General features: G+C 39.6%; 1 protein-coding gene, 1 long non-coding RNA gene and 2 pseudogenes across 7 annotated transcripts; 1 reads left to right on the forward strand and 3 right to left on the reverse strand.

Annotated features, from left to right (window-relative positions):
• Positions 1-7,753: 7,753 nt before the first annotated feature.
• Positions 7,754-11,887, reverse strand: LOC139438706 (non-selective voltage-gated ion channel VDAC1 pseudogene; annotated as a pseudogene).
• Positions 11,888-13,848: 1,961 nt separating this feature from the next.
• PALLD (palladin, cytoskeletal associated protein) lies at positions 13,849-480,949 on the reverse strand. Of its 6 annotated transcripts, XM_058309553.2 has the most exons (23): positions 480,833-480,949; positions 458,521-459,503; positions 271,103-271,281; positions 250,446-250,512; positions 249,075-249,180; positions 246,589-246,654; positions 241,559-241,700; positions 240,782-240,805; positions 226,581-226,700; positions 224,425-224,764; positions 57,039-57,659; positions 47,267-47,402; positions 43,022-43,120; positions 42,218-42,268; positions 40,849-41,070; positions 35,864-36,013; positions 27,019-27,113; positions 25,234-25,366; positions 20,648-20,855; positions 17,888-18,053; positions 17,218-17,351; positions 17,012-17,057; positions 13,849-16,048 (listed from the first exon to the last, which is right to left on the reverse strand). In XM_058309553.2, the coding sequence occupies exons 2-22, from the start codon at positions 459,420-459,422 to the stop codon at positions 17,044-17,046; spliced, it is 3,975 nt and encodes a 1,324-aa protein (XP_058165536.1). In that variant the 5' UTR covers positions 459,423-459,503; positions 480,833-480,949; the 3' UTR covers positions 13,849-16,048; positions 17,012-17,043. The 6 variants fall into 6 exon arrangements, with proteins under 6 accessions (XP_058165536.1, XP_058165450.1, XP_023439531.2 ...); XM_058309467.2 differs by lacking the exon at positions 17,012-17,057 and having other exon boundaries at positions 480,833-480,943; XM_023583763.3 differs by lacking the exons at positions 17,012-17,057; positions 42,218-42,268 and having other exon boundaries at positions 480,833-480,942.
• LOC139438710 (uncharacterized) lies at positions 363,977-370,160 on the reverse strand. The gene is made up of 2 exons (XR_011648431.1): positions 368,512-370,160; positions 363,977-364,241 (listed from the first exon to the last, which is right to left on the reverse strand). It is a non-coding gene; the product is annotated as an uncharacterized lncRNA (long non-coding RNA).
• Positions 480,950-489,283: 8,334 nt separating the features above from the next.
• On the forward strand, positions 489,284-490,313 carry LOC101439695 (actin, cytoplasmic 1-like; annotated as a pseudogene).
• Positions 490,314-545,790: the final 55,477 nt, after the last annotated feature.

Consider the following 545,790-nt stretch of genomic DNA (forward strand, 5'->3'; position numbering starts at 1 on the left):
CAGAACAATCCCAATAGGAATTCACAAGATTTTAAAAAAGATACTGATAAGCCAATTTAAAAATTTACATGGAAATGCAAAAGACCTAGATTAGCCAAAGCAATTTTGTAAAAGGTGAACAAAGTTGGAGAAATTATACACCTAATTTTAAAACTAAATATAATGCTACAGTTGTCAAGACAATGTGATGCTGGCAATGGATAGACATATAAATCAATGGACTTGAACAGAGAGTCCAGGAATGAACTCAAAACAAGTATGGCCAATTGATTTTTGACAAAGTTTCCAAGACAATTCAATTAAAAAAAGAAAGGCTTTCAACAAGTTGTGCTGGAACAACTAGATAACCATATGTAAAAAATTAGCCTTGATTCCTACTTCATACCATACCCCAAAATTAATTGGAAATGGATTAGACATAAATGTAAAAACTAAAATAAAACTTCCAGAAGAAAACACAGGAAACAAATCTCTGTAACCTTGACATAGGCAAAGATTTCTTAAGACACACACAAAAAAACTGTACAAAAAAAAATTGATAAGTGGATTTTATCAAAATAATTTTATTCTTTAAAAGGTACTGTTAAGAAAATAAAAAGGTAAATTACAGACTAGGAGAAGCTATTTGCAGTGCATTTAAATGAAAAAGGACCTGTACCGAGATTATAAAACAAACTTTTACAGCTAAATAATAAGACAGTCCAATAAAAATGAGCAAAAGATTTGAACAGACACTTCACAAAAGAAGATATGAATGACATAAATACATGAAAAGAAGCTACATAACTTTAATCATCAGGGAAATGCAAATTGAAACCACAATGAAATATCACTGTACTCCCGTTAGAATGACTAAAATGGAAAAGACTGACAATACCAATTGTTATTGAGGATGCTGAGCAACCAGAACTTTCATATTCTGCTGGTAGGAATGTAAAATGTTACATACCTTTTGGAAAACCATTTGGCAGTATATTAAAAGTTAAACATATACCATATGACTCAAATATTCTACTCTTAGATATTTTCCAAACAAGTAAAAATATACACCCATACAAAGATTTGTACATTTAATGTTTCTAGCAGCTTTATTCATATTAGCTAAATTGTAAATAACCCATTAGTAAGAGAATGGATAAACAGAATGTGGGGTATCCATACAGTGGGATGCAACTTGGCAATAAAAAGAACAAATAACTGATACACATGGACGAATTGCAAAATAATTATGCTAAATGAAACAAGCCAGACTCAAAAGATTACATACTATTTGATTCCAGTTATATAAAATTCTAGAAAATGCAAGCTAATCTATAATGACAGAGAACAGATCAGTAATTGCCTGGGCATGGCAGTAGAAGGAAGGACAGACTACAAAGAGGCCTGAGAAGACTTTTGGGGATGATGGAACATTTCCGAATCTTGATTTTGGTAGTGGCTTTATGAGTGTTTATGTCTTCAGAATTTAGCAAATTATTCATTTTAAAGGAAGGAATTATACCTCAATAAAGGTGATGAAAGTACAAGAAAGGGAAAATGGTGATGGGGGTAGATTTGTGAACTTTGGCCAAGAATATTGCATATTGCATAGGGCACAGTATTTGGAGAACAAAATTTCCTTCTACCTGCAGGAGAGGACACAATATCTGTTTAATTGTATCCTGTCATATATGTCATCTAGTATGGAATTTGCCAAAGCCATCAAAGTAATTTTTTAGTTTTTTTAATTGGAAGCCTCTAGATTGTCTTCAGCAGTAAATAAAATAAAATTACTTCTACCTTAGTTTAAATAGAAACCATTTTATATTAGTTTCTTCCTCTGAAAACTTTTGAGTGATAAAGCCTTCAAAAAGTGCTGCTAATGGTTCAGAATATATCTTGAAGAGAGTGATTTCTTCCTTCTTGACAGTGATAGACATCTATGCCTCATCTTCTTATTTTTTAGCTGATTAACATATTTATCTAAGTATCTGTGGGTATATTTGAAAGAAATATATACTGCACTTACTTGGAGTGTGATAAGAATCTTCATGTATATGCTTATTGGAGTTTTAGGTGATCTCTTACAATAACTTCTCGTCTACTGAAAAGCAGTTATGTAACTAATTTTTAGTGCCCTTTCATAAATTTTCAAGCCCTGGTCCCAATAGAGGGTTTCAATCTTTTGCAGTGAGGTTAGTGAAAAGATAATGGCCATCGGAGCCAGAAAGTCATGGTGTCAAGTTGTAGTTCTGTGACTGATTGTATGAGTTTGGCAAATCCGTCCTCTAAGCTTGTTTCCTTACCTATAAAAAGGAATATCAATTCATGGAGTTGTTGTAAAGGATTGAGTAAAATAGCATTAAAGTGCTAGTCTAAGGCCAGGCACATAGTAGGTGCTTAGTGTATGTTATTTCTCTGAATGCTTCTGGTGTGTTATATACAGAGCCCTCTCAGTGCTGGAAGCATTATGTTTTGTACTTGTCTTTTCCATTTTTGTGGATGTACTTTCTGAGCCTTATTTTTCAAGTCCTGTTTTCAAATTTATATATTCATCTTGATCAGAAACATATGGGTTAGAAGCTATATTATTTCTGATTTATTCACAAAATGTTAACCCCAATATATATCTCTGAGCATATCTCAGAGAGTAGATACTTGTTCTAAAATCAGTACTGCTGTGCAGATTGTGTTATTTACAGCAGACCCTTTAATCCTAATAGTTAAGGGGTCAATTAGAAGTAAATATCTGTGTTCTTGGGCTATTAGGGGCCTTTCAAGCTACTGTGTAACTTTCCCAGAGTCCGATTCATTTTAATCATACCTTTTCCTGTTATGTTGTACTAAACCCAGATTAATCCCTTATGGCATGCTACTCCCTAGCTAGCATCCTTTGCATTCTAGAGACCAGTCTCCATTGTCTCTCTTGACCTATCTTTTGACATACACACTAATATCTGTTCTAAGGCTGGTTGTCCCAACCCTTACCTTTTAAAAAAAATTCGTGTGTATATGTGTGTGTGTATATATATAAAATTTGCCATTTTAACTGTTCTTAAGTATACAGTCAGTGGCATTAATTACATTCACCATGTTGTGCAACCATCACCACTATCTATTTTCAAAATTTTTCATCACTCCAAACAGAACTGTTATATCCGCTTAGCAATAACATCCCATTCCCCCCTTCCTTCCCATGATAAACTCTAACCTACATCTCTATGTCCATGATTTCCCTATTCTAGATATGTCATATAAGTGGAATCATACAATATTTGCCCTATTTTTGTCTGGCTTATTTCACTCACTCAACATGTTTTCAAGGCTCATCCATGCTGTAGCATGTATCAGAATGCCATTCCTTTTTCTGGATGAATAATATTTCATTGTGTGGATATGCTACATTCTGTTAATCAGTTCCTCTGTTTGTAGATACTTGGGCTGTTTCCACCTTTTGGCTATTGTGAGTAATGCTGCTGTGAACATTTGTGAGTAAGAATCTGTTTGAGTCCCTGTTTTCAATTCTCCAAAGTATTCTGTGGGACTTTATCATCAGCCCTAACCCTATCCCCAACTCCAGCCCAGCCCTACTATGGATCAAAATTGAGAGAGGGACTGCAAGTAGAAGAGTGTAAAGAAACCCACAAACAGACACATTATAGTCAAAATGTTGAAAGCCAAGGAGATAATCTTGAAAGCAGCAAGAGAAAAACAACTTGTCACTTGCAAGGGAACCTAAATGAGATTAGCAACTGATTCATTAGCAGAAACACTGGAGGCCAGAAGGCAGTTGAATAACCAAGAGAGCTACAAGACAGACTATTTCAGAAGGAATTTCTGGGAAATCAGAAGACCATAGGGGATACACAAAACAAGAACACTAGAAGAAATTGAAGCCTCTGACACCTCAGCTACGGCAAACATTAAACAGCCTAACTCCTAGCCAGATAAACATCTCATGCTAAAGGCCTACTTACCTCAGTTTTCTTACCTGTTAACTCATGCCTAGCTTTAAAAAATTGCAACGCATGATAAAAGGCAAGAAAAAAAACTGAATCAGGAGAGTCAAAGCAGGCAATAGAAACAGGCTCAGATATGGCAGAGATTAACTATGATTGATAAGTTACAGGCTTGTATTAGTCAGGGTTCTATAGCGAAACAGAACTGATAGGATATATATGTAAATATTAAGGGAGTTATTATAGGAGTTGCCTTGTGACCATGGGGATTGGCAAGTCCAAATTCTATAGGGCAAGCTACAAGTTGGAAACTGAAGGTTTTGCTGAATTTCCCAAGAGAAGCTGGCTGACTGAAGAAGACATAGAAATTCTTCCTGACTGCTGACATCATCAGTTTTCCCATTAAGGCTTTCAGCTGATTGGTTGCGACTTCTCTCATTGCTGAAGGCAATCTCTGTTGTCGGTTTTAGATCCAATTAACCATAGATGCAGTCAATTGGCAAATGATTTAAATTCACAAAATATCTTCACAGTAACAATCAGGCCAGTGCTTGCTTGACCAAACAAATGGATACCATAACCCATGACACATGAAATTAACCTTCACAGGGTTCTAATGGAAAAAGTGGATAACATGCAGGAACAGACAGGTAATCTATGCAGAGAGAGGAAAACTCTTAAGAACGAATCAAAAGGAAATGCCAGAAATCAAAATCACTGTAGTAGAAATGAAGAATGCCTTTGGTGGGCTCATCAGTAGATTGAACACAGCCAGGGAAGTGAGCCGGAAGATATGTGAGTATAAACTTTCCAAACTGAGAATCAAAGTGAAAAAGAGACTGAAAAAAGAAGAGGAGGAGAAAGAGAAGAAGAAGAATAGTGAAGAACTGTGGGACAATTACAAACGGTGTAATGTATTTGTAATGGGAATACCAGAAGGAGAAGAGAGGTAGGAGAAGAAATATTTGAAGTAATAATGGCTTTGATTTTCTAAAATTAATGACAGACACCAAACCACAGATCCAGGAAGTTCAGAGAGCACCAATGGGTATGTGCTTATCAACAGAGGCCAAAATACGTGACACAAAAACTATTAGAACTGAAAGGAGAAATAGAGAAATCCACTATTATATTTATAAATGTCAGCACCACATTATCAGTAACAGACAGATCCAGCAGGCAGAAAATCACTAAGGATAGAGTTGAACTGAACAGTGCCATCAATCAACTGAATCTGACTGACATTTATAGAATGTTTCATCTAACAACTGCAGAGTGTACATTCTTCTGAAGCTAACATGGAACGTTCACTAAGTCCATATTCTGGGCTATAAAACACTCCATTAACAAATTTCAAAGGGTAGAAGCCATATAGAAAAAAAGTGTCAACAGGCAGGCGCAGCCAGCTGACTCAACAAAGAGACACAAAGAGGAAAGATAATGGGAAACACAACAAAGCAGGGGGCTAAGGTGGCTCAAGCAATTGAGCACCTCGCTCCCACATAGGAAGTCCTGGGTTTGGATCCCGGTGTCTCCTAAAGAGAAGACGAGCAGACACAGAGAAGACCCAACAAATGGATACAGTGAACACAAACAACGAGGCCAGGGGTGGGGGCAGAATAAATAAAATAAAACTTTTTTTTTTTTTTAAGAAGTCTCAATGGAAATTAAAAATATTTTGAACTAAATGAAAATACCACTTATTAAAATTTGCGGGATGGAGCAAAAGCAGTGCTTAGAGGGAAATTTATAGCATTGGTTACATATATTAAATAAGAAGAAAGGTGTAAAATCAATCTAAGCTTCCACCTCGAAAAAGAAGGCTAATTTAAATCAAGCAGAAGAAAAGAAATAAAAATTAGAGAAGGAATCAATGAAATTGAAAACAAGAAATCAGTAGAGAAAAATCAAACCAGGAGATGGTTATTTGAAAAGATAATAAAATTTATAAACCTCTAGCTGGGTTAACCAAGGAAAAAAACAGAAGACACAAATTCCTTATGAAATACAGAGGAGGCCATCACTACTGATCCTGTGGCCATTCAAAGGATAATAAAGGGATATAATGAAAACTGCACACAATTTTGGTAATTTAGATTAAAGGGACCAATTCCTTGAAAGATACAATCTCTCAGAACTCACAGAAGGAAAAGCAGACAATCTGAATGGGCCTTTATCTATTAAAGAAATTGAATCAATAGTTAATACTCTTCTTAAAGAGAAAGCACCAGATCTAGATGGTTTCACTGGTGAATTCCATGAACAATTTAAGGAAGAAATGGTACCAATTCCCTGTAATCTATTCTAGATAATAAAAACAGAACACTTCCTAATTCATTCTGAGGTCAGTGTTACTCTAATGTTGAAACTAGATAAAGATGTTGCAAGAATGGAAAACTACAGACCAATATTTCTTATGAACACAGGTGGAAAAATTCTTAACTGAGTATTAGCAAAAAATTAGCAAAGAGTTTATCTTATGGCTTGAATTGTCACCGTTAGTATATGAGTCTGAAATATATACAGCATTTACACCCTTTAGAAACTGTTGAAGACACCTAGAAGGCTCATGGTGTGGTGATTTACAATTTTGCCAAAGCAACTAATTTTTTTCCCAATATTTCACTCGTTTTATTTTGTGATGTTAACTACAGCATTTAAAGGGATGATCTAATTTCATACAAAATGGAAGACTCTAAAAGGTATCCATTCAACTGCTAAAAAAACAAATTGAGTCATGAGAACACAACAAAAATCCAGTTTAGATTCTGAGTGTTGTCACCATGTGATTACAGTCAGAGAGACTCTTCCCAGCTTGTAGCTGGAGCTCTTTTTTTTTTTCAAAGATTTATTTTATTTATTTCTCTCCCCTTCCCCCCTCACCTGCCCCAGTTGTCTGTTCTCTGTGTCCATTTGCTGCATATTCTTCTTCTTTTTTTGTCCGCTTCTGTTGTTGTCAGCTGCACAGGAATCTGTGTTTCTTTTGTTGTTGTTGCGTCATCTTGCTGCGTCAGGTCTCCGTGTGTGCGGCGCCATTCCTGGGCAGGCTGCACTTTCTTTTGTGCTGGGCGGCTCTCCTTACCGGGAGTACTCCTTGCACGTGGGGCTCCCCTATGCAGGGGACACCCCTGCGTGGCAGGGCACTCCTTGCACGCATCAGCACTGCGCATGGGCCAGCTCCACACGGGTCAAGGAGGCCGGGGGTTTGAACCGCAGACCTCCCATGTGGTAGACGGACACCCTAACCACTGAGCCAAGTCCGCTTCCCTAGCTGGAGCTCTTGGAAGCTATTTCATACTCTGGTGCAAGGGCACAAACAACCCAAGAGAGAATTAAGTCCTAAATTACTGGCTTTAGCACATTCACCCCAAAATGGCACAAAAGAAACAGCTGCCAAGCTGTGCAGACTACTTTTGGTGTGGAAGAGGTGATGGATTGGGGTGGAAACGTCATGAAGATTTGTCTAAAAAAGGCCTTTTAACATTAGTTTGTTGTACACTCCTCAAGCAGTGAGACTCTGCAACGGGTTAGAAAACCTAGATTCCATTCTCAGAAAATCACTGTTTCATTCATTTACTCAATAAAAATTTACAAAATGCCTATACATTATAAGCTTCCTCTTGCAGCCGTTTCTAGATAAAAATGTCTAGAGGGACCATCAAGTTTTCCCCAAAGTCTACAACTTAAAGGACCTTTTTGGAATTGGGTTTCTTCTGTACCTCTGAAAGGGTAACACTTTAAATCTGAATCACCTGGAGGGCTAACATTGTGTTACTATTTAACAATACTTGCATCCCAGGCATACAACATTAAAAGGTATAGTAAATTCTGATGGTAGCTAAGCTGCAAAATCTTTAAAATTACATGATTTACAGTATTCATTTATACTTGTAATTGCAGTCCTAGACCAGTCTTGTGGCCACCAACTTTGACATTCTTGTCATTCAGCAGAACTTACAGTGTAAGTCTGATACCTGGCTTTAGGGGCTAAGTGTATCCTAAACCTGCCATGTTGGAGTTGTTCACTTAAGCCGAGAAGCCTGTGTCAGAGTCCACCTGATTCTTGACTGCTATTCTGAAGTGAGTGTTACTGTCTTCTTCTGTCAAGGTGAGTTTGATGGCAGTGTCCAACTTCTTGTTCACATTCTGGTAAATGGAGCTGCCAAACTCTGTCCTGTCACCTTCACATTAGTGTGAAGGTGGAATTCATCAGTTTTGTAACCAACAGCAAAATTGCTGTGTCACTCGGGACTTTGTGCTCTCAAAATTCATCTGGTATCCAAAATTCACCTGGTAGCCAGCCAGCCCTCTTAACCCAGGACCAGAGTCCCCCTAATTGAAGTCCTGGCAAGGTCAAAATCCAAGTCACAGTCTAGGTTGATGTGCTTCTGCTTGATTTTAGCATTTTTTTCTCCCAGTGTTAGGTGAGAAGGATGATTCAAAGGTCAGCTTCAGTCCATGAGTAGCTCATCTTCCATGGTAGTCTGGGTGCCTACAGTTGTCAGTGTTCCATTTCCCTGTATATGTCAGACCATGTACTTGATTTCCCGACTGCCCATGACTTTGGTGTCTCAGTGTTGGCTGAGCCTGAGTTTATAAATTCCAGTCCATTCTCAGATTGTGTTTTCAAGTCAAGTTTTGTTGAGTTATATCTATAGCCCTTGGTGAGGGTATCCCTGGCAGATTTCCCAAGATGTATGGGTGCCACAGCCATCTTCTCAGAGGCAGTGGTGGCGGGCTTAGCTCTGCAGTGTGGAGGAAACGGGTGCAAAGCACTAATTTTAATCATTAATTACTCAAGGCTGATGCCGCTTAGGTAGCAGTGATATCAACAATCCCTGAATGCGAACATAACACCGCAGTAACTTTTCTGCTGTGATAGAAACATTCTTTCTCATCAGTTGTTGTCACTTATGATGGGAATGAAGAAACCTAAAATGTGACCATTCTTAGCCTGAGAATCACAAGTTTGTTTTTTAAAGATTTATTTTTTATTTATTTCTCTCCCCTTCTCCCCCACCCTGCCCCAGTTGTCTGTTCTCTGTGTCCACTCACTGTGTGTTTGTCTGTGTCCGCTTGTATTCTTGTCAGTGGCACTGGGAATTTTTGTATCTTTTTTGTTGTTGTTGTGTCATCTTGCGCGATGTGTGTGGTCCCATTCCTGGGCAGGCTGGACTTTTTTTTGCACTGGGTGGCTCTCCTTACGGGGCACACTCCTTGCGCGTGGGGCTCCCCTATGCGGGAACACCCCTGCGTGGCAGGGCACTCCTTGCACACATCAGCACTGCACGTGGGCCAGATCCACACGGGTCAAGGAGGTCCTGGGTTTGAACCATGGACCTCCCATGTGGTAGGCAGACGCTCTAACCGTTGAGCCAAGTCCACTTCCCAGAATCACAAGTTTTATATGCAAAATTGTTCTCTAGGACAGCATTTCCTCAAGTTTGTTGCTCAAGATGCTGCTGTTCTTTGGGGGACAGAATAAAAATGAGATGCTTCTTGAAAAACACATCATGTGGTTGATTATTTTGGGGACACACTGGTTAGACTATTTCTTTATTGCAGTATTTCTAACAACTTTTAATGTATTGAGGTCTCTCTTTTCTAAGACAGGGGAAACTGGATGTGCTCACAGAATCCTTTTTCCTAGGGGCATCACAAGAACCAGTGTTCCCTGGAACACACTTTGGGAAATATTGTTACAATGCAATTTATAAATTTGAGTATTTGTGGTGGTCTCTGGTAGTTTATCCAATACCTGTCTCCTACAGTAGCACATACCACCTAATGCGTATTTCCACTTGGGATTCAATGTATTTAAAACCGAGACCATTTCCTTTCCAAAACTGGCTTCTCCTGCCTTTGCTAGTCTTGCTGTCATCATCCTGCCCACTCAGACTGGTCTATTTTAACTTGTTCCTTCCATAACCAGTCACCCTCAAATCCCAATGATTTTTCTTCCGTATTGTATCTTCTGTTGTCCTCTTTCCCTTACCCTATTCTGGTCCTGGACTATGGCCTTCTCATTCATCTCTCCATGTCTAGTCTTTCTGCCTCTCACTTATCTATCACATACCTGATAGTATAATCTTCATAAGTTTTTCCATATCAGGCTTCAATACAAAAATTTTCAGTTGCTTCTTATAGCCTAAAACATAAAATATAGACTTGTCAGTTTGCCTATAGTATGGCTCCACTCTATTTTAAAATTATTTCCAACTGCTTCTCAACATGAGCCTTAAGCTGATTATATATTTAAACATTTAAAAATTTCTCATTTTGAAATATTTCGATTATAGAAAATATATAGAAACTAATTCTATCTAACATCTATGAATTATAAAATTTTCCACTTTTCAGATAATCCCTTTAAGAACTAAAAACATTATGGACATTTCTTAAATCCCTGTTACTCTTCATCCCTTCTAGATAAACTACTTCCTGAAATCAGTAGTTTTCATACATGTTTTAAAAAAAAGTTTGTTTTAAAAATTTCATAATCGATTTCTACATAAACTCATACTATAACACATTCTTTTGTAACATCCTTCCAACATTGTTTTAGGCATTTATCGATGTTGATAGATGTAAATCCAGTTCATTCCTTTTAACTCTGGGTAGCAATATTCCAGAATATGAATAAAACAATTTATACCTTCTCCTATTAATGGGCTATCAGGTTTTCCTCAAATTTTTATTACACACAATGCTGCAGTGAATATACTTATCATGTCTCATTTTGCATGTATTTTGAGTTTTTCTAGTGACTCCTATGGATCCCATATCAAAATAATATTTGTAAATGCATTGTAAAATGCATGAAAAACAAAAAAGCAAATAATTCTGAAATAAATTGTTAAAGCATTAAAATTTTGATGTAATAATGTATATGCTTCTAAATCACATCTATTAGATCTAATAATGACCAGTAGTGATGAGTGTAAATGGTTTTTCAAGATATTTGTAATATGTGTAATATTTCTATTGGGGACTGTCACAGGTACTTTTCTATTGGTTTGTTTGTTGCCTACATTCTAATTGAGGGAATTTCTAAATTTCCTTTAGAACTTAGTATTTTTTCCCTTCCAAGTCTACAATTTGTACCATCTGTCCTATGGTATACATCTTGTAATAGAGATAATGTTAACAAATTATTTACTTTCCAACTTTTCCAGCATAAATATGATAGCTGGCATTTATTGAACTCTTAATATGTGCCAGGTGCTGTGCTAAAAGTTTTACATGAATTTTTATCTCCTGTAATCATCACAACAACCTAAATAGGTACTATTTTTTTGTCTCCATTTTACAGATGAGGAAATTGAGACTTGGGGAGACACAGTAACTTGCTTATGGGTCATACAGGTGACACATGATAAGCAGAACTAGGATTCAAATCCTAGATGGCAGATTCCAAAACCCAGTTTTCCACTGCTATGCTATATTGTATAGAGTTCATATTCCAGAATTTAAAACAATCAAACAAAATGTCACATTATGGTTTAGCTTCTAGCTACAAAGCAAGGTGACTGCATGCTTAGTCTCATAAGAGCATTGAAATAGATAATGAATGCTGTAAACTACATAGAAAGGAAGAAATCACACACATGGGGGTGTGTGGACGACAGTGCGAAATACGTAGTTCTGGTCTAATTCAAATGTATGCTCAAAGCTCTGTAATACAGCTTATGTAAAAGATCAAATGTTTTCAACTTATGGAGGCTGTGAATTACATAAATGACCAGCTTTATCTTTCTCTCCTTTTTTTCCCCTGTAGCAGAAAAGCCTGGGCCAAATATGTTGTCTATCTGTTTTAACTATCTAAATATTAATAGTATATGTATACGTGTTTATGAGTATATACAATCTGTGTGGTTTGGTTGGTGCTGTATGCACCCCAGAAAAACATGTTCATATACCTATACATTCCTGTGGGTGTGTATTTTTTTTTTTAGATTTTTCAAATTTATTCCCCCCTTTGATGCTTGCTCTCAAAGTCTGCTGTGTCCATTTGCTTGTGTTCTGTGCCTGCTTGTCTTCTCTTCTCATCTTCTCTTTAGGAGGCACTGGGAACTGATCCTGGCACATCTGATGTGGGAGAAAGGCGCTTAATTGCTTGAGCCACCTCAGCTCCCTGGTTTGTTGTGTCCTAATTGTTTTTCCTTTTTGTCTCCTTTTGTCACATCAGCTCTCTGCACGGGCCCGCTTTCCTTTACCAGGAGCCTCCGGGAATTGAACCCATGATCTTGCATATGGTAGATGGGAGCCCAATTGCTTGAGCCACATTGGCTTCCCAGTAGTACCTTTTTTAAAATTATTATTACTTTCCCCCCTTCCCCTTCTCCCGCCCTGCTGTTTCTGCTGTGTTATCTTCTCATTTTCTCTTCTCTAGGATTCACCAGGATTCTATCCTAGAGACCTCTGATGAAGTTCCCGGTCAATTGTGCCACCTTAGTTCCTGGTTTCTGCTGCACTTTACCTTGACTCTCCCCTTGTCTCTCTTTTGAAGCATGTTTGAAGCATTATCATCTTGCTGTGTGACTCACTTGCGCGGGATAGTGGCTCACACTACTCAGGCACTCGCTCACCATGCAGGCACTTGTGCGGGCACTGGCTTGCCACGTGGGCACTGACTCACCATGCCAGAACTCACACGGGCATTGGCATGCCATGTCGGCATGCTTTCTCTTCTTTTTCACCAGGAGGCCCCAGTGATTGAACCCAGGTCCTCCCATATGGTAGGCAGCTCTATCGCTTGAGCCATCTCCGCTTCCCCCAATAGTACCTTTTGATGAGTTAACTTCAGTTACGGTTCAGTCAATCAGGATGGGCTTAACCCTATTACTGGAGTCCTTTCTAAGTGGAATGAATTCAGACAGAGGAAGAGAAAGCCACAGGGAGCAGCCAGAAATTGAAATTCAGTGGAACCTAGAAGGGAACAGAGAGGCCAGGAGAAGCTGCCATGTACATTGCCACGTGTCAGAGAAGCCAAGGACCAAGGATTGCTGGTCCCAAGGATTGCCAGCCCAGAACCCAGTTGCATTGCCTTGATAACATGTTGATTTGAACTTTCTTTAGGCTCAAAGCTGTGAGCTAATACATTCCCATTGTTTAAGCCAACCCATTGCATGGTATTTGTTTGAAGAGCCAAGGAAACAAACAGTCTCTGTATGTATAGCCTCATTCCTTGTTCCATTTAGTCCCTAATCATTGCTTCTCTTTATTTTTTCCCTTACTCTCAATTGATATTATCTTGCTATATTTTATGGCCCCTTGTAAGCCAAGGCATTGTTAAGTGTTTACAGACATACATATAATAAACTGAAGTGGTAGGCAGAATTCAAAGATGGCCCCCAGGAACCCTACTCCCTGGTGTGTATATACTTGCTCTCAGTTACTCCATCAAATTTGAATCTAGGTGCTGCTTTGAAGGGATTTTGTGGAAATAAATGACTTTAAGAAAGGCAGAGTATCTTGGGTAGACCTGACCTAATCAGGAACTGGGCCCTTCTTGATGAAAAAGAGTCGAAGCATGAGAGGGATTCGATGTGAGGTAGAGTCTTGGTTGCTGGCTTTGACTGAGCGGGCTACACAGTAAGGAATGCAGGTGGCTGACAGACTAAATGAGACTTCAGTCCTCCAACTCCAAGGAACTACATTCTATGACAACCAGTTTACCTTGGATGGAAAAGGAACCCAAGCTTCCGAGAACACAGCCCACGTGACAACTTGATTTTAGCCTTGTAAGAACCTAAGCAGAGATCCCAGTCACATCATGCCCAAACTTCTGACCTACAGAACTATGAGCTAATAAATGGGTGTTGTTAAAACTCATCATTTGTGCTAATTTGTTACAGCAGTGAGAGAAAACTAAAACAGCCAAATACGTTGCTTCAGAAAATTGCAACTATTATTTGTTAAATATTTATTGATGTTAAATCCACATTATACCAGCACAACAATCCAAAGTAGTATGATAGTACTTTTTTTCTTATAAATACAACGTAAAAGGTGGCAAGATAAAGCTAGTTAATCCCTAACCCAGCAAATTAGCAAAACGTCACATTCAGAAAAATTTGGCATTAAGATATGACATAAGTCATAATTATACAATATAGATAGGTCCATAAGAGACTTTGTATATTAAATTCCATATTAGCAATGCCATATAGTGTGGCCAAAGAAATTTGTACCACTCTGCACAGAACATCTGCTAGGCGGTGCTCAAGACTATTAATTGTGTAAAACTTGGTTGGTTGGTGTTCTTACAAAGAAGTAGAAAGCTGTACATGTGAAGCAGTAATATGAAATATATGGGGTGGTACACAAATACAAAATTATTTTAAAAAAATACTACATACTGAGTTGAGTAACTGAGCTAAAAGAGTTCAACACTTTTATTATAAATAATGAAAGATATATATGTGTTTTGCATAAGGAATACAGTGTTTTCGTTTCATAGCAAAGTACCATTAAAAACTCATGTTTTATAATAGCAGGCCAAATTCTTTTTTCTCCTTTTTAAGATTTATTGGTTCCGACTTAAAACTATCAAGTCTGGTCAGAATCAACTTCGTCTATCTGATGCAGAATCACCTGCATTCAAAAGCAGTCTTTGCTGAGATGCCTTTACAAACTGCTTAGAACCCAGCACTCTCGTAAAGCAAGGTCTCATGGCAGCAGGGAAGTGAACTAATATTTTCTTTCCACCATTATCTTGGTGCCACTGAAACAAATACATTATGGCACAGACCTATGTTTGTTTCTCCTTAAGTCTCCAGTTCCCTCAAGTACACTAGATCCTACAAGCAATTTCTCATTTTTGCCAATCTTCAGTCTCAGTCCTTTTTCAACTTGCTCTATACATCTAAACTCTTCAACTACTATTCAAACTTCAGACACACTGAAATTTCCATAACATATGTGCTTCAAACTTCCAGCTGACTCTAGATTCCTTGACTTGTGAATGGCAGTGTTTTTTCACCATCATTTTGGATTGATTTTGAAGAAAACCAAAGAAAAGCCTGGTCTTTGCCACCTCTCCTGCCCTTTCTATTTTTACCTAAATGAATACAATATAATTGTGCTGGTCACATTTTTCTTCATTCTGCTTCCTAATCCTACCTGTTTCCTCCAAATACTATATGCCTTGGTCTTGGATGGTTTGTATGTCTTTTGTGGAATGGACTGTGATAGCTTTCTGCTTTATTCAAAATATTTTATATTATTTATGCTTAAATTAGCCTTTTAATATGGCGTGTAAATAAGCTTCCTACCAAGGTAGTATGAAAAGAGACACATAAAGAAAAAAAGTTAAGAATTGAAGTAGTTAATCTTGTTAGAATATTCTTGATATTAATAAAATTTAAGGCAAGTAGTTCCTTGTGATTTCATATAAAACAATTTGCAAAGACAAGGCATTTACTTGGATTTCTTTGTCCTTTCCTCTTCCGTTTTCATCCTTACATATTGCACTTGGTTCACTAGAGCTATCTGAATACACTGCCACTTTAGAATCAGTTTGGTATTATTTGTAGTACAATTGTCTCATGTTAAGCATTTCACACTATCATGCTATATAGCACCTAGAGCTTGTGTTTAAAGGCACTTGATTATACAAATTGTGGTTACCTTTGAACAGTTTATTTCCTTCAGCATTTGGCATTTCAGACTACTTTTATCACCAGCAATTCCAAAAGTTTTAGATTGGATGATGAATGTGAATTTTCTGTGTAATGCATACATTTCTATTAGCATCACCTACTTATAAGGTTGGTATATCAAGTAAGAAATATTATTTTTTGGTGTTTTTTTTTTTTTTTCCTTTATTTCTTCTAGTCAAAGGTATGTTTCTGCCTTTTTCATAATGCAACAGAGAAATATGTTGGTCAAGGCAATGCCTGTTTTCAGTCTTTCAGCTTTAACAAGAATGCTGGATTACAGGTCCTCACTTTCTACCAAGCCGGCATTCAGTGCCAGATGAGATGGGTTGGCTTCAGGTTGGAACGCTGCTTTGATGTCTAGTCCCTGGTCCGAAAGCGCTGCATAGCGACTGGCTGATGGCCGTACTTTTTTTGGCTTGGTGCTCTGTGGCTGGTGATGCCACTGGGCTATGAAGAAAAACAGTAAATTATGATTTTATACCAAGATACAATTGGAAAACCCTTAGATATTTCAAGTACATACAGAATGTTTTGATATATAACAGGCATATGTTCTCTGTGAAAGACCATACACATCCATGGTAGAAACACTAAAAGTTAGGGATATTTTTGCATTTTACTCATCTGTTGCAGATTTACTGTCTGTCCAGGGTAGTAGGACAGTACCAGCTAAATAATACAGACAGAAGGTAATTTATCTTTATTTCAAAGTAAATACTTACTGCAGTACAGGGGGAATCCTTTGAAATAGTTGGTAAGTTTCCTGATTCTCAGCCCATCCCTATTTCCAAATTGTTTTTCCTTTAAAGGCTCAAAATCTATTAAGTGCTATAATGTTATGGTAATTATGTATTCTGGATGGGTATTTCAACATTGACCGATTGAAAGGAATTGGCTAGTAGGGAAGGTTGAGGTCACTAATTTCTTGAAGAATCTCACAAGGTGATTTGTTACTCAAGAAGAAGTAAAATTTGAAATCAGATCCTAGTTTTTCTAGTGATTTTTCTAGTAGTTCACATAATGCTATCGTACTTGTTTGTAAATTCAATTGGAACAGTTTTCCTTAAACTTAGGATTCATGTACACAGATATATATACACAGACATAAATCTATTATTGAGTTGCTTAAGATATACTGATTATAAAAAGCACTAAGCCAAAAAAGTACGCATTCCAGGATCAGTGGTACACAAATTTAGAGTAATGTTAGGACACTGTGATAGGATTATAAGAAATGTTAAAAGACAGTCATTTGCAGAACACAGTAAGAAAAAATGTGAAAAACATGGTTATGCCTTTATCTACTGTTAACTCCTAAGGATGCTTGAGTAGGGAAGCCACGCCTAACTAGCCAACAGAAAAGAAATCAACATGCGTAATTTGCTAAAATTCAAAATTCCTGATTGATACTTGGGTATTTGTGCTCCTGGTGTGGTTCACTATTAGTGTTGAGAAACTATAAATAAAAAGAAAGAGAGCAATATGAATCTTTTGGCAAATAAAACACTATACTTGTTTATAAGATTATAGTAGAGTAATGTCATTTGCTGTTGAGATGTCTAATTTTCCATAATTTAATGAGTAAATGCAGTGGGATGAGATGACGGGGTACTCACTGTAAACATCCAGCCTTGCAGTACAGGACACGATCCCGGCTTCATTCTTGGCTGACACAGTATACCACCCAGCATCTTCTTTTGTGGCTCCCTGAATAAGCAGGCAGATGTAGCCATGATTATCCTGGTGCATGCTAGAGAAAAGGATAAAGTCATTAGGGTTCTAAATTTTAAAAAAGTGGCTCTGAACACGAAGCATCACTTTTAATTAGATCATTAGAAACAGAATTGTGCAAGTAGTAGATAATAGGGTCATACTTATTCTACAGAGGCTGCCAGTCCCATTAAAGTTAGTGGGAGAGAAGAGTGGGTATCAAAAGGTTGAATAAATCTATGCACTTAATTTCTAGTTGAGGATCTGCCTTTACAAAAACCACTGAATAGTTTTCTCTATCACCGTTGAAACAAACAAATTCATCTTTTTTCTGTTAGATACAAAGTTAAACACTTAAAAAAAGACATCATTAGATTAAGCCAGAATGTGCTGCATTCATATACCATTATAGCTTCCTTCCAAAAGCTTAATTATACATTAATTTTCATCTTTGATATCATCAATATCATCGCTTTTACATGCATATATATATATATGTGTGTTATGTAAAATGTACTTATATGTCATTAATAGTGAGCCGCTATTGATTAGGTTAAAAGCATTGTATAGTCTCACCTCACTCGGTCAGTGCTATGAGTGAGTGATTCATTTTCTTTCTTCCAAAATATCTGAGGTGGTGGAACTCCAGAGACACGGCATTCCAGTCGCACCGGGTACCCATCAGCAACTCCTGTATTTTGTAGCTTCTCGATAAACACAGGGGGTTTGTGTGCTTCTTTAGCTAAGAAAACGTGATAAATGATCTATCAGTGACACATGAAAGAAGCACTTAAAAAAATTCAGACGTTTTTAGAAATATTGTTTTGACTATCTTCCACTTCATATTATCATTTTTTACTTCAAGTGGTAAGATGCTAGTCCTCTCTTCAAATTATTCTTTTTCCAGGCAAAGGTTCATATCCTTTATTCCACTCATATATTTCATCAATTAATTCAGGTCTAATAGGCCCACAAGGCTACTGGCCATCTGCTCCGCAGAATGCCTGTCTGACAGGCGGCGTGAGACTCCTAAGTCATTGCTAGCATCTGTGATGGCTTCACTGCTCATTACATTACAGTGTACTCACAGCTTTTACCAACCACTGCCACCTAGTGATGCTGAAGAGGGTGTTTCTAGGATTTGACCCTCATAGATTCTCTCACTGCTATCTAAAATGTTTTCTACAAAGATTCTGAAGAGTTATAACTCCTGGATTAAATGAGCTATGCCATAGGAATATAAAGGAGAGGCATCTTTATCTGAACATGGCAACTTTAAATAGTTATATATAAAGCTAGGAATGTACAGCCTATAAATTAAAAATTCCAATTTGTATTCTATGAAGGAAGCTGTAAAATAACAACTTTATTATTTACCCTGAAGAAAGGAAGCCATGTGAAAAAGAAAAGACACCTTTACAAGTTACTCTGAAGAAATCAGAACTGAGAATTAACATTCTGAATATTACCATTCAATGGGTAAAACTGCATTTTTTTTGGTTTGTTTAATTGTGGAGACAATTTTATAGAAAGAGTAAGGTTTAATTATTTTCTTCTGAGCCACCAACAATGAATTTGAGGATGCAGGTCTTTCTCTACCACCTCCCACCTCATCCATAGTGACAAATATATCAAAGCAAAGCAGCTAGGGGAGAACCAGGTGAAGAGGATAAAAATTCTACATGAGTATTTCAAAAGCCTAAAACTTGCTAAGAACATATGTTATCTAAAGAATTATATTTTTACTGGAATTTACTTTACTTGACTTAGGCTATTTGAGAGAAGTGAGGACATAAGCTCACTTTGTATTCTTTCTGTGTCCCAGGTTTGCAAAGAGTATAAAATACATAGAACAAGCCTTGATGTCCTAGCACCTCACCAGTAAGAATAACACGTACCATTTTGGAGCATTGCTATTCGAGGCACTGGTTCTGTAGGTTTATATACAAAGATTGTGGGGTACTATAATCCCCATTTTATACATGGGGAAATTGAGATGCAGAGATGTTATGTATTTGCCAAAGGTCTCACAGCTAGTAAAGTAATTAAGAGGGACTGGAACTGACAACTGAAGCCAAAGACCCTGCTTCTGATGACTGTGTGCTGCCATCCTCTAACAGAAGTGCTCCCCGAGGCCTATTAAGACTTCTTCATCTCCTTGGAACATCAAGTCTCAGTTTAAAAGGACAGATATCATCAAAAGGCACATTTCACAGGAGAAAAACGAACAGTTTCATTTCCAGGAAGAATAGTTAGAGGAATGAATGAAGTCTATCGAAGTGTGAAGGAATATAGAATGTGCAAATTTTAAATGCACCACAGCCCACCTCTTAACCATATTTTTGTCTGAAAAACATCTAGATGCTATTTTTTAGAGTCATTATCTAGGATTTCCACCAGGACCTCTTGGGCTTTATTGTTTTATCCCATTGCTACTCTGTTTTTTGAAAGAGCTCAGTGACTTGTGGTGTGGAAGCACACTAGGAGTCAACACACCATTTTAAGTCCAGTCCTCGGCTTACTAAATTGTACCCTGGGAATGTCACTTATTCTAAGTCTAATTTCTACATCTGTAAGAGGCAGAAGAAAATTTGCTCTGATTACCCCTGGGACAATGTATATGAAGTGCTTTGCAAATAGACGTATGACAAATAAATGCTATGTTTTGTTATTTGTTTATTGTTTTTTAAAGGGAACAAATATCAGAATCTTTACTTATGCCCAACTCTTAAGGATGGTATAAATTTTTCCATAAATGCCCTTTCCTTTTGGGCTTATCAGAAGGTAAAATTTCATATAAAGAACACTTTTACAAAATATTACTAAAGTATAATCAATTAAAACAGCAAATTTGAGTTTAATTTGACTTAAATTGGGGGGGACTATATCAATATTTTTAAAAGTTTCTAAATTTTTAAATCTCTGCACATTATCACTTTAAAAACTAAGTGTATATGTGAACTTTTATGTATAAGCAATCTCTTATTCAGTTCATAGAGCCCATACTGCTGCTGCTCTTTCCCTATGTAACATTAGGGGCCATCACGTGCAGGAGAAGTCAAATGACCAAGGAAAGCTGCAGAGGTGCTTTTCTCTCTTGGTCAGACTAGTAGAAGAAAAGGAAAAATGAATCATAACGGGCTACACTGAAGTAAGAAAAACTAATGTTTCTTATTTGCCAAGGCTTATAACATGTCCGAACTGGCCTTTTTCATGACATAATCTATTTTTTCAGCAGCGTGATTTTCCCATATTTTTAAATAATGCAGTGTCAATCTGCATTTCTGAATGTGATGTTCAGTTTGGGATAGGGCAAGGATTCACAGACAAGCATACCAGCAACCACAAGCTCCAGGCTGAAGGAGTTCTGTCCTGCTCGGTTGGTGGCTATGCACGTGTAGATGCCGGCATCTCGTGACGTGACTGGCTCTATGATCAGAGAGTGTACCCCGTTCTCACGCACGAGCATCTTGTGGGCGCTGTCGGGGCGTACTGGCTTTCCATCTAGTTGCCAGCTTAGATCTGGGGTTGGTAACCCACTGACCTAAATCAGAAAGGAAGTGCATGTAAATTTTTCTAATATTAAAACAGACTGAAATCATTAATTAACTAAGAAACCAGCAGAAATTCCTTTCGGTAGTTACAGGGGATGGCCTGTAGTATCAGCTCATGAAACTCTCCTCCTTAAAACCTTTAATGGTTTCCTAAGCACTTACAGGCTCACTATGGAACATTTCTTACAAAGCAACCTAGAGACAAGTGAAATGGGAATTAAAAAAAAATTTCTGTAATTTACCTCACCCAGGGTTGTAAAGATTGCTAGGATGATGTCAGTACAGGGCTCTCAGCGCTTTAGAAAAAAGATGTCCACAATCACAATAACTAACACCCAGCTGGCATTTATATACTACAAAGCCTCTCATCAAGGAGTTACCAGAGTTATGGAGACATTAGTTAATGCATCCACCAGCACAGAGGACTATTATTATTTTATAATACTTGAAACTGAGTAACAAGAGTGACAGGAAATTACCCAGAAAGCCATCTCAACAAATTAGCATCACAATGGGAACATCATAAAATCTTGAGACTTGACAGTTGTGTTGACCAGAGATCAGATTAAAAGCACATTTAATTGCTAATAACACATTGCACTCTGAAGGGTAAAGGAGGGTTGCCATCTGTCAGCTCTTTACAGTTCTGCCCTTGATTGTGAATGGGAGAAAAGCACCATTAAGGAAGGACTTTACTCATGGGAAATTACATTCAAAAGATATCAGGTGGATTGTAAAGTCATTTTTCTTTTGAAGAATGAGCTCTGCCAAAATTAGCCAGGGAACTCACAAGCTCCGTTCCTGCTGTGTGATACTCATTTATACTACCTACAAAATGTCTCCCTACACACGTAGCAAGGCCTAGAGAACTGGAAGGAAAAACAATCTGGGAAATTGAAAGTACCGTAACTGGGTAAAAGTATGAAGAAACTTTGAAAACAAAACAGCAGCAGTTAGCCAGGCTGGCTTCTGAGAGGGTCAGCCTCTATGCTTTCCCATCCGTCTGCCTGCTAGCTTCCAGCTCTCCTTTAGGGAGGTGCTGTGAGGAGGAAGCCATGAATACCGTTTTGGTCAGGCTCCAGGCTTTTACCAAGTTTAGAAATGAAGTGGCACTGCTTGTTCCCACCTTACTAGGTTAGATACTAGACAAGCAGGGCCATCCACTGCCTGAGGCCATGATATGTTTAGTAGACATGCCCAAAGCACTCCGTACACAGAACACTTACTTCACAGTGGGCCTATTCCAGTGGACAGTTATTCATGTTAAAGGAAAGGGAAAATGCCCTGTCCTTCTACCCTTGTTCTAACTCCAGGCCTCCTGGTTGAGTAAGAAAAGGAAGCAAGCTCTCAGGAGTGGAAAGTCATTAAAAGCAGGCCGTGAGTTTATATTACTAAGAGACTTCAGATGTTAGCCAGGAGGTCATCCCAGAGGTAACGTTTAAGCACATCTCAGCAGGATCCCAGAGACTTCCAAAGTAGATACTATCCCAAATAGTGGGGCTTCTGAGGTCTCCGGAGACAACCAGGTCCTATGGTCATGGCAGATAGCTCTGGAGTTTGGTGCCTTGTCAGTGGGCCTTACTTTGGAGTTTGTGCTCCTGAGTGTGACAGAGTTGGACTCAGATGTGACTTTGCTACACATGCCTCTTCTGTCTCTTCTATCTGAACCTATAATTGGGGCTGGAGTTGGTAGGTGTTATGTCCAAGAGACTTGAATCTTTGGGCTGTTCATGTGCCAGCTGGGCCCTGAGCCTCAGCAGAGTTGCAACTCCTACTCTCCAGGTCACTGGACTCACCCAAGACAACTAACATGAAGGTGAGGATGGACAGCCCTCATACCAAGGAACCAAGAAAGCCTACAACTGCAAGCAAGAGCCTTATGGGATTGAGGCCCCCTCTCAATTAGAGAGGTAGTAAGCATCACCATCCCAGAATCCTCAGGATTGGGGAATAAAATATGAACTAGAGTGGACTTACTAGTATTCTACTATAGACTTATTGGGATTCTAGCAATGGAAAAAATATCTTTGAGGAAGGAGACAGTGGCCACTGGAGGTGCTGAGGGGAAAAAGAGGTGTAATATGGGGGCATTTTTAGGACTTGGAATTGTCCTTAATGACACTACAACAACAGATACAGGCCATTACATATCCTGCCATAATCTACAGAATTGCATGGGAGAGAGTGTAAACTACAATGTCAACCATAGTCCATGCTTATGAGCAATGTTCCAAATGTGCTCATCAATTGCAATAAATGTAACAGACTAATGAAAGAAGTTGTTAATGTGGGGAAGGGTGAGAGGTGTGGGGAGTGGGGCATATGAGAATCCCTTATATTTTTTTGTGTAATCTAAGTATCTTTTAAAAAAAGAAAAAATTAAAAAAAAAGCAGGCCATAATTTGAACAGATCTGTTCTCAGCTGACAGGGAAGGTGGGGGGAGAACAGCATACTTGTGACTGGAGGAGTGGGAAGAATAGCTATTTTCTCTTAGTAAACTGAGGAGTCAAATTCTAGGAATTGTACCTAAAAGGTTAAAAAAAGAGGGAGAGGATACTTTTTGAGGGAAAAGCAAGCTGTTGCTTTAGTGTTTGGCTTATTTTTTTAGGGTTTTTTAAATCTTTCTCTCAAAAGAAAAAAATTGTTTAAATACAATTCTTTTTCTGGGAAGCAGACTTGGCTCAATGGATAGAGCGTCCGCCTACCACATGGGAGGTCCAGGGTTCAAACCCAAGGCCTCCTGACCCGTGTGGAGCTGGCCCACGTGCAGTGCTGATTATGTGCAAGGAGTGCCGTGCCACGCAGGGGTGTCCCCCATGTTGGGGAGCCCCACGCACAGTGCGCCCGGTAAGGAGAGCCACCCAGCGCGAAAGAAAGCGCGGCCTGCCTAGGAATGGTGCCGCACACATGGAGAGCTGACTCAGTAAGGTGACTCAACAAAAAGACACAGATTCCTGGTGCCGCTGACAAGAATAGAAGCAGACACAGAGAACAGACAACTGGAGTGGAGGGGGAGGGGAGAAAAATAAATAAAAATGAAAAATAAAAAAAAAATCTTTTTCTGAAGCAGGTAACACCCCATCTATTCATGCTGCAAGATTTTCCACATTTTATTTATCCAGGCCAGAACTTAACAGTGAAGTCAAGCAGAGATTATTTTTGTTTTAATTCTTTGAAAGGCAGGTATTTCAAGTATAGGTATATCACTATGCAGTGCAATAAAACATTATGATTTATTAAAAAATGTGATCTATGATGAATCTACATAGATATATTATCTAGATTCACTCTTTTGTCATTGTATTTATTTTAGAATAAATACCCTTTATGTATATTACCCCTACATAATAGGCTTGATAAGCATTTCTAAAAATAGATTTTTCTTATATAATCACAAAATGATTTATAATCCCTCTGTGTCACCTTATGACCTATATAAAATAAAATTTCCTCAATTGTCTCAAAATGTCATTTTACAGGTGGTCTATATGAATTCTTATAGACTGAAAATGAAGTAAATACATACACTGAAATTCAGTTTGTGTATTTATACTCTCAAAAGAATCATGCTGGAAATAAACATGTTTGCTAAGAATACTGGTGTTTATATGTTTCTACTTAATTCACAAGTCCAGATTTGTTTGTCTTGAAAAACAAGTAATACCCAAATCCTCTTTATTTTGTTTATGGTTTTGTTCTGTAATACCTTGGGAGAACCAGCAGAGGGAGCCCAAATAATTTTAAAAAACCATATCCATAGTTATGCGTTAAATGAAAATTAAGATCAATAAATAGTGGGGCAAAAAAACCCAAGATAAAACAAAACAAAAAAACTTAAGAACAGTGATTTTTAAATTTTTTAGTCTCAGACCTCTTTGAGAAATTGAGAACCATAGCACACATAATTTTGTATGGAATTTCAGAGTTCGCATACCTAATGAGACCTGCCTACCCAAGGAGCTGCTGTAAAATGGGTGCAAGAAAGATGTCATTATAACTTCTTTTAGAAACAAAAAATGGGAGGAATAAAAGTCAGAGTAGATATCTTGAAAAAAAAAAAGATTAAATAAATTAATTACTTCAACAAGATGGGAAACTTAAAAGGGATGAAACCTCCTGGTCACTTTCTGAAGTATGGTATATACGATTCTAAGTAAAGAACATATTTAATAAAAATGGAAAAGAAAATGGAAAAGAATGATGTAAAACATAAATATCCTCTATGAGCTCACTCATTTTTTTTCTCTTAAGCTGTAAATTATTTTAAAGATACATATTTTACATGATTTCCTCAAAAGGAACGATACAGAAGTGGCAATGAGCAGAGAAGTGAGACAACAAATTAGCAGGTCATAATAAATTCTTACTTTGCAATCCATTCTACAGAGCTTTCCTTCTTGAACAGTCAGATCACCAGGAGCCTGCAAGAAGTGAGGTCTGAAGAATCGCTCCTGAATTGGTTCATTTTCATCTCCACTGTCCCTTGATCTAGAACGAGGCCTTATTAAAACAAGAAAAATAAACAGGAAGTTATTTCCAAGCTTTTAGTTATCTAATTTCATAGACTATACTGCGTAATGATATAATTTTTTATCTGATCCCTACCTTCAGGGTTTACTGGAAAACATAAAAAACTTAGAAAAGCAAACTCTTATTTCATTTGCAGGTTTATTACAAATTTAATACTACCCTAATTGCAGATCTTAGAACAATTCTCCTATCCTAATTTTTAAAGCTACTATAAATCTTAGAAAAAATAGAAAAAAATGGGATTATATTAAGATATTTTTTTCCTAAATACATATTTTTAAAGTTGTATGAGAAGTAGCAGCAACTGTTCCTCTTATTTATTACCAAATACTTTTCAACAGAAATTATTAATATATGGGGAATTAAAAGCTATTATTTTTTAAAAATGTACTACTCTAATCAATATTCCTTTTCATATTAACCAGGAAAACAAATGACAGTTTTAGGTAAGTTTTCTTTTGCATCAGTGATCCATGTGCCTAAAGACATTATTTTTTGCTTCAAAATAAAACTGCAGATTTTCCAGATTTTTGTGCATGTTGGTATATTTTGATAGAGGCACCTTTAAGAGCAGGGCAATTTAAAGTAATTGCAACTTGTTTATATAGTTTACCCTTCTCCAAGTACAGATCTAATTTATGCAAAAAAAAAAAGCTTTTTAGGACACAAGACTCATGGAGACTAATGTAAGAGAATGGACTTGACACTAAATATACTGTATTTATAGCCATAGATGCAGGCTTTCCTATGAAGAGACATTGCCACAATAAAGTTAAAATTAAATTTAGATGTGTTCAGGTACCAGAAGTGTCCAGTTGCATAAGGAGGTATAGACACATCACTTGTCTGATGCCTACTCAGTTTTTCTTCCTCACCTCCTGTGAGCCTAAGTTAGAATATGGTCTGTTCACGGAAGATGTTTATATCTACGGCCTGTCGTTTACAATAAAGACTATTTGAGGGTGTGCTATCTGTAAAAGTTGTAAAAAGGGACCTAAAGTGACAGGCTGGCTGACTTAGCATATTTTTTTAAAGTGCAAATACGTTACTAAGAAGTAACACCATTTCCCTATCCCTGCTACCATTATTAGTCTGTAAGCATCCTGAATAAACTTAGGGCTAGTAGGAATGGAAAGCACACTCTACTGGTAGCAGACATTTGTTGAGTATTTCAGATGTGACAGCTCTTACCCATAATACTCATAGTCTAAAATAAAATGTTCTGAACTATGTGGCTGAAAAATGAACACTAAGAAACAGGCTGATTTTAAGAAATCTAGTGGCAACAGCTTTTATCAACCCATTAGAGAAATTCGTTTTTGATCATTTGTGTACCAATTAATAGCATTTTCTTGTTAATGTACTACTTAAAGGTATTAAGTCTTAATTTCTTCATCTCTAAAATGAGTCCCATTGAACAAACTAATGTCTACCTGATTGGACTAGAAACAAATGTGTTTGTTCTAGGATTCTCTCTGAATCCCAAAGAAGCATAATAATCAAGGAGCCACACACTTCAAGTCTGTGTTCATATTCTGTCTTTCAACTATATTCACTTTTGTGGTCATGCTATAATTCTAACAGTGTTGAATTTCAGAGTGGGAAAGAAACATATGAAATACCTTCTGACATGAGGATGGCCTGAGGGAGAACGGGGGCTGCGGCCTCTCTGGTTGACAGCCTGTACCATTAGCCGTCCAGTACAACTGATGCGGCCCTGTCAGTGACATCAGGAAAGTGAATTATTTGCTATGCAAACGTGATTAACCATTAAATATGATCATGCCTATTGTTGTCCTTTTCTCCAAAAGACATTATTTAACAATAGAGCAGTGTGCCATATTAATAAAGACACCAGTATTCCTTTCAGAAATGCATGCCCCCCTATTTAAAATCCTCAGTAAAAATCTGAATGTATTTAAATAAATGGGTTACAAGGCCTTTTCTCTGAACTGTTAAATGGTTACTGTCTGATCTAGAGTGGTGTTTTAAATTACAACCATTGTTGAATTAATTGTAATTCAGGCTCCTTAACACCTGAAAATGAGTTGGTAAATTACAGCAGGACATTATTTTCTTGTAATGATTCAATTTTCATGGTCAAATATCTAATGGTTATGGCAAACCAGGATTCCCTGAGCCAACTTGAAATTTACAAATCAGTTTTATCTAACCTCTCCAAATCTGTACCTGCCTTGGAAAATCCTAGACTTGCTTTCAAAATACCCAATTGATGCATTCTAGTAGATGCTTTAACAAATGAACATATATGAACCATGATAATTTTTGGAGCTTGAGGACAAGGAAGTGGTTTTGGTTTATACAAATAGCTTCATTTGTACTGATATGAAAAATGGCTTCCTTATTATCTGTCTTGCTGCTTCAGTGATTGAATGCATATAATTTGGATAAATTTTTCCTTGTGGTATGAAACCTAGAGGACCCACAAGAGAAATTAATATTAGCTAACCATTTATGAAGCTAAAAAAAGATACAGTGAAAGTTAATTCAAACTTGTAATCTTGATTTTAGGGAAACAGAATTTAGGTTGCTTAAAAAAATAAATAAAATAATTCTTCTAACCTGGATTTTTTTTTTAAAAGATTTATTTATTTATTTATTTAATTCTCCCCTTCCCCCGGTTGTCTGTTCTCTGTGTCTTATTTGCTGTGTCTTGTTTCTTTGTCCACTTCTGTCGTCGTCAGCGGCTCAGGAAGTGTGGGCGGCGCCATTCCTGGGCAGGCTGCACTTTCTGTCGCGCTGGGCAGCTCTCCTTACGGGGCGCACTCCTTGCGCGTGGGGCTCCCCTACGCGGGGGACACCCTTGTGTGGCACGGCACTCCTTGCCCGCATCAGCACTGTGCATGGCCAGCTCCACACGGGTCAAGGAGGCCCGGGGTTTGAACCGCGGACCTCCCATGTGGTAGACGGACGCCCTAACCACTGGGCCAAGTCCGTTTCCCCTAACCTGGATTTGAGTTTTGGCTTTTCTAAAACTTTGGGCAAACCACTGAATTTGTTCAATCATCAATTTCTTCGTATGTAAAAAACAGTAATACTAAATTCTCTCATAAAACTGTTTGGTCACATGATACCAAAATTCTGTATAAAGTACTTGGTATTGCATTTCATACATAGGAAATGCTCAAAGTATTAAATCAGAGCACTGCATTTGAACATAATTATAATAACCAGATAAAGCATCCTTTTCTTAATATTTTGTTAAGCACTGATTTTTTTTCATATGTAGTAGATTTTTTCTTTTCTTCTCTCTCCCTCTTCTTTGTCTCTTTTCTTTTTATCTTTTTTTTTTTTTTTAAATACTCTGTGCGAAGAAAAAAGTAAATATTCTTAGCGTGGGAGGCAGAATACGTAGGAAGAATATCTTTTAACTTTTTGGTGCCAAGCACACAGTGATATCCAATGTGTATGTGTTTGTGGTGTCTACATTTGAGGTATAAGATGGAAGATGCTCTACTCAACTCTATTTGACTATGTTTAGGATAAATCCTGCCTTCTTCTCTACACACACACACGTAAACAGGTTAGCATGCTCTTCTGGAAAGATTACATATATCCATACTGCTTTCCAGATTTTCACTACTGCTGCTTAGAACCTTACACATGAATATTGCCATAATCTTTCCTAATTTCTCAAATTGAAGAAGGATGTCACCATTTGTTACCTTTTTACTCCTACACCAACCCTTCCTTCACTTTTGAACATGAAGGAAGAGGGCATGGTCTTCAGGAGGCACAATTATTAATTTGATTAATAGTTTTATTGGCTAAATATTTTATTAACCCATAAATCATCCGGAGCATTTAGAAAGCATCTTAAGATGTATAATTTTGGCATTTTTATTTGGAAAAAAATACAGAATTCAACGAAGCATTTTTGAGACGATGCCTCCAATGTGCAGTATTTAAAGTTCAGATTTGAAAATCTGAACATCTTATTTCAGAGAAGGCTCTTCCAGAGATTAGCAAAATAATCTTAAATTATACTAATGTGTCAATTAACCCTAGTAATCATTGTAATTAGTAGGTTCTAATGCACATTAATGCTTTTGTATTTGCTTTTATTAAATTTTTCATTGCTATCTGTTTTATTGTTAACAGATGAGGTAATAATGGAATTACACATTTAAAGTGAAGATTGAAATGAGCCAGGAAACCTTATATTACTAAAACAAAACACAATCAAGAAACCAAATTCTTATATTTAACTCAGCTGTGTGTTGCTTTTCTATTCCAAACAAGCTACAGAGTCAGCTATAGTACAACTAATAAATTTGACTTCTTAAAGTGATTTTGTATTAAACATCTGGTTTGCAAAGATTTTTGATGCCTTGTTCAAGATCAATTATTTATATAATAGGGAAATAACATTTTTGTTTCATAGTTTATAAAATTTAACTTGTGGCACACAGGTTTTTATAAAAGCTTGCCACTTGTATACACAATGCAATTTGAGGAAGCATCAAACTGCAAAACAGTCTTCCAAAATCCAAATGCAATACAAAGTAACTTAGCAACACAACAAAACAAAGTTAAACATTCGTGTTTAGATTTAGTTGTGTCTTAAAGATAGGATTAGAGTCTAAAAAAAACTGTATTTGTGATCCTCATTTTGGCATATGTTTGATGTAACACTGCACAATCACTCATTATTTCACTAAACTATGTGATTGCTTTGGTCTCTTATGAATTGTTTGAACTGTACAGAGTATGATCCACAGTCCAGTGTATGTTTAGAGCTGTGTGTTCTATCCCAAGTAGAATTTGGATGCAGTCAATAATATCTAGTGTTTGTTATTCCCAAAAGATTAACCCAGGTGGAAAAATAACATATTCTATAAAATATTCTGCTGAACTCTAGTATTTCCCTCTTTCCATGGTTCGCACCCTTTCTCTTGGCTGCTTTCTATGATTATGTTCCACTACTCAGGAAAGCTCAACCGTCTGTGTTTCATTACTGAACTAATTTTTCCACTCCAGCCTTTTCCTCTTTCCCTTGGTCATTTCACATCATTACAGGCAAACGTATAGCAGAAAAATAGATGGAGCTGCCTTCATTTCAAACCCAAATACTTAAAAAATGTGAAAAAAATTGAAGGTAATCAAAGGGCATTAAGGAAGTGGGAAGTTTACTTCAGTTTTATAAAGTTGAGATTAGAGTTCACCATTTCTATAATGGTATTCCTATAGCAACAAATGGTATCTTATGACAAAAGTGAGGTAGAAAAATGGTCTGCCATTTGTCATTTTTTACATATCACTTTCTCTTTCTGTTGGGTAGTAAAGTTCATTCCAATTTCTTGGTGATTACTGACAAAACAAACATCTGGCATGCTTGGATGTACCTGCTATGAAGACCCCAGTATTGAAAAGGAACTTTACTCTTATTTAAAATGAACCAGGCAATGTGCTGAGAAACTCTGAACAATAACTTTTGGCAAGTGGAATAAATATCAAAATTCCCTCACAACAGTGTCTATACACATCTAGACACTCTGTTTCTAAGACCTAAATGTCCACTTTCAGGATTTCCTAAGGCTTTCTTCATGAGTTATTCTCCTGTCCCAGCCCTTGTCTGCCTTTGGTTATTTAGGTATTTTCTTAGCCCTGCCCTCTAAGTTAGAATACTGGGTGGATCAACCAACCTTCAGAGACAGTTGGATTCCAGGTTTTAGGAATTGCTCTGAATTACTGTGCCTACTGGGGCTCTTTGAATGCCTTTACCCCCTCTGATGGACCCAGAGTATCCACATTACCCTTTGCTTCAATTACAGGTGAGACGGTATATTCTGTTAGAGTAGCATTTGGCTACACTTTTAAACTGGTCTACTTCTCATTTCTTTATATTTTTTAAGAACTAGAGAGTAAGGAAGTGGACTTGGCCCAATGGATAGGGCATCCACCTACCACATGGGAGGTCCGCCATTCAAACCCCGGGCCTCCCTGACCTGTGTGGAGACTGGCCCATGTGCAGTGCTGATGCACGCAAGGAGTGCCCTGCCACGCAGGGGTGTCCACGCATAGGGGAGCCCCATGCACAAGGAGTGCGCCCCGTAAGGAGAGCGCCCAGCGTGAAAGGAAATGCAGCCTGCCCAGGAATGGCGCCACACACACGGAGAGCTGACACAGCAAGATGACACAACAAAAAGAAACACAGATTTCCAGTGCCACTGATAAGGATAGCAGCAGTCACAGAAGAACACACAGCGAATGGACAGAGAGCAGACAACTGGGGGGGTGGGGCGGGAGGGGAGAGAAATAAATCTAAAAAATATAAATCTTAAAAAAATTTTAAAAAAAAGAATTAGAGTGTTACCCATTGGGGTTAGCTTGGGATTTGGTTAAAGAGCATGAATCACTGAAACCTGAAACAGGGGCAGTGACCACTCTCCTGGGCCTCCTTTTGGCCCTGAGTGTGCTGGGAGCAGAGAACAGCTTCCCAGCTTCATGTGTGGCTCACATCAGCTGCGCCGTGGGTGTGGCCCATCCTCTAGCTCACATATCCTCCACCCAAGCCCACAGCTGTGACAGATGTGGCACAGCCACATCTGCTGCCTAACTCCTTTCCCATGGGGGTGGTATAAAGGAAAAGCAAGGAGATCAGAAGACCACACACCAGCAACATGTTGGGTAGAAATTCCATCCCAAACTGACATGCTTATGCCCTGAGAGTGCTGAGGGAGCAGAACACCTAGCAACAGAACTGGGCCTTTAGACCCTAGCTCCACAGGCTTCTGCCAGCAATTAGGGCTGCTGCTCTAAGAAGGGATAACTCTGTCTCTGAACTAAAATGATGATGATAACTAGCACTTATTGAAAGCACACTGAGAGGTTAAATGATTGCTAAAGGCCACATATTGGTAGTGAGTGGCAGAGCTAGAACCACAGCTCAGATCTGCTTGATGTGAAAGCTCATCTCTCTTTTTTTTTATTTATTTTTATTGACTTTGTAATAATATTACATTAAAAATATATATGTGAGGTCCCATTCAACCCCACCCCCCCACCCCACCTCTCCCCCCCCCCCAGCAACACTCATTCCCATCATCATGACACATCCATTGGATTTGGTAAGTACATCTTTGGGCACCTCTGCACCTCATAGTCAATGGTCCACATCATGGCCCATACTCTCCTCCATTCCATCCAGTGGGCCCTGTGAGGATTTACAATGTCCGGTGATTGCCTCTGAAGCACCATCCAGGGCAGCTCCATGTCCCAAAGACGCCTCCACCTCTCATCTCTTCCTGCCTTTCCCCATACCCATCAGCCACCATGTCCACTTTTCCCAATCCAATGCCACCTCTTCTATGTGGACATTGGATTGGTTGTGTCCATTGCACCTCTATGTCAAGAGGAGGCTCAGATTCCACATGGATGCTGGATGCAATCCTCCCACTTTCAGTTGTAATCACTCTAGGCTCCATGGTGTGGTGGTTGTCCTTCTTCAACTCCATCTTAGCTGAGTGTGGTAAGTCCAATGAATCAGATTGTAGGTGCTGGAGTCTGTTGAGGCTCAGGACCTGGCTATCACATTGTCAGTCCAGAGATTCAAATCCCCTAAATATATCTTAAACCCCAACATTAACTGCACCTCCAGCACATTAGCATGAAAGTCTTATGAAGGAAGATCCCATCTGAGTCCAGATTCATCACACATAAACACCATTTCCAAAGAGGGGCCATCTGACCTGGTAGTTAACCCCATCGGCCATGACCATAACTCCCATGGGTCTCTTTAGCCCTCAAAGGAACCAATATCTGGGGGTTGTATCTGCTTTATCTGTCTCTCTGACTCTGCTCAGTTGTGCATGAGGGCAATCCTTCTGCCAGCCTCCAGACTCTTTTTTAGAAACTCGTAGCCATATAAACTCATTTCTCCTTTCCATTTCCCCCTTACTTTAGGTCAAACAGCCTTTTAAAGTCATGTTATTTTATGTAGACAGGGATATTCTGCTGATCCGCATTGAACCTTCCGTATAAGGTCATTTTCCAGTTGCATCATCAGTTGGTAGTTGATAGTGGTTCCTCGGTGCCAGGGAGGCTCATCCCCGGGTGTCATGTCCCACGCTGGGGGGAAGGCATTGCATTTACATGCTGAGTTTGGAAAGCTCATCTCTTAACCTGAGTACAATGCCTGTACCTGTCTGGTTCTAGGCTTTTCAGTAAGATTGTCTCTCCTAATCCTGGTGAGTCTTTTCTTTCTTTTGATTTCCTTCCCTTCCTGCTTTTTCTGTTTACAAAGGCATCTTGAGGAGCCCTCCTTTTTTAAGTAACTTCATCAAAGTTTATCAAGGGTTTAGATGAACAGAGTCTAATCACCCTAGAGCCTGTCCTGTCTCTTCAGCTCTGTACACACCTTGATGGTGCCTTTGACCATGAGCACTGATACTTTCCCCAACTAGAACTTTTCTCCATGAAAAAATACATTAGCATAATTTGAAAAGGACTGAAGCAGACTCATGATTAGTTTTATATTTTTGTTCTTCTGTCCTCTAAAATGGCCTATTCCAATAAAATTTAAAACATATATTAGGAGAAATACCTTGACATCAGCGTTAAGGAACACTGACAAATTCTGCCCCCAAGATATATCCCTACTTTTCTAGGGGAAAAGAAGAAAAAAGAACCCAACACGGGGAAAAAATTTTTATTTTGTTGAGTTCTCCACCTGTTTTTAGTAGACAGAAAACTGAGGGAAACAGACTTGGCCCAGTGGTTAGGGTGTCTGTCTACTACATGGGAGGTCCGCGGTTCAAACCCTGGGCCTCCTTGACCCGTGTGGAGCTGGCCCATGCGCAGTGCTGATGCGCGCAAGGAGTGCTGTGCCACGCAGGGGTGTCCCCCACGTAGGGGAGCCCCACGCGCAAGGAGTGCACCCGTAAGGAGTGCGCCTGTAAGGAGAGCTGCCCAGCGCGAAAGAGAGTGCAGCCTGCCCAGGAATGGCGCTGCCCACACTTCCTGTGCTGCTGACAACAGAAGCGGACAAAGAAACAAGACTCAGCAAACAGACACAGAGAACAGACAACTGGGGGAGGGGGGATTATATAAATAAATAAATCTTAAAAAAAAAAAAAAAAAGAAAACTGAAAGTTGAAATTTGCTAATAGTCAAGGAAACATTTTGAAAATGACTTAGAAAAAAAAGCAAGTTCAACTTTTGTTATCCCAAATACACCAAACATGAATAGGAATAAACCTTAAAATGTAAAATATAACTTTTAGATGAAAGTTATAACTGTGCTGATTTTTCAGGGTAGTGGTCATGTATCATTGATTAAAAATTAAAAGCTTAAGAAGGTGCAATAGGGAAAGCATTCACTGACAGTAAAGAATTTGTGCTCTATACAACTGGATTAGCTGGAAATTTTGAGTTCATTCTAATCTTAATATTATTGCAGAAGAATAGCTTTATATGACATTGAAATATTAGAGTAGAATAAACATTGTACAAACTTTTAAAAATTTGTTAGCTTTGTTAAATTTGTATCATTTTCTAACACTCGATCTTTCCTTCAAAAGAAATAATGAAATATGGAATGATATAAATAGATCAGAGACTTTAAAAAGATGATTTTTGGATAATCTTCTTTAGCTATACAAATAGTTATTTTGACCTTCCTTTTTTAAAAAAGTGTATTATGTGCACGACTTCCGCAGATTTAATAAAATTACCTGTCTCACACTGAGTTCTTAATGAAGGAAATCACTTCTTACTCATTTGTGTATTCCCTGTACCCAACATCTTGTATATTTAATAGAATATATTCTTGTATAGAATTTGCATGCTAGAATTGGAATCATGATGCTCAGCAGCTTACTATTTACACTTCAAGTGTCAATTGATTGCTTTGACCCTCAATATAAGGGCAAATACAACAGGAAACAATTTGATGGAAACAAAAAGATCCTGAATGCTGAAAGTAAGCACAATCAAAATCATAATTTGTCTACACATATTACTTAAACTCTATTGGTATGTGCATATTTCTTGTTAAGTATTTTACTCTTTTGAGTTTTTCTACTAGATTCTATTTATGCCATTTGCTCTCTCTGTCCTCTTTTCCTTATTTTCTTCCTAGAATTTAACCCCTTCATAGAATTTAAATTTATGTGTTTACTGGTTTATTTTCTACCTCAATAATTGTCTTGTCCACCACTGCAAACCCATCACCTACAGAGGAGGTGTGCATAGTAGGCCCTCAATAGTACTTATCGGAAGAATGTACATCTACACTGGAATCATTCTTATACCTGAAACAATAAATAAATAAGAAACAAAGAATTTCTCCATCCTCTGAAACTAAGATGGATAAAGAATTTGGAAAAAAAGTTTCATAAGCCAAAGAAGTATGACCACACCTTTTAGTTAAACAGTTCCACCGCCCAATTTAATGCCAGTAAGCACTGTACACAGAATTGAGCCCAGACCTGTACCCTTCTTCACCTGAGAGTTTGCAGCCATGATTGTATAGTTGCCATCATCATCTAGGGTGGATGCTGTAGTATGGAGAGAGCAGGTCCCATCGAGATCTCTTTGAATGGTATAGTGGTCATTTTTTGGAGAGATCTGTTTCCCATCTTTAAACCAATAGATCTGTGAAAGGAAATAAGGATTCAAGAGTAAGGATGGGTATAGATTTACTCTATTTGGGGGAATGATCAATCATAACAGTATAGTCTACAGAGCTGATCTGAGTTTTCAAGTTAAAATGTTAAACCAAATGCCAAATAGGATATTGCTGACTGAGAAAAGCAGGTAACAAGTGAGTTCAATTTTATTTTATTTTCAAAATATTATATTCTTTCTTGTTTTTAAAACTATGTGTATGAGTATTTACACTGATATCTTGTTTATATAGAGGGATATATATCAAAATGTTGGCAGTGATTCTTCCCTTGTGGTGGCATAACAGTCATTTTTGTTTTTGCTTCTATTTGCAGATATACTGGCAGTTAATATTTACTTGCAATGTGAAGGTAAAAGTCTTGTTTTAAAGAACAAAAACTAATCGTTGCACAGAACTGTTAGACAATAAAATGGGGGAGCAGGGTAGGAGGCAACAACAGTAAAGGGTATATGGAACTCTGTGACTTTAATTCTGGGATAAGGAATATATGTCAAAGGTTGAAGACTTACGTCAGCTCTCCCCCTTATGTTACAGTATTTAAACCAGCCATGATTTTTAAGCAATATTGTCACAATAAATCTTGACTAAATAAAAAAAGATTAAACATGGTCATACTTCCTCTTCTATAGCTGTTCCTTCCTTCCCTTCTCTTTAAACAAATCCAGTGCTTCATGGATCTCTAATGATTTGATTAATATTTTGGACTTAAATAAAAGTACACAGATGCATCATAATGAAAGAGGATACTGAAGTGGAAGAGTTTCTCTTGGAAGTTTTAATACTCCATATTTTAAAATTACTGATATTCCTGTTCATAGGACATAATTATCAGTTAGTTACTCAGGCACACAAGTAGATTAAGAACCTCTTTACTGTCGGAGTTATCTATAAATTGAACTATTCAAACTAACCGCAGATGACCTGCTGCCTAGGCCTGAGCTCTTTTTCGTAAACTCTTGGGTTAGCTTCTCTCATGAAAGAATGTTAATAGCATCTATTAAAGCTTCAAATCTACCCTTTTCTTTCCATTTCTTCCCCTTTACCTTTCTGTCTCTCTGAATTACATCCTCTCCTACCCACCCTCCCACCCCTAACTTTTTTCTTGAAATCTCCTCCCACTCTCCTGAAAATCAGTACTGAAAGCTTTGATCTTTGACCCAAGGTCGTCTTAAATTTCTGTCAGCATGTTTCTGAAGTTCAAACTGCCAAGGCCTTTGTGCTGATCCATGTTCTTTATGTTCAAAAAGCAATTTCTGCCCTTACCTCAATGGTATGTTTCTTATTCCATCATCCAATTGCACAGATTTACACTTACATAGAATATTTTATATAAGAATATTAACACCACTTTTTCTCTTACAACATCCCTATATGCTGGATAAAAAGCTTAATGACTGGTCCAAAGAAATCTGCAAAATCACCAGTGGTATGTGGCAAAGAATATCAGATTTTGGCCTAAACCTCACATTTTAATCATGAGAATTACATTGCACCTATGAAAAACAAAAGCAGTTCATGTGTATCTTTCATAAATATGTCTTCAGTATAGGATACTGCTTGTGAATTCCTCAAAGTTAATAAAGCTCAGAAATATAGCTACACAACAAGGGAGAAACTGGCCATATACAAATAAGAACATACAAAAAATTATGAAGCATTCCCATTCCTGAATATGATGTGGAAAGAGGCTCTCTCTGTATTTGTCTAGGTTTTCTGCAGGCAAGGCTACAAAGTACAGAGATCCTCAAGTACATCTCTGGGGATACCTTCAAAGAATGGCTTTGGTGATATGACCCAAGCCCTTTTCCAACAGCAAATTGGAGGGAGGGGGTTCAAGGACATAGAAACAACCCCAAGGACATAAAACTCACTGATATTCCAGAAAGCTTTCAGCCCTGTGTGGCAGGCCGTGTTGGTGTTTAACCTGTGTCTGATAATGAGCTGGCCGTGCATGCTGTTTATGCCCATAATCTACAAATCACATCCCCTGTGCAGGGGGACCCAGCTTCATCTGAAACAGAGTGCAGCAACATAGGTATAATCCTTATTTCTCAGTACCCATACAGTACTTGTACTGAGAAATAGTATTTTCTCATTCTGTCCTTAATGTGATAGCTTTCCAAAAAACTTCATTTATTACAGTGTATCTCAGTAACATGTACAAACTGAGAACTTGTGAAAACTAAAGCTGTTAAGAATTTAAATTTGAACCGGAGAAAGTGCAATTATGATGTTAAAAACAAAAGCCCATCTTTCAAAAGAATATGGAGTATTATAACTTCCAAGAGAAATTCTTTCTACTTCAGTGTCCTCTTTCATTATGACACCCCCATCATTTAACTGTGTAGTTCTATAAGAATAGGAAACAATGATCAATGATCTCAGAACTTAATTAATGATCTTAAATCTCAAGTTAGGTTTAAAAATAATGTGGAAGGGGGAACAGATGTAGTTCAGTGACTGAGGGCCTGCTTCTCATGTACAAGGTCCTGGGTTCAATCCCCGGTACCTTCTAATAACAAAAACAAACAACAAAAAAGTGGGAAATTTTTGTGAATATTTTGCAAGTTTGAGATATAATTGTTTGTATTTCATTTATAAGTTGCAAGTTTATTTTTTTAATATTTCTATCCCTCCAATCTTCACCAGCACTTGTAGTTCTCCGTCATTGTTTTAAAAGATTTTATTTATTTATTTTATTTCTCTCCCATTCCCCCACCCCCTCAGTTGTCCCTTCTCTGTGTCTATTTGCTGCGTGTTCTTCTTTGTCCGCTTCTGTTGTCAGCGGCATGGGAATCTGTGTCTCTTTTTGTTGCATCATCTTGCTGCGTCAGCTTTCCGTGCGTGCGGCGCCATTCCTGGGCAGGCTGCACTTTCTTTCCCGCTGGGCGGCTCTCCTTATGAGGCACACTCCTTGCGCGTGGGGCTCCCCTACAGGGACACCCCTGCGTGGCAGGCACTCATTGCACGCTTAGCACTGCGCATGCACCAGCTCCACACGGGTCAAGGAGGCCCGGGGTTTGAACCGCAGACCTCCCATGTGGGAGGCGGACGCCCTAACCACTGGGCCAAGTCCACTTCCCAGCAAATTTATTTTTAATACATTTGATATGTTTGTAAATACATGAATGATACACTGAATATAGTTATTAAAATTATGCCAAGAATATGGCGAACCAGTTCTAACAAGAGAGTTTACTTTAACAAATGCCCATTTTATTAGGAGATGGATATGGCTTTGGAAATTTAAGCCTATTTTCACTGATTTAGCTTTCTCTGACTATGGGGTTGAACGAATTAGGTTTTAGGAAAAGATTATAATGATAAAATCTACTGTGAAAACAAAACAATGCATGGAGCTATAGGGAACTAGTACCTTAAAGTGTCAGGTATTACAACCTTCCCTTCTTATTCTTATTTCAGCTCTTTTATACCACTGTTTAGCTTTTAATTTCTATGACTGTATTTTTCATTTCTATGTTTTATTTTTATTTTTTTACAAATTTGCCTTTTTTTGTTATTATCCCTTTTTTCATTATAGTTTCTATTCCTTTAAAAATTGTTTCAGGGGAGCAGATGTGGTTAAGTGATTGAGTGCCTGCTTCGCACTTACAAAGTCCCAGGTTCAATCCCTGGTACCGCCTAAAAAACAAACAAATGAAAAAACCAACTCTCATTGGGGAGTGGCTGTAGCTCAGTAAATGAGTGCCTACTTCCCAGGTATAAGGTCCTGGGTTCAATAGCCGGTACCTCCTAAAAAAAAAGTTTCAATCATTTAAAATATACTTATTTTATAGTCTTCTTCAGATTGTTCAATACTGTACAATACTTGGAGTTCTAGTCTCCTGTTTCTTGTGCTATTGACTCTTCTCATGGTGGTTCATTTCTTCATATGGTTTGTAATTTTTTAAAATTGTGACCTAAAGTTCATTAGCATTTCCTCTCTCCTACCCTGTGGAGCACTGATGTGTCCTGAGCTGTGTAAGTGTCCTGTGGGGCAATTTTTTTTATTGCTTCTACCAGAAACCTAAGAATTTTAATCATCCAGGACTAAATTTCATGTTAATTTCTTAGTTTTCAGTTCCATATCATGTGATAAGTGTCCTTTTTATTTTTTTCACTCAAGTTCTAGGGAAAAATGTCATCTTGTTTATTGCTTTGCTTTGCAGTTGTTCTAGTCACCCCTTTAAAGACAGGGAGGCACTTTATGCAGCACTTCTGTCTGTCTATAGGGAGAGGGCACAGGTCAGCCTAGTCCTCCACAGTATCGGAAGTTCCTTAGATCACCCATGTTAAACAGCATTCCCCACCCCACTCCCCTTTGTCAAAATATGTAAGAAACCCTGGTTTTGCAGATTAAAGATTTGACATTTTTATAGTCAGTGGGTGAGCATTACTACTCTGTAAGGTGTCAAACACTGGGTTTATGCCCAAGCATGGCCACTCCCCAGCTCCCTGATCTTGGGAAAATTCATTAACCTCACTGAGCAGGTGTAGGCACTTGCAACTTGGGAGAAACAATAACCTCATTATGATGTGGTAATGATGTCAGTGTGTGAAAATCCTATCAGTTACTCAAGTACTGTTTTCTGTCATCTCCTAGTCTATCACTCAAATCCAAACTCTACCAACCCTCTCTTTTGGTTGAAGATGGTCCTGAACTTAGGGTACTTAAAACATGTTACATCATGGTACTGAGAAAGGCAGTCTGTATCTCCTCCTCGTAGTGTGCATGCTGCATTTTGGGAGGAAAACTTCCTCAGAAAATACGATGCCTAAAGAAGCCATCTTTTCAGCTCACCTTTGGCTTTGGATTCCCAGCCACTCTGCAACTGAAAGTTACAGGCATTCCCTCAAAGATCTTATAATGTTTCAGCTTCATCTCAAAGAACGGTGCCACTCCATTTTCCACAGGCACGTCCCCATAATGAACTTCGTCACCTGATTCATCCACAGGAGACCTTTCTAGCCTGTACTCTATTTCACTGATGAGTCTCTGTTCACAGCTGGAGACTTTGTATTCCTGTATCAAATAAAGAAAGGTCACGTTAGCGGTCTCAACACCTTGTGGTATAATGTGTGTCTCATAAGTCTTATTCCCCTCTCCAATAGGGCTTTCAAATGACAATGATACTTCTACCATAGAGCTTAGAAACAATCTGGGCCCAATTCAATCCTACATAAAGCAGAAAAACATCTGGATTTAAGTATATACATTTCATTTTCTTCAAGCCCTATTGGCAAAACAAAACAAAAACAAAAAAGTTATGAAGATGAGTTTCTTTCTCTTTTCTCTCTTAGGGGTAAAAAAGAAAGAAGGAAAGGAAAAGACAAACACTATATTCCTGAATTATTCATAAAAGTAAAACACAATGGAACACTGATTTCTTTCCATAGAGTAATAGCTGATTCAGGGTGGTACATCTCTCCACAAGGCCGACAGTTGTACATGTGGCAAGCAGCTGCTATATCATAGCATTTGTCAAAGGAATAAGAGAAAAATGGTACCACATTTTTTTTGTTTTTAATCATGTAAATCCCCTGCCACACAGCCTCTGGACCCCTCTTTAGATCAGCAGCTACTAGAGAATTTTCTCCACCCCCTCCTTAAAAGAAAACCAAGAATAAGAGTTCAGTCAAAGTTTTGGTTAAAAAACTAAAAGAAGGGAAGTCATTAACAGACTATGGTGATCCGACAGTTCTCTTGCTTACAAGGAAGAGAACACAGCCCATTAAAATCTTTTTCCATTTAATAATGAACTAAAGATTGTTTTAACTAGGTTTTCTCTTATACAAGTTATCCAATCTTTAGAAGAGCAGTTTGTTGATTTGAGGGAAGAAATAAAAATAGTATGAATAAAATTGCAAAAAATACAAATTGTTTGTCTAATTCCTATATCATATTCATCAGTTTAAGAATACTTTTTCCCCTACAGAGGTATAACAAAATTAAAAAGTTTTTACAATTTAAAGTCATAGTATCTACTGATGACAGAAATATATCCAATTTTGTAATTAAATGACAGGAAAAAGCATATTGTATAATTTTGTTCATCTGATCTTAGTATATACAATCAACATATGGCAGTAAGGATAGATAGGTAAAAAAGGAAGAACGGAAGAAAACAGACACAGTGAAAGACTGGAAGAAGAAAGGTGAAAAGCTTAACCTTTTGACCATCCAGAGGACTCCCTACAGAAGCATGAGGAGACCCAATTTCCTGTAATGGTAGAAAAAAAGAAGTGAAGACTAATAGAAGTAATAAGAATATAGTAAGATTTCTAAATTTCTTGAAGTGAAACTTTTGTGGTAGCAACATTTAACACAAAGAAAACTTCCAAATTTTGGAGGCTGACCCATATCTCAATAGACATGAGAAAAAGTTAACTTAGTCCTTTAGGTTAAGCCTACATCTGGAAACTCCATATAGAAGCAGCAGAGATTATAAAACAATTCACAGTAAATAAATTACTTCATTGATGGATAGCAGGGGGACAAAAACAGCATTTTAGATCTTCCATGATTAGTAATTTATAACTATATATGAGAATGAAGGTAAGAGTTTTTCTCTACGTAAATATTTTACTTTGGATATTAAAAATATAATGGGAAATATCTACTACTACTTCAAAATATTTCAGTGAAAATGTGTTTTTTCACACAAAACTATTTTGCATTAAACCCCAGGACAGGAAAACACAGAATGATACCTGAAAGGAGAATAAATTAATCAATAAGAAAATTTTTAAAAAGAACAGGTACAGCTGAGATAGTGCCATGAATCATTCAATACAGTGCCTGACACACAGCGTGTACTCAATATATGTTAGCTATGAGGTTGACTGATGAGATTAATACTGCTTTTCTGTGACCTGCCCTCCACTTTCCACAGAAATAATCTCAAGAATAGCATCCAAAAAGAATATGGGGACAGATTAATAGCTATTTTTCTAAGTCCAGAGCAACACAATACCTGATTAGCTGTTTCCTCCTCTGGCTCCTGAATATTAAAAACAGTTGCACTGTCAGCACCTAGTAGTCGACGAGCCATTCTTTCTTCATATGTTAACCTCTAAACAAAGTATGTCACACATACACAAAAACAAAATTAGAAAAATTGCAATTACATAGTGCTTCATGAAAAGGAATGAACAGATAAGTGATGCTTTCTGAAATGATTCTTTCTCCAACTTCAGATACCTGCATTAAGAGGAGTCTTTCTTTCCCTTACTTCACTATCCTGCCTTTCACCTCCTAGGTCCTACTGACCTAATCCAGTTTTGGGTGATAGGATAATTAATCTTGAGAGTCAACAACTGATATACTATAAAGTTGTGTAAAAAGCAACGAGGTAGAAACAAAGTGGAAAATATGTCTCAAAACTGTTAAAAATGGAAAAAAAAAAAGGTATTTAAAAAGCAAAATATAATTTAAAGCAGGGGTGCTTAACCTTTTTTGTTCCACAGACCCCTCTGCCAGTAAGGTGAAAACCACGGACCCCTTCTCAGAATGTAGCAGTTGATAGTTTTATGACACTCAGCTAGCATCTGATATAACAAATACTGTAATTTCAAAGTATGGATAAGCGTAAGCAATTTCTCGAGATATGCAACAGCTGTAATGTGCTATGAAATGAATACTACTGCAATTTATTACATATATTCCTAAGTGAAGGAAATGCTAGATTTCAGTTAGAGGTCAGAGAAAATAAAGATGATAATAAGTTGATTTTTTGCAATTCAAGCTCACGGACTCCCTGAAATCTTTCCATGGATCCCTTGGGAGTCCACTGACCCCTGGTTAAGAACCCCTGATTTAAAGGAAATGCACACACAGCCATTCTTAGCCTTCGGAACAGCTAAGTAGGTTGACCTAACAAGGGAAGTTTAGACACCCTGGCAGGATGATCCTCTCTGCTCTGGGGTCTCACCTCTCAGATAATTTCCTGGGCTGCCCAGAATGTAGGCGAACATAGATAAATATAAGAGTTCACAAAGAATGACCACACATGGCTAAACTAACAGGACTCTGAAAGACAGTTACCCAAGGTAATATCTACAATTCATAATTCTACTCAGAGACAGAGGGCCTGGTCATCAGGCAAAAAAAGTGGTAGTGTCTTGGCATCTAGCACCAGCACCCTGGTTCAGGTCAAAACCGTGTTTGCTAGGCCATTCTTATGTAAGGGAAATGCCAACATGCTTTGTTCTGTCTTTTGGCGTGATTCCTGCTCCTCTTCTCGTAAAAGTAGGTTCTATGAAGAACTTTACAAAAAAAGTGTTTGATCCAAAATAGTAAGAAATCCAAGAATAGAGAATAATAATAATGAGGCAGATAACTTCCAAACTTCTGAATACAGATGCAAAATCTATGGAAAACTTTCTAATCAGGAAAATATGCTGGGTAAACCTACAATTTCCAGTAATTGCTGGTTCCAGTCCCAGCTGAAACCAGGAAGTGAAACAAGTTAATTGCCAAAGTTCCAAATTATTTCATTTAATTCAGAAGGGGTAAGGGATAATGAGGGGTAAGTGTTTTAGTGGTACATGACATGCTTCAGTCCAGTATTCATGTTATAAATTCATTTTCTCATGTCTATTACAAAACAAAACAAAAACACACACAATAAATTCAATTTAAAAAGAAAGCTTTAAATTCCTACTCTCTTAAAGAGCCTTCTTAACGTTTTTATGGGTAACTGTTTAAACATTAAAGAGAAGCCTGGAGTAATTTCACATCATTCCTTATAAGCAGATGTATCAATTTGACATCTATTCCTTCACCAGAATACACCTACTATGTAGAAGCCGAAATAACTTCACAGTTTTGTTTCTGAATCAGTATTCCATGTAAGTCTTTTTCTATAGAAGCCAAAAATAAGTGACAGGATATTATGTAATATTAGGAAAAAGTTCTTTGAGAACTCTGTTTTCTAATAAGGGAAACCTTACTTTTCTTGTACTTTTAATGCTTTCACAAATGTGGAAATCTATGCAACTTACTGTGAACGTCATTCACTGCTAAGCAGATAAATAGAAGTATTTACATAAGTAACAGATAAATATAAATAATATATGAATGACACCTTACAGAAATCTTACCTTAATAGAAAACCTTAGTCCATAAAAAATATTTAAATAACAACAACAACAACAAAAAGCTGGAGAGATGCCTTCACCTGGCTTGAAAAGTTCACATAGTATCTTTCAAAGGCTTTAGTTGACAAAGCCAGGGAAAACTTCCAGGTTACATACATGTACACATGCAATCACTTATTTCAGAGAGAAAGTATTTTCCCTTTGTGAAAATTTTCTATATTCACTGGAATGAGTAGCTAACACAAGTTCTCCTTAAAATTGTAATTCCTGAACGCAGATAAGGATGCCCTAATAATTAAAATCAACATTCAACACCCCTCCTCTATTACCAACTTCCCAACCAAGGTGATCTCACATTTTTTTCATTAATGTTTGATAATTAAAATTCCCAGAAAATATCATTAACATACAGAGCTTTCTACTCTGAAAAAGTTGTGTGAATGGGAGGTTTAATACAAAGCCCCTTTTCCTCTTCCATTTAAGAGCGAAGCAACTTTTCCTGATGTTGAACCCATATTAAAGCTACAAAATGCTCCTTCCCTTTCCCTAAGAAATCTTGTTTGTTACATTGTTCTAATTCCCTTAAAATACCCTGATGTGGTAAGAAAAGAGCCAACAAGTAAATAATTAATTAATTAATAATGAGGAAACATTTAAATCCAATGAAGAGAACATCTCTTATTTTTTTTTACCAGATCCATTTAAACTACTCTACCAATCAGCAGCCTTAAAACATACTTGTTTTATTCTTGAGTTTAGTTGTCTTGTCCTGACAAACCAAATAAAAACTGTGGACCTGGATCAAGCAGCCGTTTGCACACTGGTGTTCATAGTGCCATTATTCAGTTGCCAAAAGGTGGAGGCAACCCCAGTGTCCATCGAGAGAAATGGATAAACAAAATGTGGTATATACATACAATGGAATATCATTCAGTTGTGAGAAGGAAGTTCTGATACATGCTATAACATGGAAAAACCTTGAGACATCATGCCGAGTGAAATATGCCAGACACAAAGACATATACTTATCTGTATGATCTCACTTATATGAAGTAAGCATAACCTGCAAATTCATTAAGCCAGAGACTAGAATACAGGTTACCAGGGGCTGAGGGCAGGGATGGAGAATGAGGGTTCATGTTTAATTTGCATTGAGTTTCAATTTGGGATGATGAAAAAGCTTTGGCAATGGGTAATGGTGATGAAGGTACAATTTTGTGAATACCACTGAATTGTATATTTAGAAGTGGATAAAATGGAAATTTTAGATTGTTGTAGGTTACTAGAAATAAACAAACCAGATAACTGTACAACACAAAGTATGAACCCTATTGCAAACTATGGACTATGGTTAATGGCATAATTATAATAATGTTTCATCAATTGTAACAAAGATACCACACTAATGCAAAATGTTAATAGTAGGGAAAACTGGGGGTGTGAAAGGGGGGTATATGGGAACTCTACTTTCTGCGTAATTTTTTTGTAAACCTACAACTAATTTCTTTTTCTAATGGAGAACAGGCATGACTCTTATTTAGGAGTACTGAGTCACTGTCTTGTAACAGTCTGATAGAATTCGACTAGACTTAAGCAATGGTTTCCCTAGTGAAGATATTTTCAGAATATGGCAGAATATGCCACAGAAGAAGAAAACCCCAATTCTCCCTTTGGTACTTCTCATTTCCTGCTTCTGGGTAGGTGCAAACTGTTTCAGAGTTTACCTTTTCCCTCTCTCCCAACTCACATGCAGCAGGAATGGAACCCCCATATTCCTTTTTCTTTTTACCATCACCATTTGTTTATTCCATTCCCACGCTAATTCATTCTAGTTTAAGCCAGCCCTTCCTCTTGCTTTCTTTCCCATTTACTGTATTCACTCCAAGAATGGCTCATGAATATAAGTGAGCAGTGAAGGCTGAGCAGAAGGAAGCCATTTCACTTTTGCCCTTTTCTGAGATTCATGCCATAATACTAAGAGGAATGTTGAGGCTCAGTGGTAATAAAATTAATTTTATGGACAAATCTTTAAAACATAAGTCTTAGTGAAGCACAAAGTGAGCTCTTTGATGTGGGTAGCTAATACGCCAAATCCAGGCCCCAAACCTCTCTCTCAGTACCGGCTGGCCATTGTTCAGGAGGTCCTCCTTGAAGCGAAGTTTCCTTTCCAAGTCTTGAATGACAGCATCCTTTGTGCCTTGGATCTCTTCATCCGAGGCTATTCTAGCAGTTCTACTGACCTTCTTTGGAAACCCCCTGCAGAATAAAAATATAAGGTGGTATAGTCAGTTGTCAGATATATAAATCAAAGCCAAATGTTCAAGTCCAACAAAGAGTATGTAAGTGTGAATGTGTTACTACTCCCCTCCCCTGCTTTTTACGTGCTGTCCACTGCAACTAATTATGGAAAGCACCATGAAAGCTAGTTTCAGCGGCTCAGGTAACACTGATTGGAACCAGTTTTTAGAGAAAGTTCAAATACCTTGTAAGGGGCAGCATGCTTCAGCGGTCAGGTAAAGACCAAGGATGAGGGAGGCATATATTTTAATCTTTGGGAGGCAGCAATGGAAAGTGGAAAAAACGAAGTGATTTGTAATCAGCCCTAGGTTTAAAATCTGGCTCTGCCTTGTATTACAATTGTGACTTTGGGCAGTTTCTTACCCTCTTCTATAAAAACAGATTTAAAAATATATACCATATATGACTGTGAAAGGATTTGAAAGGGAATGCATTTATTCATTTCTTCTGACCCTTTGCATTTCATTTATTCAACATCAGTGCCTAGTTCAGTGTAAATGCTTATTACGTTTGTTACTTCCTCTTCTATCTTAATTTGATTAGGGTAGTCAATTTTCCATAATGTAAGGTCTATTTAACACTAAAGGCCCTGGGAGGTGTACAGGTGCTGCTGTGCCTGCTACACCCCAAACCTCCTAAACCTCCAGAGAACCTAGGGCTTTTAGCATAGATGACATCTCAGAACCTTCCTTCCGAAGGGCAGTAACAGTGTCCTACTCTGAATGAGCCAGAGGTCATTTGTTCAGGATGCTAGATGGGTGTGGGATCGCTTTTATTGCTTTCATAAGCAAATTGCTTCCTCTTTTTCTCCCTTTTCTCTCACAGGGATGTGGGTAAAGACGAATGAGAAATAGAATTGTATACAGCAGTCAGAATGAATAAAACATAGCTACCCATATCAACAACGATATATTTAAAAAAAACCATTATCAAGTAAAAAAAAAGCAAGTTGCAAAATACAGTAGGATGTCATTTATAAACAGGCAAAAGCTAAACATTCCACTACTAGGACAGTGATTCTCAAAGAATGTTTGTTGGACCACCAGCAGCTGTTGGAAATGCAGATTCTTGGCCTCATCCCAGAACTACTGAATCAGAAACTGTAGCCTGGGACCCAGCAATCTGTTTTTACAGACCCTCAAGGTAATTCTGACGCATGCAAAAGTTTGGGAAACACAGCTCAGCAGAACATATATACATGGAAAACTCATTACAAAAAGAGATTGATTAACTCAGAAATTCAGGGCAGTGGTTACCTCTGGATGACAGGATGCAACAGGGAGGGCTGCACAGGGTGCTTCAAAGGTACTAGAAATGGGTAAGGTTTTCATCTTATTCTTTAAATTGTACATGCATATTGTATGTTCTTGCTTATTACATATTTTATGAGAAGAAATACCTAATTTAAAAATTCTGTCAAAGTATACTGTGTCTGACATCCCTGACAAGGCTACCCCATTTGTTATTGTGCCATGCTTTCTTTCCTCAAACTGCACTTTCTCTTCTATTCACACTTATTATGTTATTTTTAAATTGTATATCCTTCACCATGACTCTTTTGTTCATCACAATGTTTGTCAAATAGTAGACACTTAAATAATATTTGTGGAATGACTGAAAGCTCGTACTGTCTATCTCCACTTCTGGCCTTGCTCTACCTCCCCTCCTCAGTCAAGAAAATTTGTGCCAGCCATCTGAGTGTGAAGAAACACCACTAAAATGTCAGGCTCAGGACGAATAAAAATTATGAAATTTTAAAAATAAAGTTCTGTGTTGCATTTCATTACAGCCTTACATCTGAGAACAAAAAGAGCTAGGTTTTTAATTCACCAGAAAGGTAAAACTGAAGGCTAGAAAATATCTAGCTCTCTGCTTCACAGATATTATTTGGAACACATGGGTTCCCATTATTACCCTAAGTTCATACAACCTAGCCAATTGTACAACTATGCGATGAAGAACAGCCTTTGATGACAGAAGACTTCAGTGTTTCTGCAGGCAGACTACACTGAGAGCTGTGTTCTCTGCACAAATATGAAAGGGGCAAAAGGGCTAATATCAAAGTAGAATGGATCACCTAAGCACGAGAAGCAGAGAACTGGTTTCTTAAAAGATAGAAACGAAACCCCTGAACAAGTAAACACCTGTCCGTTCACTATAGAATAAGTCCTGTTGACTGGGAAGTATTTCTCAGTACACTTGACAATTTTAGGGAGACTTAGAACAACTGCTCTGGGGCATTTCACAGGGAAGCAATTCACCTTAAAATGGGTTCCTGCCACCCAGGTATTTCATCATTTCAAAGACTATAATTAAATTACTCTGACCCACATAAAAACCCTAACCATTATATCTTTCTTTTAACAAGCTAATTCACTAAACATATCAAGATACCAGCATTAGACAGGTATTTTCTTAATCCTTATTCCCTATGTCCCCCTAATTCTAAGGCTTTATTTTTTTTTCGCTTACATAGTTTGAGCACGTATTTTTGTGGTTCTAAATCCAGTTATCAATCAGTTGAAAGATTTTTAAAAGTCCAATACTTACTCTGCAAATATTTATTAAGTATCTACGAAGGCACAGTGCTAGGCCAATACATCAATACAAATTCCATTATGCCTAGAACAAAATGGTTCGACAGTAAGTGACTGTACTGCCTGATAACATCATGGGCTTTGACTATGTGTTGTAAATTTTTATGCATAAAGATGAAATAAAACAAAATGCCTCATCACTACAGTCTCACCATTATTCTATGTGATATGGAAGATGGCCAAATTTGAAAGAATGTTCCTTGATCACAAGAGGACAAAAATCTAGGGGGAATACGTTAAGGAACAAACTATGTGGTCCTCTAAGTGCAATGAAATTAAAAAAGGGACAGAAAGCAATATTGGCTAGAACGACTTGGAGAAGAGCCCACAGAAGATGCAGTATCAAAGACCGACTCTGAAAGAGGATGGAGGGAAGCGGACTTGGCCCAGTGGTTAGGGTGTCCGTCTACCACATGGGAGGTCCAGGGTTCAAACCCCAGGCCTCCTTGACCCGTGTGGAGCTGGCCTATGCGCAGTGCTGATGCATGCAAGGAGTGCCCTGCCACGCAGGGGTGTCCCCATGTAGGGGAGCCCCACGCGCAAGGAGTGCGCCCCGTAAGGAGAGCCGCCCAGCGCGAAAGGAAGTGAAGCCTGCCCAGGAATGGCACCACACACATGGAGAGCTGACACAGCAAGATGACAGCCACAAAAAGAAACACAGATTCCCGGTGCCACTGATAAGGATAGAAGCGGTCACAGAAGAACACACAGCGAATGGACAAAGAGAGCAGACAACTGGGGGGGAGGGGGGAGAAGGGGAGAGAAATAAAAAATCTTTAAAAAAAAAAAAAGAGAGGATGATGTAGACAAGTGGAGAGGGGAGAGGGAAGAATTTAGAGGCAGTATGAATCAAAGCACAGAAGTGAGAATCTCTTTTTCCACAAAAGCTGTGTGACTTTGAGCTAATTACTTATTGGTCATGTGCCACAGTTTCCCCCTCTGTAGAATGAGGATATTAAAAGCATGTATCTATGGGGCTGTTGGGAAAACTACATGCGTTAATGCAAATTAAGCGTAGAACAGTACCTGACAGCAGTTAAGAGTGTATTTGGAGAGGTAAACAGAAAATATCATCACAGAGAAAGAAGGGCCAGAGGGGAAAAGAATGAGTAGGAGATTAAAAGATGCCAAGAATTCTTGACCAGATTTCCAAGAATGCACACGTAAGCCCTTCCTGATTGCCTTTTTTCTGCTCATGTTTATTCTAGGTGCTGGGAATACAATGTGGAACAACAGCAAGTCACTGCACTTAGACAGATTACATTCTATGGTGGGGGTAGCAGAGAGGATAAGAGGGGGAAAAAAAGAACGGGAGAAAGGACATATCAAGAGGCGGTAAGTGCTATGACAGGACAGGAGTACGAATCGATGGGTATGATCATTGTGGTCAATCACAGCTCTGAGGAACTGATGGTACAGCTGAAATTGAAATGACAGGTGGGTGCCAACTGTGTGCAGAACACAGGGAGCGGTGGGTGTGCAAAGGCCCTGCAGCCAGGAGGAGCCTGGCAGGATCAAGAGAGAGACAGCGAGAACTGCAAAGAAAGACGGAGATGATATAGTATTTCTCACACTTATTTTAATATGGAACCTCTTCTTTTTTTCAGAATCACATTGAGTAATATAACTCAGAAAACACTTTAGAAAATTGTGTGAACAAGTGAGGATAGTGTTTACTGTGAGTAAGGTTAGGAATCAAAATGGAGTTCTGGAAAGAAGAGGCAGCAGGTAAGAAAAGTAAACGTTTTTGAGGCAGTTTTGGCACCTGAGTTAAGTTTTTCCTACAAAGCTACTTCTGTGTTCAAGTTTAATGTAAGATGGCTGTGAGTGTGCTCCAGCAAATGTCAACTACTTTTGATAAATGAAGAGCGGCAACTTGTTAGGAAAATAAAAGAGTATCTGGTGACAAAGAGGTAATCTCCTTCATGATGGTTTATACAATTTGAACAAAAGCTTATTCAAAGTAAACAGTTACCAAAACCAGAACTCTTCATAAAAATCCATACTCAGAGGCAAATGTTAACTGGTAAACAATTCTTAACAGGCTTCCCACAGTAAATACTTCAGTGTATACACACTCAGCCCCACTCTGTAAAAGACATGACTGATCTGCTTACTCTAGCTGCAATAGTAAGTCATCTGCCATTTTTAAATAATATTCATGTGGTTAGGAGTAAAACCTCTCAAACATATACACAAGCATCTGGAAGGTAAAATCTTCCAGATTTAACCACCTCCCAGGGTTTTTTTTTTTTTTTGCTACTGAATAATAGAGAGCATCTATCTTTTGATAAACTATTCCAGGTCAATTCTGTCAGTATATTTCAGAAACTGAAATCTCTACAGTATAATACTGATGTAAGAAGTCACATGCCTGTCTAGAAACCAGAGAAAACGTTCAATTATGAAAAGCCCTCTTTTTCTCCTATCAGTGAAATCTGATGGTAACTAAATTCAAAAAACCTTAAGAGGGAAAAAACTCATTAAGATGTTGCCTTTTAGGTATCCCTCATATTCACGAATGGGATATATGAATTAATATATTAAAGAGCTCAATATATACAAACTCAGTTTTTAAACTGTATTATAATGCTAATCCTAAGGCATTCAAGTACAAAAAGTGGGTGCCTTAAGCTCATATTTAAAGGAAAATAGATAACTTGATTCTAATATTAACCTCCCCTCACATTACCTTTTGGATTCTCTAAAGAACAAACTCGTTGCATGTGCAGAGGCTACACCTATTGTTCACTCTGTAGAACTAGGTAAGCAGCACCCAGGTCTGAGCAAGTCTGATTCCCAGGTACCTCTGGGGCAAAGAGGTTTCAACAGAAGCATGATCCAATCACTACGAACTCGTAGTAACTTGCTGGGAAATACTCGCCCAGGATGGGATACAGCTTTTTGTGGAATCTTCAGAGAGACTAGACCCTACTGAGACCCATTCCAAGACCCTGGAAAATCTCCCAACTCCTGGAGGCCTCTGTTCTTGCATGGAGAATTACAAGGCCCCCACCTACCTGTTGTCTGCAAGACAGAAACAATGAGATAATGTCTGTGAGATCCAATGCAGCCTTTGTCTTCTTCCTTTTTCTTCCTTTTTGTAATGATTTCTATCTAGCTATTATCTTAACTTGAAAACTATATAAAATGTCCAATATTATGAATTTACAAGTACAACTAAATCTATTACCAACATTTCCTTAAGACTCAGGGGGTTTTGTTTTGCTTTGTTGCTTCTGCAGAAGTTTTCTTTGATCAAAAAGAAATAACAGATTTATTAGGGATTAGCTGAGGCTAAATCATACTATTCCTTCGTTGCTCAAGTTTATTCCAGACTGCTGGGAAATCCTTTCACCTCTTTGGTGCCTCTCACTTTGGGTAAAGAATTATGACAGTGCACCCACCAACCTTTTTCCTATACATCAGGGAGAAAAGAGGGACGAGATAATGTCTGCGGAGAGCTAAGTGCCTACAGAATAAAAACTCTCACTAATCCATCTGCATAAATGCTCTTATTGACACAAGTGCTTACTTGTGACAAACAAGGAATAATGTTTCAAGCCAAAGACCTATTTATATAAAAGAGGCAATTAAGAATATAAAGCAGCCTAGCAGTGTGGCTACCTGGTACTCCCTTAGAAAAGACTGCAAGAATGTGAAGGTGGGCAGCCAGGTTCCCGGGGCTGGGTCTGATCAGGTTCACCCTTCAGACTTAGCACAGACGCTCAGAGACCCGCAGAGACAGAAACACTGCACTATCCCATGCGGCACTCCTGAACCCTCTGCATTCCCACCATCTCTGAGGGCTTGATTTACGGTATAGAGGAAAAGGGTTACAGTGATGCAAACTGCAAAAGTAACTGTCAGCAAGTGAGGGGAGTAGAATACATTAATTCTGTAGAAGTGCAAACAGATTTCGTTCTAAGGCATGCTCTCCTCATGGCCTCCATCTGAAAGATTTAGTCAACCTATCTGTGTCTGTCAACAGCTTAAAGCAGGGGGATATTTTCTCTGCCAGTGACCTCAGCAACCTTGCGGAAGAATGTAGCTGCCTGAAAAAAGAAAGACCCAGGAGGAACTGCACATGCAGAGGTTCCCTGAACCTCAGTCAGCCAGTGGCCGCGCACGGTGGCTGCTCCTCTGAGGGAGGCCTACTGTCTCTGCCGCCTTCATTCTGTGGTTTATCACTGCCATCCCTGGCCTGTGTTCCCTGCCTTGGTCTCTGCAACCCAGACATACGAGAAACAGAACTTTACTTCCAGAGACTGTTTAGAAACCTACTCTTTTCCGGATTAAAATAAGAACAATGCTAGACACACAATCAAAAATACCAAGTATATAACTGATTATTAAGAAAACTGAGATATCTGAAATTTGTCTTTTAAGATTTTTGTAAAACAAACCAGGTAAAAAAAAATTAATGAATTTCTACTTCACAGAGTCATGTGTAAAATCCATTTACTGGCACCCATATATGGTAACCATCCAGCCAAAGAAATAACGCATATAAAAAATAACACATCATAAACCCATAAACACAAGTTCCCAAAGAAATATAAATGAAAGGAGTTCATATATAAAACAACTCTTTGGACAATAGTTTGGCAGTTTTTACAAGTTCAAGGATGTCAATTCACCATGACACCCCTGAAAGGGACACCCAATCTTTGGCAAACTGAGTTATAATGATGGATAATTGTTTTTAATTTAGAATGCAAATGAATCCCACAAAATGTCAGAGCAAAAATATTTCAAAAGGCATTTGTATCAAACCAAATTGAATTCTTCAACTTTGTGTGACTTAGCAACAGGAAAATTCATTGAAGACAAAAAGGTAACCATGTAATTATGGTTCACTGGGCTGGCATAGAGCTAAACACCTGAAGCCTGGTATTGCCACTTATCTTTGGTGTCACAGCGCATAACTGTCTTTGGGTACAGTTTTCCATAGCCACAAAATCAGAATGACTTCTCCAAAAATTTTTAAGAAATGGCAGGAGCTACTGTACTCTGTGATAACAATTATAAAATATTTTGACTCCATAAAATAAGTAATTGTGATAGATGCTAATAAGGAACAAGTGCTTCTGTTACTTTAGGTAAGCCCTTAAAACTGCATATTTTCTTAAGAGAGTTTCAAGATCAAAGATCAGAATAAACTACCGTTTGTTTCTTCTTAAGATGATAAAAGGCATGGCCACCCAATACCTTTTTTTTGGAGGTACAGGGGCCAGGGATTGAATCCGGGACCTTGTATGTGGGAAGCCATCACTCAAACACTGAGCCACATCAGCTCCTGAGCTGGTTTTTTGTTTGTTTCCTTGTTTGTTTTTGTTTTTAGGAGGCACCAGGGGCCACACCTGGGACTTCCCATGTGGGAAGGAGGCACTCAACTGCTTGAGCCACATTCGCTCCCCACCCAGTGCCTTTTGAAAGACTCATCTATTATCAATTCTATATGAGAAATTGTCTATATAATATTTATCTTCCAGAGAAGGAAGGCTTGGTAAGCAATTTATGATGGGAAAAGGACAAAAGTGTCATGAAATCAACTCCTACTTTTTGAATCCCTAAGAGCTTCTTTAGCAAGAAAATACTTCATTACCTAGCAGCCAAATGAAAGCTCACACAGAAAAGTAGGGGAGAAAGACAAAAGTTTTCCTCAGACAAGCTGACTGACTCAACTTTCGATAGAAGCCCAGCATATTCATTTGACTCTGCTTCTTCTAATAAAGATTTAAGACGTCAGATTTCAAATATAGAATGCAAGTAATGGAAATTTAGAAAGTTCCTACCAAACCAAGGCACTAATTGAAGTTCTGTTGATGCACCCATCAGTCAGACACAGCAACGCGTGTCTTTAAGGTGGCACTAAACACATCCCAGCAATAGAAAATAACCTGAATTCTAAGGTCCTCTGATTTTCACCCTTTAATACAGTTCCCTTGTCTCTCTGCAGTGCGGGGCTTCTGGTAAACTCTAAAGCAGGACTTCAGCAGGAAGAGTTGAGATATAGTCACTAGCTTGATCTTTGTTAGAACTTACTCATTTTTTAACTCATCAGTAAAATAAGAGCTAGCTTTTACTCATTTTACTCTCGAATATGACAAACACCTTATGATATGTTTCTTTTGAAGGCTGTACTGTACTTTAGTAGATGTCATCTTATTTAGCCTCGTACAGTGTTTTAAGGATTTCAGAGGGTTGCCGGGTCATCATTGTGATGTAGATAGTCAACAAATAGAGCAAGGCAGGGAAGCCACAGAAATCTACCCTACTGGTCAAGCACAGAACTGGTATCATCATTTCGTCACTAGATGGCAGTGTCCCCGACTGACTTGCATCAACAACATAAAGACGTGGACAGGTTTTCCCACCTATCCTTTCAATCACTAGATGTATGCAAAGGCTTGCTTCTTTTGTTCTTTGTTTGCTTACTAGCTCTATTTAAATTTAGGCATTTCAAAAACACTAAGTTTATGCTTACTAACCCTCCAAATCTATTACTGGTGGTAAAAGCATGGATTTTGGAGTCAAGACATGGATTCAAATCCCAATTTCCTGCCTATGTGTTCTTGGGCAAAATACTTAACTCCTGGACTCCTCAGTTTCAAGTGGGGCAATAACACTTCTAAGGAATGTTGCATCGAATGAGATGCATGGATTACTTAGCCCAGTGTTCAAAAACGGTAGCCAGTGCACACCACCACCAGGCCGTAATTATCAAGACTATTGCATAGATTTTTGGAAAGCTCCTGATGAGACTCTTGGACTGTTTAATTCAGGGGAAAAAGTATTGCTCGTATTAACGGTAAGGCAGCTATGCAAGGATAGCCGGGTAAAGCCGGTGTAACTTTTAAAAACGGCCAGGAGCGAAATACGTGGAGATGGTGCAGCAGCACCGGGGTTGCACCGCGGCCTCGCGGGCCCTGACACAGATGCGCGGCGCTGCCCTGCGGCCACCGGTGCCCGGGGAGGGCGGCGCGGGACTCACGCGGGGGTGACGCCCTTGGGCAGCCCCAGGGCGTTGACGGCCACGGGCGCCGGCTGGGAGGGCAGCAGGGTGCTGAGGAAGGCCGCGGGGGTCTGGCCGTGGCCGAAGCGGGCCGGGGGCGAGGGGCTGCGGGCGGCCGGGCCCAGGCCCGGGAGCGGCGGCGGCGGCGGCGGCGGCGGCGGCGGGAACACGTCGGGCCCGGGGCAGGCGGCGCCGGGGCTCAGCGCGGGCGGCGGCGGCGGCGGCGGCGACGGCGAGGCCCGGCCCCACGCGGCCTCCAGCTCGGCGCCCGGCGGCGGCGCGAAGGGCGGCGCGCGGCCGAAGGGCCTGGGCGGCGGCGACAGCGGCGACGGCAGGCTGGAGGAGCCGGGGCTGGAGGGCGGCGTGGCGGCGCCCGAGGCGGGCCCCAGGTTCTGCGCCGCGATGAACTGCTTGGGGCGCGCGTAGTTGAAGGCGCCGGCGGGCTGCATGGCGGCGCGGGCGGCGAGCGCGCGCATGGGCGCCGCGGGGGCGAGCGCCGCGGGCGCGGGCGCGGGCGCGGGCGGCGGGGGCGGCGGCCGGGCGCCCGCCTCCTGCTCCAGGCGGATCTGCTGCTGCAGCTGCTGGATTGCCAGAGGGTCCCTGCGGGAGAGAGAGAAAAGAGATCTTAGGGCCAAAGAGAAGGGCACGCTCGTTTTAGACAGGGGGGCGAGCCTGCTGCCTGAACCTGCCGTCTGGGCCAGCCCAAGAGTCCCAGGTGACCCAGGTATTAGCAGCCCGCGCCGTGGCGTGTGCTCCCCGTGGGGAGGTCTGAACAAAGAACCAAGTATGAGCGGGTGTTTCAGGGTCTATTTAAGCTCTACCTAAGGGGATCCAAACCAGTTTACAAGTCGTGATGGAAATTCTGTCCCACTTCCAGAAGCCATATTTCATTTTAACAGAACCAGAATTCTCAGTCCTCTCATTTGTTGCCAGTTTTTAAAAAAGAATTCTATCAGAATGAGAAACCTAAAAGAAAAAACACACTTGATTTAAGTTCTTTTTGGCAGATTTAGGCTGGCCCAAACTGTCTGCTTCAATGCCGTCAACTCCGCAGTCAATAAATATCATAAATTGATTTAACCTCTGCATTTCTTCCCTAAAAAAGCCTTTACTGTATGCAAATTGTTAGCACTGCACGCTGAACTGCCAACCACATATAAACCCCAATGCACAGCAGTATTCTTTGCTATATGTAAAACAGACAATTGCCCCAAATATCTTCCAATGAGAAGAGGTAGTCTGGATTTTAATTCTTGTAATAATAAAGGCTAGTAAGCAGCTAGTAGTTTCCTAAAATTAGCTAAAATCTCACTCTGTTTCACTCAAGAGCTTTCCTGTTTATTAGTTCAATTATTTAAATCCAAGATGCTTTCCTTCTTTCACGTCAGGTTAAGTAGTGACCAATGACTGTCAAAAGAAACTTCAACAGAAGGTGGCACTACAGCAAGCAGAGAAAATGGTATGGACAGCAACAATTCCCTGAATAGGTAAAGCCATGCTTTTTTTTTTTTAAGATTTATTTTTATTTATTTCTCTCCCTTCCCCCCCCCACCCCCAGTTGTCTGCTGTATCCATTTGCTGTGTATTCTTCTGTGTCCGCTTGTATTCTTGTCAGCAGCACCTGGAATCTGTGTTTCTTTGTTGCGTCATCTTGCTGCATCAGCTCTCCTTGTGTGCAGCACCACCCTGGGCAGGCTGCACTTTTTTCGCGCGGGACAGCTCTCCATACAGGGCGCACTCCTTGTGCGTGGGGCTCCCGTACACAGGGGACACCCCTGTGTGGCAGGGCACTCCTTGCACACATCAGCACTGCGCATGGGCCAGCTCACCACACGGGTCAGGAGGCCCTGGGTTCAAACCCTGAATCTCCTATATAGTAGGCAGTTGCTCTATCAGTTGAGCCACAACCGCTTCCCAAGCTATGCTTGTTAATGTTAAACCTTTTAAAACTCAAAAATGAAACTCAAAACTTTGTTATCCAGTCATTTGATCTTCAAAAATTAAGCTTTCCAAAACTCAAAGGAATTGAAGCTACTGATAGAAAGTAAAAAACAACAACAACAAAGAAAAAACCTCAAAGCAGTTATCAAGTTATCATTAGATGTGGGAACATCAGCAAAGAAATTAAAAACTCCTTCCTGCGTCCGCTGTTCCCTACTTTAATTACGCAGTCAAATGTTTACACTTCAATCCTTGGAAAGACCAGTGAACACTGGACGTCCTTCCATTTTCCTGGGAGCTGAAAAGACTAGAGAGAAGATGGTTCTATACTGCCTAGTCTAGGCAGAACATCCAAGATTCCAGCAGCAAAGTGCTCCGTGTGTGTCCAGGGGGCGGGGAACTTGAGTGTCTTCAAAGCGGCCACGCCTGGGCCGGGATGCACAGTCTGCGGATGTGCCAAGCGTCTGTGTGGGTTGGGTGGGCTGTTCAGTACATGTTTGTGTAGTTGGGACTGGCTCGGGAAAAGAACTCAAAAACCACCCACTAGCCCCCAAATCGGTCACAGCACTCTCATTCTGACCTCCCTGCCTTTCCTGTCTCTCTTGTATTTCCTAGCAATGACAAAACGTACCCTATTCTTGGAATGCTTAACCATCAACACTCTTTAAGTGCCCTCTGCACCTGGACTGGGAGTGATCTGTGTGGCCTGCCTATTTCCCTACTCTGTGATAGCCTGGGCTCAGAACGGCTGGGCCACAGCTGTGTTTTAAGGTATTTTTAAGCTGGGCTTGGCATCAGCAAACAGCTGGGCGTGGTGGCTCTGCCACGGCTGCCACGGCATCGTCTCATTCCTTGTAACTGGGTGCCCCAGGATCAGAGAGCAGCTCCTGGAAGCCAGTCTTCCACGAAGCTAGGGCAGGAACGCTTAGACCACCACTTGATAGGTTCTGACTTTCTCCCAGAGTTTGGGCCCACTCATTGGGGTATTTACAAGTCACCATGTCTGATAACCCAAGCTGACTTCCAGCTGCCGAGGTGCTACGTTTAGTAATAAGTGATCGCCCAGGACACAGGACCCCACGAGCTCTCTGCTTTCACAAGCAACAAACGGGCATTCCAGGGCTTTAGATGCTATTTATACTGCAATGAAGGACGTGGTTAGGTTTTCCACTCCTCCACTTTTCCAGTCGTTCAGCAATGGATGAGGAATATAATATGCAGAGAACTGGATGCACTGGGAAAGGAAGAGAGATCAAAAAATTTGGATCTTCAAGTGTCCAACTTGATTTCTGTGCAAATGACACTTATTTTTTCAAATGCTGGAGTTAAGCAGATCTGACACCTGGATTCAGAGGTGATGCAATGCACAATTCTAAATCACTTCCTCAATCAATCATCACTAAGCTATTTTTATAAAGATCGACTTTCACAGAGATAAAAAGGCAGAGACTCGAAAGGTGCCAGAAAGGCAAGATTGGCCATATCATTTGCATATTACTTAAAAATTATTTGTTATAAAAATTCCTTCTTTTCCCCTGGTTTTCCCTTATCTTTCTCATGTCCTTTCTCTGAAAATGAAATGGGGAAATGAAGCTGAATGGAACCTCTTAGAAATGTTGTGTAAAGGTTGAAAAGCCAAGAGTTCTAAACAACCCTAGTTGAAAGTACAATACTTCAAGGACCTTATATTTTATTTTATGTTGTTTTTTTTTTTCAGGAGGTAACAGGGATTGAACCTGGGACCTCATACTTGCAAAGTAGGCACTCAACCACTGAGCTCCACCACCTCCACTTTATTTGTTTATTTTTAAAAGATTTATTATTTATTTATTTCTCTCCCCCCACCTCCCAATGTCTGCTGTGTCTATTCGCTGTGTGTTCTTTTGTGTCTGCTTGCATTCTTGTCAGTGGCACGGGAATCTGTGTCTCCTTTTGTTGCGTCATCTTGCTGCGTCAGCTCTCCGTGTGGGGGGCACCACTCCTGGGCAGGCTGCACTTCTTTTGTGTAGGGCTGCTCTCCTTGTGGGAGCACTCCATGAGCATGGGGCTCCCCTGCACGGGGGACACCCCTGTGTGGCATGGCACTCCTTGTGTGCATCAGCACTGAGCATGCATGGGCCAGCTCACCACATGGGTCAGGAGGCCCTGGGTTTGAACCCTGGACCTCCCGTATGGTAAGTGGACGCTCTATCAGTTGAGCCAAATCCACTTTATTTTTTAATTCTTCTTTTGCACAACTCCATTAAGCCCCTCCCAGACTCCATTCTCTTCCTCTTCCACGACACCTCCAATTCAACAGGTCTAAGACAGTGCCTACTCTTACCCTTCTTTCAATTCCAAAGGTTTTAGTACTTAAGGAAATGAGACCAGCCAGACTTGCTGTGTGCACCTGTTACAGTTCATTCACAAATGTGGAAACTAGGTTTTAAGTCATTTACTTGAGGTCACAGAGCAAGTTACCTGAAAGGCTGGGTTAGGACCTTGTGCCTATCCTTGACTCCTTCTACTACACCAGGAACATCAACATAAAAGAGGCTTGGAATTCAATGTGACTTAAAAAATAAATCTGCAGTCTTGTTTCCCACCTTTAGCCTCTTCTCACCCTTAAGTCTCCTTGCAGCAATGGCATCCAGGGACCTTACAAAGTAAATCATCAGGTAAGGTTTGTCTTTACAGAGTTAAGAATAACTGACCTTAAATTTGATTCTTCTTAGGGTCAGATGGTACAAAGAAGAGGTCTTGACAGCTCAGGAAGGAAGTATGTAAATATAACTGAATGGATTTCCCTTCTACATTATAGAAACTCAGGAGCCTCTCTCCCTGCCATCACAATGGCTTTGCACCAAGTTTTCAGCCTCAACAGCTTTACAGATAGTTTGATGGGGTAAAGATTAAGATTTGACAGGGATAAAGTAAGAGTGATCTACGACCCAAATTACTTATCTAATTCAATAACCGTCCTCCCTCTAGAATAAAGCAACCTTGGACAAAAAAATAACCTTGTTAACCACAGTGATCAGGGATTCCAGGTGGCAGCGTATAGAAAAAAAGGCTGGTTAGGAGTCAGACCATCCTGGCTGGGCCACTGTGAAGATTAAAAGAGTACAGTGCAGGAAGCAGACTTGGCTCAGTGCGGGAAGCGGACTTGGCCCAGTGGTTAGGGCATCCGTCTACCACATGGGAGGTCCACGGTTCAAACCCCGGGCCTCCTTGACCCGTGTGGAAGTGGCCCATGCGCAGTGCTGATGCACGCAAGGAGTGCCCTGCCATGCAGAGGTGTCCCGGCATAGGGGAGGCCCCACGCGCAAGGAGTGCGCCCCGTAAGGAGTAGCCGTCCAGCGCTTGCGCAGCCTGTGTAGGAATGGTGCCGCACACACCGAGAGCTGACACAACAATATGACGCAACAAAAGAAACACAGATTCTCAGTGCCGCTGACAATAACAGAAGTGGACAAAGAAGAACACGCAGCAAATAGACACAGAGAACAGACAACTGGAGTGATAGGAAGGGGAGAGAAATAAATAAAATAATCTTTAAAAAAAAAAAAGCACAATGCCTGGCTCATAATATGAGCTCAATGAACATTCCAAGATGGAAAGAACTAACGACCACATTTATCCTGACTGCTTTACCAAAGAACCTTTTAAAAATGGGACATGTCACTTAGGGCAGAGGCACCCCCTCACCTCTTCCCAGTGCTGGTAGATGACAAGGGAACAGCAGTGGTGGGGAGGATACAGGGGTACACGGCAAGCTGAGCCAAGACCTCTTCAGCAGCTGCTCCTCGCCCTTGCCTTAGTCACAAAGTCATAGGGGTGGGAGATGAGGCACTCATCATGCACCTGGATTGACTCATTTACAACAGCCCTGGGAGGGAGGGGTTATTATCCCTATTTTTTTCTATTATTCTCCAGAAGTTAGTGAGGTCAAGTAATTTTTCTAAGGGCACTGAGCTAGGAAGTGGTAGAACTGGTTGGCTCCAAAGCCTTGTGGTACATGGTCCTCTCCAAAGTGCTCAGTTAAGGCTTATTAAGACGTTAGCTATATTACCACTGCATATCTCCTTTTCTCTGGGGAACTGCAGTCCCAGCTCAAAATACATAACCTGAAAGTAAACTGGCAAACAACTGGTATGGAAGCTGGAAATCCCCAGTTTGTCCTTCTAGAGCAGTGTCTGGATTGCAGAAGTGACTTCCCCCGCTCCTACTCGTCAAGACTGTGGTGTTTATAATTATCTGGAGAAACTCTTGGGACGATGAAGCTGGAACACACTTGAGCTTTTAAAAATGCACATGTTGCTGGTTTCGATGTCTTCTTTCTCCTTGATGTGATACAGAAGCCATCGGGGACTGTGAGTTGCTGCATCCGCACCATTCCCACCCGAGCACCCGACACGGCAGAACACATCACTGTCAAGGACGACGACATTAGTTTCTGGCCACAGTTTCGATTCGCCCCCGGCTCATCAGACTCATTCTAGACAGTTTTTCATTAGGAGGACCCACACTTGACTGGGCAATTTTGAGAATTTTGAAAAGTGCAGTAGGGTATAAGATGTCTATTCTAACGACTATTCCTCCACGGCTGGGACTAGCCCGGTATAGCATGCACGAGAGAGGGCAGTATACTAAACCAGGCTGGGAACTTATAAGATAGGCTTAATATGAAACTCCTACAAGGCTTCAGTTCAGGTAATACTAATTAAGTTCCATATATGCCTATATTATAGCAATTCTGAATTTAACTACATCTCCCTAGTTTGGGGGAGAGGACAGGGATAAAGATTTGGACTGCCTACAAGGTACCATACACAAGGGAATGTTAAACTCAAATCAAAATTAATGACTCCTTGGGAATATGTGTACATGTGTTTAACATGTGTATAAAAATGGCCCAGGTTTTCTCTATGAAAGCCCTATTCTTTGAACTTTCATTCACCCTGAGCTATCTGCAAATTCACATGGACTCTCCAGAAACAGCGAGGACTGAACAAAATTAATTACATAGGAGGGTTCAAGGAGAAGTGGCCTGAGTGAAATCAGCACACGACTTGAGTCTCCTTCAGAAAGTCTTATTATCCTCTGCACTTAGAATAAGACCCGCATTTGGCTCAGCTACAGAAAAACAGTAGCTCTTTATGACTTGATACATAAAGTTGATCTCTATTTGAAGTCATCCCATGTGCCATGATACAGAGTGAGGGAGCGAGAGCAATTACTGACCAATTCATAATCCTCCCAGGAACCTCTCTGGGGTATGAAAGGATGGCTGTGTCTCTCATGTAGCATAAGGAATAAGGACTGAGGCTGGAAAATGGTGTTCTGACAAGGGTCAGTACCGACACGAACTCTTCTCAGAAGCTGAATCCTGCAGCTGGCTCCCCAGATGCAGAGAATTATCCAATGGGAGGTCTGTGGACATCCAGCACTCCGTGGGGGTAAATGGCCATTTGGGTTCTATGAAGGATGTGGGACGTGGTCCAAAGCATTTACAGCCCCACAAAAAGAAAAAGACTTGTATCTTGATATAAATTGTATGTGATAAGGGCTTTCGCGGTGCGCCCAATGAATCTGAATCACGTGGAACTCTGGCGTTTCAGCCTCAGCCTCTTTTTTCGGAGGAATGCGAGGTCAGGTTCTAAAAGCATAAATTCTGCATCGTAGTTAAATGCCTTAAATAATTTTCATTTTGACTGCTGCAAAGGCCAGTGAAAACAGCAGGAAGATATTAGCTGCTGATTCTTATAAAGACGGTGCTAATTAATATGGATGGTTGCCAGTTGAAAATGTTTGGTATTGATTCTCAACATAGACTAAGTACATTTTTTAAGAAAAATCTGTTTTTTAACCTTTTTTGTCAATACTTGAGGCAAAATCAATGACCTCATTTCTAATTGAAACGCCAAAGGAAAGCTCTCTGTCAGACAGATGTTGAGGAAATTTGAGGCCATAAATATAAAATTTCACTGAGATTTTGAAGAACTGGAAAAAGAAAGATGGACAGATACATAACATTCCATCTGACAATGAAATAAGGAATTTGGCACATTTTAAGTTTTCATATGGTTAACGTTTTCTCAAATTTTCATTATATCATTGTACAGAGACATGTGCCATTCCTTCTGTGTCATTTCCATTTTAGCTTATGCTTGCTGAATTTAATATATCTACAACAGTGGTATGCAGTCCATATTTGTAAAAATGAATTATTAGTAAAGAATCAGGTCTTTCAGAATAAATAACTGCTATCTACTCAAAAATGTCTTCACTCTACAGAAGGAACATATCAGCAATTTTATGCCCCCAAAACATTTTCTTTATTTTCAATATTTTCCTCTACACTCACATGTAAGCTATTCAAATATTTGTTGAACTGAATTAAAATCCCCAGATTTCCCTAAAGTAAGAAGCTCTCTGCTTCATCAAGCTATCTGTCACTCAGGAATACACTGCTGCATTTTTCTAAGGGAGGAATCTTTGAGACAAAGCTATTAGTAAACAGGTTAATTACATGTAAGAACACAGAGTCAACCAAATAGAGAAATTTCAAATACCGGAGAACTCTAGCTCCACCACTAGGTACTTACGCCTTTGGGTAAGTCCCATTCCTTTCCTCTGTCCTCACTCTTGATACCTCTGCAACATCTGACCATGTGCTCGCCTGCCCATCCCCCCTGAAGCACTCTTCTCCCCTGTCATCACTAGCACAGCTATCCTTGTTCTCCTTCCTCTGGAACAGGGCCTTCTTTCCCTCCCTAGTTCTTTCCAGCCTTCTAAATCAAGAACCCTAGTTCTTTTCCCACCAAAAACTTCCTCTAAACCTCCATTTGCCAAAGAAGCCCGTTCCCTAATCTCTACTTCTAACCAGGCCCTCAGGCTTGAATTCCAATTCAATTATCCATTTCCATAAACTTATGTGTGCTACGTCACTTCAACTTAATGTGTCTTAAACTGAGTCCCTTTTACCCCCAACCTGATTTCGTCTAATAATTTCTGATACAGAAAGATTCCCATAATTTGGTCCCAAACATTCCTAACAACTGCTCTCTCTCCACCTTTTCATTCCTCCAAAATAAAGTCTCATGGGTCCTCCAACTCGCCTGCCTCTTGGGCTTCGCTCCTGTCCCGCCCCCACCTATTTCTCTCCATCCCCTGAGGATGACTTTATCCTTTTGTGCCCATTTCAGTTACTCTTCTTGCAGCTCTCCCTAATAATACCGGGCATTACTTCTCCCTCACCCAAACTGCTCCCATCCACAAAGCTGGTAACGCACAGTCAGGGTTTGGCAGTGACAGCATTTCCCACCCGCAGGTCAGATCTTGCAGAGCCAGACTTGTGCTTTCTGTACTCTCCCGGTGATTACCACATGCTGTACCTGCAGATGTCACTAAATACCTATTAGAGAGATTACCAAGCATCATTTTAGTGGGAAAGGGAAATGTGTCTTTTAGTAAAATTTACATATATATATTTGGATACAGGTATTTAACCATCAGAGCGCTTATAATGACAATACTTAAATACTTGCAGTTCTAGCTTGTAGTCTTCAAAATAGGAAACTCCCACCACCCAAAGAAGAGCGTTTGTGAATCTGGCAACGCAGCTTCTAATTTGGCATCTGTGAGACACTCATCATGTTCCAGGCAGTGACAGCCTGCACCAGTGCCCATTTTCCATTTTATTTGGTTATCGGTCAAAAAACACATTAAGTTTATGTTTACCTTAGGAAAAGTGCCTCAGGGATATTTTCAGTACTTGGTGAGAACTTCACTCATCTCTAAGGCAATTCTTACTTTAGACAGGGTTTTACTCCTCACCCCCCCCCCATCACTGCAATGCTCTACAGACACTTCTCAGGCTGACGTTGTATCCTGAGATTACAGTATCCATTCCTGGACAGAAAAAGAAAATGGTCCCCTTGGATGTGTCCACTGTGTCATAAAGACCAAGAGCGTGTTACCACAGACCATAGCAATGCCTGTGTTGGAACTGAAACCTAAAGTACTGATGTGTGTCTGAACCTGCACCTTGATGTTTCAAGGGTTGTGGAGGAAACGCCAGGAGTTCTAGCAGCTGATACTGAGTTAAAGAATGCATAGGTGGGGTTTTGCTTTATTTCAGGTAGGGGAATGAGGCCATTGGTTGATGGCATGGCGGGAAGCATTCATAAAAGCAAGGAATGACTCCATAGGAGGTAGAGTTGAACAAGTCCTTAAAACTGCTGTTTCCTGAAACTGCAAGTAGCATGGACATCAGACATCTGTTTTGATTATCTGCTATTCTTCCTTCATCCGGCAACAGCCTTCCTCCTTTCCTTTATGGATCTGCTTTTACCTTACTCCTTGTGAGGCTTCATGATCCCCAACCTTGGCCATATGACCCAGGATAAGTCATCACTGTATGGCTTCAGCAAACCATCCAGTTACAAATATATGACCCAGGTCAGGCCAGGCCAATCAGGGTTTTCCACCCAGAATTTGGAGGAAAGTGTGTCGCTGTCCTCTCAACAGCTAACTAAAGTGATGGGACCTCCCAGAGTTGCTGGCAGCCATGGAAAAGCCTATGAGAAAGAAGCCAACACAGAAAAAGCAGCCAGGTAAGAGAGAGAAAGACCAAGGGACAGAGAGTTAAAGCACTGATGCTACTGGAGCTCCTGGATCCAGTTATCCCTCAAATCAGTTCTATTTCTGAATTCCATGTACAAATTCTATTTCCCCCTCCTCCCACCACCCCCCACAACGGTTTTCTTCTGCTTAAGTTAGCGCCAAATGATCTAGAACAATTTTAAGTAAGTTGCCTTCGAGAACAACCAGTCCACTTTCCTTATTTTCCTTAGATATGGAAATGGAAGCCTAGAGAGAGAAAGTAACTGCACAAAGTTATCAGATGGTTGTTATGAAAGGCCTGAGAGGAACATCTTGCTGGTAAGAATAATATTAAAAATTAATCTAATAGCAGTGTCTGAAGTTGATAAATCATTAAATGGACTAAGTACATATGTTGTTCATAAAGTTGTGGAAGAAACCACCAAGTCTAAAAACAAATGGTCAAAAGTGATTTTCTTTGGAAAGTGAGACTGGAATGGGATGGAGGAAGTCTTTCAGGTTTGTATTATGTATTCTACACTGCTCGAACATATATACACACACACAGACATACACATATATAAGACTAAGTATGGGGAAACAGATGTGGCTCAAGCAGTAGGCTCCCATCTACCATATAGGAGGTCCAGGGTTCGATGCCCAGGGCCTCCTGGTGAAGGCAAGCTGGCCCGCGCGGTGAGCTGGCCCACGCGGAGTGCCGGCTCATGCAGGAGTGCTGCCCTACACGGGGATGCCACCCCGCGCAGGAGTGCTGGCCAACACAAAGAGCTGACACAGCAAGATGACGCAACAAAAAGAGACACAGAGGAGAGACAATAAGAGACAGAGCAGAACAGGGAGCTAAGGTGGCACAAGAGAATGATCGCCTCTCTCCCACTCTGGAAGGTCCAGCATTGGTTCCCCAAGCCACCTAATGAGAATACAAGCAGACATAGTAGTACACACAGCTAACAGACACAGAGAGCAGATGACAGCGGGGGATGGGGGGTGATAAAATAAAATCTTGAAAAAGAAAAAAAGTACGAAGGTATCACCTTTATAATTTAAAATTTTAATATTATTATTAAAATGATTCTTAGGACATACGAAATTCCAGAAGCTTATATCTTAAAGAAGGTTCTGTGATTTTAAAAAGCCATGGTGCTATTGGCTTAGCACCTAAATATCCTGGAAGCCTGAGAAGCACATCCACTCACTCATCCCCGATGGTTGACGCTACCAGGGAAGATGACTTCCAAATACTTTGCTCAATCATGATTAATATGTCTAGGACAACAACCAGCTGCTATTACTGGTGGTAACAGCTACTTATTACTGAGCACTTATTGTGTACCAAATAGCTTTATATGTGCTTTAACTATATAACTCATTTAATCCTTCCAACAACCCTATGGCATAGGCCACTTGTATTACCTACATTTTATAGATGAGGAAACTGAGGCAAAAAGATATAGTAAGTAAATTGGCCAAGGCTACACAACAGGAAAATAGTGGAGAGGGATCCAAGCGTGGAGGTCTGAGCACTCAGCTGTGGTGCCTCCGATCAGGGAAGCATGGTTTGTCTAGTACTTACTGTGTGCCCTGGGATTTCCTCAGTCAGAAGATCTTTCTAACTTGGGTTCTGCTCAAAATTGTGGCTCTAACTCCATCACTCCTATTCCTTTGCTTCTCTATTATTGGAATACAGCCATTGCAATGGAGCTCAAAACAGCTCTGCAGAGAAACAACTTAGCTATGTCCTGAGAGCATTCCAGATCTATCATTTTAGATAGTTAATGCTTACATCTCACATTCCTGGCTTTACAAACTTTTCATTGGAGAAACTATAAGAAATATATAAAACAACATGAAGGCGTTGGTTTACAAACGAAGCAATTAAATTTGCTTGCAGATTTTCTTATTCCAGTATTTGTATCATCAACCAACATTCATTATATTGAGAGAGTACTGAACGCACAGCTCTGCTGACATATCATCTATTTACAGTTATACTCTGCAAGTCCAAAACATGCAGGATAAGGGCAGGGAGATGAGACTAGTTAGCAAAGTATTTTCAGTTATATATTTTGCATGTAAAAAGTAAAATCTAAATTTCTGGGAAGAATCGAGACATGTCACATAAAAGTGATAAATACTCCCTGGAGTTTGATGGCACAATTCCTACATACTTATAATTCTGTCCTTCACTTCCTCTTTGAGCAAGATGTTTATAGTAGAAGAAATAAAAAAGTAAAAGAAAAATAATGTCAAACAATTGGAATTGAACTCTTAAAAATGGCTTTATATTTTAAATCACAGAGCGTATTTTTGGCATCTCGTGCATTGAGCTCCCGTTCTTATCTTTCCTTAGCAGAAGTGAGTGTTCCACCAGTTATTTGTGGAGTTTTGACTAAGTCACCCCGGTCTGAGTTTCTTCATATCTTTGGAGGAGGAAGTTGGACTCAAGGGTCTTTAGAGTTCCTCCCAGCTATGAAATCCACTATCTGGTCTTTGAAGATTGTGAATCTTAATATTACTAATATTACTAATCTCTTATGCTACTCTATCTCTTAAGAAATAGGATCACTAAATACCCCAGAATTTTAAAAAGTTTTATCTTTCATATGCTAATGAAGAAAGCTAAGGTATAAATCCAAAGATGACTTTTCAGGTTCCTGTTAACATAGGCCTTTCATTGAAGAACTAAACATTTCTGAATAAAATATTATGCAGCCAGTAATAGAACATCTCTTTTTATATCTTTAAACTGCGGAAGAAATTACTTCTCAGGATGAACATGGTCTGTAAGGAACCTTTTCTACTTATTTCTCTCTCAGAAGGGTAAATAAATGAAAGGGATACAAAGCTTGACCAGATACTGCCGTGATTTCTTTTCCCTTAAAGGTCAACCACTCCTAGTTTAAATGCTAATGGCTAAGATATACAAGCCAAGGGTTCTATAGTGTGAACGCAGGCCTTCCCTGATTACCAGGCTCCAGTTCTAACCTCTCATTTGAAAAGGTTAAAAGTCCTTGAGAAAAAAAAAAATGCAGTTTGGCAAGCTCAAGAAATGTAGCTTAGCAGCATGAAAGAGACTTGTGACCATGGAAAAGAAATTGTAAATTTTAAATGGCTTCGACCCTTTTTAGCATTTGACCAACTGACCCTGACATTCCTTAGTGGCCAAAGGATGGGATGTAATAATGACTGCTCTGACTAACCTTTCCCCTCAGGAGGCAGATCTAATCATTCCAGCAGTAAACGAAGTCTATCCAAATGTGTCTTGGGAAGAACCCTAATAAATGAGGCCCCTTCCCTGAGAAATGACTAAAACCACTAAAATAATTCTCAGATAAAACAACCCAATTATTTAGTGTAATTACTCTTAAGAGAAAAATGAAGAACATTTACCATAGCTACACGAACTTTCCAACATGGTTATATATGACTGTGTATAGTCAAGAGTGATTTATCTGGCATTCTATCAAATGGAGTTTTCTATAATGTGGCTTTTATGACCATTTCCAATACAATAAAAGCACTGCAAAATCTCGCAGTGCCTTTTGAATGAAGAAAACTTCACAGTATATAGAGTTTCAGTTTTGAGTTCATTTTGGTGTACTTTAGTATTTTTTCCCAAAACATGCAGAATGAAGTTTCTTGCATAACTCATGTGGGATTCATGATTATGCTACAAGGTTATATACCCTAGGTGCCCCTTCAGTTAGTTAGGGAAGTAGTATAAATAAAGCTGGATCTAATTACTCTTCTTAGAATTTTAAACAATAAAATCTTGGTAAAAGCCTCTCCTGGAGTATAATATCTGTATGATGATGTACACAGGAAAGTCTCGGAATATCTGGCTGGAACCACCTGGACCATCACTTTCGACCTAAGTAACAAGCAGCCTGGGAAAGCCCTGCTCAGCAGGCACAGGCACAGCTTCTGTCAGTAACCAGTTCCTTCTAAGTCTCACAAGTGAAGATGCCAAGAAACAGATCTCTTTCACTAAAAGAAAGCCTTAATCTTTTAGATAACTTTTTTCGAACCAAAAAGTCAATTCTAACAAGAATACAGGTAAACATTCTAAAGAACAGAGGGAGATTTGTTGCAAATCATTCAGGTTGCAACAGTTATCCTTAGTGAGCCCTCCTCCCTTACAAATGATATACAGCTGATTGCACATTCCAGTAATAAAGCTACATCATCCCTGTGTGTGCATGTGTATGTGTACATATATATGACTAGATATAGATGTATCAGTGTAATGCATAGTTTCAAGTTTAAATATGATACAATTATTGTCTAAGGACAATAATGCTAAGCAAAAATGATCCAGAGTATATTTAATTATGCTTTTACTCCCAAGTATGATCATACTTTCAAGTATGATCTTCTATCTTGATTGTGGCCACCAGTAAAGAAAAACATTATCTGTAATCTCTAGAAGCACAAGCAATTCACACCAGGGAATCAATATCAACAAGTATTTTTGTGGTTGATAACTTCTGAATAAGACAAGATCAGTGTAACATGTGTAAGGATAGAAACATAAAAGTCATGAATTTACTCGCTTTTAAAAAATTTCCTGTGGACATCTGTTGATCTTTAAAATATATCCTAAGAGTGAATTAAAGATCCATAGGTTTAAAAAATGTCAAAATGAGCCAGAAGACGTTAAAGTCATTTCTGGTGTATGTTATGATGACACAATAGACTAAACACTTTTCTTTTTGAAAACATCACTCTAGCCTCTTTTAAAAATTATAACTGGTGGACTATCTGTAGGACATTAGGGCATCCCATGCTTCACTGTTTTTGTTTTTTTTTAAATAACATTTTTTTTAAGATTTATTTTTTATTTATTTCTCTCCCCTTCCCTGCCTCTCCCCGCCCCACCACCACTGTCTGCTCTCTCTGTCCATTCACTGTGTGTTCTTCTATGTCTGCTTGAATTCTTGTCAGCGGCATGGGAATCTGTGTCTCTTTTTGTTGCGCCATCTTGCTGTGTCAGCTCTCTGTGTGTGCGGCACCACTCCTGGGCAGGCTGCGCTTTTTTTCGTGTGGTGCAGCTTGCAGGGTGCACTCCTTGAGCGTGGGGACACCCCTGCATGGCATGGCACACCTTGCATACATCAGCACTGCGCATGGGCCAGCTCCACACAGGTCAGGAGGCGCTGGGTTTGAACCCTGGACCTCCTGTATGGTAGGTGCATGCTCTATCAGTTGAGCTAAATCCGCTTCTCTCACTGTGTTTTTACGTGGGGGAACTTAAAGGAGGAGAAATCCTTGCCTGTGCCCTTCCTTCTACGTCAGTATGGGAGGTGGATCTAGCTCTGCTCAGATCAGCTCCTCCCTCCCTCTTATAGCTGTGGACCTGCTGCCTGCGAGAAGAGGGCTTTCTCACCCCTCCCTCCTTCTGCTCATGCGTGCAGTGTCCGTGGACTTGTTCAGTCTGCCTGTAACTGGGTAGGTAAGTCTGCTTAATTCAGAATGAGGCATTAGCAAGCTCAGAGCCCAGAAACACACCCACTTTCTCCTGGAGCTCTCCTCAATACAAAGCTCATGCTTAGATCCTTCTGATTCTGTAGTTTATCTTTAAAGTGGTCTAGAACAGGCAGAAAGGGTTGCCCCCTTCAATATCCATCATGCAGGTACTTTAGTGAAAGAACCTAGGCATGTGTGCACCTCCGCCAATAAACTGGTGCATTTTCCAACCAATATTCATGATTTGTTCAGCATTGAATTTGGAGAGGCTAGGCCCAGTTCCAGCAAGGGAAAAAGGAAGAGGACTGCGAGTGGCCTAAATTGACACAGTGCAACAAAATAAAAGCATGAACTAGACTCACTACCCTTGGGAGGCAATCTGAGAACCGTCCATTGATAACATGCCCCTTTGGTGGGAGGGTCCTACTCCTGACTTGAGGGGCTTATGGAAAGTTCTTCCACGGGGTCTATATGCACTTCCCAAGGAGTGCTGATAAATGCCAATTTATCCATATTCTTTCTTTTCCAATGAAGTTTTAGTATTTCTACCCCCTCCTGAAGACAGACAACTTGTTTTTATAATCTCTTGTAATTAGCTGATCTAAAGCAAGTATAGCCATTAAACACACAGTTCAGATTTTCCTGATGGATGACTTGTGACTTTTTTACTTTATTACCCTTCAAGAGAACACTACCCATTAAGTTTTGAACATGAAACAGGCTGAAGGCAAGGGACCACCTAGAAGATTAGTATGTGACCAACAACATAATCTTTTTGGTTTAGAGAATTAAAATACAATGATAGTTCCTGAAAATCAATATTTTCCTTTTAAAATTATACTCATAACTATAACTGAACAGCTGCAGTTATTTCTGTATAACATTTCTTATCACGTTTAAAATTAAATTCTGGGAAGTGGATTTGGCTCAACTGATAGAGCATCTGCCTACCATGTGGGAGGTCCAGGGCTCAAACCCAGGGCCTCCAGATCCATGTGGTGAGCTGGCCCACGGGCACTGCTGATGCGCACAAGGAGTGCCCTGCCACGCAGGGGTGTCCCCCATGTAGGGGAGCCCCACGCGCAAGGAGTGTGCCCCGTAAGGAGAGCCGCCCAGCACAAAAGAAAGTGCAGCCTGCCCAGGAATGGCGCCGCACACATGGAGAGCTGACACAACAAGATGACACAACAAAAAGAATCACAGATTCCCAGTGCCACTGACAAGAATGCAAGCAGATACAGAAGAACTCACAGTGAATGGACACAGAACAGACAATGGGGGGGGGGGGGGGGGGTGGCGAAGGGAGAGAAATAAATCTTCAAAAAAAATTAAATTAAATTGTTTCTAAGTTAATACATGCACACGGTTAAAAAAAACAACAGAAAAAAATAAGCCACAATTGGACATCCGTATTAAAAAAATCTCAACCCATACTACACACATTGCACAAAAATTAAATCATATCAATCTTTGACCTAAATATAAAACCTATAACTGCAAAATTTCTAGAAGAAACATTGGAGAAAATCCACTTAGGCAAAGATTTCTTAGTCATGACACCAAAAACTCAACCCATAAATCAAGATACTTGATAAGTTGGACTTTATCAAAATTAAATATATCTGCTCTTCCAAATGCAAAAGATATAAAGAGGCACAGTGAAAAGTTGTCCTCATCTCACCCTTTTCCCTTCCCAAGACAACTCCTTTCCCAGGGTCAGGGGAACACTGTTACTGGTACCTTGTAGATCTCTGCCAAGTTACTCCATACGGAACAAGCATACAGATACATGCTCTATGGTAGCACTATCAGTCTCTATACCAAGATTTTTTTTAAACACAAAACTTACATATTCAATACATATATGAGATTAATCAATATAGTACCACACTCTTGACAGCATTCACTGTTCACACACATATTTTTGAGACCAAATTCTTTGGAAGTAGTTTTGAAGTTTACTTAGACAAATATGGAAATGGAACAGATGAAAAATTCAATTTGTTTGCCTCAGTTAAAACAAACATGAAAAACTCTGTGCTAAATTATCAGTCTCGCTGTGTATTACTCAGGCCCATACTTCATATTTTAGCTATGTCGGCTGCTATATCCTGGGGGAGAGATGTTGTCATCTGGGGCCTCATACCAAAATATTAACGTACATAGAAACCGATTTCTTCCATTTCTTCCACTTCTTTGGCTATTAGTGTTTTTAAATAATAAAATTCTCTTTTAAAGAAAAATGAGGATCTTCTTAGTCACTTTGATAATTAGAGGAAGTATCTGCCCCTGGCTGAACTAAATTATTTTTACACTGCACAGTACAATTTACTTCCCAAGTTAATTCCTGAATGAATAAGAGTATCCCATCTCTCTCTCTCTCTCCCTGTTTTATTTTACTTTGCAGCATACATCTCTTTTCTACTTTCTGCCTGAATACTCAACCCTGTACTCTCCTAAGATAAGCCTTATCTTATCGTCCTCCAGGCAAGGGAAGCCAGTGTCAGTGCCTGAAAACTCTTTCTGTCCAGCTGTGCATGGCTGTGGTTAAAGGTATAGAGTAGGGCCTGACACACAGTAGGCACTCAAAATGACACTTCTCTAGAGAAGGAATCTGGAATCCATTTCTATCACGCGGACTGGCTCTAATCACTCGTACCTGCTTGTAACTTCTGCAGCAGTTTTCTGATGTGAAAAGACAGAGAGAACCATTTAGAATATTTAACACTGTTTCGGCTACATTGGTTTGCAGTTAAAGGTTTGTATATGCTGATTTTACAGCTTCTAAACCTGTGCTGTCCATTATGACAGCCACTAGCCCCATGTACCTACTGAGCACCTGAAATGTAGCTGGTCCAAATTGAGATGTGCTGTCAGGATAAAATAAGAGCCAGATTTTCTACCCACCCCCCCAAAGTAAAATAATCTCGCATTTTTTTTTGTTAATTACGTGTTGAAATAATATTTTAAATATATTGGGTTAAGTAGAATACATCATTGAAATTAATTTCATTTATTTGTTTCCTACTTAATGTGGCTACTAGAAAATTAAAACTGCTTATGTGGCCTGCATTTGTAGCTCTCATTGTACTTCTACTAAACAGTGCTGCTTGAGGCTTGGTTCTACAATTTCTCTTATTTCTCACAAGGTTAGGACTGCTCTCTAGTCCAGGGGTTCTTATCCTTTTTTGTTCCACGGACCCCTTTGCCAGACAGGTGAAAACCACAGACCCCTTCCTAAGTCCACAGTAAACTGTGTGTTTTTTAATAAATACATCACACCCGCACCAACACGTCTCCACAAGAATAAGGTTTCCTGGAATTTCAATTCCAGCCCACTGAGCCCTGCTCTAAGGAGCTGCTCTCTCCGGGGACAATATCCTAGGAGAGTGAGGATGGATTTGTGTATGGTAGTGGCAAAAGGCTGTTCCCTGGTTTCCTCCTCATTTTCTCACTTTATTTGCTGACCTCCCAGCAAACAATGTCAAACATTATTCCACGACTGGGTTCCTGAAGCTGTTTCCGTTTTTAACATTCTCACGGGGCAGCCTGTTTTGGGTGCCCCGGGTGCTGGCACTGTGAGGGACGAAAGCACTCTAGCGTGGGGTGGGATATTCTCTCAGGCAGTGAGAGAGGAGACTCTTTTCTAGAGAAAGCCCTACCGTGTTACGGCCACAAGGCAGGGCAGGCCAGTCCTGCCCCTGCAGTGAATGTGGCCACAATCGACCCGAGGGAAGAGCCCCGGCCCCGAAGGCTCAGGGGAAGAGGCAGGAGAGCACAGGCTCCAGAGGTGGAGAGGAAGCTCCGTTTTCTCTCTCACCTGAAATACACTGTAAGCCTTGGACCATGAAAGGGCAGCAAAAGCAAACGTGATGCAACGCGTCACCAAAAGAAGGGATAGAAAGCCGAGGGTGTACGTTTGACTTTTCCTCCAATGTATAAAAATGTTTAAAGCAAAGTCTCAATGCCAACGCACCGAAACAAAAGCCTGCTGTCCTCAGAAGCACAGTTAGTGCACTCAGCCTGGGTGGGGGGTGGGAGCCACTGACTGACTGCAGGGAGCGGGGCAGAACAAGCCTCTCAAACATACATCGCCAGACTCCCGAGAGAACACAGTCGCTTGCTGTTGCTTCCCTGCTAACGTCTATTCTGAAGACTTACTACAATTTGCTCAAACCAAATAATGATATGTATCATTACTTATCTTTTGACCCAGAAATCAGTATTTCAGAGACAGCCTGCCAAGTTAAAGAGAGATCGCAACAGATCGTTTCTTCATCCTCAAAGTACAAAGCAAAGCTTTAAGACTAGTATTATTTATGCTTGATCAAATTTGCTGCATAAAAAGAAGATGCCTGGGATAACAGAGTACACTGATGAGCGTATAACTTAAAAAAGAAAACGTCTTCTGGTATTACTAACTCAGCTGGGCTAAAAATAGTTAGTAGCCCTAATGTTCCGTAGCACATTTTCCCCTGGAATTCAGCTAATATAAATAAAACAAACAGAGGGAACCTGGCCCCCCTCCACGGACATTACATCATTCTTCCTTATTAGGAAAACTTCTTCAACCCTGACATTTTACTCTTAACAATCAGGGTTTAATTCTCAATGAGCAACTCTAGAAGGGCAGTTGCTCTAATCAGGGGGGTTACAGGACAGTCAGGAGAAATGTGTGTGACATACACAGCCTTTTTAACAATGGTATTTTAATTCTCTAACCAGTAGTACAATGGACAGCATGAAGAAGTACATTTAATGTTCCCCAAAGAAAGTCCATTTAAGAAAGTATATTTATGTTCCTCAAGTTTTGCCTCCTATATATTTTTTGAGATTTGCCATATTAGGGCAAACAGAGAAGAAACTAAAAATTCTTGGATTCTTGATTTTGATTTATCACAATTGCAATACTTGTTTTGACCAAAGATTTTTGTGTGTTATTGATCTTAAGACAGTGACGTGGCACTTGAGAATTTAAGAACCCCCTTCCTTCAAGAGCAGTTGAGTTTCTAGCAATGTGATTTCCAATTTGTCAGATAAGTTTGAATTATTTTTCTTGATCTCGGCTATCAGCATACTGGTATGTTAACTGATCTCGGCTGGCTGGTGTAAAAAATATGATTTATAAAGTTAAAATGTATGTTTGAAATTTTTAAAAATCGGTCAAAGCAAACCTGTTCCAAAAACAATTTCCTTTCCATAGTGACTATAAATAGGGCTATTTATCAGTTTGCTGATTCTACCTGGTATTTCACCTTTTTTAACTTTGACATAGGACCATTCTCATGAGAAATAAGAAAGAAAGAGAAGTCCACAGTGGTACAATGGTGTTGATGAACCTAATACAACATTCTAAAATGATTAATTTATAAGTAAACACCCCTGAGAAGCAATGAGTTTTTAGGGTAATGTGCTGATGCAAACAATCAAGCCTTCTTATGCAATATGCTCGTTTTGGCAGGCAGGAAATAAGAAATCTCTTCACTGACTTCTCTTTCCACTTTGGCTCACTAACAAACTAAGATTAATCTTATTCATGGAAATGTGAAAGGTGAGGAATGGCATCAGAGAAGGGTAGTGGAAGAAGGAAAACTGGTCTGGGAAATAAGAGGGGATGGTTCTAACAGTTACAAATTTATACTTTTAAATCTCCCCATAACTGAACTTTTCTCTTCTAATATTTATTTTTTTCAAACAAGAGAAAAACAAATATACCTCAGTCTCTTGTCCTGGAGGGTCCACCTCATTTCCCATCTAAAGCTCAGCACTGGCGCATTGCAAGAGCAATTCCATTCAAGGACTTAAAAGAAGAGCTTTCCAGTTCCAATGGGTCCTTCTGACCGCCACGATTTTATCCATGTACTTCTTACTTAAAGGTAACGGAGTACTTCACAAGAGTGCAGGCTATGGAGTTAGACTGCGGGTGCTTAAATTTCAGGTTCTATTACTTACTGGCTGAATGTCCTTTCTGAGCCTGTTTCCTCATGCTTAAAATGGGGATCCTAATAGCACTTAAATCCCAGGGCAATGAAGATGAAATCAATGACTTTGTGTCAAATGCTCACAGCAGAGCCTGAGCCAGCCCTCAATAAGCATCAGTTGTTAATATTCAGAATGGCCAGATAACTTAGCATTCAAATGTGGACCCTTTGGTCTAGGATGCTGTTGAAGTAACAGGACTCTAGGATGAGTGAGCCAACTATCCTGGGGAAAACAGAACACACCATCAGCCCATTAATATGCTCTAACGTCAAGATGGGTAACATAAGGTATTTACACAGTTAACAAAACTTGTGCATCACTCTGCACTAGGGAGTACAAGAGCCTTGATGGAATAGAGAAGTGTTAATTTTAAAAAACCCATTAATTGTAATTTAAAGCATTTATCTTAAAACGGACTTAACAGCTATATAATGACCCATTTGCTGAACATCCCTGTTCAATGTTATTCCAAAGACATAGTAAGGTTTAGTTTAAATCATTTGAGCAATGTTTTCCTTGCTCTTCATGGTGGCTTTTCCACAGAAATCAGGGAAGATGGGAGCAGGGGAGTCACAGTAAATAAAAAGGTAAGCAACAGTCCAATTTTATTTACCAGGGATCAAGCCTGAGTCATAATACACTTGGCTAAAATAGCTGCTCAGCACAGCCAGGCAGAAGTGCAGTTCCACAAGTAACTGGGCTGCTCCCCTCTTGACCTGGGGAAATGTCCCTTGGTCCGTAGTCATTGTAGAAACAGAGAAAACACATCTGCTAAAAATGAGCTTTAGTGGAAAAAATTCAGCTGGCATTCTCTTTTCCTCTCTCTCATCTTTTTTAATAGTACTCTTATGTAAGTTCATTACTATATATAGTAGAGAAAGGGAACCGTGGTTTGACCTATACAGAGGCAGTCGGATTTGGGGCCATTCCCTGCCATCTCGTGCCCAAAGGCAGCTGTACCTGACAGACGGCAGGAGCGGCCAGGGCCCAGGAGCTCCGCGCTCTTTCGCTCCCGAGACTGCTCTGCTGTTGTTTCTTTTGGATCTTCAGCCTCCCCACCTATAAAGTTGGCACAATGCCTATTTCTGACCTAACTCATTGGGGGTGCCTGCGGAATCTCAAAGAACATCTGGGAAACATTTTTTTGGGCTTATTCAATAATGTGTACTCTTTTCTCCTGTAATGCCCATCCAAGATTTATGCAAGAACAAGCATTCTAATGTTTGAATGTAAGGCTCCTAGAACGCCATACCATTCCTGATCAGCCTGTGCAGACACAGTATGTTTGTCTTTTTCCCACTCCACTGTAATCTCTACAAAGGAAGGTCACCTCTGTTTATTCACCAATGTATTACCTAAAGTCTAGCACACAGTCCATGAATGAATGAATCGATGAGTAGGAAAAGGCAGAAGTAGCCAACATATGCTGACCACTAAGATGCCAGGCCCTGTCCTGCTTTACAGCCATGCTTTATGTGCGTGTATATTCAGTCTCATATAAATACCCTATTGGGGGGAGGGGGGGGTATGTGGGAATCTTTCATGCAACATTTTTTGTGATCTATGTATCTTAAAAAAAAATACAAAAAAAATGCTAAAAAAAATAAAGATAAAAGATAAAACAAATGAAAAAGAAAAAAAGACACTATAGTACCTACTAGCTGCATGACCTTGGATAACTTACATAGTCTTTCAGTACCTCAGTTTTCTTACCTGTGCAATGAGATGATAACAGAAACAACATAACAGAGCTATTATGAAGATGAAGTGATAACATGGAATGTTTGCTCTGTTAGTTGTTCTTGTTTGTCATCACCCTCCTTAGTAAATGGAACCATCAACAAGCCTGGGCCAAAAGTCATGAACCCAAGAGTCACCCTCTCCCATCCCTCACCCACCTCCTCCAAACCACCGCCAAGCCCTGCCCTCCCCCTCCCTGGCACCTTGCACACAATACTCTTTTTCCTGGATTCCAGAGATCTTCTCAAAATGCACGTCCGGGGTCACTCCCTGGCTCCCCTGCCCCAGTATCTTCCGACTGCTCCTGGGATCAACTCCCACCTTCTTACCCTGCTGTGCCAGGCTGCCGCTCCTCGCACGGGTGGCCAGGGCACCCTCCGCGCTCCAGCCCCGCCCTCCAGATGCAAGGACTAGCCCCTCCAGCTTCAGGCAAACCCCTGGAAGAGGTCACTCGGGTTCCTGCCCTAATCCCCCCACCCCTGGCACATTTTTTCACAGCATTTGCCTGGTGAGCACTCCCTACCCCTGTAGTCTGGTAGTTCCACATACCCAGCCCTTTGAAAGCCTCTCCCGGGGTCAGTAAAATGAGAACTAGGAGGCAGCATAACAACAAAAAGGGGGCTCGGCACACGCGAGTCTAGCAAACATGTGAGGTCTGCTGCGGACCTCTACCAGTGTGATCCTTCCTGACTTCATTTTTGTCATCTGTAAAATAATGTGTTTTTTAAGACCAAAATTTTTATTGAGGGAAAAAAAATCTCTGTACACACACGGAAAAAGCTAGCAATTATGCTGGGCAAAGAAGAAGCTGCTGTGTGAGGCGCTCATCGCCTGTTACTCTCTCTCAGCTGCGGGGGCTCCCCTCTCCTTTTCCTAGCTGCTTGTGACCGTCCCCCTTCACAAGGCCACGCGGCATGTTCTGTTTTTCCCATGGAGGCTAAAATAATGAAAAGGGATTCTTTCATCCTAAGAATTAAACTCGCCATTGAATGAACAATAAATATTACTACAAACAAGAGAAGCAGAAGAAAAAAACAATTTTTTCTGAAAGTTACCGTGACATCAGTCAGTCAAACATAAAGTATCCCAAAAACCGTCTGTACGTTTCCTCAGCTATACCCAGAAAGGATTAGAAGGCATGAGGAGAAATGATGGTCACTAGACATTCACATCTCAAAGTCTAGACAAGAGAAGAAATCTAATTATAAGGGCTCAAGGCAAAAGAACTAAAAATTCAAGCTTAAAGAGCAACTACCACTCGTTCATTACTCCTGAGTTTGGGGATGAGCCCTCTTTTTTTTTTTCATTCTGCCTTTTTGCTTGCCTCTTTCAACGAAATTTGACACGATTGGGTTTTTGCTTCATGCTAGGCAGTATGGGAACCAAGTAGTGTCCAAAACAGACACAGCACTTGCCTCCCTGAAGCCACAGGAAGTAAGTACCATTGGGCCTGAAACAGAATAAGGCAACTTAAGTGCATTAAAGTAATGGAATTTGTATGGCCGGGCACAGTCTCCATTTCTTTACCTATACTCGGGAATCCATTTAGCTTCAAATTTGTGCAGTGTGTGTGCCTCTGACGTAACGTGCCTTCAGCATGTCTATTAGATGGCATGGGGGAGGGGCTACGTCTTTGCCCCCCTCCCCCATTTCTCTAGCCTTACTGGGCAGCCTCTATATCTCTAACCTACTCAGGAGGGCAGATGATCTCCAAATCAACGCCACTGTCAGCAAGAGCCACCTCTGGGGAGAAAGCTGGCGTAAGATCCACAGGACTCAGGAGATGCCTTTCTTTCTCTTCCCGTTAACAGCAAGTTGTTGCCTCCACTTTCCAGGCGAGAGCAACTAATGTGAAATGTGGTAGATCGGCTGAACTTTAGACTATCTTGCTAAAAGCAAGGCTACTCATTTAGGGTTTTCATTTACATCACGTATGTGCTCATGCAATGGGGTAAAAGGGTCATGGTTTTGGTGCTTTTTCGAAAAAAAACCTCTAGCCTTAACGGTTTTTAATAAATTATTTATTAATGTGCTGAGGCCAAAAGTCAATAGAGAAAGACTTAGGATGAAATCAAAAATCTACAATGGACTGGACAATTGCCTTATTAATTTACCAAAGTTTTATCCTACCTCTTTCTTCCATTTTACTTATTTAGGTTACTTGTACTTAACTGAGGGGCAGGTAGTGAGGAGGCATATTCTGGAAACCGTGAAAATAAAAGCAAGCTAGGTATGCAGTCTCTAAAGTAGAGAAATGTTGGTGCATCGGCAGGCTGGAGGTGCAGGGATGGCGATGGCAGAAGGGAGGAGAGGATGTAACTGAGGCAAAGACAGGGGGAGACGCAGGATATAGCGCAGCCCCCACAGCTGCTCTTCTACACTGCTCAGCGACACTTGGTCCAAATTCATTCGTTTGGCAAATTTTTCTTGCCTGCCCACACTGTGCCAGGTACTGAGCTAGGATCCGGGCACACGCAGGTGAAGCAGGGACCAGACGTGCATATTTTGTACAACACTTGGCTACTCCTGAGCCAGATCCAGGAGAGCACAGCAAAAAACCCAGTATTAGAAATTACATCATTAGGAATTAGGTAAGTGACCAAAGGAAACCAGCTTTCCCAATAGTGGAATGGGTTTTTCTAGGCTTTTCAAACAGGTTTGCAATGTGAAGAACTGCCATCTTTTAGGGGACTGTTATAAGAGATTTAAATAGGGTAGGCCCAGACACACTGCATTAAAAAACAAACTATTTTATACTCAGGGAAATGTTCTCTTATTTTTTAAGTTCTTGGTAGGTGGTGGGAGCTGAAGGGAGAGAGCATTGCTTTCCTCCAGGAGCTAGAGTGCAAAGGAGGGCAACTTGTTTGCAGGCAGAACAGAATATCCCCATGTCGCAAACTACCCCCATACCAGGGTTCTGACAGGTCACTTAAAATTCTAGAACAAGGCAAATTAAATTTCCTGGCTCTATGGTAAGATAAGAGTTGGCATGCCAGTCATCAGCTTCCTCATTTTTTAGATTTCTCATATATGAGTGTAACCATATAAAAATATATAGGTACATATATAAATACACATATATAAATATATGTATGTATCTTTTAAATGAAAACTATCCCTTTAAAAATAACAACTTAAGGTTTTTTTTGTCATAAAATTAATATATTTTCATTGCAGGGAATCTGGAAAAGATAAGGGAATATAAAGATGTCCACTAATAAAGTTACTATACGTTTTGTATATCTTCCCTCTCCTTCTATATCTAAGATTAGTAAAGCTTTAAAAACTCCGCTTTGCACATTCCTACCCGTCAAATTGTGTGTGTGTAGAGTATAAATGCATGGACAGCAGTATTTATTTTTAAATGATACGTTGTCCCACTGTTAATGTTAAATAGGTTTCTTAGTTTTTTTTAGATAGAAATCTAAAGATAAATCCTAATGTTTTCTTTCCACATTCCCAATATCCCTTCCCCAGGATACATACATCCCCATTTTGGGGACCAGTGACTTAGATCACTGGTTCTCAAACTTCAGTGTTACTAAGAATCACCTCGGGAGCCTGTAAAAATGTGTCTTCTTACGTTCTATCCTCAGAGATTCTGATGGTTCAGTACCCCTCCAAAATGTCACGACTTGTGGCTTGTGTGGCAGCCTCTGCCACGGTCACTCAGGCCAAGGCTCTGACGGGCTCTGGGGTATAGCCCAGGAACCACTATTTTAAAAAAAAAGTGATTCTAATGCCGGTGGTTCCACGACCACACTCTGAAAAGCACTGCCACAGGCTGGTCAGTGAGGGCCCTGACTGGTCAGCGAGGGTCTGGAAGGGCGGTGGGCTTACAATTAATGCCCAGGAGGCCCTGTCCCGACTTCAGCAATGCATCTGATCTGCAAAGTTCTCTTGCCCGTGAAGATGTGGCTGGAAAGACCTGTGTGTCCACTGGGCAACTGAGAATTACCAAGGGTAGAGATACCTCTACTGCAAATCTAAACGATTACACACAACTGGAAACGATCTTTTTAGCAGCACTGGTTGCAGTGGCACCCTGACCCGGCCTTCCGGCTGATTTCCTGGGCTTGCTGCCTCCACTCTTGACTTCTCGAGCATGCTTGGTTCCTGTTCCTTCCCAACCTACCCTCTCCCACAGCCAGGCTGCGTGGTGTGCGCCGTGCTCACTGGCAGCACATCCAGGGGCGGGCCAGGCACGCGGGGGACAGCACACATTTGTATGTTACAACAACTTTCTGGAAGGTGGCAGTGATGTATCTATCTTGTTCTAACAAAATCAGAAGTAAAATGATTACCAGTCAGAAGTAAAATGATTTGAGAAAGAGGAGTGGATCATGAAAGGAAAAGAGAAGATAAAGAGCTCCTTTTAGGAAGAGTTACAGGACATTAAGGGGAAAACTATGTGAGAACATTTTTTTAGCTCACTTTTAAAATCTCAGCTATTTATAAATTACACATAACTGCTAAACAGATCCCCCAACTTCCTCTTCTGGTTTCAAGCATACATTTCACCTGTGATCTAGTTTGTTTGGCTCACTGGATAGACTGAATGAAGTAAGATTATAAAATTGTATTTATTTATATAGCATATAACAAAATGAAAAATTGAATTATAAATTTTACCATATATTTTTCATATGGTAAAATATTTTTCATAGTTTTCAATGGTCATGAAAGTATATATATACACACACACACACTCTTAACATAGATAAACACACACTTAAAGCAGACTCTATGCCTCCCTTACTTTTATAATAATGCCATTATTACATTTAGAAGGCAGGAGAGAACGTTGCTTTTTCGCCTCAAGTGGCACTGAAACTCTTGCATGCAGTGAGAAAGGAGGCTCTTTGTCCTGTACTACAAGCACCAAAGGACAGAGAATCCCCCACCCTCTTGCCTGATCTCTTCAAGGAAAAACATCTGGGCTTGTTGGAGTTACCAGTGGCCTCAGAACACAGAATATTTTCCTGGGCTGGGGAGAGAGGAAAGTCTGGATCTCGACTTTACAGCACCATGCTCTCAAACTGGCCAAGAGACTGGGTTAATTGGTCATAAAGTCATTCTCTATGGAAGTTATAATAATGGTACTCTGCATTAGTCTGCAGTTTTCTCAGTGACCTGAATACACTACAGGGGTGGCTGAGCAAAATCCACCCAGGAGTAACAAATAGCCAAAGAGCCTCATTCCACAAATGGAACCTTTTAAAAAAAATAGTCAACAAATTAACATCTGTGCGAGTGTCTGGTAGAAGCACAACACTGTACAATGTGCCTACAACAAAGGAAAATTAATTCACAATTTATAAATGACTTGTTATTTTTAAAGTTTGTCTGACTTTCTGTCCTTTAACTGCGTTCAAGAGGTTGAAGCGAGGACGTGGTGGTCCTCGGATTTCCCTGGGTCTTCCTGTAGGAGCTGTAACAACTGTGCTTGACAACAAAGGGCCTCAAAAAAAATCGATTTTGGTTTGCCTTTTTTTGTAGGCGCCCAAAGCCTGTATCTCATCTCTGTAAAGGGGATCAAGGGACGGCTGAGTAGGCTTCCTGCTGCTGGTGTGGGGGACATGGTGGTGGCCAGTCAAGAAGGGCAAACCAGCCCTGAGGAAGAAGGTCCACCCAGCAGTGGTCACTGCACATTCAAGTCAACCAGGAGAAAAGACAGTGTGCTCCTTTATGTTGAAGATAATGCAGGGGTCACAGTGAACGATAAAGGAGAGATGAAGGTTCTGCTATCACAGGACTAGTTGCAAAGGAGGTGCAGACTTGTGGCCCAGGATTGCAGCCAGTGCTGGTAGCACTGCAGTATTCTCCAGTGTATTTGTGTAAGAAAATAAAAAATAAAAATTATTTGCTCCCACCCTGCAAAAAAAGTGTATGTGGAAGCCTTGTCTTATTAAAACAAGGCTATGGGAAGCAGATGAGGCTCAACTGATGGAGCGTCTGCCTACCATATGGGAGGGTCCAGGATTCAGTACCCAGGGCCTCCTGACCCGTGTGGAGCTGGCGCTCACACAGTGCTGCCGCACCCAAGCAGTGTCCTGCCATGCAGGGGTGTCCCCTGCGTAAGGGAGCCCCACGCGCAAGGAGTGCATCCTGCAAGGAGAGCCGCTCCATGTGAAAAAAAAGCACAGCCCACCCAGGAGTGGCGCCGCACAGGGAAAGCTGACGCAGCAAGACGATGCAACAAAAAAGAGACGCAGTTTCCCAGTGCCGCCGAGGGTGCAAGAGGGCACAGAAGAACATACAGCGAGTGGACACACAGAGCAGACAACCGGGGTGGGGGGGGGGGGGGAGGAAGGGGAGAGAAATAAATAAAAAAATAAAATCTTTAATAAAATAAAATAAGACGACAAATGGTGATAGGTCCCAGATGTACCCCCTAAAAAGCCTGCTGACCTCATCATGGATGTAAATTCTGCTTAAACACCTTCGGTGATGGAAAATCATTTTTTTGAGTATTCCAGTCAAAGCATTTGGTACGTTAGGAAATCTTTTTTTTCTTTCAAAATTGTGGTTCAAAATTTTTTTTTAAGCAATTACTTTTAGAGAAGTTTTAGATTTTGTGCACAAGTGTTTCCCTGTAATTTCCATCCTCAGTATTCCTCACTACCCAAACTAAGACTTTATTCATGTAATAGCTCCTCAAATATTTAAAATTTTGGAAACAGCTAACAAGTTTCCTCTTAGTCTTCTTTGGATTAATTTGTAGCTTCTTCTATGTCTACTGACATGACCTAGAATCCGTAAGAACCCTCTCCATCTTGCAGTCTCCCTACTGAATGTTATGTGATTAAAGCTATCTTTAATAGTAAATCCTCTTGATAATTAAATGAAGAATTAAAGCTTAATCAAGATATATGAAGAAGTGGTTGATGCCCAAGGCAGAGTACAGGGGGAAACCCCAAATCATTCAAAACTGATGACATGAATCACATTTTTTACTCCCTCTATGCACACCTTCTATTTGTGCCAACAAGTCGAAGTTATGTCAGGGCTAGCTTAAAGCAAAACTGAAATGTCTAAAATTTATCACCATTCTTTATACTCTTTAACCCTAGTCCCTATCTTTTTCCAACTGGGCCTTTACAGACCTTGTCCTTTTCTTCTAATTCTATTTTTACAAGTAAGTCCCTGTCTGGCACAGAGATGGTGATAAATATATATTTATTTACAAAATAAAGTTGATATTTCTGAATATTAATAACTTTTTATCAGACATAGTTCTTGTTTGCAAGGAATAAAAACCAACTGTGGCAAAATGAACAAAATAACATCTATTCCAAGTTGGCAAAGCCAAAGTTTGGAGAATTTATTGCTTTTTAAAATTAAATCTATTGAACAACTGGTTAGGAGTTTATTCATTGTATTTTTATGACACCAAGTATTAGCAAATTAATTTTTAAACATACAGTTGCAAATAAAGCAGAATCCACATACCCCTGACTCCTTTTTAATCTGGTGGGGGTGGGGGGTTGGGACTGAGAAGGGGAAAGGGAGCTGGGGATTGGTTCTGCATTCTTTAACTTACTGATAATGCTCAGTGTGATGGAGTAAACCATACCTGGTCTGAATTGCAAACCTGCAAGTTCTTTAAGCTCTCCAAGCATCAGTGCTCTCTTCTTTAAAAATGATGATAATACCTGCTAATGAGATTTCTCGTAAAATGAGGTCACGTATGTAAAAGCATAAGGTAGGAATGTGGATGTGGCTCAAGCAGTTGCACATCCCAGATTCAGTTTCTGGTGCCTCGTAAAGAATCAAGACAGGAAGGTGATGCAACGAGATGATGCAATGAAGAAACACAAGGAGTAAACACACTGAGAGACACAACAGTGGGGAGCAGAGTTGGCTCAAGCCTTTGGATGCCTCCCTCCCACATGGGAGGTCCTGGGTTTAGTCCCTAGTGCCTCCTAAAAAAAGATGAGCACACCATGAACAGACACAGAGAGCAGACAGCGAGCACAAAAGAACGGGGAGTGGGGGAGGGAATAAATTAATAAAATAAATCTTAAAAAAAAAAAAAAAAAAGCAAGAGGCAGAACCTGGCTCTCAACAAGTCTTAATTTCCATTTGCTCCTTCGATAATCGATAAAATATGAATATTAGTTTTGGTATGTACTAAAATCCTTCTTAAGGTTTCAGAATCCATGAGAGAATTTAGTTCAGTCTTTTAAACACAGACCTTCAGTTCTGTGCAGGGTTGTCAATGATTCATTGTTACTACAGAAATTGCCACATGCCAAAGAATACATTCTCTCTTCCTCTCTCCTTTTCCTTCCATAACTAAGTCTGCCGGAACATTCCAGAAATCACAGTATACCTCTTCTCCTACTGGAGTTCATAATATGAACTGGCTTCTTCGAAAAGCAAAGAACAGCAAAACATCCCAAGCATTTAACATAACCCATCTTCATCTTCGGAAGAAAGCTGGCCCTTGTACAATGGGCATGTAGAGGTCTGGACCTATTCCAGCCCAGTTCTCCAGGGGCAATTTATCTCTTCCTCTGATGCTATCAGTTGTCAAGGGAAGGGAAGGACAAAAGTCAACTGTTGTACCCAGTTGGGTTGTGAAAGTTTCAAGAATGCTGCACTAGGACTAATTTATGTTCAGAAGTAAGTGGCTCCCAAAGTAAGGATTAAATCAGTATATTCTGCTTCAAGGAACAAAATTCTCACACCCTGCAGGAAGAGTTGCAAAATAATCTCCCATCCTTACTGACTGTAATTAGCACTGTTACATTGTATGTTAGGGGAAAGTTCCTTATATCTGCAGTGAATTTAGAAGTTAATCCCTACAAAACAGCATGGAAAATGAATGTTGAAATTATTTGTTTCTTTCTTGAAATAAGAGCTCCAAGTAGCTTTGAAGATAAAGTTTAAAAGTGAAATACATACATAAAGCCAAATCTTCTAATTACTTTGCAAAAACTATGATTTCATAAAGCATATAAGGCTTGAATTCTACCAGTATTTAGTGCTCAGAACTAGCAGAGTTCTGTTTGACAACGATCTTCTCTTTGCTTTCAGCGTTGTCTTCTTTCATCTTCTGAGTGTGCTTACATTTTCTTTGAGTTACAGTATTGTCAGTGATGGCGTGAGGCCTTCTTTTAAGAGAAAAAAACTTCCAAGTAGATTTTTGTCCAGAGTGAAAGGTCGTGAATAACGGTTCTTGCTCAGTAACCCTAAAGATTAGTACATTCACATTTACAGCTTTCATTATTGGTCTTAGAACCCACCAGAGATAGGCCCTATGGAAAAAACAAAGTGGTCTGCACGCGTGAGCACTAGCAGCCCTGGATTTAAAGCATGAAAAATCACTTCATTTTTTTTTTTTTTGGCATACTTTTTATTATTAATATCATTATTTTTTAAGATACACAAGAAGCCAAGAGTGCCTACAACTGAAAGAAGGAGAATTGCATCCAGCATCCATGTGGAATCTAAGCCCCTTCTTGATATAGACGTGGAGTGGACACAACCATCCAAGGTCCACAGGATGGAGGAACAGAGTATGGATTAGAGTGGACTTACTGATATTCTATTCATGAACTATTGTGATTAGTAATCGAAGAAAATGTGGCATTGGTGTGGAGAAAGTCGCCATGACGACTGCTAGGGGTAGGGAGTGGGAGGAAGAGATGTGATGTGGGGGCGTTTTCGGGACTTGGAGTTGTCGTGGGTGGTGCTGCAGGGACAGTTACCGGACATTGTATGTCCTCCCATGGCCCACTGCGTGGACTGGGGGAGAGTGTGGGCTGTGGTGTGGACCACTGACCATGAGGTGCAGCGGTGCTCAGAGATGTGTTCACCAAGTGCAATGAATGTCTCATGATGATGGAGGAGGTTGTGCTATGGGGGGAGGAGTGGGGTGAGAGGAGTGGGGGGTATATGGGGACCTCATATTTTTTTAATGTAATATTAAAAAAAAAAAGACAAAAAAAAAGAACAAAAAATAAATAAATTTAAAAAATGAGGTTCCCATATACCCCACTCCCCACACCCCCCACTCCTTCCACACCAACAACTTCTTTCATTAGTGTGGTACATTCATTGCATTTAATGAGTACATTTTGGAGCACTGCTACACAGCATGGATTATAGTTTATATTGCAGCTGATACTCTCTCCCAGTCTATTCAGTGGGTTATGGCAGGATATATAATGTCCTGCATCTGTCCCTGCAATATCATTCAGGACAACTCTAAGTCCCGAAAATGCCCCCTTATCACACCTCTTCTTTCCTCTCCCTGCCTTCAGCTCCATGGCCACTGTCTCCACATCAATGATACAATTGCTTCCTGCATTTTAGCTCATGTTTTCTGGGGCGGGGGGAGGAGGAGAGAAGGCCCACCACCTGAGCCACCCCTCTTCAGTCACTCAGCCTCTTTCTGTCAGTTTCCTCACATGGAAATTCAGGAGATTAGGTTAAATTCTAGCTCTAAACTCTAAGGAACTCTGTTATAGGAAACTGAAAAATAGGGAGATTAGGGTCCCAGAGCTAGTTCTATGGCTAACTAGCTGTATCTGGGACTTCCCTCCCACCACCCCCAGAGGAATAAATATTTATTGTGGGAAATTCAAGTATAAGAATGTAAAAGTACTAGGATAACAAAGTAAAAATGTAGAGTCTTCCCTGTAATCACGCTGCCCCATACAACCTCACTCCTTAGGTAAACCAACGATAACATTTGGAGGGATGTTTCTAGAATCTTTACTAAGCAAATACAAATAGAGGGAACACACATGGGATTTTGTTCATTTGTTCACAAAAACTGGATCAAATTGTCCTGCGGTGACCATGTTCTTTTTCAACAACGTTTCATGGATAGCCTCCCGTGTGAATGCATGCAGATTTGCGTCATGCTTTAATGGCCTCTCAGTATCCCATAGCACAGATGTACCATTTTTTAAATTAATGACAGGCATTTATGTTCTCTTCTGAGTACCCACTGGTAGAAACAGTACAGCAATGAAGATCCTTCTATAACTTGTATAACTTACTCTGAGTTTTGAGTTTTTGTGGGAAAACTTCCTAGAAGTATAATTGCTGGGTCAAAGTATATGTGAATTTTAAATTTTAATGGGTACAGCCCAACTGCCCTCCAAAAGATCTTAGGAATTTATCTTTTTCTGAAAAAGGAGGAGAGTACAGATGATCCTTTTCCCAAAGAAATTTTCAATTCAATTCAATTCAGGACCTTCCTTTAAAACCAGAGTGGAGGATGGGGGAGAGCTCTGAGTTCTGATCCCCTTCGGCCCCATCCACTGAATTCAAGCCTTCTCTTTGTCAAGAAGTATGAAAATTTTCTCTCTTTTGCTTTGGTCTTAGTTGTCAAATTAACTTTTTTTTTTGGGGGGGGGGGCAGTAAATAAAAGCACTATTTCTGTCTAGCAGTGGGTAAGAAATGGTTGTCCCGGGACTTGGCATATCATCACTTAAAACTTGCACTTAAGGGACAGCATATTCCTTCAAAGCTGTCCACAAACTTGAGTGGGCATCAGAATTACCTGGAAGGCTGGAGGAAACACAGATAGCTGCGCCCCTTCCCCAGAGTTTCTGAATCAGTAGTTCTGGGGTAGGACCCAAGAATTTAAAATTCTAACAAGTTCCCAAGTGATGGTGATACTGCTGGGACGGACCACACTTTGAAAACCACAGCTTTATACAATGCCCTTGAATTATCGGGCAAAAACTTGCAATTAGAGGACTTCTATCTTACTCTGGGTAGATGGTGATTTAAATGAGTCTGAATGATAATAAATCACCTTAGTTACTGTAATAAATCGTCCTCCAGGAGACACTGCACTCCCATGACATGCAGATGCTCTGACGTGTATACCGGAGAAAGCATACTGCAAAATTCCACATGGATTGCTCACTAGTTTTCCTCTGATGTACCTCATGTCTTCTCTCACGTAACTGCTGTTCAAATTCTTATTAGACAATTACAAAAATAAACCCACCTCTTTCCCATCTGCTAAAGGAAGCTCTTTGTTGATCCGATGTTACTGGTGTGACACAGCTACCTTCTATGGCAGTCAAAGCCTTCAGTTTGTGACAGTCACTATCTATAACCCTTAAGTTACACATATCAAGCAGACAGTTCAGCTCTCAGTTGTCCAAGTTCTAAAAACTACATGAGGGAAGCAGATTTGGCCCACGGCATAGGGCATCCGCCTACCACATGGGAGGTCGGAGGTTCATCAAACCCAGGGCCTCCTGACCCATGTGGTGGGATGGCCCCCGTGCAATGCTGATGCCCTGCCACGCAGGGGTGTCTCCTGCAGAGGGAAGCCCCATGTGTAAGGAGTGCCCCCCATAAGGAGAGCCGCCCAGCATGAAAAAAGTGCAGCCTGCCCAGAAGTGGCGCCGCACACACGGAGGGCTGACACAGCAAGGTGACACAACAAAAAGAGACACGGATTCCGGCTGCCGTTGACAAGAAGACAGGCGGACGCAGAGCATACACGGCAAATGGACACAGAGAACAGACAACTGGGGCGGGGGAGGAGAGAGAAATAAACAAATAACACAAAAACAACACAAGACAATGAAAGACACAAACTTAAACCTTCACTTTGTATGTAGTGGATTTAAAGAGCATTTCCATTTTCTTTTCTGTTCTAGATCTTATATATAAGAATTAAAATAGAAACGTGCAGTGGATACAGAAATGAACAAATGTGTAAGTACTTAATAGTTACATATTCATGATAGGACAAGTGACTTCATGATAGGACAAGAGAAAAAGTAGGTTATAGGAACTACTGTTTAAAGAGACAGCCTAATATGTCAGGAGGTGTTATAAAATCGGAGGCCCTTTTATCAGCCAGTTTGTGATTACACTTGGTTCATGGTGTGTTTCAAGTGTTGAAGCCACAGTGTTGGTAGTTGAATTTATGTTCGAAAAGATACTCAATAATGAAATGGCCAAAAGGGAGTCAGGAAGGGAAAAAAGAGGAGGAGCAAAATGTTACCCTGGGACAACTCTCAGCTAATTTCAAATTATAGGGAGAGGAAGACTCATTCATTTAGAACAAATTAATTTGCAATCTGGGAGATTTTCATGAACAACAAAAAAGGGGGCTTGTAAAATAAGCAGTCTGAAGATGAGCAGAAGGACTGTTTTAGACAGATTACTTTCAACTCCTTTGGAAGCTATTATTACATTAATATTTAAAACCATGCCCTGACTTCCCCCCAATACTTTTAGTTTTGACTAGCCAAGTTGAGTTCTTTGGATGAATAAATCTTTCTTAAAAAAAAAGTTTTCTAATTTTGTAGTCATCTTAAACTCATAACCACCTGTCTTCTGGGTAATCTAAATCAGGTGATGTTATTGAAAAAGAACAAGTTGCTAGGAAGAAGTGATAAGTAGTTCCTAAAATTCCTTTTTAAAGTCTCTAGAAAGATTTCTCAAAGTACATAGACAGGTAAGATATATTTTGGTCAATCTGTGAATGTATCTTCTCATAGGAAAAGTTACTTGCATCTTTGCCATGATGCTCTGGGTTTGGCAAGCAAGACCTTTCACTGTCTGGTAGGGCCTTCCTCAGTTCCCTCCATGCACGCTCCTCTCCAACCACACCAGCCGACTACCCCGACCACATCCACCATCTCCTCTCCACCCCAGGGCCTTCACACAGGTGGCCGAGATGCCTGCTCCACCCAGATGCAAGCTCTTTCCTTCCTTAGCCTAAACTACGAGGACCTGATTGTGCCTTATTTATTCAGGGGAATGCTAAGCATAGTAGGCACTGAATAAGTGTTTAAGTAAATGAATATTGGTTGCTAGCTTTTTAGGGCATCTGGAAAGATTTTCAAGTATGTTGTACTCACACAGTCTCTTTTTAATATTTTGGAATCCATCCTTTATTTATTAGGAAGTTGGCAGGGAAGATATGCTATGAGATGTTACAGGCCAATTTCCTGTTGCATAACTTTTTCTCACTTCATATATTCTAATAAATCTTAGGTAAAATTAGAATGCTATGAGTTAAAGCATACCACAGAAATCACGTCTTGTACATTGAAGGCGTGTGTTTTGAGGAGAACCTGGGATTTAGAGCAAGTAACCTTCGAGGTGAGCTCTGTGCTGCCCTGCCACTCTGAATTAAACACATTCTTGAACTTCTCAAGGCTCACATTTTTTTTTCCTTCTGTTAAAAGGATACATATATTTACAAAAAGGATATACAATGATCTCACAGTATTGTATAAGATTTAATATCCAATGTATATAAAAACACTACAAGAATAAACAGCATCAGTAAATATTTATTGCAAATGAGTAAAGCAATTTATTTTGACTTGAGTATAGAGAAGGATCAATCAGGTTTAACTTTTGTGTCTAGGAACAGTCAATCATGACATTTACTTTTTTGAAGGGGATTTACTTATTACTGGGGAGGAATTGTGGCCCAAACAAAACACAACAGAAAACAAAGCTCTTTGCCAGTGCTCTTTGATTTGCACAGCCAGATACGTTACTTTCCTCACGGATAACAATTCACAATAGACGTACAATCTAAATGCTTTATTTTCAATTGGCAGGGGAAGAATCTACATTCCACTTCTCTAGTCTGCTGTTACTACAAGCATTGCCAATCCCTTCCTCACTTCCTGGAAGTTCTTGGTAAATGTGCTGTAAAGCCACAATTATTCCTGAGGCAATAGGAGAGGTACCCAGGCTTTGGCAAGGTGTGGTAAATCTGGCAGGGAAGTTCAATTTCCGAAACATTGTTTCTAGCCCAGGAAGTGTCTCAGGTGCCTTGGAATGGGTAAGCCAGTGCCAGTTTTTCAGGCATGGGCTTGTTACCCTTGAATGACATCATTTAACTGAATTCTCTAGAAACCTCTGCATACAATAAGTCTTCATTTTTCTCAAGTACCTTGTATGATCCATTATCAAGACTTTGCCTCCAAAAAGGCTTCTAAGTCACATGATGAACTTCTGTGACTATTAAAATAGCAAAAGCATTTACTAAAGTACACTTCCAAAACACTCTGTAAATGGGAAGACTTTCTGACTGGCATCACTATTTCCTGCAACAGTGAGTTATAGCTATGACTGCAGCATTATGCCAACAAAACATGAGCACTGTATTAAATGTTTATCCTGAGGTTCAAAAACCAAGACTTTTCAAAGTCAAATGTAAATTTAAAAAACTCTTTTGCACTATGTAAACTTTCCTCAAGTTGAGCCAAGCAGAGAAGCTAACTCCTGACTAGGTGGAACCTGGGGTTTTGCCAAAAGGCAAGCTTTCCCCATTCCCTAGTGACGAGGTTACCCCACTTCAATAATTATCCCACATTTCCTAAATTACACTGTAGCTAAAGGATACTTTTTTTTTTTTTTTTAATGGTACCAGGGCTGGGAATTGAACCAGGAGCCTGTTAAGGAGGCACTGGGGACTGAACCTGGGACCTCCCATGTGGGAAGCAGGTGTTCAGCCACTTGAGCCACATCGTCTCCCCAGATTTTGCTTGTTTGTTTTCTTTCTTTCTTTCTTTTTTTAGGAGGTAAGGGGATTTAATCCAGTACCTTGTACATGGGAAATAGGCATTCAACTACTAAGCTACATCCCCTTCCCTATTTTCTAAAATGTAAATTAGCATAAAATATTCTCAATGGATTACAGGGAAGTCTTTCCCGATTGATGTTACATGACCCATTAATGGCAAACCTTACCCCATTTGTTTTGTTTTGTTTTTTTAAAGATTTATTTTTATTTATTTGATTCCCCTCCCCTCCCCCGGTTGTCTGTTTTCTGTGTCTTTTTGCTGCGTCTTGTTTCTTTGTCCGCTTCTGTTGTCGTCAGCGGCAGGGGAAGTGTGGGCGGCGCCATTCCTAGGCAGGCTGCTCCCTCCTTCGCGCTGGGCGGCTCTCCTTACAGGTGCACTCCTTGCGCGTGGGGCTCCCCTACGCGGGGGACACCCCTGTGTGGCACGGCACTCCTCGTGCGCATCAGCACTGCGCATGGGCCAGCTCCACGCGACCTTACCCCATTTGTAATTCCTCTCTGACAAAGCTGCAATCATCGTGCTTAAACACTAGTTAGGCTAGGTGACACTGAAGGTTTCCCCAGTGTCTGTATACTATGATATCTACACAACAACACATTTGTCAAACCACTGTATCACCATATTTTGGGTAATGGACGCTTGGGACTTTTGTGAAGCTTTTGTTTCTAATACAGTTTTACTGATTATGCACAGGGTAGTTAATTTGGTCTAGAATGTGGCACTTAAAAATGTCTGAAATGCACCTTTCTACTTCGCTAAGACTAGGAAGCCATATCCGATAAAGTCATCAACTTCCTAAGTGTTTTCACAACACAGAAGGAAAAGAAGATGAAGAGGAAAGCGGTAGAATTGGATGGGAATTCCTTTCCATTCCTTCCTAACATGGCCCTGGGATATTAAAGCTGAAAAGGACCTAGTGCTCATCTTGTCTAGAGAAACTAACAGCAACTCAGAGGCAGTATGGGTCGTGAGGCAGCAGATAGCTGCCTGAGGCCAGCCTGAGGCTGGGAGGATCCATCAGACCTGAGATGACAGCCACTCACTCAGCTAGTTCAGAAAGTAAGCGAAGGCAACGGAAAGCAATTGGCCTGCAAGTCACTGACACATTTCTAAACTTCACCACATTATTACCTCAAGATATCTACGCTAGGATGCCAAGGAAAGCAGCAGGTGTAGGGTAACCTTGCTAGAGGATGACCTAGAGAATTGGTCAGATCCTGTGGTTTCCTGATACTTTAACCTTCACTCTGACTGCTGAGAGCTAGAAGGCCATCGATATTTTCCTGATTCATAATTTTATTTGAATGCTTGTCACCAATAAAACTGAAATTGTTTTTCTTTTTTATTGTTTTAATAAAGTTTATAATAGTTTTTTAAAAATGGAAGGGATATTGTAGCTGAAGGTGGACCTGAGACATGGTGATGAAAGCATGAAGGGATTACTTTAAAGTCCAAAGAGAATCTATAAAAGAGAAATCATACCCAAGATTCACAGCAGAGTCAACTGTATTTCAAATATTGTCTTCATCATGACCATTCTTTGCTAATTCTTCCAATGACTGAACTTTAATAATGTAGCTGTATTGCTCTGTGAATGCTACATAATTATTTTATGTAATATTTCAAACACAGCAAACCAATAATTATTATACTGCATAGGATATCAAAAATCATTTGCCATTGGTATAATTTTAAAATATACCCTAATTATAGAACACTGAAACTGGAACCCCAATAACACAGAGCACACATTTTAAGAAAAATGTGAGTCAAATCTGATGATTATTCTCTTTCATTTTCTGATGTGTCTTTGGATTAATAAGTAGACAACATCAAAATAAGAGGGGTAGGAAGAGAATAGAAACATGGGAAATAATTTTCCCTGCAGAATTATAGAAACCACACTGAGCTTACCTGGGGGCCACAGAAAACAGACACACAGAGGAATAGACTCAGAGTGGTCAGAGTGCTTGGAACACAGTGAGTGCCATTCCACGGCTGAGGTGTCAATCAACGCTACCTTGCCTTTTCTCCTTGGCTGCTAGCCCAAGGCTGGCAGCCACGCTGTAGAGTGCCACTGTGCAGCTCCCTCTGTAACCCAACCAGATTCTTCCTTTGGAATCATTTTTCCAAGTAAGTTGGTCTTTAGGGTTTTAAGCATTCAGCACTGACCCTTCAAGTCTTTCCTCCTGAACTTACAGTCACTAAGTTCTCAGTTCACCTCTGCCAGATTTGCCATCTGTGCTTAAGCTTTTGGAAAATTCTGCAGTTGCCTTTGGTACACATTTTCAAGTGGTGACAATACCCTGCATCTCAGGATGCTTGGTGTGCTGAAAAGAAGAACACAGCTGGAGTCAGGAGACCTGAATTCTATGATAACTGTACCTTGGGAAGGTCACAACTTCTCTATGCCCTAGTTTTTGTATCTGTGTAGTGGAGGCAAGAACACCAGCCCTACCCATCTCCCCTACAGGGAAGCAAAATATGTCCTGGTATTTTTAAATGAATAAGAACTTGACTCTTTCATTGGATTTCACACATCTCAACCTTAATTTGCGATGGGTCTAGGTTTAGGCTTTCCTACATCTCCAGATAAAAAATAATTCCAAATAACCTTTTCAAGTGAGTTATCAGACTGTCATCCATTTGTACCCTGAAGCAAGAAAGCTGACCAGGCATCAGCCATCTGGTGATTTCCTTGTCTACCACATTGTTGGAAAAGCAGAAGTCAAACTGATATTAAATAGTAGAGTCTTATCTGTTCATAAACTGATGACTCCTGCTGGTAGTGTATGAAGAAGGGCCAGGGGATGCATGGACTTGGGCCACTGAAGTCCTACCCCTAGATGGTTTTTCTGCCCTTCAGAGATCTGCAAATTCTTTTGTACCACTTGCTCTTGCTAATAAATGTTTGCCCTTGGAGATTAGAGGTTCAACTCCTTAACTATCATCACTAATTATCGTGCAGTCACTTGCCTGGACAGATTCATAATTGCTGGTGTGGATAACATGTGCTCAAGCGCTCCACATTACATAACTAAATGACGTGATGAGTGAGAAAAATAAGGAGTACATTTGGATTCACTGTGTCTCTAAATAGGAGCCTAAAATAGATTCTTTGAAAAACCTGCATGCCACCTTCCATACTTACATTCATTTATAGTTAGGAAGACAAGTAGAAAATGAGGCTTCACCAAGAAAATCCACAAATTTTTCCAACTCCAGTTTTGAATGGCTTCAATTTGTGGTTTCAGCAGGCTATGTTTACCTGAAAAGTCTGCTGTGGGCAGATTTTGTAGACTACAGCTTAGTCAAATGAGATCTTTACTCAACCTTCAAACACTGTGAGCCAGCTTTTTTTCTCCCTTTCTGCTCACTCCTGCGTCAAACTCATCTACTCCTCAGCCTTAACTACTACTATCTGTTGTGATGACTCCCAAATCCCTGTCTCCCAGTCAGATCTCTTCCCAGAATGCCAGACATAGATACGTATACACACACACCATTTGGGTTGTTCAAAACCAAACTTATCTTTTCCTTGGAGCTATTCCACCACCTGTCCTCATCTCACCAAATGGCCACCCTACCACCCACTGCCTGGCAGAACCCTGGGCGTCGCCTCTGATGCATGCTTCTCCCTCACCCCTCACACACCATCCATCACCCAACACAGCTAATTCTATCCTCCTTATATTCCTAGATCCACCTACTTCAATCAGTTCCCTTGCCAATTAGTTGAGGCCACCAATGAGGAGTGATTAAAAAAGAAGTAGAAGGTATCTTCCTTGCCCTTGACATAGGCATCTGGTGGGAATGAGGTTTCATTTAGGTAACCATTGGAAAATAACATTGCAGAAGAACAAACAAGTGAGTTATTTCAAAGCGTAAACTTCGTCTACTAAGGAGATGGGATTATCACAATGAAATAATTAGCAATAGAACAAGTTAGTTTATGAGTGCTGCTTTAGAGACTAAGTGTTTCAGGGCATTTTAGAGGAGTGCAAGATCAATATAATGACCAGGACAAAAAGTTAAATGATGAAATTTCTGGACAAGTGTGTAGGAAGTTCATTATTGGCTGTCACTCAACAAGGAATGACCACACATGCACAAACTCTGGGCAGGACTTTGCCTCCAGGTAAGTGGCAGAAATAGAAAAACTGTCCCTCTCCTCAAGGAGTGAACTTGACTTTAGAATTCTGAGCTCTAATATACCATGGATGGTAAGAGTCAGGATTTGACCCTGGGTAGACCCTGAGTGTACATTTTATCAGTCAAATTAAAGGCTCTCTAACTCCCACATGACTGATTTCATACCTTCCCTCTTCTCAAACTTCGAACACTGCTTCCCCTACACTCTTCTCAACTGATAACCACACTGTTTCACTAAAAACATGGAATTATTCAAGAGTAGTACTTCCATAAACTCCCATGACTTCTACCCATCCCCTTGCATCTCTGCCCACAGACTGTCTTCGCTCCAGAACTGTACAAAACAACCACCCCAATCTCCTTGCTAAGGCCACGCCCTCTGCTGTACATCAGGTCTTGGCCTTCTGGCCTTCTCAAGGACGTCCTTCCAGCAATTCTCCCCATCTTTCCCCACCTTTGTACAGAGACGGTCAAGACTTCTGTCTCTTGTTCACCTCCCAAGTTACTTGTTGGAATATTTATAGTGATTGATAAGGATGGTACATACTCATACATGTGCAGTTACAGAATAAAATGGTATACTGTAAGAAACAATAGTATAAGTACCCCTGCACTCATTTTATTCACTCACAGCTACTGTTGCCTGTGTTTTCTATCTCACCAGATTGTGACCCCATCCTGGCCTTGTTTATTCCACTCCCTCGCTTTCTTTCCCCCTTAACACGAAACCCCCACCTGAAGCACTGGAGGTCTGGCTTGTTCATTTTGTTTATGGTTTGTCTCGTACAACTGAAACGTAAGTTACAGGAGGGCAGTGATGTCTGCATATTTGTCTTATTTAGTTTGCTGCTTTATTCCCAGAGGCAGCACGATGTCTGGTGCAGAAGACTTGCTCAACAAATACTTATTGCATTAATGAGGTCCCAGCTCTGCCATGTGTCACCTGTGTGGCTCTGGGCACATTACTTGGCCTCTCTAAACCTCACATTCATCATTCATGGTGGAGGTGCAGTGAGCACTTAGTTTATGGGGTTGTGATGAGGATTAAATGATGTAAAGCATGTTAAACACTTTTGCATATTTTCTGGTATGAATTAAGTACTCAATAAATGGTATCTACTATATAATTAATGAGGATGTTATAACATATTCATTAGCATCCAAATTTACCTTTCATCTATCCAGCCCCAAAAAGGTACTGGTTTGGTCCTGGCATCAACAGGAAAAATAAAAATACCTGCAGATCTGCTTTCCTTGTATTGTTACATATTCCATTTAAAACCTAACCCACTTTAAGAAGTACTGAACATACAACCAAGTAGTATTAATGATCAGGCCCTATAGTCGCACTGCATCTAGTAAAGAAATAAATCTAGTCAACCTAAAAGGCAGTGCACACGGATTAGTTCTGCAGAAATCAGCCCCGAGCTGAGTGACACCCGCGCCTCACTTCTGCCCGATGACTCACGCCCTCTCCCCGCTCTTCTTTTCCGCTCTACTGATGCAAACTCAGCCACTTCTGGGGTCCCCAGAGCTACAGTCCCAGGGCAGGGCCTTTGTTGGCATAAGGGAAGTATGAAAGGAAATGGATCTCTATGTACCTTTATTTTCCCTCCAGGGTTTAAATGGAAAAAGAGAAGGCCAGGTCCCTTTTGTCTTTGTTGCTGGGATTTAAAACGTTAAAAAAAATCAAGTTGAAGCTCTTGAGTGCACTTTCCCACAGAAACCATGTTATACACAGTGGTTTGGTCCTATGGTACTATTAATAAAGCGCATACTTCAGCTGCGGTACGGGTTAATTATGATTTCTGGGCTGGCCTGGGAGCCTAACCGCAAAGTACAACCTAGTTTCAATGAAAAAGTGTGTTCAAAGTTTCCAGCAACCAATCCACAAATCAGGGTTTAGGATACAACCCATCTGAAGGCTGGGGGCTGGCTCCTTCTCAGTAAGTTTAACAGTTTCACAAAGGCATCACGAATGAAATGCAGAGTTCTGCAGTCCAGTGGTCCTTCATTTCTGTTAGGAGGGGACACCTGACCCCAAATACCAAGTAATGTGCGAGGCCTACCTCAGAGAATTTTGTGAGATCCAAATGTGGTAAGGAATGGGAAGCACTAAGCAGAGTCAGGCTAGCAAGAGCTATTGAACAAAAAAGTTAGTTCTCTCCTCTCTCCCCCCACTGGTGAAACTTCAGTTCTTTTTACTTGGTTTTGTATGTCTTCTTATGAAATCTATTTTTAACAGTTCTATATGGAAAAAAGAAATGAAGAGTTTCTGCCAATAGAAACCAGAAAATGGTTACTGTTCATTTCTTCTGGCTGACACACCTTGTCTGAAAATGGCAGCTTGTCCCTCTGGAGGAAATCTTTTCCATCAAATAAGCCTTTGCGCCTTCCAGCAGTCCACGCCAAGCTGTGAAAATCACCATCTTAGCTTACCATAGTGGTGAAGCCTTGGCAGTAGGGCTAAGGCGCCTTCAGTGGGGAGATTCGAAACTGACATTAGCAAACCATCTCACATTTTCAGTTTGTTTCCTTATAGTCATTATCCAAAATATACAAGTCAGAGGGGCTCACCTAACTGGAATGGCCCATGTTACCAATTATAATTAACTCTAAAGCATATAAATTATAAGGGACCTAAGGTTTACTGCTCAGGAAGAAATCAGTGCCTTTAGTACTTGATGAAGTTGGGTAGAAAACTGTTTATGGCACTAGTCTTAAAAATGAGTTTCCCTTTTCCTGACTCCTCATATTTTCCTTACTTCCATACTATCCTCATGCCTTTTCTAGAAATGAATAGTCTTCTGGGCCACTGCTTTCTATTCATAAACTCTCCTTGAATGAAATCTTTCTCATCTATCATCTCAAATTCTCTTTCCTCCTACAAAGTCTTCTGACAGAGATTACTTGTAAAAATGCCTTGAATTAATGCAATTTGCAGGGATCTGTACAGCCCAAAATCTGGGAGACAAAACTAGCAGTAAATGAACGCCGCAATTTTACCTCAGTAAGATCCTGAACAAAATCCTCCTCTACATGTTTCTTTAAAATCTGGTAGAGTTCCATTTCTTGTTCTGCAACTCTAAAGAATATTATTAGAATGAGCTAATATATATAATATACCAGGTACACTTTCAAAGAAGCGTTTAGTGCCCTTTTAGCATACCATTAATTTTGTAAAGTGTACATTATGTGTCCCCCATTACTGGAAGAGAGTCATTTTTCAAGACATTAAACAGTAGCCAATTTAGAAGTATAGTGAACATTGATTACTCAGTGTTTACCTGTATCTTCTGAAATAAATACTGAGAAAGACAATGCATGTTTATGTGGAAATATATGCAAAAGAGAAGACAATGTCTAATACTGATTTTGACAGTTCCCAATAATTGTGAAAGAACTCTAAAAAGAGGGGAGAAAAGCAACAGGCAAGATTGCCCAAGCAATTTTTTATACACTTTGGACAAATTAATAATTTTCCTTTAAATAATGACTTAGTACCTTGAGGAAGGGAATGTTTTGATATTTCCAGGAAGAGCTTTATATTTCAGTAATAATCAGTTGTTTCAAATACAGTAGAGTATAAGATTTACTCCACTATAAGGAATCTAAGGAAAATTATATTTTGGGAAAAAAGAAACAATTTCCTCCCAAAGTAGTGCAAAAATAAAGCTCCTTAAGCAAAGTGTTTAAAACATCAGTCATAGGCTCAAGAAGACACAAGGTTTTTTTTTAATACTGTAAAATTTTGATGATCAGTCATGATGTAACGTGGTAAGTGGCATTTGATTTTTACTGTCATCTTAAAAAGTTATAAAAGTCAACTAAAAATTATGCCTAGAGTCCATAAAGACTTACTAAAGCATTCTAAGATGTCACTATTATTGGAAAGCTAGAGAAGCAGATTTGGCTCCCCTGATAGAGCATCCACCTACCACATGGGAGGTCCAGGGTTCAAACCCAGGGCCTCTTGACCCGTGTGGAGCTGGCCAATGTGCAGTGCTGATGCGCGCAAGGAGTGCCGTGCCATGCAGGGAAGTCCCCCATGTAGGGGAGCCCCACGCGCAAGGAGTGCGCCCCCTAAGGAGAGGCGCCCCACGTCAAAAAAAGTGCAGCCTGCCCAGGAGTGGCGCCACACACATGGAGAGCTTACACAGCAAGATGATGCAACCAAAAAGAGACGAGTTTCCCAGCGCCGCTGACAAGAATACAAGTGGACAAAGAAGAACACACAGCAAATGGACAGAGAGAGCAGACAACTGGCAGGGGTCGGGGGAAGGAGAGAGACATACATAAAATAAATCTTTAAAAAATAAATAAATAAATAGGACACCTATCTATTGTTTACTAAATCAATGTCCTCACCTGGGAAAAATTGGGCATGTAGCCATTACACCATTTAAAGCATGTGAGCTATTGTATCATCCCAATATGTCAGAAATTTATGATGAATGGATTTCAGTCACAAAAAATAAAGCTACATTATTTTTCAATAACCTACCCATGCTCTATGCTCACTTCATCAGGTTTTCACACAACAGAGAGACCGGCTGATGGCATGTTCTGCTAGTCACTGTACCTGCCCAGTTACTTATGAATGGATGTGCATGGGCACTGGGCAACACACCCTATTCCTCGTTTCAAAGGCAAAACAGTAAAAGAATGAGTAAAAAAAATAAATACAGACTAGCGATGAGTTAAATTTTGTTGATTATCCACCTCTTATTTATCATACAAATTTACTGTTCAAGTATGCACTTGCTTACCTGTCTCAAGTTATAAATCTTACAATCACTTTAAGGCACAGGTGAACATACATCCCACACTAGTTCCCATATCCATCAGTGTAAAGAGACTAGGAAAGAATTTTCACCCAAACCTCTCATCACTAAATCAAAATCTGTGAAGCTTGAGGAGAGAAAAAAAAAAACCACCCCAAAAGCGTTTTGCCTTGGAGATGTAAAAAAGACAATGAGAAAGTTGCTGTCTTTGTACTGTAAGGCCCCTAAGCAACCCAAACCAATATCCCGGAACAACTTAGCTGGCCATTTTTTCCTGATGTAGTGGCAGTTTTGGAGACGGTTCTGAGAGAAGACTTGACAACACAAACCAAGGATATGTCCTCAACGCCAGAACTTGGCAGTTTTCAAAGTTGGCAAGACGGCTCCTTGGCCGGGGGCGAAGATGGGCAGAAGGGGAGTGGAGAGGTGGCTTTCCAAATGCTAGTTCCCAGCAGCCTATTTTCCAAGCCGTCTCTGCCTTTTCCTGCTAGTTTCCACCGTGGTCGCCTATCAAAATGAAAACCCAGCCAGCTCCGGACTCCTAGAGACTAGGGATGCGATGAATGCAAACCCGTCCAGGGATCTCGCCTGCAGCCCAGGAGCCAGGCTCGGCTCTTTGTGGCCAGCTACTGCGGCCACCCCGGGCTCAGCAGGGCGCAAAGATGCCTGCGCGCAGGGAGGCTGACCTAGAAATCCGCCCCTCCGCCTCGCCAGAGCGCCTCCTCCCGTCCCCAGCAGAAGAGCCAAAGTCCCAAGCCTCAGTCTGGGCTCAAGGCACAACACTCCTCTTTCTGGGGTCTGGATAACGCACCCTTCGGGACAAAGCCTCCCCCAAAGGGGGAGCAAAAGGGCGGGAAGACCCCAAGGGTGGGACTCGCTTCCACCCAGAGCTTGGCGCTTCAGGTTTCTGTACACACAGCAGCCCAGAAAGGGCCCGCCTGACCGATCGCAGGGTCCCCCGGCGTGGGCTCGGCAGCCCGGGCCCGCCACCCCGCGACCCCGCGGACAAAGCGAGTCCTGCAGCCGTGCGCCGCCGAGGAAGGCGAGCCTACCGTCGGGGGGAGCCCCCCGGGCACCCGCAAGCTTTCCCGGGAAGGCGCCAAGCGGGGAACGAACCAGCCAAAGAAAGGCGGCCGGGGCTGGCGAGGGGCGAGGGCGGGGGGCCCGGCGGGGTGCGGGTCGGAGCGCCCCTTCCTCCCGCCCCGCGCGCCCGCCGCCCGGGAATGCGGTCATCCTCCCCCGCGTCTGCCAGACCCCCGGGCCCCCCCACGCCAGGTCTGACCCCACCAGGAGGGGCACCACCATTCATCCGAGGAAGGGGTCAGGGGGAGGGCGGGCTCGTCTGCGGCAGAAAAGCGGCTTCTCCGGGCCGGTGAGGGCGATGCCAAAGCGCCCCCTCGGGAGCGCAGCTGTCGGGGCGACCCCGCAGCCACCCCAGGCGAACGCGAGGCGGGGGGCACCACGCAGGAACGGCCGGCCGCGGGGAACTGCCTCGGCAAGCTGTAATCTACCACCCCCACCCCTTTTTCTGGAGCCCGCCCCCTCCCGCGCCGGCCCGCCCGCAGACCCCCACTCTGCAGCGCACCCCTTCCCATCGGGGGCCGGCGGCGCACGCCCCGCCGCCTCCCGCACCCACCTCGGGTCCCGGGGCCGCGCTCCCGCTGCTCCCCGCTGCTCCCCGCTGCCCAGGCGTCGGCAGAGGCGCGGCGGCTCCGCGGGCTGCGCGCGGGGCAGGTACCCGCGCTAAATAGCCGGCGCCGGCCCGGGCGCGGGGAGGCCCCGCGCGCTCCTGCCCGCCCCTTCAAAATAAGAGTCCCGCGGCCCCCTGCGCGCGGGCGGGGGGCGGGGCTCGGGCCTGGGAACCCGGGCCGGGGGGGCCCCCGCGCCCTCCCCGCAGCCGCGTCCCGCCCAGGGCTGCTTTCTGGTCGCAGACCCGTTCCAGGTGCAGCCAAACGGAGAGCCGGGACTTCCCGGAACTTTGGAGACCTGATACCGGGGTGAATTTCACTTTTTTCTTCCCTAGGCGATAGAGAGAGGGCTGCAGGTTGCTCCCCAGCTTTTCATTCTTTCCCCCTTACGGGCTACGACTGAGTTTCTAGTAAATCCGACTACAGCGGAGCATTCGAGGGCAAGAAGGACAGGTAGGGGCGGAAAGGAAGCCACCCTGGAGCCCTGCGGCTGCGGGAGGGGAGGGGCGGGCAGGGCGCGCGCGGCTCCCGGGAGCTGCAGCCCCTGCAGGGCCGGTGCAGAGCGACCGTGCAGCGGTGAAGTCCAAAGGCACAATAACCACGTGGCTGTGTTCGTCGTGGGTTTGCTTTTTTAAGGAAGAGCAAGACAGTTTCTCGATTTCCATTTATCAGTTTACCCCCTTGTGGATCAATGAGTAACTAAATTCAGGCGTCCTAGGCGACGAGGAGTACCGCGCTCTGATTTAGCGGGGACCCTATTCCGTGTTCTTCTGTCATCAACTGGAGGCCCTGAGTCACTTTGAACTTTCTTTAGAAATGTTTTAAAGGAAGAAGCGGGCTCCTGAATTCCAGAACCATAACCCTATGTAAAAGTTGTGACTTACAAAAAATTGTGACCTTAACCTTGAACCCAAATTACCCATTTTTCCTTTCACGAACTCAGTTAAAGACACTTTTTACTCCGTGTATAATCTTCTAGTAGTTATCCCGTATTAAGTTATTTCTGTCCTTTTTCTTCTGTCAGAGTGCGTAATCCTTGGTGAATGGGACCAAATTGCATTAAAATTTTTTTACACACAAAAGGCGATTAATATTTTATTTTTTACTTAATATTATTTATTGAATTAATAAAATTACGGAATGATCATACCTAACATTTATCGTTGTTGTGCCAGGCTCTTCACTAAAAAATGGCCACAAAGCAAATGCTAATGATGCCAACTAGATTTGAATACCCAGGAGACCACTTCTTTAGATGGTCTAGTAATTTTATCCCTGCCTTCATTATTAATATCTAGCTATAGGATTTCTAGGTTCACTGCCCTGAGCAAGATACTCTGCTCCTCAGTCTCACTTTCTCTCTCTCTCCTTCTCTCTCTCCTAGATAAATCTTTATTCATTTATTAGATGAAAAATGGTATCCATAAAATATTCAAACAAGAAACCAAAAGTGAATATCTTCTGATATTTCTGCTCCCAGAGATAACCATTAACAGCTAGAGAATACGCTTCCAGACTTCTGTATGTGAATTTAAACACAATCTTTTAAGACACAAATTAGATCATTGTTTACATAAAATCCTGTAACCTACTTTTTTTTTAACCTAACAGTTTACTATAGTCATCTTTCTATCTTTTTTTCCCCAAAGATTTCATTTATTTATTTCTTCCCCCTTCCCTCCATTTTCTGCTCTCTGGGTCCATTTGCTGTGTGTTCTGTGTCTGCCTATATTCTCATTAGGTGGCTCTAGGAATTGATCCTGGGACCTTCTGGAGTGGGAGAGAGGCGATCATTCTCTTGCACCATCTCAGCTCCCTGGTCTCCTGTGTCTCTTATTGTCTCTCCTCTGCGTCTCTTTTTGTTGCATCATCCTGCTGCGCCAGGTCTCGGCATGGGCCAGCACCCCTGCATGGGGCAGCACTCTGCCCCTGCGCAGGGCAGTACTCCGCAAAGGCCAGCACTCTGCGTGGGCCAGCTTGCCTTCACCAGGAGGCCCTGGGCATCAAACCCTGGACCTCCTATATGGTAGATGGGAACCCAACTGCTTGAGCCACATCTGATTCCCATCTTTCCATCTTAATACACATTTTTTAATGGCTGTCGGGCATTTCGTTATATGGGTATACTATCATTTCTACGAGAACTCCTTTACTGATGGACATAAAATTTTTTTCCAAAATTTTTGTTCTGACCATCACTGCAGCAGACACTTTTGATGCATACTTACTCTCTTAATTATTTAGCACAGACTTTAAAAAATGGAATCACTGTATCAAAAATGGTGTGTGCTTACTATTTTGAAAAACATTTAGATTTCTTTTCAGAATGGTCAAATCATTTTAAACTCCCATTTCTCAAAACCTTGCCCATACAAGGCCTTATCTTTTTTATTTTTGAGAGTGGAAGAAGTGTAGGGGGGTATCAACTGGAGGGTTGGTTAACTGCTAGGTAACATATTCTAGCCCTGAACTTTCGAGGATGACCCCTTTGGCTTGCTAGCTCTATATTTGCCTTATACCTACTTTAGTTGCCAAAAAAAAAAGAATTCATGTGGGCCAGTTTTTTACTTTTCAGAGCTCAAATCCAGAGGGATTTAAGGCATTCGGGCAAAGCACTGAATAATTTAATGTTTTACCTTTTAAAGTTTTTATGCATGAATTGTGGGAGGGGCAGTTTCATCATAGCCATCACCTTGGACAAGTCCCAGAGTTGCTACAACTAGTGCTAGTAGAATCACTGATAAGAATTTCTGCCAAGTGTGAAAAACAACACTACATCCATTCTGTCCACTGAAGATTCTGATCGACAACCTCCTCTTCAGATTGTTTCTGCTTCAATCTCCCTTAACTAAACATAGATGTCGATGGTTTTAAGGTAAGAAGAGAGGGGCAGAGAACAAATACATTAACTCAATTCATGAGCTGCACTTATGAGATTTCCTCTGGTCTCACTGAACACGTTTGGTAGTGTTCGATCTTCAGCATACTTAGAACTTAGAACTATGCCTTCAAACATGCAAATCTAATTTGAGATGAAGTAATGTGCTCAATTTTCCACTTGTTTGGGGGAGAAGGGGTAAATGAGTGATGGTAATTCTTAAAATCATCCCTTTATTCTCTCTCACAAATGAAAAGGACGTTAACATAGACGGTTAAGACCAACACACTCAAACAACAACAACAAAAACTAAAAGAAAATGGAATTTGTTGAACCAAGAAGAGCTTGGCTGTGAAGTCAAGTACAGATTAAATATAATTGTTGGTAGGTATTATATACTAGCTTTCCTAAGAACGCTCAGCATAGAGAGCAGATGTGGCAAAAGTGGTTGAGTGCCTGCCTTCCACATGGGAGGTCCTGGGTTCAGCTCCCGGTACCTCCTGGAAAAACAAAAACAAACAAGAAGCAAAACAAATGAAAAAACCAACTCAGGGAAGCCAATGTGGCTTAGTGGTTGAGCACCGGTTTCCCTCATATGAGGTCCTGGGTTCAATCCCTGGCCCCTGGTACCACCAAAAAAAAAGAAGAAAGACAAAAGAATCCTCAGCATAGGTAATATTCTATTATAAAGCGGATAGTATTAGAAAAACAAGTAAATATCTTCTTTCCAAGTGTCTGTTAGAAAAACTACCACATTTCTACCATGCCCAGCCATGCTTTTCTAACGTAAAATGTGAAAGCCAAAAATCTGTATTTTCATTTCTTTTACTTACATGCAACAATAAAAGGATGTTAATATAGCTTTAGGCATTTTGCTGAAATAATATTTTAATGAAAATTACCAAACCTTACATGGCTTAGAAATCTGTGGGAATTTCTCAGAAATTTCTTATAAATTTCTGGATTGGCACATTTTCTACAAGATGGCATTTGCTGTGTAATCCTCAGGGTGATCAATGTTATATATAGCAGATGTTCTGCTGTCAATTCAGTATCAGACTCTATTTCCATTCACTCTGGTGCTTTCATATTTTTAAAAACTTGTTGACTTAGCTCTTGCAGCATTTTAATAAGATACACAATCCTGACTGAATGGACTCTCTCTCCTATTGTAGGCCTCTGCAAGGACTCCTGAGTATACGCAACAAAGAGGAATAAGACTAAGAAAATAGTAGAACAGTTACAGATTTTGACTGATATTGGTTCCAACTAATATTATGCTTTGGAAAAATGTTCCTAAGAGTAGAATGCTTAAATCAGCTTTTACACTATCCACTTTTTAAAAAATAAGCACATTTTAAAAATTTTGACCCACTCTGAGTTTAGACTCTTTGTAATTAATTGCAGCATTTGATATGAAACACAGTTGTTTCCACATCAGCAACAACCAACTTACATTGGCAAACGTGAGAAGCCTTTGAAAATCAAAATGTGGACCTTTGAAGAGATTGAACCCCATACATTATTTAATCATGAACACAGGCTATTAGGGGAGGAGAGAAAGGGCAAACCTCCAAGGACACATCATACTTTCAATGTAAAAACAAACTAATGCATCCCATTGGCCAAGATAACTTTCTGGCTCTATGGCTTTCACAAAACTTATTAAGAGCAGGGAGAGAGGATAACAGAAAAAGAAATGGGACTGATTATACTTGTATAAATGTGACTGGAACCCAGTGGACATAAAATACTATGTGAGAGGGAACATGACAAGCAGAAGGTCTGAAGTTGGGGAATGTAAAGAAAGATATGAAATGATAAGCAAAAGAACAGATTGAGTTTGCTCGAGCAAAGGGAGCCTTGAACCTGCACAACAAACCCACGGGAATCACAAAGTCAGAACTGGAAAGGACCTGAGACGGTCCTCTAGTGAAGGGGGGCTCTGAAAAGGCTAAGGGCTTTGGAGCCAACAGAGCCTGGCCAAAGGCTACTTCCTTGGCCTGATCTGACACTCGTGGCAGCTCTTGTCTTCTCATCTGTAGACTGGAGGTAAAGATCCTGACCGTGGGCTGCTGTTGAGCAGATCAGGTGAGTGGATGCCTGTGCAGTGCTTAGCACTGTGTTTGGCATATGGCAGGTGGGGCTTGGATTTCTTCCCCTTTTAATGTGGACGTTTATAGTATCTAGGGGTTTTCTATAAAATACAGTATTTGATGAGGAAACAGTAAAAGATAATAATTTGGACTTCTGTGCTGGCCATAGGCCCATCGCTTCACTTGCATTCTCGCATTTTATCCAACCTCCGCCCATGAGGAAGTGTAATGCTCCCATCGTAGAGACGCCCCCTTCATATGCGAGGCCCCTTCATACCTCTGTGATGATACATTACCATGGTCTCGTTGGCTCTTGACGGAGAACAGTGAGCACAGCAAGGTTAGGTAATATGCCTGAGGCCACAGCGAGGGTAAGAGGAGGACAGTGATGGCTAAGCCCAAGCTCTCTTTTTAATGATGGGAAAGATGAAAAATACATCTTTGTGGAAAGTTCATTAACAATCCCAGGACACGAGGGCATTCCTTCTGTACATCAGCCATTTATTATTGCAGAGTTTTGCTGTGCACGATAATGACTGTGTGACCTGAAATAGTTAAGGCAGCTTCTCAACGTGTTCTGCTTGATCCACCGAAAAAATCTGACTCACGATTGAGTATCCTTTTCCAAATCAAATGAGTTATGCTGGCTCTGATGGAATCATCCACAGATTCCACAGGGGTTACTGAAAAGCCTAGTTAAGGGAAGGAATTAGCCTTTTTAAGGGACTCTCCTGAGTGAACGATGAGATACTGTAATCAGCTGACCGAATAGTTTAACTTTATCCTGCATAAAGAAAACCTAAAGCTGCGTTTTAGGTTTGTGTGCATAAAGAAAACCTAAAGCTGTGTTTTACAAATATAGTGCTTGATAACAGACAAATATGCCATCATCAGTTGAGGATTACATATTTTTACATTTTACATTAATCCCAATGGCGATTCAAGAAGTTAGGGGGAGATGACACATAACTTCCTTGGTTGATTCTCTTAACACTGTTATCTCCGGCGATTCCATAACAAGGAATTGTGTGCTTGCAGTTCACGTAGGTTCCTTCTGATACCTCAGAAACACCCACATCTGCCACCATTCCACTGTTGCCCTGAGAAATACAGGAAGCAAAACTACCTCAGTTATGGAGCTACCATGGGTGTTGCCGTACCTCTCTCAGAACGGTGATTTAAATGCAAAGGAAACTGTGGACTCAAACAGGATGCAGAGAGTGGACCGCATTTACAGGAAGGAGGGTATCGGCGCTATTTTCCCTTACTTGGATAAACCTGTTATCCCTAAAACCTTCCCTCTAGCAAGCCCTTCACTTGGTAAAATTGAACATGCATCCCCCTGGATCAATAAATGAATCCTCTAGGTAAAATTTACAGGATTATGTTATCTGAAGCACTTTATTTTTCTTATTAGGGAAGTACATAGTGATTTTCTTGGGTGCTGAAATCGAAGGTTTTCCAGCAAACATATCCAACTACTAGGAGAATTGTTGAGATTATTTTGCGGTATATATCTTTGACAAAATAAAATGAAAATATCCAGACGCCAGTATGGAAGGAGAATGAGAAAAGAGAGAAAATAAGGGGAAAGCAAATATTCCAAGTGAATTTTCTTTAAAAATGGGAATTTAACAGATGCATTTTAAATTCGAAAATTTCCCAAGTGTAGACCCTAAGACCCATAAGAGGAAATATTTGATAATATTAACATGTTAAAGGATATGCGAATCTGATATATAATTTATATGGTTGACAGTTAAAACAATTGACTTAATACTGAGGCTATCTGTTACAGGCCCATTAAGTGAGTTGTAATAGGTCACCACTGATAACAATGAAGTACTAGAGTTTTAAAAAAAGTCAAGATTTTAACCTCAGGTTTCCATTAGATGTAAAGAATGTTCCCATAGTTCCAAAGAACATTATTCTTATGTCAGTATAATATATTTGTCTTCTTGTTTTTAGTAACTTTAGAAAAAGTTACCCAATTTTGAGAAAATATAATCAATTTATATGATTATATCAAGAGGCACTTTAAATTCCACTTTGGTTTTCTCTGCTAAATTCAAAGAAACTGGCGTCTTATAAATGATTTCAAATGGCCATGTCTTTTAGGACATTTAATGAATTCTAATGAAACGTGGCATGCAAATAGGGTTTAAAGAGAGAAGATTGCACTGACGGAAGTCCACAGTTCAGAGCACCAGTTTTAAAAGTGTAATTTATGAACAAAACTGACAAAGTAAAATTTGGAAGAAAAGTTGTCAGTACAAGAAGAAGAAAAAAAAGGATGACATCCATACATCATGGCTACAATCAATACTGCCATCCTAAAACCAAGCCGTCTGCAAGTCATTATTTCAATTTTTACAAAAAGCCTCAGTAGAGATTAATTCATTGGCAACGAGTTTATACCTGTCCCAGCACACGGTTGCATTTGGTTCATTAGGTTACAAGTGGTGACATTATAATTCCATCTTTGTTTGTGGGTGGTACAAGTAGAAACAGGACATAACTTTGGTGACATTGTTCCATTGTTTGTTTGCCTAATGTATGGCACTTAATAAAGCCTTGTGTCCCATAAACGGATAAACTGGTTGGGCAAATGAAAATTATTCGCCCGAGATGACTCCATTTTAGAGAACAAAAGGTACAGTCTTCCAGCACCACAGAGAAATTAATTTTGGATCTGGTCACTGGCCATGTGGTTGCCTTACCCTGGTCAGAAGGCCCCAGAAGAGAGTGCTGGTAGGGGGCAGCCAATGGCTTTTCTAGGCCATATGGTGCCACTTAGAAGAGAAAGGTGTTGCTGATCCTTAGCTGCTCAGAGAGAAGCATCAGGAAAAACAGAAGAAATATACTTTGCTACAATGAGGGTTGAGGTTTTCTCTACAATCTTAGGCAGGGCTGATTTATCCATTAGGCGTGGGAGGTACAAGGTGTAAGGCCCACAGCACTTACAGTGGCCTGCAAAAATATTTTAATTTTAATTGTTTTTGAAGACAAGGAAAAGTGAATAGCAATGAGTATAATAATGATGGGTACATAATAAAGAATGCACACTGGTACATTCCTCTTGGTACCAATACAGTCAGAAAATATAATTTTTAACTTTTAATTTTTTGGAGGAAAGAGCCCACTGAGGCAAAAGTGCCTAGCACCCATGAAAGTCATAATGTAGCTCTAATCTTAGGCATCTGATGTTTATCCGAACCCAACCCTTGACACTTTCATCAGATATAAGCAGGGCTCTGCCAGCTGTACTCTATTCACTATTGTATTCTGCATTAACCAAAGCAGGAGGTGTTACAAATTTTTAACAGAAGAAGAAAGCACAGCGCAGTTAGGCTAAGGCCTTTTATAATCTAGGTGAGGAGGAAAAAAATCAGCTGTTCACAACAGGTGCTTTGCAGTTGTTGTTCATTTAGACATTTCTTTTATGAGTTAATTACTCATAACTCCCTTGTGAACAGGCTGCACATCTGGGAAAATAAAACTGCCCACTGAAAGTGAATTACTAGAGTGTAGGTGAAGCACAATAGTTAATTCATTCCGATACCCTTAAAAGGCCTTACAAAAATCCCTGAAGTACTTAGAAGCTGGACTTCATGTCTGAAGAATGAGTTAGGCTCAGTTAAATGCTGCACCATGGGAATACGTGTGATTCCTATTTAGCATTCAGTTCTAGATACTTTGCTACCAAAAAAGTTCTCTTTGCAATTTGTCAGCTTGATTCTTTATCACCATGCAATATTCAGATTTAAAATATAACAAAAGATCTCATCAGGTCAGGTGTTGAATCCTATAAGAAATGGGATCATTAGATGTAAATCCCTTAATCCCAGTCTCCTTATCTGTTCAGTGGATGGGCTGGATGGTGCGATCTCCAAGGATCTGTCCTCTGGATGGTTCTGTGTTCTGGTCTAAAGCCAACCCAGTCCTGGAAAGTGTAGGATCTTTGTAGCAACTCTTCAAATGGGTGTTGGGGTATTATACAGAGCAATGGTCTTCAAAGACAATCTACTGAGATGTGGGAAGAAAAACCTAGAACTTCCTGTCATATTCATCCAATCATTTAAATGTTTTTAATATTTCATAATATATGCAATAATGCACAATATATAATTTATATTCATATACACATACACACACATGCACATGCATACATATACAAAATATATAAAGGGGATGAATGACCAAAACCTCCAGTAACCAATGAGGCAGAGGATTGAGATGGGGGAGGAAGGATAAAAGTAGAGGCAGAGAATACCTGGGAAACCTGAAAATTAATGGTCAGTTATTTTTAATAAAACCAAATCTCTGCTAAGTCACTTTTCTACTTCATGGTTTGAAAAAAGGTGTATTCGAGCAATTAGGTTAATAAAAAAGCTTTATGAAAATGACTGATGGACCATTATTAAAAGGAGCTATTGTTTGATCTCCTTCTCTGTCTATACCCAATGTTATTAAGAATGAAGGCAGAAGCAAATGTGGCTCAAGCAACTGGGTTCCCATCTACCATATAGGAGGTCCAGGGTTTGATACTGGGCCTCCTGGTGAAGGCAAGCTGGCCCACACAGGCTCGCTGCCCCACATAGGAATGCTGCCCTGTGCAGGAGTGCTGGCCCATGCGGAGAGCTGACGCAGCAGGAATACGCAACAAAAAGAGACACAGAGGAGACACAATAGGAGATGCAAAAGACCAGGGAGCTGAGGTGGTACAAGAGAATGATTGCCTCCCTCCCACTCTGGAAGGTCCCAGGATCTGTTCCCAGAGCCACCTAATGAGAATACAAGCAGACACAGAACACACAGGGAATGGACACAGAGAGTAGACAATGGGAAGAGGGAGAATGAATGAATGAATAAATAAATAAATCTTTTTTTAAAAAGCATGAAGGGCATGAGAATTGCTATTTTTAAAAATTACTTTCTCTGAAAAGGAGCGTGATGCATTAAATGTTTACAAACTCTAATGCTCAAATGTTGACATTCCACAATTTTCCAATATAACAACAACAACAACAATAATGATAATAATGGAGTCTTTTCATCATGTTTTTCTTAGAGTATTGTGGTCAAGTATGTTCATAGCTCTGCCAATGTGAAAAATATCCTTGGATATGGGGATTCAATTAAATGCCCCAGAGCAACTAAAAATCTGAGAAAGCAACATCAAAGGTGAGAACCTGCTTCCCCCCAGTTATTATGTCCACAGGTTTATGTCTGCTGTGTTTGAAGCTTGGATGTTGCGGACGAGCCGGAGCATATCATTTGCCAAATCTTTATTCCTCTTAGTGTGTTGGGGAACCATAACCAAAAAAGTAAATATAGAGAGAGCCTTTCGTTACTCAGTAACTATTATAGATAGCCTCACTTAACAGGAATAGTAGCATTAATTCCTTCACTGATATATAATATTTCAAAATTCATAGGTCAGTTCCCCCAGGTTTTATTTATGCAAGTTATTTTTGGAGCTTCCTCTGTAATTGTTGCTTTCATATTCAAACTGACAAATTACAACATGGATGCCTGACTTCTTGAGGTCCATAATTTCATTTTTCTCAATGAAACTGAACATTCTTCCTTATATCTTTCATCATTTTCAAGATAATTTATTGTCCTCTACCTGGGCTACAAGTCTATCCCCAAAAGTTTTCATTGAACATCTACTGAAATAATGCAATTTCATTTTTATGAAATATTTGGGGTCTAAAAACCAACCTTGCCACTTGCTAGGTGTAGGGCGTTGGGCAAGTTATTTAACCTCTCTGTGCCTCAGTTTCCTCCTTTGTGAAATGGGAACAAACCTTATAGGATTGCTATGAGGACTGAATGCAATGTTGTAAAGTACTTAGCACAATGTGCAGGACATTGCTGTCAATAAAGTTGATTTCTATTGTTATTACTGACAAACCCAGCCCTTGCCATCCAGGAGGGGTCTTCTAAATAAGTAACCAGATGAGGTAAATGATTACAGGATTGCCTAGCCGAAGTCAAGAACTTCCTAAAGCTTCTTCTCTTAGTCTGTGAAAACAAGACCCACGGAAGTGCTGTTGAAGTTCCTCGCAGGAGGCAAGTAAGAAGGGGAGACCAAGACGTAAAGCCTTGAAAGAAAAACATCCATTAGAGATTAAATAGCATATTTCACAAAGGAATTGGCTCTGCCATTAACTCATCGTGTGAGATCTTGCTCAGTTCACTTTGAACCCTGTGTATCAGTTTTCGCTACTGCACAATAGGGCATTGGATGACATTACGTCTAACATTCTAAAATTATTAGTTCCTATAAATCGTAAGAAATTCTATAAAGACATATTTATTTCTTTGCTTCTCCCCTGCTTTTTGACACCTGGATATGTAAATAATTTGTGCATTTTTCTAAATCTCAATTAATTTTTCCCTGCAAGTAGAAATTTCAAATGAACGGATATATACTAATCCCTCAGCAGTCTTTATAATTACTCTCAGCAGCAAAGGGATCATTGAAATCGAGGCATCAGAAGATTAAATGAACTGCTCCAGGTCACTGAAGAGCCAGTGAGGGCAGAGATTCCAAGTCGGAGCTCTCGACATCAAGGACTGTTACCAGGTGCCCTTTAGTGCTTTGTGGAGATCCTTGTGCTCTATAGTTTGTCTTTACATTGGAACATTCCCAGGGGGTGTTTAATCCAAGGTGACTCTGACAGCTTCTGCTTACCTCAAATTAAGGAGATACACTGGATAGATCATAGATAAACAGTCTGGAGGCCTCTTTGGTCACTTTTTTTTTTTTCCTTTCAGTTAACTACACCTAGCTCAGCTCTGGTATCTAAATCTCTATTATCATTAACCACAGACACAGAACTTTGGGATTTACATATTTGTTGTAGAGATGAACAGTGAAGCCTCAGCTCTTTCTTTCCTAGAAAACTGCCTCTTGCCTGTTAGCTTTCTCATTGCCTTTAAAAATAAAGATATTTAGCATGCAAACATACAAATTATAATGGCCACAAAAAATGTGTCTCTGTATTCTTTCCTAGGCTTTAAAGGATATACAAATAGTGTATAATTTTATATTCTACCTTTTGTCATCATTCTATCATTTATCATAAATGCTTTTGCCTACAGAGTCTAAGTCATTACTGGTTTCAGTGGTGGTGTAATAATCCATTAGTTGGGACAAGAGAATTGACATTCTGTGTTCTTTGGCTCCTAGGTTTTTTGTTTTGCTCTTTTATATTTTGAAATTGTAAAAACTGTTGCAGTGAACATCTTCGGGCTTACACATTTTTTTCCCTCTTGAATTATTCCTTTGGGCAAATATTGAAAAGTATGATTTTGGGGTCAAATTTAATTTTTAAAAAATAACTCTTGACATCTCTTGCTACATTGCATTTGAAAAAGAATTGGACTGTGGCTGATGCTTCTGGTTGACTTAAACACTCACATGTCACGTATATGTATGTGTTTATGGGGACACTGTTATGAACACATGTCTCCCAAAGAATAGAGGAGAGCAAATGCCTGCGGGTGGGGTCTTGAACAAAACACAAACAAGCACCCTCTCCCCAGTAACAAAATATACCGTTGTAAAAATCATACAGATTTGTGTTGAATACCAAAATAAATGTCATATATATATATATATATATATATATGAATTGGCTCAACTTATAAAGCCTTACTAGGATGGATCTTGGTCATAAAAATTGCTTTTCTTCCAAAAAAACATTATGATTATAACCTGGTATCTTATTGTTTTAATTTTCAATTCTTCGAGTGTTCATAATGATGACTATTTTCTCATAAGTCCGACATCTTCCTGAAAAACGACGACAAATGTGGCTTCTTAGAGAGAGTTTATATTTAGATTTAAGGGGGAGGTTATTTTGTGAACTTTATGTACGACATTCTGAGGTCACCTAAATGTAGTGGTCAGTCTTTGTGCTCTATGATATTCCCTTTTTTTGTCTCTGGGTCAGCTCTCCACCTGAACCCTCCTCTGCACCGTGAGTCTAGGTTTTAGGGGTCTCTGATTCTAGCGTGCGCTGTCCCACTGGAATGGGCGCAGAAGGGTAGCTTCATTCTCTTACCTGCCTTAGAGCTGCCAACAATTTAGTTACTGTGAAAGATGTTAAAAGTTCTGACCCAGGGTGAATGTGCTGTATTCATTCCTAGCTGTGGACATAAATATGTCGATTGCTTGGTTAATCACCGTAATTTCTCTATGCTGGTTTCGTGGCACAAAAAGTTATTTCTAACTACAATTAGAGGAGTCCTTATAATTCATCTTTCAAATCTCTGTCAATCTACTATATACACTACAAAACGTGTTCAAGTAAAGTAAATGTTAATACATATTATTAGTAACCAATACTTATGGCTGTGGAGCGTTTGGGAGGTGGGGTTGAGAAGATTAAAATAGGCCCCTGGAGTTTCTCCACTCTGTGATCTTTAGTAACTACCAACAATTTTAAATTGGATACTATGTCTAAAGGGTATTTAGCTATTTTTTAAAGAGTTTGTTGTGGGTTTTTTTCTCAAGGATGCAATAGTATTCAGGGCATGAAACAGGTTTCAAGATATTTTTATTGATTCCTGGAAAAGTACATCTTCTTTGACTAAAAGTTTCAAAAATTACACATAAAAGGAATGCTCCTTGTCTTCTAATATACAACTTACATTCTTCCATGTTTAACAAGAGAATGCACATTATTTCAGTTGCCACTAAAAGTTTCTAAACTTCCCTCCAGACACATGTCTACAAAAGGCCAAAAAAGAGGGAGAGAGATGATTTGTATTTCCCTACCCGTGGCTTAAAGACCTGAGGTGCTGTTTTTCCCTATATATTCTGCATAAGCCAGTAAAACAAAAATCCTTGGCTATTCTTCTTTGCTTATTTTTACTCCCCCAGATTGCCTCAAATCCCTGACACACTTCTATTCTGAAATACTTCAGCACTGATTTCCTTATTTGGTTGCTGGAACTGCTCTTTGTCTTGTTCAAACATTCTGCTAAGCTTGCAGCCTCCTTTCACCCCGCCCCTTACCCACAGCTCCCCCCTTACACACACACACACACACACACACACACACACACACTCGACTGGCTTCAACAGGTCACTCTGACTCAGCCTTCTTTGTAGTTCACTAGCCAATCGCCCATCAGTTATGCCCATTTAAGGAGTACCTTTTGGAACTTATAAGTACACCAGCGAGTTTTCAGCTGTTTGGAAAGACTGCTATGTTGCATACTCTAAGTCACTGCAAACCATGTATTTCACACAATTGCCCTCCTCATATGGCCGGGTCTGTATATATATTTTTAAAAAGCAAAAAACCCACAAACTCCATGCTGCCTAATTAGTGGTTGCATTATTTCTCAGTGTTCTGGCACTTAGATTTGGCTGATAGTGTTTGTGTTGTTGTTTTTAAATTTGCCCCCATCTGTAGTCCATGCCAAATTCTCCAAACCATATTTAAAAAAAAAAAAAAATGTAGCAGGCCTAAATGGAAATGCCAAGAAGGCAAGAATCTGCAGTACTAAGTGAAGAACACACAGCTTTCCATCACTGTTGTTCACTGTGCTCTCAAGAGCTGAAAACAGCCAGGCATGTGGTGTGCTGAAGGGTATTTTCTTGTTTCTCTGCTCAGATGTGTCTGGGGAAAGAACAGCTCTCCGCTTTCCCTATTTGAGAAAGAAGCTGCAGAGGCCGCATCTAATAAAAGTGACCAGCGTTTCCTCACATATAAACAAATGAGGAATTCCTGGGGCAAGCACATTGCCTTTTGGTTCCTGGAACAAAGCGGATGGTGGTATTTATTATGTCAAATAAACACATCACCCACACTCCAAAGGAAAACCTGAAACAATAAGCTGAACAAAGCAGTTTTCAAGGTGTTAATGCTATTGCAATTAGCGCCTGTCTAACTCAACTGAGAAATTAAGAAGGAGTTATTTTCCCAGAAGAAAGTACCCTTGGTGATTAAATAGCTACAGTTTGTTCCCAACGCTTGCTCTAAAAAAAGGATCAGAGCGCTTTCCAAAGATAGGTAATATAAGCATTCAGGATATCCTATCACATAATATTATGTCTCATTTAGCCACTGAAAATGGTCTGTACCTTCCATTACTTTTTGTGCTAATATCACTGAAGTAAGACATTTTGCTAGATGCTGCAACCAATCTTTGCACCCAACACTTTGATCACTATAATGCACAGGTCAGATTCTATAGAAAGCACAGTCTCTCCCTGTCTTGTTACCATTTGGTCAATTTTGCTTGTGGTCACCATGATGACCAATGTGGAAATAATGTTCAGCTTATGAAATTCCCAAAGTGCTCTTTTACTTTGGACAGACTACCTTGGATGAACTACTGTTGACAGAAGTGTCAAATCCTCGGAGGTAGGGAGAGGACAAATTCCAAGTATACTTTCAACCATTCCTTTTGGTTGAAACCCCAATGAGTCTTATAATACAGCTTGACTAAAGGGACTCAAACTTGGTTAGGTTTTTGAACACATGGAAGTAATGATTTATGGCATATTATTTGAGTTTGTTTTGTTTATCCTGTTTTTAAAATTGTAATAAAATTTTATTAAAATATATCATCCATACACGAACATACATAATGAGTATGTGTATAGTAAAATTTGTGAACTCACAAAACAAACATGCTTATCATCATACAGGGCCCCATTACCAACAACTTGCATTGTTGTGAAACATTTGTTACAAACTGTGAAAGAGCACTATCAAAATACTATTACTAACTCTAGCCCACAGCTTACATTTGATACACTTTCCCCCCAACCCACCCAGTTAGTAACACATTGCAAAAATTCCATACCCCCTTATTCCTCCCTATTGTTGTCTCTTAAAATTGATATGTCTTTGCCATTGTGTAACTGCCTATTATTATACCTAATTCTATCACATTGCTATCACATAGCAATTCTGCTCTAGGAAAAAGATGACACTGTCTGCAGTATTGAAGCACAAGCACGCTTTCATGAAAAAAAGTCTGTGTCTGAGTTTTTAAAATTAACGTTCACATTTGCTCGTTCATCTTGTTCCTATTGAGAAAAGAAGTGAAAGAAATCACAAAAGATGAAAAGTTCATTGATATATAGGAGAAAATTTTAAAGTGAGAAAATCTGATCACAATTTGGGAAAGAGCATCATTGTTCACTTTCAGCCCAGGGTCCTGGGAAGCAGCATTGGAGAAACACTGGCATCAAGAAAGTAGCCCAAGACTGGGAATATAGACGCATGGATTCTCCTACCAGTTTTGCTATAAAACAGCTGTGTAACTTTTGAGCCCTTTAGGCCTATGAATCTCAGCTTCCACTTCTATCAAGTGTAGACACCATTTAAAATCAGAATTCCCAACGTGGTTAGGGTTCAGTATCTCCCAAAAGCCCCACCAAAATTGTCTATTTACCCAAGACAGACCATGTAAGATCTTACTTGACGAATTTCTACCCTCACTGCTCTCATTGTTGGTAGACAAATGTGATACTTTGGTACATAAATCGAGGGATTTGAAATATGAGTTCTTAGTGAAATATCTCAGGAACTAGATTAAAATAATCTCAAGTTCCCCAACTCTCAAATTCTAAACTCCTAGAAGGAGACTGATGACTGGTTCTCAGATTTTTGATGTGTGGTCTTCACACTGTCCCACATTCAGCCAGAATTTTAGGCTGACCTAGACCTAACCTTCACTCTTGGTATTCTTGGGATCATGTACTTTCTGAGACTGGTTTGGAATTTCTCAAAAGTGCTGGCAAAACCTATTACCGATACTGTCTAAATACACTTTTTGGGGGGCGTTGTTTCATCCCACACTTTCCATACTGAATTCAGAAGTCACTCTAACGTGGTTGTTTCTGTGCCCCATCCCTAAGCTTCTTCCATCCCACACCTTAGTCCAGGCTCAGGGACACCGTGGGAGATGGCAGTAGGCTCCACAATGAGGTGGAGCTCGGAAAGGGGGAAAGTTCTTGAAGCCTCAAGTATTTGGTCATGATATCTTTTTTTTTTTTAATTTTTAGAAAAGATTTATTTAATTATTTCCTGCCCCCCTCGTTGTTTGTGCTTCACTGTCTGCTCTCTGTGTCTGTTCATTGTGTGTTGTGTCTGCTCGACTTCTTTTTTGAAGAGGCACTGGGAACTGAACCTGGGACCTCCCATGTGGGAGGGAGGCACACAATCACTTGAGCCACCTCTGCTCCCTGCTTGTTGTGCCTCTCATTGTGTTTCCTCATTGTGGCTCCTCATTGGATCATCTTGTTGCATCATCTTGTTGTGTCAGCTTGCCAGGCCAGCCCGTTGCATCAGCTCGCTGTCTTGCTTGTCTTCTTTAGGAGGCACTGGGAACTGAATCTGGGATTTCCCATGTGGTCGGCAGATGTCCAACTGCTTGAGCCATATCTGCTTCCCATAGTATCTTTTAAAATGCTGAAAGAATGGTTTGTTTTTTGGGTGGGGGAGTCAAAATAGTATATATACTATTTGAACCACTTAAATTATATCTGATTATTCTACGTCCTTAATTTTTTGCCCTAAGTAAATTGTACCTGCCTTATTGTGAGGACGATCATAACAAGCCCTTCTTTTATATCACCTGCTTCGCAAGTAAAGTGTTGGGTATGATGTCATGAGAGAGTGTTAACCCAGAAAGAAGACTAATTCTATGATTCCAATAAAATCAATATTTTCATCATATCATCCTCTTCTTTATTTCCACAAGCTTGAATTTTTATTTGGAGTTGTCATTATTTTGAGGGGAAAAATGGGTCTACAAGATTAGGTAGGAAATGAATTCCAATTAAGCTTTTCAAAAAGATTATCTTTTCCAAAGAAAAGAAATCCAGACTTAAAGAACTATACTGACAATGAGCCTTTCTGTAGTCTGCATTCCAGCCATGTATTTCCCTTTGTGGAGGTCCCTCACTGCTAGCCCAGCATTCCTTCTGGGAGCCTGGCATACATGCCAGCAAGTCTATGTAGGGGTTGGCTTCGGTATAATTCTTAGGCCTCACGCTAATTTGCATGTCCATATTTACACACCACATTTTGCTTAGGAGAGAAGGAAAATGGTTGCCATATGCTCCCCCACATTTGTTTTCATATGCAAAAAGAAACGCACACACACACTCTTCTTTATAAAATTTCGAGTAAATAAATATAGTTGGAAACAGATTCTTTGGATTTGACTCTGAATCTAAATACTCAACAAGGAGGCCTAACTGTGACTGTAACTTGCTCGTAACATAATGTCTTCACATCAAACGACTATTAACAACTGCTGCAGACTTCCCCTGAGATGGGAAATCTTTGCATCTCCTAACAGGTAGGAGATAGAGTGTAACTTCAGCCATTATCCGCAAGGTGTTGGAAATGTGTTCTCCCCTGACATCTGGCCATGGCTTGGATTGCCATTCTGGATGCTTGCTTGCTGAAATTTTGCCAATCTCTCTGTTCTACAGGCCTTGTCCTTGTCTATCCACGCTTATCAGCTCGTGCTTGACAGATTTTGTGATTAACCATAAGGAGTCAGAGAAGGTATTTTTATGTACACACTGACCTGACAAATGAACTTACATTTATCACTTTCATAAAATGGCAAACAACAGGGATTCTGAGAAAATCCTGGATACCTCTCACTAAGGGTCTGTACTGACATATTTCCAAGGAGGTGAGGATTCAACAGAGGAACCCTTGCTCAGATTTAATGGGCTCCAGGCCACAGTTTGAGGTCAGCTGTCTCTGAATCAATGTCCGGTCTTTGTCTCATCAAATTAACATAATGAGAACGGTTTTAAAAAGTTTTATAAAGTCATGTATTGATAGGGATCTCCTCAGTCAACGTGATCACTCTTACCTCATGCCCTCCTCTTTCTTTTATGGAAACACATATTTCAAAATCTTTGATGTTCTACGTCAGACATTTAGCCTTTTCTTTGTTGCCAAACAAACTTCTCAAAGCAGTTCTATAGCAACCACCTTTCTTATCTCATTCAACAGATTTTCACCACGCAGAGTAAGGTAGGATTCATCCAATATTTCTATCTGGTTTTCTTCATTTTGCACCCCTGACACCGACACTCAGAGCTGAAGATACTCTTTTCCCCCTTGAAGCATTCATAATATTCTAAATTTCCTGTTTCTTCTCAATTCAAGAAACATTTTTCAATACCATTGGCTAAAAAAACACTTTCCTATATTGATGAGAAAAGAAGATAAAGATATTAACCTTCCCTTCCAAGTAACACACACAATTCCACTCCAAAACAGGTAAGTGCTACTGTGTAAGAAAAGGAAAGGGAACGTTCTGAACCCAGCGTTGGCCTATGAGAGAACTAGAAAAAGGACCAAGAAGATCCGTGAGGGCACATTACTTTTCACTTTAGCTGAACCACAAACCGAGACATTTCTGTCCTACTAGTTGCTCACAATTCTTTTGTGTGTGTGTGTGTGTGTGTACAAAGTTGAATCCTTATGAGTCACTGTAATAAATGCTTCTATCCTCTTCCATTCTCCGCAGGTCCCCAAAGCTCTCCCTGTCTCTCAATACCTGTTCTACTTAGGGGACCGCCATCTGATTGAGATCCCTCAAATTTCCTGACCTCCACTTCTGATTTTAGAGGGAAGCTCTTTCATTCCTTTGAAATTCTCTCCAAGCGCCAACTTGTATTCATGGTTCCATTCCTGCCAGTCTCCAGAGCCCACAGCCAACTACCATGATTTTGCTTTTTTTTTCACCTTGTATTTTACATCCCCAAATCACTTCTTCTTGTCAGTGGGCTCCTTATGAATTTCTCTTATCCTAAAATCATCTTCCAATGACTCTTCTTGATCATTAAGCTACCAATTTTTCTCTTTCATTACCAAATGTTTTTGAAAGCATCGTCTACACAGTTACTGTCTTCACATACTCCCTTAAGTTGCTCTTTTTGACCTCCTACAATCTTCTGTCTTCCCCTGCCATTATTCGACGACTGGTCTGAAAACATCGGTGGCCACAGAACCACCAAGTTCAATATCCTCTTTCTAGAGCTCCTCCTGCTTAGGCTCCAGCCACCTGAAGGATGAAGCTTGCCTTCCTCAGAGGCCGACTTCCCCTGCTTGCCAACACCCTCTGCTCTCCAGGCACTCTTTCCATTTTCTGAATGATCGAGCCTTCTTAGTTTTGTTCACCGGGTTCACTGTACTGGTGCCTCATCCTTAAATACCTACAATCAATCCTCACGTGCCTGCCTTCAGCTCTTCTCATTCTACAGACTCTCCCTGGGGTATTTCCACTGCTCTGGGGCTTTAATCACGCTCCCTAGGTGGATGGGTAAAATATGTCATTACTCTTAACCTTTATTTTGAGTTCCAGGAACATCTTTCCAACTACTTATTAGACATGTCCACTAGGATGCTGTTTTAGTTTGCCAAAGGGCTGCTAATGAAAAGCACAGGAATGTGTTGACTTATATAAAGGGTATTTATATGAGGTAAAAGTTTACAGTTCCAAGGCCGTACAGTGCCCAAATCAAGGCATCGGCAGAGATTCTTTCTCACCTAAGTCAGTTACTGTTGATCCCGGCACGTCGTCACGTGGCGCAGCAAGATGGCCGCTGATCCCTGTGAGGTTTCAATCTTCCCCTCTGGGCTCACTGTCTCCTCTTGAGTTGCTCCATAGGCCTAGCCTTTTGGGACTTCCTGCCTAAGTGAGCCTGTAGCCCTCTCTCCTGGTGAGGGCTTGTCTCTTAGGGCTTCTGTCCTTGCAGCTCAGCTGTGGACAAAACTGGATTCTTTTCTCTGACATGGCAGAATCAAACATGGCAGGTGCCTTTTTCCTGTCTCTCCCTTTATATCAGACTCGCAAAAGGGTGGAGAGTCCATGTGAATCATGCCCCATGGGAATAATCCAGTCAAATGGATCTCACACACACAGGAATGGATTAATTTAAAACATACTATTTTGTTTTTAGGGATTCACAAAATTCAAACAGTCACAGATGCCCACAAATCTCAAATACAAGTCCAAAATTGAATATATTATTGCCTTTATTCTACTCAAGGTGCCCTGTCATTTGTACTATTATAATCTTCTAGCTTTTCTCTATTTTTAGAAATGTCTACTTCTGTCTTGATGTTTAATTGAAAACAATTAAAAATGCATGATAAACTATAAAAATCATTTTCTTAAAATATTGAAATACTGGCAAGAAGGATTTATAATGGAAATTTAAATAAAAGTGGGAACACAAAGTGGTAAGCGAAGCACTTAAAGCTGTTTCACCTGAGAGAATTTTCTATAAGCCTTAGCTCATAAAAACAAGAGACAAAAGACAAACCCCAAGGCTGGTCTAAGGCAAGGAGTCTAATTACAGACCCTTACCCAAAAAGAGCCCTCAGAGTAAGGGCAAACCTGAGGTTAAAATTGCTCCACAGTTCTATAATTGCAAACAATTTTCCAAGGAACATGAGTGGCTTATAGTAAAAAATAAGTAAAATCACTAAGCACACATAGAAATAAGGCACCATGAGCAAGAACCAGCAGAAAAAAACAACTGAAGAAACAGACCCTAAAACACTTCCAATATTGCACTCATTAGACCCAGAGCATATAATAATACAATGCTTAAAGAAATAAAAAACACGTCTCTTTTTTTTCAGTTCCTTGTTCAAAAGCTTTTGGTTGTTTCTCATTACAAATGACTAAAATCTTTGGCCTGCTTTATAAGCTTTATGTTAAACCTATAGGAAATGTGGTTCATCCCATGCATCTATTCAGTCTTCAATACCTAGCTCAAAATCCCACCTCTTCCATGAGTCTTCCCAGATCTTCTCAAAATGATTTAGTATGTGTCCCCTTTTATGTCCATGCGCTTACCTCAGTAGATAACAATTTTACGTTCTGTTTTCCCCACTGGACGGTGAGCTCTTGAAAAGCTAAATCTTTTCTAAAAATAAAAATCTCTGAATGTATCATAATACCTCGCACACAGTACCTTATACACACTGGAAATCAACAAGTTTTTGTTGATTTAGGTTAAGTTGAATATTACTCCCTTGTCAAAGAGTCTCTCATGACTCTCAAACCCTTGCAACACAAAAAGTAAAATTAGTATTCACAACTTTTTAGTGGCTCCAAAATAACTATAAAAGCTATATTTTTATCAGTCTCCTCACTGCCCCTTGTAAATCCTATACTAATTTTCACCTCCTAACTATTACTTACGCTACTATCCTCTCCTCTATATTCCTCCCCCTTCCCTCTGCTTATTGAAATTCACCTTATTTATTTTGTTTCTGAATCACACTGTGTACTGTATTGGTATTTTAAAAATTGTTTTACTAATTTCCTTTTCATATTGTTTGTTGCTATGGTATAGAAATATAACATACAGTATAGAAATACAACTTTGTTGACGTTGTTTTATTAGCTCTAACAGTTTTTTGTTTGTTTTTGTTTTTTTTAGGATTGAACCCAGGACCTCGTACATGGGAAGCAGGCGCTCAACCGCTGAGCCCCATCTGCTCCCCTGTATTGGTATTTAAGTGTTAAATGTAGACACCATGGAATATATATCTTGATCTCCAGCCATATGTTTTCCACACAATATGCATTTATTGAAATAAGAAATGTAAGCGAAATATATGTGTATGTATTCAACCCAATTGGGTATGAAAACAAGAACAAACATTTTACTTTCTTTGTTTAGTATTTCTCAAATCTAACTGCTCTTTGATGAAAATTATCCATGTTAAATGAATAATTCTCTCAGAGTAAGGCCATCTACATTCGATTTTTACTCAATTAGGAGCAGACCACAAGAACTGAATAGCAGCATGGCTCTGCATGTTAAAAATGATAGGTGATTGGATCTCAACAGACTACACAATTAACATTTATTGATTATTTGCTGTTGTGCTGGACACTGGGCCAGGCAGAGAGGATACGAATCTAATAAATGAAATACAATCTCTGCTGTCAAGGAGCTCTTATTCTAATAGGGAAGTAGAGATAAACCACGCACTGTAACTATAAGGTGCTAACTGTTTTTAACTTACTAGAATGTAAAACAGATAAGGACAAAGCAATTACCTCTGTAATAGGGGAAACAGAAGGCTGCTTCACAGTTCACAGGAGACCTCTTTTGACCTACCCCCAAAGAGGATGAATAAGTGAGAGGTAAAGGGATGTAGTAGGGGCAAGAGCATTTCTAACTAGTAGAAACACTATGTCCAGAGGCATGAAGTTGTACAATAACCTCGCATGCTTAGGAGACTGAAAATCAGTTTGAACATAACCTCAAAGGAAATTCAGGCAAGTTAAAGCATTGGGTTGGACTGAGAAAAGCACAGAGTGCTTCAGGCCTAAAATGGGAGAAAAAAATTCCTGGCCTGTTTTGATTTTTCCTATTCTCACCTTTGTGTTTCCTTCCAAACAGTAACAGTGCTTAAGTCCTCCTCCCACCCCTGCCAACCTTTCCTCAAAGCTCACAGTGCAGTACTATTAGAGACTCAGGAAAACTTGTTGACCTATTGAACATCAGCCCTCTAAAGCCTCAGCAGGCTGCATTTAACCTCCAGCTTTCGGCTACTGTCACTTTGGAAACTCTTAAAATAAACTGAGCAGCGGCTGATCTTTTTCCTTCACAGAGAACATATACAACTACCCATAATTATTCTGAATACGAAACTTTTCTTTGCAGGACATTGACAATGATTTAGAGTCATGGACCACAAAATATAATATTGACCAACTACAACCAATAGAAATAGAAATGCTCATTTACAGGCTTGGATGATGAGAGTGCACATGTGGGTAGTTATCCCCAAAAAGAGAGATTTGTGACTGTTTAACCTTTGCTGCCCAGGATTGCTGCCCAAAGTAGGGGTATTTTTAAAGTGGCTCTGCATCCACATTTGTCATCACTATTAACCAGAAACCTCACACATAGCCAATGTCATAGACTCTTATGAGAGGGGAATTTAATTACTTCTGTAGAATTTTTTAAGTTATCATCTTCTGAAAGGTAAAATTAATGGTCTTGAAAATCTGAAGATTATCCTGAAAAATATTTATTTGTGGTCCCCTCAATTGGGCTCTGAATATCACCAAATAGGTGATAAATAAATTAGTTTCTGATTTATACCAACTTTGTACAAATACGTGGAAAAGTATCTTAGGGGCTTCAATACTGAGCTGTAAAATTCTCCATGAATACTTGTATTTTAACATACTTTCAGCTTTCTTTACATACAGGTAATATACTTCCTTCTTCACTTTCACACAGAAAAAAAATCTGTGTGGATAGATTTTCTACCTGGTGCTGTGTTGGGTTGGTGCTGTTTTGGGATATACTCTTAAGAGCCATATGTACGTTGTTAACATACATTGTTTCCACATACAATGAGTAATAATTTTAAAAGTCAAGCCTGTTTACAATGGTGTATGCTACATACTGTAAAGGGAGAAGTAAAAGATGACAGCATCTTACCAGCAGGGACATGCCTGAACAACCTTCCCAGAAATCCTTTAGTCAAAGAAAAAACAACTCCAAACATGCAGCCCTGAGTTCCCTGCACAGGGTGTAAATTACTTTCCATTGACAGCACACCTTTCTGCTCTCAAGTCCTCTTGCCATGCCAAAGTCAACAGAGTGCTCTCTAACAACACAGGGTCCTGACACTGCCCTTTAAACCTTCACCGTCACAGTCCACGAGTGATCCAGAAAGAAAATTTTTTAAATTCCTGGGACAATTTTCAATTGCTGTGAGGAAGTTCTTATTTCTGAGTGGGCCAGATGGCAGTTTGATAAGTCAGGTAGATGCTTTTAGAGGTCTTTACTGTTAAGTACTTTTATTGGTTGGCGTTACTTGAAAACTTAACTTCTATGTGGGAACCTAGAATTTAGACCATGTAGTATTTTACTGTTCAGATAAACGAGGCAATCGTTATTTCCATTATTAGAGAATTCTTAACAGGGAACTTCCCAATTTTGTAAGCTAGCAAACACAGAAATGGGGATTGGACAAAGGAACTAGAAGTTATTGTGGCTGAGGTTGCTGGTGCTAACCAAAGTCCACGGTCTTCTCTGCCCAGGCACACAGCCGAGGCAGGTTATAGAGTGAAAGGGGGAAGGTGGCTGGGCTGGCAGCCAAGATGGCCCACAGACAACATGGCTGACAGACAACATGGCCGTGGCATCTGCCCAGAATCCTCACGAGGGATCTCGTGAGACCCCGGCAATGAGAATCTCCTTTGGAACAAGAGGGAAAGCTCTGGATGCCCTCACAAGGCCTCACCATTGCCCCCTGAGAACTGACAGGTGAGGCAACCAATCAAAACAGCAAACACCTGGGGCTCTCGTTTTCTCGCTTCTCATTTTCTTGCTTTTTAATAAACACTTAACTCCCTTGTCTACCCTATGGCTGTCCTTAAGTTCAAAAGAATTTAAGAATTTAAGCCCAGAACCCAGGACATCCAGTAACATTATTTGGCGAGCCAGCCAGGAGACAGAGAGGCAAGCGGTGCTCCCTGATCCCCACCAGAGACTGGTGAGTTTTTAATTTAAGTCTTCCCGTGATTAGCAAGGCCGCAAGCCCCAAGACTCTTACCCTAGGCTGTGCCAGGAAGTTTGTTCCTTATTTGTTCCATGGGATGCCCTAAAGTTCCTTTTAATCAATTACCTCTGGGGCCCCCAAGGCTGTTTGTCTCTAAGCCAAAGAACAGTCTCTGCTTTTTAATGCGATTTTTTTCTTAAAGATTTATTTATTTATTTCTCTCCCCTCCCCACCCCAACCCTGGTTGTCTGTTCTCTGTGTCTATTTGCTGTGTCTTCTTTGTCCACTTCTGTTGTTGTCAGTGGCACGGGAATCTGTGTTTCTTTTTGTTGTGTCATCTTGCTGTGTCAGCTCTCCATGTGGGCGGCGCCATTCCTGGGCAGGCTGCACTTTCTTCCGTGCTGGGCAGCTCTCCTTACGGGGCACACTCCGTGTGTGTGGGGCTCCCTTACGTGGGGGACACCCCTGCATGGCACGGCACTCCTTGTGCGCATCAGCACTGCACATGGGCCAGTTGCACACGGGTCAAGGAGGCCCGGGGTTTGAACCGCGGACCTCCCATGTGGTAGACGGACGCCCTAACCACTGGGCCAAGTCCGCCGCCCTAACGTGATTCTTAATGTCGGGTTTACTGTGGAACTCAGTCCCTGGGAATGGCCATGAGATGAGCTCACTCATGGCTCTTAAGACCTCTGCAAAGTAGGCTAAAGAAAGGTCCCTAGCCAGCCCCTTTCCTAGCAGGAAAGCCTGGTTTGGGAGCTACGGTCTGGGAACCAGACCCAGATTTCTCCCAAGACCTCTAAGGCACTGAGGGCACCGAGAAACGCAAGGCTCAATTCCTGCAACATGGGAACAGCAAGCAGGACTCCTGACCTCCAGGCTGCTGGCTTGGTGAGCAAACCACTCAAGCAGGTCTACCGGCGGTACGCCACCCAGACTGACCAACACGTTCATCCTCCCCGAGGACAATGGACAGCTTCTACTTGGGACAACCAGCCTACTGATAGTCTGAAAAGAAAGACGCTAATCTTTTCCTGCCACACCACATGGCCACAGTATGGCTGAGAGGGGGCTCTGCATGGGACCCTGAATTCCAGTTAAACCTGTGTAAGAGAAGGCCAGAGACCATGCCCCCTTCAAGGGATGAGGAAATGCACTACCAAACTCGTCAATTTTAAACAAGCTCAAGGAAATTACTCAGAGGCAGAATCTAGAAACCCAGCCTTAAAGGTGACAGGAGCAATGAAAACACCCTTCGGGTACATCTTAACTCTAGAAAAGGACAGATCCTCTTAGAAACTCCAGTCTGCCTTGGATATCTGTGGAAAGCTGCAGAAACTTTCCCTTGGCCCCCCAACTTCCATTATCCCTTTTAGAAACAGCTTTTGCAGTTTTCAGCAATGCAGACACTGCCGCGGCGATGGAGAAGGTGGGTGGGGCGGGCACAGGGCCCCAGGCAGGCTCACCTTTTAACGCCGCCACTAAAGGACCGGCCACCTCCGGGTACCTGAATCCAGGCTCCCCGTTGGCAGGAACCAGGCCCCAAGCCGCCTCACCATGCAGACTCCGGGGCCTTGCCCCAGGGGAGGCCAGAAGGGGCCTGACGCCACACGAGAACCATCAACCAGCAGGCCTCGGGTGACCCTTGACTTGGCAGGTAAAATTGTTAATTTCTTAATTAACATGGGACCAATTACTTGGTCCTAACCTGCACTTCAGACCTCTCCTAACCTCGTCGTGCCTAATGAGGGGAGCAAATGGGGAATCACGATCTAGGCCACTTACCAAACCTCTCTAATGTGGAATAAGGAAACTCCTAATGTGCCATCAAATAAGACTGAAAAGTTCCTGGCTATTCCTAGCTCCCGGCTTATTCCTTTCCAACACTCCACTCCTTCCAGTGAAAATGCCTCACAGGGCATTACCCCTTGCAGGAGGTAACCAATGGGATGCAGCCTCCAGAGCAGCTCTGATTTGTGTCTCACTGGGAGCAGGGCTTCTCTGGACTCCTGAGCTCCATACTTAGCAGCTGCCTGGGGATTTTCCTGGAAGAACGAAGCTGGAGGGTCCCACATGAGGTTTCTGTCATGGACAGACACTGGGAGCTTTGTGTCTAGGTGTTTCTAAAGTCAAGCCTTTCCCTAATCTAAGCTAAGCGTGTAAAAGTCTCTCCTGTTCTAATCTGTACTTGCTTTAACTTTGTCAGTCTGCTTGTGCCTGAAAACTCGTAAATCAGATTTGGGGTTCGCCTGGTAGGTGAAAGGTAACTTACAACTGAGTCTTTCAATGTCAATACTACCTTGCAACTGAATATGATGTATAAAAGCAATCACAAGTGAAATTGATTCAACTGCTGGAAAAGCAGGAAAGCTTAGCAATGTCATTATTAATCAAATTGCTTTAGTCGCTTAGTTAATAAACAAAAGTGCTTGACTTGTTTTTAAAGTGTAAACTTACTAGAAACTGTAACTAAGAGTTAAGATCATTATATAGATTATAGTATAAAACAGCAGAAGGATAATATCTGAAATTGCTATAATTGGGTGGATTTAGCCTAACACTTACTACTGTGATGGTAATTTTAGACCTTTGCTTCTGGTTATTTCAGGTCTAAGGCACACACTTGTTTATGCTTGCTATAGTAATAGTAATTATAAACGAAACTTACCTTTGATTATGGTTATTTTGTGACTAGCTTACTAGCTTCACCTCTCTCTTAGACTTCAGCTATTGTGATGACAATTTTAAACTAAGTTTGCCATTGCTTGTGGTTATTTCATGACAACTTCTGCTCCCCATGGTTCAGGGGAAGGCAAATTTAAGACATCCCTGTCTCCCATCCTTCCACTGGTATTAATGACTCTGCTTTCTCTTGTGACTCCAGGTGTGGATGAGATTGCTACCTGGTGAAATACTAGACCTTCAAGGCTGGACATCCACTCTTCCAGTTCAGGAGCCAAGGACTGGGGACGGGGCCTCCCACCTCCAGTTCTGATGTTCCAAAAAGCAGAAAGCCACAAGAAAAACCAGGTTTCCCCAAGACTTCAACCATCTCAGTGAGTATATGCTGAAATTAGTGTTTTACATCCAAGGTCTGTCAAAGTCAAAGTGCGAAATATGGAACGCTCTGAAGTAAAGGAAAATGTTGTAAATTGTATTTTAAAGCATTGGGAACAATGTGGTAATAAACCAGTAAGTAAAGAACAAAATTCTCGTGCAAACACTCAGCTAAGATGGAGTTGAAGAAGGACAATCACCACACCATGGAGCCTAGAGTGATTACAATTGAAAATGGGAGGATTGCATCCAGCATTCATGTGGAATTTGAGCCTCCTCTTGACATAGAGGTGCAATGGACACAACCAATCCAATGTCCACATAGAAAAGGTGGCATTGGATTGAGAAAAGTGGACATGGTGGACGATGGGTATGGGGAAAGGCAGGAAGAGATGAGAGGTGGAGGCGTCTTTGGGACATGGAGCTGCCCTGGATGGTGCCTCAGAGGTAATCACCGGACATTGTAAATCCTCACAGGGCCCACTGGATGGAATGGAGGAGAGTATGGGCCATGATGTGGACCATTGACTATGAGGTGCAGAGGTGCCCAAAGATGTACTTACCAAATCCAATGGATGTGTCATGATGATGGGAACGAGTGTTTTGGGGGGGAGAGGGGGGGGTGGGGGAGTGGGGTTGAATGGGACCTCACATATATATTTTTGATGTAATATTATTACAAAGTCAATAAAAAAAAAAATATTCATTCAAAAACAAAACAAAAAAAAAAAAATTCTCGTGCAAAACTGCCTGGTCACAAGTGCAGATTAACTAGAGATAGCATTCACAAGATCTTTTGACTATAATATTACTTTACAGTTAAACTTATTTTGTAAAAGAATGAAATTATAAGTAACTGTCTAACTCTCTATGTCTGTCTATTTACTCAGTGTATATCTTCATACATGGGGGTGGTAATATCAAATTAACAAATGAAAATCCTTAAAAGAGCTCTATTCAAATTGTTAAAAATTAAATATGCAGTTATATATGTGAATGAACATTCCTGGAGTCCAAATTAGGCTAAGCAAGATGGAAAAGTCATATAGAAATCTGAATATTGAAACTATTGGGAAAGGGAAAAGATTTTCCTGAGCTCTTTGACCTACCCAGCCCCCAAGGCCTTCTCTTTACAAGAGCTATGAAGGAGCAACTAGGTGTGGCCAATTAAAATTCTGTCTTCTAAACCCGGGAATTAAGAATCAGTTTGTCCTGTAATTCCCCAAATTAAACCTTTTAACAGCCTTAAAATAAGGGTAGTTAATAATCCTATTACCAAATTCCAATAAGTAGAGGAAAAGTCCTTGAAAGCTATGGAAAGATCTTGTAAAGCAAATTAAACAGTTATAACATATTCCAGAACCTAGCAGTCAGTATACTTCTGAGATTATTCAGAATTTTGTTAAAGAGGTTTTAGTCTCCTATAAAGCAAGGAAAAAGAACATTCCTTGCATAAACTATAATTGTTTCAATTTTATTTAGTTTGGGCATAATTTCCCTAGGTTTATAGGATACCAATAAAATAAATTAGCATTATAGGATTCCATTGGGAAGCTTAGGTTTTCTTAAATTAAAGGAGAAAGTAATGTTTCCTGTACTGCTAAAGTAAAATACTCATTAATTAATGCCATCATGGCAAAGATGTAGAAATAAAAAAGCAAAGTACTAAAGCACCCCCTTAAGACTAAGGGTATAAACTCTCTGGGGCGGGTGGAGTAGAGGCAGGTTAGTTCAGTCAAAAGAGGATATGGTTGAGGCCAACAGACAACATGGCCGTGAGACTCAGCCTGGAAACCACCTGAGTTATCTCATGAGACCGCAGCCATGAGAATCTCATTTAGAATGAGAGGGAAAGCCTGGATACCCCAAAAAACCCTCACCATTGGCCCCTGAGAATTGACAGGTGGGGCAAGCAATCAGAACAGCAAACAGCTGGGATTCTGTTCCCAACGTTATAAAGGGAGAGAAAGAAAGACTTTAAAAAGATCTGACCTGGGGCTCTGCCTATGCCACTCATCTTGCTCTACGCCTACAGTCCATGGCTTGGACCATGTACTTTTCTTATTTTCTTGTTGTTGTTTTTTTCTGAGGCTCAGAGGCTGGGGATTGAACCCAGGACCTCATAAATGGGAAGCCAGTGCTCAATCACTAAACCACATTGGTTCTCCTGGGTTGGTTTTTTCATTTGTTTGCTTGTTTTTTGTTTTCAGGAGGCACCAGGAACAGAACCTGGGACCTCCCATCTGGGAAGCAGGCACTCAACTGCTTGAAACACATTCACTCCCCCCCCCCTTTTTTTTTAAGATTTATTTATTTATTTACACACACATACCCCTTGTTGTTTGCACTCACTGTCTGCTCTTGTGTCCATTCACTGTGCATTCTCCCATGTCTGCTTGTCTTCTCTTTAGGCAACACCAGGAATTGATCCTGGGACCTTCTGGAGTGGCAGAGGTGCTCAATCTGTTGCACCACCTCAGCTCCTGGGTCTGCTGCATCTCTTATTGTCTATCCTCTGTGTCTCTTGTTGTTGCATCATCTTACTGTGCCAGCTCTCCACGCATGCCAGCCATCTATGCAGGCCAGCACTCCCACACAGGTCAGCACTCCTGCATGGGCCAGCACTCCACAAGGGCCAGCTCATCATGTGGGCCAGCTTGCCTTCACTAGGAGGCCCCAGGAATTGAACCCTGGACTTCCTATATGGCAGACAGGAACCCAATCGCTTGAGCCACATCCACTTCCCTCTTGTTACTCAATAAACTCTTTACTCCCTTGCCTACCCTATAGCGTGTCCTTAAATTCTTTCATAAGACATAAGCCAAGAACGGAGAAGCCCAGAATGCAGAGCCATCTTGTAACACAGTCAGACTACTTTTCCCAGCCTGTCTTGCCATCAGAACTCCTGCAAATCAATGAGGAAAAGCAGTGCTTAGTATTATCCAGATAAACCCAAAGGCGATTCTTGCCTTCTGAGTGAAGGGGAGATTTCTACTCTGTGCAAATGGACCAGGCCCCAGAGCTGGCATTACTGGGGTGAAGGAAGTAAACCCTCGTCTGACACCCACTGGTCCTTCTGCAAGCACATCTGGAGCTGATTAACAAAGGAGAGGCATTCTCACCCCTTTAATCTCTTTCCTTCAAATGCAAAATCTTAGTGATAGTCTACTTTATCTGGGCCATTTGCGGATAGTTTTCTCATTCTTTTTCTCCTCCCCTCCTTCCCACCCTCTTTCCCCTTTTCTTTGTGTCTTTCAAGTAAATCATTTTAAAAAGTTCTGTCTTCTAAAAAATATTTTTATTATGAAATATACCATAGATACAGAAGATTACACACGTGCGCGCGTGCACACACACACATACAGACTTAAAAAAGTTACAGTGCAACCACTCATGTAACCACTACCCAGATAAAACACACACACACACACACACAAAACATGCAGGGTAGAAGCTCCCTGAGTGGACTTTCCCCACCATGCCCTGACCCCTATAACCACAATCTCGTTTGTTTGGTAACCATTTACCTGCTTTTCTTTATAGCTGAACCATGCATGTATGCATCCCTACACAGTATAGTTTAATTTTTCCCCTTTTTAGCATCATATAAATGGATTATGTATATGTCTTCCTTTATTTTGCTGGTTCTGCTCTATAATATGCCCAGAAGATCCACCCATGTTTTCCTGTGTAGCGAGAGCTCATATATTTTACTTGATGACTATTAATCTAATGACTCTATCACAATTTCTTTCTTTCTTCCACTGCTGATGGAACTCTGGGCTGCTTCCAGGTTTCGGCTACTTCCTAGTAGTCAGTCTACTACTATGCACGCCGGCTGCACATTCTGGTATGTATCTCTGCGTGCACAAGTGTAAGCATCTACCTGAGGAATCTGGTCAAGAGTGAAACTGGAAGTCATACATAGGGTTTGTGTAACGTCAGGCTTATCAGAGGATGCCACACTCCTTTCCAACGTGCTTTTTACAAACTCATACTCCCACTGGCAGTTTAAGAAATATCCTGTTACTTCACATCCTTACCAGAACTTGATAATGCCAGGTTTTAAAATTTTTGCCAATCTGGAGGTGTATAATGGGATCTCTTTGTTGTATGAATTCATATTTTCTCCATTACTAATGTGGTTGAATACCTTTTCATGTTTATTGGCAATTTGCATTTCTTCTCTGGTGACGTGGCTGTTCAAGTCTTTCACTTGCTTATCTATTGGACTCAGGTCTGCCTTTTTCATATTGATTTTGTAGGCCTTCTTTATTCTAGTTCTAATCTATATATTCTCATTAGAGGTGTATTGTCATCTCTATGGGTTACAAATATCTTTTTCTATGGTTGTCTTGTTATTCTTGTTATGGTGTTGAATTTTTTAATTTAATGTATTTGAATTTATCAAACTTTTCCTTCATAATAGACACTTTTTGTGTCTGGTTTAATCCACCTAGAAATGATTTTTTAAAAATAATGGTTCAAGGAAGAAACTCCTTTTGTTAAAAAAAAAACAAAACAGAAGCATAAAAGCAAGTATTATTAATAAAAGAGGAACTTTTAAGTAGAGAATCTGTGGATGTTTTATAATTTCCTACTTTATTGTAGATACGCAGTCTGCCTCTGAAAGGCAAACAGATCTTTGTGCACCTGGTTTAGGGACAAGAAATGTCAATCTATTAATTCCCTTAAGAACTATGTGTACGTGTGTGTGTGTCGTCTATATGGTGCCATTGGCCCATGTACAGAATGTCCCCAAATGTCCCTGTACATGTACGTGCATGAAAATACACACATACATACATACAGCATAAATGTTTATAAATTCATGAACCACTTTTGGAGAGATACTCAGGAAAGTGTTAGAGTAGCTACCTGTGGGAATACACTGTTTAACTTTTCTGCCTTGGGGAAAAATAATATTTAATTGAAATGACCATAGTAGTTTAATTAGGAAACTAGCCTTAGATTTGCCAAAAATTTATTTACATACACTATTTTAGAAGTCCATCTATGAAGCAGACATGCCGATTTTCAATTAGTTCATGAGATTTTTCCATAAAAACAATGCTGATTAGAAAGCACAGGAATTATTTCAATCCATACCCACACTGAATTACAAGGAACTCAATCTTTCTGTAATACACAGGACTGGAATTCTATACACTATTTCAATTTATTATCTCAATAAAAGATAGGCTAGCAAAAATGATAAATGTTTTTGCCATAAGTTCAAGATGAGTAGGAATATTAGGATTTAAATAATTTTTGTTTGAAATTATTCAAATTTAGGAGACTTTGGTTATCTTTCAACTAATTGACTACCCTGGATGAAGCAAAGAACCAAGGATTCTTTCTCCTTCTTCCTTCTACCTTTAATCCTGAACAATTTAGCCATATAAGAAACTAAACATGATTTCTCTCACCCTTTAAGAAATGAGTCAGTTTATTTCAGTTTGATGAACCACAGACAGCACCAAGTTACTTCAGCAGATATTTACTGTGTGTTTTAGCCCTTTACAAATCACTATATATAGCATGGTCCAATTTTTTTTTTTTAAATGTATTTACAGTTAAAAAGTTAATGGTGACTATTTAGAGAGTTAGGTTACAGGAATTTGTAATTTCTTTTTTGTGCTTTTCAGTGTATTCCAATTTTTAGGCAAATCTATACCTTTTGTTTTGAAGCAAAAGATTTTAACAAATGCCTTAGTTCTAGTCATAAGTTTTTATTTCTAATATTAATGATTTAAAGAAATGAATGGATTTTACTGTACTGTGGCAATTTAGAAAATTCAGAAAATGACACTTGCAAATTTGCATGTCTGAAACCAACTTTTCGAAAAGAAGACCTTCATTTTTCAACTTTTATTCCTTTAAATAATAGGAATTTCTTCTAAAGGTATTACCATGAAAAATAATGGAATTTCTTCTAAGAGCCTTACCTTTTACAGATTGGAAGGACCATTAGGATGGTCAGAGGTGCCTTGGCTGGGCTGGGGAGGCACAATAGAAGCAGATTATCATAATCTATTAAGAACATTCTGGAATCTTCCACACACTTCCTCAAATTACAAATCCTTATGCCTTGACTCTGTTAGGGTAGCAATGCAGCCAAAGTTGGTAAATCGGGAGTCTTTCAGTAAAAATAAGGTGTACTTGTTTATGTGCAACTCAAAATTTGACACCCTTAACAAAAGTATCTTTTCTCCGATTTGATGACTGTGAACTAAAAAAACAACAAAGTTTGAAAGGAAAGTCCCTCATCTAGCATAATATGTGGCAAAATCTCCCAAGAGATTTAATTAATGTGTGATTAAGATACAGGGAAATGAGCTCTGGAAGTAGCAAGGGTGTGGCTGAGAGAGTGTAGAGCGGGAGATAGTGTGCTAAGTATAGCTCTCTGTAAAACAAAAACAAAACAAAACCTGCAGCTGAATCTATAATTTGGCTGTGTGTTCAATTGTTCATTTGGTTTCTGTTTATTAACTTTTTTTTAAAGTTATTAGTAAGTATTAATTTCAGCTGGCCACGCAAACTAGCAGTCTAGCAATTATATCTGTATTTTTGCCACTTCTTTCAAGTCACCTCTTCAGAGTAAAGCTGAGAACATAAATTTGAAACACTAATCCAGTTCTCACAAATCCGGTTTCTTTTCTGTAAGGCACCTGCTCTCTCCCAAGCTGACAGTGCCTACATTTTCCTTAGTTATTAAATTATCCCAAGGTAATGTAATTTGGAGTAATCTGATAAACTCCTTTACTGTTAATTAAATAGTTTCCTGGCAAGGATGATAATGAGCAGACAGATGGCCAGTTCTGTTCATGCTGTTAGATTGTCAGGGTGGTCTAAATATGCTAAATTTTGGAATGAATCACAAAAATATTGCTACATAGCATCTGGTGAAGATGTTGGAGGAAGTCTAAGGCAGGCAGGAGGTGGTATAGACATAGAGATTTCTAAACAAGAATATGGTCATTTAAAAATATCTCAATGTATTTGATTATTTTTTGTTTTCATCAAGATAAGTAAGTTTCAGAGAGACAAAAATGTTCACATATTTAAAGATTTTTACAGTTCAAAGTCACAGCTAAACTAACACTACGACTATACTTAGTTACGTTTTTGTAAGGAAAGGGAAGACAACCCAAACAGATTTTAGTGAGTTTCTTAGGAAATTAAGCAGGTAAAAAATTTCTTCCTTGAAGCCATATCCAATGCTTTTGCAGACCAGGCCAGGTACTCTTAATTAAGTCCAGGTTAACTGTATTTGCTGGAGGCATCTCATGTAGAACAAAGTGAGCTTTGCTCCTTGTAGCTCAGCTTCACATGACCTTGATTTATAAGAAAGGGAAAGTAAAATGTGTTTTCTATAATAAATTTACTATTACCATCAAAAAATGAGTGGGTGTCCTCTCAAATTGGTCAAACTGCCTTTTTAGAGAAATTCTATGATCTCAGTCCCTGCACATGAATATTTTAGAACTTCTCTTCAAGCACTGAATTGTAATACATAAAACATATTTAAAATTTACAAGAGATACGCCATTTGAAAATTTATCAGCCACCATTTTTTCATCTGGCAGATGGAACCACTCTCTCACTGCACAAATATTTACTGAGCAGTAGCCATGGTGCAGGCTCTGGGCTGAGAGCTCCAGGGCCAGTGGAGAGCCAGTTTCCGTTCTTGTCTCCAGCTAACGGTATATTCATAGTGCAAATCATGTAGGCTAAAGCTGCAAAAATCAGTTGACTCTTCCAACTCACAGAACAGGGAAAACGACAGACTGAATGTCACAAGTTGACTCTACAGTCACTTAGGCTCTCCTTTGGGCTGCCGGTTCGAAATGTAGAACTGCCCTCTGCTCTTAAGGTTTTAGGGGATGCAATACTTATTACCAACCAGAAACTAGAGGAAAACAAAACAGTTCACAGTTAGCTGCAGATTAACTATCACTGCAGGGAACCGTGGGTGACAAAATGTTCAGTGTTCCTTATCGCTCATCAGGACATAAAGTTGTCTCAGAAAGACCACCTTGATCCTCACATGTTCATTGCTGTGGTGGAAAATGTCAGATACTATCAGCGGGTGATTTTCAAAAATTCCTACTGCAACCAATAATGAACACATTTTCCATTGCAACCCATACATACAGGTAAGTACGCTAAAACAAAAATTCCACAAAATATTTATTATGAGAAATAGCTTCTCAAAATTTCAATTCTCTTTTCTATACTTTGATTTCCTTTAAAGAGTGCCACTCGAGAATGTTGAAATTGGTTACAATGGGTTACAATCCTCGGTTTGTAAAAGTTTGCCATGGACATACTTTTTAAACTCTACAGTAAAGCTTAGTATAACAGAAACTTTACAAAACCACAGGAAAAATGTCCTACTCCTACCGCCACTACTAACAGCTAACACTTACTGAGCAGTTACTATAGGCCAAGCGAGGATTAAGTGCCTTTCTGTTTTTTACAGGAGGTTATCTGGCCCCACCAGCTATGACTTCAGGTTTCGGTGGGAAGGGTGGCTCTCCCACTGACCACTGGACGAGAATGTAGAGGACTGACCCTAAGGAAGAGGGCTGAATCGCCTTGCCAAGAGACCAAGACGAAAAAGCCAGTTCTGCTCGCCTCAGCAGCTGATCACCCGCTCCAGCTGGTGAAAGAGCGGAGTGGGCTGGCCAGGGAGGTGTGTGTGTGCTGGGAATCCAGGTTTTCTCCCTGGAGGAGAGGAAAGTCACCCCCTACACATCTTAAGTTAGGTGAGAGGGGACGCAGAGGCCTTGACTTTCAGACAGTGGCGGGAGAGGGTGGCTCTCCCACTGACCACTGGACAGCAATGCAGGAGATCACCTGAGGCCAAGAGGGCCTGGGTTGGTGTCTGCCCTGGTCATTAAAGAAGGGATCCCACGTAAAGAAGGAAATCTAACCGAGAGTTGGGTGGGCTCCAGAAGGCAGGCCGAGGGCTGCTGGCAAGGGGCCACCTGCCTCCAGGGAAGCAGAGAGCTCGACAATAGGGAGGGGGCGAGAGGAGAGCAAGAGGGGGGCAGCCAACCTCGCACCACCCCCTGCAGGCGGCCGGGGCAGGACCCGTCCTTATTTGGAGTGTGTATGGGTGGGGTACGCAGAGGTCTTTACACAGGACTGGACAGGAGTTTAGATGACTGTGCCAGACAGACTGTAAATTATTCCAGTGGACGTGTTCTTGTGTCTGATCGGAAAACTTCTATTGAAAAGTTACTATAAAGCTAAGCGATCGACTGGGATATCATCTAGCACAGGGGAAGAACAGCCATAAGGCAGGAGTTGACCGCTACGGGAGAGAAAGGTGAGTTGTGTTCGTCTTGCATGGACCCTTACTGTGATCCCTGTGTCCAATGTTTATTGAACATAGCACATGTGTACTCAATCCTGTCAACAGCTCCACGAGCTAAGTGTTTTACCATCCGCTTTTTATGGATGGGGAAACTAATGTTCCGAGAAAGGTTAAGGAATTTCTAGCCATGGTTTCATGCTAGTGAGTGGCAGAGCCAGATTCAAACTCGGCAGTTTCTCTTATATTCTCCCCACCCTGCCTTCAGAGGCCCGTGCTCTCAGAGAGCAGGAAGGTTCAGCTAAAGGATTTGTCTAGTAAGAAGTTAAAGCAGTGGCATCCATTTCATATACTTATGAGGTATGTACACCTATGCCTGTACTAATAGATACATGTTAAACTATGCCTCCTGAATAAACTGTAGAATGTTAAATTAAATATATTTTATCTGCTGGGTACGTACACTCAACACACTCAACCTGCTCGATTTATTCAAACCCAAATACATTTTGCAGTAGAATTCCTGGACTGTGGGAGACCACTTAAACTATGTCCCTAGTGTTTGTTCCTGGGGTATACGGGCTCAGTCCTCTTTTCTGGTCTGGTTACTTCTTTGGGAAAGAGATTTAGGTTGAAGGATGTGGGAGAGTTCCTTGGAATAGAGAGGACTCATTAAGGAAAGGTAGGAAAGGGGAATTTGGGAAGCAGAAGTACCATGAAGAAAGACTTAGACATAGGGATGAGGGTTCTTGACTGTAGACAAATTTCTTTGACTTAGCCACGTTCCTAGGGTTAGTTCTGACAGTTTTCATCAACTCATTAGGTACATAAAACTACTGTTATGATTTTAACAACCCTGTTCTGAAGAAATTTATATCCTAAAAAGGAGTAGTGTAACTTCACAGTTGGGTCCTAAACTGGTGATGCAATAAGGTGGGACGAGGAAACAAAGAGCACCTAAAAGCTCCAGAGATATCTTAGTCAGTGATATGGACCTTACTGAACATTAGGTAGTCAGAGATCATAAGCTCTGCTGGACTGAAGCAAACTTGCGTTCTTGGAAACCATACACAAAAATTGTCTGGATCTACTTGCATATGTACTTTTATCAGGGGGGAAGTGTCTATAATTGCCATCAAATTTTCAAAGAGTTTTTGATCCCCAAAGATACCAAATTAGATATTAATTCAAATTTAAAATAGAACTCGGGGAGTATGATGGCTTTTTGTTTTTAGTTGAAACTTATGTTATGAAAACAATGTACAGTTAGAGAATAAAATGAAACAAAATAGGGAAATGTATAAAGTAAAGCACCCCTCCCCCTAATTTCCCAGTCCCACACTCCAGAAGGCACCATTCATTGCTCACAGTTTGCTTTATAGGAGTTTAAAACAAGAGGAATTATTTCAACCAGGCAATCAAAACCTAGCTTAAATTCTGACCCAAAGGGGTCACTGGGGTTTGATTTAGGATGGTGGTTGGAGAATATAGAAATATAGAATATAGAGAGGGACACCTGGTTAGGGCATTTGATGGGGCTTTGGACACATATGGGCAGGAGGTCACTGCATGAAGGAGAGTGTGGGCATTTGGAACTGTATGTACCCCAGAAAAACATGTTCCTAAATCGAATCCATTCCTGTGGGTGTAAACCCATTGTAAGTAGGGCCTTTTGATGAGGCTACTTTTGATGAGTTAAGATGTGACCCACCTCATTCAGGATAGGACTTAATCCAGTTAGTGGATTTCTTTATAGACAGAATGGAGAGAGAGAAAGAGAGAGCGCAAGTGAGCCCTGGAAGCAAGAAGCTAAAAGCAACCAGAACAGAAGGAAGAGCCCAGCAGATGCTGCCATGTGCCTTGCCATGTGGCAGAGGAGCCAAGGATTGCTGGTAGCTGGTCTTTGGGAAGAAAGTATCAACGTGATGGTACCTAGTTTGGACATTTTCCCAGACTATAACCTTAAGTAAATAAATTCCCATTGTTTAAAACGAAACATTGCTTTAAGCAGTCTAAGAAGCTAAAATAGAGAGGAAATAGGAGAAGGATGATAAAGGTAAATATAGGCCAAGGCCGTAAATAACTTCTTCTGGAGTCCCAATGGCAGTGGATGCAGAGAGTTTTAGGGATCATTCCTGTGGCCTTGGATACAGGTGTTGATGGCAAGTGACGGGCCTGATAGCCATGGCAATCTAAGAAATAACCAAGGTCTATTTGAAGACCATGATGAAACTGCCTTGAGGGAGTTAAAAGAAGACGTGAATGAACGGACAGACAGCCGTTTTCATGGATGGTAAGATTCAGTGCTCTAAAAAAAATGTCAATTCTTTGCAAAATCAATTTTTAATTCTAAATCAATACCTCAAAATCACCATAGAATTCTTCTTAGAAATTGACAAATGTATGTGAAAGTTTACCTGTCTGTGCAAGTGTGTGTATCTCTAATAACCCTACCACTAAACTAGATTTTTAAGGTACAATCATTAAAACAGTGTGATACTGGCTCAAGTGTAGAAGACAGAGGTCAATGGCATAGAATAGAAAATCAGAAACAATCACAAGCAAGCATAATTTAGAGAATGATAAAGGTGCCTTTTCAAGTCAGTGGAAAATTATGGATTATTCAATAAATTGTAGAAAAAAAATAAAATTCAATCTGTACCTTACAGTGTATTTTAGTTTGCCAAAGGGGTGCCGACACAAAGTATATATAAAGGGTATTTATGTGGGATCTAAGCTCACAGTTCCAAGGCCATGAAAAGTCCAACTCAGGGTACCATAAGAGGTGCTTTCTCACCCAAGTCAGCTACTGGAGTTGTTGCCACATGGTGAAGCAAGATGGCTGCCAAGGTCTTTGCCTTCCCCTCCAGAATCTAACATCTCTTGCAGCTCAGGTATGATGAACCAGGTATAGGGCCTGTCTCTTTCTGGGCCTCCTAGATCAGTCTCAGCTGTTCCACTCTCTTCCTCAGTTCAGCTATTCTGTTCTCTTCAGCTGCAAACAACCAGGCAAATGGCTCATGTCTCTTCCGAGGGCTGCAGGATTAAAGTTCTCTCTACTGCTATGTCTGTAGAGCTCTCTTTCTTCCTGTGCCTTCTTCTGTGTGTCTTCTTGAGTGAGTCCATTTATATCAGCCAACCAAGGAGACAGGGACTCAACTCTGAATTGCATCCTACTGATGTGGTTGAATCAAAGCCCTAATCTTAACATAATTTAATCAAAGACATCTCAGCTAAATCTAACACAATCAAAGGAGATCTCACCCAGATGAACATACCAGTTTACAAACATAATCTCTCTTTTTGGAATTCATAAATAATCTCAAACTGCCATCTTACTTCAACACATGGCAACTGATTTTGAGTGAGAAAGTATCTCTTATGGTACCTTGGGCTGGACTCTTTAGGGTCTTGTAGGTTTTTACCCCAAATAAATACCCTTTATATATACCAACAGATTTCTGGTACCTCTTTGGCTAATACACCTTCCCCTCTTTAAAAAAAATACTAAATTTTGAGAAAAGTTCTATAGTACCTCTAAGGAAAGCACAATTATTATAAATCAAGAGCAGAAGTGGTCTCTCTTGACCTCTTATACTCAAGATCCAAAATAGAAAATTTGAACAATGAAAAATATTCTAAACAGTTTAATTTTAGGATTCCTACCATGTACTATAACTGGCTCAAAGTAGGTTCCTAATTAATATTTGTGAGAAAATGAATAAATACGTTCATGAATGAATTGGCAGGCAACTTTGTTTCACTCCCTGACTGGGGAAAAGAAAATGTTACTGGCAAATTGTCAACATTTCTTTCAACTATAGAGCCATTGATAACCTTTTTTTTTTTTTTTTTTATAATGAGCTTAATGGAATTAAACATCAAATATAGTCAGATGGATGAATGGACAGAAAGAAAGTGAGCTAGCTAGCTAGACTAGTAGATAACAAATTTTATGCATGAACTTTAATAAAAGATTTGCAAATGTTAACTTCCCAGTGGGATGGCTGAATCTTGTCTTGGGATCCTAGTAAAAATTGCAAATCCAACCCTTCCATGTTCTCTTAATCCATAAGTTGTTTTTCCTGGAAAAGGAAGTGGACTTTATATAACAATTCCAGGAAAAGGTAGTGGACTTTATATAACAATTTTTAAATTATACAGACTAATTTTTTAAACCCTTCAAAATGAAAATAAAAACCATCTGTAATATGACTAACTAGAGATAACAGTGCTTATCAAATTTGTTGTCTATCCATCTAGATTTTTTCTTTTTTTTCTGACTATATATGTATGTGTGCATATATTTTAAAATATTCTAAACTTAAAATCAGATTGTACTTCATAGTATAATCAGTCTGCTTTTTAAATGTTCTAATATTCATGAACATATTTCTTTGCCAATAAGTATGTTTCTACCATGCTATTTTAATATTTTTATTGGCTACACAGTATTCCATTGTCCAAAATAGGAAGTGAATTATAATCTCTCTACTTCTCCTCCTCTATGCATTTTTCTTTATGGTTTTCTGATGCTACTTCAACAAGTTATTAATTTTCTCTCTTTAAATTGATTTTGAAACTCCACAATTTATTAGAAATGACTCCCTGCCCAGCCCAACCTTTTCTCTTTTAATTTAGAACCAATTGTGTGAATGCTGGACCTTTCCAGTTAGGCTACTACTTTCCTTTACGATGACATGGCTATAGAATTAAGACTAAAGTTTTAGTCTCCTTCTTACCATCAGGGGATGGCATGCAAGACCTAGAAAGGTAGTAGGCAGATCTCCCAATCCAGAGGTGAGATTTGGGAATGAGAAAGGTGGGAAAGAGATTCATCTCTGAAGCAAATATGGGAACTTATAGAAGATTACTACAAAGTTGAATACAGACTTGCTGTGGGTCCGGGCAATACCACTGCTAGGTATATATGCAGAAGAACTGAGAGCAGGGACACGAACAGACATCTGCAGATCGATGTTCACAGCAGCATTACTCACGATAGCCAAAAGCTGGAAACAACCCAGGTGTCCATCAACTGATGAATGGATAAATAAATTATGAAGTATACACACAAAAGAATATTATGCAGTGGTAAGAAGAAATGAAGTTGTGAAACATATGACAACATGGATGAACTTGGAGGACTTTATGTTGGTGAAGCCAGCCAGACACAAAAGGACAAATACTGTATGATTTCTCTATTATCAACTAAATATATTATGTGAAATATAAATATATTATGTGAAATATGAATATGGGCAGAATTGCATATATAAAACCACTTTGTCTTTGAAGCTGAACAAGTGATAGTTAATACTACAAAATGTTAATATCAGACCAAAAAAACCATTATGCTAAGATTTATCTAAGTTGGTAAAATATATTGGATTTACCCAAACATATAGTTATCACAAAATTAGCAAACAGTGTGGCAGTTTATCTGAAAGAAAACAAAAAGAAACCAAATAGGATTAACAATGTTGCTTTCTATATACCTATAACATGGTTTCTACTGCATGTGTCTCAGACCATTTCAGGCTCCAATTTATATTCTGAAACATTATTGAACTAGGCATTATCTGTAGACAAAAATAATGTCTCCCACAATGTACTACTATTTTTCCGAATATTTGAAGATGTTTTACTTAATAAAATCCTGCTATAGTTTACTGAATCTAAGATACCATCAGTTGTTAAGACACACCATTACTTTATGTACCACTGTGAAAGAAAAACATTACCAATTAAATCTGTAAGATGCATCCCAATTTCAGAGAATGTGCATCTTAGGATCTATGAAATATAGTAATTTGTTTTGTCACAAAGTAGTTTTTTAAGCAATGGACTCCAAAAGTTCAGCCACCATGATCTGGCTTCCATGAAATTTTACGACATTGAAATGGTAACTTGTTATGAAAAAAAGACTGAATATAAACATCCTAAACTAAACGTCTTTTGGATAAATGAAAGAAGAAAAAAAAAAGACTCCTACAGAATTTCCAAGGAAGTGCTGAAGCAGGCTAGTAGGACAGGGTATTAGTAGATCTGGAACCTGGCGGAGAGTCCACGTGGACATCAGTAACCCCCAAGATGGCTGCTGGAGGACCCCCACCCTCAAGAGTCTGCTATCCAGAACAAAGACTTCTTCTGAGAGCAAGGAAAAGCCCTGGGTGCTCCCCAGGGACTTTATCATTGGGTCCTCACTAGGGGATTGATGGGTGGAGTAACCAATCAAAACAGCAAACAGCTGGAACCCTTCCACCGCCATTAGCAAAGGGGTGGAATAATTAATAGTGTATAAAGCAGACTATGAGGTCTGAGCTCACTCTCACTCTGCTCTCTTGCCTCTGGACCCGTTCCTGTCCTCTGTGCACCACTCTCGCCATTTTCCCTCTGCCATATGGCCAGGCAAGTAAAACCTGAGGATTTATAACCTATAACGGGGAATTGTAGCTTGCAAATCAGTCCTCTTTAACCCTTTTCACCCCCTTCCTCTCTACCTGAGACCCCTGCTCTGTTATTTTCTCCCATTTCTCTTCCCTCCCTACCTGAATAAATTACTGACCTAACTGACCCAGCGTGCTCTTAAAATTCATTTCTGCAGCATAACTAAGAACCTAGATAAAATCCGGTAACAGTACTGCCTCCCAGAAAATGAGGGAATCTCAGGATGAAAGGGTAAATGTCCACCTTCATTACAGCTCAGGGTTCACCGTTTTGGGTCTCTCCACCAACCTGGAACCAGCAGGGAACGCAGGAGCGAGGACTGTGATTCACTTCCGTGTTTTGGACAGAGAACAACATTCCTTACACCAAGCATCCACGTACACAGCTAGGGTTTGAAAGCACACAGCGCTTCCCTTGTTAAAGTGGAGTCCCACTGGCTGGCTAATTGATTCACAAGTCTGCTGATTCAGTACTAACAGCTTAAATTAAAAGTTAATGAAACACAGCCAGGGCCCCACTATGTTTCACTTGTAACAGCCTTCTTAAAAAAAAAATTTTTTTTTTAATTAAAAAAAAGTGAGGGAGCGGGAAGAGTTGGGGCTTCATTTAAATGGAAAATGTCTGGGTTGTCATGCTGGCTGGAATGTACCCATAGCCAGGAGCATTCCTCAAACCCGCCTTCCTGCCAAGTCCCAGGGAAGCAGCTTCTCTGAGGCAGGAAAGAAATCCCCACAGGTATCCCATCCCCAGACTGACCAGAGCTCATAAAGCTGCATTGTTTGCTGCTCCGCAGGGGCAGCACAAGATGGGAAAAAGCTGTTCCCATAGATTACACCACACTTCACAGCTTCACACGCTGCCCTGACAGGACACAACCCACTTGCATCTTCAAGTAAGGGGAGGGAGAGACTCCTTGTCTCTCCCCCACCCCAATTCCCCTACTCAAAAAAAAAAAAAAAAAAAATTGGGGTTGACAGCACCAGTTTCTCTCTTCCAAATAAACACAGGTTGTGTAAAGTTCAAGACTCAATGCCCTGCTCTTTCTCTTGACCTGGTTCTCTTGTCTCAAAACTTTGGTGGTCACCTCTGTGCGGACGATTCCCAAGCCTCCATTTTCACTGAAAAGTCAAGCAACCCCCTGCCCTGGGGCTAGAGCCACTGGGGGTTTTCAGTAGTACTTCAAAGTGCAATGTCACTCCTCACTTGTTCTCCCCATGTAAACCTCCTGCTTGGCTTTCTCACACCTTACACCTACCATGGTATGCTGAAATCCCTGAGTTACCTTTTACATTCCTCACTTATCCTCATTGCTCACTTAGAACCAGGGAACAATCATGAAGGATATTGGCCATTGTCCTGAAGGTAATGGACCTTACAGGTTCTTAACTAGGTAGCTATGCGAACAAAGGGGATTTGGAAGATTATTTTGTCTTTAATCTTACTCCGTCTTATCATATCTTTTAAACTAATCATTACCCCCTGCTCCAGCATTTATTTATTTGATAAAGTCTTATATAACATTTAATATGTACCAGGAACTGTTGTGTTTCACAAATACTTTTTTAAACCCTATACCAGTTCCATAAGAAACCTACCAATATTACCTCAGCCTTACAGATGGATGGGATTGAATCATGGCCCCCTGGTCCTGTGGGTGTGGACTCATTTGTAAATTGGATCTTTGAGGATCCTATTTAGATGAGGTCAAATTGGAACAGAGTGGACCTTAATCCAATTTTTTTAGTTTGCTTTCTCACCAAATCAGCTGCCATGTGGTGAAGCAAGATGGCTGCCGATCTCTGCCAAGGTCTCTGCCTTTCCCTCTGGAACCTACCAGAGCTCAGCTGAGGGCAACCAGGCATAGGGCTTGTCTATTTCCAGGCCTCATCTCTTGGTCCAGGCCACTTCGCTTTCTTTCCGAGTTCAGCTGTGCGCTCTCAGGAGTATGTCTCATCTCTTCCTGAGCCTCATCTCTTTGAGCCTCCCAGGGGCTTCTCTCCTCGCAGCTCAGCTCTAGGCAAAATGGATGTCCTTTCTCTCAGATGGCTGAATCAAACATGGCAGAGTTCCCCTTTCCTGCGTGTCTCCGTTTATATCAGACCCAGCAAGAGGGCAGAGATCTAACCTGAGTCACACCTCCTGACAGAGGCCAATTGAAAGGGCCTCACACTCACAGGAACATTAGTTCAGAGACATACTCTTTCTATTTTTGGGGATTCATAAAAATAATTTTAAACTGCCAGACCAACAATACTGGAGTCCTTTGAAGTAGAGGAACTTTGGACACAGAAGTAGAAGCCACAGGAAAAGACCAAAGGAGACAGGCGGCCATGTGACAGAGGCAGAAGGCTTGCCAGCAAACCAGCCCTAGAATGCTACAGACTGCAGAGGAAGCATGGGCTGCCCACACCTTGATGTTGGACTGCTAGGCTCCCTGTGAGACAAAAAAGTCAACCAGTCTGTGGTATTAGTCGTAGCAGCCCTGGCAAACCTTTACTTCAAGTCTTTTTTTTTTTTTCCTGAATGGATAGCTATTGTTCATATACCTCCTGGTGTCATCACTTCTCTCTCCAAAATGTTCTTCTTCTCTCTCTACCCTCTTTACAAATATGTGCAGGATTCATCTAAAGCCACATCTCCTCAAGAAGACAAAACTGCTGCGGTTCAAATTATTTCTTTCCTTCTTTGAAAGTCTCCTACATTTACACTGCATTGTGTTTTTGCTACTGCTTTACAATATCACTTAACTGTCTTTTTCTTCAATTATATTATAAGCTCCTGGAGGTCAGAGGCCACATCAAAGAATGTTCTTTTCTCTTCCTCTCATACTGAATGAGGACTTGATTCTGCTCAGTTATCATTATTATTATTATTATTTTAAAGGTAATGTTTTTTTAAAAAAAGATTTATTTATTTTTTTCTCGCCTCTTCCCTCCCCACCCCGTTGTCTGTTTGCTGCGTCTTCTTTTGTCCGCTTCTGTTGTTGTCGGCAGCGCGGGAACCTGTGTTTCTTTTTGTTGCGTCATCTTGTTGTGTGAGTTCTGTGTGGGCGGTGCCATTCTTAGGCAGGCTGCACTTTGGCACCGGGCGGCTCTCCTTACGGGGTGCACTGCTTGCGCGTGGGGCTCCCCTACAAGGCAGGCACTCCTTGCGCACATCAGCACTGCGCATGGGCCAGCTCTGCATGGGTCAAGGAGGCCCGGGGTTTGAACCGCGGACCTCCCATGTGGTAGACGGATGCCCTAACCACTGGGCCAAGTCCGTGGCCCAGTAATTATTATTTAATGTCTCCTTCCCCCGCCCCCTCCCCCAGTTGTCTGCTCTCTGTGTTCATTCGCTGTGTGTTCTTCTGTGTCCGCTTGCATTCTTGTCAGCAGCACTGGGAATCTGTGTCTCTTTTTTGTTGCATCATCTTACTGCATCAGCTCTCCATGTGTGTGGCGCCACTCCTGGGCGGGCTGCGCTTTGGTCTTGCAGGGTGGCTCTCCTTGCAGGGTGTACTCCTTGCACGTGGAGCTCCCCTACACAGGGGACACCCCTGCATGGCACGGCACTCCTTGTGCGTAGAAGCACTGCGCATAGGCCAGCTCACCACAGAGGTCAGGAGGCCCTGGGTTTGAACCCTGAACCTCCTATATGGTAGGCGGATGCTCTATCAGTTGAGCCACATCTGCTTCCCTGAATTCAAATTATAATATTGCCATTTTCCAAGAAAAAGAAAGAAAGAAAAATTATCTAGAGTTATCTTTTGGGCTTTTTTTTGCAACTATCATACATGTACATTTTTCTCTGTTCAATGGGAAGAATATATCATAAACACATATTATATGATATATAATATGTATAAATACATATGAATGTTGTTTTCTTGTTTTCTTTAGACCAGGAGTTGCACACTATGGCCCATGGACCCAAGCTGGCCTGCTACCTATTCTTGTAAATAAAAACAAAACTTTAAATGCCCATTCACCTGCCTGTTATCTATGATTACTTTCACACTATAGCTACAGAGCTGAGAGGTTGCAATAGTCACTGTATGGCCTGTAAAGCATAACATATTTACTTTACAGAACACATTTTCTGACTCCTGCTTTAGACAAAGAGTGGACATACTATATTAATGGAAACAATTCGGCTCAATGTTTTTATTTTTAGTTTTAACTAACTTTTCCTTACTAATTTTGGTGACACCACCTCATTTTCTTTTTTTGGAAGTACCGGGGATCAAACCCAGGACCCTGTATATGGGAAGCAGGCATTCAGCCACTTGAGCTACATCTGCTCCCTTTTTATTTTCTTAATTAACCACGTACCTATGGTTTGGGGATCAAAACTAGAGCACATATAATTTGCTCTGCTTCACAGCGCAGTTGCAAATTCACTTTTTACAAAGAGTTGGCTAAGTAAATGTGAATCAAAAAGTGTCTTTCCTTTTTGCAAAGGTACCTTAGTGTCCCACAGTAGTCAACATCTTTGAATTGGTTCCACAGTTGTACAATAACATTAAGTCTCGGTCATTGGCGGACGCCTGATCAAGTTCACTTGTTGTTACCTAGATTTTCCATGCCAATGGAGGCAAGAAGAGGCATGGGTAATAAAATCAGATAATCCCCAAGCATTTATGCCTGGCTTGGGAAGGCGGGTAGAGACAGCACTGAGCTCTGGTGGATGCCAGGGTAGTCATTTTCTCAAAGCAATGACAGGAAGAGAGAGGCTCCTCACGCCTCATAAACAATAAAGCCAAGTAATCAGTTGATGAATTACCTTTCAAAGCACATTTCCGACCAAGTGATGGAATGACTTGGCGCTTTCACTTGAACACTTCTGCTCCAGCCTAGTTCCCAAGCTCCTGGGAACCCAGTGCTGGGACTGAATTTTCTGTCTTCCCCCTTATTTCTGAATCCATCTCCTGTTAACCTGTCTAGTAGCCAGCCCTAAGATGGTACGATTGCAAGAGCCTTCGGGAATGCCGACTCTACCAGCCGGTGCATAGGACCCTACTGCCTGCTGACAGGTGTCCCTGATGATAACAGCTTGCTCGACTCCCTCCAATCTCTAAATAGCATTTGTTTCTGCACTTCCTGTCATCATATCACCATGATGTGCTGTGATGGGCCTCCCAGCTTCTGTCTTTGGCTACACCACGTTAGTTATCCTGCCTCTCGCACCAGCCACACTTGGTACCTTTCACTGTATTTGTCCAGTGTGTGGCATGGTCTTCTGTCCTGGCCATCCCTGGTCTGTTCTGTTCACTGCACGTTACTAAGCTACATCCAGCTTAGACTTGACTGGACAAAACCAGGGGAAAGAAGATGGCCCTAAACCCTCTCTCAGTCTTCTCAAACATCATATTGCTCAACATCACACACCTGGTGCAAACCCAGAGTCCAGTAATTTTCCCAATGTGTACACTACACTGGTGCTTAAACCATAAGGAAATGAAACTTTGGATTATTTTCTTAGATAGTAGGATTTTTTTTTTGAGATGACTGGGTGACCCATGTCTCCCAAAAAGCTCTCTAGCACATCACGGAGCCAGTGGTTCGCAGTTGAAGATTCTATGAGTCACAAACAAAAAGGTCCGACTAATTATTCTTTTAAAAAGCAGTGGTTAGATCATTTGAAGACTCTTTAGAGAAGAGGAAGGAAGAGATCTTCCGACTTTGGTTCTGCTCGTCCACCTCTCATGTGACCTCTCACAAACACACGAAGGTCATCCACGAGGGGAAGGCATGGATACAAAACGACAGTCTGGGGCCGAGGCCTGTCTGGGACCTGTTTCGGTATTGTTTGTTTTTATCCTGCTCTGGTTTTGATATAATGATGGGTGCTTGGGCTGATGACAAAATAACTTGAGATACTGTATGTCAGCAGAGGCATTTTCTTCTCTCCAAGCCAGCTGGCTCTCTTGATTTCTCGAGCAGTACTGGTGATTCAAATCCTAGGTGAGGCCCCTAAGTGAGCTAATTAGTTGGTGCTGAGTGAGCAGGGAGGTGAGAGTCCCAGGAAGGGTAAAGTACCATTGTTTTCACTAACCGAAGGCTGGGACACATGCCATCAGGCCTTGTTCTCCAAGGAAATAAATTACTGCTAAGCTACGGTAGGAGGGAGTATTTTCTGAATATATCCCAATCAATTTCAGCCTGGGTTTTCTCATCTGTAAACTGGGTGGCTGGCCTTGAGGGTCTCCATGGTTCCAGCTACCACTGATATTCTGGGTTTATAATTAACACCCATGTGAACTTACCGGGTCTGTCTCTCCCTTGTCATTCAGTTTCTTTTGTCACACAGGTGTCTTATAATCACTTAAATCAATGAGCCTTGAGCCCATGTGTCTTAGAGTCAGAGAGTCTGAGTAATGTTGACATACACTAATCTTTGCTGATATGCCAACGGAAGAATACCAGAAGGTGTCCTCAGTCCAAGGTAACATTTGTGCATTTATTCCCCAACCCTGTCTTCCCTGTGACATTTCTCTTGAGGAACTGGCACTTTCTCAGCCCATGGTGGCAGGGAGGACCGTGTCAAGATTACCTGGCAGAGTGACAGAGCAGCACCTACAGAGCTTCTCCAAACCACACTGCAGGGAAGCGGACTTGGCCCAGTTAGGGCGTCCGCCTACCACGAGGTCCGCGGTTCAAATCCCGGGCCTCCTTGACCCGTGTGGAGCTGGCCCACGCGCAGTGCTGATGCGCGCAAGGAGTGCCCTGCCACGCAGGGGTGTCCCCCGCGTAGGGGAGCCCCACGTGCAAGGAGTGCGCCCAGTAAGGAGAGCCACCCAGTGCGAAAGAAAGTGCAGCCTGCCGAGGAATGGCACCACACACACAGAGAGCTGACACAACAAGATGGCTCAACAAAAAGAAACACAGATTCCCAGTGCCACTGATAAGGATAGAAGCGGTCACAGAAGAACACACAGTGAATGGACACAGAGAGCAGACAACACGGGAGGGGACTGAGGAGAGAAATAAATAAAAAATAAAATCTTAAAAAAAAAACAAGAAACCATACCGCAGCACTGCTTACACCTTACCCTCTGCATCCATCTTTACCAGGTCACACTGAAATTTACTGAATAGTCTGTTAGTTCTATTTACAGAAATTAAAATTCCCCTTCAGCTGTCACTTATTTCTCCCACAATTTTCCTGATAAATCTGACAGGCTTCTATGTGAGATTGTGGAGATTGTGTGTTTGTGTGTATGTGTATTTATGTTTGTCTGTGCTTCTCTCCTTGATTTTCAGTGACTCTTGGTCAAAGTCATATAAATATTTAAAATAGAGAAAAAAATGTTAAACTTGTTAACCTATCATGTAAGCTGTGGCTAGATTAGCTGGAGTTTAGTGCACAGAAACTAACTCTAACTAGTAAACTTGGAGGCCCAAATTATCAAGTGTACTGGGAATATACAAAACAAAAAAGAAACTAAACAAAATTTTAGCAAATTAAACCCACCAACATATATACAGAATAATACATCATGATGAAGTTCGGCTTATTCCAGGAGTGTAAGGTTGGTTTACCATTTGAAAATCAATGTCATTCACCATTTTTTTTTTAGAGGAAAACTATATGATCATCTCAATATATGTAGAAAAAAAATGTTTCACAAAATCCAACATCTTGATAAAAATTCTCAGCATACTATGAAGAGAAAAGAACTTCTTCAACCTGATAAATGGCCTCTATGAAAACCCCATAACTAACATCACACTTAATGATGACAGACTGAATGCTTTTCCGTAAGGCCAGGAACAAGGCAAGGATGTCTGCTCTTACCACTTCTATTCAACATTTTACTACTGGCTCTGGACACTGGACTATGGCAAGAAAAAGCAAAAAATGGGCATCTAGTTGGAAAGGAGGAAATAAAACTGTGTTTAATTGCAGATAACATGCTCATCTATGTAGAAAATCTGATGCAATCTACAAAGAAGCTATTAGAATTAATACATTGGTTTATCAAGGTGGCAGTTTACAGAATCAATATACAAAAGTCAATTTTATGTCTATTTACTATCAAAGAACATATGAAACTGAAATAAAAACATTTGTAATAGCATAAAATAAGACATACTTAAGAATAAATCTAAACAAAGATGTGCAAGATCTGTATACTGAAAGCTACAAATATAGCTAAGAGAAATTAAAGACCGTAATAAATGGAGAGACAGACTTTGTTCATGAGCCAGAAGACTCAATGTTTTAAGGCATTGATTCTCCCTAAGGACTGATCTATAGATTCAACACCATCTCAATTCAAATCCCAGAAGGATTTTTTTAAAGATTTATTTTATTTTTTATTTATTTCTCTCCCCTTCCCCACCTCACCTTCCCCCACCCTTATGTCAGTTCAATGTGTGTTCTTCCATGTCTGCTTGTATCTCGGTGCCTCCAGGAATCTTTGTCTCTTTTTGTTGCATTATCTTGCTGCATCAGCTCTCCCTGTGGGCAGCGCCACTCCTGGGTAGGCTGTGCTTTTCTTCAACGGGGCAGCTCTCCTTGCAGGGTGCACTCCTTGCAGGGTGCACTCCTTGCACCTGGGGCTCCCCTACACCAGGGACACCCCTGGGTAGCATGGCACTCCTTGTGTGTGGTAGCACTGTGCGTGGGCCAGCTCACCACATGGGCCAGGAGGCCCTGGGGTTGAACCCTGGACCTCCTATATGGTAGGCGGATGCTCTATCAGTTGAGCCACATCCACTTCCCCAGAAGGATTTTTAGTAGAAGTTGACAAGCTTATTCTAAAATCAATATGGAAATGCAAAGGACCTAAAATAGCTAAGTTAACTATGAAATAGTAGGAAAGAGATGGAGCGATAATATTAGCTGATTCCCAGACTTATTACAAAGTTACAGTAATCTAAACAGGGTAGTATTGGCATAAGGATAGACTAATAGACCAATGGAACTGACTTAGTCCACAAATAGACTCAGTCTCGTATGGACAACTGATTTTTGACAAAGGTACAAAGGAAATTTAGTGGAGAGAGGATAGTCTTTTCAATAAATGATGTTGGAACAGTTGGATATATATATGCCAAAAACAAAATAAACTGAAACTTCAATCTATACCTCATATCATATGCAAAAATTAACTCAAAATGGATCAGACTTAAATGCATAAAATAAAATTATAATATATCTAGAAGAAAATATCGGAGAAAATCTTAGTGAGCTTAGATTAGGCAAAGATTTCTTAAATATGACACCAAAAGCACAATGATGAAAGAACAAGTTTATAAAGTAGACTTCATAAAAAAAGAAAAGAAAAAAGAAAAACCCTCTACTCTCTTATTGTTGAAGGAATTAAGAGACTTCTACAGACTAGAAGAAAGCACACATTAGATAAAGGACTTTTATCCAGAATATATAAAGATAAAGAACTCTCTCAGAATATGTAAAAAACTCTAGATACAAAGGGGGTGAAAGTGAAAGGATGGAAAAATATTTCATGCAAATTGTAATCAAAAGAGTAGGGGTGGCTATATGAACATCAGACAAAATAGACTTTAAGTAAAAAACTGTAACAAGAGACAAAGAAGGACATTTTATATTAATAAAAGGGTCAATTCAATAAGAAGATTAAAGAATTATAAACATAAATGCACCTTACAGCAGAATGCCAAGATCTATGAAGAACACACCAACAGACTTTGTGAGAAGTATACTGTTCTTCAATAATAGTTGTATATCTCAATATCCCACTTTCAATATGGGATAGGACATCTAGGCAGAAGGTCAATAAAGAAAGAGAGGACTTGAAAAACACTATAAACCAACTAGATCTAACTGGCATATAGAACACTTCACCCAACAGCAGCAGAATATGCATTCTTTTCAAGGACACAAGAATCATTCTGTAAGACAAGGTATATGTTGGGGCACCACAAAAGTCTTAATACATTTAAAAATATTGAAGTAATAAAAGTAACCTCTCTGACCATAATGGAATGAAGTTAGAAATCAATAAACACAACGAAAACTGGAAAATTTATAAATAAGTGGAAATTAAACAACACACTCTTAACCAATGGATAAAAAATTATTAATACAAGGGAAATTAAAAAATACTTAAAAATAAATGAAAACAAAGATACAGTGTGCCAAAATTTGGGGGATTACCAGTGAAGAGGGTGCGAAGAAGGAAATTTATAAGCTATGAGCGCCTATATTAAAAAAGAAGAGCTCAAATTAATAACCTAACTTTATATCTTGAGGAACTAGAAAAACAAAAACAAAGTGAGCCCAAAATTAGCAGAAGAAAGGAACCAATTAAAACTAATGTACCTTATAGGTGATAGTAATATTGTAATATTTTGCAGCAATGGCAAAGAAGATCCTATATCAATTCTAAGGGACAACAAGAGGGGGATATAAGGGGTTCTGGAATTTTTCCCTTTGGAGTAATGAAAACGTTCTAAAATTGACCAAGATAATGACAGCACAACTCTGTGGTGAATATGAGAGCTACTGAGTGTACACTTTGAATGGATTGTACAAAGCGGGACTGTAGAACACAATCCGGTGGTGGAAGATGGACTGTGGCTAACAGAACAAGTATGAGAATGTTCTCTTACGAACTATTACGCATATATAATACTACTAATACAGGGTGTTAATAATTGGGTGGGTTGGAAATGGACTTGGCCCAGTGCTTAGGGCATCCGTCTACCACATGGATGGGAGGTCCGTGGTTCAAACCCCAGGCTCCTTGACCCATGTGGAGCTGGCCCATGCGCAGTGCTGATGCGCGCAAGGAGTGCCCTGCCACGCAGGGGTGTCCCCCGCATAGGGGAGCCCCACGCGCAAGGAGTGCGCCCCGTAAGGAGAGCCGCCCAGCGCAACAGAAAGTGCAGCCTGCCCAAGAATGGCGCCGCCCACACTTCCCCTGCCGCTGACGACAACAGAAGCGGACAAAGAAACAAGACGCAGCAAATAGACACAGGGAACAGACAACCGGGGGAGGGGGGGAATTAAATAAAAAATAAAAATAAAAAATCTTAAAAAAAAAAATAATTGGGTGGGTTGAGGGAAAATATATCAAATGTAAAATATTGGCTATAGTTAGTAGTAATCTTTTGATGATGGTCTTTCATGGTTTGTAACAATTGTTTCACAACAGTGCAAGGTGTTGGTGGTGGGGTGATACATGGGTGCCCTGTATTATGATATGCATGTTTATTTTCCAAGTTCACAACTTTTACTATACACTTATTGTTTACATATATTCATGAATGAATGATAAACTTCAATAAAAAAAGTTTTAAAAAAGAAAGACTAGATTTTAGAACATATTTTAAGAACCGGGGAGAAAGGTGTGTCTTTGGTGTAAGAATAAAGAGACCAAGGGAATAGAACAGACAGCCAGGAAAGGTCCACTAGTATGTAAAATAACTCAGTGCAGTATGTGATGATGAAGGCATTATGTGTCAATAGGGATTATTTAATAAATGATACTGGAAAAGCTGGCCAGCTCTTTGGAAACAAAAATATTTAAATGATCGCCCCATGCTACATACCAAAATAAATTCCAGATATCTTACAGGGCTAAATAGTCTTAAAATTCAAACCATAACAACAAACAAAATAGAAGTGAATATTAATCTGGTGTCTAAACGAGGAAAACCTTGTTAGTGTTAAAAAGTCTATGGAACTGACAAACACAGTGAACCCTAAGTTAAACCATGGACTATGGTTAATAATGCAGTATAAAAATGTGTTTTCATCAATTGTAACAAATGTTTTACACCAATACAAGATGTCAATAGTAGGATGGTATTATGGGAATCCTGTATTTTATGCATGATTGTCCTGTAAACCCACAACTTCTCCAATTAAAAAAAAATGCAATGGAAAAATTGTGGAGGAAAAGATCACAGATTTGAATACATAATTTAAAATTTCTATGCAGGAAAAAAATCATCATAATATGAAATAATTAGAACAAGCAGGTTCATTGAATCAGAAACTAGAATATAGGTTACCAAGGGCTAGAATGGGGTTAGGGAATCAGAAGTTAATGCTTACTGAAGACAGAGTTTTTGTTTGGGGTAATAGAAACATTTTGATAATAGATGGTGTGATGATATCCCAACATCGTGAATATAATTAACACCAAAACACTATATATTTGAAAAAGGTTAAGGGTAAATTTTAGATTGTATATATAGTACTAAAAGTAAAACAAACAAACTTCTATGATGTGGAACACAAACAATGAATCCTAATGTAAGTTACGAATTATAGTTTATAGTATAATTTTAATAATATTGTTTCATCAACTGTAACAAAGGTACCATACTAAATGCAAAGCATTAATAATAGGAAAACTGTGTGTATGAGGGGGTGTAAGGGAACTCTGTACTTTTCTGCATGGTTTTTCTGTAAACATACAACTTCTCTAATAAAAAATGTTAAAGAAAATTTTTTAAAAAGATTAGAGCAGAGATAAATGCTCTAACAACTACAGAGATTGAGTCAATAATCAAAAAACCCCCACCGAAAAAAGTCCAGGCTTAACTGGCGAATTCCACCAAACTTCAAAGAAGAATTAATACCAATCATTCTCAAATTCTTCCAATGAATTCAAGAGAAGGGAACACTTCCTAATTCATCCCACAAGGCCAGCATTACTCTGATACCAAAGCATGGTAAAGATATCACAAGAAAAGAAAATTACAGACCAATTTCCCTTATGAATATAGATACAAAAATCCTTATCAAAATCCTAGGAAACTGAATTCAATGAATGCCGGGTGGTTCAACATAATAAAAGCAATCAATGCATTATACTACATAAATGGAATGAAGGGAAATATCTCACATGATTAATTTCAAATGATGCTGAAAGGCATTTAACAAAATCTGGCACCCTTTCCTGAAGAAAACACTAAAAAAAGCAGAGTTAGAAGGGAATTTTCTCAACATGATAAAGGCCACTTATGAAAAATCCACAGCTAGCATTATACTCAACAGTGAAAGCCTCAAAATGTTCCCCCATAAGATCAGAAATGAAACAAATGTGCCTGCTTTCACCAGTGCCATTCAATATGTACTAGTTCTTGCCAAAGCAATAAGGCAAACAAAAGAAGTAAAAGGTATCTAAACTGGAAAGGAAGAGGGAAAACTATCTCCATTTGCAGATGACATGGTCTCATATAAAGAAAACCCAAAGGAATCCACAAGAAAACAAAGTGCTAATAAATGAATTCAGCAAAGTGGCAAAGTACGAGATCGCCATGTAACAAACATTTGTGTTCCTATACATAAGCAATGAACAATCTGAAGAGGACATTAAGAAAACAATTCCATTTACAATAACATTTAAAAGAATAAAATAGGGAAGCGGACTTGGCATCTGTCTACCACATGGGAGGTCCGTGGTTCAAACCCCGGGCCTCCTTGACCCATGTGGAGCTGGCCCATGCTCAGTGCTGATGCACACAAGAAGTGCTGTGCCACACAGGGGTGTCCCCCATGTAGGGGAGCCCCACGCGCAAAGAGTGCGCCCTAAGGAGAGTCACCCAGCGCAAAAGAAAGTGCAGCCCACCCAGGAATGGCGCGGCACACACGGAGAGCTGACACAACAAGATGATGCAACAAAAAGAAACACAGATTCCCGTGCCGCTGACAACAACAGAAGCGGACAAAGAAGAACACGCAGCAAAAAGACACAGAGAACAGACAACTGGGGTTGGGGGGGGGGGGTGGAAGGGGAGAGAAATAAAATAAAATAAAATAAAGAATAAAATATCTAAGGATACAAAAGACTTGTATACTGAAAAACTACAAAACATTGCTGAAAGAAATTAAAGATAGCCTAAATAAATGGCAAGAGTTAATTAATAGTTAATATATTGAAAAAGTTAACATTGTTAACATGCCAATATTACCCAAAGCAATATACAAATATAGTGCAATCTCTATTAAAATTCCAGCAGACTTTATTGCAGAAAGGGAAAAATCAATCCTCAAATTTATATGGAACTGAAAGGGTTCCAAACAGCCAAAGCAATCTTGAAAAAAAGAACAGGGTTGGAGGACTCACAGTTGCTGATTTCAAATTGCATTACAAAGTGACAGGAATTGAAACAGTGTGTTACTGGCACAAAGATAGACAAATAGATCAGGGGAAGAGAATTGGAAGTCCAGAAATAGACCCACACATCTATAGCCAATCGATTTTGACAAGGGTTCTAAGTACGTGCAGTGTGGAAATATTCTCTTCAACAAATGGTGTTGGGAAAACTGGATATCCACATGCAAAAGAATGAAGTGGACGCTTACTTCATACCATACACAAAAATCTACTCAAAGTGGATCAAAGACCTAAATATAAGAGCAAAAACTAAACAAACAAAAAACAACCTTTGAGAAGATAACCGAGGGCCAAATTACTACATTACTACATTCTGGGTTATGAAAATTTGGCTCTCGGTTATCTTCTCAAAGGTTTTTTTAATTTACAATGGTAAACTACTTGAAAAAATGTAAATGCCTATCAACATCTGAATGGATAAACACATAGTGGGATATAATAGATATAGATTTATATTTATATGTTTGAATATTATTTGGCAAAAGAAAGGAATGAACTATTGATAGACACAATGCAATATGGATGAATTTTAAAATAATTATGCTGAGTGAAAGAAGTTAGGCAAAAGAAGCACATGCTGTATATTTCCTTTTGCATAAATCTCTAGAAAATACAAATGAATGTATAGTTCAGAAAGCAAATCAATATTTCCCTGGTGAGGGCAAGGGGCTGGGCAAGAGGGAAGATTTCAGATGGGCAGAGAGCAACTTTTGAGGATGATGGGTCCTAAACATATGGTAAAACCCGTACACAGTAAATGTGTGCAGTTTAGTGTATGTCAATTACACCTCAAAAAAGCTGTTAAAAGTTATCTGCCATGAAGAAAATCTACAAGGAAGTGATCAGGGATGTGACTAAAATAAGTTAGAATAATAGTAACTCTGGGGTAACTCTGAGATTGCGTTGGGTCATATGGAAAGGGTTTCTGTTGCTAGTGGCAAAATTGTATTTCTTGACTTTAGAGGGGATTACAGGAAGGTTTGCTTTAAAATAATTCATATTTAAGTCATATATTTGTTTTGCATGGTTTTCTGTATCTGTGTCTTATTATACAATATATATATATTTAAGTCCTAAAAAATTTTAAGGAAATAGTGGCTCGAGAGGAGGAGACACATAAACTGTGACTCAGCTTATGATAGGCACATTTCCAACTCTTATTCCCAGGGCTACACAATACTGAGGAAAAGGAAATTGGAATGATACGTGGTTAAATTGAAAATGAAGTTAAATAGGCTTGTTAAATGGCTGGAGCATTTAATGAACACTTCCTAAATGTTAGAGGGGAAGCTAACTAAATGCTATCTGAATTTGGGTGTGTACCTGTGACCTTTCAGATGTGTGTGGGAGAACAGGCATTGACATGGGTGGGGTGGCAGGGTGGGACACAGCAGATGCCATTGAGCTAAGGAACAGGCATTAATAAGCAAAGCAAGGGGCAAAAACCAGCAGGCCTTGGCATCTGCTAGATGAAATTCATCATGTGGCAGTGCATGACAACGATTTACATCACAGATTCTGGAGTCAGATTGCATGGTTTCATATCCTACCACTTAGACAAGTTGCTTGCCTGCTCTCTGCCTCAGTTTCCTCATCTGTAATGTGATGACAATGATATAAAATGCTATGAGAATTAAGTGAGCTAATACTTGTACAGCACTTTTTTTTTTTCTGGTTTTCATAAAGGGTATTTATTTGGGGAAGGAGCTTACAGATACCAGGCCATAAAGCATGAGTTACTTCCCTCACCAAAGTCTATTTTCACGTGTTGGAGCAAGATGGCTGCCGACGTCTGTAAGGGTTCAGGCTTCCTGGGTTCCTCTGGGCTACGCTCCTCTGTTTTCCTGACAAGGTCAGCTGTAGACTATCAAGTGAACGGCTCTGTCTCTCTCCCTGGGGTTTCTACTGTGTCTAAGGAGCCGTCTCTATTCCTCCATGTTCTTCTCCTGGCTCAGGTCCTCTCTTCCTGGGGCTGGCTCCTCTTTCTTCTGCATGCTTACTTCCTGGGCCTCCAGCTTAAGACTTCAGCATCAAACACCCCTCCAACTCTGTCCTTTGCCATGACTTTTATCTGTGAGTCCCCACCCATCAAGGGGTCCTCAATGACCTACTGCCATGGCCCAATCACAGCCCTAATTATAACTTAATCATGCCCAGGTACAGACCAGATTACAAATACAACCCAATATCTATTTTTTGAATTCATAACCATATCAAACTGCTACACTACACCTTCTGAATTCCAAAAAGACATTACAATATTTGAAAAAATCTTAAATCAATAGCAAGGACAAATATTGTATGGTCTTACTAACATGAACTAAATACAAGACATAAATTCACAGAGGTAAAATCTAGAATACAGTTACTAAGAGATAGAATGTGCGTTGAGAATAGGAGCTCATTCTCAATGCATGTGGAATTTTTAATAAGGCTTATTGTATGAGTGTGGAAATGAATAGAATTGGTGGTAACACATTATAGTGAGTATAACTAACTGCTAATTTATTAATGTGAGTAGCTGAAAGCGGGACTCTGTGGATAGGAATGTCAATTGAAAGGAAGCTAAAGGATAATCTAGGGCTATAACAGTTGAGTTCACTGGTGGATGAAGATTGTGGTTAATAGTATAAATGTAAGAATACATTTTTTGGGGGGGAAGCGGACTTGGCCCAATGGATAAGGTGTCCGTCTACCACATGGGAGGTCCGTGGTTCAAACCCTGGGCCTCCTTGACCCTTGTGCAACTGGCCCATGTGCAGTGCTGATGTGCACAAGGAGTGCCGTGCTACACAGAGGTGTCCCCCGCATAGGGGAGCCCCACACGCAAGGAGTGCACCCCGTACAGAGAGCCGCCCAGCGTGAAAGAAAGTGCAGCCTGTCTAAGAATGGTGCCACACACACGGAGGGCTGATACAGCAAGATGATGCAACAAAAAGAAACACAGATTCCTGGTGCTGCTGATAAGGATAGAAGCGGTCACAGAAGAACACACAGCGAATGGACACAGAGAGCAGACAACTGGAGGAGGGGGGGAGAGAAATAAATAAATCTTTAAAAAGTACATATTAGCATTTATTTTTTAAAAAAGGAATACTTTTTTTCTTAACAAAGTGTTAAGAATATGGTGGCACATGAAAAAATTACAACGAATGTAACTTATGGGCAACAGTAATATTGTAATATGTTTTCAGCAATGGCCAAGAAGATATATCAATTTTAAGGGACAAAAATAAGAGAATTCTTCTGGAGTAATAAAAATGTTCTAAAATTGACTGAGGTGATGTTAGCACAACTCTGTGATGAAAATGAGACCCACTGCATGTACACTTGGAATGGATTGTATAAGCCATGGGACTGTGTAACACAGGAAATCCTGTGGTGGACGATGGCCCATGGTTAACAGAACAAATAGGAGTATGCTCTCTCATAAACTATAACAAATATAAAATATTAATACAGGGTGTTAATTACCGGGTGGGTTGAGGAAAATACACCAAATATAAGATATGTTAGTAGCAATATTTTGACGATGCTCTTTCACAGTTTGTAACAAATGCAAGGTTTGGTGTAGGGGTGGTATAAAGGACCCCTGTGTGATACTATGCATGCTTGTTCTGTAAGTTCACAAATTTTACTATACGCTTAAAGTTGATATATGTTCATGTATGAATGATAAACTTCAATAAAACGTTATTTAATGAGAACAACACCAACTACTGCTCCTACTTCAGGGATTTTCTCCTGGTCAGTTAGGGGAGGAGCTCTGGCACGTCTCTGCTGCTTGCCTTCCCCACCTTCCAGGCCACGGAGGGATAGTGGGGACAGGCGATCCCTGCCAGAGGAGGCCTGGAAGCAAGCCGGGATGCCTGCCTCTGTGGGCAGAGGCCACCGAAGCCAGAACCGGGGCAAGCTGGCAGAGCAAGGGGAGATGGCTTTCGTGGCGCGAGGTGGCAAGTACTCCTGGTTGGCAGGTTTGGGGGTGATGGCTGCGACTGACGTCCTCCTGTGGGTGCCTGCCCAGAGTTAGGAACAACCCCATGGGAGGACCGAGGACATGCTGGCCACCTTCCACCTTCCCCCTGTCCTGGCAAGAGCCGTTCTAGAGCGACAACTAGAGTAACCGGATGACAGCTTGTTAGGCTCCAGATCGCCAACTCTCTTTTCCAGGTTCTGAACAATCACGACTTTTTAAAAAGAGAACTTGTAGGTTTACAGAAAAATCATGCAGAAAGCACAGAGTTCCCATATTATGCCTCCCATACAAAGTTTTCCTTATTATTAACCCTTTGCATTAGTTGGTACCTTTGTTACAACTGATGAAGCAAAGTTATGATAATTTGATTGTTAAGTATTGTCCATAGTTTACATCGGGGTTCACTGTTTGTGTTGTATACATCTATGTTCCTTTCTTTTTTTAAAATTTCTACTCTGGTAACATGTATTCAACCTAAAATTTCCCCTTTTAATCATATTCAAACATACAATTCATTGGTAATTAATTCACAATGTCGTGCTACCATTATCACCATCCATTACGAAACCTTTTCCTTACACTAAACAGAAACTCAATGCCAGTGAAGTATCAACTCCTCAGTCCCTACCCCCATGCCAGCCTCTGCCAACCTGTATTGTGACGAGAGTATATGTGTGCAAATTCTCTAAAACTCTGCCTTTAAAATGTGTCATGCTTTGAATATTAGGTTTGGCTATCTCTGCAGTAGAGGGCACTGACCAATTTTTATTTTTAATGCATTTTACATACTCACATCTGGGGATTCCTGTATGCCAAAGGAGTATGCTAGTCATGTATTTCAAATGCAGTAAAAACGTATTTTCAAGGTAGAGCTCTGAGACCTTTGGAGGAATATCTATTTGTGTTATTGGTTTTAGAAACTAGGTTTCGATTCTTAGAAACTTGTTAGTTGGTGCTAGAAGCTCTGGCTATATCTGGAGCTTTTAGAGAATGGGGCTTAGGGAGAACCTTGTTGATGTTCATGGAAATTGAGGGAGAACCATTTGGTTCAGGGCCGACTTTGGGAAGAGTAGAAAAATCTATTTCAATGGAAAGAGAAAGCAGGACAACACATAAAAGACTTAAGTGCTTCATAAAAACCAAAGACACTTCCTTTTCCCCAGCAGGTGAACAGCCACGCCTTGGCTCTGCTTTTATGAATCAGCTCTGAGGATGGACGCTGCACTTCTGTCTCAGGCCCATCCTTGCAAGGACCCATCAGATCAGCAGCCAGTGTTTAAGAGCAGCCAGTGCATACAGCTCCATGATTATTTATTGAGAAGTTCCTATAGCCCAGCACTGCTCAGAACTGAGAAGTATACAAAAGAAGTTGAAGGCATGGCCCCCGCCCTGAGGGAAAACAGACATCTCCTTTCTAAGGGTCAATCAAAAAACTGAAATTGTATCAAATTTTTTTCACTAAGCCTGTTGCCGACCCGAGCCTGGATGTCCCCAGAAAGGGCCATCATCCCTTTAAACAACCAGTTCAGGGGTATGTGTTGAAGCCATGGTAATGCGTTTGCTTTTTTCTTGCCCTCTCCATCAACTCATCCTTGATCACTGCCCCCCCCCTTTCCTGACCCCCACCCTCTGGCTCCCACAGCGATAGTGCCATTTAACTTCCAATAAAGCAAGAGTAGATTTTGGATGTCTGCCTGTGTTTTGTATGGATGTTGCTGAAAGCTCTGCACATAGAAGGAAATTTGTGCAGGGCCTCATCTGGGAGAGATGAAATATTTTAATAGCAGTGTTTATGTTCTCAGTCTGTAGATAGCGAAAAACCAGCAAGATTTTTACATCGGGCTTTGAAATGAAAAATATCACCCACTCAATGGAAATACAAATTTCATCCCTTCTGCCCCCCCCCAGCCCACTCGACGTCGTTAGCGTTCCTCTCGATTTCCCTGCTCTGCCTGAGCTTTCTGAGTCACCACTGAGGGAGACTCAGGGCGGTGTCTGGCCAAGTTTTGCAGGTTTAGCTTTCTCAAGAAAGCAGACTTGAAAGGTTTCCTTTCAGAGCTCCCTGGGCCCCTCACAGACAGTCTGGAGCAAAAACTGTCCTGGGACCCATGATAGAGTGGAAACCAGAATTGCAGCCGTCAGGGGGAGTTCAAAAGGGCAACGACGGCCCACGGTGGAATTCTAGGCGGCAGCTCTAGACCAGCCCCGGCCTGTCTCTCACAGACCGGGGCGGCCGAGCTCCCCCATCCCGAGCTCATTTGAACCTTCCATGTCTCGCCCTTTGAGAGATTCAGGCCTGGAATCCTCAGTCCCATTTCCTACCCCCAAAGAAGGACGCGTCCACCCAGACAAAGCAAATTTTTCAGTGTCGCTGACTTTTAACGGATGTCTCTGAGTTTGTGCTTGTGGGCAGATGTGAACATGCATGCCGCTCCAAGACTAAATGTACTTGACAATCTGATTTATGTAAACAAGGAGAACAGCTCATTTTTAATCATCGACTGGGTTCAAATAGATGTTCTTCCCTGAAAAATTCACCCAATACACACTCAACCCAAACACATACCATTCAAATTAGCCAGCCTCAGTTGGATATAGTTTTATATTAATTTCATATATGCTCTCCAAAAATAAATCAAACCTATGTTACCCAATCGTAATGAAAAGTAATTTTAATAAGTGGATTGTATGCATTTGAAGACACAAGAGTATAAATGTTGGTAAGAAATATTTTTGAGACTCATGGCCCTAAGCCTACTAAAAAGAACCTATCTCTGTTTCTTACTTCTATTCTTAATCTTTGCCTTTATTCCAACAGGCGATCTGCCATGTCTGAGCAAAGTCTCCCAGATACAGGATAATTCATTTGAACATCAAAAGAGAAGCCATCACAGATAGAGAAGCTGTGTTAGCTCTTCTTTTTTGGACATAGTTTCCAGACCACGTGATTCCAGACCATTAGATGCCAATCTTGGTTGAGCACATCCAACTAATTATAACCGAATGTTTTATACAAGCGCAGTGTCAAAGAACAAAAGAGACACAGGTGAGGAGAAGGAGAGCTCTGGTGGTGGAACGGGGATGGGAGAGGAAATCAGGTAAACTTCACAGGGGAGGTAATGTTTGAATTGTGCCTTGAAGGAGGAATAGTTTTCCAAAGGACAAATGGGGGAAATAGGGAAGATTCTAGAAACTTACAAAGAATATGGTGAATGGTGTGAACTGGCAATAATGGGTGTGGGAAACAGCTGGGCAATGGCTGGAGACTAGGCTGGAAATGGACTGTCATCCGTTAGCAACGGGACTTGGACTGAGGCCTTCATGCTGTGGGTATGTGGACATTAAGCACATAAGAATATGATCAAATTAGAGCTATGGATAGGAATAAACCTTAAGAAAAATGCAAATGCTGATTTTTTTGTAAAAAATAACTTACGTGCATTAGCTTATGAACGGCAGATGTTAACTCTGGGTACCGCAATTCTACGGGCTATTATTCAAGTTTTTAAATTACTGTGACTAAGGGTTACTTATATAATGAAAGGGGGAGAAAACATTAAATGTCCATGTACAGAATAGGGGAGAATTGACTGAGGAGGAGCTGGTGTGGGAAGGACCCATCGAGCTTAGCAGGTTACAAACACTACCAGTGCCAAAGATTGGCTATGGTGGCTGATACAGCTAAAGTCAAATCACACTCAACTACAAGAAACACAGGACCTAGAATAAGAGCAGAATAGACTGATGGGTATAGCCCAACACTCCCTTTGCCCGTCTTACCTGCTCCAAAGTGTTATATCTAGTTCTGGGGACCACAATGTAAATGTTAAATTTGAGATGCATATCCTGAAGAAGGGATAACTTATGATGGCCACGGGCACCATCTTCAAATACTTGAGCTGTCATATCAATGAGAGATAAGACCCAGCCTCCGTAGTTCCCAAAGGCAGAACTATCCCCAGTAGTAGCAAGTTACAGGGGACCTGTTTGGGCTGGACATAAAAAAGACAATTTTAAATCATAATGCTAAGCTGGCAATGACTGAGATCATATTCAACAACTTCACAGTTGACAAAAGTGACTCATATAGAGGCACAGTGACTTATCCCCAAGAACATTCAGCCGGTCACTGAAAGAGCCAGGACCAAACCAATTTCCCAGACTACATGCCCAGTGCTCTTCCTGCAACATAGTGCTGCCTCCTAACCGATGGAGATGCCCAAGAAAAGCTCAGGCTGTCTTCTGAAGAGGTGGGTTCCTGGTCCCCAGGCAAGTCCAAGCACAGGCTGGATGACTGCCTGTTGTGAGTGCTCCCAGGGCACACCGGTGACAGGAAGCATGTTGGAATGGACAATTTCTCAGACCTCTTTCACATCCATGCTGCTACAATTTGAATTTTGGAAGATCATATGAAAATTAGGGTTGTGCTAACTAGAGCTGTACTATTCATTAGGGGAAATCTACGAACTTAGAAATAGTGGTTGGCATATAAAGATGAAGAGGAAATTTAGAGTAGCAGTTTCTTTTTTTTTTTTTTTTTAAAGATTCATTTATTTTATTTATTTTTCTCCCCTTTCCTTCCCTCCCCCACCCTGGTTGTCTGTTCTCTGTGTCTATTTGCTGTGTCTTCTTTGTCCGCTTCTGTTGTTGTCAGTGGCATGGGAATCTGTGTTTCTTTTGGTTGCATCATCTTGTGTCAGTTCTCCATGTGTGCGGCACCATTCCTGGGCAGGCTGCACTTTCTTTCATGCTGGGCGGCTCTCCTTACGGGGCGCACTCCTTGCATGTGGGGCTCCCCCCCTATGCGGGGGACACCCTGCGTGGCTTGGCACTCCTTGCGCGCATCAGCACTGTGCATGGGCCAGCTCCACACGGGTCAAGGAGGCCTGGGGTTTGAACCACAGACCTCCCATGTGGTAGACGGATGCCCTAACCACTGGGCCAAGTCCGCCACCTAGCAGTTTCTTAACAGGACCCATTTTGGTTGTTATTAGCATTATTACTTTGGTACATCACTCCCATTCCTCACTAACAGAAGTCAGAGGTGTGCTGGGTGGGGAGGAAGCTATCTTCCTGCTTTGGTCCCTAACCTGCCAAGTGGAAACTGTAATCCCCCTACAGAAAGGGATTGAGTCTGTATGGGTATGCCGTGAGTGATGGCAGAATGCCACCTGGAAATAGTCACAGAACAGATTATACTAACTCTTGAAGCGTTTTCATTCATTTCAGCCTATGCCAAGAAAGGACTCACCCTCTTCTCCTCCTCCCTACCCCCACCCATCACACTTAAAAAAAAAATTCACACACCCATTTGTAATTCTGCCATTTATTTGGCTCACAATCATAGGAAAAGGGCTGAATTGCTTACCTCACCAGTTGCATATCCAGATCCTGAATCTACACTTAAAAGAATGTACTGTACAGGATTTCCCTCATTACCAGTGAATTCTAGACGGCAAATTCATTAATTAAAAGCAGTTTTCTGGCTTCTGGTATGTCTGTTCTTTGGGAAAGAGAGATTAAGATCTGCAGTGTGCAGTAAATTAGCTTACAAGGTCGGGACTCAGTTCTGCAGTATAATTTGACTCCAAACCTAATTCCATGAACATGTGACCAAATCAATCTAATATAAAATTGTTAAGTGGATGATACTGTGATACGTTATCATCTTCACTTTGAGGTCACTCCTGTGCCCATAATAACCATTGTTACTTGCATTACCTTGAGCTCGACCTCTTTGGCACAGCAATTCCATCCAGGATGTTCCTCTCCTTGCATTCCTTTCCCCTACTAAAATGCACTCTCTTCCTAATCTCTTGTCCTCTGGTTCATGTGGTGTTCTTTTGGAGATGGCTGCCAGTTAAATCAATTTTCTCCCTTATCTTTTTCATCATATCATCATCATCATCGCTATACTTAGTGAACTGCTCTATTTGTGCTTTTACATTTCAATACTTTTACACTGATCTCATTTATTTTTTTAAAGATTTATTTTATTTATTTATCCCCCCCTCCCTGTCTGCTCTCTGTGTCCATTTGCTGTGTGCTGTGTTTGCTTGTCTTCTCTTAAAGAGGCACCAGGAACCGAACCTGGGACCTCCTATGTGGGAGAGAGGTACTCAATGGCTTGATCCACCTCAGCTCCCTATCTCATTTATTCATCACTCTTTTTATCCTCATTTTTCAAATGATTAGAATAACCTCCTCAAGTTCACACGGCTATCAAGTGCTAGAAACGGAATCAAACAAGTTCTTTCTTACTCCTGAACATAGTAACCACTCTACTATAGCAGAGGACACACAGGGGAACCTACCTACTGTGAAGAAATATCCTTTTTCAAACTGGTATTAGAAATCGTATCTTGGAAGGTGTTTATCAGGTGCCAAAGAACAGCTTGATCTGAAGTTAACTCTGAGCCTGCTTTCACCAGGAGGAGGGCAATGGAAAGAGATAATAGGAGGCAGTGTTTATTGATGTTGGAGGCCAGGGGAGATGTAGAAACCCAAGGAGCAAGTTAAAGAGAAAAGGCAATTTGCTAGAAATGGTGTGGCTGGTGTCAGGTCTCATGGGAAGGTCTCATGGGAAGGTCTTGGAAGGAGTCTTTTGCCTGAAATGTGGAGATCGGGTGTAAGGGGTTTGTTGTAAACGTGCTCAGGCGGAGTTTTTGATCCAGCAAAAAAATGCAAAATATTCCTGAGGGCCAAGGTATATAAAGAGTTTTACAGCCTAGGGATGATATATTTATAAAATACATTTTATATGAAAATATCATAAAATATAACGATGTAATAACTTTAGGAAAATGATAGAAAAAATAGGTTCTGTGTTAAATCATGTTGTTCTAGGCCAAGTAACAAGAATCAGTCACTCATTCCTCTAGTCATTCATTTATTCATTTACAAATATTTATTGAGCATTTACTATTTACAAAATATTGTATCTAAAATAAGATACATAATAAGATTCCCTACAGAGAAATTCTGTGGTGGTGCCTCCTTCCTTCCCAACCCCCCTCCAATAAAACTGCCATCACCAATCCAAGAATGCCATGGATGGGGATTTTGGAAAGAGCTCTGAGGCTCTGTAGCCAATCTTCAGACAGAGTTGAAGGCCTGTCACTCTGACCTGAAGGAATTTGAGCTGAGTTTATGTCTTTTTGGCCCTGAGTTTCTGTATCTGCTGCTGACTCAAAACAAAAACCTAATCTGAGCTGCAGTGGGTTCACCCTAATGTCTATTTGCAGGGTCGCTCTGAGGTGTTTGATTTAGCATAGGACACGGACTGTCCAGCTCCTACTTGTGGGCACCAGTAGAACAGCCCCCGGGGAAATAAGTGCATCAGCTCATTTCCTAAAATCATTTCAGTAAGGTTATGACTGGTTAAAAAATATAGTCTGTTCCCCACTTCACGTGTATTCAAACATTTGACACAGTGTTAACCGAAAATAACCAGACAGAAGTGGCCTCAGATCTTCCCCACCCCTCCATGTGTAACCTGCTATCACGTAATGTCTCTGAAGCTCAGCTTCTTCATACAAGAAAAGAAGATAATATCACCTGCTCTGCAGGGCTCTTGTGAGAATTAAACAACAACAAAAAGGACGGTAAAAATCAGAGGACCTGGCACAGAATGGGTGCCCCATGGTGTCTGAAGGTTGGGTCTAAATTTCATTGAAAGAGATAGAAATCATTAATTTTACATATTAAAATAATGTCATACTCGATCTCAAACCCATGAGATTAGAAAAATATCAAAATCTTTGGAAAAAGAATGACTTTCTTTCTTTTAAGGAGGTACCAGGGACTGAACCCAGGTCCTTGTTCATGGGAGGCAGATGCTCAAGCACTGAACTACAGCTGCTCCCCAAGAATGGCATTTTTGAGTCTCCAGTTCAATAATGTGCAAGTGCTCAATAAATGTTAGCAATTATTACTGTCATATCATGAAGCAATTTAAAACAATCAGAATTTGCAAGTATATATATATACTTGAGTCTTAAATTATCTCAGTTTTTGATTGTTATGAAATCAATTTTTAAATGAGTACCTTAAAATAGTCTTCTTTCTTTTTTTCCTGTATAGATAAAAATCTTAGGGAACCAAGACCTCTTATTTGGAGAACGGAATAAGAGAGCACTAGAGAGTAATATGTATGTAACCAGGAAAGAATGACTAGAATTCTGATCCTTTGCATATCCAGGATGACGGGAAGAGCAAAGAGGATACTATATTTCCGTGAGTTCACTTTCTAGGTACTAGATCTACAGGTACTAGATATGGCACTGTAATTCATGTAACACCTGTGAAGATGATTTTAACTGGAAGGAAAGAATTTCAAAATTTTACATGAGAATAATGCAGAGGCTCAAGGGACCCAAGCGCATGGGAGACCCACTGGTTAACTTCCAGTTGGAGAAATGCTGTGGCTTCAGAGCCAAAGGCAAAGTCTTTGGTAAATGCTGTGGGAAAAACATATTCCATGGAAATATGTGTCCTAAAACTTTTCCATACAAAAAAGACAAAGTATTTTTTCCTACCCAGCAGTGTTCTAATGTACAAGTAGCTGAAGAATGAGAGGAAAGAACAACTGAGAGATTTTAAGTTTAGGTTCAAACTTAACGTTTGTGAACCCATGGACCTCCAATTCAGTTCTTTGACTGAAAGAATGGACTGAGATACTATCTCTAAACTTTATGCAGCACATTTTTCTTCCTTGGCAATTCTTATTGTCCTGCAATTCTCCACCTATTTGAGGCTGAGCTATCCACACGGCTCAGAAAGGCAGAGCTCAATGGATAACGAGGAAGCCATTGCACAGCTTTGACTGTCAAAACAGATTTTAAAAGTCATAAGAAAAACAATAATTATGAGTGCTCTGGATTCAATTTTGAAAACCAGGTACCCAAGGGCGAAAATAGAAAAAAGGATTTTCTTGGTCTCCCGTAGCTGGGCACTGAATATCCAGAGTCAATCTTGGGCACTCAGACCAGAGCATTTCACAACATGCCCATGCGTGAGGCAGACGTTAGACGTGGTGGAGGGGACAGCGTCTCTTCTCAGAGGGAGGTACTCCTGGGTTGGGGGAATTTTTTGTGGAAAAACTGTGAAGGGATGCGAGTACGGATAATCTGCCACCCTCGGTATTTTTACCCCCCATCACTCACGGACATGCAAGAGATACTAGAAACCTCAGATAGGTTGAGATGTTACTTGAACTTGGGAACCCTCACGTTCTGATTTGGCAATCTGACACAGGTCACTGAGATGCGTGCCTCAGGTGGAAAGGAGGTGGGTGACTAGAGTGTGGGGGATGTGTGGGTTTAGGTGCTCCCTGAGTGCCCCATTGCTCAAGCAGCGAACGAGGGACAGCCAGAAGTTTCCAAATGCCCCCGTGGATGGAAGAGGAGGTCATAAACACTGAAGGGCTCAGAATCAAAGTGAGGAGTGCAGAGGTGAAGGCTGGAAGTCAGAGGAGGCTTGCAACAGGGACGGAGGCAAATGTAGTGGGATGAGACGTCTTGGTGGAAGGCAGGGAAGACTGAGGTCTCTTCCCCTGCAGCCGTGACATTATAGCGTTCCCCTTCTCGTGGTGCTCTTCAGGAAGCAAAAAAGGATGGGTGGGCGCAGAGACATCCTATGAGACAGTATTTACACCAGAGATGAAGTTAATTTGGCTAATTAAGTTTGTAACGGAAATGACTTGGTTATCTTGAATAAGTGGGAGCTGAAGTCTGCATCCTCTCCCACTGAACAGAGCTAGACGAATCCAGGTATTTTACAGGCATCTATATATCTATACCTAAACCTATATCTATGTATGAGGTACTTTCAAATACATGAGTGGTAGTGTGTACACAAATACTTAGTGGATTATTGAACCTTTGGGTGGGGTCAGTATAATGTAGTATATATTGTTTTTATACTTTTAATCTAAGAAATACATTTGCACCGGCCTTGCCCATTCATCTGTAGCCCGGCATTTATTTTTTGATGAAAGAAACTGGGGATTTAAACTATGCACAAGTAGGGGATGTGGGAGGGGAAAAAAAAACATTTTAAAACCTTTTAAATTTACTGTTCGTGGTTACAAGTTTCCTTAGGAGACATAATATTTTTTTTCTTTCGTCTGAAAAAAATAATTTGGACTAACCTCAAAAAAGCTGGGTTTAATGTTTCTCAGGCTGTTTCCAAGCAGACTGAAATACCAACAAGTTCATATCCACAGGGAGAGGTTTCTGGTTCACCAAGTTTGTATGATTCATGCTGAAGAGCTTACATGCCTGAGATGCATGATGTGCCTGCCGAATGCAATATATGGAACACACATGCCAAAGCTGTGGATTCCTGACCCAGAGGGTCACTGTTGAGAAAGTGGAGTCTCTGAAATGATCACAAGAACCAGAGAACAGGCAGTATTTCACATTCAGTTTTGATCTGCATGAGAAAAGCACTCTGGTAGCAGTTTCAGAAATTTAGGTTAGAGCAATAGCTGAGCCAACAATTTCAGAGGCTGATTCAAATCATCCTCAAAGGAACAGCTCTTAAGCCTGAAAATAGGAGTCTCAAACATTTTTTTTTAAACAAGATAAAGGCAGGGTGGAGTCAGCAGAAGAGCTGAGCCATGCTCAAAGAGTCAGAGTTGGAGAACTTAGCTAATGTATGTGAAAGAAGGGTTTTAAATGGTCTATATGATGAAATGGATTTTTGTGCAGAGGCTCTGTAAACTCTAAAATTCTATGCTAACTGCAGTCTCTATTGCTGTTGTTATTATTTTCACTTTCAGTCTTCACTGCTGTCAGCAGCTACAACATGCCCAAGGTCACACACCTAACTGGTGGTCCACCTGTCACTGGCAAGGCAGAGCTTCTGAGCTCTAGTTACAAAGGCATGTGAATCTGTTCTGACACTTGCTTTTTCCCGTTAGAAAATGAGCACAAGAATTAAGTGAGTCATAGAAATGGCTACAAGCAAGCTAATGAATGGATGTTGTTCTCATAATACAAAATTCAAGCCACTTCATAAGGTTCCACTTATTATTCCAAATCATTTCATGGGCATCTGATGTAAGTGACGCTAACAGAACCCCTAATCAATTAGGATGATACCATCATATCTGGGTCATAAGCGATTAGGCTTTCTCCCAAGATACTTCTTCAACGTGGAAACTTAGTCCATAGGCGTTTAGAAGTCATCTAAAACCTCTCATCCTGCAGATAGGAAATCTGAGGATATCAATATTTCCCTCTAGGTATTTACATTATTTTCTGTTTGCCTTCATAGCAAATTCCTTAAAAGATTTCTATTTACTGTGTCTTCTTTCTTACCTGCCATTTGTTCTCAACACACTTCATTTAGGCTTTTGTCTTCGCCACTCCATGGAAATTTCCCTTGCCAACGTCAACTATGACCTCCTTGCCAAATTCAAAAGTTAATTCTCATTCTTCATTTTTTAGCCCTCGCAGCAGCATTTGACAGAACCGATCACTCCTGTCTTCTTGAAGCACTTTCCTCACTTGACACCACGCTCTCTTGGATTTTCTCTATCAGCTTCTGAAGAACTTTACCTGCTAGAAGGTTCCAAAGCTCAGCTTTCAGACCTCCTCTCCATTTCAATCACATAGGAGACCGCAAATAGCCTCATGGCCTTAGATACTGCTTCTTTGCTGGTGGCCCTCACATTTACAGCCCTAGTTCAACCTCCTTACGATTTGTCCTTCCAACTTTCTACTTGTTATTGACCAAAATTGAACTCTTTAGTCCCTCTCTCCTAAACACTTCCTCCCTCACTGTCCATCATGTCCACAAAAGGTACTGGTTCTTAGGCCAAAACCAAGAATTCATCCTCGATTCCTTTTTTCCGTACATAAAGTTATCCATCAACTTATCTGAACCTACATAAAGATAAATTTGTGTGCATATATATATATATATAGATCATGAATTCCCATCATTTTTTATCCCCACAACTGACTGCCTTAATACTTAAACATCACCATAATTTTTCACCTGAACAACAATAACCAATTAATCTTCATTATTGCCACCTCCAGTCTATTCTCCATTCAGCTGCCAGAGAGATATTTTTAAAATTAAATGTGATCCTGACTTCCTTGCCTCAGTGGCTTTCCATCATACTTTTAATAAACAACAAACTCCTCACCATGGCCTGCAAGTTTTTCTGCTGCCTTCTCTAACCTCATCCACTACCTCTACCCTCTCCTACCACACTCTGTCCCCTCTGTTCTCCTTTCTCAAATCTATTACTCTAAGTGCCTATACTTCAAGCTTCTTTTTATACCAGGGCTTTTTAACGTCTTCCTCTGCTTGGAATATTCTTGCCCCTTGATCTTTGCACAGTTTGCTCTTTCATAGCGCTCAAGTCTGCTAAAATTTCACTTTCCTGACCCTCTATCTAAAATAGATCCCTCTTTCTCACTGCCATTCTCTCTTTACTCTGCCTTTCTCTTCTTAGTATTTATCAGTACCCCAATTATATTGTTTAGTATTTGTCAACAGACTGTCTCTCAGACTATAATGTAAAATTCCCTGAGGACAGAGCCTTTGCACATCTTGTTACTGTTCTAGAGCTTTGCCTGGAACAGTGCCTAGCTAGCACATTTGAGCAATGAGCTGTGCATGATGAGCACTCCGTGGACATTTGTATAGTGTTTATTGAGAGAATATCGAATGACTTGGAGCCAAAAATTAAACAGAATGATGGGAATGAGTCAGTCAGGTGGGAATACACATTTTACTCTTAGGCTCTCTGTATTTTAGTTGAATCCTCATTTTTAATTTTATGTAAATTCCTTATAAAAACCATCACCACTTAATGAGCTTAAGTAGCACCAGAATGGAAAATAATAGCATAATTGCACATTATTTGGAAAGTCACAATTAGGATCTCAGATATGTTTTGGAAGATGTTAATAGTACTTTTACTAAATAGTATTGAGGAATTTGCATTCAGATCAGCTAGCTTGGTAAGTCCAATCATTACCGTGGCTAAACAACATGAGGAAAGAAAGTAAACTAAAAGGTGCACTCATATGTAATTAATTGAATTAATATAAGTGAGGAGGACTAAAACTTTAAAAGGCAAAATGGAACAGCATTGAATTTGCCAAAGGAGGTTAGCACTGGAAAAAGCATATATCTCAGTTTTCTGTCAACAACAAAGAAGAATAACATTAAAGCATCCTTTAAAAAAATTTTTTTTAAAGATTTATTTATTTCTCTCCCCTTCTCCCCCCACCCCGGTTGCCTGTTCTCTGTGTCCACCTGCTGCGCAGTCTTTGTCCGCTTCTGTTGTTGTCAGCGGCACAGGAATCTGTGTTTCCTTTTGTTGCGTCATCTTGCTGTGTCAGCTCTCCGTGTGTGTGTGGCACCATTCCTGGGCAGGCTGCACTTTCTTTCGTGCTGGGTGGCTCTCCTTAGAGGGAGCACTCCTTGCGTGTGGGGCTCCCCTATGAGGGGGACACCCCCGCGTGGCACAGCACTCCTTTCGTGCATCAGCACTGCGCGTGGGCCAGCTGCACACGGGTCAAGGAGGCCCAGGGTTTGAACCGTGGACCTCCCATGTGGTAGACGGACACCCCAACCACTGGGCCAAGTCCGCCACCCCATTCTTAAATTTATACAAGTGTAATTACTAAAGGCACCAAACATTCAAGGGACATAGAATTCTTATTAAACAAAAAAGCCTTGGACTTTTTATCCTTAAGTTTCTGACTTTATTTTTTCAAACTTTTGCATTAGTTAACTCTTCTTGAGTAACATATTGCCGCCTCCCCACACCTTAGTGGCTCAAAGCATACTACACACAGATGATCTCTTAGAGTTTCTGTGGAGCAGGAATTTGAGAGTGGTCCTGCTGGTCGGTTCTGGCTCAGTCTCTCAGGAGGGGGCAGTCAAGATGGCAGCCAGGGCTGCAGTCATCGGAACGCTTGACTGGGCCCAGTGGATCCACTTTTAAGGCAGCTCAAAAACATGGCTGCCATGTTGGTACCACTTGCCAGTGGGGGCCCCAAGTTCCTATGCCTAGCCTTGGAAGTGACACACTGTCACCTCCATCATAGTCTACTGATCACATAGACCAACTCTGAGTCAATGTGGGGGGAAGCTACAGAAAAGCATGAATATCAGGAGATAAGAATCATGGGAGCCATCCTGAATGCTGGCTACCACAGCATTCATATCAGCTCATTCCTCACTTATCCCTCTCAGCCAGGATGGAGGGAAGGAGGGAGGGAGGGAGGGAGGGAAGGAAAGAGGAGAGGTAGGTAGATTAGTGGTAGAAATGCTGAAATATCTGAATGTGGAGTCAAAATGGATTTTCAAGTGGTGAAAGATTTAACTATATACATACACATATATTTTCTCCTTCCATAATAAAAGAATATTCTTACTGTTAACTGAAATTTGTTAGAATTCTCACTTGCTCACTTTTCCCATTTTATAAATACACTACTAATATATTTCTGGGGATTTTGTTTCCCTGATGAAAGCTTTGTTCCCATGTCCAGGATGCATCCTCTTTCTCGTCTTTCCTCCTCTTCTCACTTTCTCTTCTCTCCTAGTTCCTCTGTTAAATTATTTTGTAATTATTTACACCATAAGATTTTAAAGATTTAATACACTGGAAGCAATAATAATCATTCTATATTGAGAATATCGTAAATTTTGTGGTCACTTAAAATTACCTCTGAGTTACAGAGGTCAGCAGTGGTATAAATGACAGAAAAATTACGACCGTATTTTCAAAGCATAAAATGCGGATGCTATCACTTCCAATTGACAGCACCCACGAGTGATTCAGAAGCATCTAAATAGACCTATCCTGTGAAATAGCAAGAATAAGAAGGAAGTGCAATCCTACCTAATCTCAGAATGCAGGAGGCTGTAGCAGACTTTTAGAAAGTTACAAATCCAGAATCATCTCAGTCCCTGCACCTTCACATACACAGCTTGTCCCATTCTAAGGAAAAGCACAGTAACAGTTGCTTTTTTTTTTTTCATTTTTCTTTTCACCAAAAAGGGAACAGGAATTGATTAGGTTTCTGCAAGCAATGAAAAGAACTCTTAACATGGCACTCAAGAAATCAGCTTTTGCTTTCCCCATTCTTTTAGCTGAGCTACCGTATCGTTGGAAGCTGGAGCCGTACTTCACGCACGGCCCCTGCGGCCAGCGGGCGCCTCAGCTGAGAGCTGCCCCAGGCCAGCACCAGCAGCCCCTCCACCTGCACTTGGCTCACCTGCTGCCACGCCTCGGCAGCCGGGTCTGCTGGCCCAGATGGCAACCCCTGCAGCTGGCGTGGCTGTGGGCTCTGCTGCTGCGCCCCACTGGGCCACGCCGCCCCTGGAGGCTTCCGCGGAGGGAGCCAGCATACCAGCAGCGGCAGCAGTTCGGCCCTTGCAACTGTGAGATGAAACAGTTTTTGGAGTGTGCCCAGAGCCAGGGTGGCCTTAAGCTTTTTAAGGGTTTCAGCGAGGTGCTGAAGCAGTGCAGATGTGCAAATGGTTTAGCCTGATCAAGAACTTGAAAATGAAGAACTGGAAAATAGGCTCTTACGACCAAGCTAATTTAGTGTAAAACTATAATGGACAAAGTATGAAGTGTAAAACCACTCGTTAAACCTCTCCTCTATCAGGAATAGCTTCCTTGCTTCAGAATCACAATGGAAGAGGTGGTTCTTATTGTATAGAAGTCCACGGAGATGGTGTAGATTTGGGGACTGGACAGATGTATGTGTGGCCTCCTTAAACCAGATGCTGTGATGTTATCTGTGAAGTAATTAGAAAAAAAGTGATTTTCTTCCAAGGTAAAAAAAGAAATCTATGTTTAAACGGGAGACTGACCTCGGGAATTTCTACATCTGGCAAGGCTGCAGGTAACACGGTGGGACTAAATGCTCCCGGGGCGCCCACACACCCTGGCTTTCCAGGCCGGGCTCCCTGGAAGTGACTCCGAATGTTCTGTGTAATCCTCAGGGCACTGCTTAGGAAAACGTGCTTATTTCATATCCCTCAGTTCTGTGACAATGACCAGGCTTCTCAGGCTACTGGTGAAAATACAGCTTCAGGAACGACAGCACTCCTTATACTCTGTCCCTCCTCCCACTCTTTCTCTAGGAGCCCAACCACTAAAATCGCCACCAAATATGGACAGTATTTATAAATAACTGTAGGAATGATACAGGGTCTATTTAGTCTATGTTTGCTAGCAGGTTACTAGCCCATCAAATAAGGAGGGTACGTATGCACGCTAACCTTCCAAAGCCGAGGGACTGTGGAGTCAGTGGCCTCACGTGAACTGCTGGCATTGTTAAGAGTTTGAAAATACTTCCAGTGGGATATGAATAATGGCTTGATTAATTTATTAAGGAATGACTACATTAAGCAGAGTGAGGGCTGCAGACATTAAATATCTTGCCATTACCTGGAGAAGCCAGGGGTGGAACCCAGTGGTAGCTCATGCCAAAGCCTGGGCTCTTAGTATTACATGGTATTGTTTATGCAGTCCAAAAATAGATATTGGATTATGTTTGTGAACTGGTCTGTTCCTCTGAGCATATTAGATTGGATTAGATTCAGAGGTTTCACTTTTGCTTGGTTAAATAATGATTAAGGCTTTGATTGGCCCACGTCAGTAGGACGTTGAGTCCCGCCCCCTTGGTGGAGATGGCTCTATAGACATGGCAGAGGACCTGGGAAGACAGTGAGCCTGAGAGTCTACAGCTGACCCTGTGGAGAGACCAGAGCAGCTGAGCCTGGAGGGAAACAAGCCCTGGGAGAGAGACGAGACTTATCCCAGCCTCCAACTGATATTGGAAGAAGTTGGGACCATGGAGCCTTAGGAGGAAGAGGAAGGATGGAACCTTGTAGATGTCGGCAGCCATCTTGCTCCAACATGGGGCAGCAGACTTTGGTGAGGGAAGTAATTTACACTTTATGGCCTGGTGACTGTACGCTTCTACCCCAAATAAATACCCTTTTTAAATACCAAGATTTCTGGTATTTTGCATCAGCACCCCTTGGCTGACTAACACACATGGTAGTTTGTTAGGCTGCTCTAGAACATGAATACACTGCAGAAATCAGGGTTTTGTGTGTGTGTGTGTGTTTGTGTTTTTGAAGGATTTGATGCATTCTCTTCTATACTATTCAGCCTGCCCCCTTATCCAACCATGCTTGTCTGAAGGATTTGACTATACCAGCCATTAGATTCATCTGGTAGAATTGTTAAAAGAGATTGCTGGGTTCCACCTCCAGAGTTTCTAAGCCGCTAGGTTTGGGATGGGCCTGAGAATTTGTATTTCCAAGTTCCTAGGTGATACAGATGCTGTTGGTTTGGAAACCACCTTTTGAGAACCCCTGATCAATACCAATTTATTTTTTAAAAAATATTTTTGCATCAATTTACATCTCTAAAGCAAGCGGAAGAATCAAAAGATGTACTTTTCAAACTACTCAAGCCTTTGTGTCAACATAACAAATGTTATGCTAACATTTCCTCTTCTCCCTCAATCTATCACCCATATTTCTCTTTTCTGAAGAAACAATTAAAAATAAATTCATAAAGCTGAGCATGATGGAGAATTAGGAGTGAGAAAATATGAGAAAAGGGACCGAATTTTTCTCAAATTTGAGTTGGAAATTGGTAGTAAAGACTCTGGAATACTACTAAAATAGGGACAAAATACCTGTAGGAAAAATAATTTCTCTCATTGTAGCGGTGACAGATCTTTCAAAATGCTGGAATTCCTACGATGATATTTATCAATCACAAGATCTTAATTTTATATCTCTACAAAGCCCCTAAAGCAAAGCTAAAACCTAGTTTGGGAGAGTTGCTTCGCATACCTGAGACTAGAGTTCTTCAGTGTAAGATGAGGGGACCGAACAAAACGGCTTGCAGGGCTTTGCAACTCTATGTCCTTTATGCCTCTGCGGTAGTAAGTTATCTGCCCACTTACCCAGCTGGTTAGAGTGTGACGTCAATGCTACTATATAGCAAAGTATGAGAAAACCAGGGACATGAAAGATAAATAATAATAATAATAGCTAGTTAATATTAAGTATATATTGTGTGACTTTCTCTACCTACACATTGAGGCAATTTGCAGTAAGCAGAGTCAACTTGAGCTAAGATACATTTTGTTTCAGAGTTTAGCTCTACTGCCTCTATTTACCAGATGAATTCTATTTTAACTTTGGAACTTGATGGCTGGTTTCTAGGTATAAAATGCCTTCTTTAGAGACATCTCTCACCTGAGCATACTTGTTTTATCACCCAGATTCTGCATCCAGAGAAACATCAAGTATGTTTTCTCAGATCCTACACCTAGATCATTTTCATGAATGGGTTCTCTGCTGGTCAATCTTTTGGTCATCTCCTTTCCCTAGGCAGGATCTTTGCAACTGTAATTTTCATGTTGTTATCATTCATATTTCTGGGCCTCTTCATGGCCCAATTTGTTTCTTCCCTTATTTTTCTAATTCTGGAAGTCAATGTTTGGCGATTAAAAAACAATTTTCACAAGTTTCATAGGTTCGTCATTTTTTTCTTCTGCCTTGGGAAGGGAATTGCTACACCACTCACTTATTGACTGGAAATGGAAAAAGGTTGTTATTCATTCAAATATATATTGATACGTACTGTGTGCGAAACACTGGACTAGTGCTGGAGTGAATAGGACATTATCTTTGCCTTCAGGGCCTCATATTTTGTGTCATAGGGTTTTTCAGCTCAGGTTTTACTGCCAGTGCTAGAGTTCAAGTCCCTCCTCTTAATGGAAGAAGTAGTTTGATGAGGGTAATGTGAGAATCTAAGCAGGCTTTTTAGAACTCATATACTCACATTTTGTGCTTTAAGAAAGAAAAGAAAAATAATAAAGGACATGATGTTAGGCTAGGTGATTCCAATCTAAACTGGTGAAAGAGGAGAGAAAAGCTATAAGGAAAGGGACATTTTATAGGTCAGAAAGAGGTGGGGCTGAAATCTGATTTTATTCTAGACCCATAATTTCCTGACCTTAGCATAGTTATGATAAGGCAAAGCTTAATGAACAAATCTGTGGGATCAGATTCAACATTCCTGAGCACATACTTGGCAGTAAAAAATTTAAAAGTTTCATTCTGCCCTTCACTTCTCTATCCCTCACAATTCTTAGCATTTCCCCAAAATAACCAGTTTCTGTAGATTGTTTAAATTACATGGAAAACAGTATGGGTAGTTCTTACATCAATAAAACTTTTACTACACTAAACAATCACTTGGAATTCTGCAGGTAGAAAGTATGCAATTTTGGAAGTTAACCATGACAATATGGGATGAGCAAAATAGGGCAAAAAAGGGGTAGAAGAAAATTCTTTTTAATACCCACGCCTTCAATACCCTAGGGAATGAGATTCAAAAAGGAAATCCTTTTAGACTACAATAAGAACACAACCACATGACAACACAATCCAAAATAAATGTTAGGTTACTGTTATATTATCTTGATATGCACTATTCCCTTTTAAAGGATTACATTTTTGAAAAAAATGATGCATCACTATTTGTTCAGCACCTCCTGGTCTCTAAACTAATCGCTTCTGCCTGTACTTTAACTAACATAGATGTGGGGTATGCAACGTAGTATTAACAGTATGTGAAGGTGATTCAAAGGGACAGAGTGAAAGGAATGATGACCCAGGAGACTTGGGTCTTGGGCCCTGGCTTTAGTGCTGGTGATGATGATGATGATGATAAAGAGTTGCTATCACTTTTTCAGGCACATATTGCACTGTGCCTCAGTGCAATCATCTCAACAATCCTAATAAGTGCTATTATTATTCTCATTTTATAGGCGATAAAACTGCAGTTTAAAAAGGGCAAGTGGGGAAGCGGATTTGGCCCAATGGATAGGGTGTCCATCTACCACATGGGAGGTCCATGGTTCAAACCCCGGGCCTCCTTGACCCGTGTGGAGCTGGCCCATGTGCAGTGTTGATGCGCGCAAGGAGTGCCCTTCCACGCAGGGGTGTCCCCCGTGTAGGGGAGTCCCACGCACAAGGAGCGTGCCCCATAAGGAGAGCTGCCCAGCGCGAAAGAAAGTGCAGGCTGCCCAGGAATGGCACCGGTATACACGGAGAGCTGACGCAGCAAGATGACGCAACAAAAAGAAACACAGATTCCCATGCCGCTGACAACAACAGAAGCGGACAAAGAAGAACACGCAGAAAATGGACACAGAGAGCAGACAACTGGGGGGGGGGGAGGAGAGAAATAAATAAAAAATAAATCTTAAAAAAAAAATAAAAATAAAAAAGGGCAAGTGACTTATGCAAGGCCATACCTAGACTAAAGATGTAAAATTGGGACTTAAGCCGATGCCCGACATGAACGCCTCTTCTGTGCTCTTTGCTGTTACCTACCACGTCTGTCTAGCCCCGTAAGTGCTGTGGTCTCTCTTCCCTTCTAGAAAAATGGAGGGGTTGGGTCAGGTGACCTCTGAGGTTCTTTTGGCTTTAAAATTTGGGAATCCTTTAATCCATTGCTGGGAGACCCTAAGACCGGAGTTTTGTTTTTTGCAGGGCCATGTCCTGGCTGTGTTTGATTTGTTCCATTCCCTGGAAGCAGCAGGGGTGTGTCTGTAACTGTAAGGGCATGGAGGCTGAGCAGGCACCCTGTACACAGACAGTGCCATGGGAAGGAGAAGAGAGAGCCAGGTCCTATGTTCCTGCGCAAGCTGACCCAATACAACAAATGGAAGCAGCCGCAAAAGAAGGATGCTGGGAGCCACTCGTTAGCAGTACTCCCTTTCTGGGTGTGCAGGGTTCTAACACTCACCTCAAAGGGTGGATTAGAGACCACTTTCTTCTCAGTCATTTGGAGGGAAATATTGACCGTGGGGAATGTCCTACGAGTGAGGTGACTGCCCTAGAGGGTCGTCCTCTGAGTTGAGAGCTTTCACCAGGGACAGGTCCCGTAGCTGGCTTCTAACATCTGTTGGCTCTTCCTGGGATAGCAAAGGAGAGGACCTCATAGAGCTTTCAGACGTATGTTTTCCTTAGGGATTGCCCTCTATCTGAAGCAAAGACTTCTCAGACAATAGAAGCAAATTCCCATCTCTAACGATTTGGAAATTTCCAAATTCCCCCTATTTACGTTGCACTTTGTTTTGGAAAATCCAAGAGATGTGCAGAGATAGACGGAAATCTCCCGAAGAGTGTTTTTAAAAGATTGCAAAACTGAAGCACAGTGAAAGTCAAATGGCAAGCAAGCTTTCAGTGTTAGGCTCCATGCCAGCCCTGAGCAAACGAAAGGAGCAGAAAATAAGCAAGGACAGCAATGGAAAAGGTCCAGTGAGCAGCCTCATTCAAACTCTTTCTCTCCATCCGAGAGTGGTGGTGGCCATCTCCATTCAAAGTTCTCAATTTAACTTTAAGTTACTTACAGCCCTAAGACCATGGGACTTCTCATTTACTAGGAACTGAATAAAATCATAGAATCTTTAATTGTCATTTGAGAGGAATTTTGAGAAAAGGAGTGCCTTTTCATGGGTATGCTTAAGGGTAAGGCAAGAAACACCATCATCAAAAGTCTTTTATCAAAATCTAGAGAGTCCTTGTTTTTAAAAATCTCCAATGTAATCAAATGCAATTAAACTGTCTTAGCTGTTGTACTAGTTGCTGGGGACTAAGAAATCATTAATCCCCATAATATAAAGCCTAGTGGTATAAGCAAGCATCCAAATGGATAGATAAATGACATTCAGTGTGTCAATGAATATAACCTGCCCATTAAACCCACAGATTTTTTCTTTTTTAATGGCACTAGGGCTGGGGATTTAACCCAAGTCCTTGTATGTGGGAAGCTGGTGCTCAACCCCTGAGTCGTCATATCGGCTCCCCTGAGTTGGTTTTTTTTTCCGGTTGTTTGGTTTTTTGTTTTTAGGAGGCACCAGAAACCGAACCCAGGACTTCCCATGTGGGAAGCAGGTGCTCAACTGCTTGAGCCACATTCGCTCCCCTAAACCCACAGATATTTACTGAGTGTTTATTATGTGCCAGGCCTTGTGATAGGGGCCGTGGCACAGCAAAAAGCAAGACAGACACAAGTCTGCTGTCACGGCACCTATAATCTTGCGGGAGAAAACCCTTAGAGAGTAATCAGGTGAGGGCTACCATGGGGGAGGATCCAGGCCACAGGAGGACACAAGGCTTGCTGCAAAACATGGCGTTGAAACGGAAAGATACACAAGAGTTGGTCGAAGGGGGAATGAGGGCAGAGTAGCATGTGTTAAGGCCAGGAGTTAGAGAAAATCTGAAGCATTGCATGGAAAGGAGTGGGACTGTCAAGGCAGTCTTTATAGCTAGAAAGAAGTCCAGCCACATTCAATAAAGTACTTAATTTCTTTTCTCATTTAGGTTTAACAGGGACTATATGACTAAGGGTCAAGAGTAATGATGAGCATGAGATGAGTAGGGTTACTGTAATGAATTATAATTGCAACTGAACACAAATAAACTAGTCATTGCAGTTAGCCTGTGCAACCTACCAGATCTTTTGAAATACTGAAAACGGCTCAAAAACTTTACTGATTTTCTTAGACCTCAGTTTGGGATTGCTGGCCTAGCAAGTTAGTGTCTGGGGCATCAGAGTGACTAAAAATAGAGAACTCCTGGGTCAGGAATGTTCAGTGAGCAGAAACAATTCTTTTCCTCAAAACATCTGCATTTGGCTGATGAATTATTTTTAAGGTATTAAGAGAACATCCTATACTACCATACTACTTTCAACAAACCTGGTTTTAAAACACAGTCCTGTCTTCCAAGTGACTTGATTCAAATAAACTTTTCCCTTCCCCAGGACAAATTTAGACTCGATCTTGAGCCAAAGGTCAGAGAGCTTAACCCATTTGAGGGGTAAGGCAAAGCAGCGCTGGGAGAGTGAAACCAGCCTAAGCCAGATAAGTAAAAGACAGATTTGCTCAAAAAAGACTGGCCAAGGAACTTCAGGAGGAGGAGGAATCAGCTTGGAGGGCTGAGTGATAGATGGGGATGTCTTGTAAACGACAGGAGCAACCACTGGCTTGGAGATAACACCCACTGAACCCAGAAGAGAAACTACATTTTTGTGTTAAGGTAAACAACGTTGGAAGGTCATCTTCCTTTTTGTCTCAACCTCCTATCCTTTTATAGCAATACTTCTCTGAATGAAGTTACTCAGTGCAAGAAACCGACCTCATTTTCAGAATTTTTGTTAACAAAGGAAGAATTTGCAAAACAGAGGGAAGCATTCCAGAAAGGAGAGTCTTCCTCCTTCCCACGTCAGTGGGGGAATTCTCTGTCTCTCTTTTTTCTAGGTAAAGTGGTCAATGGACCATTGGCCTTCCTGGCCTCACCTCTCTAGGAGTAGTCCTGGAAAATATGGACGTAAGAAATTAGGTTATAGAAACACTGAGTTTATATAACCTAAAGTTTATAGCTGTATACATGACCAAAAAAACCCTGTCCCTTATCACTCACATCTAATCTGTCAGTAAGGTCCATGAATTTTACCTCTTAAATGTCTCTCAAATACACCTCCTTTTCTACATCACACTCAGCATAGCTCCTCTCCACCCACTACCTCCCCCACTAATTCCCCCCCACCGCCCAGCTCAGGCTGCCATTATTTTATGCTTCAATTACTGATTGCTCCACACTCACCTCCCTTCAATCTCAACAGCTCATGGGATCAACCAATAATCTGATTATGTTCCATTCCCACCTCCACCCCTCAAAACCTCTGATGGATTTCCATTTCATTTAGTATAAAGAGATCCACAAAGTGTTAGACTCTCTGGCCCCTGGTTTCCACACTGCCCCTCCATCCCTTTCTCCATTCCTGCTGTACAAAGCTCCTTGAATTCATTACACTTCCTTCCATAGTGAACATGCTACTCCCTCAGCACAGAATACTATTCTTTCTTCTATGTATTAGACAGAATAATAGAATTGTGCTGTGATGACAAACAATCCCCAAATCTCAATGATGGAAAACGATGTTTCTTTCTTTCTCATGCTATATGCCCGCTGTGGGTTGAGAGGGGGGCTCTGCTCATTATTTACTTAGGATCAGCTAATGGAGTAACGTGCTAGGTGGCAAGGTTGCCATGTCAAAAGTGAACTGGAGGGTCTCAATCCAGCAGTTAAATACTCATTTCTGCCCACAACTTATTGGCTGGCACTGGTCCTATGAACTCACTGAATCTAAAGGCCCAGGGAGAACAATTGTACCATGTGCCCAGTGAGCAGAAAGCCAGAACTATTTAGTGAACAGAATTAACGTCCACACACATTTCTCACTTACTTTCCTCAGTGTAAGTGTTGCTGCCCACCTTGACAAGTGCCTTGCTTGTCCTCCTGGACAAGTCCAAATCCCCCGGTAACACAGCACATGTGCAGTTCTCCTTTGTAACGTACCCGGCTCAGGTGCACTTAAATATTTGTTTGGGCTGCCATTTGATATATTTCTCCCTCCACTACACCATAAGCCACACACGTAACTGAGAACCAGGCATATTTTTCTAACCATTGTTTCCCAAGGGTTTAGTTCAGTGGTTGTTAACGATAGATATCCAACAAATAGTTGCAAAGGAGTAAAACTTAACACGACCAGTAATTTTTCTAAAATCAAAAGGAATAGCACACACTCTCGTGATAGTGAGATACGATGAAATGCAAAGCAAACCGATGGTGAAGGTGAAGGCTGCTACAGGGTGTTCCTAGAACCAGAGGAACTTGAAGGTCTGGGGAAAAAAAACAATGATTTGAATGGAAAAGACTGGGAGGGCCTAATTCCAGAATCATAACAGGCTTTGGTGTTTAAATTCTTCTCCCCGTATGCCTCTATACACTTATTAATCTGCAATTGTCAGGTTAGGTCCCAGCCCCTCAGTCCAACACTGATGGTCCTTCATTAAGTTGTTCAAACTTGGCTACCAAGATCAGCTAACATGGAGTGATGGTTCCTTATTACTAGGTATTGGTCTAACTACCTGACCACGTGTTAGTGTTTTAATCCTCACAATAACCATGCGTAGTTGCTCTATTATTTTTCCAATTTTTGCCTTAAGGAATTGAGGCTCAGAGAGGTGAAGTGGTCTGCCTTTATACCTATGCCCTTAACCCGTACATGATGAGGTCACCATTTCACATGGAAAATGTGCTCCTATCGAGAGAGACCACACTCCCCTTGTCCACATTTAAGAACATTTCTTGAGGCTTATATCCTGGTCACCCTGCATGAACTGTGGCAAGAGCATTTAAGATGATACCTCTATCTTCAATGGGCTGATGTTTTAAAAGACATTTAGCAATTCAAGTCCACCAATGCAACTGAATTAGAAATTGAAGTGCCAAAGCAGAGGAATGAACACAAGAGGGGATTAGAGAAGGGAGAGGGCTAAAGTGGCTGGAGAAATACTTTCTCTGAAAAAGAGGCCCCCCACCCCGGCACTTAAGCTTGAGTATCATATCTGAGGTGTGTAGTCTTTCCGATATTGGTTTACGTAGGAAGGAAATCGGTAATTCTTAAAAGTGAAGTACTGTCGGTCAAATAGTTTCTCTAAAAGAGTGTTGTCCTCTTTCTAGGGAATAGTAAATTACAAGGAGATCTGGCCTGCAAGAAGCAGATGTCATCTAGAGAAAGAAAGATTTTAGCCAGTTCAGCTGAATCCAGAGACCAGATGTCACACTTGGCAATGACAGATCCCCAGGATTTGAGGGGGGTCTTAGCTAAGTTTTGGGACCCTCTAAAGAAAAGAAATATCATATTAGACCATGCAAACGCTGCTAGGGCATTCCTAGGGTCTTGAAGGGGACTGTACAAGTAGGGTCTCTGAAGTTGGGTTTCACAGCCAACCTGCCATCAGAGCTCTTAGGGAATGGGCTGGGACAGGTCCCCTGGCTGGACGGACTAGGCTGTCAACAAGAGCTGGTGTCCTGAACAGCTAATTGTTGGGGAGAAGGGAGCGTGGCCTTAACAAGAGTGGAAAAATAGTCCTCTGTGGGTTAAGTATGTTCCCTTCATTGCTCTTTCTGCTTGTCCTCCAAGGTCTGTCCTACAGGAGCTTTCTAGGACCTCTGAGCCTCACCAGAAGAGGTATTGGGTTCCAGGTGTTTTCAGGATGTGCTGCTCTTGTTTTTTCCTCTTAAATTATTCTTGCAATGAGGATGAAAAAACATTTCAGAGGTGAGGGGAGACTTACCATGTGTCAGGAATAGACTGTACTCAAATGGGTGAAGAAAACCCATTGCTCTTGAAAACGACAGCTACTCTCTGCATGGGTAGTTGCCCACCAGTGTTCTGTATCTTCATGAGGGTCTCATTACCAACATAAAGTATTTCTTGTTGGATTCAAGATGGCTGGCCTGATAAGAAATACTCAGGAGATTAAAGACTATTTCCCTGAAGCCAGAGCCTTGGGGGGGGGAAAACAAACCTGCACAACTTCCCCTCTTTCTCTCTCTCGGGTTGAATTGTTTTATGCCAGTCAACTTTTCCATAGAGCCACACCAGATGAACCCCAGCTAGTCCCTATTAGCTCCACTGTTTTCTACATTTATACAACGTTTTAGGCACTTCAAATTTCTCTCCAACTGTCTTATCTTTGTACCTATTTCCCTTTCTGTTGTACCTCACAATGCTGAACAAGGTGCTGGCCCCCTAATGAATGCTGGTTGAATTACGAATGTGAAATAGGACATCACATACCATTACTAGGCGACAATTGTGGAGCTGACTCAGAGGACCCATGGTGTCCTTGCAGAGTGGTTAATTAACGCGCATGAATTCCTCTGAAGAGAACACTCAAGTTCAGCGCAATTTACATGGCTTCCTCGGAAACCACTTAGAAGAGCTGAGCACTTGAAGTGTGGGCTATAAAAGCAGAGGCAGTGGACTTGCAAGCCTAGGTACACTTAGGAAAGCCAGAAACCCCAGAAGCTGCCCAAGGCAGGTCGAAATACACTCATTTCCATTTGTGTCCTGGTCTTTGGGCAGCTATTGACTATGCACTGTTCCCTCCTCTTTTCCTGCCTTCCCCTCTACTATGTTTCCGTTCACTTTCCAAGATTTGCCCAATCGAGCTTTCCTCAGCCCTAGAGGCTCTCTTTGTGTTCCAGGTGTTTGCAGGATATCTCTCAAGACAACTATTTCTATTTTAAAAATCACACACACACACCACACATATAGAGAAGGAATCTTTTTCAGAACTTGGACTTCCTCACTAGCTCAGAAGCCAGCGATCTCGTAACATAGAGATGAACTCAAATAAGAATAGTTTTCTCAACTGTCACTATTCTCTTTATAATTTCTTCCATTTTTGGTATCTTCAAAATACGACAGCAGCAGTCATTGGATAAGAGCATTTCACCATTCACAGTCTGACTTGGTTGTATGGACACAAGCCTTACAGATCTTGAAGCCAGTGGGAAAAACTGAAAACTTGGGATGAAGTCAATCAAGACTGCATTACACTTAACATTCTTTTCTATTAAATAAAGGTCACTTCCTTCAAGATACTATTTTGGACAAATAGGAGTTCTGCAATTCTGCAAGACTGAAGTTAATTAAACAGCATAGCAAAATGGAAAACAGATGTCACAGAACATTTTAAAAAGATTTTAATGACAATCAGCCTGTTTTCTTAAACTCATTTTCAGTTGCTATCATTCCTTGTACTTAAGTTCATGAGTTGTTAGAACGGGAGGATTTATATCAGTTCCATATAACTGGCAGTAGAAAAGCTTTTCAAAGAGGTGGGGGACTCTGCAGAGTATTTTATGCTCTACAACCTTAACAGCTCTTTTGGCTTAAACTCTTGAACTCTTTCAAATTAGCATTTCCCTCTGTCAAAAGAACTTTCTATTTCTTTTGAAAGAAACCGCCAACTCTAACTAGTGTTTTTATGGGTCTTTTTGGTAATCTCATACTCAATTATCCTGAAAGCACCTGCTGGGTTGACTAAGAAACTTAAAACTGTCAGTTCCAGCTTAGAAAAATTCTAGTATCATGAAAATTTTGGAGATGAAAGTCATAGTTAACTCAAGTATAGTAAACCATGATTAGATTTTTAATGTTGTTGTTGTTGTTTTTTAAACATTTTGGGGATATTATATCCAAAACTCAAAATCACGAACACAAAGTTGTCACTAGAGAATCAACATTTCAAATTAGACACAGGATATTAAACAGATTTATCTCCTTAAAAATTGCATTCAAGAGGGAAATATCAAACTAGTATATGGAATAGGGACTGTAGATAGTGTTGTTGCTATTTTTGTTTTATTTGAGAAGTTACCTGTTTACAAAACAATCATGCATACACACCACACAGGATTCCCATACATGGACCCACCACCAACACCTTACAATGTTGTGACATATTTGTTACAACTGGTGAAAGAACATTGTCATAATGTTAGTGCTATCCATGGTCCACAGCTTATATTTGGTGTATTATGCTCACAAACAACCCTATTATTAATGCCACATATTAATATTATGTATTTGTTATATTCATGAGAGAATGTTCTCATATTTGTCCTGTTAACCACAGCCATCCCCTGCTTTGTTCAAACCATCCACACTGTGACCTCAGTGGCTATGTCTCATCAGAGATGTGTTGTCACCAGCTCAGTCCATTTCTGAATGTTTTCATTACTCCAAGAGAAAAAACCCCAGTCCCTCTTATACACCTCCATTATTGACACTTAGTACTGTCACTATTCTTCTTTTATGATGTTTCTCAGTTTCTGAGGCCATCTGATGATTATTAATGCATGTCTCAAGCACATTATGAAACTTCTAAGAACTCCTGTTACTTACACAGTAAGCTCACCTATCCATTGGAAATGGTATGCACTGGTAATTAAGAGGAAACAATGCTCTTCATAGAAGCTTCTCCGTAGGACCTACAAATCAGGAAGTGTTTTAAAAGGAAACAATGATCTCTTCTAAATCAGGAAGAGATGGCTTATAAATAAATGGTATAAGTCTGAAGCAAAAGAACAAGGGAAGAATTCTAATGGGAGCTGTAATAAAATAGATGGGAGACAAAAATTCACATAGTAGGTGGGTATACTTTTCTTGGGCATTGGCTGCCTTCCAACAGTGCCTTTTACATGTGTGTGGTAAGGAGGACTGAGGTTTCTGTGTGAAATATCACCAAAGTAGATCATTTCTCCCACCTAGACTGTATGCCTGAATCATTTCTTCCACTTTTTTTTTTCTAAAAAAGCTTTGTAATTTAGTCTATTAGTTCGATAAAGAGTATACTTATAACTGATGCTGCCCTTTGCAACTTGCAATATGCTAAGTATTGCATAGAAAAAATATAAAAGCAAAATACTGAAAATTTTAATCTTGATTAGGTAGAAGTTGGGGTGGATGTGGACATGTGGGTTTATGAAGGACTAACATGGGATGAGGCTGGACACAGAAAGATCATTTTGGATGGTGTGGGAATACTCAGAAATAAGATTGACATGTACTGACTAAGGATGATAACAGTAGAAAAGTAAAAGTAGGAAGAACACATATTAAACAAAGACTGTGGGATGTTGTAATATTTGCCACATTCAAGTCTTATATATATGCACCATGTCTTCCACAGAGACTCCCTCAGGCACCTTGCAGTCTTAAGGTACATCTCCACCATCTTGCTGTAGTTCTAAGTGTGTGTCTTTCACGAATTGGATAGTAGTTACAGAAAATGGCTCTTGGAGCTTAATTGATTCCAAACCCTGACTAATACAAAGCTTTAAGCTCTTCTTTTCCAAATCTGTTTCTGGCCACAAATCAATGAAAAATGCAAAGTGAAATGGCCTTGAAAGTTGAGGAATGGGACAAAGGTAATGCGGTTTGAAAAAATGAAAGAGAGCGGTCAGATTCCTTCCATGCTTGGAATTCGTGGATGATCCTCCTCCAAGCAGGCATCCTAGTGTAGGAAATGCGTTGGGAAACAGATGAGTCACACAGCTACTGGTGTCTCTGGTCAGACACGCTTTGCTCTGCCTGAAACCACTACCACAGCATCTCAGAAAGTCAGCCTGTCCTTGCCCTTTAAAGGGAGACGGCTAAACTACAAATAGGATATTCTCTTTTGAAGGGTGGGGTGTATGTGCTAAATTATTCCTTCTTTCTCTTATTTGGACTTGGTCTGTTTTATGACTAACACATAGGGACGAAGGGTTCTATCAGATAGGTTCTCTGTGAAGTTAAGCATGGATGTAGCAATTGAAAAAATTCCACCTTGGTGGAAATAACCAAACTGTCATGAGAAGTATAGAAAAGAAGATCAAGGAAAGTAAAGTATGTGTTTTTGTTTTACTGCAAAGCAGTTTGTTAGTAAAGAAAACAGCCCTAAAAATCGGCATCTACTATTTGTGTGATCCTTCATCAAGTGAACATGCTGTACACAAAGAAAATCTTTTCGAAACTCCTCATTACTAACACAGTGCAACCAAAATGCACTTCCCAGATTGAACCATGTGCTTTAATCTGGGAAGTGCATTTTCTTTAATTTCTCACTTTACAGATGTCGTCTTCATCTGGCATTCAAAAGTATTGTTACTTGCATACGGTTTTATTTTTTTAAAAGCAACTCCCAAATGTGTTTTATATCAACAATCTTTCAGTTACCTTTGAGATTTGAGCATCTTGTTGATTCACCCCATTCCATTATTTTGAGAACTATTCATCAGTCCTATGCATTCAGTAGGTCAAGGTGAGTCCGGGCTCTTAAAAGAGAATACAAAACTTGGCCTTCATTTTACATGCATGGAATCTCATACGGCAAATATAGTCGTCATTTTGTGTATTCTAGTTGTGCTCCAAAAGCCACCTACAGCTGCCTTTTGAAAGAAGCAGATTTTAGAGGAAAATATCATACAAATCCTCTTTACTTTGTTGTAAACCATCAGATTAAACTCCTTGTTTTTTTATCTTTAAACCTTACACATGGGAAGCGGACTTGGCTCAGTGGTTAGGGCGTCTGTCTACCACATGGGGGGTCCGCGGTTCAAACCCCGGGCCTCCTTGACCCATGTGCAGCGCTAATGCACGCAAGGAGTGCCGTGCCACACAGGGGTGCCCCTGTGTAGGGGAGCCCCACATGCAAGGAATGCGCCCCATAAGGAGAGCCACCCAGCTCGAAAGAAAGTGCAGCCTGCCCAGGAATGGTGCCGCACACACGGAGAGCTGACACAGCAAGATGATGCAACAAAAAGAAACACAGATTCCCGTGCCGCTGACAACAACAGAAACAGACAAAGAGGAACATACAGCAAATAGACAGAGAACAGGCAACTGGGGCAGGGGGAGGGAGAGAAATAAATAAATCTTTAAAAAAAAAAACCTTACACACTTCATGCCAATAATCATTGCTCTCCCTGCCCCCAGCATTTCTCCTAACCGTCTGCTCTTCTCTCCCTGTCTCTTTATCACAACTGTCAGCACATTTTTGATACCAAAGTCACCAGTAATTGGAAACACAGACTTTAGGGCCAATCTTTGTGAAGGTTTTTAAATATATTGAGGCAGCTTTTGCCCCATTGTTTCTTTCCTAATAGCCCTCCTGTTCCATCCAAATTGAGCTCCACTTTTTTTCAGGTAATGGATGGAGATGCCTTGAATATAGGACCCTCTGCAAGCCCCAGGGAATGAATTATGGCAAGTCTTGGCCAGTCACAGTGATTCCATTCTCCTTTGCCAGATAATCACTTTACCTGGCACCAGGAGCGAACCTAAGACACAGGTGTGGTCAATGGCACTAATGTGGAGGTTGGTTGGAAAGGATTTCCTTCAGAATAAAATAGACAATGCCTCACAAAACCTATTGCTTCTCCCCTTCTCAGTTAGAGGTGGTGTGGACATCACTATCCCAGAATCCTCAGGATTGGGGAATGAACTATGGACTAGAGTAGACTTACTGGTATTCTACTACAGACTTACAGTGATTCCAGCAATGAAAGAAATCACAACATTGATGTGGAGGCACCGGAGGTTCTAAGGGTGGAAAGAGGGAAAAACAGGTGTAATATGGGGGCATTTTCAGGACTTGGGAATCATCCTGAATGACATGCAACGACAGATACAGGCCATTATATATCTTGTCATAACCTATAGAATTGAGTGGGCGAGAGTGTGAACTACAATGTAAACTATAATCCATGCTTAGTGGCAATGCCCCCAAATACATTACTAACTGCAAGGAATGTACCACACTAATGAAGGACATTGTTTACATGGGAAAATGTGGGAGGTGTGGGGAGCAGGGCATTTGGGAACCCCTATATTTTTAATGTAACATTTATGTAATCTAAGTATCTTTAAAAATGTATTTTAAAAAACAACAACAACAACAACAAAAAGCCCTACTGTTTCTGCCCTACCCTTCCTGCTCTGGGGGATAGTATGAGCACTTGGGAGTTTGAGCAGCTGCAGTCATCTGAGAACATGAAGGAAAAGCCAGGAGAACTGCAGAGCCTCCAGCCCCACCGTGGCATCTCTGAGCAGCTGAACCTAGCCTGGGCTGCCAACACATACAGACCCTGTGTATGTTTGGGGTATTGTGTGTGTGTGTGAGAATAATGTTTGCTTGAGTATGTATATGTAGCAAACAGAAGGTGTATTAATCATTTATTAAGGCAATCCGTTTGTGCTTACAAAATGGTCGGTTTTTGAGAAAGGAAAACAAAGCAAAATTAAGGCAATAAATGGAGTCAAATTATAGATGTGGTTAAAGGCAGACTTTCCTTGATGGAGCAAATCCCACTGGCACCACATCATTGAGAGCTTCCTTGCTATCTCCCTTCAGTAAAATTTGGTTTCAACTGTGGACCATCAGTCAATTGTCTAGCTATTAGGAAGAGTCATTCTACTTTTCACATGGTGGTAATAACATAATTTGCAAATGTGGGAGGTAGAGGAATAGAAAGAAAGTCAGAGTAAAAAATGGTGCAGTTCCCTGCTGCTCTTCCAGAAGAGACTTCCAGCAATCATCAGGACACAGCTGAAACTAAAGCTGGAACTTACTGCTCTCGGTCAAAAACAAAAAAAGCAAAGTTTTTTTGCCAGCATGTCTGTTGATTGGGTGTAAAATGAGGCAGCCATCTAGAAGCACCCCAAAATGACAGTACCCAATGGAAGGGACTCTCAGAAAAAGTTTAAATTAGAGAAGAAGGGGTGAATAGGTTTTTCCATCTCCTCCCACCTCTTTCTGACCCTCTGCCTGTACTCACAACGGAAGAGAAATGAAGAAAAGAGACAGACTAGGTGAGCATAATCATGTATCTTAATTACATCTTAATCATACTGTAATAGGCAGTTAATGGGAATGAGAATGAGGTCTTTTGTCTAATAACTGTTCTCACAGCAAAGCAAATGCCTGTTCTAAACACGCGCCTTCATTCTCACTGGCAGCCTAAAGGGAAGTAATGGTGGGGAGATACTCAATGGAACTGATGGACTTAGGGCCAGGGGCCAAGAGGAGGCAGGGGACTGAGGAGGGAGGGTGAGAGGAGAGCGCCCCATGTGCACCTGAGGCAGAGGTGGAATGGATGGTTGGTGGTCAATGAGAAAAGTACATAAGTGGACCCATCTTTGAACCCAGTATGCTGATGGTGTAGGAGTAAAATTTTGTTGATGGATGTGATGGTTAGGTTAATGTGTCAACTTGGCCAGGTAATTGTGCCAGTTGTTTGGTCAAGCAAGCCCTGGGCTAACTGCAATACAAGGGCATTTATGGACTTTAGTCACCAGAGAGTCTACAGTATACAGAGCTGATTACATCAATCAGGGAGATTGCCATCAGCAATGAGTGACACTTTATCCAATCAGTGCCTTAAAAGGGGAAATGATTGCAGCATTCAGAGAGAATTTCCCAGGTCTTCTTTGGACAGTCAAGGTCTCTGGGAAACTCATCAAGGACCTTCGTTGGACTTTCATTGGAGCCCCTGGTTCGCAGCCTGCCTGCGCAACCTGGACTTGTGCATCTCCACGGTCACGCTGAGAGACTCTTACAAAGTCGCATACTATTGAGCAATATCTCCTGTTGATTCAGTTGCCCTAGAGAAGCCTAATACAATAAGTAAACATTCCTAAATATTATACTGCAAGAGCTCTTCAATGTATCACTGGCCCAATATTTGATGCTCATGAAAATGACCCTGTGCCTGCAAGAAATGGTTCATTATTTTGTAGAAAGGTAGATATCTCAGAATAGCTCCATCACTACTATCTACTGCTACACTTACTGCTACTGCTACTACTGTTTTTTCTGTTACAGTCACTGTTCTATTTTACTACTACCATTACAGGGTTATTACTACTGTCAGTACTACTGTTGTTGCTACTGGTACTACTACCACTACTTTTAACTACTTCTACATCTCCTCCTTTCTTCTTCCTCTTCTACTTCTTTTTTATTTTGGCACTCAAAGCTATCTTGTTAATTTTCTGGAAAGTTCATTTTCATACAATACTGCACTCCTTGAAACTGATTTTAAAAAACCTTCACCTTGGCTTGTATATATAAAAGCTAATGAAAATTGAAGACAGGGAAGAAATAATATAAGAAAATGCCTCACTTGAGCTCAAAGAAGCTCAAACCAGAAATGATATGTTCAAACTAGAAAAAAGAAAGTTGGCAACTATGAACAATCTCAAGCTGCACCATCCCTACCCCTAGTTCCCCCCAAGCCTTTTCAGACTACAACAATGCAGAAGACACATAGATTATGGCCAAGATGTGTAGATGTTTGACTTAAGCTGTCAAGTTACTGATTAGCTTTATGTAAGCAGGATGTACAGCTGATTTTCTCCAACTATTTAATACAGATAACTTTTCAGCTAAAAAAGAAAACAAACCCCGGGACTTATACCACTGTTTAATATTTAACCTTAAAATAATATAGGCATACCTCATTTGATTATGCTTCACTTTATTGCCCTTCACAGATAATGCTTTTTTTTTTTTTACAGATTGAAAATCTGTGGCAACCCTGCACAGAGCAAGTCTATCAGCATCATTTTCCCAACAGCACCTACTCTCTTCATGCCTCTTAATCACATTTTGTTAATTCTCACAATATTTCAAACTTTTTCATTATTATAATATCTGTTATGGTCAACTGTGAACAGTGACCTTTGATGTTATTATTCTGATTATTTGGGGGCACCATGAACCACACCCATATAAAATGGCAAACTTAATCTATAAACGTTGTGTGTGTTCTGACTGCTCCGCTGGCGGGCCGTCCCCCCATCTCTCTCCCTCTCCTTGCGGCTCCCTATTCCCCGAGATGCAACAATATTGAAATTAGGTCAGTGAATAACCTTACAACGGCCTCTAGGTCAAGTGAAAGGAAGACTCGCACATCTCTCACTTTAAATCAAAGGCTAGAATTGATTAAGCTCAGTGAGGAAGGCACGTCAAAAGCTGAGAAAGGCTGAATGGTAGGCCTCTTGCACTCAACAGGCAGCCAAGTTGTTTCTGCAAAGGAAAAGTTATTGAAGGAGATTCAGAGTGCTACTCAGTGAACACGTGAATGACATAAAAGCAGAACAGCCTTACTGCCAACACAGAAAACGTTTTGGTAGCCTGGATAGAAGATCAAAGCAGCCATAATATTCCCTTAAGCAAAAGTCTAACCCGGAGCCAGGCCCTAACTCTTCAAGTCTATGAAGGTTAAGAGAGGTGAGGAAAGCTGCAGAAGAAGAATCTGAAACTAGCAGAGATTTGTTCATGAAGTTTGAGGAAAGAAGTCATCTCCTAACATCAAAGCATGAGGTGAAGCAGCCGGTGTTGATGTAGAAGCTGCAGCAAGTAATCCAGAAGATCTAGCTCAGATTATTGAGGAGGCGGCTACACTAAATCACAGATTTTCAATGGAGACAGAACAGCCTTCTATTGAAAGAAGATGCCATAGAGGACTTTCCAAGCTAGAGAGGAGAAGCTTCAATGCTTCCAAGGACAGGCTGACTGTCTTGCTAGGGGCTAACGCAGCTGGTGACTTAAGTTGAAGCCAATGCTCATTGACCATTTTGAAAATCCTAGGACCCTTGAAAATTACACTAATCTACAGGGCCTGTGTACAATAAATGGAACAACAAAGTCCTGAATAATAGCACATCTGTTGACAACATACTTTCTTGAGAATTTTACGCCCACTGTTGAGACCTACTGCTCAGAACCAGAGATTCTCGTCAAAAATATTACTGCTTGCTGACAATGCATCTGGTCACCCAAAAGCCCTGATGGAGATATAATGAAATTAATGTTGTTCTCATGCCTTCTCACACACTATCCATTCTACAGTCCATGGAACAAGAAGTAATTTTGAACGTAAAGTCTTATTTTTGAAGAAATACATTTCATATGCTATAGCTGCTGTGAATAGTGATTCCTCTGATAGATCTGGGCAAAGTCAACTGAAACCTTTTCGAAAGGATACACCATTCTAGATGACAAAAAGAACATTCAGGATTCCTGGGAGAAGGCCAAAATGTCAACCTTAACAGGGGTTTAGGGAAGGTGATTCTAACCCTCATGGAGGACTTTGAGGAGTTCAAGACTTCAGTGGAGGAAGTAATTGCAGTGGAAATAGCAAGAGGTCTAGAATTAAAAGTGGAGCCTGGGAAGCGGCTGTGGCTCAATCATTTGGGCTCCCATCCCTGGGTTCATGTCCCAGGACCTCCTTGTGAAGGTAGACTCAGCCGCACGCTGTGGAGAGCTGCCGGCCTGGGTGCCACGGAGGGCTGACTCAGCACGGTGATGCAAAAAAAAAAAAAAAGGAAGACAAGGAACAACGCAGAAGAGCGCACAGCGAACAGACACAGAGAGCAGACAGCAAAAAACAAGTTGCAAGGAGACGGAGAATAAATAAAAAAATAAATACAGACACAGAAGAACGCATAGTGAATGGACACAGAGAGCAGACAGCACACAAAAAGCTGTAGGGGGCAGTGATAAAAAAAAAAAAGTGGAGCCTGAAGATGTGACTGAATTGCTGCAATCTCATGTTAAAACTTTAAAGGATGAAGAGTTGCCTGTTATGGATGAGCAAAGAAAGTAGTATGGAATCCACTCCTGGTGAAGACACAGTGAACACTGGTGAAATGACAGAAAAGGATTTGGAATATTACATACTTCTCTGTTAAACCAGCATCAGGATTCGAGAGGACGGACTCCAATTTTGAAAGATGTTCTACTGTGCGTTAAATGCTGTCAAACAGTATCTAATGCTACATAGAAATCTTCTGTGAAAGGAAGAGTCAAATGACGCAGCAAACTTTAATGTCTTATTCTAAGAAAACACCACAGCCACCGCAAACTTCAGCAACCATCACTGATCAATCAGCAGCTAGCAACATCAACAAAAAGATTATGACTTATTGAAGGCTCAGATGATGGTTAGCATTTTCTTTTAACAATAAAAATGCTTTAATTAAGATATGTACATTGTTTTTAAACATAACGCTATTGCACACTTAATGGATAAGATAGTGTAAACATAACTTTTGTATGCACTGGGAAACCAAAAAAATTGAGTGACTCATTTAATTGTGAAATTTACTTTATTGCTGTGGTCTTGAACCAAACGCACAGTATCTCTGAGATATATCTGTAAATATTATTTTTAGAAATAGATGAGCTAATGCAATTAACAATGATCTTACTAATTAACATTTGAATTCAAATCCTAGGTATGATTTTGAAGCATGTTTCCATAGCTTATGATTTTCTAAGTCTAAAATTGATAGCTCAGGTAATTAGGATTTGAGATTTTGCTAACAATAAAAAATTTTGTTATTGTTTTATTGTTAAATAAATATTTAACAATAGTTATTGTTAAATGTTACTATTTAAATCATTCCCCTTTGCCTTTTTTTTGCCAACAACTAAAGTTATGGCCACACTAATATTTTATAATTATAATTATAAAATTGTACTCTTCACATTGCTTGTATTTTTTTAACATACCTCAAAAATTTTAAAAGCATGGCTTAGGAGAACAGCTAATAAGAACCAGCTAGTATTCAGTACTTTCATACTAAAAAGGAAGAGAAAACATACAGGAATCATCCATAAATACTAAGTTTATAGGATGTCAAGATTAGGAATGAAAATATTTTGTACTTAAGAGTTAAATGAAGAAAAACAAGAATCTATATCTATGTAGTGAGGTCTTAAAAATTCTCTTAACCAGAAGTTACTATTTTATGTATTCTATATCCACAATATCAAATTCCTCTTTGTAAAATGAGGAATATCTACACAGGTTTTTCAACCTACTTTATCAGTGAAAATGTACCATAAATAAATGGTAATATTTTAGTTAGAATTTTTTCATGAAATAGTTTAAATGGAACACTGATTTTGGGGGATTACATTATCAGATTGTATAAAACCAATTTAAATCATATATATTTTAAATTCTGATGAATCACATCCTGAATGCTTAACACTTTGATTTGCCTTTGAATAGTCTCAGCCTGAATAAGAGCTGAATTACTCTAAGCCAAGGAAAGGAAGGAAGTGTTTGCACTTTGGGTGCATTTCTACTTTTGGAAGCATTTCCTATACACTTTATGTTTTTCTGAATTTCATGGTTATTTATGTTGCCAAGCTTTAAAATACTTAGTGTTCATTTTTACTTTCTTACACATCCAATAAGCACTATATGTTGCTATGAACTTCCAGTGATGTTCCCCGCCCTTGGAGAAAACAAAATGAAGAACTGATTGGAGGAAATGGATGTGGCTCAACCAACTGGGCTCCCATCTACCATATAGGAGGTCCAGGGTTCAATGCCCAGGGCCTCCTGGTGAGGGCAAGTTGGCCCACACAGAGTGCTGGCCCATGCAGAAATGCTGTCCCGCGTAGGAGTTCCACCCCACATGGGAAAGCCACCCTGCACAGGATTGCCAGCTGACGTGGAGAGATGGCACAGCAAGATGATGCACAAGACACACTGAGGAGAGAAAATAAGACATAGCAGAACAGGGGAGCTGAGGTGGCACAAGAGAGTAATTGCCTCTTTCCTACATTGGAAGGTCCCAGGATTGGTTCCTGGAGCCAACTACTGAGAATACAAGCAGACACAGAAGAACACATAGCGAATGGACACAGAGAGCAGACAATGGGGGGAATGGGGGAATTAGGGGGGGAGGGGGGAAGAAAAAAGAAGTGATTGGCTTTTCCAAGGAAAGGTTACCAGACTCTGTCATTGTCAATTCAGGCTGTTCTAGGTTTAACCCAAACAATATGTATTAAATTTCATCTATATATAATGATTCAAGCTTTCTCTAAATCATCTACCTTTTGAGTTGTTCAGGACTTAGACCAAATAAATCAATCAACAATAGGAGGAAAAGAAGGAAAAGTAAAGAGTTTCAAGAGAACTAAAGAAAATGACAGAAGTTCTTTGGCAATTCTGTGTACACATGATACTGTGGAACAGGAATTTCTCTAGTGCCAGGTGCTTGGATGGGCGTCTTAGTCTTACTTGGTCAAAGTCTTAACTTTGCACAGTTCTTTGTCACAGGATGAGGTGTAAAGAGGCACTGGTGAATTTAGAAACATCTCTTTAATGACTTCTCATTTGGTTGTTAAAACAAAATGCTTGGAAGGTTTCAGCATTACAGAGCAGAAAGCATGACAAGTAAGTGTTAATTTTCAGCCACTAGCCATTAGTGTGTGACATCTCACAAAATGCTCTTTCTAGTGAACAGTGCTTTCTCCATGACCTACTATCTAAGCTTGCACAAAGGAACAAGTTGTTTATCACATTTTGTAGCCCACATCTGTAGCCTGCTATTAGCACTGACCCCATTTCCGATATTCAGTTCACTAGAATCCATATGTTTAACTTCCAGGAACTCTAGGATGTTTTGAAGGACAACAAACAGTTTTCCTAATTGGTCAGTGATTTTCTATTAACATCTTTTCCCTAACGACTTTTTTAAAGTAGAGGAAGAAAACGGAGTATAACATAGGAAGAATTCACTGGTAGCTTTTTGCAAGTTTTACAAGCTGCTTATTTTAGAAACTCTCTATATGTGTAGCCAAGTAACAAAGATTCATTGTTAACATACTCTTAATAATAACAAAAACAATGAAAAGTAATATCAATTGAATATTTGACCTCTGGCAGGCCCTGTGATAGCACATTACTTCATTTAACCACAATCATGTAAAGTAAATACTATCATAATTACCATTTTGCTGATGAAGAAACTGAAAATCAAGGACATTCAGTAGCTCATCAAAGGTCACCTAGCTTGTGAGTGGTGGAAAACTTATCTCTACCCTATCCTGCTTTCTTAGGCTTTTAAAAACAGGTTCCAAAGTCAGAAATTGATGTCTACTTAAACATCGTGGTTTGAATGCATGTGTTTATTTTTGTTCTTTCTTTAAATCCTAAAACAAAGGCGACAGTAAAGGAATGAGAAACTTAAAGGCCATGAGAAGAAAAAGCAGACTGATGAGTTGTCACTGACTCAGCAGGTGAGGAAAGCAGAAATCCACAGATGGTGAAGCAAACAAGAAGGAAGCTAATTGAGCAACAGAACCCTTAACCTATATTAACCAGTGGGGTTGGCTGAAAGTTTGCAGGACAGCCAGCCCCATTCCCCTATTCCTTGCAGCTAGTAAGCCTTTCCTCCTCCGCTCCTTGAGGACCTGGAGGCTTACTTTATGGAGATGTGGGGCCAGAGTGGTTTCCCACCCGCAAAGCCCAGGCAGGGCAGAATGAAAGCGTAAGAGAAGAGACTGGAAAATGAGGGTAGGGAAGTAAATGAAAGTCTATACTAAATGGTGAAAGTCTGCCCCTTTACCCCACCTCACCTCTAAGTGCTGCCTGCCAAGCATGTACTACGCAGGGAATTAATCCAAGAGGAGGTCTTATAGACACTGGCATTTGGGGTCCTTGCCCACTTCTAGCATCTAGTCTACCAGTTGACAAATCCCACCCTAGGACACAGTTTCCAAAGTTCACAGTCATTTAAAGAAAGCCTTAGGTTTAAAATTTAGAGTCCAAATATACACACAGAAAAAAAGAAACATGAAGGAAATACAGAAACCAAAGGAACAGGAAAAAAAAAAAAAAACCTAAATGACAACCACAACAGGAACCCCAAAACTCCCAAAAGACCTATCATTAACATTCATAAAGAGAAAAAGTCATTCCTGCATCCATTAAACAGACTGGGATGCTATAGAAAGGTTCAGAGAATAAGAAATAAGTCTTGGGACTTAAAAAGTGCAATAGCAGAAATAACTAATTCAACAGAAGGTTTAGAAGACAAATTGAAAAGATCTCCAGAAAGTAGAATGAAAGTAGGCAAGAAAAGAAAATCAGAATATCAGTTTAGGAGTTCCAACATAATAGTAATAAAAATTTCAAAAAGAACAGAGAAAACTGAGAGGAAACATAAAAATTATAATAAAAGAAAATTTCCAGAATGTATACATATGTTTCAAGAAAGTGCCTAGTAAATATCCTCTACATGTCTGAAAAACATTACATAGTTCATCATCATGAAATTTCTGGGGATGAAAAAAAGGTTCTATGTATTTTGAGAATGAAAAAACAGAACAGGTCATTATCAAAGGATCAGAAATCAGACTGGCCTTGATCCTCTCTATAATACCATCATTATCTAGAAGACTTTGAAGCAATTCCTTCAAAATTCTGAGGAAAAACATGCCATTCCAAACCCAGTCACACCGTCAATTCACTGTGAGGGTAGAATAAAGATGTTTTCCAGACAAGCAGGGTCTAGAAACTTCATCTGTTCTGTACTATTTCTTTGGTAGCTACTGCAGGACACGGCTATGGCAAATAGAATAAAACAAAGACTTGAAATAAAGTCCATTTAGGAATCAGGGGAACCAGGATAGGAAAATGGGAAAAAGTGCTGCCAGGAACATGTGTTTAAGGGAAGTTGTCAGGGGCAGCTGTGTGTTAGGCTGATTGAGCGGCGAGTCAAGAATGGAGCTGATGATGGGGGAATTCCAGGAGGAAAGTTTCCTGAATTTATGGGGCACTACTTTCAGGGCAGGAAAATGACATGATAAAAACAATGTTTAAGAAGATTCTGGCGATGCCGATTAGTTACATGATGTTCCCCATGGGACCTTAAGAGGATATAGATAACTTAGTGTAAAATAAAATCCGGTGACCAAGACTGGAAACATCAAAGTGAAATTTACTGAAAATAAGTCAGCAGCATCATTTTCTTAATATTTCAATAATTACTACCAGTTTAATAATATGTGTAAGGCATTTCTGAAAAATGTTTTTTTGTATGATTTTAGTGATTCCTTGTTAAAAATGTGTCATATCGGTGTGAAACATATCCAGTTTATATAACCAGTATCACTAGAGAGTTTTTGGAGGGAAAACAGTGTCAAAAAATGTCTACTTCCTCTGCCCAAGAGTAGAATGGCAATAGTTGCTTCTATCCAGCCTACCACATGGCTTTGCCAGGCCTGGGGGTCTTGTGTAAGGCGGCAGCAGCTGGCTTATGACAGCACCTAGTGAGTTTTTCATTTCCATGATAATTCTCTGCTTCACCCTTGAATGGTGAAATATATGCTACAGTCAATATGAATGCAGGGCTGAGCACATTCTGCTCTCCTAGAATAAGAAATGTTGATGTTTATAAGTCTCAGGTGAAAACGAATCATGGGGGAATTGAAACAAAAATGACCGAATTGGCCTGGGATTTACGTATGACAGATTGCTTTTCACCAAGCGGAGTTTAGTCAGTAACGGGGTATGTTGTTTTACCCTGTCCTCTCATCTGAAATGAGATTTATTCTAGGTCACTTAGAGTGTACACTTCAGACTGATATGGACCTGGGGGGAAAGGGCTCTATTCAAGCTTTAATTTACCCATCTCTAGACATCAACATTACTGGGTGACTTTTGGGTCACTTTATAGACATTGAAGCTCTCAAGTCACTCCCTGGCAGTCTAACTCAGGCCAACCTCCCTTCCAGCCCAAGACGCAGGCGCAGTTTTATGGGCAGATGTCTTCGATCCCTCCTGGCTGGCATGGACCCTCACCACCCTGCTCAACCCATCCAAATCCAGATTTATGTATTTGGGGCTGAACTGGATCCCGGCTGAGGCCTGCATATTTGCGTGCCAGCGTGTCTTCTACTCCCAGACACGCTGGAGTATGAGAACTCAGAGGAGTAGACGCAGCATCAGACCCAAAGCAAAAACAGAACATGATGTAGCAACAGCCCCAGCGCTAGAGCCCTTTTCCGCCAATGTCCTCCTTTGTCCTGATTAAAAGGATGGAGAGCTTAGAAAAAATTTGAAATATGTACCCTTTTTCATCCCATTCTACTTCCAATTTTGACATGTATTTAAATCACTATTATCACAACGCTGTGAAATGGAACATTTTATAAATGGACCTTTGTTACAATGCAAAATAACATAATGCAAATCTCTCTTCAGCTGACACAGTAAAAACGAAGCAATGGTCCTTGGCAAAAATCAACTCTCTCTACCAATTTTTGGTTAAAAAATCTTTATTATACTTCCCTCCAGTATGTTTAGTATCAGAAAGTTTTTGTCATGACAAAAATGAAACGTATAACTCTGCTTCCTACAGGTAGAATAACAAGAACAAACATGAAGTGAAACTCTGGCGATTATTCTAGGATGGGTCACCACCGATAATCCTCTCACCATCAATAATCCTCTCCTGTATGTGTAAATCTGCCTTGTGATAGAAGGAAAAATGAATGTGAATATTTCACTTTGGATTGAGAGGATGCCATCTGAAGAAGGCAAGAGCTTTGCAGGAAAAGAGAGCACCCACATGAAAACACAGCCATCCACAACAAGAATTCACCCCTGCGGCCAAAACTAGCTCAAAGTCCAAACTACGAACTCTTTTAGAAACTCTAGAGAACAAAAGGCATTTTTATTTTTCACTGCATTGTACTCAGGCCACCTTTTATGGCTTTTTTTTTTTTTTTTGGCTACAAAATAATGATACATCCCTGAAACCAGATGGCATATGAAATATTTCAACAAACAGAGAAACAAGGACAAGAAAATATTTGTGGTCTTTCCAAAAATCTTTCACAACCTTCACATTTAATGGCAATTACTAGGAGAGCAGTAAGTTGGAAACTGTAGCTGAGGCATATAATTACCCACTTTTGGCCTATTTATGCACTCCCCTGAGCAAAAAGAATACCAGATTTCTGCGCCTACTCTTTGCGGTTCCTGACATATATAGTGAAGTAAAAATATTTGCATAGTATGTTAATCATTCAATGGCTTTACTAGCTTTGTCTCAGGAGGTACAGAGCTGCAATGCCCCAGATGCTACTTACTGTGGATACACACATCATTATGTTTAAATAAAGAAATAGACCTAAAGAACATTGTGAAATGAAGGAGGGCACGGAGCAAATACATTATCAGGGTTTTGGAGTTTAGAGTGGGTAGAGAAATGAGCTTGAGCGAAACACAGTGGGAATGTACATACAAAAAAATTAAATAAATGCCCATCATAGAAACCTTTCTATCTTGACAAAGGAGCCAGTATTTCCTAGCAGGTAACCTCTAGGTTCAGGGATCAGAAGGCATGGACCTGGTAAACTCCAACAGCAAAGGGTCAGATCCTGGATGCAACAAATTTACAGTTTCCCTTTGAATATGAAGCAATTTCCAGTGTGTGCTCAACTTTACATGTGATTCATCCTGCCAAGTTGTTTCATGAAAATCTATACCTTCTTCCAATTCATTTAATATGTGCGTTATTCTTAAAATCAAGTGAAAGAATACCTTATTCTTTGATACATAGGGAAAACGTTTTCAAAAAGCTACACTGATTTCAGTGTTATCCACAAGGTTTGTGTAATCATTACTTTAGTAAAGTAAGGAAATAGTCATTCTAAAAGTTTGTTGAGGAAATGAACATGTAATAGAAACCAACTAAAATAAACCTCCCAATGACTAATGTTTGCCTCATCAGGTGATGTATTCATTTGAATGAGAAATTTACACACGCAGAGAAAAAAAAATAAAGCAATGGTAAAACATTTGCAACCTAGTGTATTTCAGCCTGCAGTAGACAGAAATAAATTCTCTAGTAGTAAAAGTTATATGAAGGGTAATCCAATAAATTTGAATTGGGAGACTCATTAGTTGAGAGCAATAGTTTCAAAATATCCAGATAGAGATGGGCTTGTTCAATAAAAACCCTGTCCAGGTTTCACTTGGATAGAAGAGGGAAGTAACCGCGAATTGGATCATGGTGCTGAAATGTCAGTCGAAATAATTAGGGAACTCAGGTTTCATAAAACGTATGAATTACACTGAAAATGGCTCTTTGCGCTTCCAACTTCAAACAGTCATTGTTCACGAATAGAAAGGCACAGCCCGGGTGACGTGGTGTTCCACCATCTTACTTCCTCAGGTGCAAACCTCTTCCCTATAGCTCTCTCCTTCTTTCTACCTTCATTTCTTCTATTTGTCTAGAATCTTTCCTGTATCGGGGGATTCCTTGATTGTTTCTCACCCATAGGTCTGCTCGTCAAAGTTGCCTTGGAAATGCTTTTGGCTTAACTGAAATCTGGCTTTGCCTGTTGATGTTAGTGCACTTGCCATGCTCTTCCCTGAGCAAGGAGAAGCCTGCAGGCAACTTGTTCCTGAAAGTACTCTTAGAAGACTTTGGCCACCTTCACTCATTATCTCATTCTTTTTTGAAGTCCATGTGCCCCACCTTTAATCACTTCCCCTCTCTTGCTCCGGCTTGTTACCAACAACCTAGGTCATTTCCTCATTGAACTCGATGCCTTTGCTATTTAGCATTTAGTTTCCTGCCATCAACTCTGGCCACCCTTCACGTTATGTTTCTTCTACCTCTTGACTCCATGGTTCCTTGACTGCTTCCTCCACTCCTGCAACCTTAACTTCCACTAAATGATCCACTCAAACAGATAGAATACATCTTAAATTCCTTCAAAACTTGGAAGGATTTCTTTCTTAAAATTTTGAACTTTCAGAATCCTCTCTTTGATCACAGCTCATGTACCCTTTCTCTATTTTCCTGTCTTAGATTCCCTTTGAGTCATTTTTCATTCTTGGTGTAATTTCTGTTTTCTTGATCCTTTCCATTGTCTTGAGCCCTTTCTCTTTCCCCCTTAAGCCTCCATATGGCTTAATCTGCTCCCTTTTCAGACTCTACTCTGCTTGGATAATGATGTCCAAGATACTTTCTCAGGGACCATCAAATTAGATATTATAGCATCCCCATTGTGCCAGTACCATTAGCTATGTGCGTCCTCCATTTCTGCCTTCAGAGTGTTAACCATGGCTGAAATAAAGTCACAAGAGATGTTTACTCTCTAATTCCAAATGGGTTCTCACTGTTGCCAAGAAACACAAACGTTCCTTTTTTTGCTATTCCTTATCATTTCTCATAGTTCTCCTTACCCTTTTTCACATTTCTGAATCCCACATTTACCACTCTTCCGGCAGATACATTTACATATACTTCACTGATGATATCGATGCTTATAGGAATTGGGATCTCAATTTTTCTTCACATCTTTTCTCTTCCACCACTGTTTCTGAGGGAAATATTTTAACCCTCCTTTCTACAGAAAGTCTTGCATGGATTATACATTAAATGTTGGCTTTTATAGTATTTTGGTAAAGTAGCTTAATCATATCACTTTTAACCTAAAATCTAACTGAGAGGTGCAATTCAAGGAATGGGAGTCTTGTTTCAGGAATGAAGGGGTTGTTAGAAGAGGATATTGAGGAGGAACAAAGTCATTTTGGAGTATTGAGTAGTTTCTGGGAACGACTTTCTAGGAGGGAGTCTAAAAATCAAGACAGAACCCTGAAGTTATTGGCACCTAGGAGAAGAGAGGAGCTTCAAGGGGAAGGGAGAACATTCAGTTCCAGAATATTCTTATTCCAGCTATGCCCAAAGTTAAGACTGGCCACTCCCATTTAGCAGGGAGCATCCATGGATGAGGTTGAGTGTAGGAGGGTGCATGGAAGAGAATAATATTTTGTAATCACAAAAATAATAAACTTTGTTGAAAAGTTGGAAAAACATGAATAGTTAATAAGAAAATATAATCTGCTTACAATTCCACCATTCAAAGACACATTGGTGGGGAGTTGGTGTAGCTCAGTGTTTGAGTGCCAGATTCCCACATACAAGGTACCAGGTTCAAACCCCAGCCCCAGTACCTCAAAAATAAAAACAAAAACAAAAAGAACCATTGGTAGCATTTTGGTGATTTGTTTTACTTCCATCTAATATATAATACATATTTTACTCAGTTAATGTATTATTCTTTTCTTTCATTAAATAGAGATTCATGGCATACATCATTTTACATCTAATATTTTCTACTTACACTGTGTTGTTAATATTTTGGTATCAGATCATAGCATTATCTCTGAGTATATTGTTCCACAAGTAGCTCCCAGCTATCTTTGAGGAGACCCCCTTTTTCTTTATAAAAAAAGGTATGCACCTATTTTTTTCAACTTACTCTAATTACAAAAAGGAGCTCTCATATACACTTAAGCAAGGTAAGGTGGAAATGTTGAAGAAATATTGCACCATCATACATTCTTTCATAAAAAGCTTTTAAATTTAAGATGGACATATGGTATTTCTTGTGGGTATTCAGGCACCACTTCAAATTAATAAAGCATATCAGTGTTTCTACCGACAGACACCAAATAAGACATTCAATCATAAAATTAAGGATTCAAACTTCTTCCAGAAATGTAATTAAAACATGTTCACTGGGGAGCAGATACAGGTCAAACGGTTCAGCACCTGCTTCCCAAGCATGAGGTCCCAGGTTCGATCCCTGTTACCTCCTAAAAACAAACAAATGATAACACCAACTCTCACTGGGGAGTGGATGTAGCTCAGTGGTTGAATGCCTGCTTCCCATATATGAGGTCCTGGATTCAATCCCAAGTACCTCTTTAAAAAACAAAACACAAAACAAAACGTGTTCACTAAGAAACTAGCATTGCAAAGTACTATTATCTTAATACTATAACTTAAGAACGTGACTCTGTGTCAGAGCTAATATTTTCATGAAAAAAATCATGAGGAAAAATACATCAGAATGTTATTCCTCAGTTAAAAGTTTCATTCTTCAGGAAGTTCCTTGATTGGACTTTCCATTTCAGGGAGGAGTTGTTTTCAAAATGATCCAGCACCAACACTGTGAATGCAAAGGCATCACCACGTCTGTATGCAGAGCCCACATCCTCCTAGCCAAGCGCTTTTCAGAACTGGGACTATGCCTGCCCCTCCATTTCTCATACACCACCCTCCTGTGCGTAAGTGTGCATGTGTGTGCGATTTTGTAACAACAAACTGAGAAAACTATTTTCTGCCATATAGATATATATATATATTTGCCCTACTATTATTGTGAAGGACCCTCTGGTTCCATGGAAGCAGTTGCCTCTTAAAGCTTTAGAATCAAAATAAGAAAGGCTTATCTTCTAAACATTAAATTGGGGAGAAGGCATTTGAATTGCCTTGCCTCTAACTGATGGGTTGGCCATTCCTCTATAACACTTGTGTAATGTTAACAGATGTGTAGGGTTTTGTGTCAATGTGTATGTTCTTACCGATATGATCTTAGAGACCGCCAGACTACAGGGTTTTCAAGGACAGTGCCCTTCATTTTCACCTTTCGGTCCTCAACACTGGCATTATCCAACACTTCGCAGATTATCAATTAATAGTGAATGGATAAAAAATGTGCTAAATTTAAAAATGTATTTATGTACATTTAAGGAACTTCTCACAATTGCTTGATGATTACATCTCTTTGACCATTCTTTTGCCTTAAAAAAAAAAAAAAACAAAACTACCAGGTAAGGCATATCCTAGAACAGAATCTAGGAAAACATTTGTATTTGAATGTCAAGCAAAACAATATAGTGAGATCTCAAATCCTAACTAGTAGAGGTTAAGGGATGGAACAATGTTAAACTCTCCAAGTTATACTGACCAAGCTACACATTAGAGTCTGAGCAGCAGTCCAACATAAACAAGACAGGAAGGGAGTAGCACAGAAGCTCTTAGCCCTTCATCAAAAGTCTGGCATTTATGGGGGTGTTAACATGTCAAGTACACACACCTTGAAAAAGAAGTCTGATTGTACTGTGGCCAACTGACACGGCAAGTATGCACTAGAGAGTGAAAAGGTCCTCCTCGTCCTTCTAAATGTCTCACTTTCTCCATAATTTTTAAAAGTAAGAAGTTAATCAAAGGAGAGCGCAGGAAAAATGAGGATGGAGTTGAAAGGCTTCTCAAATTAAATAACTTGGAAGAACTTTTCTAAGGTAATTCTATCCCATGGGATTCTTATTCAGTTCTTCACATTTGTTCAGTTTCTAAGGTAAATGACGTCACCTGCAAAAGTATTGTAAAGTGGGAAAACTTAGAATCAGTGAGGCTTGAAAAAATATCCTGTGACTTCATTGAGGTAACAGTTAAGCAGAACTAATGGGGTTTCTCTCCCATTTGTTGATCTGTCCTTGCTCCATTCATTAAAAATACATACTTTTGAGCCTCCACTATTTGCCAGGCCCTGGCTAAACAGCAGTGAAAACGACAGCCAAGGTCCCTGCTCTCAAGGAGCTCGCATTACACTAGTCGGAGAAAAGCAACACACAAATCAACAAGCAAGTAAATAAGAAATATCAGAAATACGTATGTGCTCTGCAGAAATTAAAAGATGAAGATTTATTTGGAAAATGGTTGGTGTCTGTTTAGATTGGGTGATCAGGAAAGGTGGTGACTTTGAGCTGTGACCCGAAAAACAAGCAGGAGCCAGCAAATGCAGGAAGAGCATTCCGGGGAGTAGGGCGTGTCAGGCAAGGGTCAAGCTGTCTTCACATCTGCTTCTAGGACAGGAGGGGAACCCATAAGAGACTTTTAAATGTAGAAAGCTGGGTAAGGTTTGGACAGTGATAAAGAGATTGATACAGGCTTGCCATCTCCTTTTTTCTTTCAAATACAATTACCTCTCATTCCCACACATGCAGTGAAAGGACACATGGCTGATTTTTTTTTTTACAGTGGTTATTATTATTATTATGAAGTGGTACCTTCCCTTTGTCAGCCCAGAATGGGCTGAGGTGACACATAAAATTTCAAATAATCTAGTACAAATGCATTTATGGAACATACTCCTCTCTTGAGACTAAAAGTCTACAGGAAAAAAAGTCCCAAAGGGGAGAGTGAAAGAAGTGAGAGACAAAGGTAGTGAAATGCAATTCTTTTGGTAAAGGCTGATTTAGCCTGCAATAATACCACTCGTTTAAGATGGAAAAGAAAGAGATCACTTTTTCTTTAGGAGTTGGGAAAAGAGAAAGTAGTAAGAATGGAATAGATAGTTAAGTCCATGCCTAACTTAGCTGTTAATTTAGCATGCGAATCTTTTTTTTTTTTTTTTTTAAACATTTCACTATCATTCTCCCAAAGTGCCCTTTATGGCAATGTCAGTATTATTAGGACTAGAATGACAAATAAGCATAATTTTATCTGCTAATCTGTCCTGCTTCTGGGTCTAAGGTCTTGCCCATTGATTCACCCTTCAGTTACCTCCCTTTTGGTTTCTCATCTTTCTTCCACAGATTTGTATTTTACGTCCATCCCACAAGGCAGGAGGAATTTTTTTTTTTTTTAAAAGAAAGAAATAAATGGGGTTTGAAAACAGCATACTGTTATCTATGTATAGTTTGGTCTAATTTAGGAGACGAACTTAACTTAAAAACATGACCACACAAATGCCTTGCAAATCACCTTACATTTGGCATTCCCCAGTGTCCCTCCAAGGTTTATTTCTGGGTTACTCCTCTCCATGCCTTTAGGGAGGACTAAAAGGAGCAGCAGTTTTATTTCCTATGAACATACTGAACTCTACACTTACTTTAAATCCTCTGGCATCACTTCTGGAGAAAGGGTAGCAACAGTTATTTGGTGCCCTCAGAACAAAGAAAAAACCATAGCAACTAGTTCATAAGTTAGATTTATGCTTGCTCTCCTCTTTCACCCTGACAAAAAATGTGACTTTAGCAATATGTTGCTTCTTTTCTTTGTACTGTGATAGAACATTATGAGTGTCAGGCACTGAGAAGCATAACCTTCCTTTACTGATTTTTTTCTTGCACAATGTCTAACTGTGATTCCACAGAAAGTGGTAAGGCATTCCACCAACCCAGTGTGCAGGCCATGTAGCCCTTTCCAGGTGGCCTATGGTTAATCGTGTTTAACCTACACTTGAGGGACAGTGTCAGACAGGAAGACACTGGTAGAGGGAGAGACTCAAGTTGATGCCGTCATCATATTGAGCAAAGAAACTCACTCGCACGAAGGTAACACAGACACTGCAAGTCTACTGGTTAGGACTCCTGATGGGTAATAGAGGATGTGACTGGACCTTGCTAGAGAAAAGAGTCCATGACATTTCTCTTTCATTTTTAGGCTTTGATTTTCTTTTTCTTCCTGTGATCAGTATAGAAGCTACTGGAAAGAAAAATGCAAAGAGAGTTTCATTTGGAAAATGATCTTTTCTCAGGAATCTGATAAATCCAATGCCATTTTCATTATTGACAGAGTAAATATTTTTCCTCTCCTGAGATGGCGCCCTCATGTGTTTGCTCATTGCTTTTGCTCATTGTTTGTGCTTGTTGTCTGCTTGTTATTTTTGCTCGTTGTTTTTACTTATTGCCTGCTCATTGTTTTCTTTTGCTCCTTGTGTGCTCATTCTCTGTTTTTTCTTTAGTGGCACTGGGAACCAAACCTGGGACCCCATTGTGGGAGGTGGGCACTCAACTGCTTAAGCCACATCTGCTCCCTGCTCGTTGGTTTTTACTCAATGTCTGCTCATAGTTTGTTTGTCTTCTTTAGGAGGCACCAGAAACCAAACCTAGGACCCCCTATGTGGGAGGTGGATGATCAAATGTTTGAGCCACATGTGCTCCCCTCAGAGTAAATATTTTAATTCCTATTATTCACCCCCTCCTGTTTCTTATTTTTTTTTAATTACAAAGATGATGATTAATGAAATTCCATAAAGTTCTAAAATACAAACTTCTTCTTTTACAAAACAAAATCATAGGCTGATGTAAAAAGATTAGAACAAACCATTGTGGTTTTTTGCTGTAAACCACAATAGGCAAATTGAAAAAACATAAAAATCTGCTGAGGGAAACAGATGTGGTTCAACCAACTGGGCTCCCGTCTACCATACAGGAAGTCCAGGGTTCGATGCCCAGGGCCTCCTGGTGAGGGCAAGCCAGCCCACATGGAGTGTAGGCCCATATGGGAATGCTGCCCTGTATGGGAATGCCAGCCGATGCGGAGAGCTGGAGCAGCAAGATGAGGCAACAAGACACACAGAGGAGAGAAAGTAAGAAGACATAGCAGAGCAGGGGAGCTGAGGTGGCACAAGAGAGTGATCGCCTCTTTCCCACTCCAGAAGTTCCCAGGATTGGTTCCCAGAGCCGCTTAATGAGGATATAAGCAGACACAGAAGAACACACAGGGAATGGACACAGAGAGCAGACAATGAGGGGAATAGGTCAGAGAAATTAATAAAATAAATCTTAAAAAAAAAATCTGTTGAATTTTCCCTCTAATATCTCAAAAGAAACAGGCGTTAGGATTTTACCTGGTCATTATCTGCAGCCATTAATTATGAGTAATATATATGCCATTCTAAATTATGTATAATGTCAATGGCATTCCTCTTTCAATGAATATAACTTGTAAAACAGTGAGCAAATCTTTTCAGAAAAGGCTATGATAATGGAGAAAGGGGTGGAAGGCCTCATGTCAAACTACTGGTTACTTCAAGACTAAGGGTTAGAAGATGGGAAGGAGAGAGAATTAACTTTTTCTTTACTTCTATATCATGCAAATTGTCACTTCAAGTATGCATTTAGTTTGTAATTAAAACCAAAAGCCAATAAAATATTATGTAATGAGAAAATTAAAAATACGTATTTTAAAAGTGTGATCATGTGTTCTTTTCTACCTAGTAAATAACAGGTAGTTATACTATATTAAAATCATTAAGTGATGCTCTAAGGATATAACTGAATACAAAACAACCTGGAAAAAACTGGTGGTAAACCCGGCAAAAGTGAGCACTATTTCTAAGCCGCCAGATTCTGTGTCGAAAGGCTCTGTCTTTCCCTACACTTTCTCATGAAGGGAGAATAACCCCTTTAATATGGATCTTAAACACTAAAGTCCGTTTCTCCCAGCCTCATAGTTTATATCGAAATATGACTCATAAGCAAATCATATGTCATTCTTCAAGCTTGTGCTTAACCTACTCATCTTCGTAATAACCACAAAATGGCTGTCCATCTATTGTAGACAGCCCCCCTTCCCCCCATTGTACACACTAAAATCACAGGAAAGCAGAGCTGATGACAGCCACTGCCATAGACGCACTTCACTTAATCAAGAGCGTAGTCAAGTCCCAGTCTTGAAACACATTCGCCGCCCTTTCTTCCCCACAAGAGCAGGTCCCTTGTTTCATTCAAAGTTCCGTGAATACGCAGTCAGAGGGCAAAGCTGAAAGAAGTCAGCAGAGGCAACTTGTTTTGTGCACTAGTGCTACCAGAGGGCAAATCTTTTAAGGCTGCTCATTTTACCTGTTTAGACTCCCAGTGAAGCTGGAGCACAGGTATTAAAAGTTCACCCTGGTATCATTTACACCACTGTATACAAACACAGTAGCCCTAACGCCTTGAAAGAAGAGCCAGGGAAGGAACTATGTGCCGGGCAGCAATTGAAGCATTTTTGATACTGCAACAGAAGATGAGCCAGAAGTCTTCTTTTATAAACGTCTACCCATTTGTTAGCCTCAGGAAGGTGCTCCTTTGGCTAGGTTATTTGTTTAGTCTAATAATAGTCACTCAATCACTTTGTAAACTATAAAGTGATACACAAATGTAAGCTATTATTCCAATTTAGTATCTTACTAATTCTAACATTACTAACAAATAAGCCGATAACAAAGAAGAGAGTAGGCTGTTCAGTACTTAGGGAAAAAAGAATAACTCCTACTCTAAAGAAATCACTCCTGACCCAAATAAAAAAAAAACATCAGACATCAGGGGGCAAGCAAGGGGCTTTCCTAGAATCTGGTAAATTCATTCCCATGGAAATGTGACCTTGAAGAGTACATACACATTCCATATGACTCTTACATTTCCACTGACCTTTAGCAGGGCAGTAATTCAAGGTCTGTTATGTTATGATAGAATCTTTTCAGCTAATTTATTTCTGCCTTCATAACAACTCTCTGCTATGCAGTGCCAATGGAAACAGCCCATGCAAGGGTTATCAACCTATGAAAATAATGGAAATTAAACACGAAGGTGGTATTCGCGGAAATAGGCAGTTCCATGGAATTCCAGAACTGAGTAGGTTCTCCTGAGAAGGGGACTCCTTCCTGACAAGCCTTAGCTCCAGTTTCACTGCCATCTCCTGGTTCTGCATGCTAAATTTCCATGACTGATCTTTACTCTCCCCATGCTTCTCTACACCGGCACTTCTTACCGATACTTAAGTTTAAAACACTTGGGAGCACTTTTGATCGGGGGCTCAAGGAAGGACCCCTGTCCTATCACTTCTTAGCTATACCCCACTCTACCTCGGAAATCCACACCACACACAGATTTCTTCACAGCCATAGCTGTTTATAGTTTTTAGCAAAAACAGACTTAACTAAGCTTATCATTTACCTTCTCTAGTTTCAGGGATCGCTTATATTTTGAAAGGACACCCCTTGGCAGCAAGGTCACATCTTCCAGGGACAACCTGCCTGCATCAGGGGCAACTTGCTAACCAGTTCAGTCCAGGCGAAAGGTTTTCTCTGACCAGAGAGAAGACTGCCTGGAAAGTATTATAAAACCATGCAGAAATACTCACAGTTTTGGTTTGGCAAACAGAGGTGGGGGCTCCTTTGTGGGTGAAAGCAGGACAGCTGGCGATGGAGGAGATTTATTGTTAGCTTTGCCGTTAATCAGTCCATTTACTCCATGACTGGGATGGACGCCGTTAGTTTCCCTCTCAGCAGAACTGAACTGCATTTGAAGGGCTGCCATGCTAAGTCCTAACTCAGGGCTCTTCACCTGCTGGATGTCAGATGGTTTCTTTGAAGCCAACTCAAAGGAATTTGTCTCCAAGAGCGGAGGGGGAGGTGGAAAGTGTTGGAAGTGATCATCGTTGGATTCTCCCATTGAGTCATAGCTACAGTTTTCAGTGTTGGCTAAGGAAGGAGAAAGGAAGGGAAAAAATAATAAGATGCTACTAGTTCACCAAGCTATTTCCACATTATAAAAGATCTCCTGAAAATCCCTTGTGTCCTGCTAAGTTGTTAAAGAAAAGGTGGCTGTGCTGCTCTCATCAGATGGAGAAGCAAAGGCAGCTGGAGGGCATGAGTCTCCCAAATTCAACTAATATTGCTTTGTCCTCTCAGATTTCAGTTCAAATCTGACTATCTTCTCTGTGCTTTATTGATATTGGCTTAAGTTATAGAAGTTATACGGTGCTCAGTGGCTATTCATTTTAATTTAAAGCTAAGAAAGGGAAAGCTCTGAATCTTAATGAAATGTCTCATTGAAAACCTGTTTCCATGTCAGATGATTGCCACAACTCTAACTTTGTATGAAAGAGATTTTTACTTGTTGTCCTCAAAAAATTGAAAGCATCTTGAGATCATGTCTTCTTTGCAGTCTTGACCTGGCCCAGAAGTCAGCAGAACTCCTGGCATATACTTAAAGGAGCTTATTGATGGACACTGAAATCTCAAAAATGTTTATGTGTTGACCTATAGCTGAGTCACCCCGGATGAGATAGAGCAAAGGGGACCTACTGCACACCAGTTTTCCAACAGACTTCGGGAGTCCAGGAGTTTGGCCATATTTTTTGAGCTCTGCATCACTGCTATGGCCATTTGAGCGAACAGTCTTCAAGCCAACTCAAAACTGAAATGCTGGAATTCTTGCCACTCTGTGGTTTCAGTCACAACACTGGGATTTCTTTTTAACATTTAATGTTCTCACTCATACCAACTGTTCCCACATTAAGGAGAACCATACATCTCTTTTCTTAATTAGGAAGGAAGAGCTTTTACAATTCCCACTTTAAAGTCTCTAAATCAGTTTTGGTTGTGCCTCTGCTGCCACCTAGCACCATATCCTCGCTCTTCTAAAGGCATCAACATGGGATTCAATGGTTTTCTTCAAATCTATGTCGTACAACTTAGGCACATCTAAGGAGTCCCTACTGTGTACCAGGTGCCAGGCCTGGTCAAAAAGAGATTTTAAAAGTTGCTTTAAAATGGGTTTCAATGATGAGGCAATTAAAGTAAATGAAAGGAAAGCTAATTAATAGTAGAAAGTAAACAGTCAAGTACAGTTTAAAAACATAAAGGAAAAAGATGTTTTATATTGTCTTTCCTAGCAGTAAGGTAACGAGTTTATAAGTGGCTTAATAATATATTGAATATTGGTTTTAAGAGAATAATCTATTGCTTTATTTTTCCTATCAGTTATATTCCACTATCAATGAAAACTGATTTCTAAGATCTTTACAGCTTCTCTGAAAATGAGGTTTATCTTGCATCATTCCTCCAGAAGTTTCAATAGTGGATTGAACGACAACTTGTACAGCACCTCCAGATGCCATGTGTTGGCACTTGCTGGGAACAGCGACTGCAGCTCTGATTTAGAGGTGGCCTCCCGATGTGCTCATGATTATGGGTTAGCATGAGGGTGCTAGGAAACGGCTGTGTCCTTTCCAAGACCAAGACTGCATGACTTAAAAACTGACCACATGTGTGTTCGGTTGCTACATTATCATCATCATTTTCTGTTTTCCATTTCCATCGCATTCCCTCTTCGTGCCCTTCCCTCAAAGCCCTTTGTTTGATGATGGAACAACCGCTTGTTAGGGTAACTCCTGGAGCAGAAGCAAGCATTCCCAGCAGCTGAGTGTTCCTCCTGGGACCAGTCGCTTCTGCTGGGGTGAACCTCACTAGTGCTAGGGAGCAGAACGCAGTCATTTCTGTCCTCCTCGCATACCTGAGGTGACAATCAGCTGCGCCGTGCTGGTCACCGATCCATAGTCATTTCTTGCAGAGCATGTGAAGATCCCTGCATCTTCAGGGAAGGTCTCGGCAATAACCAGGGTACAGATCTCCTCTGGAAGAGAAGAGGACAGAATAGAATTCATTAGAATGAAGCCACAAAGTCACTTTGAAGAACGTAAAACCTCTGCCTTTCTATAACAGGCAATTTAGGTAATGGTTATTACAGAATCTCTTTACATTCACTTGAGTAGTTCAGCCAGGGGGAAAATGCTTTGGAGTCAGGCTCATTCTTTGTGATTTTGGACAAGTGCAGCACTGGTTTCCTCATTTATAAAACAGGGAAAATACCTTCCTAATGGAAAAGCTGTGAAAATGAAACGAGAGGTTTGCAAAGTGCATAATTCTGAACTTGCCATATAGAAAAGGCTCAGTAGATCTCAGGCTCCATTCCTCTCTGGCCTAGTTTAGCTGCTTATCTGTGGAAGTTCTTTCCCCTATCATGCAGCTGCCTCTTTTCAACTGAAAACCAATTAGCAGGGAAAATAAAACTTCGCTGAAATGCTGACAATGGGAAAAAAGGAATACGATCTATAAATGTTGGCCTGCAGATAATTATTCCAGAAGGTTCTTTTATGCAGTGTGGCAGTGTTGTACAGCATGAAAGACTCAGACCCTGGGACCAACTGCCAGGATGTGAGTTAAGAGTCCTGCCTCATAGCAGCTTTGTGCCTTGGCCAACAGCCCTGACCTTCAATGTTCTTATCTGCAAAATGGAGAAAATCATAGTATCTACCTTACAGCGTTAGTGTGAGGGATGATGATGATGGTGATGATGATGATGACAGCTAAGTTATAAAGCCTTTATCATGTACTAGGTACTATTATAAGCATGTAACAGAGTAATTTAGATTTCATCCTCGTACCAACTTTACAAGTTATGTAAGTTTTATTAGCCTTATTTTATGGTTCAAAACTGAAGCACAACAAGGTTAATTGGCTTCACCATAATCACATGGTAATAACTGGTAAAAGCAGGATTTGAACCGAGTGTCTCGAGACTTCACATTCTTAACAACCACCTGCTCTTCTGTGCTGAACACTGCTTGGAAAGGTGCCTGGCAGATAGTAAATGCTACGTAACCAGGAAATGTTAGCTGTATCATTTTAAAGAAGCTATATCTACAGCCTATTAATTCTCTTTAGGTTCAATAAGGGTCTGTACTGTACCAGTAAAATAAAGATGATTGGGAAATGTTAGAGAAAGTGACATATTCCTGATTCCCATAAGGAGACTCTATTAGATAGTCATATATTATCTGGACAATGTAATACCTAGTATTGTAGATTTGTTTGCAAAAATGGCTGCAATTATTCCCCTCTCTGTATCCGTACCCCTTTGTAATGTGATTTTGCAACCCTGTCCATTCAGTGTCTGTTTCTCCACTCCCTGAATGTGGGCAGGCCTTGGGACTTCTTTCGTTTTTTGTTCTTTTAGCTACTGGGGTTTGAACCCAGGACCTCATACCTGGGAAGCAGGCTCTCGATCACTTGAGCTTCATCCACTCCCCTTGGGACTTCCTAAATCTAGAATGTGGTGGAAGTGATGTGCCAGGTCTGAGTCCAGGCCTCACGGGACGGTGCCCACTTCCACTCAGTCTTTGGGAACTCTGCTGAATCCCCAGCTGAACAAGGCTGTGTGGAGGAAGACACTGCATGGAGCAGAGACAAGCCATCCCTGCGGAGACTATCCTGGACTAGTTCCCAGCCAACCTGGAAGCTGACAATAGGCACAGGAGGGAGACCAGCTGAGGTCAGCTGAACCTGCACAGACCAGAGAACTTCCCAAAGGACGCCAGACCAACTTGCTGCCCCACAGAAGTGTGAGCTAAATTCTGGGGCAGTATATTATGTGGTAAAAACGGATACAATCTGATAAGATAAAATGTTCCTCTTCCCATCTCTTTCTCTTTCACCCTCTAAGGGCTAACTTTCCAGAGTTGTAGAATGATGCATCTTCCCTCAATTTGACCGTCAGTAATGAAAACCAGCAAATTTGTGTCAAAACATTTTGCATGACAGGGGAAGAAAAAATAATCTTAAATCTGGGTAAAAGCACTACCTTGACAAAAAAAAAGAAAAAAACACATTTTATCTGTTAAACAAATCTTTAAATATTTTAATTTGTTAATTACAAAAAATAATGAATGCAAAAGTAAACAAACTAAATAATACAGTATAAAATGAAAAGTAAAAATCTCCCTTCATATTTCAAACCTTCTATATTTAATATTCCTTGATAATCTCACTCCCTAAAAGTAAACTCAAAGAATTTATTATTCTTAATGCTAGAAAAACTAATATCATCTATCAATATAATTAAGCCAGTTGCAAATGAAAATGTCCATCGGGAAATTTTATTTTGCAAAAAAATTCTTGGAATATGGAACAGAAGTGGGAAATATGGAATTAAGATTTTTAGGCAATTTAAAAATTCTTGTTATTTATTTTTATTTCAGACTTCCACAGGGATTAAAATTCTCATTGACTATGCAGTATCAAATATTAAATATCCTGTAATTATCCTATAATTACTTGGATCAAATCTTTGCTGCCATCCTACAATTCTTGATAGCTTTGCAACCCTCCCTATAGAATTGCTTAAAATAAAAATTAAGCAAACATAGTTTCCTGAGTCATCTTCCTTTTCCTCTTTATACATTTAAGTTTTCTCTTCACCTTTTAAATTATTACGTTAAAATTTTTCATGAGACGTCAATATGAATTGAAACAGAGACAACCATATACATTATAGCTGATACCTGCAGAATGTAATTGTGTTACATAGAGACTATGGAAATAGTCATATAAAGAAATAGATTATATGAAAAACAAAAAAGTACAGCAACCTTAAGAAAGCTCAATAGCTTTTATTTCAATTACAAGACCACTTGGAGTTCTGCATATTTTGTTGAGAGGCAGCATATTTGTTTCAAGTAAAATTAAATTATTTTCCTGTTTGAAATCATGACAGCCCTGAAGGTTTCCTGTGTTGTAAACATCCGTGAAAATTATTGGCTAATTAAAAGCTTGGCCTTAGTTTTCACATAATTATCTGGAACTTTTTTTTTTTTGGACAACATAGCATGGTCCTCTGAGTTTGTTGTAGCAGGTAGTTTTATATACTGCAACACTGGCCCTCATCTGACTCATGATGATGATAACTGACTTTCAATGAAGCATTTCAGGTCTCAGTATAGAGAAACACTAAATTTTATGATCAAAACAGATTTTTAAAAGACTCATTTGGTACATCCGACATGGATTTATATAAGCAAGACTCTGAAGCATTTTCTGGCTGTCCCAGAGTTCTATCTAGGTGGAAAAGCCAAGAGGGGGCAACATTAGGAGAATATTTACCTCCATTTACTTCTAAAAAATGTCAATGAATCTTGACTAGAGATATTAGGCATGTTAATAAAAAGGTTTCCAGATAAATGTTTGGGAGATATTGACACATTTACAGTACACAATTACTATATGATGAAAAGGTTCACTGAAGAGAAGGAAAACAATAGAGCAACAGAGAGCGTGAGGTAACTCTCCTGAAGTTTTCTTTGACTGTTTTATATACAGTTCTTGGCCTTCCAAATGAAGAGGAAAATACAAAGTGTGGAAATAATTCAAGCTGGAACATCCCATAAGAGTAATCATTTGGAAAGTGAGATCTATCTGGAAAGGTACAAGGGATTGGGGATTTAAAAATTGAATACAGATGGTTACTGAATGAGTTAAAAGTGGACTTAGCCAGAAGAGGTAAAGAAAACTTCGAATATGAGTACTGTAAGGGATTTTAGAGATTAACTAGCCCAAATCCTTCATTTCTTCAGGCGAGGACAGGGAGATCCAAAGTAATTCTTTCAAGGTCATGGCTGGCGAATTATCAGAGCCAAAATTATAAAGATAGGCACCCTGCCCCGACTCACAGAGTCTTTTCACCTTGAGCACAAGCCTCTTTACTTCTGCATTCTTCCTAGTTCAGAACACAAAGAATCCGATGTAAAATGAGGTAATAAAAGATTTACATCGGGAACAAGAAGGGGTTTCACGATTTTGCAAATGTTATTGACTCTTTTCGATATCCAAAGAATTCACTAGACATTTACCTACACATGGAAATGAGCTTTGTGTCCTTTAAGATGCAAGGCACACTGGGATAGGATAGAAGCAGACTTTTTAAAACATTATAATGCAGATATACTGATATTATAAGAACAGAACCTTCCACGTCTAGGAGGTTTTGGAAAAACCCTGCAGTTATCGGCAGCCCGAGGCCTGTGCTTCCCGCAGTAGTAGGTCACGTTTGTTCCCTCTTAGCAGATGCTACTGGAAGCAAGGTGAGCTTTCCAGCTTTCAGCAGCACCTAGGAGCTCCTGCTCCGGCAACCACTCTTCAGATCCTTGCACTATTTTCTCAAGGCTCGGTGCTCTTTGGAAAGGTCTTCTCTCAACCTTGGCTTATCTCCTTAGCTGGAAAAAGGAGGCTTCTGGGGACACCCAGAGAAATGCCCATTGCCTAAGAATACTTCAACTGTAAATCTAGTCAGATCTTTTCTTTTAATGATAGTTTCAATGCTGTGTCTACAAATCTGCATGTAAACACCTAAGAACAATAGAAAGTCTTATCTGGTGGTAGGGCAATGCTCTTGACAACTTTGAAAGAGTTCCTTCTGAGGTGGATCTACCATCTTGTGGCTTTTGAATTCTACTTTCTGGAGAAAACCTGAGGTTTTATATACAGTTGCCCCATTTAATGCAAAGGACTCTTTTCAGAACAAACTTCCATCATCCTTTCCCTGCAACCACCACCCTTCCACGACTTTGAGGATAAAATTGAAATCGTTAATGTGGTCCTCGACGTCCAGAATGATGTGGCCACTGCTTCTCACCAGGTTGCTTCAGTGCCTCTCCCCCTCTTGCATTTTCAGCTTCAGGCCCAGTGTTCCTCTCAGCAACTCAAAGCCACCTTCTTGCACCTGCTTCCTCAGTGTGGAATGCTTGCTCTCTCCTCCTCAGTCTTCTGTTTCCACCTAAACATTCCTTCCTCAGAGAATCCTTTTGTGATTAGATTTGGTCAGAGTCACCACCTTTCTGCTATTCGATGGGGTACTTTCCCTGGAGACATGCTGATTCACTGACTAGAACATACCCTCTGTGAGAGCAGAAACCATTCATCTTGTTGGGGGGGGATTATCTGCATTTTAGCCACTGTGGGCTCTTCAAAAGATTTTTGAATGGATCCATGGATGACATTTAGATTGAGAGAAAAAGAGAGTAAACACTGACTTTACAAAAAATGTGTTGGGTCTCTAAAAGATGAATTTTCCTGTAACCTTCTTTGGGTGTCTAAAATTTTAGCGAAAGTCATTTGATACTCATGTTTCAGGACCACCACGATTGCACTAAACGAGGCGTAGGCATGCATGCAGTTGATGGCCCACTGAGCATCTACAGAAGGGAATAGACCCAAAGGACAAGAAAAATCGGGGTGGGGTGGGGATGAGCGTTGAGATGCTCTTTTAGTAACCCCAATGCCTTGACATGTCAGAGTGTTATGTTTTTAAGATAACACTTTAATCCAATATCTCAAAGACTACTCAGCGTATTTTCTCCTGGAAACTTTCCTCTAACCACGTGACAATAAGATCACATTTTGCTGAGAGAAAGGAGCATCGTTGCACGCATGGTTCTGCCATCATACAAACAAGAACACCATGGTGAGGAAATGAGATGAGCCAGGTCATCAAATTGAATTTTCATCTGGTAGCATCTTATTTGAACAAAGACATTTAAGACATTTGTAAAATAAATTATGGTGAGGAATGGAGATCAGGAAATGACTATATGTCAAATAAAGGGAGTATGAGGCTTCCTTATCTGTCCTGAAAAACTGTCTCCAGCATAAATGGAAAATCTTCGAGTTATGAGAAGCTCTAATTATAATCCACTTTAATCCAACCTTCCTAAATGAAAGGCATGATTTGAGGGCACGTGATAAATCACTAAACCAAAAACCTATTTTTACTGATGATAAATCCTGTTTTAACAGTTATCTAAAATTATTAAATTACAGCAATATTTCCCAGGAGTCAACCCTGAGTTCCTGTAAGTTCTGAGACATACTTAACACTGGATTAAATACTAACAAAAACAACTTTGTTTGTAGAAATGCAAAAAATGATGAGGCAGCAAGGATAAGGTTTCTAGGTCTCCTGGGTAATAAAGGGGCATTTTCATCAACGCCTACCTTCACAGTGTTTGTTTGCTATTTTTTTTGGCCCAACATTACTAAAAAACCCAGGTTCCAACATCTAAAGCACATGATTTGGTTAATACAATTAATAATGATAATTTTTTAAAAACCCTCTGGATTAAAATCAGTAGGATTAAATTCAGTATGGGTAAATGTAATGCTTTAATTTTTAAAAAAGTTTTAAAAACCTGTGAACTGTATCATATATAGAGAATATTTAAAACGTGCCATTTAAAGAATAATGAAATGGAGCCCTGTGTATATTCATCATCGAATTTAAGAAATAAATTATTACCACCTAAGAAGTGCCCCATATGCCCTCCCCAATTGAATTTTCCTTCTGTCCCCTTTGAGGTAATCATTCCTTTAATTTTCTTTATATGTTTTCCACGTGTGTGTATCCTTGAAAGATGTATTCTTTAGGTTTGAAAAATGGAGTAACTAAGCACACATCTTGCTGTGTAAAGAGAAGGCAATACTGTCACTGTTAGAAAAAAAAGCTCTCAGGAACTATCTTGGGGCGTAAGCTGGCTTCAGCCTCCCTTACCGTTTCCACAAGCTCCCCACACCCCCGCCCCGGGTCGTCAGTGGGCACGGCCACAGGTGGGTTATGGGAAATGAAGGCTACAGCAGGGGAGCCTGGCAGGGCTAAGTAAGAGCAGTCACTGGACATCCAGCGGGAATATAGTTGGTGGGTGGGCGTTTCCAGGTTTTCCGTTTCTGAGCTCAGTGTGACCAATTTCCAGTTCTCAGAAGTGGATCAAAGCAGACTTGGTGCGGGGGTGGCGGTGGTGGTGAAATGAGTGTCCTCAGCTGATCCTGGGGCAGTGCACGGACGGGAGAGCAGGAGAGGCCAAGACAAGATGAACACTGGGGTCAGCCTTCCCACTCAGTCATCTGTCATCAGGGAAAAAGATGCACCCGTGGCAAGGAGCCCTTAGCGATGAAAGCCACATCACGCTTCAATCTGGCCTTGTCCCCTCTTCCTGGGGCACAGCTGTAGCCCTTCTCGGACTGCCTCTGCCTCTCGCTCGTGTTTCATCTCCTGCTTTTTTACTCCATATCTTGCTCTTTCTAAGTTATCTTGCGGTGGAGTTCCTCCTCCAGACAGGGCTGTGGATGTGAATTTTTGAGTCCTTGCAAGTCTGGACACATCCTTTATTCTGTCTCCATATCAAATTGAGGGTTTGGCTGTGTGTAAAATTCTAAATTGTAGATAATTTTACTTTCACATTTGAAGACCTTGCTTCACTGTCTCTTTGTGTCCAGTGTGGCTGCTAAGAAGTCCTAAGCTCTTCTGATTTTGTTAACTTGTACGGAAGCTGATATTTTCTCCCTGGATGCTTGTAGAACCCTCTCCTTGTCTTAGATAGTTTGAATGAATGCCATGTGCACCACTGTGAGTTTATTTTCACACCTTGTTCACTCAGAGTAATATGGCCTATATGAGTATATGCGTGTATTCAACTTATCTAATTCTGTATTCAAACTTGCCCAGACTTCTAAAAGCCAATTAAGTGATATAAACTGCATAGGCGCTTGTATTCAGGAAGGGCGTCGACTGCTTGTGTATCCGAGCTTACATCCAGATTGAATGCGGGTGCTGCGTTCATTCAAGCTAACCTGGTGTCCAAACAAACCCCTAAACCCTAAGAAACCGAAACCTGATCTAACAAAGAAAGTTCTTTTTGCGTCAAAAGCCCCGCTTGACGCCCACTCCTAAATCCTCTGCGCTAAAGGGACCTGGAAATCCTGTTCCGGGCTCAGATTTTTGGACAGAAGTCTGCCGGGCCTGGCCAGTCGTAATAAATCTTCCTTCTCAGAGAATTCTCCTGCCCTGGCCTTCAATCCTGCGATCACCAACTTCTCTCTGCTGCCGCAAGAAAAGTCTTTCAATGTGGAAACTGGTATCCCTTGTTTAAAGAAATACTTCATTGATACCCCCCTGCCTTCTTTTCTTTGTTCTCTCCTCTGCACCCCTATTTATGCACATGTTATCCACCTGGGCGGATTTTCTAATTTCTCTATATCCCTTATCTCTTCTCTCTTACATCCCTTCCCTCTTCTCCTCTTAGTTCTACTTTGTGAGACCTTTCCTCAGTTTTCCTTTGTTACCAAGTTTTTAATTCCAAGAGTTCTTTTTGTTTTCCAAATGTTCCTTTCTTAAAAGTTTTTTTTTTTAATTCTTACTTTTGGATGTACTGATTGTCTCTCTCTGAGGAGAGATTTTTGTGGGTTTTTTTTTTCTTTCTTTCTTCTTTGTATCTTTTCTTTCTTTGGTGTTTTTCTATCTTTTTCTCTTTGCAAGCCTGTTTTCTCCAAGCTGCTTTTCAGGGAGTTTGCTTGTTCTCTTCCACGCTTTCCATGTTAGTGGTTTTCTTCAGACGTCTTCTATCTCCCATTGTCTGACACGTGGGTGAGTTGGTGATAAGCTCTGAGCATGAGGGCGGAGCTTGTCAACCTGGGCCTTCTCTGTAGTCCACCTGGGTAGGTGCTTTACTGAAGAAGTCCTCATGCAATATTTATAGATTTCCTTTTCTTGGGATGACCAGATTCCCTAGAAGAGAGTATTTAAGTCTGCTAGGAGAGGAAAGTTTACAGACCAGCTTTCTGGAAGACGAGTGCAAGAAGAGGCCTGCGAGTAGCAGCATTTGGTAGTGAGAATTCAAAGTGTCACTCAGCTTTCTTTTTGCTACACTCTCATATGCCTTGAGGGCTCAGCCCTCACCACAGAGACTAAACCAGAGGTTTTCAAACTTTCTTGGTGTCTCAGTAAAGTTTTAAAATGGCAGCCTAAAGATACAGCTAAAAATTCCATTTATTAAGTAGTTTCCAAACAATTTAGTAATTATCTATGTCCTAACAATGGAGTCACCAAATAATACACAAAGATTGAAAAGAAAAAAAAAATAGTATCATTTTATTCTTAAATAACCACAATTACTTATTAATGAGATGTGTGCATTGGTTGGGCAATGCACAACATCTCAAATCCTGGAATCAAACTAGACATAAAGGCAGCCTCATTTCATGTTCAACAGTGATTTTCTTGCTGTTAACTTCAGCACCTGGTCAAAATCTCAGCTTCACAAAGGTATGTCATAGAAAAGAATGTAGGATGATCTACTGTTGAAAGCCTGAATTTTGAGCTAGCAGTTTGTGGAGTAGCTGCTCCGATGTCAACTATCACTGCGTTTCATCGAAAATTTAAAATATTTGGAGCATCCTTGTTAGTTTACTGGGGCACCACAGGGCATCTTGGTACACAGTTTGGGAAATGCTGGCATAGACATTTTTGTCCAACCTGCCATCTTAACCATTTGCATGGTTTTAACTGTGTGCAATCTAATGAGTTTCAACAAACATCCCCTCCATAGCCCTCCCCAAGCCCAGCACCTTAGTATATATATAAATATAATTTACTTCACATTCTGAATCAGATGCAAAACATGGAGGCTACTAGACAAGGTTTAAGATGGATGGCATCCGTCAGAAATTCTTATTGAAAGTCAGTCATGTTACTTTTATCTGAACAAGTATGTCCTCCCTGAAAGTAAGAGACGCTTTTCTGCAGTTTTCATTTTGCATGCCATTATACAAGCTACAGAGGTAACTCAATACAGTCTGTGGCGATTTCCAGACAGCTGAGTAAGAGCCTGAGTATTAACATCTGTCCAAAGAGTCTTCTCCGTCCCCCACCCCCGCCTAGTCTTTGAAGGATTCAGTATAAAGTCAGAATTTCAAAGCAGCAGCCTGGGCAGGTAACAGAACAAACGGATGTTGGTCTTTAGCAAGCTGACTAGCTATTACACAAAACAGTCTGAAAAGATTTGTGACGCAAGCTGACTTCTGTCTAGACGGAGATGGGGAGTGTAAAACACATTAAACAGATGCAACACAGTAGTGACAAGAAAAACCTGTTTCAGTTGCACAAATGCATTCAGAGGGAATCTATTTCCTTCTTAATCTAAATAACCAACCTCTAAAGGGGCTATATTTAGGTACTAGTGAGCTTCAATTTTATTTTTGAGCTTTAGAACATCTTGCACATGAATAAGGAAAGGAAGGAGAGTGATGAAAAGAGAAAAAAGAGATCAAAAGTATGAGGGAGTGGAATGGAGATAGAAAGACAGGGAGGGAGTGATGAAGGGATGAGTGGAGGAGAGAGCTAACCAGAAAGGAGAGAACAGAATGAGTATGTCAGAGGAAGGGAAGAGGGTCGGAAGATAGGGCTTTAAGACTTTCCTGGATTTCAAAGGCTATTTATGTTTTAGAATTTGGAAAATATCACTGACCTAGTCCAGAAAATTTATCTTTTGCCTCAGATATATTGTAGTCACGTCTGTTTTTCTCTTTTTCCTATTAATAATGGCTGAAAAACAGTTTTCAGAGAAACTAGTTCCTGCACATATTCTATATGGTTGAATTTATCAGGTAATCCCTAAAAACTAGGAATATAGTTCATTGGTCCATTAGATATAAAAGTCAATCAGGTCATTCAAGGAAAGTAAAGAGTGCACCATTTTTTTTTGTTTTTACCCTCAATACAACAACTTCAAGGTCAATGCAAGGAAAACATTTGGTGACTAGTAAAGGAATCATAGCTGGTTTTGTCAGACATGGTAATATATTGTAAATGTTTTAACATGCGCTTTGTTCTGAAGTTCTTACATAATCCATAAGCAATCATTTAATAGTTTTTGAAATTTTTTTGTTTAAAAAATATGGTTATGAATTTTATTTAATGTTACATGCCAAGTGCAGATTTCCTGATGCAGAGCATTTTTTAAAAAGATTTATTTTATTTACTTATTCACCCCCACCCCTCATCGTTTGTGCTCGCTGTCTGCTCTCTGTGTCCATTTGTAACGTGCTGTGTCTGCTCGTCTTCTCTTTAGGAGGCACACAGGAACCGAACCTGGGGCCTTCCATGTGGGAGAGAGGCGCTCAGTCAGTTGAGCCACCTCTACTCCCTGCCTTGTTGTGTCTGTCATTGCGTTTACTCTTTGTGTCTCCTAGTTGCATCATCTTGCTGCTTCAGTTCGCTGTGCCAGCCCATCGCACCAGCTTGCTCTCTTGACCTCTTTTCCAGGAGGCACTGGGAACCGAACCCAGTCCTCCCCTGTGGTAGGCAGGAGCTCAATCGCTTGAGTCACAACTGCTTCCCTGACACAGAGCGTTTTAATGCTTCGCTACTGTGGGGGTCCTGTGGACCCCCCGCCCTGGTTTCCCCTCCCTAAGGGCAAGAGCCTGTAGTAGGCAGCCCCCGGCGCACCCCATGACACAAGTTAAAATGTAGCAAACCTCCTCACAGGTAATATGGTAGACTGCAGTTTTCTCCCGACTGTATAGTTCCTTCCTGCAGTAACATCACCAGACTCCATTTATGTGCTTCATGGGACCCTAGCAGAAACTCTGGTATGAAATGTCTTTGTTCTAAGACCCCTCGTTTTCCCACCTCTTTGAGGAGTGCTACTTTCATTCTTCAGGCTGCTGCTGCCAAGGACCCTCTCCTGTCCCAATAAATAAAGTCCCAATAAACAAAGCTCATGCGTGATTATGTGCCGAGTGTGTCCTCTGATCGTGCCACCACCTAACCAAGGCCCTTCAAGAGCTGGGTGCAACGACTCTTAAGACAGAAAAGAGCACTTCCTGTAGTGTCCTGGTAGATACAATTGGGAAGAAATTATTGGAGCTCGGGGAAAACCATCCATAGTTGTGTTTTGTTTTTAGCAGCTCCTAAATATATGCTTTTTTTCTAATATTGACTGATCTGCTTTAAATATTTCCCTGCCAAGAAATATTTGTTTCTAGCCAAAGCTCTTTTTGTGGCTGGAACAGAGGAGTGTTAAATGCCTTCAGATTTAACTATAGGGGAGTATAAAAATAAGAAAATTCAGCAAACATCAAGAGGAGAAACTTTTTTATATCCTGCCGGGCTTTGTGGTTTAAAAGCCTATCTCACTCTTTTTTTTTTCTTTCTTTTTCTCATGATTTTGAGACCTCAAACAGAAAGGCATTTAAGTAAACTCTAGAGGTCAGGCTCTTCTGTGGAACTGCTAAGGATTAATTCTATTAAAATATTCATGAGCAAAACTATATTCTAGAAGCAAAACTGCAAACTACAATGGAAACTGGAGGGGGGTATATGCGTGATGGGCTAGGGTTGTGGGGTCAGGGGGTAGATTTTTTTCCATTCTCCTGCCTTCACCCACATTTATTCCTTCTTTGCCAGTATTCTGAGTATTTTTCCTTTTCTAACATGCACATAATCAAAACTAAACTAGGCAGTTTCTAACCAATATTTAAAAATTCCAGATGATGGTTGGTTGATGATTTTCCCAGCTAGATTATGGAAAACATTTAATAAATCATCATCACCTATGTAGATGATGAAACAGTTAATAATACAATTTTTTTTTTAAAAAAAGAGTTGCATGAATTCACTTAGAATCCAACATGCAACATCCAAATCCTTCACAGTAGTCATGCTTTTAGAATTTTTGGCCCAAGATTTTAGTTTCATAAAAGCTCAAAACACATAAATAGCTTTATTTATATTTTTTACATGATAAACTATTTTTTGTACATAAAAGAGATATTTGGTTCCAATTTCTATGTCTATCAATCTATAAGTCTACTTAAAATATTCAATGCAAACTTTTGCCCTAGCTCCCTGTAGGATTTCCACATTAGCTCCTGCAGTGGACTTATTCTCAGAAGTTCTATATACCAGGGAACAAGAATTATATGATTTTATACAAAGACATATCACAGACAAAATATGATGTTGCGCACTTCCACCATCTGGAAAACGACTGCAGTATTTTAGTGACCAACACACTGAGTGGGGTAACATGCTCTAGCTGAAAGTCAAGACAAGAAAGCAGCAGATCAGACCCAATGGTTCCTTCTGGTCCTTACTCAGCATCCCTTACTCTCCGGGCCCTGGCAGGATCACACTCTGCTCTTATATGAGAGGCTGAGGGCCTGAACCTGTCCACAAAACACCTTCAAGTTCCCAGAGAAGAGAAAGAGCAAGGTCAGGGCTCCTGAGGAGGCATTTGTCCGATTCTGCGGACAAATCTGCAGTGAACCAGGAAATGGGTTTGTTTTTCTATCTTTTGGCAAGAAATAATGAAATCGGTGACTTTACTGATGGGAAAAATACAAAAGAACGTCTCCCAGAGGAGGACATACTATAAAAGACCAAGATAAAAATTGTTGTTTCCTTTAGGAACACCATTTTCGTCCATAAGAAAGCATAAATAGACGCGAAATCTGAGGCAGGAGAACAGTTGGCCCTAATGGCTTTGGACACCGGAGCATTGTGATGAGGTCAAATGACCCGGTAATTAAGAGAGTTCCTGGGGCAAGATGACTTTCTCCGTGCTTGCAGAATAGTAAAAGTTTATGGCTTAGGTCACATAAATGAGAAAGGCCTGGGGTCGTTTTGCTTACATCTTTGGGCTGCTTTCATTCGAGATACATTGCTGAGCTGGGGAGTCTCGATGTTAGTGGGTTTGGGGCAGCAGAAATATGCAACAGATTTTTCTTTTCTCCTGGAATTTTAGCATTTTTTCATTAGTAGCATAGTTTGCTTTCTGAGTATAAAAGAGTATAGTTTTAAAAAACCTCAAGTCCCTGAGCTTGACTTTGTCTGAATGGAACTTAATGTTTTACTAATAAAAATGTTGATTTAAAATGCAGTGTACAGCCCAGACAATAAAGAGAATATTGTCTTTAAGGGGGTTTCACATTTCGAGGGAACTGCAAAAACATTGTTTTGCTATGGCTTTAAAACGGAAACAAAGAACTATTGAAACCCAAAAGATACATTACAAAACACATACACACACACACACACAAGACAACAGTTCTTACCGGGTTCAGCTGTAGATCTAGGCTCTGTTTGCCACATGAGAATAAGAACAAACAAACAAACAAAGGAACAAATCAAAAGAGTATTAGAAGAGAGGTACATTAAAAATAAACCTACCTAGCTTTTCGTATTACCTCATCTAGGGCATGTCTGAAGAAATGTTACAAACTCCATAATACAAAAGAGGCAGATAAATGCTAAATCAATTTGTTTTTCTATAAATATATCAAATCAAATCCCAGTAACACCATACTCTAGGAAGTTTTGTTGTTGCTGTCTTTTTTTTTTTTTTTGAGGTACCAAAGCCAGGGATTGTGGGAAGCCAGCGTTCAACCCGAGCCACATCGGTTCCCCTGAGTTGGTTTTTTCGTTGGTTTTGCTTGTTTTTTGTTTTTAGGAGGCATTGGGGACGGAACCCAGGACCTTCCATGTGGGAAGCAGGCACTCAACCACATGAGCCACATCTTCTTCCACTAGAAAGTTTTTAAAATGGCAGTAAAGAAATGGGCTCTAGGAGGCTTGTGAACTTCCCAAAATTATTTGCACAACTTTTTGAGTACAAATGTGTATGTGCATTATTTCTGGAGAAAGAATAGAAAATTTTCTGTTTTATCCAACAAGCAAGGACCACCGCTTGCATCTACTGGGTACTACATTAGTTGCAGAGCATCTGGTCTTACCACTCTTTGAAATTAGAAATGAATTTATCTAAATAACTATGGCCCTTCTTGATTTTCTTGAAGATGCTTGGATTTAGGAGAACGGGAACTTCTCCTTACTTTTCTGTAGAATTCTGAAATCGGGGGAGTCCTGGATTTCCCCGCCTTGCCGGAACCACTTGACTTGCAAAGGGGGAGCTCCTCGGACCCGGCATTCCAGAACCACCACCTGGCCTTCCGAAGCTGCTATGTTTTGCAGCTCCTGAAAGCAAAAGAAAATGCTCACAGTCAGACGTTAGTGTGTTCTTAAGCAATATCACAACACAATCAAAATTCCAAACCTTAGAGAAAAATAAAAAGCTTGCACCATAGCATCATTACCACTATCTCAGGTAAGGATGAACAGCTCTAAACCCAGTGACCATCAGAGTTTCCTCATTTCCATGTAATGAAACTAGTAATGTGTACCATAAACCCTGCACAAAGTTTCGACCTGTCTGTGAATTTTCACGGACTCTTTCGCACTGATGGAATTCTATGGTAACAACTGCAACTTTTAAAAACTCTACATTTGGGCCTAAGCTGATGGAATGCAAACCTCTTCTTAAAACACTTACACAGAAAAACTGAATGTAGATGCTTATGAAAACCAGAGTAGAAGGAAAAAAAGATGTGCATTTGTTTTCATATGCTCCAACCTTTTCATCTACCTGCCCATCCCCTCCCCACCCAAGGAGTCTCCCATGCCAGCTTTATTAAGTCGAGGTTTTGATATTTTCTCATTTTGAGGTTCTGAGTAAAATAATGAAACATGCTGCACTTCTCCCATATTGACCTTCCTTTCCTCCTCCAATGCTACAGCCCTCCTTGCCTCCTGCCCCACTCCATCAACTTCAGATCAATAAATTTTTTTCGTCCAATAGTTAATAGAAGTTAGTTTGGTTTTACAGATGCAAAGAGATAACACTTTTATGTTTGTTATTGAAGATCAGAAAATTAAAAGCAGCTTGTTTACACATTTTCTCTTACATTACACCCCAGAATTAACTAGTAAAGGGGTCTACTTAAACTTTTTGACAACTTAAACTTCTGACTACAGAGTATTGGATCTAATATAGAGCCGGTAGAGATCTTAACATATGATAAAATAATTCACCTGTACATATACCAAACCAAAAAATTTCACATGAAGAAGAGCTTTTTTTTTTTCAATTTATTTTTTTTAATTATCTGAGCAGACAAATGGTGGGCTGGATAAAAAAATCAATCAATCAATCAATCATCTATCAATCTTGTAGCAGATGGCCTGCAGTGAGTGTGTGAAAGCCCCATGGAAAGTCCAAAAGTCTATGGTGCTGGCAGAAGAACTATTCTTCTGAATTACCTGAAGTCTGACAAAGCATTTGATAAGAAACTGAGTAGTTAACAAGAGTTTTTAAAAAAATATTTATTAACTACTTCTGATTGCATTCTGCCCCCTTCCCTGCCTTCTTTTTCTTCTTTTTATTAATGTAGAAAAAGTCTATTTTTGTTAGTTAGTTTTTCATTTTGCATTTGGGTCCAGAGAAGAGCTAATTTAGTGGATCACAGCAGCGTAAGAGCCACTCACAGGGAGCAGCTTGGATGGATTAATCCAGCAAGTGCCTCCAGGCCTGTCCGGGAGGCCGTTCATGGTAGGTTACAAATGGTACACAAATATGTCATGCTTAAGCTTTCAGTCAGGAAAGAAGACTCTGATTTATTCCCAGGATAATACATTTCGTTCAATGTTGGAAAGTCAAAGATGTAGGAAATCAGTAGATGCCAAGGTACTCATAACTCCATAGTTTTATTCTGGATTACAACTTGGCTTCTTCTAGAAAAAAATGTTTTTATCTTGGCAAAGCAATGACTAAACACAGTAAGCCATTAGGAGAAGCCTAATGAGGCACCCCAGAGGATACCAAGAGCCACCCCTCAGAGGCTGCCCTGGCACTCTAGGTCATCCCTTCTGAGTGGGACCCAGGCCCCTTGGGTGTCATCCATCAAGTCCACCTGACATCATAGTTCCGCACAGGGGTCTAAATATTTAGGAAGGAAAGCCACAGGGTGTTGCTCTCCTGGCCACGCGGTGTCCTTCTAGCTCACACCAGCTCTGGTCTCTGAGCCAAGCCCACCACACTGCTGGACCGCCGTAGCCAGGAGCGCTGCCCTGTCTCGGAGCAGCTGTGAGCCCCGGGAATCTCCTGAAGGGTAGTGCAGGGAGGATGGAGGCACCCCCTGGATCTGCAGAGCCCACCTGTCACCCAATGCCACCATCGTGCCTGAGAGGAAGGCCAAAGAAGATGCTAAGGGTGAGAAAGCCCAGGTTAGTTTGAACCACAGAAGAAACCAGCAGGATTATCTTCCAGAACCACAGCCCAGACCTACAAAGGCCCCCGCAGAGCTGGGTGAGAAGATGCCCAAAGGGAAACAGGGAGAGCAGATGCAGGCAAGGACGGGCATAACCCTGAAGAAAACAGAGTGGAAGGAGCTGACGATGCCCAGTGAAGGGTGCCGTATGATTCCACTGACTCTTCCATGAAAATAAAACTTCTTTAAAAAAAAGTTTTATAAAAATATAGAATTTTGTTTAATTTTTCTTTTTTTTAAGATTTATTTATTTTATTTCTCTCCCCTTCCCCCTTCCCCAGTTGTCTCTTCTCTGCATCTATTTGCTGTGTGTTTTTTGTCCGCTTCTGTTGTTGTCAGTGGCACGGGAATCTGTGTTTCTTTTTGTTGCGTCATCGTCTCTGTGTGTGCGGCACCATTCCTGGGCAGGCAGCACTTTCTTTCCCGCTGGGTAGCTCTCCTTAAGGGACGCTCACCTTGCACGTGGTGCTCCCCTACGGGGGGACACCCCTGCGTGGCAGGGCACTCCTTGGGTGCACCAGCACTGTGCATGGGCCAGCTCCACACGGGTCAAGGAGGCCAGGGGTTTGAACTGTGGTAGACAGATGCCCTAACCACTGGGCCAAGTCCACTTCCCTAATTTTTCTTTTTTAAAAGCTCTGTTCTTAACACATGGAATGCTGCATGGTTGTCTTCTGGGGAAGGGGAAAATACCATTAATAGAATGTCTGTTTCAGGAGTTGGGTTGCCAAGGGGGAAACAGGGATTTCTATCTGGTTCTTGAGGCTCCTGCTTGGTGCCCAGGAGGAACTTCCTAACATTTACGTGCACCAGGTCACTTTGGCAGAGAAACTCTGTGGTAAGAGAAAGGAAACTCGTGTCCTCTTCTCCTTCCCTAATGCCACCGTCGTGGATTTTATTTCTTTAAACCAACAGGCACTTAGGGACCTGGCACCCTATAATCAACTATGTTAGACAACTATAGGTCAGACAGCACAAACATTCTGGTGATAAAATCATGGAGCTGCTTGTAAAATGCTGGACAAATAAACCCATAGGACTGTACAACACAGTGAACCCTATTGTAAATGATGGACTACAGTTATTAGAACAACTGTAAAAATGTTCTTTTGTGAACTGTGACAAATGTACCAGGCTAATGCCAGGGGATAATAATCAGATGGTATATGCGACTTCTATTTTATGCATGATTTTTCTGTAAAAGAATAATTCCTCTAATTTAAAAAAAGATCCTATTAAGATGAAGCCAAACTGAAACAGGGTGGGCCTTAACCAACTATGGCTGGAGCCTTCAGAAAGCAAAGGAAATTTGGACCCAGAAGCACGAGCCGAGAAGACAGAAAAAGACGGGTCGCCTTGGGTCCTCGGCCGAGATGGACTGCCAGCAGGCACCAGCAGAACAGGCTCAGAGAAAATTGGCTTTTGGCTACCTTGATTTTGGACTTCTATAGCCTCTAAACTGCGAGCCAATAAATTCCTGTTGTGTAAGCCAAAACCAAAACCAAAACCAAAACCAAACAAACAAAAAAGCTCTTAAACTATGTACTAAGTGTGACATGCCTACCCCCTTTGTAAGTGTTCCCTGTTCAAAGCATCAAAGGAGAAACCACTGGCTCAACAGGGATTTGTAATTCTGATATGGGCCTGTCAACTGTTTTGGTAGTCTGTTCAGGGGCAGAGTTGTAAGGCTTTTGTCTCCAATTAACACTTGTTGTCTGTGTCCTACTGAAAATAGCATAATGGTTTATGGAAACATCTTTAAGCAAGCTGGATTATAGCTGGGCTTAGGAGAAAGTACCAAATCCTACATGAAAGTCATAAAACTGCCTTGCAAAAGGTTTATAGATTTATTTTTCACATTTGTCTTTAGTCCACTTGGAATTGATTTTTGTGATAGGTGAGATGTTGGAGTCCAGTTTAATACCCTTTTTTTTTTTTTTTTACTTCTGCTGAAGCATTCATTCTTTTCTCAGTGATCTGCAACGCCAATTCTTTCACAATCAAGTTTCTATAGATATAGAGTATCTTTCTGGTATCTATTTTAATTCACTCATCAATCTGTCCAGCCTTGTGCCAGTAACATACAATTCTAGTTACCTTTAGAAAAAGTCCTGATATAGCAGAGGACAAATCCAATTGTTCCCTAATACCAGCCTTCTCCCCGCCGCTTTGGAAGTACATTAGCTATTCTGAGTCACTTGTTCCTTCATTCAACCTTTAGAATCAGATTGCAAAGTTCCGTATCAAAAAAAAACGTAAATATTTGGGTCTTTTTAAGTGTCTTTCAAAGGCATTTTGTAATTTCCTCAAAAGAAAAAAGAAAGAACAAATGCTACATGGAGGCTTTTCTGACTTGAGCGGTTGACCAATGAAATGGGTGGCGTTCAGCCTGGAAATGCAAATCATCCACTTAGGACAAATTAAAAATCGTCTTTTTAAAAAAATTATTTCTATAAAACTTGCTGGCTCTCAAGCAATTTTGCAGAGCCTTCTGTCGTATTGTTCCTACCTGTTTGGCTTTCCCACAATATTTTAAGCTCTTTCAGGTCATTGACCACCACTATAATACTCAGACCTTCCCATGGTATGGTCACACGGCAGTTGTTCCAGAAATATCTATTTAGTTCCAAAGGTAACCATGATAATCAGCCTCCTATTCTGCTCATTTTAAATGTTAAAAACCTGCCACACGAAGCCACATGTGAGTGGAATTCAAGGACCAAAGAGAATCCAGACAATGAGACTCGCAGATGTCAGACCTTTGTGAAAACCGGAGGAAAGCAGGTCCCTTCAGGTCGGCAAAGATGCGAAGTTGGGCTGTGAACCTGAAAGAACCAGAGACATATGGATCAAATTCTAAATATATAAATTGCTGAAAAGAAGGGCTAAAAAAACCCTTTCATTATTGGGATGGCTCCACTTGAATGAAACAAATGAATGGACATATCACCATACATCATTTTGCTAGTCTACTGTTACAGTACAGACATTGTTCTACTTCCTCATTTCACATCTGTTACTCTTCTCTATTCAAAAGGATATTCAAGGTAAAATTTCCCCAGATCCTAAGGGATCCATGAGCTTTTAAATGCAATTACCAAATGGGTTTCTGTGTGTGAGACTTCCACAGAGGTCTTTTTAAAAGTTCTCACAGACATTATATTTTATTTTCAAGGTCAATCTGGATTCATTGAATAAAAAGTGTGAGTTACTGGCAATGGAGAGTAAAGTAAATTATCTGACATCTCTCTACCTTTTCTTTGTATATATAAGGGTTATAGGAAATGAGGGAAAAAAGGAATAAATTATTTTTCTTGCTGTACAAAAAGCAAAGGGGTTGAAACACTGAATGGCACTCATTGGGGAAATACAAGGATTTCAGACTGTAAGTGGAAAATAAATCTTTGTACATAACCATTTATTTTTATTAAACAGTCTAGATTTATTCACTTTTATGGAAATGATTGTTAGCTTATTAATCCAAGATCATGCTGATGGGAACTGATGGGTCAAAGTATGCCACAGTAAGTCACTGAGATGGTTGGGTGAGTAGTACAGATGCTAGGAGGATAACGGATCTTCTCCATTATCTCTGTAAGATTTTTACTGGCTTCTGATTCAGGAAGTCTGAGTCTCCCTTTTCACTGTCTTTTTTATGTCCAAAGAGTAGAGTCAGCACTTAGCTAGGACTTCCTCAGTGCCAGGCACAGTTCTGTCCTATGACCATTAACTCACTGAATCTTCATGACAGCCCTGTGAGGCATTTGGTATTGCTGTCTCCATTTTTCAGATGAAGAAACAAGGCAGAGAAAGGTTACATCGCAAGTCAAGGTCCTCATGCTTAGTAAGTGGTGGAGCTTGGATTTAAACTAGCTTCAGTGTGCTAACCTCAGTGCCATATTGCCTACAATAAGAAAGCAATGCTGTGTCTCTGAGCACTTTGCTCTCCTAAGTATAAAACTGGGACAGAGTACCTTCCGTTCATGTTCCTGTACAATTTTACCATTAAAAATATACAATTTTCATCATATTTAGATGTGTATGTTTCTGCACTTCTGTACTTTCTGTACTACACCTTAATACAGCCCATCAGACTCAAGAACTTCTCATGTGTATATTTCCTTTTTCTTATGTTAGTTTATAAACTCTTTGAGAATGGTATGGGTACCATTTTATTTTCCTATCATGAAATGCCTAGGACAGTGCTAAGCATTTAACAAATATTTATCAACACTTACACATCAAATGACAACAACAATAAAACAACAAAAAACAAAACACAATCCACTAACATCCATTAACCAGGAATATTTCTGTAAATTCTCCTCTGGTTTATTGGCTTGAAGGAAATTTCTACTAGATATTCCTTCTCTGAGCAACTTAACTTTGCCTTTTCATCTGCATGAACCCAACTGCCTTTTCTCTACTTTGTCTGCAAATTCTACATATCACAAAGGATATATCGCAGACTATAATTACTTAAACATCTATGAGTGTTCAATAGATAGTAAAGTGTGATATAGAGCCTGGTTATGACCAGCAGAAGACATACTTATGATTTAGAGATGATGTCTCTACTCAAGAGTGTAGGGGAAAAGGCTTCTGCGAGTGTTATAGCACCAAGCCAATGTAACATATTAGGGAAATTTCAGATTTTAGTATTTACTTTTTTAAACTTCCTTGTTTTTGCAAAGTAAATTCACTACAATTACTTTGCAGGAGTTAGTTTGTATCATTGTTCTTTCCTGAATAAAGCAGACTTACAATGAAGTAAAAGCGGGATAAAAATGCATGACAAAGCCAAGGAATTTGAAATTTTTTAGATATTTAATATCTGTTTAGCTCTTGAGGATGGAAAAACTTTTTCTTGGTATATGGGTTTTTCTTTTTTTTTAAATTTGTTTTCATTGAGTTAATGAGTTTGGCTAAACAGAACGGGCATATGTATGGGAATAAGCAAATAGCCATCACTAAAACAGATACTATTTTGGTAGATGTTTGGCTGTTAGAAAAAGAAGCTCCCAATGGAAATGCAGTTGATGACTAGTTGGTGGTGTGGCTGCTTTTTAAAGACTATTTCTCATGGACTAAAAGGAAGAAGTTTACCTACCATTTTCTTTTCTCTCAGTTTTGTTTCCACTTGGAAAATGTTTCAAGGGAGTGTACTAGTAAGAAGTAAGGCTATAGTCTTCAGAAGTTCGCTAGTGGGTTGTCTCCCTGTGGGCTCTGACCCAAGGACATTTACCTGTTGATTGGGGACAGATAAGGGTTGAGTCACAGCTGTGGTCACTCCTGTCTTGGGAGATGATGACCCTATTGTGAAGGAAACGGAAGTTGTTTTCTTTTGAGCTCTGGAAAATAGGGAGGCAAGTATTGTGTCAGAACATTTTTTTGGCAGAAGTCACTCTTTGAAAACATTCCCACAGAATAGCTCACTTTTTTTGTTTTGTTTTTGTTTTTTGTATACTCATTCCACTTCAACTGTATGCATCTCAGATATAGAAATTCATAACCTAGGATATCTGTGGTCAGTTTATGCATAGAACGTACCTCAGAGACATTTAATAAAACAAACACATGGAAAGAAAAAAAGTATCTCAGACAGTGCCACAAAATAGTAAGTATTATCCTTGAAAATCCAAAGAAAAAATGAACGTATTTGGAAAAATCCCAATCTTTATCAATACACCAGTTTGAAATCTTTTGGATTAGGGTCCTACATTTGATTCAACGTTCTGATGGTCTGTTTTAGGTCTAGCAACTGTTCTTTTTCTGGTTTCTAATCTTGGTAAGTTTACATTATCCTGAAGTTTTTTTCTTTTTTTAGTGCATAGAAGTTAGTGCGGTGAATGGAAAGGATTTTTAAAAGTTGGTTTTTAGACGCAGCTTTGCCACGTGGCTGGCTGTGCAATCTCAAGCAAGTCATCTAACTCACTGAACTTGAGCTCCTGAACTGAAAACAGGGGTCGCAGAGTATATTATTTTATGAGGTCCCTTCAGCATCCATATTCTGTGCTTCTCTGATGTTGAATTGGTGTGATTGCCATGTACGTGCTAGGAGACCCAAAGGATTTATTTGAGCAGTCTCAGCGTTAACCGACTTTTCCACAAAATTCCAGTAGATTTTATTTAATTTTTGCAAAACAAGATATTGACATTTTACTAATCCGCATGTCTGTAGGAAGAACTAAATTTTGTAATTTTTCATGTATAGGTCTAACTAGAAGTGGACTTTATGCAAATCAAAATTCATGCCTGGCCTAATTAGGTATTTTTCAATTTGCTTAAATAAATTGGTCCTCATTTACATTTTAGTAATGATTTAACTGATTTTACTCTTAACATTACTTCTCTTTCCACACATTTATAACCAATTAGCTAGTTATAGTTGAAACTAACATTGTATATAGCTAGATATTAGCATATTGATGATGAAATGCAGACTTCAAAGTTCAAATTTATAAGTTAAAAATTGAGTTCCAACTTCAAATATTTGCTTTTTTATTGACATCAATTGATCTTTTCCTTCAAAGAACAATATGCATGGTTTCAGACTCCTACAAATCTGCTGACATTCTTTATTATATAGATAAATGATGGACTCATAGGCACTTACTGTGGCATAGCTCCAAGTTTTGATTTGAAAGCTAAACTTTCACTGTCAGAATCTGTTGAACTGGCACCTGAGAAAGCATTGAAAAAAACAATAATAGTTAAGATGCATATTTTTCTTGTGGTATCCATAATAATTTCAAAGAGTAACGTTCCCCATTTAAAATAAGTAACGTAAAAAGTCTTATTTCTTATGTAAATACACAATGAAATGGAGGTTCAGACCAGTTTTATTTGACTTTTTTTTTATTTTAGAAAATCATTTAGAAAAAGAAAATCTATGAAAAGCTTTCTCAAAGCAATTTCAAAGCAGATTTATCATTACGTTCATTCTATATCACTTCAGCCATCATTACCATACATTTAAATGGCTGATAAACCATGAAATGAGGTGTGTATGTGTGCAAAACATCTATGGGTTTAAATTTAATCCATTCCCAAGAGGCTAAATGGTATTGTGATAGTCTGAAATTTTGTAAATCACAGAAAGAGATCATGTTCTAAGAACTAATCCTTTTTCTGTGGTTATGGGGTCCTTTGATTGCATTAAATTCAGTGAAAGGACCTTGATTAGATAGTTTTTTATTAGATCGCTTTACAGCCCTTGAACAGACTATGCCAGTGAGACATGACCCAGGTGTAGGTCTCCACCCTCTCGCTGGGGTCTTATATAAACTGAGAACTAAAGGCAGAAACACACTGAGAAAGACAGCTGCCATTTTCACCCTGCCAAGGAGAGCAGATTCCAGCATTTCTGTGACCAGAGACACCATGTAGAGCTGAGAGACTGGCTGGAGGCTGGAAACAGCAGCGTGCAGAGACATGAAAAGAGGCCCCTGAAAGGCTAGGCCTGCAGAGGAGCCTGAAGCTGACAGAGAAAGTGGCCTGGAGGAGAAAGCAGAGGCTCAGACGGAGAGCCGCCATTTTGCCTTGCCACGTGGCAGGAGTCCAGGACTCCTGGACTGCCAGCAGCCGACCTTTGGTGAAAAAGTGTCTCTGACGATGCCTTGATCTGGACACTTTCGTGACCTCAAAACTATAGGGCTTTTTCCCTAATAAATTTCCTTTATAAAAGCCAACCCACTTCTGTTATTTTGCACCAGCAGGCTTGGCAAACCAAACAAGTGAGGATCATTAATGTCTTCTTTTAGTCATTAATGGGGAGATGCTTTCTGATTCTTGGCTAACTTAGATTATAGTATGACAGTGGCTTTATTCTTAAGTAAGAGGGCCTCTTATTTTGATGACTTCCAAATTTTATTTGCATCATTAATGTTCCTGAATTAATTCTTAGTCAAAATGTAACTTGCATTCAGGTTTTTTTTTCTTTTTTTAAGATTTATTTAATTCTCTCCTACCGCCCCCCCCCCACAGTGTTTGTGCTCTTGTATTCATTTGCTGTGCATTCTTCTGTGTCTGCTTGCATTCTTGGTGGCACCAGGAATGTGTGTTTCTTTTTGTTGTGTCATCTTGCTGTGTCAGTTCTCTGTGTGTGCGGTGCCAGCCCTGGGTGGGCTGGGCCTTTTTCATGTGGGGTGGCTCTCCTTGCAGGGCCTTGTGCATGGGGCTCCCCTATGCAGGGGTCACCCCTGTATGACATGGCACTCCTTGTGTATGGGCCAGCTTACCACATAGGCCAGGAGGCCCTGGGTTTGAACCCTGGGCCTCCTATATGGTAGGTGGATGCTCTCTCAGTTGAGCCACATCTGCATTCAGGTTTTAACGCTATCACATTTTGTGTGATGGATGGGTGTTCAGGGAGAGTGATTGTCATCCTGAAGCTTGGCAAGGGTGGGACTTTCAGCCTAGTGTTTATGGAGAGCATGGCCCCTGGGAAAGGGCATGAAAGGGGTGGAGCTGCTACCCCAAGGACAGAATCTCAATTCATGGATGACTCTCAGACCTCAAAATCTAATGGACTGAACTTCTGGAAAAATGGAGGATTAGAGAGGTGGAAGAATCACTTCTCTCCTAGGCAAAAGAGCTAAGAGTACAGGTGGAGATTTTCTGGAGGGCTGCTCTGGCGCTCAGGGCACTAGGGGAAGGCAAGAGATGACCCAGAAGAGAGATGGGCAAAGGAAAGGAATCACAGCTGGTTGTAAAGTCCATTGGTAGAGCTGCAAAAGCAGCAGTAGGCACCCTTTCCCCCACCTGCAGAGCTAACAGAAAGTTACAGACTGCAGAGGTGGAGGACTGAGGGACCGCAGGGGTCCTCTTCCCCAATAAAGGAACACGGGAGAGACACAACCTATAGCAAATTCAGATTTTGGCCAGTGAAGTTGGTCTGCTGAATTGGAGGGGTCGCAGACTTTCAGGATGGGTAGGGCAACAATGTTTGCCCTGAGAGCTGGCAGGAAGCTAAAGATAATTTGCCTTCTCAAACACTCTCCCTATTGTTCTGGACAGGGTACTGAAGAAGCAGAAGGATAGAGGGTATGGCTGGCTGAACAATGGTAGAGAAAGTTTATTTGTTCACCTTGGCCAGCCCTTAGGACAGTGCTTCTGACTGCCCACCAGCCTAAGGAGTTACACTGAAAGCATTCCCACCAGTACCTGGGTCTGAGCTGAGAGGTCTGCCAAAGAGCATCATCTGATGGCCAGACCAGAAATAATAATACATAAATAAAAGAGGCAAGCAGGTACCTTTACTGCCACCCTCTCCAAGGCCTTTGGAGGCTGACCTGCACCCCATGACTGGGTCCTTAAGCTCTGGTTTGGGCATTAAACAGGGGCAATCCTAAACATGTAGAACAAGTTGAGCTAAGAGTCAAAGAACAGAGATAGCGCACAGCTATTAATAGTAAATCCCCAGGCAATAGAGGGAAATTGAACATCAGAGTAAACTCAGCATCAGAATCTAATGCCTAGACATCAGGAAAAAATTACAAGCCATACAAAGAAAAAGGAAGATATGACTCAAGCAAATGAACAAATCAAAGCTCCAGATGAGACAAAGGACTTGAAACAGCTAATCAAAGAGGTTCATACAAATCTCCTAAATCAAAGGATGGAATTGAAGGACAAAATGACTAAAGAAATAAAAGGCATTAAGAAGGCACTGAGGACAACCAGCAAGATGGCGGTAGAGTACGGAGCTCCTAGAGTCAGCTCCTGCTACAGGGCAGTGAGTAAACACCCAGAGCTATCTGGAGCTAGCTGACGTACTTGTTTGGGGCTCCAGGAGACCAGAAGAGCATCCTGCAACATACTTGGAAAGAATGGAAGGAGGAGGCTACCCATCTGCAGAGAAGATTCATAAGTAGAGCACTCCAAGTCATGGAGGCTGGTAACCATCCTCCACTGGAGGCACAAGTCATTTTGGCAGCTATTCTGAGGCTGGAATTGAAAGCTCCACTTCCCAAAAATGGGAGGAAGAGAAGGTTGGGCACCAACTTCAGCAACTGATAAGTAAATTCGGTGGGCTAGAGTATAATCCTGAGAATAGCTGAAGTTTGAACCTGTCCAAGCCAGAAAGAGGCCGGGAGCTGCCATCTTAACTCGGCACCTGGCATGAGGGGAAGCGGGGAGGACTGAAAATCATAGTGCTGGTGGGGACCAGGTTATTTCCATCCAGATCAGATTGCACCTCTAGCATACGCCCCAGTCCCACCTCAGGTAGGGAGGAAACTAGGGGCACCTGTGCCAGCCTCTTGGGGAAATTACCAGCCAAGCCGTGGAGGCCAGTGATCATCCTACTTTAGCAGCACAAGCTGCCCCAGGAGCTATTCTTTGGATGGAATTTGAAGGTCCATTTCCCAAAACCAGGGGAGAAGGACACAGTTGGCCACCAATTTCAGCTGACTAAGAACAGCTAAAGTTTGAAATTATCCAGGTTGGAAAGAGGCTGGTGGCTGCCATTTTGACTCTGCCCCTAGCCTGAGCAGAAGATGGGCTGACTGAAAATCACAGTGACAGTAGGAACCGGTTTCTTTCACCCAGACCAGCCTGCAGTCCCAGCCTAGGCAGAGAGGAGGCTGGTGGGCCATGCACCACCCTATCCAGGTAACTGCAGGTACATTTGGCTGGCACAGACTGAATAATCGGAAGTCTATCGGGGCAACCACAGTGATCTTGGACCCGCACTGCATAGATTGCTGCCCATACCTGCAGCTACATCCCAACCCCAGGCAGGGGAGAAAGGGGTGTGAAGCTTCATCAGTCTCTCTGGGCAACTACAGTCTAAGCCTGCACAACTTGGGATTATGACACAGCTGTGACTCTGTCCCTATCCCTGGCAAAGGAGAAAGTTGGGAGAAACTTCATCGGTCCCTGAGGTAATGAGGGTAGCTTAAGCCTCCACAGTTTATAGTACCAACTATATCCTTGGTTCCTACTGCACAACCAGCTAGGGAGAAAGGGAAGGAAGCCCTAAACTAAAGAGAAAACCTGCACCCAGAATAAATACTCTAGTAAGCCAGGTGCCAAGACACCAACAAAAAATTACAATCCACAACAAGAAAGGGGAAGATATGGCCCAGTTAAAGGGATAAGATAAGCCTCCAGATGACATAAAGGAGTTGAGACAACTAATCATAGATGTTCAAAAAAATCTCCTTAATAAATTCAATGAGATGGCTAAAGAGATTAAGGATATTAAGAAGATATTGGATAACCACAAAGAAGAATTTGAAAGCATACATAGAAAAATAGCAGATCTTCTGGGAATGAAAGGCACAATAAATGAAATTTAAAAAACATTGGAATCATACAATAGAAGATGTGAAGAGAGGCAGAAGAAATGGCCTCTGAAAGTGAACATATGAAAGAACAGATGAAGAACAGAAAAAGTCAAACAAGGTCTCAGGGAACTAAATTACAGCAAAAGGTGTGCAAAAATACATGTCATGGGTGTCCCAGAAGGAGGAGAAGAGGGAAAAGGGGCAGAAGGAATATTTGAAGAAATAATGGTAGAAAATTTCCCAAATTTATTGAAGGACATTGATATCCATGTTCAAGAAGCACAACGTACTACAGTCCAAAAAAATCTAAATAGACCAACTCCTAGACACATACAAATCAGAATGTGAAATGCCAAAGACAAAGAAAGAATTCTGAGAACAGCAAGAGAAAAGCAATGCATAACATATAAGGGATACCCAATAAGATTAAGTGCTGATTTCTCACCAGAAACCATGAATGCAAGAAGATGGTAGTATGATATACTTAAGATACTACGAGAAAAACTTCAGCCAAGAATCTTATATCCAGCAAGATTGTCTTTCAAAAATAAGGGAGAGTTTAGAATATTCACAGATAAACAAAACTGAGAGAATTTCTAACCAAGAGACCAGATTTTCAGGAAATTCCAAAGGGTGTGCTAGAGCCTGAAAAGAAAAGAAAGGAGAGGCCTAGAAGAGAGTCTAGAAATGACAATTATATCAATAAAAGTAATGAAAAGTGTCCTAAGAGTGGTAAAAATAAAATATGACAGATAAAACTCAAAATGTCAGGAATAAACTTAACCAACAACATAAAGCATTTGTATTCAGAAAACTGTAACTCAATGTTAAGAGAAATCAAAAAAGGCCTAAATAACTGGAAGAACATTTCATGCTCATGGATTGGAAGGCTAAATATCATTACGATGTCAATTCTACTCAAATTGATTACAGATTCAATGCAATCCCAATGAAAAGTCCACCAGCATTTTTTTAAATTGAAAGCATGATTATCAAATTTATTTGGAAGGGTAAGGCCTGAATAGCCAGAAACATCTTAAAAAGGAAAAGCAAACTCTCCTCTCTAGACTTTAAATTATATTACCTAGCTGGTAAAAATAGCATGGCACTACCATAAAGACGGACACATAGACCAATGGAACCAAACTGATGGTTCAGAAACAGACCCTCACATACATGGCCAAGTGATTTTTGACTATCCTGTCAAACCTACACAACTTGGGCAGAACAGTCCACTCAACAAATGGTGCTGCAAGACCTGGATAGCCATAGCCAAAAGAAGGAAAGAGGACCCCTATCTCACACCTTATCCAAAAATTAACTCAAAATGGATCAAAAACCCCAAAATAAAAGCAATAACCATAAAGTTTCTAGAAGAAATTGTAGGAAAATAGCCTCAAAACTTTTGGTGGTACACGGTGATTCTTAAAGGAGATAAGAAGAAGCCTGAGATAGATTACTGCTGTTTAATGTATACAGCAGTTTTAATTAGCTTTATTGTAAAAGTGTGGAAATGTATAGAGTGGATGGTTACATATAGCAACAGCTCATTTATAAATGGGGATGTGACTGAAAATGGTAGGCTAGGTAGGTAAATGCTAATTAAGAGGATTCTAGAGAATATTCTAGGAACAGAATAGCACAGTAAACCAAGAGGTGGATGAGAATTGTGGTTGATGGTACACATTCAAGAATGTTCTTTGTGAGCTAGAGCAAATGTACATCACTACAGCAAGGTGGTGGGAATGTGGAGAAGCATGGGAATGATATATCTGGAATGACCTATGGACTGTGGTTAGCAGTAATAATATAATATTCTTGCATCTATACCAAAAATGTACTGTGTTAATATTGGAGCAGTCTGGAAAATGTGTGCCAAATGTACACTATGGACATGGTAACAATTGGATGATATTATATTATTTGTAACAAATGTTCCACCACAGTGTTGTATATTGATAGAGGGGTGTTGTTTGGGAATTCTGCACATGTGCATGATTGTTTTATAAGTTTACAACTTGTGTCATAAAAAATATATTAAAAAAATAATAGGGTGGGTTTGGGGAAAAATACACCAAATATAAGATAAGGATTATAATTAGTAGTAAGATTTTGACAATATTCTTTCATAATTTGTAACAAACATCTCACAACAATGCAAGCTGTTGGTGGAGGATTGATGTATGGGACCCCTGTATGATATTACACATGTTTGCTTTGTAACTTCATAACTTTTACTATACACTTATTGTTTATGTATGTTCATATATAAATGATATGATAATAATAATAGGGAGGGTTGGGGAAAAATACTTTGGATAGTAGTACTATTTTGACAATGGTCTTTAATCATTAGGTTAAAAGGTTTAACAACAATTTAAGGGGTTTGTAGTAGGGTGAGGTGTGAGAGTCCTGTATGATGTTATATATGTTTGTTTTGTAAGTTCACAACTATTACTGTACAGTTATTGCTTATATAAGTTTATGTATGAGTAATACACTTTACTAATTTTTTTAAAGTAAAAAAATAAATTTAGAATCATTAAAAAAAGAGGACACTGAGTGAGCACAAAGAAAAATTGGAAATAACAGAGCTTATGGGAAGGATAGACACAATAAGTGAAATTAGAAATACAACAGATGCACACAACAGCAGATGTGAAATCAAGTAAGAAAGAATCAGTGACACAGAGGAGAGAACAAATGAAATTGAAGAGAAAGAAAAACAGAAAGAGAAAAGAATGGAAAAACCTGAGCAGGGACTCAGGAAGTTGAATGATAACACAAAGCACACATACATGTTATGGGAGTTCCAGAATGAGGTAAGAAGGGAAAAGGGACAGAAGGAGTATTTGAGGAAATAATGACCCAAACTTTCCAACTCTCATAAAAGACATGAATATATACGTCCAGGAAGCACAGTGTACCCCAGTTAGAATAAATCCAAATAGATCTATGCCAAGATGCAGGATATGCAGAATGCCAAATATCAAAGATAAAGAGAAAATTCTGAAAGCAGCAAGGGAAAAGTGAAACATCATGTACAAGAAATGTCCAGTAAGACTTAGTGTGGATTTCTCTTCAGAAATCATGGAGGGAAGAAGGCAGTGATATGATGGAACTATGGTACTGAAAGAGAAAAACTGCCAGCCAAGAATTCTTTATCTGGCAAAACTGTCCTTCAAATACGGTGGTGAGCTTAAAATATTCACAGATAAACAGAATCTAAGAGAGTTTATAAACAAGAATCCAGCTCTGCAGAAACACTAAAGGGAGATCTGCAGCCAGAAAAGAAAACACAAGAGAAAGAGGCTTGGAGGAGAGTGTAGAAGTGAAGACTATCTTAAAGGTTAACCAAAAAAGGTAAAAAGATGGACAAAAATATGATATGACATATGAAAGCCAAAGGATAAAGTGGCTGAAGAAGTAATGCTTTTACAGTATTAACATAGAATATTAATGGATTAAACTCCCCAATCAAAAAACATAGACTGGCAGAATGGATAAGAAAACATGAGCCATCCATATGCTGTCTGCAGGAGACTCACCTTAGACCCAAAGATGCAAATAGACTGAAAATGAAAGGTTGGAAAAAGATACTGCATGCAAATAGTAACCAAAATAGAGCAGAAATAGCTCTTCGGTGTGAGAAAAAACAGACTTCAAATGCAAAAAAGTGATAAGAGATGCAGAAGGCCATTATATATTAATAAAAGGGAGAATCCACCAGGAAGGATTAACAGTCATAAATATCCAGGCACTAAACCAGGATGACCTAAAATTCATGAGGCAAGCTCTGTCAAAACTGAAAGGAGAAATAGATGACTCCACAATAACAGTTGAAGACTTCAACAAACTACTCACATCAATAGAACTAGACAGAATAAAAACAAAGAAACAGAGAACTTGAACAATATGATAAATGAGCTAGCCCTGACATATACAGAACATTAGCCACCCCCCCCCCAAATCAGCATATTATACATTCTTCTCAAGTGCTACAACACAGCTCTCAATAAATTCAAGAAGATTGAAATTATACGGAGCACCTTCACTGAACATAATGGAATGAAGAAGCTGGAAATCAATAATAGACTGGAAAGGGGAAATTTTTGCAAATATATGGAGGCTAAACAACACACTCTTAAACAATCAGTGGGTCAAAGCAGAAATTGCAAGATAAATTAGTAGATATCTCAAGACGAATGAAAATCAGAACACAACATATCAAAACTTATGGGGTACAGTGAAGGGAAATTTATAGCCCTAAAATCCTATATTAAAAAAGAAGAATTATTTATTTTACAATTTTACAATAAAGATCTTTTTAACAGTCAAAAAAAAGGCCATGCATTATACATTTTGGAAAGATCATATGGTATGTGAGTATATCTCAATAAAACTGCTTAATTAATAAATAAATAATTGTGCAAGAATAGCCAGAAATAGCAGCTATGTACAGCAGGGGAAACAGAGAGATTGAGAGGGGAGGAATTTCCTTGTTAGTTTGTCTGATTTATTATTACTGAAATAATGAAAATACTTTAATAATGATTGAAGTGATTAATGTACAGCTATGTGACTACACCAAATACCACTGATTGTACACTTTCAATGAACTGCTTTATTAATACATATCAATAAAATTGATTTGTTTTAAAAAAATAGGGTGGGCTGGGGGGAAATACATCAAATGTAAGATATGGACTATAATTAATTGTAGTATTTTGATAATGCTCTTGCAAAGTTTGTAACAAATATATCACAGTATATATGCAAGGTGTTGGTGCAGGGGTGATGTATGGGACCCCGTTGATATTATGCATGTTTATTTTGTAAGTTCACAACTTTTACTATACACTTACTGTTTATGTATGTTCATGTGTGAATGATATGTTTTAATAAAAAATATTAAAAAATAAAAATAATAAAAATAAAAAAGGGAAACGGACTTTGGCCCAGTGGTTAGGGCGTCCGTCTACCATATGGGAGGTCCGCGGTTCAAACCCCGGGCCTCCTTGACCCGTGTGGAGCTGGCCATGCGCAGTGCTGATGCGCGCAAGGAGTGCCCTGCCACGCAGGGTGTCCCCCCGCGTGGGGGAGCCCCACGCGCAAGGAGTGCGCCCCTGAGGAAAGCCTCCCAGCGTGAAAAGAAAGTGCAGCCTGCCCAGGAATGGCGCCGCCCACACTTCCCGTGCCGATGACGACAACAGAAGCGGACAAAGAAACAAGACGCAGCAAAATAGACACCAAGAACAGACAACCAGGGGAGGGGGGGAAATTAAATAAATAAAATAAATCTTTAAAAAATAAAAATAAAAAATAAAAATAAAAAAGAGCTAAAATCAAAGAACTAACTGAACATCTGGATAAACTAGAAAAAGAACAGCAAATCAATCCCAAAGCAAGCAAAAGAAAGAAATAACAAAGGTGAGAGCAGAAATAAATGAAATTGAGAACAACAACAAAAAGAGAAAATCAACAAAACCAATAGCTATTCCTTTGAGAAAAATCAATGAAACTGACAAACCCTTAGCAAGACCAACAAGGAAAAAAAGAGAGAAGATGCAAATAAATACAAATCAGAATGAAATGGGGAACATTAAGACTGACCCCACAGAAATAAAAAAGATCATAGGCAGATATTAAGAGAAACTATATGGCAACAAACTAGACAACCTAGACAAAATGGGCAAATTCCTAGAAATGCACAAACAACTTACACTGATTCTACACAAAATACAGAACTCAACAAACCAATCACAAGCAAAGAGATTGAATCAGTCATCAAAACTCCCAAAAAAGAAAAATCCAGGAACAGATAGCTTCACAGGTGAATTCTAACATTTTCAGAAGAATTAACACCAATCCTATTTAAACTCTTCCAAAAAACTGAAAAGGAAGGAAAATTACCCAACACATTTTATGAAGCCAATATCACTCTAATACACAAAGTCAGATAAAGATACTACAGGAAAATTACAGACCATTCTTCCTAATGAATATGTATGCTAAAATTCTCAACAAAATACTTGCAAATTGAATCTACTAGCATATAAAAACAACTATACATCATAATGAAGTGGGTTTTATTCCTGTTATATAAGGGTGCTTCAACATAAGAAAATCAATTAACATAATATACCACATTAACAAATCAAAGGGGAAATAAAACACATGCTCATCTCAATTGATGCATAAAAGGCATTTAACAAAATCCAGCATCTTTTCTTTTTTTTTTTTAAAGATTTATTTATTTTATTCCTCTCCCCATCCCTCCCCCACCCCAGTAGTGTGTTCTCTGTGTCTATTTGCTGCATGATCGTCTTTGTCCGCTTCTGTTGTTGTCAGTGGTATGGGAATCTGTGTTTCTTTTTGTTGCATCATCTTGTTGTGTCAGCTCTCCATGTGTGTGGCGCCATTCCTGGGCAGGCTACACTTTCTTTCGTGCTGGGCAGCTCTCCTTACGGGATGCACTCCTTGCACGTGGGGCTCCCCTATGCGGGGACACCACTGATTGGCATGGCACTCCTCGCGTTCATCAGCACTGCACATGCGCCAGTTCTGCACTGGTCAAGGAGGCCCAGGGTTTGAACCATGAACCTCCCATGTGGTATACGGATGCCCTAACCACTGGGCCAAGTCCGCTTCCCCCAGCATCCTTTCTTGATACAAACAGTTCAAAAGTTATAGAAGGAAAGTTCCTCAACATAATAAAGGATATATATGAAAATCTTACCACCAACATCGGACTCAACGGGTAGAGGTTGAAACTTTTCCCTACAAGATCAGGAAAAAGAGAAGGAGGCCCACTGTCTCCACTGTTAATTCAACATTGTGCTAAAAGTTCTAGCTAGAGCAATTAGGCAAGAAAAAGAAATAAAAGGCATCCAAATTGGAAAAGACAAAGTAAAATTCTCACTATTCCCAGGTCTTATATTTAGAAAATCCCAGGATATCTACAACAAAGCTACTTGAGCTAATAAATGAGTTCAGTAAAGTGGCAGGACACAAGATCAACATGCAAAAACCAATAGCATTTCTATACACTGGTAAGGAGCAAACAGAGGAGGAAATCAAGAAAAAAAAAATTACGTTTACAATAGCAACAAAGAGACTCAAATATCTAGGAATTAATTTAACCAGGAATGTAAAGATTTGGATACAGAAAACTACAAAACACTGCCCAAGGAAATCAAAGATAACCTAAACAAATGGAAGGACATTCCATGTTCACAGAATGGAAGGTTAAACTTTGTGAAGATCTCAATTCTATCCAAATTGATTTATGGATTCAATTCAGTACCAAGCAAAATTCCAATAGCCTACCTAACAAAGAGAGAAAAGTCAATTACCAAACTTATTTGGTAGGGAAAGGAATCCTGAATAGCTGAAAAATCCTAAAAAAGAGGAGCAAAGTCAGAGGACCTATGCTCCCTGCCCCTGAAGTGTATTTAATAAAGACAGATACACTGATTGATGAAATTCAATTAAGAGTTCAGAAATAGACCCTTACCTTTATGGTCAACTGGTTTTTGACAGGCCTTCCACACCCACTTTTCTGAGACAGAACAGTCTCTTCAGTTCTGTCTAGAGGAACTGGATATCCACAACCAAAAGAATGGAAGAGGCCCCTCATTTCCCTCCCCATACAAGAATGAATTCAAAATGGATCAATGACCTAAACATAAAAGCCAGGTCCATAAAACTCCTAGAAGATAACATAAGGAAACTTCTATAGGACCTTGTAGTAGGTTGGGTCTCTTAAACCTTATGCCCAAAGCATGAGCAATAAAAGAAAATATAGATAAATGGGACCTCCTCAAAATTAAACATTTCTGCATCTCAAAGGACTCTGTGACAGAGTAAAAAGGCAGCCTAAATCAATGAGAGAAAATATTTGGAAATCACACGTCCAACAAGGGTCTAATAACTATGATACATAAAGAAGATCTTGCAACTCAACAATAAAGACAAATGACCCAATTAAAAAATGGGCAAAAGATCTGAAAAGACTTTGTTCTAAAGAAGAAATATAAATGGCAAATAAAACACATGAAAAAATGCTCAGCATCATGGGCTATTAGGGAGATGCAAATCAAAGCTACAGTGAGATATCATTTCATACCTACTAGAATGGCCACTATTAACAAAACACAAAACTACAAGTGTTGGAGAGGGTGTGGAGAGACAGGACTGCTTATCACTGCTAGTGGGAATGTAGAATGGTACAGCCACTGCGGAAGTCTGTTTGGTGGTTCCTAAGGAAGTTCTAGATCGACCACATTACCTGGCAATGCCACTACTAAATATATACCCAGAAGAACTGGGAGCAGTGACACAAACAGACACCTGCCATCAATGTTCATAGTGGCATTATTCACGATTGCCAAAAGATGGAAACAACCCAGGCGTCCATCAACTGACAAATGGATAAACAAACTGTGGTAAATACACATGATGGAATATTATTTAGATATAAGAATAAATGAAGTCATGAAGTATATGACACCGTGGATGAATCTGGAGGACATTATGTTGAGTGAAGCAAGTCAGAAATAAAAGGACAAATATTGTACAATTTCCCTATTATGAATGAAATATAATGAGGAAACTCATGAAGTTAATACCTAGAATATAAGTCACCAGACAAGAGTGTGGTCAGAGAATGGAAAGCTGAGGTTTAACCTATGCAGAATTGGTAACAAGTTGTTGTGAATGCTTGGAAATGATAGAAATGGTGAAAGCACATCATAGGATTTGTAATTAGTAATTAGTAGCACTGACATATGGGTATGATAGTGGTTTGTTTTCGGTTGTTTTGTTTTTTTTTTTTTTTTTTTGAGTAATGAAAATTCTCTAATATTGACTTAAGTGGTGATCCAAAACTCGGTGAGCATACCAAATGTCACTGATTATACACATTAGTTAACAGAATGGTTTATAAACAAAAAAATAATAGGGTGGGTTGGGGGGAAAAATACTCCCAACAACATATGGACTATCGTTAGCAGTTTTACTTTGATGTGCTTTTTCATAATTTGTTACAAATGTTTCACAACAATGCAAGGTATTGGTGATGGGGTGAAGTATGGGAAGCCCTGTACGATGTTAAGCATGTTTGTTTTTTAAGTTCACAACTTTTACTGTATATACTTATTGTTCAATGATGTTCACGTATGAACGATACACTTCAATAAATTGTTTTTAAAACAAATAATTTTAAAAATTTAATGGAGTTTGCCCTGTTGGGTTTCAGAATTGTTTGGGATCCATGACCCCCGTTTTCCTTCCAATTTCTCCCTTCTGGAGTGGAAATGTCTATCCTTTTTCTGTCCTGCCATTGTATATTGGAAGCAGGTCACTTGTTTTCTAGGTTTCACAGTTCTACAGAGAGAGGGGACTTGTGCCCCAGGACATGCCACACCTTAACAGATTTCGATGAGACTTCATACTTAACTGTAAACTTCGATAACAACTGAAATGACTTAAGTCTTTTGGGAGGTTGTGGTGGAATGAATGAATTTTGCATGTGGAAAGAACAGCTCTTCTTGGTGCCCAGTTTGGAACTATATACCCCAGAAAAACATGTTCTTAGACTTGGTCCATTCCTATGGGTGTGACCTCTTATAAATGGGACCTTTTGATGAGGTTACTTCGGTTAAAGTGTGATCCAGCTGAGTTGGAGCTGGAGCCTTATAGGGAGGGTCAGAGAGAGAGAGAAAGAGAGAGAAGGCCACTGGGAGCAGACAGAAGCTAAAAGCGAACACAGCCAGAAGAGAGAGAAACCAGGAGAGGCCATCATTTGCACTGCAGTGTGAGAGAAAAGCCAAGGACAGAGGATGGATGGCAGGCAGCCCCAGAGCATCATAGTCTCCCGAGAGAAAGCACCGCCTTGATGCCATGACTTTGGACTTCTTGCCTTGGCACTGGGAGCCAATGAATTCCTGTTGTTTAAGTCAACCAATTGCATGGTATTTGCTTTAGCAACAATGACACTAAGACATTATGTATAACATATATATACATATCTATATAACATACTATGTATATTTCAAAATTCATTCATTCGTACTTTAATAATCATGGAGCACCTGTTACAGGCTGGGTACTCTGCTAGGGAGTGGGGATACAGCCGTGAAGAAGACAAACATAAACAGGGAAGAATACCTGCCCTTGTGTAGTTTTCACTTTTGTGATGAGACAGACAACAGACAAGATAAATATCAGTTATGGTGCTGAGTGCAATGGGGAAACATAAACGAGAAAAGAGGTGTGTCGCATGATGGCAATGAGGTGGAGCTGCAATTTTAAGCAGGAGGGCAGGGAAGTTTCCACAGGGGTGTTGACTTAGGTTCCAAGGAGATGAGAATTTTCTCTTCTTGTTCTTTTTCCACATTTGTGCCTTCTGTCATAATGTTCACTCTCCTAGGAAACTCCTATCCAGTCTTTTCTTGATTCTCTACCTGTTAAGATCAGCGCAGCATTTTTCTGTGCTCTCAGAGGAGCTCTGAGCTCCTAGTATTTTTATATTTATACCATTCATGTCACTTATTGTATCATGTTATTGATCTGCATAATTTACTTGAGATAGAGGTTGGGTTAAGAAGGGAACTCTGTTTTTTGTTGTTGTTATTGCTGTTTTTTGTATACTTACTATTTCCCTAACAGCCTGCTAGGCACATTATTTGTTCTGTGTAATTATTATCATAACAAACCCCACTAAGAAGTGGATTTTGCCACTTTGCAGGTAAGAAAACTGAGGAACCAAGAGGGTAAGTACCTTGCATAAGGTCACATAATGAGAGAGCACTCACTCGTGGCCCCTGACTTGCCCCATAGCACATGATCTCCATGCCCCGTGCCTTTCTCTGTTCCTCAGCATGCTGGGCTCCATGCCACGCTGCAGGCCCCTTACCTCTGGTAGAGTGAATGAAAGGGACTAGAGAATTGCAAAGCTTGTCTGGGGACTGGGAACTGACTATGCAATTAGAGAAGAGCATGCTGATGGGCCACTAGTGGGAGAAATCTAGAAACATAGGACAGGATCAGGACTACAAGGGATACAAGTGTCTGGAGACTATTGTCCAGGCATTGAAAGTGGGGGGATTTGAGAAAATTAACTGTACAGGATTAACTTGGGGTGGTGGAATAGGAAAAGAGAGCAAACGAAAATCAAAAACAGGTTAGGAAAAAGTTCCCCCCCGAGAAGAGGAGGGTGAGAGAGCTAAGCAGTTGAAACATGCAGGAAACCCAGTAGATTCCATTATCCAAAAGTCAAGGGTAACCTGAGACACTTACTTTACTTAAATCATAAAAGTGCTTAGGGGAAGGGTTGGGTGGAAAAGACCCCGGGAGGTTATCACAGATACTCTTAAAATGGCCAGAAATTGGAGAGAGAAACAACTATTTCTTACTCAATTCCAAACATTTAAATCACTAAAGAAATCCCTGCAATTACCTCTACTTAAAAATCCCTTCTTGCTACTTTTCCCCAGCTGATGTGCAGAGAAGACAAAAGGCCCAAAAGGTTTGTGTCTCCTGAATAATAATAAATTTGGTAGTTTTCACACATCTCGCCAACCCATGTGAAATCTCAAGGTCACCTTATGCCTCAGGTATCAGAGCTGTACTTGCAGGTGGTGGCAGATAGAATCTCCCTATCTGTGCCAGCAAGCTCCCTCTCCTCCCCTCAGGGCAAGTCTTCCCCCCCTCCCCCATTCTGCTGCCTCCATTTAGTCAGCCGCTGTGCACCTGCCATTCAGGAAAAAACACTCCCGTGTCAGGTTAACATTTTTCTCCGTATTTACAAAACCATCACTTTCACCTTTTGATGTAGGCTCCAATCTGAAAAGACACACATTCCAGTCTTTGCAATTACCATTTGTTCATCTAATATTTACCTGCCTAAATCTGAACTATTTCTCTTTAGCCTCCCCCGCCGAGTGAAGGAATTAAATGCTGAGGATCTCTGCTTCACTCTGGCAATGGCGTGCCAGTAAGTGTCACAAAAATGAGCCTGCTGTCTTGATTTCAAAAGGTGTTTCCTTTTCATTTTTAAAACTTAAAAAAAAAAAGAAACTAGAAAATAACAAAAAAAGCAAAAGTTGAAGGGAAAAAAATCATTTGGGATACCACCACCCAGATATTTTGGAGCATATCCTTTTAAAGTTTATCCCTGTGTGCACATGTAAGTACTAAACATGCTTTTAAAAGTACGACAACGCCACGTGCACTGTTCAGTTATTCCTTTCTTTTCATTTGATGCATTGTGAGATGTCTTCCATATCGATAAAGACACATGCAGTTCATAATTTCCTTCAAATGATTATCTTTATTTCCATCACAAAGTCTTGGAGCATCCCCTTACCATGTAGCACATGTGTGTTCCAGATTGCATTTCCTCTCCCCTTTCCAAAGACTTTGATCTACACATCATTCTCCTTCCTTCCTGAGTGAACTATTTTTCTCTTTTGGATTATTTTCATCAGTATATAAACATACTCTAGTAACTCCTGCCTGAAAACAAACAAAAACAAACTGCAAAAACAAAAACAGAAAACCCTGTGTTGACTCCACACTCCTCTTCCTTTTTGTTTCCTGGACTTCGTGAACACTTCTGGTCATTTCTACCCAGGCCTCTGCATTCCTTCCCGCTGCCTGGCATATACTCTTTTCCCAGGGCCTCAGGATTGGCTTCTTCTCATGGCTCCAGTCTTGGATCAAATGTTATCTCTTCAGAGAGGCCTTCCCCATCACCCTATCCATCACAGCTTTATTTTCTTCCTATCACTTGCCCGGTTCTGGAATTATTTATGCGTTCGCTGGTTTACTCTTTCTGCCCTTTTGTAGAGTCAGCGCGGTGAGAGCGGATGCCGGTCTTGTTCACCGATGTGTCCCAGCGTCTGGAACCCTGGCTGCCTTATCCTAGTCACTCAGCAAATATCTGACGAATGACTAAAGATGCTCCATTACGTGTCCTGGAAGCAATGTTTTGCTCAGATCCCAAATCCCGTTACTAGATGCCCCAATGACATCGAGTTCATTTGCACCTGGTTCTGTAGTGGTTAAACAGCCAGCCCAGGGTTCAATCCTTGAATTCTATTTGTGTGTGAGAACACGAGCAAATTACTTGGGTGTTCTAAGATTCCGTTTCCTGAACTATAAAAGGGGGTGATTTTTCTAAGGCTAAAATGAAATAATAAACATTAGGAAGGGTGCTCAGCTCTTAGTTAACACTAAATAAATGTTAGCTATTGTTCTTAGTTTTCATTTCTTTTGTTTTATCCTAAAGCTTTAGAATGCATAAGACAGTGAACCTCAGATAATCTCCTATTAGTAGACTGCTAAATTGTTAGAGAAGGTTTTGTTGCGATTTTGAACTCGATAGAAACTCCCTGCCCTCTGATACAGCCCAAATGACTATAAGCTGACATCATAATAGCAACATGCTTTAGGAAGCAATTCATTAAGCCTCTGCCTGGGTCCAAATTAGCTTGGGAATAAATAAAACATGAAAATTAATTACTTTGAGTCATATCATAAACCTCAAAATATATCAGATCTATCCTATATCATGTAATTGTTCCTAAAGATAAAAACATACTCAAGCCTCTCAGTTTTTTGAAATTACCATGTATATTTCACAAGGTCAGATGAACCACTTTTCTAAAGCACTTTACTTTAGGCTTAGAAGACTGAATCTTGATGGCTCTTTTTTCTCTCTCTGCCCATCTCACTTATCCTCCCTTCACACACAATCAATCCAAAGTCACAATGCCATAAGATCATCAGTTCCACATGGAAAACAGAGCACTAGAAAAAAACAAACACTACCCTTGTTGAAGTACAGGGTGTGAAGAGTACGTGGCATATGGAATCAAAAGTGTACTTTCCCCATATTGAGTAACTCATCTAGATGATTTCAAAGACAGATGAGAACTGGTAGTTCAGGAGCTTCTACACAGAAGAACCACATTAAATTAAATTAAGTTAAATTAAATTAAATTAAATTAAATTAAAGATCAGTGTGGTGAGTATTTTGGGTCTACCAGAGTTAGATAATGAAATTGATTTCAAAGGCATAGAAGAATTTCCTTTTATTATATGAAAAGTAGGTGTAGCACATATCTTGCAATTAACCTTTTAGTTCCTCCGTACCTTACAACACTTTATATCTCTATAATATCACTTATTACTATACCAGTTAATATTTTATATTCAGTTTTTTAAAATGTCTCCATCCTTTCTGCTCTTTTGGGAACTCTTTGATATCAGGGATTATGGTTTAACCATATTTATACCTTGTACTGTCTGTCACACAGTTGTGACTCAGTGAGTGTTGTCTGAATCGAGTTGATAGGCTATTAGTTACACCTATGTGACTTCACTTAACTTCTATAGTATAGAAGCAAAACATGCTAAAGTTCACCAGATTTCTAGCAATACTGCAAGCAAATAAAGCATTTCATTTTAGGCTGCTCTGTCTGAACTTTGCATTTCAGAGGCAAATCGGATCATCATTAGCCAAAAGGTTTTTATGGCATGTTAAGGTCCTTCATTGTATTTTAAAAGTGTTTTTAGAATTTTGTTACACAGCCCACCCATGACTAATATTGCTTACTTACTAGCAAAATGTTAAAAATCATTTGTTTTTCAGTCTTGCATTTCATTCAGGCACTTTGAAAGACCTATCCAAATGACACTGAGGTTAAGAATATGGACCCAAGGGTAAGACTGCCCGTGTTCAAATTCTTGTGTGGCTTTGAATGAGCCCTTTAATAGCCTGTCCAGATCTGTTTACTCATTTGTAAAGTGGGAATTACTAAAAAATACCTCATAGGCTTACCGTGTGCATATGTGCCTACCATTGTATAAGTTACACATATGTGGTACTTACTCCTACATACAGAAGGTTTGCTTTTATTAACAGAACAAGGTCCCTGAGGAGCTCATAGATATTCCAAATAGAATGCAAAGGATCCTTTGCTAAAAGAATAGGGACACACTTTTACACAGCAGTGATGGTTACTTTTAGCACTAATTTTTTTTTTGCCAGTTCTTGAAGGAGCTATAAATGATGGTTGATATTTAGCCTCACTCCCCTTTAAGTAATGAAGAAATTTGGTGTTTTACTACAGAGTAAGAAAAAAATTGTAAAAAATGAAGATTAAGGTAGTGGAAACTTCAAGGATTTTAACCTTCTCTTTATATTTTAACTACTATTTAAAATGGCAACCAATAATGGGATACCCACTGACTTACAGATTTGAGGACAATACAAACACAGTGGTACTCAAAACATTCCAAATATTTGAAATTATTGGTATGGATCAGAAACACAATAATAATGTAAATATACAATACTTCGTTATCAAGTTTTCTAATTCCCTTGAGGGTGAGTCTTGTGAAAAATGGATTGACAGAGCCACAGAAATAGTCCAGTTTCTGTCTGTCCCTCTTTAATACAAAATTGATTCTTGTAATTATTCTTGCCCTAGTGATTCCAAGTTCCTAGTACATTTAGCATGAATAATAGTCTTCATATAAGATTTTAAAAATTCTAGAATTTAGTAAATAGGAGAACATTTAAAAAATATTCAACCATTTAAAATTCCCTTGAGGGATTTCCTAAATTATTTATAATTTCGCTTTGATTGATTGATACGGTACTTGAGTTATGTTCCCATTCTTGGTTCACTAGAGAAAGAGAGATCCAAATAAGTTGAATATTTTCTATTTTAAATAAGTGCCACCGTTAATGCAGCTGAAACGTTTTAAACCAAAAGGAGCAAATGTTGACACGAGACATAGTCAAAGTGTCAGAACTGTAGGGTTTACTTAAAAAGCTTTTCAGGAGAAATGCGGTTTGGGTCACACTGCCATTAAGCTGTTTGCATTGGAAAAGCGAGTGGACAGCAAAGCCCTGCGATCCGCAGGCTGCTGGACCTCTCACGCCCCGTCCCCAGGCAGCCCTCCTCACCTTCAATGAACACCTCGGCAGACGTCGTGTCCGAGCCGCTGGGGTTCGTAGCCAGGCAGGTATAGCGGCCTGTGTCGTCCTCGAAAGCCTCTGCGATGACCAGGGTGTGCAGGTCTCTCCCTTCAGAGTGGATCTGAATATCAGGGGAGTTGTGCAGCTCTCTTCCCTCACAGAACCATCTGCGAACCAAATGGGGGTCAAGGGATAGGGGAGAGAGAGAGGAGACGGTGATGCTTCAAATGATAAGGCAGACGTGAAAGGCTACGTGCTATGGAGTAAGAGGTTTGTCTGATGAAAAAAAAAAAAGATCTGTCGTGTTACTGATGGAAGCCGTCCGTTTTGGACCATGAAATTAATGACTAGACAATCCCCAGAGGCTTTCTTTGTAAAGCATCTTGTACATTTCATCAGCCTTGAAATAAGGGGCATTGTCAAACTCCGAAAGACTTTCAATTACAAATTCAAAAGAAAAAACAAGACCAAAACAACAGAAATTCAGTGAGTTACAAAATGTTTTACAATCAATATCTCCTATACTTATTGTACTTTTACCTGTTATTCGTAGTTAAAGAAAAAGAGAAGAGTAAGATAAACACAGCATTCAAAATAGTTAATTTTTTAAGGAAAACAGACCATCAGGTTAGAAAATCATAAAGAGCAATGTTCATGTTGACCCTAAGACTTTTGATCAGCTGAGCAGTAAAAGATTTCATGGCTTCTCCCTCTCTGATATTTACAAAATTCCTAGCAGACTGCATGGCCTTGGAGAGGTTGGGGTGGCAGTGCTACGTCTCACTCCTGCTGGTCAGCACTTCTCCTTTCCCAAACGACCAGGATGTTGGCGTGGGAGGCTACGAGCTGCCAGACTGCTTGAACACAAGTTCTCTCCCACACTGTTTCCTCCATTCCCCAGCAACTCAAACTCTCAGCAAGATTTGGTTGCCTTTATATTTTATGGAAAACAAATGTGAAGTTGCCCTAAAACCCCACCAAGTAAGATTTATTTTTAAAGAAATCTGCAGGAACGTGCCGCTTAATGTAACCAAAAGGACAGAAGTCTACAGGGCAATAGTGTCTATTTAGCTCTCAGTCAGCACTTAGTGATTTTCTGAGTCTAATATTCCATTAAATTCTTTGGACTTAGCAGCCTTTGGTGAAAAAATGGCACTAAAGACTGACTGTAACTTTTTCTACTTTTAGAGTAGCCTAATATAGATATTTGTCTACATTCAATCTGAAAATAAAGTTAATGAAGCAAATGAGTCTGTTACTATTCAGAGTATAATATTAACCTCACAAACCACGCTAAAAAAATTAAATATGAGATACTTGCAAGAGAACAGATATGATTTTGGGAATTAAAGAACATGAAATAACCAGCCAGTTGAGCATCCTATGCAATGCAGTATACTTTACTTTTGGGAGTCAATTGAGGACAGTTTTTCTTGATTCTGGGGCATTTTGCGTTTCCTTTGTTTACAGAAAATCTTGGAGAACTTTCCCAATCAGAGTTAGCTCCCAGTCTTCTGTTTTCTTTCCAAATAGCTCTAGTTCAGATGCTCACCCCTGAGGATCAACTGTGGTTTTTTATTTTTAATCAATCTTTCCATCTTCAGTAAACTATCAATTCTATTCTGCTATCAGATTAATGTTCTTAAAATTCTTCCCTACCTAGATTATTCCCTAAACTTTTGATATGACATTGAGACCTTTCATATCATTTAACCCTCCAATTTATTTTCTATTATTTTCCTATGTTAATCCTATGCTTCTGTCAAATATTAACTTGGATTTATTGTCCTTTACCCAGCTCTCATGCACTGTCAGCCTACTTTCTTTTGTTCACTTTCTTCCCTTTGGAATTTTCTCTTTACTCTCATCATTAACCTCATCTAGGCACCACTCTTCCTTAAAAAGCCAAGCAGGATGTGGTTGGATTGAAATATAAGATAGTGTTTTACGCAGAAAAGTTCAACAAACGCATTCCCTGCAACAGTCTAACATCTGTTTGGGCCTCTAAAAATTCAGCATGTCATAAAACTGTTTGACAATTGTATATGGTGAAATGGTTGGTGATCACAAATCACCAGGACGACCTGATTTTTGCTTTCCCAAAACTCATGCCTTTTGAACAAAACTTTTAAAATATTACAGATTGTGAAACATAGAAGAAATAATGCAGAGGAAAGACTAAATTACACACAGCCAGTGTGTGTAATAATTACCATGAACCATTTATGCTGCTGTCACACTGTCAGGAAAAGTCAGGTTGTTACTGATCGAAGTGCCCTTCAAGTGACCAGTTCTGTGTTATCGGAATTGTTAAAAAAGGGTGTGACCCAAGAAGAGGGGGAAAATGGCAAATATTTGGATGACAGACTCCCTGTAGAGACAGCCCTGGCCAGTATCTAGATAACCATGTGTTTAATGTATGACTGCAACTATTTACTCTTTGGAGCTAGCCATGGGCTAGCAAAGATGTCCAATCACGACTTCAGGGACGTCATTTAGCCTTCCAGGTTCAGGGTCCTCATCTATATGTGCAGATGAGACTTTCTAGTGATGAAGTTCATGATTCTAAGGTGTTTGTTGAAATGGAACGGTTGTACTCTATATTCAGTGGTCGTGTTAAAAAATATTTCAGGAAGTGACGTAGAAAATTCTCTGATGAAAAGTACAATAATTAATGGCTTAGCTTCTCTGAAATACACCAGGATATAACAGTGCTTCTATGGTTATAGAAGCACTATAATGCTTCTATAAAATGTATCCAGGGATTTAGCACCTTGTCTTTGTCATTACCAGTGTACTTTCCACATTGCACTAACATCTTCTCTCCATTCTACTACAATGCAAGTTTTTCCAGGGTAGGGGCCTGGTCTTATTCACTAGCTTCCAGGACACGATGTGGCATATGGAACATTGCCATTCAGCTAATTGAAGAATAGCCTTACAGATGAAGAAAGGACTGAACAAATCAATACTTTAAATAAGACCCGTCAAGGTCTCTTTCTTGAGATAAATATGGAGAGAAAGCTTTATCTACTCTCACCTCTTCAAACTGAAGTGCATTTAAAAAGCAGAAGATTAAACTCAGAATAACCAAGATAATGCATTTATCAGAAGGGGAAATCAGCCTTGTTTGCTCTTGTCCGCAGATCAAGGACAAATCACTTTTCTTATCTAAGCTAAGAGAATTCTGCAGTTTTGAAGTTTTGATATCACAATGCAGATGGATGAGACGTGCCAAAGTCATGTTTGTTTAGTTAAATTTCTGAAAGGTCATAATTCTGTGAGCTTCCTAGCAAAGGACTCAAAAAGCTTAGAAAGTCTCAAAGAAATGGTAAAGGCAAGATTTGTTGATTAAAATTTGACCTCCTGAAATTTTTCTTACATTAAATTTTTCTTGTTAGTATAGTTTAGGGAAAACAATATTGGTGTGACAAGCTAAACTGTAAATATGAAAGCATTCAAAACAGAACAAAGTACTTGTTTAGCAAATGCATGGCACTAGAAATGACATGCTGTTGCCATTCCTTCTTTTGTCCCAGACATCACTAATTGATAAAAATAGTCTTGGCCAGTGAAACTGAGTATCTCAGAATCCTCAGCAGAGCTTTTGCAGCTCAAAATCTGCAAAGCAACTGAAGTTGCAGTTTGAGATGAAATACATTTGCCATCCTCAACTTGGTCTCTTTCTAGAAGGCACATTCTTCCTTTCCTACCAATCCTGAAAGTCCATTCTATGTTATTACAGCAGAGGAGTGGAGTGGGGTTTGGTAGAGTGGGAATTATGTGAAGCATGGAAAATGGCTAAGAATGAGCCTACTTAGATAAAATACCATTTGAAGACACTCTTCTCAACTGCTTTTTTCATTCTATTTCTAATACCTGGAAGCCACAGACCTAGTCGATTAGACATTGGATAGCATATTAGAAAATTAAAATCCAATGACCTACTTTCCCATTCTGTAGTTCTAATAAACTTCAACTTGAATCATACTTTGAATTTTATACCATAAAAAGGTTAAATTGCATAACTATAATGATATAATATTTAGGTATCAAGACAGTTCTTAAGGACTTGCATAAATTTAAATTAAGAAAGAGAAAATGAATACTTACTGAATGTCTATGATATGCTCGATGCTTTGCAAATATTTACTTTCATAACAGTGCTTGTAAAGTAGTATTTCACTTGTAGATACAGGCAACTCTTATTAACCAAACAGCAATGAAAAAGAACATGGATAAATAAATCAGGATAACCTCTAAAAATTTTAGTTTCCTCAATACTTCTGAGTTCATCTTTCACCAAGTTTTTCACTATGAACATGAACACGTTTTAATAGATTTTGCTCTGATCTTCAGTGAAGCTGCAAGGCAGCTATTTAATTGCCACACAGCAGGGAGCTCAGGAAGCTCCAGAAGCAAGACTTGAAAAATCTCCCCTCAACAGAATTAAGAGTTGTTAATATAGCTGTAGGTCAGCTGGGACTGGTTGTTAGATCCCTGGGCCACAAACAGGATATGAACACAGCATTAATTGGAAATAAAATGCTATCATTGACTAAATCAATCATTTGTTCATTCATCAAGAGGCTTACTGCACTTCAACTCTAATCTATAGACTGTGCTAAGGGTACAAATGTCAATTAAACTGGGTTTCTTGTTTCATGGGGCTAGCAGGGGACACAGACAAGAAAACCCAGTTATAGGAAAAAAGAAAATGACAAGAACACTTCATCTAATGAGCGTGGGTCCATTTATCACATGGAAGCATGCGATGCTTTTAAAAATCTTTAAAAACTGGTTATAGTTTCGTGTTTATCGACTGTTTGCTGTGGATAGAATAATTAGGTTGGGATCAATATATTGGAGAGTGGATAATCTTGAAGGACTTTTGAGTCTTGACTTTTCCCTTACTTTTTCCATAAAGGATTACAGCACATAGGAAAAACAGGAGGTTGTAGTTTTTATAGCTCTATAGAACAGCTTATTGCTTTAAGCAATTCTGTGTTGGAATTTAAAAAAATAGGCTGTTTATATATATCTTCTCTTTCCCCTTCCCTTTTTCCCCTTCTCTCCCCTTCTCCCTTTCTCCTTCTCCACAAAATGTGTTTTTTCCTCAGGATTTAAAAACCTTCCAGTCTGAAAATGCAATGGTGTCCCAAATTCAAGGATCATATTATGGCATCAGCAGGATGCGGTTGGCTTGAAATTCAAGAAGGTGTTGTACATAGAAAAGTTCAGTATTGAATCACTCGCTCTCTATATGTCAAGGTGAGGTTAAACGTAATAGCTGAGCTGGTCTGAGTACGACTGTTAGAAGAGAGTGGCTACATCTGACTGCACGCCTAGGGAGACTGGTTTAGGGATGAAAAAGGGGTCAGGACGAGAACTAAAATCAGAGGGACTGCAGCTGCTCTGAGAAACTAACTGTCCTTGAAAATCACCAATTGTTTCATTCTTGGGCAGTGTAAGAAAATTTAGCAGTTTACCTCCCTGGTGTGGCCATCCTTTTCTCCTTTTCTTATGACCCAGGCAACAGGCAGTGAGGCTCAGAACTGTATTTTGGAGCTGGAATATACATCTGGGAAAGTTCAGAACAGTCTGATTCTCCAAGATATGGCAATAACTGTTTGCTTTTATGAGAATAAACTCAACTGATAAATGAGAAGAGCCAACAAACCCACTGGCAAAGTATAATATATACTTTGCAGTATAGTACATTAACAGTTTATGTTAAAAAATCACATATGGCATCACTTGGCTTACAAGTTGACTAATAACTTCTACTCTAATACTACCACTTAGCAGGAAATATAGATTTTATAACTGACAGCTTTTTTTGGCTATCTTTATATTATTGAACCACAACTATGTGTCATGGAAATATTTTGTGCACTGTATTTTAAACATGTGGCTTTTAAAATGAAACAAATCTGACTTACAAAACTTATAAAGCTTCATCAATAAATCTTGGCTAATGTCCTCCAACTCCGCTAAGAAAAATGGTTAATTTAGGAGTCAGTTAAGAGAAACAACGAGGTACTTAGTAAAGAAAATCTTTAAAAACAACTGAATGTTTCTGTTCTCCTGTAAGTCACTTTCTTTATGCTCATGAGAAGACAAAGTTGTGTTTAAAGATGTTTCTCTCTCTTTCCTCATAATTTCACTGATTTGCACATCCTGGAAGAATATATCTTCAAAGGGATGACAATGATGATTGCAGGATGGCAAATTTAGCCCCTAGCTGGCCACTTCTCCCAATGTGAAAGCAGCCATATGGCTTCATTACAGAAGTCCATGCTTGAAGATAACCGTAGCCACCAGCATCCTCAATGCTATTATAATGGGAAGTAAAGGGTAGGAAAAGAAACACCAGAAAGATCAGTGGTTCAGCAACACTCTTACTTTTCAGGTGTTCCTTTCTCCCAAAGGAAAGGCAGGGCTCTGCCATGACGAGGAGAACAAAAGGGCAATTCATGCCTAAGACGATTCTTGTTTATGGATAAGCTCAGAGTCAAACCATCCACAGATACATTTTGTAATCCTCCAGTAGACACCAATTAATTTTTATGACGTATTTTTGTCTTGTCACCAACAATTTCTTAATTTTTGACGTGTGTTCACATTAACCACAAGACACACCATGTTCATTCTGTCTCATGGATTTATAGGCAGACCAAAGTGAAATTAGTCCTTATATAAATTTACTACAGCTATAATTTAATGACAGCTAAGCTTGAAGGCCAATAGCTAAATCTGCATGGACAACACATGTACTTCAACCTTATGGTCCAAAAGAGACCCATAAATAGATTGGTTTTCTGAAATTTAAAGCCCAGGAAATGATAAAATTGATTTTAAACCAAAACCAGACTCATGCCCAGCTATTTGTCCCTCTAATAATCACTTTATCTTCTAAGAAAGTAATGTAAAATGACAGGAAACACCCAGCCCAGTTAAAACTAAACTTCAAAAAAGATTTTATCTTGTTTTGTTTTGACCAGAAGAGGTAGCTTCATATCTGGACACTATGAACATGCAGATATTAAATCACTGTCCTTAAAAAACCAAATTAAGAATAGGCAAGTGGAATCTACACTAAATATCTGTGCTGCCAGGAACTGCTGAAATTTTTTATTGTTTTTAATATTTCCACATTCATCTTATAGTAGAAAGGACCTAGGAATGGGAAGCCAAGTCCTGAGTCCTGTTTGTGCCTAGTCCAAGCTAAGCCAACTTGGGCCCACTTATTCTCTCTTTTGGGGCCTGAGTTTCCTTATCTGTGAAATGCAAGCAATGAGCTGGACTGTCATTTCCAACCAGTTTTACAGCAAGTTGACAGATAGCATTAAAAAGGGGCTCTGTGGCCAAAGAAGTTTATAAAGTGCTGGTTTAAGCAAAGTTAAACATCTGTCTTTACTATAGAACTTTTTTAGAGCCTTGACTGTGCCAATATACACTAAATTTCTATGAGAGAAATATGGCAGGCATCATTCTCAAACTAATTTGACCATGGGACACTAATTTAGACTATCATGTTGAAGGATTATTATTATATGGAATGCCTTTTGGAAAACACTGGGTTGAATGAGCACTAAGATCCCATCTAATATCATGATAGTGACAACAAAGACCTGACATACATCTGTACCTCTTCTGGTACTTAGGGCAGATCTCAGTAATAGAACAAAGCACCCTTTCCCACTGGTCCCAGACTTGGTTTCAGAGTCCTTCTTCTTCTTCTTTTTAATATGGTCTAAAAATGTATATTTAGAATTAGGCAGCTGGACTCAATTTAGATGATTCCAATTTTGGCAATATCCAAGCATTGTAGTCAGGAGCCATCTTCTCTCCACCAGGTCTGAGCAGGACATTGACCTTGACACGTCAATGTCATAGAGCATCTTCACAGCCTGTTTAATCTGGTGCTTGCTGGCCTTGACAGCCACATGAACACGGGTGCTTTCAGTCTTTCTCACGGCTGGCTCTGAATGCTCAGGGAACTTGATTGTATAGTGGTCAAGCTTCCCTCTCCTGGGGATGCTTCTCGAGGAGATTTGGGCTATCTTCTGAGAGGCAGCGTCTTAGGCCGCTGGGAGGTGAGTGACTTGTGGATCTTCCTTTTTTTGTCATGGCTGTGGACAGCTTTCAGTACTACCTGCGTGGCTTTCAAATCTTTTGCTTTGGCTTCGGTTTTGGGAGGCGCAGGCGATTCCCTCACTTTCCGCGCCCTCTTCATGAAAAGCTCAGTCTTTCTTAAATGGTAATACCAGTTGGCATCTCTATTGAAACTTATTTGCCACACCAGCTTGAGCAGTCTAGGTTTAAATATTCTTTTCTTAGAATCAGTGTGAAATGCTGCTTTCTAACCTCTCACTTATCTTTGACTATTAACATTAAGAATTTATACATTTTTGATGAGCTGACATTTTGCCATGGCATGTACCATTTCTGGGTTTCTTTTCCCCTTTGGAAAACACTCAAAGGTGACCATATAGTATACTGTCCAAACCAGTACAGTTCTGAGATGGAATAAGGTTACCACTACTAATTACAGAAACAAATGAGAATTGTCCCGGGCAAACCAGGACATGCAGTCATCTTACAATTAGCTGCAAGAGCAACTTGAAAATGTGATTTTGGCTTTGGTGAATATTTGGACTCTTTGCAAATGTGATTCATTACCCTGAGTAGATAAAAGTAAATTTCACAGTACATGAGAGAAAAAAGGTTCCCAATCCTCCTGTCACTCATTCACAAATTCTCAAGTTACACATGTTAGTTAAAAAATAGATTCATCCCCACCAATTCGCTAAGCAAGCAGAAAAATAAGTCAGCGTGACCTGACAAGTCACACTTCAAAGTTACCTATATCGTGAAAATTTGTACAGAATGCTTCCAAGCCTTCAAAGCACTGGGGGAAAGAAAGGATTACAGAGACAGCCTGAGAATGAGAAATTGTACACATAAAACAGTTAGAGGTGCGCATTCAGCAATTTTGTTCCTACAGTTGCTACAGTTACAGCAGGTAATTATGAGCTATTGTTGTAACTTGGATTACATTCCAAAGGGGATAAAGTGGGAGATGTTTTATTAGATAATGCTGTCAGTCTGCTATGTTTTTGGAGTTCTTCCATGGAGATACATGATGACCTCAGAATTATGAAACCCCAAAGGACTAAAGCCAAACTAGGGGAAGGGACAGCATCTTCACCTGCTATCTTCATTCTGTGGAATTACAGAACCCAAGTGAAACAGCTCATGCATGGACTCCCAGAAAGCTACTTCTCTGCATGTGCCAAGCAATTACATCGACTGTAACTTCCTCTTCAGAAGAGAAACATCCTTTCCCCAGTCAGAGCACAGGAGATTTCATCTATAATGCCCCCTAATTTATTTATTAGTCAGCCCCTCAGTTTCTTGCCTTAATGATGCTTCCAGCTAATTATGAGTAGGGGAAAGGGAGAAAGAAAAACAAGTGAAAATGGGGATAGCAAAAGAGAGGAAAATATCCCTCTTTCTAAAAAAAGCTGAAACTTTAGATTTCAAAGAGTTTTGCTTCTTTTGAGCAACATTGTTACACACACACACATACCACATACCTACATGCACGTATACCTGGATCAAACAACTGACGTGCTCCTTGAATCAAGTTCCTGAAAAATCCTCAAACACCCTGCTGATGCTGTTTTACAACTATCTTTCTAATTCTAGACACCCAGATAATTCTCTAAATATCTGTCCTCCTCCTCCCAAACATTTGGATCAAACACGTACTTCTGAATTTGTAGAAAGGTAAGCCATGTTCCAAGAAAGTTGTTTCCACTGTGTCACCTCAAGATCCTGGGTGTGTGAGCTGTGGCTGGAGCGGGGAGAGGCCTCAGGTGTGTGCACAAGAACAGGAAGTCAGAACTAACTACACCTTGCTTTATCTGGCTATTTGAATAACAAACAAAATGGCATATTTCATTTCAGTTGATTTTTTTCAGGGCTAATTACCTAAGGCTGACATTTCCTTTTAATACAGAAGATTTTTCAAAACAGCGTTTTAAGTAGATACAGACAAAACTTGCTCTTTGAAGAAAGCAGATTTTTTTCTTTAAAGATACTTAGATTATACAAATGTCACATAAAAAATACAGGGGATTCCCCAACTGCTCTGCTCCCCACACTTTCCACATTTTCCCACATTAACAACATCCTTCATTAGTGAGGTACATTATTTGTAATTGATGAACCCATTTTGGAGCCATTAAGTGTAAACTACAAAGTTTACATTGTAGTTTACACTCTCTCCCACCCAAATCTGAAGATTATGGCAAGATTTCTAATGGCCTGTATCCGTCATTGCAATGTCATTCAGAAATAATAGGATTTAGCATTCGATATTTACTGTTTAAGGAATTTACAACAGTTCCTTTGCTTGCAAAGCAAATAAAATTATGTGTATTTTGTGCTTTAAAATATCCCTGATGATGATAACTACATGTATTTGCTGTGCAGTGAAAGGACGGCATATGACTGAGCAGTCTACTTTATACTCAAATTCTGTCCTGTGGAACAAGATCCTAATTTTCAAAGCCCAATATGTGTATATCAGCACATCTAGATTATTTGATCTCCCTCTCAGTCTCACCCTTTTTGGGGGCTCCCAAGAACTGCTGTGACAAGGAAGAAATGATGTACAGCTTGCTTTATCTTTTATAGTTTGTCTACACTGTGATTGAAAACCTTTCCTCACTTCCTCATCACTCCAGCAATTAGAAGATGTTGGGGAAACAAAAAAATGTATTCTTTGCTAGAAAAAGATAGAGAGGTCTGTGCTTTATGTAAATGCTATTTCGCACTCCTGTCTTTTGTCAGTTCTTTGGTGCAAGAATTCTCACAGCCTTCCTTCTGCATTTAGTCCCCCGCTTTCACAAGATTATTAGTGAAGTTGGGTTTAAAACTACTTGCCTAGGTACTATATTAGGTCAATTTTAAATAATCTAGAAATTCTCTGAGGTGTCCTGTATCTAAAATTATTCCATGTATCTAAAGATAGAATAGATTGGAACAAGTCCATTAGTTTCCTATCACTAGATATAATGAAGATGGAGGAACAAAGGGCACGGATGTTGCAGCGGGAATCCAAGCTTTACATGGATAATTAATTGATTGAGGGACTATGGTGATTGGTGCTATAATCTTTTTGCAAGCAACTGCTATCTAATGCAATAAGATGGGACAGGGAAACGGACTTTGGCCCAGTGGTTAGGGCGTCCGTCTACCATATGGGAGGTCCGCGGTTCAAACCCCGGGCCTCCTTGACCCGTGTGGAGCTGGCCATGCGCAGTGCTGATGCGCGCAAGGAGTGCCGTGCCATGCAGGGTGTCCCCCGCGTGGGGGAGCCCCACGCGCAAGGAGTGCGCCCGTGAGGAAAGCCGCCCAGCATGATAAGAAAGTGCAGCCTGCCCAGGAATGGCGCCGCCCACACTTCCCCTGCCGCTGACAACAGAAGCGGACAAAGAAACAAAAGCAGACAAAGAAACAAGACGCAGCAAATAGACACCAAGAACAGACAACCAGGGGAGGGGAGGAAATAAAATAAATAAATAAATCTTAAAAAAAAAAAAAAAAAGATGGGACAAAAATCTAAGGCCTGGTGCGCTGAATACTAAAGAATGGCATGATCCTCTTAATTCTGATGCATTTAATAGAATAGCCTAAATTATTCAAGATAACTTGCGATTTCCAGGGGTTTTTAAATTAGGATGGTTTATTGGGGATGCATCAGCTGTTAAATAGAGCTTATATTCTGCACAAAAAAAAATTATAATATCTGCAAAATCTATTTTAGAAAAACCAAAATTATTTTATACTTTGTTTTTACAAAAGCCTGAGTCAGTATGTGACAGTAGAGTATTTCCTCTAAAGGAAGGCTTTTAAAATGTAATCATGTTAATTAATATCTTGTTTCATACTAAAGTTTCCATTTCTTCTTTGCTGAGGTTCATGTGTTAGCCTCATTTCACTGATGAAGAACCTTTAACTTTAAAAACGCTTGCATTAGAAAATCATATGCCATAATTAAAGTACAATGAGAGATAATTTATCAAAAGCATAATTGAAAATTTTAAGATGTTATTATTTAATGTTGTTATATAACGAAAGATAGTTTTATAAAAATTATTTTCTCATGCATTTTTGCTAATTTCCTAAATACTGACAGCAGCCCAAACCATTCCAAACCCTCACCTTTTGCCCAATTTTTGACAACCGTTCTGATTTTCAATATTATTTTTGGTGAAGAATCTCATAGTTATCATCCAAAGAGTAAAATCTGGTGATGATTTCTGCTTGGGATTGGTACCCCTATAAAAGGTCCTTTGATTAGAGTAGATTCCCTTATGGCCATTTGATTAGATTACTCCAGTAAGATGTAGCCCAGGGCGGGTCTTAATCCTTTCTTACTGGAGTCCTTTATAAACAGAACGAATATACAGAAAAAAGGCTGCAGACAGAGAGAAAGCCCTAGAAGCTGAGAGAGAAGGCCCAGGGGCCAGAAGTTGAAATCAATGAAACACTGAAGCCAGAAGGTGAAAGCAATGAAGCCCGGAGGAGAGGGAGAGGAGGCAAGTGGAAGCAGCCATGTGCCTGATGGCTCACAGAAGCAGCTCAGGGAGCAGGCATCTCCTGATGATGCCTTGCTTTGGATACTTTCACAGCCTCAGAACTGTAAGCATGTAAGTTGATAAATCTTCACTGTAAAGGCCAGTCTATTTCTGGTATAATGCCTTGGCAGCCTTCAGCATACCAAAACAAGCACCCTCAACATTTTAATCCTGAGACCCAAACTTTTGGAGAGGGTGACAGCCTTCTAGCTCCTGGGTCATACTGTTTCATCTGCCTCTGCCCCACTGTCTATTCCCAGTATTGAGAAATTAAAACAATGAAAGGAATACCAGTTCCTTAGCTGGGTATGAAGAATCCTTATTTTAAGCTATTCACCTTTGTTCAAAAGCAAATTTTGCGGTTTTGTTCATATATACATCATATGCAGATATTAATAATCATGATTTCCCATTTTTCTAATTTCCTCTCACGTCACTGAAGAAAAGTATTAGAAATCCCTCCCTCTTTCCCCTCCTTTTCCTGTAAGGCATCACAATGATTTTACATGACTAAGAACTAAAGTACTTAATAGCTCTAAAATTTTGGTGGGGTTAGAAAGAGATTTTTCTGACCCATAGTTAAAGAGTTAATCTTGGTTGTTACAAAGAAAATGTTAAATTTGTTGCCAAGTCACTTACTACAGTGTTAAATGGCTAAAAGAATGAGTTTACCCAACACTCTGGAGCCTAATAATCCAATTGTAAGTAGTGTACTGAGGAGATGGAACAATCTTCTAAGACTGCTTTAAAAAGTGATTTATTGATCCCTATCCAACAATTCTTCAGCAATTCATAAAGTTAGAATTTATAGATTTATTCCTAACTCAGGAAAAGTTGACTTCATTCTTGAACGTACTGCCTTCTTGCATTAATCTTTGACTTGCAATTAGCTAAGTTAAATCATGATCTTGAAAGGCATTTTTCTTTTGTTTTTCTTCCTCTTGGGGGATGGAATCTGATTATCCAAAGTTTGCATTGTATCACTTAATCTTTAGAAGGCCATTTATTTTTTAGTTAATAATACCATCAGAATGTACATACTGCACATGAGGAGGCAAGAAAGGGCTATTCAGAAAACATTCCTGTACTGTGTAATATTATTGTATGAGTATGATGTGTAGGTTATGTAGGGTTCTTATAGGACATATGGCAGAGGGTAGGTGGGGAAGTTTTCTAATGGGGAGCTATATGAACATCTAAAAGGAAAACAAAGACATTTAAAATAGAAGTAACATCGTACATTGAAAACTGGTGTAACTAGCGTAGGAATATGAATTGGTGTAAACAGGAGGTATGGCAACATTAAATTTTAGCATGCATATAAATTTGGCCCAGCAATTTCATTTGTAAGAAATTATATATGTTACACACAAAGACATACAACAATGTCTGAACAAGGATGCCCATTGAAGTACTATTTTTTATTTATTTTATATAGGAAAACACTTGACTTGCTTTAAATGTCCATCAAAGGAAGCATGGCAATCCACTTATGCTCTCCCACACAATGAAATACTATGCAGCTGTTAAAAATAATGTTGGCTGAAGCTGTCAAAAATACTTTGTCCAGTAAAACCACAAAACAGAGAATGAAACAGTACATTTTTGGAGAAAGCTTTTAAATTTTATGTTACCTCAAGAGGACAGACTGAGACTAAGAAAAGAAGAACTTTTACTTTTCATTTTGGAGCTACTATTTGATTTTTTTTTCTGCAAGTAAAATATTACTTTATACATCTTAAACTTATTAAAAATGTACAAAAAGAAATTCTCAAGATCGAGGAATGAACAAACAAGGAGAGAATGCAACTATGGACTAAAATAGACTTATTATTCTAGCAATGGAAGAACTTGTATCATTAATATAAAGGCAGTGGCCCCCAGAGGTTCTGAGGGCAAGGAGAGGGAAGAATGGGGGGGGGTGCATTTTGGGGACACTGGAATTGTTCTGCATGACACTGCAATGACTGATACAGGCCATAATACATTTTGTGAAAACCTATAAAATTGTGTGGTGCAAAGTGTAAATCATAATGTAAACTATAGGCCATGGTTAGAAGCAATGCTTCAATATGTGTTCATAAATGTAATAAATGCACCACACCAATGAAAGGTGTTGTTAATGGGGAAAGTGTGGGAGGGGGAGAGTGTAAAGTATATGGGAATCCTCCTATGTTTTCTATGTGACATTTATGTAATCTAAAGCTTCAAAAGAAAAAACAGTAATAAATAAAATAAAAATATACAAAAAGGAAACCTATAGAAAACATGCTAATATTAGACTATCCAATCTATGAAGCGTCTTAAGAGTTGAAAAGAAATAAATACTTTTTAGGACAATTATGTTCTATTCAAAGACACTTGCACTATCATTTCATTCATTAACTACTGGTCGTCTTTTATAGTTACATTTTATTTGGATCAACCTCATAAGCTTGTTATGAAGATTAAACAAGGATGATGTAGGTTTAATTTTTTGATGTGGGGCTTGATGCATTTTTCTCAGAAAGGTTAGTCACCTATTCTAATTTTTTTTACAAAAGCTAAGGGAAGAGTCTATTGTGAGAGTACAGAAAGCCAATTAAGAAAGTAAATTTCTGATCTTGGATGTAATAAATATTAGTCTCTTACTTATGTTACTATTTGAGAGCACCTCTGCTGGACCTGGGTTATATAGTAACGTGTTTATAAAGTTCGCCTCTATTTTTTTATCTGTCTTTGAAGCTTCACACTGCTATAAGGACCACTGTGTGCTTTCCTAAAACCTGGTAGCAATAAGAATTACTGAACCTGATAAAAGAGAAACAAGTCAGCATATTGTCCTTCCCACTTAGGTATATAGTCTTAAAACTTGACCTATGGATACAAAGAGATGCTAAATGCCCACCAGCCAAGAATGATCTCATCTTGCTTCAGATAGTAGGTGAAAAATATCACACTGTACCATAAATGAGTACATGTAGAATGTGACATGCTAGGGTTGTATTCTGTTGAGTTTCCTTAACAACGTAAGGCAGAAGTTCTTGGTTCTGCTGCACAAATGTCCCAAGAACAGGAGGCCTTTTAACCATGAAGGGACTCTTGCAGAGGTTAAAAGAACCTGAACTCCATTCGCCAAGCAGCCCTTGCGCTGGATCCTGAAAAATCTTGGTGGGAGAAGAGAGAGTCTAGTTAGGGAATAAAGTGAAGAACTGGCTATGTATGGGAAGGAGGCAAGGGGTCCAGTCACAGGCAACTTTTATTCCAGGGGGGATGGGAGTCAGGGGAGAGAGACGATAAGCACTTAAAACGGCACATAAATAAAAAATTCAGATGGGAACAATGCCACAAAGTAAACAAAATGCAGTTAGAATGATCAGAGCTACAGTAGCTAGGGAAGTGGTAAGAGTACAGTGAGGTCATTTCATGGCCAAACAGCATTTTCCACTAATGCAGGGGTTCTTAACAAGGGGTCCAAGCGCTTGACTTGAAATTCAAAAAAGCATTCTTTTTGTGGGGACGTGTTGGTGCAGGTGTGATATATTTATTAAATAATACACAGGACAGTGTGGACTGAGTAAGGGGTCAGTGGTTTTCACCTGACTGGCAAAGGGGTCTGTGGAACAAAAAAGGTTAAGAACCCCTGCTCTAAGGTTTGTGTAAGAATAAAGACATGAAACTATAAGGGAAAAAAAAAGCATGAAGAGACCTTAAAAGTAGATGTTTGATGCAAAAGTACTGACACCAAGAGATTCTTCAATCAAGAACATTTATTAATAAATGTAATAAATGAGCCATCTATCTCCAGAGAAGATCCTTCCACTCCATGAATTTATTAGGACTAACTGGCAAATCTCTCATTTTATAGGCAAATTATGTTTTTTTCCCTTAGAGCTTTCTTTCGTATTAATTTATGTCCACGAGGACCACGATGACTTCATATAGCATTTGAGTCCATCTGCAGAGGTGAGATGGCCTGTTTTCTTCCTCCATCATGCCACAGATGCCTAATTTTTCTCTGTCAAGCTGTAAAACAGCTGTTTTAAATGAGTGCAAATTCCAAAATTGGGCCTGCTAATGCATTATGAACATCTCCTTATAAGCTATTGCAAAGTGTCTCAGCCTTCTCCTTTGTCTGAAATGTTGGGAGGTCTCTGGTGAGCAGGAAAAGCAGGAAGAAAAGTAGCTTATGGGATTGTTTGCTTAAAAACCGCCTCTGGTGCCTGCCCTCTGGAGCATATTAGCTCTTTATGAGAAGCAGACAAACTAGACAGCAGAAAAAAGTCCATGTGAAATTACCTTCAGAAGCTGTCAACACTCCAAAAGAACTACTTGAGTGAATTGAAAGGGGGAAGGGAAAAAAGGGAGAAATGGCTGCAACCTTGTTCTGGGCAAACAATTTAGATAAATAGGAAAACAGGGCAATTCTCCTTTTTCCTTAAACGTCGCACTAGAGTTCTTTAGCTGGAAGGGTGCACTGTAATAGAGTGACTTCATGGGTGGTGGGTGGTGTGCAGGCTTTTCAATAACTTCCAGGACTTTTTTTTGCAAATAATTTTGAGTGCACATCCTGTCCCTTTTCAAGAGGTTGTTTCACAAATAGGCTTATTATTGGGATCTACTGTTATGATTTATGTTCTTAACAACCTTAGAAACATCTTCTTTAAACGTTTTAATAATTTTAACAATCCTGACCTCTGTAGAAAAAACATGAACTTAAAAACATATTCCATTGTAATAAATGAGCCAGAGGATCTTCTACACATTTTGCATTGTAGTCAACAAAATCAGCCCAACTTTTCCGAAGAACTTACCAGATCCTTTCAAAAGTTTATGTGTCAGGGCAAAAGTTTTTCATTCTTATCTTTATACTCTGCCAGGACTTGTAGGTTTAAAAAGCTACTGAATTTATTCAATGCATTTCATATTTCATGATTAGTGTAGCAGCCCTGAAACTGGTTGAAGAAGGGAGGAGAAGCAATGCTAGTTTTGATTTAGAGCGAAAGACTTCGATTTTGACTTTTCTCCCCTAAACTATTTTTGCTATGCAAGTTCAGAGGACAGGCTGTATTTTCATATTATTTATGTACTCCTATTATTTTATGTGCCATTAACATAAATATCTTAAAATTGGGAATAGTGTTGAGGATTGAGATCTCGAAATACTGACATCTCAATAGTTTTTGTATCAGAAAAGCAAAAGCATAAATAAAGGTTACACATCATGTAACACTGTATTCTTGAATGAAGAGTCTTACATAGATATTATCCTGATCTTCTAGGACTTCATAATATAAGACATTGCTGCTAAGATACCATTTCTTTTGTGGCAAAGAGAAATAAGCCAATTCTATAAATCATTGCTTGGAGCCACGGAGACTTATACCACTGATACTAAGGGGAAACCAGAGGCCTCCAGCCGCGTGGCACTGGTGGGCCAGACCTCGGTTCATTCTTGGATGCCTCATAACTCTACTTCACAAGTGATACCTGGAGACCCCTTTAAGGATATTTCATTTGGGAGTTAGGGTTAGTTCTGGAGAGAAGAACGTTCCAGAGGCAGGCTCTAAATAGGGACCGAGGGACTGTCCTCTCCCAAATAACAGAGCCATGTGCCGTTTACATCCTTGTGAAGACTTGACAACAAAGCCCAGGCTTTGGCCCAATCCAGGACAGGAGTCCTGCCGTGTGAGTAGATGGTTGGTGGTCCCAAAGTCAGTGGCACTGATGCCAAAGTGGATTCACCATCAAAATTCTCCTCGATGGGTTCTAACGTAGAACCCCCTCCCAGCTCTCCCCAGAGGAGCACCTTGGGAGTACGAGGCAGACGGAGGAGCAGAGCTCAGGCACAGCCTCTGGTCTGAGGCTACTCGGCTTCCTACATCTGCCTGGGAAGGCTGAGTTGCCTGCAGTCAGGAGGAGGTCGTGGATGGTCTGGGATCTGCTCGGGTGAAACCGCATGCTGCCGTTCCTTGAACAGCAGCCAGGAGACCACTTTGTCACCTGGTGATGAAGTTGGCTTCCTGCCCCAGTTTCCTCTTAGAACAGCGAATAACCCACAAGGCCCGGCATCCCTGTGAGGTCGTCTCCTAGCTTTTAATAATTCCTCATATTTACTTAGTACCTTTCTCCTCTCCCAAGAGCTAGCTCTAAGAGTTCCCCATATGTTACTTCAATAAGCCTCATTGCAGCCCCGTGCCCGCGCTAGTGAGAGAACGGTGCTAATGGGGCCAAGGTCAGCACGCAGCCTCCCAAGAGTCTCCTGTGCGCAGCCCATTTGCACGGAGAAAATCTGTTTCGCGGCCTCACTCTCACAGCAAACCAGAACCAATCATTTTTTAAAGTATGCCACAAAGATAACAGGCAATAATAAAAATAATACACATTTAATGTGTTCACTCTGTGACAGGTATTTTCTAAGTGCTTAATATAAGTATTTGAGCCCTCTCAAATACTCTGAGAGAGATACTATTGTTAAGACCTATTTTTTAAGTTTTTTTATTTTTTAAAGATTTTTAAAGATTTATTTATTTATTTATTTCTCTCCATTTCCCCCTGCCTCCCCAGTTGTCTGCTCTCTGTGTCCATTCACTGTGTGTTCTTCTGTATCTGCTTGTATTCTTGCCAGCGGCACCGGGAATCAGTGTCTCTTTTTGTTGCGTCATCTTGTTGTGTCAGCTCTCCGTGTATGTGGTGCCATTCTTGGACAGGCTGTACATTTTTCACACAGGGCGGCTCTCCTTATGGGAAGCACTCTTTGCACATGGGGCTTCCCTACATGGGGGCCACCCCTGTGTGGCACGGCACTCCTTGCGCGCATCAGTACTGCGCGTGGGCCAGCTCACCCCGTGGGCCAGGAGGGCCTGGGTTTGAACCCTGGACCTCCCATGTGGTAGGTGGACCCTCTATCAGTTGAGCCAAATCCACTTCCCAAGACCTATTTTAAAGAACAGGAAACTGAGGCCCAGGAAATGGGAAAGCAGGGATTTCAACTCAGTCAGTCTGCTTCAATGCACGGAAACCTTCACCACCACTTAATACTGTTTTCCCATAGGTAACCGCAGATGGCACAACTCAATGCCTAAAGCCCTCATCATGTCTGAATATTAGGCACAAATACACAGGGTAAGGGATGGGGGTGGGACACAATTAGCATTCAAAGGGCACTACTGGTAACACACATCAGACGCTGAGTTATACGCCTCCTAAGTCTTCTCTCATTTAATCTTTACACCACCACTTAGAGGTGGGTATTATTGCTCCATTTCACGATCAGGATTCTGTGGCTAAGAGAAGCTAAGTAATTTGAAAATAATTTGTCTAACTGTGAAGAGGATGCTGTCTTCAAGAAAATTCAGACAACACTTGCACTTTGAGGCACACCTCGATTACGACACTGGCTCTGTCGTCCCCTGCATGTTGGAATTGGGCTAGTGACAGCCTCTCTGAGTTTCAGTTTTCTAAGTGGGAAAATGGGAAGAACAACAGTACCTCTGCCTATGTCATGAGATTATTAACTTAAAGGAGAAAATAAACACAAGCAGGCTCCCAACACAGGAGCTCGGTAAAGCCTATTATTACTAAAGAGCAGCTCTTCATGAGAAACTAAAATGGAGAACTGTGCTTACAGTTCCCAGGTTTGCTAAACCACCTGCAATCTATAAACGGCAGTTCACTTGGGTTGCCAGTCTGCTGCTTCAGACACTCTTAGCCAGCCTGCTTTCCTAAAAGTCCTCATTAGTGGAGGAGGATTTTGTTTTTTCAGCAGATAGAGTTTCAAAGGGCATTGGCAGGACGTGTTGGGGGCTTTGATTAATGACTCAGTAGATATTTATACTAGTAGTAATAACTAGCATGTGTATTAGAAATTGTACACGGCATATTGTGCACGTCACATGCTAAAAAACAGCAGAAAGATCTTAAACAGGGACACTGGCTAGCTGGCTGTGATAACTGTTCTAACGCCGCAAATGCTGCAAGTTCCTCGTAGCCTAAATATCAAAACCCAAAGAAAGAAAATCCCCAAATTGTTTCCTGTGCATTATCCTCAAGTCAGACAGCACACTCTGGATAGGAATTCCACCTGAAAGCAATACTTCCACTGTGGTTAGCAAACCAGACTGTTTTTCTTTTTTAGTTTAACTTGACCTAATTAAGGACAGGGTGTAGAATTTTGCCAGAATGCCCCGAGATCCTTTAAAAAGTCATTTAACTTTAGTAATGCTCCATAACTTGCCAAGTTAGAACATAAAAGATAACCATTTCAGCAAGAGTCAAGGTTAATTATACGCAGAATATCCTACGGCTTAGAGGCTGGTCTGCAACAAGGTTCCTAACACCCCGTTCCCTCCCATTCCCTCCAGCCTCAAATCCTTTGTTGTCTTCTCAAAGTGCTCTCACATCTGCTAAAGATAAGGCAAGGTACACATCTGACAATCACTCGGAAGGCATATGTTTGGAAATTTCTCTTCAGGGTGTCACAAGATAGCAGAGACCAAGGTGGGGGGGAAACACGGCTTCTTTTCACTGATATTTACTGTTGAAGTATGTTATTGTTTACTGACCCACTATCCCAGCCTGGATCTGCTTCTTGGGACATGTATAGACTATTGCGTAGAAGATGTCTTGACTTACAGAAGAGATTATTAAAAGGGGTAGTATATGGAACACACCTACCAAGACCAGGAGTCGTGTTGTGTTCCAAGTAAATTTCAACCACTCTATTAATGAGCTTTGAACCCAGAAACTTTTTTTATTCAGGACTCCACATGCTTCTTCATAAAACATGTATCAAAGAATCTAGCCAGGGACCACTTACAGATACTGTGATCCTAAAAGAGTCAAATGACTCACATGAAGTAAGGCTCAGTATTTGGAATTCAATGAATACACAATCTCTAAGTGGTCAGAGCCTGGAAAATAGGCACCAGGTGTGACCTTCTTGGACATGTTCCTTTTCTATAAAATGGGAATAAGACAAAACTCATGGAAAGGAATCAGCACAGTGCCTGGCATGTGGTGGGTGCCCAGTTAAGGTGAACTGCCCTGTCCATTCTCTAGTCATCTATTGGCCTACTAGAGTATCTGGGTTTTCAAAGAACAATAGACTGTGAACTTGGTTGAGTGGTAGTACTGAAAGAACCACATATCTCTCTCTGAAGGAAGACTGTGAAGCTTTCTCTTTGTAAGTGATGCCCAACTGTGTGTACTTCATTAGAAGGCTCCCCGGACAAAAAGCTCCTAGAGGATCACTGAATTCCACCTCATGATTCTGGGTTCAGGTCCATGTTACCACTACATCTGGAAGGCCTTAGGGTAGTGGGCTTTCTGATCTGGAGTGCAGAGACTGACAAAGTCAGGGGCTAGAGCTTATCCAAGAGCTAAATGAGGAACCAAAATAGAGGCCTCAAAAGAAGGGAATTGAACAGGTTGGCAAAACTGAAGGAGCCAAAGGCAGGATTGACCCAGGGGTGGATGCCAGGACCCAAGAGCTGGAACCATGGGTTCAGAGTAAGCATGGAGCCCTCTCAAGCAACTGCCTGTATTAGGAGGCATCTGTAGCTGGTTTTTATGTGCCAGCTTTATCGTAGGGCAAAGGGAAATCTGCTGCTATTAAAAAATCTGGAGTAAGAAGGACAGTTTAGGAAAGGATGTCTGCAATATGGTCTGAGGTGCTCTACTAAGACTTAATGAGGGAAAACGGACTTGGCACAGTGGTTAGGGCGTCCATCTACCACATGGGAGGTCCACGGTTCAAACCCCGGGCCTCCCTGACTCATGTGCAGCTGGCCCATGCTCAGTGCTGATACGCGCAAGGAGTGCCCTGCCACGCAGGGGTGTCCCCCCGCGTAGGGGAGCCCCACGCGCAAGGAGTACACCCCGTATGGAGCACCGCCCAGCGCGAAAGAAAGTGCAGCCTGCCCAGGAATGGCGCCGCACACACTTCCCGTGCCGCTGACGACAACAGAAGCGGACAAAAGAAACAAGACGTAGCAAATAGACACAGAGAACAGACAACCGGGGGAGGGGGGGAATTAAATAAAAATAAATAAATCTTAAAAAAAAAAAAGACTTAATGAATGATTAATTTTTGGAATCAGGAACCTGGAATCTGTAGTTTTGATAAGCATTCCCCTATGGGATTCTTATGCATTCCAATGTTTTTAAACTACTGAAATATAAGAAAGGGCATGGAATTTAAAAACAGGACATTTGAGGCCAAATCTTGGCTGTGTGATCTTGGGAGTCACTTAACTTCATGGAGTTTCAGTTTCTTCATTTGTAAAATGGGGATAATGTATTTCTTCACAAACGTCGCTTAAATTAATGGAGATAAAAGGGGTCTATAAATGTAAATGTGCTTTCTCAGCCAAAGTGAAACCTTGGTAATTCCCACCATTGTCCCCCAAACAGGTCTGGGCTGGGTGAGCTATCTCTGAATTGACTAGTGCTATAAGCGTTAGTGATGTACCTTCCGGAAGGTTCTCCCATGTTCTCTTACTTTATCCCAGCACTTAGAACCCTGTTTAAGTGCCTAGGTTTGCAAGATAGACTGCTTGCTTTTCAAATCCTGGGACCACGAGGGACAAGTACTTGGAGGGACCAGAAGTCTCTAGGGTCTGTTTTCTATATGGGTGATTTCCAGGGACTCTTAATGTGCCAAGCTACTGGGGACAGTAGCTGGGATTAAGAATTAAGAAGTGGAAGAAGAGGATTAAAGTCCCAAATGAGTTGGTGAATTGGAGAAATTATCTGGGAACAAAGAAAATAAACAGCTCAATAGGAAAAGTTCTGAATGATACATGGAGGAAATGATCATTATCACAAATACAGGCTAAGCAACATCCAGCCAAATGAGGATAATAAGCTGAAAATGAGCCAGTGAGGTCAGGCTGTCACTTAAAACATGAACTTGAAAGTTGGCTGCACTAAACCAAAGCAGAGTTTGAAGGAACTGTGAGGTAATCGCCACTTTATCATACCTTTATGAGAGTTCTTTGTCCAGTTGTGGACTTCACAGTTTGAGAGGCATGGAGTACTTGGACGTAGTTCAACAGATAGAAATAAAGATGATGAAAATGTTGGAGAACAAGAACTATGAGAAAAAGCAAAGAGATCTGGTATTATTTAACCCAAGGAAAAGACAGCTAAGGGGAGACTTAACCCTTCCAGTCCATGAGCTAAAGAGTTCAAAGCAACCTGCTGTTGTCTGTATTCTGTTGAGGGGTAAAGGGGCTTAAGTTCAGTAGAAGCCATGTCTGTTAAGTGAAAGAAAACATTTCTTGTGATGAATATTTTAAGAGTCTGAACCCAACAGGCTCCTGCAGCAAGAGAAAGACTCCTCTCCAAACGTTGACCAAGAGGCTACACCAAACTGGGGGGATATGGATGTGATAAAATGTAGGATTGAATCTCTTTTGAAAGTTGGGAGGAAAAAGCATACTGACTGGATTTGGCCCAGAGCTCTGATTTTGAGCAGGCAATTAGCTTTTCTGAATCTCTGTTTCCTCATCTGTAAAATTAAAACAGACCAGATGACCCTCATGGTCTCTCCCAGTTGTGAAAATTCAGATTCTGTGACATTCAAGAGTAATACAGTGGCTGTATTGACCATGCTAAAGCATTTCTTCCAGTGAAGGGAAAATAGGAAACATGCTAGGGGGTGGGGGTGGTGGTTGGGAATTTGATCTAGGTTTGATGGACTGATGTCATGAGGTAGGTCAAACGGCAGAAAGCTATAGGGGTGCAGGGGGGATTGACTAGTTCTGAGAGGAAGGTGGAGAAGAGAACACAGGATATTCCTGAAGAGAGGAATGCCCAACGTGGAAGGGGATTGTAAGGGATGCCAATAAGCCGCTTCAGAATAAGGACAAGGAGAGGAGACTGTGGAGTATGAATCAAGATAAGACGATGATGTTGAAGCCTCAGGTAAGGCTAATGGAGGATCTCTAGACCCTGGTTCAGGGGCACTAGCTGGTGGAGGTGAAGATGGAGGGTGGGGGGAGGTACTCAAGGGACTTCCAGATCAACACTGACCTGAAATGAAAAGGACTGACCTGGACTCAGGTAGGAAAGTCCCTGATTCCTCAGAGATCTAAAGGTCTGCAGCCTTTTCACTGTGCATCAGCCGCCTATCACCAATATAGATCTAGGGCAAGGTGTTTAACATTGTGGCAACAAAGTTTCCACAAAAATAAAATGGGAACACTATATCTACTTCATAATAGCGTTATGAGGGTAAATGTGATTACGTGCCTGACATACAGTAAGCACAGAAAAAAATGCTATAATTCTGATTTTGTGGGAATAGAACTAAGACAAATAAACATCAGTGACCTCATGGTTTATAGAAAGGGTCTGAAACTGGACTACGATTACCAAGGATGATGTAAACTAACCATACAGAATTTTCACCTATGTTTCCACATTTCACTTTCAGGAATATTTAACTTTTTTTTTTTTTTAAGATTTATTTTTATTTATTTAATTCCCCTCCCCTCCCCCAGTTGTCTGTTCTCTGTGTCTATTTGCTGCGTCTTGTTTCTTTGTCCGCTTCTGTTGTCGTCAGCGGCACGGGAAGTGTGGGCGGCGCCATTCCTCGGCAGGCTGCTCCCTCCTTCGTGCTGGATTATTATTATTATGATCCCAATCCATGGATGAAAAACAGCTTAGGGTAGATAAAGCCTTATCTAAGCTCAATTAGTAAGTTATAGTGTTGTGGTAGTTACCCAGTTCTCTTGGCTCCAAAGTCATTGCTCTTTTTATAGCATTTATTTCATGGGAATGACACAGGAAGAACATGGGATGCTGAATAGGGTTTTAAAAGTATAACCAAGTTAGCTGTGTAACATGAGACTGAACTCGCAACTCAGTCCAATTGCCAGTGCTGTGCAAAAAGGGAGAAGGGCTGGAAGAGAAGGCAAGAACCAGTGTGAGGGTCTAAACTCACAGGCTCAGAGGCACCATCTTCAGTGCAAACCCCTTCCCCCAAGCCCATTCTGTTGCCAACCTGTCCAATAACAGCAAAATAAAAGACATTAGCAGAGCTCGCTGTTAGTTACAGCTACTGAATGAAGGCAATTTGTCTGTTGGTACCTTTAAATAGAACCATTACCATTGATTTGATGCTGTCATCACTCTCTCCAAGGGCCCTTAATATAGTTTTGAGATTGCTACTGAGTCACTTAGCTTTCTTCCTCTTGGTTGAGTAACCATCTCTCTGCTCTCTCCTTAAAATACTCCACTGCAATCAGCAAAGCATGCCTGTGAGTCTCCTCGTCTACTTTAGATATTGATCACAGGACTGCACATCCATGGCTAAGTGAGGAAGACTCACTGTGGTTAAGACTAAGAGAATTCCTCTTCCTGCATATTGGCATGGAAGCACCTCTTTTTTCACCCCAAAATCATTCAGACACTATCTGGGGCCACTGGGATTGTAAGAAAAGGGCTGACATTTTCTTTTCAAAATAGTTTAGACAGAGTCCTGCTGGAAGCAAGGAATATGACTAAGTAATTTCTCAAAGTATGTTCCAACCAGTGATTCATCATAGAATTTTAAGCTGGAATAGACCATACTATTCTGGGCCAATTCTCTTTTCTTTTCTTTCTTTTCTTCCTTTCTATTAAAGAATTTCTGGGTAACAAAACAATCAGGCACAAAATACAGGATTTCCATATGACACCCTACTATTAACATCTTTTATTAGTGTGGTACATGGTTACAATTGATGAAAGCACATTTTCATAACTGTACTATTAGCAGTAGACTATAGTTTACCTTTTTGCAAATAAAGAGAGTGAGATCTATAGAGGTTAAGTCTGGTGGGTGCTTCTCACCACAGTAGAAAAAACATGGGGTTTGATGCTGAAAGTTTTGGATTTGAGGCCAAACTATCACTCACATGCAGTGTGACTTTAAGTGAGTCATTAACCAGTTTTCCATACTTGTAAAATGGAAATAGTACTAACTACTCTGCCTGATTCCTAGCATTGCTCTGAGGATCATTTGACATCATTACTTGAAGCACACTATAATAGGTAATGAAGTGCTTTACCAATAATATGCATTATTAAGTGGCTTGTTCAAGGCCATGTAGTGGCAAAACCAGGACACCCAATTCCAGGGCCATTCAATTTCCATCATAGAATGATGCCTTCTTGACATTTTTCCAATTCCATAGTTATAAGATTTCTGAGTAAGGCACCATATTAATTTGATCTCCACATGCTTTCCTTTAAGCTCACGGATACAGAGAGACCCTACGTACGGGAATCCTGAGTGTTTCAGATGGATTACAGACCAGCAACTGAAGAAACTTGTTGGGGATATCTCAAGTATCCTTCCATTACATCACAGGTATGGCCTCAGGCTCCAGAATGATCGCTGCCAAGGGGCAGAGTACAGACATGAGCTTTCTCTACAGCTCCTCTAAGCAATTTCCTAACACCAAATTGGAAGATGGCATTGACTATATTTGCTAACTTTGAATGGACGGATTGAAATAGGATGAGAGTGAGCACCAAAGTGAAGTGATAATAGACACTTCAGTTCATGCTGGAGAGAAATTTGGGAACTTGTTCAGTGGTAATAGGTGGTATATGGTGCCAATTTGTGGTAGTCCACAAAGGAGAGGCAAGAGATGGCAGCTTAGTCTCACCAATGAAGTGTGAGCCCAAGGGTTATGTGTTTCCATCCACCACTAATGAGAAGGAGTCAACGGGCTCTCAGCCCTGTTGTCATTATGAGCACATTGGAAAAGATCAACCATGTTTCATTTGGCCCCATTATATAATCACAGGGTAAATTTAGGATTCAGGAGGTTGACCAAACCATCTCTCTCATTTATCAAGAGACACATACACAGACAGTACTAATATTCTGTGGGTCCTCTGGTACACTGGGGTAGACTGCCTGGCTCTTGCCCCTTTCCTAACTGATGGCTTCCCAGGCTTGACATGAGATATCCTCCTTTCAGTAACTGGAGGGAGTTGAGCCTCTTCTGCAGTGGTCTTTGGCCCTTGAGGAGCACAACAGATAAATCCTACTTTTCCTTGTTTTCTTAAACAGAAATAGTTTTGCAAGCTTTTAGAAGTAATGGCGAGGTCAAGCTTTATTAAAGAGGGAATACAGCTCTTTGCTCGAAGCAATAAAAAGAAAAAAACAAAAGGGAAAAACACTGCAAGCCAGTTCAGCCAACAATTTCCCTGTTAAAAAAAAAGTTGAAGTTGGAGCCATGTGGTCTCAATAAAGCAGTAAAATATATTTTCTTTACCCTACACTTCATGTGCCCATAACCTTCCTTTTAAATCATCTCTAACCAGGCCCAAATCACTCTGACCGCAAATCATTTGGTGGCTTTGGTCTCCGGGCAATGGAATGTGCTGGAGTAGACGGGGAGTCGCTACCAAGTGTGCTCAGAGGGAGCTTCTACTCCCTTTGCTCAGGCGCACAGAGCCCAGCAAACCCTGAAAGGTTCCGCGCTGAGATAGCACATGACATCATAGCTCAATCATTCAGGAAAAAACTGCAATAGCTGCAGAATAGCACAACATGCCACAAACCACAGTGGGCAGATAAAGCCAATGAACAGCTTTTCTTACGAAAACATTCACAAATACCACAGGCAGCTGGCAGAGACACGTTTAATTACATTTACAGAAACCCATTGTATCCACAGCCCCACCGTCTTTGGAACTGACCAACAAATGGGAAAGGTTACCGAAGGCAGACTTCTAAATGGCAAAGCCAGGAGAGCTTAAAGCGTATGTCGTTGCATTTCATAACGTGTGTTACGATGAGATTTGACTCTGCTGTGAAATGGTTTGATAGGCTCTGAAAGGATTTTCAAGAGAACTGGACCTCAACGGTAACCTATCTTCAAATGTATAGCTGGAGATGAAGGGTGGTCCAAGGTGTGAGGAATCAATTATTCAAGTCACGACTAATTCAAGAGACACCGAGCTTGTCTGGGCACAACACAAAGCCTGTGTGACTGCCATCTGCCATTACATCACAGGACCCACTCTCGTATTTTGCAAGTGCCACTGGAGGTTTTGTTTATTTTAGTTTTAAAGGTACTGCTCAAAGAGTTAAAGTTACAGACTTTGAAGGGGTGGTAAATGTACTGAGTGTGCCTTTAGGCACCTTGGAGAAACAAAGTCCAATGCTTATTGGTAAAGGGTAGTTAAGGCTTGAGGGGAAAAAATCACCCAGATAAAAATGCTATTTTTAAAGAGTACTTAAGCATCATCTTACAATAATTGGTAAAGTGGGCGTTCAAAAGGATACTCTGCAGAACCTTTATGAGATTAGAAGGAAATACCTAAAATACCCTGTGTTTTCTTCTAATTTTAGCTCTGGAGAGTCACTGTTGCTGCTAATTCTAGAATTCTGTGATTTTACCTAAGGGAAGGGAGATTTTCAATAGAAAAACAAAAAAGAAAAAAAGACCCAGTTACCAAAAAAAACCTCCAAACAAACAGAAAAACAAACAAAACTCTGTAGTGATCAGATAAGATCTCTTATCTAAAAGGTCAATGAAAAATTATATAGTAGCCATAGACAATAATGTCTAGTGTATAATCTTTTCAGAAACCTGTCATTTTACAGCCTGATAACTTATCTTGCAGTAATCTCTTTCATCAGACACCCAAGCATAACTTTCCATTTCTGTGAGGGTGGGGAAAGCTCAAATGCATGCTGGTCATATCATCATGTAACCTCTAAAACAGCATAGATAGAAAAAGTGAGAGTCTTTGGGTTACTGAAAAGAACTTGTTTGCTCTCATACAGGCGGTTATAAACTAGGACTTGCTTTTTAAAATTGCTGAGTTCAGCAGAGATTTCCTACAGCTTTCTCAGCAATTGAAATGAACAAGCATTCCCCTGAGGTCCACTTGGAAGTATCAGTAGGGCTACTGAAAGTCATACTCATCATGTGGGCAGGAACTCAACGTACTAGAAAGTCAAACTACATTCAGTATCCTGATGCTTTTCTTAAGCATCAGAGAGTTAAAAGCAAGCTGATTCTGGGAGGACAGCCCCTTCTCAAGCCGTTCTTCTGCCTCTCGCCATACCCATACCCTCTCCTTCAACAGCCTCCCTGCTTAGCAAGTGGGAGGTGAATTCAGCATCCCTCAGAACTCAGGTGCCAAGGTCTTCATACAGACAGATAAGGGAAAATCTTTCTTTGACAGTTACGCCGGTCACTTCTGGATTAGCAAAGTTCTAGAAGTCACCGTAACTAAATACTGATAAAAATGGTACCAGCATTCCATAAAACTAAATATTTCTGAAAACAGCAATGCTCTCCGCAAAAACGAATTGGGCATGTCAGGTTTCGGGTTTCGTCTTCCCCTGGTAGACAAGGCATCAGGACGGCATTCTTTCCCGTCGCAGTCTGCCTGCCACTTGTCCCCGAGAACCACAGCCAACCGAAGGCGAGCGACCGGGACCCGGCCAGAGGCGCTTCGAGGAGCGAGGGAACCGAGAGCGCAGCGCTCGGCGTGGTTAGACAAAGGTCTGCACCCAAGTGAAACGCAGGAAAGCAAACAAACAGCTTTCAGACCCCGAGGAGCAAACACGTGCGTAAACGCCCAGATTTTCATGGGAAAAACCGCTAAAACTCCCTTTAGACAAAGCGTTTCCAGCCAGGGTGCCTTCGGCAACCGAGCAGCTCCTACGCTGTCAGAAACGGACGGCTTTGTGGAAGTTTCCTCCTCCTTCACCCAAGGATGGAGCAGATTACCAGGAAATCAGAATACACACACACCCGGCGCAGACCGCTCCAGGCACACAACGGCACCGGAGCAGCTTTTTCTTAAAAAACAAAACAAAAAACCCCACTTTTCTAAAAATGAAAAAAAAAAAAGAGGGATTCAGCCTCCCGCCTTTGCCCCCTCCCCCACCCCAACCCACCAGAAAACTGCCGCGAGCACAGCCCACCACCACCCCGCCCTCCCAGAAGGGGGTCAGAGGAAGAGGTTAGGAGAACCCGAGCTGCAGGCGGAATCCCGAGTCGCAGGCACGTAAATATCGGGCACAGCACGTTCCACGTGAGTACCTCGCGTGCCCCCCGCCGGGAAAACCCTGCCCGGCAGTGCCTTGCAGCAGCTCTTTGCACAGACCCAGCGCGGACACTCACCGGCAAAGCCCCTCTGCGCCCACGGAAGCTCCTCTCGGGGTTCTCTCGGACGCTAGCTATTGCCAGCTTGCAAGTCCAGGCTCCGACCTCAGTCTGCTCTGCAGAATAGGCAGGGAAAACGGCCCGGCAGCCGAGGCAGCCGCGGAAGGCCGGCCCCGCGCAGGCTGCGCTGCAGACGTCCCGGGTCGCCGCGCCTCCGCAGCCTCCTGGCGGCGAGGCAGCCCCCGCCAAGCTCCGCGCAGCGGCGCGCGCTCCGCGTCTCGCCCCGGGGCCGTGTGCGCGCGGTGTGTGCGAGAGCCGGGCTGTGGGGAGGGGGAGAGGGTGTGTCCTGGGGAGGAATGCTGCCACTGTCCAGAAATAGCTCTGAGCCGAGCGGGACGGCGCTCCGTGCCTTTATCGCACCTAGGCAGGCTGCTGCTTGGGCAGGGACTGCAGTCACCCGCCAAGAAGGTCGCAAGCGAGTCCCACCGACGGTTTCTAAAGCCTCTCTGCCTTCAGCCGGGTTTGAAGCATTTCTGCTCCTTGAGGAAGCCTCGTCTCTTCCAAGACACCTTGGGGACACCCAGGAGGGGGACTCGTGGTGAATTTGAATTCCTTCTAAAAGAAATCAGTTTCCAACTTGATCTTCCTTTTCAGACACTTGCACTCCTGGGGTATCTTCCAATTATATTCCCCACCTGCACTCCTTCTCATGAATCGTGAATTTAGCTGCTCCTCTGATGCTTCGCTATAAATTAATTATCACATTACATAGGAAGCCCCTGGGAAAAGGAATGTCAAGAAGAAATCTGGTCTTTGTTCTTTTTTACCTCGAACAAGTCTGCCATTAATCAAGCCTTTCCACCACCATTTAGGGAGCAGACCCAAAGTCACCCCTCGTTGGGAGAGGAACACGTGCATGTCTGGTTGTCCTACAGTCTTTCTTGGCAGCATTATGTCACGGTGATTCAGTTACCACATGGACAGACACTTAGAAACAGAACCAGCCGCTTAAGAAAGACCTACCTACTTGCCAACTGTACCAGATTGTCAGACAGTTAAAGATTGTCTCATAACCACTTCCAATGTTTCCCATCTTCGATTTACAGAACTGCTTATCATTGGCCACTCTGAGAAACAGAAACCCAGGAGCATTTGTAAATTTAAAGAAGAAGCTCATAAGGGACCCCTAAAGCTATTAATTTTAATGCAGTGTATAAAATGTCAAAGGCATAACAAATCCTTGAAGTCAACTAGACACTATATCAGAAAGTGTCTTCCAGGAATAGAATCACCTGAAAAGATTCAAACTAGAGATAATGACAGTTTTTTTGAAACTACATAAAATGTTGAGGTTAATATATTTCTTCAGTTTATTTTTATTTTCCTGAGAAAGTGATGAGTCATGAAATGTTGAATTGTTTCCGTTTTATTAAATCTCTCCTTTTCTTTGTGAATCAATGTAAAGTTAATAAGAAGGAGGTTGCTTTTTCAAATTGAAAATATTCTGAGTTTGGCAAGTTCAGTCTCTTCTTGTATGTCATCAGGTTCTTTTTTTTTTCCCCCTCCACTTTAGTTTTGGAATTTTATTAAAATCACTGAATAGCAGTATTAAATGTTTTTGTTCATCTGAAAGGCCTCACTATAAAGCAGGGTAGCCCTGCTGTGCAGGACTCACTAAGACACATTTCAGGTCCTATGACATTCTTCATCTCCAGGAAAGATTGTTAGAACCATCTTTTGTGGGTAAGTTAGGAAACACTCTTTATGAGCACATGATGAGCACAGAAATTCTGAGCAGCAATTTCAACTGTCTTTGCTAAAATTTGGAATCATCTAGAATTCAGAAATTTAGTCATAACATCTGACATACACAAATGTCTTAGTCAAAGATGACACCCTTTTTCAGGAGTCCTGTTTGCATCTGAGAGAGAGAGAGTGAAGGAAGAGGTGAAGTTTCTGTTGTCCCTTTCATATACAGACACAGGAGGCTACTTTTTGGATTGCAGCTGCTACTTGCAGTGGCAAATGTTATTGGAAACCATGTGTTTTGTTTCTATGATCTCCCCTTTTGCTTTGAAAGAGAAAGATTCCAATCCCGGATGTTCTGTAGTTCCTTGGGTCAGTAGAGGGAGTGATGATAGCATTTCACAAGGTGAAGAAGTCTACAAGTGGGGTGGGGGTGGGGAGCATGTTGAAAATGCAGATTCCCTGAGCCCTATTCAGAACTACTGAATCAGAATCTTTCTCTGCTGGAAGCCATGGCATACTGCTTTTTTATCAATGTTTTTTTCGAATAAGTAATGCATGCATATAATTTAAAACTATATTCAATACAGTCTTCCCACCATGGTCCCTCATCAGCCCAGACCATCCATCTCCCTCCAGGTAGCCACTGATAGTTGTTTTCTCTGCAGCCTTCCACTATTCTTGATGCTCATGCCTGCAAATGTGTATTCTTAGTCTTTATTTCTTAAAAATGCTATATATAGAATAATTAATGTCCTTTAACTTGCTCCTTCAGTTAATATAATCGAGGGGCCTTTCATACCGTATGTACAATTAGTCATTCCTTTGTAAAGAAGCATTATTGAGCACCTACCATGTGTCAAGAACTTCTGTATATACCAGGGTACAGGACAAAACTGACAAAAATCCCTGGCCTTGTGACATTTATATCTTGGGGAAGGGGTATACACAGGGTAAGCAATAAGCATAAAAAATAAACTGCATATTGTGTTAGAACACAATGAGTAATTGATAAAACAGAGCAATTGAGGGAGTGGGACTGTTGAGTAGGGCATTGCCATTTTAAAATGGAGTGGTTGGAAGAAGCCTTCCTGAGAAAGTGAGATGTGAGCAAAGGCTTAATGGAAGTGAGGGAGTGAGCCTTGGGATGATTTGGGGGAACAGGTGGTCCAGGCAGAGGGAGTGACTAGTGAAGAAGCCCAAAGTTGGGGTATGACTAGCATATTGGAGCAACAGCAAATTGGCCCGTGTGGCAGAAGCAGAGAGGCATTGGGTACCAGGTCATGGAGGACTGTGTAGGCAAATGTAAGAATTTTGGCTTTTCTTCTTAGAGCCAATCATTGGAGGGTCTGAAGGAGAAGTGACACAATACGACTTACATGCATGGAAACCTCGCTCAGACTGAACATTGCATAGCACTGTCTTACATGAAGGTACCATCATTTATTTAATCGGGTCATCACAGACAGACATTTGAGTTACTTCCAATCTTTTGCTATTAAACAATGTTATGTACTTCCACACATGACATTTTACACCTGTACAAGTATATCTATGGGATTAATTCCCACAAGTGGGATGACTGATTATGGATTTCTAAATTTGACAGATAGAGCCAAATTACCCTTCCATGGGTTGAACCAATTTATACTCCCACTAACAATGTACAGGAATGCTTATTTCCTCACAGTCTTTGCTTGTAGCATGTGTAATCAAACTTCTGGGTGCTTGCCAATCTGATAGGTGTAAAAACAAAGTTTAAGACAGTTTTGACTTGAAATTTAATGATTTTTGAGTGAGGTTGAACTTTTTTTTCATGTTTAAGAGCCAACTCTGGGAAATGGATGTGGTTCAACTGATAAGAGTATCCCATCCACCTACCATATAGGGGGTCCAGGGTTTGGTACACAGGACCTCCTAGCCTGTGTGGTGAGCTGGCCCACGCACAAGCTGTGTGCCCCGCAAGGAGAGCCACCCCACGTGAAAAATGCAGGCCACCCAGGAGTGGCACCACACACACGGAAAGCTGACACAGCAAGATGATGCAACAAAAAAGAGACAAAGATTCCTGGTGCCGCCTGACAAGAATGCAGGCGGACACAGAAGAACACACAGTGAATGGACACAGAGAGCGGACACCCAGGGTGTGAGTGGTGGGGTGCAGGGGGAGGGAGGAAAGAGAAATAAATAAAAATGAATCTTTGGAAAAAGAAAGCCAACTCTACTTCCTTCTTTGTGGCTTGTCTCTACATATGTTGCCTATACTTTATTGGGTTCTTGGTCCTTTTCTTTATAAACTTCTTGGAACTTCATATATATTAAGGAGCTTTATGGTATTGTGGGACATATAAAGTTTTAAATTTTTATCTAATTGGATTTATCTATTATTTTAATGAATAAAAGTTAGAAGGGCCTTTCCTATTCCAGGTACTCCTATGATTTAATTCTTTGACATTTAAAATTTGATCTGGATATTGAAATATGTTTAAATACATGGTGTGGATCCTGCTCTTTTTTTTTTCTGATGATCCATTTGCCCCAATATCACTTTTATATAGTAATCTTTTGCCACTATTTTGACATTCATTTTTATCTTGTATTAAATTTCTGAATATAGTTGGATCAATTTCTGAACTTTCTATTCTGTTCTGTTGCTATTTCATCTGTATGAATGCCAGTACTGTACTATTTTAATTATTGTGGCTTTTGATTTTAATATCTAGTGGGGCTAGGTCTTTCTCGTTGCTCTTCTCTCTCAGAGTTTTCCAATTTTTCTTATTTTTCTATCTGAATTTCAGAGTAAACTTCAAAGTAAGCAAACAACAATAACAACAGAAACCCTTAGTGCTACTTTTATTAGAATTAAGTTTATGAAATTCAGATGGGGAGAACTGACATCTTTATGGTGTTGAGTCTTCCTAGCCAAGAAAAAGGTAGGATTTTTCCATTTGTTCAAATCAAGGTGGGCTGCTTTCCAATTTTTATGCTTTTTATTTCTTTCTCTTTATAAATTTCACTATTAGTTCAGTACAATGTCAAAGAATAGGAGTGATAGTAGTCATTACTATCTTACCCTTTTTTTTTTATTTTAAAGATTTATTTATTTAATTCCCCCCCTCCCCTGGTTGTCTGTTCTCTGTGTCTATTTGCTGCGTCTTGTTTCTTTGTCCGCTTCTGTTGTCGTCAGCGGCACGGGAAGTGTGGGCGGCACCATTCCTGGGCAGGCTGCACTTTCTTTCGCGCTGGGCGGCTCTCCTGACGGTCGCACTCCTTGTGCGTGGGGCTCCCCTACACGGGGGACACCCCTGCGAGGCAGGGCACTCCTTGCGCACATCAGCACTGCGCATGGGCCAGCTCCACATGGGTCAAGGAGGCCCAGGGTTTGAACGGCGGACCTCCCATGTGGTAGACGGACGCCCTGACCACTGGGCCAAGTCCGTTTCCCTTACCCTTGATTTTAATGGCAATTCATCTAGTATTTCCCCATAGGCATACTCTCAGTTTGGGGGCTGAGATTGATAAATTTTATCATAGTATGGAAATAATCTATTCTTACTTTATTTCTTTTATTACTTATTTCTTTTTTTCTCTTTTGGTCAAGTTCATGTATTGATTTTTGTCTAAATGCTTTTTTTTTTAGAATCTTAGAAATGAGCATCTAAATTTTCCTATTGTATCTATTCATTTGATAGAATATAATAAATTAGTCTGAAGCCCCCTTGCTTTCCTGTAATTACTCCACTTAGTTATGATACACTCTTTTTAAAATATGCTGATAAATGTTGTTGGCTTATATTTTACTTAGAATTATTTTGCATTGATAAACATAATTGAGATTTTTATTTTTTTGTTATGATCACAGATGATTGTCTGTAATAGTTCTATCTTTTGGAATTTATTGACTTTTCCTTTGATGACTAACAGTCAATTCTCTGGATGTTCCCTGACCACTTAGAAAAAAATAGCATTGCTTATATTTTCAAGGTACAGAGCTGATTAATATATATCTTATTATTATTTATGGTATGTGCTATTTGAACTTCAGATATTTTAACTTGATTCATCGTGGGCTAAGAAAGTTGTGTTCCCGTATCTTTCTCCTTGAAACTTCTATAATCTCTACTTTATAAGGTGGCTGCTGTGTTATTTGATGAAGGAATATTCATAATTGTTTGGTTTCATTTTGAATTTTCCTGTTTAGCATTAAAAAATGCTTTCTTTTAGCTAATTTATATTTAACTAATATATGAAAACAATGTGTTAGCCTGTATTCTATCTTATCTGATAATAAGGTGATGGCCTTACGTCCTTTATGGTTTCCTTTACCTGGTGTGTCTTTTCTCACTCTTTCACGCTCACATTTTTGAATGTCACTTTGATTCACTTGTGTCTCTCCTGTGCAGGTTTCATTCTGTGATGCAGTCCACTGCCTCCATCCTTCCTCACGGGGTTCCTGCACCTGCTTTTGCAAAACAGTGGATAAAGCCTTTTCCCCTGCTCTTTGGCGTGAGTCCCTCCTCTTCAGGAAGACTGCTTTTCCCTGGCACTTTGTGAGACCTGTTGCTGGAAGGCCCTCTGACCACTCTGCTTCTGTTCACTCTGGCCCCTCTCTCTGCCCAGCCCTGCTTCAGCAGCTTCCATTTATTTTGGACACTGTGGATTCTGTCTGTTTCTTGGATGCCCGAAGTCACACAGTTAGTAAGTAGGTGACTTACTATAAATGGAGTTTTTGGATTTTGGTCTTGTTTGTGTCCAAGGAAGGAAGTTTCAAAGATACATCATTTTCTGCTAACTTTCTAGTCAGTCGTGATGGTAAATATGGAAAAATCTCATTGCACTGGACATGGAATGGGCCCAATAAATATGGAAGGCAGTGTATTGGGGAAGTGAATAGCTCTTAGTGACTGGGTAGGGACTCTAGAACATGGGGATGGATTGTATTGGAAGTAGGAGACTGTTGGTTGGAAAAATAGTAACTATTTAAATAGAGTGGACCTTCATGAATTTAAAGGCTGAGATTTGAATTATACAGAAACATTATGCCAATCAAATCCAGAAGACATTTTAACCAATCAGTCCATCCAAAATCAGTTTCTCTGTTTGATCACTAAACTATAAATCTTGATATTTGTATTCATATCAACTGCAGAAATTCAGTGGGTTTACAGACTGGAGAAGATACTCATTGCTCTACAACAGCAAGTTATTTCCTCCAGGGAATGCATCCTTCCGAAATTGTTACCTAAACTTACTATTGGAGTAAGGGACTGTACCTCTCATATATCCTATAGAGCAATTAAATTAGTTTGGGTATTAAGTTTCCATGTATTAGTTAAATGGAAATGGAATTTTTAGCAGCCTAAAGACATTTGTAAAATTGGGGCTTTGTCCACTATGTCTCTCTAAGTTGTCCTCTATCTACATCTCATCCTATTTGATTTTATGGTATGGAATAAAGTGATAGCTATAACACTGCAGTTACAGTGCAGTGGGGAAGAGGTGTGGCTTTGAAGTCTGATGTCACCTACTTACTAACTGTGTGACTTTGGGCATCATAAGGTTGTTACAATACTAGTGAGTGCTTAGTGAATTTTACCTATGTTTTTCTTTTTTTCTGGCCCTAGGACCCAACACCTAGTTGGCTCACATGGATACTTTACTATTATCTCATGAATAAAATGTTTGTGTCTATAATTTAGGCTTATATTTAGGATATTTTTTTCAGGAGTCCCTATTCTTTTTATTATAGAGTAAATTTAAGCAGCTATTTCCAGATTCAGCTTTTTACAATGATCATTTTGGTGGTAATACAAATGATACCTTATAATTTGGCAAGGGAGCTATCCCTATTAAACAGATGCAGGAGACTGAGGTAAGGTCTCTCAAAAATTCTTTTCCTCATAGTTTCTTACACAAGTAAATGGACAACTCAGCTTTCAGGTACACTACAGAAAAGCCCTGATGTGGGGAGAGTCATTTTCTAGGGTCCAACCGCTGGGCTTCAAATCAATAATAAGTAAAGTGATAGAGGCTTTATTTCTCTCCTGAAAATGCAAACGTTGTTAAAACACTGAAATGTTTACCTGGGGAGGCTGTGAAATCTGCTTCTCTTGGGCAACTCCACAAATAAGAGATCCTCATCTCTTTGGGAATGTTTAGTGTGGTCTCGCCTGGGGCACAGGTGACTGGATAACCTCAGTGTCCCCTTCTTCCGGAGTGCTCAGAAGGAACATCTCAGGGAGTCAGCTGATTCATTTTCAAACTTAGGCACTGGATGTGTGATCTGTTAGGAGATTGTTATCAGTGATATTCAGATTTAAAGCCATAAAGTGGTTATGTAACATGAGGCTACCTAATGGAGGAATTCAAGTAAGAACTTCTTTGAAACATAAGAATGTAATTTCTCTTTTGAGGTTAAGGACAGGGAGATTACAATCAACTTCAAATTGGTCCACGTTAAAAGAAATATGGGCATCTTCAGATTTCTTTTTCTGCGATGAAAGAAAAAAGTAACAGGGGAATACTCGGAAATCTTTCACATTGACATACTGTAGGACCAAGTTTTCTTCTAAGCAGAAATTCCCAGGTTGTCCTGAGACTCAACATCTGAATCATGCTGATGAGTGAGACATTGTTTGAGCAAGACTGGAATTTTGGACATTCTTAGAGGTTTCATAAAAATCCCCAAATGATGGACAAATGCTTATGTTGTGGTCATGAAAAGAAAAGCCCCCTCACTATTCAGGACTGAGTTTGTTCATTTATATTTATAGTAGGTATACCAAAGGAATGTAGAATTGGCATGGGGAGGATGGGGAAGCAGGAGAAAAATAGGGACTATGAGACCACTGTGTGTGTGTGTGTGTGTGTGTGTGTGTGTGTTGACTTAGAGTCTAGAAGGGGTAGGGAAGGGAAGGGAAGGGAGTGTTTGTTAATTTTGTTTGCTTGCTTGTTTGTTTTGAAAGCAGAATCCTCAAGTCTCTAGTGTGGGAGAATGACTGAAAGAATTTTTTACTTTCCTTGTTAGCAACACCATCTGTTTACAATGAAAGCTTGGCTTCCACATTTTGGCCCAAATAAAAACCCTAGGGTGCCCATATAAGTCAAACAGATGAAGCCTGTGTTCACAAACCTAAAGAATCACCCTCTTTTTCCTCCACAGAACTTTCATGGTAGATTTACTTAGCATCTTATCCCTCCATAAATTTAGTAGTCTAAGCTTCTGAGAAGCAAAGGTGGGTCAGATGTCATTGGGTTTCACAGCCCGGGCAGCTCGTCTGCTAATTAACTAAATGATGGACTTCTTGGGTCACAACTGCCGAGAGAGGTTGGCAAGTAGCAGAGGAGCTGTAGAGGCAAAATTCCCATCACCACTTGTCACGGGATTCTTTAACATTTGGGAGAGAAACTTAAACATCAAAATGAGGAAATATATAAATATGGCCTTTGGATAATTGCTAAAATTGGACCCAAATTCCACATAAAAAGGCACTTTTCCATGAACAACAAAGGGTAACGTAAGCACACAGGAGAAATGTTTTTAGTACCAAAATATCGAGTCTTGGGGAAGGGTGGCAGGATGGGTGGATGGGTAAGGAGCTGAAAATAGGAGCCAGGCTCCCTGTCTTTGTCATTCTGATTTGTACTGTGCAGTCATTCATTCTGGTGTTTGACAGCTACAAACCTCTAAACTCAGAATTTTCACTTTCTCCCCAGAAATAAACTTCAGACAATAGTGAGTAAACCGTATGTCTTGGACGATTTTAGTAGTGCGCAGTTTCATATAACAACATGTTTATTCATTGTTTACTGAATCCACCCTCTACTCAGTAGAAGGCCTAGACCTAAACTTTCAAAGACTCATCAATGCCTGGTGAAGAGAAAAGAAAAATACCCATATTCATGTGAAACAGTTAAAGAATAATTAAGCATGGATGGGCCTTGTCTGCAATTGCGGTTCTCAAATGCTGTGCATCAGAACCAAATGGGTCTTGACAAAATGCATCTTCCCAGCCTCCACCACTTGGATTCAGAGGGCCAGCGCGCAGCCCAGGGTTTTGTGTTTTTAACAGGTATCCCCATGACCCACTTTGAGAATCACTAGTCTAGACTATCAATTTACTTTACTAAAAAGGGATGTGAAAGAAAAAACATTTGTTGCATTTTTGCTACTACTAGGTATGCATACATGTACCATATCATTAAATTCTGACAGCATTTCCATAAGGTAGAGATCCATAGATTAGAGTCAGGAATTCCTGTCTAGGGTTTGCACCTGAAATCCAGGCTCTTGCCTTGACAAGCTTGCTGCCTTTTCCCGGGATGGGAGAAACTCAGAGCAAGTGAGGCAGATGGCAAACTAGATGTGGTGTGTGCTTGCCACCAGGGTATCTCCTCTAAGCCAGCCTTCACATAGCACCCAAGCTATCTACAAAATGCAAATATAACCATGGCACAACATTTTACTCCCTTTATTATCATGTGACCTACTTTTTAAATAGAGCTGTATAATTTAGACAACTTTTTTGTGGGTCTCCTTGGTTTCCTGTCTTTTGGAAAAAATATATGTATGTGTGTGTGTATATATATATATATATATATATTTTTTTTTAATTGCCATTAATGTACACAAGAAATTGTCCGTGATCAAACTTGGTAAGTACACTGTTATCATACTTTGAAAGGATTAGGGTGGCTTGTGGGATTGATTTGGTTAATTTTGTTCTGTTCCAGGGCAGCAGGCTGTCCCTGGTACCAACTAGTCTTCTTGAACATTTAAGCTATAATTCAGGAATTTGCACAAAATCATCACTACTATTGGGAAAGCTTGAAGGGCATGCTCTACTGATCATTGGCTAAGGAACCTATATTTTTCATTATGGAGCATCAGGTTTTTATAGCCTACCCTAAGATGTTAAGGCACTGTAGAGCTGAGGTGGCTCTCCTGAAAGCTCTTTCACCACAATGTTAGAAACAGTACATTTGCAGACTTCTCCAACTCTGTTGTTGCCAACTCAAACCATGCAACACTTCTTTCTGACCCAGACAACTAAATAGCCTCTAACTGGTTATTCCCACAATAGCCAGTGTCATTATGTATTAATAACATGCAGATTGAATTAGGTTGCTTTCCTTTTTAAAATAATTATATACCTTACCATGGAAATTAGTTTAAAAACAAAAATCCTTTGAATGCCCCACAGGGCATGCATGATCTAGCTGCTGCCTTCTATTTCATCCCATCCCATCCCACTTTCCTTCTATGGTCTAGCCCAATGGTTTACCTTCAGCTTCTGGTCCATATCAACTCCTTTTGTACTTAGGATCTTTACACATGCTGTTTCCTCTAATTAGAAAACTCTTTTCTCCTTCCATCTGATCAGTTTCTACTTATCCATCAAGTCTTAGCTCTTGAGTCATTTCCTGCACAAGTCTTCTTCCTTCCTTAGACTCTCTTTTCAAAGCCCTGATCAAAGATAATTTGAGTCTTTGTTTGTACATAGTGTTTCTTCTGCAGAAGAGTGCACTCCTTGAGCATGTTCAGATCAGTTCAGTACTCAGCATAGACCTGGCATTCGAGAATGGCCTGGTCGTGACTGTGCATCCAACTCTTTACAAACCACACACAGCATATTAAGCACTGAGATGTGATGGATGTTTCATTGAGCATGATAAATATTATCATTACCTTCCAGAAATCTGAAAGTAAATCCAAGAGAGAACATCCAAATGAAAAAAAAAAAAGTGTATAAGGATTTCTGAGGACCTAACAGGTGACACAACAGCAGGTGTTAAGCTTGTAAATAAACAAATACATATCTCACAGCAGCCAGTATTTACCATGGAGGAAAGACCTCATTCTTGCAGTTGGATAGAGGTGATAGGTGGCAATCTGTGGTCTCTGAAATTATCTAACAGCTTCAAAGAGTGATAAAGTGTCTACAGCTTCTACACCATTCACATCCACCAAATTTGAAAGAGACTTCTGTATCTTCTCTTATATTTTTAAATGCCATCAGCATAAGGTTAATGTGGAAATTAAACAACACATTGAAACAACCAAAGAAGAAATCACAAAGTATATTAGAAAATACTTTGAGATTAATGAAAACAAAAACACAATATACCAAAATGTATGGCATGTAAGAGTGCCTACAACTGTAAGCAGAGGAATTGCATCCATTATCCATGTGGAATCTAAGCTCCCTCTTGATTTAGAGGTCGAGAGGACATCACCATTCCAGGGTCCACAGAATGGAGGAATAAAATATGGACTAGAGTGGATTTACTGATATTCTACTATAAAACCATTGTGATGAGTAATAGAAGAAATTTTAGCATCGAGGTGGGGAAAGTGGCCACAGTAGTTGCTGAGGATAGGGAGAGGGAAGAAGAGATGTGAGGGGGGGGGGGGCATTTTTGGGATTTTGAGTTGTCCTAAATGATATTGCAGGGTCAGATGCTGAACTTTATATATCCTGCCATAACCCACTGAATGTCCTGGGGAAGAGTGTGAACTACAGGGTAAACTATTATCTATGTAGTGCAGCAGTGCCCCAAAATGTGTTCACCGAGTGTGATGAGTGTGCTACAATGATGGGGGAGGTTGTTGGTGTGGGATGGGGTGGGGTGGGGAGGGGTATACGGGAACCTCTTATATTTTTTTAATGTAATTTTTTTTGTGATGTATATATCTTCAAAAAATACAATTTACAAAAATGATGAGGTGGGAGAGGAGTGGGTTATATGGGAACCTCTCATGCTTTTTGTTTTTTTATGTTTTTCAATGTAACATTCCTTGTGATCTATTAACTTTAATAAAGTTTTAAAAAATGTGTGGCATGTAATGAACACCATGGTCAGAGAGAAATTGTAGCTGTATATGCCTACATTAAAAAAGGAGGGAAATGGACTTGGCCCAGTGGTTAGGGCGTCCGTCTACCACATGGGAGGTCCGCTGTTCAAACCCTGGGCCTCCTTAACCCGTGTGGAGCTGGCCCACACGCAGTGCTGATGCGCGCAAGGAGTGCCCTGCCATGCAGGGGTGTCCCCCGCGTAGGGGAGCCCCACGTGCAAGGAGTGCACCACGTAAGGAGAGCCGCCCAGCACGAAAGAAAGTGCAGCCTGCCCAGGAATGGTGCCGCCCACACTTCCCGTGCCGCTGACGACAACAGAAGCGGACAAAGAAACAAGATGCAGCAAACAGACACAGAGAACAGACAACCGGGGGAGGGGGGGAAATTAAATAAATAAATAAATCTTTAAAAAAAAAAAAGGAATAAAGACCTCAAATCAATAATTTAACTTTATACTCTAAGGAATTGAAAAAGAAGAGCAAACTATACCTAAAGTTAACAGAAGGAAGGAAATAGTATAGATTAGGGTGAAGATAAACAAAAAATATCACAGAAAAACACAATAGAGAAAATAATCAGAATCAATAGTTGTTTCATTGAAAAGCTCAACAAAATTGACAAACCTTGAGCTAGTCTAAGAAAAATAGAGCAAAAACACACAAAAACTAAGGTCAGAATGAAATAATACAGAAATAAAAAGGATTATAATAAAATACAATGAACAATTGCATGCCATGAATTAGACAACCTAGAAGAAATGGACAAATTCCTAAAAATGCACTTATTCCCAAAAGTGACTCAAGAAGAAAGAGAAACTCTAAACAGACCTGTAATAAAGAAGAGACGAAATCAGTAAATAAAACTCTGCCAACAAAGAAAATTCCAGGGCCAGATGACTTCCCCGATGAATCTACTAAACATTTAAAGAAGGATTAACACCAATCTTTCACAAACTTTTCCAACAATCAAAGAGGGGGGAAGCATGTGGTGTCCACAGTAAAATAAACAATAGACCAGCATTCCTTAAGAATACAGATGCAAAAACACTAAAAAAAAAAATTAGCAAACTGAATCCAACAGTATATTAAAAAGTTAATACATCATAACTAGGTGGGATTTATGCCAGGAATGCAAGGGTAGTTCAACATATGAAAATCTATAATTCAATATACCACATTAATAGAATGAAGGGGAAAAAACCACATGATCATTTTGATTGATGCAGAAAAAGCATTTGACAAAATCTAGCATGATTTCATGATGTAAAACCCTCAGAAAATTAGGAATAGAATTTCTTCAACATGATAAAGCCCATTTATGAAAAACCACGGTTAACATTATATGCAATGGTGAGAGACAGAAAGTTTCCCCACTAAGATCTGGAACAAGACAAGTTGTGCGTTTTCACTACTGCTATTCAATTTTGTACTGGACATTACAGCCAGAGCAATTAGACAAGAAAAAGATATAAGAGGTATCCAAATTAGAAAGGAAGAATTAAACAATCTCTTTTCAGATGACATGGTCCTATATGTAAAAATCCCCCAAGGAACACACACAAAAAAGGTTCCTAGAGCTAATAAATTTGGCAAAGTTGCAGGCTATGAGCTAAACACACAAATATCAGTTGTATTTCTCTACAGCAGCAATCAACAATATAAAAAGAAAATTAGGAAAAATTAATTCCATTTAAAATAGCATCAAAATGAATAAAATGCCTAGGAATAAATTTAACTAAGAAAATCAAAGATTCGTACATTGAAAACTACAGAACACTGCTGAAAGTAATCAAAGAAAGTCGAAATATATCCTGTGTTCGTGGATTGAAAACATAGTATTGTTAAGAAGGCAATATTATCCAAAGTGACTTACAGATTCAGTGCAATCCCTATAACCAAATAGTCAAAATAATATTGAAAAAAAGAAAAGCAAATTTGGAAGATTCACACTGACTTCAAGCATACTACCAAGCTAGAGTAATCAATATAAGTGTGATACTAGCATAAGGGTAGATATATAGACCAATGGAATAGAGTTGAAAGCCCAGAAATAAAAATCTATGGCCAGTTGATTTTGGGAAAGAATGTGAAGACCTTTCAATGGGGGAAATGTAGTCTTTTCAGTGAAAGTGCCTAGATAATTGACTATCCATATTCAAAAGAATGAAGTTGGACCCCTACCTCACACCATATAAAAATGAACTCAAAATAGATCAAGGACGTAAAAATGGAAGCAAAATCTATAAAATTCTTCAAAGAAAACACAGGAGTACATCTTTATAACTTTGGATTTGACAGTGAAGTCTTAGATATGATACCGAAAGCACTTGAATACAAAAAGACAATAGATAAATTGGACTTCTTCAAAATTCAAAACATTCGTACATTAAAAGACATTATCAAGAAATGGAAAGACAACTTACAGAATAGAGGAAATGTTTGCAAATCATATATCTGATTAAGAAATAGTTCCTGTAATATATAAATAACTCTTACAACTCAAAAACAAAAAGATATACAACCCAATTTTAAAATGGGGAAAGGATTTGCATAGACATTTCTCCAAGGAAATAATACAAATGATCAACAAGCACATGAAAGGATGATCAAAATCATTAGTCATTAGGGAAATGCATATAAAAATCACAATGAGATTTTACTTTGCACTCACTAGGACGGTGAGTGTGAAAAAGAAAAGAAAACAGTTGTCAACAAGGATGTGGAGAAACTGGAACTCTTGTACGGTGCTCGTGGAAAAGTAAAGTAGTTCAGCTGTTGTGAAAACTAGTTTTGTGTTCCTCAAGAAGTTAAACATCAAAGTACATTTGACCCAGCAATTCCACACCTAGATATATTCCCCAAAGATTTGAAAACAGATTTCAAATAAATGCTAGTACATGAATGTTCATAACAGCACTATTATCAATAGGCAAAGCATGGAAACAACCCAAATACCATCAATGGGTGAATGGATAAACAATTTGTGGTATACATATAATAAAATACTATTCAACCATAAAAAAGGAATGGAGGGGAAGCAGATGTGGCTCAACCATTTGGGCACCCACCTACCACATGGGAGGTACTGAGTTTGGGTCCTGGTGTCTCCTAAAAGAAAATGAGCAGGTGCCACCTCCCACCACAGATAAGCTAGACCCCATCCCCACACAACAAGCAGAGGCCACAAGACAGCAGAGGCCACAGCCCAAAGAGAGCAGATGTGGTTCAGTCTGTTGGGCACTTGCCTCTCTTGTGGGAGGTCCCAGGTGCGGTTCCTGGTGCCTCCTGGAGAAGGCGACCAAACAATGAGCAGATAGAAGAGCGGAACCTTCTGGGGGAAGGGGGGTGGTAAATAAAGAAAAAATAAAGTAAATAAAAAATAAATCTTTTTTTAAAAAAAGGAATGAAGTACTGATCTATGCTACAATATGGAAGAATCTGAAATCTGAAAAGCAGTATGCTAAGTAAAAGAAGTCTTGCACAAAATGGCACATATTGAATGTGATATATCCAGAATAGGTAAATCCATAGATATAGAAATTATAATAGATTGGTGGTTGCCAGGATCTGAGGGGAAGGGAAACAGAGCAGTAACTACTTAATGAGTTTGAGATTTTGGAGTGATGAAAATATTTTAGACTAGATAGAGGTGGTGATTGCAAAACATTGTGAATGTACTAAATGGCATGAAATTGTTCGCCTTAAAATGGTCAGTGTATGTTATGTGAATTTCACCTTAATAAGCAGAAAACCAAAAAAAAAAAAAAAATCAATGCACAAAAGCGAATGACTTAAGACTTAAACCAGACAGACATTTATTTATCTAGCATATAAAAGATATGGAGAATTAGGATGTTTGAGCCTGTTGAGGCAGCCTTGTGTTATTCGGGATCCAGGGTTCCTTCTATTTTGCTATTCTGTTGCTTCATTTCTAAGATGGATGCTTGAATGCCTGTCATCACATCCCTATCCCAGCCAACAAGAAGGAGGAAGCAAGGAAGGGCAAAACTGCTTTTTTGAAGTGCCTAAATCTCTTGCCCATTTTTCTATGGGTTTTTCCATTTTTATATCTATTCTGGGTATGAACTATTTGTCATTTATATGTCAATTATATGTGAGAATACATAGGTGGCTTGCCTTTTTTCCTCTATTAATGGTGTATTTTGATTTAAAAAAAGGAGATTTCCTGGATGCTGCCTACGGCATTTCTACTTACCTCCACATGGCCCAGAATTAGTCAAATTGCCACGTCAGTGTGCCTGGTTAGGACTCAGGGGCTCTAATTCTGAGGAATGAGGGGAGAACTGGCTTACTGGCCTAGGAGTAAGCAATCAGCCAGCAGGCCACAGTGTCCTTCCCAGAATCTCTTATGGTCTTTCATCATAGTCATTCTCAAAACTTTAGTGTTTAAAGAATCACTTTGGAAGCTTGTTAAAAATTCAGATTCTTGGAAGCCCACTGCTAAAGATTCTGGTTTGAGATGGGGCCCAGTAACTGTTACATTTTTGCAAGCACCTGAATTATTCGCTCCTTCAGGTGCTTTTGTTGCAGATGGTTAGAGACCCACCTGACTTTGGAGAAATATCATATGGAGTTGCACTCACACAACCACCGGTAAAGAGTAGAGGGCGTGATTGGATTCTGGAGAACCTAGATAAGAAAATCACTCTTTTCTTATTTTCGTACATTATATAACCTGCTTCCTTAGTAGCTAAAGTGTAGCTTCTGACCAAAAGACATGCAAATTAATTCTCCTTTGAAAGTAAAAAGGATAAAACAACAAAACATTTTTTAAATTCTGCAATCCACCTTATTCTCAGTTAAAATTTCTACCTATTTTGAATTTAGGATTCATGCTAATTTTTTTTTCCTTAAGGAGCAAAATGAGCAAAGTTTTAACCATCTGAAAAAAAAAGTATGCAGCCATTAGAACTCTTCTCCACACGAATTAAAACAAGAAAGAGCTAGAAAGAAGGGGGAAGGTAGTGCACAAAATGATGGCAGGATAAATGTGATTACAGATTAAAGTTGACTGCTTGAAACAACCCATTTTGAACCCAAAGTCAAAAAGAGTACGTAAGAATAGACGTCTAACAAAAAAATACTGTAGCAGTCATCAAAACCCAAGAAGGGCCTTTAAAAAGTAAATAAAGGAAAAAGTGGTAACACTATCGTTCCTTCCTTAACAATCACATCATAAATAACCTTCCCCAGCTAGCAACAAACTCTTTTCATCCATAAATTGAAGGCAAAGACCTCATAAATTGAGGGGGGTATGTGTCCCTTGTTTGACCACAAGACGGTGGTTATTTAAACCTGAAGGCTCCTGCTGATGTGTTTTTCACAGTGAGTCACTGGTGAGACTCAGAACAAGCTGACATTCACCGCTTTGATGACGGGCATGTCAAGGACACTACGAGAGAGTGATTACAGCGCCCGCTTTGGCTGCAGGAGCCATCTCTGGATTGGCTGTGCCAATGCCTGCCCTTGCCGTAGGCTCAATCCACCCCAGGCAGAGCTGGCAAGGTGTGGGTACACATGCTTTGGATTATCGAAAGAGAATGAATATTTTAAAAAACCAAACCTCATCCGGGAAGGAATGTAAATCCAGTCTCTTTGTACCCTGTTGAAATGTAATGTCAGTACTTAAGAATTCCTTTTGCCACTAAATGGACTCGGGCCAGATACTGACACTCAGACCCTGAGTTCTATTATTTTTCTTGTGAAACTGCAGAGGGAATGTCTTCATGATTACCAAAAGTATGTGTGGACAGATGGTAATGAAGATAAATTGTCTTTTTGTTGCCTGTCACCCGAGCCCCTTGTGGTATAGACCTCACTGCAGCACTTTAAAATCATGTATTTATTTAGATGATGTTTGGTTGGAAAGTGCGTGAAACTGAAACATAAGATTTTTTGTGTCGTTTTTTAGATTAGTCAAGAAAAATAATGTTTTGTATATATATATTTTTAAGCTTAGCATCTTCCTCAGGAATTAGGGCAAAAGTTCTCAAAATAGGTATTGCAAGAAATATGAGCCAAACCCGTGCACTCTCCTAGCCAACTCCTTTAATCATGTATTACTAATCATTAATCAACTTCTTAATGCCTACATTTGAGTGTGTCTTGGCTCTGGACATCGCTCCTATTTGAGGAATTTTACTGCCATTGTGTTTTAAGTAGCCACAACCTATTGGCAATGTTGCTTGCTATTCATGCATTCCGTTTTGGACCGTTCAGATAATGTACCGAAATGGCATTGTTCACACTAATGGGGTTTACCCTGCACAGATGCGGAGGAACATATGGCTTTGGAAAGAAGAGAGGCCTTTGTTATTAAGATTAATTTCATTTCATTGTACTTTTGGCTTCTTTTTCCACATAAGGTTCTCCCCTGTGATCTTTAAAAAAAATAATTACCTGTGAAAAATATACCCAAGTTGGTAGACTGACTAGGGACCTGAAAGTATAGACGAGTAAGGCAAGCTCACTATACAAAAGCAAAGGCAAAACGAGACCATTTAAAAACCACTTGTATACGCATGAGGGCTACTTCCCAATTATTTTCCACCAGAGTTCCATGTGTTTGTTAATGCTTTATGGTTTTCCAAACAGAAGAGAGCTATTTCAAACATGTATGATACACACATATGCAATTATCAGATAAGAAGAAATCTTTGGGAAAAACATCTCCTGGGCCAGCCAGGGTAGCCACACTCTCCCGCTGTGAGTCTGAGGAGTTGTTGTTTGGAGCGTCAGCGCTCTCCCGGGCACAGTACTGTCACTGTGGTGGGCTCCCCCCGTTAATTTATTACTATTACTAATTTTAAACTATGAGTAACAGAGCCCACAGCATCTTTAAAAATAGTAGTTAAGCCCAGGACTCTTTTAGAAAAACAGATCAAGACCAACGTGTTCTTACATGATAGAGAAAAAGACAACAAGAGGCAGCCAAGGGGAAAGAGACTTTTCCTTTTCTTTGTGAGACTAGAGATTCTCTGCAAGAGGAGAGGCGCCATCCACACAGACAGGGTTACACGGGAGAGACATTACTTATGACATTTCTTAAGCAGAGAAAGATCAGCCGAAACCAGATTCTCCAGCCTCTGAATGAATTCCCAGCTACAGACCAGAAAAACACTATTAGGTCGTCAGGGTGGCTGGACTGAGCACTACGACCCAAGTTTCTTTTCGCAGTGTTGGCATGACTTCGGGGATGCATTTATTATTTATGTGGCACCACTGCCATGCTTTTAAATGCTCTTTGGAGATATGCCCGAGAATTGGCTTAATCTAATTCTCTTGCTTTTATCCATAGTGAGGTCTGGTCTTCCTGTCAGCATGACTTGGGGTACACTCTCTATATCCTAGAAGACTTGGGGTAATCCCAGCAGCTCATTATTTCTAATTACTTCATATCCAAATGGGCAGTGCTGAACTCACTCCACTAATCAGCTAAAGGAGGTAAGACTCTTCTCTCTACCACTTTCCTCCCAAATATAAATACGTATGTTATACAACCAGGCCCTTGCAGCCAAAGCCTAAAACCTGCACCTATTTCTGGCATTGCTATCTGGGATACAGGATGTAGCACAATTAACTGTGGAGAGCACTGACGCATACCCAAAAGATGAGCAAAAGATGATGTGGATAGGTGAAGACTAGAGCAGGATGCCGGCTGTAGGGCTGGAGGACTCCTGAGAAGAACTCTGGTAGATGCTTTGTGATGCAGGCTACACACGATGCCTCAATCAAGACATTTATCTCAGAGATATTTCAGTGTCTCTATTTGTCTTGGACAAGGAATTAGGGGAACAACTTATCTGGGTTTCCTTGGGACTTTCCTAGTTTTAGCCCTAAAATTTCTCTGTCCCAGAAAACCCCTCATTCCTGGGCAAACCTGGATAGTTAGTTGTTCACCTTACAGGGAACGCAGATGTAGGCATCTGAGAGATGTAAGTGTAGACATTGCACCTCAAAGAGTGATATTAGAAATTCAGTGGTTTCTGCTTTGCCACCTCCTGGTATATATTCATTATTCTCCACATGTTACTGAAGGAAGCTGGCAAGAAAAAGGCATCTGAGAAGCAGAACCTTCCAGCAAAATGGATTTCTTTATAATATATACCTAGTAGCTCTTAAATGCTTGAGGGGATAGTCTATATAGATCTTTGGTTTTAGAGACATAGATACTAAAGAGTAACCTTTAATTTTCCTTCCGCCCTTCTTCTAAGGAAACTTCTGTGCTGCACTGTTTGGTTCCAGGACCCAAGGAGAAGACTTTGAGGAAATTCAGTACAAGCTCTGCATGCCCCTCTACTCTGTCCCTAAGGAGCTGCTAGGAAAACAGGAAAACATGTTGTTCTTTAAGATACTCTTGGTGACAGATCTCTTTTTCCATTGGATGGGTCACCATGTGGAGATGGATGTTGAAACAGGGGCAAGGCAACCAATCCAATGTCCACAGAGAAAATGTGGCATTGGTGTGGGAAGGATGGCCATGGTGGCTGCTGTGTGCGGGGAATGGGAGGAAGAGATGAGATGGGGAGGCGTTTTCGGGACTTGGAGTTGTCCTGGGTGGTGCTTCACGGACAACTACGGGACATTGTAGATCCCCCCAGGGCCCACTGGATGGAACATGGGAGAGTGTGGGCTATGATGTGGACCATTGACTATGGGGTGCAGCGATGCCCAGAGATGTACTTACCAGGTGCAATGGATGTGTCAAGATGACGGGAGAGAGTGTTGCTGTGGGGGGAGTGGGGGGTGGGGGTGGTGAGGTTGAATGGGACCTCATATTTTTTTAATGTAATATTATTTTAAAAAATGAATTAAATTTAAAAAAAAAGGAAAAAGGTGCAAGGCAATCTGGTTTAATTCAGTTTACATTTGGGGGCAACCATGGTGGATTTTGGATGCAAAGAACAATGCTCAGCTGCACCTTGGGTAAAATCATTACCCTAGAAGGGAGCCAAGGAACATTTTGACCGTTGTTCAGCTGGCGGGCATATGGAGCAAGGAAATTGGGGTCAGCTTCGCACAAACTGTAATGGTCCTTGGAGTAGCAGCCCCGTAACAGGGAAAATATGGAGACTCTTTTTAGGATCAGAGTTACCACTGGGAGAAATCATGGACTGGGACTGGGTATATCACAGAACCGTTACATGTATGAGTTTCCTTATTAGAAGGAATTGTAGAGATGACCTTGGAAATTACAGGCTGAGCATTGTTTAAACCCATATTTAAAGGACACCTTACTTAACAAAATCAGAGCCCTTTCAGGAAGTGAAAGGACGTCTGTATTAAACATGTTTGGACTGGGTATCTGATTTCTTTATTGGAGACTTTATCCTATGAGCTATTTTGGTAGGGCAAAAAATTAAATAGCCTGTGAAACTGCTGGGGAAAGCTACATTTTACCTGAAATTAGAAAAATTCATGAGGTGTATTAGTCCAGGTTCCAGGGAATCCTGCACTAAAATGGTATTAGAAAGCCAAAACCCCAAAACAGATAAATACTAGAAAATCATGACGCCTATAGAATTTATTAGGACTTCAAGAACAGAACTTCAAGGAGTTTTGATTAGATAATCTGACAGCCCTGTAAGGGGTATATTGTGTGTGTGTGCACATGTGTGTGTGTGTGTGTGTGCAGGTGGTGAAGTCTTGCTGGGATTCATGTATTGTGGGATTGTTTTGTTTTTTGTTTGTTTTATTGTATTGTTTTATGTTAACAGGAAGGAGAAAGAAAGGTTCTACTTTTGTGTTTAGGCTTCAGGAACTCTGGCAGCTGGTTCTCTGGCAAGGTGTGATGAAACAGATTATAGAATCAGAAACAACCAGTTCAAGTCAGTGGGGAGTGACTTATAGCCAAGTTTCTGAACAAGCTTAGACTTCACCACAGAAAGATGGGATGACCTGAATTTTCATCATCATTGGAGCTCATTAGAGGGAAGAAAGAGAAAGCAGCAACTCTGGAAATCCTCATGAAACAAGATCAAATGGCAAAGTTTGGCAAAGACTTCTTGGAGTGAACTTGAGAACCAGAAAATGACTCAGTTTTGTTTTTTTTTTTCAAATATCAGCTCCTGACCAGCAAGGGACTGGCCATTGATGACCAAGAGTCTACCCAGTGTCCCCTAGCACATGGTCACAGATGACCTCCAAATTTGCTTCCAGGATTGGTCACAAACTGGTCAGTCGTTACTCCTAGGAACTATATTCCATATACTAGCAAGTGAGAGACAGATTTGACAATAAGTCTGTGCTGCTAGTAATTTGGGGAGGTAGAACTTGACAAGGAGAGTTATACCATACACATGAAAAAGAGAACTCCACTAATACATGCTCTTCCTTTCCTTGTAGAAGGAGATCCTGACAGAATAGTGAATTAACCCAGACTTCTGCTGCCACTCCAGAATCCAAGTGTGGCGATTCATTAATGTGAGAGGGAAGTTGTGGACCTAATGTTAACAGAAAAACTGGGAGAAACACCTGAGGAGCTAGAAGGTAGTTGGATCCTGAAGTGGGTGTGAAAATGTTCACCCAGAGTGGAAGAAAGGTTGGGTCTCATAAGGAGGACCTAGGTTGGGGGAAACATCCTAGTTCTTCCCCTTCGATCTTGTGCATCGCCAAGATTGCCACTCATGAGCAGAATACCTATGATGCCAAAACCCAAGTAGGGTGGTAAGCTGACAACAAAATGTTCAGGCTCTGTAGCCAACTCTAGGTATAACATCCTCCACTCCACCCCACCCCCACCCCCATACACAAGCTTCACAAGTAGAGGGAGATTCCCCAAGGGGCAGGGTCGCCTGTTGAGGGACTGGGGGAATGCTAAGCAGGAAGTGGTTCAGCCCAAAGAGCAACACCTGAGATTCTCAAGCCTAAGGTAGTTCACCAGGAAGGGGAAAGACTGAGGTCAGGGCTTCTACCTCTCTTTGCAGAGATATACTTTCTTAACCAAGGAAATGAATGCCCTTGGGGGATGTGAGCTCTCAGGGAAAAGCATCAACACTGCCCAGGAGACTATAAAGAAAGATCCTGCCTGGAACAACTATCCCAGATGAAGTCTATTTGATAGACCAGAAAGAGTAAGAAGTTTAAAATAAGCAAATCAGATATTCTCAGAGGTTGAAGGAAGATGTTGGAAACATGAAACAGCCATAAGCAGGTATAAAGGACCAACTGGAGATACTAAGCTGGAAAATAAGCTTGTTGAGATAAATACCATAAATGGATTAAACAACAGATTGGACATAACCAGAAATGAAGGAAGCTGGAAGACTGGGATGCAGAATTTATTCAGAAGGAATCAAGGAAAGATAAGGAGATAGAACCTGTAAAAAGAAAAAGTTTTATGAAGGGTAATATCATGAGCATTGATATATATAACAGAAAAAGAGGAAAAGAGGAATAAATGTTTTGGTAACGGATGGTGGTGATGGTAGCACAATATTGTAAATGTAATTAGCAATACTGAAATATATATAGAATGTGGTTAAGAAGGGAAATATTGGATTGTATACATGGTACCAGAATAAAAATTTTAAAAAAAAATCCATGGAACTACATTACAGAAACAGTGAACCCTAAATTAAACTGTGGACTACAGTTAATAGTACAAGTATAAAAACCACTTCTATCATCAATTGTAACAAATATTCCACACCAATGCAAGGTATTTCTAAAAGGGTAATATATGGGAATCCTGTATTTTATACCTGATTGTTCTGTAAACCCACAAATTCTCTAATAAAACTATTTCATATTACCAACACAAAACAAAAAAAACAAAGAATAAATGGAGATGATGACATCTCGGACAATAATAGAATTTCTCAGAATTAAGGAAGCATGTAAAAACCTCAGGTTCAGGGGAAGCGGACTTGGCTCAATGGTTAGAGCGTCCACCTACCACATGGGAGGTCCACGGTTCAAACCCAGGGCCTCCTTGACCTGTGTGGAGCCAGCCCACACTCATTGCTGATGCGTGCAAGGAGTGCTGTGCCACGCAGGGGTGTCCTCACGTAGGGGAGCCCCATGCACAAGAAGTGTGCCCTGTAAGGAGAGCCGCCCAGTGCTAAGATAGTTCAGCCTGCCCAGGAGTGGCACCGCATACACGGAGAGCTAATGCAGCAAGATGATGCAACCAAAAAAAAAAAGACACAGATTCCCAGTGCTGCCGACAAGAATTTTAAAAAAAAAACCACCTCATATTCAGAAGATTCTGAGCTGCAGGAGACAAATCTTGAGTCCCACATCACATGCTCTTAGCCCACCTTTTGCTCCTGCCATTGCTTGCAGCTTCCTGCAAATGTAAATTGACAGCAACTCCCAACAGCATGGGAGTCTGCAGAACCCACTTGTCACTCATGCATGTACATCCTGGAAGTGCTGAGGCAGAAGACACCCCATGGGGCAGCCACTATTCAATGGAGGGTGGGGACTGACCCATAAATGTGCCCTTCTTATCCATTGTTTGGACAGTTCTGAAGTACAGTTACAGATCTCCTCAAGAGGTTCTTGTGGGAGCAAGTCCTGGTCTTCTAATTTGAGAACACTTCTTTGTGCCAGCTTTTGGTCTGTCTTTTCTTAGATTTCCCCCCAATTCTCCTGTCCAATTCCCTGGAATCACTTCTTGATGAGTTGAGCTGTTGAACAAGCATCAGTGGCAACCTACCTCCAGACTTTCTGTACAGGAGAAAATTAACCCTTATTGATTTAAGCCACTAAAAATTGGTTTCTTTATTATTCACACGTGACTATAATTCTACTACAGCTTGACATGAGACATAGTGCCTGAATGGAGGAAAGTTGAATCCTGCTGCTGAATGTTTAACTTCAGGGTAATTATTCTAGATTTCCTAGCTTCACGGAGGCGAATTACTCTCCAGTGCCTTAGAGAGAATTCTACTCAGTTCAGCAGGAGATAGGAGGGAAGTGGCAGGGGTGTTGAGGCCAGAACTGGAAGAAACCCTGGTGGCTCATGTGGATGTACCCTTCTTTATGTAAAACTGCAGTGATTTCACTAACACAAAATTTGGTAAGGTCAAATGCTGAGGGTCAAAAATAGGGGGGTAGTCAGGGGATATGGGACTTTTTTCCTTTTGGAGTAATGAGATGTTCTACAATTGATTGAGGTGATGACGGCACAACACTGTGAAGAAATGGAAAGCCCCTGAGTGCACACTTTGGATGGGCTGTACGAGGCAGGGGACCATATAACACAGTGAACCCTGTTGTGGATAATGGACTGTGGTTAACAGTATAAATATGAGATTGTTCTCTCATGAAGTATAACAAATATACAATACTAACACATGGTGTTAACAATAGGGCAGTTTATGGGGAAACTGCACCAAATGCAAGGTATGGACTAGAGTTAGCAGCAAAATTTTGATGATGTTCTTTCATCATTTGTAACAAATGTTCCACAAGCATGTAAGGTGTTGGTGGTAGGGTGATGTGTGGGAATCCTGTATGTTTTGCATGATTGTTTTGCAAATTTACAACTTCTCTAATAAAAAATAAAGTTTTATAGTTTCCCCCCCTTACTCGTCTACTAAGAAGAGTTTGAATTTGTCCTGCTACTATCCTTTGTCTCTTATGCTGATCAGTTGGGTGGAGAAGAGTAGAATATACCAAAAATGCCAGAGTGGTTCACAGAAGTTGGGGTGTTGAAAAGTAAAACAAACACAAAACCAAAGCAACAATAGTAACAATAGCAAACAGCTCTGGATATGGGAGAAGGAGCTAAGGAAGAAGAAAGATGGGGGAGGAAGAAGAGATCTATCTAATGAGTGTTGTAAAGAAGTTTTTCTGTGTGTTGCATGATATGATTCCTTAGCTGCTCCAAGAAACTTCAGTACACACATTATTTTTCAAGGAGCTTGGATATGGACTTGTGTTTCTGATATAGGTTGTGAAGTCTCAAGAGTTTCATGAAGGCTAACACTGTACTATTTCATGAAAGTTATAGCATTTGAGAGAAGAAGATTAAGACCATTTTGAGTTGAGGAGCTCAAGTGATGGGACTTGCCATGGGCAGCTTCCGAGTCATACCTCCGAAAAATGGCAGACCACGCATAGTCATAAGGCATGCAGAGTTACTCAGAGTACTGGAACACTGTATGTCTGGCCAAGGGGATATCTTTCCAGACCACATGTGATAGGTGCTATTAGGCACTGCTTCCAATATAATGTGGTCTTCCTTTTTGACCACAGTTAGTTATTTAGTTTAGGTGGTAGGTTAGGGGGTGGGGGAGGGAGGTAAAGGGCAAGAGGAGAGTACCTGGCCCAGATGAACCAATAGAGTCTCTTCTCGGGAATTGTGGAATGGGAAGCAACCAAGATGGAGCCAACTCTTTAAGTGGCTGGAACTATTAATATAACATGCTAACTTGTGAGCAGCTGATGTCCATGTTTCAACCCTGTGGACTGGGGAAACAGAAAGATTGTCAGCAAAGCAAGGGAGAAGAGTAAAGGAGGGGAGCAGAGAGAGAGAGCCCTGATGCTGCAGACTCCCTTTTTATCACTAGTTTCTGAGGCTCATTTTCTATCCCTGCCCTTGGGTTCTTTTACCCCAATAATAATCTTTTGCTTATGCTGGCTAAGCTAATTTTATGTTTCTTGCAGTCAAAAAAATTTCTTTTTAAGACACTCAAATAGGGAAGCGGACTTGGCCCAGTGGTTAGGGCGTCCGTCTACCACATGGGAGGTCCACGGTTCAAACCCCAGGCCTCCTTGACCCGTGTGGAGCTGGCCCACATGCAGTGCTGATGCGTGCAAGGAGTGCCCTGCCATGCAAGGAGTGCCCTGCCACGCAGGGGTGTCCCCCGTGTAGGGGAGACCCACGTGCAAGGAGTGCTCCCCATAAGGAGAGCCATCCAGTGTGAAAGAAAGTGCAGCCTGCCCAGGAATGGCACTGCACACATGGAGAGCTGACACAACAAGATGACACAACAACAAAAAGAAACACAGATTCCCATGCCGCTGACAACAAAAAAAGCGGACAAAGAAGAATACGCAGCAAATAGACACAGAGAACAGACAACTGGGGGTGGGGGTGGGGGGGAGGGAGAGAGGAAAAAAAAAAAAAGACACTCAAATAATTAACATTATAGATTAATGGTAGAAAGCTGGACACTGCCTTCAGACTACTTGGCTCCCAGATTATTTTGACTCTGTGAATTTGGACAAGTTATTAAATCTTATATTCCTTCAACTGTCAGATGGAGATATAATTTTAAGAATTTTTGCCAACCTCATAGATTTTTTGTTAAAACTAAATGTGCCAATAATATATGTGATGCTCAGAACACTGCCTGACTGTCAATAAATATTACCTGTTATCAATATCACTGACACTGCAATTATTAATATTTGGAAGATAAGAGTCTAACATAGTTAATTATTCAACTCTTACAGATAAAAGCTCACATTTAGTACCAGTTCAACAAAGTCAGATGAATCAGAATAACGAATTTTTGTTTCTAGTCACTATATGTTCTATGCTTTCTAGTCCCCTCTGCCATTGTTTATTTCTTAATAACCTATGTTAAGTGTGGTGGAAAAGAAAGTGGAGACAGAAAGAAAATTTCCCCCAAAGGTTGGGGAAGGTAATCTGTTTTTATTATCATGGTAAATTTATTTCCAGAGAAATGGTTTATAATCTGTACTACCTATTCTTAATATACTCCTCCTTTATATTGTTAATGTTTGTGTCTTTTCCCCACTCCGTTGCATGCACTTTTATGATATTCCCCTTTCAATTCCCCATTCCCATCTCCCATCACCCTCTCCCTTTTGTATGTTAGCTACTTAGGTTAGGCAGTACATAACAATATGAATCTTATGTTTCTATCTCATCTGAAAGAAAAAGGGCTGGCATAGCTCAACATATTCATAACTTAGGAACTGAATGTTACGAGCAAGGGAACGGTTTCAGCTTATCCCCTAAGATGGCTCCTGTAGTCTCTTATCCGGGTTCTGTACTGTGTGTGTTACTCAGTGGGTGTGGGGCCCCTGCGATGTACGCTGTCACAGTCGATGCTCCTGCTTCAGGTTCTGGAGAGAGTAGCAAGAAGTTAAAGGGAAGCACTGGACCGTTGCCATTTTCTGACTTCCCCAGCTCCCATCATCTTCCAGAATGAATAGTTTCGTGAGGAAACTGACTTTTGAGGCAGCGTGATCTGAAATTAAGGAAGCCTCTTCTACTTCATCGGAGACAGGGCAAGTAGGTCAAAGTCCCAAAGCAGCAGCTACCAGTACTAAACTAGGTGACAGACACAAACAGAAAAACAACACAAGAAGAAACCAAATGGCCAAAAATCCCATGTCAAGTTGTTCAATTTCAAGATAATCAAAGAGATACAAATTAAAACAACAGTGAGTTCTTTTTGCTTTTTATATTAGTAAAGACTTAAACAATATCTACTTTATAGGCAAAAATATGGAGGAAGAGCATTATTGACAGGAGTAAAGTGAATACAACTGCGATGGAAAGTTCTTTGGCAATGATTATAGAAATTTTAAATGTGTACACACTTTAATAAACAAATACATTGCTAGAAATTTGTGCCAAGAAATTAACTAGAGAAACTATAAAGATGTATAAAAACCTATATATCTTTGCAAAAACTCTGGTGGTAGGAATTCCTTTTTTAAATATACTTTTTATGCTATCTAAAATTTTTCATAAAAAGAAAACTATTTTATTTCTACTTATTTTATTTATTTTGGGGGTATGGTGGTGGTGATAGTACAGGTGGTAGCAGCCACAGTACATGGGTGGAGCAAAAGTGCCCATTGCCTGTCCCCTGATGTAGCACACCCAGTTGCCAGAAACCTCTAGGAGTGTGGTTCCTTGGTTGAGCCTCCCCTGAAGCTATGGTGTAGTCTATGGGCCATGTCCTTGAGTTTACTGACCTCTGAGCATTTACCTCAGGCTAGGGTTCCCTTGCTCAAAATTGGCCTGTCTTTCAGCGTTCTACATGCTGGTTCCCAAGCAACTTACTTTATATGCTGACCATTTGCTGAGAGCAAAACATTTTTTTAAATTTTTTGGGTCACTTATTGGAGACTAGAGAGCCCCCTCAGTCATCATCACAATGGTGGTTTTTGAAGGAGTTTAGCTTTATTTTAGAATCCTTTGAGCATTTTATTTTATTTTATTTTATTTATTTTTCTTTTTTTTTATTGACTTTGTAATAATATTACATTAAAAATATATATGTGAGGTCCCATTCAACCCCACCCCCCACCCCACCTCTCTCCCCCCCCCAGCAACACTTGTTCCCATCATCATGACACATCCATTGGATTTGGTAAGTACATCTTTGGGCACCTCTGCACCTCATAGTCAATGGCCCACATCATGGCCCATACTCTCCCCCATTCCATCCAGTGGACCCTGTGAGAATTTACTATGTCCGGTGATTGCCTCTGAAGCACCATCCAGGGCAGCTCCATGTCCCAAAGACGCCTCCACCTCTCATCTCTTCCTGCCTTTCCCCATACCCATCAGCCACCATGTCCACTTTTCCCACTCCAATGCCACCTCTTCTATGTGGACATTGGATTGGTTGTGTCCATTGCACCTCTATGTCAAGAGGAGGCTCAGATTCCACATGGATGCTGGCTGCAATCCTCCCACTTTCAGTTGTAATCACTCTAGGCTCCATGGTGTGGTGGTTGTCCTTCTTCAACTCCATCTTAGCTGAGTGTGGTAAGTCCAATAAATCAGGTTGTAGGTGCTGGAGTCTGTTGAGGCTCAGGACCTGGCTATCACATTGTCAGTCCAGAGATCCTCTGAGCATTTTAAACAACTCTGAAGATTCCAGCTCCAGAGACTATCTAATCGGCCCAGAATGGATCTATTTTTTTTTAATCCCCAAATGAATCCTGCAGGTAGCCATTATTAAGAACTCCTGCTTGGGGGCTGAGAACACAGTGCCCAAGTCAGAGCACAGGAAGACTTCAGAATGACTCGGCTTGACTGCCAGAAACATCCCATTTAAGGTTCTCTTAATAACTCACTTGATTATGCTCCTCAGCTGTAGGAGCAGTTCTTAACAGAAACATTTGGTTTTCCAAAAACAGTATCAGGCTGCAAGGACTTTTATTCATAGAAAGCTACTGATTTGTAGTGATTTCTTTTCCTCAGTTGAGCTAGTGATAGATGGCAGGTCAGATATCAGATGAACAATGTAATGTTACATCTTGACTTCCAGAAATAGCAGACCACTCTGGAAGGCTGCATAAATTGGGATGTTTGTTTCTTATCCTCTATTTACCACCCTGAGTAAGACTGAGTCGGCCAGGCATTCCCTCAGAGCCTCATTACGTCTGTCTGCATTTCGGATGAGTCACCACCAACTGGCATTGTTAGGTAGTGAGCATTTTCCCAGTGAAGTCCTCTCAGTCACTGACAACAGGGATTCTCAGACACATGCACTTTATTCAACCTTTCTGCTATTAAATCACACATGCTATTAATATTCATATTGCAACACAATAAACTTATGTTTTACAGAATCACATTGTTTCTTCCAATTTCACTGTGCCTTGATCAAGAGTTCTTAGTCTGCTAACAAAACCATTTTTTATCTATTTTGCCTAGAGATGTGCAAATTCAGGCACTGTTACATCATTTTTTCAAATTGTTGGGTTTATTGTTAAACTGACCATGTTACATTATCCACTTAAAAGATTTTATGAGATTTCTCTAGGAGTCGTTTTTTCCTTAAGATACCTTGAGACACTTCCTTTGGTTGGCTTTCTTTCTTTTTTAATGAATTCAGAGCTCAGAAAAATAAAGATGATGAATGTAGGGCTTGCTTTTGGTCTGTGACTGCATGTGATAAAGAAGGAAAACTTCTTGTCCCTCTTGGTGTCTATAACACTATGGAAGTTATTGTTTAGCCCCTCAGCGTCTATAGAATATGTCAAGTTTATTTACTTTCTTTTCCTCCTTGTTTTCCACTATAGTTCACAAGAACTAGTTTCTTAGGAGAGGTTTATCAGAGTTATTTTATTGGGTTACTATATGATAAGGAGCCTAATGTAAGGTCGAGTTTACCAGATTATGTTCCATGACTAATCCCATGAGATATTATTGGATATAAAAGGGTTTCACACTCAGATAAGTTTGGGAGATGTTGCAGACTCTGTCTCTTTTCTTGGAGATTACAAAGCACAGTAGCATATCTCCACTCTCTGAGAAGTATGCAATATAAAATAAAAACAACTTAACTTTGTTTAACCCAACATTTCCCAAAGTACTATGGCCCTAGAATCCTTTTTTTTCTGCATAACAACTATTCACATCCTATAGATACTTAGGGAAGTGTTGATGGAGTAGATCAGTTCAACTTTTACCAGCAGCACAACTTTGGGCAAGTCACTTAACTTTCTAAGCCTCCTTGCCTCATTTGTAAAACAAGGAACTAATACCTGTCCCTGCTACCTTGTGAGAACAGTTTGTAACCCGAGGATTCCTATAAATACAATGAGATCTCAAGTGAAACACAATGAACAAACTTAAATAGTTACAGCTAAGATGTAGAAAATGCTGTACTTTTGTTTTTGAAAACTATTTCTTTTTTGAAGTTATTGATAATGTAATAAAGTGTTCATAAAATTATACATTCATGATTAACTAGACAAGTTTTCATCTGAAAGACATTTTTATTCTTCCTCTGCAAGTCTATTCAGGAGCAGATCACGAGTCTTAAAAATACTTTAGGATATAACCTTTAACTATGTGAATATTGCTAGAAGGACAAAACACTATTATATTTTTTCCTTGGGGAAATAAATCCTAAGGCATTTCAAATAGTAACTTAGCCAGGTCAAGAATGTTTAAGTGGTCTGTTAAAATACTGATAAACACTCTAAGTTTCCATATGGAGCTGGGTCAGTCAGATTCTTCCACAGATTCTCCCCATCGGTCCATAATCCATAACTTAGAGATAAATGAATACTTGCTAGAACAGAGTTTCTATTTAGAGTGGTTAATCCATACTTGAGATAACATTGCATAGTTTTAATACATTTGGCTGGATAGATCTCTCCCCAAAGCTGCCTTCCATGAGCCACATTTTTCTGCAGTTCTGTGGCCTGTTTCTGACTTTTCAAGGTAATCTACATTTTCATTTTTCTTATAGCATCTGAAGTGGCTCCATTAGCACTCAGAGGAGTCTGGAGAAGGAGTACCACAAAGACAGTTGAAGATGCCCTGAGACACACAGCTGGGGTTCAGCCAGTTGAACACGGGGAAATCCATTTGTGCTTTCATACCTGGTGGTATTTCTATGTGGGTTTTCATCCCTCTCTGCTCATCAGTTGATGAAACTTACCACAAAATTCACTTTCTACAGATAGTTTCCCTGCTTCCCTGCTTGCGATAGCCCCGAATACATTCCCTGGGTTCCCACAGCCTTGAATACATGTCTGTCATAGCAGTTGTCACTGTCACACTGTCACACAGTTGTCACTGTCACACTGTCTTGAGTTAGCCTGTCTATTCCTTCTCATTGAATTCTAGGCTTCTTGAGGTCCGAGACTGTGTCTTAACCCACGTTTATTGCTAGTGTTTATCCTTGTGCTTCACACTTTGTAGGCATCCAACAAGTGCTTGAACGATTGAGTAAATGAATGGTCTGCAAAGTGCTTGCCAACCAAATACATTGCCCTCATTGGACAGACACCTTTCCCTTCCAAAACCTCATTCTAAAGGGTTTTCCATGCTTAGTTACCATGCTTTGTATCTTGTGATGCTGCCACACTTGCAAACTGTTTAAGCCTAACAAAGACCTCTCTGGCATAGCCAGTGGCCACAAACATGCTCTATTCTGAATTGTGGCTGCCCTACCCGATGGTCTCCTTCCATCGTGGTTCAATTAGGCAAAGCATACCGTAAGAAATTAGAGCCAGGAGAGGGGTACAGAAGTAGAGAGGTGCCAAGAGATGGCCATTAGTAGGTAGAAATGATGCCATGGGACATAGAGTAGAGAGAATTTGGGTTAGAAGTCAGAAGAAATAATGAAGAGAGAAAAGTAGAGATAGGGAGAACTTACGGGCCCAGCATACTTGTGCAGCTCCTTTTTGATACCTCTAGAGCTACTGCTGAACCCTTGAGGCCCCGTCTTATTCTTTTAAAGCAAAGAATGAATTTCCACTTCCCAAGACCAGGTTGTTCAATTGCTGAGGCTTTAATTTCTTTTAAATTTCCTTGTGTCTTTGTGTTAAACTTCTATTTTTTTAAGCTAACCTGAGCATGTATCTTTATTTCTTAGGATAAAAGAAACTTCACTCTCCGATAGTGCATTTTCCCCTGTCTTTACAGAACAGGAAGCAGAGGGTTGGATGTGCTTAAGGAGAAATAGGAGTTAGATTTGGCTTTATACCTGTGGGCTATCTCCAGAGCAGACCTAAAGCTCTCAGGCTGGTTTTTCAGGGTGGTCCTGAATCAAACTCATGTGGTAGTGGTAGTTGTTGGTTCTTTCTAACAAGCTGTCTGTGGCATTCTTAAGCATGTGAAATTTGAAAACTCATTGCTCTCTGATGACACGTGAAGTGCACTAATGCCCGAGAGATCTTCTGGACCAAATTGACCAGAGTGGCCAACAACTAATCTTGTTCACCTGGGACCCTCTTTGTGCCCAAGCAGTTCTGCTCTGAAACAAGTCATTCAGTCCCCTAGGATTGAAGAGATAGCTCTTTCATTCTCTCAGGTTGTGGTCAACTTTATTTTCTGGATTTTTTTTTTAAAGAAATAATTTGTAAAAACTAGATTTTTGGACTCATATTGCAGCTAGCTAAGATCATTTTTAAAAAAAGACCTTATGGCAAATCCAAACTTGTAGATGAGAAAACAGGGAGACACAAGGAAATAGTGATAAATCACTGATTTCTTAATATCCTTGTGTCATTTTGAAAAGTATGCTAAAGACGGCTCACAGCAAGCCTGTACGCTTCCATTTCCCCCCAGGCAAAATTGACTTTGCATCATAGATATAGTCTTGTTTAGTAGTTACATTTTTCTTTTTTAAGGAAGATACTCTTGCAAATATTCTAAAACACACCCATTGTTCTCCTCTGAGAACACTTAGAATGTTTCCTTACAATAAATGAGAAACTACAGGCTCCTGATTTAGACATACTTCTTCTGACATCTTTAAGGTTATTTATTAAAGGAATCACATAAATTTTAGATAAAATCAGCATAATATAAACAGTGCAATTCAGATTAAAAATAAGTGGACTTATTGTTTATGTACATTCACATTTAAATTATACAAAAATAAAATAATAGGGTAGGTTGGGGAAAAATACACCAAATGTAAGATACTTTGGTTAGTAGTAATATTAATCATTAGTTTAAAAAGTTTAACAACAATGCAAGGTATTGGTGGCAGGGTGAAGTATGAGAGCCTGGTATAATGTTATGTATGTTTGTTTTGTGAGTTCACAACTATTACTATACACTTATTGTTTATGTATGTTTATGTATGAGTTATATACTTCAATGAATGAAACAAAAATAAGTGGAGTAAGAAACCAAAGTAATAAAGATGAGTGTTGGGGAACAGATGTAGCTCAGTGATATGCTTCCCATCATGTATAAGGTCTCTGGTTCAATCCCCAGTACCTCCAAAAAAAAAGATGAGTGGTGAAATCAAAGGAAGTTATTTTGCAGTGAAGAAGTGATTCATTAAAAAGACACAATAAACTTTAAGTACAAGTAGTAAAAAGGCTCTTGATTATTTGATAATCAAATTTATGAAGAGTAAATCATACTTACTGAATATGACAATTCTCTTGCTGACCTCACAGGAAATGCTGACATGGACAAAGGTGCCATGAAGCTCATACTATACCATTGCATCAAGGATTTCAACAACAAAAGGGATTGTAACCAATTAAAAAACCCCATAAGATTGATTGCCACTGCGTGACACTTGAAATTCTCTGAAATCTTAAACTCATACAGGAAAGAAATCTGGGAGAGTTTGTGGGGACTTAGGCCCTATTAAGTCCTCAGCATGTAGCCACCTGCATGACCCAGACATAAGTTCAAGTCAACTCTCCCCAGTGGAGAGAAAACATAGACGATATCATAAACTATAATCTTCTCAAAGCAGTAAACCTTCTTGATAAATGCCCTTCCTATGAGCATAGTGAAACATCACCACACCCCATGTGACCCCAGCAGGAAATCTGTTCTCATGCCCTATGGAATGTCCTTTATATATCACCCCTTCTTTTTCTCATCTCTTTGTGGAATGCTATCTTCATTCATTGTTTGACTGGCTGTCATCAAAAAGTCTCTCCTATTTGCAAGTCCCAATAAAGCTTATGCCTGCCTAATGCCAGGTGTGTTCTTTGGTCTCATGGCCTCACCACCTTCTGCCTTTCAGGAGTTGGGTTGGAACAATTGGCGAGCCACAACCAGGAGACCAAAGGACCACTGGCAGCAGCAGACATGAGCTTAGGGAAAGGAGAATCCGTGGGGGAAATCCCAGGTTGGCTTATAACGTCCATGTGGAGAAGGTTGGCTACCCTCCAGGATGAGTGGGGACTACCAAGAGAAAATGTGGATACCCAAAAAAAAAACTCTGGCAGGTATGCTGGCTGTGCTACAGCAGATAGCAGAGCAGCTGCACTTAAATAAGGAAAAAGGAGACTGCCAAATATTGACAGCTGTAGTATGGCTCCTGGTAAGAGACTTGCAGGTGGCTACCGAGGCAGAAGCAGCAGCAAAGTTAAAGTTGGAAAGCAGTAAGTCCTAGCACAGGCAGAGATGAAAGATTCCTTAACCACTTGCCTGTGCCGAGTTGATGATCAGTGATTGCAAAACTGTGTAAACAAGAAGAGTTTAATGAGATGCTTTTTTGACAATGTTTTAAGTGTTATTCACATTTTATTTTGATCAGAATTTTTATCAAGGTGTTAAAGAGAACTTTCAAGTTTGAATCAGTAGTTTACTCCTGAACTTCATGTCTAAGTGTACTCTCAAAGAATGTTCCAGAATATATGTGTTAAATGTCTGTCTAAACTGCTAAATAAGTGCTCAAATGCATTTATACTGGTCAAGTATTCCTAACTGGTTGCTGGTTACTAATAAAAATGTTTCCAAGAACAAGCTTGCACATTATAGGCAACACTGATACCAGAGGAAATCTTAAAAGCAGTAAAAATCAGATATGTGAAATGATGGAGAACTTGGACACAGCCACACCAAAGGAGTGAGAACTAAAAGTCACATCATTGAGTTTTATGCTTCTGTTGATGTGTCTTAACTCTTTTTGTGCTTGTCTGTTTGTTCAATATATATTTTCATACCTCTGGATGGTAGTATTAAATTAACAAATGAAAATTCTTAAAAGAACTCTCTTTAAATTGCTAAAAATTAAATGGGTGCTTATATAGGTAAATAAGTGTTCCTGAAGCCCAAATTGAAGAAGCCAAACAGGATAAAAACTCACATAAAATCTGAATAAAGAAACTAAAGGAAAGAAACTAAAAAGTTTATCCTGAATTCTTCCATAATCTTTCAAAAGCCTATCCTACCCCCAGGGTCTTCTTTTAATCTTGACTGAATTCCAGTAAAACCAGTTGAGCATAATAAGGGGATAGGCTGAGTGTGAAAAGATAAGGGAGATGTGAGTTTAGTCTAGAATTCTGTCTACTAGGCCTGGAAATTAAAATGATTGGGATAGAGGGGATATTATAAAATAAGCCTTCTTTTGTATGGTCTGTCATCTAATTACCCAATTAAAATTTAACAGTTTTTGATACGACAGTAATAATTCAGGGGCCAAATTTCAGTAAGTAAAGAACAAATCCTTGATGGCTATGGAAACATTTTTCTAAATTATGATTAAAACAAATTAAATAATGATAGTCTATTCCAGAACTTGGCAGTCAGTATGCTCTTAAGGTTATTCACAATTTAAAAATTTTATTAAAGAAAAAAGAGGTTTTAGACTCCTGTGGAGGAAGGAAGGAAAAAGAACATTTCTTGCAAACAGTATAATGGTTTCAATTTTATTTAGCTTGGGTATATCTCCTAAGTTTATTGGGCACTAATAAAATAAATTAGCATTGTATGTATTAAATTTTTAAGATGATGAAAATTGTTAAGTTTTGGCTAATGAAATTATGACAAACCTCTTTTTCAAGCATTGTTTTTGCCTATATTGAAATGAATAGTTTTTTTTTTCCTTCACAAAAGAGAATGAGGGATATGAGACTTAAATGGATATAGAAAGAAGTAAACTTTTGTGGAAGTGAATTCAAAGCCAATGCTGACTAAAATTTGATGTCCATTTAAGGGAATCTGTTTTGTTCTAAGATGAGATATCTGGTTTTCATAAAATCAGGGTGAAAATATGTAAGACAAGGCTTGAATGAATATAGAAAGTTGTAGAAGGTATTGCAGAAGGTAGCATTAAGTAAGGGAATGTGTTTTGTAAAGGTGAAATTTGTCTTGAGATGAAATAACTAGTCTATGTGGTTATGGATGTTTATGAGAAGTTTGTAAAAGCATTTTCTAAACTGAAATATTCAAATGGCTGGTTCAAGGAAGCCATCATTAAACAGAAACCTGAACTGATGTTGATAACAAAAAAGCAACTTTATAACAGGGAAACCTGTCAGAGGCCACCTCAATCTGCATTTTAAAGTGGTGGTAGGGGGGGAGATAATCTTGATTCCATTGGTAATCTTGGGTTTTCATAAAATAATGGAGAAAGTAGCTTTTCCTATACTGCGAAAGTAAAATACCTGTTAATTAATGTAATCATTGTAAAGGTGTAGAAGTAAAAAGTAAAGTACTAAAATAGTTAAGTCCATTCAGTATGTTATAAATGCACTGGAAGATTTTAGAAAGTGTATAAAAATTTATATAGGCTTCAGTTTTGTCAAACTCTCTTATGCATTCAAACTGGGCCTCCAGTACCCCGCATGGTGCCACTCCATTTGAGTTATTGGCTAGGTTGGTCACTATGACCCCTAAAATAATAAAGAGATCTACCACTTCTCTGGACATGGCTCCTGACGTGGATGGAAAGTATATTGCAGTTTTGGACTACTGCAGCTGCTGGTGATGGCTCAGTATGGCCAGAAATACAATGGATATTGCCTCCAGACCAGCTCTGTTTCATAGTGCTGAAGGACGTTATGCAACAGGCTGATGAAACACTGGAGCCACTCTCTAAGTCCAGTTGTGCTGTAGCATGCTGGCTGTGTGAAGGATATATAAACTGAGCAATAATTACCAGAATAATATGAATAGAACTTAAACACAATTGGCATTATGGCCTGCTCCCACGGAGAGGCAGCATGTATGGTATCACAAATCTGGAGCTTAGATCTGTTAACTGCAGCTCAAAGAGGAACTTGTGCATTGATTTAGGGCATTGATTAGTATTAAGTACTGTACCTGCATACCTGATGAATGTGATAATATCTCTTTTATCCTAGAGCATATGCAGAAGGATATTAAATATATTAAAAGTCTTTGTAAACCTAATTCATTTTCTAATTAATGAAATTGCCTGTAGGATAAAAGAATAGCTCTCAAATATTGTCTGTATTTTGCTTGCCATACACTTATCTTGTTGTTGCCTATGTTGTCTTTGTGAGTTCTTGTCTATGGTGTTGCCTCTCTTCATACCTCTCCTAGCTGTCCTAGGCATAACCACCACTGTGGGAACTGGGGTGGCAGTATCCTAGACAGCATTTGAAACTTACAAGATCAAGCTATCGGCTTTGAGAGGATGTAGCCTCTGGAGGCACCTGGAATTTCTCATTCCCATGGTCCCAGTAAGTCACCGCTATCACCATTTTGGGGGCCGCTTACCACCATTTTCTTTATTCTTTTAGTAGGACAACATATCTTCAAAATTTTAACTTAAGTTTATTTCTTCTAGAATTAACACTTTCCAGAACAAGGTCTTATGGAAATTTCATCCAGCTCCAACATGGTGCTCAACCTCAAAAGAATAGCCAGAGAGTTTCGTACCTCATCAGGCAGGGAATTTCTGCCCTAACCAGCAGGAAGCAGTTACAGAAGAATGACCATCACCCTTCAGCTCTCCCTTAAGAATGAGCATGTGAACTCTCTGAGGGGATTGCTGAGGTAGGCCAGTATAGAAAACAGGGAAGGCAGCTAGTCAGAATAAACCCACAAGAGACCCTGTTCAGAGGTCCAGTTTGAAAGTCCCAGACTACTTTCTAATCTACTAATGAAATTTTGCTTATATACTGTCAAACCAGCATGCTCTGCCTCTTACTGTTAACCATGAACATCTTTCTTTTCATCCATTGCATCCTAGCCAATACCTTTCTATAGTGGGCTTTGACAGTAACCCATGCCCACAATTGGACCCAATGTTGGTTTTGCACAGACTTGCCATCCTTGGGTGCCACTGGCCTTCATTGGGCCAAAGCTCCTGCAAATTGGACAGTGTGGAATACCTTGCTGGCATTGCAGAATATGACCCTTCGACAAGTTTGGAACCAGAACTTCTCATTTAAGACTGAGATTCAGCTGCCATCAGTGAGCCCATAATTATATATTTTTCCTTGTAAGGGAACAGGTATTGAATAAGCCCAGGCCTTTATTAGGATATGCTATATATATAATGGTTTAGGTTGGTTAACAGCTGAGTCTGTCAACATAGACTACATTGCTCCAATCTGCATGGAATGACAAGAGGGAAACCGTGAGGTTTCCCTCACGGTTACCCCCTGAGCTGTGTCATTTTACTACCAAGGCTAGATATAGTGTAAAACATGCCCCCTGGTGGGTCTACCCATTGGTCTTTTATGTTACAGGTGGAACTGCAATTGGCACTGAAAGACACTTAAAAGCTTCAGCTGTTGTCTTTCACACTGTTGCTGTGGAATGTCGATGCAATGCTGGTCCTATATCAATGTAGGAAGCTACGTGGGGATGGACTGTGGGGAACCAGACCCCCCTAAGTCCTCGGCATGTAGCCTCCTGCATGATCTAGACATATGTTAAAGGTTAACAACTCTCCCCAGAGGGGAGAGAATGCATAGATGGCATCATAAACTATAATCTTCCCAAAGCAGTAAATGTCCTTAGTAAATGTCTTTGCTATGAGCATAGTGAAAACATCACCACACTTCATGTGTATGCTTCACATGACCTTAGCAGGAACTTTGTTCCTATACCCTATGGAATGTCTTTTTTCTGAAACCCTTTATATATCATCCCTCATTTTCTAATCACCTTGTGGAGTGCTATCTTCATTCATTCTTTGACAGGCTGCCATCAAAGAGTCTCTCCTGTTCGTAAGTCCCAATAAGACTTATTTCTGACTAAATGCCAGGTATATTCTTTGGTCTCATGGGCTCACCAACTCGTGCCCTTCAGGAGTTGGGTTGTAATGGTTTTTTTCCCCAAATTTATCAGCAATCCTAAAAATATACATGACATTTCCAAGAAGTTGTGAATCTGAAAGAAAAATGAATAATGTATTTTGATCATTCATACTGGAGGAAAAATGACTTATCTTTCTATTTTCTCCAAAGTATTGCAAAATTGTCTCAGGAAAAGATGATCAGAAAACATGTAGTCAAAATTGTTGGGAAAAGGTATTATAGAGGTGTGTTGGGCAGTAAATTAATACAAATATTTTGCCTTCTTCCTGGATTTTGCAATGTTTGTGGTAATTGTCATTTTTAAAAATGTATAGTTAATTGGAATTTTTATCATTGTAAATAAAATTTCATTGCTATATTTAATTTTGTGTTCAGAATTTTATATTCTTTTTTTTTATTTTTTAAAGCTTTTCTATGTTGCATGAGCTTCAGGCACGAATGTTGCATCCACCCCTGAGTTTGTAAGAATGCCTATTTCCCCATACTCTTGACAACATTAGGTAGTAGTAAAATTTTTTTATATTTGCCATTCTGATAAGTAAAATATGCCATATCATTATTTCTCTAATTTACATTTCTTTAATTATGAGTTTAGTTGATCATGTTTACAGATGATTATTTTCTATAGAATTCTCTGCTTATTATCTTTGCCTATAGTTGCCTATCATTTTTCACCTCTTCTGCCTCCCACACTTTTCCCCATTAACAACATCTTTCTTTATGTGGTACATTTGTTTCAATTGATGAACGCATATTGAAGCATTGCTGATAACTATGGTCTATAGTTTACATTTTATAGTTTATACCTAGCACCACACATTTTTATAGGTCTTATGGGTTTTGACAAAATGTGTATCTGTCATTGCAATGTCATTCAGAACAAATCCAATGTCTCCTAAATAACCCATGTTATGCTTAGTCTTCTCTTTCTTTTCCCTTAGAACCTCTGGTAGCCACTGCCTTTATATCAATGTTACAAGATCTTCCATTACTAGAAAAATAATGTTTACTGTAGTCCATAGTTACATTTCCCCTTTATGTTTGTTCATTCCTCAATCTTGAGGATTTTAGGACAGTGATGTCCATTCTGTTTCTGATTGAGAGGAGCTTAGGTTGCATGGGGCAGATGGGTGAAACTGTCTTGCTTGCAGTTGTAGATACTCTCTGTTTTTTGGGATGGGTGTTTTTTTTTTAATTCATCTATAAGAACTATGGGTATAGTACAGAAATTGTCCCTATGTCCATTGGTTGTGCTGCAAACCCTTTTCCTAGTTGTTTGTTGGCATTTTAATTTTGCCTATGGCACACATTTTTTAAATTAAAAGTATTTAATTTTTAATATATTTACCAACTGACAGTAGCCTTTTGAAAACAGTAAACTGTTGAGGTTTTTAATGGTGGGCTCAATTAAAAACATTTAATGTTATATGGAACAAGTATAATTTAAGAAAAATCAAAACCTAGGTACTTTTGCTCACTCTCTCCGGGTAAAAGAGATGGCTAAATTTTGTTTTCTTGTAGAAATCAAGGATTTAGGTATTATATTTTCTCCTTTCTCTTTCTCTACAAGGTAGAGATGCTCTGTACCTTCTTCTCCAGGAATTGGCAAGAGAATGCATTCAACCTACAGGACTTGCATTTTCATTACTAAGAAATGACTCTGAATGTACAAGCCTAAGCAAAGTGCCCCTGCCTTTATTCTCCCTGGACTGAAATGTTCAAAGGCCACTGTCCCAGTCTCCTAGTTCTGTATGGATTTTTTTTTTTTAGGAGGCCCCAGAGATTGAACCCAGGACCTCCTACATGGGAAGCAGGTGCTCAACCCACCGAGATACACCTGCTCCTGTCTGTATGGATTTTGATGAGTGAGCAATGCTAACCTCATACAAAAGACAAGCATGCCCCACATCAAATATTCTGTTCATTCAGCGGCCTCTCCCAGGACAACAAATCTTAGCTGCTCACCTGCCTTAGTTGCTCACCTTAGTTGCTATAGTAAAACTTTTCTGGATACTGAAGGAATAGTTAATCCCTGTCTCACTGATGCTACAATAGCATTTGGTTCCTGATCTTCCTATAGCACTTAAATGTATTATAATGTAATAGATATAATGAGTATTTCTTCTCTGTTAGACCATGAGCTCCTTGTGGGTATGTGTATATTTCATTCATCTTTAAATCCACAGAGCCCAGAAAGGAGCTGGCACGCAGTAGGTACTCAAGACATTTTATGAAGTGTACATAAAGTCTATAAACATCATTTAAGCAGAGGATGAAATAGTACACCAAAACCTATCAAAAAATCTTAATAGAGGCACATTTATAATAACAAAAATGTGATGCTTTGTTTTGGTGCTAAGTGAAAATAGTGAATTCCATTAGTAGGCAAAAATAATGTAATACGGGACAAATTTTTAAAATATATATATATATATTTAAGATATTTAGATTACATAAATATTACATAAAAATATAGGGGATTCCCATTTGCCCCACTCCCTACACACCCCAAATTTTTCTACATTAACAATATTCTTCATTAGTGTGGTACATTCACTACAATTGATGAAAACATTTTGCAGCATTGCACTAAGCATGAATTAGAGTTTACATTGTAGTTTACACACAATTTTGTAGGTTTTGGCAAGATATGTAATGGTCTGTATCTGTCATTGTAATGACATTCAGGATAATTCCCAAGTCCCAAAAAGGCCCCTGTATTTTGCTTGTTTTCCCTCTTCTCAGAACATCCAGTGGCCACTGCCTCTACATCAATGACCTAATTTCTCCCATTGCTAGACTCACAGTAAGTCTATAGAAGAATACCAGTAAGTCTACTTAAGTCCATAGTTCATTCTCAATCTTGAAGATTCTGGGATGGTATAGCGTACACCACCTCTAACTGAGAGGGGGCTTCGATCCAATGGGGCAGATGGATGGAACTCTCTTGCTTGCAGTTGTAGACTCTCTCTTTTCCTTGGGATGGTCATTGTCCATCATCATCTCCTTGTTAGTTGTTCTGAGTGAGTCCAATGAACTAAAGAGTAGGTGTTGCCACTCTGTTGAGATTCAGGGCCCAGCTGGCACATGGATAGCCCAAAGATTTTAGTCTCTTGGACATACACCTATCAACCCTAGTACTAATTATAGGTTCAAATAGAAGGGTCAGAAGAACCATGTTTAGGGAAACTACAACTGAGTCCAACTCTGTTGCACGGGGGAGCATAAATTCCAAAGTAGGGCCCACTGACAAGGCATCATACTGCTGAACTATCTGACCTAACGATAGTGTCTGGATGTTTCCAGAGCCCTCATAAGCCTCACTATTTGAGGTAGTATTTACTTTGGCAGTCAATGAAATACTGTTGAGATGTACATAAGTGTAACCTCTGGAATGACGTCCTGACTCACTTTGAGGTCTCTTAGCCATATAAACTCATTTGTCTTTACCTTTTCCCCCTTTTGGTGAAGGTCTTTTTCTAGTTGTACTGCTAGTTAGTGCTTGGTAGCAATCCCTCAGTGCCAGGGAGGCTCATTGCCAGGAGTCATGACCCACACTGGGGCAAGGTAATGTGGGCAAATTTTAATCTTAGGTTTCTCAGATCCTACACAGTCATGTCTGAGTGCATGTCCACACCATACTGGCGCTCCAAGGACATTGTCTCAGTAATCTGGAAATATTGTTTTGCTTTACTATAAATGGGTTAACACATTTACTCCAATATAAGTGCATTTTTCATTAAGTAAAAATGGCTAACATCTCTAGAGAGGCATGATTTTGGCACTAAAATGATAGTACATTAGCTTTAATAAATAATCACCGTATAATTACACATAATAAGCATCTTGGACAAAGGCTTCGAAGTCTTTAAACATTCATAGAAACTGATGAGATCTGATAGAGGGAGGAAGGTCCCTGGGGGACCACCACGCTATGTGCTTCTGGCGTCATCCCAGCCATTCATTATGGAGCAGAGATCTTCTCAAGAAACCATTGGGCTTTGGAAGTATGAGCTTCTCATTTATTTTTCCGCACTTGCAAAGTAGAGCAGGGTTGGGCAAGCTAAAATAGCCTAGTGTTTAGTTGGTTCTAGACGTGCACACTGACAGGTATTGTTAATGAAACAAAAATTATTGATGCAGTAAAGACCGCAAATAACCTCAGACCCAACTACTATTCATCCTCATGGAAATTAAGGGCAAAGAAACACTCATTTTTGTGTCTTTAACGACATCTAGTCCATTTATCCAATCCACAGCTTATCATTCACTTGGGAAAACAAATTCCACAATGATTGATTCAAATGTATTTGACCTTTAGCTATAAAACAGATAATTCATTTACTTGAATTGATATAGATGACTCTAAGAAGATTCTATTAATTGGGATTCTTTTTTGAAAGTCAAAAGCGCAGCAATATTTCTGTAGAGATTCTGACTAATCCACATAGAGTTAGTTATGTTAACCTTATTTTTGACCTAATACCTACCTGAATATATAACAGGTTAAAAATACCAACTGAATTCAGTACAAGTTAAAACACCACAGGATTATCACTGGAAAAATAATGTACAAGGTTTCCGTGGCAGATTAAGAAAACCTAGTAGTTACCAGTTATTGAGTGTCTAATAGAGATTAGCTGCACATTAAATCCTCACAACAACTTATTGTATACTCATTTGTAAATTTAGCCCAACTGAGGGCCAGAAAGTTTAGATTATTCATCTAAGATCAAATAAGTATAGAAAATGGCAGAGCCAGAGTGCAAATCCAAGTTGGGCTGAGTCCATATACATGCCCTTTCTACTATGCTGGTTTCATTAGGTCCATAGGTGCTGGTCAAAAAAAAAAATCACTTCCCGGGTTACAAACATTTGCTCTGTGAATATTTCATAGGGCACTGCCTTCCTTTACCCACAAAACACCGCTGCTTTTCTAAGACAGACATTACCCCCTGCTTGCTCTGTCAGCAAGACTGTGTCAGCTGGCGAACAGGGCTGGAACATCTCTTTTCCTCAGTTTCCACATGCCTTGCCTGTACTGTATCTACCTTCCTTTCTTCAGTCTTTCACTATTAACTGACTGGCGAACACCACCTTAGACAATTATTCTACCCACATCATTCTTAACCATCTCTTTATTTGCTCTCTTTTTCAAAGCTTGCTGGCTTCTTTCAAAATAGACAGGCAAGTCCTTTTCTTTTCCACTCTCTTTTGTCTTATTTAATTGTGACTTCAAGGGCGAGCCTAATCATTATTGATAAACGGAAGAGAACTACTAATGCTGTACCTTCATCCAAGGTGCTGATAACGACCAATGCTCAGAAACTGCTCGTATTCCTCTAACTCAATGTTTTTCCATAAGCACAGCATTTGTGAATAATAATAATAAAAATCACTCTTCATGTCTTTTATGTATGTATATATTTTAGGAGGTATTGGGGATTGATTCCAGGACCTCAAACATGGGAGGCAGGCACTCAACCACTTGAGGTACATCTGCTCCCTTTAAAATATTTTAATCAGTGTAATTGCAGTGACATTGTCTTCTATATTTTCAGTCTAGATGTAGTTGCACATGGAATACTCAACATAAATTAAATGGGACTTTGTGGTGTGCCTGCTTTGAAACATTGTTTCTAAGGGAAAAGAACATTCTGGTTCCAAGCAATTGTCTGACAAAAGTAAACTACAATGCACTATTTTTGCAAATGGGGTCCCTGTATTCTATTTCAGTGGAGATGCATATTTCAATTTTGATGCAAAGTGGGTGACCAATTTGCTTGTGGGATCCTTCTGTCTTCTGGCCTCCTCCTCCAGTTTCTGGGCTAGATGATAACTTGACAAAAGAGAGCCTGCAGGGAAAGTGAGAGGTTGCACATGGGCGAGGGCATTTGCTTTTGGTCTGAATTTCAAAACTCAACGTTTGATTATTCATGGTTTTATCTGTTCTCTCCTTTTCCTTTTGCCTGGTGACTGGTAACCTCTCATTACATTCAGTACTTTCTTGGCTAAGGAATGAACAGAGATGAGGAGTCTCTATTACTCTCAAATTTGAACAAATCCAGCAGAGGGAAGTTGGAATGAATACCTCACTATATCTGAAAGTATCCGAGAACTTTAATTTGTGAATGAAAACAAACTTAGCAAAAGGGATGAGGATTTAGAAGAGAGGAGAGAGAATAAACTAAATGAAGATATGAGATTAAATTAACCATAAACATTTTTTCATGTATGTTTTTTAAAATTTAAAATAAAATTTAAAATTATTTTTAAAAATCCAGCACAGTCTATAAAATAAAATTCATACAGAGGTTTATTTGGGAACCAGTGATTTCACTGTGTGTTATACTTCATTAAGTTTCTGGTAGTGATTTTCCCATAGACAGCTATTTTTAAAAGGAAGGGGTCAATTATATTGCATTTTAACTGTAAATCTCAGAAGCAGGACCTAAATTCATGTGACTATTGGGAGTGGTTCTACACATGTAGGTCTTTTCTAAATTTTACAGCTCAGATCTGTCAGGACGGTGACCTAAATTCCCCTTCAAGTTTGGTCCTGTTAGGCTCATTGTCCCACGCAGTATAATGGACTATTATTTATACCTTGCCTTCTGGACAGATCCAGCTAAGTTAGAAAAGACACACGTTGTACATAAAGATCAGCTTAAGCTTTTTTTTCAAATTGCTACCTTTATAAGAGTGATTTGATCTCTAAGGATTAGCCATAAGAGCTATTTCTGTCAAATAGCCAAATAAAATATTTTAACTTTTTATTTTTTATTTTTTTGCTGCTTGATTTTTTTAGCTTGACCTTTTTTGCTGCTATTTGGAGATCTCCATGTGGTGGGGTTCCTGAATTTTAAGAATGGCAGGCCAATTTATTAAATTTTATCAGTTTCTAACAATTGGCTTTGAGGCACATTTTAGCACGAGACCTAAAAGTAAAGAGAAACGCTTCCAGATACTCTCCGCTGTGAGTGAACTTTCTCTTGTTTTTAAGATAATTACTTTTTGTTATTTCTGTAAACTTAGTTCTCTTATAGACATTCAGTCATTAAAATGAAGAAGTTTTAACTAAATTCTTCTCTAAGGGGGATGTTATTACAAACCATGTCAGAACTTATACACCAATTATTTTACCAGACTTTAAAGTTGATATTATTGAGTTGAATTTCCCAGGTTATCCTCAAGGTTGGAGGTGAGGTGTTCATGGACAGACGTCTGCATTGTGTTAAGAAAAAAATCCATAGGAATAAAAATTGTGAACATTTTTTATTGAGGTCTACTATGCACTAGGATTTTCCCCTCCATCTCTAATTCTCACACCAATTTTATGGGAAGGAACGATGATCTCGTCTTGATAAAGTGGGAAATCCAGGCTTAGAGAGGATAAGGACCCACTTTGCATTGAACAGTGAGTATTTGGCTTGCTGAGATTTGAACCTGACTATTAAACGCCACACTTTCTGTATCTTTCCACGCAGAAACAGAGAATTTCTGAAATCTGTCTTCTGCCCTGGTGTGGGCAGAGACAGTTGTAGTAATTGTTGGCAAGAAGCTGAGAAGGTCTTTGACAAGGATATGATGGAAAGCACACCCTTTCCAGGCTCTTTCTGAGCCGAAAGGGAATGTTCTTTGCTTTTTTCGTCTCACACTTTGCTCCCTAATGCTTTCTTCTCTGCATCCTAGGCTTGCTTGGTTATCACTTCAACCAGTTATGACCATGACTCTCTGAGGACCAGAGATGTCTCCTGTAAGCCCAGCCAGTGCCTTGCACAGCCTCTTCTTGGTGCACTATTTACTCTCCAAGGCCCATTCCTTACTCCTACTGGAAAAACAAAATTCAAAACCATATGCCTTGATACTCAGAAGGCCCTGAATATTTTATTGCTAAATGAATGACATTAAATAGAAGTGAATTAGTGCCATGCCATTATTGTCAAGAAAGCCAGTGCTATCTCTGTGAAATTTCCAATACTACTGTAGCAGGGGAGTATCAACTGGTTTCAGAGTTCCTCTGAGGAAGAAAGATGTTTGTTGGAAAAAGTCTTAGATACGTGCTGGACGTAGCAGGCATCAAGACGTTTGTAAAGAGGTTAGGGCTTCTCTACGATGTGGGGAAAGAACTTGGAGCTAAGTGTGCCAGTTCTGGGGACTTCAGATTTTGTTTTATTTTTTTTAAGATTTATTTATTTATTTATTTTTCTCCACCCCCCCACCCCCCACACACACACCCTGGTTGTCTGTTCTCTGTGTCTATTTGCTGCGTCTTCTTTGTCCGCTTCTCTTGTTGTGAGCGGCACAGGAATCTGTGTTTCTTTTTGTTGCATCATCTTGCTGTGTCAGCTCTCTGTGTGGGCAGCGCCATTCCTGGGCAGGCTGCACTTTCTTTCGCGCTGGGCGGCTCTCCTTACGGGGCGCACTCCTTGCGTGTGGGGCTCCCCTACGCAGGGGACACCCCTGCGTGGCAGGGCACTCCTTGCGCGCATCAGCACTGCGCATGGGCCAGCTCCACACGGGTCAAGGAGGCCCCGGGGTTTGAACGTCCTAACTACTGGGCCAAGTCCGCCGCCAGTTCTGGGGACTTCAGTTAACTCCCCCTGCATGTGGCATTTGGCACAAATGGATTTCCTTGTAGAAACTGGAGAAGGGCTGGGTTTTATGTGCAGATTGACTTGGGGCCAAACAGAGGCAGCACACATGAATGTAGAAACAGAAGCAAAGGCACCATGAATTCTCACATTAGAGTAACCATCATAGGTTTGAATCTTCCCCTGGCTTGGACAGACGAGCCCACTAGATTTGATTCTCAGCAGCAAAGGCGTTTTAGCTAATATCCATGTACAATCTAACTAATCCAGACAACTAAGCCTGTCAGCTCTAACAACTCCCTAAACATCCCTTTCCTATTTTTCAAGTGGAGAGTCAGTTCTGAATAGAAATTTAAACTTGATTGAAGAGATCAACTCAGAGCTTTTTTTCGGTGGTAGCCATGGTCTAGGTTATCCCAGGAAAGAAGACCTGTCATCACAGAAACTTTGTCTGCAGAAGCAGAGGCATTTGGTAGTCATGGGAGGAAATGGAGAAGGAATCACTTTTTAAAAAGGATGCCTCAGAATTCTGACTCAGAGGGACCTGGGCCAATTTCTGATCTCATCCTGGAGCTTCCTGGAGCACCTGGCTTTTCCCTGGAGGTCTCCTACCTAGACTGCGCTGAGGCCACACCTGTTTGGCCCCAAGGGGAGAAGATGACAAGAGCCCTCCCTGCAGCGGGATGCAGCTGTTCCCAGAAGATTAGGCATAGATAAGAGTGATAACTTTTCTAGAAGCATAATTTACCATATATATCAATCATGGATGACAAATGATGTCACTGGAAAGTGCCTTAGAAAAGATGCAAATGTTCCCTGAGCACAGAAGTGGCTCAGAAAAACATACAGTTGTGTTTGATGGCATCCTGCTTTGCTCTAGAAATGAGTTCTATTATCTATTGTTTCTCAGAAACCCTCACTTCACGATCAAGTTTTGACACGAAAATGAAAACTCCAAACTTGAAAAGTTAATTAATTTCCATCTAAAGGTTTCAAATGGAGCGTTTCCTAGAAGGGAATACTTGAAAGAAGAAATTGACTGAAGGAAATAAATTCTACATGAAGGAGCTTCTGTTAGAGTTCGAGCAAGGTTATCCTATAAAATACCTTGTTCTTTCATTAAAAAATGTAATTTAGTGAAGTAACCTGAGAAGAATTATAACTAGAATCTGCTATCATACTATCTAAGACTATTTCCTTTCCTCTATAAAAATCTTCACAATACCCACCTGGAGTTGACTAGGTGGGAAAATAGGTTTTTAAAAGTTCCCATCTTTCATTGCCCCATATTTCTTTAATATTTGAAGACTCTCACAGTAATGGGCCAATTTCCTAGCTCAAGGATTTGGAGAATTATTTTCTGACTTGGCTACAGGGATTTTTCACAAATCCAAACTCCCTGGGATGTCACCAATAATCCTGGTAGAGAGCAGGGAATGGAGAAGAAAACCAAATCAGCGACTCTCAGACTGGCATGAATTTATAAGAGCAGTGCAGGTGGGAATGGACACCTGATAAGCATGCCCAGACCACACTAAGGCAGACGGAAGTCTGACAGGGCCAGTTAGAGTCAGACGCATCTTAAGAATGGTTCAACCAAGTTCCCGTGCTGATGAATTTGGCTTTGGAGAAAGGCCACATCCGCAGTCTTAGCCCCTTCCCACTCTTCTCTCCCCTTGCACTCTTTTCACTTTCCCTCTTGAATGTCTCCTCACACATTCTTCATATACTTTCCACTGTGTTTTAAAGAGTCATCCGGGTACTCTTAGGCCAAGTGATAACTCTACTTTTTGGTTATTGAGAATGGCAGGAGAGTTTTGCCCATCTCAGCATAGGAGATTCCTGTGTGGTGGGAAATGGGGGGGAGGCAGTGAAATTCTTACTCCTCTGTAGTGTTGTTTAGAGAATTGGTACACCAAGAGAGAGGCAGCTTAGGGAAAAAGGCGGCCAGCAAGGGTTAACCTTCTCATCTTCAAGGCAATCCGTGGTTTGAGTAAAAAAGCAAAATTTGGGGGGTGGTGGCAAAACCACCCTCTGTAATTGCTTTCAAGTCCACTCTCCCAAGCCCCGAAGCCTCCTTGCACTTTAGAGTCCCAGGCAGAGCCAGTGTTGGGCAGCACCAACTGAGAGATATTGTGAGTCTTTTGCTGCTTCAGCCAAGGAGGGTTGTTACCAAATGATGTAGGCAGTTCCAGCTCTTCAAGGGCAAAAGCATGTTGGTATGTTTTAGCAAACCCAGAAAAAGGTGAAAAATATTTCAATTTTTTCCCTCTCCGTCCCCTTCCCTGCCCTGCTGTTTTTGCAGTCTGTGTCCATTCATGATGTGATTTTCTGTATCTATTTCTCTTTTTGTCTTCTTGTCTTTCTCCTCTAGGATTCACTGGGATTTGGTCCAGGGGACCTCTGATGTGGAGAGAGGCTCCCTGTCAATTGCGCCACCTCAGTTCCTGGTCTCTGCTGCACTTCACCTTGACTCTCCCCTTCGTCTCTCTTTTGTTGTGTCATCTTGCTGCGTGACTCTCTTGCACAGGCACTGGCTCACTGCTTGCTGTGTGGACAGAAGGCTCGCTGTGCGGGCACTGGCTCGCCACGCAGGCTCTCGGCTCACCACATGGGCACTTGGCTTGCCGCGTGGGCACTCTGCCTGCCACATGGGCACCCATGCAGGCCCTCGGCTCACCACAAAGGTGCTGGCTCACTACACAGGCTCTGGCCTAGCTGCATGGGCAGTCAGCTCACCACGTAGGCACCGGCTTGCCACACAAGCACTCGGTTCATCACGCAGGCACTTGGCTCGCTGTGTGGGCACTCTGTTTGCCACACGAGCACCCACATGGGCATCTGGCTCACTGCGTGGGCACTCGGCTCACTGTGTGGGCACTGGCTCACTACACAGGCATGCTTTCTCTTCTTCTTTTTCACCAGGAGGCCCCAGGGATCGAACCCGGATCCTCCCATATGGTAAGCGGAGGCCCTATCACTTGAGCCTCATCTGCTTCCCCTATTTCAATTTTTATGGAATCATTTGATTAGATGCCATTTATCATATGGCTCTGAAAGAATTTCTTTTTGTGATAATGTCCTATCACGAATCCAGAATTTTCCAAATCCCTAGACTCTTGAAAACTTATCTGGGTGTCATCATTTGAAAGGTTAGAAGACTGTTGTTTATATCTGCACACGGGGGTTTCTCGTCCTCAGCAATGTGGATGTTCCGGCCTGGATAATTCTTTGTCATGTGTGTGGGGCTGTCCTGCGCTTTGTAGGATATGTGGCAGCGTCTCCGGTTTCCATCCATAGCTTCCAGTAGCAAAACACGCCCTCCAGTTGTGACAACCAAATGTGTCTCCAGACATTGTTAAATGTCCTCCTGGCAAAGCAAAATCCCCTCTCCCCCATATTCAGAAGAACTGCTCTATACAGATACCCTCCAGGAGGCTGGACTTTCTCCTTTCCCTCATACTCTTGTCACAAGGTTTTCCTTATTTTGTGGGAACATCTGATTTTTCTTATGGAAATCTAGAAGAATATATATACATATTTAATTCCATAAAAGAAATAATGAAGAGAATTGAAAGACTGAATTGATGATTTGTTATAGTAGGGTTTTAAAGACACCTAAGTTTAAATTAGGCCTATTCAGTAGATGCCCTAATTGCCTTCTAAAGTTTGGCCTCTTTAAACCTTGCATGAAATAAACTCTCCTTCTAGGAGCACTGGGCTGTGTGTCCATCAGTAAGATTGATTACTAATCCATACTTGGACATTGATCCAAATTACATTTTAACTTGGCAAGTCTATAAATCTCTGGCCATCTCCGTTTTACCAGTTCTAAAGTAAAGATAGAGACTTGCCCTCTCCTTACCTTCCCATATTTCCTAAAATAATGATGAACGTTATCACAGGTAATTGGGGACAGCATTGAAGCAATGATCATACCCTGGGCTGGTTGAAGGGACTCAAGTCCAAGTGCAGATGCAAGGTCTAATGAAGTACGTAAAAAAGAGCTCTATTTTTGGAAGAAGTGAGTTCTTTAAAGTTGGGACATTTTTAGTTTACCATGAGTTTTGGGGATACTTGAATCAAAGGATGCAGGAGCTCAGCTTTCTTTTTAGTGGAGCTGGGATCATTGCCCTGAGAGGGACTGCTTGGATGGAAAGCTGTTTTTTTCCAGGCGTCCTGAGGACGAGGAAAGAAGACGAGGTAAGTCATAGCAATCTTAGAGTGCTCACTCAGGCAGAATCAAGTTTTTTTCAAAGACATGCCTTCCGGGTCTCCAACAGATAACACTTAAATGGCAGCTTTAAAGCAGATAGATCTATGATCTATCTGTATTGTGCTGCAGGGAAAGGAATTTATCTTGCTGATGTTATTTTCCTGACAATCTGCCAAGGTAAAAGGACCCTAGATACAATATTTGAAAATAGTATGTCGTTGTGTGAAAATCACGAATCTGGTCTCTTAAGAGTGCTTCAGAGGATTTTCCAAGTTAACTCTTACACTGTTCTGAAAGCGAGGCTCACGTAAGTACCGGCTTGGGAGCTGGCTTGCAACCTTGGCTGGGCAGCGCCTCACCAGGTGCTGTGTCCACATGCTCCCTCACCTGGTGGCCGAGAGAACACCAGGCTGCTCACTTAGACTTCCTGCTGAGCTCTCAGAATGAAAACGCTTAGTGGGGGCACATACCCTGAGGGTACTGTCCCGTCTCCATTTCTATCGTATTTTTTTTTAAGATTTACTTTTATTTATTTCTCTCCACCCCCTTGTTCCTTTTCATTTGCTGTGTCTGTTTGTCATCCTCGTTTCTTTAGGAGGCACTGGGAACCCAACCCCAGGACCTCTGATGTGGGAAGGCGGTGCAAAATCGCCCGAACCACCTCTGCTTCTGCTTTGTTGTGTTTCTCATGTTTTTCCTCCCCGTGTCTCTTGTTGCATCATCTTGTCACGTCAGCTGGCTGCGCCTGCCTGTTGCGTCAGCTCGCTGTCTTCTTTAGGAGGCACTGGGAGCAGAACCAGCGACCTCCCATGGTGGCTGGAGCCCAGTCGCCTGAGCCACATCTGCCTCCATTTCTCTTGTGTTGGTGAGTGTTCTTTCATGTGGTCATTACTGTGCAGGTGAGCTATGGAAGGTTCTCATCCCTACTCCATAAAGCATTCTAGAGGTATTGGGTTAGGGAAGGGAAATGGGCATGGATGCGCAAGCCAGATGTCAAACTTCTTTTCTAAGACTTACTGGTAAACTGAGGTTACATTGTTAGTCGCACCTCAGGTGTTACCATCTATGAAATAATGTCTCCTTCCGCCTCCCTCTCCTACACTGACACATACACATATACACGCACACACTCATGCATTCACACACGCCCCTCAGAAGGATGTTGTGAAAAATGAAGCAGATGGTGTTATGAAACCACTCAGAAAACTGCAATGTGCTAACACCTAAAAGTATTTTTATTATGCGTCATGGAGAGAATGTCATACAGTCCCTACAGTGTTAAGAGGCTTCTCGATACATAGGGAATGCTGTTACCTCAGGAATCAAATAGATATATTTTCTGGTCAATTTTCTGGTCAATTAGAATTTCTGTTATATTAATCAATTTAAATCTTTTGCCATTAAAAACAACTAGTTTACAGTTTTAGTAAAACTAATATAGAATAACTAATATTGGGGAAGAATCTCATTAGACATTCCAAATGTGTATTTTCCTTGTGTGAATATTTGGGTACTTTGTTGAAGGAATATTTTGTTCACCACTGTGCTCTAGTACCTGGCCCAGAATAAATGTTTGTTAAATGAATTAATGAAAATATATAATAACTTTCCATCAAACAACTCCCCTCAAGCCTACCCATATTCTCAACCATCAGAGGATTTTCCAGCACACATGGTCCACATTTGAAAGTTCATATTCAGAAAAACAGCTAGGTGTTACTAAAGTTTACTTATTTTTGGATGGCAGAAACGAACCACAGACTGAAATGGAAGGCATTTAAACAATTATTGTTGACATGATTAAGAGAGAAAACAATTCTTTAGATGCTTTTAAAAAGTGATATTTATTTTATATATCCCATTTTTCATTAAGCAAACCATACAAATTAAGAGTGTTAACACAAATTTTAATGAAGGATCAAGTGGAAATCTGAATGATGACAAAATGCAAAATGACTGCTTTTGTTCCAGATCCAAGACAGATGACCCATGTACATGTTGCTTTAAAATTCTATTTGTTCAGTGCTAGAGACCCAGTAAGTTACCACCTTTATTGTGCTGCATCTGTTCCAAGTCTGCCTACTATAACCCCACAGTGGCTCAGCAAAAGCATCCTTATAAAGTGTGGAAATCAGAATTTACAGAAATTAATTGCTTTAAATTTCACTTGGAGACAGGTGAAAAAACGAGCTGAGCGTTTTAGGGTTCTATCTATGCTAGAACTGAATTTTATATGATGTCTGCATGTAATGATTTGAGATTATGCAAAACCATATTGGAGTGGGACAAGGTAAGTGGGATGGGGAAGGGAAATGATATTTATTAGGTACCTACTTTGTGCCAGACATTTTGTTGGTTACTTCACGGGCCATTTCATTAACATTTCATTAATAGTCCCATGCAACAGGGTTTATGCTCCTTATTTCAGTGCTGAGAAAATTTCAGTTCAGAAAAGGTAACTGCACTTACTAGGACTGGTGGAGATGAAATAGGAACTATGCCTTTCTTGGGGTTGGGAAGCCACCTCGCTTTGGATTTGGAATGTCGAAGGGGGGAACAAATGGAAGGAGAGTGGAAATAGGCTTTGTAAGCAGAAGAGGACCCAATGACTTCGGAGTAGAAACGGAGGTAGAGGAAGAGATCATCATTGGGAAGTTAAATCACCAATACCCCAATAACTGAGATGTATAAAATTCGGTCCAGTCATTAAGCCTAAGTGGAAGATAAACATTTTCTTCAAGTGAATTCAATCTTGACTCTCCTTTACCCAACCCAGTCAAACCCATCTGTGGACTATAGTTTCCTAGATATACCCAGACTAGGTGTACAAAAGATGAGATGGCAGCCTGTATAACCTAGGACTTGGCTACTCAAAGTGTGGTCCATGGACCGGCAGCCTCAGCATGATATGGGAGCTTGTTAGAAATACAGAATCTCCATCCCTACACCAAACCTGCCAAATTGGAATCTGCTTAAAAGATGCTTTGACATTGTGTGTGTACATTAATGTCTGAGAACCAATGAGCTGGGAGGGGTTTCTTAGTTTAGTATTATCTACTCACTTTCACAGACTTTTTAGATAACTATAAGTGGTATCTCACTTCACTCATCCACAGCCTACAATTAAGAAAATATCCAAGAGATTTCACTGCTTCTTATCCTCCAGCCTTTTCCAAAACTATCAAAGGAAACAATTGTCTATACTTATTTTAATTTTGTACATAACCTACCTGATCTTTTTTTTTCTCTTGTCCTAAAGGATATGTGATAATCTGTCAGGGTTGAAACACATAGAAGATACTATGAGGCAGGAAAAACAAGAAAATCAGCTACTGAGAACACTATTTACTCTTTGGTTATCCTCTTAGTCATTTGTTTGCCCAGTCCTTCATGGTTTCAATGTGTGGTAAAATAGTGGAACTAAGTAGTATGAATTCGTTTAAGTAGGAGTAGAAAGGCTTCTACCCACCAGGCATTGGCAATAATATGTATAACCCAATCTTACATTTTAGGTATCAGTTTAGAAAAAATTTTGAAATATTCTTTTTATGTAATAAAAAAATGTCCCTTTAAGCAACCAAAGATTCAGTCTTCACAATAATCATGATTCTGATGTTGTTGTTATTTCCCCCTAAATATTTATTTTATGAACACTCTCCTTGACCTTCCCCACCTTTAACCACCCAATATTATATGCATATCTCTACCTAGATACACATTGATTTCTAACAACTTGTGCATATATGTATTGCCAGATTTAAAGGAATTGCTGTAATATCTGAGTATGCTCATGTTTTTCAAATTCAATCTCTTGAACTTTCATAGGTTGAAACTTAGCCATTGGATACTTTTGATACTAATAATAGCTGATAGTCATTGATTCCTTGCTGTGCGTCAACATAGCATTTCATTTAATATTCGCAATGTTCTTATGCAGAGACATTATTCTTACCTGCATTTTATGAAAGCACAAACTGAGGCCCAGAGAATAAACAGCTTTAATACAGCTGGAGTTTAGGCGATGTGACCAAAGCCGGGCTATTACCCATTGTGGTAGATGACCTGACCTCTCAACCTGTGAGATTAGCTGGGACTTCCTAGGGACTGAAAGCAAAGTCTGCCGTAGGAGAAAGTACGAAGCTGAAGTTTATTTTCAGATTGTCTCCTGTATCCCTTCCTCGGATCTTCAAATACTCTGCTTTTCTTATGAAAACCCTTTCTCTGGCTGAAACTTAGAAAACGTCTAGGATTTCTTAAAACTTGGAATTGAGATCAACAGAGGGCACCAACTGGAATCCTACAGAACAGGGTTTTGCCAAATGTTGGATGTACTTCCGAAAGCGTTCTCTACTGAGCGGATTCGGGAAGTCCTGGATTTCAAAACGTCAGTAGTTTTAGTACTATGAAGTCTATGCCTGTGCGCGTGTGTTTTCCCTCCCCACCCGACCCAAAGCCTATTAGCAAGTCCGTAAACATTTTCCGAGCTCATTACCTGGTACACCCGTTTTGGAAATGTTTTTATAAGGACTATTTAATTTAGAAATCCATTTTTTTTTAAAGCTTCAAATTAATGGGACAAATATGACTAGGGAAACTTTTAACCCTGGAAGCCAAAGTAGAGAAAACAAATATACGTGTTTTTAAATTTCAAACTAACAAGTTGTTTGTAAATATTTTAGTCTACCTTGGGTCAAATGTCACTATGTATCACATACAAAAGAAACCTGAATTAATTTCAAAGAATCTTAAAAGCAGTGTTTTTTTTTTAACCCGCCCCCTCCCCCAGCTTTTTGCTTGCTGTTTGTTCTCTGTGTCCATTCACTGTGTGTTCTTCTGTGTCTGTATTTATTTATTTTTATTTCCCCTTCCTCCTTGCGGCTTGCTTGCTGTCTGCTCTCTGTCCATTCGCTGCGTGCTAGTCTCTGGTTTTTTGCTTGTCTCCCTGGTTTTGTTGCATCGCCCTGCTGAGTCAGCTCTCTGCGGTGCTTGCCGCCAGGCAGTACTCTGCAGGGTGCAGGGGAGCCTGCCTTCACAAGGAGGCTCTGGGACGCAAACCCAGGGCCTCCCATATGGAAGACAGGAGCCCAAACGATTGAGCCACAGCCGCTTCTCTGGTGTGCATTTTTATAAGTTACTTGAGGAAGTGATGGGAATTCACATCACCCTGTGAATATTCCTAAAATTACTCCTTCATGTCTTCCCAAAGTTACACTCTTCAGGCAGCAGCTCAGCTCTCTGTCATTCTCTTCTGCTGCGGTTTTTCTCCGTTTACTTCCTTTCTCTTCTCTTTGGCTAGAGTCCTTCAAATCTTTCAGTTCTTGGAACTGAATCTCTCTCTCTCTTTTTAAAAAAATAAACATCAATTTAGCCTATTTTCCCTTCTCCAGATTGCCTCTCATAGTCACACCTGTCCAGAACACCAAATATCCTTTCCCTTAGAAAGAGGAGGGAAATTGCAAATATGTTGATATAATATCTATTTTTTAAGATTTACTTAATTTACTTATTTCTGCCCACCCTCTTGTTGTTTGCACTTGCTGGATCTGTTCGTCTTCCTTGTTTCTTTTAGGAAGCACCACAAACTGAACCCAGGACCTCCAATGTGGGAGGGAGGTGCCTAATCATTTGAGCTGCTTCTGTTCCCTGCTTTGTTGTGTCTCTCATTATGTCTTTCTTCTTGTGTCCCTTTTGTGTCAGCTTGCTGCACCTTCCTGTCATGCCAGCTTCACTGTTTTCTTTAGGAGGCACCAGGAACCAAACCAGGGACCTCCCACATGGTAGGCAGGAGCCCAATTGCTTGAGCCCCATCTACTTCCCTGGATATAAAATTTTAAGTTCCTTTCATATAAGAACAATCAGAATTAAACTGTACTGAAAAGCATTGCAATATTTATGAATAAGACTTGTTTATCTTTATTTCTTCAACTCTTTTAAAATTAATATATTGCATTTCCTCGAGTCCAAGATGATGCTAATTGCAGGAGCAATTATAATCAGGAAAGGAAATGAGAAGTATAATTGTAAACACCACCGACTGTAATGACCTTCCAATTTTGGAGATATATAAAAAAAGTGCATATTGGAAACAAATGTAGAGAGTTTTCTTATATATTCTATAAGTAGTTAATATATCTTTAGACAGTCATATTTATATAAAAATTCTACTTTACTCTTTGTAGACCAATTTTCCTCCAATGTGGATCATATGTGACCTATAATAGAATCATCTAGGGATGTTCATTCCTTGTAAACATAATTAACAGCATTGAAATATATATATGAATGTGGTTTAAAGGGACAATATTGGACTGTATATATGGTAACAGAATAAAATTTTTTTAAAAAATCCATGGAACTACACTGATTTACTGAACTACAGTGAACCCTAAGTTAAACCATGGACTGTAGTTAATATTACAAAGATACCAATGTGCTATCATCAATGTAACAGATGTTCCATATCACTGTACTATGTTAATAAAAGGATGGTATGTGGGAATCCCGTATTTTTTGCATGATTGTGCTGTAAACCCTAACTTCTTTATCAAAGACAAAAAAATCACTTAGCAAAACAGTACTGTTATCTAGTCCCTATGGCAAGACTATTGAACTAGAATCTTGTGCCAGGTCTCTGGGCAGCAATATTTTTAAAAGTTTTTCAGTTGCTTCTAATACACAGACAGAGAAGAGAACCTTAAGGTACCCTTAAGGTAAGAAACTTAGTATTTAAAGTGTAATCCCAGCAATAATACACCTAGGAGTTTCTTAGACATGTGGAGTCTCAACCCTCACCTCAAACCCAATGAATGAAAATCTGCATTTTAAAAAACGTCCAGATGATTCCTGTGCATAATGAAGTTAGAGAAGCTTTGTAGATCAAAGGTTCTCAAAGTGTCGTTCTGGGGCAGCATCTGCTGGGAACTTATTAGAAATGCAAATTCTCAGACCCCATCTCAAACCTAGTCAATCAGAGTGGGGGTCAGGAGGCAGGGACTGGGGGTGGGCGTAATGGGGAGATGGGGGAATGGAGGAGTGGGCGTGGAACCCAAGTGGTCTTCATTTTAATAAGCCCTACAGCTGACTCTGATATACAAGAAAATTACCAGAGTTGTAGTCTATGCATTTATTCAACACACCTGATGTGTTTTGCAAGGCAAAGCTATTTAAGCTGATGGCAGATACCTTTTTTCCTGCAGTCATGGTGATTAAGAGGCATTAACTAGCATCTAAAGGATGAAGTAAACCTTTAATCCCAGATGTTAAAATAATAGAAGATAGAACAATTGGGGAAAGACAGGCAATAAAAAGCTGGTGAATGTTGATCACTCATTTTTAAGTGGGTCAGAAAGAAACTGAAGAATTTTTCTAGCTTTAATCTCTTCAGCATTTTTTTTCTGACTCTTCAGAATATATATGACAGACCTATCATGTAATGAGTTCTCTGTAGTATCTAGTAAGCTCTCTTTCAAATGCTGCCAACCACCAACTCAAATTCAGGACAAAAGAGTGGTCACTTATACAAAAACGAAGAGCTGATGATGTGAAGACTTTTGGAAATGATTATTGAGTGCCTACCCGAAAGCAGAGATTGTTGGATGACAGGAATTCAAAGATAAAAGGATAGTTCCTGCTCTCAGTGAGCTTATATTCTAGGGGGAAGATAGACATAGCAAAGAAATCACTTCACTAAAATATGCTAATGAAGTTATGAAAATATTATTATGATTACTGTCCTAACATCAGTAACAAGGAGAAAGATCAGGAAAAAATTCCTGCAGCAATCTAAGCAAGAGCCTGAGCAGTGGCAAAATGTAGACAGGGACATGCACATAAGAGTCTTCTGGAATGCAATTATTTACAGTCAGCTATTGATTTATTGCATTCACGAGCGGTAAGAAGTGACTCAGGTGATTCATGATGGATGCTTCTGAAGGAAAAAAAAACCTCTGACTTTGGAAGACTTTATAAAAATATTTTAAACTATCCAAAGCACGTCTGCTGCTTCATAAATGGCCTTTATATTATTGCAGAATTCCACGACTATGTTGTTTATGCCAGTATTATGCTTAATTAAGCAGCATGACAAAATCAATAAGAGTCTGAAAGCAAGATGTGGCACAGATCATCCAAGAATGCAGCTATCCTGGCAAGCTAAGGATAAACCTTGCAAAGAGAGAGATACTTCCCAGAAATTGTTCTCCTTCAACTAAAAGATCCAAAGTAAGAGGTTGTATTCCAAGGATAAATGAGCACAGTGGTCATCATTCAGACATTTAGAAACACAATATCAGGTTTTATATTCCATGCAAATACATTTTAAGAAGGGTATTCTTATGCTTTGTTATTATAAATGGAAAAACCTGAGGAAAGAGCCTCTCCAAAAACATCACTTTCTCTAGGAAGCCTTCTCTGACCTTCCCAGCTTGAGGTGGTTTCACCGCCCCCCCCAATAGTCTGCTCTCTGTGTCCATTCATTGTGTGTTCTTCCATGTCTGCTTGTATTCTCGTCAGGTGACTCCAAAAACCGATCCTGGGACCTTTGGGAGTGAGAGAGAGGTGCTCATTCTCCTGTGCCACCTCAGCTCCCTGGTCTGCTGCATCTCTCATTGTCTATCCTCTGTGTCTCTTTTTGTTGCATCATCTTGCTGTGCCAACTCTCCACATGGGTCAGCACACCTGCACAGGGCAGCACTCCTGTGTGGGGCAGTACTCCACACAAGCCAGCACTCCACGTGGGCCAGTTCTCCACTTGGGCCAGCTCACCACATGGGCCAGCATGCCTTCACCAGGAGGCCCTGGGTATGGAATCCTGGACCTCCCATATGGTAGACGGGAGCCCAATCACTTGAGCCACATCTGCTTCCCTCCCTGTGTTCCTTTGAACTTTTGCATTCTTTAGTCATAGCACTCATCCCTCTGAGTTGCAGTTACTTATTTAGTGCCCTTTTCCCCAATAAAAGTCAGAAGATTATTTGTGTTACATTTACTTCCATGACCCTAAATCTTCTTAGCCATCCATCCATCCATCCATCCACCCATCCATTCATACTGTATGTTAGGCACTGCGGATATAGCATTGGGTAGGACAGACAAACTCCCTGTTATTAAGGAGTTAAAGGCCTAGAGGAGAGCAACAGGCAGTTAAATACATAAATAGGTAAATGAGTAAATAAATAACTCCAGAGAGTGAGAAATGTAACACAATTAACAAAGCAAGGCAATGGTATGGAAAGGAATGGGGTGGGGTGGGATCCTTCAGCTAGTGTTCAGCACCGGCCTTCATGAGACATTGGTTTTCAAGCTGAGATCTATGACCATGAGAAGTTCTAGGGAAATGCATTCCAGGCAGAAGGAATGATAAACACACAGGCCCTGAGATGGTTTTGTGCTTGGAAATCTTAAGGAATGGGAAGAAAGTCAGTGTATTCAAATCAAGTGTTTGCTTTGGGACATATACAGTTTGAGCTGCCTATCAGATGTCACACCCTCTGGAAAAGTTTAGGATCCCTGGCCAAATCAAATGAAGGAGGGTGCCTGTGATGGTTAGGCTAATGTGTCAACTCGGCCAGGTAATGGTGCCCAGTTGTCTGGTCAAACAAGCACTGGGCTAATAGTAATACAAGGGCATTTCATGGGCTTTAATCATCAGTGAGTTGATTGTATAGATGACTGGTTCCATTTACAATCAACTAGGGAGATTGCTGTCAGCAATGAGTGACGTATCTAATCAGTTGAAGGCCCTTATAAGGGGAAGTGATTTCAGCATTCAGAGAAAGAATTCCCATTTCTACTTCAAACAACCAGTGTCTCCTGGGAACTCATCAAGGACCTTCATTGGAGCAGCCTGCCTTGTGGAATTTGGACTTGTGCATCCTCACTGTTGCATGAGAGAATTTTATAAAATCCTGTGCTATTCACAGATATCGCCTGTTGGCTCTGTTTCCCTAGAAAACTCTGACTAATACAGTGCCCTTCATATTTTTCTACCACTATAGAAAAGTAGTTAAGATGTTGACCTTTGGAATACCGGGTCTCAGTTTTACCCAACCATGTCATCTCAGATACTTAACCTCTTTGAGCCTTCATTTTCACACCTGGCAAAGATCTACTTCATGGGATTGTTTTGAGGATAAATTAGAAAGTGTATGTGAGACGCTTAGTGGAGTGCCTGGAGCATAGTCAGTATGCGTCAATGATACCAAAAAGAAAATGATTACTGTGATGATGTTGGTGATGAACTGGTTAAAGGGACGATGTTGAGGGAGACTTCAGTGGCAAATAGAGAACTATGGTCTCTGTGCTGAGAACTGCACCAAGAAGGACGGGAAGGCTATTTTTTAGCAATCAGGTCCTTCTTGTCCTTTAAATTTCTGTTATTTCATGTCATCTGAGGGCCAAGACAGTTCCCCCAGTGACCAAACTGTACACACCTTTCATTCTCCCAACCATAGGAAGGTCTATGAGATGGCACACTTATTTAGTTCCTTATTAATTCACTTGTTCATTCTCTCCCTCAACGAACATTTCCTGAGTGCCTAGTTGGGCTGGCACTGGTGATGTTTATGAGCAAAAGTGCTGTAACTCAGTCGTTTGCAGTTTTCTTGATACACAATAAAATCACTCAGAAGATTAACTTCTCTCCAGGTTTAAAATCTGCAGAGAAGACTTTAAGGCACTTTGGTTTAGCACCTCATTCAACATGCCAATGTACATGGCCCGAAAATTGTCTCAAACAATCTTGCGTTCTGTCACACAAACCAGGCACCTGAAGACAGCTACAAAGGGTAAATAGATAACAGTAAAGAGAACTGAGTGGCATGATTTTCACAGATAGTTTTCAAAACCCTGTCCATGGAAAATAACTTATATTTTAGGGAACAACTGGAATTCAAACGGGATCAGGATTGTCATGCAAATTTTTTCTTTGCATATATACTGTATAGCTATTAAATGATTAGTTGCTTAAGATTGTGCTTAAATTTAGAACGAAATAATGTCTGTAACTATAAAATGGATCCAGTTAGAATCGACTACTTCACGTTAACCGAATCACATGTAGAATAAACAGACAAATTGACTGGCAAGCATTTAGAGCATGTGGAACAGAATTAATGAAGTAGGAGAAAAAAAAGTAGCAGTGGTAATACCTGGAAGAAAGGAGAATTGAGGGAGGCGTGGCAAAGAAGGCCACAGTGGATAGGATGGAGTGCAAATTAATTTACGGTCTGACTGGTTTTCTGTGTTCTATGCCTCTTTCTTTAGATGAGAATCCTTCCATTATTTTAAAGGAAGAAGGCCAAAGATATAATCTCTAGAGAAAAAAATCAAGATTGCAAAATAGAGTCAGGCATAAAGCCTAAACAAGCTTTACGAGCATATATTCGCCTTCTTGTGATCCCTAAAATGTGATTTGAAAAGAAGTGTGGATGGGAAAAACTTCTCCAGAGTTAAGTATGTCGGAGGGTAAGAAGTGATCAATATTCAGGAATTAACCAAGAGTGTCAATCCAGGACAAAAATGAATGTGAACAGCTGCATTTTACAATCTGACCTCAGGACATTGGATCTTTAATATTTCCATAATATGACTGTAAAAAATATGTCCCTCTAGCCTTATTTGCTTTCCTTAATGGATAATGCTCCTGGCTTGGATCTTTGTGTGGAAAAAAGGACCTTTTGTCTCATAAAATGTTACAGATGCTGCTATGGTAACACACTTTAATTTTATTCCTATCTCAGAAGATAAACATGGGAAAATGCAATTGGCAATTTAATCCAATATTTAGCATTAACTTTAGGTCCACAGAGCCCTTTGGTTATTTATTTTTATTTTTTTTAAGGAACACTGGCACTTTTGTTAACCTGCTGCACTCAATTAAGCAGGATCCTAGAACCCTGTCTAAAAGGTATAACTCTGCCAACTTAAAAATACCGTGTGGCCAAGTTTCAAAACCCACAAGGGGAAAGAAAGCATGCTGCTTCTATGACAAATTCTTAGGTGGCCAGAGTAAGCTTGCATTTGTGGGAATTTTCTTCTGGACTAAAAACAAAAACCAATCATCTCAGCATTTTCGAAGACAGCATCAATTTGGTTTGAAATAAAATTGAATAGAGAGAATTAGTTAATGCTGTTTTTCTACTGCATTACATTAGAACCCTTGACATTAAAGCAAGTCGTTTGCTTTGCCCTCAGTGATAACCAAGGCTATTGCACCCACGGTAATCTGAAGCCCCAGTTCCCTGTTAACGACGCTATAGATTAACACGAGGGGGAAAGGCTTCAGTACATGCCAGAGTCACAAAGCAAGGGGAAACCACAAGCGGAAGGAAAGCACCGTCAGGATCCCACTGGATGGATATACAGTCAGAATTGTAAAGAGAAACCAGACGGGGACTGGGCTATTTAAAAACTTATTTCTGCTGTTATTCTCACTCCACGATTTTTAAAGTATCTTTTCTACTGAAATATAAAGGCCAAGGCAGCAGAAGAGTTAATGGAAGGGAGTGGCCAACGTACTCAACATTCCAGTCCCAGGCTGGCTTTCATCGCCATATGCCACGCGGAGCTACTCCAGAGGACTTCCTGCCAGTGCCTCGGAACAAGTGGCTTGGCTCGTTCATTAAGTGATTAGAAACTAGGCAGCCTGCTTAATTTCAGTTATACTAGATCTCTGTACAATAATAAAAAAAATCAACATTACTGATTTACCCAGTGACATTTGGAAATACCCATCATGAATGTACTAACACGACAGTACATCTCAAATACCACAACACAAATTATTAGTAATTGAACTGAAGTGCTTACCTAAGCTGTTCTTGAAGAAAACTTCAGCACTTGGTAATATTTTCCCTTCCAAAAAAGTCCCCAAGTATTTACAGTCTGTAGATGAGATCATACTCTTGAAACGGTGAAGAGTAAATGAGAGGGAGAACAAGAGTGAAAGAGAGGTTGTTCACGCTAACACTACTGGTATTGAAAAGATCTAACTGTGCTATCGTGGATCCTATTGGTCACTCACGGTACTGGAACAATATTTGCCCAGTTGCTATGTAGTGTGGGGTGGTTGCCAATTCACTCCACTAATAAGCCTGAACCTGGCCTATGCAGATAACGGTGGCTATTGTTTGAGTTATAATGTGCTTGCTGATAAGATGCACCCTCAATGCAGGTAAAAGAGATATTGACCTTTGGTGACAAACTGTAGAACTGTCACAGACATTTCTCTGCCACTGCTCCAAATTCTAACAGCTGTTGCAAACACTGAGGCACAGGGAGATTTCTTCTCCCCCGGCCTCCCCCTCCCCCCAATGTATTTTATTTATTTATGTCTTTATTTTTAGCAGGTACTGGGGATTGAACCCAGGGCTTGGTAAATGCAAAGCAGGTGCTCAACCACTGAGCTACACTGGTTACTTTGTTTGGGTGTTTTTTGTTTTTTTTTTTTTAAGATTTATTTATTTTCCCCCCTTCCCCAACTCCCACTCTGCTGTTTTTGCTGTCTGTGTTGTCTTCTCATTTTCTCTCCTCTAGGATTCACTGGGATTCAATCCTGGGGACCTCTGATGTGGAGAGAGGTTCCCTGTCAATTGCACCACCTCAGTTCCTGGTTTCTGCTGCACTTCACCTTGACTCTCCCCTTGTCTGTCTTTTGATGCATCATTGTCTTGCGGCGTGACTCACTTTCACGGGCACTGGCTGACCATGCGGGCATTTGCACTCACCATGCGGGCACTCACGCAGGTACTTGGCTTACCACATGGGCACTGGCTCGCCGCATGGGCATGCTTTCTCTTCTTTTTCACCAGGAGGCCCCAGAGATCGAACTCAGGTCCTCCCATACAGTAGGCGGAAGCTCTATCACTTGAGCCACATCCACTTCCCTATTTTTTTTTTAACTATACTTTCCCCCTTCAGGAATAATGTACATCTAAAAAGATTACATGTAAATGTTTTCTTAGAAAGGACATTGTGCCTGAAAAATAGAAGTCATTCCTTACACTCCAACTCCGAGAATCCATTAAAAAGATATTTAATGCCCATCCCAAGGAACAGAGAATGTTTCAACTGCAAGCAAGATAGTTCCATCCATCTGTCCCATGGGATCCAAGCCTCCTCCCAGGTAGAAACAGGGTGGGCATTACCATCCCCAAATCCTCAAGATTGCGAAATGAACAATGGACTAAAGTAGACTTATTCTACTATAGACATTATTTTTCTATCAATGGAAGAACTTTTATCATTGATATAAAGGCAGTGGCCATGAGAGTTTCCGAGGGCAGGGAGAGGGAAGAATAGGTATAATATGGGAGCATTTTTGGGACACTGGAATTGTCCCACATGACATTGCAATGACGGGTACAGGCCATTATACATTTTGTCAAAATCTAGAAAACTGCGTGGGGGGTAGAGTGAAAAGTATAATGTAAACTATAGTCCGTGGTTAGTAGCAATGCTTCAGTATGTGTTCATCAATTGTCACATATGTACCACCCGAACGAGGGATGTTGTTGATGTGGGAAAGTATGTGAGGGGGAGGGAGTGTGGCATATGGGAATCCCCTATACTTTTAATGTAATATTTATGTGATCTAAAGCATCCTTGAAAAAAAATTTTTTAAAGATATTTAAACCACGACATGATATATATATGTATGTATGATATATAGTGTATCTATTTAGTTGTATATGCATATTCATTTATATATTTGTTCAGTGGAAAAAATTTTACATTAGAAAAAATTTTCCAAACTTCAAATGAAGCAGTTAAATTTTACATGTGTACATACACATACCCCATCACCAAACAGTGTGTGAGCATACACAAAGTGTGTATGTGCCTATAAGTTCAAACAATGCAGGACTAATGTGAAGCACATGCCAATTTAGGCTAGCTTGAAAAATTCAAAGGCAGGTTTTTTCTTTTTGTGTTTAGAAAAACACCCTACTACTTTTTTCAGCACATACCGAGAATGCATTTTGTGGTATTGTGTGAAGAGAAGACTCTTGAGACCCAGAATTTAACTCCATGTAATGAGAAGAGCACATGAAAACCTGCATGTTCAAGTCACCCTTAAAATAATATTTAGTAAGGATCTTTTTGTGCCTAATACTTTGAGAAGGATGGAATAAATTTATCTTCTTGACCTTATTTCTTTTATATAGGTAGGATGCACTTTAGGGCTCTGCTATACAATTTCTCAAGAAGCTTATTGACTAATGGAAATTATCTACTTATCTCCAATTTGTTCAATGTTACTGGTTAGATAAGGCCCAACTGAAATTTTTGGCTTTATGTTTGTTTATTTGTTATTAATTGAAATAAAAACTAGGGAAATAATAGATTCATAAGGCAGGATAAATGACTCATAGAACTAAAAGGGACTGTGGCTGCTTTGAAGTCTATGTTAGAATACCAAGGAATTGCAACTTACATCTTGAGTACTTTTAAACAATTTGAATGAAAAAGTTTTTAGATTATTGAAAATCTCCTCAGTTTGCAAAGCAACAGCTGAAGTTTCATTTATATATTTATTTAAATTTCTAAACTCAAATTTGTGAAGACCAAATTAAGCTATTAAAATTTGGCCTTTTCTACAATGTAGCTAACAAGTGCAGCTCACTGGGCAAGTGAGAGCCTAAACACTCATAGCTAGAAAGAGTGTGGTAGAACGTGGTTCCAGCTATTTTTCAGTGTGGCTTCCCCTTTTAAGACAGATGTTTCCTGAGAGTTTTGAAGGAACAAGCTGGTGTATCCCCAGTCTCATTGCATGTGCAGATCTTTGCTGGGCCGGATGCTCTAGGCTATTCAGGGACCTTTTTTTTTTGTGCCCACGAAAAACAAACAAATAAGTAATTCCAATGTCCATAACAATTTTAAAGATTTCTTTAGGTTAGCACTTCACTTGCCATATCTGTTAAGACTCAGTCTGGTGGGAAGTGAATTTGGCTCAATGGATAGAGCATCCGCCTACCACATGGGAGGTCCAAGGTTCATATCCAGGGCCTCCTGACCCAGGTGATGAGCTGGCCCACCCGCAGTGCTGATGTGCACAAGGAGTGCCGTGCCATACAGGGATGTCTCCTGCGTAGGGAAGCCCCACACACAAGGAGTACGTCCCGTAAGGAGAGCCGCCCTGTGCAAAATAAGTGTAGCCTGCCAGGAGTGGGGCTGCACACAGGGAGAGCTGATGCAGCAAGATGACGCAACAAGATGATGCAACGAAAAGAGACACAGATTCCCGGTGCCGCTGACAAGAATACAAGCAGGCACAGAAGAACACACAGCAAATGGACACAGCAGACAACTGGGGGGGGGGGGGGCCGGGAAGGGAGAGAAATAAATAAAAAATAAATCTTTAAAAAAAAAAGACTAAGTCTGGAAAAAAAGAATGAAATTAGCAATTGTGTCATTGGGGGAAGAAATACACTAAGAAACATTATACTTATTAAACACAGCACATTTATATTTTCATGGACTCATGGATCAATATAATTTCCAAAATATAATAGCTAGACTTGACAAGTAGAGATAAGTATTTCCCTAGGAAATAGTTACCGACTTCTTTATATTCCTGTTGCTTTGATTTCCCCAAATAGTTTCGTTTTTTTAAACTAAGCATAGACTTTTAAAATTTGTTTTTTTGAAATTGCATGCAAGCTGGAAAAATTTAATTCTTCATAACAAGGTCTAAATCTAGAAAAGCGTGTGAGCTGAAGTGGGTGACTGAAAATTTATTACTTTTTAGTAAGTGATACACTAGCACTCCCAGGGAAAATTTTTTGTTGGATGATGGCCAAGGAGATTAACTAAATTCTAAGAGGCCATATCCTTTCTTTTACATTATCTCTAATCTAGTTCACACTATTATAATCAAAATACCCTCTTTGTGTCCAGAATTTGGTCACAGGACAGGTCAAAAAGGCTATAGGTATTTTAAGGAAGAAACAAACAAAACACTACACAGCACAGAGCACACTAATTCTGCAGCAGACACAAGCACTATCTGCTTAGATTTAGATGACAATATTTTCTCAAAGCTATAAAATTTTCACGGTGCATTAAAAAAATACAAAAAGTCCATTTTTGCGTTGTGACAGCTTCTCCTTTCAATTCAAAACAGATTCTCTTATAGGAGATTTTTCCCCCTTAATGGTGACAGGGAAAAATATATTATTCAATAATGAAAGAGAAGTGCCAGGAGACAACAGAAACTTGCTTCTAGGAATGGTCTTCTCAGACCATAAATCTGACCAGGCAGTTCCCTTTGGCTTTCTCTTGCTCTCCGGGTGAATTTTGAACCCCTCCAAGACCTGGCCTCTCCACCTCTCTGGTCTCATCCTGCCCTATAGTCAGGTGGGTACGTTTTAATTGAGTGAATGCGCTGTGTTCTTTTTTACCTCCAGGTTTCACACATGCCATTTTCTTGGCCTGGAATATATTCCTTCTTTGTTTCTTTTCCTCACTTATCTACAAGCCTCCTTCAGGTCAGCTGAAGACATGTGGCATTGCCTGCTTGCTCTGTATTTCCATAGCCATCAGGCAGGCTTATTATTATCAGACACTGGTCACGAGTGTCCTTACCTGCACCCAGAAAACAGGAACTGTCTCTAAATGCGCTCTGTTGCATCCTCAGAGGTTACTGCAATATCTACCTGGTGTAGACTAAATACTCCATAAATGTTTGTTTAAAGGATGTGCACTTGAACAGGAACAAACACTTATGTTGGTGGCATTGGTCAGAAAAAAAAGTGGACTCCAGTTTTCTCAAGCTAAATATAATATCTACTTTAGGAAATATGCTCTTATGATGGGGGCAAAGATAATGAGGATGGATCTGTTTTTGGATCAATCTAGATATTTATGACTTGATTTGCAGAGATTTTCTCTAAAAAGATAAAAATAAGACATACAGTTAATAATTACTTCTACCCCCTTGGGATCCTAAAAAGAGAAATTTTGTAAATTCAGTGTATTTCATTGTTCAGGCGATTGTTTTCATTTATTTCCACTCTTCATTTCGGTTCTCAGACTTTGAATTCCTCCATGGATTTCTGTTGCTAGTCTCATTCAAGAATTTTAACTGGCATTTTATATTCCCTCCTTGGCCATATTCAGATAATATCTAGCTGAGTCTATTCTCAATTTTAGATTATTTCATCTTTCCAAATAATTTGCTTTTGGAGAGCAATGGATTTCATTTATATTTCTATCTGTGCCTAACACAGTTATGCCAAAAAATCTCCTCAGAAGCTCGTTAGACAAATAAACAATCAAATGAGTGAATAATAAGCAGAGTTATGCTTGTATAGAAAGAAGCAATATAAGAAGATTAAGTGTTGAAAGACAGAAGACTGGGGGGCCACAGGTCACCTCACTTGGGACACTGGTTATGCTGGAATCAGCATGGCCTTAGCTGACCTCACCTTAGTAGGGGACACAGGCTTTTATTAACATTTGAGCAAGAGACCTGGAAATGCTAATTGAGGTATCTCAGTAAATGTTGAGTGAATTCTCTGTGAGTCACATTTGAATAGTGTGATCTATGATAAGGTCATAGTGAAGGACAGCTAGAAGCAGAATGGAGATTTCATTCTCCCCATCCTAGCGAAGCTGAGGCAAATTTCTTTTACAGCATGTCTAGGAATGCTTCACAGATTCCCGGGCTTCAGGAGAACACGAACTGAAAATCAGTGCTGTGGGGAAAAGGCGCTGTAATGGAGAGCTGCTTAGTTCTTGGAAAGTTTCCTTACTTTGTAATTTACAACACACTAGGCAAAACTCTTGTGATGTCTTATCTGTAAAATGGGATACACTGTTACCTAGCTATATATTTTGAGAATGAATCCTTTGTTGTTGCTAAAACTTCTCAGCTCAAAATGTGCAATTATTTAAAAGACACATAGTAAAATTATCAACATAAGAAAAAAATGACATGATCATTTTGGGGTTATGTGCTTAGTTGTATTGAGATTTTGGGTTTAGTTCTTGAGATGGAATTGTGCAATGGAAAGATATCTGACTGATTTTGATCTATGTATCCTCAGATGATAGAGAACCCCAAGATTCTGTCTAGTCTCACTTCCTAGCAGATTAGATTCATTCAGTCCATGGTTTTAAATACCTTCTACATGCCATCTCCCAACCCTTTATCTCTAGCTCCATCCTTTACACTACAGATTCTTATCTACAGCTGTCTGAAATCACTACTAAGATATCTGGTAGGTACCTCATGTCAAAAACAGAAATCTTGATTCTAATTCTCTTCTCAGTCCCCTACCTCTGAAACCTGTTCATCTACACGTTGTTCTTGTTTTACTTAATAGGTCCAGTATTCACTCAGTTACCCAGGTCCCAGAGTGCCTTTTATTCTTCTAACCATTAATTCCCACAACAAATCTGCCAGAAAGTTCTGCTAGCTCTATCTCCAAAAATATATTGCTCTTCTAACTTCTTTTCACAATTGCCATGGTTATGACAAGTCATTTCATTTTCCTGATGGACTAACTCCCCTTTCCCTCTCTTCACAGACTCTCCTGTGCTCCATTCCCCCACACAGAGTATGTAGCCATGGACGTCTCCTGAAAACAGAACTCAGACCATTTTTCTCTTTTAGAATCATCTAAGGGCTTCCCATTGCAGTTAGAATAAGAGCCAAACTCCTTTCCACAGTCTGCAGCCCCACACAAGGTTTGGTCTTCTCCAAGATCCTTACCTCCCATGCTCCAGATAGACCCACTCTCTTTCTAGAGTTCAAACAATGTCACTCTTGCTCTAATCTCTGGGCCTTGCTCTTCCGATGTCCTCTTCTGGTAACAGGTTCCTCTCTGCTATTACCTTCTCAGGGAAGCCTTCCCTAACCACATGATCTAAAGTAATCCTGCAACCCTGGTCCTTCTCCAACCTGTATATTTATTTTCCTCAAGTACTTAACACCATTTGAAATTATTTTACTTCTTTGTTTATTTATTTGCTCCCTCACCAGAATGCAAACTGTTTAAGGACAGGAATCGAATTTGTCTTGTTCATAACTATTCATATATCCCCAGTATCTAGACCTCTGACTTAATTCCTCAGACTCCTTCAGTAATGAATGAGTGAATGAATCTCAGGCACTACATATCTCCTCTGTGTCTCTGTTTCCTACTCTAAATATTGCGAGGTATAGAAATAATAAATCACCTAGCATAGGGCCAAAAACATAAAAGACACTGAGATATTTGGTGGGTATAGAAATGATGTTCTTCCTACAACCAGGAGGTGATTTTGTATTAGAAGGTAATTTGCTAGAGTGAAAAGGATACTTGGAGTTGGAGCACTGGGTTTGAGTTCTTTTCATTTTATTGTCTTTGTGACACTTGAGTCCATCTTTGAGATTTTCTGAGTTTCTGTTTCTTCATCTATAAAATAAGGATAACCCAGTTATTATGAGGATAAAGATTTTGACAATGTGCTGTGCTCTGTAAAGCGTTAAGTGCTAAGCAAATACACATAATTTAAATGTTATTATTATGTGGAAATGTCTTTGCTGAACGAACTGAGAGAGTTTATGGCAGCTCTTCCTCTTTCCACTGACATTCTTCCTGAAATATTAAGTGTATGTGTGTTGAGGCCCCCAAACCGACTCCATTTCAGACAGACAAGTTTATCCAAAAAAATCAATAGATGGGATCTACACCAAGTCAAGTAAAGGTAAGCTTTGGAAATTCTCTCTCAGGGTTTAGAAAAAATTACAAGAAAGAATAACCTGTGAATTTAAATCCCATGGCATTTGTGAGTTTTTCTCAGGAATGAAAGTTTTTTACAGGTTCAGAAAGAAGCTTCTGAATAAGTTTTTGATCCTTTTTCAAACTTAAAAAAGATTTTTGAAGGTAAGTCTTCTGCTTATCAGCTGTGACCAGATGGTCTGCTTGCTTGTCAGTAGACTTTCCCAGCACCAGTCCGCGCCCATTTTGGAACGGGGACCTGGAGCGATTTGGCCTTCCCTGGCTCATCCTTGACTGCATCCTGTCCTGGGAGGCCTTGGAAGCGCAGGACCGTACAGGTTTGGGCCCATAGTGGGGCTGCAGGAGTCTCACCGTCACCTTCCTGACTCCAGGGCAGAACAACAGGCGCTTGAAACAAGCCTCCCTCTGAACTAAGGTAAGTTTCCTTACTTTTCCACTGACAGTGCTTCCTCTGTTCTTGCAGGTAACTCTGCTTTCCAAAGCAAATGAGTCTTAACCAATATCCCGGTTATACTAGAACATTTATTGGTGTGTGTGTGTGTGTCCATTTGAAAATAGATAAAGTATTTGTCCACTTCCAGAAAGGTCATCCAAATGGAAAATCAAATGCTTATGAAACATTATCAAAGGTTCAAGTTCATTGAGGATAAAGATTGAATATGTCTTCCTCAATTAAATCTGATATGTTTGATACTTAATTCAGTACTTGGCACTTATTTGTTGCTCAAAAAATGGTTGTTGAATGGATGTCTGAATGGCTCAGTGAGCTACTTCTCTGATCCACTGAATGCTTGACCACAGGAACAGATACTGTGGGATACTGTGGGACTACTTCGGAAAGTGCTGTGAATCCCTTAAATCATTTAAATATCATTTCATTCATTTTGATAAATAAGAATCCTTTGTTTCCTGATAATTTTAGTCTTGGTCTTCTTGTTTAAGGAAACCTTTTTGGATAATGGAGAAAAAAAAATAAAACGAAATCTGTCTGGATCAAATTATGTGTGAACCTGATACTAGAAACCGCTGAGCAGTTTCAGATTACATTGTTAATATTATGCACAGTTCTAGTGCTTTTTAGCATCTGCCTCCCTTGTAGCACAGTGTTACTGGATTAGAAGGACTTCTTTCTCAAAGGATTGTGTAAGGTGATGGGTGTCATCATGGAAAGCAAGTGAAAAGGCTTATAAGATAAGAACTCCCCCCCCCCCCCTTTTTTTATAGAGGCCATGAATTTCATTTAGGACACCCAAACTATTTTGTTTCAAAGCAAGCCACATGCCCAGTTACTGGTCTTCAGAAATGACATTTCACAACCAGTTCTAGTTCCTATGAAGTCTCCCCATCAGGAATCACATCCCAACATATTTTACATCCAACATATTTTACATAGCACTATATTTTGAGAGTTATGAAATGTATGTTGAAATATGTAAAAGTTGACATTTAAATTTCATATGGACCCTAGTATTTTTAATAAGTGACAGGTCAAATGCACTGGTTTATATATCACTTTCCTTATGTGACTCAAAAGTTCTATACAAGAGGATGCTATTATCACTGCAGTAATGTTTCTTTATTAGAAACATGCAGTTAAGCTTATCTTAAAATATTTCAGCTCATTTTGAATTGTGATATAATTCAATTTTCTAGTGATCAAAATCCAATGTCAAGGTGGGGCGACAGTTTACCCAGTCCAATCACAAAGAATAATTTATCGGAAGGTTGGGGCAGTAACTTTAATGCAATGTAAGTACTCTGTACTTTTAATGACCACTTTTCTCGGCACAAATCTCTGAAACTTCCCTTTCCTGAGGTCTCGCTAGGGCACTGGATGGCTAGCTTGTTAAACTTGTTAATGACCAGTATGAAATGACTAAAGAACCTTTAGGCAGGTATTTTAGAGGCAAATACATAGTGTGAAAACCACATGGATAGTCCATCCATTCCAACTTAGCCCTGGAGTAACCTCTTAGCTGCAATTTCAGTTGCTATGCGGAAAGTTATTGTCTAATGTAAATCTTGTCATGTTATAAACACAGAAAAAAGACACACCTAGGTCATGTTTTACAATAAATGGCAGATCATTATTGCTTCCTTTGGTATTTCCTTTGTAATGCTGATTATGATGAACTCCTGGCACCATGACAATAAATTCCATGCCAAAGAAATTCCATTTTCACTTATGTAATAGGACGTTAAATGGGGGCCCTTCCTGCCTCAGCTTTAACTGAAGCACCAGTGTGGTAGATATCAGATACCCAAGTATGTATGAGACATATCTATATATGTGACTTTTCAAAGAAAATAAAGAACTAGTTCCAAGACTCTGCATCCCCTCAGCTAATCAGGGATATAAACAGAGGTGAGAATTTAAAGAGAAGGGAAACACAGGTGAAGAGATCCATCTGGAAAGAGCTGTTGCCAGATATGCCCTGCTTTGTGAAAGGATAGAGGAGGAGGAGTCAAACCACAAGCCTTGTGGTGGGGCTACAGCTACCTCTTCAGCTTTGAAAAGTGTTTCTTGTGCTTGAACAAGAGCAGACTGATGCCTGATTCGTACCTGGTTTAGCTGAGAAAGCTGAAGTGAACTGTGGATTGGGTCCATTCTGTCTTGGGAAATTGTGTGGGTAGAGAGGTCTGCGTCTCTGAGAGTGGAGGAGCCGGGTTGCTGCTGATCCAGAGACAGGTCCACACTCTCAGAGTCTGTGAGCTAGGGATGTAGGGCATGTACACGTGGGACATGCAGTAGGGAGCTGCCGCAGGTTTAACAGGGAGGCTTGGCAAGGTGAGAGGAAACCTCGTCAGAAAGCGGCTGGAACGGCACGACTGATTTACAGGGGATGAGGAGCAAATCACAAATGATCACTGGGAATGGGTATTTACCGGCCAGGTGAGGGAAAATTGAGAAGAGAGAACCCAGCAGAAAATCTTTAAAAGCATGCGAAGAGTGAAAGAGCTGACATTAGCCATCACCATGTCCAGAGAGAGCAAAGTTGCCCAGCCAAGAGGCGACTCTCCCCCTTCTCCACTTCCAACCTGACAGGAAGGAAATTAGGCAGGAAGGAAGAGCTAAACAAGGAGAGATTAAAGAGAAAGAGTGCATCTCCTTCCCCACTGCTGGTTTAAAGGCTCAAACAGTCCTAACTTGGAAGGGGAGGTTTCCCATTGGGCAAGCTCAGAAGTTTGACAATTACATAGGGTTAGGCATTTTTATTACTGAGGGAGACAGTGTTTGTAACTTAAACACTTGACTAAGAGTGGTTAGTGTCTTTGAAGTTTTCACCCAAGGACAGCGATTATTGCAGTACAATGGAATAAATTCAAAGGGACAGAGAAGAGTAAATCGCGATTTCTTTAATCCCTGAGTTGTGTTCATTCAACATATTGGTTATGCCTAGAATGAATTAAGGGATATGATTTAATGTATATGGTTTCAAAGTTAGCACTCGCATAAAGTAACTGAAAAAATAGGTAGTACAATGGTGATTCTTTGTTCTCGAATCATCTCAGATCCATGCACTCTGTAGAGAAAACATACACTGAAAAAAAATAGCAAGTGGGGATACAAGTTCAGAGCCTAATGGACATTGTTGCTTCCTGGTAGAGGATGATTGCAGAAACACCTGCTCTCCTGCCTTCTAATATGCAGAGTAGTTGCCTAGAGAATAAAATAGGGCTATAAACTACAGAAAGAAGTGGATCAATTCTTGTTCGCTTTTAGACACTAGTCACAAGCATGTTTGGAACACCCTATACCACAGGGGCAAGAGGGCATCAGATGAATAGCCCAGGCTTTGAAATTTCCTCACCCCTTTCTCTCTAGTATAATGTTCTATACTTTTCCATATTCTCAGATCATTTCTTATGAATCTAATTTGAATGCTTATGACCTCGCTGATATGACTTAAGCAAACTGAGCAGACTCACAGAGCTAGAGTCTGGAGGTTGGTTAACAGGAAATAGAAAGGAGTGGAGGGTGGTGAACCAAAGTCCATAAAGGCGAAATTTATGCTATAGAGGAAGGGTGTGGTTGGGGAGTGGACGAGCGTGAGAGTGGTGCAGGGCTGTGACCGGGTTCAGTGGAGCTAGTCTGTGAGGGAGAGTAGCTTGAGGCAATTAGGTTGGACTATACATGCAACTGGGGGAAGGGTTGGAGGAAGGAGCAGGTGAACTCTGGGGATTTGCAGTCTGTGGTTAAAACTACAGTGGTGAGAATGTTCTTTTGGCAAATATGGTGGTGGGGAGGTGTTACTGGTGAAGGGCGTCAGGGGTGAGGGGATATGTGGGGCAGGTGCACCTGGGCATGCTTCTATGGAATACGTAACTGTTAATCTTGTCACAGTGTGTTGTCTCAGTGGGTGGAGACCCACACAATGAACAAGAAAATCTTACACTCCCATCCTGGGGAGTCCTACTATGTTCTCAATTAGAGGAACAATGATCTCTCTCAAGAACATAGGCAGTGCCTAACAAAAGAAGACAGAACAATATGTCAACCCCTCAATGTTATTGCAAGTAACTATGACTCCTATTCTTCAAAAACTGAAACTTAGTGGTTTCTATAGGTTGCGGGGGAAGGGGAAGGGAAGAATAGAATAGATGGAACATAAGGTATGTTTAGGGCAATAGAATTGTTCTGCATGATCTTGCAGTAATGAATATAGGCCATTTAAAATTTCATCAAAACTTATCAAAATGTACGTGCAAAATGTAAACCATAATGTGAACCATTGACCATGGATAGTAGCAATGCTTCAGTATTTGAACATAGATTGTAAAGAATGCACCATTCACATGTAAAATGTTATTAATAGGGGAGAGTGGAAAAGGGGGAGGGCATTGGGTATATGGGAATCCCCTAATTTTCTATGTGACTTTTCTGTAACCTAATGCTTCTTTGAAGATAAAAGTGGAAAAAATAAGATACTGGGAGAACATACGGAAGAAACTGTCACTGTGCATACATACAACAGATCTTATAGTGATGAAAGACACAGTGTATAAACATTTTTTATTTTATTTCAATTTTTTTATTTTTAAAATTATTTTTTTCTTATTAATTTTATTTGGTATTTTTTTGACCTCGTGTTTGGAGAGGTTTTGGATCACAGAAGGGTCATAGCTGTGAGGGGTGTCAGTGATAGGCAGGATGTGTGGGGAGAGAAGCACCTGGGGAATGGCTTCTAAGGCATATGAATGTGGTCAAGTATTCACGGGGCATTGTCTTTGTGAGTGGAGACCCACACAATAACCGAATGAATATTGACCACCCATCCTGAGGAGCCCTGCTACATTCTTTGATAGAAGGGCAAGAATCCTTCACAATGCCTAGTAAAGGAAGACAGACCATTACAACAGGCCCTTGGTATTGATGATTATACTTATGAACACTGCCCTGTGAAATTGAAACTTAGACTAGTATTATAGGGTGCCTAAGAGTTACCTCCTGAAAGCCTCCTTGTTGCTAAAATGTGGCCTCTCTCCAAGCCAAACTCAGCATGTACGCGTACTACCTACCCCCTGGCATGGGGCATGACTCCTGGGGATGAGGCTCCCCGGCACCAGGGGATTATTAGCAAGCACCAACTGGCAATGCACCTGGAAAAAGACCTTGGCAAAAGGGGGAATATGAAATACAAGTGAGTTTCAAGTTTCAAAGTGAATCGGGAGGTCATTTCAGAGGTTACACTTATACAAGTCTCAGCAGGAGCTCATTTTCTTCCGCAGTAAAAAGTGCCTCAATTGATGGGGCTCCTGAGGGCTCTAGAGACATCTAGACCCTATAGGCAAGACAGATGGCTCAGGAATTCGGCACCCTGTCAGTGGGCCTTACTTTGGAAATTGTGCTCTCCGGCGTAACAGAGTTAGGCTCATTTATATTACAGTTTTCCTACACATGGCTCTTCTACCTCTTGTATTTGAACCTATAATTAGCACTATACTTGTTAAAATATATGTCCCAGAGATTTAAATCTTTCATCTGTTCACATGCCTGTTGAGACCTGAATCTCAGCAAAGCTTCAACACCTACTCTCCAATTCACTGGACTCACCCAGGACAACTAACAAGGTAATGATGATGGGCATGCCCATCCCAAGGAACAGAGAGTGTCTGCAACTGGAAGCAAGACAGTTTCATCCATCTTCCCCATGGGATCTAAGCCCCCTCTCAGTTAGAACAGACTGGGCATGACCATCCCCAAATCCTCAAGATTGGAGAACGAACGATGGACTAAAGTAGACTTATTATTATTCTATTATAGACTTATTGTTATTCTAGCAATGGAAGAGCTTGTATCATTGATATAAAAGCAGTGTCTAACAGAGGTTCTGAGGGGATATTAGGTGTAACATAGGGACATTTTGGGGACATTAGAATTGTCCTGCATGATATTGCAATGATGGATATGAGCCATTATACATTTTGTCATAACCTATAAAATTGTATGGGGCAGAGACTAAACTATAATATAAAGTATGTCCACAGTAAATAGCAATGCTTCAATATGTGCTCATCAATTTTTGACAAATGTACCACACTAATGAAGTATGTTGTTGGTGGGGAAAAGTGGGGGAGGGGGGAAGGGGGTGGGACATATGAAATCCCCCATATTTTTTTTTAAGATTTATTTCATTTATATTCACCCCTTCCCCCTCTCCCCCACCCCATTGCTGTCTGCTCCCTGTGTCTGTTCGTTGTGTACTCATCTTCTTTTTAGGAGGCATTGGGAATTGAACCCAGGACCTCTATGTAGGAGGAAGGTGCCTAATCACTTGAGCCACCTTCACTCCTTGCTCGTTGTGTCTCTCATTGTGTTTCCTTGTTGTGTCTCTTCATTGTGTGATCTTGTTGCATCATATTGTTGTATCAACTCACTGCACCAGCCTGTTGTGTCAGCTCGCTGTCTTGCTCATCTTCTTTAGGGGGCACTCACTGGGGACTGAACCTGAGACCTCCCACGTGGTAGGTGGGCATGCATCAGCTTGAGTCACATCTGCTCCCCTCCCTGTAGCAGTTTGATATTATGATTTTCAAAAAGAAATATAGATTATGTTTGAAAACTGGTCAGTTTCTCTGGTATGATAACCCTTTGATTGGATTAGATTCAGCTGAGAAGTCTAATTAAATTATGTTAAGATTAGGGCTCTGATCCAACCTCGTCATTAGAGTGCGACTCAGCATCAAGTCCCAGCCCCCTTGGTGGATAAAAAAGACTTTGACAGGGTGTAAATCCATGGAGAAGGAGAACACAGAAACAGATGTGCAGGAAGAGAAGGTGCTTCATATACAGGGCCTGGAAAGAGAGATGAGCCTGATAGTCTATAGCTGACCTTGCAGAGAGACCAGTGCAGCTGAGCACAGAAACAAATGAGCCCTGGGGAGAGAGATGAGCCTTAAGCCAGCCTACAACTGAGCTCAGAAGAAGCTGGGACCATCGAGCTTTAAGAGAAAGGAGGAAGGCGGAACCCTCGCAGACACTGCCCGCCATCTTGTGTCAACCTGTGGCAATAACAGAAAGTACCTCTTACGGTACCTTGAGTTGGACTCTTTTGTGCCTTGTGACTGTAAGCTTCTACCCCAAATAAATATCCTTTATAAAAGAGTTCTGGTGCTTTGCATCAGCAGCCCTTTGGCTGACTAATATACTCTCCTATATATTTTTTGTGTGCAATGTTTATGTAACCTAAAGCTACTTTAAAACTTAAAAAATTTTTTAAAAAATTTTGAATATTGTATATCTGTATTTTTAATTAGGATGTTAAGGCAGATATTAATAATAATGCTCTTTTTGAACATGGTTTAAACTAATAAACTAGGTTTAAATTAATAAACTAGGTTAAGTGTTATTGGCTTTTTAAATACAGGCTACCAAGAGATTAATTTGCACACACCAAAAGCAACATGCTGTGCTCTGCTTATTCTGGGCCAGGACTTTAACTTCCAGAAAGCTTACTTTTAAAAAATGGAAAATAAATGAGGAAAAATACTTCATTTTCTTACAAGTTCCCTATTTTAAGGGGTACTAATACTATCAATTACCCTTTATGAGCACATACTATGTGTTAGGGTCTTTGTGAAAAGATTTTAAACATCTTATCATTAATCAACAGCATAGGCCTTTAAGCTTTAAGATGACTCCATCCACATTTTACAGAGGAAGAAACAGAGGCTAAAGTGGGTTAAATAATGGGTCTCAGATCACATGGCTAGTTCGTGTCTGAGCCTGGAATCCATCAAGTCATTTTCACTGGGTCTCTAGAACAACTTTGCTATACAGAGCTAAGCTTTTGGAAAATTATTAATAAAGTGTCAAGACAGGTCATGAGGCTGCATACATAGATGGATAAAGGGCGATTAAATAAACTGCCTTGAAATGAATTGCATTTTGTCTCCAAATCTGTTATACTTGGCAAATCTCTCAGAAATGGAATGGCTGGGCTACTTATGGTCATCACCACCCACTGATTTGATTGTATGAAAGAGAACAGAGAAAGGGATGACTGATCCACTAATAGAAGATCTTTCCTATTAATGTTCAGGTCCAGACTTCTAAAAAGATTTGAACAGAGATTTGCAGCTGCTCTGGAAGAGACGCAGGGAGCAGCAAGTTTTCTCAGCAATGCACAGGTCTGAGCAGAGCACTTCCAAACCCAGCAGATATGCCAGCACCCCCAGCAGAGCCAGGCCCCTCCCTCCTCAGGGGAGAAGGCCCCACCCTTGGGAGCAGGTCTAGTCATCCTTCCTTTTGGTGGTTCTATTTTCTGTGCTCTGCTCCTAACCATCATTCACATTTACCCACTTAGTGCTCACTGCAGGCATTTAGTACTTTTAAAGTTCAATTCCCAGCAAAAAAAACAGGGGAAATCCTTAGTAATGGCAGATTTATATTTTCTCCCTCTCTTTCCTACTTCATTAAAAGACAACTGTAAGGGAGTGGATGTAGTCAAGTGGCTGAGCACCTGCTTCCCCTGTATGAGGTCCTGGGTTCAATGCCCAGTACCTCCTAAAAAAAAAAAAAGACGGCAGTAAAATAAATATTTTATTGTTTAGTTTTTCTTATTATAAATGGAATATATCTCACTGCATATCATTAAAAATGCAGATATATTAATACTCAAATTTTTGCTATTTAATGGTAAACACCATGATCATTTTAATGTATTTTCTTGAATGTGGAACCTCCCATGCAAAGCAGGTGTTCAACCACTGAACTACACTGGTTCCCCTTTCACTTCTTGAAAATAATTTGTAGTTTATATGGTTTCAAATTATAGCGCATATATATATAAACATGATATGTTTGTCCTTTAAATATCACTGAAGCTCTTCAGAGATAATCTGAAAAGCTGATTTATTTTGACGGAGGGCAAGGGTTAAATTCTGGTATTTTCTGGAATCAGGTTTATTATTGGAATGAAATGAAATTAAAATATTTGGGGGAGCAGATGTGGCTCAGGCAGTTGAACACCCACCTCCTACATGGGAGGTCCCAGTGCCTCCTAAAGAAGACAAAAAAACAAGGAGTAGACAATGAGCGACATCGAACAAAAACAAGAGCAGACATCAAGCAAAAATAATGCATGGACAACGAGCAAAAGCAATGAGCAGACAACTAGAAAAAACAAGCGGACAATGAGCAAAAAACAAATGAGCAGGAGCAGATGTGGCTCAAGCAGTTGAGAAGCCACCTCCCACATGGGAGGTCCTGAATTCGGTTCCTGATGCCTCCTAAAGGAAAAACAGTCAATGAGCAGACAATAAGCAGTCAATAAGCAAAAACAACTAGCAAAAAAAAACACAAAACGGCAATGAGTAAACAGATGAGGGAGCCATGTCAGGCAGGTAGAAATTAAAATATTTGAAACTTTCTTTACATCTAGAATGTTGAGGACTCTAAGTTTCTCCATCATAAAAATGAAAATCTTTTAAGAAGTTTAATTCAGGGCTTACTTAGCTATAAAGATTTTAATCTATTTATCCTTTCCCCATCTCTAAGTGTAGAAAAAGTCTGGTAGCAAAGATGTAATTATAGAGCATCAGATCTGTGTTGTGGTTTATTAAATAATAAAGATAGATATTATTGTTTAAAAATTCTAAGGATGTCCTTATAGGTCACATTGCGATGAGATTATGAGTGTCTGTGGGAGATAATGGAATAGGTGGTTTGCAATATTTTCCACATTGAGACGTGAGCGATGTCTTTGTTTCAGTGTTGGTTGATTTCTCTACTAAGTGTTGGTGAACTGAAAAGGATGAGAGAAACTGCATAAAGGTACTGGAGAAATGAAAAGTGAGCCAGATTTCCTTACCAACTGAGAGTCACAAAAAGCAATATGTTCTTAATGGAGAAAAAGAGTCACAGAGTAAAGCAAGGAACAAGGAGTGACTTAACAGTGCGTTTTGAAATATCAAGTACTTCATGGAGGACAGTGGCCAGATGTTTGCCATCCCCATAATACAGAGCCAACAGGCTTCCCTGCAAGCTGAGGAGTTTCCTGCATAAGGACTTAGTGAGGGTACGCTACATGCCAGGTTCTGTGCTCGGCAGAGGCGGCCAGAAAGCCTGGGTGTCTGCTTCCGTGGAAGTTGGACTCATGGGAAGATACAATGTATCAATTGTTTTTAAACTTGTCGTTGTCATAAATACTAAAAGGAGAAGTACATTTAACAGAAGATTTTTCCTGGAATGTAGGGCTTCGTTTGCCCAATTAGCAAATGAAAATTCTGGACCCCTTACAACCCAGAAGTTCTCTCCATTGAATGGTTGTGAGTGGGAGGAAGGGAAGGAGAGTCATCCAGGCAGAGGAGAAGGCATAGTCTAAGTCACCCAGCAGGCGGGAAAGTTTGCTGCACACAGGAATCTAAGTTAGATCAAAGAAAAATCAGAACAACAACAATAAAAAAAACAACAGAAAACCGAAAACATAGCCAGGTCACTGAAGAAAGTTGGTAAACCTACCCAGTGGTATTTTTTAAAAGTAAAGATTAAGAATCATCATAGAGAAAGTGACAGTCACGTTAGTGCCTCTTTTTTCTGATGGCGACACCAGGGGCTTTGTCATAGCAGACATAGTTAGCTTTCTTTAGTGGCGACTCAAGCCGGTGGATGTTCTCTCAAGTAACCTGGTATCCCTTAGGTCACTTATTGCAAATATATCATGTATTAGTTTATCGAAACATTTTATAGCTTTTGATATTTTCAGCTGTTGCATCCTTTGCATCTCTGACTCATAAATGGATTACCTTCTTTTTGAGTTAGTACACTCTATTTGCCTTAGCTTTATCCATCTCTACCTCATGTAGGCTTTCGTTAGAGCCCTAGAAGCTGCCTGTTCACAGCCCCCAAGTCCTTTCACGGGTGTCGTTCCTCCTTCAGCCTCTTATGGGGGCAATGAAGCTTTGGCTCTGAGTCAGACTGGCTTCAAGTTCAAACTCCTCACTTGCTGACGAAGTACGCATGGGTGACTTACATCTCCGAGACTCAGTTTTCACATCTTTACAACAGGCAGTGACACTAGAGATTGTTGTTGACTTAATCAGCCTGTACAAGAGAGTATCTACAACTGCCAGCAAGACAGTCCCATCCATCTACCCTGTGGGATCTAAGTTTCCTCTCAGTCAGAAACAGAGTGGGCGTCACCATCCTAAACCCTCAAGATTGGGAAATGAACAAATATAGGGGGGACTGCAACTATGGACTAACGTAGACTTATTATGCTAGTAATGGAAGATCTTTTAACACGGATATAAAGGCAGTTGTCACCAGCGGTTCTGAGGTGGGGGGAGAGGGAGGAATAGATGAGACGGGATATTTTTGGGATATTGGACTTGTTCTGAATGTCACTGCAGTGACGGATACAGGCCATTATACATTTTTTCAAAACCTGTAAGACGTGTGGGGCAAAGTGTAAACTATTGACCATGATTAGTAGCAATACTAATGGGTTGATAGTACATGGATTCATCAACCGCACTAATGAAGGATGTTGTTCATGGGGAAAAGTGTGGGACGGGGAGGGTGTGGGGTTTATGGGAATCCCCCTATATTTTCCACATATCATTTATGGAATTTAAGCCTCTTAAAAAAACTGTACAATGTGCAAGGCCTTAGCACAGTGTCTAAACATAGTAAATACGTAACAATTACTAGCTCTCAATATTTATATTAAGTTTTCTACTGCTTCCTTACTATAGTTGTGTTGTGATTTTATACTGGGTAAGGTGATGTTTGCCATTGAGTTTCCAAACTAGAAAACATACCTAATGAATTGGACTGATTTTGTTGGCCAGTTAGAATTCGGAACTCATGTACCTAAGGAGTAGTTTAAGACAGCTCCTAGGTCCCTTTCCAGGGATTCATCTTGCAATATTATACTTCCTTAAACATATAACCTGACACTTGTCCACATTTAAATATACTTGCCTCTTTTCTGCCACCTCAACAATCCAAAGAAACCAAATACCCCGCCACCTCTCCCCTCATAAAACAAAACAAAACAAAACAAAAAACCCTGGAAGCTTCCTCTATCTTCATTCCCAATTAGAAGTGGTATTTCATCACTTGGAGAAAGAAAAACAATGGCATCTGTAAATTGTAAATATCATAGCATAAGTCTTCTAAATCATTATTACAATTGTGTAGTAGTTTGAGGCTTTTATGTACTCCAGAAAATTATGTTCTTAAAACTAGTCTATTCCTTTGGGTATAAACCTATTGCAGGTGGGATCTTTTCATTGGGTTGTTTTGATCAGTAGGGCATGGCCCAAAGTGGATCTAATCCTCTTATTGGAGTCCTTTATAAATGGGATGAATATGGAAAGAGAGAGAAAAAATCCACAGAAGCTGAAAGAGAAAGACAGAAGCATAGAAACAGTCAGAAGAAGCCAGAAACGGAAGGCAACGAAACTCGAAAGAGAAGAGACCAGCAGATGCAGCCATGTGCCTTGCAAGGTGAGAGCAGTCTAAGACCACTAGCAAGCCAATCTTTGAGGTGAAAGCATTTCCTGATGATGCCTTGATTTGGACACTTTCATGGCTCAGAACTTTAGGTTTGCAAGCAAGTAAATTCCCATTGAAAAAGCCAGCCCATTTCTGATATATTGCAATCTGGCAGCCTACCAGACTAAAACAGGTGGTAAAAAGTTTCTAGCACTGCTCATAGGGAAGTACTCCTATTAATGCTTGATTTTAGCCCAAAGGCCAAGAAGTGATAAGCACACTTCTATTTAATTTTACTCCAGTTAGTATATATTTGTCTTGGATTCCTACCACCAGGACAGTTCACTATCCATGGCCACAGGTTGCTTGAAATTCACGATTCACTGGCTCAGTTTTTTAGCAAGTTACACACTGTTATCATTTCTTGAACTCTTGCTCTATTTCCCTTTATAACTAATGTGCTATATACCCAGGAATTCTACCACTTGCACACACAAAAAATATGACTCCCAAGTTTAGAGTTACCAAGTGTATTGCTGTACCCCTTCTTATGAACGAGGTCACATTTCTAGTTCCTAAGCAAGTTACCAAATGTGGCTAACAGCTTCCTAATTTTCCCTGAGTTCCTTTACATTACATAAATGATAGGCAAAGTACATGAAAAAACAATTTGCAAAAGAAAAAAATGAAAAGGTTGATAATCACTTAATGATATAATTATAATAATCAAAGAAATGGAAATGGAAATCGATTTATTTTTCTAATCCATCAAATTACCAGAATTTGAAAAAATTAGGTTATGCAATTCAGGTAAAAATACAGTGATTTTCTCTTATTTGAATAATCCTTGAGAAAACAATTTTTGCAATAAGTTTATTGCAATGAAAAAATAAAAAAATAAGAGGGACAAAAATTATTAATATATGAGTGTTTTTCCATGTCCCGAGATAGATATTATTATCATTCCCAATTTACAATTAACAACCTGAAGCAACAAGACCCTCATTAAGCTATCAGGGGTTGAACTCTAATCCAAACCCAAATGTGAGTCCGAGGGCTGAACTCTAATCACAGCAATATTGATTTCCTTTTTTTTTTAAATAGTGGTATCATTTTTTTTTTTTTTAAGATTTATTTTTATTTCTTTTTCTCCTCTTCCCCCCCTCCAGTCCCCAGTTGTCTGCTCTCTGTGACCATTTGCTGTGTGTTCTTTGGTGTCTGCTTGTACTCTTAGCAGCGCTGGGAATGTGTCTCTTTTCGTTGCGTCATCTTGCTGCGTCAGCTCTCTGTGTGTGCAGTGCCACTCCTGGGCAGGCTGGGCTTTCTTTGTGTGGGGCGGCTCTCCTTACAGGGTGCACTCCTTGCACATGGTGCTCACCCATGCGGGGACACCCCTGCCTGGCACGGCACTCCTTGCACGCATCAGCACTATGCATGGGCCAGCTCACCACATGGTTCAGGAGGCCCTGGGTTTGAACCCTGGACCTCCCATGTGGTAGGCAAACACTCTATTCATTGAGCCAAATCCGCTTCCCTGATTTCCTTTTAATTTAGTGGTTTCACTTTTGAAATTAATCCTAGTGGGGAAAATCTAAGAAACTGACAGGGGTTTATTTATATGGATGTTATGTTAACATAACACTCAAAAGGCCCAAACCTAAAAAATACCTAATACACATTGTAGAGGAATGATTGCAAGATTATGACAAATGCTAATAATGGAATATTGCAGTTCTTATAAAGACTTTTAATTTCATGGAAAATGTCCATAAATTTTTAGATGAAATGCAGTATGACCGGTATTATGATTAGGGCCAAAGCAAGGGTAGTAGCACAGGGAAGCAGTGAAGAATTTTGGGGCTGATGGCCTAAAAGGGGATCCTGGGTTGGAGTCTGATGCAAATCAGCGCAGAACCAGTGTGAGGATTTTTAGAAGCCTGCCTTGGCTAGAAAGCCCAAAGCATTTTTTTCACTAAGTTCTCAACACTATCTTTGGTTTTATGATCCTGGGAAAATATATATAGAATTAAATAACATAATAAATATTAATGGAAATTATCTTTGGAATTGTGGGATTACAACTTTTGATAGTAAGCATGCATTTATTTTTATTTTAAATCAGATTTATTTTAAATCAGTTCTGTTTGATCCCAGTGTTACCTTTTATTTTGGTTTTGGTTCATACATCTTTCATTATATCACTTATAGTTAAAACCATGATATTACTTGATTACCCAGTATAGGAATGGACAATATTGCTGAAGATAAGATCTAGAACAGGAGAAGGTGTTCCTACCTTGATTCCACTAAGAGACTAATGAGTAGGCTTTTGTGGTATATGAAACATTTGAAATTGTTTATTTAATTTTGAGTATGGGCACATGTACATTTTTGGGGGATTTTTGGTTTTCTACATCTCAAAGCAGTTCCCAAAAGATTAAGAGTGAATTAGGTCTTTCAGCAGAGGTGAAAGTTATGCGTAGGGTGTGTGACCGTGTGTGCATATGTGTGGTGTGTGTAAGTATGTGTGTGGTTCTGCTCCACAAAGTATCATAACTGTATGGCAGTGGCAACTTGCAAATAAATAAGTGGGTAATTCCAAAAGGTGGACCGAGTCCAACGATGGTGTAACCTCTGAGCAGTCAGCATACAGAATATTTGGTGTATGCACATAATTGATTAAAAATATGTTGCTTGCACACATAAAAACTAACATTAATTCCCATAACAAATAGCATAAAATCTTTAGTGTTTCTATGAATAGAAAATGTAAGCAACTAAATAGTAATTTAATGATGTGCATTATAAATTATAGTGCATAGATGAGTTTAGATTTTGTCATTAGATTTATAAAATGTAAAAATTCCTGAAGCAGTTGACAACTTTGAAGCAGCCACCTATCAGTGTTGGCCACGTCTCTGTTGATTCAAAGGCTATGCAAATTTGCACTAGTTAATAAGTGGATACCCAGCTGGAAACCATTCTCCCACAAAATAATGGAGTTATGTAGATGAAATATTACAGTTCAGTGAAGAAACATGGATGTGGGACTGTGTATCAAACTGAAAAAAAAACCACCCTAAATTAATAATTGAAGATTCAAGGCATGCATCGTGAAGAATTCATGACCAAACTAAATGCTGATCTCTTTACGTGGAACTGGTTTAGAATAACTAGAATACATGTAGGTTTGGGGAAGCTCAGATGACTTGGATGTGGTCATTATCTCCATTGGATGTTGTGATTTAAGTACCTAAATATTTTGTTTTACTTTTCTATTCAGAAGAACATTTTGTGGTTTAACATGGACTCAGATAAAGTATATCCAATCCTTTCAAGTTAGGATTCTCCCTGGGGACCTCTTCACTCCCTTTTATAACTTTCATCCTTTTTACAGTCTCTCTCTAATCCCAGGCCCACATTTATCCTAGGCATTTGATCATTTAATCAGATGTCTTTAACTTGGCTGATACAAATATTGGGAGATCAAAGATGGCAGAGCAGAGAACGGCAGGCTGCTCTTCTCCAGAAGTGGTGGGAAGACGGGCAGGCTTGCAGGACATAGGAGGAGTAATTGGAGATGGTGGCCAGTGAGGGGATGTCAGCTGAGCGCCAGGGGAGCGTGTGCCACAGGCCAAACAAGACAGTCAGCGAGGCAGTGGTCCAGCTGGGAATTGGGGCAATGGAGGCTGTGGGGCAATCAGTGCAGGCAGTCGAGGTGGAGGGGAGTATCTGGGTGCTGGTCCCCTCTTCTGGGTACCTGGGGAAGGGCAGGGCTGCAGAGCAGCAGCTGGACATGGGCAACCTATTCACGTCCTGGACAAGGCGGAGTTTAGCCAGATGCCAGAGGGAGGCCTGTTTGGTTTTTTTTTTTTGTCTTTTTCTCCCCCTTTTTTCATCTTCCTTTTCCTCTTTTTCCTTTTGCTACTTTTTTCTTTTTTATCAGTTAAGTGGGACAATTCTAAAGATTTAGAGTAAGTGGAACCAATTTTCCCAGAAGAGCCTTAACACAAAGTCAAATAAAAATAAAACCCTAGGCAAGATAGAGAAACTGACCAACAAAGTAAAGCCATCAATTATACAGATACCTAAATATCTAGATATCATCAAAAAATTACAAGCCAAGAAATTAAAAAAATAAAAAGTGGACAAAAACAACAACAACAAGAATAACTAAAGGGAAAAAAATCATAAGCCATAATAAACTAACTCAAAGAGATGAAGGAAGAGATAAAAGGATATTAAGAAGACACTGAGTTAGCATATAGAAGAAACTATAAACATACATTAAAAATGGTGGACATCACCATCCCAGGGTCCACAGGATCGAGGAATAAACTATGGATTAGAGTGGATTTACTGGTATTCTACTATAGAACTATTGTGACTCTAGCAATGGAAGAAATTGTATCATTGATGTGGAGAAAGTGGCCACAGTAGTTGCGAGGGCAGGGAGAGGGAAGAAGAGATGTGATGTGAAGGCATTTTCGGGACCTGGAGTTGTCCTAAATGATATTTCAGGGACAGATGCTGGACATTATATATCCTGCCATAACCCACTGAATGGACTGGGGAAAAGTATAAACTACAATGTAAACTATTATCCATGCAATGCAGCAGTGCTCCAAAATGTGTTCACCAAATGCAATGAATGTGCCACAATGATGAAATAGGTTGTTGATGTGGGAGGAGTGGGTGTGTGGGGTGTGGGGTATATAAGAACCTCTTATATTTTTTAATGTAACATTTTTTTGTGATCTATGTATCTTTAAAAAAAAGACAATTAAAAATATGCAAAAAAAAAAAAAAAGGAAAAAATAACAGATATAATGGTAATGAAAGTGTGGGGACCCAGGGCCCCCCTAAGTCCTCAGCATGTAGCCAGCTGCATGACCTAGACATTTGTTAAAGGTATGGATGCCATATATGATGCCATATAGATGGTATTATAAACTATAATCTTTCCAAAGCAGTAATCATCCTTGGTAAACATCCTTCTCTTGAATGTAGTGAAAATATCACCAGACCACATCACCACAACCCATATGTATGCTTCACATGACCCTAGCAGAAACTTAGTTCTTATACCCAATGGAATGTCCTTGTTCTGAAACCTCTTCTATCACCCCACATTTTCCCTTCTATTTGGGTGCTGTCTTCATTCTCCCATCATCTGATCAACTGCCATCCTGCAGATAAGTCCCAATAAAGCTTTTGCCTGACTCAGAGCCAGGTGTGTTCTTTGGTCTCAGGGCCTCACCATCTCATGCTCTTCAGGAGTTGGGTTGGAACAATTGGTGAGTCATGAACCAAGGGACCGAAGGACCACTGGCAATAGCAGGCATGAGCTTAGGGGAAGGAGAATACATGGAGGAAATCCCAGGTTGGTCTATAATTTCCATGTGGGGAGGGGTGGCTGCCCTCCTGGATGAGTGGGAGCCACTGACAGAATATGGGGATGCCCTAAAAACTCCGGCAGGTATGCTGCCTGTGCTATAGTAGGTAGCAGAGGAGCTGCACTTAAATAAGGAAAATGGAGAACACCTGATAGTGGAAGCTATAGCACGGCCCCTGTTAGGAGCCATGAGGGTGGCTACTTAGGCAGTACAAGTGGCAAAGGCCTCTGTGCACCACTAGGAAAAAAGTTAAAGCTAGCAAAGGATATGCGCCTAGCAAAGGTAGAGAAGATTTCTTAACTGATCGCCTGTGCTGAGTTGATGCTGTTAGAAGCCTTGGCTTGCAGACATGCTCAAGCTAGGGGCTGTAGGCTACCTGGAGCCTAGGTCCCAAGGATATTAACCCCCCAGGTGGGACCCTAAGGCCTGGGATCCTATGGACTCCTCCTCATATGAGGAGAAAGAGGAAGAGTGGGAGGTAGAAGAAAATGAGGAGGCCCCAAGGGTGCACCCTGTAATACAACATAAGTGGAATTAGTTCAACTGCTGAAAAAGTGGGAAAACTTAGCAACATTCATGTTACTAATAAAATAGTTTAGTTACTTAGTTAATCAATGACAATGTCCAATTTGTTTTGAAGTAAAAACTTACTAGAAATTGTAACTAAGAGTTAAGATAATTATATAGATGCCTTTATATTATAAAACAGCAAAAGGATAATATCTGAAATTAATTGCCATACCTGTGTGGATTTAGCTTAGACCTTCTGTTGTGATGGTAATCTTACACTAATTTACTTTTGTTTGTGGTTACTTCAGGTCTAGCCTCACTCTTGTGCATGCTTGCTATAACAATAGCAATCCTAAACTGAATTTAACCTTTGCTTATGGTTATTTCAGGACTGGCCTCACCTTTGTAATGGTAACTACTCTATGGCAACTTCTGCTTCCCATGGCTTGGGGAAAGGCAAACTTGAGATGCCCCTGTCTCTGGTCCTTCCACTGGTGTTAATAACCCTCTCCCTCTTACGACTATCCAGGTGTGGACTTCAATTTACCTACTCTGAGCAAGAGCCCAGAGGGACCCCACAAACTTTGAGGAGATTACTGCGTGGTAGAATCCTTGGTCCTTGGGATTGGATGTCTACTCTTCCAGTCCAGTGGCTGCTGCCGGAGTCCTTTTATCTCTGAGGACTCAGGAGTGGGGGAGGACCTCCCACCCTAAGCATCAGTAATCCTGAAAGCAGCAGGTCCTGAGAGAAACCAGTTTTCCCTGGGACTTCAGTGGCCCCAGTGAACATATACTGGAATTACTGTTGTTTATCCCAGGCCTGTCAAATTCAAAATGGGAAATAAACAAAGATCTGAAATAAAGGAAAATTATGTAGATTGTATTTTAAAGCTTTGGGAACAATTTGGTTATAAGCCAATAACTAAAAAATACTTGTGCAAAACTGCATAGTTACAATGCAGATTAAAATAATCAGAAATAGGGAAGTGGACTTGGCCCAGTGGTTAGGGCATCTGTCTACCACATGGGAGGTCTGCAGTTCAAACCCCGGGCCTCCTTGACCCAAGTGCAGCTGGCCCATGCGCAGTGCTGATGTGCGCAAGGAGTGCCCTGCCATGCAGGGGTGTCCCCCACGTAGGGGACCCCCACGTGCAAGGAGTGTGCCCCATAAGGAGAGCCGCCCAGCACGAAAGAAAGTGCAGCCTGCCCAGGAATGGCACCACACACACGGAGAGCTGACACCACAAGATGATGCAACAAGAAGAAACACAGATTCCCATGCCGCTGACAACAACAGAAGTGGACAAAGAAAAAGACACAGCAAATAGACACAGAGAACAGACAATTGGGGCAGGGGAGACGGGGAGAGAAATAAATAAATAAATCTTTAAAATAATCAGAAATAGCCTTCAAAGAGATCTTTTGAATATAATGTTATTTTATAATTGAACTTATTTTGTAAGAGAATGAAAATTATAAGTAATGGTAGTGATTTGTGTTTTTGTGTCTAACTCTCTATTTGTGTCTCTTTGCTTAGTTTATATCTTTATACATTGGGATAGTAATATCAAATAGACAAATTAAAATTCTTAAAAGAGCTCTATTCAAATCGCTAAAAGTTAAATAAGCGCTTACATGTAAATGAATATCCCTGGAGCCCAAATTAGAGACACTAAGCAGGATATAAGGGTCATATAGAAATTGAATATAGAAACTATTAGGAAAGGGAAAAAAAGATATTCCTAAGCTCTTTGACCTATCCACCATCCCCAGGGCCTCTTTCTCTTAACAAAAGATTTGGGGGAGGGACTAGGTATGAAAAGATAGAGAAATGTAAGTTTAGCTTAAAACTCATATCAGGGAATTAAGAATCATAGTTTGTCCTGTAACCCCCCAATTTAAACATTTTAAGAGTCCTAAAATAAAATAAGGGTAATTCATCCAATTACCAAACTTTAGTAATAAAGTCCTTGAAATCATGGAAAGATTTTTTTCTAAATTATAATTAAACAAATTAAACAATTGTAATATATTCCAGAACTTGGCAGCCAGTATGCTTTTAAGATTATTTTAAGTTTTAGAATTTTATTAAAGAAAAAAAAAAAAGATTTTTTAGCCTCCTATGGAGGGAGAAAAAAAGAGAACATCTCTTGCATAAACTATAATTGTTACAATTTTATTTAGCTTGGGTGTAATCTCCCTCAGTTTATAGGATGCTAATGAAATAAATTAACATTATGTGTATTAAATCTTTAAGGTGATAAAAATTGTAAGTTTGTGTTTACTGAAATTGAGGTCTGTACTAAATTAGCATGATTTGTATTAAATCTTTTAGACAATGAGAATTGTAAATTCATATTTAATAAGATTAAGTGAAAGGAGAAAATATAACTCTGTTCTAAAGCAAAATGACTAGTTTTTACAGAACAGAATGAGGAATATATGACAAAAAATGGATAAAGTAAATTTCATTGGTTGCAACTGTATTTTAATAAGCTTATTTAAAGGTAAAAGTAACTAGTCTATGTGGTCTTGGTTAGTTATAGGAAGTTTGTAAAAGCTTGGTTTAAACTGAAATATTTAAATGGCTAATTCCAGGAAGCCATTGTTAAATAAAAACCTGAATTGATATTGATAACAAAAAGTAACCACATAATAGAGAAACCTGTCAGAGGCCACCTCATTGGCATATAGGGTGGTAGATAATCTTGATTCCATGGGAATCTTAGGTTTTCATAAAATAATGGAGAGAGTAGGTTTTTTTGCCCTTTACTACTGAAGTAAAATACCTGTTAATGTAATCATGGTAAAGGTATAGAAGTAGAAAGTAAAGTACTAAAAATAGTTAAGTTCATTCAATATGTTATAAACTGCATTTCAAGTTAAAAGAGACAAACTTCAGTATTGTCGAACTCTTGTGCATTAAACCAGAATTCTAGCACCCTGCATGGTGCCTCTCCATCTGAGTTATTGGTGAGGTTGGTCGTATGACCCCTATGGACATGCTCCTGACGTGGATGGAAAGTATGTCGCTGTTTTGGACTCCTGTGGCAGCTGGCAATGGCTCAGTATGGCCAGATTTACAATGGACATTGCCTCCAGACTGGCTCTGTTCGATAGCGCTGAAGGACGCTATGCACCAGGCCAGTGAAACACTGGAGCTTCCCTCCAAGGACCAATGGTGCTGTAGCATGCTGGTTGTGTGAAGGATATACCAAGTGGAGCAATAATTGCCAGAGTAATGTGAGTAGAATCTAAACAGACACAATTGGTGTTATGGCCTGCCCCCATGGAGAGACAACATGTATGGTATTGCAAACTTGGAGCTTAGTTCTATTAACTGCAGTTCCAGGAAGAACTTGTGTATTGACTAGTGCATTGATTAGTATTAAGGGCTGTGCCTATGTACCTGAAGAATATAATAATATCTCTTCTATTCTAGATCATGTGCAGAAGGATACTGGACATGTTAAAAGTCTTTGTAAACTTAATTCATTTTCTAATTAATTAATTAATGTGTCTATAAGATAAAAGAATGTTTCTTTTAAGTATTGTCTTTATTTTGCTTGCCATATACTTATCATTTTGTCTACATTGTTTTTGTGAGGTATGAGGAGAGGGCAGTGACTCCCCTCATACCTCTCTAGCTGTCCTAGGGATAATCACCATTGTGGGAACTTGGGTTCTCAGTTTATACCAAACTCAACAGGGCTACCACAGTCTCTTCCAAGAGTTAACCAACAGCACAGAAACTAGCTGTGCCTTAGAAGCCCTTAGACAACAAATAGACTCCTTGCTGCCATGGTGCTGCACATTCACAGAAGCCTATACATGCTAACAGCGGCAAGGGAGGAACCTGCCTATTCCTCAAGGAGGAATGCTGTTTCTATGTAAATCACTTCAGAACAGCCCTAGACAGCATTTGAAACTTACAAGATCAAGCCCATCAGCCTTGGAAAGATGTAGCCTCCAGAGGCATCTGGCCTTTCTCATTCTCATGATCTAGTTTGTCATGGCTAGGTCCTTTTTGGAGCCACTTACCACCATTTTCTGTACCCTTTTAGTAGGACTGTGTATCTTCAAAATTCTTCCTAAATTTATTTCTTGCAGAATCGACGCCTTCCAAAACAAGGTATTAGTCATGTGGGGATTGCATCCGTTCCAACCTTTGTGCTGAACCCACCCTCCCATAACCTCAATAGAATAGACATCCTGTCAGACAGAGACTACTGCCCTAACCAGCAGGAAGCAACTACAGAAGAATGACCATTGCCCTTTATCTTCCTCTTAAGAATAAAAGTGTGAACTCTCTGAGGGGGGAACTCAGGCAGGTTAGTATAGAAAAAGGGAAGGCAGCTGGTCGGAATAAATTTCACCAAAGACTCTGGTCACAAGGTCCAGTTTGAAAGTCCTGGACTCAAAAGAAATCCTGGATAACTCCAAACAGAAAGGCCTCCCCATTGGTTCTCTGAAAGCTGACAGGTGAAGGAAGAAAGGCAACCATTCAGGACATCAAAAAGCTGGGGCCCTATGTGTGTCTATGTGGACTCTCCTTATACCTAAACTAGTCTTTGAGGTCATTGTAGAAAACTCAGAGAATTTAGAAGGGGAAAATGTATGGTATTGGAAGCCTCCTCATAGGATTCTCCTACCTGGTACTTTGTTATCTACTAATGGAAATGTTGCTTGTATACTTGTTCTCCATACACACTGTACTTTTTGTATGTAGTACCCTAGCCAATACCCTTCTATAGTGGGCTTTGGTAGTAACCCAACTGATGACAATTGAATCCAATGTTGGTTTTGCATAGACTCACCATCCTCAGGTGCTACTAACCTTCCTTAGACGATAACTCCTGCATATTGGACAACATAGAACACTTTGCTGGCATGGCAGAAAATGATGTATTGACAAGTTTGGAACAAGACCTTCTCATTAGACTGAGATTCAGCTGCTGTCTTCTAATGAAACTTGTAATTACATATTTTTCCCTCATAAGGGAACAGGTGAATAAGCCTAGGCCTTTATTAGGATATGCTATATATAATGGGTTAGGATGGTTAACAACTGATTGTCATCCTAGATTGCATCACCCCTGACTGCATGGAACAAGAGGGAATTCATGATGTGAGGTGGTTACCCCTGAGTTGTGAAATTTTACTATTCAGGCTAGATATAGAGAAAATCACCCACCCCGCTGCCCAGTGGTTTTGTCTATTGGCTGTTTTTTGGTGCCAATTGGAAGTGCAGTCATCACTGAAAAACACACAATGACTTTAGCTAATTACACTGCTCAAGTCCTTAAGGACTGAAAAGTGACAACTTCCTTAACAAAGAAACTATCCAACTACAAAAGGTAATTTTGCAAAATAGGATGGCTTTAGATATTCTTACTGCATCAAAAGGTGGGACCTGTGCCTGCATTAATGTTCAGTGTTGTATATATATATTTCTGATCACTTCCATAGTATTTCACTAGGTCTAAATCATATGCAAGAGCACATACAACACATTGATAAATTAGCTATTGATCCCCTATCAGATTAGTTTTATTCCCTTTGTTGGCTCTGGTGACATGTTTTTATAGGTCTACTAGCTTTTGGGGGAGAACACTGATTATTCTGTTGTCTTTTATACTGTTGCTGTAGAATGTGGATGCAATGTTTGTCCTATGGTCGATGTAGGGTGCTATGTGAGGGTGGATTGTGGGGACCCAAGCCCCACACCAAGTCCTCAGGGCACAGCTGCCTGTGTGACCTAGACATAAGTTAAAGGTTAACATTTCCCCCCACCAGAGGGGAGAGAATATATAGATGGTATCACAACTATAATCTTCTCAAAGCAGTGAATGTCCTTGGTAAATGTCCTTCCTATGAGCATAGTGAAAACATCACCAGACCCTATATGTACACATCACATGATCCTAGTAGAAACTCAGATCTCATATCCTATGGAATGTCGTTGTTCTGAAAGTCCTTATACCACCCCTTATTTTCCTTTCTCTTTTCAGAGTGGTATCTTCATTCTCAAATAAGCTGCCATCAGAGACTCTCCCCTGTTTGTAAGTCCCAATAAAGCTTATGCCTGACTCAGTGCCAGGTGCTGTCTTTGGTCTTGCAACCACACCAACTCGTGTCCTTCAGGAATCAGATTCAAACAGAAAGTCACAATAGAAGAGATTAAAAACACACTAGAATCACACAAGAGCAGACTTGAGAAGGCAGAGGAAAGAATTAGTGAATTTAAAGATAGGACTTACAAAATTGCACAGAGAAAAAAAATGAGCAGAGGCACAAGGAATTGAATGACAGCATGATATGCACAAACATGGGTGTCCCAGAGAGAGAAGAGGAGGGACAAAGCAGAAAGAGTGTTTGAGGAAATAATAGCTAAAAAAATTCCAATTCCTATGAGAGATATGGATATACATGTCTAGGAAACTCAGTATATCCAAACAGAAAAAATCCTAAACAGATCTACTCTGAGATATAAATTAATTAGATTGTCAAATTCCAAAGATAAGGAAAGAATCCTGAAAGCAGCAAGAATAAGGAGATCCATCACATACAAGGGATGCTCATTAAGATTAAGGCTGATTTCTCATCTGAAACTATGGAGGTGAGAAGACAGTGGTATGACATAGTTACGGTGATGAAAGAGAAAAACTGCTAGCCAAGATTTCTTTATCTAGCAAAATTGTTCTTCAAAAATTAAGGTGAGATTAAAATATTCACAGATAAACAGAAATTAGGAGAATTTGTCAATAAAAGCCCTGCCCTTCAAGAAATACTAGAGGGAGTTCTGCAGATTGAAAGGAAAAGACAGGAGAGAAAGGTTTAGAGGAGAAAGTAGAAAGGAAGACTATTGGTAAGGGTAACTAAAAGGGTAAAAAGGGAAACAAAAATAAGATAGGACTTATATAAGCCTAAAGGTAAAATGGTTGAAGTAAGTATTGCCTTTACAGTAATAATATCAAATGTTAATGGATTAAACTCCCCAATTATGAGACACAGAATGGAGGAATGGATTAAAAATTTGATCCATCTATATGCTACCTACAAGAGATTCACCTTAGATCCAAGGAAACAAACGGGTCACAAATAAGTGAAAAGTTGGAACATGATTTTCCATGCAAACAATAACAAAAAAAGAGCTGAGGTAGCTATACTAGTATTGGACAAAATAGACTTTAAATGCAAAACTGTTGTAAAAGAATAAATGGACACTATATATTAATTAAAACACAATCTATCAGGAAGAAAGTACAAGCATAAATTTTTACAGAATTAACCCAGGATGCCCCAATTTATAAGAGGCAAATCTGGTAAACCTGAGGAGAGAAATAGATGCTTCAGTGATCACAGCAGAACTTCAATACACCACTCTCAGTAATAGATAGAACATCTAGACAGAGGATCAATAAAGAAACAGACATCATGAATAATACATTAAAGGAACTAGACCTAATGGACATATACAGAACACTGCAACCTTAAACAGCAGGATATACATTTTTTTTCACATGCTCTTGGATCATTCTCCAAGATAGACCACATGTTAGATCATAAAGCAAGTTACAGTGAATTTAGAAAGACTGAAAGCACTTTCTCTGACCACAATGGAATGAAGCTGGAAATCAATAATGGGTGGAGAAAATTCACAAATATGTGGATATTAAACAACACTCTCTTAAGTAACCAGTGGGTCAAGGAGGAAATTGCAAGAGAAATCAGTAATTAACTTGAGGTGAATGAATATGAGAACACAGCATATCAACAATTATGAGATGTAGTGAAGGAAATGCTGAGGGAAATTTATCGCCTTAAATGTCTAGACTAAAAAAGAAAGAATGCTAAAATCAAGGACCTAACTGCACTTCTGGAGGAACTAGGAAAAGAACAGCAAACAAATCCCAAATCATGCAGAAGGAAAGAAATAACAAAGATTAGAGCAGAATTAAATGAAATTGAGAATAGAAAATAGAAAATTAAAATCAAAAGTTTTTTTTTGGGGGGGAAATTAATAAAATTGACAAACCCTTATCTAGACTAACAAAGAAAAATAGAGAAGACACAAATAAATAAAATCAGAAATAAGATAGGGGACATCACCACTGACCCCCCAAAATAAAAAGGATCATAAGACGATACTATGAAAATTTTGTCAAAAAGTTGGAAAACTTAGATGAAATGGATGAATTTCTAGAAACACACAAACAACTGACATAAACAAAAGAAGAATTAGAAAACTGAACAGACCAAAAACAAGTAATGACATTGAAATAGTCCTCAAAAATCTCCAAGCAAAGAAAAGTGCAAGACTAGATGGCTTTACAGGTGAATTCTACCTGTAATCATTCTAAAAAGAACATTGCCAATTTTATTCAAACACTTCCAAAAAGTTGGAGAAGAGAGAACATCAGCTAATTCATTTTATGAAGTCAACATTCCCTTGATACCAAAGCCACAAGATGCTACAAGAAAAGAAAATTACAGTCCAATTTCTCTAATGAACTTAGATACAAAAAAAAATCTTTAAGGGAAGCAGACTTGGCCCAATGGATAGGGCGTCTGCCTACCACATGGGAGGTCCATGGTTCAAACCCTGGGCCTCCTTGACCTGTGTGAAGCTGGCCCACACGCAGTGCTGATACGCGCAAGGAGTGCTGTGCCACGCAGGGGTGTCCCCCGTGTAAGGGAGCCCCACACGCAAGGAGTGCACCCTGTAAGGAGAGCTGTCCAGCGTGAAAGAAAGTGCAGCCTGCCCAAGAATGGCACCTCACACACGGAGAGCTGACACAAGATGACGCAACAAAAAGAAACATAGATTCCCAGTGCCGCTGATAAGGATAGAAGCAGTCAGAGAAAAACACACAGCAAATGGACACAGAGAGCAGACAAAGGGGGGGGGAGGGGAGAGAAATAAATTTAAAAAATCTTTAAAAGTATGCAAATTGCAAATCTAACCTAACAACACATTGAACAAATTATACATAATGATCAAGTTGATTTTACCCGAGATATGCAAGGATGATTCCACATAAGGTCAATTAATGTAATAGACCATGTCAACAGATCAAATAAGAAATATTATATGATCATCTCTATTGATGCAGAAAAGGCACTCAACTAAAGTCAGCATCTTTTCTGATAAAAATGCTTTGAAAGATAGGAATAGAAGTAAACTGCCTCAGCATGATAAAGGTCATATATGAAAACCCACAGCTAACATCCTACTCAATGGTGAAAGACTAAAAGCTTTTCCTCTAAGATCCACTGTCACTAATCTTATTCAACATTGTGTTAGAAGTTCTTGTTAGAGAATATAGGCAAAAAAAAAAGAAAAGAAAAAGGAAGAAGAAGAAAAAGGAAAGAAAAGAAATACAAGGAATTCAAATTGGAAAGGAAGTAAACTTTCACTATCTGCAGATGAAATCGTTCTATATAGAGAAAGTCCTAAAAAATCTACAACAAAGTTACTAGGGCTAATAGATGAGTTCAGCAAAGTGGCAGGATATAAGATCAACACACAAAAATCAGTTGTTTTTCTATACACAAATGAAAATATTTCTATGCACTAATCTTGGGGAAGAAATCAAGAAAAAAATTACATTTACAATAACAACTCAAAAAATCAAATATCTAGGAATAAATTTAACTAAGGATGCAATGAACTTGTATACAGAAAACTACACAACATTGTTAAAAGAAAGCAAAGAAGACCTAAACAAATGTAAGGACATTCCATGTTCTTGGATTTGAAGATCACATGTCATTAAGATGTCAATTCTACCCAAATTGATTTATAATCCCAATAAAAATTCTACCCTCCCCCCCAGTTTTGGTGTTTTTTTGTTTTTTTTTTTTTTGCAGAAATGGAAAAGCAAAGTATCAAATTTATTTGGAAAGGGAAGTGGCCCCAAATAGCAGAAAACATCTTGAAAAGGAAGAACAAAGTTGGAGGATTCATACTACCTGACTTAAATCATATTACAAAGACACGGTGGTCAAAACAGGATGATATTGGCACAATGATAGACACATTGACCAATGAAACTGAATTGAGAGTTCAGAAATAGATCTGCATATTTATTGCCAACTGATAGTTGACAAGGCTGCCAAGTCCACTCAACTGGGACAGAATAGTTTCTTCAACAAATGGTACTGGAAGAACTGGATATCCATATCCAAAAGAATGAAAGGGGATCCCCATCTCAGGTCCTATACAAAATTTAACTAAAGATGGATCAAGACTTAAATATAAGAGTCAGGATCATAGAATCCTAGAAGATAATGTAGGGAAGCATCTATAAGATCTTGTGGTAGGTAAGAGTTTCATAAACTTTACTCCCAAAACACAAGCTATGATATAAAAAATAGATAAATGGCACCTCCTCGAAATTAAAAACATTTGTGCCTCAAAGATGTGTGTCAAGGAAGTGAAAAGGCAGCCTATTCAATGAGAGAAAATATCTGGAAATTATATATCTGATAAGGGTATAATAACCCAGTTTATATTAAGAATTCTACAACTAAATAACAAGAAGACAAACAACCCCACCAAAAAATGACCAAATGGTTTGAATAGACACTTTTCCAGAGAGGAAATACAAATGACTAAAAAGCACATGAAAAGATGCTCAACTTCACTAGTTATTAGGGAAATGCAAATCAAAACTAAAATGAGATATCATTTTATACCCACTCAACTGGCTGTTATTAAAAAAAAAAAAAACCCAGAAAACTACCAGTGTTGGAGAGGATGGGGAGAAACAGGAACACTCATTTTTTTGTTGGTGCAAATGTAGAATGTTGCAGTCACTATAGAGTGCAGTTGGTGGTTCCTCAGGAAGCTAGGTATAGAATTGCCATATGAGCTGGCAATTCTGGTACTAGGCATATACCCAGAAGAATTGAAAGCAGGGACATGAACACATATATACACACCAATGATCATCATAGCATTTTTCACAATTTCCAAAAGCTAGAAGCAACCCAAGTGCCCATCAATTGATGAATGGATAAATAAAATGTGGTATGTGTATATATACATGATGGAATATTATTCAGCTGTAAGAAAGAATGAAGTCATGATGCATGTGATAAGATGGATGAACCTTGAGGACCGTATATTGAGTGAAATAAGCCAGACAGAAAAGGACAAATAGTCAAGATCTCACTGATATGAACCAAGTATAACAATCGGACTCATGGAGGTAGAGTCTGCAAGTTGGGTTACCAGGAGATAGAGTGGGAGTAGAAAATGGTGAGCCAATGCTTATTCAGTGCAGAATTTATAATTTGGTTAATTGAAATGGTTTGGAAATGGACAGTGGTGACAGGGGCTGCAGCAATGTGAGTCAACTTAACAATGCTGAAATGTGAGGCTGAATGAAGTTGAAAAGGGGAAATTTTGGATCATACATATTGCTAGAAGGAAATCTAGAAGATAGAATGGGAATTGTATGACTTAGTAAACTCTGGGGTGGCCATTGATTGTGGCTAATAATACAAATAGAAGAAAGTTCTTTCTGGAGTTATAACATAGGTATATAACTGGCACAGAGTATTGATAATGGGGTAATACATGGGGAAAAACATACCTAAATCATACTTCTATGGGATATAAATGTATTCTTGTTGCCATAAGTAGATTTTATGGATAGATAGAGGCCCACACAGTAGCTACCAAATGATTAACCTTTCCTCTTTGGGAGGTCCTTATTTTCAAATAACATGGAAAGAAAACCTCTGGGATATTTAAGCCTTGGCTAATAAAAGAGAACAGGCCACAAAGCCCAAGCCCTAAATCTTAATGCTTGCACTTACAAACCTTATACCTGTAATGATGAAACTAAGACTAATTATAATTAATTCCTCAGAGTTACCTCCTGTAAAACCTCCTTCTTATTCAAATGTGGTCTGTTTCTAAGGCAAACTGCAAATAAACTCACTATTTCCCCCCACAACATGGGACATGACTTCCTGGAATGAGCCCACCTGGCACCAAGGCTTCTTATCAGCAATATATTTGGTAAAAGACCTTGGCCAAAAGAAGGAAATATTAAATAAATAGAACAGAGTTTTTATGGTTAAGAAAATTCATAGTGAGTCAGCAGTTCATTGCAGAGATTGCACTTAGGCAGGTCTCAGTAGGTTTCACAAACTGCCACAGAAAACAAAGCCTTAAACAAAAGTGCTCCCGAGGTCTCTAGGGACATCTGGACAACATAGGAAAGCCACATAGTCACATGAAATCAAAACCTCCTTGATGTGCCCTATCTGGGAATATATGAAAATCTATTTTCCCAATGTAACATAGCTATACTCATTTATAATTCCCCTAATCATGATTCTTCTATTCCTTTTATTTGAACCTATAATTTTCATTGTACCCGTTAAATATATTTCTTTTTTTAAAAAGACTTATTTATTTAAAAATTTTATTTATTCCTCCCCACCGCCACTTTGCATTTGCTGGCTGTGCTCTGTGTCCATTCACTGTGCATTCTTCTTTGTCTGCTTGTCTTCTCTTTAGGAGGCAACAGGAACCAATCCTAGGACCTTCTGGTAGGAGAGAGGCACCTCAGCTCCCTGGCTTGTTGTGTCTCTCATTGTCTTTTCCTTTGTGTCTCTTTTTTTGTTGCATCATCTTGTTGCATTGGTTCTCCACACAGGCCAGCTCTCTGCTTGCCTTCACCAGGAGGCACTGGGAATTGAACCTGGGCCCTCCCATGTGGTAGATGGGAGCCCAATTGCTTAAGCCTCATCTGCTCCCCAAATATATTTCTAAGAGATTTAAAATGCTCATATTATTCATGTGCCAGTTGAGCCCTGAATCCTGGCAGAGTTGCAGCTAACTCCTCTCCAATTATTCATGCTTGCCCTGGACAACTAACAAAACAATGTTGATGGGCAATTCCTATCCCCAAAGCAAGGAATATCTTCAATCACAGGCCAATTATCCTTTAACCCTGGCCCATAATATCTAAGTCCCCTCTCAGGCTGAAAGAGTAAGAATGAACATCATCCCAATCCCACAAGATTGAGGAATTAAAAAAAAATAAGGGTGGAGTATAACCATGGACCAAAGCAGATTTGATGTTACTGTAGTGATTATCTTGTGTTAATGGAAGAATTTGTAGCACTGATATAAAAATTTTAAAAAATTAAAAAAGACTACAAATATTAAAGGTAATTTTCAGGCAGCTTTAAAAAGAAATCAACATGTATGATACTTTTTTTTTCCTTAAAGATTTATTTTTATTTATTTCTTCCCCCTTTCCCCCCTCCCGTGTTATGTGCTCTCTTGTGCCTATTCACTGTGTATTCTTCTGTGTCCACTTGTATTCTCATTAGGCAGCACTGGGGATCTGTGTCTCCTTTTTTGCATCATCTTGCTGTGTCATGTGCTCTCCATGTGTGCAGTGCCACTCCTGGGCACGCTGCACTTTTTGCATGGTGGCTGTCCTTGCAGGACACACTCCTTGCCCGTGGGACACCCCTGCGTGGCATGGCATTCCTTGTGTGTGGCAGCACTGTGCATGGGCCAGCTCACCACATGGGCCAGGAGGCCTTGGGTTTGAACCCTGGACATTCCATATGGTAGGTGGATGCTCTATCAGTTGAGCCACATCCAGGGGTATTAATACATTCACAGTGTTGTTCTGCTATCACCAAAGCTTTTCCATCACCTCAAACAGAAACTGCAACCATTAAGCATGAACTCCCCATCACTCTTCACTTCCTGCTCTTGGTAAATTGTATTGTATTGTATTCTCTGTCTCTATGAATTTGCATATTTTAATTATTTATAGAGTGAAATTATATAGTATCTGTCCTTTTGTCATTGGCTCATTTCACTCAACATGTCTTCACAGTTCCTCTATGCTGTAGCATGAATTAAACTTCATACGAATATTCCATTGTATGTTTATATCAATTTTGTTTATTCATTTATCTGTTGATGGACAAATTTTATTATATCTTTGTTAGATATTTTACATCATAGAACTGTTCTCCATAGGTCTTGTTTTGTTTTGTTTTTTGACTGGGAAAGGAGGGATTTTTTTTTTTCAAAGTATTTTTGCCAAAAGAAAATATTCTATTGTAGTAGAGAGGACTCTTACCATAATGTTTGCAAGTGTCTCCCCTCCATAGAGACTTGCAGTTAAACTTTTGCTGGCTTTGTCTCTTGTTCCATGGTTCTCAACTTGGCTGTACATGAGATTCCACCGATGATGCCCAGGCCTTACCTTAGACCACTTAAATTAGGATTTCTGGGAATTGGGAATCAGGCATCAGTACTTACATCCTTCCAGACTCAACTTCTGGGAATCTCTCTTTAGATTCAAGGGGTCCCTGGGAAGAGATGATCTTACAAAACCTCTCAAGTGATTGCTTCTTTTCTCTGTACACACCAGAAAACAAAGAACTGGAAAGATAATTTAGAGGTAATATGGATCTCTTGGTGGCATTAGTGTTTTTCCATTTTTTCCTCCCTGAGTTAGAAGGAAATAACCTGTTTTGATTTTTTTCATCTGAGAAGAGCAGGTAAACATCCTATTCCATCTTTACGTCAGAGCAACAAAGTAAAATATTAACTAAACATTAGCTCTTGGTGGCTGAACACCCCTCCCACCTTGTTTAGAACTTCCTACAGTGGCTTGAGATAATATACTGGTGTCTCACTTATTTTTTATGCTGGGCAAAGCACCTGGGATATAGTTGATGCTCCAGAAGAAAATGCTGGTTAACTGTGTATGTGAGCAAACCAAGCACTCACCTGGATGGAGAGTTTTAGGGGTACCTCAGAAGGCTTGCCACTCATCATGGACTTGTTCAACAGTGCTATCCTGTCCTCACTAAATAGAGGGAGGTTAAAATCATGACAATAATGCAAACAATTTATATAACAGTTTAAAAAGCCGATTTTATAAGCATGTGTGTGTATATACACATATATCTTGATTTTCATAATTACCTCAATAAATCTGCCAATGATGGTTTTATTTCTGCTTTACAGATGAGAAGATTGAGATTCTGAAAGGTTGAGTAGCTGACTCAGTGCTTGCCAGCCCCTCTGTGAGTGGTCAATATGGGTCAGCAATCCTGTACTTGAAATATACATTTCTTCATTTTTCTACCAACACCTTACAACCCCTTGGAGGGCAAAGGCATATAGATCAAATCTGCAACTGGTGCAGGGGATGACAGAATCAGAATTCTAAAATATTTCAACAGGTTGGAATGCTGGCCAAGAAAACCCAAAAGATGAAATTTAATAAGGGAAAAAAGTAAGGTCTTGAGTTTAGACTATGAAAAAAAATTCTAAATTACAGATTTTGGTGGAGGACCTAACTTGTACTTATGAAAAAATCTGTGGCTATGAGATAAGCTGATATCCATAAAACAAACTTAGGGTGCTTTTATAGTATGTACAGATGTATAATGAATTTCAGAAAAAGAGAGAGGTCCCATGTTCTCTGTGTGGCAAGGCTGCCATTTGGAATGGTGCGCTCCATTTTAGCCACCACATTTTAAGAGGAACATTGACAAAATCATGTTTGTTTGGAGTAGGGTGATCATTGTGACCCACACACTAATGGGAGTTCTCAAAAATCAGCCAAACTGAACCACCTCCTCCCCGGCCTGGACCCATGGGGAGTTTAGTGAGTGTAACAGACATCTGTAAATTCCCAGGGGTTTAAATTATCTTAGTAAAGTCCAGCTCTAAATTCCTGCTTCATTTAGTTCAAGTTTCAGAATCCTGCCTGTGCTATACCTATTTTATGGTTCATGGACACAGATAGCTAAACTTCTTATTCTGATTTCCATAGAATTCCACTCACAAAGCTTTTCGCTGCTAAGTAATTTTACTGAAAATTAAGGGTGACAAAGAGATTTATTGATCAGGACCATTAAAAACACAAAAACATCTGAAAAGTAGACATCCCTATTTTTATTATTATTAGCAGTAATAGTATATTCTGCTATTCTGCCTCTGGGAATTTTTTCTTGGCACCTGACCTATTCTCAACCTTCTAATGTTGCTGGCTGATTTCTCTTCCTTCTCCTTTCTGCTCTTCACCCACTTCCTCTCAGATTTCCTGCAGAAGCCCACGTTTCTCAGACTACCACACACAACAATTCACCTCTCTGCATTCCTTACTCTCAAATTCATTTCCTGCGCAGCAAGATGACACACAAAAAAGACACAGATTCCTGGTGCCACTGACAAGAATACAAATGGACACAGAAGAACACACAGCGAGTGGACACAGAAAGCAGACAACTGGGGAGGGAGGGGAAGAAATGGGGAGAGAAATAAATACAAAATAAATCTTTAAAAAAAAATTTCAGTTCCTGACCAGTCTGCACACACAAAAGCCATTACGATTCTCATTTAAACAAAAGGGCCATCCCAATATTTGTTCCCTAAGTTAATGTATTCAACATATACTGGAGTTGTACATGTAAGTAGTATTTTATTCCTCTGTTAAATGAGGAAAATGAAGGGTTTGAAAATGGCAGCTACCCAGTCCTTATTTTAAGTAACTTTAAAAATTCACTCATTTAAAATCGCTGTGTGAGGGACCATTCTACCTTCCCTATGGTAATCATATATGAATAGAAACTGTTTCTCTTTCTGACTATGCTATGCCATATTCTGTAAACATAGTTGTTCTCTCATTGCAAATGAATACTTGTAGTAACAACAGTATCATCTTTGAGAAAGGTGGGGAAGGAACAGAGCAATAGTTATACACATGGAATAGATCAAGGACAGATGTGGGAGAGGACAAACAGGGCTCTGACTAAGAAAACAAGTTAGGTGACGGAGTAAAAACATATGCAGTTTGCTATATATTAGCTGGAGGATGCAAAAGAAAAAGAGAAACTGAGATTCTTGAGTTCAATTAAAAGAGAACAAAGGAAACACCCATTTATAGCTGGGGACTCAGGCTTTAGAGAGAGGCTGGGTAAAGAATTTGAGTTTTGGAAACCTGAGAGGATGACAAAAAAAGCTCTTTGAGAAAACAGATTTGGTCTGAATTCTGGGGTTGTTTTTGGGAGCCATCGCTTTGCTTTCCTCACAGGCTGAGAGAATTAGCTGAAGATTCCAAGGATTGAAACAACTGACCTGAGAAATCAGACTTGTAATTATCCAAACAATGCTGGACTGATGGTCATGTATGGGACCACATATGGTGTTTGTGTCCTAAGAGAATCCCAAGGATGGCAAAGAAGTTCTTGCCCTCTGCCAGCTGAAGATGAGGCAAACAACACTCAAAGAGCAAGGTTAGCACATGTATAGAGGCACAATATGAAAAGGGGAGTCATTTTTCTTTTAGGATGGGTTGACTAAGATTACTAGAGAAATCAGTGAACTTTTTCAGTGACTGCTTCAGTGAAGAGACATAAGAATAAAATTAAATTATTCTTTTGGATTTCACAAATATTTTACCACTTCAAGATAACCTTTAAAGTCATATAATCATAACTTCAGATTTTCAATTAGAATAAAAAGTCAGAGTACATATTTGTGTAGTCTTAATAATAAAAACAAGTTTCCTACCCCATCTTCAAATGCCCCTTAAATCCTGGGCAGTTTCACTTCAAAGACTGCAATCTGTGTATGTATGTAGTTAACATTCACTCTCAGGACCAGGAGCTACACATGAGCTAATTTATCCCTCTGATATCCACAGGTCTAGCATAAATCTGGGCACAGGGTAAACCACTGAAACTACTTGTTAATGTTAATGAATAAAAGGTGTTTGTAACTTTATAACAAAACAGGATATGCAATAACGTAGACATAAAACTAAACTTCAAACCACCTTATACTTAGTAAATATCAGTGGGAAAACGAAACAGAAAATGTACTTCTGCTGCTGATTTATAAAATTAAAGCATACACACACACACACATATATATATACGAGGTTAATTGATGACATTTGGAATAGAAGATTATTTGGTATTTTATAATTTATAATAATTTCACACCAAATAATTCCTTGATTTATTTTTTAAAATAAATCAAGGAATTTGTTTCCAGTATTCAGGCAGTAAAAATAGCAAGATTATGATAAATTATTATTGCTTTATGTATATCTATGGTCCAAATATAAGTATATACATGAATATATCTGTATATAGATATACACATATAACAATTTCATTCATGCATTCAACAAATTTTTAATGAATAACCAAAACTAGAATAATCCCTTCCTTCATGGAACTCGCTTTTTACTAAAGATGGTATATTTTCTCCAGAGATGTTAATATACCTGATGAGAATGAAACCTTTGTGAGATTTTAGCAATGAAACATATTCTGCTGATTTAGTATTTGTTGAGACTGCTTCCCAGGCTTGGGGAAGCCATGCTATTTATACAGTTTGGTACCCTTTCCCAGCTGGGCTGGGTGTGGGAAGATCCCCTTAAAATAATAACTTACGTCCTTGTGTCAGGGCATGCCGTACAATGATGAACAAAATCAATGCTTTTGGCTACCTCATTACGGTGGTGGCATTGTCCATCTCTTATAACAGCAGCAAAGGCAGAACAAGAAAATTGCTGAAATCATGCTTTCCACCTTAAATTAGATGCCCCATTTAGTAACAAATCCTGCCTCTGGAGTACAATTAAACTCAGCGACAGCCCCAGACAATGGAGACAAGAGCATGTGGTGGGGATATATGAAAGGAGTAATGACGATGATGATGATAATTCATATAGCACACACTCTGAAAGTATTATTCTAATTACTTTATTCCCTCATTTAATCTCTCGTTAATATTATCATCTTCATTTAACAAATAGGGAAATGAGGCACAGAAGAAGCAGTGCCTGCTTTAGGGGACTTACAACCGATTATCAGTAGAAGCAGCCTAAAATCTTAGAATGGCAAAAGACAGGGTGTAATTACATATACAAAAATGGCAGAGGCAAGAGGTGTGAGCAGAGAAGGCAAATCAGCAAGGGCTGGTGGAGGCTTTATGGAAATGGCCCTCCCTCTGGGTCCTTTGGGGGGCAGGGAGTAAGAGGCATTCTGGACATCTGATGTGGTGAATGGGTTCAGGAGGTTTGAAGGCATATACCTCCCCTTATGCGGCTTACAAAGTGCATTTATCTAGTATTTCATGCAAAAGAACCCCCAGAGGTTTTTATCCTCCTCCTCCTCCTCTCTGAATCGTACATTTGAGAGAAAACAGAAAGGTCTTGTATTGCTGATACAGTCTAAGATGGTGGCTGGAGTCTCTGTTGGGCCGTATGTGAGGGCCATGATACGAGTTGGGAGGCAATTTCACAGTCCAAGCCTTTTGGAGGATGTGAGAGATTCCTACCCAAGGTCAGTGTGTTGCCTAAGATCATTGACACACACATAAACATATTTAGAGAGGAATAAATAGAGATGTGAACAAAACTAACTTGCTTCCCCTAAACGGTTATTGATTAATTCCTTTATCTTTAAAAACTGCTGCTTGTGTTTGATATGAAGCGTCAAATTATGTAAAAGACTAATTTTCCAGGTAAGAGCACTTTACAAAGAACTTTGGAATTTTGTGCCATGAAAATCTGCCACAGTAGTGGCTATTAGGGGAGTGGAAGTTCTATGTAGTGTAAAATCACAGCTCTGGAGCCAAACTTCTCAGGCTGGAATCCCAGCCTTGTCCCTCACTATGCCAGGCTGGACATGTGACCTACCCTCTTTGTGCCTCAGTTGTCATATCTGTAACATGTGGATAATAATAGTATAATCTTAGAGGTTGTGTGTGTATGTACATGTGTGCATGATTAGATGAGTTTAGGATGTAACACTTAGAAGAATTGGAAACGCATAGAAATGATATATATATATAGTTATATATATATATAAAAGCTGTTAAATGCCCTTTCTTTTCATTAAAATGTCACTACCAGAGGGGAGACACTTTTTTCTGTTTGGTTTATTGCACCCTAAGCAGTATCTACAAATAGTAGGCACTCAAATATATGTTGATTTGAAAGGGCACTTTTCAACATTTTTGCATCAAATGAATTGGGTAATCAAATGGCTTCCATTTGTTTTTTGTTTATTGTCATTATCATTATTATGGAATAATGAAAATGCTGTAATAATGATTGAAGTGATGAATGCACAACTATGTGATTATATCAAATACCATTGATTGTACACTTTGAACGAATGTATGCTTTATTAATATATATCAATAAAATTGATTTGTTAAAAAAAGCTTCTATTTTTTAAAGCCTACCTATTAAAAACATGTGGGTAGACAGTAATAGAAATATCCAATTCCCAGCTCTTAACAGTCTAAGATAAAATTTGTACCACAAAAAAAGTAAAAACCTAAGTAAGGAACAAATAGATGAAGAAATAATGCAGTTGCCTCCCCAAATATTTATCCTCATCCTAAGCCCTGCTGAATTAAGGAATGAACTGCTTAACTCATTGAATCCTAAGTGACAACGAGCCAGCATATCTCCATAAACACTGCGGTGTGTTTGTGCCCCATTTTCCATTGTTTTCTTTTAAGTATAAATTTCACTGAAATGAACTGTACTCATCAGCAGAGAGACTGTGCAATTAACTTTGCCCCTAGGGAACTCTGAGACAAACTACAGTCTCCAGGATAAGTCAACAATTTAGAGTGCATTAATAGTCGTCTCACGAAAATATAATGGGAGAGGAAGGCTGGGGTGGAGTGAGAAGGAATGTCAAATAAAAACTCCAGCTCATTACAGTTAATTCAATAATATTATGGTACAAAATGGTCTTTTATCACTGAGCAAGTGAGTGGTTTTCCCACCTGCTGGGAGCTTTTTCCATTTAGGGAAGGACTCAGTGAAACATTGGTTCGATATGGGAGAATGTGCAATGTCTGCAATTCATCATGAACATCTTTTGATGCTACTGATTTCACTGCAAGGTAGAATAGGAAGACGAAAAGAATGTGAAAGCAAAGAAGCAAATATACCATCTGCTCTTCTGTCCCCAAATGCACAAACTAAAGACAGAAACTAATTCCAAATAGTTCTTGTCTCTTCAGCTTCAACTCCCAGCTCTTGCTTTACTGAAATAGGATGGGCGCCGTTCAGCATGGCCCTTCACTCCTAAAGCCCGTTTCAGGGTGAAAACATAATTAAGTCAATCCTGAAGAACATGGGAGGTGGTTTTTGCAGTTTTGTGTTTCAGAAGCGGAGAAGGAAGTATAGGGAAAGACAAAATGACTATAACAGACACAAATCAAATTTCATCACCCACTCACACAATGTGAAAGTCTGATCTTTTAAGCTTGCCTGTAAATTATCTTTGGAGCCTCCACCTGTGAAAGTGAGAAAGAACATGATAGTAGCAGCCTATGACAGCCACTAACTGTGGAAAGCCTTTATGGAAACCACTACTTGCTAAGGAGAAAATCGTTAATGGCTCAGGTTCCAGCACCCAGCCTGGAATGACCTGGTTAGAAAATAGTGTCACAGTTAATAGTCTCTTCTAGCTTTGGGTAACTTTAAGTTGCCAGACTAAAACATGGTTTCGTTCATCAAAAGTATGAAGAACTTGAGTAGAGGGAGTTGTGTTTTAGGTCAGAAGAATCAATAAGGATGACAACGGTGCTTTCAAGTCATCTGATGATGAGACTGGGTACTGCATTTCACGTGTATTGACTGTGAAAGGAAATTGTGAGAGGCTATGGCAGAAACTTTGGGCTCTCCAATGAACACTAATTTAAAATGGAACTAAGAAGCAGATTGATTTAGGATCTGAAAATTTAGATTTGTACTAAACTTTTATCATTTTCTAGCTGACACACCATAGAAAAGTAATTTAATTTTTCTGAGCCTGCTTTCCTCACTTATAAGGTGGGATAACACGCTGTCGTGAGGATCAAATGATATAATGTATGCCATTACAATTCACCAAATACATAGAAGGTACTCAAAAAGTTTGAATAACACATTTCAAATTATAATTCTACAATCTGGCTTTATTACACATTACATATTTGCTTAAATTTATGATATGTCTATATTTTACAATCCATAGGATTAGCCAGTTTTTTGGGGAGTGCTAGGACTAAATTCTGAACATTAAATTCTGAGCATTAAGTCAGAGCATCCAAAATTTGTGAGAAATTCTTAAAATTGTTGTGAAAACAGATAAGAGACTGCACTGCTGGGAAGATTTCCCTCCCAAAGGTTTAGAATTATTCCAAAAGTAATTTCAGTGTAATGTCTAATATCAGATTTCAGATCAGTTTATTGAAGAACATTTTCCATGAGATCATGTTATGTATGTGTGTGTGTGTGTAGATAGATAGAGAGATTCAGTAGATAGAAGACCAGGATTTATTTTTTGTTTAGCTTTGTAAGATTGCCTCTAATTCACTCTAATGGAATGAATATAGGAGGAACTTAAACATAAGGTGACTTGTAAAAGAGTGCATAGGGTTAAAATAAATTAATTTTATAACTTTATTTAAATTTAAAACAAATTTGGTCTGAATTTGAAATATCATGACTTTAGAAAATTAAAATTCTTTCTTATTCTGTTAAATCTTTAGCATCTCTTTGAATGCCTATCTTTTGATTTTAGGGGCAATTCCTTTAAGATAGTATACTAAATTCCACATCGATAAAAGAAAGTGGGTTGCTAATGTATTCAAAATAATTAACTGGTTCTGAACTTCTAATACTGAGGCACTGTTTATAATTATATACAGTATCAACAATCACTCTTATTTAGCTTAATTTAAGCTAAACTAAACTTTCTTAACCCTACTTAAGAAAGTATTAATATTTACATATGATGTCTATATACTGGAACAATTCAAGGAGAATATGCCATTTTTTTTGGTATTACCATTCTTGTGTGTTAAAACAGGGAAAGGATCCAAGAATATAAAATATCTCACACAAAGTTTCTTGACTTGTTATTCTCACTTAACAAGGGATAAAGTCCAATTTATTACTATAGTAACAGCTTAAATGTGAGTGTGGCAATAGGTAAATACTGAATTTTTAAAAATTTTTAATTATTTATTTCTCTCCCCTCCACTCCTCCCCCCCCCCCCCACCATTGTCTGCTCTCTGTGTCCATTTGCTGTGTGATCTTCTGTGTCTGCTTGCATCCTCTGCAGCACAGGGAATCTGTGTCTCTTTTTGTTGTGTCATCTTGCAGCATCAGTTCTCCACATGTGTGGCACCACTCCTGGGTGGGCTGCACTTTTTTCGCGTGGGGTGGCTCAATGCGGGGAACACTCCTTGCGCGTGGGGCTCCCCCACAAAGGGGACATCCCTGTGTGTCATGGCACTCCTTGTGCACAGCAGCACTGCGTGTGGGCCAGCTCACCATACAGGCCAGGAGGCCCTGGGTTTGAACCCTGGACCTCCTATACAGTAGGTGGATGCTCTATCAGTTGAGCCACGTCTGCTTCCCCTGTTTTAAAGAAAATAAACTTCTCCTCTCATGCACCTTCACTCATTTTGAAGATCTGAAATATTTAGATGAAAATTTATTTCTCATTTCCATCTGCCTTTGTAGTCTGACTTTGAGCCAGGACTTGAAACAGACACACTGCAGCTCTTGCGAAAAAGCTTGTTCCCACAAGATTGTCAGCCAAATTTTGCAGACTCAAGATGTTTTCAGAGATTGAATAATCATCATAATTTTTATATGCCTATCTGAAGTAAACAGAAATGCTAAACCTTGAGGGTCTCATTATTAGTGTATTTCTGTTCTTGGCTGGTTGGTAGGAGATAATTATAAGGCTTATTAATTAAAATTTAATTGGAGATACAAAGTAATACATGTAATTTATAAAGCATCACAGCTGAACAATTTGCTCTAATATATCAAATGAGCCAAAGACAAATTAACACATTATTATAACTGCTAAGTGATAGCTATGTAGAATTATTGCCACTGTGGTTGAAAATATTTTTATTTAATATTATTCATTGATAGAGGAAAATATTTGTTTATTGTCACAGTTAGTACTTTAAAGGGCTATAGGTAAAGGCTGTTATTTTGTCTTTGAAATATTTCCTCAGCAATCCCTAGCCCTAAACAACAAAACAAAATTCCAAAGGCATACCGTTCTAAGAAATGTGACTGTAGAAATGATCATTGGTAAAGGCTGAATCCTAGAAAAATTTCTTCAATGCTAAAATATTTTAAAACCTAGTAAGAGGGGATAATAGTGTGAGGACGGGTGACTTAGGGCCTCCAGTTCTCTTAAAGATTCTTAAGAGAACTTCATCCTGAATGAGGCAAAAACACCTTGTTAGAGGTATTTCTTTTCTTTCTCTCACATCTGAGAAGAGAGAAGCCCTCTGTGGCCTGTCATTTCCTTTCATTTTGTTTTGCTGAAAGGGCAAACTGAATCCATCTGGGCTAAAGGACAGGCACAAGGGAAGCATCTGACGCCAGGGTGTAAGGGCCTAAGTAGGAAGAGAGGGTCATAGGTCTGGGAAAATTAGATTATTACAATTAACACTCCAAGGAAGTGGAGCAGAGCACATTCAACCCTAAGAAAAGATTCAGTGCCATCGTAACACTCTCATCATCCTAATAAAACTCTTCTTTTTGTTAGGACAAGTAAAAGAGTGACTGACAAGTTAACATTTATTAAGTGAAGTCTCTAACTGGTCCCTGGGAGCTTAAAATTCTCTCAACCTTATTCTAAATGACTATCACATTGCTTATGTGATTATTTTTGCAATCATCTAATAGTTACATTTTTTTGGAAAAAGAATGTGAGCTGTAATGTGGGCTGAATTTTTCATCTTGCTCAGTTACTTCCTGTAAGATGGATACTTGGGGAAACGGACTTGGCCCAGTGGTTAGGGAGTCTGTCTACCACATGGGAGGTCCGCAGTTCAAACCCTGGGCCTCCTTGACCCGTGTGGAGCTGGCCCATGCGCAGTGCTGATGCGCGCAAGGAGTGCCCTGCCACGCAGAGGTGTCCCCCACGTAGAGGAGCCCCACGTGCGCCCCGTAAGGAGAGCCGCCCAGCGCGAAAGAAAGTGCAGCCTGCCCAGGAATGGCACCGCACACACAGAGAGCTGACACAGCAAGATGACGCAACAAAAAGAAACACGGATTCCCGTGCCGCTGACAACAACAGAAGCGGACAAAGAACATGCAGCAAGTAGACAGAGAGAACAGACAACTGGGCGGCGGGGGGGGGGGGGGGGGGGGGGGGCGGGGGGAGGAATAAATAAATAAATCTTAAAAAAAAAAAGACGGATGCTTGGACTTTTGCCTTCATATGTTTACCTTCTTTCAAGTTGGCGATAATGGCTAAGATTTTGAATTCTTTTATTTCATGGATTATTTTTATATAGACCTCATAACAGAAGAGTATTTATTAGCTATCTAATAAAATTGGTTTCTAAATAGGGGGCTAATTGGTGTTCAGATGGAATAATTGTCCATCTGTCTCCAGTATCACAGGATGTTTAACCTTCTACTCCACTAAATGCCACAAGCACTTTTCATCCATTGTGATTACCCACAATACCTCCCACTGCACATTTCCGTTGTTCCTTTGGAGAGTGGTATCACTCACACCTCACCCCTACCTCGTAAGATCCACTGGACAAAAATATATAGATTTGGTTCTTGGGATCTCAATTATTATTGAAAATCAATGGTAGTTCTGGTAGTCTGGATGCTAGTCTTTATACTTAATCTTTGGGAAAATCATCCCATTCCTTGAACCTCAATGTACCCATCTATTAAATGGTAATAAACTTTCCTTCTTATTTAAGTTACTTACTTCTTGTGAGACTCAAGAGACCATCACCACTTTAACATGCTTTTAAAGTATAAAAATCTACATTAGGAAACAATAGTTTGAATAATCCTCTACAATCATTATCTTTGGATAATGTTATAAACAGCGGTCAGTAAATATGACAGAATTTTGTATTTTGTAGACCCTGTTCTAGGAGCTGTAAAAGAATCAAAGGAGAATACACATGATTCTTGCCCATTTGGACCTTCTGACAGAGTGCCGAAGCCAAGATGTTTATGGTCAAAATGACAATACAGAGGTAGGAAATAATGAGAACTGGAAGAGCAATATTAGCTATAGGCACTTGAGAAGTTCAGAGGAGAAAACGTGTGCAGTGAAAGATGTGAAAAGCTAAAATCTTGAAGGAACCACCTTCCCTATTAACACCATTGGAAATGCATGGCTACCTCTCATCATAATATAATACATACTGGAAAAGTAACAATCTTCTCCAGATGGATATTTTTATAGGTCATAGATGTTGGGAACAATAGTGATTAAAACTTTGGTGTGAAATGTCATCTGATGACAACTCCTTTGCCTATTCACTTTAATAAGACAGAGAAGGTGTGTTGAAGAGACGGAAGGTAATGGTCTCAAATATAGTAAGCAGTAGCAAAAGCAGACGAGCAAGTTTGCTCCTGATGTTTTGCATGCCCTTTCTCTGGCCCTGGTCTTGCTCCTTTCTACTTTGGTTTCTGTGTCCTGGTCTTCTTCTGGGACTTGGCTCTCCTGGATGTATCGTTTGACTTTGGCTTGGAAATTTTTTCCAGGTTTCGTCCAAAAGTCTAGTTAATATGAAACCTTGATAAGGATTATAATACCCTTGCCCTAACTAAGATGTTGAAAGCTCCTCAGTGATGAAGAGATGCCAATGTTAGAATAACCTGATGAATCATTCAGTATATTACACAAGATTATTGGACCACTCAAATACTTGTTAACCCAAAATTTCAGGAGGAGAGACAACATTGTCAGTTGTCAAAACTTGCATTTCTATTCTTTCTTCTTGTGTCCTTTGATGTGGCAAGCCCTTTCTTTTGTTGAAATTGTCCTTTAGCTAGGCATTAAGCTCCCCAGTCTTCCTCTCTGAGCACTCTTTCGGAGGCCTTGGCTTCTCATTCTTAAGCTATGCCTCATGGCAGGGCCTCCCACAAAGGCCTCCCTGCTTTTGTCTATCTATCTCTACCCTATCTCTACCCCTGGCATCACTACCAAGTTCCCACTCCCAATTCAAAGCACTGGCAAGACCTTTTTTTTTTTTTAATATATTTTTTATTTATTTTAAAAAGATACATAGATCACATAAAATGTTACATTAAAAAAATACAGGAGACTCCCATATGCCCCACTCCCTATAACCCCCCAATTTCCCCACATCAACAACTTCTTTCATTAGTGTGGTACATTCATTGCATTTGATGAATACATTTTGGAGCACTGCCACACACCATGGATTATAGTTTACATGGTAGTTTACACTCTCTCCCAGTCCATTCAGTGGGTTATGGCAGGATATATAATGTCCAGCAACTGTCCCTGCAATATCATTCAGGACAACTCCTTTAAAAGGAATTCTCTATACCTATACCTCAAACTCCAGTCTTTAAAATAAGCATATTGCCACCTTTCCCCCTAATACCCAACATAAATCTCTCCTCTGATTTTTCCTTTCTGAATGGTATAATCATTCAACTGGTAATTCAGGCTAGGAACTTTTAAGAGCCACCTTCATTTTTGCTTTCTTCTTTATCCTAATTTCAAACTCACCAAATCATAAGAAAAATATGTCTGAACTGTCCCTTGAATCTAGCCCCTTTTTTCTATGCCTTAACATTTCTTCCCGGTTGCTTGTTGACAATTATTGTTATAACATTTTAATTGAGTTAATAGCCTCTAGTCTCTTTCTTTTACAATTAATTCTATTCATTGTGGCCAGACCAAAGTTAATGCTTTCTTTTTAAAATAATTCAATTATACATAATTTAATTATAAAAGTAATACAAATCATTTAAAACCTAAAACAGAAGTGTAGCCTTCCTCTCCACTTCTTTCAACTCCCAAAGGTCTGATGTCTATTCTTTCAGACATCATTCTAAAGCTTATACACACAAATATGACTTACATCATTGCCCTCAGGGTTTGTGCTGCTGATGAAATGCTAGGCATTAGTCTGCTTCTTGATCTTGGTAACCTATTTTTGCTCTTTAAAAGCTTTTAGAATTTTCCCTTCATCTTGATAGTTCAACAAGAGCTCTGGAAGTCTTTTGACATTAATTCTGCTCAGTGCTTGTTTTGCGTGCCCTTTAATTTGAAGTCTCCTGTATTTCTCAGCAAAGGGTAACTCTTCAGTTATTTCTTTCACTATTTCCCTCCATTACATCTGTTTTTTTCTTTATGGAATTCCATTAGATGAATCTTGGCCTTATGAATTTCTCTCAAGTCTCCATCCTTTCCTTTTTATATGTCATCTCTTCATTTTTGCATTCCACATTCTAAGGAACTTCATAATTTTCCTTCCAGATGAGACTATTAGCCCTACCTTTTTATTACTCAGACCATCCACAAAATTTATATTTTTATAATCCAATTTTAAATTTCATTATATCCTTTTCTCTTTTTCCAAAACAACACATTTTTGATAGATGCCATATCTTTATACTGTTAATTAAAAACAAATTTCTCTTAATTTTCTTTGAGATATCTCAGCTTCTTCTTTTTTTTTTAAAGATTTATTTTTTTATTTATTTACTTCCCCTCCCCTCCCCCGGTTGTCTGTTTCCTGTGTCTTTTTGCTGCGTCTTGTTTCTTTGTCCGCTTCTGTTGTCTTCAGCGGCACGGGAAGTGTGGGCGGTGCCATTCCTCGGCAGGCTGCTCCCTCCTTCGCGCTGGGCGGCTCTCCTTATGGGTGCACTCCTTGCGCGTGGGGCTCCCCTACGTGGGGGACACCCCTGCGTGGCACTGCACTCCTTGCGCGCATCAGCACTGCGCATGGGCCAGCTCCACACGGGTCAAGGAGGCCCGGGGCTTGAACCGTCTACCATGTGGTAGACGGACGCCCTAACCACTGGGCCAAAGTCCGTTTCCCTCAGCTTCTTCTTGAGGTCAGTCCTATTTATTCATCTTGATGAAGATAAAGAAGCAAAGTTTTTCATGCTATTCATTTTCCTGTCATATCTAGTAATCCTTGGTAGTTAGACCATAAATATGAATGAAGACCATGGGTGACTGGCATAAGTAATGTTCTATGTTTCTTCTTTGGCAGTAAAGATCTTATTTCCTTGTGGATTCTTAATAATCAGCATTTAGGAATGGGAAGATTCCCCTATAAGACACTCTCCCCTAAAACTGCCAAGGCAAGGAAATATCTATTTGAGGGATAGAGTGCATTCCTGTTTAATATTCCTAAGGAGTTTCTGTTGACCTAATGGCCAATACCTTGATGAGGACAGCATTTGTATCTGCCTGTGTCTGCATTGCATTTGTTAACAAGGTGAGGGAGGGTTTTCTATCAGCATTCATAATTTTTTTTTTTTTTTTTGAGGCCTGGCTGTTTTGGATTCATTTATAAAATTCATCTCTTGCATTTCTTGGTTTATTTACAAGATTCATACCTAAAGCCAAGTTCCACTGGTACTGAGACAGAAGCTGTGGGAGTGGCACAACCTAGTGTCACACCTACCCCTGCAACTCTGCTGACTTCACAGCTTTGCTCCAGATCTGAACATTGGCACTTTATTGTTTTCCTGCTTTAGGATTAATTCCATCTATATATGGATATTCTCTTCAGAGATTTGGAGGCAGGCTTTATTACTTGTAATTTGTTCAAGCATAATAATCATCAGGTTCTGGCCTGGCCATCCATTTCAGATTCATGACCAATGGTTTAAAAATTACCTGTGGTTGTCTTAAGCACTGTTTTTGTTACTCTATAGCAATCTTATTACCAAACATTGTAACAGACAGTAGAGAAGGAGAAACCAAATCACATTGTACCACAAATATATATGGCTCTATATAATATTTATGTAGATATATAACATATATCCATATTTTAATCAATAAATTCCACTACTATAGGAAGTCACTAATAACATTTTTTAAAACATTTTTTATTTTTAAAAAAAAATTTAGATTACATAAATATTACCTAAAAGTACAGGAGATTCCCATATGTCCTGCTCCCTAAACCTCCCACATTTTCCCACATTAACAACATCTATCATTAGTGTGGTGCATTCACTACAATTGATGAACACATTTTGGAGCCTTGCCACTAAACACGGATTATAGTTTACGTTGTATTTTACACTCTCTTCCACACATTTATGTAAGTTATGGCAAGATATGAAATGGCCTGTACCTGTCCTTGTAATTTCATTCAGGACAATTCCCAAGTCCTGAAAATAACATTGTAATATACTACTTCCAAATATTTTTATTCATGCTTTGACTTAGAGGTATGTGACAAGGTGTAAGCTGTGGCCAAGACCACAGAAGAGGAGAATGTTACTTTGTCTATGTGAGGGAAAATAATTTGGAGCTTCGATTGCAATCTTGGAGAGAAGGGAGGGTTGAGAACTGGAGTTGGGATGGTGAGACAGGTTAGAGCAAGATGGGGAGAAGCTAAGGGTAGGCAAATATGGTGAAATCTCATCATAGCATGATTATTGGTGAACACGAATGTCTTAAAATGACATTGAGTTCACCAGATTATATAGCTTCTTTACCCTATTACATACTGGGGTATCCTTCAACTGCCTCTTTTTACACCATCTTCTGTGAAGTTTATTAGGTTCATGAATATGAATGGACAATATTTAGATGTGGAACTCAAAGAGCTGCTAGATTTTCACATTTGGGTCAGAAACAGAAACAGAGTAGGTGAGGAAGGAATTGGAAGAACTCTTAGGGGAATGCTTTGAGCTTTCACAAACCATGGACTTGGCAATGGTTGAAGACAATTATATCTGTATCTTGAGAGGTCGGAACTTTAGTTATAGATATCTATGTTTCCTATCCCCCCTCTCACAATTCTAGGTTTACTGAAATGATGGACCCAATCTTTGTGCCCTCTGACACCTAGCAGGGCTTCATCCTCATGGAGTGTTCTATAAATGTTCTCCATATGAATGAAAGATTTCAAATTCTTGCCATGGGCATTCAATAATAATCAAAGCAAGAGTATAAGGGCAAAGGACCTACTTGAAAGTAACTATTTTGGTTAGTGAGAAGGTTGAGATTATTGGCAAAAATATTGGACTTCCCATTTTTGAGACTTTAACTTTCTTCCTTTATTGCCAATTCCAGGAGATAAATATGAGTTAGCTATTCTTACTCCATTTTTGTCAAGTTATATACATTCACTTTTCTGGATAGTAGATTGGCATCAAGGATTTCTTCCACTTTACAATACCTAAATACTCTTACATGGAACCCGAGGGCCATAGCAAGTTGATGAAATAAAACAGTGCTAAGATGTGTACCATCTAGAGTGGCAGGAAAGCTAGTTGAGAAACAAGAAAATATTTATAATTTAGTAGTTTGTAGTTTACATACATTATATGAGTGTGTCACATTTCACTAAAAATAATGTAAAATTTTTAAGCCAATATTTTAGGTGAAGAAGGTACTTTGCTTTACCTGAAGCAATGATTTCTTTGAACATTAATTTTCATTTTTTAATCTGGTTTTTATTTTGAAAGTAAAAAAATCTCAATACTCATTGTTTTTGTATGCAACTACTTGATTTAAGATTGCAACTGTCTTATTTTAGTTTGTGATTGCCTTCTGAGTCACCATTAGGGAAGCTGTGGCTGAACTTATTTTGGGTAGTTTTCTCAAAGAGCTTTCTCATATTAAATTATTGTCCTTAGGTTTTAATAAAACAGGCACAAGTGAAAAGAAGCTACTCATCAGTTTAATTTCCTGGAGGGTAAAGCTAGTTTATGGCTTTCCAGCTCCATGTGGTAAAGCAATTCAGTAAAAGTCTGAAGAGTCCATGCCATCCCTGATTATGCTTACGTACCTTCCTCTCTCCTTCTTTCTCCGGCTCCTGACACTTGCACTCATACTATGCTTCATGTTACATGTCTGAAGATGGGAGCTGAGTTTTCGAAGACAGAGCATAATTCGTAATGGTGCTCCTGAATTTTATGCTAGGTGCTTTCTCCTTACCATTAGTCTGGACTCCTCTTCCTACCTCCATGTTGACTCCTAATTTGACCTACAGTCCCCATTGTACTACACTTCTCATCCCCAACTCTTGGAATCTGGCAGCTTATACATTCATTAGAGTTTCCTCAGTCCAGGAAAATAGGCATTAAAAAACACCTCAGAGTATATCTGTGATAACTAGTCTTCAAATAGACCAGTAAGTGGGAGAAAATAATAAATTTTTGCTTTTAAGTCACTAAGTTTTGGACTGGTTTCTTTTGCACTATTAGAGAACCAAAAACATCAGCTCTGATATACAAACTATTAATACTTAAGAAGTCTGCCATGTAGCCAATTTTTGGGATTAGTAGTCCCAAATTCACCATTAATCAGCTGTATGACCTTGACTAATTTACATATGTCTTTGAGCCTTAGATTCCTCATATATAAAACACTGCTACATTAATAATAATCTACTTTAGAGAGCTCTTGTGAGGATTCATTGAGAGAACACATATAGGGTTTTAGTAAGATGCCAGGTATATGGGAACAGCCATTATTTTTCTCATTGAAAGAGAATGTATTAATGAGAAAATTCCACTGATGGTTTCAAATATCTTTTTGGGCCTTCAAATTAATGTGACTTTTTTACCAATTTACAAAATTGGAGTTGAAGGTTACTTAAAATGTCAAAAGCAAACAATGAGAAGTAAAAATGAGTATTGAGGTGGAAAAATAATTTCCAAGCTGGGTAATAATTTCCAAGCTCACTTTGAATAATTCACAATTTACCTTAGCAATTTCAGGGTAGAGCATTACATAAATTGGTCATGCCACCATATCTGGACTAGAGGAATTATGGGCCATCTTCTGACAAAGGTATGGATGTTAGAAGGAGGGGGTATCATAAATAGGTAGATAGGTAGAGATGGGGGTATCTCCATCTAGCTGGAGTCCCAACTAGATAGAGATGGCACCCCAAAGCCAGGCAACACATGGAAGATTTCATAAAGGACTAGTCACAATGGTGTTGGCAGGGTGTATGGAAATCCCAAGGGATAATGCATTGCATAAGGGCTAAGAAGGCAGAATTGTTACCACTCCTAAACCCAATGAAACCAAGCAAAGAAGCGGTTTCCAGAACACAGAAGGAGAGCATTATGTTGAGTGAAGACCTTCATTTGAGGACACATCAAAGCAAACAGGGAGTAAACTAAGCAACTGATTACCCTGAATTTGTTCTCTTTCTTATGATCTGCAGGGCTCCCTTGGGCTGTTGTCCACACAGCTCACTCAAGTAGTACAGAAGAACAAGATAGAGAAGCATGGAAAGAGGATCTGTAGGGGCCTATTGAAGGTAACCACCCAGAGGACAAAAGGGACAGAAGTGCTAAGAGCTGACTAATGGTTCATCAGAGTTGAATACTTGTATTTTCATAATCTTAGTCCAATCTTTGGCAGCTGGGAACAAAGGAATATTTGCAAGGTTCTTTTATGATTCACTAAGAAAAGCTTTGTGAAGGCATATGGAACCCAAAAGAAGTATTGTCTTCATTTCCTTCCATATCCATACTCAAAGTCATAAGGAAGCAATACAGTGACCATTATTGTTTTTACAGTAACTCATGTCAGTGCCGAAGGTGTGGGGTTGCATAAATGTTAGTTGTTGTGAGCAAAACAAGTGTTAATTCATAAACAGCTGACGTAAATGCCACAACTGACCAACAAAGTAGGCAAGTCTTGTATATTAATTTCTTTCCACAGGGGTTTGATCTGGAAACATTTGGTATATGGTTGTCATGCTGGTCCCTAGTTCTCAACCATCTCCAGCTCTGCCTTTTCTCATTTTTTCTTGGAACAGTCTCTCTTGCCATCTGCTTCTAATCCTTTACCTTGTCTCTTTCTAATTCAATTGAGTCTTTCTTTGCCTCTCAGTAATTTTTTAACCCAAGCTCAAGTTTGCTTACTGCTCTAACCATCTAAAATTCATCTACTGTAGTTAGGTGAATAAATATACCCACACAGATGAAGCTTTGAGGAAAAACTCCAGATGCCAAGAGCCTTGGCAACTTCAAATACTTGTGCCCTGATCATCCGTGGGCATTAAACAGAGATGACTGGTGCAAGTATGGTATTAAGTCTGAATACTGGAAGGAAAACCAAATCTTGTTTCTATAAACCCACCCAAAGGGTAAGCAGGTCTCCAGAAGAGAGCAAGGCAAGAGGACAAATGATAGCATTAAGTGTGGAGGTGAAATAGGGCTGATTTGCAATGGATATGAATGAAAGGGAAGAGGAATCCAGCTCATCTTTCAGTTGGATCATGACTTACTCTAATTCCATGGGTGTGAGAAAGTTTAGCATTTGAAACAGAGCAAACTGTAATGAAAGACAGGTTTTGGCTAGGTTTGATCCTTTTTCTTCCTGATTTGTCAAAATCTGAAAGCAAGAAAATGATCAAAAGGGGAAGAGAAGAAACACATGTGTGACAGTTGAGAACTTGAGGAAGACCTCATGTAGAGTCAAGAAACTGCCGAGACCACAGAGCACACTGAAATACAGAGCGCTTAACGCTAACCTTGGGTTCTGAGAAAAACGTGGCTCCGTGAACTCTTGCTTTGTGTGTGGGAGACTGAACTCTTTGCTGGCAGGCAGTGGACTGCTTCTAGGCCTTGTGAGAAGACGCACCTTTAAATTCCGAGGAACTGAGGTCATTTTATGTAGTAAATAAATACCACACAAAATGCGTCAATGTTCAGATTTTAAGATTTGCTGATGAAAGTGTCTAGGTAAGTATGATAAATACTACAGGTATACAGTATGTATTTTAGAGTGGTAGTAAAGTAACTGATTTGGAGCAGGATAGGGGTGCCTTATTAACGGATTCAACTTTCAATCTGCATTCGTCTGTTAGGAGTTGGAAAAATAAATGCAAGCCAAACACCACAATGCCTAGACAAGGGTACTTCTACTGATTGATTTTCTGTGGAATTCTGTTGTTTAAACCATCTTTCCTACAATTAGTAAGAGTGATAGTATCTCTAATTTGAGTTAGTACTGTGATATGTTCCCTTAACAAATAAGGAAACACACAGGACTCTTAAAAAACATACGCTCCAATCCCTTCCAATTAAGTTTTTAAAAACAAAAAACAGGATCTTTGATAGAAATGAATTGGTATTTCATTGATTCTTTTTTTTTTTTTTTAAGATTTATTTATTTATCCCCCCCCCCATGTCTGTTCTCTGTGTCTAGTTGCTGCGTCTTCCTTGTCTGCTTCTGCTGTCATCAGCGGCACGGGAATCTGTGTTTCTCTTTGTTGAGTCAGCTCTCCTGTGTGCAGCACCACTCCTGGGCAGGCCACACCCTTCTCCAAGCTGGGAGGCCCTCCCCACGGGGCGCAGGCGTGGGGCTCCCCCACGGGGGGGACACCCCTATGGGGCATGGAACTCCCTGCGCTCATCAGCACTGCACATGGGCCAGCTCCACATGGGTCAAGGAGGCCTGGGGTTTGAACCGCAGACCTCCCATGTGGTAGACGGACGCCCTAACCACTGGGCCAAGGCCGCTGCCCATTTCATTGATTCTTTTGAACTGATATTTGTGAAACTGAGTATGTACAACTGGGTAGCCAAGAAATCCAGTAAATGAAATTGGCCCAAACTGTATTAAAGATGGAATTTTCCTACAGAACTTTCCTGCACACACATATAACATCCCTGCCACCCACATTTAACAAAAAATATGACATGGCATCTTGATGAATAGGTTGAGGAATATGTCACTTCAATGTGTGCATTGATTTCAAATACGATAAAGATACTCATCCTATATAAGCCACCCAAGAGTCAATATGGTTTCTTTCATCTTGATGCTTCCTCTTAATAACTGCCTATTTGAAGTTAAAATTATTTATTCTGTAAAATACAATGGGATTTTTAAGGAAAGGTCTATAAGAAATTAATAGAGCTGAGATGTTTTGGGTGATGGGCCTTTCCTTCCTTTATTTAAGTCAGTAGTGATTTGCCCTTGTACTTGGCACATGAAATGATTCCATGTATCAGTATTCTGGCCAACATATGCCAACACATTCTTATTAAAATGCTGGCAATTAAACATAAGAACTAAATTGTATCAGATCAGATTACAAATCATATTTACTATGTTCTGCTCAGGATTACTGCTCTGTTTGTGAAAGAGAGAGATCTGGCTTAACGGCTTTGATAGTGAAAGTTATATCCCATGTCCTCACAAGGTGCATCCACAGAGGCAAAGATGCTGACTTTCCCTGGTGTCAATGCTATACAGTGGGTTGGCGTGTCCCCAGTGTAAGGATTTTTCATGAGGACCATTAAATAGTTCATCAGAGCTCTTTTCTTCAAGTTTTCTTCACAGTGTCTGGGCCATCTGAAGGAAGCCATTCATAAGTGTTGGCTTGTTAAAGAAACCATCAACGGTTACTGTGTCAGGCGTTTCCAGTGGAGACTTGGGGTTTAGCCCATCTCCGTTGGGGTGATGTCCTGAAAAAGGGGCTGCAGACCCTACTCTGCTCCAACTGGTAGCACAGTGAGGTGGTGCAGAGTACAGATGCTGGAGCCAGGTTGTCGGGGTGTGATTCCCAGCTGCACAGTTACTAGCTTGCCATGCCTTTTCCTCCTTATTTTAAAAATGGATATAACCTGCTATGCAATGCAATACTACTCATTAAAAGACATCATTATTTTATGAAACATTAAGAAAGGAAAAACAGCATGTAGTATAATACCAAAAATGGCAAGGGACACAACTGAGGTGACAGAAGAAATAGTTCTGACCAAATTTGTGCATGCACAGGCAGTGACAAGTACTTTGTGACTGCTGTCTGACAGTGATTGAGAAATGCCCTCTACTGTAAAATGTAATCTGATTACAGAGATGTTAACAGGCAACCAGATACATGCCTTGGAATCCAAAAAGTGTGATAGCATCTACCTTGTAGCAATAAGAGAGTTAACAGGGAAGTGGATCTGGCTCAACAGGATAGAATGTCTACCTACCACATAGGAGGTCCAGAGTTCAAACCCAGGGCCTCCTGACCCGAGTGGTAAGCTGGCCCACGTGCAGTGCTGATGCACACAAGGAGTGCCCTGCCCCACAGGGGTGTTCCCTGCATAGTGGAGCCCCACGCGCAAGAAGTGCACCCCATAAAGTGAGCAGCCCCATGCAAAAAAAAAAAAAGCAGCCTGCCCAGGAATGGCGCCGCACACACAGAGAGCTGACGCAGCAAGGTGGCGCAACAAAAAGAGACACAGATTCCCGGTGCCGCTGACAAGAATACAAGTGGAGACAGCAGAACACAAAGCTAATGGACACAGAAAGCAGACAACTGGGGGGGAGGGGAGGGGAGGAGGGAGGGGAGGGGGAGGGGGGAGGGGAGGGGGAGAGAAATAAATAATAAATCTTAAAAAAAGAGAGTTAACACATGAAAAGCCCTTCGAAGACTGTCAGGCACATAATAGGGATTGAATAATAATATATTGATAACGACTATTAACACTAGGAGGATGACAACAACTTTTAAGAGGGTTCAACTTCAGGTAGCTTTGTTGGAAAAATAGCAAGGACTTTTTTAACCTATGATTTTAGAATGACAGCCACGGGTTTATCTGAGAAGAACGAAAATGAGATTTTAATATAAACTTTCTGCAATTTAGTGTTATCTATAATTCTACACAGTGACTGCACAGAAATATATAATGCTGGGCAAATATTACCATAAGGTTCTGGTGTGAACTCTCAAACTTTTTTTAGCAGGGATGTCAAGGCTTCTAGATAGGCCTAGCTAAGCCATTGCCCTAGGCTGACTCTTTATTTGTGAATAATACCATCTCAGTATTATCCTTTGATGGGATTCTAGAAAACATGCTGGTCCGTATTGGTTGCTTCATCACAACCAAATCGATATACTAATGTGGGGAATTCTTAGTCTCAGTCCAAGACTGAAACGGAAACGTTTTCTGCCTCATCTCTGTAGACTTCATCAGCCGTGAGTTGATAGCTTCCTGTGTGCTCAAGCACAAGTGGAACATGCTCTGCTAATGTCATCGGTCTGTGATACTATTTACGGTAAAAGTGATCTTATAGGTTGTTCTGGCTTTCAACCTTTTTTTTTTTTTTTAAAGAAGATTCTTCTTTACTACTTGGAAATCCTTTCCTTTTCCACTAGAAAATATTTCTCTAATTCCAGCAACTAGGATTAAAATCTGCCACTTTAGGAAAAAATTCTGCTTGCCTAGAGTATTTCCATTTTAAATCTTTTGGCCCACGGAAAGTAGATTACAGGATCACTGATTGGAAGTTTGGTTCTGTGGCCTAATTAACTATCAACTGTCTTATGGAATGAGACTTCACTGCTGGAGCTCAAAAGTAAGAGAACAAACTCCATTTTGCCTTACAATTAGTAATTTTTCTGCCAGGACAGGCTTTTGGTTGGGTTTCTTTATCAGTGCTCAGGTAACTAGCAGTATTCTCTTCCAGCAGGTATTAAATGTGATACTGTTTGTTGGCTTAAAAATGAAATAGAAAAGAGCCATTTATATTGCTGCACATAATTTGAAAGCACCAAACTGGTAGAAAATGTTTGCATCTTCGTCTGCACAGCAAGCTGTATCAAGTTTCAGCCTTATAATTGTATTCGCTACAGTCGTATTTATAAAGTAACTCCTTCTTACCCTCAAAAGAATGCAAGGCCTAAGTGGAGTTATTCAATTGCTGTAATTAGGCCTAAACAGATTCAGTGATCCATGATGGGGTACTGGCCCACGGCAAGTGAAGAAGGACGTTAAGTACTTAAAGCAACGCTGCAGAAAATATTTGAGATGGTAATAAGTTTTGACTGTGAAGGTACCTGAAGCTTCAGAGTAAAATTCTTTCAAAACAACTGTTTGACATTAGTCTGCAAAATAGTAAATTAAACTTCCAAGAAACATTCTTTTTCTTTTGAGAGCATTGCAGTATGGTATAATACTTAGAGGGAAGAAAATACAAAATCAAAGCCAATTTATCTAGTGGGGAGTCGGGGGGAGAAGTCTGCATTTGTTACTCCAATTATTTTTAGTTTTCTTCCTGCTGAAATTACTGGAACACAAAAACAAGGAGTGGCTAAAGTGTCGGGGAACTACTTTCAGTTCACTTCAGCAAATAATTATCAAGCACCTATGAAGCAAACCTCAGGGGAATTGCTGAGCAATTTTAAAAGCAACAAGGAGATAATAGCCAAAGAGATTTGATTTTTGATGGTTTTCCAAGTTGACAGTAATCCACAAATAAGGCTGACAGCTTTGAGGCTTAGAGAGAGAGGAGAGGGAGATAATTAGTTGTATGCAGGAGGGGTGGAGATGGAAAAAAAATCTTTTTCCCCCTTGGCTTTCATCCCATGCATTGCAGTTGAGAAAGAACAGAATGCCAAGTGAAGGAAAAGTCCCTAAGCAAATAACAATGTGCGGGACCAGGAGATGGTATCCCACCACTCCACAGCAGCCTTGATGAGGATTCTCACCCCAAGACACAAGCCAGGACTCACTGTCCAAATGGGCTCAGATCCGTCTTTCAAGATAACGTTGTTTTCCTTATAAATTATTTGTTTAGCATGTCAAGGACGTGTTTCCTCTCTGTAAGCTCTAGACCATTCCCAATTACTTAGTAATACAAAAGAGGTTTGTAGTTGGAAGACTTTCAAGGAAGGAAAGGAAACAGCTTCAAAACTTTTTGGGAAGGTAGGATGTAGGGGATGTTAGAGTGCAGGGTATTTACAAATTGGCACTGAACAATAAAATAAGCACTTTATAATACTGGCTTCCTAAGTAGCTTTATAAGTAATACCTTAATAACACTTATTAAGGTATTACTATGTGCCTGGCACTGTTCTAAACTCTTTCCCTGTGTTAATTGACTCAGCACTCAGAATAACCCTAGAGGAAGATATTTCTTTTATTCCAATCTACCGACAAGGAAACTGAGATACAGAAAGGTGAAATAACTCACCATGGAGACCCTGCTGGTGTGTGAACAGAACCAAGATTCTCCCCGCTCCCGAGCCTGGGCTGTCCACTTCTGAAGCTCTTCTGCCTCTTGTTCCACGGGTGTATCTTGAATTCTGAAGGATTCTGTCTGACTGTCTTTACTGCTTAGGTGAATTTATTTCCTTGTTTATTTATTGGTTTAGTTGTTAAGTCTAGACACTTGGCTGTTGGGATGTACATGAAACGACGTCATCAGTTCCTTTGAACGGGTTCTGCTTCCTAAATGGACTCCTACTACTTTAGGCTAGCTGCAAATGACTAGTTCCAGATTTTCTCCATTTCAATTCCTAACCCTTGGATAGCCTGTTTAATTTGTAACATCAACTGGTGAGCCTTTAGTGTTATGGGTAATTCAAATTCCTGGTTCTGCCTTAAAAACGTTCAATTCCCTTGAGGATGAAGAGTGATTCTTCATTCAAGAGAATATCAATCTGAGCAGCATTATCGGCATTATCGTGTACAGCTGGAATGAGTTCTCACAACACTGTGATGTCATGGGTTGAGCAGGAAGAGGTGACAAGGCAGCTACTCTCATTCTTTAACGTTCTAATCATTAAATACCAATTTCACAAAATTGGAAATTCTTGAATTCAGGGATTTTGAATTATCCTATTTCCCTGCCTGGTCTATAGAAGCTGATTCATTCTTCTCACTACATATAGTCATTAGGCAGTCAAGTATTATAGAATATAACTAATTTTTAAGATGAAAATTACAGTTGGGTAGGATTTGGATGGAAACAGGGCTTTGAGAAAGAATGGAAAGAATAGGGAAAAGACTCAGTGTCAGGACAGATTTTTTTTTAAAGATTTTTACTTAATTTTTAAAAATTTATTTCTCTCCCCTTCCCTCCCCCCCCCCCCCCCCAATTGTCTGCTCTCTGTGTCCATTCACTGTGTGCTCCTCTGAGTCCCCTTGCATTCTTGTTAGCCACACTGGCAATCTGTGTTTCTTTTTGTTGCGTCATCTTGCTGCATCAGCTCCCTGTGTGTGTGTTGCCACTCCTGGGCAGGCTGTGCTTTTTTTTGCACGGGGCAGCTCTCCTTACAGGGCGCACTTCTTGCTCATGGAGCTCTTCTATCGGGGGACACCCCTGCATGGCACGGCATTCCTTGTACGCATCAGCACTGAGCATGGGCCAGCTCACCACACGGACCACGAGGCCCTGGGTTTGAACCCTGAACCTCCCATATGGTAGGCAGACATTCTATCAGTTGAGCCAAATCTACTTCCCACGGACAGATTTTTGTTACTCATAGAAATCGACTCCTTCACTTCACTGACACAATGCTGTTGCCTAATCTCTTTTGGTTTCTAGGTCAACAGCAGTTCAATGTCCTAAGACTTAGGCTTTAATACAATGAAAATATACAGAAAAAAAAAAAAATAATGAAAAGAGAAATGAATGGATTAAATTAGGGGTTCTTAACCTTTTTGTTCCACAGACCCATTTACCAGTTCACAGACTCCTTACTAAGTCCACACTATACTGTGTATTATTATTATTATTATTATTTTTTAAAGATTTATTTATTTATTTCTCTCCCCTTCTCCCCCCACGCTCCCCCACCCCAGTTGTCTGTTCTCTGTTATACTGTGTATTATTTAATAAATACATTTACACCTGCACCAACACATCCCCACAAAAATAATATTTTTTTGAATTTCAATTCAAGCTCACAGACCCCTGGTCAAGAACCCCTGGGTTAAAGGAAATGATAAAAGAATCAAAATATAAGAAATGATAAAGTTAGGTTTTGTTTTCTTATGGATTCTGCCACATTTTGAACATGATGATGAGAATAAAGGCAGTTGGGTTGGTGGAGATGATAAGAGGCAACTCTTGTTAATCTTCAGACTTCCTTTTGCTACTGCTAAAATGATATATTGCATGTGTGTCTGTATGTGTGTGCATGTCTTAAATGTAGACTTTTCTTAAGAATGAGAGATTCATAGAAATTTTTTTACCCTCTGTAGCCAACGAATTGGGTAAACCACATCATAAAAGATCTTTAGACCAAGACTGAATACATATTTTCTGTGGAAACATCATGAATTAAAAAAAAATTTTTTTTCAAACTTTAACTAAAACAACCTTGAAAACTGATTAGTTTAGAACTCACAAGGGCAAATGGCTTAGAGCCAAACTATGCAATTTGCAATGCTTAGCACCAAAACATATTCTGGATGGTTTTTATGGAGTAAATCATGTTATTCTTTTGACACATTGCAGCTGAATCTACCAATTTAGAATTGGGACAGTAGGTTAAAATTAAATATTTTAAAATATCAAGTGTAAAAAAGATTATAATGCACACTGTGACTCTTACACTCTCACCCATATTAAGTTATAAAACACTACAAACACAGCTGAAGTCCTCTGTGCACCCCTTGCCAACCACATTCTTCTATATCTCTAAGGTAACAGCCATCTAGAATTTGGTTTGTCATTCTCATGCATGTCTCTACACATATACTACAATTTTAAACCTGAAATACCATGGTTTTACATATTTTAACTACAGGATTTGCTGAATGTGTTATGTTAATAACAGGGGAGCCAAGGATGAATCCAAGGTTTTTTTTTTTTTTTTTTACTTCCACAGCTAAAAATAGGGGGTTGGCATTTGCTGAGATGGGGAAGGTTTGTGAAGAGAAGGTTTCTTTGGGGGAAGAGAAAATCAGAAGTTTGGTTTTGGGCCTATTAAATTTGATACACCTGTTAGATAGCCAACTAGAGATGTCAGGTTGACAAGTGGAAATTGAACAATAGGTTAGGGTATGGACATCTTAAACTTTGTCGTGAAATCATTCTCCAATGTTGTTTGCACAAATTTACAGTTCATGCTGCAGAAACAACCCTTCTCAGAATTTTTTATGTTGATAATCTGGTGGTAATAATATCTGGTATCTCATTGTTGAGTGTATTCAATTCTTTGACAAGAACAATACTTCTTGATTAAGTCTCTGGAGTTGAACTTTATAAGCACCACATACTCATAACCTGCTGCCCTTGATACTATTGCCATATTTTTCAAAACCAAAGAAGTCAGTAAATAAAATATGCTGATTCCCTTAATAATATACATGTTGAATAACAATGTCTGAAAAAGTGGGAAAGTAAATAATTCACTTAGGTGGTATATTGTTTATATTTCTACTATTTTCTGAAGAAATGGGAATTTATATAGACGGAGTTACATAGATTTGATATGCCTAATTGTCTTGTTTTGGCTTTTGATGATGATCAAAATCTCACTGGTTGAAACAAATTGGAGGAGTGGGGTTTTTTGACAGTAAAATGAAAAAATTACTTTTAATTACATATATTAGTTGAAACTTTACTAGGTGACTAATGGTTACCTAATAGGCATCTTATGATTAGATGTGAATAATAGTACTCAGAATATTAAAGCACATGCTTGGACTATTGCTGGATTCCACTTACACTGCAATATGAGGGTGACTGAAAGTGGTTTTTTTTAGTACGTACATATTTACCTTATAATATAATGAGAATATGAGTATTTGCAGTTATTTGATGGAGACTATCCCCTCTCCAACAACTTAAATAAAATCTTTGATTCATGTTGATTGACTAGTATCAACTTATTGCAAATAAGAGAAGATAACAGTTAAGGGTTGCATAGTTATTTTTTCATATAGAAAAATATTATTGAAGCTATTAGGCTGTTATTTTCATCAAAGACATTTGGAATATGGATACCAAGCCGCCTAAAAGTTTTTTGAAAGTGGCAATTCCACTCTTATCCACTTCTGAAGCTTTTCAATAAGCCACACACAACTAGTGAAGCAACAGTTACGGTCAGGAATTGTAACCGAGGGTTAAGAATTAACAAATAATTATGATAGTTAAATAATTATATAGAAGCCTCTATATTATAAAATAGCAAAAGGTTAATACCTGAAATTACTGAAGTTGGCTAGAGGGGCCCCACCCTTGTGTGAGTTTACTGTTGGGATTGGAATTCTAGATTGAGTTTATCCTGTGTGTTTACTAAGGGGAGGGTAACCGTTCCACCCTCCGCTGTTATAATATCCATATGAAAAACCTCGTGACTGACTCCACCCTGTATTTTCTTCTGCCTGAAGCTTGGTCTCTGCAAATGATTGTAACTTTGTATCTCCCCCTGGTTTGGGGTCCACACCCAACAAGTTCAACTCCTTAATGTTTATTAATGAAGGAACCTGTGCCCAGCTGCACTCCAATTATTCATTAGCACCCTGATGTTATAAAACATTGCAGTTTTGAGGCAGGAGGCCACTGTGTACACTCTTTCTCTCTTTGAAACCTCTGTGTCTCAGGAACTGGCTTTAAAGACACATGGGAAGGAAAGAATTCGCTTTCCTCAGTATCAATTTGGCAACTCTGGTGGGACCAAGGAATGAGTCTAACTGCCCAAGATTCTGCAGTCTCAGTGAGAGAGGTAAGCATGGTCATAGAGCTTTCTGCAGCTGCTAGAGCCTCTTGGCCTAGAAGTTTGACAGTGTGGTCTCCTACCTCGCTGGCATTCCTGGCCCTAAAGATACTTTAAAGCTTCCAAGAGAAAAGCAGTTCCAACCCGGATCCAAATATTTGAGTGGATGAGTGGATCACCAAAGGAGAAGTGAATCAGAAAGTTAGCTCAGTGTTTCGAGAGTTCCTGTGAGCCTCTTCCAGAATGATTCCCCTTGCTGTGACTACCCTTTTCTAGTTTTTTTTTTTTTTTTTAAGGAGGATGCAGTCTGCCTGGAGTTCACCTTAAGTCTGTCTGTAAAGTATACTTCTGAACCTTGTCTGTTGGCTATACTCCTGAAGCTTAAATCTATCAGTTGGATAGACTCCTGAGCCTTGGGTCTGTTAAGTATACTCCTGAAAAATAATCCAGAAAATAAGAAGTGCTAGCGTCTGTTCATTAAAGGGTGTGTGTTACTTAGGTATAGCAAATGTTCATTGTCTGTCTAAACCGTTAAACGAGTGTTTAACTGCATTTACACTGCTCAAGTATTCCTAACTGGTTGCTGGTTACTGAAATTCTTTAAAATGGGAAATTCTAATTTTACTAGCATTCCTAAATGTAGCCCTTTAGGCTGTATTTTGTAAGATGTGAAAATCTAGCCAAGAGCCTATGAAAAGGCAGGAAATAATTTTTTCCTGTAACAAAGTTTGACCTCTATATACCTTAGAAGCAGGAAGCAAATGGATGGAATATAGTTCTATAGGGAAAAACTGTTTTTCCATTCAGCCAGGATAGCTTTCTAAGATCAGCAGCTGAGCCAGAAAAAATTTCTTCTCCTGTGGGAAATGCCTCTAGCAATAGATGAAGAGTTTGTGTACATGCTTACCCCATTTCCCCTGTCAGATTTACATAGGTGGGAAAATGGTGACCCACTCTATAAAAAGGATGCAGATAAAATAAAAAAGCTTCATTATTCCTACGGGTAACTGGATTTATTTGAGGCTTTGCAGATAACAGGAGATGAAGGGAAATAGTAAATGAGGAAGCAGAGCAGGAACCAGATAAGAATCAGAAACAAAACAAACTCGACAACAGCAGGGTATGCTAGAGAGAAATGAGCAGCATCAGTAAAGAATCTTAAATGGAATGGTAATGGTGCTGAGGACTGGTCAGAAAGAGGTACCTGAAACTATAAACTTATAAAGGATAAGTAAAGTAATTTAAGAATCAGAAAAAAGTCCCACTGCTTTCGTAGAAAGAATTTATATGGCCTATCAGCAATACACTAATATAGATCTGGAAAATCCAGTTAATACCAGACTTTTACATCTAACCTTTAGTGTCCAAAGCTTCCAGATGTAAGACGGAAGCTACAGAAACTTGATGGGGCACTAGAACTACCTGTCTCTTGTTTAGCTAGCATTGCCTATGAAGTTTATTGCAATAGGGACCCAGTTAAAGAAAACCTGCACTTCAGAAGGCCAATGGCCCTACTCACCACTCTAATAAACTTATTTTTTAAAGATTTATTTTTTATTTATTTCTCTCGCCTTTCCTCCCCAACACCTCCATTGTCTGCTCTCTGTGTCCATTTGCTGCATCTTCTTCTTTGTCCACTTCTGTTGTTGTCAGCATGGGAATCTGTGTTTCTTTTTGTTGTGTCATCTTACTGTGTCAGCTCTCTGTGTGTGCGGCGCCATTCCTGGGCAGGCTGCACTTTCTTTCGTGCTGGGCAGCTCTCCTTACAGGGTGCACTCCTTGCACGTGGGGCTCCCCTATGTGGGGCACCCCTGCATGGTATGGCACTCCTTGCGTGCATCAGCACTGTGCATGGGCCAGCTGCACACAGGTCAAGGAGGCCCGGGGTTTGAACTGCGGACCTGCCATGTGGTAGACGGATGCCCTAACCACTGGGCCAAATCTGCTTCCCTCTAATAAACTTAAAACAATCAGAACAAGACTGCTTCAAAAAGGTAAGACCCCTGGGCCCAACCTCCCCTCCTCTGGGGACAGGAGAAATTTTTAAACTAAGAACCTATCAATGTGTCTATTACAAAGAAGAAGGACCTGGAAAAGGTATTGTCTGCACAGGCCCCTGGGAAAAAACCCCAAAAGAGCTAGGTGGGCTTACAGAAACCTGGAATGAAAGGGCCTAGGGCAAGGAGAGCTGTACTACGGAATTAAAACCAAATATTTGCAGCATAGCTTCCTAAGTGTACCTTCCTTGCTAAAATCCTGTTAACTAAATAATGCCCAGGTAAGTTGTTCTCCAACTTTTATATAAAGAGGGTTTCTAAAAATGACCTTGCATATCACAGGCAATACTGATCTCAGAGGGGATCTTAAAAGTGGTGAAAACTAGAGATGTGGAATGATAGAGATGTGGAGATAACCTTACCAAAAAATGAGAATCATGGGTCAAATTAGTGAGTTTTATGTTTCAGTTGGTGTGTCTGACTCTACTTGGGTTTGTCTGTTTGTTCAGTGCATATTTCCATACCTCCAGATGGTAAGATCAAATTAACAAATGAGAATTATTAAAAGAGCTCTATTCAAACTGCTAAAAATTACATAAGCACTTATGTATATAAATGAATACCCCAAGAGACCAAATTAGAAAAGCCAAACAGGATGAAAAAAGGTTATATAAAAATCTGACTAAAGAAACTATTCAAAGGAAAAAAAGCCAAAAAGGTTATCCTGAATTTCTTCATAATCTTTCTATAGCCTATCCTACCCCCAGCATCTTCTCCTAATCTTGACTGAATTAGAGTGACTCATTAAAACTTTTCTAGGAAGCTATTGATATGGGCTGTGTGTTTCTTCTTGAATAACATGGGCTGTGTGTGTAAGCTTGCTAAACTTAAGACTCCAGCATAAGCCATGTGTGCACACACACAACAAGAACTGCAGCCCGACTCTTGTAATCACACCAACCACTCCAGTCTGCTAGTTCCTGGAAAGCTAAGCTCCAAAAACTGAAACTAAAACCTAACCTTTTGCACCAAACACTTCCTAACTCCACCCCCTCATACTCTCTGTATGAAAGGGACCCAGAAATCCTATTCGGGGCTCAGGTTTTTGGACAGGAGTCCCTGGGCCTGGCCAGTTGTCAATAAATTTTCCTTGTCAAGTATATTCCTGAGTCCTGGCTCTCAATACGTGATCATTAAATCTCTCTGCTTCCACAACATTTCCTGGGGGCTCATCTGGGATCGTAATGAAGGCCAGAGATGGCAGCATTTAGCTGCCCCTTTCAGACACCTCCGAGGAAGCCTGGAGGGCTCAGGTAAACCCCAAATCTAGGTGCCTCTGGACCCCTTTCAGTCCAGAAAGAGGATATGGGCTCTGCTGGAGTCCTCCTGGGGAAAAATCAGACACACAAAAAGGTTTAAAAGGAAATCCTGAGAACAAAAATGAAACTCCACACACCAGACAGGTAAGACCCCCCCAGGGGGTATAGTGTCAGGAAAGCCTGACTTTAAACACTAGATGAGGGGCCTGATCAGCTCCCAAAGAGGACCCCAGTACCTCCAAAAGTTTGGGGAGATGCCATCTTCTCCAGGTCTGAAAAGAAAAGGGAAAAAGCCTGATGTTTGGTTTTAGCTAACTGTGGGTTGGCATCTGGTTTTGCCTTCACTAAAATAGGGAGGGTTTGGTTATAGTGGGAGAAGCATTGATGGGTTTAAGTCCTGTTTGCTACCTCACTTAAAAAAAAAAAAAAAGGAAAAACAGCCTGCTGCTGCTTCTGCCTTTATTTTGGCTGCTCTCTCTCTCTCTCTCTGCTGCCATAGAAAATAAGGCATCAGTAACCCAGTGCTTTCCAGTGGAGCGCATCCTGAAAAATTGGCCCGGATTTGGAAAATCTTAGTTACTGAAAAGTGGATTGGTTTTTGTAATGAAGCTTGGTCTGAATATGAGTTGAGCAATTGAAAGGTATAGCTGGAAATAGGTCTTTGTTTTGGTGCTGGATTGCAAATGAGCTTGTTTTGTAAACAGCAAGGGCAGGCAAAAAGTCCTATTAAAAGTTTGGTGTTACAAGTTCCCCCTCCCTAAGGTTGCACTAATTAACAAGCTGTAGCTCAAAAATGGCCATAATGGAAAAATGGAAATGATGAGTTAAATTGATGGGCTTTGTGTTTCTGTCTGTGTGCCAAGGCTCTTTAATGTTTGTCAGTTTATTCAATGCCAGTGTATGTTTTCCTGCTTCAGATGGTGGTATTAAATTGTGTAAAATGGTGAACTGTTGTTAAGCTGGAACTCTGGGACGCCAGGTCAGTCAACTAAAAGAGTGTCTCTTCATTCTTTATAAGATGATAAGCATGGCTTCTGGCATGTCCGCAGGCTCCCCATGGGAGTCTCTTCTCAGGAATTGGGAATTTCTACCTGCTGCTGATCCACATGGCCAAAAAGCAGCCTCTTTGTGGAACTCTGAAATCCAGCTGAACTGGTGTAAAAAGAAAGGGAACAAATAGATCTGAAGCCTAGAAATGTCATGTCATGTCTCCTTAAAAAAATGAGAAAATAAACTTCAAACTTCTCAGTATAAACTCAGTCAGTGCCTATAAAAGGTGTGACTAGTGATTAAAAAACACAAAACAAACAAACAAACACACAAAACCTACTCTGCCATCAATTAAGGTCAAAGAATTCCTAGAAATGCTAAATATAAAATTCTTCTCTTTTAATTTATGTATATCCTTGTGTTCAACTTTGAAATCTGTATTCAACTTTGCCGGTTTGCTTTTGTCAGTTTGCTTGTGCCTAGGAAATCATATTTGGAGCTACCTGTTACAAGTTGATAAACAGTGAAAGGTAACCTAAAAATGAATCTTTAAATGCCTATACTGTCTTACTAGTGGATTTAATACATAACTCATGAGTAAAATTTATCTGATTGCTGGAAAGGTGGAAGAACTGCAGTTTTTACTAATAAAATTGTTTTAATTGAATAGTTAATAAATGAAGATGCCCAAATTAATTTTAAGTAAAAACTTTCTAAAAACTAAGAGTTGAAATCACTGTATTTCTTTATATGTAAGAGTAAAAAAAAATTAATTGAAATTATTACAGTGGAGTCAATGTAGCCTAGATTTCAGCTATTGTAATGGTAATCTTAAACTAATTTACCTTTGTTTATAGCTATTTCAAGTCTATCTAATGCTTACTATAGTAATGGTAATCATAACTTAAACTTACCTTTGATTTTGATTATTTTATAACTAACTTCACCTACCCCTAGACTTTGACTACTGTGATGGTAGTCATAAACTGAGTTTGCCTTTGCTTACAGTTACAGCAAGTCTGGGCCCATCCCTTGCCTCTGCTTATGGTTATAAAGCAAAAAAAAAAATATATCATAGCAGTAGAAACATTTTCGTTATAAGCCATTAATTAAGAAAGCCACAAGGAGGGGAAAACGTGAACTGCTAGTCTAGAGAAGCCAGCAAAGACAAGCCTTCAGGGAAATCTTTCAAGTATTGTTTTACAGTTAAACTTGTTTTGTAAAAAAGAAAAAGAAAAGTTTTAAGTAACTAAGTTGTGTTTCCATGTCAAACTACTCATGTCTGCCTATTTGCTCAAATTGTTAAAAGTTAAATATGCAATTATATTTGTAATGAATATTCCTAGAGCCCAAATTAGGCTAAGTGGTATGGAAAGGCCATATAGAAATCTGAATATAAAAACTATTAGGAAAGCTATGAAAAAATACTTACTAAATTATAATTAAAGCAAATTAAATAATTATATTATATTCCAAAGCCTAGAAGTCAGTATACTTTTAAGATTATTCAGAGTTTTAAAGCTTTATCATAAACAAGAGGTTTTAAGCCCCCATAAAGAAAAGAGAAAAAAAAGAAAACAACATTCTTTTTTTAAACAATAACAATTTCAACTTATTTAGCTTGAGTGCTATCTCTTTGGTTCATAGGATACCAGGTTAAAAGGTTAACATTATATGTATTGGATCTTTAAAATGATAAAGGCTGTAAGTTTGTGTTTAATGAAATTGAGTTTAAAAAAATGTAAATCTGCCCTCTCCTACATGCATAAAGTAAAATCCATCAGTTGCCAATTATAACCTAAGGTAAATTAACCAGTCCATGTAATTGTGTTTAAGTATAAAAAGTTTATGAGAGCACCTTCCAAATTAAAGCATTTGAATAGCTAGTTCTAAAAAGCCATTATTAATTAAAAATCTAAATTAGTATTAATGGCAAAAAGTAACTTTATAACAATAAAACCTGTCTGAAAGTCACTCAATGTGCATATTCAAGTTGTGATAGTGAAAAGTTACTTTGATTCCATTGGAAGTCTTCAGTTTTCATTTTAAAAATAGAAAAAGTGATTTTTTTCCTCTGCTGCTAAAATAAAATACCTGTGTAATTAACGTCTTCATGGTAAAAGTGTAAAAGTAAACAGCAGAGTACTAAAAGTTCATTTACTATATGACACATTGCATTAAAGGTGTTTAAAAGATATCTAAAAATCATGAGAATAACTTCAACATTGTCAAAGTCTCTTGTGCATTCAAACCAGGTGTCCAATACGTGCAGGGTACTTCTCCCTGTGAGTTATTGGCTAGTTTGGTGACTGACCCCTAAAACAATAAAAGTATCTGCTACATCTCTGGGCGTGCTCCTGAAGTGAATGCGAACTACTTTGCAGTTTCAAACTCCTGCAGCAGCCAACAGTGGGTCAGTACAGCCAAATGTACAATGGATATCGTCTCCAAACTAGTGCTGTTTCATAGTAACAGAGAGAGCTATGCACCAGGCTGGTAAATCTACTCCCTAGTTTCTCTCTAGAGTCAATGGTGCTGCACCTTCTGTGAAGAACATACAAAGTGGAGCAATGAATTCCAGAATACTGTAAGTAGAACTTAAACACAATTGGCACTATAGCTTGCTCCCGTGGAGAAATAACCTGCATGGTATTGCATACCGGAAGCTTAAAACTATTAATTGCAGCTCAAGAAAAGATATATGCATTAAGTAGTACATTAATTAGTATTAAGTACTGTACCTATATCCTATTCTAGATATATGTCTGATAACTATGGTAATACTTCTAGTAAATTATATGCAAAAAAAATTGAATGTGTGCTAAAGTCCTAATTAATTTCATTTTCTGAATAGTAAATGAACATGTCTATAAGATAAAAATGACCAACTTGCCTAAAAGCAGTGAAGCCAACACCTTTTTAGTTGAAAAAGCCACCAAATTAACTTAGGGGCAACCTCTCACAGTCTTCACCCCACACCAGGTAAAGAATGTGCTTAAGCCCAGGGCCACCACTGGCTTACAAATAGTTAGTTAATTAATACCAGGCTTAATTACTAGAAACCCCTGAGGTGCAAACAAGGGTGTATCAAACTCTCAACCCAGGTTTCCCTCCTACCCCTTATTCCAGCACCTATACTGGTACCTAAAGTTCCACAGTGTACCCAGGGTAAACCAACTGGGGCAGCTAGCTTGGGGTTCACGGTAGAAACTGATGGAAATGTTGGAAATGCTCAGATCTACCTGCCAGGAGTAGTGCAGTGAAAAGTCCTTCATGAATTTAACCAAAGCACTCATCTGGGAAGGAATGCCGTAACCAGCTTAACCAAAAGGGTTAAAAAAAAAAAAAGCCTGGTAAAAACAGTCAAAAAAATTTATCAGGAGTTACTGAATTACAGTCAAAATATAAAAACTTTAGGCGGTAGACTTGGCCCAGTGGTGAGGGCGTCCGTCTACCACATGGGAGGTCCAAGGTTCAAACCCTGGGCCTCCTTGACCCATGTGGAGCTGGCACACGTGCAGTGCTGATGCGCTCAAGGAGTGCCGTGCCATGCAGGGGTGTCCCCCGTGTAGGGGAGCCCCACGTGCAAGGAGTGCACCCTGTAAGGAGAGCCGCCCAGTGCGAAAGAAAGTGCAGCCTGCCCAGGAATGGTGCTGTGCACACGGAGAGCTGACACCACAAGATGATGCAACAAAAAGAAACAAAGATTCCTGTGCCGCTGAAAACAACAGAAGTGGACAAAGAAGAAGACACAGCAAATAGACACAGAGAACAGACAACTGGGGTGGGGGAAGGGGAGAGAAATAAATAAAAATAAATCTTTAAAAAAACAAAAACAAAAACAAAAAAACTTTACTCTGTAGTTCTGATCACTCCCACAGATAAAGGAATGTCCAGCGTGGTGTACTTAATCCTGAATAAAGTCAGCTACCCAGGAGTGCCAGTTCATTAGAAACACCCATTAAAACACGAGTGTCAGTCATTGGACAGCCTGAGATACCTCTTCAAAAGATAAAGTAAGTAGTGTGTATGTCAAAATCAACTGTTTCCTTTAACTCTAGCCCAAATGCCTATTGTTAAGGAAAGGGCAAACCAGACTTCCCTTTAAAAACCTTACCTCTTTTCATCTCCTTTGGCTTAAATGAAGAGAAAAATGCCTCTTCTCATTCCTCTCCTCTGCCATCAAAACTGATATCGACAATCTGTACCTAACCCTGTTGTGTATTGCAATTTCTCTCTGAAGTTAACCAACAACATAAAGTAACTTAAAAATATATATAAATATATTTATACTATTCCCCACCAACTTTAGGAAGGTGCTGCCTTTGCAGGCAATTGGCCTTTTCTACTTCTGTGGTTCAGTGTCCTCTTAGAGGGACCATGTATTCTCAAAATTCTGATTAAGTTTGTTTCTTCCAGAATGGGCATCTTGTTGGCCACGTGAAAACTTCATCCAGCTTCATACAGGATGCCAGATCCATCTTCCTCCAATCAAAATAGAATAACAGAATTTTTTACACCTTGTCAGGGACTACAGCCCATAACCACAGGAAGTAGCTACAGAAGAAAGAGCATCCCCCTTCAGCACCCCTTAAGACTGAAGGTGTAAACTCTCGAAGGGAGGAATAAAGTGGGCTAGTAAGATAGGGAATCAATAGATGGATCTGGAACCTGGCAGAAAGTCCACGTGGACATCAATAACCCCCAAAATGGCTGCTGGAAGACCCTACCCCCAGGATTCTGCTATCCAGAACAAAGACTTCTTCTGAAAGCAAGGAAAAGCCCCAGGTGCTCCCCAAGGACTTTATCAATGGGCCCTCACTGGGGAATTGATAGGTGGGTAATCAATCAAAACAGCAAACAGCCGAAACTCCTCCCATGCTCTGAACATACTTCCCTCCTTCGTCCCCTTAATTATAACTAAAGTATACTCTTTAATAAACAACGCAGTGAAAACACAGACAGTGGCCCACCTCCTAACTCCAGAAATAGTGATGCCAAAGCTTAACAGGTTAAGCTGGCATCAAAGGGGAGAATGATATGGGCTGTGTGTGTGTTTCTTCATGAATAACCTGGGCTGTGTGTGTAAGCTTGCTAAACTTAAGACTCCAGCATAAGCCATGTGTGCATGCACACAACAAGAACTGCAGCCCTGCCTCTCATAACCACGACAACCACCCCAGTCTGCCTAGTTCCCAGAAAGCAAAGCTCTGAAAACTGAAACTAATACCTAACCTTTCACGCCGAATGCTTCCTAACTCCACCCCCTCATACTCTCTGTATAAAAGGGACCCAGAAATCTTGTTTGGGGCTCAGGACAGGAGTCCCCAGGCCTGGCTGGTCATTAATTAATTTTCCTTCTCAAGAATATTCCTGAGTCCTGGACTTCAATACGCAGTCATTAAATCTCTCTGCTTCACAACACTATGGGGGACAGGCTGGTGGGGAAATTTAGGGGAGATGTGAGTTTACCTTTGAATTCTGTCTAGGGACAAGGATACAGAGCACAGTATGTCCTGGAATGCCACACTTAGATTTATTAACAGCCTTGAAATGAGTATAATTAATAACCCAATGGTTAAGAAAAAGAAATAATCTGTGAAAGAAAAGAAAAAGTTTTTTCTGAATTATAATTAAAATACATAAAATAATTACTGTATAATATATTCTCTAGAGCCTGAGAGTCAGTATGCTTTTGAGGATATTTATAATTTTAAACTATTTTAAAAACAAAGCAGTTTTAATCGCCTGTGAAGGAAAAGATAAAAAAATATTTCTTACATAAAATATAATTACTTTAATATTATTCTACTTGGGTGTCATCTCCCTGGGTTTATCTGGATATTAATAAGTTAACATTATGTCTAGTGAAGCTTTAAAATTATAAAATTGTAAGTTTTTAACTAATGAATTATTATAGACCTCTTTCAAAATAACTGCTTTGTCTAAAGTGAAATGACTAGTTTTTCACAGAACAGTATGAGGGGTATAAGACAAGACTTAAATGGATATGAAAAAAAGCAGAAGTTTTTGAAAGCTTGTTGAAGGGAGTGTGTTTTGTCCTAAGGATGGCTGGTTCTCATAAAAGCAGGATGGAAATACATAGGACAAGACTTGAATGGATATGGAAAGTTGTAGAAGGGTTAGTGGAAGAAAATTTCACTTGTTGCTGATTATAATTTAATAAGCTATTTCAAGGTGAAACTTGTCTTCAGGTAAATAACTAGTCTGTAAATGGTTATAAAAGATTATATAGGAAATTAGAGGTTATAGGAAGTCTGTAAAAACATTTTCTAAACTGAGAGATTTCAATTTAAGTAGCTGATTCCGGGAAGCCATTATTAAGTAAAAATCTTTAACTTGACAATTATAACAAAAAGTAACTTTATAGCAGAAAAACCTGTCAGAGGTCCCCTCAATCTGTTATGATCAAAGCTAACTAATATTTGTTTACCAAATGGTGTACTGATGCAATGCTAAAACTTGACTTTCCCTGTTAAAGTAACAGTTTTCTTAAATGGTTGGTCTGTTTTGAGTGGAAAGATATTAAAGTCCTTTTGAAAAAACCTATATATATATATATATATATACATGTATATATACATACATATATATATACATATATATATATGTGTGTGTATATATATATATATACAGAACAAAGAATTTGTGCCTTCATCATATCCTTAATGGTTTTAAAGAATACAGAGCCACTGCTCTTTTGGAAGTTAAGTCTTTTCCAAAGTATTTTACTAACTTATTTGTCACAGTGGTAGATATAGCCTGTTTAAATATAATGTTCAGGCCTGACAACCTTTAATATTCTAATAAAATCCTTAAGGATATCTTTAATTGCAAACTGTTGCAAAAGAATTTGTTCTTTCACCTTGTAAAAAGTGAGTTGCTTAAATATATGCATTTATGAAAATTAACGTTGTGTTTTTATTTACAATGGAAAAATATATTCCAAAACAGAAAAATATAATACGTGTGTAAACTTTGGAAAAGTTTAAAGGGGATGTTATTTTGACAATGTTTTAAATTTAGTTACATTTTATTCTGATTGGAATTTTTATCAAGGTGTTTAACTTCTGTTTTTCTTTTTTTAAAAAAAAAACTGGTTTGTCATAAAATATTGTGCATAATCACAGTATTTATTTCCTAAGATTATTGCAAATGTAGTTTCCTGTTAAGGGAAATCACTTAATACTTGTAAAGATTCATATTACGTTTACCACTGTGACATTTTAAGGGACCACTCTCATTGTTGAAAGTAATATATTCTTTTTTTTAAAAAGATTTATTTATTTATTTATTTATTTATTTATTTATTTATTTATTTATTTATTTATTTATTTATTTATTTCTCTTACCTTACCTGCCCCCCCTGAGTTGTCTGCTCTCTGTGTCCATTTGCTGCATGTTCTTCTGTGACCATGTCTATCCTTATCAGTGGCACCAGGAATCTGTGTCTCTTCTTGGTGCATCATCTTGCTGTGTCAGTTCTCTGTGTGTGCGGCGCCATTTCTGGGCAGGCTGCACTTTCTTTCGTGCTGGGCGGCTCTCCTTATGGGGCGTACTCCTTGCACGTGAGGCTCCCCTACATAGGGGACACCCCGGCGTGGCACGGCACTCCTTGCGTGCATCAGCACTGCAAATGGGCCAGCGTCACACGGGTCAAGGAGGCCCTGGGTTTGAGCTGCGGACCTCCCATGTGGTAAGCGGACGCCCTATCCATTGGGCCAAGTCTGCTTCCCAAAAGTAATATATTCTTAAGGTTGGGATATTAAAGTTCCAATAAGCAAGTAATTATATTAAGGTAGTGATAACAATGGTAATAACAAGATAATCTACTGGGAAACTTAGGGTCTTATCAAAATTTACTAGAAAAATAGTTTTCTTCTGGTACTGATGAAGTTTCTTTGTGGTCAACAGTATCTTTTTAAAATAGAAAACATGAAGGAGAAATTAAATGTGTCATCCACTTACATATTTGAGAATTGTATAAAATTCTTAAAGACTTTTTGAAGTTCTCACTGTCTATTCTCTCCTAATAACGATCTACATGATGATATTGGTGGTTATAGATTTAGTTATTCTTAGAAAAATGCTATGTTATGGAAACAAACAAAATCTCTTATCGGTTACACTGTTTTGCTTTGATGCTTTTCTAAAAGAGCATGTAATCACCCTATCTTCAACAAAAAGGAACTTTAAAGGAAAAGCAAGGGAAGACTCTAAGTTATATTTTGCCTGTTGATTAACAATCTTGGTAAAAGTGTAAAGTAAAGTGAAATGTACCTCTTTCTATGGTCTACAGGTAATGGTCTCTAGAAATAACTTTATTTAAAATGCTCATAAGGAATTTAGGGCCTAGATTGTAAGCTCTTGCAGCAGCCATATATATACCTGATCCCTGATCTCTGCTATTTCTAAGTCCTAAAATGCTTGCTCTTTGTGTATAGCCTAATAGCTTCCTAGAACTTTTAAGGGCCTATATGATACTTGGAAATCAGAGATAAAGGTGCTAAAAAAAAAGCAGCATTAATTTTAACAGACCACCCCAATTAAAGAAGCTGAAAGAATCAGACTCCAAACAAAAGCAAATGGGGCTAATCTAAAGACTAAGGAGAATTAGAATATAAGGGAAAAGGTAATTTTATCAATATTTTAAAACTTTAAGTGCAATGGGGACAAGACAGAAGAAATTTTTTGATGAAAATTCTTAAATTTCTGTGGAGCACTATCTAATTTAACCTAACTAGTCGGCTTATTTAAATGGCATAGCTAACATGGAACCTAAAAGAGTAATTGAGATTATGCTATCCTGTACAGAGTTGTTGTAATACCCTGATGCATTTCAAAGTGTTTTGGTCATAAAATAGAAAGGTATTTGCAAAACCCCCTAAGGGCTGGAAGAACATAGAAATAATAGACTTCATCTGGGAAATTCCGACTACTCTTTCAAACAATAGGAGCTCCTAATTTATTGAAACAGTAGAACTCTGCAACGTAAACCTTTGAAGAAGAAACATGCTGGTAAATTGAGCCCTTGATCTCAAGACTTGAATTCATGAAACTTACTTCTACCCTAACAAAGCTAAACCTAACTATAATTAATGCCCAAGAGTCATCTCTAGAGAACCTCTTTGTTACTCAACTGTAACCTATCTCTCTAAGCCAAACCCTTTGTACCTTCCCGCCTAAATTGGACGGGGCTTCTACGGATAAACTTTTCCTTGGCAACATGGGACTTAACTACCAGAGATTTTTTTCCTGGCAGTGCAGGACTTGACAACTCCCAGGGATGGGCCTCCCTGACAACATGGGATTACTCCAAAAGGGGGACAGAATAAAGTTTTCCTGGCTAAGAGATTTCAAACAGAGTCAAGGGTCATTCTGGAGGTTACTCTTTCGCAGGCTTCATCCAGGTAGTGCAAAGCCCAAAAAAATACTCTGAACTGTGTCTAAGAAAAGCCGTAAAATCATTTCCCCCATGTAACGTGGTTATTTAAACCTATCATTCTCAATTTACGTACTAAATTTATTTCTCAGAAAGTCTCTGAATTATTCCCCTGCCAGGCAGCCATGGAACAAAGAGGGCAAAATGGCAAGCGACTTCCTCTCTGCTCCCTGAGGTCCACGCTCCTTTTCATCAGGAAGAAACCAGAAAGATCTGATGTCCAGATTATCCCCAAGATTGAGAATTTTATAAACAGAGAGGGAGGAGTTGTGACTGAGGGTTAAAAATTAACAAATAATAATGATTGCTAAATCATTATATAGAAACCTCTATATTATAAAATAGCAAAAGGTTAGTACCTGAAATTACTAAAGTTGGCTGGAGGGGCCCCACCCCACCCCTCTAGCCAGCTCACTCTAGACTTAACCTCACCCTTGGGTGAGTTTACTGTTGGGATGGGAATTCTAGATTGAGCTCACTCGGTGTGTTTACTAAGGGGAGGGTAACTGCTCCACCCTCCGCTGTTATAATATCCATATGAAAAACCTGGTGACTGACTCCACCCTGTATTTTCTTCTGTCAGAAGCTTGGTCTCTGCAAACGATTGTAACTCCGTATCTTCCCCCTGGTTTGGGGTCCACCCCCAACATGTTTAACTCCTTCATGTTTATTAATGAAGGAACCTGTGTCCAGCTGCACTCCAATTATTCATTAGCACCCTGATGTTATAAAACATTAGAATTTCTGCAGATCAGAGAGGCAGTTTTGAGGCAGGAGGCCACTGTGCTCGTTGCTTGTGCAACCAATAACACTCTTTCTCTCTTTGAAACCAGTATCTCAGGAATTGGCTTTAGAGAGGCATCTGGAGGAAAGACTGCTGTTGCTTGCTATCAATCGCTGCAGCACATGGTGAGAAATCAGACGGCCTGAGCTATATTCCAGTCTTTACGTTTAATTAATTGTCTTTCTATTGTGGCAAATAATTTCCAGTTTTCTATTTTACTTTCCTTCTATTTAAATGATTCAAAATATGTGATTGTCATAATGCAGTGAGAATATAAGGGATAGTTTTAACCTAAAACTAACTCACAAGAGTCAAGAGAGAAGAGAGTAAGGAAAGTGAACAACATAAGAGACAGGTCTTCATCCTGGTCTGGAGTAGGGCATGAAAAATGTGGAACACAGAACATAATCAGAAAAATATATAAAATCTGACTTATGGGAAACGGACTTGGCCCAGTGGTTAGGGCGTCCATCTACCACATGGGAGGTCCGTGGTTCAAACCCCCGGCCTCCTTGACCCGTGTGCAGCTGGTCCATGCGCAGTGCTGATGCGCGCAAGGGGTGCCCTGCCACGCAGGGGTGTCCCCCGCGTAGGGTAGCCCCACGCGCAAGGAGTGCGCCCCGTAAGGAGAGCCGCCCAGCGAGAAGGAAAGTGCAGCCTGCCTAGGAATGGTGCCGCACACACGGAGAGATGACACAACAAGATGATGCAACAAAAAGAAACACAGATTCCTGTGTTGCTGACAACAACAGAAGCAGATGAAGAAGAAAGATGCAGCAAATAGACACAAAGAATAGTCAACCGGGCGAGGGGCGAGAGAAATAAATAAACCTTTTTTAAAAAATCTGACTTATTTTGTTTGATGTCATAGAGTTCAAATTGTTAACTAATTAAGTTGTTTGTAATTTGAGTACTGTCTAAATTGTATATGACTTCAATTATCATACACAGGCTTTTCCCCATCAGCTTGTTGAAGTTTTGTTGGGACTATGCAAGAGTAAAGGAGAAAAATGGTCATTTCAGTCTTATTTCTAGTTACAGCTGTTCTTTGTACAATGTGGAAGGCTGAAGTGATTATTATATGTAGAGTAGAAATGTCTTCAAATGACTGGCTGTTTCCTCCCACTCTGTTTCCATCCATCTTCCCCTTGGCTGGCGCCACTTCATCTACATTCATAAATTTTACTAAGCCCTGGTTCCAGCATCAATCCAGTCTCTCTTTAGGTCCAATTTGAGGAGTCCTAGGTGAACAGTTGATGAGCCCAACAATGTTAGTCCAGCAGTTTGTTTCCCTCTTCTGTGCCTAGTACAAGTCACTAAATCCTGCCTCATTTAATTATGTCTGGATCTCTCCTGCCTGTTCTGTTCTTTGGTCTTTTTGGGACAGTGGTCCTGCCCTTTCCTCAGGTAGCCTAAAATCTTGAAGGCTAGTGTTCCCAGGTCCCAGGCCTTGTATCTGGGTCCCGATACTTGCCATATCTTCCTGAAGCGCATTCCTTTTAAGTACACCTGGACCTTACCTTTGCCCAGCTGCCAAGCTCCTCTGCATCATCACCCTCACTCATGTCCCAGTACAGCTACCAATTGCCTTGTCCTGGACCTCTCTGCACGTACTGGCCTGTTGTCTCATGGGTCTCTGCTTGGCCCAGATTCTCCTGACAGCTGCTTGCCTTTCCTCTGGTCTGACATCTGTTTCTGGAACCTTATGAGTGGCCTGCCAGTCAATCGGTTCACCTAATCTTGGAATCCTGCCCCTGGACACCCGGCCAGGGCCAGGTCCCACAATGCCCCTGGACAGGGAACTCGTCAGTAAAGGTCTTCTTCCCCTTACAAAATTCCATTCAAAGAAGAATCCATCTCTTTAGACTTTTGGAGGTCTCATGTGGTCAAAAAAGCTGCATATTCTTAGGCACTCTTTGTATACTTACAAATACATGGCATAGAAGACCAAGATTTTTGGAAGAGAAACTAAGAAAACTCATCTCAATGTCAACTATACTTTGCCTCTCAAAAAAACTAGAAAGGATGTAAAAATTTTGACAAATAGCGAATTTTACACACCAGAGTATTCCCATCAAAGATTTAACTATTCTAGGAGGGCACAATTTGTAACGACTAATGAACATTGGCCATGTGCTTTGGTATACTGAGAGTCAGAGAAAACCAGTCAAGTTAGTAATACTGTAGCTACTAACTACACCCTCAAAAAACTGAGAAAGATGGAGGAGGGGAGAGAAGCAGAAGCATGAACTTGAGGGCCCCTAGAATTACCAAACACTTAAGTGAATTTAACTTTTTCTTGTGAAACTGTTGACTCTAATACAGTAATTACGGTCTGTTCAAATGAATTGTTCCTTGATTCTAAGTGAATTGCTTTTTTGTCACTTTTGAAAAGATATGGCCTACTGCTTGCCATAATTAACCTATTTTGGAGGTAAATGTAGGTGGAGCTATAGGTAGCTTGAAAACCTTGGAACTGTTCTGAGTGATATGCAAGTGTGTTTCTACATGAATAATTATTTCTTCCCAAGATTCACAAGTTTTTAAATATTTAATCTAGAGCCTGAGTCAATTCCTTTCTATCAAGCAAAATATATGAAAAATAAATTCTCTTGTAGAAAAGATATTTAAATGCAGAATTATAATTAAATAGTTTATTTTAGGATCACATTAAGAAGCTTTTTACTGCCCTCTGGTGTCAGTTTCTTAAAAAGTATGGTGAGATAAAATTATTGTAAAAACTGAAGGAAGGTGAATTAATTGAACAAATTGATTGAGAAAAAAAAATTCCTGCCTCCAGTTATTTAATTTTTAAGACAGTAATATAATCCTTGCTTTATGTTTAATGAGCAATGATTTGTCAAATTAAGAATCCAACACTAGCAAAGTATTAATGGGTGGAGGCTAGAGCTATAATAAAGTTTGATTTATGAAATACTAAATTAAAAAGAGCAGTGTTACAGTTTTGAGCCAGTGTTTTCTAGTTTCCCAGTTTATCAAATTTCACAGCTTTGAATTTATTTTTTTATAATTCTGTAATTCAGATAAAGTATTTTCCATTAATAAAAGCAAAGCTTTCAAAATAAGTGAAGGAATAACTTGTTTTTTGTAATATAATCCTAAATTTGAACGTTATTTTTACCTTATCATATGCAATTAGGAAACGAGGAATAATAAAGATAATAGGTAAAACCAGCGGAGCACTTACTAGTACAAGGCACTACTTTATTTTCACACATATTGTACTCAATCTCAATATTAATAATATAGAATGAAATATTACTATCATTTCCATTTCACAGGTGAAGAGGTTGAGTCACAGTGAAGAAAAGTAAGTTGCCTAAGAGGACACAGCTAAAAGGTGACAGCATTAGAAACACTGTAGCCTGATTCCAGGGTCCCTCCCTTTAACCTTTTGCACAAAGAAGGTAAAAACCCTGCAATGAAGAAGGAAGAACTTGTAGAACTTATCATGGACATAACAAGGCAGTGTGCATGTCTATTGACGCCACCTAACTCTACACACACGTCGCATTGTTATTTTTTACTGTACCCAGGCTCAAGTGAGCAGGAACCATGCATGAGTTAACAGGTCTGATATTCCCAACTCAGCTCATCACGTCTTCCTGTTTTGTTAGAAAGCTTCTGCCGTCCTTGGTCACATCACATCAGAGGTGTGTATGCATGCCTATCTTACTGAATATTTGCCAAGTTAGCCTCCGTCTTAGACCAGATTCTCTCTTTGGGGGCTAATCTTGTGGCCTCTAGACACCTGTGCTTTCATCTCTGTCATGCCAGACAAGCTGGGTTTTCTCATTTTAGACCCACTTTCAACCATCTTCAGTGACTCATATTCAAATACACACACACTTTCCACTGTACCTTCAATAAGTCAGTTTCACGTTCTAAGTGTTCCTGCCCACTCTTAATTCCAGAGTCCCATATAACAGCTTGTTTGTGCTCCTCTGTGCCTGGTCAGTCCTTTGCCTTCCCTCTGAGTTAGTAACCCAGATGGTCCATGACAACAGATCTACTGCCAGGGACAAGCGGAACGGCTAGTATTCGTGATTCTGGAATGTTCTTGCCTTGTGGCTACTTGGGAACACTCTACCTCAGGCTCTGGAAGGAGTAACTCTACAGGAAAACGCTTCTCCTACATTAAAGTAAAAGCAGAACTCCACACACGTCATGAGATAGTCATAACACCAGATTCTTACCTGATGTGAGGAGCTGGGTTTCCAGTGACTCGACACTCCAGAAAGACTCTGCTGCCTTCTGCCACCTCTTGGCTCCTCAGCTTTTGGATGAACCGAGGTGCGGATGGAAAGTGGAGCGCGCTCTGGGGCTGCGGGTGAGAAAGGCTGGCGCGTGGCCCGGCCGCGTCCTGGTTGGCCTGGTGGCGGCACCTGGCCTCGGGTAGCTTGACCTCTGCTTCTAGCTCCTGGTGGTCTTCAGTGGGGCTCTGGCTGGCTGAGGCGCCCACCAGGACTGACGGCTGATTCTTAGGAGACAGGTACCCGCTGTCTGGAGACGAGGACTCCCCATTGGGGCTTCTGTTCCTCGGCTTGGCTGCTTCTCTAAATATGGATGTCAGCTCCTCAATGAAGCAGGCCGCCTTGTCACACAGCTGGCTCTGGGGACCAGCCTTCCCTGGAGGCGCCGGTTTGGGCCTGGCACTTGGGTTCAGAGCTTTGGCACCCCGTTTTTGACTCTTCCGGAGGCTCCGGATATAGCTGGGGCTGGCCAGCAGGGGCGAGGCGGCTGGTTTCCTCTTGGAGACAGGCGAAGGGACATTGGCAGGTGGTCCCTCCGTCAGAGGCTGGACGGTGCTGGCGGCCTGAGGCCTGCCCGCAGAGCCCTGCCCGCCCGGGGCGCTCCCGCTGGGGGGAGGCTTTTCACAGGGGCGCACGGCAGAGCCGCTCAGGATCTGCGAGATCTCCCTCTCCGAGTCCAAATCCGTTTCCGAGTCGGCGATGGCCCTCCGGGCCAGGTCGAGACTCTTGTTTATCTCTTCCTGGCTGAGAAAAGCAGACAGGCCTGGGAAGAAGTCAGCATTGTCTTCTTCCTGCATGTCCGACAGAGAGTCGTAGAAGGAGTCATGGGAGGAAGTTTCTGACATATTTGAGCCGTCTTCAGACACTCTTGGCCGGCTTCGGACAGGAAGGCCGGAGGCCCTGGGAACCAGCTTTCCTCAGCAGCTCTGAAAGGCAACGTAGAATGGCTGAGTGGATTTTTTTAAAAAAAGCTAGCATAAAACTAAACTTCTACAAGTGGGGAGAAATAGTAAGGTAAAACGTAAACTTATTTTCATAATTTTTCCCCTATTTTATAATTTAGAGGAACTATCAAGCTGAAATAAGTAGTCCCATGTTTGTCATTTTTCTCTTTTTATTTATTGTGTGTCTGTGAGTAAAGAGTGACACACTGTGAGCATCACAGGGCAATCTGCACTTCTCACCCTCTCCTTTTTTCCCCCTACACTACACTTCATTAAAGCTCTAATTTCATTTACTCTTTTGAGATTAGTAAGACATTGATGGTTTTAGTCACTCTAACAGCTCATCTGACCCACAAAGTACTTTTTGATAATTCCAATTTTCATTTGTTTTTCGTTTTCAGTGAAATATTTGAAACTTTATTGTCTGATCCTTTCCTTGTGTCCAGGAATACGTTCATTCACATTCATTTGTTCCGCAATTAATCCAGCACAGTTATCGACCACCTGTTATGTTTCAGGTGCTGGAAATGCAGCTGTGCTCTAGACCAGGGGTTGGCAAACTTTTCTGTCAACAGCCGGATGATAAATATTTTAGACTTTATGGGCCATATAATCTCTGTCACAACTATTCATCTCTGCTTATGTAGCCAGAGGTTATACATAAATGAATGAACGTGGCTATGTGCCAATAAACTGTATTGATGAAATTTGAATTTCATAGAAATTGAACATGTCAAAATAGTCTTCCTTTGATTTGTTTTACAACCATTAAAAAAGGTAAAAAAGCACACATTCTTAGTTTTTGGGCAGTTCAGATATGGGAGGTTGGTTGGCCCAAAGGCTGAAGTTTGTTGGTTCTTTTTTTTTTTTTAAACACTTATTTTTAATTTCTTTCTCTCCCCTTCCCGCACCCCAGTTGTCTGCTCTCTGTGTCCATTCGCTGTGTGTTCTTCTGTGACTGCTTCTATCCTTATCAGTGGCACCGGGAATCTGTGTTTCTTTTTGTTGCATCACCTTGCTGTGCCAGCTCTCTGTGTGTGTGGTGCCATTCTTGGCAGGCTGAATTTTCTTTTGCGCTGGGCAGCTCTCCTTACGGGGCGCACTCCTTGCGCTTGGGGCTCCCCTACGCGGGGACACCCCTGCGTGGCAGGGCACTCCTTGCACGCATCAGCACTTTGCACGGGCCAGCTCCACACGGGTCAAGGAGGCCCGGGGTTTGAACAGCAGACCTCCCATGTGGTAGGCAGACACCCTATCCATTGGGCCAAGTCAGCTTCCCTTTGCTGGTTCTTGTTCCAGACTGGCATAGCACTTGCCTTCAAGGAATTAAAAGTCATATGGGGGAAGCAGATTTGGCTTAACGGATAGAGCTTCTCCCTACCACATGGGAGGTCCAGGAATTCACCTCCTGACCCACGTGGTGAGATGGCCCATGCACAGTGCTGATGCGCGCAAGGAGTGCTGTGCCATGCAGGAGTGTCCCCTGTGTAGGGGAGCACCATGTGCAAGGAGTGTGCCCCATAAGGAGAGCCACTCCTTGCGAAAAAAGTTGCAACCTGCCCAGGAGTGGCGCCACACACAGAGAGCTGATGCAGCAAGATGACGCAACAAAAAGAGACACAGATTCCTGGTGCTGCTGACAAGAATACAAGTGGACACAGAAGAACACACAGCGAATGGACACAGAGAGCAGACAACCGGGGGAAAGGGGGGGAAGGGGTCGAGAAATGGGAGAGAAATAAAAAAAGAAAGAAATCTTAAAAAAAAAATTCCTATGGGGAGGTAAAGGGGCGAAGTGGAATAGATGTTAAACAAATAATACGCAAGTGATATACTGTTATAGGGCCTCAAAAAAAGTGAAAGTTGCTGTAAAAGTAATAACAACCTAATCTAATCATCAAAGACGTGAAAGAACTATGTGTATTCTATTAGACATTTATATGGAGATAATAGCAGAATTAAATAAAATGTTTTTAATTATCTGCAAAATAATTGGACTGGGCAGCAATTTCAATTCCACTGTTACTTTGAACTAAACATTATAAGGCAAAGACTCCTCTGGTATTCCAAATGTGTTGTTCTTTTTCCACATACTGTTCTTAGAATATTAGGAGAAAAGGTCTAGAAAACTTTAGAAGATGGGAAAGGAGAGATTCTTGGGATAAAAGTATATTTGTGTATTAAGGCAAAGAAGACTGTATTTTATTTTATTTTATTTTATTTTTTTTAAAGATTTATTTATTTATTTAATTCCCCCCTCCCCCAGTTGTCTGTTCTCTGTGTCTATTTGCTGCGTCTTGTTTCTTTGTCCACTTCTGTTGTCGTCAGCGGCACGGGAAGTGTGGGCGGCGCCATTCTTGGGCAGGCTGCACTTTCTTTCGCGCTGGGCGGCTCTCCTTACGGGTGCACTCCTTGCGCATGGGGCTCCCCTATGCAGGGGACACCCCTGCGTGGTGCTGCACTCCTTGCGCGCATCAGCACTGCGTGTGGGCCAGCTCCACACGGGTCAAGGAGGCCCAGGGTTTGAACCGCGGACCTCCCATGTGGTAGACGGATGCCCTAACCACTGGGTCAAGTCCATTTCCCTGTATTTTAATTTCTTGCAAAATTACTTTTCTTTGGGGCAGAAACTGGCCTGAGGGAAATTTAGTTTTTATATTGAATTCGGTGCTGAGAGAGAGATTGGAAAACATCAAGTGTCAACTACACCTGTAGCAGGTTAAGCTGAAAGTTATCAGCTTGATAATTGAAACAAAACCTCTGTTTCCTAAAGTGACCAACTTCTGAAACAGAACCTGGGATAAATGTATCACACAGAAGTCACCATCTTCTAAAGCAGAAACTGGGAGAGATGTATCACACAGAAAATAATCACCCACTTGAAATGTATTTGTGGAGTGTCTACTACATGCCAAACAAAGTGCTAGGTACTGGGATACAATTTTGAAACAAAGTTTTTGCTTCCATGGAACTTAAATAAGGGATAAAAATAAGTAAATAGGCACATAGACTCCCTGACAAGGGTTACTATGTGAGAAGAACAAACTGCTATGTTAGCACCTACACAGGATACCAGTGTTTGGGATCAGGAAATGTTTTCTGTAAGAGTTGAAGCTGAAAGCTGTGCCTGAAGGATGAAGAGAAATCAGCGAGGGAAAGAGGAAACTGAGAGACGCTGACACAAAGACTTGGACCCAGAGAGAGCGTGGCAGTTTCCAGTAATTCATGAAGATGGAGAAAATAAGTCTATAGATGAGGCTAGAAAGCAGGAGTCAACTTAAGAAAAAGCCTGAAGCCATATGAAGAATTGAATTTTACCTTATGCACAGTTGGGAAGCCACAAGAATGTAAAGTGCATGAGAAACATTACCAGGGTTGCATTTTAGAGAGATAACTCTCATTGTAGCCTGGCTCTGGAGATGGAGACAGGAGTGGAGGAAAGCAAGACTGAAAGTAGAGAAGTAAATGATAGGCTCTTGCAGTAATCTAGGGGTTGTGTAAGTTTATCATTGTTCTATTTCTGGCCACCCCTCATCTGACCCCCTTCCTAGTATTGGCTAATTCCTCCTATTATCAGCCTTAGTGAGAAACTGGGCTCACTTATCATAATGGGATGTGAAAGCTCCAAATATTTGCTTTCCCAGCCCCAGGTGTTTTGGCACATGATTTAGCCTTGGCGATTTGATGCCTCCACCCTGGATTTTGATGGGAGAGCTAGCAATTTAAGGAGGCAAGATCTACGGGAAACCGTTCTGGCAGCTGGACACAGAGGCAGCAGCACATGGATTGTGTAAAGGCAGCTGTGGCACTGTGCAGAGGGAAGTCCAAGGCTGGACACAGGAGATGGAAGCTGTGTGATGACCGCTCAGCTGTGGCAGCAGTGGTAGCCACATGTGAGCAATTCTGCCCCTGTTTTGGTCTTGCCTGCAGCATAGACTCTAGACCTCTTCCACGACTTAGTACAACTTCTATCCATAAATCTCTCTGAACCGGTGTTGGCCAAAGAATAATTTTGTTGTTAGTCACTAAGGAATTTCAATGGTAGATAAAAAAGGTGATAGAGGTCTAACCAAGTAACAAAGAAATGGAAAACAATGGACTGAACCAATAGATAAAAGAAGGAACTGACAGGAAACGGTGACCGATTGAAAGGGGAAATGACTGAGAGGCAGGAGGACGTTTCTTACTTAAACAACGGGGTGAATGATGCCGTTGACTTACGACGGGGACCCAAGTGGAAGGACAAGTCTTGAGGAAAAAGTAATTTTGTTACTTTTTATTTTGTATGAGCCTTTTGTGCTTGAGGAAACTTTGAAACCTCTGGTGTTAACATATGAAAGACAGTTTATGATACTAGTTCAGATACCAGGAGAAAGGAGAGTGGAGCTGGACTGGGCTTCCCTTGCTAGTGGCACTTGAAGCCACAGGAATTGATAAAGGCTTGAAGGAACAAAGCAAGAGGGAGCAAAGAGAATCCTCCAGCCAGTAGGGGGGAAACCAGAAGGGTGGGGTGATATGGGAGGCAAGAAAGCAAACATCCTGCGAAGGACAGAATTTACTTCGATTTAACAACTGGGAACCTATAGTGCCATTGGTAACAACTGTTTTGGTATATGTGACAGAGATATAGTTAGAGTCTTATGCTAAAAAGTTCCATAAGGAGAGGAAGTCTAGATTCCAAGTGTGGTTGATTGTTTTGAGAAGTATGTGAAAAGGCAGGGAGATAGACCTCATGAAAGGTAGTGAGGCTTTTCATTTGTTTGTCTTTTAGGATGGAGGATAGAAACATATTTCAATGCTGATGGAATTAGTCAGTAGAAGGAGAGAAGCTGAAGATACACGTAAGAAACATTTATAGACCAGGTCTCCATGGAGGTGAGAAGAAATGGACTATCAAAGCAAAAAATGGAGTGTTCAGGTTTCGGTGGGAAGGGGAACAGTTACCCTTACAAAAGAGAAAAATAATAAAGCTATGTATACTTATTTGTGCATGGCAAGGGGAGAGAAGAGAAGGAGGAGGAGGAAGAAGGGAGAAAGGAGGAGAAGGAGAGGAAGGAGGAGAAGGAAGGGATGGAGGAGGAGGGAAGGACAAAACAAGAGGGCAGAACCTGCATAAATTTTAATTGACAGAAAGGGGAATTCCTTCCTGGTGAATTCTCTTTATTTTTGGTGCATCTGGAAGTTTATGAAGACAGGAGATGATTTGATAGAGCTGTTGTATAGAAAGGGAGAAAGCTTCCTAAGAAGTAAACCCTTCTTAGGGCAGTGGTGAGGGTCTAGTTGAAGTTAGATGTGACGTATTTATTCTGTCATTAATCTGTGTGATTGGGCACTTCCCTCTACCAGAGCTCAGCAGTCCCAGTGCAGAAAGGAAGAAGGGAGATGGCTCAGGGTTTGGCACACAGGTAACATGGGAGAGAAATGGGTATAGGCATTTGAGAATATAGGCAAAGTGTGTTGCACTGATCCTGAAATCCATGCTGAGTTGGAATACATGGGTGGGAGTTTGAATATGGAGAAATGAAGAGATTGAAGACCCAACGAAAGCAAAGAAAGGGTATATATAGTGAGTTTGACTGAATGAAGGACCTAGAAGGATGTATTAAGAGAGTGGACTGTCTGAATTGATAATTTTAGAGACAGAGTGTTCTGACCCTGACTGCCTTTAGAGTGTGGCCACACAATTGAGTAGTTAAAGTGGACTGGGGGCGATAAGTCTCCGAATGTGAAAAAGTCATGAAATGAGAAGCCCACATGTGAAAGTTACTTAGACATGGTAGATCCTGGGTTTAGTGTTGAGGGGAGGAACGTAATTCTAGTGCCTAAAGTTACCACATGGCCTGTATTCCCAGCATGGGCTCCAGGGTGCTGCCATGTGAAATGAGGAGAGGGGGCTCGTCTGGTGTTGTGCTACTTCTGAGCAGACCAAGTGGTGCTGAGTGCTCTAGTTCAGAGCTCTCACAGCAAAACAACCCTTGTTCCCCTTGACTGTGGCAAGTGCTCCAGTTATGCCTTCATACAATAATGTCATATTTGTATAATTATGCTGAATTACTGCCTGTTTCCTCCATTAGCCTGGACCAGACTGGAGGAACTGCACCTGCTGTACCCTCATTGCCCAGCACAGTGCCGGGCACAAATTAGACGTTCAATGACTATTTGTTGAGTGAATGAAAAATGAATGCCCCTGTCCTGATAATGGTTTCTTTGGTCTGTCATTTCACAAAGACTATAGAATGGGGCTAGCTACAGGTTTTTGTAAATAAAGTTTTATTAGAACATGGCCATACTTGTTTGTTTTGACATTGTCTTTGGCTTTTTTGTGGAGCAATGACAGAGTTGAATAGTTGCAACAGAGACTAAATAGCCCACAAAAACCTGAAATATTGACTGTCTGGCCTTTTACAGAATAAGCATGCCGACTCCTGTTACAGAACATTAGCTGCCCAATGAATTAATATAATATATTTAGAGACTAAGGCTGATGATGATAATGGCTAACAGTGAACTGCTTACTGTGAGATAAGGCATTGTGCCAAGAACTATACGTAGATTATTTCATTTAAAACACGACAAAGGCAGAAAATGTGAGAGAGCCAAGATTCAAACCCAAGCAGTAACCCCAGAGCCCATGATCTTAAACATATTTTACTACCATTGCATTATCATTTTCACAACTGAGAATCCTAAGCAATCTATCAAAACAAAATTGTGGATCAGAAATCCATCCCTCTATTAATTCAGTTATACTTAGTACAAAAGGACCATAATGTGATAGATTTTCAAACTTCACAAAAAGCACTGTATAAGGAAGCTTAAAGCAAACTTCTGAATGATGAAAATCTTTTCATCTTTTTTTTTTAATGTTAAATAGGGAGTGTTTGCTCGAGGCAGATTATCTCACTGGCTTATTAACGTACATTTTGGTTTTAAAGAGGAACCATCTGACTGGATCCAGTTGTCAGGATTAGGTGTAGCTTAAAAACTGCTTGCGTAGTGAAAAAGAGAATAATAGCTCTCTGGCATATCTGGCTCAGGTTTAACGTGCGATCCAGTTATTGCTGGAACACACACGCGGTCCAGGGAAAATGCTCATTCAACATGGGAATGGACTAGGGAGGTTTCCAGATGAGTTAAACTCACAGGAAAACTATGTTTCAGAGGTCACCAGGTCTGTCGACACCCCAAAATTAAAAGGTCATGATCAAAAGGGATGAAATACAATGGTGAACATCCATTTTCCTAAGTTCTCATGTTTTATTTTTAATGGTGCTCTTCATAACTCAGCTGTTGTGATAGACAAAATGAAAAAGTCTAAAAAGATTCCATTTACTGCCTTTAATGAGTAAAGAGGAAGTGAGGTAAATGCCAAAAATATTTAAATCTTTCCACTTTAGTAGGTAAAATAAAAAGATTTTGAAGTTTTGAGGAACAAAGCGTTCACTGACATCTTTAAAATTCCTTGACTCCTGTCTCTACCCTCCTCCTTAAGGAATTAAAATTGCCTGGAACTTCCTCTTTTCCTCTTCCAAGTCTTTTTCATCATCTCCATCAGTAATAGTTCACATCCCCTCAAACTCTTTTAAGGCACAATTATTCTGATTTATTTGAATTTGTGTAGTTCTAGTTTCTCAACCTCAGAATTGCCTCTTCCCTGGCCCTGCCCTTTTTATTTATTTTATATATTTATTTTTTATTATCTTTTTTTAAAAAGATAAATAGATCACACAAAATGTTACATTATAAAATATAAGAGGTTCCCATATACCCCACTTCCCACAACCCCCACTCCTACATTTCAACAACTTCTTTCATTAGTGTGGTACATTCATTACATTTGATGAGGTCACTTTGGAGCACTGCTACACAGCATGGATTCTAGTTTATGTTGTAGTTTACACTCGCTCCCAGTCCAATCAGTGGCTTACGGCAGGATATATAATATCCTGCATCTGTCCCTGCAGTATCATTCAGGACAACTCCAAGTCCCGAATATGCCCCCATATCACACCTCTTTTTCCCTCTCCCTGCCTTTGGCAACTGCTGTCCCTGCCCATTTTATTTTATTTTATTTTTGGTATTCAAAGGGATCTTTATTTCATCCTTGAATTTGATAGGGCAAGATCCTTAAATACAATCAGAAGGGTCTCATTGAGATAACATATTAGGTTTTGTGACTCACTATTCCCATTCCTTCTTCGATGGTCAGTTCCAAATTCATTACACAAAGATCACAAGGGGAACAATCTGTCTTCAAAGTCTTCCTTACGTAGTCTCTCATTTTTCTGGCAATGGCTTAGCTGGATGGAGTAGTAGTAAGTGAAAAGTAGGAGAACGTTGCTTTGAGCCAAATTTTATGCAGTCAGGACCCAATGCTCTGGATTTTCCAGGTCAAGAAAAGTTTTGAAGCTGAGAAAAATGTCCAAATTAAGCCATCATCAAGGCGATGCTTTGAAGACCAGCTGCTGGCAATCCTTGGCTTCTCTGCCACATGGTAAGGCACCTGGGGGCATCAGCTGGTATCTCCCTTCTCTTCTGGGTTTTGTCCATGATTCTTTTTACATCTATGGATTCCTTGCCCATTTTAGAACCACTCTTTGTTACATTTCCCCTTCCTGAAATGGTAAGTTGAAACTGAGTTCAATTGGACAACTGTTTATCACTCACTATGTGTAAGGGAGGCTTCATGGAGAGCAAAGGTGAGCTGGGCATATTTTCTATCCTTAAATGATCTTATAATTCAGGAAGAGAGATTAACCAAGAATAAAAATGACTCAAATATGTAGAAGAGTATAATTGCTTTTAAAACAGCCTAAACACATTGTGGTAAGGGATCAAAGATGGAGAAGAGATCACACTGACAAATTCAGCCAAGTCACCCCTGGCTCGTAAGGGAAGGTCCACAGCACATCAATGCTATCAGCACCCACCTGCCCTGCTGTGAACTGTCCGTTCTTATCTTCCTCACCACTCTCACACAGGCTGCACTCAAGCCTCCTGGCCTCCTTATCTTTCCTTGAACATTCCACATTCTTGCATGTCTTCATGAATTTGCATGTGGTGTTCCTTTGGCCTAAAATGTGCTTCCCTTCTAATTTCTATTTTTCAAATTCCAGTTCATCCTTGAGAACTTTTCTTAAATTTCACCTCTTTTGGTGCTTTCCACAATTCCTCAGTCAATATAATTTGCTTCTTCTTCTGAGCATGATGCTTTGCCCAGTATTTTGTTATAACATTCATCTAATTAAAGTATATTGATTTAGAGAGCCCTTTCCCCATTTGACTCTGAACAGTGTGAAAGTAACTGTGCCTAACCGTCTTTGAATGTCTAATGCTCAGCACAGAGTCTGAACCACCATAGATGATGTTGTAGAATTTGAGAAAGGTTCAATTATTTGTGTATAGAAAGGCCAGGATTCAGGAATGATTTTGAGAAGGAAAAATGGTTTATTGACGGCCAGCCGGACTCGGGAGCTTCCTGTTGCAAACCCAAGCCCTGAACAAGACTTTCGAGTTTCTTTTATACAGAGAGGAAAGATTAAATGGTCCTTTTGTTTCAGTTCTCAATAGGCTTGAATTAGCATATATTTTCCACATCCTAGGTAAGCTTTTAGCATGGACTTCATACATTCTAGATAAGCTTTTAGCATATTTGGTTTGCATTTCCCCTGAATATTTAAAGTTTATAGACTTTGCATTGCTAAACTGTTTCCTGGGACTGGAGTCGTTGCCATGGTCACCAAGGGCAGGACTGCAGCCTCTTACTGTCTCACACCCATAAGACAGACAATTTAGGTTATCTCTGAAGAGACAAAGAGCCTCCCATCCATAGCCCACACCAATGATAGAGAAAAATGAAGAAATAGCTGGCATTTTACACGTGTTGTGAACTCTGGGTAGGATTTAACAGGGGAGGCAGCACACAAACAAAGGCATGAGGCAGGAAGTGTTTCAGCTCCTCTCCCTTGCTTCAGTGATCTAAGTCCCACTACTGAATTTCTCTGGGACACCCTTGCTCTCCTCAGTGAAGCATTATTCCACTTTTTACCCTACCTTTTCATCTGTATTAACAATAGTGACTTGTGCCCTGAGTAATGTTTTCCAGTAAGAACTTGAGAAAGTAATTTGTGTTTTATATGTTAATAACTGTTAATGTATACATATAAAACACACATTATATGCTAGTACAAAACAGTCACAGGTCAGACACTGCAATGAAAAAAAAACACTTTATCCAGAAAGGCATTTGTTTTTTATATTTTCTCACTAACTTGAAAGTTTCTAAAAACAAACAAACAAAAAACCCTTTTAGAATTCAGGACCAGAACATTCATTCTGTATTATGGCATTTCTATATTAAACAAGGAAAATTCTGTAGCCTTTGGTGACTCCCTCTTTGTCATGGATGTTAGCAAGTTCAGGGTTAAATATTAAATCATAAAAATATAAATGTTTTTAGCCAAAATTTTTTTGCCTACTTTCTCTATGATTTATTCAGTCAATATATATTTATTAAGTGCCTACAGTGGGCTAGGTTTCTGTTTTACAGGCTGAGAAGCTGTGAGTATGGTCTTCTCTGCCCTAAGGAGCTAACACTTAATGGGGGAAAAGGCAGACCAAGGTAGTCAATTAAGAAAATTTCAGGTTCTGTGTTTCTTATACTTGGTTTGGTCTTATATTTTGGGCAACAGTATCTGTGATTTTATTGAACACATACTCAAATTATCTTTGAAATTGCCAGGATACAGTACAATACAATACAATAATAAAAAAATAAAATGCATGTTTGCATGTTAACATCACTGTCTCTAGAATGGAAGGCTCATACTTGGTGGGGAGAGAGGTAACAGTGACAGTCCAAGGAGGAGAAACCTTTCAGGCCACGGGTGTTCTACACTCCCTCAAATTGTACTATGGCAACACCTGCTTGTGCGACATCCTAATGATGCTCTGAAGGCAAACGCTCCCAGAGGAATTTTGACATTTATGCATAATGTCAAAATACTTGTCAAGGCAGCTTATCAGCATCTTGGTTTATCCCAAGCAAATATTGCTTTCAAATTTAAATTTCCCATGATTACCTACTTTGTTAAATTCCTGAAGCATAGCTGATTCTTTCCTAAGGGATTTTATATCATTAATTTATAGATTATACCTAATTGCATTTTGATGACTTACAACTTCTCCCTAAGTTAATATTGTCTGAACACTTTTTTCTCTTGTTCTACTATACAATTTAGAACATGTAGATAAGCGTTCATTGAACATTTTATTTTGGGTATGTATTTCACAAATTCTGAAATAAGCAATTTTACCATCTTAAATTATCTTGGCATTATTATGACAGTATCTGGGAAAACTTTATTTTTGAGTCCTTGAACATGCAATGTATGTGTAAATGTATGTGGTTTGCTTCACATACACACAGAAATATACAAATGATGGAAAAGATAGACAAATATGAAGATTGTGCTTTTAGAGTTGTTTAGTGTTGGGGATAGAGGATTTGAAAACCAGATCTATGATATCAGGGATAATCTACTTTGCCAGTCAGAAAATACTATTGGGATAGGCTCTTGCATGCTCCACATTAGGTGAGACATCCTTGGCTGTTAAAATGTAAAAGCATTGTAAGAGAGCTCCCTGATATGGAGGAATTTACTATCTATTTAGGGAAGATAAGGCACATACTTTGAGAAATAGCCTGGAGACTAGTAGAAATAACTCAGTTACAAACAATAAAAGCTATCCTTCACTGAGAGCTTAATGCAAAACAGTTCCTGAGGCACGGCTTTCCTGTAGTGAAACATTTGATCCTCAGAACAATCAATGGAGTAGCCATTGTTATTTTTATTATACAGATGACAAAACTACAGATACTAATTATACTACTACTACTACTAATTATTTGGTCCAACGTGAACAATCAGGAAGTGGTGAGTCACCGGTGAACCTGAATTTAACTTCAAAGTTTTCTCTTCCCATCAGGGACATTGCTGGTCATTACTCTAAGAATTTAGAGAATGGGAACATTTTTGCAATCTGTATAGGGAATACTCTTGCAGAGAGATGTTGAAGAACTACTCTAATTTTGGAAGAAAAAAGTGTTTGCTGTTAATGATATAGGCTATGGTTGGGGGCTGTTCATCTCTTCGTAGATAACCTAAGCTGTGTGTTGGGTGGTGAGAGCTGCAGCCCTGCCCTTGGTAACCATGGCAACAACTCCAGTCCTGGAAGAACAATTAAGCAATGTAAAAATCTATAAACTTTAAATATTCAGGGGAAATGCAAACCAAATGTGTTAAAAGCTTCCATGGAATGCATGAAGTTCATGCTAAAAACTTACCTAGAATATATTCAGTTCATGCTAAAAGCTTACCTAGAATGAGGGGAATATGTGTTAATTCAATCTTATTGAGCACTGAAACAAAGGACCATTTAACTCTTCCTCTGTATAAAAAGAACTCGAAAATCTTATTTGGGGCTCAGGTTTTGAACAGAAGGGTCCTGAGCCTGGCCAGTGGTAAATAAATTCTCTATTCCTTCCCCAAATTATCACTGAGTCCTGGCCTCTCCATACGCAAATAATTGAATCTCTCTTGATGTCTACTACATTTGAGGGCTCTCCCGGGATTTACAAATGAAGGCCAAAGAAGGTAGCATTTTGCTACCCCTTCCAGATCCCTGAGGAAGCTGGGAGGACTCAGGTGAACCCCAAATCTGGGTGCCCTTGTACTATGTTTAGTCCAGAAAAGATGTGGGCTCCAGTGGAATCCTCACAATGAAAATCAGGGGCAATGAAAGGTCTGAAGAAAAATTCTGGGAAAGAAAAAGACTCCAAAGACGGAAGAAGGTAAGACTCTGCTGGGGGAGCTTAGTGTTAGGAAAACCCTAGCTTTAATTGTTAGGAGGGGAAGTCTGATCAACTTCCTGAAAACCCCATTACCTCCAGAAATTGGGGGGAAGCCATCTCCTCCAGGTCTGAAAGAAAAGGAAAAAAAAAAGGGAAAAAAAGCCTGGTGTTTGGGTTTGGCTAGCTGCTTGTTAGCATCTGGTTCTGGTCTTGTCTCCACCGAGGTAGTGAAGGCTTGATTATAATAGGAAAGGAGGTTTATAGGTTTGAGTCCTAACATCCTGGAAATTGGTCTGGATTTAGAAAAACTTAGTTACAGGAAAATGAATTGGCTTTCCAGTGAAGCTTGGTCTGGGTGTAAAGTTAAGCAATGAAAGGGTTTAGGTGGAGTCTTTTGTTTTGGTGCTGAATTACAAATACATTTGCTTTCTAAACAGCAAGCATAAGCAGGAAATGCCATTACATTTTAGTATTGAAAGTTCTCTCTTTCTAAGGTTTGTAATGGTTGCAGGGGCAGCCATGTCCAGAAAATAAAATTGTAAGTCACATTAATAGGCTTTGTGCTTCTGTCTGTGTCTGTCCAGTGCTGGTGTTGAATTGTGTAATTATGTAAAATAGTAAACTCTGGTTAAGCTGGAACCTCCCTTGCTATTAGCAAAGGAGTGAAATGACTGTAGTTTATAAAGCAAAACCACGGAGCCTGAATGTTTGCGCATGCTCTGCTGTCTCGTCTCTGGGTCTGTGCCATTTGCCAGGGTTTGGGGATTGTCCATGTCTGTGCTGTACACCACACTAAACCTGGTCCCAGTCAGGATGGCTGATGAAACCAGTAACTTAGATCATGGCCCTAAGGGCGGGAGTCTCCCGGGAAGACGCCAAGCCTAAACAGTTCTTTCCAAGCCATTTTAGCAGCCTGGGACTCACTACCATCACCTTCTATCCCCTTCTCCCTTAAGAAGGATGCATAGCAAAAGTGGAGAGCTGGGAAAGGGGGGAGTGGCTTGCCCCTTTCCAGTGAGTCTGCACCTTCTATTTGTAAGCCACATTCCTATCTGATCACTGATCTACCTGGAAGGGGGGAGGTGAAGGGGGGAACCGAGCAGAATCAGTATTAAATGCAATTAAAATTTCCTCCAGAAGGCCTCAAAGGCCAAAAATAAATTTGCATAATTGACTTCTGCCCAGGTTCTGCTTTTCTCAATCTCTCTTTGCAAATCTATGTAAGAATGCTTTGAAATGTTTTAAGGCTGTAAAACTGGTAAAGTACCTTTATCTAAAGGAAGGAGGCTATTGCTTGAAACAAAAATCCTCGAATCACTTGATAGTCTTTTTAATGGTTTGGCTGAAAACTATCAGCAGTAAAAGTCATAAAACTATGAAAAAATAAAAAATAAAAGGAACCCCAGTTCAGCTTAACAACATCATGACTAAATTTAATCAGTCCACCCCCCAAGGTCCTGGAAATGCTAAAGATATGAAATTCTTCTGTTTTGATCTGTGCTTAACTTTGTGTTCAACTTTAAAATCTGTGTTTGGCTTTTGTCAGTTTGCTTGTGCCTAAGAAATTATGGTAAAAGGTAACTTAAAAATGAATCTGTAAATGCCAGTGCTGTCTAGCTGGTGAATTGAATGCATACCTTGCAGATAAATTTGTTCAGTTACTAGAAGTACAGGGAAGCTTCACAGGATTGTTACTAGTAAGGTTCTTGACACTTAATTAGTAAAGGTATCCAATTCATCTTAAAGTAAAAACATACTAAAAACTGTAACTAAGAATTAAAATCATTGTATAAGTACCTTTATATATATATATAAATTCATAACTAAAGCTATTACAATGGAGTAAATGTGGCCTAGATTTTGGCTATTGAAATGGTGATATTGAATTAATTTGCCTCTATTTATGGCTACTTTGGGTTTATCTAGTGCTTACTGTGATAGTGGTAGTTATTACTTAAACTTATCCTATAATTATTTTATAACTAATTTCACCCCTGGTCTTCAACTATTGTAATAGTGATTACAAACTGCATTTGCATTTGCCTTTACTTGCAGTTTCCATAGGTCTGGCCCACCCTTTAATGATTCAACTCAATAATTAAAATTTAAAAACTTATAGTTAAATTTAGAAAAAAAAAAGAAAGGGGTTTATGCATATTACTTTTGTGCCCTTTTAAATATTTTTGGTCTTCCCATTTCCTCTTTACCCTTAAAGAAAAAGCTACCTTTTTCCTTAACCTTTAAAATAATATAAATTAATTCTGATTGGTTATTTCTACCAGGAATCAGAAATAACTGTTGCCAGGTTTTCCAAGAGTAAGCAATACTCTTCCCAGTATACCAAACCTTACTAAACAATCCCCACCCGCATTGTTCAGGCTGTCTCGAAGGGAAAAAAAATGAGTAAGAGCTACTTGGTTTCTTTCCAGTCTAAACAAAAGCCCAAATGCTTGCCAGGTTCTCTCCAAACAGCAATGTAACTAGGAAAGTCAGTGAGGGAACTATATTTTGAATTAACCAGCAAAGAAAAAGGTTTTATATAACTAAATGGTGTTTCTGTATCAAACTATGCATGTCTGCCCATTTGCTCAAATTGTTAAAGTTAAATATGAAGTTATAAAGTAATACATATTTAATCATTGCTTTATATTCCAGAGCCTAAAAGTTAGTATGCTCTTAAAATTATTCATAGTTTTAGAATTCTCAAAAACAAAATTTTTAAGCCCTTGTAAAAAAGGAAAACAACATTCTTTATTTAATCAATAACAATTTCAACTTGTTTAGCTTAAGTATTATCTCTTGGGTTTATAGAATACCAGGTTAATAAGTTAACATTATATGTGTTAAATCTTTAAAATGATAAAAACTGTAAGCACATGTTTAATAAAATTAAATTAAATATAAAACTGCTCTCTCTTAAATGCATGAAGTAAATTCTGTTAGTCATTAATTATAATCTAAAATAAATTTGCCAGTCTATAATTGTGGTCAATTATAAAAGTTTGTAAAGGCATCTTCCAAATTGAAGCATTTAAATAGTTCTAGTTCTAAAAAGCCATTATTGACCTGAAAAAGCTGGATTAATATTAATAGCAAAAAGTAACTTCATAGTAATGAAACCTGTCTAAAAGTCACCGCAAGTTACATATTTAAGTAATGGTAATAAAAAGTTACCTAGATTCCACTGAGAATCTTCAGTTTTAATTTTAAAAATGGAAAAAATAATTTTTCCTCTATTACTAAAATAAAATACCTGCTAATGTCTTCACAATAAAATTGTAAGGGTAAGCAAAGTACTAAAAGGTTAAGTTCATTTAATATGTAACACATTGTATTTAAAATGTTTAAAAGGTATATATGAAAACTTCAACATTGTCAAACTCTCTTGTGCATTCAAATCAGGTCTTGAATACATTCCAGGTTGCCTCCACATATGAGTTATTGGCTAGTTTGGTCACTGACCTTTAAAAATAATAAAGATCTACTAATTCTCTGGTCGTGCTCCTGAAGTGGATGGAAACTACTTTGCAGTTTCAATCTCCTGGAGCAGCCAATAGTGGCTAAGGACAGCCAAATGTATAATAAATATCGTCTTCAAACTGGTACTGTTTCATAGTGCCAGAGAGTGCTATGCACCAGGTCCGTAAAATCTACTCCCTAGTTCCTCTCTAGTTATCAACAGTACTGCAGCTTCTGGAAGAACATACGAAGTGGAGCAATAAAATACCAAAATACTGTAAGTAGAACTTAAACACAACTGGCATTATGACCTGCTCCCATGGAGAGATAATGTGTAAAGTATTACAAACCTGAAACTTAAAACTATTAATTGCAACTCAAAATCCTTATGCATTAAGTAATACATTATTTAATATTAAGTACTGTACCTTTATCCTGTTCTAAATATATACCTGATAATTATAATGTTATCTTTTCTAAATCATGTACAAAATTACATTAGACATGCTAAATTCCTGGTAAACTTCATTTTCTAAATAGTTAATAAACATGTCTATAAAATAAAATAGCCATTCTAGCTAGAAACAATGGGGCCACCAGTGACTTACAGGTAACCGGCTAATTAATATCCGGCTCAGCCACCCTAACTACTTTACTATACTCGACTTTATAACAAAATGAGGCTTGCTTACTAGCAGTGGTTCACCTATTAAACAGTCAAAATTACCAGAAGCTACTCAATTAAAACCAAAATGTAAAAAAACTTTATTCTATAGTTCTGATCACTCCCACAGCTACAAGAATTTCCAACTTGGTGCACTAATTCTAAGTAAAAACAACTGCCAAAGAAGGTGACAGTTCACCAGGAACACCAGACGAAGCACTTAAGTGTCAATCATTAAACGGCCTGAAATGCATCTTCAAAACAAAGCTAAGTGCTGAAGGCTGTTATCTATTACAACATCTCTCTGAACATAAAATAACTTTAATATATATATACTGTTCTCCACCAACTTTTAAAAAAAGGTGCCATCTTTGCAGGCACCTATCTCTGTAATCCAGTGTCCTCTTTTAACAAACAGGTATTCCAAAATTCTAATTAAATTTGTTTTCTTCAGAATGAACATCTTATTAGCCATATGAAAACTTCACCCCAACTTCATACGGAATGCCAGATCCGTCTTCCTCCAGTCAAAATAAATAACAAAACTTTTTACACCTTGTTAGGCAAGGACTACAGCCCATGGTCAGCAGGAAGTAGTTACAGAAAAAAGATCATCTCCCTTCAGCATCCCTTTAAGATTAAAGGTGTAAACTCTCTAAGGGTAAAACAAAATTAATAAATGGATCTGGAGCCTCGCGAGAAATCCACGTAAGCACTAGTAACCCCCAGGATGGCTGCTGGGGAGGGGAGGGGCCCACCCCCAGGATTCTGCTATCCAGAACAACAACTTCTTCTGGAGACAGAATAAACCCTGGATGTTACCCAGAGGCTTTGACTTTGGGCCCTCACTGGAAAATTAATAAGCGGGATAATCAATCAAAATGATGAACAGTCACGCACCTCATAACTCCAACAATAATTATGCCAAAGCTTAGCAAATTAAGCTAGCATAAAGGGGGGAATGATATAGGCTTGGTTGGGGGCTGCTCATCTCTTCATAGATAGCCTGAACTGTGTGTGTTGGGTGGTGAGAGCTGCTGCCCTGCACTTGGTAACATGGCAACAACTCCAGTCCTGGAAGAACAATTAAGCAATGTAAACTCTACAAACTTTAAATATTCAGGGAAAATGCAAACCATATGTGTTAAAAGCTTACGTGGAATGTATGAAGTTCATGCTAAAAGCTTACCTAGAGTGTATTAAGTTCATGCTAAAAGCTTACCTAGAATGTGGGGCATATGTGTTAATTCAAACTTATTGAGCACTTACTGTTAATTTCAACTTATTGAAACTGAAAGGATCATTTAACTCTTGCTCTGTACAAAAGGAACTGAAAAATCTTATTTGGGGCTTGGGTTTTGAACAGAAAGGTCCTGAGCCCAGCTGGTGGTAAATAAATTCTCTTTTCCTTCCCCAAATTATTACTGAGTCCTGGCTTTCCACAACCAAATAATTGAACCTTTCTTGATGTCTACTACATTAGCAAAAGGCTTGCTGGTACAAAGGGTCACTCATGGTTATAGGCCACACGCACTGGGCCCTTACAGAGTCCAGGCAGAGGTTGCAATGTTTCAATAGGCATTTAAAAATGAATATATTAGGAAGTGGACTTGGCCCAATGGATAGGGTGTCCGCCTACCACATGGGAGGTCCGCAGTTCAAACCCCAGGCCTCCTGGACCCGTGTGGAGCTGGCCCATGCACAGTGCTGATGTGCGCAAGGAGTGCCATTCCATGCAGAGGTGTCCCCGGCATAGAGGAGCCCCGTGAGCAAGGAGTGCACCCCGTAAGGAGAGCTGCCCAGTGTGAAAGAAAGTGCAGCCTGCCCAGGAATGGTGCCACACACACGGAGAGCTGACGCAGCAAGATGATGCAACAAAAATAAACACAGATTCCTGGTGCTGCTGATAAGGATAGAAGCGGTCACAGAAGAACACACAACGAATGGACACAGAGAGCAGACCACTGGGGGGGAGAAATAAATAAAAAATAATCTTTAAAAAAAAAGAATATATAGTTAGGAATAAATACCTGGAAAACTTTGGAAGAGCATACACCAAATTATTAACAGATTACCTCTGTAAAAGGGTGTGGTTGAGGGGTGGGACATTTGGGAGGAATGTTTTATTATTTCACAATGTTTTGATAAAAAAGCGTTAGAATTATGAAAGATTTTAAATTTTAAACTTTAATCTTTGCATTTTAATGTCTGTTTAATTTCAGTATTAAACATTAAAAAAAAATAAAAGCAATAGCTATTGGTAAAAAGATTCCATGGTAAAAAATAGTTTTGAAAAAACTTAAACTTTGAGAAAAAAAGTTGAAGCTTTAAACTTTATGTTCCTTGTTTTGGCAATCATAGGAAATCCCTAAACTTAGTCTGTTACTTTCTTTCTTTCTATTTTCGTAATGTTCTTCTCACCACAAAGGGGCCTGCAAGGCCCAGGTCAAAGATAAAACATTTGTAAAATCTTGTTTGATGCAAAAAAGTGATGAGAATTTTATAGTCAAATTCTTAATATATATGGATATGGATTCTTTTCCTTCCTAATCTTTAAGTAAATTTCATTAAACTAAGATGTGTCATATTTTTTCCCGCAGTTTTAAATGCCTTCAGAACATGTGTTTAAGCCCATTTCAGGAGCAAAATAGAATATTTCTGTAATACCTTTAACAGCCATATAAAGGGAAGGTTTGGAGTTATTCCTGGTGTCCTCTTCATATTATTGTCTTTATTCACCATGTTGAATCTTTGAATCCATTGTAAAAATCTATAGAGTTTATTTCTAAAACATTAGCCTAATTCAGGGCTTTATTCCCTCATTTAAATTCAAAGCCTATTTACTGAACTTGTTTCTATATTCTCTAGTAGGATGACTTAGTCACACATTATAATCAGAGCGGCTTCACTCAGCTTTCATTTTCTTTGCTGGACTTTAACCAGGACATAGCCATTAACTTGATTCCCTGAATTCCTCACTGAAACTCAGTTATCACCATACCTTTGGATGTCTTCCACATACATAGTAGTAAAGAAAAGGAGGCGTCATTTGGTATCTCTTAAAGAAATTGTCAGATTTATTTTGAAACTTGATGGATGTTTTCCTCGACATTCTCTTTTTTTTAAAAACGAGACAAGGAAATCAAAGTTATTTTAATTGCCCATTGTAATCTAGATCTTCCTTCTTTAGTGACGTATCCCATAGACCTTTACATCAACATTTCAGTTTTAGCAATAAAACTGATAAGCCTAGAGAGAGAAATGACTTAGAGCCCCTGGAATGGAGTCCCTAATCCATACCGGAAACTAGAATGACAGAGGACTAATCTGTATTCTAGGAATGTGTAATAATATATTTACAGAGCAGTTATTGGCTAGATAAATCTCTTAGGTGTTGGCTACTGTTAACAGTACATTATTAAATAGACCCTGATTTTTAAAATCTGAATAAATGAGGTAAACACTCAAGTTCTTCCTTAGAGAAAAAATTCATCTATCTTGTGATCAGTATTTAATCTCCATACATTATGATGGAATAGATCTTTAATAGTGTGTTCTTGCCAGTAAATAGGCTTTATATGTGGCTCATTATTCATACTAGAAGGCAATCAGTATTTTTAGCAAATGTTAAAAAGTAATCTGAGACTGAAATCATTCTGTATCAACCTCATATGCTGATTCAAGACAATTTCACATGTAACAACGTGATATAAAATCATACTGTAATGTCTAAATTTGAGTGGACTCCAGAGACTACAGTGTGGTTTTCCTTTCTAAAACACAAATATGTAAACTTCATGTATGGATATCATTTAATATACCTGCTATCAGTAGCTCAACTGATTCAATTATGTCCCATGAAATTTTTTTAAAAAGCCTTTGAAAATATAATCAATAGCTTAAAATGTTAATAAATCTTAGTGTATATCATTGCAAGGCATCAGTATTTAGCTAATGTATGGGTGAGGTTTCAGTTAACTGCACCCTTATTTTCTGTGAAATATACACACACAATCTGCACAAAAGTTGGCTCCATAAAAACATTTAATCCTTTTGGGATCAATAGCACCAAATCAGCACGCTTAAGATGATAGTAGCAAATGCAGTTCTCTGACAGCACAGGTAGCTATAAAGCCTGCTGGTGTATTTTCTATATCTACTTTGGAAAGACTACAAAACTCCCCTTACCTTTCCTCTCAAAGTAAATGCCAAATCAAGGCATCTTCTAAGCAATATCATAATTTCAGGAAAACTACTACTATTATATTTTTAGCTTTTTAAAATGTCCTTAAAATGTTGCACTACCAGTTAGTATGTTACATCCGCCTTACAGACCTTCTCAGTGCTTGGTCAGTTTGAAGACTCCACAAAGGTGATGAATTTCAGATGAGCATTTCTTCTTTTCTGTGAGAGCAGAGGTTGGCCTTGCCTATTCATCAAAGACTGCTTGGTCCGTGGTCACTTTGAGGCAACTGTGGCCTCAGACTCACATCTGTCCTCTTACTCCACTCAACTATATTTGGTAACTGAGCTCACGTTTCAGTAGACTGCCCCGATCAGGAATTCCAGCAGCAGGCTGGGAAGTCAGCACCAGGTTCTGAAGGCTGGTTCTTAGAAACTAAAGGCACTCAGTGTAGCAAAGATCTGTCTTTACGGATCTAACAAACGTAGAATTCACACGCGTTCCTCTATACCCTGACCTTGCGGCTGGAAATCACCTCCTGCTCTTTTAACGTGTTTATAATCAATTAAAAGTATAGTATGTGATTTCCAAGTAGAAACAAAGTGACACACGTAATGAAAGCTCTTACTATAATCTTGTGTTCTGTGCATTTAATTTTTGGTCCTGTGTTAGATTATCCGAAAATAGTAAATCCAGTAACTATTGAAAAATTTTGGCACTTGTCAATTTGAGTTGAGAGTACTGCTTCTCTTTTACTTGCATATTGTTAAGTAAAAGTTACTGCAGGGCTGTGTTGTATATTAAAGACATTGTTCATAGTAAGATTAAATAGTCATGAACATATAGGAGGAACTGACAGAATCTTATACATCTTGTTACACTGAGTTTTTAGCTAAATGCCTACTTTGTCATCAGCATCAAGTAAGTAATTGTTGAAGAAATAAATGTTGAATGCATAAATTCACTAGCTCAAGTAGCATATTTTTCTGGATAACCATAAACCTTTTAAACTGCTGGCACACTAAGATTTTGTCTATAAAGTCAAAATAAAAGGTTCAGCAATTATCTGGGTAACCTGTCCATATTTATTTAGTTCAATCGATAATGACCTATCTTTTGAGATTTTATTTAATCTGTTAACTCATTTCTCAACTCTTAAATGGGAAAGTGAATACTTATAAATACTTACACTTATGAATAATTTTAATAACTTATCAATACTATAAAATTAAGAGTAGTGTGATCAGCAATTTCTTTAAACTGGTAATAGATCCAAGACTATAGACCAACTGAGACTGTCAAAATAAAGATATATTCTTTAAGGCAAGATGCTTGTTTTGGCCAAGTATGAACCCTCCTAAAATTGTAAAAATGTTTCACAACCATTTTATTACTTATTCTGTAGCGTCTCCTTGTAACATAGTCTAATATTTTGATCCTCCAAAAAGCAAATAGATGTAACAAGAACAGAAAGCTTTTCTTTTCCAAGGTCAGGGAACAGAGCCAAATCTAAGGGAGAAAATATAATTACAGAAGCTCTCAGTTAAATTAACTTTGTTTGAATATTACCTTACCATCACATTTGATCCAGTTTCTTATCTAAAACATTTTTTTTAAAAAACTGACAGTGAAGCCTGCTTTCATACTTCACTTTATAGTAAAGTAAGGCCAACAGTTTTCTGCAAAACTGGTCTTTTATAAATGGTCCTTTGAAATTGGATACTTTGAGGCAACTTCAGTCTTTGCTTTAATTAATAACTGTTTTTAAAATTTGTACTTATGGGGGGAATTTGACTGATTACATGTATGTTTACGTCTTTTTCTTACTAAATCCCACAAGAAAATAGTAAAAGATATAAAGGAGAGAAAATGGAAGAGAAGACAGAAGATGATGTCAGAAATCAACAAAATTGTTGGAAAATGGCAAATATAAGGATGAGTGGTCTATTTAAACTATAAAATTAAATGTACGCAGAAGGAAGTACTGGTGAGAAGCAAATTATTTACTCCACAAAGTCCCAGAGAGGCTCAGGAATTGGAGAACCAGGCCCCTCCTTAAAAAACATTTTAATCGACAATTTTGGACATTGCTGGGGGTGAGGCAGGAGCTGTTAAAGGGAGTGGGGGAAAGAATCCTTAAGGCACAGGTAGAACCTACTTCCATGCCCATTTCAGACAGCCAGGAGATTACCTTTTCACATGCTGAAGACGATGGGAGGTTTATTATCTGAAAAATTGAAACTAGTCTCCAGTTCCAGAGTCACACAACACAGAAGACAGACTGGATGAAGCACTGGTAGAAATTTAGAGAAGGTGGATTTGAGGGAGAACCAGAGGCTTCCACTGTGTCGGTAATGCTTTAATCCTAAAAGAATAATGATATGACTATTGAAAAATGATAACATTTAGTAATCATCTTGGTAATATTTGTACACTGATCTTTGTATTTTTTTTTGAGTTCAGAAAATAATATAACCAAAAATTAACCAAAAAGCTACTGTCTTAAGGCAAACTGAATATAGATGCATTATAGTAATCAAAATATTGTAACCCCTAATATTATTAGCTTAGATATTGAATGAATTATTTAAATTAACCTGCAAGTGGTTAATAATACCACATACAAAATGCATTTATTAATTACATTAATTCTACTTATTTTTTAAAAAGATAGATGCTAAACTTACTCTTTTTTAATTTTTTAATTTTTAATTTATTTATTTCTCCCCCTCCCCCCTCCCCCCTCCCCGCCCCCCCCCAGTTGTCTGCTCTCTGTGTCCATTCACTGTGTGTTCGTCTGTGTCCACATCTATCCTTATCAGCAGCACTGGGAATCCGTGTTTCTTTTTGTTGCATCATCTTGTTGTGTCAGCTCTCCATGTGTGCGGCACCATTCTTAGGCAGGCTGCACTTTCTTTCACACTGGGCAGCTCTCTTTATGGGGTGCACTCCTTGCACATGGGGCTCCCCTATGCTCAGGACACCCCTGCGTGGCAGGGCACTCCTTGCGCGCATCAGCACTGCGCATGGGTCAGCTCCACGCGGGTCAAGGAGGCCCAGGGTTTGAACTGCGGATCTCCCATGTGATAGGCAGATGCGCTATCCATTGGGCCAAGTCCGCTTCCCTAATTTATTCTTAACAGCACTGAACTACATTAATCTACCTCCATCTTAATGTTTTAAAAGGTTTTATTTTTGTATGAATAGTTACTTATGCAGGAGTAACCAGTTTTTTTCCCTCTAGACTTGATCACACCCTGATAATAAATTTTGCAAATCCCTGGTTAACTTTACAACCCCACTTCATTGTATGAGCTGAGGTAATGCAGACTCATGCTAATATTTTTTTCTTATTAAAACATTAACAGAAAAGTAAATATTCTTGTAGTTCTTAGAAAGATAGAAGAGGGGCATAGAATTCAATAAATGTTCACTGCACAGAATAACAAAAATAATTACAATGAGCTACGGATTAGTCAGTGACTCATTTCTTCTTGGGTGCTGTGGAGTCATTCACATTTAATACAAATACAAGTTTCCCGTTCCTCCTCCCTAGCACTATAGCCAAGTTTTATTATGTTTAGGGTTCCTATGTACTAGGGGAAATTCACAATTTTTCACAGAATTAAAGAAGTTAAAAGTTGAAGGTGTTGTACCCCCTCGACTGACGTTGATTTGTACGTAGGATGGGACTACTCCTGATGGATTATCTGCAGGGAGCTGGGGATGGGAGCTTTTAGGGGAGCAAGGCACCTCCAGCTGATCCCAGACCTGAAGAGAGTTGGGTTCTCAGAGCCTGGGAGGATAGGGGTGGTGGGTTCTGTGACTGGCCAGGAGCTCACGCCAGATGGACCAAGAGCCCAGGCTGAGCTGGATCTTGCCATAGACACCTGGGCACTGAGCACGGGCACCACGGCTGTGGGAATTGCTGTGAAAGAGGTGGTATCTTCACCTTCTCCCTGACCCTGGGTGAGAACGGTGATTCTCATGTGGTCGTGTCAGACCACTGCTCAGAGGGAGGCCTCCAGCCCATTTCCCTGGACTGTCTCGTCCCTAAATCATGGTTGGATTCCAGGGAAGGGAATAAGTCTCAAGAAGAACAAAGAAAAAAGAGCTCTGGCCCTGAGTGGTCTTAGAACAGGATATGATTTCATTAAAAAAGATAAAGAAATGTGATGTTTCTTGGATAATGTGTAGTGGTGAAAATCATGCTTGCTTTTAAGACATCATATGAGAATCTGAAAAACAAATGCTCTTTTCCCTGAAAGTTTGTATCGGTTTAGTTTGGCCAAGGCTCTTCACTTATTATAACACAGTTTGATTGGTTGATAAAGAATGGGGACAATAATAGTTGTCATGAACTTTCACATTTATCACCAGAACCCATTTCCATCTGCTCTGAAGTTGGTATGTGAGGTTTGTGGCCCAGTCATTAGATTCCAGTGCAGCTTCTAGATGATTGCTTCTCATTCGTCTTATAAAAAATTCCTGGTTTTTTGAAGTGCTGGCATTTCAGCTGACCATCCTCTACCAACCTTAATTCAATCAAGACTTTGGATCCAGTGGAGCAGTTGGTTCTCTTCTTTACCCTAAGTCTTCTCATTATCCTGGGGACTCTAGTATGCATTTTACTATTTATTCCCTTCCCTTACATAATGGTTTTTTGAGCTTCTTATCTCTAATGATTTTCATATCTATTTCTATTCTCACTAACACAAATGAACCCGCTCTACTGCCGAAATCACCTTTTAGTGTACCTACTGTTGTATAACATGTTACTGCAAAAATTAGTGTTTAAAACAATGAACACTTATTATTTCACATAATTTCTATGTGTCCAGAATCCAGTAGTGTCTAAGCTAGGTCAGGCTAGAACAGTGTATCATGAGATTGCAGTCAAGATGTTGCCCAAGTCATCACCCATCTGTAAACATGACTGGGACTGGAGGATATGCTCCCAAGGAAGCTCACTCTTGCACCTGGAAAGTTAGTGCTGTTGTTGGCAGGAAGCCTCATTTCTTTGCCTTGTAGATTCTCCAGATCATTGCTTGAGCTTCCCCACAACATGGCAGATGTATTTCTAATGGCGTAAGTGATGCAATAAAGAGCATGGTACAAGCCATGATGTCTTCTATGACCTTGTCTTGGAGGTCATACTGTATCTTTTTTTGCAGTATCCTATGGTTATAGAAGTCAGCTCTATTCAGTGTGGAAAGGGCAACTCAGAAACATGAGCACCAGTAGGTGAGAGTTGTTGGTGGTCATCTTGAGGTTGGTTACCACACCTCTGTTCCATCCAGCCCCTCTGTCCCACAGCCACACTTGGGCATGCTCTGTTTTCAAAGTTGCCAATCCAAACATGCAATTATTTAACTGTAAACTCTCATCCTCTAGACCTCTCACTCAGGAACTACACTGATATTTCTTCTTCTCTAGAACTTGTAGGTTATAGAATGCTCTATTTTCCTATCATCTATCAGTCTGCCCTACAGTTTCAGGTCAATCCAAGATATTGCATGTTTTTGCACACTGCTTTAAAAATTTCTTTTTAGAAGAAGCAAACTCTAGTTCTTTAGATACCCTTTAGGCCAAACAAAGGTCATCAAAGCTTCTTTAATGGAAGGGGGAGTAAAAAGGAGCTCTGCAGTCCTGCTCATTCAGCCTTCTTTGAACTGCCTTCTTGGTCGCCCAGGAACCTGTAAAAATCCCCTGTGTCTTAAGGAGCTGGACTACTTGAGAAAAGTAACTCTTTTTCTGAACACACATTTTATTTCCTCCTTTACTCCCGGAACACTCTACCAGAAAACAGGGAACATAGGACAGCAAATAAAGCAGTAATTGAGAAATATGATCAAGTAACAAATGAAAAATGGAGGCACACAATGTTGGTGGAGTTGTACTACTAAGTCACTTATTGGCCCACCACCATCTGTGGGTCCTTCTTACCGTGTTCTTCAAACCATGACCAGTCTTTTTACTTCCTCCTTCTGCTTTGTATCTGGTTTGGATATATATCACAGAATCAGGTATGATCCAAAGACTTGTTTGTTTAAACTGGTTATGTCCTTCTGTAAATAGCAGTAAACTCTAGATTTGTTCTTTATGAGTAAAATTTTATGAACTGTGGTAAAATTTATCACACATATCTAGTTCAAGACAATGGGTGGTCTTTGGTTATATGCTTCTCTTTCTTGGCATGTCTTCCCATTTGTGGATGTGCACAGAAACGAGCGGGGAAAAGCAATGCTATCACAATAAAAGTGGAGTTGAAATTGTCTGAGAATAGAGTCCATGATCAACGCTTATATATAGTTATTGGGGCACAGTTAGGTATTAATACTTTTAGTTAGAGATAGTCTCATTAACAAACTGGCTAATAGGACCCAAATGCAGGGAAAAATTTTATTCAGGGCTTAAAAACAAGTAACATTAATTTCAAAAGCAGGTTTATTGAATTAAAGCATAATTAGTTTAATTTTTCTTTGCAAAGGCAGACTAACATAGATATCAAGTTGAATAAAGAAAGGAAAATATATACTAGTGTTATGAACATTATTATAACATATGGGAAAATTATTAGTAAATAGAAATTAATAGCATATTAAAAGAAAAGTATGGAAGCAGACTTGGATAGAGCATCCACCTGCCACACGGGAGGTCCGCGGTTCAAACCCCGGGCCTCCTTGACCCGTGTGGAGCTGGCCCATGTGCAGTGCTGATGCACACAAGAAGTGCCCTGCCACGCAGGGGTGTCCCTGCATAGGGGAGCCCCACGAGCAAGGAGTGAGCTCTGTAAGGAGAGCCGCCCAGCACGAAAGAAAGTGCAGCCTGCCCAAGAATGGCGCTGCACACACGGAGAGCTGAGACAAGATGACACAACAAAAAGAAACATAGATTCCTGGTGCCACTGATAAGGATAGAAGTGATCACAGAAAAACACACAGCGAATGGACACGGAGAGCAGACAACTGGGGGGGAAGGGGAAGGGAGAGAAATAAAAATAATAATAATAAAATAAACCTTTTTTTAAAAAAAAGTATACCATGATTGAGTTTTTATCTAAGTTATAAAAGATTGTTTAACATCCAAACATCTAGTAATTAATTCACCATGTTAGTAGGTCAAAGGAGAAAAGCCATCTCCACAGATTATTAAATAGTCTTCAGACAAAATTTAACATCCACTTTCAATGGAGGATGGGAAGACAAGAGCTCTGTCTTTAAATGTTGTTATGTGTATTGAGGTGCACGTATACACATTTTACAATATTCACATATATGATGTAATACATAGAAATAATGAATAAAACACCAAGGAAAACTAACAACTAATAGGCAGGTCTTAACCTGTGTTGAGGAACAGAGGAAGTAGAATAATTTAATATGTGGAATGCCACACCCTGTTTTTACATAATGTAATCAATTGTCCACAAAAATAATCTATAAATGTTACATAATGCCAATTAAAACACCATTTTTTTGGTGAGTGGAACTAGAAAAATGGATACTGTCGTTTATCTTGGGAATCAGCATGGTACAATATCCAGGAAGATTGTGAGAAAAGGAGTAGTGACAGTATAGGAGTAGCTCTTCAAGAGTGCTATAGTACTAAAAGATCCATTACAGAGGAACAGCAAGGATGGAATATGGTCAAATGGAAGGACATTTCTAAGTTTTGTATGAGAAGAAGAGTGCACTGAAATGGTATCATATATGAAATCATTCCATGCATTTAGGTCAATTTCTTGGCCATCTTTAATTCCGCTGCCCTGCCCCTCATGTCAGTTTAAAAAAGTAGATTATTTCACTTCATTCAGCAATATATATTACAAGTTCTTTTGGTTCACAAAAATTGGAAAAAAATAATAGAGTAGAATGAGTGAATACATCTATGCAGTTATGGGAATATGGTCAAGAGCAATTTATGGTGAAAGCAGAATACACAATAGTGTGTATAGCATGATCATATATATGCAGGTACATACAAAATCATTCTATCTTCTATCTACCTATCTGTCTATCAATCTATCTGTCATCTATTATCTACCTAAACATCTAATGAATCATTTATCTCTCTCTTTCCTGATATGGGAATTAAAATTTTAACATTTTTTTTTTCTTTCTGGAAGGTAACAGTGGTTTTTATGGCAGAGAAAATGCATTCTGACAGGGATATGAGTAGGGTTGGCTGGGAGTCTTTACTCTTACATATATGTTGTATTGTTAATCTTAAAAATAACAGATTATCCTGTTATTTTTATTCCTCATGCTTTTCTTTATTAATATTAATAATTTATATTATTATAAATGTGCTTTACATTTACGAATAAATATCAGTAGGTCAAAAGAAAAAGCAGGTTTATGGAATTTAAGCATAATTATAAATACATATTTCTATATATATTTCTATTATTATAAAATGTGCTTTCTCTTGCATATATAACAAGAAGTGATATAGAAAAGATCTCAAATACACCAAGTGAAACAAGCAAATTACATACTAGTTATTTATTTGGAAGATAAGTTTAAAGGAAAGTTTCAATACTTTTGTTTTCATTTTTAAATTGAAATTTGTATGTATTGCATTAAATTACAATAAAAATAATGAAGATTATTAAAAATAACCTCCCTCGACATCGGCTCCAGCACCGGCAAGGCCAGCTTCCCGGTGAAGACGCGCCCCAGGCGGTGTTCCGGTTCATCGTGGGGCGCCCGGGTGTGATGGGGGGGCCTGGGCCAGGGGACTCCTACGTGGGTGTCGAGGCCCAGAGCCAGAGGTGCATCCTGACACCCAAGCACCCATTCGAGCCCGGCATCGTCATCAACTGGGAAGACGCGGAGCAGATGTGGCACCGCACCTTCTGCCACAAGTTGCGCGTGGCCCCTGCCGTGCTGGCCCATGCGCCCCTGAGCCCCAAGACGAACCGTGAGAAGATTACGCAGATCACGTTCGAGACTTCAACACCCCGGGCACGTACGTGGCCATCCAGGCCGTGCTGTCCCTCGATGCCACTGGCCCACCACGGGCCTCGTCATGGACTCTGGCGATGGGGTCCTCCACCCCGTGCCCATTCACGAGGCCTACGCGCTCCCCCACGCCATCCTGCGTCTGGACCTGGCCCGCGAGGACTTACCTCAGGAAGATCTCACCCAGCGCGGCTACAGCGTCACCATCACGGCGGAGCAGGAGATGGTGCACGACATCAAGCAACAGCTCTGGACTTGGAGCAGGAGATGGCCACCGCCGCGTCCTCCTCCCTGGAGAGCTGCGAGCTGCCTAAGGGGCAGGGCATCACCGTTGGCAACGAGCGCTTCCGCTGCCCCAGGCCCTCCTCCAGTCCTCCCTTCTGGGCATGAAATCCTGTGACATCCGTCAGGACCTCTACGCCAACACGGTGCTGTGTGGTGGGACCCGCATGTGCCCCGCATCGCCGAGAGGACGCAGGGGGAGATGACAGCGCTGGCTCCCAGCACCGTGAAGTTCAAGATCGTGTCCCCGCCGCCCTCCCCTGAGCGCATGTACTCCTCCTGGATCTGCGGCTCCACTGTCCATGTGATGTGGATCAGCCAGTCCAGTCCAAGTCCTGCCTCTCCATCGTCCCCCACAAAGGCTTCTAGGAGGACTGTTACTTAGTTGGGTTACACCCTTTATTGACAAAACCAAACTTGCGCAGAAAACAATATGAGGTTGGCATGGCTTTATTTGGTTGTTCTTTTGTTTTTTTTGTTGTTTGTTTGTTTGTTTTTGGCTCTTGACTCAGGATTTAAAAATTAGAACGGTGAGGATGACAGCAATCCATTGCAGCAAGCATCCTCCAAAGTTCTACAAACATGGCCGAGGACGTTAATTGTCCATTGTTCTCATCCTCTCGAGATGCTTTGTTACAAGACGTTCCTTGCCTTCCCCAAAGCTGCTTGCTTCTCCCTACGGCCTCAACGATGTCCACACACTGGCGGGTGATAGCAGTGCTTGTGTGTGCTTTTCGGTTGTTCATTTTTTTTTTTTTTAAATCTTCCGCCTTGATACTTGTTCTTCTATTTTTTATTTTTTTATGATCAGCCATCGGTGGTCCCCTTTATGTTCCCTAACTTCAGATGTGTGAAGCCTTTGGTCTCCTTGGGAATTGGTTGGGTTGCAAGGCAGCCAGTGCTTACCTCTACATTGACCTGAGACCAGTTCAATAAAAGTGAACACCTTAAAAAAAAATTATCCACCAAATAAAAAGTCATTTGAAACTTTTAAAAACCTATTTTGATTGATCAAACTAGTAGAGAGTATCATTTTTACATTTAGTACCTTTGGGTATTAAATTGAGAACAATCAATTACAGAAAGTTTGAATTTAGTATGTTTCAATTTGGACATTTTAAAAAAAACTTCATTGATTTTAAATATTTTCCTTTACTGCATGTCAGCTTTTGTCTGCTGATTTGCAAATCATCAGATCCATTTACAAGTAGACCATATTCTGCATGTAAAACATTCATTTTCATGTGACTAAGGTTAAAATATCACATCCTTTGACCCACTCTGTCCTAACAACTACTCTGAGGATGTAATTCCAAATACAGAAAAAGCTTTACATAAAATGTTCAGTCCAACATTATTTATAATAACAAAAAAACTGGAACAAACTAAACATTCAATTTATGATATAGTTTAGTGAACTTGTAATTTTAAAATAGCTATATAAAGATTTGTCTCTACAAATAGCATGGGGAAAACTGATTTTATTATGCAAAGGGAAACAAGAAGGAAAACAAAAACTTAAGAATGTTTGCATGACTGAAATTTCAGTGCTTTAAATTGAGTTGGTTCAGTATTTTTTAAAAATAATGAAGGCTTCACTAAACTCCACAAGACTTTTTTCCCTCTAATAGAGTAGAAGATCGAATTTTACTAAGGTAATTGGATTTTTTAAAATGGCTCTGAGACTTATTAGACTTTAATCAAAACGAATAACCTTTTGTTTCTCTTAAAGTTAGCCGTTTAGATGCCTCATGAAGATACTAGAGAAGGAAATATCAAGCTTGCAATTGGAGTGGCTGCTGCCAGACAACTATAGACAGCTGTATAATTATTTCAGAAGCTGCTTACTGAAGAAAGTCTAAAGTGGAAGGATATGATTTTCACTCCCTGGGAAAACAGAAAGCAAGGAAGAATATGACAAAGGAGGAAATCAGCTGTTGGACCAAATAAAGATTTAAACATTGAGAAAATGCCAGCTATTGAGACAGTTGCTCTGCCACACAAAATCCTGAGGTCCCACCGTTGTCTATTTCTGTCAGCCAAGCAATTCACTCAGCTATTGCTATTTTGGGAAAGAATTTCCACAGAGCTGGCATATCTTCAGCTCCCAAGGTTTCGTATGATTGACTGATCAACAGGTGTTGAAAAAGCCTGTGGCAGAAATATCACAGACTTTGGGTGGTCATCTGATTTCTGTAACTTGGGCTGTAGTTTCATTTGAGATCATTGTCTCTTAATCAATGAGACTTTTTGTTAGAGAAAAGCTAAACAGATTATTTGCAACATTTATAGGTAATTACTTTTTCATAGGTACCGCATGTTCATTTATTAACATTGGATTTATTTATCATTTGAAATTTGAATATTGTACTAACAATTGCTGAAACCTAGATAAATATGTGATAGAATGAACTTTACAATTTGAAACTATCTTGACTTAATTTTGTTTTAACTTTTGGAGATGGGGAAGTACCCAATATTGTATTTCCTTCACAAGCAAAATGTCAGGAAGCCCTCTGCACTCACTCTCAATTCAGGGCTTTCCTGTCCCTTGGCCAGGCATGTGTTTTCCCAAATACTTGAGGGGCTGGTTCCCTCTTCAGGTCACCATCTTAAATGGAGGCTTTCTTGTCTGTCCTATCTAAAATTTAACCTTCTTTCTCCATCGATGTTTTATCCCTATTTCCCTGTGGATATTTTTCTCTTCTAGCTTATTGTTATCTAGTACAATGGACTTTTGACTTACCTTGTTATTGTTTCCATTCTCCACTAGAATGTAAGCTCTATGAGGCAAGCGATTTTCATATTTTGTTTACTATTCTATCATCTGTGTACAAAAAAGTGCCTGCCATGTAGTAAGTCTTCAGTAAACACATATTCCATGAATGCCTAGAAATGAAGCCTAGAAAATATGATGCTTGAATGCTATTAATTGGCTTGACAATACTGTAGCAACTCAAGACAAGGCTTTTAATACTTGCATGTGTCTCATAGCTCGGAGAAGAATATGCTTCCTAGTGCTTCATTTATGACCTTTTGTGTTTCCCCCAAATAATAATAATAATAATACCTTGTATTAGCTATTTTACAAAATTTAACTCATTTAGTCCTTTAACAACTTTGTGAGTTAGGTATTATAACCTTTATTTTAAAAGTGAACAATTGAGGTTTAGCTAACTAAATTATCCCATATATTGAAGCTAATATGGGGTGAAAGTAGTATTAACTATGTTGTCTGAATGAAAATACTTGCTTGTCACCACTAAACTATAGTGTTTGGGAAATTTAAAAATAGAAGAAATACTAATAGGCAGCTCTAATCTGTAAGCAATGAAGAAATGTTAATGGATTTTAAGCCAGGTAGTGACATGATCAGGGTGACATGTTAGAGAAACGACCCAGAGAATAGAATTGAAAGTGGAATGGAGATGACAGGCTAGAGTCAGGAAGTGAGTAGGCTATTTCAGTAAACACACAAGAAATAAGAAGCTTGTTCTATGTGGTGGAAGATATGATAGAGAAGAGAATATAGAATTTAAACATCTCAGGAGTTGGAATTCAGTGAGTATTGAGGGAAATGAGGAATTAACAATGACTTCCCAGGTTTGTTATTTGAGTGGTAAGAAGTACGTGACAGTGTTGCTAATACTGATTGGCAATGTAAGAAGAGTAGATTTGGAAGAGAATAGCATAGCTGAAATAATAGAGACTGGTACATAATGTCAGATATGTTCAAAAGTCAGTGGTCAGGGAATAAACGGCATTGTTTGGATTTGTCAAATGACAGATCATCATTGGGGATGTTTGGGAAAGCAGTTCAGGGCAGATTCTGGTAGAAAGGTAGACCACAACTATCAACTTTAGGAATTTGAAGGGTAAGAGGTGGAGATAATGAGTGCTTGCTGCACATCCCCTGTCATCTTAATTTTTTTTTTTTTTTTTTTGCCCTGCTCTTTGGAAGGAAAATAGGAATAGAGAAGGCATACCTACTTCTCAAAAGTCCTGCAATCACTTCCATTCACAGTCAGTTGGTAAGAACTTTTTGCATGGCCACTTCTAAAGGCAGAATGGGCTGAGAAATCTATCCAGTGGCCAGATAGCTACTTCTCAATGATAGCTCTAACTTATGGAAGGAGGCAAATGAATTTTGACAGACAACCACACATCACTGCCCCAATATCTAAATTTTTCCCTTTTGTAAAAAAACTTCAATCAGGATCCAAATAAAGTAGTCATATTGCAATTGGTGGATAGGTCTGGCTTGCCTCATGCAGCGTAATGTCCTCTAGGTTCATCCATGTTGTCAAATATTTCACGTCTTTATTTCTTCTTACTGCTGCATGATATTCATTGTGTGCATACTATGATTTGTTTATCAGTTCATCAGTTGATGAACACCTGGGTAGTTTCCAACTTTTGGCAATAGTGAATAATGCCCATCAGTGTGCAGATGTCTATTCATGTTGCTGCTCTCAATTCTTCTGGATATATACCTAGTAATGGTATTGCTGGTACACATGGCAAGCCTGTATTCAGCTTCCTTAGGAAATGCTGAACAGTCCTCAGCAGTGGTTGTGTCATTCTACATTCCCATCAGTAGTGAATAAGCATTGCCATCTCTCCACATCCTCTCCAACACTCATAGTTTTCCGATATTTTAATAGTGCCAGTCTAATAGGTGTGAAATGTTGTCTCATTGTAATTTCGATTTGCATTTCCTTAATCACTAGCGATGTTGAACATTTTTTCATGTGTTTCTTTGCCATTTGTATTTCTTCTTTGGACAATTGTCTGTTCAAGTCCTTTGCCTATTTTTTTTAACTGGTAGTTTATCTTTTTATTGTAGAGTTGTATGATCTCTTTATATATCATAGATATTAAACCGTTCTTGGGTATGTGATTGCCAAATATTTTCTCCCCTTGAGTTGACTGCCTTTTCACCTTTTTGATAAAGTCCTCTGAGATGCAAAAGTGTTTAATTTTGAGGAGGTCCCAATTACCTATTTTTTTCTTGTGCTTTAGAAACTACCACCTACCACAAGATCTTGAAGATGCTTTCCTACGTTTTCTTCTAGGAATTTTATGGTTGTTGCTTTTATATTTAGGTCCTTTTTCCATTTTAAGTTAATTTTTTATATGAGGTATGAGGTCCTCTTTCTTTCTTTTGGATATGTGTATCCAGTTTTCCCAGCAACATTTGTTGATTATACTGTTCTGGCTGAGCTGGGAGGAATTGAAAGCCTTGTCAAAAATCATTTGACAAGATGTGAATGTCTATTTTGAGTTCTCGATTCATTTCCATTGGTCAGTTTGTCTTTATGCCAGTACCATGCTGTTTTTACCTCTGTAGCTAAGTAATATTCTTTAAAGTCAGGAAGTGAGAATCCTCCAACTCTGTTCTCCTTTTTTAAGACTTTTTTTTTTGCTATTTGGAACCCCTTATCCTTCCAAATATATTTGATAATTGGGTTTTCCACTTCTGCAGAAAAGGCTGTTAATACTTTTGTTGGGATTGACTTGAATCTGTAAATCTATTTTGGTAGGATTGACATCTTTTTTTTTTTAAGATTTATTTGTTTATTTTTCTCCCCTCCCCCCTCCCTCTGTCTGTTCTCTGTGTCTATTTGCTGCGTCTTCTTCTTTGTCCGCTTCTGTTGCTGGCATCAGCACGGGAATCTGTATTTCTTTTTGTTGCGTCATCTTGTTGTGTCAGCTCTCCGTGTGTGCGGCACCATTCTTAGGCAGGCTGAACTTTCTTTCACACTGGGCGGCTCTCCTTATGGGGTGCACTCCTTGTGCGTGGGGCTCCTGTACGTGAGGGACACCCCTGCATGGCACAGCAATCCTTGTGCGCATCAGCGCTGCACATGGGCCAGCTCCACACAGGTCAAGGAGGCCCAGGGTTTGAACTGCATACCTCCCATTTGGTAGACGGATGCCCTAACCACTGGGCCAGGTCCGCTTCCCAGGATTGACATCTTAATGATATTTAGTCTTCCAATCCATGAACACAGAATGTCCTTCCATTTATTTAAGTCTTCTTCAGTTTCTTCGTAATATTTTGTAGTTTTCTGAATACAGTTCCTTTATGTCCTTGGTTAGGTTTATTCATAAACATTTGATTGTTTTAGTTGCAATTATACACAAAATTTTTTTCTGATTACCTCCTCAGATTGCACATCAGTAGTATATAGAAAGGATATTAATTTTTGCTTGTTACCCTTGTATCCTGCTACTTTGCTGAGCTCATCTAGTAGTTCTAGTAGCTTTGTTGTAGATTTTTAAGGATTTTCTAGATATAGGGTCATATCATTAGCACATAGTGCAAGTTTTACTTTTTCCCTATTTGGGCGCCTTTTAGTTCTTTACCTAGTCTAATTGCTCTAGCTAGAACTTCTAGCACAATATTGAATAACAACGGTGACAGTGGGCATCCTTATCTTGTTCCTGGTCTCAGACAGAAAACTCTGTCTTTCACCATTGAGTAGAACGCTAGCTGTAGGTTTTTTCATATATGCTCTTTACCATATTGAGAAAGCTTCCTTCTATTCCTGTCTTTTGGAGTATTTTTATCTTGAAAAGGTGCTGTATTTTGTCAAATGCCTTTTCTGCATCAATTGAGAGACAATGTGATTTTTCTTCAATTTATATATGTGCTTTAACACTCTAATTTATTTTCTTGTGTTGAACCACCCTTGCATACCTGGGATAAAATTCACTTGATCGTAGTGTATAATTTCTTTCAATGTGCTTTTGGATGTGGTTTGTAAGTATTTCATCAAAGATTTTTGCATCTATATTCATTAGAGATATTGTTGTGCAATTTTCCTTTCTTGTAGTATCTTTTTAAAAATTCATTTCTCTCCCCTTCCTGTGGCCCCCCCCCCCAGTTGTCTGCTCTTTGTGTCCATTCACTGTGTGTTCTGTCTCAGTGGCACCCAGAATCTGTGTCGTTTTGTTGCGTCATCTTGCTGCATCAGCTCTCCGTGTGTGCGGCGCCATTCCTGGGAAGGAAAGTAAGTGCGGACCTCCCATGTGGTAGGTAGACACTCTATCCGTTGAGCCAAGTCTGCTTCCTGAAAGTGCAGTTTGAATGGATTGTACAAGGCATGGAACTGTATGTATATCACAGGGAATCTTGTGGTGGAAGATAGACTGTGGTTAACAGAACAAATATGAGAATGTTCTCTCATGAAATATAACAAATATATAATACTAATATAGGGTGCTAACAATTGGCTGGGTTGGGGGAAAATACACCAAATGTAAGATATGGACTATAGTTAGTAGCAATGTTTTGATGATGTTATTCATAATTTGCAACAAATGTTTCACAACAATGCCAAAGTATTGGTGGTGGGGTGATGTATGGGAGCTCTGTATGATACTATGGGTGTTTGTTTTGTAAGTTTACAACTTTTACTTTGAACTTATTGTTTCTGTATACTCAGGTCTGAATGATATAATTCAACAAAATATTTTAAAAATGAAAAAAGTCTATTATATAGAGACAGATAAGGTCTGGCTTTCTGCATTTTTGTGACGTTTAGATGTATTAATTATTTGGGTATTTTTAAATGATGATATAGATTTCTCCTCCCTTTGCTTTTTTAATGTTAAAAATAAAATTTTTAAAATTGAGTTTATTTCAGGGTGCATAGATTTCCATTATATATATCGATAAATCAATTAACAAATCCACTATATAATCTAATTTCTATGTTAAATAACAAATAAACACAAGAATTGCTTTTTCCATAGCCCTCTTTTTTTTTCTTTCTGAACATATACTCTACAGGAAAGCTTCCCTGTCAGTTTCCACCCCAGACACTTAAGAGCCCATTAGTAACCTTCACTCCCATATAAGGGAGAAACAGGTTTGTGTAGGCCTACTCAGAATTTTCACTAAACACAGGATTTTTTTTTAAAAGTATGTACAGGTAAAGATCAGCAAAATATTGAAAAATATTTTCAATATTTTTTTTGAAAATAAATAGCAGAAATGAAGAGAAATAAAATTAATAAATAAGCTACATATCATCTGTCTCTTGAGAAAACAGATGATTCAGAGGACAAAGAGTGGATGACGTAATTAGAATAAAAAGGAAATGACATCTATGAAACAAGAACATGCTATTATTGCAAAGAACAAGAAGTGCTCTTAAAAATTAAAAGTATAATCACATAAAATATAATTCCAGTTTGAAAGCTTACAGATAGAGCCCATAAATCATCCAGAATACAGAGGGAATGGCAATGAGGTTAAAAGCAATGTAAACATGAAGAATTTATAAAAAGCATTTATAAAATCCATTTAACAGGAAATCCAGAAAGAACTGGGATACCAGATGGCTGATAAAAATAATCAAAAAAATTTTTTCCTGAGAAAATATAATTTAGGAAGACCAGCCCAGAGTTAAAGAAATAAATCAGTCCTTAAATTCACAAGGTTCTCCTAGAACAAAGCAAGTCTAACAAAGAAAGAAAGAAACCCACATATCCTGACCTGATAAAATTTCAAAATTCTAAAGATAAAGGGAAACATCTAAAATCTGCTAAGGTGAAAAGAGAGTTTAGCTACAAAGGAGTGGGAATGGAAGAGGTAGTAGAATAAAGTATGTAAGAATATGAGCTCTGGAGCCAGGATGCCTGAGGTTAAAGCATCCTGCATCTAACTAGTTATGAGACCTTAGTCAAGTTACTTACCCTTTATATGATTCAGTTTCCTCATCTACAATTTTGGAATAATATTATTATCCTAGCAGTGCTATCAAGGTAAAATTTGTTAATATATAAATTACTCTAAAAATGCCTGGGCATGGTGAGAATTGATGAAACTCTAACTTTTACCATCATTTTCCTTGTCCTCAGCATCAATACTGGTGCTATGACACATGGTCAAGGTCATGAATGTTTACAGAAGAAAAGATTTAAAAAATAGAATTCTGCATCCAGAAAAGTTGTCAATCATGTCAAAGAATTCTGCATCCAGAAAAGTTGTCGATAATGTCAATCATGTCAATAAGGTCAAATACATGCCGGGGAGCAAATGTAGTTCAAGCAGTTGAGCACAAGCTTCCTGGTGCCTCCTAAAAACAAAACAAACAACAAACAAACAAATGAAAAAACCAACTCAGGGAAGCCTGCATGGCTCAGGGGTTGAGTACCTGCTTCCCATATACAAGGTCCTGGGTTCGATCCCAGCCCCCGGTACCTCAAACAAGCACATAATATATGTCTATATAGGCATACTTCAGAGATATTGCTGTATCTTAATACCACAATAAAGAGAAAATGGCAATAAGGCAAGTCATAGAAATTTTTTGGTTACCAGCAAATTTAAAATTCAAAATTATGTTACACTAAGCTGTAGTCTACTGAGTATGCAATAACACTATGTCTTAAAATCAATGCACATAGCTTAATTAAAAATACTTTATTGCTTAAAAATGCTAACCATCGTCTGGGCCTTCAGTAAGTTATAATCTTTTGCTGGTGGAGAGTCTTGCCTTGATGATTATAGCTGCTGACTGATCAGGTTGGGAGCTGCTGAAGGTTGAATGGCTGTAGCAATTTTTTAAAATAAGACAGCAATGAAGTTTGCCACCTCTATTGACTCTTGCTTTCATGAAAGATTTCTCTGTAGGATGTGATGCTGTGATAAAATTTTGCCATAGTAAAATTTCTTTGTATCTGGATTATTCTGAACTAGTAAAGCATGTAAAGAAGTGGTTCCTCCTCTGTTTTCTGAGTCTTTGTAAGAAAGGTTTATTTCCTCCTTAAATGAATTTGATAAAATATTAACAAAATTTTCCAGTGAAAAAGTCCTTAGATGGATTTGATAAAATATTACAAAATTTTCCAGTGAAAAAGTCTGCAGTTTTCTTTGTGTGAGTTTTTTTGAGAGATTTTCATGTTTTACCATCATTAAATCACTATTTCCAAGAGCAGTACCTGATACAGAAAAGAAACTCAAAAAAATTTGTCAAATTAATAAATGAGAATGACCATGTGCCATTTAATCTTATGACACCCTTATAATTATATAATTAATTAATAGTAGCTTTTTTTGAAAACTTTATTTCAACTTCAAAAAATAAAATCATAGACAAAAGGCAGGTTAACAAATTATGGAAGCATTACTTTAAAACATCCTTCCAAGCACATTTATCTTATTTAATACAAAAAACAAACTCATTTGTTTCTCCAGTGTTCTGAAAGATGAATAAATGAGCACAGATTGGTTAAATGACATGACCAAGATCTCCTAGTTAATTAAGAAAATGAAAAAAAAGCTTGATCATATTCACAACTCATAAAACTATATCTCATATTCTTTTTTGACCTTTAGCTTTGATATAGTACCTTCTTTGCCTTTGCTTCAAAAATATTAAAATATTACCATTAACTATAGTCTGTAAGTTATGTTAGTATTTTTCCCATGTATTTCCTTATTCCTAATACCTTGTAATAGAGGAACATTCTTGTATTTGTATTATTTAACCACAATCCTCATCCACCACTGAAATCACTATATTATACAGTCCTTAGATTACCCTTCAGCTGTTTTTCAATTACCATAAAACTCTCTAGCCTACACCTAACAGCCATGCTCACATTTATAAATCAGCAGTGTTGGTTATACAAGTTATAATGTGTTCCCATCAACTCTATCCATTTCCACATATTTACATTCAGACTTATCAGTCTACATACATTCAGCATGAACTCCCTTTTCTCAACCCATATTCTGTCTCCTACTAACCTCCGGTTTAACTCCATAAGCTTACTCATTGTATTTAGTTCATATCAGTGAGTCCATACAATATTTGTCCTTTTGTGTCTGGCTTATTTCACATAAAGTAATATTCTCAAGGTTCAATCATGTTGTCATATGCACCTCAATTTTTTAAAATAAAAATTTTTAAATTAAAGTTAATAGATCACATAGAACATTACATTTAAAAAAAATAAGAGGTTCCCATATAACTCCTACCCCACTCCCCCATCATTTTTGTAAATTGTATTTTTTTGAAGATACGTACATCACAAAAAGTTTACATTATAAAAAACATGAGGTTCCCATATACCCCCATCTCCCCACCCCACTCTTCACACACCAACAACCTCCTCCATCATTGTGGCACACTCATTGCACTCGGCGAACATATTTTGAAGCACTGCTGCACCACAGGGATAATAGTTTATCTGTAGTTCACACTTTCCCCCTGTACATTCAGTGGGTTATGGCAGGATATATAATGTCCAGCATCTGACCCTGCAATATCATTTAGGACAACTCCAAAATCCAAAAAATGCCCCCTCATCACATCTCTTCTTCCCACTTTCTGCCCTCAGCAACTACTGTGGCCACTTTCTCCCCATCAATGATACAATTTCTTCTATTAGTAGTCACAAAAGTTTTATAGTAGAATATCAGTAACTCCACTCTAATCCATATTTTATTCCTCCACTCTGTGGGCCCTGGGATCGTGATGACTACTCCACCTCTATATTGAGAGGGGGCTTAGATTCCACATGGATGATGGATGCAATTCTCCTGCTTGCAGTTGTAGGCACTCTCAGTTCCCTGGTATGGTGATTGACCATCTTCACCTTCATGTTAACTGACCTGCATAAGTTCAATGAACCAGAGAGTATGGGTTGCAACTCTGCTGAGGCTCAGAACCCAGTTGGCACATGGACAGTTCAGAGATTCAAGTCCCCTGAGTATATACCAATGCTAGCACAAACCAAAGGTTCATTAAAAGTGCCAGAAGAGGCATGTGTAGAAAGGTCACATCTGAGTCCAACTCCTTCACACTCAGGGACACAAATTCCAAAGTAGGGCCCACTGACATGGTACTGAGCTCCAGAGCTATCTGCCATGGCCATATCCTTGTGGGTCTCCATAGCCCTCAGGAGAACCAGTACCTGGCATTGTTTCCACTTTCGCTGTTTCTGGGGTCCTCCTGAGGAGTGCACAAGCATGAACCCTCTGATGACCTCCTGACTCTTTTTTGAAGACTCGTAGCCATATAAACTCATTTGACTTTGCTGTTTCCCCCTTTGATTCAAGGTCAAAAAGCAGTTTTTAACACGATCCTACATATGGGCTGAGATATTCTGCTGGTCTGAGTTGACCCTTTTATTCAAGGTCTTTTTCTATTTACATCACCACCTAGTGCTTGCTAGTAATCCCTTGGCACCAGGGAGGCTCATCCCCAGGAGTCATGTCCCACACTGGGAGCAATGTAATGTTTTAACATGTTGAGTTTGGCTTAGAGAGTGGCCACATTTGAGCAACATGGAGGTTCTCAGGAAACTCTTAGGCACCCTGCAGCTCTAGGCCTAGTTCATATTTCAGGCACACAGACTCATAAGCATGGTCATCAGTATCAAGGACTCATTGCTGGAAAATCCTTTGTTGGTCTTTGCCATTGCACTTGGGGAATGGCTGCTGTTCTATTGGGGAATGTGATAGAGCTCCCCTGGCTAGGAACTCAGCACTCCCTCAGTTGTCATTTGTAACTGTTATCTAAATATTTTATGTCCCCTATATACATGCCCTGGAGAACTCCCTCCTAATCATGTGCCCCTCCCATCAATAACACCCCACACCAATATTTCTCCCCTGCCATAGTTGAACCTCTCTGTGATCCAAAACTTCAACAGTGAAGCCTAATATATTGCCAAATTCAATTAATAGGAAAATGAAATATAGAGACGGGTTTAAAGATTCGAAGTATACATACTAATTTAGAAATACTAATATAAAGTAAAAATAAATTGGTGTATTAATAAAAATGAACAATATTATAAAGATTTGTTTTTAACATTTTGCCTTTCACCACTGTAATAGGTGTTGCCTGTATGTACAGTAACAAGGCACTTTCTTTCATTTCTTCCTCAGTGTCTACATCCATTCCTTTAAAAAAATTTTTCTAATTTTTAATTTTGTCTTCAAAAAACTTTTAGATCACAATAATTCATATATACAATATAGGAGACTCCCATATATCCAATATCAAACCTTTTCTCCCTTCCCTGGCAATGATCTTTTTACATGTCCATGTTACATTTGCTGCAACTGATGTAAAGATTTTGAAACAAAGCTTTCAAACATAGTTCCATTTTGGTTTACATTATGGTTACATTTTAGACTGTACAAATTTCTAAATTTTTAGTTTTCTGATGTTTTACATTATGGCTTACATTTTAGCTTATAAACTTGTATACATTTTTGGTGTACATTAACATGTCCTATATCCATCATTACATGATATTGTGGAGCACTTCCATTGCCCACCAGTTGCCCTGCTTCCATCTATTCTTTACCTCTCTACTGCTCCCATTGGGATCCACAGTGACAATCAATCTTCACTACTTGAGGGACCAGATTTACAGATGCAACAGTGCTTGACATACTAGACTGCCCTAACCCATTGGGAGCCACCGATTCTCTTGAGGGACACAATTCTCTCCATTTGAGAACATCAGGCCTCCCCAGGACGTGGGTACACCTTCACACTCATTGTATAGTCTCTACCCAATGATTTAACACACTATGACAAACTGAGTACTCACACATTCCCTAGCAGCATGCCCCCATGCCAGATGCCCCCCCTTAAGCACCTTAAACATGTAATTCTTATTATATTTTCTAAATAGTTTTCTCAACCTTATAGTTTCAACCATATACCTGAAATTCTCCCATATTCAACTTTTCCCCCGGGCCTACCCCTAATTTGCATCCCAATTTCATTTCTTCTTAAAGCTGAATAGTATTCCACCATACATCCATACTACATTTTGTTTAATTATACATTGCTTGATGGGTTTTAGTTTTCTGTCTTTTAGCAGTCGTGAATAATGCTGCTATGAACACTGATGTGAAAATATCTCTTTGCATCCTTGCTTTCAGTTCTTCTGAATACATTCCTAGTGGTGGGATTGCCGGATCATTTAGCTTCCTGAGGAACCACTGAATTGTCTTCGACAGAAGCTGCCCCATTTTACATTCCCACCAACAGTGAAGGAGTGTTCCTCTTTCTCTGCATTCTCCCTAGCACTTGTAGTTTTCTGCTTTTTAAAAATTTTTCTTAAAAAATTAATGGGCATTCTGTAAGCTGTGAAATATCTCATTGTAGTTTTGATCTGCGTTTTCCAAATAGCTAGTGATGTTGAGCATCTTTTCATGTGCTTTTTGGCCATTTGTATTTCCTCTTTGGAAAAATGTCTATTCAAATCTTTTGACAATTTATAAATTGGGTTGCTTGTCTTTTTTCATTGAATTGTGTAGTTTCTTTATATAGCATGTAAATGAAATCCTTATCAGATATGTGGTTTCTGAAAATTTTCTCCAATTGAGTATACTGCCTTTCTACTTCCTTGACAAACACATTTGAAGCACAATATTTTTTTTTAATTTTGAGGAGGTCCCATTTATCTATATATGTTTTTCTTTCATTACTCATACTTTGGGTGTAATGTCCAAGAAACCACCACCTATGACAAGATCTTGGAGATGTTTTCCTACATTTTCTTTCAGGAACTTATGGTTCTAGCTTTTATACAGGTCCTTGATGATTTTTTAATTAATTTTTCTATAAGGTATGAGATAGGGATCCTCTTTCACTCTTTTAGATATAGATATCTAGTTCTTCCAGCATCATTTGTTGGCTAGACTGTTCTGCCTCAGCTGTGTGGGTTTGATATTCTTGTGGAAAACATTTGACCATAGATGTCAATTTCTGAATTCTGGATTCTATTCCATTGGTCAATATGTCTATCTTTATGCCAGTACCATGCTGTTTTTACCACTGTAGCTGAGTAATATGCTTTAAAGTTGGGAAATGAATGTCCTCCAACTTCATTCTACATTTTAAATATATTTTTGACTATTTGGGGGCTCTTAACCTTCTAGATACATTTGATAATTGACTTTTCCATTTTTGCAAAAAAGATTTGGAATTTTTAAATGAGATTGCACAGAATCTGTAAATCAGTTTAGTTAGAACTGACATTTAATGATATTTAGCTTTCCAATACATGAACACAGAATGTCATTCTATTTATTCAGGTCTTCTTTGATGTCTTTTAGAAATGTTTTGAAATTTTCTGAATAAAAGTCTTTTATATCCTTGGTTAAGTTTATTCCAAAATATTTGATTCTTTTAGTTGATATTGTAAATGGCATTTTTTTCTGACTTCCTCCTTATTTTGCTCATTCTTAGCATATAGAAATACTATTGATTTTTGTGCATTAATTTTGTATCCTGCCACTTTGCTGAACTCCTCTATTAATTTCAGTAGCTTTGTTGTGGATTTTTTGGGATTTTCTTATAGGATCATCATCAGTGAACAGCAAAAGTTTTGTTTCTTCCTTTCCTATTTGGGTATCCTTTATTTCTTTTTCTTGTCTAATTGCTCTAACTAGAACTTCTAGCACAATATCAACAATGGGTAATTGTTCCCTGTCTCAGTGGGAAAGCTTTCAATCTTTTTCATCACTGAGTACAATGTTAGCTATGGGTTTTTCATATATGCGCTTTACTTCTATTCCTATCTTTCGGAGTGTTTTTATCAAGTAAGGATGCTGTATTTTGTTAGATGTCTTTTCTGCATCAACTGAGATGATCATGTATTTTTCTTCTTTGGTTTATTAATGTACTATATTACACTGATAGATTTTCTAGTGTTGAACCACAATTGCATAATTGGTATAAAACTCACTTGTTGGTGCATAATTCTTTTAATATGCTTTAGGATGTGGTTTGCAAATATTTTGTTGATGTTTTTTGCATCTATATCCTTAGAAAAATAGGTCTGTAACTTTCTTTTTTCCTAGTATCTTTATTTGGCTTTGGTATTAGGGTGATAGTGGCTTCACAGAATGGATTTGGGTGTGTGAACATTTTTTCTAACAAATTCAATTTCTTTAATAGCGAGAGGGCCATTTAGACTTTCTGTTCTATCTTTTGTCAGTTTTGTTAGCCCAATGTGTCTACCTTTTTTAAGTTTTTTATTATTTTGGCATAAAGTTATTTATTATATTCTGTTATTTTCCTTTTAATGTCAGATAATTAGTAGGCATTTTATCTATGCTTTATATTGGTCATTTGTGTCTTTTCTCTTATATTCTTGGTTAGTCTAGTTATAGATGTGTCAATTTTGTTGATTTTTTCAAAGATTCAGCTTTTAATTTTGTTCATTTTCTCTATAGTTTACTTGTTTTCTGTTTCCTTGATTTCAACTCTTATATCTATTATTTATTTTTCTTGGGCTTTTTAAATCATTCTTTTCCAGCTTTTTAAATTGGAATATTAAGTCAAGAAATTTCTCTTTTATGTAAAATTTACTTTTAAATTTTTCTTCTAAGCAATACTTCATTTGCATCTCACAAATTTGCATCACTTAGTTTTCCTTTATCACTTAATTAGAAATATTTTCTCATGTGTTGTGATTTCTTATTTGACTATTGGATTATTAGAAGTTTGTTTATTTCATTTAAAATACTTGTTTCTTTCCTTTATATGTTATTGATTTCTCATTTAATTCCATTGTAGTCAGAGAAATTATTTCTGTATTATTTCAGTTATTTTCAGTATATTGGGGGTGGATTTTATGACCCACAATACGGCCTATCTTGATGAAAGTACATGTGTCCTTGAAGAGAATATATATTCTGCAGTTATTAGATGTAGTGTTCTATAAATGCCATTAAGTGAAAGTTGTTGGTTTCTAAAACTATTTTTCATTTGTAATAATTGACATTTATTTTATGGATACTCAGGAACATGAGGTTGAAAGGAAATTTCATCAGCATTCTCTTTGCTCTCTGGATTCCTCTTCTTAAACTCTTAGGAAAATCTTTAGGCTTCAAAACTCAGCAGGAATTTTAATTAGAGATCTTTCTTTTTGTTTGCATTGTGTTGGTTATTACCTACAGTGTAATGAACTCTGGCTTTTAAAAATTACAATTTGAACAATCCAAACAGACTCCCAAAAGCAATCATTGTTTTACTCTTAAGAATTTTCTTTTCATTTTGCTTGCTTTTTGGTACTGAAGATGTAAGCAGTGTTATGACCAATACATACAGAAAAGCCAGGATTCTTGTTTTATATTAATACTTTAGGTTTCTTCATGGAAACATTTATTTGGCTAAGGACAGGCTTGACTTTCTCTAAGGAATAGATATAGGACCCAAAGTTTACATTTTACATTTTTCTACCAATAATGGTCTGTATCAGCTTTCTAATTCAGATAAAATATACTTATTCACTTGCTACATTGGTCACTTTTTAGAAGTGGAGAGTAAAAGGATTGGAAGGTAAGAAGTGAAAGTTGTAGGTATGTTAAGTAGTGCATTCTTGCTTAAAAGCAGACAAATCTATAAACCCAAAATTTCCCCTACAGCATACAACTGTGAAATAAGTCAAGGATTAGGAGCCTAGTCATGGGAGCGGGTGTAGCTTGGTGGTTGAGCGCTGGCTTCCCACTTAGGAGACTCTGGGTTCAATCCTTGGGGTTGCTACCTCTTAAAAAAATGAAACAAATAAAACAAACAAAAATCCAACTTTCAGAGACAACCAGCAAGATGGTAGCAGAGTAAGGAGCTCCTAGAGTCAGAACCTGCTACAAGGGGGTTAGTAACTACCTAGAGCTATCTGGAGCTAGCTGAAGCACCTGTTTGGGGGGCTCTAGGAGACCAGAAGAGCATTCTGCAACAGCCTTGGAGGAATGGAAGGAGAGGCTGCCCGTCTGTGGAGAGGATTCATAATTAGAGTGCTTCAGGCCATGAAGGCTGGTGTCCATTCTCCATTGGAGGCACAAGCTGCCCCAGGAGCTGTATTGTGGGTGGAATTGAAAGCTCCACTTCCCAAAAATGGGGGAGGAAGAGATGATTGGGCACCAACTTCAGCTATTGATGAGTAAATTCAGTGGGCTAAAGTATAATTCTAAGAACAGCTGAAGTTTGAAACTGTCCACACCAGAAAGAAGTTGGGAGCTGCCATCTTAATTCTGCCCATGGCATGAGGGGAAGCAGGATGGGCTGAAAACAACAGTGCTGGTGGGAACCAGCTTTTTTCCATCCAGATCAGATTGCAGCTCTAGTCTAGGCCCCAATCACACCTCCAGCAGGGAGGAAGCTGGGGGGGACCTGCATCATCCTTTCTGGGAAATTACCAGCCAAACTGCAGAGGCCAGTGATCATCCTACTTTGGCAGCAAAAGCTGCCCCAGGAACTATTCTGTGGATGGAATTTAAAGCTCCATTTTCCAAAATGGGAGTAGGAGATGGTTGGCCACTGATTTCAGCTACTGATTGGTGGATTCAGCTGGCTAGAGTATAACCCTAAGAACAGCTAAAGTTTGAAATTATCCAGGTCAGAAAGAGGCTGGTAGCTGCCATTTTGATTCTGCCCCCAGCTTTGGGGAAGCCAGGCTGACTGAAAATCACAGTGAGGGTAGAAACTTGTTTCTTTCACCCAGATCAGTCTGCAGCCCCAGTCTAGGAGTCAGTCCCATCTCTGGCAGGGAAGAGACTGGCAGGCCCAGTACCAGCCTATCCAGGTTACTGCAGGTACATTTGGCTGGCACAGACTGAATAATCAGAAGTCTATTGGGGCAACCTCAGTCAACTTGGACTCACACTGCATAGATTGCTGCCCACACCTGCAGCTACATCTCTGCTCCAGGCAGGGGAGAAAGGGACATGAAGTTTCATCAGTCTCTCTGGCAACTAGAGTCTAGGCCTGCAAGACTTGGATTATTCCACACAGCTGTGACTCTATCCCTACCCCTGCAAAGGAAAAAGTTGGGAGAAGCTTCATTGGTCCCTGGGGTAATGAGGGCAGCTTGAGCCTCCACAGCTTATAGCACCAACTACACCCTTGGCTCCTACTGCACAACCAGCAATGGAGAAATGGCAGTAAGCCTAAACTAAAGAGAAAAACTGCACCCAGAATATATACTCTAGTAAGCCAGCTGCCAAGACACCAACAAAAATTACAATACATACAAAGGAACAGGAACATCTGGCCCAGTTAAAGGAACAAGATAAGCCTCCAGATGACATAAAGGAGTTGAAACAACTAATCATAGATGTTCAAACAAATCTTCCAAATAAATTCAGTGAGATGGCTAAAGAGATTAAGGATATTAAGAAAACATTGGAAGAGCACAAAGAAGAATTTGAAAGCATACATAAAAAAATAGCAGATCTTATGGGAATGAAAGGTACAATAAATGAAATTTTAAAAAAACATTGGAATTATATAATAGCAGATTTGAAAAGGCAGAAGAAAAGACTGGTGACTTTGAAGAAATGGCCTCTGAAAATGAACATGCAAAAGAACAGATGAAGAAAAGAATGGAAAAAAATTGAACAAGGTCTCAGGGTACTAAATGACAGCAAAAGGTGTGGAAACATATGTGTCATGGATGTCCCAGACAGAGAAGAGAAGGGAAAAGAGGCAGAAAGAATATTTGAAGAAATAATGTTAGAAAATTTCTCAACCCTATTGAAGGACATAGATATCCCCATCCAAGAAGCACAATATACTCCTGTCCAAAAAAATCTGAATAGACCAACTCCAAGACATATACTCATCAGAATGTCAAATGTCAAAGACAAAGAGAATTATGAGAGCAGCAAGAGAAAAGCAATGCATCACATATAAGAGATACCCAATAAGATTAAGTGCTGATTTCTCACCAGAAACCATGGAGGCAAGAAGACAGTGGTCTGATATATTTAAGATACTATAAGAGAAAAAACTTCCAGCAAAGAATCTTATATCCAGCAAGACTGTCTTTCAAAAATGAGGGTGAGATTAGAATATTCACAGGTAAACAGAAACTGAGAGAATTTCTAAGCAAGAGATCAGATTTTCAGGAAATACTGAAGGGTATGCTAGAGTCTGAAAAGAAAAGACAGGAGAGAGCAGCCTGGAGGAGAATTTAGAAATGAAGATTATATCAATAAAAGTAACTAAAGGTGTCAAAAGAGTGGTTAAAATAAAATATGACAGATAAAACTCAAATAGGAATAAACTTAAACAACAATGTAAAGCACCTGTATTCAGAAAAGTGTAATTCAATGTTAAAAGAAATTTTTAAAAAGTCCTAAATAACTGGAAGAACATTCCATGCTCATGGATTGGAAGACTAAATATCATTAAGATGTCAATTCTACTCAAATTGATATACAGATTCAATGAAATACCAATAAAAAGTCTGTCAGCATTTTTCTTTTTAAATTGAAAGCATGATTATCAAAGTTATTTGGGTTAAGTGGTCCTGAATAGCCAGAAACATCTTAAAAAGGAAAAGTGAATTCTCCTCTCTAGACTTTAAATTATATTGCTTTGTTATAAGGGTTAAAACAGCATGGTACTGGCACAAAGACAGACACACAGAACAACGGAACCAAATTGATGGTTCAGAAACAGACCCTCACATATATGGTCAAGTGATTTTTGACTAGCCTGTCAAATCCACACAGCTCAGACAGAACCGTCCATTCAACCAATGGTGCAGAAAGAACTGGATATCCATAGCCAAAAGAAGGAAAGAGGACCCCTATCTCACACCTTAACCTAAAAATAAAAGCCAGGACCATAAAGCTTCTAGAAGAAAATGTAGGAAAATAACTTCAAGACCTGGTGGTAGGTGGTGGATTCTTAAAGATTAGAGGAGGACTGAGATGGACTGCTGATGTTTAATATACATAGCAGTTTTAATTATGTTTACTCTAAAAGTGTGGAAATGTCTTGAGTGGATGGTAACTCATAGTAACAGCTAGTTTATAAATGGAGATGTGGCAGAAAATGGTAGTCTAGATAATGCCAATTAACAGAATTCTAGAGAATATTCTAGGAACAGAATAGGAGTAAACAGTAAGTCAGAACAGTAAACCAAGAGCTGGATGAGAATTGTGGTTAATGGGACAGAGGCAAGAATGTCCTTTGTTAGCTAGAGGAAAAGTTCATCACTATTGCTGGTGGTGGGAATGTGGAGAAGCATGGGAAAGATACAACTGGAGTGACCTGTGGTTAGCAGTAATAATATAATATTCTTGCATCTGTGCCGAGGATGTACTGTATTGATAATGGGGCAGTATGGAAAATGTGAGCCCAATGTACACTATGGACACTATGGACATGGTAACAATCGGATGATATTATATTATTTGTAACAAATGTTCCACCACAGTGTTGTGTGTTGATAGAGGGGTGTTGTTAGGGAATTCTGCACATGTACATGATTGTTTTATAAGTTTACGTCTTCTGTCATAAAAAAATATATTTAAAAAATAATAATGGTGGGTTGGGAAAAAATACACCAAATGTAAGATAAAGATTATAATTAATAATAAGATTTTGACAATATTCTTTCATAATTTGTAACCAACATCTCACAACATTGCAAGGTGTTAACGGAGGGTTGATTTAGGGGTCCCCTCTACATTGTTACGCATATTTGCTCTGTAGGTTCACAACTTTGACTATACACTTATGTTTAAGTATGTTCATAAATAAATGATATAAAGATAATAATAATGGGGGATTAGGGGAAAATAATTTGTTCAGTAGTAATATTTTGACAATGCTCTACATGTAAGGTATTATTGGTAGGATGAGGTGTGAGAGCCCTGTATGATGTTATATATGTTTGTTTTGTAATCACAACTATTACTGTACACTTATTGTTTATGCATGTTTATGTATGAATGATATACCTCAATAATTTTTTTTTTAAAGTGAAAAAAAGATAACTTGGGGGGAATCATGAAAATATGCTTTTAAATTGAGCTGAATATTTTTCCTATTGTTGTGGTAGAAATTGTTCTGTGTTATGAGACTATCGCTGCCCTTATATTTTTGGTGTTATAATGTGTTGTTTTAAATGAAATTATGGGAATCTTAAAAAAAAATCCAACTGTCGTTGGGGAGCAAATGCATTTCAATGGTTGAACAACTGCTTCCTATGTACCAGGTCCTGGGTTCAATCCCTGTTATCTCCTAAAAAAAAAAAAGAGCCTAGTCCCTGCCTATACTTCAGAGCAAAACAACTGGACCACAGTAGATTTAATCCTATATCCCTCTGTGCTCTAACCAACAAAACCACTAAATGGTGATTTCAAAACAATGTACTTTTTTCTCTGTTCAGGATGCTGAATATGTATTAATATATTTTAGTTTTCCTGAGCTTCCATTGAGAACTGTTTTAATTTTCCATCTTTAACATAATATTAACCTTGATGTTTGAACTGAGTTTTCAAGATGCTTATTATTAGAGTGAGGAGCATTACTTGTATGTTTTTCTGATAATTTCAAATGAAGACCTGAATGATCTACAAATGTACCTTTTTAACTTTTTAATCATACTCTCCTGGGGAATGAGAGTCAAAATTGTACTTTCATCAGTGTAAGAATCTGATGTTCTTAGATTTTATACGTATATTATGCAAAACACAAATAGAAACCGAAGGCTTTCTAAGGATTTACATTTTTGTCCTGATTCCTTTTAATTCCCAAAATGACTTAACTCAATATTGTTTCTATCTTTATTATGAACCTTATTATATTCTTAAAAGAAGTATTACATTTAATAATACTAACAATGATAATGAGAGGTATTTTTCAAGGACTTACAATGTTCTAAGTCCTTTCCATGAACAATCTCTTTTAATTCTAGAATAATAGTATAAGGTAGGTGGTATTATCATTATTATTTTAAAAATTCTCATATGTAAAATAATACTTGGAAAAGTGAAGTAATTTGCTCATGGCCAACACATATTAAGTGTGTAAGAATGGATTCTAAGAGAAGAAATGTGAATCCAGTTTCTATGTTTTTAATCATTGGGATATACGAGCCTTGGAGCTAATGCATAGCTAGCAATGTATTTAAATGGGGCTGTTTAGGGATCCATGTGCTGAAGAACGGCTAGTGAAACGATGGCTACCTTGCAGTGCCCTTAATAAGAAAGAGATAAAAAAGGTTTATGAGGGAAGCAGACTTGGCCCAGTGGATAGGGCATCCATCTACCACATGGGAGGTCCGCGGTTCAAACCCCGGTCTCCTTGACCCATGTGGAGCTGGCCCATGTGCAGTGCTGATGCGCACAAGGAGTGCCCTGCCACGCAAGGGAGACCCTGCATAGGGGAGCCCCATGCACAAGGAGTGTGTCCCATAAGGAGAACCGCCCAGTGCGAAAAAAGTGCAGCCTGCCCAGGAATGGCACTGCACATACAGAGAGCTGACGCAGCAAGATGATGCAACAAAAAAAGAAACACAGATTCTTGTGCCGCTGACAACAGCAGAAGCAGACAAAAAGAACACACAGCAAATGGACACAGAGAACAGACAACTGGGGCGGCGGGGAGGGGGAGTAAATAAAATAAATCTTTAAAAAATAAAGGTTTATGAACAAGGAAGTAATGAGATGATTTCTTAACATTGTCACCAAGTCTGTAGAATTTTCTAAGTATTTTAAAAAATTTTCCACGATATGCTCAATAATTTGGTTCATTTACTAAACCAAATGTTATGGTATGGGCATTACTGTATAAAACTTGGGAGTCAAAAATTCATTAATGATCCTGTATTTGTTCAGGATATTTGGTTATTTCTTTTGTCTGGGCCATCCTTTCCTGTTTCTTAGTATGGCTTGTAGTTTTCTACCTGATGTCTAGGCATCTGGGTATGTTGGTGAATTTATTATAACGGCAAAAAAAAAAAAAAGCCAAAGATACAGAATTTCGTTAATGATCTTGTGAGTGATTCCCATTTTTTTTAACTTGGCTAATAAATTTATTCTCATACAACATACATGTGCACACATACCTACATGTATACACATATTTTCAGAATAAGGATGTACTATTTTATTAAAAAGAAGGATTCTTAAAGGTCATATATGTACCAAATTTCATGTTCTCTATATATCAAGCCACATTTTTCCCATTGACTAACAATGTAATTTCAGAGATGTGCTCCCAAGGAAAAAAAAAAAAGACTCCTGGGTCTCATAAAATGACATGTCAAGAAGGCATAAAAATTCTTATAATCCTAATTTTAAAAAGAAATGAACATTCTGTAATAGTAAAAATTATGGTAAGACTTGAGGTAAATACCAGGCCTAAACCCAGTCTAGGACCAGAAATCTGTAAAGCAATATTAGCTTACATAACTACTTTTCTTCCTGAAAATTATCTATGAAAGAGCTTCTTGCTTTAGATTGCATGAATGTTACATTGAAAATATAGGGGGATTCCTATATATACCACACCCTTCCCCTCCCACACTTTTCTCCATTAACAGCATCTTTCATTAGGCGGTATGTTTGTTACAATTGATGAGTACATATTGAAGCATTGCTACTAAGTATGGTCTGTAGTTAACATTAGAGTTTATACTTTGCACTGCACAATTTTATAGGTTTTGACAAAATGTATAATGGCTTGTATCAGTCATTACAATGTCATGCAGAACAATTCTAATGTCCCCCAAATGCCCCATGTTACATAATTCTTCCCTCTCCCTCCCCTTAGAACCTCTGGTGACCACTGTCTTTATATCAATGTTACAAGTTCTTCCATTGCTAGAATAATAATAAGACAACTTTAGTCCACAGTTGCATTCCCTTCTTATGTTGTTCATTCCTCAATCTTGAGGATTTTGGGATGGTAATACCCACTCTGTTTCAGATTGAGAGGGGACATAGATTCCCTGGGGGCAGATGGATAGAACTGCCTTGCTCGCAGTTGTAGATACTCTTTGTTTTTTTGGATGGGTGCTGCTCATCATCATCCTTTTGTTATCGTCCTATGTGAGTCCACTGAACTGGAAAGTAGGTGCTGCAACTCTGCTGAGATTCAAGACTCAACTGGCATATGAAGAGCCAGAAGATTTAAGTCTCTGGGACATATATTTAATGGATATAATGCTAATTAAAGGTTCAAATAAAAGGAACTGAAGAATCATGTGTAGGGAGATTATAAATGAGTCTAAATGTTACATAGGGGAATGTATATTCCAAGTAAGTCTCACTGACAGGGTGCCGAATTCCTGAACTTCTCTTTCCTGCTTATGGTGTCTGGGTTTCTCTAGAACCTTCAGGAGCCCAGCTATTTGTGGCATTGTGGCAGTTGATGAGAGTCTGCTGAAATGTGCATAAACATAACCTCTGGAATGACCTCCCAACTCATGTTGAAATTTCTTAGCCATAAAAGACTCATTTGTATTTACCATTTCCCCCTTTTGGGCAAGGTCTTTGTCCGGATGTATTGCTAGTTGATGCTTGGTGATAATCTCTCGGTGCCAGAGAGACTCAGCCCTGGGAGTCATGGCCCACGGCTGGAGCGGGGAATGAAGTGAATTTATTTGCCGAATTTGACTTAGAAGGAGGTCACATTTGAGTAACAGGGGAGTTTTCAGGAGGTAACTCTTAGGCACTATATAATACTAAGCAAAGTTTCAATTTCCCTAGAAAAGGTTCGTAAGTACAACCATCAATATCATGGGCCTGAAGTACTGGCCTGAGCTCTTTCACTAGGCATTGCCCGTGTCCTCTAAGGATCCTTGCCACTCTACCAGAGAATGTAGCAGGACTCTACAGGGTGGGAATGCAACATTCTTTTGGTTCCTGTGTGGGTGTCCACCCACCAAGTCAATATCCCGTGGCTACTTGAACATATTCCTATGCCTTAGAGGCGTGCCCCAGGTGCCCCCTCCCCAACACCGACACTCCACACCCGTGATCTCCCCTGTCACTGTTGTGACACTTCTGCAATCCAAAACCTCTCCAAATAAAAAGCCAAAAAATAAATAGAAATAATAAAATAAAATACAAAAATAAAAAATAAAAACAATTTTTTCATGGTGTCTTTCATTATTGTAAGATATATTATCTTTTCTGTACAGTGACAATTTCTTCTGTATGTTCCCCCAATGTTTTTTTTTTTCACTTAATTTTCAAAGAAGCTGTAGGTTGCAGAAAAGTCACACAGAAAACTTGGGAGTCAAAAATTCATTAATGATCTTATGAGTACTCTAGTTTTAATTTTCACATTTTAAAATGAATTTTGTTTATGGAGGTCATTCAGTATTTCATCAAAAGTTATTTCAATCCATTTTTATTTTTGCTTCAGGATATTATAGCAAACCCCTGACTTTTTGGAATTGTGACCCCACATTTTTCTCTTTTTTTTGTTTGAGATTGAAAATTTCTTCTAAACATGCAATAATGGCAAAAAATATATTTAAATTCATCGTGTTTTGACAAATACCTTTCATGACAATTAGACACACAGAGATGGTTGTCAGGCTTTTAGATTCATTATTCCATTTATTTTTATTTCTTCCATTAAAATATTTCCCAGCTTAGTTTTGCTTACTATTAGCAGTAGCAACTGTGGAGTTCATTTTCATATGGGGAAGTAGTATTTACATCAGTAAAATTTCTATTTTGTCTGAGAAATACCAGACTTTGACTCTTAGAAATATAGTACTAGTACCCTGTTTTGTGTCTTTTTATTTATTTATTTATTTTAAAAGATTTATTATTTATTTATTTCTTCCTTGTTGCTTGCACTTGCTGTACCTGTTTGTCTTTCTTTCAGGAGGCACTGGGAACTGAACCTGGGGCCTCCCATTGAGAGGGAGGTACCTAATCACTTGTGCCACCTCCACTTCCTTGAAAAATAGCTTTTTAAGATTGAGGATGTTATTTTCTGTAAAACTGCTTTTTAAAGTAACTATAGGCATTTCCCAAAGAGAAGTTATTCATTCATCACTTTTGGGGCAATGTATATCAGTCTCTGAATGAACATTACAATTGCACTAAATATTGATTATTTTGATTATTCTCGAGGCTTGGTGTTGGTACATGGAAGGGTGTGTCATGCTATTCTCTACACTTTTGAGATCCTAATAACAAAAAGACACCGTACTCCTAAATAGAAACTAATTTGACAAAGATAAAATATGCATGCTTATCTGAGCTTAAAATTATCTTAAAGAGACATGAGGGTGATTTTACTTACTATACATTGTAACATATACAGAATTCAAATATTTCATTTTTTTGCAGTAGAAAAAGTAGATATTTCATTTAAGATTTTTTTATAGATTCTCCCCCTTTTTTCAGAAAAATACAATAATAATACAATAATTCAGAGGGTATATGAAAACCTGATACAGCCCTTAAAAGGCTCAGGAATTTAGACTTAGCACCTCATTTTGGACATTTAAGATGAAAGCTATAAAAGAAAAGGTGAGGGAATATTTATTTCTTTAAGTAAAATTTTAATAGAATTAGATAAATGAAAAACTATTCATGAGAGGTCTAGGACTTTAGACCAGACTGAAGAGAAATTATATTTCCTTAATAGATATGTATCTGACCCTTAATAGATGTATATCTGACCTTCAGAATGTCATGTTCTTAATGTACCTCGAACTGATAAGATGACTTGTGCATCATAATGTTCATTTGTGTGACAGAGTGCTGCAAACTAGAAATTTGTAGCAGTTAATGCAACAGTTACACTTCTTTATTGAATATTATTGTATTGAGAATGGAGCAATGTCTTCCAAGTTATGAACAAAATAACAGTCATCACTGGATTGTGTAAACAGAAAAACTATAACTTAAGAATGAAGAAATAAAGCTTTTTTAACAATAAAGAAAAAATGAATGAGGAAATAATAGATATTTTCAGATACACGAGAACTGAGTTAACTATCGTCACACAATCACTAAAGTTACAGTCAAACCTCATTTTTTATGAATTCCTTGTAAATTTGCCTACTTGCTAAATTTATTTGTAACCCTCAAATTGATACTCATTGTATTTTGTTGCCATTCATGGACATGGGGAAGTGGTGAAAAATTTGAGTCACCAATGTATATGGTGCCAACTGAAGTCAAACAAGGCAACACTCTACCTTCCTGTTTCAGCTCTCTTAATGTAAACAAGTGGGTTTTTTTCTTTCATATTATATTTAGTGCCACATTGTTCAGATTTTTGTGCTTTTTTGTTGTAAAGTTAATGCAAAATATTTTATAACCTAAATTTTGAAACGAATGTTCAAAATTTTGACAGGATCTTTCTGCATTTCTGCCCATCATAATTATATACATATATATGTAAATCTCCTTGGAAAAGATGCCTAATTTGCTTGTTATTCCAATGACATCTGCTATAATTAATACATTGTCAGAGGCATGCTGAAAGATTTGCCTATTCTAAAGAGCTATATATTTAACACAGTACCTAATTTTGTGCTGTAAACTCTAAATAGTTGTAGAATGAAAGTTAAAATATTGAAATCATGGGCCTGTTATCATAAATTCCCCCTTTTTTTTGCCCTTATCACAAATTGCTTCAACTTCCCCCTTCTTGTGCTTTTATCACAAACTGCCTGATAATGGCAAGAGCCAGCCTACACAAGCCTATACAATTTTCCAGCCAAACATATGCCCACTTGCTGCCAATTATACACTTAAATAACTTTTTTCCAGAACCTGCCCGCCCCCACTGAGCATGCCTAAGATGCCATTTTATTAACAGGTGATGCATGATCTACAATGTAAAACCTCTGCACATGCTCCTGTCTTCATGCTTGCCCCATAAGCCCTTCTTCAGCCATTAAAACCTGCTTGACCCTATGATGAGCGAAACAGATTTGAGTTTATCTCGTCTCCTTGCTAGTCAAACTTGCACTAAATCATCTTCTTTTCTCAAAATCCTGATGACATGGTATTGGTTTCTGTGCACATTGAACAGTAAGCCCATTACTCAATATCAATGTCTATGTATCATATCTGAATATAATAAGTTAGAAATAGTAATGTGAGTGTGATAGATAATATATTTAACTGAAGATAATAGCTAATATACAGTATTTTTAAAAAAAGGTTTATTTATTTTTGTTTTTTTATTTCTTCCTTCTCCCTCATTGTTTGCACTCGCTGTGTGCTCCTTTTTAGGAGGCACCAGGAACTGAACCCGGGACCTCTATGTGGGAGGCAGGACCTAATCGCTTGAGCCACCTATGTTCCCAGTATTGTTGTGTCTCTCATTATGTTTTTTCTTCTTGTGTCTCTTGTTGTGTCATCTTGTTGCATCAGGTTGCCATACCTGCCCATCACATCAGCTTGCTGTCTTGCTTATTTTTTCTTTAGGAGGCATCAGGAACCTCTGCTCGCTGCTTTGTAGTGTCTCTCATTATGTTTTTTTCTTTTTGTGTTTCTTGTTGACTCATCTTGTTGTATCAGCTTGCTATGTCTGCCCACCATGCCAGCTTGCTGAACTGAACGATGGACCTCCCATGTGGTAGGTGGGAGCTGAGTCACCTGAGCCACATCCACTTCCCTGTATCAATATATTTTTAACATTATTAGATAAAACCTATATAGTTTTGGACTTAAACTATATTAAAATAAAATTACTATATATATATGATTTAATAAATATTTGTTGATGTTGATGGGACAGTTAGAGGAATGGTGGAGATTCATGGTTATGTCTCTTAAAAACCATGGTATTTCACTGCCTACATCATATCATAGAACCAGAAGAAGGGATTGTAAGATTTTTATATTATTAAATAGGCTGAAATTTGTGCTGTTAGGCTGCATTTAGAGTGCCTAAAATTTTAATCCTTCTTCCCTCCCTCCCTCTTTCACTTTCTTTTTCTTTCTTTCTTATTTTCTTACTTGCTTGTTTGCTTTCTTACTTTCTTGCTTTCACAGTGATGATCCATTCTTACTTCACTAGTTAAACAAAATAAATCTGCACTGGCATGCTCACAGACCCCTTACTGAGACTATGACAGGAAAGAGTATTACTTTGACAGTGAGCTCTGTGGCTATCAAAAAATAGAGCTTATATAAATTGCCTTTTCTGCTCTTTATTAAACACTGAAAAAATATATTGCAACAGCATTTACATTTTAATGAAATTAGTACGTATATAATATTTGAAGAATCACTTCAGGAAATATACTATCTGCAAAATTCCCACTATATTGATTGGTATGCATGTATGGGTATGCATGCAAACGTATCTATTAGTTCAAATAGGTATTTATTCATTTTATTAGGAAGAACACTTACATGATGTGTAAGTCAGATTTTTAAGACAAAAAGTTCATAGAAAATATCTATATCCATCTATCTATATCTATGTCTCATCTATATCTATATCATCTCTTTGCCCTTGTATATGTGTTTGTGTGTGTGTGTATGTATTTGGAGAATTATAATAAGGAATTGGATCACGAGATTATGGGGAATGACAAATTTGAATCCATTAAGAAAGTTGGCAGGTGAAACTCAGACAGGAGTTCAGGTTATAGTCTTAAGGTACAATTTCTACTTCTCTGAGAAACCTCAGATTTTTGCTTTTAAAGCCTTCTACTAAATGGATGAGACCCACCCACATTATTAAGAGTAATTTCCTTTACTTAAAGCCAGCTGATTGTAGATGTTAACCACGTCTGCAAATTACCTTCACAGCAACACCTAGATTAGTTTTACCAAACAACTGGGCACCATTGACTAGCCAAGTGGACAAATAAAATTAATAATCACACCTGCCATTGTCATAAAAGATAGGATGCTGTTATAAGTGGGAAAGATAGTTTGATTTTAGGAATATGTCTATTCCTTTGAAGTCCATATACTGATACAATCACAGCCTTCCTATGGAGTCCAGCTTTTTTCTTGTTCCACAGATTGATTGCATGCTGATAATTATGAGCATAATGTGTGCCCACAGAAACTCACTAACTGGTGGGAGGGACACTAAAACTGGAAATAGGTCCTAAGAAAATGAATTAGGAAATCATTTTTTCCTGGTTCACTTATCTTTCTTCAACATCATGTTTATTCCTACCTTTTTCAGGACTAATAAAACTCCTTTTTCAGAAGGCTCTGGAAGTATATAAAGTAAGCATGTCAATTGCATATACATATCAGTTTACTTATTTAATAGCTCCCAAGATTCTTCATGGTGTGCTTCCAAAATGGTTTGCTTTGTGGCCAGCTATAAATACAGATACAGAGGAAACAACCAGCAGCTCATTTAAAAAAACAAATTAATTTTAATTGATTCATATTAATAAAGCATACAATTAATCCGAAGTGTACAATCAATGGTATTTGGTATAATCACATAGCTGTGCACTCATCACTTCAATCATTATTAAACATCAGCTCATTTTTAACTTCTTTGTTTGTATGAGTAAGCCTGACCTTGCTTGCTAGAATTCTTTGTGTCAAATGAATTACTCCATGGTGAAAGATAATTGGTATTAGCTTCTCTAAGCTGCCAAGCTCCTGGACATTTGGCTGTGTCCAGAAGTAGGGGTTTTCCTTTTCAGGAATGCAAATGGTCAGAATATTCTAGATTAGGGGCTGGCAAACTTTTTCTTAAAGGACCAAGTAGTAAATATTTTAGACTTTGCAAGCCAAGAGGCAAAATTTAGACTATGATGCTAGTCTTTATGTAACTATTTAAAATGTTACCATTTGAAAATGTAAAATCCATTCCTACCTTGCAGGCCATAAAAACAAAAACAAACAATCAAAACCAACGGGTAATGGTTGGATTCGAGTGTGGACTTAACTTCTCTACTCCTGTTCAAGATGAATATGCTCTTTGACTCTGTACCTACCGGCCTTTTCCTCTTCTGCCAATTACTACTGAATGTGAACATTAGCAGTCCTCTCCCTTCATCAAAATAAGATAAGGAACTATTTTGTAGGGATATTATAGACTGATCTCATTAGCCAAGGTAATCAGATTAAAATATTGTTCTGGAGTTAAAACAAAAAAAAAGAAGATGTGTGAGTGGGATGGTGTTGAAAAGTAGTAAGGCCTTTATATACATGTATAGTAATATTTTTAAATGCATTTTTTTTACATTTTAAATGTTTCCTTTTTAGAAAAATCTGGAGATCCTTATGGCTTTAATCTTCTGCAAAAGAATCAGAATCATTAGCAATTTTATGGGAAGTTATTAGAATTGATCTTTTCAAAGGTCATTTTAGCTCAAACTACCCAGCTAAAGGAGGATTCCAGGAGAGGTGAACGATTTAACACATGTATGTTCTATAAATTTTACCAATTTTTTTTTATATTGTTTTGCTTTCCTTCAGTTACTTTTTTCATCCCTTTGGCAGTTTTTTTTCCATGCTCTTTTTCTGATGATAGCTTATACACGAGTTATTTTACTTCTATTAGAAATCCGAAAAAAATCACATACAATTCAGTATTTTATCCTCTTTATAATAAAGATGGGCTTATCTGGTAAACAATTAATTAAGGCATGAAAAATGTGAAGAGCTTGGATTTAGAAATGTTGTGTTAAAAGAAACAGTCATTTATTAGCTTACTACAATGAAAATCTTTTCACATATACGTGGTAAAACCAGGTCTAAAATATGCATCAACTTCATTATTTTGCCTGAATTTTGAAAGCTGTCTATATTTTTACAAACCATTTATGCCATTGATCTGACCTAGGTTTTTGTTTGAATTGAAGGTAAGGGCACTTCCTCTTCCTGTGAGGGTGGGGCTTCTCCATACTTAACCTTCTTCCTCTTTGACAGAGCATTCTTTCTCCCTTTTTCCCTGGGCCATACTTGTGGACATACTTATAGTAAAACAGAATAAATATCCTAAAAATATCCTTGCAATTAAAATAAAACAGACAATGTGGAAAAGGACAAGGTAATACAATTGATAATGTAGTAACGGAACAAACTGTTGCTTTTACAACTTTGCTTATGAAGATAGTACTTCACAATCATCCTTTGACAGAGGAGATTTCTTTAGGCTTCTCTACATCTCTCCTGGTCTCATGGTTTGGAATTAAAGAAAGACATTTGTTTCCTTCACATCCCTTCCAGAGGCCTGCAATACTAAATATTTGAGAAAGCACAAACCAGGCAAACTATTCATGAACGAAGGCATTTATCACAGCTGCCTTAAATTGAAGGAGGTATGGAAATGTTTGAGAAAATTAAACATAAAAGTCTGCTGGGCTTGTTGGAGGTAGAGAGATAAACAGTGTATGAGAACATTTTCCCCTCCCATGAATTTCAGGAAATTTTGACCAGTGAGCTGGTGTCTTTCTTGCCTTTGCCAGACTGGCAATTGCAACTGGTTAACCAGGCAGGGAGTCAAAGAACCTAAGGGAAAAAGTAAGAGAAAAATGGGAGTGTGTAGATATATGCCACTTTGATGCCCAGTGAAATGATCGTGTGCCATTACATCTCCAGTCTGACCATTCTTCCTGGATTTCTAGTTGATGGTTTTCCTTGTGTAGCTTCTCACTCAGGTTCCTGTTATCCATGGCCATGTGATCTCTAAATTCACCTCATATCTAATTATTCTACTCTTCAGCCTCAGCTGTAGCAAAACAAAGCTCCCATGCTCACTCCCAGCTCTTAGTTTTAAGCTTATATATTTTTCCTTATCCAGGCTGTGTTATCAGTCAGGACTTGCCATTTGCTACCATTAAAGAGATAAGAATCCACAATAACTCTAAAAGAAGAGTAGATTATTTCTCTTCTGTAAAAAAGGTTCAGAGATAGGTCATCCTTGGTTGCTGTGACAACCATACAGTGTCATTGGGAACTCAGGCTCCTCCTATCATCATGCTCCCGCATATGAGTGTGTGGTTTCCATTCTTAAGAGTACCCCATGGGAGAGGTTGACTGCTGGAGCTCTAGCCATGTGGCTGCATTCCTCTGCCTGAAAAACAGCAGTCTGTGAGAATGACAGCAGGGAAGGCTTTTATGTGCCTTTCTGTTTTTGTAAAAAAGGAAAGCCTGGAAAGACTGAAGGGGTATATTTTATATCTGGAATTTTACAAGAGGCTATTATAATGGAAAAAAATAAAAAAGAATAAAAAAAAGTAAATATGTTCCATCCTAGGTATATTTCCCCATTTGGAGAGGTTTCCCAGAAATGCTACCAAACAATATCTGCTTATATCTGAAAGGCCAAACTTAGTCATGAAGCCATACCTAACCGCAAGAGCCATGACACAACGTAGACTTTTACTTGGGCACATGGCAGTCTCTGTTAATATTGGGAGTGACAAGGAAGAAGAAGAAGAAAGTGGATGTTGAAGGGGCTATTAAAAGTCTCTCTACAGATACCCTCTTCCTTGTTCCCAGGTGTCTAAATTTTACCTCTTTTCCAAGACCAAATTATGGCCTGTCTTCTCATGAAGACTTCCCAAGTGGTCTAGCTCACATAACACTTAGTGCCTTTATCACTTATTTTGGGCCCTGAATGATAAGTTATTTAGATTGTGTACTTACCTGTTTCAAGAGTAACCTCTTATTTCTCCAACTAAACTGAAAGCCCCCTAAACTGAAAGTCTGTCTTTTTTTAGTATCTCTTTAAAGCATGTATCAGTAGTCTGCCTAAATCAGCCATTCAGTAATACTTGTTAAAAAAAGAGAGCATCAAAACAGCCCTGACCTTATATGAAAGGATAAAATAGCAGGATAAAAATAAAGAGGCTACATGTGAACATAAACTACCATGAGGTAACAGAGGGACTCTCTATATAGAATGAATGAGATGCATTGAGACTATGATTAGATTTTCATATTGAAAGTTTCCACTGATTGTTTTATAAATACAAATATCATATGTGGTCAACGTAGGCCTTAGGAAATGTCATTGATTTTTCATCAGATATCTGAAGTCATAGGGTTTTGTTGTTTTACTTTTTCTCTGTGTAATAGAAAACATATGCAAATAATTGATAGATTATTGCATTATTTTCCTCTGGGAACTTCTCCAGAATTGAGTTTAAATGGTTCTTATTCTGTTATGAATTACAAAGTTTGTTTCATCACTCCCCTACATTTATACAACTATTTCTGTTATTTAAGATGATAAAATGATATGGATACAGTACTAATTTTATTTAATCATAAATTTTAGGGTCTTATGTTCCCAAACCTCCATTAAAGTACAATAAATTCATGAATTTAGTCAGATTAATTGATTGACTGGATGAGTATCAGGCATAATCCAGCATTTGTTATTTCTGGTGCTCTTTACATCAATTCTATCATTTCTTCAACCACGTAAAAATTCAAAAGATCTAAGTATAGCTGTTCAAATGATGAGAAGATCCATTCACTCCTGGAAAGATACACAGATTTTTTGTAAGAGGAAGATCATCAATTTATAGCCAGATGCCTTTAAATATTTAGGTTGTAATGATTTGGTACATTTTTAAAAGTCATCCCTGATAGGTAATTAGAATTTCTCTTACCTTAAAATTTAATCTATTTTAGTATTGTAGATATTTAATAGGTATCATAAAGTATCTCATATATACACTTGTAAATTGGGCATATTTATTCTGAATGTAGTTTATAAAACATGAGTTTTGAGATGATTTATTAGTAAACTAGATACATAAATTTGAAGTAAATTAGAATAAAAAAATTCATAAGATGCTTCCAAGAAGTGGAGATTAAATACCAAATAATATCTGGATGCCACTTTGGACTCTCTTGATAACAAGAAATGAATCCTGTTCTTAATTTTAACACAATATCTAAAAGTGAGATTGAAGAATAGACTTCTAGCTCTCAATTCCAGGATGAACTTTTAAAATATTAATATCTGCTGTTTTATTTATCTCTAGAACAAAATATATCTTTTTCTTAACAAATAAAGCATAAATCCATCCAAAGTGTAAAACCAATGGTGTTCGGTATAATCACATATTTGTGCATTTATCACTTCGATCACTCTTAGAGCACTTGCATCATTCCAATACAATTGGAAAAAAGCAATTAAATAAAACTCATCACCTCTTAATTTCTCTATGCTTCCCCTGCCATACATAGCTGCGATTCTTTTTCCTTCTCTCTAGTATATTTGATTTTATATTTTGTAAAAACGGTCTTATATATACAATATCTCCCATACTCATGTTTTATGTGAGGTTTTACTATCTTATAGAGTCCCATGTTACAGTTTTTAGCTTTCTTCTATTAATATACATGACCTTAGACTTTCCCTTTCAACCACTGTCATACTCATACAATAGTACTACTAGTTACAAACACTATGATATGGTTTAACGATTTTTATTCATTTCTAAATATCTAGAATGATATTTTAAATGTGGTAAAATATTCCTTACTTAAATATTATACTATTTTAAAGCAATTGCCTTGTGCATGGATTGTGTTCAGCAATATTTATTAACCATTCATTCAATTTTGTAATTTAAGTTGATTTCAAATAAAGTAATACATTAAAATAGTAACAGATGATAGGAGATGTCAAGACGAAGAAGACAAAGAAAGAATATTCAATCCACACTTGACAAGCTAAGTTTCAGCTATATAACATATATATGGGCCTTTAGTTGATATAAGATGAGCAATAAGGTTGAGATGCCAGGGTCCAGGATTTTATTCCTGACACGTTGCATGTAATGGCAACATTCCACTATTTTTTTATTTAGTGTGATTTCAGGAGATTTTCATTACTGTGCCTCACGTGTATGTTTTCTATGAGCTTCTTAATCTATTGTAATGTTATTTAAAACTGTTTTATTGAAAAGGTCAAATATAGTCCTTTTTCATTAAAGGACTGTTACATTTTATTTAATACATAAACTATTTCCATGTGGGTAATTTGATTGAGTCACAGTCATGGTCATCTTTGAAACTAGGTCTGCATGAGCCAGTCACATTAGCATACGCACGCCTATAAGTATTGTCTGAGTGTATAGAAGAAATTTGTACAGAAAAGTTTGGGTGGTCTAAACTGGGAGATCTTATCTAGCTATCTAGCAACACCATTTATGACTGGGTAAGAAAGACAACCTGACAGTGTGATACTTACTAGAATGTTGCTTGGTTGCTAATAATACAGTCACCTTGCTGGTTAGGCATTTCTGAAGTTAAGTTTTTCTAAAGTGATTGGTCAACTTTGCCTTAGGTAAGTAGGCAAAAAACAAAAACAAAAACAAAAACATTTTAAGTGAACAGACAATTAACAAAGGGAGGGGACAATCCTTAGATATTTATACACTAATCTATCAATATTTTAGCTATTCTTAATCAGCTAAATTGATAAAGACTGATTAACAAATGAGAAGTAACCGTATCCATGTAGAAAGTTAGATCCTGATTTTCTTTCTTTTTTCCTATAGTAGGAGGGTCAATTACTCACTTCATTTTGGGTCACAAGACAGTCAAATAGTTATGGTTTTATATTTGATGGGGGAGGATTGAGTCATTTATTTGGGTTGATGTCCTAGCATGCTTACACACTATGATGGTCAGGCTAATATTGAAGTGATTTCAGCATTCAGAGAAAGAACTCCCATCTCTACTTCAGATAGCCAGCGTCTCCTGGGAACTCATCGAGGACCTTCATCAGAGCTCCTGATTTGCAGCCTGCTCTACGACATTTGGACTTGTGCATCCCCACAGCTATGTGAGACAATTTTAGGAAATCTTACACTATTTACAGACATCTCCCATTGGTTCTGTTCCCCTAGAGAACACTGACTAATACACACACTATAATTTCTAATTCGAAGACTGTGGGACTCTGTCGCTGATGGTAATATTGCAAGCTATTGTGTCAGGGTACCAACAGAAAACAGATAACATATTCAAGAGAGCATAATTTTTTTTAGGAAAGCATGTTATTAAATGCTTGGCTGGGATGCAAATTCAGATGGCTTGACTCAAAGCATTATATACTGAACAATTTATGGATTAACCACAGCATTATATACTGAACAATTTATGGATTGAATACAGTGATTGAATGGAAATCTCTTCATAGACTCTGAGCTGTGATGATCGACAGTGTGTAAAACCCATCTGAAGTGATTCTATTTCATGGAAGTTTGCAAATTTTATTGTGTAGCTTTTCTTTCACTTTCCACAATCCATACCAAATGTTTTGAAACATTCCTGTCTTCATGCTCCTCGATGCTAATCTTGGAGTATAGATATGAAATAAAGGCATATTTTAAAGCTTTCTTATGAATTCTGACACTTGCAGCACATACTTCCCAGTCACTTTCTAATTGTAGTGTATTTTATAATTTTTAAAAGATTTTCTCTACTTACAATGGTTCAAGACAGTTATCTGTATGCAGCTGTGAGTACAGTGGCTTGCATACTTGGCAAGAGCATCGTTCTGGATCATGTGTTTTCGCTCTGTTCTCAGTAGCTATTAATGGAATAACTGGAAAGCAACTGAACCACTACAGTGTTCTCTGACCCCATATGACCCCAGATGACCCTGTATGACTTCTACATGGCTATGCTGTTTTATGAATCTTCTTAAGTCTTTTTTACGCCTTGCAGGGGGACATATACAGAAAGTTATACTTTTAAAATGCTTAGACAACTCTTGTTAACTAGGTGAAGAAGGCACTTCCATAGGCCTTTCTTTGTACTCCTAAAGTGTCAATAATAAGAACAAGTAGATCAATCCAAAGGAGCAAATTGTTCCTGTTCTAGTACAGCATTTATCGGATTATTTGAAATTGCTGAGTGGTAAGAGAAAACAGAAACAATTAAGGTAACTAGAGAAAAATGAAAGGTAACCATCTAAACTTGGTCCCTTTGTAACTCTCTCATGTAACTCTTTCAGAAAGGAAGGGATGGAGCAGAACGAGTGAGTTCTGCTTAAATCCACCTGTGGTGAGGGATCACCTCTGGGTCATATGTGGTTTGCTCTGGACACAGAAAAGAGCTATTTAGCCTTTGTCATGAGTTATGATGCCATAAAAGAACAGTTGCTCACCTCCCTGAGAGGTTGTTAGCACCAGGTAAGAACTACTATGGGTCTCTTTCCACTTATTTCTGATCAATGTTTATCATTGTCTATGGCTTTTGACTCAAAGCATTTTTGGTTTTTTGTTTTTCTGTTTTTGTTTTTTAGAGCATCATAGTATAATACAATTGTACTCATGAGCTTATGAAGGAAGAAGTGGTACTATGCCATCTTTATCTATGCCAGCTTAAGATATACCAGCTAATTACATACTATACAAAAGAGATCAGTTGAGTTTAATATACTGGTTTTAGCCAGAGTTGATAATATGATAAAAGAAATACCTGTAGGTTGACAGCCGTTCACCTTGATAGCATTTTAATAGTATATTAATAATATGTGTGTGTGTGTACAAAATATCTTATTACATCTTCACAACAAACCTGAGACATAGGGATAATTATCCCCATTTTACAGGTGAGGAAACTAAAGCAGCTATAAATTCATGGGCAACCCTTTGGAAATCACATCATTATTATTTCGCAGCACCCAGGCTGGCGGCTCTCCACAGCGTGTGGGCGAGCCTGCCTTCACAAGGAGGCCCCGGGATAAGAACCCAGGGCCTCCCATATGGTAGACGGGAGCCCAGCTGATTGAGCCACAGACGCTTCCCCCAGTGTATTTTTTAAGTTAGCAATGGGTTGACGTAAGGACAGGAATTTGTTGACTCAGGACTTCAGAGTGAGAAGGCTTGCTTTTTCCTGGGTTCCGTAGCTGTTCTGGCTAGCTGGCAACCCTTGGGTTCCTTGGCTTTCCAATCCCATGAAGATGTTCTCTCCTTTCTCTTACGGGTTCCATAGCCTTCCTGCTTCCACCGCTCCCTGTGGCTTTTCCCCTGTTGCCTTCTTTGGAAGGCCTCCAGGAATAGAATGATGACCCATGCTGATTCAGTTGGCCACAGCCTAACCAAGAACAACATTGTCAAAAGGTTCCATTTACAATGTGTTCACACCCATATGAATGGATTAAGAACATGTTTTTCTGGGGTACGTAATTCCACCTACCACGCCCAGCATTTACAATCATCTATGAACTCTTAAATCTATTTTTGAAACAAAGACCCTATTTTCGAATAAATTTGGGAAAAGCAGTTTGCCATACATCTTTTTTTGGAGACTCACAGTGCACATTACCAGAGAGGTCTGAAGTAAAGACACTTGCTTAATATTGTTTAACAGGGCATTTCCCATAGATTCTCCAACATTAAAAAAATTTTTTTCAAAGGTCATGATTTTAGAGATGTTATTCTAATTATTTATTTCACAGAATAAATATACTAGGAGTAGTGGTGGTTGAAGTCAAAGTCATCTATCAGTAACATAAGTAGTATTTCTGGTACATAAGTAGCCTAAAAATGTTTGTAGAAGGAATAAGTAGTGTATACATGCAAAAGGTTTAAGGAAGAACTTGGTCAGTAACTTGAGTACCCCTTAGGGAAAACTTTCTTTGAGTGCCTGGAGGTGGTCTGAGAACCTTACGGATTGCATGAAGTCGACCCTGCTATTACCTTACATCTCCAGCTAATTTATTCCTTTTTGCCTGACTTGATACCCATAAAATCAGAAAATCATCTTCATCGCTAAATGGATTTTAAGTTCAGGTTCCAAAGGAACTGTGAAAAAGTGTAAATAAGATGTTTAAAACCAATGCACAATAATGGCTATATATCAACAGAAAGCAAGTTTATAAAATATGAGTGTATGGAACAGATGGTCACATTAAAAGCTAACTTTTACCAAATGCTTAGCAGAGTTTTGAAGGACATATGATTATGATTACCACTTATGACATTATTATCTATACTGTAGTTGGAAAATAACAATTTAATCAGTGCTCTTGCCATGATAGATTTCTTGTTAGTCCAAGAGTTATTCAGCTGAAAAGTCGGACTGCTGATGCCAGAGAATGTAATGTAGTCTCCCCTTAGGACTTACCTTTTGAATCTCAGATGTTATCTCTCTTTAATAAACCTTACCCTATTCTGCTAATATCTCAAATCTAAATTTTTTGGATTTTCCCATTTTCAGTTTTTAGTTCAACTATTATCAATTATTTAAATTACTATTATATTTAGGCCTTTATATGTGCATTAGTTAAAAAGCAGCATTCTGCTTTAATATCTTATCACTTGACACATTAATCTATGGACAACAGGTAAGAAAAGAGAGGTGGAAAACTGTAATAAAGTGAAGGAATTCTGTGGAACTTATATTGAAGTAATTGTTAAAGCTCAGATGGTCAGATCACATTGCTTTCATTTGCTCATAGCGGGACAAGGATTATGGTGTACCAAGATATATCAATCCATTAAAACAACATGAAGTTGCTGGAATGGATATACAGAGAGTGGACAGTTCGAGTTTATATTTTAACTCTGAGACTATGTGCAGTTTCCAGGCTCCAGAGAGAGTGAAGCTTGGCACATTGGTTTTATTAGCACATTGCTCTGATGATCTGAGCTCAGCAGCCATAAACATTTAAACATGGTACAGGATCATTTTGGAAGGTCCTGGTTTTGCAAGACAGAAGAAAAACAATCTACATTGTTTGTGAAGCCCCTCTGAGAACACTGAGTAGGGATCCGGTTTTGGTAACTAAAATAGAAACAATTTTCTCTACAATTGCTAGTGTTCCCTCCCCTTGACAGGTACTTAATGAGAGAAACCCAAAAGATCTTTATGTAATTAAGTCATATGCCTCTGAGAACCACTGTTACTCAGTCCTCATTTTAAATTGTCTACTTCTTTTTGTCACTTTGTTTGGAATTTTGTTAATTTTTCTGAACATATTCCTTTAACATTACCATTTCTTTGCCTTTAATCATCCCCCTCTCCTCACTTTCCCTTAGTGCCCAGTAAAAAACACATCCACAGTGTTTTTATTTTTTACAATGGGGATTTATTAACTAAGCTTACAGTTCTGAGGCTGTGAAAGTATCCAAAGCAAGGCATCATCAGGAGATGCCTGCTCCCCGAGCTGCAGCTGTGAGCCAGGAGGCACATGGCACCATCCACTTGCCTCTCCCTCTCCTCCGGGCCTCAATGCTTTCACCTTCTGGCTTCAGTGGCTCCTCTCAGCTTCTGGGTGTTTCTCTCTGTTTCCCCCTTTTTTCCCCCTGTAACTGTGACTTTTTCTATTCCATTTATAAAGGACTGTAGCAAGAGGACCAAGATCCACCCTGGGCTATGCCGCACTAAAGCAATCCAATCAAATGCCTCTCAATTGAATCCAATCCAATTAATTCCACACAGGAATGGACCAATTTAAAAACACAATTTCTGGGGTCCACAAAAAACTCAAACTACTACAGTGTCTCTTGAAAAAATGTATATAAACATTTAAAAATAATTTATTCAACTGTTTCATTATCATATAATATTCATTTATATTATATATTTACACAACCTCAATTTGTTTATATTATTTATAATTTTAAAATTGGAATTATAATGCAAAATTCTTTTAAGAGTTTAAAGTACAAAATTTATCATGTGAAATATTCTAGATCTAATTCTCTCAGAATAATCCTTAGGATTAAAAATTTCAGGATTCTGGTTTTTAGTGTGCAAAAATAATCTTGGTAATTGGGTGGCACTTTTCAACATAACCCTGAAGACAAAAAAAAAATGGAAATACTATAATGCTCAAAAATATTTTTATTCATCACTATTCTATTTATTAATTAAAAGGGATTATTAAAACAAAAAGAACATTCAATGATTTTCAGGAGCATAGTACAGATAATTAAAAAATAAATTAATACTTATTTGTATTTCACAAATGTGACTTGGAGGGAAAGCATTCCAGGATTTACATATGCAGAAGTTAACATAACTGTCATCTATTAGAATGTGATGCTTATTCTTCTAGTACTTTAGCAGGGAAATCATTTTACAAAGTAGTAAATAGGGATGACTATTGTTGGATTCACAAGGGGAGTTGAGAATTTGGTCCTGGAATCTGGCAGGTAGAAATGGGGAGAGCCATATAGTTAAATAGAGAATCACGAATTCAGTGGTTAACATACAGAATTAAATAATTCTGATCAGCATAAGGTTTTCGTTGTACTGATATTCTTATTGAGCAGTGTCTCACTTTTTCTTATATCTAACTCTTAGTTGTAAATAAAGTAGATATGACCTTGTAAGTAATAAACCTGTTTTTATCTTCCATTTTAGTCTCTAGTCCCCATTCATCCTTCTAAGGTTTGCTCTTAAATTTTGTCTCCCCTTCCCCATGAATGGTCAGCCTCTCTGTTATTATTTTTTGTGATTTTGACACTTGTGAATCTGAACTTCATTCTGATTAATACAACAGAATGATTCATAAACTGGGAATGTACAACAGAAAGGCTTATGGTATTAGATTTTGACAGAAAAAATTAAACTATCATGACAGAGCTTCTCTTAAAGTATGAGTTAATGAACTCATGTTCTTATACTTTTTAATTTAGAAATTTTACTCTCTTTAGAATGGCTATGGGAAAAATTTTATAGTTTAAAAAAATTTTGCACTCAGCTTTCAAGCTATCAGGTATGTTCTATGCTCAGCTCAATTTTTAAAAAATTTAATGGTATTTTAGCAAATGTGGGATCTTACTATGCACCCCCTTCCTGACTCTCACTAAAGAGCACTCTTGGGACTACCAGTGATCCTCTTAGCTACACAGCCTCAGCAACCAAGGCTCAGCTCTGCCTCTCCTCCTGACCCTTTCTGCATGGCTTTCTAAATTAGGAGTCATCTCAAAGTCCATCTGGAATGAAGGTCCATACAGACTAGAACCTCAAAGGCACTAAACCTAAATTCCAAAATCCCCAGGCCTGATCACACTCAATTGCTACAAACCTTGAGTCAGGTAAATGTGCTCCAGTGGTCCACACCCTTAGGGCTCCATTAAGTCTCTGGATTGTATCTACTTCAGTGCACTTAGTCTCTCTCATACTCAGTGATTTCCCAGACCCCTCGACCCTGGCAATTTTCTACTATCTCACTGTGTCCATCGGCACAAATGCCCTGGAGTGTCCCAAACAGCGATGTCTTCTCACTTCCCTAGGTTCCATTGTTCATCTAGATTTGTCTAGTTCCATCTTCCCTAAGGATTCTAGTCCTCATCCACACTTCATATTTATCAAGGTGTGTAGAATAAACTCAATTTCAGGGAGAAAATTTATTTTGGGGTCTTTGCTAATGAATACATGTTTGTGGTTTTCTTTGGTCTGAGCTGAGTCAGACCTTTTGGGAAACCCTCTACAGAGTGTGAGACACCTAGGATGGCCTTGTTGAGGCAGTGGGAACCTGCTTTGCCAACCTTGGATATTTCTATATAGGGCCTTCCTTAAGTGGTTCATAGTTACCAAAGTTACAATATTCAGAGCCACCTGAGAAGTTCCAGAGACTTCAAACGTATCTCAAGGCTGGACCAGGGAAAATCATTCATCATTCACCATTCATTCATTCATCCATTTATTCAAAAATTAAGTATTGAAGTACTGCTCTGTTGAGGCACTCTTCCAGACATTTGAGATTTTAAAAAGTGTATCTATTGTAAAAGTTTCATGGGAAGAATGGTTTATAGCTAGTTATATGTGATAAGTGCTATGATTTATTTACACACAAAGTACTATGTTGACAAAACTAACTGGACCACTAGAATCAGGGAAGACTTTATAGAAGGAATAATCATTCAGGTAGGTCTTAAGGGATAAGTGGGGCCTCATTTAATAGATGAAAAAGGGGAGTGGGAGGATAGGGTTCCAGGCAGAGACAACAGTGTGTCCAAAATTAGAGTAATGTTAACTGTCCTGATATGTCAGGGATAAACCTAAAGCTAGTATCTAGACATTGGGACAGGGATGGAGGAAGATGCTAAATGGTGAGTAAAGGATTCTTAAAGGGAATTTGGCTCTACATCAGGAAGATTCTTAATTGTCACATAACGGAGCTTGGATTTAACAAGGCAGGCAGTGTTGAGACAGGGCAAGTTTCTAAGGATGACTGTGACATAGATCAGTGTATTAGAGGTATTACTCTTACAGAAATAAGCAGCTCAATTCAAGGGAAAGAGAAACTGAAGTCATGCAGCTAAATTCAGAGGTGATAGACACAATCCAGGGTAAGACAATGATTTGAATTAAGGCAGCTACAGAGTGGGGATGGATATTAGGGATTAGAGAAATATTTAAAAGGGAAAATTCATGCAAGAGGGGCAAAATGTAATGATGATGTTGAGGTTTCTAATTTGGTTAATGATGACAATAAGGAAAGTAGAGAACACAGGCTGACAATGGTTTGGGAACTGAAAACAAAAAATATATAGTTGGAATTTAAAAGTATCATATGTGGTACCTGCAGGACATTCAGAGGGAAATGTCCAGTAGTTAGTTAGAATTACAGGTCTGCAACTCAGGAGGAATGTCAGAGTTGGATATAAATATGTAATCTCTCCTAGTATTCAGCTACGGAGATGAGCACCAATAAACAATTGGACTCTACTCTGATGTAAGGTGGGGTATGATAACAAAAAGAGTGACAATACGTCAAATCTTGATTGCTTTCAGTGCTTGAATATCATGTCAGGGAAGCTGACGTCACTCAACCGATAGAGCATCCACCTACCATATAGGAGGTCCAGGGTTGGAACCCAGGGACTCCTGGCCAGTGTAGTGAGCTGGCCCATGCACAGTGCTGCCATGTGCAAGGAGTGCCATGCCACACAGGGTGTCCCCCATGTAGGTGAGCCCCATGCACAAGGAGTGAGTCCTGCAAGGACAGTCACCCTGCACAAAAAAAGCACAGCCCACCAGGAGTGCCACCACATACACGTAGAGCTGACGCAGCAAGATGACAGAACAAAAAGAGACACAGATTCCCAATGCCACTGAGAATGCAAGCAGACACAGAAGAACACACAGCAAATGGACACAGAGAGCAGACAATGGGGCGGGGGTGGGGAGGGAAGGGGAGAGAAATAATAAATCTTAAAAAAAAAAAAAATGTCAGGTAGCTGAGAGAAGCCATTTGTGGGTCCTATCCTCTCTTGTTCACTCCAGTTTTCTAGTTCCTAAGATATATGGGTAAGGATGAAATTTCTTACACTTAATTAGTAACTGTGGGTTTCCAAAATAATGATCATAGTAGTAGAAAAACCAGAAGACGGCTCCAAGGAGATGTATTGAGAGATGAAAAGGAGTTGAACAGTTGCTGCTAGGAATTAGAAATATGAAATTCTGTGGTCTTACAAACTATTTACACAGTAAGTTAAGAGGTAAGATAGACAGGAACTGCATGAGGGAGAATCTTATCTTTCCTCAAAACACAGAATAAATCTTCTAAATGTTTTACAAGGTAAATATGTATTTTATTGTTCTACATATTTTCTCTATGTATGCACTTCAGGTAGATTTCTGGGTAAAATAATTACTACTGTCATCTTGAATGAAGCCCTTTTTATAAAATTTAATATTACAAAAATATAGGCTTATTTTATTTTCTGTTGCACAGTGATTCCTAGAGTGAACTATGTTAAAATGAGCATGGCAACGTGATGTTAGCATCATAACAAATAAGTCAAATCTTCTATGAAAAGATCAAATAAGTCCAAAACTGAAATGTATCTGAATCACTGGGAATATTGCTGTGGGGTTTTTCAAGTCCAATTGTGTGGTTTTCATCATTTTTCCAGAAACATATTGAGCCTAGGCAATGAAATGGAAAGAGGATTCATCTTGGATTCAAACAGAATTGGATTCAAATATTTGATCTGCTGTTTTCGATCTGAATGGCCTTGGACAATTTATGTAATATTTATGTGTCTTAATATACAAAAATTTATGTAATTTTTGGTAAAGTAGGAGTATATCTATTTATGAATTAAGTGAGATAATGCAGGGAAAGGGATTGGACTAGAGTTATGAATCATTAATTGGTGGTAGTATATTATTTTCTAGTTAAAACTAATGTATATCAGAATTCTCATTTTACATTGTCAAGTTTTTTGAGTACGTCCATACTCTATTGATTTTTTTCATTATTGATAAAAAAATCACAAAGGATACTAATGAATTTCAAATAAGTTAGTTATGTAAGAAGACTTCTGAGTCTACAAAAAACCTACTGAAAGCCAAACATATTGATTCAATTGTTTTTCTAATAGCAATGGTAGATTTTTTTTGAGTCCCCCACATTTTCTTATTTGTTCTTCCCAAAATACTTTTTACTTCCTAGCAATGATTAAGGATGTTGCATCTGGCTGAGAAAAAATTTTCGCTCTCCAAGGTTGAAACAAATATTAAACTCAGTCTATTTTTCTCCTGGGTGTCATACTTAAAAACAAACAAAAAATGAACAAGTAAAAATTACAACAAAACATACAAGAATTTAAAGACTATTAAGGCCGAATAAATGAATACAAGACTCTGAAGAGGGAAATATTTTCTCTTCAATGCACCTAATCAGCAGTTGATTTAAAAATTAGGAATATGATACTCAAAGCTATTAAAATAGTTTCAACTAGTAAACTTCAATGACTTTTTATGTAAATGAGGTTTGTGGTTTAAATTCCTTGATGTCTTCAGGAAACAATTAGCTGATGACCTAACATTACTGTATTTGTGTTTAATAAGTAACTGGACACTCATAAAGAAATACAGAGTTTTAATCTCTTTATCACTGGTCTCTGTTAAATCTGTTTGCCAGTCAATCCATTTGTCCATGTGCACGCACAGACTTTTGACTCTCAGAATTTTCTCTTTCTAGCTCAGCCACAGGACTGCAGATAACAGTATCTGTTTCAGACTCACTGCACTTTGTTCTAAGGGCAAAAGGCCTAACCTATTCTGTAATCCAGAATGCCACACCTGGGGAATGGAGGGATTTCGACTCTCTCTTATTCTCTACTCAGAGTACTCTACTATATCACCACATTAGTTTTCCTCTTTTACTTGTAGTTCTAGGTCTATGACTGGGAGATGAAGTTTTTTTCTTTGGATGACTGAACCAACCTGGACCCCTTCCTACTTGTGCAAGTAAAATAGAGGGCATGGGTTGCAATCTGGTATGTGTTCCAATGGAGGAGCTGTTCCTCCCTTTTTCAGAACCTCTTCTGGGGCAGATATTATTAGCAGTAATGATGTAATTATGAAACAATCATAATTACATTGTTTCAGTTGCTATGGGACTGATAGAAAGACCTCTCTGTTTTTATTAGCAGGAACCATAAAGAGCAACTTGGCGCAGGGATTTTACTGTGGAATTCTGGCAGCATTTCAGGTTCCATTTACTATCATAATGTGAACTTTCTCTTTCAATGAATTTCTTTCATGGAATTTTTTGAACACAGAAATACTGAACTGAGATAATATTTTTCTGGTGGATGAAGCAATAAGGTATAAAATTCTCTGCTCTGGACCAGAGAAACAGAATTGACTGGTTGACATGCAAAAAAAAAAAAAGAAAAGAGTGAAATAAATGCTTTTGAGTTGCAATAATAAAAGAGAGACAGTGTTGATACCATTTGAAAGCCTAGTTCACGCCTTCACTCATAAAAATGTATTGAGAATCTGCTATGCATCAGTCACTGGTCTAGAATCTGGGCATATGTGAGTAATTAAGATAGAAAAAAGTTCCTTGCTTTTTTAGAAGTTTGTATTCTAATAAGGTAAGCAGATAATGAACAGGTAAGCATATAATATATAATTTGATGTAGTAATAGATTCTATGACAAAATAAAATTGAATGACACAAAAAGTGGGGAATGAAACAAGCCACACAAACATTTGGGAGAAGGAATTTGTAGAAAGAAGCAGTAGCAGGTCAATGGCCTTAAAGGAAGAATGAACTTGTGTTCAAGATATGGTGGGAAGCAGATCTGGTGATGGATAGGGTGTCCATCTACCACATGGGAGGTCCAAGGTTCAAACCCAGGGCCTCCTGACCCATGTGATGAGCTGGCCCACGTGCAGTGCTGATATGCACAAGGAGTGCTGTGCCATGCAGGGGTGTCCCCCGCATAGGGGAGCCCCATGCACAAGGAGTGCACCCCGTAAGGAGAGCTGCCCAGTGCAAAAAAAGTGCAGCCTGCCCAGGAATAGCGCTGCACACACAGAGAGCTGATGCAGCAAGATGACACAACAAAAAAAAAGGGACACAGATTCTGGGCACAACTGGCAAGAATACAAGTGGACACAGAAGAACACACAGCGAATGGACACCAAAACAACTGGGGGGGGGGCAGGGAAGGGGAGAGAAAAAAAAAGACATGATGATGAGAAGCGGATGTGTCTCAACTGAAAGAGCATCTGGCTACCATATAGGAGGTCCAGGGTTTGGTACCCAGGGCTTCCTGGCCCATGTGGTGAGCTGGACCATGTGCAGTGCTGCCGTGTGCAAGGAGTGCCGTGCCATGAAGGGGATCCCCCCATGTAGGGGTGCCCCATGAGCAAGGAGTGTGCCCTGCAAGGAGAGCCACCCTGTGTGAAAAAAGTGCCGCCTGCCCAGCAGTTGTGCTGCACACATAGAGAGCTGATGCATCAAGATGATGCAACAGAAAGAGACACAGATTCCCGGTACTGCCTGACAAGAATGCAAGCGGACACAGAACACACAGTGAATGAACACAGAGAGCAGACAATGGGGGGAGTGGGGGAAGAGGAGAGAAATAAATTAAAATAACTTAAAAAAAAGACATGGTGAAAAGGCAGTCATGGCTGGGTGGGACAAAGGAAAACTGTAAAAGTTGAGCATGGAGGGATAGGAGGGGTCACATAACATAGACCTTGTAGACTCTGAAACCTAAATATTTAAGAAAGCAATTAGACCATTTGATCATACTGATATGATCTGATTTACATTTATAAATTGCATTATAAAACATGCAAGATGTTTCTGATGACTCTGTGTGAGTAGGCAAAGGAGGAGGAAAGAGAGAAAGAGGCTACTATGACGGTTACAGGGCTTGAGTTAGGTTGGAGAGAGTAGGAAGGCACCAGTATTTTGCTATCAGTCCTTAAATATGGGTGAGGTTCCAGATAACTGGTCAAATTAAAATAAAACTGAAAAAGTTTGCTGATCAGCCATATAAGGAATATGAGGCTAAAAGAGAAATCGAAAACCTCTAGGATTTTGCTGTGATAGGGAGGGTGAATGCTATTGAGTTAGATGGAGAAGAGCCGGTTTAGTCGTGTGGAGTTCTGTTTCGGAACTATTTCATTTGAGAGGTCCATTAGACATTCAAGAGAACATAGTTTGAACTCAAACAGAGATCAGGGTTTGAGATAAAAAATATGGGTGTCATTAGCATATAAATGATACATAAAGACATGGGAGTGGATGGCATCACCGTGAGTGGGTGGTGATAGAGGAGAGATGAGCCTTATTGCAGTCCAACAATTAAAGGAGAGAAATCAATGGAGGAGCAAGAAAAAGAGACCGAGAAGGGATGGCCAGTGCATAGGAGAAAAAGAAGGAGGGTGTGGTGTCCTGTAAGTAAGTGCAGAAAGTGTTTCAGAAAGGATATTTCTACAAATATATAGAAACCTGAGTGTGATGAGAATGGATGCAGCACTGGAGAGATTGGTGTGATTGCACAATGAAGTGATCAAGGTAAAAGTGCAGCTGGAGTAGATTCAGGAGAGCCTGGGAGGCAAGGACAGACAACTTTTCAGTGTGTGTGTGCTTGATAAAAAGAGAGCAGAGATTATAGGGTGGTCGTTGGAGTCGTTGACTTTTTAAAAAGAAATAATTCTTTACTTTTAAAGAAGATTTAGATTACATAAATTCTACATTGTAATATAGGGGATTCCCATATACCCCACACCCTCCCCCTCCTACACTTTTCTAGAGCCCTCAGAAGCCCCCCTATTTGGGGTACTACCTAATTTGGAAATCAATGAGATCCTGCTGAGACGTGCATAAGTGTAACCTCTGGAATGGTCTCCCATCCCACTTTGAAATCTCTTAGCCATATAAACTCTTTTGTCTTTACCCTTTCCCCCTTTTGTTCAAGGTCTTTTTCCAGTTGCATTGCTAGTTGGTGCTTGGTAGTAATCCCTCAGTACCAGGGAGGCTCATCTCCAGAAGTCATGTCCCACACTGGGGGACATTATTGAATTTATATGCTGAGTTTGGCTTAAAGAGAAGCCACATTTGAGCAACAAGGAGGCTCTCAGGAGGTAACACTTATGCAAATGATTGAACTTCTCTCAAATTCTACAACATTTTTGGGGGCTCTCCTGGGATTGCAAAAGAAGGCCAGAGATAATAGCATTTTGCTGCCCCTTCCAAATCCCCAAGGAAGCCAGGAGGACTTTGGTGAACCCCAAATCTGGGCACTCCTGGATTAAATTTAATCCAGAAAAGATGTGGGCTCCACCAGAATCTTCCTGATGAAAATAGAGAGCAATGGAATGTCTGAAGAGAAAGATTCTGGGAATGAAAAAGAACTCCAAACATGGAAGAAGGTAAGACTCCCTGGGTGAGCACAGTCTGGAGAACCTTAGCTTTAATTGCTAGAGAGGGAGGCTAATCACCTCCCGAGAGAACCCTAGTAGCCCCAGAAAATTGGGGAGAAGCCATTCTCTGTAGGTCTGGAAAAAGAAAAAACCGGGAAAAAGCCCTGGTGTTTTGGGTTTGTCTAACTGCATGTTGAAATCTGGTACTGGTCTTATATCCACCGAAGGAGTGGAGGCTTGATTATAATAGGAAAGGATGTTTATAGGTTTGACTCCTAATGTCCTGGAAATTGGTCTGAATTTTTAAAAACTTGGTTACAGGAAAATGGATCGGCTTTTCTAGTGAACCTTGGTCTGGGTGTAAAGTTAAACAGTGAAAAAGGTCTAGCAGGAATATTTTGTTATGGTGCTGAATTGTGAATGAATTTGCTTTATACCAGATGTTAATGTTAAAGTGTTCTCTCTAAGGTTGTGATGGCTGCGGGGGCAGCCATGCTGAAAAATATATATATAAAGAACCTGTGGGTCAGATTTAGTGACCTTTGTGCTGCTGTTTGCGTCAGCTCAATGCTGGTGTTGGAGTTGTGTGGTTATGTAAAGTGGTGTCATTTAGTTGAGCTGGAACCCTCCCTTGCCATTGGCAAGAGGTGAATTGATTATGGGGCAAAACTGCAGAGTCTGGATGTTTGCACATGCTCTGCTGTCTTGTCTCTGTTCTGCCCCTTTGCTGGGGCTTAGCGGCCATCTGTGTCCACACCACACACCTGGGCTTGTTGGGGCTGCCCCAGTCAGGGTGGCTGGGTCCCCAGGAAGGGTGCTGAATATGAGTAGGTTCTGTCTGCCCATTTTGGCAGAAAGCTGGAAAGGGGGGAGCAGCTTGCCCCTTTCCAGTGAGTCCACACCTTCTATTCTATTCATAAGCCATATTCCTATTTGATTGTTGTGCATCTGACTGCCTGGAAGGAGGAAGGTGAAGGGGATGAAAAGTCAATCAAAATAAATGCAGTAAAGTTCCTTCCCTTGTGTGTCAAAGACCAAAGTACATTTGCATTCTGTCCAGGTTCTTTACTTTTCTGAATCTCTCTCTCTCCGTGAGACTGTAGAAATACGTTTTAGAACTTTAAACTTGTCTGAAGAAAGGAGGCTATCACTTGAAACAATAGACCTCTAATCACTTGATAGCCTTTTCAATGGTATGGCTGGGAACTTCAGGGTTGTGAGACTACAGAAGAAAAAGAAAAAAAAGGAATGAAATGCCACTTTAAAATCTATGTTTGGCTTTTATAAGTCGCTGGTGCCTAAGAATTCATGGTAAAAAGGTAAAAATGTAGTTTAAGATGAATCTTTAAATGCCAATACTCTCTTGCTGGTGAATTAAATGCATAACTTGCAGATGAGAATTTGTTCCATTACTAAGAAAAGGCAGGACTTCACAGAACTGTTACTAATAAAATTCTTACAGCTTAATTAATAAAGGTATCCAATTCACCTTAAGGTTAAAAAATTAATAAAACTGTAACTAAGAGTTAAGATCATTTATAGATGCATTTATAATATAAGACAATGGAAAGATAATAACTGAAATAACTGGGTGAATTTAGCCTGAAACTATTATTGTAAGTGTAAATTCTAAACTAACCTTACCTTCGTTTATGGTTACTTCAAGCCTAGCCTCACCCCTTGCCTTTGCCTATGGTTATTTCATAACAGCTTCTGCCCCTATAGTCCAGGGAAAGGCAAACTTGGGAGTATCCTTGTCTCCTGTCTTACTGGTATTAGTAACCCTGCTTTCTCTTATGAATCCAAGTGTAAACTAAATTGCTGCCTGGTGTAATTCTTAGCCCTTGGGTTTAAAGGACCACTGTAGTTTTATTATCTACAAGGACTGGGGGGGGGGGGGGGCGGAAGTCTCCTGCCTTAACTGTCAGTGTTCCCAAGAGTGGCAATTCATGAGAGAAACCAGTCTGTCTTCCTGAGGCTTCAAATATCCTCAGTAAATATACATAGAATTAATCTTGTTGCTTATCCAAAATTCTGCTATATTCAAGGTAAAATATAAAGTTCTGAAACAAAAGAAAATGGTGCTAAAGCATTGGGAACATTTTGGTTACAAGCCATTAGTCAAGAAACAAAATTCTTGTGCAAAACTGCACAGTCACAGTGCAAATTAAGAAAAGTTTCAGGAGTCTTTGAAATGTTTTGCAGTCACACTTATTTTGTAAAAAATAGAACTTTTAAGTAACTAAAGTTCAAACTATTCATGTCTGCCTATTTGCTCAAATTGTTGAGGTTAAATATGCAGTTATAAAAGTAATATATATTTTTGGAACCCAAATTAAGCTAAACAGTATATAAAATAGTGTAAATTACAAGTGACATCAATGAGTTGTGTTTCTGTGTCTATTTGTGTCTGCCCATTTGCTCGGTGTATGTCTTCATACATCAGGATGATAATATCAAATTAACAAATGAAAATTCTTAAAAGAGCTCTATTTAAATTGTTAAAAATTAAATATGCAGTTATATATGTGAATAATATTCCTGGAGCCCAAATTAGACTAAGCAGGATAGAAAGGTCTTATAGAAATCTGATTATAGGAACTATTGGGAAAGGCCCTCCTCTTTGCAAGAGCTTTGAGGGCAGGACTAAGTGTGGCAGATAAAATCTATCTACTAGGCTGGGGAATTAAGAATCAGTTTGTCCTGTAATTTCCCAGTTTAAACCTTTTGACAGCCAAAAAATAAGGTTAATTAGTGGCTCTGTTGACAAATTTCAGTAAGTAAAGCCCATAAAAACTATGGAGAGAACTTTCCTAGATTATGATTAAACAAATTAGGTAATTGTGTAATGTGCTTTAAAACCTGGTAGTCGGTATGCTTTTAAAAATTATTCATTTTCATAACTTAAACAAAGAAAAAAGTTTTAGCTTCCTGTAAAGAAAAAAAAAACATTCCTTGCATAAACTATAATGGTTTCAATTTTATTTACCTTAGGTGTAATCTCCCTTAGTTTATAAAATACCCATTAGATAAATTAACATATGCATAAAATCTTTAGAATAATAAAAATTGTAAGTTCATGTTAATGGAATTAAGCGAAAGATGAAAGATTGTAGATATGCTCTCTTAAATAAATAAAGTAAATTTCTTTGGTTAGTAATTATAATTTAATAAGTTTATCTAAATGTAAGGTAACTAGTCAATGTGGTTGTAATCAATTATAAAAAGTTTGTAAAACATCTTCCAAACTGAAAGTGTTTAAATAGTTCTAGTTCTAGAAGTCATTGTTAACTAAAAACTTAGATTGGTATTGGTTGCAAAGAATAACTTTGTGGTAATAAAACCTGTCTGAAGGCCACCACAAGGTGCATATTTAAGTAAATGGTAATAAAAAGTTATTTTGATTCTATTGGGAATCTTCTGTTTTCATTTTAACAATGAAAAATAGTTTTTTCAATCTATTACTAAAATAAAATACCCACTATTATCTTAATGGTCAAATTGTATAAGTAAACAGTCATTTGATATATGATGTGTTGCATTAAATTGTTTAAAATATATATAAAAACAAGGAATAAACTTTAACATTGTCAAACTCTCTTGTGCATTCAAACTAGGCCTTGAATGCATTACAGGTTGCCTCTCCATGTGAGTTATAGGCTAGGCTGGTCACTGACCCCTCAATTAGAAATATTTGCTCTATCAGCCTCTGGTTCTGTTCCTGAAGTTAATGGAAACTGCATTGCAGTTTCAAGCTCCTGCAGCAGCCAATGATGACTCAGTACAGCCAAGTGTACAATGGATATCGCCTCCAGACTGGCACTGTTCCATAGTGCCAGAGAGCACTATGCACCAGGCTGGGAGAATACTGGAAACTCTCTCTAGAATCAACAATACTGTGATTTGCTCACTGTGAAGAACATGCTAAGTGGAGCCATGATACCAGGATACTGCAAGTAAAACTTGAACACAATAGGCATTATGGCCTGCTCCCATGGAGCGATAACATGTAAAGTATTACAAACCTGAAACTTAAAACTATTAATTGCAACTCAAAATCTGTATGCATTAAGTAATACATTAATTAATATTAAAGTGCTGTACTTTTATCCTGTACTAAATATATGCCTAATAATTATAACATTATCTTTTCTATTCTGGATCAGGTACAAAAGTATATTAGAGATGTTAAATTCCTGGTAACTTTATTTTCTAAATAATTAATAAACATGTCTATAAAATAAGGCAACGGTCTTAGCCAGGCTCAGCCAACTTACTATTCTAGTGTACTCTACTTTGTAGCAAAAATGAGGCTTGCTTGCTAATAATGGGTCACCTATTAAACAGTTAAAATTACCAGAAATTGTACAATTAAAACTGAAAGGTAAAAAAAAAAACAACTTTATTCTGTAATTCTGATCCACTCCCATAGCTAAAAACTAAGAAAATTTCCAACTTGGTGTACTAATCCTGAATGAAACCAATTGCCCAAAGGGTGCCAGTTCACCAGGAGCATCTGACAGAGCACATGAGTGCCAATCAT

Source organism: Dasypus novemcinctus, chromosome 1 (genome assembly GCF_030445035.2).
Source record: "Dasypus novemcinctus isolate mDasNov1 chromosome 1, mDasNov1.1.hap2, whole genome shotgun sequence".
Taxonomy (NCBI): domain Eukaryota; kingdom Metazoa; phylum Chordata; class Mammalia; order Cingulata; family Dasypodidae; genus Dasypus; species Dasypus novemcinctus.

Coding starts and splice junctions, on each gene's coding strand:
- PALLD (XM_058309467.2), bottom strand. CDS start 459,422: ATGTCAGAAACTTCCTCCCATGACTCCTTCTACGACTCTCTGTCGGAC. Junction 224,765..226,580: donor GCAGCTGATTGTCACCTCAG/GTATGCGAGGAG, acceptor CTCCTTCCTTAG/CCAACACTGAAAACTGTAGC. Junction 25,367..27,018: donor GGCCATCCTCATGTCAGAAG/GTATTTCATATG, acceptor TGTTTTAATAAG/GCCTCGTTCTAGATCAAGGG.